Source organism: Globicephala melas, chromosome 21 (genome assembly GCF_963455315.2).
Source record: "Globicephala melas chromosome 21, mGloMel1.2, whole genome shotgun sequence".
Classification (NCBI taxonomy): Eukaryota; Metazoa; Chordata; class Mammalia; order Artiodactyla; family Delphinidae; genus Globicephala; species Globicephala melas.
The window spans coordinates 29197585-29770076 of NC_083334.1; the positions used below are offsets into that span (position 1 = coordinate 29197585).

Below are 572492 nucleotides of genomic sequence, written 5' to 3' on the forward strand. Positions count from 1 at the left end.
TCGGGCCTTGTCTTGAGGCCCTCCGTTTTCCCTGCCCATCCTCCAGGATGTCAAGTCACTCAGAATATTATCTCCTCCGCCCCCAAGGCTAGAGGAGACTGGGGCCTCCTAGTCTGGGGGCCTAGACTGGGGGTCGGCAAACTCTTCCTGTGAAGGGCCAGAGAGCAAATATTTAGATTTGGTGGGCGAGAAGGTCTTTGTTTTAAGCACTCAAGTCTGCTGTTGCAACGTGGAAACAGCCGTAGACAATTACCTAAATAAGCACTGCTGTATTCCAATAAAGTTGTGGAGACAATGAAATTTGAATCTCATGTAATTTCCATATGTCATGAAATATTATTTTGATTCTTTAACTGTAAAAATCTCCAGTGTTCAGTGAGGTGTTGTTGACTGTGGTCATCATTCCGGCCACTTGTTCATCCCACATTTAAAAAAAAAAAGGAAAACTCATCGTGTTTTTTTTTTTTGTTTTGGCCGTACCGCACATGGCTTGTGGGAGGCTTGTGAGGTCTTAGTTCCCTGACCAGGGATTGAACCCGGTGCCGCAGCAGTGAAAGCGCAGAGTCCTAACTCCTGGACCGCCAGGGAACTCCCAGGAGAAATTCCTTGGCTTGAGGGTTACATGAACAAAAGCGAAGCCATAGTTTGTTGACGCTTGTTCTAGAACCCCAGGTCGCACAGGTGAGGAGTTCAAATCCTTTCTTTACCTGCTGTGGGACCCCAGGCAAACTTAAGTTCTGATGCCTCTGAAAGTCTCCATTTCCTCATCTGCGTAATGGAGATATTATCTACTTTGAGAATTGGAAATAATACTCAGCGGCGCTTAGTGAATAAGCAGAACTCAATAAACAGGCCTTCCTTTTGCGACCAAGTTTCAGCCTGAAGTGAGCAGCTGATAATGCAAGAATGAAGCAGCTTTCTCGCAGCTCTGAGGGCTTGTCAGTGTCACCAGGGTGACTAGTTCCAGGGCTTGGGATACAGGTGTGTAAGAGTCAAACGTGGAAAGGCTAAATGAGGACATCCTCCCTCAGGAGACTCTGTGGCTTTGGGATCCGCTGGTCCCACAGAGGTCAGCTAAGCCAGCTTTGAACTTAAATGGGAAGTGATCGCACCTGCCTCCCCAGGAGGGGAAGCCTGCAGAAGGCAAAAGATGACACCCCCAAAGAGAAGGCCAGGGCACGGGCTCCATCGGCTTCGAGATGGGGTCCAAGGGCTAGGGGAGCACGTGCTGCCAGCGCTTTGGCCATGGTCATGGTGGTAACTGTACCCTGTAAATGACACTTTCCATGGGGAGGTGGGCAGGGTGCCCCCTCCAAATGCAAGGGAAATGAATCTTGGGGGAGGGTTGGGGGTCATTTGCGTAAACATTCCTTCCTTAGAGACTCTCCTTGGAGGGCTTTTTATTTGTTTGAAGCAAACCTGGGAGGCTGTTGTGTCAAGAGAAGCCGCTTTTGTATCACTGTACGTGGTGGCCCCGCCATCCACATCTGCCTGGGTAACCAGGCCCCTCACCCAAACCAGGGAGGCCTTCAGGTAGCTCCCCCCAGCCCACCCAGGGGCTTCCCGGGTGCTGCCTGCCTCTGTGCCTCTACAGTGTGACTTTCATCTCTAAGAAAGAGCATCTCCTCCCTTCTGAGAGGTGGGGACCCTTGGTTGAGGCAGGCAGACCTCTCACCTCATCAGCAAAGGTGGGAGATTGGTAGAATGAGCTCAGGAGGACGAGTCCTTTACAGCCAGAATTCCCTCTACTCAGAAATGAACGAACTCGGTTGATGGAACCAGGAACCTAGATCTGGTACTGATCTGGGCGTTCCTGAACCCAGTGTGAATTCAACTCATGCTCCAAAGGTCAAGATGCCACTCTCTGGGAAATCAGTGGGGCAGGGGTGAGGAGGCAGGGGGTGGCATGGGGGAGGGAACCAAGAAAGTGGCCTTGTTCATGTGATTAGCTGAAGGCGACCACTGCCAAGGAAAAGGTGGCAGCCTGTAGCACTAGGGAAGGAAATTCAAATGATCTTCATCTGGTAAACACCATAGTCCCTTCCAGGCCAAAATATGGGGTATGTCATAGGGAAGGGTCAGAGATGTCCCAACCTCTGGAGGAGAAAGGGCATTGGGATCCCTGGGCATCAGACAGCGTGGCAGCAGCAGGAACCCAGGCAAGAGACCCTCATGGGGTGAGAAACGCCGGTCACGCCCCCAAGGAAGGTTTTCCAAGAAGACAGAAGAAATTCTTATTGCACCCGTACGACACCACAGACACAAATCTTTGAAAGGTAGTGCCATTTTATTTAGTGTTGTAGGAAATTTGAGGTTACTTCTTAAAAATAAAAGCAAAGAAGTTCAAAATTCCCGAAGTAACAAAGCAGGAAATAAGAATTCTGTAATCCAGAGATGCTGGGTGAACTTTCAAGTCAGAGGGAGGAAGAGGTCAAGTTAGCAGCTCACATGATAGATACTGAGAAACCACAGGGTTGAGGCTGGTGTGGAGGTTAAGCTTAACTGGAGGTTAAGCTCTCCACTCACCTAAGGCAACAGATCCTTCAGCCTTGAGGGACCATTAGTTAGCAGTTCTAAAAAAGAAGGGGCACAGGGAGGGAAGATCGTGCCTAATTTAACATCAGGTTGCCTCTGGCCTTCAGTCCGGCAGGTGGCTGAGTGTCGTGGACCCTCCTCCCTCTTTGCCCTTCCGAGCCCCCACTGTTAGCAAAGCTGGAAACCACACACGTATCCCACTCACCACGCACGCACCCTCCACTCAGGGTCAACGCTGTTCGTGTGGCAAAGGACAGACCTTCCTGCCCCTCCATTCTGTTACCCGGAGAGGCCGACACACAGGAAATAAAAGGGGTGGGCAGGACATCTGTCAAAGTCCAAGGACTGAGATGATATGAAACACCCGGGCAAAGGGTTGACATTTTTTTCCGGACGCTGACCTCCCACTGAAGTTCATCGCAAGGTGTTTGGTATTTCATCAGATGCTTCTCTGAAGTACTGACTGGTCTCCCAGGGGGTCAGCTAGGCAAGGCCAAGAAAGAGCTGCTCCTGCTTCTGCAGAGCACGGCCTCCTCCTAGGGCCCGTCAGTTTGGTGAGCACTTTCAGCAGCTAGAGGCTAATTCAGGCTCTCCTGGTATAGACAGCTGGGTGTAAGCCCTCAGACCCACGCCGGCTGCAGGAGCTCCAGCCCTCCAGTCCACCTGCCCCTGCCAACAGCTCAGAGCAGGCTCCAGCTTTCCTAGCTGAGTTCTCCCTCACAGCAGAGTCCTCAAGGACAGGCGTTAACCGGTGACCTTGAGAGGTGCAGGAATGCTACCTGCATTGGAATTTTTTTCCCAGCAGTGGTAGAAACCAGACACCCTTGAAGTAGATTGTCCTTCATTCTCCAGAGTTCTCGAGTGGCATACAGAGCAGAGGAATTTGCTCCTCCACCCAGACGTTCCTCTCAAACAGAGACCGTTCCTCTCAAACAGAGACCGGCTCCCATCCCCGAGGTCCTAGCAGCAGATCTTTCCACAACAACCAGCTCTTGGGAGCATGCAGGTCTCCGTAGCGGCTCTTCCGAGGAGAAACCACTCAGCGCTCCCGCCACCCAGTGCACGTGGGCATCACCGTCAAAGTACACTGACATCAAGTAAAAAACATTGCAGAACAAATATATACACGTGCATTTGCAGAGTTCCAGGGAATATCCAGTTCTCTTTACAGGGGTGCACGGAAATCTCATAGCGCTACAAAAATACAAGTCATCTGAGAAGTTTACAGTGGTCCCCAGTACTGTAGGAGGGTATTAAATAAAAGAGCTATCGATAATTCAAAACAAATTAGCTAAATCAAGTTACAGTATCATCCTTCAGATTAAAGTGCTCTGATATTAACTAACGTGGCAGCAAACGTGATCCTGAAAAGGGATTCCGCTGCCAATCACCTTGCCTCTTAACTTCAATATAACAAGAATGAACATAGAAGAGCGTTCCATTTAATAACCGCTCTCATCTCAACCCCTGCCCACCCACTTGGCCTGTGACATTCTCCTCCCAGGAGAGATGTTGGGATTTGAAGAGATTCTGTCACAACTGGGAGAAAAAAATGAGTAATACAGAAAACATTCCAATTCCAATATCAGGTTACTAACAACGAAATTACCTGAAGACTCTGAACTGGTGCTATTAGTTGAGAAGGGGGCAAGTGTCCTAGTTTAAAAAAAAAAAAAAGTATGTTAATCTAGTTTTAAAAATACAGCCATCTAAAAATAGGTATCATCTTGCTCTTCACAATTTTATAACAAGGGGTGGGGGAGGGAAATGCCAAGAAGAGCTGCTAAGGGAACCAGGGAGCCAAGCGACGGCACGTGGGAGAGGGCCAGTGGATGCCGCTGCAGTTGTTCCGTACCTGGTGGGACTGTTTTAGCAAATGCTTGGCTCACTCGATCCCTAATCAAGGCACTGACTCGGTCACTCCAGCCAGCAGGGACCCTGCGATCACAAGAGGAGGGATTTTGACCAACTGCCCCAGTGCAAAGTGATTCTAATTCCCCTGGTCTACTTTCCGTACCTCCACAGACAGCCCCTCTTGGATGATAAAGAGCACACTTTAAGGCTACAGAGTAGCGGAGGCTGATGTCTGAAAAAGGCAGCTTGCTCCAAATATCAGAGGCACACTCGGAGGTGTACCCTAAGCCCCTCTGCTCCAGTCGAAAACAAAAGACCAAGTCCGAGGAGCTGGGTAGGTTTACATAGTATCAAAACTTAGCATCTGCAGCCAAAACGCCACAGCTGGGCTACTCAAAGGCCAAGAAAGTATGTGCAACACCGCACCAACTGCCTGGTCCTCATCATCTCACCCTAAGTTTTAATGGCTGGGGGAGACGTACTTTATATTTTATTTTTTTATTTTTTAAAGACTTTTTCCAAGGTATGGTTTCTCCCTCCTAGTCCTATTGGCTTTTTTTTTTTTTAATTTTATTTATTTATTTTTGGCTGTGTTGGGTCTTCGTTCCTGTGCAAGGGCTTTCTCTAGTTGTGGCAGGTGGGGGCAACTCTTCATCGTGGTCCGCGGGCCTCTCACTATCGTGGCCTCTCTAATTGCCGAGCACAGCCTCCAGACGCGCAGGCTCAGTAGTTGTGGCTCACGGGCCTAGTTGCTCCACGGCATGTGAGACCTTCCCAGACCAGGGCTCCAACCCGTGTCCCCCGCATTAGCAGGAGGATTCTCAACCACTGCGCCACCAGGGAAGCCCGGGAGACGTACTTTAAAATCTCAATATTAAAGAAAGAAAACCCCAATGTTAAAAATACATTAATACCCCCAGCGCCATCTGAACCTCTGGGCCAGGATCAGATCTAATGACCATGTCTCCGGTCAGGCATAAAATATTTACAAGTTGGTTAAAGGCACAGTGGCATTTAAAAATAAAACCCTGGGAATGTCCAATAAAAGATTCATTGTAATAATTAACCTGGCTTCTGTGGGTGGGACTGACTCTTGCCAGATAAGGCGTGAGGGAGAGAGCAGTCTGGAGCCTGGACCCTGGGGCTCTCAGGCACACCGAGTCCTCGGCCTTGGGAGCAGGCGGAAACAAACTCACACACAAGTCTCAGTGCCGGAGGCAAGTGATTCACATTTTTCCTGCTTTTTTGCCAACCTGAGAGGGAACCCGGAGGATGCTGGGGGTCTCTTCCATGACCCTGACCAGCAGGTTGTCGATGTAGTCTTCCAGCTGGCGCACCTGACACTCCTTCTTGCTTATCGTTTCCTTCTGTTTGAGGACAAGCTGGATCAGCTCGTCGTGGGTCAGCTGTGCATAAGCAAACGCGGGTTCCGAGGGCTTGTATTTCTTTGGGGGGGGGGGAGAAAAGTGATAAAGTCAGTCAAGGAGTCAAACATCTTAAAGAAATACAAAAGAGGTAGCTTTTAGTGACTGAGTCTGTGATCTGAGTCTCCTGGGAATTCGTCTTTGATTTTGGTGGAAAACTGATGACGGATGAACTTTTCTGTGAAAGGGCCAAAGAGTTAGTATTTCAGCCTGTGCAGGCCACAGGTGGCCTTGGCTGCATGTTCGTCTCTGTGGTTTGGTTTGGTGTTTTGTTTTATGACCTATTAAAAATGTACAAACCGTACCCAGCTCACAGGCTGCAGACCCCCCGGGCTAGACTCTGGGCTTGGGGTTTAGAGATGTAATGACTGGTGGCCTGTGACCCCTGGAGCTGGCACAACCAGCTACCCAAGTGGAGCTGAGCCCCAGTCTAAGGTGACCTGTGAAGAAACCCTAGTGGCAGACGGTGCAGGAGGCGACACTGTCCCCCCAAGACAACACATGGCCGCTCATCCCAGAAGGTCTGCTACTGCCTAGGCTGTGCTCAGGATATCTGGGGATCAGGAGGGTGCACTGGGAGACCCCACTGTAAGTCACTCCCCAAAACTACGCAGAGTCAAAGCCACGGGCCACCATCACAGCCATCGATGGCGCCCCCTCTGGGTACAGCGGCTGAGCAGCCCCGTCCTGACCAGAGCGGGAGCCCCACGGAGTTACACTGACAATCTGGGATGACTGGCGGCTGACTGAAAACTGCCCAGGCCCCAGCCACGAGGAAACGCAAGATAAGGATTATATAAAGTAACACGCTGTACCAAGTCTCTAGTGAGAGGGGAAAAACCCCCAAAGCTAACTTTTCCTGAAATCTGTGGCTCAGATTCGTAAGTTTAAAGAGACGAGGTCATGGGGCAACCTCAAGACAGTTTTGCCGGTGGAACTCTGAGGTAATCACGGTTTCACTGTCGTGAGGGTCTAACAGTTTCACCGAGGAAGGCTCAGAACCACCTGCTTCAAGAAGCAGCTACGTCAAGAGCAGGGTCAACCCTGACACGACACAAGAGAAGACCCTGTTCAGTCCAGTGACGCAAGCTGCCTGCACACCGGCCAGAATCCCGAAAGAAATCCCGTCCCTCTTGTCCGGGCTACAAAGAACAGCACGATGATGGCAACACTAGCTTAGAAACGTGCCTGACACTTTCAAACAGGGTGTGTCTGTTTACATATCGTATCAAGGAAAAAAGTAGTCTTTGTAAACAATAGCCAAGAATACACCCTCAAGGGGTTTTAGATTATACCTCTGTCACAGAAGGATTATATGTATTCAAAAATATTGATTACATAAGATGCTCTGCAAGAGAGTTTGGGAGAGAGGAAGAAGCAGCAGGCCGTGTAGCGCAAAAAAAAAAAAATTAATTTCCCCCCCCAATAACAGGATTTTGTTTTGAATCATAAAAGGAATATTTACTTATCATAGAAAATCTCAAATCCAGAAGAGGGAAAAAATTATTACCCTCTAATATATATAATTATAATATATAACTTATAATATAAGTTATTATTATAACTCCAACACCTAACATTGGGGTCTCTTTCTTTCTTATTCTTCCTGTTTTTCTGTTTTGTTTTGTTTGTGGGGTTTTTTCGTTGTTGTTTTTTATTTGGTTTGGTTTATTTGTTTTTGTTTATTTGTCACACTGCACGGCTTGTGGGATCTTAGTTCCCTGACCAGGGATTGAACCCGGGGCCCTGGCAATGAAACTGTCAAGTCCTAACCACTGGACCGCCAGGAAATTCCCTTCCTGGGTTTTCTTTATGATATGTTTTACAACTTTAGCATCATACAAAATCGAGTTTTATAGCTTTTGAAAATTATTATTTTGTGAGCATTTTCCTATCATTAAACTTTAGAAAAATTGCTTTTTAAATGGATTTTCTTTGTTTGTTTAATTTTATTTATTTATTTATTTTATTTTCGGCTGTGTTGGGTCTTCGTCGCTGCACACGGGCTTTCTCTAGTTGCGGCGAGCGGGGGCTACTTTTTGTTGCGGTGCGCGGGCTTCTCATTGTGGCGGCTTCTCTTATTGTGGGGCACGGGCTCTAGGCATGCAGCCTCAGTAGTTGTGGCACGCAGGCTCAGTAGTTGAGGCTCCCAGGCCCTAGAGCGCAGGCTCAGTAATTGTGGCGCATGGGCTTAGGTGCTCTGCAGACCAATCTTCCCGGACCAGGGCTCGAACCCGTGTCCCCTGCATTGGCAGGCGGATTCTCAACCACTGCACCACCAGGGAAGTCCTAAATGGATGTTTTAAATTTCATTATATTTTAACCATCTCTCTGTTGCTGGATATTTAGGTTGGTTTTGATTTTCACAATTATATAATAACATTTATTTAAATGTGTGACCATAAATCTTTGGTCATATCCCTAAATGTTTCCTTAAGACAAATGCATAGAACTGAAAAGGCATGCACACTTAAGGTACTTCCTACAAACTGTCCAACAGCTCTTCGATTTGGATTCTGTAATCTAAAGAGGAAACTATGCAGGACTTGGAAATCATTAGAAGTTCCTATTCATGTGATGACTAAAAAAATTAAAAAGCAATCCAGCAATTACAGAAAGTGAGTAATGGCCATGGAGAGGAAGAGGTGCAAAGAAAATACCCATTAATTCAAGAAACAATAGTGCCCAGTGTCACACATTTCCTTCCAGGATTTTTACGTTGGATTTTTCCCTCATAGCTGTACCAATAATGACGTACATTCAAATTTGTATCCAACTGTTCCCATACAATATGACAGATGATTTTTGGATCTAGTTGGCTGGATTATTTTTAAATGGAAGTGTGGAAGCCACCTGAATAAATAATACATTCCTAGTTTTAATCATCTATAAAAGATGGCGGCCCTAAAACAACAACAACAAAAAAAGCCATTGTAGTAATGATTCAGCTGGCTTTTCGTAACTTTAGCGATGCGACTTCTTTTCCTAACCTCTCTCTCACTTTGCAACATTCCAAAGTGTAGTTATTTTTATAAGCACTGTTTATGCCTTAGTACAAAGCGTCTATTCTACGGTCGGCCAATAGCCGTCTCCAGGAACCTTTCCATGTTTACTCAGAGTAGTTACCAGGTATGGTCCAGGACCAACAGCTTTGTTGCATCCAGGCAGGGGGGCAGCAGCGGAACTTACAAATCATGAGTAGAATAAGCAGCCGTTGCCTTTGTTTTAAGGCAAGTTACTCTCAGTCAGGGCCCGGAGATAAGGCCCTGGTTAAATGAGCTTTGCAGAGGAAGCAGGATGGGAACCAGGGGCCTTGCTTCTCTTCGGAGCCAAGCTGCATGCCACAGTAAACGGAAGAGGGGACGGGGCGAGGGGTGTGCTAAGTGACTCTAGTTTTCGTGATGGTCCCTTTCATGCTGTTCTTTTGCCCAGTTTCCCGGTAAATATCATTAACTCCAAGAGGACAAGTGCTGCCCCTTCTACACAACTACAGAAGCCAGCCAGGCTGAGCTGGCAAAGTTAGGGTCCACCTTTAGGCTTTGGGCTAAAACACCGTGGGTTCACAGTTCTGGCTACAGCTGATCATTTTGAGAATGATGCTTAACAGTGATGCCCTGTCAGCATGGACGACAGGGAAGAGAAGGCAAGATGGCCAGAAGATGCTAACTTGTTTTCAGCAGCAGTTCGTTATTACTACTCAGCCTCTCGACCCCAAAATCTCCAGCTTTCAGTGTACCTTCAGCCCAGCGCCTGGAGGCAAAGGTGCAACAGAGCCAGAGGTATCAGCCACCGCCTGGCACTTACAAAACACTTGCAGGAATGAAGAAGACGTGAGCAAAAGTTTTATTTTAAAAACACAAAAACTATTTGATGTCCTGGAGTCCCTGGGACCGTAAATATCTATGACTGAATGAAACTTCTAGATGCTTGCAGTAAAATAGAAATAAAGTTTATGTCTCCCAACTGCGATCCCCAGCGGTGGGTTAGGAAATTCCTGTCCACGTGTCTGAAACACAACACATCTGAATCCCTCTGATTTTAGGATCAGAAAAGGCAGGATGAAGATACTCTCCAGCAGAGATCATCTGGGGGGCATTGGTTTTGGTTTTAAGGGGAGGAGCTGGGTTTTTTCGTGTTAGCCACTCAAGCTTTTTAAAGAGCAGAGATCTTCTCATCCAGCAATAGTCTTCCTGGAAATTTAGCTTACGGAAATCACCTACAAGAAGGGAAAAGTTCTATGCGAGAAATTATTGACGACAGTGTTGTTCATATTGAAAAACAGAAAACAAGCTAAGTATCCACTAAGCGGGGAGTAAGTAAAGACTGGCATAACCGGCTCAAAGAATAATTAAGTAGCAACATGCAAAAGTGTTTACGATGTGATACTAAGGGAAAAAGAGGATTTCAGAGCGTTTCCACGCAGGTGATGGAGCTGGAGAACCATCATTTTGCTACCACCACGTGCGTTAGTGGACAGAAGGCCTGCCAGCAGAAGGCTGATAGGAACAGGAGGCTTACACTGTCTGAAACGAATTCCCCACACATTTCTTACTAACTGTAAAGGGGAAAACTAGCAACTTTGCACTGGAGAGCCTAGTGGACACCACCTAACCTAAGTCATCACAGTTAACACCCCACTAACAGGACAGGGTGGTGTCACGGGCTCTTTACACAACGCACTGGAAAGGGCACGTTATTTCTCTAGTTAATTCCTGCCGAGAATGCCCAGCCTTGACCAAACCGCAGGGAGACATCAGACAAATCCAAATTGAGGAAAGTTCTACCAAACGACTGACTGCAACTCTGAAAAAGGTCAACGTCTTGAAAGACAAAAGAGGCCAAGGAACTACTCCAGAATAAGGGAGACTCCCGAGACGAGATAACTGAGTGACCCTGGACCGGAGAACAGACAGACAAGAAAGGGCACTACTGGGAAAACTGGTGAAGGTGAAATACGGACCGCAGATGAGAAAGCAGAGAGGCATCCATGTTAAATTTCTTCATTTTGATAAACGCCTTCATTCTTGGGAATTACACACTTAAGCATTTAGGGGTAAAAGGAGCACGACGTGTGCATCTTACTCTCAAATAATTCAGAAAAAAATATATACGCAGCTACAAAGAGAGAACGGAGTAGGAGAGGGTGAGGATGATAAAGCAAATCTGATGAAATGTCAACAGTTGGTGACTTGGGATGGAAGTAGACAGGAGCTCTTTGTGCTATTCTTGCAGCTTTTGTAAAGTTTGAAATTACTTCAGAATAAAGTTACAAAAAAGTCTATCTGTGCAATGATGACAACTGCGAGAATTGTATGTTCTTGCCAAAAGATAAGAAAGGACATGTGGGGAAAATGAGAATATCTGATCTGCATGGGCTGGAGGGTGGGTGACAGTTTCTTCTCATTAAAAAAGAGTACTGGTGTCAATCATGTTGCTTGACACACAACAAAATTCAACGACAGCCAAAGAACTATGAGGGGAAAAGTAAGTATCCCATGGAAAGTGTAGGGGCTTCCAAAGACCATCCAGAGACCGAGACGTGTGGTTACGTCACCCCTGGCGTTACCTGCTGCCCCGGGAGATGTATGTCATGGTGACTCTCACAGCGGGTTTTCTAGATCCCTAACTAACCTGCCTCCTTCTGGAGAAGACATACCTTCATCATGGCTTCGTTGACCAAGTTCTCACTGATGATGGTGGCAGTTCCCGAGCTGGAGAGAGCGACCTTGGTGGCTGCCGTGTTCATCGGCTTCACGGGATGAAGTCTGAAGAGAAGGGGGAAAGGACACTTAGCTGTTTCCTTAGACGTGTATGTCACGGCAGAACCGGAGGAACTGAGGGACTGCCTCTCTCAGACGTGGCCGCCAACGAGAGAGGTGACGGGGGAATAGGGGGGACACGCACGCTCACACCTGCAGTCCCACACGTGCCAACGTTCCTTCAGAAAGGAAAGCAGTCAGCGCGAGGCAGCCACGCGCAAGCCAACAAGGCACCACTTCCGGCCACGTGTCCTGAGCTTCTCACAGGACCCTTGGCCTCGTTATCAACGTCAGGAGAACGTTAAAGACGGTCTCCTATTCTCAGAGGCTGCTGCAGCCTAGGACTCCACTGTGGGAGTCCCCACAGAGCCCTCTGCGCGCGCCTTGAGAGGGAGGAAAGAGCTCAGAACAAACAGGCCAGCTTCCCATTGGGCGCTGCTTAAAGTAAGCTGTCCGCACTGCTGGGTTCTCCTGGTCAATCTCAGCTGGTTTCCGAGACTAGGAAATAAGATACGGTTCCCGGTGTTTCTCTACAAGGAGAGCTCCAGCTCAGACCATGCAGAACAATTCCAAATCTACCTCTGAGGACAGCTGCTACTCTGTTCTTGCTACAAACGCAGCTACAAACGCTGCTCCCGGCCCAGGACACAGCCCTTCCGGCAACACAGGCAGACGCCCCGCAGAACAGCTGTGCGGTGAGCAAGCCCTGGCGCCTGCAGACGAGAAGCAAAGGGGGCACGGCTACACTCACGAGGACGGTCGTCCCCCGGCTCTCACCTGTGCTTGGCCGACCCGCTTCCAGCGCTTGGTCGAGCCGAGACGGGCTGTGTGTCTGAGGGTGAGACCCAGGCCTGAAGAAGCGGCTTCCTCTTGCCAGAATTTTCCACTTTACCCGCGGAGCCCTGGACTGCTGCTTTTTTTTGAGATTCTGCTGTACTGGTGTGGTGGGTGTCAGAGTGTGCACAGGTGGGAAAAGAGCGTGTGGCAGGAAAGGGCTCAGAAAAGGGGGGGCCGGACACAAGGGAATCCAGGGCTGAGGCTGGAGGCTGACCCGGCCTCCCATCTCCCACTGGTTTTGCCTCCCCGCTGTCACCGGGGCCCGGCGACTGTGGTTCCTCAACCTCCAAGGCTGTGGTCTGCTCTGCAGAAGCGGGGGCAGGTGCTCTGGGCGCTCCCGGCCTGGGCTCGCGCAGGCCCGCTGCTGACCCGCCGGCCTCCCTGCTAGGCGCCCTCTCCCGCTCAGCATGGGCGGGCCACGTGCTTGGGGAAGAAGCCCCTCCTCCCAGAGCTGCCATCGGGGCCACCCCTCTGTCATCTTCAAGCTGATCTCCTCTCTCATCTTCCGAAGCGACTTCGGGGATGGAAGGCAGGGTCAAGTCCAGATGGGCCAGGGCTGGGGGCTCTGCCTCGCAGGAGGACTGAAGGCCGTGCGGGGGGTCAGACAGCAGACCCTCGTGGTCACTGGCTTTGCTCTGGTTCTGCGCCATCCGGGTGTCGTCTCCCTGACTCCTGAGACGGGGACCATCTCTCCCCGAGCTGGCGGCATGCGCGGGGCCCCCCAAGAAGCTCCCCTTGGAGGACGGGCAGGGAGGGCGAGCTGCCAGGGCAGCGGGCCAGGGTCCAGCCACAGCCGCGCCCTCCTGGGAGCGTCCCGTGTCCCACGCATTTCCAGGGGCGGCCCCTTGTGGCGTCACCGCCTGGGGGTCACCTCTGTCCCCGCGGACCAGCACAGGGGCCTCCTTCCCCGCCTCTTCCCTAGAGAGCTGCTCGGAAAACACCACCTGCCCCTCGATTCCCTTTCTGCCCTCACAGGCATCCGGACCCGTCTCTTCGTGTCTCTGCATCGCAGCGTCAAGTGGAGGCACCGACTCGCCCACGGGAATGGGGGGCCCCGCTTCCTTAACTGCAGGACTCATCCCGCCACCCCCGTCTGCGTCCCCCACGGGAGACCTAGATTGACCCGCAGAGCCTGAGGCTCCCCGCCTCGGGGGCTTCCCAGCAGGGCTGCCCGTCCCGCCTCCTCTGAGCGCAGCGGCGGGTGTTACTTCTCGGGCCTCGACAGATGAAGGGATGGTGCCTCGTTGTTTCCTGGGGGGAGACCCCAGAAGCTCTTCTTCTCGCCCCACTTCCGGCTGCGTCCGGAGAGACTGTCCTGGGTCATCAGCGCTGGTCTTCCCCACTGGAGAGTCTTCCATCCCTTTCCCCACTGGAATGGGTGTCTGTTTGGAAAGCGAGCCCACAGCACAAGGAACAGTTCTTGGAACTTGTGTCAAACTCTCCTTTTCTAGCTCTGGTTCAAGGAGCGAAGGCGGTTCTTCAGGACTGGCCTCACCCACATCTGTGGGAGGCCAGTGTTCAATGGGAGTGGATGTGGAAATGGGGGCCGCTACAGGAGAGGAGAAAGAGGAGCCAGGAGGAGATTCCAAGGGCTGTGGCTCTGAATCATGCCCCGGTTTAGAAGGGATGGGTGTCTGACCAGAACTGGAAGGGACAGCAGAGAACACGAGAGGAGAGCGAGCGGAAGGAGGGAGCCTGGGTGCGGGCTGAGCCTCTGGAGACACTTCCAGTCTGCAAAAAGGACAAAATAAAATCTGCAGGTCAGTTGCAGATGCAGCATGAGAGGCAAAAGACATGTAAAAATACAGTCTTTCCAAAGGCGAGAACTCTTTTTTATATTGGGGGCAGTAGCTTGAGAAGTTAAAGAAGCAACATCAATACTTAATCCTCAAAGGGCACAATTTTATCACCAAGTACATCTGCCACAGAAAGGACTGTTGCAATAGAAACAGAAAGATCCAGGTAGAGCAACAGTCTGCAGTCTCTTTTGGTGATAAAGAAAAAGCACCTAAAAAGTGCAAAGTCATAAAAGGTGCACCACAAAGCAACAGGCAGATTTTGAAGAGGAATACTGTGTGTGTGTGTGTGTGTGTGTGTCTGTGAAATCAAAGTAGGCAGAATCTCAAAAAAAAGTGTCTCCCACCCCCAGCGCACAGGAATATCGTCACTGTGAATGTGAGTCATGCTGAGAAGCAGAACACCCGGCTAGTGAGACAACATGCAGAGGAAACACACAGAGAACCCTCCCAGTCACACCTGACAGTGGACCAAGGGTCTCTTGTGCCAGCAAAGCCACACCAAAGTGCAAGGAGGAGAGATTACACCTGCCTCAAAGGGAACTCATGGGAAGAACCTACTAAACCCCGGTCTGCACGTACCACCACCGAAAGCTGGTATTGCTCCCAGACCACGGCACTCGGAATCTGATACAAAACCAGGGCATTCCACTGTGCTCTGCTTACCTCACTGAGATGGACAGACCAGTTCTAGGTACTTTCGCCAGAAGCAAAACTGTGTGCAGAGAAAACGCTTGCGGCAAAGATGCCTGCAGGGAAAATGTCGGGCAAGGGGCAGACCACACCTGCTGGCAGTGGCCCCGGGCTGGGGCACATCACTGCAATCTCTGCAGGTGGGCCAGGCCAGTGGTAGGAACTGGCTAAAAACAATTTCTGCAGGGACCACTACGGACCAACAAGCAAGGTCTGCTCTAACGTAGGCATGGCCGCTGGGCCCCGGGGAGGGGCCGAGACTCACCGGGGTTTCACGGCTCTGGTCTGGGGAGCCCTGGGTGAGGGAACAGGTGGCGCTGGTGCAGCCTTGGGCTCTGGGTCAGCTTCTGGTTCTGGGATCTGCACGTCTTCAAAGGGGTTCGGGGCTCTGCCCCGTCCGGAGACAATGGCCGCAGTCTCCTCGTCCGATCTCTTCACAGGGTCGTCGACAGGCCCCGGCTGGTCCTCACTGGCTCTGACCGCCACGGGCGTGCCTTCCCTCTCCTTCCCGGGGGCGGCCAGCGGGTTTTCGCCTTCACTGCCCTTGGCTGTGTCCTTCTTCCCGGTCACCAGGGAGAGCAGAGAGGACTTCTTGTTCTCCTGTTTCTTGCTCTCTTTGGTTTCCTTTGCAGCCTCCAAGGTCGCCAGAGCCGCGTTCTCCCGAAGGTCCCCGCTGACCAGCTGCTGGTAGGATGGCAGGGACATGGACTTGAGAGAGTCCTTTGTGGAAGACTCGGAAGGCACCGCACCTCCTTCCCCAGGCTCCTTCAAAGGTCGAGAGGCCAGGTTTTCTGTAGATGAGAACAAATGCTTCTTCCTGAGGCCCTGGGGGGATGGCGAGGAGGCTGGGGAGCTGCCCTTGGTCTCGCTCTTGGCTTCAGGCTGCTCCACATAGACGTGGTTCCCGTTGATACAAACATTCGAGCGGGAAAGGGTGTCATTCTTAGACCGAAGGCCTCCCAGGAAGGAGAGTCCTTCCTTCTTGGGGGGGTTGAAGTGGATCTGGTTCAGCTGCTTAGGATCCACGCTTGCCGTTCCCTTGTGAGACGAGACTGTGGGAGAAGAACCAAGAACAAGGGAGTGAGAAGCTAAGGGAATGGGTCGCAACACGGGGTGGGGGTGGGGGTGGGGGGCGGGGCATGGCTTTTGTCCTCACGCATCTGAGTGCATTTTTGGTTGTCACAGCTGGGTGGGGTGTGCTGCCCGCATCTAGCAGGTGGAAGCCAGGATGTGCTAAAGCTCCCACAAGTACAGGGAGGCTCCCACAACAAACCATTATCCTCCCAACTGTCAGTGGTGCTGAGGTGGAGAAGCCATGCATGCAAGCAAGGAAAAGGGCAGTGCTCTTGGTAGAGGTGCAGAATCTGGCCAATAATAGGGATCTGGTCACTGAGACTGAATTTCAAAATATCCAGTTAATTCAGAGTTAATGGAACTGGATTCCTCGGCTTTCATTAGGAACGTATTCCATGAGAGCTCAGTGTAAGTACCCAACGAATTAATGAAATATCAGAATTACTGTAAGTTTCCATGGTTTTATCCTTAATTAAAAAAAGAAACTCGGGGCTTCCCTGGTGGCGCGGTGGTTGAGAGTCCACCTGCCGAAGCAGGGGACACGGGTTCGTGCCCCGGTCCGGGAAGATCCCACATGCCACGGAGCGGCTGGGCCCGTGAGCCATGGCCGCTGAGCCTGCGCGTCCGGAGCCTGTGCTCCGCAACGGGAGAGGCCACAGCAGTGAGAGGCCCGCATACCACAAAAATAAAAATAAAAAATAAACTGTACATGCATTCATTCTGTTAGCCCCAAAAGCTTGTACTAATGTACATCAGTTACAGAGCCAGGCGTTATGGAAAAGGCATTCGCACATTCCTAGAAACCAGAGGGCTTAGAAATAGAGCAGGCTTCCTAACCAAGGTTACCCCTCATCATCACCACCACTACCGTGACCACCACGAGCAGCTACAGTGCCAGCACCACCAGTAAAAGCAGCATCACCACTACCCCCGCCATCCCCTCCACCAGCATCACCGTCACTGTACTAACTGAGGAGCTGAATTAAAATCTTTCTCCTAAGGTTTGTTTGTTTCTTCTCTCCCAAAGCAAAGTAGGCTCAGCTGGGGGAGAAGGGCCAAGTAAGGAGGAGGAGAAGGAAACTCACCGTCCGAGGCAGAGGAGGACTTGTCCTCGCCATTGTCCTCATCCTCCCACTGGGACTGAAAGTCTCCAGGACGAAGCAGCACTTTGTCTGACTTTGCAGTCGGCAGGACAGACATGGACTGGGAAAGTGGTGCTCTCTGCAGGTTGGACCTGGAAAACAAGGTCTTGAGCTTTGACTTCTTCTTCTTGTCTTTCGAAGGAGACTCGTCATCGCTGTCAGCCGAGGGCGTCACGCTGGGGATGATGGCTGACACAGTATCTGACGCGCTGTCCTTATTCTTCCCCTTGATCTTGTCCTTCAGTTTCCCGAAGGGATTCCGAGACTTGTCTTTCATGGAAAGGTCAAACATGCTAGCGGTCATGTTGCTTCTCATAAACTGGATGTCAACCTCAATTTCTCCTCGTTCTTTATTCTTCTTCCCCGGTTTGGATTTCAAGGTACACCACCTACGAGGAGAAAGGCTGAGAGGTTACCTTTGAATGGAAGCACCTCGAACGATGTTCACAGTCCGTGTTACCTGGCCTCTCCTCTCTGCTATTACCAGCCTCGTACACACACCCTGTGTTCTCTTCTTTGGGGAGTGAGGGGTGCAGTGGGGGAGGGCAGAACTTGAAGTTTTATTTCTGAGAAGACACCCTCCAGGCAAAGATAGGATCTGATTCTGTACTTAGTGTAAGGTCACCTAAAATCTTGATTCGGTAAAGAGCTATTTCTAAGAATAAAATAAACATTCCATCAAATCACTTCCTGTGACTGGTTTTTTCCTTCAACGGGGTAAAAATGCAAAGATCATATACAAACAGTTACGTAGGTAGAGTGCAAATTTGCAAGAGAAAAGCAAGGGTTTGTAGAATAGTCCCTGGCAGGGAGTAATGGAAACTATAAGACACAGTAAAAGATTTGTTAAAGAAAAAAAAAAAAAAGAGCTAAATAAGGCAGTCACAAAGTGACAAATATTGTATGATTCCACTGACGTGAGGCCCTTAGAACAGCCAAGTTCAGAGACAGAAAGGAGAATGGTGGTCGCCAGGGGCTGGGGGGTGCGGGGGGACCTGGAAGTGTCAGTTGGGAGAATAAAAGTTTTGGAGTTGGGCGGTGGTGATGGTTGCATAAAAATGTGAAAGCACTTAATGCCACAGAACTGTGCACTTAAAAATGGTTAAAATGGTCACCGTTCTTATATGTATTTTACCACGATGAGAAAGAAAGAGAAACTGAGAGGAGGCATTCATCCCCAGCTTAATAATCAGAAAAAGGAATATTTCAAGCATGATTCAAGAATTTCACTTGGTCATTTGCAAACTACTTCACGATATGGCAAATGATAGTATATCAGCCCAACTCCATTGAAAGACGAACTTCAGAGAAAGTAAACCTCCCCTCGGCATTTTCCATCGGGTGAACCGCAAGAATGTGAGCCCGGTGAGTGGCGCGGGCTCCGCAGAACAAACAACTCCAAATACAGGGCTGACCCACAGCTGCCCCCGGGGTCACCCTCACATGCCGAGAACCACACTCTGATGTTCTTTTCGGTGACCTATTTAAGAGCTGAGGGCTGTGGACTTTAAGGAAATGATGGTTTTGCCCAAATAAACACAATTTCCTCTTTCACCTTCAGCCCATCCTGCTCCCAGGGCAGATCGTGCCCCCCGCTACTTTAGCTCATTCTACACTTAAAGGGGCAGAGGGATGCAGAAACACACTTAGAAACGTCCTCCTCTAGGTCTCACGAGAATGACATGAAGTGGACAGCATACCCACTTTACAGATAAGGAAATTGAGGCTCACAAGTTAGGTAACTGGTACAAGGCCTTGCAACTGCTAAAAGGCACAGTCAGGACTCTGAACCAGCTCTACAATTTCCCCAAAGCTTTCCCTTACACCAAGATTCCAGGTTGGCACTCCCTCTGAACTCATCTTTGCTGAGCCGTCTTTTACAACACATAGAAAAGAGGGCTGAAATTTAAATTCTTTTTGAGGAAGGCTTAAGCTTCCAATTTAAATGTCCTGAGATGAAAGAAGAGAAAGGGGAAAGCCCCCATAGCTGGCATCAACCATAAATCATAGGGCTGCACATAAAGTTCAGACACAACGTCATCGAGAAGGACTTACACTGGATTAACAAAATACAGCCAAGATCTGGGAAAATGACATGAGCTACGACTTTGGACCTTTAGGAGAAATCTTTTACGATTTTTAAAACTACAGTCCACAGCTGGAGCAGGAGGAAGACGCAAGGTCCTTACAGACAGCCTCACCCTGCCAGCCGAGTGTCTTCCCAACCCATTTTCCATGGCAGGCTGGGAACAGTTTGCATATCTGTCATTTAGATGTTGAGAGGATTATTTGTATCTTTCTCTTCTGACAGTCATGTGCTAAATGGTAGCCTTGGTGATGAGGGGTGGTTAGCTTTTGTAAATAGCAAGGGTAGGCACCTGAATAGGGGAAGTTGCTGAGAGCTGAGTGTGGAGGCACAGATGACCACACCAGCCACAAGCAGAGAGCCTCACCTCTCCACCCAGGGCCTTCTCCCAGCTCTTCCACCTCTCTATTCACCCTCCCAGGGGACGCAAAGGCTCCCGACCTTCAAAGAATACCACTTGCCAGCTCCCTGAACGGGGCGCCTTCCCCGAAGTATCAGTGCCGAAGTCCGTTTATTTTGAGCGAAGCTGCAACCAACTCTAGGATCCTCCCTGAGGGCCTATTATCGCCTGATGCTCAGGTTCAGTCCCTGGGCACTAGAGTGGGATTTGTTTTGGAAACTTCTAACACCACTAGGAGGTATGAACAGGCACTTCAACTGTTCCTGTCACTTATTTTCACACGCAAGCCTAAAACCAAAGACCAGGTAGCCAAGAACAGCCACAGGGCTATCTAAGGACATGAAAAGCAGACTGAATCGTAGGCAGGTAAGTAACCCCTGTGAGTCTGCTGGATTTATTAAAGCTGGAAAGGAAGACAGGAATTCTTCTAGCAATATTATCCTGATCATTAAATTCACACAGCTTAAGCAAGGGATCTTTTTTTTTTTTCGGTACGCGGGCCTCTCACTGTTGTGGCCACTCCCGTTGCGGAGCTCCGGACGCGCAGGCTCAGCGGCCATGGCTCACGGGCCCAGCCGCTCCACGGCATGTGGGATCCTCCCAGACCGGGGCACGAACCCGTGTCCCCTGCATCAGCAGGCGGACTCTCAACCACTGCGCCAACAGGGAAGCCCTAAGCAAGGGATCTTTGACACAAGTATAATCTGATAGTTCATGAAAGCAACGATCCATAAATGTCTCACCCTAAGAAATTCCAAAGCAGGACATATTTGTGGGTCCCAACATTTAAGCATTGGTTCAATTTATCAGTGTTTCTGTCCGTTTGATTTTCAGTGCACTTAATTCCAGCACCTCACAGAAGTAGTTCATATATAATCAGGTCCCAGCAGGGCCACACGCATGTGACAGCAGGGTGGCTGTGTCCCAGCACAACCATTCACGAAGGCCCAGAAAGCTTGAATCATCTCAGAAATCAGGGCTGGGCTTTCCCAGTACAAAGGGCAGAGTACAGAGAGAAAGCCATAATCCCAGTGTAGAAAGTTTATTTTTAGGCCCATATTCTAAAACATCCTGCAACCTATCAAAAAAATGAAAAATAAAAGGATCCCTTCTATAAGCAAATAGTCATTTTTACTTATAATTAAAAGTTAGTTCTTCCAAAATTAAAAGGATCTCTGAATACACAGAAAGTGACAAGAAATGTATATAAACTGTATTTTAAAGTAATAACACGCATAGGATAACAATTCAAATCATACAAAATGGTACAGAATGAAAACTTTAATCTCCATGCCCCTCAGTCAAGTGAGGATCTTGGAAATGAACATACAAGCAAAAATCGTATTATCCAAACAGGCTGCCCTACTGTTTGGGAGTTTTTTGGTTTGGGGTTTTCTTGGTCAAACACAAGACAAGGCAACAGCTAAAAATATAGAAAAATTCATTTAAGTCTTCTACACTTTCAGAAAGATGCCTTATTAAGAGCAGCAAGGGAAAGAATGAATAAAAGTAAAAAAGCATGAACTGGGTACAGGAAGGAAAATATACAGTATGCAGGACACAGGGTCTGCTTCCCGAGTCGCCGGACTGGGGAACTAGTGTCTGGACCCGCACTGTCGTATCTCCTGGGCTTTTTATTTATTTCTTTTTAATACATTTATTTACTTTATTTATTTATTTCTGGCTGCGTTGGGTCTTCGTTGCTGTGCACGGGCTTTCTCTAGTTGCTGCGAGTGGGGGTTACTCTTCGTTGCGGTGCGCAGGCTTCTTATTGCAGTGGCTTCTCTTGTTGCGGAGCACGGGCTCTAGGCGCACAGGCTTCAGTAGTTATGGCATGTGGGCTCAGTAATTGAGGCGCACAGGCTTAATTGCTCCGTGGCATGTGAGATCTTCCCGGACCAGGTCTCAAACCTGTGTCCCCTGCATCAGCAGGCAGATTCTTAACCACTGCGCCACCAGGGAAGTCCTCCTGGGCTTTTTAAACACTCCTTTTGAGAACAGCTAAAACCACCCAACCATGTCCAATTCTCAGGGCTGGTTTGCCTCAGAACGTAGGTTTCTCAATACAAGGAAAGCTGGTCCCAGGGGGCCTTCTATCGGAATGTGGGAGAGCGGGGGCAGTGTGGTTCCTGCTCTTGGGAAATGAAAGGTCTCACAGTGCATCCCTGCAGACGTGCGGGATTACACTTGTAAAGGACTGACTGGTACGCCTCAAAAATAACCTGTCTGCAGCTGAAGCAAACATGTTTTTCCTTTAAAACATTCCAGAGGGGTAGACACAGACAGAAAAAATGTTGGCTTCAAAGATTCAAGACACAGAGAAACGATGGCTTCAAAGATTCGGTTCGGTTCATGTTTTTGCACGGCAGGCACTGGAAATACAAAACGAAGAGGCCAGATTCTTCGCTGAAAAGCTTACCCACCAGTAGAGAGCTGGCTCACCAAACATCACAAAGCGTTTGTTACACTGAAACAACTGCTGCCTTTTCTTTCTGACTATGAAGTGTGAGAAAATAATTAGACATGAAAAGAAATTCCTGCTAAAACAAGGACTCTCACACACAAAGAAGGTTCTCAGCTAATTGAAATCCCAAGGGGCTATAAGAACCACCTACTTAGGGACTCCGCAAAATGAATTAAGACTGCACCCTCCCATTAGACACAGGAGGCTCCAGGAAAGGCAAGGCAAAGGAAGACCACCAGCTCCACAAGGCACTTCATTTTAATGGGTGAGCATTAATTTCAAGGGGTCCTTGTCTATGGGTCTGATGTGGACTCCAGGGTCAATGGTGGACCGCCTACTTCCCTTCCTGCACAAAAACTCAACCATGAGTTATAGCATGAATCATCCCCCACGGTAACTAAACTTCATGACACAGGGGAGTTTGGCCTCAAGGGAGGAAAGAAGCAGGAAGAACAGAAGAGCACCCGAGTCTAACGTTTGAGATGGAGGACGCACTTGATCTTTCTTAGACGGAGAAATTTTAAGAAGCAGTTTATTCACTGTCTTTCCCAGGGAATAAAAATAAATAATAAAAATCACGTGAGGGTAGCAGAGGAGGACATCTAAAAGGGGTTCTGAAAAGGACTGATTCCACATGGGTAAAGTGTCCAGACTTTTCTCTTGGTAGCCTAGAGGCAATGCACAGCAAACAGGGACAGAGATGTTTATGACCTATAAAAGGTTTCTGGTGTGTATCCTCCAGAAGCTAAGTAGTTTAACAGGTTTTGTCATTGACCAAGATAGCTAGTCCTAACTACCTAAGTGTGAATACAGAATCACCGATCAGCCAGCCTTGCCCCCGCCCGCCACCCTCCCCCCAGGTGGACCTTCCCCTCTGCCCATCATCAACTTCCTGGTGGTAAATCATGAGGGTTGCAAATGGCTCCTTTTTTACCCTAATCCCTAAAACAGCCATTCTGGAAGCACTGAAAAGCTATCTGTAGTCACCAAATTCAATCCTAAAAAGCCAGTAAATGACATGGCAAAGGAGAGATCACAGAAAAAGCAGGTTGAAAACGCTTTTGATCTTCCTATACTATTTGCTCTACAGAAATTCCCTTAGAAAGTAACTAAAACAGGTTATAGAAAAATTTTTTTAATATTTTTTTAAAATTGACTTTCTCTCATGCTAATTCAAACATTCCCTTTTGCTGTATTTTCTTGAAGTCTTTTTCCCCCCGCATAGTTCAACGATTACTAGCTGAGAGGCTTCAGACAAGTTACTTAACTTGTCTGTGGAACAGGGTTAAAAGCACCTACCTCATAAGGATGTAATGAAGATTAAATGGCTTAATATATGTAAAGAGCTTAGAACAGTGCCTGGCACTTACACTCAGTAAGTGTTCGCTATGATTATGACTTGGTAGTAACCAGAGTACACGTGCAATTCTATTTGCAGCGTGTTTTTAAAGATAATTGTCTTACAGTCTCCATACCCACCATTTTTAATGGTTGTATGATGTTCTGTGAAGTGCATTTATACCATTGTTCACCCATGGTTCTCAAATGGGAATTTAAGACATCAACAGTTCTGACTGACTGTATTCCTAAGGATCCAATCTTAAGCCATCAAACACAGATAACAATGATTTGCACTTGAAGGGAGCGGGAAAAGACTCAATTATAAAATTAGTTTGTGGAACTTCCCTGGTGGCACAGTGGTTAAGAATCCGCCTGCCAATGCAGGGGACACAGGTTTGAGCCCTGGTCCGGGAAGATTCCACATGCCGCGGAGCAACTAAGCCTGTGCGCCACAACTACTGAGCCTGCACTCTAGCGCCCGTGAGCCACAACTACTGAGCCTGCACGGCTAGAGCCCGTGCTCCGCAACAAAAGAAGCCACTGCAATGAGAGGCCCACGCACCACATCGAAGAGTAGCCCCCGCTCACCGCAACTAGAGAAAAAGCCCGCGTGCAGCAACGAAGACCCAACACAGCCAAAAATAAATAATTTTAAAAAATTGTTTGTATGACACAATTTCCAAAATTAAAAAGTACATACAATTTTTAAAAATACCACGATTGGTGAATAATTTCTATAACTTATCCTGAGATTTAATGATCCTCAGAACTCCACAGGATTTCTAAGTAGGTGGGAGAGACAAGAAACAGAGGCCCCCAAACTATTTCAGACATACGCCAAGATGGCATAACTGACTGCAGTATAAGGATCAAGACATATTTTCTAAGTTGAAAGCAATACCAAACTCCTTGTAGGTAAAGACTAAAGAAAAAACCAAGCACCAGTGTTTTAAGATTCTCTAAGAATTAGAAAAATTAACACATTTATAAACATGTAAGTCTACCACTCCTGCCATCATCTAGTTACCAAGTTTTTACTTGACCATATCTCAAAAAGCCACAAATGTTAATATTCTAACATCAGATCTGGTATCTCGCCTCTTGCCCAAAAGTAAATGCCACTGATGTAGTCTACATGATCTGCCAAAGAACAGTCTCTGTGGGGTCTCTTTAAGGATGGGGAAAGAAAATGTGATGGTTTGGTTCACCACCTCTCGGCCAGGACAAAAGAAAACAACTTCAGCATGACAGACATCAAAGAACATTCAGTCCACTCTACCCCACAGGCAGACTCACACTCCTTTCTGTGGGAGCTCCCGGCAGGGAAGCACAGCATCTGATTTATCTGGTAATCAGGTAAGTCCCAAGGAGGAGGAAAAAACCCCATACCAAGAGGATTTCAAAATCCTGTTCTCATGACAAATGATCAGTAAAAACGAAAAGTTCCATTAGCGTAAAAGGAAACCCCACAGGACTGGTGCTGTAGGTGGCGACACTCTTGAAGAAATAACTCGGGGCCCGCCTGCCACTGGTGCCCCTCACACAGGACAGCGGTTATTTAGGATCACAAGAGGCCTTTTCAGACCAGGCTTTCTGGAAGCCTTGGCTGTTCTCCCTCAGTTAGCCATGTCCTTTTGAATAAACAAGAATTTTAAAAGTGAAGTGTGCAGCGGTCACACCTCTAGAAAGGGTTTTTCTGGGATTTCCTATAAATGCCTTCCCTCTGCTCCACTCAGAGGCCAGCATTCAGGAAAAGACACTTAATTACAGCTGGCTTTTTTCTCCCTACGGGCACATTCCTAAATGTGTCCCTCAGGGACACCCTGGAGACGAAAGCCCTTGATTTTTCTCTAACAGATCATCCCCAGACCTGTCCCAGCAGGAAAGGAATTTCTCGTCTCATTAGTGGCTAAAAGCGGCTCCTTTACCAAGGGCACCGTAAGCCCCAAGCTGCAGGTGACCTGCTTCTCCAGTGTTGAGCAGGGGTGCTGACGAGCAAGCCAGACAGCACACTGGGAAACGGAGAGAAGCGGGGCTTTGACCTCATACCGAGGCCACCCCTAGTCTTTAATCCACTGGGCTAAAAGTAAGATTAAACACTTCTCCACGTCCACACGGGCAAACGACCGCCTGCCCTGTGTCTACAGGGACCGCACTCAGAGACATCTGCGCAACTAGGCTGGGTCACACAGCAAACAACAAGATGGAAGTGGTCCCTGGCCAAGGGGAAAGCAGAGGAACTGGCCTGGTCTCCTGCTGAGCCAGCTGCGGCATGAGATCTGGCCCAGGACCCCTTAAGGGGAGCACAACCCGCTCACCAAGTTTTTTCCACACAGTGGATGTTGGCTTTCTTCAAAGGCCATACACGTGTCTGGGTGTTAATTGTGTTGGAATTCAAAGGCCCTGAGGGGGACTTCCCTGATGGTCCTGTGGTTAAGAGTGCGTGCTTCCAATGCAGGGGGGTGAGGGTTCGATCCCTGGTCAAGGAACTAAGATCCCGCACAGCGCGGCCAAAAAAAACCAAAAAACCAAAAAAAAACCCCAAAGACCCTGAGGCTTAGAGATCCGCACCAGGCCCAGGACAATAGGCCACCCAGGGCATGGCTCTGAGATGAAGAGAAGGTCTTAAATGCCCTTCTATTGCTCCCACGTTTGGGCAGGGCATCTTAATCCTCTGGAGCTAGGCCAGAGTGAGCGTCCCCCCAAAAGTATAGGGTGAGAAGCACAGCTTTCTCGGACGTATGGCAATTAAAATTGGAGCGGCCAAATGGATACCTAAGATTACCGTCCAGGGAGAGGGAGAGTGGTGTCAGCAAGTGCATGTTGGAGTTGATGACCGTTTAATAAGCACGTGTACTGTTAATGTAATCATAACATTTTTTAGTTAATAACTACAATTAAAATGACAGAGATACTATTTAGAAAAGTCTTCCTCTGATGGTAGTTGTGGAAATACAACAGAAGTCTTTGTAACCAAAAGGAAGTTAAGCAAAACAAGGCTCTTTTGTGCGCTCACCTTCCCTGATGTGAGAAACCTTTACATGGTTGACTGACTTGCCTCCAGAGGCGTAGTTTTCATTTACAGGTTTATTTTCCCTCGTGTTATTTATTATTTTTCCTTTTCTTAGTCCTGTAGTCCTCGCAGAAGTGACTCTACCAGCGGGTTGGGGCAACCAGAGAGGTCACATCGGGTTATTACAAAACAAAGGCTTGGCCTGTGTTGAAACTGTAAACACTTGAAGACATACATATACACACCCTGGTTTCAATGGTGTTTCCTGCTCATTCACTCAGCGCACAGGTATCACTGCTGGTGTTGTCTTTGTAATGGTGATCTCACTCTTGTGTCACGGTGACTGCCAGGGAAAGAAATCTGCCACCGTTTCCTGGTTCATTTTCAACAGCAAGTTCTCCTTATTTTGTTTGTTCATTCTTATCACTTCCTCTCACTCACGCCCACCCATACCCAACCCATCACCAGTCAGGCCAACTGAACCTCCGGAATACTTCTGAAATCCACCTACCTCTGTCCGTGACCATGCCTGTCACCCGAGTCCAAGCACCATAATTGGTTGCCTAGATTCCTGCCAGAGCCTCCCACTTCACCTGTCTGATTCCAGGCTAGGCCTGCTCCCAATCTGCTCTCCACCCAACAGCCACAGTGATCTTTCACGAACTGCATCACATCACCCCTCTACTTTCAACACTCAGTGGCTTCCACTGCTCTTCAACGAAGCCCTGCCTTCCTCTTCAGCCTCAATGGATGCAACCTCTCCAGCTTCCCAGGCATTCCTGCCTCAGGGCCTTTGCACAGGCTGCTCCCCCTTCCTCTACCTTTCCCTGGGAAAATTCCTCTTTATCCTTCAGGTCTCTGCCTCAGAGAGGCTACCTGCAATCTCCTTCCTGCTCTTTTCTCTTATGACACCCCGTTCTCTTCCTCCACTGCACTCACCCCAATACAGGATTGTTCATTTATGTGTTCATTTGTTTACTGGCTATCTCCCCCACAAGGCTCTCAGCTCTCTGAAAGCGGGGATCATGTGTGTTTTGTTCATCACTGTTTACAATGTATACCAAGTGCCTCACACATAGTAGGCATCAAAAAATAATTACTAAAAGTATGGATGAACGTTAACAACAAGGGGGAAAAAGGCAGTTAGAACTTTCCCCATGCTAACTGTCTTCTAAATGAAATCATCATCAAATCATATCACGAAAAACAGGAGGGAACATCTTTCACATCGATGGAACTGTGACTTTGAGCCACCCTTCCCCTTCTTAGTCACTCCGTTCCCCTGCTGTGAACAGGTTGGGGTTATTTATCCCAGAACCCACAGATCCCCGTCCTGGACGTGAGCTATCAGGTTCCTACACTGGGTGGGAGGGTTTCTAGTAACGCCCAATGGCATCTTTAGGGGGAATCCCAAGGAAAGAAAAACTTAAGCAGTAACAGCATTGCTCGAATTTTCTAGTCTGTTATAAAAAGCCGAAATGTGCTTAGGAAACCCAGAGGTATAAGTGCAAACACTGACGACTCAGATTTGTGAATTCGAGACCTCTGTGCTCATCTGTCACCTCTATGCCTCCACCTCTCCCAGAAAAACAACTGTCTAGCCCTCCTTAATCACCTGAATTTCCTTTGACAGCTTGTCACTCTTTCTTACTATACTTACAGTTCTTCAAAATGTCTAACCTTTATCAGTATCCAGATCTTTTCACATGCAACCAAATTTCCTCTTGAATCTTCAAGAAATATGAGAAAATGACCCTCCATCAGTCTCTCTTCATATCTGGAAGGCTATCACAGTATCAAGTTTCATCCTATTTACTTACACAATGGCCTTCCAGGCACCAGCCTGAATATTTATTTTAATCTGTCTTTAAAAGATTATTTCTCCCATTTTTATTGCTCTTAGTATCCTAAAAAGATGTTTTGGGGCTTCCCTGGTGGCGCAGTGGTTGAGAGTCCGCCTGCCGATGCAGGGGACACGGGTTCGTGCCCCGGTCCGGGAAGGTCCCACATGCCGTGGAGCGGCTGGTCCCGTGAGCCATGGCCGCTGAGCCTGCGCATCCGGAGCCTGTGCTCCGCAACGGGAGAGGCCACAACAGTGAGAGGCCCGCGTACGGCAAAAAAAAAAAAAAATGTTTTGTTTTGTTTTGTTTTGTTTTCAGTTTAGGACCCCAAACTACATGAGACCGGACAGCAGAGAAATCCACATGCTAGTCACCTGATTCTGCCTCCTCTCAGATTCACGTCTGTTTTATGATCACGGGACTTAACTGATTCCCATTGAACCGGGGCCCAGCTGAGATCCCAGATAAGTACGCACGAGTCGGCCCTCTGTATCCACAGGTTCCACATGTTGGATTCAACCAACCTCAGATCAAAAATATTTGGAAAAAGAAACATTCCAGAAAGTTCCAAAAAGCAAAACTTGGATTCATGCATTGGCAACTATTTATATAGCATTTACATTGTATTTACAACTATTTACATGGCATTTATATCGCATTAGGTATTATAACTAAGCTAGAGATTATTTAAAGTATACAGGAGGATGTGCAGAGGTTATATGCAAATATTAAGCCGTTTTATATAAGGGACTTCAGCATTTGCAGATTTTGTTATCGGGGGGGGGGGCGGTGGAGGTCCTGGAACCAATCACCCTCGGATATGAGGGACAGTTGTATAAGTGCAAAATCAATTCATTTCCATTTTTTCTTAACTAAAGGGGCCAAACACTCTTCCCTGTTAAATGGATCCTATCTATATGTCAGCCTCTGTTTAGTGCTTTAAAGATATGTATCATCACACTAAATTTGAGGTCTGCAAAATCTGAGTCATTACAAAAAGCATATTCTCTTGACTCCAGATATATGATACATGGGGGCTTATTAAGAGAACAAATGAAAATATCAGCACAGTTAGCTCTTAATGCCTTGAGTTTTAGCTTCTGGACCCATGGGGGAAAAAAATCATACTCTAGAGGAGCAACTGTTCTCTGTAGAGATGAACACACATGCACACATTAACACACACATACAAAACTGCAGACCAAGATTTGAGCTTTTGTTTTGGTTTTGGTTTTAATGTCTAAGGTGGAGTCAAACCATTAATAGCTAGTTCAAATGATCTTCCTAGCCCAACCAGTTTCTTTCCGTTGAATTCCCACCTCTCAGTGTATATCTCATGCTCCAAATCACAGCTACCTTGGGCACCCAAGTGATGTACCAGGACATCAGACAGGCTTAGTTTAACTGGGTTTCCCCAGCACCTTGGAAAGTCCCAGCAAGTGACAGGTGGAAAGCTTGCAATTTCACCTACTGCTTAGCAGAGCAAAGAAGGCTTCCTTTGCAGTTATTAAAAATCTATCAACTAAAAAAAAAAAAAAAATCTATCAACTAAGTACCATTTTCCTATAAGCTGATACTCTAAGTGGTCACAAGCTCATATGATAGAGACAGCAGTAATCATCTAAGTTTAGAATTACATCAGAGAGGATGAGAAAAATGGAGATGTGGAGACTGTACCCTTCCTGAAACAGGGAACTTGAGGAGGTTTTCATTCCTCCCAAAGCAGTAACAGAACCTTTTGAATCTATACACGGGGCTCCATTAATCCAGCAACCTGGAAACATCTTATAAACATCAATTAAGTCTGGCCACAAGCTCCATTTATACATAAGGCAACTTGGATGTTTAGAGACCGAGCAGCCTGAAGCCCAGCAATGAGTCAGGGCGAGAGTGGGCACCAGACCCAGGAATCTGGAATCCCCATCTCTGGCAGGAAGATGCTATCTATCTTTCAAGGGAATAAAAGGTTCACAGAAGAAACAGATGGCGATAATATCCACACATCTCGGGATGGGACAAGACAAAGGACGGCCAATGGTGCCTAGTTGAAGCTGGAAAGGAAGCCAACCCCAGGCCCCAAATGTCATTTAGTCAAATGGAAAATTAGCATTGCTTCAGCCCCAGCTCAGCAAAGACGCTGCTGCTCACCTTATGGCTTGTAAGTTGATGCCACAAAGATACCCCATCCATCCTCACCTCAAGGCTCTCTCTTTTTATCTGATTTGAGTTCAGAAATGCCTGTTCATCTTTGGCCAGATAAGAGGAGCAGGTATTACAGTTGCAAGCACCCTACAGAAAGGGGAGTCTGGTAACTTCAAATCCTCTGGCTCTTCCTGTCTCCTTCACAAGGGAAAGCTGAAATACCGTTTATATCTAAAACACACAATATGGATCAGAGTGCTTCGTAAACCACAGGAGTTAGGTGATAACATGACTGCCTTGCATATTTAAGGTCCAGCAAAGTAACCAATTAAGCTAAGCGAGGCTAGTTGTCGGTACACTAGATGAGCATAATCAAATGTTCCCTTCCAAACACCCGCGAAAGAGAACAAATAAATCGGTATCACTTTGGAGTGCACAGGGTTTCGCCCTGCTTTCCCTGCGGGACTCTGATACCCTAAAAGAGAAGTCTTAGGGGCGGGGGGGGGGGTGCGGTGGCTACAGGTGAGCAGCCATCCCCTCCCCACTACCCAGTAGGACCAGAGAACTTGACAAACTCCGGACAGAAACAATGCTTACTTTTCAGTTCAGCTCGGCCAAGGGCAGGCCCTGGCTCCAGCCATCAATGGGAAATCCTTATTCCTTTGGGGCCCGGGGCAAACACGGTTAGTATTTTTCGGTCTGAAAGTGAAGACCAAACTGTTCTAGCATTCTTGAGGGAGGGGCGGAGAGGAGGGCGGGGCAAATTCTCTTGACCAACCCCTTCGGCGGCTGTGAGGTCGGGTTGGGGGATAGCCCTCCCCAGGCAGCCCGCATTCCCCGTTCCCCAGTCCCCACCGCACTGTAACGCCCCAGCTCAGCCCCTGGGCGAGCCTCTAGGGCCCTAGTGTCAGTGGCTTTCACTGCTCCAGTCCCTGCGCCCCGGCCCAGCCATTCTCAGCTCAGTGTCCAGTAAAATTAAATACCCAGGAGGCTTTCCACGGAGGCTAATGGGTACATCAAATATACACGCTACTCAACTAAATAAGAGTAATTCGTCAGCCCACAGGTAGTTTCGATTCATCAAAAATTCATTAAGTGATTACTAAGTTCCAGACGCCGAGCGCCGTCCTGCAGATTCAAAAACTCTCCGGGTACCCGAAGCCACACACTTGGGAGAGCCCAGGAAGGTGAAGCTAGGTGAGAATACTAGTACGGGCCGAGGGGATCCCTCTAGAAGGGCCTCGCTCCGTTCGTCCCCTTGGTGGGGACACACTCAAAAGGGTCTCGGCGCCCAGACCACGCGTCCTCGCCCCCGGCCCGCACTCACTGGGTCTTCCTGTGGCCGTGGTCCCGGTGCAGCTCCCGCAGGTCCACCTCGGCGCGGCCCAGGAACTTGTCGAGGCCGAGCAGCGCGCGGTGCAGCACGGTGAGCTGCAGGGTGGCGGCGGCGGCGGCGGGCGCTGCCTCAGCCGACAGCAGCGGCGGTAGCTCAAAGGTGGCCTCCTCCCGCCACACGGGCGCGCCCAGGCTGCGCTCCGACACGGAGGTGGCGTACTTCTCCTTGCCCACCTGGATCACTGCGTACGCGTCGCTCGTGCCCCCGGGGCCCTTGGCCCGCAGGCCCCGAGCCTGGAGCACCGTCACCTGCACGTGCGTTGGGGACCACACGGCCCCCGGGCCCCTGCCCGCCGAAGCCGCCAGGGACATGGTGGCTGCGCTGCGGTCCAAACGAAACTGAGAAGATCGCCGCGACCCGCGGCCCCTACGGCCCGCCCCGCCGCGCCGGCCTCTTTAAGGCTTCCGGCCACGCCCCCTCTATGCCTTGCCCCTCCCAGCCCCGCCCCGCCACCCGCCCCACCTGCGGGTGCTGGGCCCGCCTCCTCCGCGCAGGCCGGGCGAGGCTCCAGGGCGCCGAGGACTGGGCGGGCTCGGCGCGGGCGGGGGCGGGGCTTGAAGAATTCGGGTCTGAGAGGTGCTAGGTGAGGGCAGGGGTCTCCGACTGCCAAAGGTCTCCCGGCCCAACCGGAAGTGGCCAGAGCAGCTACTGGGGAGCCACACCTCATTTCCAATCTGGCCTTGCCAACCGGCAGGTGTGTGACCTTGCACAGATTACTTAATATCTTTGGGTCTCAGTTTCTTTATCTGTAAAATGAGATAACAATCACCTCATAGAATTGCTATAAAAAAATGTTACCTGGCACAGGGTGAGTTCCCAATAAACGGTAGCTACAAGGGTAATTATGAATGCGTTCCCAAATTCGTTGCTCTTCCTACTTTGGCCGCGGGGGGCGTTGCTATGGAGGAAAGTGGGTTCGGGGAAGGTGCCAGGTGAGGGAAGAGCGAGGAGGATCTTTTGAGGACCCGAAAAGGAGAAGGGAAAGGCAGGAGGCGCCTGAGACGGCGTAGGAGTGTTCTGTTTTGCCCCGCCCTGACCAAATAAGGTGAGGCCAAGAGGCTAAGTCGGGGAAGGGGACGAACGGAGGAACTGAAAATGGGATTGCCCAACGGGGCCCTTCCCCGCAGTTCCCCTTTTCTCCCTGGCTGGACCCTCTGCAGTCTCTCCTCGCTCTTTATCTCTGAGCTCCCAGTCAGGCACTTTCTCGTTCCCAGTTTCCATTAGAGTGGCTGATTCCCTTCATTCCCAATATGCTACTTCAAAGACTCAAATATCTATTGATCATCAGATTGCAAAGGTCACTTTGAAGGTTTTTAGGTTTTAGAATTAAGGAAAGAGCCAGGGAAGCAGAGAAGTGACTCGTTCAAGATCCTGCAACAGAGCCAGGACTAGAACCCAGGTGTCCTGACTCCCATCTAGTGTTTCTGCTGCATCCTTTGCTTCTTCCAGATCCTCAGAATCCCAATCTTGGATGGCTCAAGGCACTCCTATCTGGACCCCACCCTGATTCTCTCTCCTCTATCTCCTGAGCAAACTGTAGCCCAGATAATCTTCCCACCTCAGGCATGTACTCACTTGGCTGGCCCATGGCGGTCCTGCCCACCTCTCTGCCAACCCATGTCCTATCCACCGCAAGGCTTCACTCAGATTTCTCCAGGGTCTGGCTTCTGATAGCCCTCTTCAGGGCAGGACCGGGTGGTGACTTGTCTCCTCCAGAACCCCCAGCAGAAACCTGGGCAGCCAGTGGGTACTCAGGAAGTGCTACGGAACTGAAGAGTTGGCAGGTTATCCCAGCCAACCATGAGTACATAGTGTTTCCTTTTACCACGTAAGAAATTACAAGACAGACATTATGCCTCAGGTTTGCAACTGAGGGTGGCTGCAGTGTGGGAAAGGCCTATTTACTAGGCCTTGAAATGTTTAACAGTGATCGGAAGGGGAAAGGAAAGGAGGTACCAGACCTGTAAGCGGCAGGAAAGCCTAGCAGAACTCTGTTGATTTGGTGCCATTTCCCTGCTTGACGATCTGTTAACCTCACTCAACCTTATGGCTCCATTCGCTACTGTAAAGATATATTGAGAACTGACCTGGTGCCCAGCGTGTGCTAGGTGCTACAGACCGAGGGCACAAAACCCTTTGAATGAGACCCAGTCCCAAGGCACGCCCTGACAAATGCTGTAAAGGAAGTCCTGTACCAACAAAATGCTTTGGGTGTTTTGAGGATAGAGCAATTTCTCTAAGCTAGTGGATTTTTTTTTAATTTTTTAAAAATTGAAGTATAGTTGTTTTACAATGTTAATTTCTGCAGTACAGCAAAGTGACTCAGTTATACATATATATTCTTTCTTTATATTCTTTTCCATTGTGGTTTACCATAGGATATTGAGTATAGCTCCCTGTGCTACAGAGTAGGACCTTGTTGTTTATCCATTCTCTATAAAATAGCTAACATCTTAAGCAGGTGGATTTTTATGAAGGACATGGCATTGAGCTGGGCCCTAAAGGATATGCCAGATTTGAAAGGCAGAGAAGGGAGCATGAAGGAAGAGCCTTTCAGGAGAGAACAGAACAGCTAAAGCAGGAGTGTGGAGGTCAGAGTACCCCAGTGGGGCTAGACCGTGGGATACTTCAGGAAGGCGTTGGGGGTAGGTGGTGGAGATAAGGCAGCCCAGGTAGGCCGGGCCAGATCACGCAGACCATGGACACCAGGCCATGGTGTGTATACAGAGCTCTGGACCAGGTGAGCCCGCCTCCAGAGGACTTTGAACAGTGGTGTGATCAGGTTGTAAGGCAAGGTATGACCAGAAGCAGCCCAGCAGCCAATAGCGCGGTAGGTCACAGCCAGACACCCGCCTTTGTTTTCACCTGGAGACTGTCTGCCTCCAGCCCCATTCTGCCCCACCCCTGACCCGTCCTTGGTGACTATTCTAAGTTGATGCTACAATAAATAAGGCTGTACCATACTCCCCTCTTGGCTGCTCTGCCTGTCCACTGCTCCACTGCCTCCCAGCCAGACAAAGTCAGAGATCTGCCATCCAAACTGATCCTAGGAGTAAAGTTTTTCATCTCCAGCCTCACCTCCTCTCCCACACACACACGGTTCCCCGGGGGAGACAGAGCCAGGAGTGAAACCCAGAAGGACAGCCCCACAGGCTGAGTATGACACGGAGCATCCCCTCCACTCATGGGAAGGATATGAGGACAGGCGGGGTGCGAGAGGGGAGGAGAAAACAGGATCCCCTGGTGACCTCATGTGTTTGGGTTTCTGTCAGACACAGATAGGCTCTGTGGTTAAAGAGGAAGTGAGAGGTTGGGGGAGGACAGGGCAGCCTCGCCACCTCAGAGAAATCCCAGTCCATATCCTTCTCTCTAGACACTGGACATGGGCAGGGGTTAACTCAGAGGAGTGGGGCTCACCGGAGGCGGGAATGAGAAACTTGCCGGTGGAGAGATGCCAGGAGGTCCAGCACAGGGCGTGCTTGGGAGCTGGCTGATCGCCCTCCACACGCCTCGGGGTGGCTTTTCCCCCTCCCCAGCTGGAGCACACTGTCCCTGAAGGCCTACCTACTGACCGCCCAGAGTCCAAGAGGCTGTCTTCTTCCAGCTTTGTAGACAGACCCTCAGGCCACGTGGGGCAGGGGGTGGACGGGTGGAGCAGGCCCAATGACGAGGGCAAGGTTGGCGCTGGGCCCGCTGACCCCTGGCCGGCTCCCTGAATTCCGGGAGTGTTTGTAAACACCTCCCATGGCCAGGGTGCAGAGGGATGACTGCTCTCTCCTCTTACCCCGCCCCGCCTGGGGCTCTGACTGGCAGAGGAAGGAGTTTCAGCAGACAAGGCACCTGACAGGTTCAACTGGAAGGGTCAGCCACCTGTCCTCCTCCCAAAGCAGCAGGGCGGAGAGCACCTGGGCCCGGGCCTCTTGCCGGGCGGCGCTGGGCCTCGCTGTGGAGTCTCTAGCACAGATATGCTCTTAGGCTCATCCGGGAAGGTTTCCCCTCTAAGACATGGTGCAGAGCCAGACTAGACGGGAGACAGGGCCTGTGGAGGGGGAGGCGTCACTGCCCCGCCAGCGGCCAACCTCCCTACGGCCCCTCGACATCCCCCAGCTGCAGACACACGACCTCAGAGATCATCCTGGCGACTCTGGAGGGGCCCACATGCTCCCCCGAGGGAGGAAGAGAAAGGGCCTGGTAGGGCTGCCTGTCAGCCTGTTCTCCTTCGCCCCAGTCTCTGGGGGGTAGCGACAGCCTTCCACGCACATGACTCATTCACTGGGGCTCTGCTTAAACAGCCCTCTGGCTGCTCCGGTCCAGCTGCCTCTGCCTCCTCCGGCCCACTCGGTTGACCAAGATTCCCTCCAAGGAGCAAGGGCTTCCTGCTTCTTCATGGAGTCAGTGAGCACCAGGCTCTTTCCTGTGCCCCAGGGGCTGTGGCAGTGAAGAGGTTGAAAGCATGGCCCAGCGGACAGAGGAGGGTCTCAACAAGAGGATGGCTCAGCCATCTCCCTACAATCTTGGTGACAGTACTGCTTTGTTTAATGAAGCTTGCCTCACAGATTACGCAAAGGCATTGCCTTTCCAACTTGTCAGGTCCCTTCAGAGAAGGCTCCTGAATCCCACAGCTGAAAAGCTCTAGGGAATGTGCAGCCCTCACCTTCCCACTTTCTGCCCAAAGCTTTCCCTCCCGCCGCTCCCATTCAGAACTGCTGCCTTTTCCTAGCTATTTTTTTTCGGGGGGCGGACACGGAGGGGGGTGGCCAGGTCACATGCAGGATCTTAGTTCCTCCACCAGGGATCGAACCCGTGCCCCCTGTAGTGGAAGCGCAGAGTCTTAAGCACTGGACCGCCAGGGAAGTCCCCCTAGCTTATTTCTTGTACTCGGAGTCAGCACTGGTTTTACTCACTTGCCAGCAGCTCGAAGGCAGGAAAAATGTGGTCCTCACCTTTGCCTTAACCATCTCCCAATTCCTTGCCAATGGAAGGCAGCTCAAGTTAGGTAGAAGAGACAAAAAGGACTCTTGAACCTTCAACGTTAGTCCATTTAATCCCTGCTACCGCCACCTCCAGCACTGCCCTGTATTACTGTCTTTTTAAAACATAAGGTTTAGGACTTCCCTAGTGGTGCATTGGTTAAGAATCTGCCTGCCAATTCAGGAGACATGTGTTCGAGCCCTAGTCCGGGAAGATCCCACATGCCGCAGAGCAACTAAGCCCGTCTGCCACAACTACTGAGCCTGCTGCACTCTAGAGCCCGCGACCCACAACTACTGAGCCCGTGTGTCACAACTCTGAAGCCCGGGTCCCTAGAGCCCGTGCTCCGCAACAAGAGAAGCCACCGCAATGAGAAGCCCACACATCACAACGAAGAGTAGCCCCCGCTCACCGCAACTAGAGAGAAAAGCCCGCGCACAGCAACAAAGACCCAACGCAGCCAAAAATAAATAAATTAATTAATTAAATAAATTATAACGTTTATACTTTCTGAGTATAAAAAAATACATGTTCATCATAAAAGCCATTTTCCACCTTTCCAGAATCAACTTCATGGCACAGAGGGGCAAAGTAGAAGTTTTGAGTGTTTACTCCTCCTTGAATTCTCGCATTGGAAGCTGCCCCTCAAGATGTTGTTCTCTTCCTGGCATCTCTCAGAAAAGCCATGAGCCTCCACTTTCTCAACCGCTGCCCCCCCTGGACCACTGGGGACCCCACCACAGCAGAGCCGGCCAAGAGGAGGATGTAAACAACCCCATCAACAATTTACTCCTCTTCCCTTTTGATGCCACGACACATGGCACAGGGCTGATGGCTACGTGGACTTTTGACACCCTAAGGAATCGTGACGTAGACCTGGAAGCTTCAAGCCAAGCCCAGCGCTTGATGCTTGGCAGGGTCCAAGGGAGAGCACCAGAATAAAGCCCTTCCACTGCAGGGAGAATGGGTTTGATCCCTGGTTGGGGAACTAAGATCCCACATGCCGAGCGTCACAGCCAAAACAAAAAAAAAGGAAGAAAAGTGTTTATATAACATAGGAACAGATTTTATTTATTTATTTATTTATTTATTTATGGCTGTGTTGGGTCTTTGTTGCTGCTTGCGGGCTTTCTCTAGTTGCAGTGAACAGGGGCTACTCTTCGTTGTGGTGTGCAGGCTTCTCATTGCAGTGGCTTCTCTTGTTGCAGAGCACAAGCTCTACACATGCGGCCTTCAGTAGTTGTGGCTCACGAGCTCTAGAGTGCAGGCTCAGTAGTTGTGGCGCACGGGCTTAGTTGCTCTGAAGCATGTGGGATCTTCCCAGACCAGGGCTCGAACCCGTGTCCCCTGCATTGGCAGGCGGATTCTTAACCATTGCACCACCAGGGAAGCCCAGGAACAGATTTTTTAAAACAAACTTTATTATAGCATTACAGCATGGCTATAATCAAGGAAAGAAAAATGTACTGTAAACATTATATGCAGAAAAGTACACAAAAGTTTCCAGCCTTGTGAAATTTCACCATCCAGATCAAGAAATAGAACAGGACCAGCACCTGCGGAAATTTCCCCTTGGTTCACCGCCAGTCACTAGGCTCCCCTCCTTTCGAAAGGTAACCACTACCTTGACTTTTATCCCCAAAGATTAGTCTTGCTATTTTTGAACATTATGTAAATGAATCATATATTAGGTATTTGTTTGGGATCTGGCATCTTTACTTTTTTTTTTTGTCTCAGCTATGCTGCACAGCATGCAGGATCTTAGTTCCCCGGTCAGGGATCAAACCTGTGTCCCCTGCAAAGGAAGTGCAGAATCCTAACCGCTGGACCGCCAGGAAATTCCCCAGGGTCTGGCTTCTTTCACTCAGTATTATGTTAGGAAATTCACCAGTGGTGTTCGTGCAGCAGTAATGTATTCATCTTTATTGTTTTGTAGTATTCCACAGTATGACTATACCACAACCTATTTTTCATTCTACAATTGGACTCCTGGCCTCCAGAACTGACAACGAGAGAATAAATTCCTGTTGCTTTAAACCACCAAGGACGGCAGCCACTGGAAACAGGCCTATTAGGAATAAATTTGCTGTCCATTCTCATATGTCTTTGGGTACATATGCATAAACATACACACACACCTAAGCATGGAATTGCTGGGTCACAGGGTGATTATATGTTTAGCACTGAGAGAGCACCAGATCATTTTCCAAAGTAGTGATACCAATTTCTACTTCCATTCACAATGTCTGAGAGATCTTGTTTCTCCACATCTTTGTCAACCGTGGTATTGTCAGTCTTTCCTATTTTGTTCTTCTGGTGGCTGTGAAGTGGTTTTAATTTGTATTTCCCTGATAACTAAGGGGCTTGTGTGCTTGTTCATTGACCATCTGGATATGGTCTTTTGTGATATGCCTATTCGTTTCTTTTGTCCGTTTTTGTTTTCTGTTGTCTGTCTTATTGATTCACAGCATACATATAATATATTGCGTATATTATACCTTTGTCCAAAAAAATCTCAGGCAAATATCCTCTCCCACTCTGTGGCTTGCCTCTTCACTCTCTTAGTGGTGTTTTGGGTGAAAAGAAATTCTTACATTTAATGAAATCTGAGTTATCAATTTTTTATGGTTAGCGCTTTTGTGTCCTGTTTAAGAAAACTTTCCTGCCTCAAAGTCATAAATGCAGTCTCCTTTATAATCCTCTAGCAGCTGTACTGCTTTACTTTCACATTTAGGTTAGCAATCCATCTGGGATTAACTTTATTGTGAAAAGATAATTCTCCAAAATAAGATAAAACCATGACTCATACAGATATAAAAATGAACACATCTTAAATTTTTATTTAATTTATTAAGAAGGAAAGGTGGCAAGGTGTTTCAGCCTGTTCCAAGGTGAATCCGAAGAATAGACTCATGTATAGATCAGGAATATTGAAATAGGGACTTCCCTGGTGGTGCAGTGGAGAAGACTACCTGCTCTTACTGCTGGGGGCCCAGGTTCCAGCCCTGGTCAGGGAACTAGATCTCATGTGCATGCCACAACTAAGAGTTTGGATGCCACAACTAAGAGTTTGGGTGCCACAACTAAGGAGTCTGCCTGCTGCAACTAAGACCCGGTGCAACTAACTAAATAAATTTTTTTAAAAAACGAATATTGAAATAAATGTGCAAACTGAGGCAAAACTGGTTTTTCCACAGTTGAGGGTGTGTTCCTCCACCAGACAGAATTTATTTTTATGAGCTTGGCACTGCTATCAGTTATCTACAAGTTACAGAGGTTTTTTGGGTTTTTTTTTGGGGGGGGGTGGTTCTTTGGCTCCGCAGCATGGCATGCGGGATTGAACCTGGGCCACAGCAGTGAAAATACTGAGTCCTAAAAACTGGGCCTCAAGCAACCTCAAATTTTGATTGAAATTGCATTGAGTTTGTAGATTAATTTTGGGGAAATTTGACATCTTTACAATATTGAATCTTCCAAACAATGAGCAGGCTGAACTGCACTTAAACCATCCTATAGAGCATTTATAAAGTAAGGAGGACCTCGAGGTCTATCATCATGAGATATTTTTATTAAGCATAATTAAACATTCATATTGTACTGGGAATGATCTTTATAACGGTTAATCCAAAAACAGAGTAAGATCTTCTTCTGAGAATTTACATCCAAGAGAAAATAAATGAATACAGGTAAACGTATTTGATGATACTTTCCAAAAATTTATAAAGAAAGGGAGAAATGGTTATATGTGTCAATGGTCCTTGACTAGATCTTTCTTCTCATATAGGAAGACAAACAAAAACTTCTTACAAGTTGTGAAAAACTTTGTGTAGAAAATAATTTACAAACAAATGTAAAAATGAAACCACCATCGGTGCTGTGGAGATATCTCTTGTCAGCATTTTTCAAGTGGTTTTGACTATCACTTCTCCATCAAATACAGTCAGTCTCCTCAGGACCTACAGGACCTAATACTCTAAATTTCTCTGAGAGTAACATCTGGAGGATGAGTAGAAGTTAAGTGGGTGAAGAATGGTCCGAGCAGAGAAAGCAATACGTGCAAAGGCCCTGTGGCAGGAAAGAGCAAGTGATGGGAGGCGTTGTAAAAAAGGCCAACTTGACTGGCTCTAAAGAGCAAGGCCAATCATGGTGTGAGAGGAGGCCGGAAGAGTGCTAGGATACACACCGTACACAGCCTCAGAGGCCATGGCAAGAACACTTTGCTTAGGGTCAGATTTGTGTTTTGAAAAGATCACTGGCTAGAGTGGAAGACAGATAAAGGTAGGGCTGTGCATGGGTCAAGGGAGGCTAGTTAGAAGGCTATTTCATTAGTGCCAGTGAGAAGTTATGGCAGGTGGACTGAGTAGTAATGGTGGAGAAGGAGGGAAGTGAATGCAGTCTGGAGACTGCAGACAGTAATTAAATACCTACTCTGTGCCATGCACTGTTCTAGGGCTCGAAGATACAGCAGAAAACAAGACAGGCCAGGTGCCCGCCCTCAGGGAGATTATAACCTGGCTCTAGTTTCCTGGCTTGCATAACTGTGTGAACAATGATGCCATTAACTGAGCTAGGGAACACTGGAAGAAGGACTGGGTTCCATTTTGGACATGCTGAGCTCTCGGTACATTTGAGACACCCAAGAGGATGGTAAACAGACTGGTGGATATGTGGGTCTGGAGCTCAGAGGAGAGGTCTGGACTGGAAATGTATTTCCTTCATCAGACGTAGAATCAAGCCAAGGGTTCCCTATGAGGCTATTGTGGGAAAAAATGACTTTAAAGTTCTTAAAAGCCCTGCTCTTTCACAGAAAGGATGAAAGTTGGCTTCATCTTTACCCTGAGGCTGCATTTTCATGACAGCACCATATATTTAATTCCCCCTCCCCAGGCCCTTTATAAATCTGAGAACACTTAGCTACCTGTAAACACTGTCATGAATGCTCTATACTTCCTTGAAATTCTACCCGAAATATATACCAATTGATATAATGAATACAATGTGATTATTTTTACTCTGTTAATATGATGGATTATCTTCATGGATTTTCAAATATTGAACAAGCCTTACACCACTGGAATAAACTCCGTTTGTTTGTAGTGTATACTTTAAAATATATATATTGCTGGAAAAAAAGCTGGAAGTAGTACAAGAACTCATCCCAAATAACATCATCCTTGTCTACTGGATACTTGGAATACAGTGGAAAAAATGGCATGTATGTGAACGGGCAGCTGCTACGTATCTATACACATGTATATATATACCCACTATATACCTGTATACATGTAATTTGCTTGTATTTACTGATAACTTTCCTTATTTGTGTTACTATTATTTTTTCACACATAGTGATCCTGAACTCCTTTTTAAATTGTAACAATGTTGATCAAAGTCTGCTTTATATTAGAATTATTTAACCATGTCTATCCTTCATGAACTTCTAAAGGGTAGGACCAGGAATTCCATAGCATCCGGTTAGGATTCGGTGCTTTCACTGCCGTGGCCTGGGTTCAATCCCTGGTTGGGGAAGTAAGATTCCACAAGCTGCACGGTGCAGCCGGAAAAAGAAATAGATAAATAAAGGGTAGGACCACATCTAAATTTCACTGTTTCCCCTAATTCTGCATTCAATGGATGGATGGACTTACGTTTCTTCTCCCTTAAGACACATTCATTCATTCCATCTACTAGCGGTCAGATTTGCTTCCATACCTACCTTAAGACACCCGTGACCAACAGCTAAAATTGTATACATAACACAAAGAATCATTCCTCTATTACTTTAATCCCTAATTCTATTATCTTGTATGTGTATATATGTATTATGTGTCTGTACGTATATATATACATCATCTACTTCTGTAAAGAAAATTCCAGGTACAGTTACAGTTCTGTTAGATGTGAAAGAGGTCAATATGGGTGGTGAGGTGAGGAAAGGGGTGGACTGGGAATCAACAGGCATCAATCTTAGTGTAAACACTTTAGCTCTGGGACCTTCAGCAAGTCATCTAGTCACTTCCAGCCTCAGTACTCTGCAAGGATGGTGTTAAATGATCTCTATGATCTTACGTCTCTAAAATTCTTTGAAATCCACTTGGATGGTAAAAATGACTTTTCAACACTGAGATGCCCCTGACCACAGGCCTTTGGGCGAAACACCTCAGAGAAAGCAGGGAACTACATCTAAGTATTTGGTATGGCTACATTCATCTTTTAAGACTGGAGGGAAAAGTGTGGGTTAAAACTGAAAGCCAGGGTTGGTGCTGGAGGTTACGAAACATCAGCCGGTTTGAAAGTGATCCTAGGAAGGTAAGGACCACCTGTTGAGGAAGGAGGTGGTAGGCCCTGCAGTTTGAGAATTGCTTAGGTTTGTCACGAGTATAAGAAAACAACAGCTGCCCTGATCGGCTTCTGTATGAAAGTTGAGGCCATCGTGCGGTGCCTCGCTTTGACAGGAACAGCCCTGAAAGGGGGTCATTCCAAGTGTCAAGGGAAGCAGATGCTCAGATAGAAAATAGAACCAGGAGAGGGTTGGGGACAAGGGAATTCCCTCTTTCTGTCTAGACCTTGCTCTCTTAGCTTTAGACTCGGAAGAGGTGTGTGCATATATCCTAAGATGGTAGCACTGTCCTGAGGCAGACTAGAGAGTAGGGAAGAGGGACCCCACTAATGGAAAATGAAATAAAAATTCGTAGCCGTCACTAGTTTCCTGTAACTTTCTGCTTCCGTTTTGCTTATCCCATGGTCTTTTCGGAAGTCATTTCAAATGTTCCGACCTTCTGGGTTTAGAGCTTTAGAAGCTCTGCAGGGAGCTCTAAGGGAAAGGTCATGAGTCCACAGCAGCAAAATGGTTACAGGACGCAGCATCCCCAGGCTCCACCCTACCCTAACGCTTGACGGTAACAGCAGCAGCCCTAGAAAGATGCCAGGGAGAGGCCTTAGGAACGCCAGGGGTCAAAGTCAAGGCTGTGCATTTCTATTGCCTTTTTTCATAAGGAGACCCTCTCTCTGCTGTCAGTCGTAGAAGATTCTGGATGTTATGGTGATTAAGGGATGGAGTCATTTTCTTTCTTTCTTTTTTTTTTAAGGATCTTTCTTTTTTATTGAGTTATGTATTTATTTTTGGCTGCCTTGGGTCTTCGTTGCTGCCTGCAGGCTTTCTCTAGTTGCGGTGAGCAGGGGCTACTCTTCATTGTAGTATGTGGGCTTCTCATTGCGGTGGCTTCTCTTGTTGTGGAGCACGGGCTGTAGGTGTGCGGGCTTCAGTAGTTGTGGCTCGCGGACTCTAGAGCGCAGTCTCAGTAGTTGTGGCACACGGGCTTAGTTGCTCCGCGGCATGTGGGATCTTCCCGGACCAGGGCTTGAACCCATGTCCCTTGCATTGGCAGGCGGATTCTTAACCACTGCGCCATCAGGGAAGCCCTGGAGTCATTTTCTTATATTAGCTCAAGGTTCAGCCAATATCAGAACATCTAACCTTTTAGAGCCGTGTTTTTCTATTTCTTTGTACCCTGACCTGTTTCCAAAAGGATTTAAGGCTGCTTACAAAACCACATAATGGAGTTAAAGAGCATAAATTAGAATAGCAGGGGAAAGGCAAGGCAGAGGAAAAACAAGGGTGAGGGCATGAAAGTGTGCTAAGAGTGAGCTGCAGCCCATGGAGCCCCAAAGGCACACTGGGCTCTGTCCTGTTGGGCTTTTAAAACTTGCTGAAGCTGTCAAACCAGTGTTGTTTTCATTCCCCAGAATCCTGTCATTGTTGGGGACAAAGCCCAGTGAAACAATCAAATCCGGATTCCCAGGACAGAAGGAGACCTCTTACCTAATCCGATGCCCTAACCCACGTGGAAAGCACTGCAGTTCACCGACCAGTCCCTGTGCATGCTTTCTGGAACCTGCACTCGCTGGACCAAAGCCCGACATTTAAAAATACATTTAAGGAGATGGCTTTCAAGTGTTTGCTCTGTTTTACTTCAGCGTTGCAGAATCCTCAGAGCAGTTTGAACTTCCTACGAAAAGGGGGGCTCCTAGGACCAGGGGGAGCAGGCAGGACCATCGAGGTCACCCCTAAGCTGGGTAGAGGGTGAGTCAGCCTGGCTGGTGGAGGGGGGTGTGAGAACACCTCTAAATTTCCTTGCCCCTCCCAGACAAGCTGCAGGTGGCCACCACCCAGGACTTCACCTGAACCGCATTCCAAAGACATCTGCGATGCCTACACACGTGGGAAGTACACCTGAGAGCAGATCTCGGGCCTCCTTCTCCCTGGGGCCGGGTGAGGAGTTCTTTAGAGGTCAAAGAGGAAGAAGATTCCCATCTCCCCCACCCTCCTTTGTACTGGCAGATGGAAGGAGAGAGTTACCAGGCCAGAGCTGCCCAACTTCTCAAGTTTAAAATTCAGGGTTCTTCTTCCCTGCTCCCAAGTTTGCTAAACAGCACCACCTACTGTCTCAGACGTCAGGAAACGGGAAAGAGCCGACATGGGTGAGCCTTGCAACGTGCCGTTGAGAGTAGAATGAGTTTCCCTCCCAGTGCGCCCCTGAGACCCTCGGGAAAAAGCAGAGGCAGAGAAGGACATCCCACAGGCCAGTTTTACACCCTCTCCTCCCGGCCTACCCCACTCCAACCTCCCCTCCACCAAAACCCACCAATTTCCCATAGCTTTATGCTAATTCCGTCCCCAGCACCACATCGACAATCCCTCGGACACCAACATACCATTCATTGATAAGACAGGTCCTAAACCCAAATTCCGTCATTGAGCTTCTGCACTTCCTGGTAGGAAGGGGAGGTTAGCGGCTCAGGGTCTGATAAGGTAGACCCCCTAAAAGTTCTCATGGATGATGTGTTGTTGCCCAGTAACTTCTTTTTCGGTAGTGGTAAAACGCACATAGTATAAAATTTACATGTTTTAAAAAAAAATTTTATTGGAGTATAGTTGATTTACAATGTTGTGTTAGCTTCTGCTGTACAGGAAAGTGAATCAGTTATACATATACATTTATCCACTTGTTTTTATTTTCCCCTATAGGTCATTACAGAGTATTGAGAAGAGTTCCCTGTGCTATACTGTATAAAGTTTACATGGTTTGGGCTTCCCTGGTGGCGCAGTGGTTGAGAGTCCGCCTGCCGATGCAGGGCACACGGGTTCGTGCCCCGGTCCGGGAAGATCCCACATGCCGCGGAGCGGCTGGGCCCGTGAGCCATGGCCGCTGAGCCTGCGCGTCCGGAGCCTGTGCTCTGCAACGGGAGAGACCACAAGAGTGAGAGTCCCGCGTACCGAAAAAATAAATAAATAAATAAATGAAGTTTACATGGTTTAAGTTGTACCGTCCCGGAGCGCTAAGGACATTAGCTTCTCGTGCAACCAAACTCCAGAGCGCTTTTCATCTTGACCCCAGTACCATTTTCAACACTCTTCTCCCCCCAGTTCTAACCTTCTCTTCTCTGTCTCATAGCTCAAGTTCTTCTTGATTGCCATTCGTATTTTTTTCATTGACACCATAAAACCCTGTGCGAGGGCCCGGGAATCCTGCCCGGCAGAGGTACCTGTCTTTGGCTCTAAGGGAGGATTCAGGGAACAAAGATCACACTTAGATGCCAACCCTCTACCCTGACAGATTGGGGCTGCTGCAAGTAGCGCAGATTTCTGCAGAACTGCCCTGCCCAGGAGGCGTATTCTGGTTCTAATGTTCTATGGAGCAAGGAGGCGATTAGTTAATAAAAACGCTATCACAGGGACTTCCCTGGTGGCGCAGTGGTTAAGAATCTGCCTGCCAATGCAGGGGACACGGGTTCGATCCCTGTTCGGGGAAGATCCCACATGCCACGGAGCAACTAAGCCCGTGCGCCACAACTACGGAGCCCACGTGCCACAACTACTAAAGCCCGTGCACCTAGAGCCCGTGCTTGGCGACAAGAGAAGCCACTGCAATGAGAAGCCCACGCACGGGCACGAAAAGTAGCCCCCGCCCACCTCAACTAGAGAAAGCCCGCAGCAACAAGGACCCAATGCAGCCAAAAATAAATAAATAAATTTATTTTTAAAAAGATGCTACCACAAATATTTGTGATATTTGTATGTGCCCACTTGACAAGACAAATATGTTCCTTGTGCTATTTTACATTAAACTGGCAAAGTCAGAGAATAAAGCAAAATAAATACAAAGTGCAGCAAGAAGCATAAAGGAAACAAGAAGGAAAGGAAATAAAATATATTCGTGGGGGAAGGGAGACCTTACTTTGTAGGATGGTTACATACAAGTCTTTGGCGGGGGCGTGGGCGACACTTAAGCTGAGATCTGCGACCCACACCATGAGAAAGAACTGACCTTGCAAAAAGCAGAGAGGGCGTTACTGGGCAGGAGAGACTGTGCAAAGGCCCTGAGACTGGAAGACCTGTTTATATTGGAGGAACTGGAAGAAGACCGGTGTGGCTGGAGTGTGGTGAGCAAGCGAGAGAAGGGCGCTTAACTTCCAAATCACGGTGCGGAGTGAGGGTCCCTGTCACAAGTCCACGGGAGAGGCGTAGGCGAGCACGAGAATTTGGCTTCCCCGGGGAAGACCCTAGAGCCCGGGCAGGAGTGGAATCGCGAGCGAAAGTGAAGGCCTGCTGGGGGCGCTCAGGAGCAGTTCCGAGTCCATCCTCCACCACGGCCCCTACCCCGCATCCCACAGCGGGTCAGCCCTCCAGGCCTTGTCCAGGGACCAGAGCCCCAGCCTTAGACCAGGGACTCAGGCCGACTCCTAGGTAAAGAACGCCTTTCTCCCACCTCTGGGTTCCCCTCTACCCGCTGGCCGGTGCTTGGCCAGGTGACCTCGCCGCCCGCGGTCGGATGCTCGGCCCCGGGTACTGCCCGGCTCTGCTAGGTCCGCTCCGTCCGGGAGGCTGCGCGCTTGCCCCACCGTGGAACCCCATTCTCGACTTTCCTCAGCTCGAGTTGGGCGTCCTCCCAACCCTGGGCCCCCCAACACGCGCGCGCACACACACACACACACACACACACACACACACACACACGGGATTTGGAGCTGAGCCTGGGGCCATCTCTGCCTGCGGACAACGGGGTTTCCTGGAAGATGCGCCCAGGGACCAGGCTTCTCCTTGTGCGTCTGCAGCCACTTGCCGACCAGGGAAAATCGGAACAAACTCGCAAATTTTCTTTTACTACGAGGTCTTGCTGGGACCCACAGCCGATGGAAAAGGGGAGAAGGCAGCCCCAGAAAGCTCAGTGCGTGCACTACAAACTGCTGGGCTTGGCGCCCGCATCTGTGAGCAGAAACACGGGGACGCCTGTCCCCGGGATCCTCTGGAACCCTCTGGAATCCCAGCTTGCCCAGGCTTGGATAACCTTGGAGTCGTGGGCCACCGACAGAGGCGGATTCACTTGAAGACCAAGATCCAATTAAATATATATATATTTATATATTGAACCAATATATATTTATATATTGGTATATTAATTGGACCAAGATAATATATATATTAAAAAATTAAAAAGAGGTGATCAAGGCAGAAACTAGTTTCAAGGAAGTCTTAAATGAACATCAAAGAGATGTAAAACGGAGACCTGAAGCCAACTAGCAACAAAGGGTGAAAAGATATTCTCTCCTCAAATCCTGCTGGGATTCTGGGCTGGGGGTACCAAAAGCCCGCATATTTCATATAAGCTAGTAGGAGAGGTCACAGGCAGTTCCAAGTTTTGCTTGTTCAAGGCTTTCTTATCTACATAAACTGAAAGTCACTAGAATTATTTTATTAGGCTCAGGAGGTTGGAGAGAACCTGGCTGAATAAATTCTATCCTCATGCTTTGAGAATGGTTACAAATGCTACCCACTGAGGGTTCCTCTAGAGATCTTCTGACATTAAGGCTAGAAGCCCTTAGAATCTGGGGACAAGAGACTCTTCAGAAGACCTGAAATAAGAATCTTCACCTGTGGGTAAACACAGGAACTTAAGATAAATTCATCTCTAAGCATCAGGAAACCAAAGGAGATGGCCTCATTTGCTCCATGAGCTTGCCTGCAATCCTTCTCAATTATGAGACCCGTAGACAGAACCTCTGCTTCCTCTCATAAGAACTACAATTTATGGAAAAGGTATTATTTATTTTCCAGGAAGGAGCCGCCAGCCTTGATAGACAGGTTTGAGTATCTTAAGCCCAACCCCATGAGGCTGCTCACTTGTCTGCACTCCCTGTAAGAACAATCCTCAGGGAGTGCAAGGAAGCTGAGAACGGACTTGCCTAAATCCTTGTGCTATATGCAGCTCTGGGACTTCCCTGGTGGTCCAGTGGTTGAGAATCCGTCTTGCAATGCAGGGGACACTGGTTCGATCCCTGATGGCGGAACAAAGATCCCACATGCGGTGGGACAATCAACTAGAGAGCCCGCGTGCCACAGCTAAGACCCGATGCAGCCGGAAAAAAAAAAAAAAATGCAGCTCTGCACCTAATTTAATGTGTGTTTCAGGAGTCCCCAAGGTTCAATGATTCATTAGAAGGACTCACAGGACCCAGTAAATCTGTTACATTCATGGTTACAGTTTATTACAGTGAAAGGACAGGACTGAAATCAGCAAAGGAAAAAGGCAGATAGGGTGGAGTGCAGGAGATACCAAGCACGAGCTTCCAGTTTCCTGTCCAGTTGTCCTGTTCCAGTTGCACAGACAGTGCTCAATTTTCCCAGCACCAGTGTGTGACAACGTGTGTGAGGTGTTGCCAACGAGGCACACCAAGACTTTGATATCCAAAGTTTTTATTGGGAGTTAATCACATGGGCATGCAGTGCCTGCATAACTCACCTTAACTACCCAGTCTCCAGCCCCTAGACATCAAACTGACACAGCATGACCCAAGGGTTCCATCATACAAACCACTTTTGTCAGGCAGGAAACTCCAAGGGCTCAGACTTCATTTCCCAGTAACTGGTCAAGGGTCAGTCCTGAAGCCCCTTGGAATGTATAGAGTTTGGGCAACGAAGTCCTGCTGTGTTAACATTTTCCTGAAACTTACTTAGCACTTATTACATGCCACCTTTTATGATTAACTTCTTTTTTACCAAGTGAGTTGTATTTCCCCAGCTGGGGTGGAGGACATCATAAGAGCAGCAACAGTGTCTTATACCTTTTAGTATCCTGGGGGCTTGCAGAGTTCCATGTATTAACAGACACCCAATAGTCACTTCTGTTTCATGTGATTAAGGCTCATCTTCCAACTAGACTATAAACTTCCAGAGAAAAAGAACTGGACTGTGCCTGTTTTTTGCATACCTTTTGATGCCCAGATGTTATGGTCTGAATGTTTGTGTCTCCTCAACATGCATATGTTGGAAGCTAATCACCAATGTGATGGTATTGGGATGTCATTAGGTCATGAACGTGGAGCCCTCATGGATGGGATTAGTGCCCTTATGAAAGATGACTCAGAGATCCCTCACTCCTTCTACCATGTGAGGTTACAGGCAGAGGTGCTGTTTATGAACCAGGAGGTGGGCTTTCACTAGGCACTGACTCTGTTGGTGACTTAATCTGGGACTTCCCAGCTTCCAGAACTCTAAGAATCTTAACGAATTTCTGTTGTTTATAAGACACCCAGTCTATGATATTTTGTTATAGCAGACCAAATGCACTAAGACACCAGATCAGGCCCTTAACATGATAGATGCTCAACAAATATGAGATGGTCAATGAACGTAAACATTCCCTTTTTCTCTGGGTCTCTTTGCTGAGGCCAGACCAATGCTTCATCAATGGACGGAGAGAGAGACAGAGAGTGTTTTGCAGAGAAATGAATTGCAGCAATGAATAATCAGCACAGGATTTTTTTAGAGACCAAAGGTTTTATTCCAATCAGGAGTCATTTACTTTTGGAAGCTATTTCTCTGAGTCCTTTGTGAAGAGGACAGCCTCATTGACGCTCTCAGTGATGTAATCTATGTTGTAGGAATTGATACAGGTGAAGTTGATCCGCCCATTCTTGGGGATATAGATATGCTTTTTCTTGACCAAGTAGTCCACCTGTTGGGCTGGTGATGACCATAGGGTCTCAGATCCTGAGGTGGCCACCTCTAGCTCCCCTCTAGCCTAGGGTGAATTATGGAGGAGAGGGAGTGTCAGCCTTTCTGGGGATCCAGAAGCATCTTGAAAGCAGCTCTACCTTCCTCAGGAAAGGATCAAAATCTGGGGTGAAGCTAGGGACTGGTCACCTAGTCCATGAAGTTTATGCTCAAATACAAGCCCAAATACAAGGTGAGAAAGTGGGGAGCTGTCCCTTCCTAGACACTTACGGTTGAGTCCAAGATAGCCATGGGACCCCTTCTGCTCCGTGATGTGATCCCAGGAGCCTGGGGTTCCCAGGAGCCGGAGCTTCTCCTTCACTTTTTCCTTGGTCATCATGACGTTCTTTACAACCCCTTCCAGACTCTGTTTCCTGCCAAGGGAAAGACATCAGGAAATTAAGAGCATAAGATCTCCCCGTGCTCTCAGCCTCCTCAGTGCCTTTCCCCTCTTCTCCCTTCAAAAGTGGTGGAGCCAGGCCTCCACCTGGGATGGTTATAAATGGGAGGGGGTTTCAGCCCATATTAATGTAAGCAAGGGAAGCAGACTCTCAGGCAGACTGCCAGAGTAGCAGGCCCTTGGTCCTTCCTCATCTCCTCCTGCAATCTGGGAATGTTCAAATAATTCAATAATAATTTGACCTGGGTCCAAAAAGCGCATCCTATTACCCACTGCCGCAGGCTGGGCAACCCTCAGCATAGCCGCTGCCATTGGTACACAGGGGCTCCTCAGTAAAGAGTAAAGAGGCAATGTGGGCAGGAAGAGAGGCAGCCACTGCATCCTGTGAGTCAGCAAGTCTGTGGGTATCCAGAGGCTCCGCCCACCCGTCCTGCCCCACCCCTCCCCCTTACCATTCTCCCTGCATAGCCGGGTTACAGAGGACAGAGGTGATAATGCGAGCACCCGTGGTAGGAGGGTTTAGCCACAGGGCCCGCGCGAAGTCCGTCAGCTGCGAGAGGACGCACAGCAGGAGCTCGTTACTGAGTGCCACCACCACGAGGATCCCCACTCCTTCGTCTGCAGCATTGGGACAGACAGCCTGTCTCAGCGCCCCCTCTGCCATTCCCCGGCCGTGCACGCAGTCTCTGCCCCTTGCCTTGCAGAAGAGAGGGCTGGACCGCGGGGCTCACCACCCAGCCCCACCAAGTTGGCATCCATGCCCCGGGAAGCTGCCACAGGCTCCTCTTGCAGGAAAAAGTAGCCACAGGTAAGAGCCTTAAAGGTGGAAGGGACTTGAAAGATCACTAACTCCCACCCCTCGTCTTATAGTGGAGGAAACAGAAGCCCGAGAGGCGTGAGATGGCTCAGCTAGAGTCAGTTTTAGCAGCTGAGCTGAGACCATACCACAGAACCTGACTGGTAGCTCAGTGCCCTTCCCTTCTGCCGCCGGTGCCCTCTCTGGAGGCCTGGGTTCTCTCCAGAGGGTAGGAGATGTCAAACGCGTCGCTCGTGCCCAGGGTGGGGCACCACCAGGCCTTCCCTTCTCCTGCCCACGTCATACCATAAATACCAAAATTCTTGGACAGAGACTGGCTGCAGAAGAACTCAAAGCCTCGAGACACAAAGTATTGTAAGAATCTAGCATCTTCTTCCAGGTCACCTGTCGTTAAACCTTGATAGGGAATGTCAAAAAATGGAAAGATCTGCTTGCTCTGTAGGAGAAAGGAGAATGAGAAAAGGAAGGGACTGATGGAGGCGCGGCAGGTGGTGAGAGGGAGGGGAGCCAGGCGGGAGGGTGGGCTCACCTTCATGAGGACCATCAACTGTGTCCACTGACCCTGTGTCAGCTTGCAGCTGCCGATGTTCCCAATCACGAAGATACAGCCATGCGGGGCCTGCTGCAGGTAGAGACTGTCTCGTCAGGCGCTTCCTTGACCACGTAGGTCGTGGCAACGCGACATTGGGAGGAGACGTGGTCCTCCATGTTGGTCCTACTAAAGGGCTACGAATCCAAGCCTAGAAAAGGCCTTGATGATCGAAGGGGGCGGGAAAGGAAAGGGAAACTGTGAATCAAGTCTCGGGGGGTGCTTCTGAGCGAGCACATCTACCTCCACCACATCGAGGAGCATGCTGGGGTCCAAGCACAGCCGTGCGGAGTCCCAGAAGATGTGTTCATAAACTGTAAAGCCCATGTCCTGGAAGACGAGTCCATGCGGTTCTGTGGGGAGACATCCCCCACCAGCTGGTACGCGGCAGGTGGAAAGATGGAAGCAGCCACACCAGAGAGTGAGCCTGAGGGGGAGGGTCAGTGGCCGAAGGCAGGACAGTAACAGGAGAGGGACAAGCATATCTTGGCTCGTCCACCATGTTTCTCATGACAGAGGGTGCAGAGGACAACAGTGGAGATTGCAAATGGGGTAGGAATCAGGAACACAGGACGGGGGTCTGCTGTCGCCCCCACTTGCCTAACACTCACCTTTGTGAGAAGAAATGATGTAAACTACTTGAGAATCCTGATGCCAAGTTTTGAGGAACTGGGCCCCCAGCTGGAAAGCACCGCTGTCACCTACAGTGTGCACGCCCCCTGCCTGCCAGCAAACCAGAAACAGGAGTAGCACCTGCAGGCACTGATGTTTCCCAGAAAAAGCTGGGGAAGGAGGGTCACTTCCTCATGGAGGTCAAAGCAACATGCTCCAACACATACGCCTCCATTGACTCATTCAACCAGATTTACTGAGCACCTACTATGTGCCAGACACTGTAGTAGGCACTTGGGATGCATAAGGGAACAAAAAGAACACCCTCCACCCCCGTGGTGCTCACATCCATACCAGGCACGGGCAGCCTTTTTCTACAAAGGGCCAAGTAGTCAATGTTTTAGGCTTTCAGGCTGTATAACTACTCAAGTCTGCCTTTATAGCAGAAGACAGCTCTGGACACGGCAAGCAAATGATCGTGGCCATGCTCCAATAACATTTTCTGGACACTGAAATTTGAATTTCATATAATTTTCATGTGTCCCAAAATAGTACCCCTCTTTGATTGTCAACCATTAAAAAAAAATAAAAAAAGAGTGATGGTGATACCAGCCCCACTTCAGATTCAGATCATCCCCTTCTTAAAAGAGCTTGCACATAATCACGTGGGCTGGTGCGAGAGCCCTGGTTTGGGGTCCTGGCTCTGCCCACCAGTGACCAAGCTGGGGGACTCTTTGAGCCTCAAGGGGCCCGTCCAAAGTCTCTTTCAGGTTTATGATTGTACATCCCCTATCCCTGATCTCCGCTCCTTGTGTCTCGGTGAGTAAGGAAAGGGCCCTGCTTCTCACCCTGTTCTCCATAATGACTTGGCTGTCCTTTCCAAAGAGGAGGTTCAAGGAGGCCTGGATGAATGATTTCATGCCCATCACTGGCGTGTACTCATAGGTCAGGGAGGGATCCTGGGCGATCTGCATTCGGGTCTTGCGCACGACAGAGGACACCCAGGGTTGGCCTTGGCTGGTCATGCAGACTGTGAGGGTAAGGGAAGAGGGGGCTCTTTTTTTGGCGGCACGCGGGCCTCTCACTGTTGTGGCCTCTCCTGTTGCAGAGTGCAGGCTCCAGACGCGCAGGCTCAGCGACCATGGCTCACGGGCCCAGCCGCTCCGTGGCACGTGGGATCTTCCCGGACCGGGGCATGAACCCACGTCCCCTGCATCGGCAGGCGGACTCTCAACCACTGCGCCACCAGGGAAGCCCGAAGAGGGGGCTCTTAATGCCCACCTCAGCATCTGCGAGTTTGGGCTCTTCAGAAAGCCCACAGATCTGTCCTGCCTCTCTTGGGGCTTTGGGAAGTCATCTAGGAAAAGACAACTTTCCTTTTCTTTTTCCCCTTTTATCAAAACAATGTGTTGTCAGTGAATGTATCTAATTTTCATCTTTTTAAAAAAGGCAACAGAAACCTATGCCATTTAAAGGGCAAAAATGATAGACAACGTGAGAGTTGTATGTACATGAGACTGAACAAAGGTGACACTGACTTTCACCATAACAAGGGCTGGCTGCATCCCTGAACAGTCCATTTTAGGAGCCATTCTCAGTACAGGAGCGGAGGAGGGAGGGGGTGGAATGAAGAGGCTGAAGAAAGTACAGTGTCCCCGCAGGCCCCAAGCGTAGAGCTGGGGGAGAGGATACAGCTCTCATCAAATCCCGGGAAACCCGCAGAGAAGGGCGGAGGGCACAGAATGACCCAGGAGGTTTTCTGCTCTTTTATTTACCCACTGGGCAATTCTGTTAACAGGAGCAGAGCTGTCTGTCTGGGGAGGCTTGGGCTCTCTCCCGATACGGCCCTCCTAGAGGCAATGATGGTAGACTAGGTCTCACACTCCAAAACTACGAGGCACCTACCTTTATAGGCCAGGAACACCTTGTTAGGGTGGTCATCTTGTTTGTAGGTCTTCAGCAAGCTGCCTTCTAGCTTCTGGGCTAGGGGCACATCCGTGAACACAGACATCGTTGAGGGAAAGTAGAGCCAAGACTGTGCTTCCGCTCCCGAAGGCTTCTGCTCTGCAGCGTTCCTCCAAGTCTGGACCCGACAGACCAGCCTCTTCCCAGAACCTTGGCAACTCCAACGCAGAGGCTCCGGTCAACTGGTCACCAGAGCAACAGAACCCCACCACTCACTGTCTCCGCGGTGGCCATCCTCCAGGGCTATGGGAATACTGCAAGACAACTGGGGAGAACCCTCTGAGAGAGGGGGCCGGGGGAGGGCGTAGGGAGGACTTGGAACTCCCAGGCACCTCTCCCTAACTCACTGGCTCCTCTCGTCACCTAATCCAAAATAACAAGTCAGCCCCTTAGAAGATGGGGCAATGCAGGCAGCCATGAGCCTGGTGAGGGCTCCTCCTGCAGATGGGAAAATCTCTGACCCAGCAGTAACGTGACTCGAGGGATACATTTTAAAAGCTTCTACTTTCATTTTGCTCAGGGCTCCAGATTTTTTTTTTTAATAGAAAGAAATCACTGTTTTCTTCTACAGTTATTTTCATAAAGAGTCCTATGTTTAGAACAGTATAACTTGCAACTCTCTAAGCCAATCCCGTTTCTCTGTTATTTACAGACGAGACTTCTACATTTGCAAACTGTTTCAGTGGTGGCCGAGCAGCAAGTGTAGAAGGCAGAGACCAAAGGCAGAAAGCGTTGGCCTCTGCAGGGTCGGTCTTGCATTTTGCTTTCTTTTCTTTTCCAAATGACTTTGTGATCCTTGCAGACACTGTTGGTGTCTCATTCAAATACATTTTCCAGCCCTGTTGGTGGATAAGGCTTATCTTTCAGATCTACCTTCCAGATTGTCCTTGGCAACAGGAAACCACCTGGCAGGTTACACCCCCATCAGCATCACACTTACACCCCCAGGACTGCCTGATCCTGGCATACAAAAAGCCAGCCCTCTTGCCTTGGGGGATGCACGTGGCTCAATTTGCACTTTAGGGCCCATCCCCCAATCAGGCCAAGGCCCCATCCTTGCATGGCCCCCTCCCCTTCACAATCGTGCTTCCCCCACTTCCTTACAGGTTCCTCCTACAGGGCACTCCCTCTGAAAATCACATGCCCCAAATCTCTGTCTCAGCCTGTGCTTCCAGGGAACCTGCCTTGAGACAGTGATAGTGGAAGTTATCCTTATTATTGTAGAAAACTTTAAAACTTCAAAAAACAATAACAAAGAGCACCGATGTCCTACAGTCAATCCACAACCACAGTTAACATTTTGGTGTACACCCCTCTGGTTTCTTCTCTAAGATGTTTATATTTTAAGATGATGGTTATTGGGACTTCCCTGGTGGTGCAGTGGTTAAGAATCCGCCTACCAATGCAGGAAACACTGGTTCGATTCCTGGTCTGGGAAGATCCCACATGCTGTGGAGTAACTAAGCCCGTGCGCCACAACTACTGAGCCTGTGTTCTAGACTCCACGAGCCACAACTACTGAGCCTTTGTGCCACAACTACTGAAACCTGCACACCTAGAGCCTGTGCTCCGCAACAAGAGAAGCCCGCACACCACGAGGAAGAGTAGCCCCTGCTCGCCGCAACTACAGAAAGCCCGCGTGCAGCAACGAAGACCCAACGCAGCCAGAAAAAAAAAAAGATTATGGAGATCAAAATTGCCATGTCATTATTCATCATTCTTGTTTTCACTACACATTTCAGTTGTGACAATTTTAACATCTGTGCCAATGAGAACTTTTCATGCAGCAGGTAATAAAAAACCCAACCTAAACTACCTTGAGAAAGAGAAGGAATTTCTTGGCTCTATAACGGGGCAGCCCAGGGTACATCTGACCTCACTCATCGTTCAAGCCAGAGCGTAATGAGTCGTCAGGGCTCCAGCTCCCTTTCTGTGGTTCCCTTGGCTCTGCTCTTCCGGATGTTTCTGCTCTGTTCTCGGGCTGACTCTGGGCACGGGAGCAAATGCCAGTGTAGCACATGTGCAGAGGAAGCGCATCTGAGGAATTTACATTGCAGCTCTGTTTGCAAATAAACTAAATGCCAATTCCTGAAGGAATGTTTACATTAATAATGGGATATCCATATAATGGAATCCCATGCAGGTGTTAAAGGCAGCCCTACATGTACAAATGTATAAAAATATTCAAGATACATCATTAAGAACAAAGGACGTACAAATAGATAGCAAAGTGGGGAATATTTGGGGGGATATATCAATAAAAGATGCATTTGCATGTATATGCCTAGAAAATCTCTGGAAGGGTGCATGAGAAGCAGGTAACTGTGATCACCTCTGCAAACTGGAACAGGCTGGCTGGTGGACAAGGACAGAGAGTAACCCTGACTTGCTTTCCACTGGACACCACGTTGCCCCTTGGAAATGTTAGACCACCTGCATATGATTTCTCATTTAAAAAGTGTTTATGGGCTTCCCTGGTGGCGCAGTGATTGAGAGTCCGCCTGCCGATGCAGGGGACACGGGTTCATGCCCCAGTCCGGGAAGATCCCACATGCCGCGGAGCGGCTGGGCCCATGAGCCATGGCCGCTGAGCCTGCGCGTCCAGAGCCTGTGCTCCGCAACGGGAAAGGCCACAACAGTGAGAGGCCCGCGTACCGCAAAAAAAAAAAAAAGTGTTTATGTTTTCAAACAATGGCTGCAGCCTTTCCAGACGTTACATCCTCACTATCCAGAAGAAGAGAAAGCGTCTCTTCTCTTGGCTCCTTGCAAGAACGAGGAAGCTTCCCTCCTCGAAGCCCCCGGCCTCCTTTCTCTGGCTGCAGTCGGTCACTGGCCCATCCCTGACCAAGGACGGGATACTCTGGTGCGTGTAAACCAGTCACCTAGAGCTGAGGGGGGGTGTTCATCCCTCCCAAACTGCACAGCTAAGAATGGACAGAAGCATTCCCAAAAGAGATGCCAGGTGTTCTCAGAAATGGGAGAGCGGAGAAGGGATGCTGGAAAGGCAGTCAGAGAGTGTTCGCTGAATCATCCATTCCCAAGGCTTAAGAACCACCATCTTTTTTTTTTTTTTTTTTAAATTTTGGCCACACGGGCTCTTCTAGTTGCAGTGCGGGCTTAGTTGCCCCACAGTGTGTGGGATCTTAGTTCCCCGGCCAGGGATCTAACTCACGTCCCCTGCGCTGGAAGGTGGATCCTTAACCACTGGACCACCAGGGAAGTCCCCAGGAACCACCATCTTTAATGGCTATTTTTATGTGTGTTGGCTTTGTGCTTCCAAACGTGTTAAACATCCACGGTCCCCACTGCTGTCTCAGCAGCAGAGGGAAGGTTCCTTTCTGGTCTACCCCAGGCTACGGAGAATGACAGCATGTGGGGAGTAACGGAGGGGGCGGTTGGCTTGTGCCTGAGGCTCTTCCTGGAAGCTGATCAGCCAATAACTGGGGATGGAGTGTTTGTGGCCCCAAGTTCTGACCATTCCTGGGGTGTTCCCTAGAACACCAGCCCACGCTCTAGGGGCCCGGGCTTCAGAGTTGTGACACACGGGCTCAGTAGTTGTGGCTCGTGGGCTCTAGAGCACAGGCTCAGTAGTTGTGGTGCACGGGCTTAGTTGCTCCGCGGCATGTGGGATCTTCCTGGACCAGGGCTTGAACCCATGTTCTCTGCATTGGCAGGCAGATTCTTAGCCGCTGCACCAGTGGGGAAGTCCCACATACTTTGCTTCTAATAAACACTTGTATCTTTTATCTTTTTCACAATCTTGGTCTCTATGCTGAATTCTTTCTTCAAAGAAGACAAGGACTGAGGCCCTTCTTCCAGCTTTTCACTGCTGGAATCAATCTGTCAGACTTATTGTTGAGCTGCACCCACAGGCCTGCAAGGCATGGACTTGTCCAGTCTCAAGAGCCCAGAGTCAGCAACAGAGACATCAACGGTGTAAGGGATGAGAGGGACCTTACATGTCTGAAGCAAGGTCTTGGAGCGACACCCCGCTGTGTGTGGCAGACAGAAGGCAGGACAAGGCAGTAGTCTTCGCTCCCGGGGTAATAGAGAGATTACCAGTTATAGGGGACTTGATGTCAGGATGGCTCATCAGTTAACAGGGAAACCAGCAAAGGGATGCACCCCTCATGGCTCCTTTGGTAAACTATCATAGTTGAAATAGTTCTGATCTAAAGATTAGAACAATCACTAGTTAGGGCCAGGGTAAGTACATAGGCATTTACTGATTAGGCTCTATGATTAAGAGGGAAGGTCAGTCAGGAGAGTAGGGTGTAGGTGAAGCAGGGCCTGGCCCAGCAGGGGATGTACAGAGAGCAAGAGAACAGCCATCTTGGGTGGCCTGACCGTACACTTATATATCCGACTCCAGTTTCTTTCCTAACTTCCGACTTGGAAATCCAAGCCTACATAGTATCCCAATAAATCATTCATAGACGTTTCAAATTTACTGTATCTAAAAACTAACTCATAGTTTCATATCCTCCCATCATTTCTCCCCATTTTAGTAAGTGGCAAGTCCCTTCTGCCAGGTTCTCAGCCCAAAACTCTTGGTCTCATCCCGGACTTCTCTCTCTTTCTCTTACACCCTACCTCCAAGCCATCAGCAAACCCTGTCAGTTTTACTTTGTAACATATTTAGAATCTGTTCACTTTAAAATTATTACTTATTGCTGGAAGGGATGGGTGAGTGGATGAGTGGAGGGTACAATCTGTGTTTGGATGGGCGACAGAGGGTACAGTCTGTGTGAAGGTACAAAGAAAAATTAGCTCTTTAGTGAAATTAAATGTCGTTGGGGGAATTCCCTGGTGATCCAGTGGTAGGACTCTGCGCGTTCAATGCCGAGGGCCCGGGTTCAATCCCTGGTTGGGAAACGAAGATCCCATAGGCTGCGCAGTGTGGCCAAAAACTAAAAATTAAGTGTGGTTGGAATAAAAGTGTATGGGGGAGAGGAGTGGTATGAAATCAGGTTAGGAGGGTAGGCACTTGTCCATCTAATGCCAGGCCCTTGTGTTAAGGGGTCTGAATCCTACCCCAAATGCTTCAGAAAATCACTGAATGATTTTGAGAAAAGGAATGACACAGATTTATACTTTAGAAAAATCCATCTGTGGGCTTGTGGGAGATGAACTGGAGGAAAGCCAGAGCTAGGCAAGAAGGCCCAGTGAAGACTACCTGAGTTAATTCTGTTAAGTGTTGAAGGCCTGAGATATGCTGTGGGTACCGGGTAAACTCACCAGATGTCCTCCATAAAAATACCAGGCACCACAGCAAGCCTGGAGGGAGATGTCAGTTCTGCAAAATATCTGCTTAATTTAAACAATATCTTATGTATCATTAATAATATTCACTTACTTTTGTCCAACTTTTCTACCTTTTCTTTTTTTTTAAGAAATATCTTTTTCCTTACAACAACTTGCAAGAAATGTTAAAGGAAAGCAAGGCAAGGTTTTCAAAACTGTTTCATTCTCCGGGGTCAGAAGTGCAATACCAGAACGGGCCAAACGAGCTAGCCAGCAAGACTACCAAGGGGATGGGCATAGAGCTAGGGTTACGGAGAAAGGACTAGTTTGCTCTTAAAATGTGTTCTCCCCTCTGCGTCTTCACGTAGCGGTGATGCAGCCTCATATGTTTCTCCTTCTCCTCAAATGGTAAGAATTTCTTCATTGGGAAAGCAGCTGCCTGTGGCCCTGGGAGAGTGTTCCGACGTCAGTTAGATTCAGACTTGGGCCCAAGGGGAGCCTGCAGAGGAAGGGCTCAGTCACATGATCCAGTGACAGGGAGAGAAAACAGAGAAGCCGTGGGTGGCACTGAGCTGATGCAAAGCTCTCCCGTGCCCAGCACTCTCTTCTCTGGGAAGAACTGACCCATCCACCCTTCCTTCTGGGAATACCAACAGCAGAAGCAATAAGACTTCATCTTGTTTCTTGCTGAAGAGGCTTTGGGAACTGTGTTTACTGTGTGTTATAAAGTGTGGTTCCTCACTAGCAACTCAGAAATGAAAAATGTAGTGCAATGGGTTCTTTAGCTCCTAATTTTCTCAAAAGGCTGGGGAGAAGGAATCATAGAATGACTGGTCATTCCCTCAGGAGTGAAGGACGGAGGCTGAGAGATGCTCTTTCTGGACCAGACAAGCAAGAGTTTCCCAGAGTCCTTTGGAGAAAAGCAGGCCATGGCAGATCATGGGACCTTCCTGAGCTTGGGGTCCCATTGTATTTCGGTTTCTGATAGGAAATCTTTAAAAACAGGACCAGAGAAGGACTGTTCGAAAGAGCAGCCTGGGACAGAATTGGGAAGTAAGTTTATATTTGTTTTTCTATTATTGGGTCACAGATTACCACAAAGCAGCTCAGAACAACACACATTCATTATTTCACTTTCCATGGGTCAGGAGCCTGGGTCTTCTGCTCAGGGTCTCACCAGGCTGCAATGACCGTGTTGGCCAGGGCTGCAGTCTCACCTGGAGCTCAGGGTCCTCTTTCAGGGTCACACGGAACCCATTTCCTTGCAGCTATAGAGCTCACCGTGGCTGGCTTCCTCAAGGCTAGTAGGTGCATTTCTCTTCTCTGCCCTCTGACCTTCTTTTAAAGGGCTCACCTGATTAAGTCAGGCCCACCTGAGGATAATCTCCCTTTCTGTTAACCTAAGTCAATGGATTAGGGACCTTAATTACATCTTCAAAATCCCTTCCCCTCTGCCACATAACATGACATAATCACAAGAGTAACATCCCATCACTTTTGGCATTTTCTATTTGTTAGAAGCAAATTACAGGCCCCACCCACGTTCAAGGGGAGGGGATTATATAAGGACATGGGTCCTTGGAGGTCATCTCAGAATTCTGCCTGCCACAGAGTCCAAGAGCTTCTGGAGAAAACAGCCCTTCCGTGAGGGGTGACTGGAGTGGATGAAAATTTCATGAGATCAGAACTATTCGTTAAAGAGTTCACATGGATCTCTCACTGTAATGGGTTGAACAGTGCCGCCTACCAAAAGGTATGTCAACCAGAACCTCAGAATGTGACCCGATTTGGAAGAAGGGTCTTTGCTGATATAATTAAGGCAAAGATCTTGAGACGAGATCATCCTGGATTAGAATAGGCCCCAAATCCAAATCCGATCTGTCTCTTACAAAGACACATCTGTGCCTTTCTATGAGACAGGAAAGGAGAGGACACACAGGGACACCGGGGGAAAGTGAAGACAGAGGTAGACATCAAAGCTATGTGTCTGTAAGTCAATGAAAGCCAAGAATTGCCACAGCTATCAGAGGCTGGGAACGGGGCCTGGAATGGACTCTCCTTCAGGGCCTCCAGCAGGAACCAGCCCTGTCAACACCTTGATTTCAGACTCCTGGCCTCCAGAACTGTGAGAGAATGGATTTCTGTTGTTTTAAGCCTCCAAGGCTGTGGTCACTTGTTGCAGCGGTCTTGGGAAACGAGCATGCTCACCGTCCCCATGTGAGTTAATGTCCAGGAGATGGGCTTGGTGGCCACAGGTACGACACGAACTCAGACTCTACAGAAATGCCAGTTCCCAGAGATGCCCTAGGGGAACCCAAGCAAGGCAGCCTTGTAAGGCAAGCCACGTTCATTACAGAATGTAGGAGATGTCCGTTCATTGTTATCCTTTTGTTGCCTCCCTTCACTGATGAAATGTGTTTGATTCAGCAGCTATTAAAAAAAAAAAAGCGAAAACAACGGTAGCTTAACAGGATAGACATTTATTTCTCTTTCATTTAAGAGTTTTAAACATAAGCAGTTCAGGGCTAAAAAGATGACTTCACACCGTTGGACACCCAGGCTCCCCATGACTGGTTCTTCTGCCATTGGCAACACGTGGTTGCCATCTCATGACCCAATGTGGCTGCTTCAGTTCTTACCATCACATCTGCATTCCAGCCGGCTGGAAGTGGACAAGCAGACATGGGGGATACACCCTTTCCCTTTCAGACGTGGAAGCTGCACACTTCAGTCAGCTAGGACTTAAGTCACTTAGTCACACCTAGCTGCAGGTGAGGCCGCAATGTGTTTTTAGGGAGGCCACGTGCCCCAATCAAACTTAAGGTTCTGTTACTCAAGGAAGAAGGGAAGAATGGAGAATGGACAGCAAATTCTGCCCACAGGAGACAACAAACGCAAAGTCTGACTTGACGAATCGCCTCTCAAATCTGGGGCCCAGGGAGATGGGAGAAAAGGCTCGTAACTGGAAATCCAGGAGTGCATAGCATGCCCACTACCCTTCTGACTGATTATAGGATGAAACAGGGCCTGGGAAATGTGGGTTTGAGACAGCAGTAATAAGATGAGCGTGGAGAGTTAAAAGTGTTCCTGCTTCCCCATCACACCCTCAGCTGTGGGTAGAATTGTGTCCCCCTAAAAGAGATGTTGAATCTTAAACTCTGGTACCCCAGAATGTGACCTTATTTGGAAATAGGGTCTTTGCATGTATAATCAAGTTAAAATGAAGTCTTACGGAATTATGCTGGGCCCTGATCCAATGGCTGGTGTCCTTATAAGAGGAGGGAAATTTGGACACAGACACACAGGGGAGAAAGCCAGACAAAGACGGAGGCAGAAGTTGCAGTGAGGCAGCTATGAGTCAGGCGACACCCGGGCTTGCTGGCAGCCACCAGAAGCTACAAGAGGCAAAAGGGGATTCTTCCCCCAGAGCCTTCGGAGGGAGAATGATCCTGCCAACACCTTGATTTTGGACTTCTAGCCTCTAGAACTGAATAATTTTCTGTTTGTGGTGATTTGTTATGGAAGGTTTAGCAAGCTAATATACCATCTCCCTCTTCCGGTTCCTTAGGGTACATTCTCACAAAGGTACCATAAAGCACAGACATCTAAAAATGCCCTCTCTCTTAAACCTTCTGTCCATCCTTAAAATTACCTCATTATAAATGCTGCACCCCAATGGTAGGGTGAGCCAAACCATGACCAAAAGGTCAGGCACAGGCCAGATCAGGGTCTGAATGTGAAAAGAGAGCTGGAGGGGGAGGTGTACAGTGACATGGAGGTGACACCATTGGAATCAGCCTGAGGTAGGGATGAACCTGTGGAAGAAAGACCAGGCAGGACATGCCCACAGTGACCAAAGGCAAGTGGGTCCAAGATCCAGGCTGTCAACAGAAGCAGGACCAAACAAAGACCAAAGCCAGGAGACCTGGGTCTAGTCCGAGCTCCGTACTCCATGACACCCCTTACACTGGAGGAGCCCTTTCAGTTTCCAAATCTTTTCACATACAGCCTCTCATCTGAGCTTCAAAACCAGTGTGCAGGAACTGAGTAGAGCAGTAATATAATCTGCGTTTGATTCACAGGCAAACAGAGATGTTAAATCACTTGTTCTGTGTGACTGATGGTGAGCAGTGAGTGCAGGGAAAAGAAAGTGAACTTGGGAGCCTGGTAGACTGGGTTAGAATCAGCATAGCAAGCTCTTTGATTTCTATGCAGATGTATTTTTTCTTTGTTGTCATTACAACATAACGTTTGGAGAGCACCTCTTAGAGTGTTGGCATATTTATTGATGGGTCATTCCCTTCCTTCCTTTTTTATTTGTTTTTTCCAGCTCCAAATTCCGTGCAGTGTTGCCTTTCATTGACTACACTAATCTTGGCTACTCACAATTCACCTCTCTAGAAGTCAGTTTCTTCATCCATTTTATCAAAGGATTGGGCTAAACCATTCCTAGGGTCTCTTCAAGTTTTTGCAAGTCAGGGCAACTTGCAAACTCTGTCCACACCTGTTGTACCTTAAACCGCCGTCAGGGGGCGCCTCGCACCGCTTATGCCTTGGATGGAGCACAAAAGCTCTGCACAAACGCTGAAGCTGCAAAGCTCTGCCTAGGGCTCCCCAGAGGTCGATGAGAGCCAGCCGTCCCAGTCACCGTCATTCCCCTTCTAAAGGCAAGAGAGGAGAGAAAGGGTTATTCTCCGTTTATTTTATAGATGAGGAAACTGAGGAATGCATTCTGATTTTCCTTAATCCCATAATAGGATGAGCTACGAAAGAGTCGATGGCCCTATGGAGTTTCTCCTCATCAGACAGTTGAGCATGATACTTCAACTGCTCACTCATTGGCCTAAGGCAGACTGTCCGCAGGGCGTTTGGCAGGGGGCTGGGGCGGGCATTAGCAGATCTGTACCCCCATTGCCGGCTCCCATTTTTTCCCGGGAAAGACACACAAACAAAGACATACTCCCTCCGCCAAGAGGGTCTGAGAGGGAGCCTGGATCTCTGGCTTTTAGGATGGAACCATAAAGGAAACTGTTTCCATGGCCTTCACCTGTGGCCCCAGGACGACAGGGAGAAGCTGCTCAACTCTGTAAGGGTTGAGGGATGAAGCTGGTGTGGAATGATAGCCCCGTGACCCCCCACAAGGACCACAGCCTGCACTTACCATCACTCCCCAGAAGAATCTACCACGGAGAGAGTCCTAGGAAAGTCTGTTATCAACCTCCCCCTCTCCCTAATTCTGCCTGCCCCTCAGCAGTCCCACCTGATGCAGAAGGAAGGTTCCCTCTGAAAAACCCAGTCACCCCTCATCCCCTGTCCTCCAGCTCAGCACTCTCCCCTCCCACCCCCTCACTTCTGCCCACGCCCAGGCCGGGCCTGCTGTTCAGAGGGCCCTTTTGTTCTCACTGGTCTGTAAGTCTTCACACCCCTAGGCTCCGAGGATGGTTGTTTGTCTTCCACAGTTCAAGTGCTCAGGCCCCGTGCTCGCGCTAGCGAGAGCAGCCCACTTGGCATCCGAGGATGTAAATCTCCCTCAGCCTGACACCTGGCCACACATTGCTGGAGAAATGACCAGAGCAGCCGGCTGCCTCTCCATCAGATGCACCGGCGACAATTCGCAGATGGAGTCCACAGCCCCGGTGCAAGTCCAAACACTCCAGAGGAGACTGACAGCTGGCACGCGGGTGCACGTCGAGCGAGACTCAAGCCTTACGAGCCCCTGGTTAGCGTTCAAGGACAATTCTACACACCAGAGCGCCCTTCCTCCCCCAAATCATCATTCTCCCCTGCCTAGCACTGACTGGGCAACTTCCCTCGGCGATGCTGGGAAAATATCCAGAGATGGGGAGAGAGCAGAGGCCCTCTTACGTGTCCCCAGGCTAAAGCAAGACTTCCCTCTCCCCTAAGGGTTCAACAGTTGAGTCCTTGCCAAGAAACTTTCCATACCTCAGACACCAGAGAGCTCACACTGCTCTGGGTCGAAAAGGAGAAAGTCATCTTTGGTATGCAAACATCCTAAGAAATAAAACCTGGACTCCTGGACAAAAGAAAGCAGCTGAGGCCAGGTCCAATTCACAGGCAACACCCATATGTGGAAATCCACCGAGCTCATCCTCAGGGCAGATCAGAGTTTCGTATCCCTGGAGCCCCTGAACTTAGCCAATGCATTGTATGCTGCTGTCATCCAGCACGTTAAACTTTTGACGATTTAGTGGCTATCCTGTAAATCAGCCCGGACAATGGTCTCTGCTCATGGAGTTTAAATAAGAACCCACAAAATGACCCGGGGATTTCCATAGCAATTTTCTTTCCATAGGAAACTGCCTGATAAAGTTCATAAAAATTGAAATAAGGGGAAAAACTTATCAACGAGCTCAAACTTGTAACTCCAGTTTTACTTCAAGAGGATAATATAGGGCTTCCCTGGTGGCGCAGTGGTTGAGAGTCCACCTGCCGATACAGGGGACACGGGTTCGTGCCCCGGTCCGGGAAGATCCCATATGGCACGGAGCGGCTGGGCCCGTGAGCCATGGCTGCTGAGGCTGCGCGTCCGGAGCCTGTGCTCCGCAACGGGAGAGGCCACAGCCGTGAGAGGCCCGCGTACCGCAAAAAAAAAAAAAAGAGGATAATATAGATTCCTGCCTCTCAGGAAAGGGAGTGGGAAGGTAGAGGTTATGCAAAGGATGGGAAATGTCAGAATATATTTATAACCCAAGACATCTGCCCAACACAAACAACGGTCTGCATGTCCAGACACACACACATACAGCACCAAACAAAACTGGTTCCTGAATCCACCACCGGCTTATAGCACAAGAGCTCCATATGCCCTGATCCCAGGCACAGCAGCCCCACCTCCTGTGGACACACTGCTCAATCCCGTGGGTAGAATGGCTTCCAGGAATTTTGGAAAGGGTGGGGAGACAGGAGTGTCAAAGGCTCAAACTCCATCTCCTTCACCCAAACAGACTTCATTTTTCCTTTCATGAGGATTAAGAAGAAAGGGGCAAGGATTAGTCCAAATTTATTGCCTCAGTCAAAAGCCAGCTCTAAGAAGGGAGAAAGTGGATTATGCAAAGAAAACAAATGGAGAGAAAAGAGGACAATGGATACTTTGCATTCAGTAATATTTATTAATTTGATTTTAAAAGGAAAAGAAGGAATCCATTCTAATGGTTCACCTCCCCACGAACCCAGGAGCCCCCCAAAACTCTAAAGAAGTCCTTCTGACCCTGCTGTGAGGTAGATCAGAGCCATCCTGTGTCTAAAGTGAGGGAGGCTGGAGCTTAGAGGGCTGTAATGAGGGAGCCAGGAACCAAACCCCAAACCTTGACCTTTTCTAGCTGCTTCTTCTCAGCCTGGGTCGCCAGGGCCTCCAGTACACTGACTGGTTCATCAGGGTCTGGGTGGCAGAAGGAATGGAACGAGGGTGCTCTCTTTGCCCTAAGCACACAGCACTCAAGCGAGCAAGGGGATGGGTGCCCAGGCAAAGCCAGCCCGGCTGCTGCAAGGACAGCCAGACACTCAGGCTGCTGAGGTAGTGGTGAAGTTCAGGGGTGGGGTTTAGAAAACATCTCTCGGAAGGAGAGAGAGAGAGAGAGAGAGAGAGAGAAAGAGAGAGAATGGTGAAAACCCACTTCGTAAGGGTTCCCCCTCCCAAGCCAGACCCCCTCCCCATCTCATGGCTCAGTGGTCAGGTTCCGGAGGGCAGAGTTTTCCAGCTGGGAAACTCCACAGGGCTCATTCCGAACAGGCCAGAGGCTCTCCAAAGGTTCTGGATCAATGGAGTTGTTTCTTCAAGGTCTAAGAAAGTCCCCAGGAAGCCCTGAAAAAAATGGAGATGAGGTACCTTGGGGTGAGGGGGCAGAGGGTGGGAACAGGAGAGGGAAATGGGTGAAGGTCAGGGACCTTGAGGCGCACGTGCGGTTACACAAAAGCCTCGGGGACCCACCCTGCCACAAAGCCCAACCCAACTTCAACCCGGCCCGGTTCCTACCCGGGAAGAATTTGCACTCACACGTTCCTGAGCCTGTCTAGCCTTCATCCCAGAAGTGGATTCTCACCTTCATAGCTATCAAACCTTTCAAAGAAACCAAAGCTGAGCCCGAGGGCTTTGGGGGACCTCTAGTCTAGTCAAAGCCAGCCCAAGAGGTGGCAAGAAATCTGGGCAAAGAAACTGAGCTAGAACACCAAAACTAGAGCTGACCAGGCGAGGGGGGCCCTTGGGCACAGCGGGACCCACCCCATCCCGGGCCCCCCCTTGCTCCTGGGGTGGAGAACAACCGGCCCGCCCTCCTTTGCTTCAACCCCAGGGCAGGGTGGGTTGGGATGCGGGAAAAGAAAGGGCCCTGGGTTCCACTTCGGTTCCCTACTCCATGCCCCACTTCCCTCGATGCAGAGACCCCAGCCCCATCTTTTCCTACCGAACCCCAAGCTCAAAAAACTGAAGGGAAAAAAAAAAAAAAGAAAAAGAAAAAAAAAAAACTGAAGGGGCTTCCCTGGTGGCGCAGTGGTTGAGAGTCCGCCTGCCGATGCAGGGGACACGGGTTCGTGTCCCGGTCCGGGAAGATCCCACATGCTGCGGAGCGGCTGGGCCCATGAGCCATGGCCGCTGAGCCTGTGCGTCCGGAGCCTGTGCTCCGCAACGGGAGAGGCCACAACAGTGAGAGGCCCGCGTACCGCAAAAAAAAAAAAAATTGACCGAAGGAGATACCGAATGCTTCCTGATCCCGAGCCGTCAACCCCTTCGCCTTGGCTACCTACCAGTCGAGCGGTGGGCACTGCCTGGATTCTGCGGGGCTGGTCAGGGCCGCGGGGGCGTGGAGGCGGCGGCGGGGTGCTCCTCGGGCCGGCAGCGGCCCAGCAGGCGGCGTAAGGCGCTGCGAAAGACAGGGCTGCGGCAGTAGATGAGCGGTTGAAGGCAGAGTTGGCATAGCCTAGACAGTTAAGGGCGAGGAAAGCGGGGCCGGGCACTAGAGAGGGGCCCCCGAGGGCGCGCAGCACGTTGACTACAAAGAAGGGCAACCAGCAGAGAGTGAAGTTTCCCATGATGAGCCCCAAGGTGAGCAGGGCGCGGTGTTCCCGCAGAGGCAGAAGGCGCGCCGGCCGCCGACCGTAGGAGGGCACCCCTTTGGGCCAGGCGCACGGCCCCGCCGGGGCGGGGCACAGGGAGCAAGACCGAGCCCGCGGAGACTCCTCTGGCGGGAAGCGGCCCAGCTCCCGGAGCAGAAAGCGCAGCTGGCGCGTAGCCACCGCGAAAAGTCGCGCGTAGACGAAGAGCATCACCAGGAGCGGAAAGTAGAAGGAGACGGAGGAGAGCGGCGCGTAGGGCATGTTGGAGGCGAAGGCGTAGCAGCGCGGATTGCAGTGGCAACGCTGCGCCTCGACGTCGGCCCCGACGCGCCACCATTTGCTCATGATGGGCGCAAACGACACCAAGGCGGACACGACCCACACCGGGACTACTGCTGCCCGGGCTCGGCGTTTGGTGACCAGCGCGCCGTAGCGCAGCGGGTCGGTCACGGCCAGGTAGCGGTCCACCGCCAGGGCGCACAGGGTTTCCATGCTGGCGGTCACACACTGCACGCCCACCGAGGTCCACAGCTCGCAACCGGTGGCGCCCAGGGGCCAGTGGCCGGTCAGCGCCAACGTGGCACCCCGCGGCACTACCAGGAACCCCACCACCAGGTCGGCTGTGGCCAGCGAAGTCACGAACACGTCGGTCATGGTCTGGAGTCTCGGCGTCCGGGCGATGGCCACGATTACCAGCAGGTTGCCCCCCACGGTGGCCAGCACCGCTAGCGCCAACAGAGCCCCGCTAGTGCCACCGCCCACGGCACCCCGGGCAGCCGCTCGCGTTAGCAGTATTGGGCGCCCGGGTGGGGACATCTGGCCACGGGGCCAGAGGGCTGTTCCCGTGCGGCCAGGGAGCCATTCCCGCGTCGCGCGCGGGGCGGGAGGGAAAGAGGGAAGGGGTCTCGCAGCTTACCCGGCTCAGGGGACGGGGCAGCGGGCCGTAGGAGCGATTCCCCCGGCCTGGGCCATCCTCCCCAGTCGACCCGCGAGAACGCACAGCCTGCCCCCCCCTCGCTGGGTGCCACCACTGGGGAGGGGGTGGGAGGAGGAGTGGCGGCCCTTAAAGGGGCAGAGGCCAATAGTCGCGACGCTCGGCGTCTGTAGGGAAATTGGGGCGTGCGTAGGGAAGCACGACGGATGCTTGACTCCTCCATTAGCCAAATCCAGAGTAAGATGTGTAAGAGGTAGGTCACGCCGTGTGTTCTCTGCCACGATGTGTCCGCTCCTGCCATGACCGGCGCCTGCGCTGACACGCTCAGCGCAGCGCTCCAGCGGCGTGGGTTTTCTGCACCAATTTCCCCGGAAGGTCCAGCAGCAACTCTCGGGGAAGACACAGGAGAAGCCCCCAACCCTTTACCTTGTCGGAGGAAAAGGTAACCCTCCCAAGGCAAACAAGACGACCCACAGCAGCCCCTCTTCTACTTGGGTGTCCCTCCCCCTAAGATATTGTAAGTTACATCATAGGGGGCAGCCAGGGTCTTCCCTCTTCTCCTAAGACCCCCTTCCAATGAGATCTGACCCCCTTCGCTTCTATCCACTTACCCTCTCTGTCACTCTAGTTTCCCTTCTTTTTTTTTTTTTTCCTTTTCAAATCTTCCATTTTCCAGGAGTCTTTATCATTGTCTGCTCATTTGAATTTGGATTTGGCCTCAGGTAGCCTAAGATGCTGAGAGTTTCCATTTCTCCATCTTCCACATTGCCCCCTCCACACACTTTCCACCAAGAAAGCTTCTAGGTGAGCCCCTTCTCTTAAAATGCTCCTGTTGTAGAGACGTGTTGAAAATGAACAAATGGGTTCCAGGTTGAGGCTTATCCACCGTCACCCCCAGCTCTCCACAAATCCTCCATCACCATGGCAAAGTCTCCTCTCTACTTCCCTGAAGATTTTATTCATGAACATTTGAAAAGTAGAAGACACTGAGCTGAGGAATCCACACATTGCGTCTCGGAGCGTGTGGGACCACAGGCCTGGTATTTTAGTGTCCGTTGAAGTCTCTCTTACAATCCCATCAGAGGATCCCTTCACCTGAAGAAGCCCAGGGCCTCCTCCCTTCCCCTTTCCCTCACCCACACTGATGCCTGGTTCCCAACCCGGCTCTCCCGGTGGCTAAGCCAGTTCCTCTCAAAGTGGGTGTGGGGAGATTAGGCTGCAAAACAGTGTTCAAGCTGAAGGGCAGGAAGGTATGACACCTTTATTAAGTCCTATCAATCCCGAACCTTGAAACTTCTTGCCTCCTCCCCTGAAACAATGGGACAAAAGGGGGTGAAATTATCATGGAAAATGCCTCCGGGGCCATGCCTTAGGGAGAGTCTTTTGAACAGCTCTATATTTCAAAAGAACCCTGTAGAGTCACTGGTCTAAGCAATCCCTCTGGGAGGCTGAGCCAGGGCCTGGGAGTTAGAGAGACTGGAGGGGAAGTGAGGACCGAAAATTATCCTCAAGGAAAAAGAACCCAGCTGCCTACCCACGAGCAGGGTTGGTCAGTGGCTCCCAAGCAAATGCCTTTTGTGCCCATGCTGTACCCCAGGCAGGCCTTTGGATCCATGGAAGTGCATCGTGGGTAGAGGTGGAGAGGCCCGGCCTCTACCCCCAACCTCCAGTCACTACCAAGCTTTGCAGGCCCCAGCTGGCCAGAGTCTTGACCGTGGCCGCTTGCTGACCATCAGGGCAGTCACTCCCAAGTTGGGTTTTGCAACACCCCAGAGAGTGTTGCCAGTTACCACAAAGGGGTGACAGAAGATTCTCCAAGAGTAATCTCTAAAACAAATCCATGTCGTGCAGCAGGGTTTTTTGTTTTTTGTTTCTTCCAGGGTGCCAGAGTTTGTGGGGGGAAGGGAGAGGGGTGCCAGGAAGTCAAGCGGCTTCAAAGGCTGCTGTTGTGCTAGGGGTGACCTTGTTAGTCTGAGGAACTGTGTAAAAGTGTTTACATCTCAAAAAAAGACAAGATTTCCCAAACCACGTGAGCGTGCCTGCGTTTGGGAAATGATGAGGCCCATAACCAAAGGAGACTGTGAGGAGAGGAATTAGGGCCCCTGTTAGTGGAGGCATTTAGGAGCCAGCAGAGAGCAGTGACCCAGCACCTGGAGAGCTTCCTTCTTTGCTCTGGCCCATCCCCTATCCCACCTTTCTCAGTCTGGCCTCCCCACCTCACCGACTACCTTGGGGCCCACAGGGAGAAGGGGTCCATCCTTTACCACTTTGGTCTCTTTTTTATCGTGCTTTTGTGTTTCTTACTTTTCTCTTTTGACTAGGTGAGGCATCCATGTTATTCAGCCATCAAAATATGCAAAAGGCGTGTAATACAAAGTTGCCTTCAGCCCAGTTTTCAACTCCCTAACAGATAACCACCATTAATTAGTCTCTTGTTTATCTTTCCAGTAATATTTTATATATAAACAGGTCAATGCAAATACATATGGCTTTGTCGTTTCTTTTCGACCCAAATAGTAGAAAAATATACCGACTGTCCTGAACGTTGCTTATCTTACCTTAACAATATATATCTGTGACGCTTCCATACCAATGCACAAAAGCCTGCCATTTTTAGTATTCCATCGTATGGCTATACCATAATCTATGAAACCGATCGGCTATTAATAGACATCTAATTTACTTCCCATCGTGCCTAGTAGATGACGTTGCAATGAATCACTTGCAATCGTGTCGTTTCACACGTCTGTGAGTATATTTGTAGAATAAATTCCTGTAAATAGAATCACTATATCATGCGGTATATAGTTTACAAATTTAAAAGGTATTACCAGATTTCCCTCTCCAGGCAATGTACCCACTTACCCTCTTGCCATCGCTTCTGATGGCCAGCGAGGGGTGGGAGGCAAGTGACCCGCTGCTTTGGGAAATCACCCAAACGACTGGGCCCAGGGAGTTAGGCTGTCGGGTCTGTAGAGGTCATCCAACTGTGGAGAGAAGCGTGCATGGGCCAGAGAGAGCTTTACCCTGGCCCTGGGCCCCCAGATGACCTTTGTTCTGTGCCCTTGGAGGTAGACTGTGCATGCGGACCTCTGAATCTGCCGAGTTCAGGCCCCTAGGCTGCTGCTGTCTGTGTGTTGAGGGCTCCAAGGATGCAGGTCATCCTGTTGCGTCAGAGACCAGCTGTGTGATGGTCTGTGATTTAGAAAATGGGGTGAGCAGAGCCAGAAGGAGACAGCAGCTGCCCTGCCCCGTGGGCAGAAGTTCTAGGAGCAGGGTGTGCTCTCCTTCCTTTGTTGGTTTTAGCTCCTGGTCTGTCCTCCGAGCCTCATGACCGGGTCCACGCATGTGCGTGTGGCTGTGTGCCTGTTTACGTGACGGGGTAGGAGGAAGCCTAGCTCAGGCGACTGAGCCCTGTACTTTGTCCAAGGCTACGTGTGTTCAAGCTTTCCCCTCTCATCCTGTCTCTCTTCTTCCACTGTAAGCGTCCATGCCATGCCGTGCTTGAAACGCTGTGCGTAGGTGTGGCCTCTGAACAGCCGGCTTGGTGTTCGCTGTTTCTCCTTTTGTTGCAATTAGTCCAGGAGGGTAGAATGATGAGCTAAAAGGGGTCTGAAAGATCAAATCCAACACCAACATTCTACAGAATTAAAAAGCTGAGGTCCGGAGAGGAAACTGAGGTTGGACCATAATCTCACAGTGAAGGTTCATTCCCAGCAGGAGTACAGGCATCTGAGGAGCCGGGTCCTCTTCCCAAGCGCCTCCCCCACACTCCCTGGCAGTCTGCGGCCGGTGCCACCTGCCAGCCTGTCCTCTGGAGGGGAGGCAGGGCTCGGAGAGGACCACCGCCCTGCCCCCAGAGCTGAAAAGAAGCCCCCAACCTAGCACTTTCCTTGTCTTCTACAACATGCCATGGCTACTCTCCACACGTCTGCTGTTTCCCAAGGCAAGGAGCTTGAAGGAGAGGCAGGGAAGGAACCTCCATCTTCAGGAGCCAAAATGTCCTCTTGTGCCTAAGAGCTGGCCGGGGACAAGAGCCTTATTCAGGCAGACACAGGGGTGGACGCTTAGGATTTTCTCTCAGTGCCTTTTCTCTTGTTCCTGGTCATCCACGAAAGAGGGGATCAGAAATGTTTCTTTCCCTCCTGCAGTAGGGAGAGAAATCCATGTTCTAATCTCTTTGAATAGTGATTAAAATCCTTGACTATTAGAGAGGCTGCTCCCCAGGGACAGGACAAGATCACACAGCCCACCTGCAGCCCAGACAAGAGTTTCTTGGGGTTCAGGAAGGCACCCTCTCCCAGGGAGGTCGGGGAGCGATCAGGAGGGTGGGAGAGGGAGAGAGCAAGAGAGGGTGCTCACCAACCCTCAGATCATGCCTTCCGAGTCACCCCTGGATACTGCTTCCGCTGATTTCTGTGCAGCCTGTTTCTTCGATTGGAAGCCTGGAAGAGGGCAGATCCGCCACGCTGCTTGCATCTGTGGTCTCTTCCCTCCCTCTCCCTGGGAAGGAAAGCGCCAACAAGGCTAGAGCCTGTCTGGCACTCAAGCTGCACAGTCTCTGGCCTTTCTCTCACATCAGCCCACAGTTTTCACCGGGAACAAGTACTGAACAAGGAGTATCCGGTGCTTGGAAGAAAAGGGAGCAAAACAAGGGGACGGTTTCTCCTCCGACGGGGAGACCCACGTCTTGCATATGAGACCCTCCAGTTAAGACAGAGTGAGGAGCTTTCCCGTCTGGAAAAAGGAAGGAAGCTGAGTCCCGCAAACCCTTTTTTTTTTTTTTAAATAAATTTATTTATTTTTATTTTTGGCTGCATTGGGTCTTCATTGCTGCACGCGGGCTTTCTCTAGTTGCAGTGAGAACTAGAGAAAACTAGTTTTCTGGTCGGGGGCTACGCTTTGTTGCAGTGTGTGGCCTTCTCATTGCGGTGGCTTCTCTTGTTGCGGAGCACGGGCTCTAGGCACGTGGGCTTTAGTAGCTGCAGCACGCAGGCTCAGTAGTTGTGGCTTGCGGGCTCTAGAGTGCAGGCTCAGTAGTTGTGGTGCACGGGCTTAGTTGCTCCACGGCATGTGGGATCTTCCCGGACCAGGGCTCGAACCCGTGTCTCCCGCGTTGGCAGGCAGATCCTTAACCACTGCGCCACCAGGGAAGCCCAGGGCTCACTTCTCTCTCTTTTTTTTTTTTTTTTTTTGCGGTACGCGGGCCTCTCACTGTTGTGGCCTCTCCCGTGTGAAGCACAGGCTCTGGACGCGCAGGCTCAGCGGCCATGGCTCACGGCCCCAGCCGCTCCGCGGCATGCGGGATCTTCCCGGACTGGGGCACGAACCCGTGTCCCCTGCATCGGCAGGCGGACTCTCAACCACTGCGCCACCAGGGAAGCCCCCAGGGCTCACTTCTTACTTGAGTTTCTTTGCTTGGTTTGGCTTGCTTTCCACTCACATGCCTGGACTCACATCTCCCCCCAGATTGAAGTGATTCCAATGTCATGATACTATTTAAGACCAAAGGCAGCAGCCCCAGGAGCCAGGAAGGCATTCCAGGATGGTGTGATGGGAATAAGGGATTCCTGGGCTTCCAGGGAAGAGGAAAAGCACTCAGACACCATCCGTGATCGCCAGGGAAACACCATGGGGCCCATGGAGGGATCATCTTTTTAACCACTTCTAGCATCTGGAATCCTCTCTATAGGCTACAGAAAGGAAATCTCTGCAAAGTAGTATTGCCATGACCTCCTCCACCTCCTCAATATAAAAATGAAATGCTGCCCCTTCCAAATGCTTCCAGCCTAGAAACCAAAGGGTCCACGCTCCTGCCTTTCATTCCACTGTTCCCATTTCTCCTGGCCCCCAACCAAGCCCTCCACTCCTAATGAGCCACTGAGTACCAGAAGAGGAAATGTCAGCAGGATGGGGGGCCTGGTGGCCTCAGGGGCTCCAGAGCAGAGCTTGGCAGAGGGGGAAGGAGGGCTATCCTGATGTCATCACTTTTCAGGAGACCTCGGGCTTTTCCTGCCCAGCTGTGGGTAATGGACTCAGCAGCTGGTGCTGGGAGGTGATGAAGCCTCTGAGGTCTTGAGCTGGGATCTTGGTTCCTGATGCACAGTGGAGACAAGATGCTTGGTGGGGACCAGGAAGCCCTGAGAAGAGCAGGATGAGAATATTCATCTTAGTCTGTTCTTTCTGCAAAATAACTGAATACCCCAGGAACACCTTCCTGGGCCTGGTGAGAAATGCAAAAAGGTAGAAGCCACAATATTGCTCTCACCAAACCCCATGTATTGTAGATTATTGAATGCACAGCTGAAAAATAGGAATACTCACCAACTCTCACATTAATGAAGGCAAAATAATTTGATACAATTCAAGTAGGGTATATGCAGGGGCTAGTTAAGTAAGTATAGGAGCTAATCCAGGAAGACTTTTTGGAGGAGGTTCCATCTCTACTTTCAGGAAAGGGCTGGCCAGGACTTGATCCTCCTTTTATTTCATCCTGGTCTCCTACAGTATCTTATATCCAATTTATTTATTTTTAAGATTGGTTTAGGCGTGTTAGGGCCTGTGCTTTCTCATCTAAGTGTTAGAATAAGCTTATCTATGTTTACAGAATATCTTGCTGGGATTTTGATAGGAATTACATTAAACCTATACATGAATTTGGGAAGAATTGGCATGTTTACTATGTTGAGTCATCCAGTCCATGACCACAATGTATGTCTCCATTTATTTAGGTCTTCTTTGATTGACTTTATCAGCATTTAGTAATTTTCGGCCTACAGATCCTACACATATTTTGTTAAATTTGTAACTAGGTGTCTCATTTTCTTTGTAACAATTATACATGGTATAGCATTTACAGTTTCTGCCTGTTTGTTCTTAGTATGTAGAAATGTGATTGGTTTCGTGCATCGATCTTTTATCCTGTGACATTGCAGAACTCACACAGCAGTTATAGGAGCTTTTTTGTAGTCTTTGGGATTTTCTGCATACACAATTATAACATCTGCAAATAAGGACAGTTTTCTTTCTTTCTTGCCACTCTGTATGCCTTTTTATTTCTTTTTCTTTTCTTTTTCTTTTTTTTTGCAGTGGCTAGAACTTCCAGTACTGTATTGAATAAGAGTAGTGAGAGGAAGCATCCTTGCCTTGTTCCCAGTCTTGGGGAGAAAGCATTCAGTCTTTCACCATCAACTATGATGTTAGCTGTAAACTTTTTGTAGATGTCTTTATCAAACTGAGGTAGCTCCACTCTCTTCCTAACTTGCTGAGAATTTTTAATCATAAATAGGTGTTGGATTTTGTCAGATGCCTTTTCTGTACTAGTTGATAAGATTATGATTTTTCTAATTAACCTGTTGCTATGATGGACATTTAAAAAAATATTTATTTATTTATTTGGCTGCACTGGGTCTTAGTTCCATGCGGGATCTTCGTTGCCACATGCGGGATCTCCGTTGCGGCATGCGGGATCTTTAGTTTCAGCACGCGGGTCTTTTAGTTGTGGCATGCAGGATCTTTTTTTTTTCTTTTTACTTGCGGCACGTGGGATCTTTTTTTAGTTGTGGCAGGCATGCGAACTCTTAGCTGTGGAATGTGGGATCTAGTTCCCTGACCAGGGATCAAACCCAGGCCCCCTGCATTGGGAGTGTGAAGTCTTAGCCACTGGACCACCAGGGAAGTCCCTGGACATTATTTTTAATCTAAACTTTATTGACCACTTGATATCGTGGAATTCTGAATATTGAATCAGACTATATATGTGGAATAAATCCTACTTGATCATAGTATATAATTCTTCTGATATTTATAATTATTTTAGAACAATGGATTCAATTTGTTATATCTCATGAGAGATATTGGTTTATAGTTTTTTTTAGTACCGTCTGTATCTGGTTTTCATATCAAGATAATACTGGCCTAACAATAAGTTGGGAAGTGTTCCCTCCTCTATTTTCTGGAAGAGTTTGTGCAAAATTGCTGCTTATTCTTCTTCAGGTGTTTGAAACTGGAGTGAAACCATCTGAGCCAGGAGATTACTTTTTGGGAAGGGAATCTGCTTTATCTTGATCATAACTTCTTTGTGCACTGGAGTCACAAAGGCGTTAGCCAAGTTACAAACTCTAGAATTTCAGCAGACCTTGGCAATCATCAAGTCCCACATCCCTCACTACATATGAAGACACTGAGGCTTGGGCTGAGAGAATAACTTGCCCAAAGTCGCAGAGCACTTTAGCAGAAGAAATGGGAAGAGCCCGTGGACCAGGATGCTCAGTCCAGCTACCTCTGCTCCTAAGTTAATGATAGTGGCTCAAGAAGTGGAGACTTTCAACTTTCAGACACCCTGGCATTCATTGCCCACTTGCTCTTTTATAGGAGGAGATCAAAGTCTTCCCTGTGCACAAGCGCTTGATAAGAGGGTTCCCCAAGTCCCTTCTAGCCCATAATTAGAACAAGAAAGGGCAGAGGTCAAGAGCAGAGCTGGCAACCCAAGACCAAGTGGGCAGAGAGACAAAGCTATGGCAACTGAAGTCTCCCAACAAAGAAGCAACCACAGGACTGATCAGCCTGGGAACCTGCTCCCTCTGTTGGTTTGATGTGCACTTGGACCAAAGAGGAACAGAGGAAATTCCCTGGTAATCCAGTGGTTAGGACTCAGCCCTTTCACTGCAGTGGCAGGGGTTCAATCCTTGGTTGGGGAAGTAAGATCCTGCAAGTTGTGCAGCGCAGACAAAAAAAAAATTTTTAATAGATAAATAATTTTTTTTTTAAAAAAGGAGGAACAGAGGAGGTGGGCACATCTCCTAACTGGGTCAGCAAACAGTAGGAAGTTAAGTCTTCCAGCTCACACCCCTCTGGCTCCCTGCAGCCAGAGGCCACTGTCCAAACTGCAGGTAAGAAGACAGAAGGAAGGAGTGGAGGGATTACACCTTCACATTAACATAACTCGACATTCCTACAGCCGAATCCCCATCACTGCAACAGCGTTGTCCAGTGGAACCTTCCACAATGGAAATATTATATATCTGTGCTTTCCAACAAGATAGCCACCAGTCACATGTGGGTAGTAAACACAGGAAATGTGAGTAGTGCAAGTAAGAAACTACATTTTTAATCTTATTAAATTGTAATTAATTTAATTTAAATAGTCATATGTGGATAGTGCAGACCTAGAGGAACCTCTCTTTGTAAATACACTCATGAACAAACATAAAAAGCAGGGGAAAACCAGAATCATAATCTATAACAAAAGAAAAAGCACTAAGATATGACAAGTCACTTAAAATTGAGCTAAAAACCTCACTCCTCAAATTTGCACCAATATTACACGATGCTCTGGTTTCATTTTATTTGGTGGTCTACCCATGCTAGTTTTTAAAAATTCACCTTTGGCAGTACAAAAGAAGGAACAAATAACAGACTTCAGGGATCCAGATGGAAGTTACTAACCGGCTATAGAGTTAGTTTAGAGAAAGAACACTGCAGGGGTTTGTTTTGTTTTGTTTATTGGTATATCTCCAATGCCTAGAATATTCCCCAGCAAAGAAGTCTCTCAGCAAAAATTTGCTGAGTGGCCTCAAGGACAGACTGTCAAAGGAACTGATCTAATTAAAAAGAAATGTTTGCAGCGGGAGGACCACTAGAGGGCGCGCCAGCCCAGCAGCCAAGAGGCTGGGGAACAAAGGCGGGGAGGCTCTTGGGGTTCCCCTAGCGCTTCCCACGCTCTGGGGTGGCTTCAGAAGAGTAAACCCCGCCACCCCCTCCCATCACCCCTTATGTCTTCGTTTCCTTTTTATTCGTCTGAACGTTTTCTCGTGTGTACGAGCCAACCCACTGACCCCGAGGTCAGGATGGCCAGCCATCTATGGGCAGTGCAAGGCCCCCAGCCCCGGGACGCTTAATAAATGTCACATTTTGCGCCTCAAATAAAGGAAATGGAGAGTCACAGGCAGAAGCCCAGGCCGGGAAATCAGGAGGCGGGCTTCTAGACAGCTCTTTACACTCACTGGAAGCCCACCAGGTCCCAAAGGTTGTGCTACACGTTTTAACCCAGGTAAATAGTGTTACCTCCATTTCACAGATGAGAACATTGCATTTCAGCGTGATTGGCAAAGGTTACGTAGATCATAAGTGGATTGTGAACCCGGGACGTTTTCTTTACAAAACCCGTGGAATTAACACTGTGCCATCGTCTTTGAGTTCAAAGATGTCGCTACTGAAGGCACTGCTTTCTGTGGGATCCGGTGAGGCTGGAGACTGAAAGCTGGGGTTCAGCTGGAGTCAGGGGAGGGGAAAGAGAGGGAGTTACGTTGCAGCCCTTCCTGGGGAGCTGAAGAAAGGCACGGTCAGCACTCAGAAGGGCGGGGTGGACCCACCCTTGGCAAAAATCTTCCAGGTTCCTTCTGCTATGGACTGAATGTTTGTGTCTAGCCCCAGATTCATGCCTGTATGATGGTAACCCCCGCAATGGGTTGGTTGGGGGTTTTATTGGTTTTTTTTTTTTTTTTTTTGGCCACACTGCAGCATCTTAGTTGCTCAACCAGGGAACAAACCTGCGCCCCCTGTGGTGGAGTGCAGAATCTTAACTACTGGACCACCAGGGAGGTCCTGCCTGGGATGGTATTTAGAGATGGGGGCTTTTGGGAGGTTAGAGTTAGGTTTAGATGGGGTCATGAGGGTGGGCTCCTCTCCCATCATGGGATTGGTGTCCTTATAAAAAGAGAGGAGTGACCAGACTTCTCTCTCCCCACCACCGTGTGAGGACAGACTGAGAAGGCACTGTCTGCAAACCAGGAAGAGGGGTCTCACCAGGAACCATATCTTCCAGCACCTTGATCTTGGACTCGCAAGTCTCCGGAACTGAGAAATCAATGTCTGTTGTTTATGTCGCCCAGTCTGTGGTGTTGGACACCACCCTTGCCTCCACTGTATCCTTTCTGTGCTTTGGGACGGCTTCCCCCTCTCCTCACATCAAGACCAGCTCCCAGATAAAGATCCCACCTATTTCATAAGCTTCTCGGCTCATCTGAAGCACTCTGAGGTTTGGGAATCACAGGGGTGGTGATGAAATGTATGGGCTTTGGACCAAGTAGGTTATAAAAATATCTAAATGTGAGCTGTGGCATGGGCAGGCTAAACCCCTACCCGCCCCCCCCAAGCCCCATGTGTGAATTAGGAATACTTGTTATACTTGTCCTACAAGGTCCTGGGGCCATTTATCAGTCTTGTCAATGTCAGACCTCTCACATGCAGGTCGGGCACAGAGCACAGGAAGTGTCCGTTTCCTTTCCTCCTTGCTTGTGGTGTCATGAATGTGAACGTCACTTTACAGTTAGCAGAACCTTTAGCTGAGGACAGAAAGCTTTTTTAAAACAGGGGATTTCAGGCATCAACCTGTGAGTGGAGGAGATATTTTGGGGTGGGGGAGAACATTTGGGGACTGAGGATCTTGAGCATAAGGGTGAAAACGTGCAACTCAGATTGGGACTTGAACCCACGCTCTTTTTTTTTGCGGTACGCGGGCCTCTCACTGTTGTGGCCTCTCCCGTTGCGGAGCACAGGCTCCGGACGCGCAGGCTCAGCGGACATGGCTCACGGGCCCAGCCGCTCTGCGGCATGTGGGATCTTCCCAGACCGGGGCACGAACCCATGTCCCCAGCATCGGCAGGCGGACTCTCAACCACTGAGCCACCAGGGAAGCCCGAATCCGTGCTCTTTTAACTGAGATCACACACCTGGTCTCAGGACTTAATGAAGCTCAGGTTCTTGATGTCTCATCGCAGAAAGAATTCAGTGAGAGACAAAGTGATAGGTAAGGATTGGATTTATTTAGAGAGAAACACACTCCAGAGACAGAGTGTGGGCCACCTAGAAGGCCCCATGGTATGGGGTTGTCAGTTTTTTGTTTTTTTTTTTTAATAAATTTATTTATTTATTTATTTTTGGCTGTGTTGGGTCTTCGTTTCTGTGCGAGGGCTTTCTCTACTTGTGGCGAGCGGGGGCCACTCTTCATCGCGGTGCACGGGCCTCTCACTGTTGTGGCCTTCTCTTGTTGCGGAGCACAGGCTCCAGTCGCGCAGGCTCAGTAGCTGTGGCGCACGGGCTTAGTTGCTCCGCGGCATGTGGGATCTTCCCAGACCATGGCTCGAACCCGTGTCCCCTGCATTGGCAGGCAGATTCTCCACCACTGCGCCACCAGGGAAGCCCCTGGGGTTGTCAGTTTTTATAGGAGTGAGTCATTTCGTAGGCCAATGAGTGGGAAGAGTATTCCAGCTATTTTGGGGAAGGGGCGGGGATTTCCAGAAATTGGGCCACAGCCCACTTTTTATGGTTGGCCTTGGAACTGTCATGGCTCCTGTGGGTGTGTCATTTAGCATGCTGATGTGTTACAGTGAGCATACACTGAGGCTCAAGGTTTGGACCATTTGGTGCTAATCAGTTTAGGCCATGTCCTCGAGCTATGTTATTCTTTTAAAGGTTGTGCCCTGCCCCCTTCCCTCCTGTCTCAAGGGGACTGGGGACACAGGTCACTGCTCTCACCCCAAAGCAAGAAGAGTGCACTGTGAGGTTCAACACACACACACACACACAAACTCACGCACTTGCTCAGGACTGCTCCACACACACGCCTCCCAATTTCCCCTCTACTTGCTGTGCTGGAATCTTCTGTTGCCCCTGCTTGGTGCCCCAGGAGGTTGGCCCACAGGGCAGCGTCCATGGGCCCCCTTGTCCTCTGTCTTCTGGCTGGACTGGGCCATCAAGGAGCCTGGCAGCAGAGCCGAGGGCAGGAGGCCAGTGAGGGTGAGTTTCTACCTTCCAGCTCTTTCCCTGTGCCCAGCCAGGATGGCAGGTGACAGCTCCTGTGAGGCCTTTCCCTCTCTGTCTCTCTCTGTCTCTCTCTGTCTCTCTCTGTCTCTGGATTCCAGTAAACACCTTCCTCACTCCTTCAGGCCCAATTCTGGCCCCAGGCACCACGATTTCCCTTTTGGTTTTCCAACCTCCTGCCCTCAACTTTGTAGATCATCCCTTTACTAAACTCTCCTCAAATTACCTGACTTAAGTGACCCTGAGGGACACGTCCCTGAAGGCTGGTTAGGGCCAAGGATCTGGCCACCCGCTGGCCCCTGGTGACCGCAGTGCCACCCTTCCTCAGTTGCCACCAAAACCTCTCAGCTGTTCTGCTCTCCTGGCCAACACACAATACCTTCTAAGCCTGTGAGGCCCCATCTCAGGTGGACACACCCAGGGTCATCCGTAGGAGGGCCCCCCAGGCAAACCGCCCTGCCTAGAGGTCAACACACCCACCCCCTCCAGCACCCTTGCATTGTTCCCACAGTGGGAAGATGACGATTCCCAAGGAATTAAGCCCAACAATCTGTTCTTGAAGTCCAGGTAAAGGTTGTAGACCCTGCTCTGAGCCATTAAAACCTTTCTTGCGAACTCTGAGCCCCAAAACGACACTAAAACTTTAAATTCATCATTGGGAATCCTTCACGTCAGCTCATGTGTCCTGTCACCATGGCCCTGTGTTCTTCAGAGGCTCTTGTGCCCTCTTATACGACAAGTGATTCCTAACCTTCCTGCCCCAGATGGAGATTCAACCATTTACAAAAGAGCTGTTTAAAAACAAACAAGCTCATAGATACAGAGAGTACAGATTGGTGGTGTCAGAGGCAGGGGGTGGGGATTAGGGGAAATGGGTGAAGGAGGTCCAAAGGTACCAAAAAAAAAAAAGACATTAAAGAAAATAGGCAGGACTTCTGTGGCGGTCCAGTGGTTAAGACTCCACGCTTCCACTGCAGGGGGCATGAGTTGGATCCCTGGTTGGGGAACTAAGCTCCTGCATGCCACACGGTGTGGCCAAAAAAAAAAAAAGTATACTAAAGAAAACAGGGAGATTCTCCACTGACTGGAGGATAACAGAGGATCGTTGAAAAGAAAGAGCTCTTAGCGTAAGAAGTAGCCTTGCCGTTGGGTTTATCAGAGGCAAAGCAGCGCTAAGAGTCACGAGTACACAAAAGGGCTGAATGCTGGGGGGCCCGGAGACACGGCATGAAGGTGTGCGTCCGTCAGCCATCAGCTTGGGTTTGCAAGCAGGGCCATCCAAAGATGAAATAGGAGAGAGATGGTATGAGGAGACAGATGGCCAGCGAGGATCAGGATGGACAAGGGCCACGGAACCACTCACAGAGTCCACCAGGCAATGATGCTACAGATGTGTCTGGAATGGAAACCACAGCTCCATGAAGAAAGGCTGCATCTACGTCTGGGGCGGTAAGTAGAGAAGAGGAGCCCAGAATCCCTTATTGTACAAGAAAGCACAGAAGCCTCCAAGGACCACTGGGGGGTTGGCAACAGGACACGCCAGCTAATAGGAAGGAGTCCCAGTGGTGAACCAGGAGGATTTCCAGCATCAAATAACAGGAATGGATTCAAACAAACAAACACACCAGCTCACTTCTCTCTCACTGCCTCCCCTACACTCCCTGGCTTCCACTGGAGTGTGATTCCTCCCTGATTCCTCTTGTGGCCCCTGCTCCATCCTCCCCAGGCAGCCACTCCCAGGACCCTCTCCCACCACTGCTTCCCCACCCTGGTCCAGCTCGGCACAGCCTTGTTGAGATGGACTCCAGGGAGGGCCGGTGCCCACTTAGGGCTGTTCTTAATTTCCCCTGATATTATCTGTTAACCTCACAGAGCATTTCATACTGCAAGGACTGGGCCTGTGTGCCTGCTTGCTACTCAGAGAAATTCCACTTCCTTCAACTGATAAGATGGGACCCTTGCCCCTCCCCATCTACAGGTCAAGTAGAGTAAGGTGGGATGGAAACTGTCCTACTCGCCATGTCCTCCTTAAACAATCCTTGGCTCACTCTGTTTTCTTTCTTTTGGCCTTCCCTTGCTCGAAGGGAAGACAGAAATAAGTAAGTTTGGCTCTTAGTAGAAGCACCCAAAAGTATTCCAGTGGCCTTTGTCAAGAGTGAGAGTAAACCCACGGTCCCTGCCCGTAGGAGCTGATACTTGATTACAAGGCTTCCTATGAATGAGTCCCTGCTCCGTAAAGAGGCAGAAATCACCATAGGTGAAATGTCTGGGCAGGAAACAGAATTCAGCAGTTTGTCAAAGACATAAAATGTCAATGCTCAGGGTCCTCAGAGATGTTCAAACACACCCCCCTCATCTGATAGATGCTGAAACAAAGATGCTGAGAAAAAGGCCCAGAGAAGGAAATAGCCCTTCAGTCTGGTCCAGGACTAAAGAGTTCTGTGGTGGCAGCACCAGGCCCAGGCTAGTATTCTTCCCATATCCACGGCCCCGCCCTGTGGCTCCCCCACAGTCCTCAGACTCCCCGCAGCAGCCCTTGGCAGCCCTCGGCAGCCCTCTTGCTCAGGCCATTGTGAGTGTGGAGTTTTCTAAGCAGGCCTCTTCCCTAGAAACTCTGCTCTAACCAAACATGCAGGTCTGATAAGGAACAAAACAAACCTTTTCAAAACAGTCCCACCCAAGGGAGGGGGATGGGCCACTTTGTTTTCTCCTGTGGTGAGAACAGGGCTGGCCTGGGAGGGAGGCAAGACGGGGTCCTGGTCCTGCCTCAGGCATTTCACAGCTGCGTGATCTTAAGCAAACCCTCCCGTTCCTCTCTGGGCCTTTGTTTTTTGTTTGTTGTTTTGTTTTTTAATAAGATGGAGATAACTATTGTCCTGGATGACCTATAAAGTACCTGACCAGAGCTAACATTTGATGATTCCATAGTTTTCTGGGAGGACAGTTTTGAGATCTTTTTTTTTTTTTTTTTTTTTTTTTTGCGGTACGCGGGCCTCTCACTGCTGTGGCCCCTCCCGTTGTGGAGCGCAGGCTCCGGATGCGCAGGCTCAGCGGCCATGGCTCACGGGGCCCAGCCGCTCCGCGGCATGTGGAATCCTCCCGGACCGGGGCACGAACCCACGTCCCCTGCAACGGCAGGCGGACTCTCAACCACTGCACCACCAGGGAAGCCCTTGAGATCTTTAGTATTGCTTTCATACCACCTCATTCTACAGCAGCACTGTCCAATAGAAACATACTATGAGCCATATATATATGTGTGTGTGTGTATATATATACATATATATTTCTTGTAGTCCCATCAAAAAAAATAAAAAGCAGGTGAAGTTAATTTTAATAATAGATTTTACTTAGCCCGATATATTCAAAATATTATTTCATCATGTAATTAGTACAAAACAAATTATTGAGATATATGACATTATTTTTTTCATACTAAGTCTTTGAAATCCAGTGTGTATTTGTGATTGTGGACTAACCAAACTCCAAGTGCTCAGTGGGCACTTGTGGCCACTGGCTACCATGTTGGACAGCATAGGCCTAGGGTTTAGCTCAGCAGTGACCAAACCCAACCAGACTTCCTACCTTGGGCCTCACCCTCCTATAGTCCATTATAAAAAGAACATCGTGTCACTCCCCAGCTTAAAAGATGTCTGATATCTCCTGCTCTTGAGACAAGGTCTGCACACCCTGTCATGATTTAAAAGACCCTCCACGGGCTTCCCTCGTGGCGCAGTGGTTAAGAATCCGCCTGCCAACGCAGGGGACACGGGTTTGGGCCCTGGTCCGGGAAGATCCCACATGCCGCGGAGCAACTAAGCCCGTGTGCCACAACTACTGAGTCCATGTGCCACAACTACTGAAGCCCGTGCGCCTAGAACCCGTGCTCCACAGCAAGAGAAGCCATCGAAGTAAGAAGCCCGCGCACCACAATGAAGAGTGGCCCCTGCTCGCCGCAACTAGAGAAAGCCCGCGCGCAGCAACCAAGATCCAACGCAGCCAAAAATAATAAATAAATAAAATATTTATTAAAAAAAAAAAGAAATGCATAATAAAAGACCCTTCACAATCCAGCCCTAATTTCCCTTTTAAACTTTTCTCTCTCCTTTTCCCTTCCAAGAGGTGGCCACCACAGGCTTTTCTGTCCTCCACTTGGGGATCTCCTTGAGGATTCGTTCCTTCCTTCGTTCATTCAAGAAGCACCTACTAAACGTCAGGCAGCGTCGGGGGGGATGGACCCAACTCAAAGGGTGTAAGGCACCTTCTCTGACCGACTCTTACCCCTCCCCACACGCCCGCCCCACCGAGGTCCAGTCTCTCAAAGCCCCACCTCGCTTCAGGTTTACCCCTCGTCGTCACCCAGCTGGATGGTTTGTCCCCATGTCCTTCTCCCACAGCCTCCAGGGCAAGAAATGTGCATTCTTGGCGCTTTCTTCCACGCCTGCCATATCACGAATGTTCAATAAACCGATGAATGACCAACCAACCAATCCCCACTTTCTCATCTGAGGAACTAGAGCACGAAACAGGGAGGGTTGAGGGGACCTTCAGGCCTGATGTCCCAGTATTGAAAGTAGCCTTCCCACAGGGGGCCGGATGGGCTAGAATCCCCGCACAGCCTGAGACGCTCCCCCAACCCAGCAAGGCATTAACGTAGGCAAGCTTCCCGACCACCAACCCCAACCGACCCGTCCCTGCCGGCGTGTCAGCTGGGGACCCGAAAGGAACAGGGGCGTGGCCACTGGGGACCCGAAAGGAATGGGGTGTGACCGCGAGGTACCCGAAAGGAACAGGGGCGGGGCGCAGGCTTCGGCGCGCTGGAGCGGGGGGGTAAGAGGCCTCAGCCCCAGCGCGGGGGAGGAACAGCAGAGCACTCGGCCCGGGGGGAGGTGGGCGTGGCGGCGGCGCGGGAGGAACTACAAATCCCAGGGGGCGTCACCCCGAGAGGCGGAAGGGGCGGTCTCGGGCGGGGCGGGCCCGAGCGAGACTGAACGAGGCAAGAGGGGTGTGAGGGCCCCGCTCCGGCTGCTGGCGGAGCGCTCGGGAGACCATGTCCAGCGGCAGCAGCTGCAGCCAGACCCCAAGCCGGGCCATCCCCGCCACTCGCCGGGTGGTCCTCAGCGACGGAGTGCACCTGCCGCCCGGGGACTACAGCACCACCCCCGGCGGCACGCTCTTCAGTACCACCCCGGGAGGTAGGCACGGGCTCGGGGGTCGCCGCGCGCCCGCTCTGGGTGCGGGCGGTGTGGAGAACGGACTGGGCAGAGCTCGAGGGCTCGGGAACCGCCAGCTGGACGTGGCGACCTGGCTCCGGGGCGCGGCGGCTGGGAAGAACGGATACGGGGCATCAGGGAGGCGGTGAGGGTCACGGAGGTGGCCACAGGGAGCGCACGGGGGGCCGTCTTCCATAGCCCACCCTCTGGGTGCGAACTCCAGAGCCGCGGCTGCAAATGCCACCACATTAGTTTCCTGCTTTCTGGGAGAGACAGCTGAGTCCTCTCACCCAAACAAACGCACGCTTCCAGGACTGCCACATGCCAAGGTGTGCTGCCCGTTGTGGGTGCTGGGGGCAGTTCTGAGGCGGAATAGGGTGGGGTCAGGGTGACCCACGAACCAAGACGAGGCCGGGCCTGGGGTTTTTATGGAATAGGTTGTTGGCGTCACTGCCTCTTGCGGAGACCTTTTTCCTTCCCGAGGCACCCCCAGCTTTGGGCTGAAGGTGCTCGCCTGCTCCAGCAGTGCCTCGACGACACGGGTGGCAGATCGCCCTTTTACGCGTGTGCTTCTCAGCGAAGGGACCTGGGGCCGCGGGCAGCGCCGTGCAGAAAAACACGTTCTTCTGCCCGGGGGGGGGGGGAGGGGAGGGAACCGTGTGACCTCCCTGAGAATGGATGAGGAAGAGGAAGCTGAGCTGGCGCGGGTGGGGGCCCGCCTTGGGCTGCCCTCGGGAGCCTGGCGTTCCCTCCCAGCCCCGGAGTCCCGGCGCACGGGCGCTGATGAAACCTGCCCGCGCGTTTGCATGATGAAACCCTCGTGCTCACCACTTCCCTCTCGTCCTCGCGCTGTTCTCACCCGCTTCTGCCCTTCCCCCCTCCTCTTCCACCCTCTTCCACCGCTCCTTCCCAAACTACTCGAAAACCGCCGCAGATTCTGGCGCTCCGCTGAGACCCACGGGTGGGGACGGACGCGCGCGGGCGGGTCTGCAGCCTCGTCGCCTGCCAGCGTCGGGGCCACATGCTTATTTTCTCAGGCAGCTGTCCCGCCACCAGCGAGCACAGCCAGACCCGAGGTCCGGAGCTGTTTGATCCAAAACATACAATGTTAGAGCTGTTAGCGATCTTAGACGTTCTTGTACAACGGTGCCGCCGTATTCTATGGAACGCGGCACTGAGGCCCCAAATACGTGCCCACTGTGCAGTGTCCCACCGTTTCCACAGATTGAAGAAGGAATAGCAGCCAAGCATAGAGGGGAGAAATGCTGCCTCATCTATTAAAAATGATCCAGGGAAACGTTCCCAGCGACCCTTCCTACCACTCTTTGACTCAAATTCTCTTTCCATGCTGGAACTTACATAGTCCACGCTGTTCTGCTTTTTCTGTGTCATGATGTGTCTACCGGGACTTTTCTGGACAGTTTTGGGGCTCCTTCAAGTGAGGGTGTGAACCTGTGCTTGATCTCTTCGGGGTGGGCACTGAGGCAGGCCTGAGGCTCAGGTGGCCCGATTTTGCAGCTTTGTTGCTAGATGGGATGGGTCGGATTGGAAGCAATAGCCAGGGGTGCCGTTGATAGGGAGCTGCCCCTTCTCACTTTGCACTGGGAAATAGGGCTTTGGGGCAGACCTCAGCCAATCTACCTCTTTTTGAAGGTCTTCAGTTGAGAGAGAGAAGAAGGGGCATCAGAGTGTAACTTCATTTCTGAGGCCAACAGGAAGGAAGCTAGCAGTGCCTGGAGCCTAAAGCCAGGTCTTTCTTGTCTGGGGTGTCCAGCCGGGGAGGCACAGCTCACAGCCCGTAACCTGGAGGATCCAGGCTTGTCTCTGCCTCAGCCAAATCGTGGAGTCTTCCTCCAAAGCCCACTTCAGCCCAAGCCTTTGCCGCCCCTTTGCCCAGGGCAGAGGAGCTTGACCTAATGAGAAAAGGTCATTCCTGGCCCTCTTCTGCTTCAGTCTGGAGTGCTGTTTCTCAGTCTTCGATGTGCATACGAATTACGTGGGGACCTCATTTCAATGCAGATTCTGATTCTGTAGGTTTGCGGTGGGGCCTAAGATTCTGCATTTCTTTTTCTTTTTTTTTTTTTACATCTTTATTGGAATATAATTGCTTTACAATGGTGTGTTAGTTTCTGCTTTATAACAAAGTGAATCAGTTATACATATACATATGTTCCCATATCTCCTCCCTCTTGCGTCTCCCTCCCTCCCACCCTCCCTATCCCACCCCTCCAGGCGGTCACAAAGCACCGAGCTGATCTCCCTGTGCTATGCGGCTGCTTCCCACTAGCTATCTACCTTACGTTTGGTAGTGTATATATGTCCATGCCTCTCTCTCGCTTTGTCACAGCTTACCCTTCCCCCTCCCCATATCCTCAAGTCCATGCTCTAGTAGGTCTGTGTCTTTATTCCTGTTTTACCCCTAGGTTCTTCATGACATTTTTTTTCTTAAATTCCATATATATGTGTTAGCATATGGAGTTTGTCTTTCTCCTTCTGACTTACTTCACTCTGTATGACAGACTCTAGGTCTATCCACCTCATTACAAATAGCTCAATTTCATTTCTTTTTATGGCTGAGTAATATTCCATTGTATATATGTGCCACATCTTCTTTATCCATTCATCCCATGATGGACACTTAGGTTGTTTCCATCTCCGGGCTATTGTAAATAGAGCTGCAATGAATATTTTGGTACGTGACCCTTTTTAAATTATGGTTTTCTCAGAGTATATGCCCAGTAGTGGGATTGCTGGGTCATCTAACTAGCTCCCAGTGATTGGTGTAAGTACCACACTCTGAGTACCCAGGAATTAGTGGAATGGGACAGCCCTCACCGTTTCAGTCCTCCGCGGTCTGACCAAAAGTGATGCTTCTATCCAGGTAAACTTCTCTTGAGGTTGGGTTTGGCATCCATCTTTAAACCAGGGTCTGGAGAGCCAGACTTTTGACAGAGTCTTCCTGGGTGGGAAGTGTCAGGAGCTACTGGAGTAAAGTGTCTGCTGGTCACTCTTGCTGGGAAGAACACTGCAGTGTCTGTCCCTGGGGCAGAATGAGAGCAGGTGACCTGAGCCGTCTCCATGCGTGTGACTCACTTTGCTTTCCATGGTCATTAACCCTACACAGGCTGAGTCACTGATCTGAAGTTAGGTATCTGGAGAACTTAAGAGAAATTTACTTCAGGGAGTGTCACAGATGAATATTTGAGTCTGTGGAGTCTTGTGGGTTGTTTTTTTTTAAATTTTATTGAAGTATAGTTGATTTACAATGTGTTAATTTCACTGTACAACGAAGTGATTCAGTTATACATATATATTCCTTTTCATATTCTTTTCCATTAGGGTTTTTTTTTTTTTTTTCTTTTTTGGCCACGCTCTGCGGCATGAGGGACCTTAGTTCCCTGACCAGGGATCGAACCTGTGCCCCCTGCCTTGGAAGCACAGAGTCCAATTCACTGGACTGCCAGGGAAGTCCCTCCATTATGGTTTATCACAGCATACTGAATATAGTTCCCCGTGCTATACAGTAGGACCTTGTTGTTTATCCATTCTATATATATTAGAATAGTTTGCATCTGCTAATCCCAAACTCCCAATCCTTCCCTTCCCCACCACCCCTTTCCCTTAGCAACAAGTCTGTTCTCTGTATCTGTGAAGTCTTAAAAATCTCCAGTAACACCATAAACCAGCAGAACCTTTGAGTGGGTCAGATACCTTCATCCACCCTTCCCGCACCAACCTCTATGTTCCCAGTTCCTTATTGGTTGTTTGACCCCAAAGCTGTAGGGGTTGTTGCTTGGGTGGTAGTCATACCTAAGCCCTGGACCTGGATAAGGTTAATCAGAGGTACGCAGGTAGGACTACAGGTGTTACTGGCACCCTATTTGGTTAGACAAACAAAGTCTGTGCCCAGGAAACTTACCTTGGGGCAGCTCCCAGGTCTGGCTGTGGAACAGACAGTGCCGGGAAGATGGGGAGGTGGGCTGGGCACTGAAGCTGGGGTACAGCCAGTGTCCCCAGGCCTTAGTCACATTGTCTCTCTTTTTTTAAAAATAAATTTATTTATTTTATTTATTTATTTTTGGCTGCGTTGGGTCTTCGTTGCTGCGCGCGGGCTTCCTCTAGTTGCGGTGAGCAAGGGGCTACTCTTTGTTGTGGTGCGCTGGCTTTTCATTGCGGTGGCTTCTCTTCTTGCGGACCACGGACTCTAGGCACGCGGGCTTCAGTAGTTGTGGCACGCGGGCTCAGTAGTTGTGGCTTGCGGGCTCTAGAGCACAGGCTCAGTAGTTGTGGCGCACGGGCTTAGTTGCTCCGTGGCATGTGGGATCTTCCTTGATCAGGGATCGAACCCGTGTCCCCTGCATTAGCAGACAGATTCTTAACCACTGCGCCACCAGGGAAGTCCACATTATCTCTTTATTACAGGTTAAAAGAACTTGACATTAAGGCAAGGAGGGAACTGTAATGGGCCTCCTTTTACACTGACCTGAGCTTCCTTTTAAAGCGTTTGGAACATTCCACACTATGTGCCTCATTAAAGACTTTGACGAGGACCCTGGTGTAGAGCATCCCAGACTCCCTCCAATGCCCATGGCCTCCCTGTTCTTAAGGCCTTTATGGCCTGGGAAGACAGTGTGACCTCGAGGGCTTGCGTTGCAAGTTAGAAAGATGAAGTCACACCTGAAGTAGAATTATAAGCATCAGAGTTTTATCTATAGACTGAAGCAATTAGCCAGACACCCCACGCCACCCCAGAGAACCTGTATGATATTAAGTGAGAATTGCCCGCTCTAAGTAGTCGACCTGGTAGGCCTTACATTCTAACAATGCAGACACAGCTGTTGGATTTGAATTGCCTTCAGAAGCTTATGTATTTTTTTCCTCAAAGGTGGCAGGGCCTCATTATTTGAAAAAGGAGTTTTTTTGTTTTTTCATGAAAGAGCAAAGAAGTCCTTCATTACCACATTTGGTGAAAGGGCCAGCAGGATGGTACCGTATTGTTCTCTTGGTATAAAGTAGTGAGGCGTTTGCTTGTCAGGTTGTTATTTGATGTCGTTCCTGGAAGAGGAATTAGGAAAGGGCAGAATTACTGAAAAAAGGATTGCTTCTTAAGGTGAAACGGACAAAAGGTATTCATTTGTGTGCATAGATCCTTGTGTGTTCAAACAAACAAAGGAAAAATCTGTTACTTTCTCATCTTACTGAGATCCATGCCAGCGTTCTTCCTGCTTTATGTCATAACAGTGAATCACATGTATTTGTTTACGTGTTTGTTCCCTAGGTTAGATAGGAAGTTCTTTCAGAGACGGCTTATTTTGCAGTGCCACCAGCTACGTGTGACGTCTAGAAGGTGAAGGGTTGAAAAGACTCCTGCAATGAAAGCATTCTCAGGGTAACCTAGTGTCTCTACCACCAGGCCTGGGTCTGAGCTGGCTTAATAAGAATATTTAGAATTTTCTTTTCTGTCCTTTCAGTTACAGGTATAGTTATTTATCTTGGAAAGTCCCAGAGGCAGAAGCTAACTTTCTCTGAACTTTCCCACTTATCCCAGTATTATTCCCAATCATTATGGAGCAGAAAGTGGAAGGAAGTGACTTTTTATACTGAGCAACTCAGTATTGGGGCCCAGGTCTTAGACACTAGGATTGCTGCTCTTTATTTACTTGTTTGCAGCCAGTATTGCTGACTAGGTGGAAATAGGTGACATCTATCCATGGCATTTGGATGCTCAAGACATGGGCCTTGTAACCCATTGCTTATGCCCATGAAGGTTCATGGGGAGAGCTCAGATACTAGACCCAGAGATACTTGTCTTGATGAGAATGGCTGTATCAGTTAGCTACTGCTGTATAACAAGCCGTCCCCAAACTTAGTAACTTCAACAACAACAACAATCTGTTATTTCTCTTCATTCTTTGGGCCAGTTGGGCATTTTTTGATCATCTTGCCTGAGCTACTTCTCTGGCTGCATACAGTTGGCAGCTGGATTGCCCTGGGCTGGAAGGTCCAAGATGGCCTTAGCCACCTGTCTGGGCATTGCTGGGGACAGCTGGAAGGTTGGGCTCTCTTTCTGTCCTCGTGGTCTCACATCATTCAGAATGTGAGCTTATTTCCATGGCAGTTTGCAAGGCCTCTTAAGGCCTAGGCTCAGAAGTCACGTAATGTCACTGACATGGTATTCTATCAGTCAAGGCAAGCTGTGGGCTAGCCCAGATTCAACGAGAGGGGAAAATAACTCCTTTGAATGAGGGAAGCCGCATGTGCAAACAGGGATTGGAGGATTTATGCGGACCACGCTTTTAGACGATGTTCCACAAGGGCCAAGCCTCAAAGAACAGTCCTTTAAGAAGACTTAACTGCCCGTTCTGCTGTGTGGCCAGCAGAGCCAGAGCCAGGTGTAGAAGCAGACAGGAATCACAAGCCTGTGTATTGACCGTTGGTTTAAGAACAGAGGACACCTTCCTGATAATATTGAGTCATAGATCTCATGCCCCATTTTCAAGCCCTTCTGTCCAGCTCCAGAACGCCAACCATACAGATGGCCATGGTGCCAGGCCACTGGGCCATACATTCACTTGGTGTCATGCCTTCTCTTACTAACTGCCGCCCAGCCTACCTCTTTCCCCTTCAAGCAGCCGGGCTTTGGGTACACCCTTCAGAGGAGCCCGTGCTTGCCCAGCCCTGCTCAGCACTCGCATTTGAACATCCTTGACTTTCTGGAATACTGGCAAGAGGATGATGTCAGGTGTCTGAGCCCAGCAGTCCACAGCTGGGTGGGAGGGAGACTACTGGGGGTGCAGGCGGGTTCACAGTCAGCACACGCCTGGTGAGGCACACGGTGTGGAGGTGAAGAACTGGGTCTCTTGCCTTAAAGAGTGGGTGTGTATAAGTGGGCTTCTCTCTCTCTCTTCTTTTTTTTTTTAAAGGGCTCTGGGGAGTGGCAGGGAGACTTCACAAAGGAAGCAGACTTGGGTTTTATTTTATTTTTAAAATTTTTAAAAATTTATTTTATTATTATTATTTTTTGGCTGTGTTGGGTCTTTGTTGCTCCGCGCGGGCTTTCTCTACCTGCAGTGCGGGAGCTACTCTTCGTTGAGGTGAGCAGGCTTCTCATTGTGGTGGCTTCTCCTGTTGCAGAGCACGGGCTCTAGACACGTGGGCTTCATTAGTTGCAGCATGGGGGCTCAGTAGTTGTGGCTCACGGGCTCTAGAGCACAGGCTCAGTAGTTGTGGCACACGGGCTTAGTTGCTCCGTGGTATGTGGGATCTTCCCAGACCAGGGCTCGAACCCGTGTCCCCTGCATTGGCAGGCGGATTCTTAACCACTGTGCCACCAGGGAAGCCCTGGGCTTCTCTCTTCTGCTCTTCTGAACAAAAGGGGAAAGTGGGCCTATATTAATTTGCTAGGGCTCCCGTAACAAAATCCACAGACTGGGTAGTTTAAACAAGTTTATTTTCTCCTTGGTCTGGAAGCTGGAAGTCCAAGATCAAAGTGCCGGCAGGCTTGGTTTCTCCTGAGGCCCTGTCCTTGGCCTGCAGACCGCAGCCCTCTTGCTGCCTCTGCACCTGGTGGGTGTCCTTCCTCTGTGGAATCTCTCTCTCCTCTTACAAGGACACCAGCGTGTTGTTTTAGGGCCCCTACCCAACGGCCTCATTTTAACATAATGGCCTGTTTAAAAGACCTTCTCTCCAATTAGGGTTACACTGAGGTACTTGGGGTTGGGGCTTCTGCATGTGAATTTGGGGGGTGCCGTTCACAAAAAACAGGGCCCCTCCCGTTTCCAGCAACAACAGGGGTGGGGCATTTCAGACGGGCACTCCCCTGTTGGTAGTGAGTTTCGGAGGCAGCCTTACCTGGCTCTGCCAGGTGCACAGGGAATGGGGAGGAGCTGGGCTGGCCCTAGAAGAATTCATTCAACTATTTTGTTCTGAACGTCCCTGTAAAAGCCTTGTCCCTTCTGCTTAATTTTCGAATCAACTGGCCTATTCCCTCATGGGGCCTGAAGGGGGGGCCCTTTGCCACTCGCTGGTGGCACCTTTGTTACTCCAGGACCTTCATAAGACCCCTTGACCCTTGAGAACGTGGGCATCTTGGTTCTCTCTGCAGAGCTGGCGGGGCCAGACGTGAAGGGCAGGCTTGGAGGGAGCGTGCTCTTCTGCTTCTCTACCACGATTCTCTCCCAGACCGGTCGGCTCTGCTTGCCAAGCAGACTGCCCAGCAAGAACAGCCGCCCAGGCAAGGGCAGGGAGGGAGAGCCCTGCGGGCCCGCGCGGCTGCAGCTGTGCCTCCCGGTCGTCGGGGCACCGCCGGTGAGCCGGCTGTAAGCTCATCCGAGTGCGTGGCTCCCGGGAGGCTGGCCCGCGTCCGAGCACAGGCGTCCGGCCCTCCGCCTGACCGTGTTGTGAAATGCTCTCCCGGCCCTGGAAGGGGAACAGCAGTTCTAGGAATTCCGCGCTTGTACTCTTGTTGGGCCTCACGTCCTGGGAAGGAGCGCTTCTGCCTGGGAGGCCCGGGGAGAGCGAGGGACCAGCGTCTCAACTTACAGGAGCCGCCGCATCCAGACGCCGCTTGGCCCCGAGGGGAGGGCGGGACCGCAGGGGGGGCGGGGGATGAAGAAGGAATCTAGGAGGCCTCCCTCCCAGGGAACGTCCTGTTCTGGCCAAACAGGAGGGAAAGGTGGCAGAAATCTGGAGACCCCTGCGACTTCCCCAGTGGCCGGTGCGGTGGCCCCGCTGCCCTGCTCGTTATAAACCGAGGCTGGTGTTTGGGGTTGGAGGCGACGTGGGCTGTCTCTGCCTCGGGATGGCTGCGAGGGGCCGGCCTTTCTGAGCCTCAGTTTCCTGTCTGCGAGTCGAGGACAATGTGTCAATGTGTCTCCCTCCGGGGGGTCGAGGGGGCCACGGAGACCTAGCAGGTCAGGCTCTGAGCGCCGCCCCCCTGCCCACAGGCAGACAGGGCTCACGTGGTGATGTGATCTTCAGGCCACTCCTGGGAGGCGCGGGTCTTGTTGGCACCGAGCTGTGGAATGAAGCTGGGACTGGGAGATGAGGGCTGGTGTGTGGCACACCCGGGTTTGAGCCCAGAACTGCTGCGTCCCCGGCCCCGGGCTAGTTACACTTGAAAAGCACCTGCCCACAAGGAGATCCTAAAAATAAACGGTTGGTGTCAGAGCTGAAACAGACCTGAGAGATTACCTCTAAATCCTGGCACAGGGTTGGTGCTTTAAAAATAGTTAGAATGAGCCCAGAACAAGCCCTTGTTTACCGGTGAGGAAACCAGACCCTAGGGAAGGTCTGCCTTGCTTTATATGTTCAAACAAGCTGTCCTCACCCCAAAACCTGCCTGGAGAAAAAATGCCATTCTTGCATTTGGTGCACATAAGGAGTTTAAAGTCCCAGATGACACCAGTTATCAAACATGCCATGGTTCTTTTTAATTTTTTGGCCACACTGTACAGCACATGGGATCTTAGTTCCCCCACCGGGGATCCAACCCACGCCCCCTGCAGTGGAAGCGCAGAGTCTTAACCACTGGACCGCCAGGAAAGTCCCCTTGTGGTGTTTTTTTTTTTGTTTCTGTTGCTGTTTTTAAATTAAATTATTTATTTATTTATTTGGTTGTGCCAGGTCTTAGTTATGGCAGGCGGGCTCCTTGGTTGCGGCCCGTGGGCTCCTTAGTTGCGGCAGGTGGGCTCCTTAGTTGCGGCTTGCGAACACTTAGTGGCGGCATGCATGTGGGATCTAGTTCCCTTACCAGGGATTGAACCCCAGCCGCCTGTGTTGGGAGCGCGGAGTCTTACCCACTGCGCCCCCAGGGAAGTCACCTTGTGGTGGTTCTTGAAGCATGTTTCTGTGGACCAAAAAAGGGTGGAGGATGCCCTTACCCTCCCCCATCTCCACCCTTGCCCTTTCCCCACAAGTCTCTTCGCAGGGTTGCTTGCCTTCCCTCTGATTTGTCCCAGTTCTTTGTGTTTCTTTGTTTTGGCCCCCATACAACTGATCCCTGGTGTGGATGGGACTGAATAAAGGGTAAAGTATGTCACGTGAAGCCACACTGGCCATGGTAATAGCTAGGGTTTGTTTGTTTAGGGCTTACTTTGTGTCAGCCACTGTGCTGCCCCACGCAGTGACCCTGTGAAGTTGCACTGTCGTCATCACCATCATCCCCATTCTACAGAGGAAGAAATCGAGGCACAGAGACGTGGAGCAATAACGCCCAGAGTGGGTAGAGCCAGCAAGTGGGAGAGCTGAGTCTCTGACCACTAGGCTGTAGGAAGAGCAGCACTGTATTCTCTCCCACCAACCCCTACTCCAGTGTTGTTCCCACCCTTTCTCTCCATAGCTGGGAACTCTGGCAGCCCGCTGGACTTACGGCCATGCATTTGAATGGGCTTTCAGTTAGAAGGCAGCCTCAGTTATTCTCTATATGTAGTTCGAGACCCAACCTTGAACTCTCCCCCAGCACCCAACAGGATCCCAGCTACACAAACGGTTGGAAGGCTGATGGGGGTGGGGGTGGTCCGCCTCTCTTCTCCCCCCGGCCCTGCAGGGCGGCAGGTTCTGGATTCCCCTGCTCTGCACCTCCAGTACCTCCCATCTGAGGTGCCCATGCACCGCCCCCCAGTTCGGGGCAGTGCAGAATTGGGGTGATTTGGATGATTCTCTGCCTCAGGGGGTTAGGGTCAGGGGGCTTGGATTCTCTGTCGCCAGCGGTACACATGGGGTAGGTCTCTCCCTGTCCCTCTGTGATCCCCACCTATGCCTCCATTTTTATTTTTATTTTTATTTATTTATTTATTTTTTTTTGCGGTACACGGGCCTCTCACTGTTGTGGCCTCTCCCGTTGCAGAGCACAGGCTCCGGACGCGCAGGCTCAGCAGCCATGGCTCACGGGCCCAGCCGCTCTGCGCATGTGGGATCTTCCCGGACCGGGGCACGAACCCGTGTCCCCTGCATCGGCAGGCGGACTCTCAACCACTGCACCACCGGGGAAGCCCCAATGCCTCCATTTTTAGACTCCACACGCTTGACAGTAATCGTTTGTTTCCAGGTCTTTCTCCTCCGACTAAGTGTGTGTCTGAGATCAGGGAGCTGTTCCTATATCTAACGGTCCCTTACATCCCTCACACCTGGCCTACTGTGTTCCAAAGGGGTTCAGTGAGGGACTTTTCCCTGGCAGTCCAGTGGTTAGGACTCAGCGCTTCCACTGCAGGGGGCACAGGTTTGATCCCTGGTCGGAGAACTAAGATCCCCGCGAGCCCCATGGCGCGGCCCAGAAACAAACAAACAAAGGGGTTCAGTGAGTGAATACACGACTGACCCAGCACACCTATTCTCAGAGCATGGGATTGAGCAAAGACCGGCAATTTTGTGGGTGAGTGTTAACACTTCTCCTGATCCTTGAATACAGTTCTGGAGTTAAAGTCTAGCGTGGACGGGGCTGGTACACATGGCCTGGAGGTGCTGGCGGGTGAGCTTACCACTCCTTCCCCAGCCCAGCAGAGAGCCCCCTGGGCTTTCATGGGGTGGGGAGGCTATCTTGTTCCAGCCACGGCAGTTTTAACTTGACTTACTAGGAAAGGAGATTCTGACCTTATATCCTTAATTTATTTGTTTGCTTAATATCCCTATATCCTTATTACAGTTTTTTATTAAAAAAAAAAAGTTCAGTGTAAAAGATGTTTTCTTTGCCTTAATCCTTATCTCACCCCCAAAGATAACCAAACACAAAATACAGTTCTGTGACTTTTTCATGAAATACTGTGGACGGTGTACATTTTTCTTATTCCAGTAGTACCTGCACAGCATTGCATTGTAGGTCTGACCCATAACTTATTTAACTTGTCCCTTAGTTTAAAAAAAAAAATCAAAGTTGTATATATATAAAGTTATAGGACTTCCCTGGTGGCGCAGTGGTTAAGAATCTGCCTGCCAATGCAGGGGGCACAGGTTCGAGCCCTGGTCCTGGAAGATCCCACATGCTGCAGAGCAACTAAGCCTGTGCGCCAGAACTATTGAGCCCGCGTGCTCAGAGCCCGTGTTCTGTAACAAGAAGCCACCACAATGAGAAACCTGCACACTGCAAGGAAGAGTAGCCCCCGCTCGCCGCAACTAGAGAAAGCCTGTGTGCAGCAACGAAGACTCAACGTAGCCAAAAATAAGTAGATAAACAAATAAATAAATAAATTTATTTTGAAAAAAGTAGACAGGGACTTCCCTGGTGGCACAGTGATTAAGAATCACCTGCCAAGGCATGGGACACGGGTTCGAGCCCTGGTCCGGGAAAATCCCACATGCCGCGGAGCAACTAAGCCCATAAGCTACAACTACTGAGCCTGTGCTATAGAGCCCACAAGCCACAACTACTGAGCCCACATGCCACAACTACTGAAGCCGGGGCGCCTAAAGTCTGTGCTCTGTAACAAAAGAAGCCACCACAGTGAGAAGCCCGCACACCTCAATGAAGAGTAGCCGCCACTCACCGCAACTAGAGAAAGCCCGCGTGCAGCAATGAAGACCCAATGCAGCCAAAAAATAAATAAATAAAAATTAAAAAAATAAAAACAGTAAACTGATTTTTTAAAAAAAGAAAAAAGACTCATCTCTCAATTCATGAAAAGTCTCTTTTCTTTTTTTCTATTTAAGTAAATTCTTTTGATCAAATTTTCTTTTCGCTCTTTCTTGACTTCCTATTATCCAGGATTTGGGTACTATCTCTAATTGGTTATCTTTATGTCTTCTGCTCCCTTTATTATCTGTTTTCTCCTGTTGGTTTTGATTTGTTTTGTTTTGTTTTTGGCTGTGATGGGTCTTTGTTGCTGCATGCAGGCTTTCTCTAGTTGCGGTGAGCAGGGGCTACTCTTTGTTGAGGTGCACAGGCTTCTCATTGCAGTGGCTTCTCTTGTAGCGGAGCATGGGCCCTACAGCACACGGGCTTCAGTAGTGGTGGCGTGTGGGCTCCATAGTTGTGGCTCGCAGACTCTAGAGCACAGGCTCGGTAGTTGTAGCTCGTGGGCTCTAGAGCACAGGCGCAGTAGTTGTAGCTCGTGGGCTCTAGAGCGCAGGCGCAGTAGTTGTAGCTCGTGGGCTCTAGAGCGCAGGCTCAGTAGTTGTAGCTCGTGGGCTCCAGAGTGCAGGCTTAGTAGTTGTGGCATGTGGGCTTAGTTGCTCCGCAGCATGTGCAATCTTCCCAGACCAAGGCTCGAACCCGTGTCCCCTGTATTGGCAGACAGATTCTTTTTTTTTTTTTTTTTTTTAAATTTATCTATTTATTTTGGCTGTGTTGGGTCTTTATTGCTGCGCGGGCTTTCTCTAGTTGTGTCGAGCGGGGGCTACTCTTCGTTGCAGTGCGCAGGCTTCTTGTTGCAGTGGGTTCTCTTGTTGTGGAGCACAGGCTCTAGGCATGCAGGCTTCAGTAGTTGTGGCACGTGGGCTTAGTAGTTGTGGCTCATGGGCTCTACAGCACGGGCTCAGTAGTTGTGGCGCACGGGCTTAGCTGCTCCTCGGCATGTGGGATCTTCCCAGACCAGGGCTTGAACCCATGTTCCCTGCATTGGCAGGCGGATTCTTAACCACTGCACCACCAGGGAAGTCCCTGTTGGTTTATTTGAATCTCATTAAATGTTGTGAGCTTTTTTCAGAAATGCATGGAGACATTTGACTGTTTATATTTAAGAGTGAGGTGCTTAAGAGCTGACCGGAAGCCCCTTGTGAGTTGTGGAGACCGGTGGACTCAATCTAGTGGCTAGTTGGTTTTTTGCTCTTGGGATACCCCCTCCCAAAATCCGTTTTTACAGATCTTTATCTTTACTCTTGATTCTGAGGCAGGGCAGGGCTGGGGGTTTGAGGCCACCGTTCAGGAGGTCAGCTTTACTTATTTTCCGTCTCCCCTCCTCCTGGGTGAGGAATGTGTGGCACCTCTCCCTGTTCTCAGCCCCCATCCCCATTTTCCTTGATGCCTCTAATTCCTGAACCTTCCTGGGTTCGGACCCCGCTTGCTTCCTGTTGTAACCTCCACTGCCACCTTCCTGCATTAAGTTGTCACCCTTTCCCTCTCTCTGTTAGAACCACAACTCCATTCACTTTCTGTCTTCATATATCGTGATTTGGAGAACAGTTGGAGCCCCTTTTGCATCCAGGTGGGAGCATGTGCTTCTACTTGTTCTTGGTGTTTTGCACGAATTGTGAGAGAAGCAGCAGGGAACACTGTCTTGGCTCTACCAGCTGGAAGCTGCCTAGATCCTCAAAAGCTTTTGTTTATAGAAACCTAGTGGAGGTGAGTCATTTTCCCTTACATGGCGAGGAAGTAGGCCCTCAGCTGAAGAGTGTTACGTGGGCACTGGCTGGTGTGACACCCACATGCGCCAGAGCATCACACTTGACCAGCACCTCGCTCAGCCTCGCAGGGACCGTGGCATCCCCTGCTGGTTCCCACTTCCTGTCCCCGTAATGCAGGCCACGCCCCCAGTTCCAGGAGACAGCAGCAGCCTTGTCACCTAAGGTTTCCTATTTTTGACAGTATGGGACTGTGTGTGTTTTGTAAAGTTTGTGTCCTCTGTGGGAGGCTTAGGGAATTTCCAGAAGATCACTGTTCACTGAAGCTGTGTGATGGTGGATCCCATGAAGGGTTGGAAGAAGAAAGGGTTAAAAAGCCAAAGCAGCTTCATCTCCAGCTCCCATCCTTCACCAGCCCCAAATTAGTCAGTGGTGGCTTTGTGGTCTCCTCCCCTCCCAGGCTCCATGCCTTGTTAGCTGACTTTCTGAACGCCGTTTACCATCCTACAGCCTCCATCCCTGGCTGAATTATTCTGATGGTGGCTGTCTTGGGTGCCACCTCTGCTGACATTTAGATTATGGATTTTATTAACTGAAATGAGGATTTTTATTTTTAAATAAGTGCACTAGCCATAGGATAAAGGGCACATTGTTTATTTCTTTTTCTCTTTTAAGCGTAATTACTGACTTTTCAAAGGCTGGGGGCTACTTCTGAGTATGTACCCTGAAGAATTGAAAGGAGGGCCTCAAGATATTTGCACACCCATGTACCTAGTAGCATTATTCACAATAACCAAAAGGTAGATGCAACCCGAATGTCTGTGGATAAACAGAATTGGTATAGCCATACAATTGAATGTTATTCAGCCTTAAATGGAAGGAAATTCCCACATGGGGTCCAACCATGTAGATTAACCTTGAGGACATTATGCTAAGTGAAACGAGCCAGTTGCAAAAAGACAAATACTGCATGATTCCACTTATATGAGGCACCTAGAGCAGTCCAGCTCAGACAGACAGAAAGTGGAGTGGTGGTTGCCAGGGGCTGGGAGAGGGGGAGTTGTTTCCTGGATAGAGTTTCAGTTTGGCAGGATGAAAACAGTCCTGGAGATGGGTTGTACAACCATGCGGATGTACTTACACTACTCAACTGTACATTTTAAAATTAGTTCAGATAGTAAGTTTTATGTTATTTCTATTTTACTACACTTGTTTAAAAAATTTCTGAGGGCTAGTGACCTTTAAAGAACCTCCCCAGAAGCTGCTGACCTCCAAGTTCTTTGTTTTTTTAAATTTATTTATTTTATCTATTTAATTTTGGCTGCGTTGGGTCTTGGTTGCTGTGCGTGGGCTTTCTCTAGTTGCAGCGAGCGGGGGCTACTCTTCCTTGTGATGCGCAGGCTTCTCATTGTGGTCGCTTCTCTTGTTGCAGAGCATGGGCCCTAGGCCCGAGGGGTTCAGTAGTTGTGGCACGCGGGCTCAGTAGTTGTGGCTCGCGGGCTCTAGAGCGCAGGCTCAGTAGTTGTGGCGTACTGGCTTAGTTGTTCCATGGCATGTGGGATCTTCCCGGACCAGGGCTCAAACCCATGTCCCCTGCATTGGCAGGCAGATTCTTAACCACTGTGCCACCAGGGAAGCCCTCCAAGTTCTTTTTTGAGACGATTGGATCTCCAGCTCTTAGGTTCAACTCCAATGGGGTCAGTTCCCTACTCTGTGGTGAACAAACCAACAAAAAAAGCCAAGGTGGTATTAAGGAGTTTGGGGTTAGCAGATATAAACTCTCATATATAAAATAGATTAAAAAGGTCCTACTGTAGAGCACAAGGAACTGTGTTCAATATCCTGTGATAAACCATAACGGAAGAGAATATGAAAAGAATATATATATATGTATGTATGTATATGTGTGTGTGTATATATATATGTGACTGAATCACTTTGCTGTACACCAGAAACTAACACACTATTGTAAATCAACTATACTTCAATAAAAATAAAGAAAAAAGTGATGGACTTCCCTGGTGGTCCAGTGGTTAAGATTCCACCCTTCCACTGCAGGGGGCGCGGGTTCGATCCCTGGTCAGGGAAGTTCCACATGCCGTGCAGTAAAGTGCCAGGCCGTGAGAACTAAGAAACAGAAAAATGGTCCCATCTCTGAAGCCAGGACGTCCTCCCTCAAGGAGAGGGCTCCATTGTTCTCCATTTGTAGCCCACTGGGCTCATAGGCACACAGCCCTTCATGGTACAGGTGAGGCCCGAACGACGGGGGTCCGGGGGCAGGCACAGAGGGTGAGGTGCACAGGGCCACCCGGCTGGTTGATAGCAGAGCCTAACGTACAGCGCCGTTCTGTGTGCTTTGCTGTCCACGCCTCCCCCTGGGAAACGTGAGCTCTGAGCTTTTGTCCTGCTGGTGATGAGGGGCAGGGCTGTCAGCCTCAGCAGTACTGCCTCTCAGAAGAGGAAAGCAAGACTGGGCGGCCGCCTAGACAGGCCCGAGTCTGACTGGGACAACTCAGCAAGGAGGCAGAGTTCACCTTGGGTATCTCTCACCATCCTCTGCTCTCCAGCAGCCCGGGTCATCCTCAGCACTGGAGCCCAGTCTTATTAACTCACATCAGAGCTCGGATGCAAACCGGTCCCTCTCCTGGCTCCAAGGGTTAACAGAGAGGCAGTGCTCAACATTGAGAAATGAATCTCAGCTGTTGGAATGTCACTCAGCAGAGCCATTAAGTGAGGGACGTATTTCAGGGCTATTGATAAGGAAGGGCATTCCTGAAGTCCTTGCATCCTGGTTTCTAAACTGGGGCCATTCACCGTCCATCTGCAGTCTTTATTTTTTTTTTCATTGGATTATAGTTGATTTACAGTGTTTCAAGTGTACAGCCCAGTGATTCAGTTATGCAATACATATATATATAAATCTATTCTTTTTCAGATTCTCTTCCATTACAGGTTATTACAAGATATTGAATATAGTTCCCTGTGCTGTACAGTAGGCCCTTGTTGGTTATCTATTTTATATATCGTAGTATGTATATGTTAATCCCTAACTTAGACCTCTCCCTCATCTGCAGTCTTTTTATTTATTTATTTATTTATTTATTTTGGCAGTGTTGGGTCTTCGTTGCTGCATGCGGGCTTTTCTCTAGTTGTAGGGAGCAAGGGCTACTCTTCATTGCAGTGCGCAGGCTTCTAGTTGCAGTGGCTTCTCTTGTTGTGGAGCACGGGCTCTTGGTGCGTGGGCTTCAGTAGTTGTGGCACATGGACCCAGTAGTTGTGGCTCGCGGGCTCTAGAGCGCAGGCTCAGTAGTTGTGGCTCACAGGCTTAGCTGCTCCGCGGCATGTGGGATCTTCCCGGACCAGGACTCGAACCCTTAAGTGGTTAAGTGGATTCTTAAGCACTCCACCACCAGGGAAGTCCCTCCTCTGCAGTCTTTATCATACTTTGCATTGTACTTGTACATATATTTAATATTTCTCTTTACATCACCTTCTCTTTTAAATTTAATTTTTATTATTACATATATCATGTAATATATAACATGTACTATTACCATATTCAATTATATCCTATTGTATTTATTAAAAGGAAGCTTGATATCACAACTGTATATGGAAAAACCAGACTCACTTGCTGTAAATAGAAGGTAGCTATAAAAAGAAACATAATGACAAGAAGACAGTTTTAAATTCTGGCTAGATTCCTCTGCCTGGTGATGGCTAGGAGCCTGGGGCCTGCTCCTGTTGAGAAGGGAGCCGTCAGCAAATGTTCAGAAGGTGTTATGTTACTAGGACCACGCTGGTGCTTCTGAGATAATCAGGATTAAACTAGGGCCCAACGGGAGTAACCTTCTCAGTCTTCACTCTTGTTTGAGGAATCAGCTGGCCTCCCACCAGGCTCCTGGGTCCTCTGCTTGAGAAAACACGCCCTTTTTAAGGAGTCTCCCAGGCAGCTGCCCTCATAGGAGGGGTCCTGGGTGCTTTAAGGACAGTGAATCATAAGACATAGTTCCTCACCCTAGGGTGACTCTTCAGAAAGGAGAGTCACCCTCTCTCCTGTGTAGAAGCCCTGAAGTAGGGACGCATCGGAGCGGATAGGTAAAGGATGCTGGGGGCGGGGGTGTCTCAGGGGAGATGGGCTGAGTGAAGAGCGGCGTGGGGCGGGAGGGCTTGAGTCCAGACAGGAAGCGTTCTCATTTTTTACTGGTTGGGGGGATCACTTGATTTTTCTCTTTGCCCCTCTGTTAATGGAGTTAAAGATTCTGGATATCCCACGAGGGTGCTGTAAGGACAGAATTGAAAAATGCATAAAAAACGCACTTTCTCCGCTGTCGGATGTGATTGTCGTGAGTGGCGACACCGAGCACAGGGTCTGGGAGTGAGTGGGTGGGCTGTGAGCAGCAAGCACAGGGGAGGATGGATGCGGTCAGGGGGCCACAGGATCGCCCGCGGGACGGGGAGCCAAGGCAGTTTGGTAGCAGCAGCGTCCTGGGCTGCAGCCAGGCATGAGTAAGCCTCACTCCTCCGTCCGGGCTTTTGCAGGAAAACCCCCCACCTGCGCTGCAGCCACACCTCAAAGACATGGGGGAAAACAGCAGGCTGGGGGGGAGCGGGTGGTCCGCCATGGCGTTATCAATGTCCCCGCCCCCTGCCAGGTACCAGGATCATCTACGACCGGAAGTTCCTAATGGAGTGCCGGAACTCACCTGTGACCAAAACGCCCCCGCGGGACCTGCCCACCATTCCCGGGGTCACTAGCCCTGTGGGTCATGAGCCCCCTACAGAAGCCAGCCAGGACCACCTGAGCAGCAGCCCAGAGGACAAGCCGGCGGGCGGTGAGTGGCCGGGCTCGGCCAGGCTCTCCCTGGGGAGGGGGATGCGTGTGGTCCCATCCGCTCACGGGGAGTTCCAGGGAGGGGAATGATGCTCCTGCTTGGAACTGCCCAGAGTCCAGAGGGTGCGGGTAGGGACTGGAGTGTAGAACTTTCATCGGAACCAGCTTTCCCGGGGAAAGGGGCCCAGGAACCGGAGGAAAGGCGATTTGGCCTCATATAATCTCATTAGTGGGGAGCTTGCCAGGGGATCACGCAGCCACTTTGAGAAGCACTTTAATAACCTTTGTGTGATTGTCCCTGAAGTGTTTCCGCGTGTCTATGATACTCGGAGCCCACCCACGATATTTGTGGGCAGGAGGTGACATCAAAGTCACCGCATCCTCACCCTCTAGGAAATTACATGTCTGTGGGATCAGAAAGGCATCCGGGATGCCTTCTGTTAGGGTGTCCATAGCGGATTGTGGAGACGGTAGAAACAGTGCAACCAGTTGTTTCTGCAGGTACCACATGGGGTAGCTGGGTCCTTCCTGGTGTCTGTTCCCCACACCCCCTGCCAAGCGATCAGAGCAGCCGCCCCGGCAGAGGTGTGTGAATGCCCTCTTTGTGGCATCGAGACTGGCTGGCCAGAGCATCTGTGCGCTCCCGCTACGTGGAGGACGCAGCATAAGCACTCGCAGACAACCTGAGTCAGCCTGGAGGCTGCTGACCCTTCACCCAAAGGCGGTACACCAAGCCCGGACAGGAAGCAGCTGGGACCTCAGGCTGGGCTGGCTCTGCTGACAGCAGCAGAGAACCCGTCTCCCCAGAACTCATCGCCTGCAGGATGTGGTTCATTACTAACTCGGGAACCCCACCTCCCAAGACAGGCCCCAGTTGCCTTGCCTTCAGACTTGGAGAGCCTTGGAGGGAAGGGAGGTGGACGGGCATAGAGAGCGCAGTAGGAAGGACGGCCCCAGGCAGCGCAGTTCCCTGCCCTGTGTTACAGGATGGAGAGAAGGAGGGATAGAGTCACGTGGTCGGTCCCCCTGCTTAAACCAAAGACTGGTAGTTGAGGATGGAGGTTGTCAACACCTGAAATGGTTGTGTCACCACTACCTGAAGGCTGTCCATCGCCCGCACTTGCACACCCTCTTCCCTCCCAGTTTCTGGAACTGCTCTGGCCCATAACAAATGCAGGTTAGCCCAGCAGTGCCCCAGGCCAACAGCTCTGACCCCACAATAACAGCCTAGTGGTCTGCATGGTTGTTGGGATGGGGTGTAGTGGAGGAGGGGGACATGATTGTCCATTTTGCATAACTGGCTATGAGAAGCCAAGGCTCCTGCCCTTGGACCCACATATCTGTGGGTAGACGAGGGTAGTTGTTCCCCTCCGGGTGTCACAGCAGGCATCCTGCCCTGTGGAACCTTGGAGCAGCCTTGGCCAGGAGACCGTGAAGGAGGCAGTTCCATTAAAAAGGAAAACAAGGGAATTCCCTGGCGCTCCAGTGGTTAAGACTCCACGCTCCCAATGCAGGGGGCCTGGGTTCAATCCCTGGTCAGGGAACTAGATCCCGCAAGGCACAGCTAAAAGATCCCTCACACGGCAACGAAGAACCCGAGGGCCGCAGCTAAGACCACGCACAGCCAAATAAATAAATTAATTTTAAAAAAAAAGAAAAAAACAAGCTGCCGCAGCATGAATTACTTGAAAATTTTAATGGTAAGAGTTGGACAAGGGCAGTGAGTGGCTGAATTACCCAAATAACTTCCGTATCGCAGGGTCAGGCTGTTCTGTGGGAAATCGGATGTATGCCTAGTAGGTCAGGGTACCACTTTCTAAACCAGAAGCTGGGACATGTGCTCAGAAAGGGCTTACGTTTAAGAAATATTTGGGAAGTTGTATTTATTTCAAATCACAAGGAGCCATTCACTCTTATTACAGAATTCAGGGCTGTCACCTCTCCTGTGGGGAGACGTGGTCTCTGTGCTTCATTTGGGATTGGGGGAGGGAGCACAGCTGGACGTGTGTTTCTGGGAATTCCTGGTCCTGCCCTCTCTCCGTTCTCCTTGGAAGCACAGACCTGGCCCGGCCCTGCTCTCCTTGTGGGAACAGCAGAATGGGAAACCACGCCTCTTCTTGGCCTCTAGAATGTCAGCGCTCCCACATGCCCGTGGCTCACCTGGCCCTCTGTCTCTTCTCTCCCCAGGTGAAGAGTCACAGTTTGAGATGGACATTTAAAGGGCCAGCCGTCGGAGTGAGCAACGCCGCTTGGGCCCCAGAGGCCCGTCTCGGGAGAAGGGTCACACCAGCCAGGCCTTACGAAAGTCACCATCCTGGGCAGCCGTCGGGTGTGGAGCCTTCCAGCCCCGCCCGCTGCTCCCTCGCTCAGGGCACCTGCTCCCCTCCCCCTTCGTGGACACCAGCAGATACCTCCGTGTGCCTGCAGCCCTGCAGGAGCTGTCACCCGAGGGCAGTGACCTCAGGCACACCCTGCAGCCCAGGGCCAGCTAGTGGACACGCTCCGGCTCTCCCAGCCCCCTCCTCCGGGGGGCGCACCCACCCCTTCCTCAGGTTGGTGTGCGGGAAAGCTCCCCTCCCCCTCCCTTCCCAAGAAAGGAAATAAAAGCCACCTTCGCCCTAGGGCCAAGCGTTGGCCCCTGTCTGAGCTCTTTTCACCTCCATGTGGATAGCTAATGCCAACTACTCTGTGCCATGCTTGTCAGGCGCTTTCTATACAGCATCTCGCTTGACCGTCACACGGATCCCGTGGGGTGAGTAGAGCACGGGTTGGCCTCGCTGTCCAGCTTGGGAAGGTAACAGCGCACGCGGGTCCAGGACAGATGTCATCGGGGCAGGGTTGGAGCTGCACTACTCTCCATCTCCTGTTTTGCGGTGCTAGGTGCTACCTCTTTTCTGGGCTGTGTCCCCCCCAAACGTGTCCAGTGGCTCAGTCACCTTAGCTCTGCGGGCCCTTCCCTGCAAGCATCAAAGGGAAGGAGAGCCTGACCCCACGCTGACATCGACTTACTGATCCACGTGCCCCTGGTGTCTGTCAAGTGTCCCTTTGTATGAGCTGCCAGGGGAACATGGATGTGAGAAGCTCTCTGCCTTGGGGATTTCACTGAAATGTAAGATTTGCCCATGAGAAAAGGTAGCGTAAAAGAGGTTGTATAGGGTTGGTAACCAGCGAGTGGTCCACGCAAGGGGAGGCTTCATGGAGGTGATGCTACCGCTGGGTCCTGAGAACGACTGGCTGGGGGGAGGCAGGGGCCCATGTTGCCAAGGGCAGGTGGTCTTGGGGAACCAGGCTGTACAAGGACAAGACATCAAGTTCCCCGCTTTGGCCAGAGCGGGCAATTTGTGAGGGTAGGGGTGGCTTATAAATGACAGAAAAAGGGGGGCCAGATTTCTAAGGGCCCTGAATGCCACGTAGAGGTCCCTGCTGAGAAGCAGCAGGTGTTTCTCATCACGGGGTATGCTGGGGGGTGGATGGCCTTTGACCACGAGGGCATGGCTGACCTGGACCTCACCAGCTCTGGACTCAGCACTTGTCAACCTGCCGTTTGGGGAGCAGAAGGCCTTAGTGGCCAGGTCCCTTGCCTGGTTTTTTTCTATAGCTGAGTTGGAGTCTCCTCTCCTGGCAAAGACTGTGACGGCAGCTGGAATCCCTGTGCCTGGTGACAGTGTGCAGAAGGACCCGGCCGTGGGGACATGTTGACTCCAGGCATGCAGCACATCCTTTTCCCCTGGCTAGGGAGTAAGACGGTGGAGGGGCCACCATCTGAGCTAAGGCAACAACTAAAGCCCCAACTAGGATCAGAGTAGAGATTGGCCCAGTCTTCCCAATCCCTCAGCTTTCCCCTAGAAGCGTCTCCCTCTCCCCTTCTGACATGCAACCAGAGGCCGTGCTCACAAGTCTACATGATCACAAGTGCACTCCCCTTCTTGGTCCTACCTCTCAGGATCCAAGGGACAGAGTATAAAATTTGGCCTCTCGGGGGCTTCCCTGGTGGCGCAGTGGTTGAGAGTCCGCCTGCCGATGCAGGGGACACGGGTTCGTGCCCCGGTCCGGGAAGATCCCACATGCCGCGGAGCGGCTGGGCCCGTGAGCCATGGCCGCTGAGCCTGCGCGTCCGGAGCCTGTGCTCCGCAACGGGAGAGGCCACAACAGTGAGAGGCCCGCATACCGCAAAAAAAAAAAGTTGGCCTCTCTGACAATAAGAACATTCTTCACAAGTTGTGAGCCTTCCCACAGAACAGAAGTATCTCCTCCAGAAAACCCAGGTATTGAGCATCATCCTGGCTGGGTGCTGTGGAGTAGTCTTCGTTGCTGGATGTGGGCTTTCTGTAGTTGCGGCGAGCAGGGGCTACTCTTCGTTGCGGTGCGCGGGCTTCTCATTGTGGTGGCTTCTCTTGTTGTGGAGCACGGGCTCTAGGTGCACAGGCTTCAGAAGTTGTGGCGCGTGGGCTCAGTAGCTGTGGCGCACGGCCTTAGTTGCTCCACGGCATGTGGGATCTTCCTGGACCAGGGCTCGAACCCGTGTCCCCTGCATTGGCAGGCGGATTCTTAACCATTGAGCCACCAGGGAAGCCCGACAGGTAGGGTTTTAATGTAGGGGGGGCCTTCCTGGATCATGGATGGCCTGAGGTACAGGGGCCAGGAGAGCACGTTAGCTGGAGGAATGTCAAAGCTGTTGGGTTTTCCGAATGTGAATGAAGAGGCTACCCCAGGGTAGTGCAGATGGGAAGAGGTATAGCCTCTGACCACTTGGTGAGGTGGAGGAAATCATGGTCTGAGTGACCCAGAGAGGAATGCCAGTTTAGGGGTGGCACAGAGTAAGCAGTGAGAAGGCCAAAACAGAACCTTGGGGAATGTTTCTAGCAAGCACAAGCAGAGCGTAGGGGCCTGATCAAATGATTTTTCTAATCTCCACTGCTGTTGGCACAGCTGTGGGCATACCTCCAACTCCCAGGTAGCCAGACTGAGGTTCCATCGTAGGCCATCTTTTTACTGGTACCCTCTAGTGTGATGGTCACCGCTAAAGGACTCAAAAAAAGGCCCAAGGACACAGGGCCAAGCACGAGGTCCCACGGTCTGAAACCAGTACTTTAGGAAGGGTGGGCTTCATCGACAGACCCAGCATGGGGTCTTTTCCAGCTAAGTCCACCCTTGTTCTGATTTAACGAGCCTTTGCTAAACCTCATGCACACGCAGCATGATGCCAGGCCTTGAGGCAATGCAAGAGAATTTCAAGACAGACACCTGAGAAAGTATGAAATAATCCCAGGAGGTGCGATTAAGTGCCAGTGACTGAGAGTGACAGGCCAGTGGGACAGAAGCACGTGGAGAGTGCAGATGACATGGAGGCCGTAGAGGGGACCCAGTGAGCGTGGGTGCGTCTGGGATGGACATGGTGTGTGTAAGGGTGTCCTGTGAGGCTGAAGAGTGTTGGATAGCACCAGGTAAACTGAGGTACCACAGGATTAGATTACTGAGGGGAAAACTGCTTGAAGGCCTTCTCTATGTCTGGAGATTGACTACAATCTTATTTATGGTCCCGATAACATAAGGTGAGTGTTTTTATTTCCATTTCACACATGTCCATGGCTAGTGTGTGTCAGAATTAGGATTCCAACTCTGTCCAGCTCCAAAACCCATGCTTTTTTAAAAATAAATTTATTTATGTTTTGGCTGCAATGGGTCTTCCTTGCTGTGCGTGGGCTTTCTCTAGTTGCGGCGAGCGGGGGCTACTCTTCGTTGCAGTGCATGGGCTTCTCATTGCGGTGGCTTCTCTTGTTGCAGAGCATGGGCTCTAGGTGCGCGGGCTTCGGTAGTTGTGGCATGTGGGCTCAGTAGTTGTGGCTCGCTGGCTCTAGAGCGCAGGCTCAGTAGTTGTGGTGCACAGGCTTAGTTGCTCCGTGGCATGTGGGATCTTCCCAGACCAGGGCTCGAACCCGTGTCCCCTGCATTGGCAGGCGGATTCTTAACCGCTGTGCCACCAGGGAAGCCCAAAACCCATGCCCTTTGTACCATATTGGTTGGAACTGCGGTCTGGGCTTTAGGAGATTGGTAGCATATTCTCATTTGTGCGAAGGTTATTTATCGAGTACCTACCGTGTGCCCATGTGCAGGCACTGTTTTAGGCACTGGAGAGCAGAGCAAAGCCCTGCTTTCCAGAGCCGACCTGGCGAGGCAACATACCTTTAGCAATTGAGGCAAGCGTGATTCTTGCTTTGTGCATCCAGCTTTCATTGCTGAAATCAAACCTGGCCTCCTCAAAATAAGCTTCAGGATTTAGCGCGTCCAGGCCTCCCTGACCCCCGTCAGGGGACACGCGCCCCTTGCTTCAGGACAATTAATCCCGTGTGGAAGAGCCAGCACCCCAGCGATAGGCAACAGATGCCTCAGTTCCTGGAATTAACTAGAACAAAGCCTCTCTCCTCTCTGCAGCCGGTTGAAGGAGTGTGAGAAGGTAAGAAAACTGCAGATTAATTGGAGAAAAGTGTGGCACTTAAAGATTACGTTTTCTTGGGACTTCCCTGGTAGTCCAGTGGGCAAGACTCCACGCTCCCAGTGCAGGGAGCCCGGGTTGGATCCCTGGTCAAGGAACTAGATCCCACACGCATGCCGCAACTAAGGAGTGTGCCTGCCGCAACTAAGACCCGGTGCAGCCGAAATTAAAAAAAAAAAAAAAAAAAAAGGTTAGGTTTTCTTTTTCTTTTTTTTTTTTTGCGGTATGCGGGCCTCTCACTGTTGTGGCCTCTCCCGTGGCGGAGCACAGGCTCCAGACGCACAGGCTCAGCGGCCATGGCTCACGGGCCCAGCCACTCCGCGGCATGTGGGATCTTCCCAGACCAGGGCACGAACCCGTGTCCCCTGCATCGGCAGGCGGACTCTGAACCACTGTGCCACCAGGGAAGCCTGGTTAGGTTTTCTTGAATGCACACATTCTGAAGAGTATGACTTGAATGTGTCCTGCAGGGAGAGTGGCAGAGAGGAGGCCCCATGACCAAAGTAAAGGTACATCCCTCCTCCCCCCAGCTGTTCAGAGGCCAGAGCACAGGGAGACAGTTTTAAAAGGAAGACTTTGAGCTGTCATTTTGTTCTGAAGAGGAAGGAAGGTTTTTAGTGTCCAGGTACGATATTCAACTCAGTGCTGCCTCCTGCTGGAAGACTCCGTTAAAACAAGGAAGGGAGCATCCCTCTCAAAGTGACTCAGTTCCATTCATTCCCTTAGGTGAAGAAAAGCTAAGGGTGGTGCCTGTGTTCAAACTTCTCCTAGTCCGTCCACCCCAACCTGGGAGAAGCAAGACTGCCCTCCAAAAGGACAGGCAGGACTTGGAACTGTTAAAAACTTCTGAGCCTCTGTAGGAGAGGTTCCGATTTGCATTGGAATCCTGGGTGTAAGTGTACTTGTCACTCAGGCAATCCCCCAACTCCTGGGACAGTTTCTGCTTCTGAGCCCTCCGAGAATCACCGGAAGCCCACCCAGAGCTGTGTCTCCTGGCTCCCAAGCTGAGCCTCTAACAGACAAGGGACCTCTACAGCAAGCTAGAAAGCTCTGAGGTCTGCCAAGAGGCGTGTTGACACCCAAATACTCTGCAACCTGATGAACTTGCTACGCCTTCACTCAATTCACTGACCAGTTATGCCAGTGGACCTGGTCCGATCTGGGGAGAGAGAGTAGTATGACTTCCTCTCTCCGAACCTGTGTAGATGGCAGCCTAGATTGGCCTTTTCCGGGCAAGGGGCCATCCCGCTGCCCAGGGGCAAAAGAGATCTTTGTGTGCGGGCAGTTTGTAGAGTGTGTGTCCTGTGGTTCATCCCCTCCACCTGTTCAACCCTAGGTATGGAAGCGCTCCAACCGCAGAGGACACGATGGCAGCACCATTCTTCGCTGCAGTCAGGATTTAATTGGGGACTTCCTTGGCAGTTCAGTGGTTAAGACTCCACACTTCCACTGCAGGGGGCACAAGTTCGATCCCCGGTCGGGGAGCTAAGATCCCACAAACCGTGTGATGCAGCCAAAAAAAAATTTACTGGAAGCACCACTCAACAGTGACAGAATGTTGACAGAATGTCCTATTAACACCTCCAACCAGAACCTTCAGCCACTGGCTCCTCTATGCCTCCTGGAGACTCCAGCTTCTTCTTGCTCCGGACCTGCAGGGTTGAGGATGGGTCATCGGAAACAGGAGGGAGAGCTGTTGATCCTGACCCGTGAGACAGCTGGCCTGCGTGTGTGACACTCACATGTGGGTGCCACACACCGTGTATGTGACCAGAGGGGTAATTGGGTTCAGGGTGGAGGGGATAGCAGAGGACCCTGGCTCTTGGGCCTGCATCACGAACACTTAAATCCTGGAGTAACTGCGTGAAAGTTGGTGGTTCACTCAGAACCTTCCTTTTGTCGAGGAGGGGAAAGAAAGGAGGTCAAGATTTTGTCTCTTGGGACTTCCCTGGCGGTCCAGAGGTTAGGACTCCGCACTTCTACTGCAGGGGGCATGGGTTCGATCCCTGGTCTGGGAACAGATCCCGCAAGCCGTGTGGCCCAGCCAAAAAAAAAAAAAAGGATTAAAAAAAGGGAATTCTCTGGTGGTCCAGTGGTTAGGATTCTGCACTTTCACTGCTGTGGCCCCGGTTCGATCCCTGTTCGGGGAACTAAAATCCTACAAGCCGTGCCAAAAAAAAAAAGAAAATTTCGTCTCTTCCTACACCTGAATGAGGCAAGCTCACTCTCAGGTGTCCCCTACTTTGAGTCTCCTCAGATAACTGCTGTCCTCTTGATCTTCCCCAGATGGTTGGGGGTTCCTGTACCACACAGCTTCCTTTACACTCAGCTTCTCACTACAGCTCATGCCCCGCAATTCCAGCAGAACAACCACCTACCACAGCCTGGTTAGGACTTGATAGGACTAGAGCAAGGGAAAATTTACCCTCACTCTTTCCCTGCCCACTTTTATGGCCTTCAAGAGAAAGCTTTCCATGGGGAGTCCCCAGAGAAACTTCCTAGGGCCTAACCCACGCATTCTAAACAGGCTCTATCAAGAGCTCGCGGAAGAACCGGAGGAGGAGGGATGCCTCTTGTTTGCATGCTGTGATTTAAATAAATACGGGGAGTTCCCTGGTGGTCCAGTGGTTAGGGCTTGGTGCCTTCACTGCCGAGGGCCTGGGTGTCCCTCAATCCATGCTGTGCGGCATAAATAAATAGATAATCTTCGTCCCAGTCCTAAGGCAGAGCTCCTAAGACCCTTGGAATTTCCTGTGATGAGAGTCATACAGGTGTCTCCTGGTAAGTTAATGAGGTGACTTCGTGAAATCTAAAGATGCCGGGCACAGGTCACCAGGGGAGCCAATCACATGATTAGAAGGTTGGAACTTTCGGTCCCACCCGTGACCTGAGAGGGGAGAGGGGCTGGAGACTGAACTCAAATCACCAGTGGTCAGTGATTAATCAATCATGCCTGTGTAATGAAGCCTCCATAAAAACCCAGAAGGAGAGGGTTCAGAGAGCTTCCTTGCTCGTGAGCATGTGGGGAGATGTGGAGAGAGTGGGGTGCTGTGAGAGCACGGAAGCGCTGCACCCTCTCCCCACACCTTGCCCTATGCATCCCTTCCATCTGGAAGTAAACAATTTCTCTGAGCTCTGTCAGCTGCTCTGGCAAATTAATGGAACCCGAGTAGGGTGCAGGGCGTGGGAACCTCTGATCTCTACCCAGTCGGTCAGAGGCACAGGTGACAACGTGGACTCGCTGTTGGTGTCTGAAGTGGGGGAGGAGGGACAGTCTTGTAGGACTGAGACCCTAACCTGTGGGAGCTGATGCCATCGCCAGGTAGACAGTGTCAGAATTAAATTGTAGGTCACCCTGAGAATTGCCTGGTGGTATGGGGGAAACCCTCTCCCCACGCACTGGAATTGGTACCAGCATCAGTAGGTCCGTGCCCTCGTAGCGCTCAGGATGGGACCTGAGCTTCCAACACTGTTCCTCCTTATCACCCTGCCACATCAGCGCTTCTCAAGTTTTTCTGGGCCACACCACACGGCCTGCGGGGTCTTCCGTTGCAGAGCACAGGCTCCGAACGCGCAGGCTCAGCAGCCATGGCTCATGGGCGCAGCCGCTGCGCGGCATGTGGGATCTTCCTGGACCGGGGCACGAACCCGCGTCCCCTGCATCGGCAGGCGGACTCTCAACCACTGCGCCACCAGGGAAGCCCGGCCTGCGGGATCTTAGTTCTCTGACCAGGTGACGAGCCTGCACCCCTTGCAGTGGAAGCGCAGAGTCTTAACCACTGGAGCACCAGGGAAGTCCCAGCGCTTCTCAACTTTGGAGGGTATCAGAATGACCTGGAGGGCTTGGTAAGACACAGGTCGCTGGGTGGAACCCCCTGAGTTTCTGATTCTAGGTCTTGCAGTGGAGCCTGAGAATTTTTATTTCTAATAAGTCCCCCGATGAGCCTGATGCTGCCAGTCCTGGGAATGCACTTTAAAAACTGCTGAGCTCCATAATTGGACGACATCAGCTCCGCTCATCCGAGCCTATCACAGCAAACCTACATCCACGACAAGGGCCAGAGTGGAGAACCAGCCGGTCGGTGCCCCTGTGTCCTTGGATAGACAAAGACAACTTGTTTCCAAACTTCTCAGATGCCAGAGGAGCCCGTTACTGAACCCTCTGGGCTGCTTTCCCCAGGGATTGGTGACAACTTTGGCCTCACAGTGAGACAAGCCTCATTCATAGGAGAGAAATGCAATACCGTTCATCAACAAACATTTCATGAGTGTTTTCTATGTGCCAGCCATTGGGCTAGGTGTCTGGGATACATCAGTGAACAAAATAGATAAAAATCCCTACCCACATGGAGAATTACCTCTTTCTAATAAAAGGAAGAATAGAACTCTTTTTAAATGTGTTGAGTAGGACCCAGATACCTGGTTACTGGAAGTAATCAGGAGTCTTTAGTCAACTCAGTTTATAAACACTAGAGATTAAGGTCCAAGAGCTCCAGCAGAGACTAAAGGAATGCTCCAGTGAGATGAAACACCACAATAATTATCTTCATCTTTTGGACAATTACAAGGAACACAGAGTGCTTTGTTTTGCTTTATAGAGGATTAAAAAACCACTGGGGCATGGGGTGGGGGGGGAGAGCAGGGGGAACCCTAGGAGTCTAGGGTTCTGGGCATCTAACCAACTGCACTTTTTTAGGAAAGTATCCAGAGACTTTTGGCAAAGGCTGGTACAGGGATGGGGCATGCTTGTTTCCGTACAAGTTCTCTCCGTAAGACACTGAAGCCTTTGGGAGTCCAGAATCCTCTCTATAAAGTACAAATACAACTCTTCTGGAGGGCAAACACTTTCATCTTTGCCAGTGTCATGGATGTAATTCTTGGTCCACAGCTCAAGATGGCAAGGAATATATCTTTTTATAACTGTCGACTGAAAAAAATGCACAACCTAAAAGTTGAGAAGTATGTTTTATTTTGCAGACAAAACTGAGGACTTAAGCTCAGAAGCCAGCCTCTCAGATAGTTCTGAGGGACTGCTCTGAAGAGGTAAGGGAAGAGCCAGGGTATGTAGGAGTTTTTGCAACAAAGACCCCGTAGTCGGAACATCAAAAGATTACTGTTGGGACTTCCCTGGTGGCACAGTGGTTAAGAATCCGCCTGCCAATGCAGGGGACACGGGTTCGAGCCCTGGTCTGGGAAGATCCCACATGCCGCGGAGCAACTAAGCCCGTGTGCCACAACTACTGAGCCTGCGCTCTAGAGTCCACATGCCACAACTACTGAAGCCCAAGCACCTAGAGCCCGTGCTCCGCAACAAGAGAAGCCACCACAATGAGAAGCCCGTGCACCGCAATGAAGAGTAGCCCCCGCTCGCCACAACTAGAGAAAAAAACTTGTGCACAGCAACAAAGACCGAACGCAGCCAAAAATGAAAAAATAAAAGATTATTGTTAATTAAAGAAAACCAGACATCTCAAGTTAATGAATTTAGTGTGCTTTTCTGTGCATGGCTCACTGAAATCATTCCTTTGATATGCACCTTAGCTTAGCTATCTAGGGCCAGCATCCTGCTTTCTCCATCCTAAAGCCCCTCAGGGTGCACAGCTGGGGCGGCTATAATGTGATGGCTTGATGGCTGCAACATCCTTTGTCTACTGATGTGGCAGGTGACATTTTTCATCCACATTATCCAACCTAATTTCTCTTTACATTCTTTTTACATTTCTTTGTATAATCCAAACAGAATTTCTTGTGAACTGTGTTCTGTTGCGGGTGGTACATCCAGGCTTCATTTGAGGCTCCTCTCTCTTCCTGGGGACAGGGTTTCAGGTGTCAGGGTCCGGGCAGCTGGTGCTTGATGCTGTCTATGCATTTAGGCATCCACCGAGCCTTCCCTCGTCCCACCTGGTATCCAGTTATGGGCCCACGTGTGTCATTGAAGCCTTGGCCCTTCAGCTCCGGCTGCTCCCTCCGCTACGCATGGACCAGGTTAGAGGACACGGGAGTCTTCCTGCCTCCTCTGGGCCACACCAGGGCACCCACATCTCCGCAAGGCTGAGTCCCAGTCTATCTGGACTTACTACATAGTCATGGCCCATCCCTTTCTCATCTCCCGGGTAATCTCTTCGTGTGGGAGGAAAAAGCATTTACCCCAAACATCTTAGTTATGTGCAGCGTCCTTTCCGTTCTTCTAAGAACGTGTATTATAGGGTGTTTTTTTTTGCTGCACAGCTTGTGAGATCTTAGTTCCCCAACCGGGGATCGAACCGGCGCCAGCCAGCAATGGAAGCGCAGAGTCTTAACCACTGGGCCACCACGGAAGTCCCTGTAAAGGCTATTTCTTTTTCATGCAGCGCTTTCTCCCGGAGGCACATTAGAACCACGTGGGAAGCTTTTTTTAACGCTCTCAGTTTCTGGATCCCTCTGTTACAGGGTTCAGTTATATTGTCCAAAGGGTATTGTCTTTTTTTTTAATAAGATGTTGGGAGTAGGAGTTTATTAATTAATTAATTAATTTTTGCTGTGTTGGGTCTTCGTTTCTGTGCGAGGGCTTTCTCTAGTTGTGGCAAGCGGGGACCACTCTTCATCGCGGTGCGCGGGCCTCTTACTATCGCGGCTTCTCTTGTTGCGGAGCGCAGGCTCCAGACGCGAAGGCTCAGTAGTTGTGGCTCACGGGCCTCGTTGCTCCGCGGCATGTGGGATCCTCCCAGACCAGGGCTCAAACCCGTGTCCCCTGCATTAGCAGGCAGATTCTCAACCACTGCGCCACCAGGGAAGCCCACTGTCTCTTTTTTTTTTTTTTTTCGCGGTATGCGGGCCTCTAACTGTCGTGGCCTCTCCCGTTGCGGAGCACAGGCTCCGGATGCGCAGGCTCAGCGGACATGGCTCACGGGCCCAGCCGCTCCGCGGCATGCGGCACCTTCCCAGACCGGGGCAGGAGCTCGCGTCCCCTGCATTGGCAGGCGGACTCTCAACCACTGCGCCACCAGGGACGCCCATGTCTTTTTTTTTTTAAGCGCCCCAGGTGATTCTAATGCAAAGCCAGGGTTAAGCACTTTGTGGAAAGGGAGAGAGGGAAGGAGTGTGGCAAGAAGACTAAAGAGGGAAAAGAGGGGAAATTTACGATTTCAGAACTCTTCTGCTACATCAAGTAATCGCTAAGCAGGGTTAGTTATTGTGAGTTTTAAACAAAGCCCTGTTGTACCCAAGCAGGATATTATGGGGCCTTCCCAGGACAGAACCCCTCCCCCACATCCTCTGCCTTAGCTCCTCTCTGAAGCACCTAGATAATAGTATCTGGCACACATGTCCTGAGTTGTTTTCCAGACGCTAAAACCACCACCAAACGGAAGAAATTAACTACTTGATGACCATGAGCACATAGCCCCCAGACCTACTGGAGCCTAAGGATTGTTAACCTCTGTGACACCACCCTGGCCAATCAGAGAAGTGTGCATCCTGGGACTTCCCCTTCCTCATCTTGCCTTTAAAAATGCTTTCCTGGGACTTCCCTGGTGGTTCAGGGACTAAGACTCTGTGCTCCTCATGCAGGGGGCCTGGGTTTGATCCCTGGTCAGGGAACTAGATCCCATATGCTGCAACTAAGACCTGGTACAACCAAATAAATAAACATTTTTTAAAAAATAAAAATGCTTTCCTGAAACCCATCTGGGAGTTCGATCTTTTGAGTACTAGCTGCCTTGGACTCCTTTCTTGGTGTCCTGCAGTAAATGCTACACTCCTTCACCACAACATGATGTCAGTAGATTGGCTTTACTTCGGACCCAAGTCTGGCTCAGTAACACTTTTGAAAAGGAGCACATTAGAGAAGCTTGTGGGGAGATGCAATAGAGCTAGAAACACTCTGCTCCCTGCTACTCCCAGCGTGATCCTGAGACTAGCATCCTTGCCATCACCTGGGAGCTTGTTAGAACTCTCAGGTCCCACCCCCAGACGTCTGGCTTCTGTGAGGTACTGCTTGAGCCACTCCAGCTGCCCTCCATATCAACAGGGTCTACATCTGTGAATTCAACCAATTGCAAATCAAAAACATATACTTTTTAAAATTCCAGATAATTCTAAAGAGCAAAACTTGAATATCTCATACACCAGCAACTATATACATAGCTCTTACATTGTATTAGGTATTATGGGTAACATAGAGATGATTTAAAGTGTACAGGAGGATTTGTGTAGGTTGTATGCATTTTATATAAGGGACTTAAGCATCTGAAGATTTTGGTTTTCTCAGGGGCCCTGGAGCCAATCCCCCTGATTGCAAGGGATGACTATATTTTACTAAGGGCAGGCTCCTGGGAGGAGGCAGGTCTAATAGTGGGTTGTTAAGTGGTAGGAATTTCTGGAAAGCTTCATTCATTTCTGAGGGAGCAGCAAGAAAATATTCATGCAAGAGGTGAGTGTAGGTGCTGACACAGAGATGTAAAATGGACACAGATTTGGGTCAGTTTCTGCAGAATTAGAATCCAGTTCAGTTCACGTGTATCTCTGTTTTCTTTTTAAATGAGAAGAAAATCCTCAGTTCCTTAAGGGTCTGGACCATTTTTTCTCTGCTCAAAAGGTGACAGAAGTAGTGTTGTTGAACCCAAGTTCATGTACCCAAAACACAGTGAGGCCATACAAACCAAAAACATGAGCGTTTGGAGCAGAGAAAGGTTTATTGCAGGGCCCAGCAAGAATGGGCCGCTTGTGTTCAGAAGACCCAAACTCCCAGACGGTTTTCAGGGAAGAGTTTTTAAAGGCAACATCTGGGGTGATGGCTGCGGGGTGTGTCACGTTCTCCTAATTGGGTGGTGGTGAGGTAACAGTGGTGTTCCAGGAATATCAATCATCAACTTTCTGGTTCCAACCAGTCTGGGGTCTCAGCAAGTAGTCACCATGCTCCACCTGGGTGGTGGGGTTGGGGGAGGTCTTAGTTCCTATAAAACAACCCAAAGATCTGTGTCAGATTGTGATGTATATCCCTTGAGGAGGAACTAGGACTGTTTCATGGCTGAACTGTTGTTTTTGACTGCTTTTCCTTTGCTTCTGCATTCCTTCACTTCTCTAATTAATAACTGCTTGAATCTGGTCTTTGGAACTCAGGGAAGGTGGAGGAGACTAAAGCCTTTTCCTACAAAAAGAAGTGGGGGAGGGGAATTCCCTGGTGGTCCAGTGGTTAGGACCTTGCGCTTCCCCTTCCCCTGCAGGGGGCATGGGTTTGATCCCTGGTCGGGCGAAAATCTTGCTAAGCCACGAAGCACAGCCAAAAAAAAAAAAAAGAAGCGGGGGGTGGGGGGAGGGAAAGGCTTTTGTACCCTGGCAGTTTCAATCCCCCTTTTCTCTGATGCTCCTCAATCTTTAGGGGAACAGGTACAGGACAAGAAAGGGAGGGAATAAAGTTTTGGATACAGAGGTTAACCATAAACTCGGCAGGGGAACTCAGTTTTGGGGGACTAGGTTTCAGTAGGTTAGTTCACTTTAATACCTGTCCTGGGAGTTCCCTGGTGGCCTAATGGTTAGGATTCCAGGCTTCCACTGCTGGGGCCCGGGTTCAATCCCTGGTTGTGGAACTGAGATCCCACAAGCCACCTGGCCAAAACAAAAACAAAAATAAAACAAAACAGGGCTTCCCTGGTGGCGCAGTGGTTGAGAGTCTACCTGCCGATGCAGGGTACACGGGTTCGTGCCCCGGTCCGGGAGGATCCCACATGCCGCGGAGCGGCTGGGCCCGTGAGCCATGTCTGCTGAGCCTGCGCGTCCGGAGCCTGTGCTCCGCAACAGGAGAGGCCACAGCAGTGAGAGGCCCGCGTACCGCAAAAAAAAATAAAACAAAACAAAAAAACCTGTCCTGGTGTTACCCGAAAACTGGGTCTCCTCTTGGTGGATGTCGAGCCATAAGATACAACCAAGCCAAAGATAAGAAGAAGGAAGGATTTATTACTTGTATCAAGTAAAGAGAACACCAGAGATCTTTCTCAAAGTAGTGTTTCCAAACAGCAAAATTGGGAAAGTTTTAACCTAAGGGTACGTGCATGTTCATGAAGGGGCTTGAGCAGGGGACAGTCCAAGCTTTAGTTGATTGAAGTCAGGAGGGTCAGAAAAGGTCAACATCATCACCCCTTAGGTTCCAGTTGATCTGGTGATTGAGCACTTGAGGAGGGATTTAAATTCTGCAAAATAGCTCAAGACAGTGCTTTCCGCTAGTCTTTACCATTGAAGTAGAACTGGGAGTCTACGACTGATTTGTTATCTTTGCCATTGTTAATTCTCTTGCCTGATAGGTTTGTCCTTTTGTTCCCTTAAGATCATTATTACAGTAAGTCCCCTACATACGAACAAGTTCCATTTGAGAGTGCATTCGTAAGTCCAATTTGTTCATAAGTCCAACAAAGTTAGCCTAGGTACCCAACTAACAATCATCTATATAGTGCTGTACTGTAATAGGTTTATAATACTTTTCACACAAATAATACATGAAAAACAAACAAAAAATTAAAAAAACATTTTTAATCTTACAGTACAGTACCTTGAAAAGTACAGTAGTACAGTACAACAGCTGGCACACAGGCTGGCACTGAATGAACAGACAAGAAGAGTCACTGAGGGGCTTCCCTGGTGGCACAGTGGTTAAGAATCTGCCTGCCAATGCAGGGGACATGGGTTCGAGCCCTGGTCCGGAAAGATCCCACATGCCACGGAGCAGCTAAGCCCGCAAGCCACAACTACTGAAGCCCGCGGGCCTAGAGCCCACGCTCGGCAACAAGAGAAGCCACCGCAGTGAGAAGCCCGCACACCGGAACAAAGAGCAGCCCCTGCTCAATGCAACTAGAGAAAGCCTGCGTGCAGCAACGAAGACCCAACACAGCCAAAAATAAATACATAAAATAAATAAATTTATTTTAAAAAAAAGAAGAGTTACTGACTGGAGGAGGGAGTGGAGGTGAGCGATGGTAGAGCTGCAGGGTCATCAGCAATAGGAGATGGAGGGCGAGCTGCCATTTCACTCATGCCGGATGTTGATGGCACAGGTTCTGGCTCCTTGCTGGAACTGAAACAGGAGAGAAGGGGGCAGGGCACCATCTTTAAAAGATGACATAGCCCAGGGACACGACATAAACTAATTAGAACAGGTCCAAGATGGCGGACAAGCTGACTTCCACTAGACCTTGAGCTTCTGAATAGACCCATTGTAACACACCCACGGGTGCCATGACAGTTCCAAGGCCAACCATAAAGGTCAAAAAGGGGGCGGTTGCCCAATTCCTGGAAATATCCGCCCCTTCCCCAAAATCCTTGGAATAGTCCTCCCTTTCATTAGCCTATGAAATTACCCACCCCTATAACACCTGACAACCCTGTACCCTGGGGGCCGCTCTCACCTTCTGAGATGGCCCACACTCTGTGGAGTGTGTTTCTCTCTAAATAAATCCACTTCTTACCTATCACTTTGTTTCTCACTGAATTCTTTCTGCCATGAGACATCAAGACATCATGCAACAGACTAGCAAATTTAGCAGATGTTGACATTTTGCCCTATTGACTCAGGTTTTCTCTTTATAGAGGTAAAATGCCTCAGGAAAAAGGTGGGAAGATTTGTCCACACAGCTATTTCTACTTCCAGCCCTCTATTCACTTCTCAATCCATTGCAGTGTGAATTCTGCCCCCACCACTCTATTACTCCATTGAAATCATTTAGGACTTTTAAAATGAATGTTACCAAACTAAACTTAGGTCTGCTGGCCAAATGTGCAGCAAATTCAATCTACCAACACCAGGATGTGGTGAAGGAAAATACAGCATTTATTGCAGGGCACCAAATGAGGGAGTGGGAGACAAGCTGCAGATCCACTCTCCAACTTGGTCTTTGAGTCTGGGGTGTTTTAAAGGGGAAGACCAAAGAGGCTGGGATTAAACACTGTCTTGTGACATTTCACATTTTGATTAAGAACACTGGTTCTGGGCTTCCCTGGTGGTGCAGTGGTTGAGAGTCCGCCTGCCGATGCAGGGGATGTGGGTTCGTGCCCCGGCCCGGGAGGATCCCACATGCCGCAGAGCGGCTGGGCCCGTGAGCCATGGCCGCTGAGCCTGCGCGTCTGGGGCCACAACAGTGAGAGGCCCGGGTACCGCAAAAAAAAAAAAAAAGAACACTGGTTCTTAATCATAGTTTCGAGAGTCAAAATGTCTCTGGTTTACATTCTGTGGCCAGGGTCTATTAGCTCATCTTGCCCTGGAGAAACAATCTGAGTTTGTACGTTAATGGTGATGTCTATAATAGCAATTTTAGTACATTAACGATGTTATTGACCACAGCAATTTTAATCATCTGACTCTGGTTGATTACTGTTCAGTAAACAAGGAATTGAGCTCAGAGGGGACAAGAAAGGGAATGAAGTTTTGGATAGAGAGATTAATCATAAATTGAGTAAGGGAACTCGGTTTTAGGGGGACTTGGTTTCAGATCATTCATGACTTTCATTTAAAATGCAGATGCTGTCCAGGGTTCAATCCCCAGACTACTGTCCTTTGAAAACAATGCTATACCAGTGTTTTTCAGATTTGGGTCATCAAATCGATTTAGTGTGTCACTACTGGCATTAAAAAAAAAAAAAAGATATAGGGAATTCCCTGGCAGTCCAGTGGTTAGGACTTGGCACTTCCATTGCCAGGGCCTGGGTTCAATCCCTGGTCGGGGAACTAAGATCCCACAAGCCATGCGGTACCGCCAAAAACCCCCCCCAAAACAGGGACTTCCTTGGAGGTCCAGTGTAAGACTTTGCCTTCCAACACAGGGGGTGCGGGTTCAATCCCTGGTCCGGGACCTAAGATCCCACATGCCTTGTGGCCAGAAAACCAAAAACTAAAAAGAAGCAATATCGTAACAAATTCGACAAAGACTTAAAAAAAAAAAGGTCCACATTAAAAAAAAAAAAATCTTACAAAGCAAAATAAATAAATAAAAACCACTGAAGAGTATACTTAAAAAAAAAAACACATGAACAAGATTTCTTTAATAGCTGGAAATTTTACATCATCTTATTTCCGTTCTTCTTCCTTCATAAGATAAAATGGAACATATATATATATGCACCCACATATAAGAATATATAGGTAATTAATACATATGTGTATATATCTATTTTTTACTAAAGGCTAAATACTTCTCTGCAATAAAAATATGTATAAAAGTTGAAATTAAATTTTTATATACTTTCTGTAACCATAAATCTCTAGTGTTAAAATATTTCTTCAGTCAATTATCAGTATACAACTGATCGAATAAACATAGTATACATTTTGATTACTAAACATAAAAATTAAAATTGTATTAGAGATGCAATTCTTAATGAGACTGAGGATTAGATTTTCAATTAATCCATATATCCATGAATATCGCTACTGCTAGAATGAGACAGGTTCAGCATCAATTCTATTCCTATTTTTCGTGTTTATAGATATGAGCTGACAACCTTTGTTTACATAAACAAGCAGATTCCCATTTAGAAATCAGTTCAACTCAATTCTTTCAACGACTTCAAAGTTCTATGCCAAATCACATGGTGATCTCTTACCAATTACTTTTTTTGTTGTTGTTTTGTTTTGGCCGTGTGGTGCGGCTTGCGGTATCTCAGTTCCCTGACCAGGGATTAAACCTGGGCCTCCACAGTGAAAGCGCCGAATCCTAACCACGGAATTCCCCAGTTACTTTTTTGATTTAAATTTTCAATTAATTTTAAAATCACAAAATTAAGCCGCCCATCTCTAGACGCCACTAGGAAACCTGCTCAAAGTGGCAGATCACGAGGGCAGTACAACAAACTACTTCTGGGGCGGGAAGACGTTTCCCACGTCTAACGGTGAGGAAAGTCTGCAATGCACATCACAGCCTTCAAAGCCTCTAGGCTGCCAGCGCTCTCAAGGCGCCTCATCTGCGCGGTGACTTCGTCCCGGTCACGAAAATGCGCAGCGTCCACCCTGAAATGAAGTGAGTCCTAGAGGCAATCCAACGAGTAATCTCACCTCCTCCGCCTTCACGTGGCTCGGTCTGTAGCTACCCAGCCCCGAGGCCCCGCCCACTTCTGTCTGCCCTCCCGACCTTAAAGCGGGTTTAGAGCGCGCCTTCCCTTGGCAGGCGGTGTGCTCACTGAGAATCTTTACTATTTGAAGGTTAGAGGGCCAGTGAGCAACTCGCGCGAGACGGAGACAGTATTCTCGCGAGAAGTCTGGGAGGCGGCAGTGATGGCGGCGGCGGGAACCGTACCCGGCCCGGGAGTGAATGCAGGACCCGGCCCGGCAGTGGCTGCAAATGCAACACCGGCAGAAGAAGGGGAAACGAAGCCGGTAGTAGCGGTAGCAGCCGCTCCGGCCGGGGAGGGGACGTCTGCTGCTCCAGCCGCGGAGCCTGGCTCTGGAGAGGCCGAAAGCGGGTGAGACGTCCTGCAGCCCGGGGAGGACAGAGGGAGGGAGGGGGACGGGGGGGGGAGGGGAGGGAGGCCCGCCCCTCTCGGAATCCCGCGGCTCCCGGGAGCACTCCGGCCCGCCCCTTCCGAACCCAGGCCCTGCGGCCAGCCGCTCGCCCTGCGCCCTCCCGGACCTTAGTCCCGCTCGCCGCTTGGCCTGTCCCCTCTGAACTGTATCTCGGGCTACGCCTCTTTCGCACCTTTTAGGCCAAGTTTCTCCTCCTACCTCCCGGCCCTTGCACACCAGCAGGGTGCTGATAGGTCACTTTCTAGCAGGAACCCTTCAAAAATCCCAGAGAGGAAACCACTTTGCGCTGCCAGACTGGTGGAAGTAATGGTCCCTCTGAAAACAGAGCGGAAAAGCTGCATCTCTTCGAACCTCCCCCAGGACCAGTTCCATCCCCTGTAGACTTGTCTGTAAGGGCCGATTAGGTTTCCTTGATGCGCCATGGGCTTGGGTTTATCTTGGCCGCATTCTTCCTAATGCTGGGCATCCAGTCTGAGAACAGTCTTTGCTGAAAAAAGTAGGAGTGTGAAGTTCAGCTGTACTTTGATCATCTTTGGGAATAGGCGTTTTCAGGTGTGTTTCTCTTGAAAATTCTTCTTTCTGAGTGCTTTCCTTATTTTACAGGGATGCAAACTCAGTTGATGTAAGTGGTGGCTTGGAGACAGAATCCTCTAATGGAAAGGATACACTAGTAAGTATTTGTTTTGGATGTTTGCAAAGCAAAATAGGGTTGGTTTTTAAAGTTTTTAAGCGAATCAAAAATACAGTCAGGTCAACTAACTTGATTCTCTCATGGTTCTGTGGACACAGGAAGGTGCTGGGGATACTTCAGAGGTGATGGATACTCAGGCGGGCTCCGTGGATGAAGAGAATGGTCGCCAGTTGGGAGAGGTGGAGCTGCAGTGTGGAATATGTACCAAATGGTTCACAGCAGACACCTTTGGCATAGATACCTCGTGAGTATTTTTCGTAGACTTTGTAAGAATCACTTTGTAAATGTTAGATCTCAACACGTCCAACAGTTGAATAGTCACTGTCTAGGCAAACGTAGATGCGTAGTGTTTCCTGTGTCTCCTGATCCCTGTTCACTGAGTAGTAGGATTTGAATCAGGAATTGTTTTAATAGCCTGAGCATGTCTTCTCTCTACTAAGGGCAAGCCCTTAACAGATATAATGATAGTTATTATCCCTGTGTTTGCGCTTAGGGCCTGGACGGGAGACAAACCATGTAATTACAAAGCATTAAATAAACAAATTTGAGACAGTGTCATTTAAACCTTGTATTGGGTATTGTGGATTTGGGGGAAAGGGTTGGTGTATATGGTGGAAAAAGCCTGATGTCAAAAATTTGAGATGGCCAGTGCTCTTCATGCCTGAGCCATCCTTTTTTTCCTTTTGGTTTCTAATTCACTCCCTTTAGGTGTCCTGAATTCTCTCCTCAGCAAAACCAATTTCCAGTCTTTACACCTCTTCTAGTGAATTAAAACCATTTTATGAACGATTGAGAATGAAAGGCGCCTTTACTTATTCTGAGTATTCGGTCAACAGCTAGCAAGGCAGCATTACTGACTCACTGTCTATGGAAATAACTATACTGCTGTCTCTCTGGGGTGTTCTTTATGGTCCATATTATACAAATAAATTTAGATAAGACTGTCTCAGAATAGGGCTGTGTTGTTAATTCTGAAATTAATCCCCCTTGGATGGGTTTGTGAAGAAATAACCTTCCTTTATAATTTGAGGACTGCTTTCTAGTTAAAAAGTTAAAGAAATACTAATGTTCTTATTAATATGTGACTGGTGAGGAAGGATAGAATGTTTAAAAAAGAAAGAAAATTACTGGAGGATCAGGAAGAAGTGATCTTGGTAGAAAGACCTATAGGGAAAATATATAAGCTGGTGAGTTAGACCTAAAATTGGGCCACTTTTGCCAAGAAGAATTTGTTTGGATAAACAGGGTCTAGGAAAGGAAATTTATCAGAGTGATAATGTGGAACAATCCAGCAATGAATCAAACCACAGTTCAGAGGTTTGGTAGAGACCAGTTTGTACCTGAATTTGAGAAGTTATACCTAAAACCCAGCAGGTGGGACAGATTATCGTTTATGGCTGAGATGGAGGAAGTGAGTGAGCTAGCAGGATATGAAAAAGGCTGCTCTAAACACTTGATTGTGTTTGAATTAGGTAACTATATACCTGCCTATCTCTTCTGTAAGTGAGCTTATCACAATGGACTGTCAATGGAAGGGGCTCTAGAGAGAGGTAAAGGTAAGGGAACTCGATCTTAACAGTCCTAAGGATATTTCTTAATTCCTTGAGTGGTGGCAGTAGACACACATTTGGACACATCTCTTTAAGGATACCTTAAACCAGTTTCAGCAAAGTCCAAGATAAACCTGCCTTTATTTTGATTTCTTCTCTTCCAACTTAAACCAGTCTTTTGTTTTTCTTTTACTTTCTCCTTTTCAGGACCAAGGTCTCCCTATACTTTTCCAGTCATCCAGTACAGCCACCACACTTCTCTAATGCATGGTTCCTGTTAGGCCTCAGTCTCTCCCTCCACCAGTTTCTTCCTCTCTGCCTTCAAACAGGCCTTCTCTTGCCGCCAGCTCACCTCTTAGGAGATTTCCTCTATGATACAAGCAGTCTTAGTGGTTAGGACTCTTTTTATTTCATGCCTGCCCCCATCAAATCAGCTACCAAGCTTGACCAATTTTTTTTCTTCTTGTGCACTTGCTTGTCCTTTCCATTTTTATTGTTTCACTCGAGGTGAGGTTTTTTTTTTTTAACCTTCTGCTGGAACGGCTACAGAAGCTTCTTCCATATTCCCGTTTCTAATCTCTTCTTCCCTTCAGACCCATCCTATCACTAAACTTACTGCTTTTACAAGGTGGCTTCCCCTTCAAGATGTTCCTGTTACCCACAGAGAAGATCCACTTCCACGGGCATGTAAGGCCTCTTGCACTTCTTACCTTTCAAGCCTTATCTTTTACCATACCCCCGACAACTCCCCTCCCCTGGCCAAACTTGTGTACACTAGTTTGCCACTTTGCCTCCTAGTTTGCACTTTCTCTACACAAAATAGTTTGCCTCTAGAAAAGAAGACTAACTCATCTTTCCAAATCCTAATTTGTGTCCTCAAAAAATCTTCCCTAACTCTTAAATCTGAAGTTACTACTGGGTCCTTTAAACTCTTAAATAAGACTGTCATCTGTAGGATTCATTTGGTAATGAGGCAAGTCATGTTTTGTGACTTCTGTGTTGTTCTTGAATAATTATTTGCATTTTAAAATTAATCTTTTTATACCTGTCTGCCCTTTCCAACAATGGTATTGGCACTTTACAAAGATACTTGAACATAATATAAATACAGATATTTAAATGTAAAAATATTTAAAGAGACTACTTTGTCTTCTTCCACAAGTCGCCTGGTATACTCTTTTAGGTGCTTACAGACTATAATAAACTAGCTTGGATAGGGCTCAGGTCAGAACCTTGCAGATGCCGAATTATCAACTATAGTGGATAAGGTCTTACTAAATTTTTTTGACAGAAAAATCCAGATATTTGTAAAAATATGAGCCCTGTTTTGGTGACCTTTTTTTTGACCCTGCTGCGCAGCATGTGGGATTTTAGTTCCCCGACCAGGGACTGAACCTGTGCCCCCTGCAATGGAAGCGTGGAACCCTAACCACTGGACCACCAGGGAATTCCCTTGGTGACCTTTTTAAGTTTTAAGAGTATATTAATACATTAGCGTTATTATGTAACTTTCACTGAGGGAGAGGATCCCCGTTGATTTACTTCTCATAAGTGTGTGTTCAGAACTTCACTAATTTGCACAATTTGGCTGTTCTCCAGATCCTGTCTACCTTTCATGACCAACTACAGTTTCCACTGCAATGTATGCCATCATAGTGGGAATACCTACTTCCTCCGGAAGCAAGCAAGTAAGGACAAACTCCGGAGTACTGCAAAGTGACTGTCCTCTGGTTAGCTGGCAAAGAAAAGGGATTTGGGCTCAGCCGAATCAGGAAACCTTTGCTTGGTAGCTGGTAGAAGTTACCTTGGGGCTTAGCTCTGAATAATTGCTATTGTCCATTTCAGATCAAATGATGACTCTATTCTTTGCTGCTGTGGTTGTTAATCTGTGGACCACCTAGTTAAATATTCTTTTGGTAACAGGGATATATTACTACAGGTAACTTTTTCTTCCTTTTTGTTTTTATAGACTTGAAAGAAATGTGCCTTAGTGCTTTGGCCAACCTAACCTGGCAGTCCCGAACACAGGATGAACATCCGAAAACCATGTTCTCCAAAGATAAGGTAGAGATAGAATTATTGTAATTGCAATTATGCCAAAGAATCAGGAGGAACTTCTAAATACAGTGGACCCTTGAACAGCATGGGTTTAAACTTCACTGGTCCATTTATATGCAGGTTTCTTTCACTAAGTACATCCTACAGTACTGCACATTTCAAGGTCGGTTGAATCCTTGGATGTAGAACGACGAATACAGAGGGCTGACTGTAAACTTACATGAGGATTTTTGACTGTGTAGACAGTCGGTGCCCTTAATCCCAGAGTTGTTCAAGGGTCAACTGTACAGTCTAACAATAAGTTCTTTCCCCCCAATTTTTATGAATATATGACTAATTCAGTGGTTACTTTGTTCTCATTTCATGTGATTTACTAACTTCCTAGTGTGTGCTCATTGTGTCATTGGCTTAGCTATTAAAAGGATGAATCCTTATATTAAAAAAGAGTGTATTTAAAAAAAAAGATAAATCCTTAAATAGTTTTGATTGGCTTTATAGAAACAAACAACTGTCTGTCCCACAGTTAATAATCAGACCTTGAGGTGAACCTTCTCAGCTTAGTTTGAGCTGTTTTTATGGATGCCAATCACAGATTTTGTCAGGGGAAAAGGCCAGTTTATTAAAAAGATTCATCCTTTATTGTTAAACTGGAAAACCGCATGACTAAAGTCAGGCCTCAGAATTAGATGATCAGCCCGTCCGTGAGTCTTTCCTCCTGTGACTCACGGGAACAAAATATGACTTAAGTAAATTGTACAACTTTGGAGTTTCCGCTGTGACCTGGTATACACGCATATGTACCCGCTCTCATTTAAAACTGAGGCCCTCTCTGATCTTTTCCCTCTGCGTGCCGATATTTTCTATTCTAGTCAACGCTAGTATTCACCTACAAAGTTGATTTTATAGCCTACTAATTGACTGCAGCCTACAGTTTGAAAGACACTGGTTGGGGAATTCCCTGGCCGTCCAGTGGTTAGGACTTGGAGCTTCCATTGCAGGGGCCACACTTCCACTGCAGGGAGCACGGGTTCAATCCCTGGTTGAGGAGTTAAGATCCTGCAAGCTGTGCGGCCAGGTCCAAAAAAAAAAAAGAAAGACACTGGTTGGTGTAGGGTATTTAGTGAGACGAATATATTCAGGATCAGACTGACCAGGGCCTTTTCTATTAAACAGAGAGGTTAGACTTAACCCTGTAAGCCGGAGGAGTCAGCAGAGGGTCCCCTCCCCACGCCTCACCCCCCCCAACCTTTTTTCCTACATTAAAAAGAATGCATTTAAATAGAGGTGTACTGTGATTAGGTTTGCCTCTTATTTTTTTCTCTAAATTGTTTTTCTGAATTTTTCAAATATATAGAAAAATTCAGATAGTACAATGAACATCTGTTTATTCTTTATCTAGATTTGCCAGCTGTTACCATTTTGCTGTGTTTGCTTTATCTCCCCATATCTATATATTCCCCCTAAGCTTATGTGAGACTAAATTGTAGATATTACACTTTACCCAATATACTCTCATAACCACAGTGTAGTGATCATACTGAAAAAACTTAATGTTGATGCAATACAACTATCTTATATATACAGATTATATTTTTGTGTATTGAGTGTACATTTTCTCAGTATTTTTATTGTCTAAATAATATCCGTCATAGCTTTTTCTTCTGTCCAGGACCTGATCAAGGATCACACATTAAAATTAGTTGTAATGTCTCTTTTATCTCTAGAATAGTTCCTTTATTTTACTTTGTTATTTTAGTCTGCTATAACATTTGAAATTTTGAAGAGCCTAGACCGTTATTTGCCATGATGCTTCTCAATTTGCATTTATCTGATTATTTCCTTATGATTAGGTTCGGGTTAAACATTTTTGGCAAGAATATTATGTAGATAGTGTGTGTTTTTCTGTGTATCACATCAGGAGACATAAGATATTGCTTTGTTTTATTATTAGTGATCCTAAATTTGACTACTTGGGTAAAGAGGTTATTTATTAGTTGTCCTGAATTTAACTACTTGATGTTTCCATTGTAAAGAGACCCCTTTTTCTTTGTAATTATTAAGTAATTTATCCTTTCAAGCAGTGGTTGTAGCAGCCATTGACTGTCCTAGCCTGAAGCAGTTAATAGAATGGTCATTGTAAACAGAATACATTTACTGGTTTACAGTTCTTCTGTAAAGAAGAGTCCTCCCCCCCACCATTGTTGTTGTTTTTCATTTTAAGAATCACTGATTTTTATAGTCCATTATGAGATTTCTGGATTTCTGATGCGCAGATTTGACCAGTGTAGACCCATCCCGGCTGACTCCTGACACTTTTTGATATGTCCCTCTTCAGTCTTTGAACTCTTCCTTACTTTCTGGAACAACAAAACATCCCAGTCTTCCCTTGTGCTTTGCCTGATTCAGCCTGGTTCCTTTTAGTAAAGATTTGGTGTTCACGGAACTGATTCTGGTGGAAGGTGTTAGCGGCGGACAAACTCTGGTGGGCTGGGGGAGGTGGCCTAGGATGGGGGGAGGTTGGTGCCAGAGGATCAAGCTCAGAGATTGTTGTAGTCGTGCAGGCAGGGACTGGCGAGGACCACAGTCAAAGCAGTGGGGGTGGAAAGGAGCCCTGATTGGTGAAACGTTTCTGAAACTTAAAAATTCATTTAGTGGGACTTCCCTGGTGGTCCAGTGGTTAAGAATCTGCTGTTCCAGTTCAGGGAACACGGGTTTGATCCCTGGTCGGGGAACTAAGATCCCACATGCCGCTAGGCTACTGAGCCCTCACACTCTTGAGCCCGCGCCAGAACTAGAGAGAAGCCCGCACGCGGCAACTAAGACCCGACACAGCCAAATAAATAAATTAATTAATATTTTTAAAAAATTCACGTGGTGACCATTTAGATGCGCAGGTTGTACGAGAAGAACAAGAGTGACTCCGTGTGTCAAGCCTGTGACTCTGGGTGACGGGCGATTCTGAGTGTTAAGAGCAGATTTATGAGGTGAGGTACAGAGTTCAGTCTCGGTCAGGAGAAGTCTGAGGTGCCTGCGGGGTTTCCAGGTGGAGATGTCTCTGGTGGGAAGGAACAGGAGCTCAGGAGAGAGAGTACCTGGGAGTCATCTTACAGAGTTAGGGCAGGTCTTTTCCCTTTAACTGGATTATGAGCCCTATGTGACTAAGAGTTGTATATACTTGTTTGAATCAGAATCTTTTTTTTTTTTTTGGCTGCGCCTTGCTGCATGCCGGCTCTTAGTTCCCCGACCAGGGATCGAAGCCGTGCCCCCTGCAGTGGAAGCGCGGAGTCTTAACCACTGGACCACCAGGGAAGTCCTTGTATATGTATACTTGTTTGAAATTCCCCACAACCTATATGTTGTTCGCATGCAATTATGTATTTGTTCAGTTATTAAAAGGCAAAACATGAATTTGTCTTTTGATTCTGACAAGGTCTTTGAAAATGCAGCGTTTTTTTTTTTGTGAATATAATTTTGAAAGCAACTGTAAAAGCTTTAGTATATTTTGTTTTAAAAATTAGGATATCATACCATTTATTGATAAATATTGGGAGTGCATGACGACCAGACAGAGACCTGGGAAAATGACCTGGCCAAATAACATTGTTAAAACGATGGTAAGTAGGCTAAAATTGACTAGACTCAACATTTAGAAAACCAGTGTTCCTTGTAAGAATTTATATATATATATGTGTGTGTATATATATTTTTTTGGTCTCACTGAAATAATGTGATGACTGAGAAAATGAGAACAACCTAGTATTAAATCTTGGAGCGCAATTGTAAATTTTAATAGTTTTCACACAAAATCAGTAAATTGCACATTGTGTCTTAAATGAAGACATGGTAGTTTTATGTACGATGCTGAAACCTTTGTCCAGTGCACTTTGGCAAGTATAATTTTTTATATTGAAATTGGAGACAATTGTTTTCTTTGATTAAAAAAAAAACTCTGAACATTATTGTCCTTAGAATTAGAGAGAGCACCTGGGGAGAAGTCAGCACAAGCTGTTAACAGTATGTATCTCTGTGAGACGCAGGGATGGGTGAGGGTTATGAAGGACAGTGGCTCTCATTTTTTTAAGTTTCTCTATTGTTTGAATTTTTTGATGGTCATGCATTAATTTTCTAATCAGGGAAAAACAATACTGTTGTGTGTTGGGTTTTTTTCTGGTGGGGGGCGGGCTTTGGGATTTGGAGATTACACCTAGGGATTGGAGTTAGCGGTTCATCATCCATTCATTTTAAGTATAAAATTTCCAGTAATACTAAAATGCTGTTTCCTTTTAGAGTAAAGAAAGAGATGTATTCTTAGTAAAGGAACACCCCGATCCTGGGAGTAAGGACCCAGAAGAAGATTACCCCAAATTTGGCCTTCTGGATCAGGTACATTAATATGCTTCATAATCCCCTTTTGATTTTTAAGTCATGGGGACAGAGAGAATCAGGCTTTGTTGACATTTGTATGTTCGCCATGTACAAATGCCCACAGCATGGTGGGTTCCAAATAAATGGTTCTTACTACACATGGAAAGAAAGAACACTCACCTTAAACCAGGAGACTGGTGTTTTAGTTCTGGCCCTTCCCTAAAATGTTATGACTCGATGCGTGTCATTTTTATCTTTTTTAACTTCCATTTCCTCACTTGTAACGCAAATATGCCATTGCAAGTTATTTCTCCTTTTCTTTCCATCTCAAATTTTGCTCTAAAAACATTTGTTAGTGTGAAGAAAAATTTGCTGTGAAGAAGAATTTGTGTTGTGTATCCAGCATAATATGAGGAAAAAGAAAACTTCCCCTCTTTGTTTAAATGGCAGGTGTCACATTCAGCATCTCAGGAGGTCAAATCTTTCAGTTGTGCCTTAAAATGTTTGATTTGCCCACATTGAAAATTTAAGATTTCATATGGAAATTCAGATTTCTGCCTTTTCTTGTAAAATGCGAAGCTCTAAGAGAAAAAAATCCGAAGCTCTGACTACACTGGGTCTGGTTCCCACAGGGAGGTGTTCCCTCGGCCCGGCCGTACCCCCCAGCACGGGTTGGTTGCCACTCATCCTCATTCTTAAACCACTTGGAGCCTGACACTTGGCTGCGTCACATGTGTTACTGGCTGATCCCTGAAGCATCTAAGTGTGGGACCTCTGCAGGTTTCAGATCTAGGTTGTCATTCAATTAGAATTTCTCCTGTTCTTTTGAGCATTGCCAGGTTGGGTTGATTAGATAGCCTCCCTTTATAATTGAATATTTTTCCCTCTAGGATCTTAGTAACATTGGTCCTGCTTATGACAACCAAAAACAAAGCAGTGCCGTGTCTACCAGTGGGAATCTAAATGGTAAGTGTTTCAGTGTCTCATTGATGAAGTACTTGTAAGCTGTTGAATTCAGATGTGCCTAGAATTGGGCAGTCTTTGGGTTGACTCTTAACTGGATATTTACTAAGATGCTTTAAAGTCCAAATCTCAATTTTTAGGAGCTAGCCAAGGGTTTGACAGATGGTAGTAGGGGAGAACTTTTTGTCACTTTACACTACAGTTTGGTCTTAAGTGAAACAGATTTAGCATAAAGCAAGGTACAATTTTAAGGTCAGATTCGCTGTGTTTATATTAGACTCCCCATCTGTATCTTCATAACTAACACTTTAGATTCACTTGCTCTGCACTCTTTTTCCTTAATTCAGCTGTTATATAATACACTTCCTGCCCATCTTCTCATTTTTCTTGCCCTTAATCTTCAGCTTATTCACATGGCAGCATTTCTGTGTTGATCACCCACTGTAGCATATTTTTCTCTCTAACCCATCTAAGAGCAGGAAAGCCCTTTGCTGCTAATGGTAATCTAATGAGAGTGGGTATAATGGGGAGGTAGCTAGCTATTCATCTGACACATGGTGTCATTACCTTGTCTTTTGGAGTGGTAGCATCTTAAATATGTAATCATTCCACTGTTACTAATATTCTAAGATGGGTGGGAAATAGCTAAGTGTATTGTTCATCTTTTTACATTATTTGTAAAAATTATGTAATTGTTAAATTACATAATTGTAATTTTAATCTCCTTTTAATTGTTAACATTTGACGAATACATGGTGCCACTTCTGTTCTTACAGGTGGAGCCTCTTTTGGAGGTGAATTCCTCCTCTGTCTTCTTTCAGCCTCTCAGACTTAAGTATTTTGTGTTTTGGAAAATGCTTTTCGCTGAGTTGTGGTAGAAGCTAAACCTAAGTTAAATTTTTAAAGCATTGTGGAGATGGTGGCAGTAGCACTCGATATGAAACAGTAGTTCCGGTTTAATGTTAGTAATTGGAAGCTTGTACGTTGTCATATTCTGCCTAACATGGCCAGCAGTCCCCTTTGTGTTGCTTGTTTTGTTCAAGATGGATCTAAAACTTCTCTCAAAATAATTGAAATGCAGATGCCAGTAAAAACTTAATAGTTTTTTGATTAAGGTAACTTGAACTAGAGATGTTAATGTTGCAGCCGTTTAACATTAAGCCTTTTATGAGGACTAGGAATGACAACCTGGTATGTTCGTAAAAGGAAGTTCAGCATGAATCTGGTCCTGTCTACGCAGAATATGACCTGCCTTCAGTGTCTTGATCCTCTTTTTTTTTCTTTTTTTTTTTTTTGCGGTACGCGGGCCTCTCACTGTTGTGGCCTCTCCCATTGCGGAGCACAGGCTCCGGACGCGCAGGCTCAGCGGCCATGGCTCACGGGCCCAGCCGCTCCGTGGCATGTGGGATCTTTCCGGACTGGGGCACGAACCCTTGTCCCCTGCATCGGCAGGCGGACTCTCAACCACTGCGCCACCAGGGAAGCCCATTGATCCTCTTTTTATTGCAGCAGAACTGCTGATAATTTCCAAGCTTGCCCCAAATTAAGATACAGTACTTCATGCAGTTGTTTACATAAAGGTGTTTTCCTACAGTCCAGGGATATTTTCTGGAAGTTCGAAAAACAAACTGAGAGGAATGACAGAACTGGACAAATATTTGAGTACCTTTTTAGAAATATACAAGGTAGTATTCCTTGTGGCCCTTGTATGTAGCTCATTTTTTTAAAAATAAAATTTATAAATTCTCTATGGGTATTTTCTCTTAATTCCACAAGCCAGGTTAGTCTAACCTAAATTTGGGGCATTGGCACAATTTTAATAATTGTAAAGATCGCCTGCTAAATTTAAAGCCGCCTTTCCTGCTCGTGTCACAAACAACCATACTGGATGCCTAGCGGCACTGGACAGAACCACCTTTTTAGTACCTCTGTTTTTGTTTTCCACGTTTGGTGTACTTTTGTCTTGTTGGAAATTCAAGTCCAGTGCTTTAGCAGATGCTGTGCCTCTCTTATGCTTATGGAGTGTGCGCCATGTGGAGTTCAAGCACGCGCGCACCCCCCTTGTAGTGGGGATATTCTCTCCTTACGGGTGTTTGTATTCATTTGGGTGGAAAAGGGTTTTATCCATGCACTTGTTTCTAGCTGTGGGTGTTTGGAATCTGAACGAGTGAAAATGCATTTGTGTCACATCCTCGGAAAGTGTACTAGTAGTTGCAGTTCATTTAAGAAGTGAAGGTCTAAACTATAACACAGGTATCGTATCGTTAGTGCTAGGTTCACTGGACTTACTGCCAGAACCCAGAGTCCTGGGGTGGGAGCCGCTCGGCAGACTCGTTCTGAACCAGAGTGAAGCGCAGTCTGCTTTCAGGCAGGAAATCCTCCTGTGGTGTTACACAAATGCACGCTGGGAGTGTTAGCATCCCCATGGGGCATCTGTCACAGCTCATTGAAAGTGATCTGCCTTTTCTTTAAAGGGGGAATTGCAGCGGGAAGCAGTGGAAAAGGAAGAGGAGCTAAGCGCAAACAGCAGGATGGCGGGGCCACGGGGACCACCAAGAAGGCCCGGAGGTGGGCAGAACACCCACCCCACTCACCACTGTTAGAGTGCCCTCTGCGGCTGGCAGAGTCCGTCAGCGGGGAAGGGCTCAGGTGTCTGAGGACGCAAGCCTGTCTCTTTTTCTCAAATCCTTAGCACTTTGAGGGGTAAATGAGCCCCAGACTAGGTGACCTGTTTTAGGAACTTGTTACTAAGTGAAACAGCCCTGGGGCAACAGCCCTGGGGCAGCACACCTGTGGTGATTTACCTGGGAGTAAAGTTCCATTAAGGCATCTTGAGGAAGAGTAGAGGGACCAGAGAGAGTGAAACAGATACTGAATGTTAGCTCTTTTACATAAACTTTCTGCCTCTCCCCTCTGATGGCTGTTCCCTTCACTTTGCTCAGTACTGAGGTGGCGAAATCCAGGTCATTTCTCATTCAGCCTGGAAACAGGTAGTAAATGCTCTTATCTTTTGAGTTTCTGTTCATTAGTTACAGTAATAAATATGCTAAAGGCAGCTGCCCTTGTTCCTCTGCACCCTTTCTCTGTGGTCGACTGGCTCAGTTTCATAGGTGTCCATACAGATTAAAGTAATTTTCATTTCCCCGTTTTGCCTGCAGAGGGCAGGATCATCTATTTGAATAATGAAAAGCATTTGAAGTTACATGTGTTCCAGCAGAACTCTAATAAATCAGAGGCCTTTCTTACAGAATTGAAGGCACTGGAGCTAGAGGGGGTTTTAGTTTCTTGATTTTATTTTTTCCTTTCTGCAGTGACCCTTTGTTTTCTGCTCAGCGCCTTCCCCCTCATGGCTACCCCTTGGAACACCCATTTAACAAAGATGGCTATCGGTATATTCTAGCTGAGCCCGATCCCCACGCCCCTGACCCTGAGAAGCTTGAACTCGACTGCTGGGCAGGAAAACCGATTCCTGGAGACCTCTACAGAGCCTGCTTGTATGAACGGGTTTTGTTAGCCCTACATGATCGAGGTAGGTAAGCTATTAATGTTCGTGTTGGACCCAGTGTTACTTTGAACTTCTGTCGTCAGCTGTGTCCTGTCTAGAATTCGACGGACACGTCATTCTGCTACCACTCCCTTACCCCCATCTCTGACTACACCCAGCTGGGATGTGCAAGAAATAATTTCTTCCTTTTCTCTTCTTATAAGCTCTAGCCAATTATATATGGTATGTGGGTTTTTTTTTAACTTTCTATTTTGAACTAATTTTAAACTTACAGTACAGTTGCAAAAATAATAGAATTTCCATATATCCCTTATCAAGCTTCTCCTAATAATAAGATCTTACATAACCATAGTACAGTTAATCAAAACCAGGAGATTAAATAACATCAGTAAATGCTATGAATGAAACTAAAGACTTTATTTCAATTTCACCAATTTTTCCTCTAGCGCCTCTTTTCTAGGATCTCGCATTGCATTTAGTTATTTCTCCTTAGTCTGTTGCAGTGTTAATCAGTTACTTTGTTGACTGTTCCTCAGTGAGGGTCTGTCTGACTTTTTTTCATGATTAGACTGAGGTGTTGCACTTTTGGAAGAACACCGCAGACATGAATCCTTCCCACTGCATCACCTCATGAGCTGGTGATGTCGATGTGTCTTATTATTGGTTGTGCTGTCTTATTATTGGTGTTAAGGTGGTTTCTGCTGTCTCTATTGTCTTTCCCTTTGTAGTTCATAAATATCTTAGGGAAAGATGCTGCGAGGCTATGCAAGTATCCCGTTTCTCTGTAAAGTTTTGCCCACTGATTTTAGCATCCATCAGTGGATCTTGTCGGCAACAGTTGTTAATGTGGTATATTTGCCTGATCGTTGCTATTCCTTTTCTTTATTATTTAATTGATTATTTTTATCAGTGTGCATTTAACAGATATTTATTTTGTTGCTCAAATTACTCCAGCTTTGGCCATTAGGAGCTTCTTTAGGTTGATTCCTTTTTTTTTTTTAATTGAAGTATAGTTGACTTACAATATTGTATTACTTTTGGGTGTACAACATAGTGATTCAATATTTTTATAGATTATACTCTATTTAAAGTTATTATAAAATAATGGCTATATTTCCTGATGCTGTACAATATATCCTTAAAGCATCATTGTTTTTTTCTAATTGGGGTATAGTTGCTTTATTTATTTTTTATGTTTTTATTGGGTGTTTGTTTTATGCATAGTGGTTTGTACCTCTTGATCCCCTAACCCTATCTCGCCCCTCTTCCCTTCCCTCTCCTCCTGGTAACCACTGGTCTGTTCTCTATATCTGTCAGTCTCTTTCTGTTTTGTCATGTACATTCATTTGGTTTTTTAGATTCCACATATAAATGATAACAGAGTATTTGTCTTTCTCTGATTTAGTTCACTGAGCATAATACCCTCCAGGTCCACCTACGTTGTTGGGAATGGAATCTTGTGTCCTTTTGATAAGCCCCATCACCTTTTTTTCCTTACTTGCTGACGTCACAAGATGTTTTTGGTTCATCTCATATTTTCCGTGCTCCAGGCCAAGTATCGGCTCCGTCTCCAAAGAGCCCGGGTTCCTTTGATTGGAGAATGGTGTTTAGAAATGAAGATGTGAGTGTTCTGTGTGCTTACTGTTACAGGGTGTTGCTTCTAGGCTCCCTCCGTGAACCGAGGTGGGAAATGTATGTCCGTATTCTGAACGACACATATATACATGCCTATACTGAGTTTACTTTGCTACCTTGGATTTTAATCAAACACCACAAGGTTATTCCAGCCTTCCACCTTTCCATATTTGTAACTTCTTTCTTGAACAGTAAAACCTGATTCTAATTACCTCCAATACATTTTCTTACTCGTTCATGTCTAATATGCACATAAGGTGGTTTGAGAATTGCAAACCACTGTAGGAAACATTCCCTAACTAGATTACAGCATTTATGTACAGCTCTTTCTGTCTTAGCCTTGCATATCCCATCAGGATAATGCTAACTTAGATTAGTTCTTTCCTTCCCCACCTCCTTCAGTGTGCTTATGTTTTTCATTTGTGATATGGTAGGCTCAGTTGTTAGTGTTGGTATGCCATTTGGGGTTCTCCCACATCTTGGGGGCATGTGCATCTGTGTCAGGGGAGAGTTTGAAGGGTATGTGCAACATTACTGTAGTTCTAGAGCTACTGTTTTTCACAAAGGTTTGCCCAGAGTGTCATCCCTCCTCACCCCTGCTGCCCCACTCTCATTTCCTCTTTTTCTCCCACTTTCCCACCCACCCTCTACATTACCAGTCTCTCTGGTTTCTAGTTCATCCTTTATTTCTTCTGCACAGGTGAGCACACACGCGTGTATTTCCTTTTATCTCCTTTTTTCGTACATGAAGGGCAGCATACTGTAGATAGTCTTGCATTTTGGTTCATGCGGTTACTCCACGCCAGTTCAAAGAGCTCATCCTCAGTTTTTTCTTTTTTTAACTTTATGATATGGCATTATGTGGATGTACATGGTTTATTCAACCACTCTGAATATGGGCATTTAGATTGTTTCCAGGATTTTGGATTCATCAAGAGGCAGTGAATAACCAGGGGTGTGTGTGTTTTTGTATTGTTGGTGGTATACGTTCATGGTTGAATTCTAGAAGTGGAATTGCTGGACCAAACGGTAAGTACGTATATACCTAGTTTTGTTAGATATTGCCAAATTCTCCTTCAAATGGCTGTGCCGGTTTGCATTCCCACCAGCAACGTAGAGAATGTTTGTTTCCCCATGACCTCACAAACAGAAGGTGTTGTCCTAGATTTTAATTTTGGCCAGTCTGAGAGGTGAGAAATGGGAATCTCAGTGTTTTAATTTGTGTTTCTTTGAGTTTGAACATTTTCTTTCATGTTTAAGAGTCACTACCTTGTGAATTATATTTGTGTGTTTTTATTTCCCATTTATCTGTTGGAATTTTGGTCTTTTTGTCCCTTTATATGCTAGGGATGTTAGCCCTTTGTCTGCGGGATACGTTGTAAACATTTTCTCCCAGTTTGTCAGTTGTCTTTTAACTTTGTTTATGACTTTTTTGTCATGCAAAACTCTTTTTAATGTATAATAGTTCTTTTAATGGCATAATTTATTCAATTATTCAGAGAATAGCATTCATTATCTGTTAGAATGTGAAAGTGAATTTAAATAAACTACTTTTAGACAAGTGTACCTCATGGATTTCTTTGCTGTTTTTCTGAAGTATTAATGCAAATCCAGATAGCATATTATTTCACCCTTAGATGTCTCAGTATTTATCTCCAACAAGGATTTTTTTTTTTTTTTTGCGGTACACGGGCCTCTCACTGCTGCAGCCTCCCCCGCTGCGGAGCACAGGCCCCGGACGCACAGGGCCAGCGGCCATAGCTCATGGGCCCAGCCGCTCCGCGGCATGTGGGATCTTCCCAGACTGGGGCACGAACCCTTGTCCCCTGCATCGGCAGGCGGACTCTCAACCACTGTGCCACCAGGGAAGCCCCTCCAACAAGGATTTTAAGAAACATAACCACTGTGCCATTAACTTACCTGATAGAGGTGAATAATAATTTCTTAATTATTCCATACTCAGTCCATATTCACATTTCCACAATTGTTTAAAATATGCCTCTTTCAGTTGTTTCTTTGAATTGAATCTAAACATGTCCATATAGTTATTCCATTGGGAAGCCCATTCATTGTTTCTTGAATTGATGCTAAAAGCTGTAACACTTGTACTGATGTCCTTCAGAAGTAGAGTCAAGTGAAGTCACTTGGACATAATCCCTCAGTTTAATGACCATTGTACATGGATCGGTTTGACTCCTGTGAGTGACAAGCATACTTTGATAGTAAGGAAGGGCCAAATAAGTGACTTCAGGGTTCAAGAAGTGAGCCTTGTTGTGTTTCACTATACATAATAGCTATAATTCTGGAGGGGAAAAAATGGGAGAACACTGGCCCTTATTTAGCAGTAACATGTTAGAATTTAATACGTAGGATAGCAGTGGCTGCCTGCTGTTTATGCTGAGCCTTTTAAAAGTTAATAATAAATCTATATTGTATCTTTTAAACTTTTTATTTTGAGATAATCTCAGATTTATTAAAAAAAATTGTAAGAACGGTACTAAACTTTTTTTTTCCTGAACTACTTGAGAGTCAGCTGCCATGATGCTGTCTCACCTTTGAGAACTTTATTGTGTATTTCTTACAAACGGGGACATTCTCCTTGTGTTACCTAGTGCTGCATAATGAATTACCATAAAACTTAGCATTCTAAAACTACCAGTGTTTATCATCCCATAGTTTCTGAGAGTTGGGAATCTGGAAGCAGCTTAGCTGTGTGGTCTGGCTCAGGAAAACTCAGGAAGTTGCAGTCAAGCTCTTAGCTGGGGATGGCGGTCTGTTTCCCAGATGGCTCAGTCACGTGGCTTTGATGGGACACCGTCAGGTCCTCACTGTGTGGGCCTCTCCATAGACTGCTAATTTGTCCTCATCCATGGAAGCTAACTTCTCCTAGAGCAAGTTCTCCAAGAGAGCTGTAAAGAGTTTGACCTGTCTTGAAGTGGGACAGTCACTTCAACTTCATTATATTTGTTACAAGAAATTAGTTGCTAAATTCAGCCCACACTCAAGTGGAGGGAAATTAGGCTCCACCTCTTGAAAGGAAGAATATGAAAGAACTAGTGGATATTTTTTTAAACTTTCACATCTTACAGAGCTGACACAACGATCAAAATCAGGAAATTAGCATCTGATTACTACCATCCGATGCTCATATTCTATCCAAGTTTGCCCAGTTGATCCAGAACGTCCATTATAGCAGAAGGGTCCAGTTGAGAATCATTTGCTGCATTTAGTTGTTGTGACTCTTAAGTCTTCAGTCTGGAACAGCTTCCCCATCTTTCCTAGACTTTGACCTTGAGGCTTTTGAAAGTTAGAAGGCAGTTATTTTACAGAATATCCCTCAGTTTGGTTTCATCTTGTTCCTGATGATCCAAGTTCTGCATCTTCAACAGGAATATCACAGAAATAATCTCACATACTACATCCTGTAGGTGGTGCAGGACTTGAATGTGTCCCATTACTGGTGATGTCCACTGATCATTTGGCTAAGGTGGTATCTGCCAGGTTTATCCACTGGAAAGTTGCTCTTTTTTCCCTTTGTAATTAAAAAGTTTTGTGAGGAGGTAGACCCTTTAATATCCTGTTCTGTCACAGACACTTAACCTTGCTCAGCCCCACCTAATGGCTTTAGGACTGAATTGATCAGGAAGGAGTAAAGGAAGAAGTATTTGTATTTGAGAAGGTAGAATTTGCCAGATACCTAAGAAAGCTCTGTTAAACAATGTGCATTTAATTTAGGGAGGTTGTCATTGTATCTCCTGAATACAAGAGCCATTGCGGGGTCACGGAAAGAGTGCAGGGCCAGGGCTTCAATCAGGCTCTGCCAGCTGCGGGGTGAGCTTGAACAGCCACGTGGTCTGCTTCTCCACTGGAGGTGGGAGTTGTGAGGGGGAGTCTGTCTGGCCATCTGTCTACCTACTTACCTACCTACCTATGAAAGTACTTCATAAATCGTAAGCCTTTATAAAAGCTAATGAAACTACATTTTGTTATTCCAGCAGAATTCAGACAACTTCTAGAGTCCCACAAATACTACTTCAAATGCTTTTCCCTCAGTTAAGTCTTAATTGGGTTGGAGATGCTTCTACATCTATAGAATCAACCTACACAGCACAAAAATACTCTCCCGCCTTTTGTCATTTTTTGCTTCACTTCCAACTTCCAAGTCACAGTGTCCCTTCCAGTTGGTTTAGATTGTCCCCTTATGTTACATAATGGTCTCTTAGTAAAGTAAGATTCAAACTATACGCAAAGGTCGAGAGGTGAATACAATGAAGCTCCATAGAGTTTTCACCCAGATTTAAGTTATCAAGGTTTTGCCATATTTGTTTTATCCGCTCCTTTATTTCACTCTTTTTTTAAAATTTATAAGAAGTAAGTCTCACCCTATGTACTCTTAAAAATATGTATCTCTAAGGAGTATGGAGTTTGCTTTTATAGCCACAAGCTCTTATTACACTTAGCAAAACATATAATTCCTTGCTATCATCTGAATTCAGTCCAAATCAGATTTCCTTGATTGTCTCAAATATCTTTTTATCTTCCCACAAAATACTTATTAATTACAAAGGGGAAATAGTAATTTTATAGTGGAGAAACCTGGAAGGCACCACCTTAACCAAGTGATCAGAGTTTAACATCACCATTTGGACAGCATGTGCTTCCTGACCTGACGTACTGAGAGGCCCAGCAGTACTGCAGTGGTGTCCCGGCAGCGGCATGACCTGGACCCAGACAGGAGGAAGCATCGGACAGACAAATGTTTGAGGGACATTTCTACAAACCAAGTGACCAGTACCCTTCAGAATGTCAGGGTCATGAAAGACCTGAGGAGACATGACAACTAGATGAAATGGGGGATCTTGGATTAGATCCTGGAACAAAAAAAGGATGTTATTTGGATAACTGGCTTAACTCAAAGGTGACCTATAGATTAGTGTAACAGTATTGTGTCAGTGTCAATTTTCTGGTTTTGATCCTTGTGTGATGGTCACAGATGGTGTTAGCACTTGGCAAGCCGAGTGAAGGACATATGAGGACTCCACTATTTTTGAAACTTTGAAATTGTTTCAAATAAAAAGTCTTGTAAAGGGTGGTTTATTCACATCAGGATCCAAACACATTACAATTGGTTTGTTATATTAGGGAATAGACAAGTATAATTAGTTTTAACCTGCCATCTTAAATAATCACATTTAAGGGCTTCCCTGGTGGCGCAGTGGTTGAGAGTCCGCCTGCTGATGCAGGGGACATGGGTTCGTGCCCCGGTCCGGGAAGATCCCACATGCCGCGGAGCGGCTGGGCCCGTGAGCCATGGCCGCTGAGCCTATGCGTCCGGAGCCTGTGCTCCGCAACGGGAGAGGCCACAACAGTGAGAGGCCCACATACCGCAAAAAAAAAAAAAATCACATTTAATAAAAACTGATTACTCGACAGCTTTCTTCCTTTTTCTTTCTTTCTCCTCCTTCATCTATATCTGGAGACTTTTAAATTCCTGAACTAATATTTCAAATTCCTGACTTGATATTTCTGATTTTTTATTTCGTTTTACTGGAGGATAAGAGTTTGTGGCAGTTGTCTCCAAGTATTTCAAATAAGTTGCAGGCCTTTGTTTTAATCTCCATCACTGCAGCTCCCCAATTAAAGATCTCCGATGACCGGCTGACTGTGGTTGGAGAGAAGGGCTACTCTATGGTTCGGGCTTCTCATGGGGTTCGGAAAGGTGCCTGGTACTTTGAAATCACGGTGGATGAGATGCCGCCAGACACCGCTGCCAGACTGGGCTGGTCCCAGCCGTTAGGTAAGCTGGGGCTATGATACGGACGTGGCAACTGGTGGAGAGGTATAGACCATCTGGCTAAGCTTCATGACTTGTATGCTTATTGGATTGTGGTCATAAAATTCAATTCCTGAGGGTTTAGGTGGTTTGCAGTTCCTAGGAATATTTTTATAATTCATTGCTTGTGAGAAATAGTTCGTTAGCCATTTTACAAAACTGTCAAAAAAGTAAAAAAAGGAGAATATTTTCCTTTAGCAAACCAGAGTTGACTTGCAGTTCTGACTTCCTGTATATCTTTTTATTGGGACAGGTAACCTTCAAGCTCCCTTAGGTTATGATAAATTTAGCTATTCTTGGCGGAGCAAAAAGGGGACCAAATTCCACCAGTCCATTGGCAAACACTACTCTTCTGGCTATGGACAGGGAGATGTCCTGGGATTTTATATCAGTCTTCCTGAAGACACAGAGACAGCCAAGTCACTGCCCGATACCTATAAAGATAAGGTGAGTCTGTCCTCCCGAGAGATTCCTGGGTTGAAGACCCGTGGCAGCTGATGGCTTCAACTGTGTGTTCTCTTAATGATGCTTATCCATTTACATCTTTCCCAACATTTCATTTTGAAAATTTTAAGACATAACAAAATTGAAAGAACTTAAAAGTCAGTGTCCGAATACCCATCACCTAGATTCTGCCATTAACATGTTATGCATTCATTCCTCCACCCGCACACCCACCCACCCACACATACATCCATGTTTTTTTAACCCCCGCCAAGTACTTAAGGGTGCATATCATTAGCTAGAGATTAACTTTTGTTTAGTTTTTTCTTTTGATATAAAATTTACAATATAAAATGAAATGTACAAATTTTAAGTGTACGTTCACTGAGTTTTGAGGTTGAGCCAACCCCCCGTGGAGACGTTGAATCTTACACTTCAGGAAGTTCCCTCATACTCCATCCTAGTCAGTGCCAGCTCCTACCGGCACTGAGGCAACTACTGTTGTGAATTTTTCCCCGCATCACAATTCTGTTCCATTAGTTTTGCTTGTTCTTGAACTCATGTAAATGGAACCATGCAGTGTGTGATCTTTTGTGTCTGGCTTTTATTGTTTGTTATAATGCTTTTGAGGTTCTTCCATGCTGTTACAGGAATCTGTGGTTTGCTCCTTTTTACTGCAGGGTAGTTTCCATTGTGCGATACCACAGTGCTTACCCATATTCCTATTAATGGACACTGGGGCCATTTCAAGTTCGGGTTTATTATACATAAAGTTGCTATGCGTATTCTTGTACAGACCTTTTTTGTCAACGTGTTTTTATTTCTTTTTAGTCAATGCCTAGAAATAGAATTACTGGGTCATTATACATTTAGTTTTATAAGAGATTGTCAGACTCTCCATTCCCACTAACAGCGTATGAGTATTTTAGTTGCACTACATCCTTGCTAGCATTTGTTGTTACCAAACAAGTCTAGCCACTTTGGTGGGTGTGTAGTAGTATCTCATTTGGTTTAAATTAGCATTTCTTTGGCGACTAATGATACTGGACATTTTTTTATGTGCTTACTGGCTATTCATCTGTCTTCTTTTGTGAAGTTTCTGTTCAAATATTTTGACTTTTTAAAAAAATTGGGTTGTTCGTCGTCTTAATGAGTTGTAGGAGTTCTTCATATATTCTGGATTACAGTCTTTTGTTGGAAATGGCTTTTTAAAAAGTATTTTTCTCCTACTCTGACTCTTCTATTCATTTTCTTAATGGTGTCTTCTGATGAACTGAAGTTCTTAATTTTTATGAAGTGCATCTCAGATTTTTCTTTACAATTATATTGCTTTCTATGAGTTAATAAATCTTTGCCTGCTCTCAGGAAGTCATGAAGGTATTCTTCCATGTTTTCTTTGAAAACATGGTTTTAGCTCTTAATCTAGGTTTCTGATCCACCTTGAATTCATTCTTGTGAATGACGTGGAGTAGAGGTCAAGGTTAGTTTTTTTTATAAATTTATTTATTTATTTTTGGCTGTGTTGGGTCTTCGTTGCTGCACGTGGGCTTTCTCTAGTTGCGGCGAGCGGGAGCTACTCTTCGTTGCGGTGCACGGGCTTCTTATTGTGGTGGCTTCTCTTGTTGCAGAGCACGGGCCGTAGGTGTGCGGGCTTCAGTAGGTGTGGCACGCAGGCTCAGTAGTTGTGGTGCACGGGCTTAGTTGCTCCGCGGCATGTGGGATCTTCCCAGACCAGGGCTTGAACCCATGTCCCCTGCATTGGCAGGTGGATTCTTAACCACTGCACCACCAGGGAAGCCCCCAAGTTTAGGTTTTTTTTTTCTGTGTTGATACCCACTTATTCTAGCCCCATTTTTTGAAAACTCCTTTCCTCATTTCTTTGGTTCCTTTTGTGACAGTCCAGTGACTGTGGAGATCGATTCCTGGGCTCTCTGTTCCGCTGACCTATTTGTTGACCTTTATTTCTGCCAATAGTCCAGTGACTGTGGAGATCGATTCCTGGGCTCTCTGTTCCGCTGATCTATTTGTTGACCTTTGTTTCTGCCAATGCCACACTATCCTCATTATGGTAGCTTTAGAGTAAGTGCTTAAATCGGGTGGTGTCTCCTCCAAGGTTGTTCTGATAATAAACAGTCAGAGCACGTTGTATTGGTGGCATCACACTGCTGACTGTCGTCACTCCTGCCACCACCTAGAACTTTCAGCCATATGAGTGCTTGGTTCTACAGTGCACAGAGGTCTACGGTTACCGCGAGGATACTGTTGGAATCCTTAAAATTATGTAGTGTTTCATTTCCATTATAAAAATTTGTTTTTAATTTGAATAAGCAATTACTAATATGTCCATAAAATGGAATACTGTGGAACTGTTCAGAAGAAAATGAATGTCAGAGAATTCCCTGGCGGTCCAGTGGCTAGGACTCCACGCTTTCACTACTGAGGGTGCAGGTTCAATCCCTGGTCAGGGAACTAAGATCCCACGAACCACGTGGTGCGGCCACAAAAACAAGTTAAAAAAAAATTAATGCCATATGTTTACCCGGGAGTGAATAGTTAAACAGAGTCTTAGGAACCAGTAAGAAAGGAGTGACCCAGAGACCACCTGTGGGAGAAACAGGTAGGGAACTAGGAGGGAAGGAAGTGACCCCCCCCCCAAATCTTAGTAAGGGCCTTTTGGGAAAATATTTAACAAGCATGTGCCATCTGGTAATTCTAAAGACACACATAGTTGTTCAAAATCTAACAAAGCTGACTGCAAAGATTTTAAATTTCTGTTCAGAACACAAGGACTCAGTGCTATTTGTGTGAATCTGGCTTTCCCCCCCCTCCCCCATGATGATGTAGCTGATGCTTCATTTTTCCTTTTTTTTTTTTTTTTTCTTTCCTTCTCTCTTGGTTTTCAAGGCTTTGATAAAGTTCAAGAGTTATTTGTATTTTGAAGAAAAAGACTTTGTGGATAAAGCAGAGAAGAGCCTAAAGCAGACTCCCCATAGCGAGGTGAGTCACGGTCATCAAAATGTCAGAATTAGAAGAATTGGAACATTGGGTCCAACCCCCTTATTATGAAAGTGAGGGAATTGAGTCCCACAGGAGGGATGAAGGGATTTCTGCTAACACAGCAGCAGCAGGGCCAGCGCACTCTCCTGCCTGCCGTGTTTTGTTCTTTCTGGGCTACCTGCTGCTGCTATGAGAGCAATGACCTGGATTCTTAGAGAAAAGGGGGTATAAAACAGTGGCCAAATAAGAAAGCCTGAGGGCAATTGAGGAAGCAAGTCAGAGATACTTATCCTTTGTCAGAGGAGGTAGCAAGTGCGGAAGGAGGAAACTGGAATAGGAGATTCAGGGCCTCGGTATGTGACCCGGGGGGGCAGCAGGAGCTGTGATGGCTCGTTCAGTGCCTTCTAGAACTTTTCTGCCTCCCTTCTCCAGGGTTGTTGGGAACATGTTTGCCCAAGGTCATAGCACAATCAAAGAAGGGCTGGTGCATCTGGACCAACCACAGAGGCCCAAAATAGAAGGGGAAGGGATGGAAGAAAGTTCTGAGCTGGAAACATTTTTCCATAAAAATGCTGTGAAGCCACCTGCGTCAGTAATACAAGCAAATGTAGGAGAAATAAACTAGGATTCCGATTGTTTTTAGGGAAAAAGTAGTAAAGGGAAACAGTTAATTGAACTAAGGAGATAACACAGCCAGAAAATACAGCCAGGCAGAAGATAGCTCTTGCTGGGAAGAAGAGGTAGAGAAAGTTACTTCAGAAAAAGGAGCCTTTTCTGAAGTCCATCCATAGTGGTTAAGAGAATATTCCGGATAGTTTTGAGAGAGAAAGGACAAAGAAATAAGGATTCAGAGACTTTTTTTTTTTTTTGCGGTACACGGGCCTCTCACTGCTGTGGCCTCTCCCGCTGCGGAGCACAGGCTCTGGACGCGCAGGCTCAGTGGCCATGGGTCACGGGCCCAGCCGCTCTGCGGCACGTGGGATCCTCCCGGACCGGGGCACGAACCCGTGTCCCCTGCATCGGCAGGCGGACTCTCAACCACTGCACCACCAGGGAAGCCCGGATTCAGAGACTTTGACAGAAGATCCTGCGAGATTTTCAAAGTAGAAATGCAGAAGTGAGAACCTGAGGCAAGGGAAGGGGACAGATAAATGAGCTCAAAAGGGTATAGTTCCAAGGGATCAGTGGATGACCAGTTACCTTTTATAAATATAATGTAATGAAAAACAGAAAGTGGAACTGTTTGATATAAGTAGCATAGGAATTCAGAAAGCAAATAAGCCTGAGGACCAAGAAAAAAAAAAAAGGCACCATTGCACCTCAAAAAAACCCCAAAACCTAAGGACCAGCTGGAATAGAGCATGTAGATAGGCTCTGAAAAATCTAAGGTATTACATAAATGTCAGCTATTGCTGTTACACAAGCTACATGCTATTCTTAGGATTTCTTCAAATGCTGCCACCATACTGCTGATAAAGGGTTCTCCAACGGAGTTCTTTTTTAATTTGTTCTTTTTTAAAATTCTGAAGTAAAACCATGGTTTTTGTTTCAGATAATTTTTTATAAAAATGGTGTCAATCAAGGTGTGGCTTACAAAGATATTTTTGAGGGGGTTTACTTTCCGGCCATCTCGCTGTACAAGAGCTGCACGGTACGTATCGTCTGTTCATCCTGTGAACACAACCTGAGGGAGATAGGTGGACGGTTGTGGTGAAAGAGCCACTGATGGGATTCTAGAAAGAAATGTGAAAGGCCTAGGAGTGGGATGGGAGCATATTCCTACTGTTACTGCTTGTTCCAAAAACATGTGGGTCCCCCACGAAGTATTTGCTTGGACAGGTAAAGATCATGCAGTTATTATAAAGCCCCATACCTTTCCTTTGGATGTACTATGTGGTCACTGTTGTTCAGTATAAAGGATATAAAGTATTTACACGCATAAGTCAATTTGGTGTTATGTGTCGTGATAACCTACCATCATTAGTAACTGTTGCTTATAGTGATTTTTAAAAAAATATGATCCAGCATGAAGGGACTATCATTAGAGCCTACCAGCTAAAGAAACCAAATTATTTGAAAAGGCAATGCCTGGAAGTTTCCATGTCCTCTTACTCTGTCAGTAGCCCCCATTGAAGTAATATAAGGAACTCTTTAGGTTATAAACAAAAATCAGCACAAGTTTATTTTATTTACCTAATTCTTGATGGCTATTATAGGGTATTGACCACCTTTAGCAGTATTAATGTATATCATTTGTTTCAGTTATACCGTGAATATCACAGCTACATTTAAAGCGAGAAATTTCCCATGTCACATTAAGGTTTTCACTACTTTCTTCTTTTGTTTCTTCATGTCTGCTTGGATTGAATTTATCCCAGGTCTCCATTAACTTTGGACCATGCTTCAAGTATCCTCCAAAGGATCTCATGTACCGCCCTGTGAGTAACGTTGAACATGTCTGCGTGCGTCCTCAGTCTTCTTGCTGCGGTTACTCCAGTCTCACCTCACCTATCTGTTCCTTGTTCCTCCCACAGATGAGTGACATGGGCTGGGGCGCCGTGGTGGAACACACTCTGGCTGACGTCTTGTATCACGTGGAAACAGAAGTGGATGGGAGGCGGAGTCCCCCGTGGGAACCCTGACCAAGTCCCTTTTTCTTTGCAGACACGGACTTCCTGGGGAATAATATGAGCGGGTTTTGTTTTTTAACTGTGACAAATGTTTTCCTGAAGATACTGCAGAACGTGGCCTCTGCTGTAGCAAATTAGAGGCCGGGTGGGTCTGAGAGAGACTCCTTGCCCTTCAGCACTGTCCCTTCTATCACGGCTTTTACTTCGTGTGCCATTCCCAACAGCTGCCGACCCTGGGATCCCATAAGCGCCCTGTGAACTGGGCCTGTGCCATGTACCCCACCAGCTAGACTTGCTGCTTACTGTGTTTTCTAAGGAATGGGTAACCTTGCCCAAGTAGCTAACATGTTTAAAGACATGTCCTTCTGCGGGCATTGCCTCCCTCCCACCTGGTTCCCGAGGAAGTGGTGGGCCTGTTTCTGAGAACAGCTGAAATCCATGGCTGTACATTCCAAATCAGTCTAACAGCTCTTCCCTTTCACCGTGGGTGTGTTTTTGTTATTAATTTTGAGGTGTACCTTCGAACACCGGGATCTATAGTAGAACTATACTTGTGAAGGGAACTTGCTTGCAGCTTTAACAATTAGAAACTCTTCCCAAATAAAACTTGTCTTCGAGTGTGTGTGGCACTTTGCTTCCCTTTCAGGTTGGGGTCCATGTGGCGACAGTGTCGGAACAATAAGGCACTCTGAGGAAGGGGAGCCAGCCTTGGAGGAGAGACAGGTTTCTATCTCCACCCTCCCCCGTTGCTTCGTTCCCTCCAGCCAATTTGACCACCCCCTCTTATCCTGTGAAACCCCTCTCAAGAAGGTGAACAGGGGACACTTCCCTGGGGGTCCAATGGCTAAGGCTCCGTGCTTCCAATGTAGGAGGCCCAGATTCAATCCCTAGTCAGGGAACTAGATCCTACATGCCGCAACTAAAGATCCCGTGTGCCACAGCTGAGACCCGGCACAGCCAAATAAATATTTTAAAATAAATTTATTTATTTATTTATTTTTGGCTGCGTTGGGTCTTCGTTGCTGCACGTGGACTTCCTCTAGTTGCAGCGAGCGGGGGCTACTCTTCGTTGCAGTGTGTGGGCTTCTCGTTGCGGTGGCTTCTCTTGTTTCGGAACATAGGCTCTAAGTGCGCGGGCTCTAGACCACAGGCTCAGTAGTGCCGCACGGGCTTAGTTGCTCCGAGGCATGTGGGATCTTCCTGGACCAGGGCTCGAACCCGTGTCCCCTGCATTGGCTGGCGGATTCTTAACCATTGCGCCACCAGGGAAGTCCTAAATAAATATATTTTTAAAAAAAAGGTGAACAGGAACTTAAAAGGGTAAATGGTCTCCCTCCAGCTCTTCCCTTTGAACTTGTGTGTTGAACTGTGCAGGTTATGTTCCTGCCTTGCTTATCTTCCTTTGTAATACCTGATGATTAAAGGACAGTTTTCAGAAGACTAAAAACTGGAATGTAAGAATGAGCCTTCCCCGGGGGTCCCTAAGTGCTTCCCTGTCCTCCTTTTAATCAGTGGCAGTGCAGTCCTCCCAGGATTGCTCCAGACTTCCCTGTGTGTAACTTCCTACCTAGGTTAATAGAGTGGTTCACCAAGAGTCCGGTAATATGTTGCCAAGGATCCCTATATATTATGCCTGTTTAATTTCCCAAATTTCAAGTGACTGTTGGTATCTTAACACAGAAGCTTTGACTAATGTATTTGTCTCCTAATGAATCACCCAGACCCAGGGTCTTTGTTTCGGTCATTCCACCTCTCTTAACAGGAAACCCAGCAGAATCAGGCTGAGGTCTATTCATTCGTGGTCTTATGGAGCAGACTTGGTTATAAAGCTTCTGGATCATCAGGGTTTGAAGAACTCTAAGTAAACGAGGATGGTGTTATCTAGAGGAAGCTGGAGATGAATTCTTTGTAGCATGAATTACCACACATGTAAGTTGTGCACCCACTCTCCATTTAAATGATCAAATTAGGGTTTTGTGCATTTCGCTTTCATACATTGGAGGTTACAGAAATAATGATTTTTGCCTGTTTATACTGCATATTCTGTGTGTGTGTGTTGATTAGATTCATTTGAAGGGCTCAAAGAATACCCACTCTTCTTATAGTCCTATATGAAATGGTTTCTGTAAGCAGATCATCACTGACAATTCATTTTATTCCAGTGTAAAATTAAACAAGTGAGAAAATACCTCCCCAGGTACCTCAAAGACACAGTTGCATAGCTTGAAAAAGGCAAATTATAATCAAACTCAAAACCATGGTGTGTGTTGAAAGCCCATTTCTTTACTGTCAGCCTGTTCTCTTGAAACCGGAGCGTATGTTGCTCTACACATCTTTCAACAAGTAACCCTTTCTCTTAGCTGGGAGTGGATGATAATTCTGTTCTAGAAACACTTTTACAATTATCCCATCTCACTCTGAAGCTCCTGGCTGGATAAACATAATTTCATCTATGCCTAAAATAGACTACTAAGAAACAATCAGAATAAATATTAATAAATATCTCTATCAGTTGTAACTTCTCAATACCTCAATAAATTATAACAGCATTCCTGCTACTGCTCATTTGTTTAATAAATAAGCTAGAACTCTAATTCCAAATGGTGTAAATCATCAATGCTGTTAGCACTGGAATGGAAAAGCTTCAAGTGATAATGGTTAGGTTTTCATCCTACTTATACGTTTTAGCCAAATAACCCCATCTCAACTTACATTTTTTAAGCACCAATTCTCTGAATCTTGGAAAGGGATTTTGCTGTCACCCTATCACCCCTTCTTCCAGCCATCTCCTCCAAAATAGTAAAACATTGACCTGTTAAAGCAGAGAAATTGGCAGCCCCGAGTCAAGCCAAGAGGAAATGTAATAGACTCCAAACTAAAGATTCAGCTCCCTTTTTAGGTCTAAACAATCACTAATGGGAAAGTAATAAAATTTGCTTTTGTTTGATTTTATCTTAGTAATACCATTCTGTCGCTTGCCTTTGGTTCTATCCTTTTAATTAGGTAAATAAAAGTCTTCAGTCATAATCTTCGTCTTCCAATGCCCGTTAATCAGCTACCAGCTATAGAGTTCTTTTAAGAACTGATTTAGTCTTGTGCTTATCGTGTAAATTAAATTTTTATGAAAGATTCCGGTAACAGATCCTACATAATTAATGACCTAAGTCCCCTGGAGTTTTTCCTTTGAGTGAGGTAGGGGACTTAGTTTAACTAATTAAAGTCTTCATCCATGACTCCTTTAGTATGAAGTTGCAATTTACTAGCATGGATTTTAAGAGTAGAATTTTAAAACAGGTACAGACTAAAGTTTTTGTGTTAGTTACGATTCTTTATTCTGACTACTGCTCATGGAAGAAGTAGGGGAATCAGTCTGATAATTAGTTTTGTATTTTTTCATTAAGGTAACTTGAACTAGACTTCTGGACGGTATGTGCTGTGGGAGTTGCTTGTTCTTTGGCGCAGTTCTCTGCCGTCTTGGTGGAGGAGCAGAGGGTTTCAGGAGGCTTTGTGTAAGACCTGCTCTGTCTGCACGCGTTGCCCACAGGGAATGGAGCTCTTGAGCTCATCAAACGTGCGGTCCTAATCCTGGCATTTTGCACCCTCTGCACCCTGCATTCGTTAACTGGTAGCATTTTAAAGATGTTTCTAGGTAGACAAGTAAGGAACCAGAAAAAAAATTTTTACAAATATTTTGGGACCCCTGTGCTTCATTTTACAGCTAATCAGTGAATGAAGTTAAAAGAGCCTTGTCCCCACTTTCTTGGTACTAAAATGTTACCCATCTGAGTTCCATCTAGTATCATACTGGACACGCACCACCATCCCATCCCTGTCCCTGGATGAAGATCTTTAACAGACTTGTAGACTTCCAGCAGAGACCTCCTCGTGAGCCTGCAAGCGCGCTCAGCTGGGAGCCGTTGGCAGCAGCAGGCTGGTCTTCAACACCTGGCTTCCAGAGCAGGGCGGGACTCCAGGCGCTTGCGCAGGTGGTTGGCAAAGTCCACCTGGGTCTGTGAGAGGACCTGGTTGATGATAGTCTTTGGCAGCCAGCCCTAGAGTTGAAGTTAGAAGAATTTGGCCATCTTGTGGGTGACATTCCACTCTATAGACACTGCCGTGCCCGATCACACACCTGGTGGGTTGCCTAGGCTTGGCCTTCTAGCTCTGTTGGTCCGTGCCCCCGTTCAGTTGATCAGGGTCAGGGGCTGGAGGACTGCATTACTGCCCTGCTGTCATGACCGTGTCAGAAGCGCTGTCCAGGCAGATTTCAGCCCTGTCTTCCCAGTGGTGTGACCCTGAGCTAGCTACCGTACCTTCTTGGGCCTAAGTTTCCTTGTTTCTAAAAATAACTACAGAATTGAAATTTGATATGAGAAGTAAGAGGGAGCCAGTGCAGGCTTCTGAGATGATGGAATAGCAGTTAGGCCATCACTCCAGTGTCCCCTCTGCAACGGCCCAGTTCCCTCACAATGGAGGCTCTTTCCAGTTGTGTGCGGGATGATGTGGGAGCAGTAAGAGCCTACTTTGCTCACCACCGCCTGTCCCGAGCACCCCCCCACCCCGCCCCTTACCTTGAGGTCAATGTTGAGCAGCCAGGTGAGTTTGGTCTTTGAGGGGCTTCCAGCCAGGGGATGGAGCACCATGCAGGTGGGGCCGTGCTCAGCTCTGCCGGGTGAAGACACGTCAGGTCAGGGGGACAAGGCCGAGTTCTCAAACGCTGACTAGTCTTCCCAGATCTCATCAGAGAAGTGTCCTTTGCCAAGGGTGACATTTAACGGTTGGCACGGTTACCAGCTCATCAGAACAAATGCTGACTGGAGCTGAAGCCTGGAGGCCTCCTGCGGTGCCTTTTAGTCGCTGGATGATGGGGAGGTCAAGGAAGGGTCCAGGGTGGTGCTGGGGCCCCTGGGAAGCTCAGGTAGCAACGGTTCCAAGTGGTATGGGTTCTGTTTTAATCAACATTACAGGGGGACCTGAGCATACCAGCTAAACATCAGCCCTACTTTTTTTTTTTTTTTAAATCTTTATTGGGGTATAATTGCCTTACATTGTTGTGTTAGTTTCTGCTGTATCACAAAGTGAATCAGCTATATGTATACTTATGTCCCCATATCCCCTCCCTCTTGCGTCTCCCTCCCACCCTCCCTATCCCACCCCTCTAGGTGGTCACAAAGCACCGAGCTGATCTCCCTGTGCTATGCGGCTGCTTCCCACTAGCTTTATATTTTACATTTGGTAGTGTATGTATGTCCATGCCTCTCTCTCACTTTGTCCCATCAGCCCTACTTCTTGTTTTAGAAAATTACTAAGGTTCTTAAACTTGCCGGGAGGGTCAGGACAAACTGGTTATGTAAGTGTGGCCAGTCTTGTCTTCCCCGCACTGAGATGGAAAATGAGACTTCCTCTGTGAAAGGTAGCTGAGGGTAGGAACCAAGGATTGTGGTTTCTTAGAGCTGGGGATGTATCACACACTTGGCAGTTGCATGTCCCCAGCCTGTGTTAAAAAAGGGAGCTTTTGAGGCTGCTGCCAGTGTTACCTGATGACGCCCTTCTGCTCGGGCATCTCCCCGTAGTGTGTGGCCATGCCAGCCAGCACACACACGGAGCCCCGGCGCTTGGTACAGCGCACACTCACGAAGTCTCGGGGCCCCACAAGGTTTCCTGCCGCCTCTGCGGCCAACTCGTGAGTGATGACTGTGTCTTTTCCAATCTTCTGCAGGACCTGCCAGGCCACAGAGAACCAGAGTCACTACTCAGCCAGGTGGGGGGCCGAGGCACACCGCAGCTCACAGCCCCCTCCCGACTGCTGTGGCCATCCTTCTGCCTGGGCCTCCCCACCTTGATCTCCTTGACATTCGGGTTCCACTCGCCCATGGCCTCCATGTGCTCCACGAGCTCTTCGTAAAGCCTCTCCACGGGCTGGTCCACTACCACCTCCAGCCGGAACACCTTGCCCACGTCTGGGATCACTTTACTCAACACTTCGTCCCCATTCGCCTATCGGCAGGGAAGAGAGGAGCCCCAAGGGAAAGGTTAGAAAAAAATATTCCCGGCCTAGGACACGTAGACAGTGCCGGGCAAGGCAGGAGGGGAACAGCCAGGGGAACTCTCGGCTAAGCCTGAGTAAGCCTGGAACCATCTCTGATTAAGGTAGAGGAGGTCCTCCTTCCTGCTGCCTGCCTCGTACATCTGCTGAGGACTGGGGAGGTGACCTGCCTGTTCCCTGGGCCCTTTTTTCCTGGGTGTAAATGTTGATGGGTGTGGGTAAGGGCCACCTGAGAAGGCCCTTACTTGACTTCAGAAGCTCAAAGATCCTGAGAGAGACGCATCTGGGAGCAGGGAAGGTGGTTTACAACCAGCTAATTTCACACATAGGTTTATTTTAAAAGACCAATCCCTCATTTTACACCAGAGGGATGTAGGGCCAGAGAAGGTCAGTGAGATGCCCCAGGACCCTTAGCTAAGAGCATTGCTGGGCCTAGATCCCAGATTTCCCAACTCGCAAACTTGTAGTCTGTTAACTCTAAGAACTTGGAGAAGGAAAGATCTCACCTGAACTTTGGCCAATGGGCAGCATGTGAGCTTTTGGTGAAGATAAAGCGGCCAAAGTCTCGGTAGAGCCGTTGGCCTTTAACACACACCTTATTCCCAGCTCCCAGTGAAGGGGCAGTGCTCAGGAGCAGAGCGCCCCAGAGGGCCTTGGGCCACCTGTATCCCACTCCAGCCCTGTTGCGGGTGAGCCCAGGTCACCCCTGCGAGGTCAGCCATAAGGCGGGCTAACAGCACAGACACTGTGCTTCAGCATTGGAACTTCTGACCCAGGGGGATGAGGCCTGTGCTGCCCCTGGAGTCCCTGTTTTGCATGGTCTGAATGGGTGTACAGTGCATTTGGAGGGGAGCTAGGGATACGGGAAAAACGTTTCTCAAACGCAGTCTCCAGGACATCTTTGTTGGGGGAGAGGGGTATCTGGGGATATATTCTTGGGAAAGGAGAATTCTCAAAAATGCTTGCTACCCAGTGACTGTTACACAAGGCCGGACTTCTGAGAGGAGCAGAGACCCCAGCTGGCCTCGAGCATGGCCCGTGAAGAGCAAGGAGCTGTGGGTTCCTCTGCACCCGCCCTTACCTGCTGGCTCTCCTTCTTCCAGCCCTCCTGGTCACTGAGGATGCCTAGGGCCCTCTGCATGGCCTCCTCTCCCTGCTGGATATAGACCAGTTCTTGGTTGCTGTAGAGAGTGTCTTCCAGCTGAGAACCTGGACACAAAGCCACGGAGAGACTGAGCTTCCTAGCCTCCCACGAGCTTTCACCCCTTTCATCTCTGAAGAGCCCAGACCAAAGCCATATGGTCCAGCCTGCAGGTTAAGTTAGACACAGGGGACAGGGAGGGGGGTCTAGCAATGAACAATGCCATTCCCATCAAAGTGAGTGAGGACGCCTGGGGGATGCGGGGGAAGGGACCAGAGCTACATGCACATCGTTTGCCCGCCCCCCCGGAGCCCCCCGCCGCTGGTAAAAGCCCCAGAAGCCTCAGCACTTACCGAGCAGAGAGCCGCGACGCGGAACCTGGTTAATCCAGGCAGCTGGGGTCGGCCCCCCCGGGGCCCTGCGGTTCAGCTCCTGGCCAATGGCCAGCACAGCCTGGTGCCTCAGCCCTGCAGGGAAGGGAGGGAAACTGTCGCTTAGGAGCAGAAAAGCCCCTCAGAGAATGTTCCACCCCTTCATCTCATCACAGAGGAGGAAGCTGGTCTGGGGCAGAAAGTGACTTGATGAGGAATACCTCCAGGGCCAGAAACCTGCCTGCCTTCTGGGCTGGCCGGGCCTGGAGGCAGGGCCACACTCAAGCTTGCTGAAGTTTCCTTCTTGAAAGGGAGAGAAGCTTTGAACAACCTATTCTGCTACAGAAGGGGAATTACAGACACCCGTCCCCGAGGTCTGTGTGGCCTCTGCGTGAGTAACTGCTCCGTGTGCCCGGGGGTTCCCGCTGCTCTAGAGAGAACAGCCCCACGCCGGGTACAGGTCTTCCAAGTGCGGCTTCCATCTAAACAGTGGCCACCTGAACCCAATGTAATTAGAAAGGACTTGCTTAGGTTTGTCTGTGGTCCCTTCAGTGACCCTGGTTTCCGCCTCCTGACTGATGACAGCGAGACTCCCCACCTCACCCACCTTCCCTCTCTATGTGCTCCTCGGCTGTCTTACTCCCCTTTCTTGTCCTTCGCCCCGTCTCCCGCCTGCCCTGCCTCAGGCTTGCCAACACAGCTTCCTGGAGTCCAGGCTGACTCCTGCTTCTGCCACCACAGCTCGGACTTCCCTGGCACCCTTGGTACCTATCCTAGAGACAGGCAGAGTCAGGAAGAAGCCAAGACAGCTCGGAGCCCTGGAGGGGAGGCCGGGGATGACAGAGTCTGCAAGGCACCCAGGAACCTTCGTATCCAGCTGCGTTCTTCAGCGCGGGGGACACTGAGGTACGGGAGGGGAAAGGCTTGCACAGGCTCCCCCAGTGAGCAGCACCCCTGGGACCTGAGTGGCCTGTCCCCCCAGGCCCATACCTTCCCCACTAGACACTGCCTGCGGGCTCCTGGTCGGCCGGACAGGGGGGCCCCAGGAGCTCACCCTTCATGTTGCGCACGTGTCGGTAGGAGCTCCCGGCGCACAGCTTAAACGTGGCGAGGAGCATGGTTCCTTGGCGGTGGGGCAGGCGTGGAGGCTGGTGGTGGTGCTCTTGTCTCCTCTCCTGGGCCGTCAGGATTGGCCTCTGGGTCCTGCAGCCGCGGCTGGACCGTGCGTCCTGCTCCTTAAATGCCTCCAGCTGAAGGCTGTGTTTCATCATCAGGAGATAAAAAAGTCATCACTCATCGTGTAAAGGAAGGCACCAAGGATAGAAGGATTGCCTCACAAGGAGCCTTTGGCCATTTGCGGGGAGTGTGGGCGGGGGTGGGGGAAGGGCTTGGGAGGCTGGTGCCTGACCAGGCTGGATGGAGGGGAGAGAAAAAAAGGAGCAGCAGAGGTCAAGGCAATTTAGAAAAAAGTATGCACATGTGACAGTGGTTCTCAAGCAGCAAGCTGTTTAAAATGCAGCTTTGTAGCCCTCATGCTCAGAAATTCCAGATTTAACAAGTCTAGAATTGAGGCTCTGAAACCTGTATTTAAAAAAAATTTTCCCAGGTGATGGCCATGAAGGTATTCTGTGAACTGTACACTAGGCTTTGAGAAGCTCTGCCCTGGGGTAGCACCCAGGGCTTCTGATAGGGTACAGGCAGGCAGAGCTGGCAGAGGCCACCCCGCCCCAGCATGAGGGGCCCGAAGCCTCGGGAGGAACGGCGCTCCCTCCCCCCCCCCCCCCCCCCCCCCCGGTTCTGCAAGAATCGAGTCATTGCCCCTGCAGTCGCTGACCTACAGGACACCCTGAAAGGACTTCAGGAAGGTGATCAGGATGCGGCACACTGTGCTCTGGGGAGACAGGCAAGTGAGCCCTTAGACAGTTACCAATCTTACAATGCTTTAGAAAGTTCTTATGAATCTGGATTCTTACATCTTCTCATACTTAGAAAAGCACTAAAGTCATGAACGGAGAAACCCGTTGCTTGTGACCAGGAGCAACCTTCTACCAAACTGTGTGCTTGAGCGCAGGTACCCTTCCCCTAAATCACACGTAAGCCAGCGTCCCCTGTACCTCTCCCTCTTTAGAGCAGTTCCTCAGAGCTATCTGCGAGGGTTTCCCAGGCTATAGTCCTCAGTAAGTCCCCCAATAGAACTGAAACTCACAGCTCTCTTGTCGTATGTTTTCCTTCAGTCGACAGTTTTGCTGACCGTGAAGGAGCACAGAGCTAACTTCTCTCCTCTGTCTGAACACTATGAGGATTCAGAACCTTGGTAGCAGCAAGGGCCTTTTATTCCCATCCACCTCCTCAGCGAGTCCAGACGAATTTGGGTGAGTTTCTCCTGGTTCTCAGATCTCCCAATAATTGGTTGATAATCCTGAGTTTTATTTGGTGGTGTATAACAGGTACCTGACGCCCAGTAGAAAGATACTGGGGGAGTGCCCCCCCCGTCCAGTTCTGCCTCCAGAAAGACACTGAATGGTCTGGACTGAGTGACTAGGTGTGAGGCTGGCCAAATGTCTTTCCTCAATTAGGCCAACTAAGGGGTGTCAGAAAGCCAAGCTCTGACTAACACCCCAGCCAGATTGATGTAAAATACATGCGGAACTTATCTTACAAGTACTTACTTAATTGGGAACTAACCACTGAACTGGGTAAGAAATTAAAGAATTCTAGTGGAAACCCTGATGGCTTAATAAAACTGTTAAAGGATCAAGATCAAGGATTAGTTACAGGGCTTCCCTGGTGGCGCAGTGGTTAAGAATCCGCCTGCCAATTCAGGGGACACGGGTTTGAGCCCTGGTCCGGGAAGATCCCACATGCCGCAGAGCAACTAAGCCCGTCTGCCACAACTACTGAGCCTTTGTGTCACAACTACTGAAGCCCACATGCCTAGAGCCCGTTCTCCGCAACAAGAGAAGCCACCGCAATGAGAAGCCTGCGCACCACAACGAAGAGTAGCCCCCGCTCGCCGCAACGAGAGAAAGCCGGTGCACAGCAACGAAGACCCAACGCAGCCAAAAGTAAATAAATAAATTTATTAAAAAAAAATTAGTTATATATGATAACTGATGAATATGGTTATAATTTTTATGACTTTTTGTCAGAAGTATTACTGGCTTTTAATCTTTGTTTTCTAGGTATAAGGAAACCTTAAGCTAAGTATGACTTACAGCAGCTTGGTAAATTAGACCTTTGTCAGCAGAACTGAAACATTTATCTTTTCTTTCTACTTGATCCCTCCAGAAAGTGGAAACTTTCAGGTTCCCAGTAGCCTTATCAGGTGAATAAGGAAGGTCAACTCCTGGCAGGTGCAAGAATGTCAAGGTATTTTGGAGACCTTGAGAAGAGAGGAATTCACCCAAATCTATAGTTATTGTGGCGGAATCTAATGGCAAGCCCTTGGCATGGCTTTCCTGGCTCAACTTGAGAGGCCTTTTAAAAGTTCAATCTGAAATTCCTTATGAAAAGTTCCAGGAAAAACAATTTAAAAGAGCCTATATAATCAATTACACATTATGTAAATAATCAGGCCAAGTTTATTTTGCAAACAAATTAGCCTTAATTGGGCTATATTTGGTAGAAATGAAGGTGATTTTAGAGAAAAAAAAAGTTCTAGTGGATATTAAGTTCTAACGTTGTCAATTGTCTTCCAAGTTTGTACTTACTGCCCAGGGCTCACTTCTTTTGTTGGCTCCTTGTTACATTATTGTGAAGTTTAATTGAATTATTAAAAGGACATTGTAAGTTTGTTTCTGGAGCTTATCACAGGAATCCTTGGATGAAGATCAGATGCCTCATGACCTGTAACAAGATTACAAATATATCATTTGTAAATATATATCATTTAAAGGATGATAGAAAATATATCATTTAAAGGATTTTCTCCAACCTATATAGAAGGACCCTCCAATGAAAATAATGACAACTAGGCGACTTGATTAACCAGATAAATAGTTCTACATAAGATCAATGATTGTAATAGTGTAACCCTAGATATGGGAAGAAGCAGTAAGAGGGAAACTATTCCTGTAGTTTCCAGTAAGAGAGAAACTATAACAGACTAGTAAGACTATTATGGGCCTAGTTCAGTAACAGCACATTGAGTGGCCTATATCAGCGAAATCCTCACCAGACCTAAGAATGAGCCTTCCTAGCGCCATGGGACAAATTGGTCATGAAATGCCCCCTAAACCTTGGTCAAAACTATGACCAAGGGGAGGGTACTGCCAACTGAGGAATGTTGCCCACCATCCAGTTCTACAGCCCCTGCAGTCGCTGACCTATAGTTACCCCTAAAAGGACTTCAGGGCGAAGACCGTGCTCTGGGAAAACTGGCAGAACTGGCCCTCAGGTAGTTAGAGATTTTCAGGAGAAAACTTTTGTGAACCCGGACTCTTGCATCTTCCCTTACTTAATAAAGCACTAAAATCATTAAATGAGATACCTGTTCCTTGTGACTAGCGGCAACCTTCTCCTGAGACATGTGCTTGGTTGCACATACCCTCTTCACGTAACTCCCACATGCTTCAGAGCAGTTCCTCAGAGCTGGGAGGCTGGCTCCTGGGCTACAGTCCTTGGTAAGTCTCCAAACAAAACTGAAAAGTCACAGCTCTCACATTGTGCATTTCAACTACGGTGGAAATGAGCTGTTCAAGGTCACACAGCTGGTCGGTGGCAGGTCTGGGACGACAACCTTCAGCCCATCTTTTCACGGCTCCTCCTGCAGCCCCCCGACACTTCGTGTGTTCAGCTGTTCAATTACTGATGCATCCGTTTCTATCAACAGCCTTTACCAAAGCCCTGTTTAGGGTCAGTTCCCGTCTCGGGTTAGTTCTGGAGCAAGGATGACACCTCAGGGCTGAGTCCTGTCAGCTCACAGAGCAGAGGGGAGAATGGGGCCGGAGACACAAAGAGAGGGGGCCTGGGCCTGGCCATGCCCCACGCCCTTCTTCACGCTTTCCCGAGTAACCTAGGCTGGCCAGGCTGTGCCATAGGGCCTGGCATGAGCTGAAAGGTTCAAAAGACAGGGTATTGGGGTGCCCAGCCCAGTCTGTCCACTTTGGGGGGCCCTGTGGTCTGAACAGGGACTCGCGAGAGGCCCAGTCTCTCCTCTGCAGTTCCCACGCTCCAGTCCAGGCCCAGTGAGGGGGATCTCATTCCAGTCTGCATGCTGGTCTCCAATGACATCTTTTCCTCTTAAGGTTGACCTTGAGGTTGCTTCTGAGCTGGATTCACCTGGCAAGAAGGTCGGGGGTCGAGAGAATCACATTGAATTTGGCCCTGGGCCTGGGCCTGCCCCCCAGGTGAGAGAGTTCTGTGTCCTGTCACCACTGCACAGAGATGGAGGGAAGGGCCCCCACCAGCTCTTGCTGTCCCCCTCACTCTAGAAAGGACGAAACGGACAGGACCTGCCTGGAGCCAGGCCGAGTGCCTAGTGTCCAGAGGGAACAGGTGAGTCCCACACGCCCCCTTCAGGCCGTGCTGGCACAGTGGGATGCGGCCAGTGACCCGGAGAAACGCCTGTCCCGGTCTCCGCTCAGAGCAGTGGCTGCCTGGCGGCCTGGCCCGCCCTCCAGGGCCCCCGCGCCCGCCGCCCGCATGAGCTGTGAGGCCTTAACCACCCAGCCTTCTGAAACTGGCTTGTCCCTTACTGTGGGTCCCCCTAGGGGGGCTGTCTCGGTCCTGATTTGTGTCATGGCGTGCGCATGTTTGCTGTCTCTTCTCTGGGGCTGGTTCCCCTGCCCTCCCAGTGCTCAGCTCCCCGCGGCGGCGGCTCAGGGCAGGTTCCTGCTCCTTCTCTACAGAGAGCAGCTGGGGAGCTGACTCTGACTTAGGAACGCTGCCTGTGGGCTTTGTTTCCAGCCCTCTCAGAGTCACAGGGAAGCTGGCACCAGAGGGAGAGCCTTGGCCTCTTGTTTGTCTCCAGCCCGAGCCAGCGGTGTGGAAAGAGGTCGGAGGGCCCGGCTCGGGGGTGGGGGGTGGGGGGGGTAGGCAGCAGGCCAGCCGCCCCCCAGGCTTCTCCTCCGTCCTGGCCCACGTGCGCCCTCGTGCACACGTGCCTCTCGGTGGGGAGGGGAGGGGTTACCATGGGACAGGCCAGGCAGATCACGTTCAAGGCCCTGCCACTGCTGTCATGGGGAGAATTATGGCCGTCGTGACGGGGAGGAGGTGGTATGGGGAGACTGCTGGATCGGGGCACAGGCTTCTGCTGATGTCAGAGCCTGCCACTGACTCTGGGATGGGTGTGGGGTGCTGGTGACCTCCTCCTGGGCCAAGGTTCTCTTCCTCAGCCTTTGCAGGCTGAGCGCCTTGTTAACTCTCACGGTCCCTCTGAGCAGGAAGGTAGGCAGAGAGGTCTGGGAATTCCCTCTGGTTCTGGAAGTCCTCTGTGTCTGGCTTTGCTTTTGGATGAGGGCAGAGCCCCCAAGGGTGGAGACCAGAGGGCACCGCAGGCCAGGAGGGAAGAGATGCGGCCCAGGCCGTGCAGAGTGCTGGACAGGAAGACCCAGGGCCGGGGAGGGAGGACCCCACTCATTCACTCAACAATCCTTTGATGAGTGTCCACTGTGTAGCTCTACAGTTACAGGGGAAAACGAACCATGTGACCCCCTATGGGGAGCTGTAGGGCAGATGAGGAGGTTCAGAAGTACAGAGGAGGGAGCACCTGACGACACAGGAGGAGAAAGGGAGTGCTTCTTGGGGGGAAGTCAGATTAGGAAGGAGTCAGCCAGGTGGGAGAGGGGCTGGGGGCCAGGCGCTCCAGGTAGAGCATGGAGTGGGTGGTGGGGGGTGGTGGTGGAAATCTGAGGGGTGCTCAGCTGTGGAATGTCCGTAGGGCGCGGAGGGAAGTCAAGGCTGGAGAGAGAGGCAGAGGTCAGAGCCAGCTGGGTGGGCATGGGAAGATTCCTCCGCAGGTTCCCGGGAAGCAGAGGCCGGGAGTTGAGGAGGGGACCTGGAGCTGGTGTGGCCCGGCCCCGAGGAGGTGAGTACTGGGCATCGCCAGCGGCCTTTGACCTTGGGCGTGTGGGGAAGCTGTGGACTGGAGGGCAGAAAGCACAGAGGTCAAGTTCAGACAGACTTCCCATCCCACTCCCACCACTTACTTTATGGTTGGGAGCCCCTCACTTCAGTCTGAACTTCCTCATCTATAAAATAGAGTATGTTTTCTTTTTCATTTTCTTTTTCTTTGTGTAATCCTCTCAGGGTGGTTATAAGGCTTGAATCAGGTAACAATACATCAAGAGCCCCCAGGACCAAGCCCCGACTTCTCAGCCAGTGTCTGGGCCCTCGCGTCTCCCCCTAGCCACCCTTCTCATCTTGCCCAGCTCAGCGCGCTCCCGAGATGCCCTCAACGTTCAGGGCAGCTCACAGCGTTACTCCCTGAAAGGCTTCCCTTTGGGCACCCCGTCCCCCTACTCTTTAGTTAGAATTCAATACCTTTGGGCCCCCCCCCCGACAGACATTTATCACAGTAACAATAAGACTGTTAGGCATTCCCCACACACACCTTTTTTAAAAGACTGTTTTAAGAGCTGTTTTAGATTCACAGAGAAACTGAGAGGAAGGAACAGAGATTTCCCGTAGACCCTCTGCCCCCGCACCTGTAGATCCCCCCTTTCCGTGTCTGTGAGCTCCATCCGTAAGGCCCTGTAAACGCCATGAGGACTTGGATCCTTTCCAAATTCTTGATTCCCCAGCACTTAGCACAGGGCTAGATAATTAATAGATACTGAATAAATGTTTAGTAAATGATTGGGAAGCATGGAGCCTGGCACTTTGTAGATTATCAATAAGTACTGATTTTCTTCCAGCTCTTCCTTCCTGCTTATAGAGTATATGCTTATTTAATACCTAAAGAGTTTTCCCCCAAAGGGGACATTGTGAGAGGGCAGCAGAAAGTTAAGGCAAGTATAACTCATTGGGCTTGAGGTCATTATGGATTACCTCCCTTCACAGAATATTTTTTTTAATACATTTATTTTTATTTACTTATCTTTGGCTGCATTGGGTCTTTGTTGCTGTGCGTGGGCTTTCTCTAGTTGCGGCGAGCGGGGGCTACTCTCCGTTGCGGTGCGTGGGCTTCTTATTGCGGTGGCTTCTCTTGTTGCAGAGCACGGGCTCTAGGCACGCGGGCTTCAGTAGTTGTGGCTCGCGGGCTCTAGAGTGCAGGCCCAGTAGCTGTGGCGCACGGGCTTAGCTGCCCCGCGGCATGTGGGATCTTCCCGGACCAGGGCTCGAACCCATGTTGCCTGCATTGGCAGGCGGGTTCTTAACCACTGCGCCACCAGGGAACCCTGGAGAACATTTTATGTAATCCAGCACTTAATTCCTCAATTTGAGTTGGTTGCCGTTCTGTTATCACTCTTTTTTTTTTGGCTGTGCTACGTGGCATGCAGAACTTCCTCATCCAGGGATCGAACCCACGTCCCCTGCACTGGAAGCACGGAGTCTTAACCACTGGACCGCCAGGGAAGCCCTGTTATCATATTTGTACAGAGGAGACTAAGTGTAAGCTCAGTGAGGGGAGGGAAGGCATCCCATGAGTCTGGGGGGACTCAGCAGATGATAACGGCTGGCGTGGAGCGCTCCTGAGCCAGGGCTGGCTCTAAGCTCTTCACACGTGTTCACTCACTCCTTACCACCACCCAAAGAGCTGGTGCTATTAGATCCCCATTTTACAGACAAGGAGCTGAGAGGTGCCGCTGGACCAAGTTCGGAGAGCTCTGAAGTGAAGAAACCGGGACGCACAGCCTGTGCTCTTCACCTTTTTTTTTTTTTTATTGAAGTACAGTTGATTTACAGTGTTGTGTTAGTTGCTGCTGTACAGCAAAGTGACTCAGTTATACATACATATACATATATATCCTTTTTCATATTCTTTTCCATTATGTTTATCACAGGATATTGAGTATAGTTCCCTGTGCTCTACAGTAGGACCTTGTTGTTTATCCATTCTCTGTATAATAGTTTGCATCTGCTAATCCCAAACTCCCACTCCATCCCTCTCCCACCCGCCTCCCCCTTGGCAACCACAAGTCTGTCCTCTATGTCTCTGAGTTTGTTTCTGTTGCGTAGATAAGTTCATTTGTGTCATATTCTAGATTCCACATATAAGTGATATATGGTATTTATCTTTGTCTGGCTTACTTCACTTAGTATGATAATCTTTAGGTCCATCCATGTAGCTGCAGATGGCATTATTTCATTCTTTTTTACGCCTGTGTGCTCTTCACGTTTTAAAATCTCCTGTTTCTCTCTGAAAAGCAGGGCCCATATTTGCCTCTCATGCCTGACAAATCTCAGGGTGATGCTCAGCATGCCCAGCTATCCCCTTACACTGGTTCCCTTGTCCTCGTCTGCCTGTTTCCAGCAGGTGAGCCAGGGACGTTGGCAGGGGCCACAGTTAAAGCTCTCTGTCTTCTGTAATAGCCTAACCAGAAGAGCAAACTGAAGGCAGGTGGGCTGAGTTGAACTTCCCAGATATTTTATTTGACCCGCACACTATTTTTAGAAAATTTTGAATTAGTTGCCAACACAAACTGTAGGGACAGAAAACAGATCAGTGGTTGCCAGGGGCTGGGGAAGGAGGGAGAAGTTAAATTCACAGGGGCAGGGGTGATGGTGATATAACTATATGCAGTTGTTAAAACTCACAGAATTGTACACTAAAAAGAGTGAATTTTACTGTATGCAAACTTATTCGTCAATAAAACTGGGTCTTAGGGATGAATTCCCAGGCAATCTGGGTTTCTGACCTTGGATACGGCCAGCACTGGGCCCTCTCTCTTCCTTGTGGTTCTAGCTGCTGGCCGGCTGGTGCTCTGACACCACTCAATGCTCTGTGTTTCCAGAGCAGCAGCATTTGAGACCATTTTCTACCCCTGGGTCCTGCAGCAACCGCTGCTGAATGTCTGAAGTTAGGGGGAAAAAAAATTTTTTTTTTTTTTAAAGGAGAATAGGTACAAAATAGGAGGTTGAGAAGAGGCAAAGCAGTGAAGTGAGACATGAGAAAAAAAGAGGACTTGATTTTATTTTCTGCTCCCAAGGAGCCCTGGCAGAGCTGGAGGAGTAGACAGCTAGGGGAGTGTGAACCAGGGTGGACAGCCCCAGAGCTTTGGGACAGGTAGGTACGTGCCATTTTCTAGGGTGGGTTTCCTAATTCTTTCAGGCTAGGAGGTCTTGGGTCACTTAACTAGATACAAAACCTGCTTCGCTGGCAAAAGCAGGCACCCATGAAGCAGTCTCTTGCTCTTTATCCCCAAAAGGGTAATATGCAAGGTGGAGGTGGGACACTGCAGTTGGGAGGAACACAGACTGAAGAGTATCTGTTGCCTCCAGCAATCCTGACAAGTCCTCCCCCACCCCCAACCCCGTTTCCCTGGGATGCTCTTCCAGACGTTGGCGCACCAATCATCTCCAGACTCTTCATGCCTGGGGGGCTGTGGTCTCCAGTGAGGGCAGTAAGAGAACATCTCCACGTTCAGTGTAAGGATCTCTGCTAATCACTCCACTCCGGGATGCTCGGTGAGTCCTGCCGTCCTCATCCTTTGAGGCATTACTGGTCTCTGAAGCATCTTATCTGACCAGCCTGAATTCACTGCATTCCCCATCCATCCATCTGTCCATCAACCCATCCTTCAACCCCAAAAATATGTACTGAGACTTGATATATGCCCGGTATCATCCTAGATGTGGGACTACAGGAGTGAACATGACAAAAATTCTGTCCTTAAGGGTTTACATTCTAGTAGGGGAGTGGAGCAGACAGTAAAGAAGTGAAACTTATGTTGGATTGCGATACTTGCTCTGGTGAAAAGCAAAGCTGCCGAGGATATAGGTGGGGGGAGGGGGGAGGTGTGCAATTTAAAACAGGTCGTGAGGGAAGGATTCTTGCAGTTATCTGGGACAAGTATGTCCTAAGCAGAGAGAACAGGAAATTCCGGCCTCGTCCAGAGCCTGCTGCATCTGCTCTGCCTGCTGGCCTGCACGGTCTGCCGTCTGCACCTCGCTCTGCCTGACCTGCCACCCATACTCCTGTGAGCAAAACTGAGGCCACTCTCCAGCCATCACATCTGTGTCATACCCCTGGGGCTCATGCTGATGTGGCATCCCTGAGAAGCCCTGCACAATGGCAGCGTGAGGGCATCTGGTTCTGCTAAGTATCCAGGGCCTGTTGGGAGTTTATCCGAGCAGGGTGGGAGAGCAGATACTGTGGCTTAAATTCAGCCGACAACATGTGACGTAAGGTCAAGGGCCAAGGAAAGGGGAAAAGAACAGCTGGGAGAGAGAGAGGCTGCTGTACCCAGTTATATCAGAATAAAGATCGCCAGGAAAGGGGCTGCAGTAGATCTTCCTTGTTTGTTTGTTTTCCTTGAAAGTGGTCTCATGGGAACCTCTACTGGAAGAAACTATTAAAGACAAAACAAAGGTATAGAACTGAGATTGATTCTGAAGCCTGATTAACAGTAGAGGAGTACCCGCAGTGGTCCAGGAAAAAAGCACGATTTCAGTACCTGCAAAAAGCCTGGACTGGGCAAAGCTGAGGGCAGGCTCTGAGCAGCAGGGAGACAGAACAGGAGGGAAGCAGGGAGTCTCATTCCATGCTTCAGCTCTCTTTGCTGCTGCCTGTGTGACAAAGGTCTAAAGGCAATATGTTATTACGCGTAACAACTGAAGCCCAGCTATGGCTTGGAAATTCCTGAACTACTGTGGAAATTCTCTCCTTTGAATCATGACTCTTTTGATTGCATTTGGAATTCTGTTTGAAGGAGGTTGAAAAGACGAGTACAGTGAATCCGAATCTCTTGAAGGTGCCGGATATTCTGAAACAGTGGTGCTCAGAAAAAAGCAGAATGCTTACAGAATGCTGTAATTCTGCTGACTCTCAAAGAACATCTTCTTGTAGTGAAAGTTAGCCACCTCTTCCACAAGTCTCCCCTTTGTGGGGAAGTTAATAACAAATTCCGGCTATTCAACAGTAAGGTTAGAGATGAAACACACTAGATAAATCATTAAGTGCGACGGTTCTTCACAAATTAGCTACCTTGAAACCAACCCAATGATGAATAGCTCAGAAGTCTGCATTTGGCGCAGTTTTAAAAACACCTGAGCTCATAAAATGTGGTATGTTTAATACTATAAAATAACTCAAACATAGGAATTGGCTATAAATATCTTCCCTGCAAAGAATGTCTTTGCTCAACAGACTATAAAATAAGTATCTGGAATAGTTTTACAGTTAAAACTGAGAATCAGGGAGGAAAAGTGACTTGCTTGAGCCCAAGGTGCTAGAGAGAACAGAGTCCAGGTTTCGGAAAGTACAGCCTCTTACGCTTCCTGTGTGATCAACATCATTCCAGAAAAGGGGCATCACTTGGCTTGGCTGAGAATAACCTAGATATATCAGTCACTGCAACACGATTTTATCTGTGCTTTTTGATCACAGCATAGGAGGCTCAAGACTGAATCCAAAGGACTAGAAAACCTAACGAAATTAACAATACTTAGAGAAGTCGTTATGTGGATCTCAAGGGAACGCAGCTGGGATAGCTGTTGGTGAAGCAAACAGCTGCTTCTCAAACAAACACCAGCTTCTCTTATAATCAGTAAGTGCAAAACTTCACGGAGAGAGCCCTCCTCAAGCCTGAAAACTTGTTTTTCTTATCAGAAAAAAACCATGACAAGGGGAGAAAGGAGGACCCACAGGATATCTGGTATGAAAATATTCCTTCATAAGTAACTAGTAGGTTGGAATTGTGACAGAAGGGAGATCCCAGCATGTGTGTGTATGGACTGCTTATACCTTTGAGAGCAGAAATTTAATGACTATTCACTGAAGGCAACTCAAACTTGGGAAATAATAACGTTGCAATTTTGAGATTCATATTTTATTTACAAGCAAATGAAGAATATTCCCTGTAACCATTAATTTGGGGGGAGAAGAGCAATATAAAGAAGTAGTTGCTGGCTCCACAGTGACGTGTGAAAGGAGTCCATGCCACTGTTTCTTTAAATGATTTTGTTATTAAAAAAACCGAAACAAAACGCACAATTTCTTCATGTTGCATATGTGAAAGAATTCCAAATAAAAATGACTTTTCAAAGCTCTGCAGTCTCTCGTCAAATGTGTCACTTGGTTTGGTGACAGCCCCTGCTCCCCAAGAGCTACAGCCTCTGAGCAGAAGACTTAATACTCATCAAGAGTATCTGCTCGAGGGATAGACAGGCCTCGATCCTTCAGGGCCTGGACTTTCAACTTCTCAGCTTCCAGCTTGGTCTGCTGTTCCACCCTCTGTTCTTCTAGGATTTCTTCAATAGACACTTGCTGGAGGGGTGTGTCACTCTCCTTTTCTAAGTCCTACAAAACAAGCAGGTTTGGAAAACTTCACCTGATAACCAAGAATAGAAAATATCATAGATCTAAAGGCAAACCAGTTCCTAAATGGATTCCTATATCCAGCTTGGGTTATTTTTTGTACTTGAGATAGGGCAGAAATATCCTATGGACAGATAAATTTGACAAAGAAATGGCTGGCAATGCTCCTATAGAACACATGTGAGTGTGGTTTAACGGGAATCAGTATCGGCATGTATAACAAAGCTTTCGTGTATCCAAAGTAAAGTCCTACATTAGACAAGTACTCCTTCTCTTAAAAAAAAAAAAAAATTAGGGCTGCTTACAGTTATTTCCCCAGCCCCAGGGAATCCAAGAAAGAAGGTACTGAGGTCAAGATGGCTTAAAATAAATTTTGTATTTATACATGATCAAAGTCAGCCTAATTTCTGGGGGTTTGTGCTCAGTAAGAAGGTAGAGAACACTGATTCAAAGTAGCACCACCACCTGCCCCCCCCACCCCCCAGGCCACAGCCGGTCCTGGCTCCTTCCCGGGCCAAAGGCAATAAACTGTCCCTCTGCCGCATTAACCAGGAGTTGTTACATTATAACACAGGACTTCTTCCCCCTTCATGGCAACAAGTCTTCTAGAGAAAACCTCAGCAGACCAGTTAGGTTACTATACCATTTTGGCCCCAATGTATTTCTCGCAAATATTGGCTACTTTTCCCACTTAATATGGCATAATATGCTTAATATTTTTATTTTTGAACACCTTCTAAACATCTGATAACCAATTTTATAATGCAGAACCTTGCTATAAAATTATCTATCTACAGGGCTTCCCTGGTGGCGCAGTGGTTGAGAGTCCGCCTGCCGATGCAGGGGACACGGGTTCGTGCCCCGGTCCGGGAAGATCCCACATGTCGCGGAGCGGCTGGGCCCGTGAGCCATGGCCACTGAGCCTGCGCATCTGGAGCCTGTGCTCCGCAACGGGAGAGGCCACAACAGTGAGAGGCCCGCGTACCGCAAAACAACAACAAAAACACACAAAAAAACAAAACAAAACAAAAAAATTATCTATCTACAGACTCAGTTCACTCTCCTTAAGATGAGTATACAGGTGTCACTCTGTGTTTTAGTAACATGGAAAGCCTATACCGACAGGGCATTCTTATTTCTCATCCTCCTCTCTGACTTTTAAATTATAAAATTCTGGGAAGGCATCAACACATACACAAACTCTCCAGACGTTCCAGCCGACCACTGGATACTTATCTTCAGATGCTGCTAAGGCCTCGGGACCCGCAGGCAGTGACACAGCAGATGGAGGACTCTCACCAGAAAGGTTAGAATGAAAGCCACATAAATTACATAAGCAAGCCCTGCCCTGGGTCAAAAGTTAACTGCATCCAGCAAAATATATATTATCAAGTGTAATCTTCCCTCACAACCCATGGGCAGCAGGAGGGAAGATAATGTTCTTGGCTTAGTGTACTACTTCTTGGGCTTTTCAATATTATGTGCTGAGCTCTTCATGTGGTTATGATAATGCTGTTTCCTAACAATCAGCTTATTACTTAAGGCTGTGTGTCTCATCATCCTTGAGGTAGAATCCAGGGACTCTGCAAACAACTGAATGTTTACAGAATCCAAATGGCTTCTAGGTTTGAGTTTTCCTAGAATTGGTTCATAACGTCTTCAAACTGACTACCGATTCATAGAACTATGTAAGCATTTCCTGAACCATATTTCTTTAGTGGTACCACTATAAGAATTCTGCAGCATCCAAACCATAACATACAAAAAAAAGAGCACTTTTCTCCTCAAAAGGGCTCCCAGGAAACAATGAAGCTTCAAGAATAAACACAAGTTCACTTCTCTTCACATACATCTACACAGGGGCATGTTTGTGCCAATGTAACTGGCACAGAAAGCATGGATGTGGTGTTTACTACTGTACAACTGAAGCACAGTATGCGTGGATATTTTAACTTAAATCTTTCCCCCCACAGCAAAGTAATACATTTCCTCTTTAAAACAAAGAGGTGACAATTCCCGCTGCTTAAACATACACTGAAACCAAAAATATCAACCACAACTATATTTTTAAAATTAGAAAAAGTTATTTCATAGCAATACTTGGACAGTATCGATTAGTTGTTTCTAGCTGTTAACGACATGAGGTCTCTGAACGAACATGACCCTGGCAAAATTACTTCCTTACTTTGTCAAATGGTCTACCATTAAAAACAGCTACGGACCAAACTACTTCACTCCAAAGACTCCTGTAAACGTGATTTAAGATGTGGCTAGGGATTGGGAAACTTTACTGAAAACTTTAAAGATAAAATCAAGCAAACACCAAGGTTTGATTTTCCTGGAAAACCCAATAATCAGAAGCATGAGGATCGAGTCAAAGGTATTAAATAAAGTACTTTTCTTTTAAAGTAAATGTGTCTCATGTAAAATGTGAAATCAAGTTTTATTTTCTTTAAAAATGTCTGAGTACTTCTAATATATATTTTGGGCGAAGAGTTTTCTAATAGTTCACATACACAGACATATAGACCTACAGTAACACCACTTTAGAGGATTTAATTTTTCACCTGCCAGCTGGCTTTCCTGACAACAGATAACAGGTACCTCTCCTCCTTGGCTGGGAGCTAAGTATGCAAGTGGAGTTGAGCCCATCCTCGGAAAGTTAACAGAAAGGCTGTTTCTGCAGCCATTCTTTCCCCTCCCCGCTTTAAAAAACATAGATATCGCACTGTATATGCAGTGTGTCTTTCCCCCAAACACCACTAATAACCTTTATGTCATGAAAAACCATTTGTAAACAATTGTTTAAATGACTGCAAAATATTCCAGTGTTAACAAGCCACATTTCATTGAATTATTCTTCTCCTGTTAGATATCAAGCTTCAATTTTCTGCTATTAGAGATACAATAACAACATACTAACGAACACATTTGTGTGGGACAGTATTTACATATATATATTTTTATATATATATATCTATGGCTGCTCCGTGTGGCTTGTGGGATCTTAGTTCCCCGACCAGGGATTGAACCCGGGCCCTTGGCAGTGAGATCGGGAGTACTAACCACTGGACTGCCAGGGAATTCCCATGTAGGACAGTATTTTTTATGGTATCAGGTAAAAATCAATGGTATTTTGCTGCTAATGGGATCAAAATCTTTAAAATGCCAGGAGGCACTGAAACAAAGTTAATTGCTCTCTGTAGCTTTCCTTTTACAATGTAGCTTTCCTAAGCTAATTGGGTGGTTTCCCTTGAGAAGCTGGGTGAAGGTGGAAAATATATTTTTTCCTTCTTGAAAAGACAAAAAAGAAACCTAACTGGCATGATTATCAAGAGCCATAGCAGCTTAACAGTTTTCACTTACTATTTCTCCTAGTAGGACCACATTTTCTCCTCTGACCACAAAAATCCCTCGAGGAATATCACCGTATTTTTTGCCCACATGAATACGCTCCACAGTCTGATGTAGCACTAAGTTAGCTATAAGTGTACAGGGAAGAAACAAAGATATTTAGTTCAAATTACTTTATAGGTAAAGGTCCATTACTCAATTAGTCAGTTATTTTGAGTAGAAAAGATTTAGCTGTACATGACTTTCAAACTTTCTAGTTCTGGAAAAAGCTAAAATTTCAAACAATCTCTTCCTATTACATTGAGACAAACCACTTAGGAGACTTTTAAACAACTGCAAACTGAGAGAGTATTTGGGATTATGTTGCACTAATAAGGAGGATGGTGGAAATAAATGAAGAAAATTAAATTCCTTATGAGTTAGTTGCTAATATCAACATGGCTATAAGAAAATATAAATGACAGGGCACTTGGAAAACTCTAAAGCCCAAACAACTGCAGAAATTAAAACTCTGGGTTTATTTGGAAGGAAAACGTTTTTCTATGTTGCGTGGGTATGTGTGTGTGATGATTTACCGAAGATTTAACTTTGTTTCAGTACTTAGGATTCATTTAACCCAATGTAGGTACTCATGGATTACGATATAACGGTAACCTATTTTTTCCCTCGGTCAGATAACCATAATCTGGTAATGTGAGAGTAAAGCCACTATTTACCACTTTTCCCTCATGTAGTCTGATGAATTTGACTTAAGGTTTAGAACCACAATCTGTGAAGAATAATTCATTTTCCTCTTCCAATTGGTGCTGTTTGTCTTACGTGAAGAAATGCGGTATCTGTGCTCTTATCGTCTATAATTCTTACATGTGTTTCAATTATGTTGTTTTTCCTCAGGCCCAAAGCCACTGACCTATGCAGATGTCCAGCAAATGCTGATATGAACTGAGAAGTTCCTTAAGACAGAAGCAAATATAAGGTCTCTTTAGAAAAATGCAGGAGGCAAAACCAAGACCAAGACCTTGAGTCTAATGTATCCCAAGGTATAAAATCCTGAGCTTAATGTTGGGGGTCCCTAAAAAGCTTCAGCAAAGGCCTCTGACCCACTTTTCATTGGACAGGGAGGGATTACCTTCAGGGCAGGAACTGCTTTGAAGAGTAGTCGCACCCAAGCCAATGTACAAATGAGCAGCTTTTTCAGTGGACTGAGTTTATTTCTATCATCTGGCTCCCTCTAATGGGGAAAATAAAAAATAGTCCAAAACACTGTCAGCGCATGTTCTAGTGAAAACCAGTTTTAGAAATACAAGCTTGTAAACACAAGCTTTTGAACCACCTAATTGTAATTTAGAAAACGATGTAATGATTCAAACCAATATTCTATTATGCCAGACACGTGAAAAAAGTTGCAGACAAACTTCGATATGAAACAACACAAAAATACAGTGGGCAGCTCTTATTATCCAGAGTACAGGAGAAGTCCGTGACTAATACGTACCAAATTGATCAATGCTTCTTAAAAAGCCTATAAGCGTCCTTCCATCTCGAAGCAGGACCAAGTGCTTTTCTGGGGAGAGGAAAAAAGATCTTTAAAAAATGCACTGTTGGGACTTGCCTGGTGGTGCAGTGGTTAAGAATCCGCCTGCCAGTGCAGGGGACACGGGTTCTAGCCCTGGTCCAGGAAGATCCCACATGCCGCGGAGCAACTAAGCCCGTACGCCACAACTACTGAGCCTGTGCTCTAGAGCCCGCGAGCCACAACTACTGAAGCCCATGTGCCTACAGCTCGTGCTCTGCAACAAGAGAAGCCACTGCAATGAGAAGTCCATTAGCCTGTGAGTTTACAGGGTAACAACAAAAACAAAGTTCATAGCAGATTAAGCTCTACTACTTCTTCCAGTGTATTTAAGGCAGAGTTCACTGAGGAATTAGAGGGATGACCCCGGCAGCACGGTGTTTAGATGAGAAGACTGGTGATGGAAGAATCTGAGGAGGCGGCAGAGTGGGGAAGGACTGGGCACGTAGTCAGGGGGCCTGACCGACTGGTTCTAGATGCTGATGCTTGACAGTTAAACCCTCTCAGTGTCATGTCAGTTTCCATACCTGCAAATTTGGAAATTGAATCTAGGTGATCTTTATGATCTTAATTCAAGAATTATTTTCCCCTCAACCGAGATGGAGAGCTGCTATTTCAAACTCTGGAATCAGGGAAGGTTTTAAATAAAAAAAATACCTCAGACATGGAGAATGAGGACACTGATAATAAAACTAGAGCAAAAGTTCAATAAAATTTATGGAGAGCTATGTGCTGTTCTGGGGCCTAGATATAGAGTAGAGCAGGGGTCCCCAACCCCTGGGCTGTGGACTGTTGTCCGAGGCCCGTTAGGAACCGGGGCCGCACAGCAGGTGAGAGGTGGGCAAGTGAGCGAAGCTGCATCTGCCGCTCCCCATGGCTCCCCACAGCTCGCATTGCCGCCTGAGCTGTCCCCCGCCCCGCCACCCAGTCCGTGGAAAAACTGTCTTCCGTGAGACCGGTCCCTGGCGCCAAAAAGGTTAGGGACCGCTGCGGTACAGAATAACATTTAGAGTCACCAACCTTATGGAACTTATATTCCTGGTGGAGAAAGTCAAACAAATTTTTAAAAATGCCCTATAGCGCGTAGTCTAGCGGAATAATAAACAAGATAGCAGAATGAGAAAAAGAGGGGAAGAAGCTACTGAAGAGAGGGTGGCTAGGGAAAAGCTCTCTGAAGAGGTGACCCTGAGCTGACACTGAAGAATGATAGTCAGCCCGTCACTAGAATAGGTAGCCAAAGTCATTCATTTGTTCCTTAATGCCACAGATAAAGTACTTTCTAGATGCAGAACAGAGGAACAAGACAGTGATTCTTTCCTGAAGGAATTTATAGGCTTTCTGGGTCTATAATTAAGCACCACAAGAGAGCAAATCTTAATTATGTGAGACTGAGAGAAACTGTATCTAGCTGGAGCAGGTATCTGAGTTGGACATTTTTGGCCATAGGAAGAGTGACAGGGAAAGGGAAGAGGAGGGAAATCTGTAATTGAGGCAGAAGAAAAAAGAGCTATGTATCCAAATGTCTGGCGAAAAGTTGAGGGTGTGAAGGGAAATAACAGGAGATGAAGTCAGAGAAGTCCTGGGAGCAGAGGCTGAGTCTGGATGTGACTTCACAGGGAACAAGAAAACTCTGAAGATTAAACTGGCAGAAAAGAGAGAACGGTTTTGAGGCTAGACCCAGAGTCTGAGACATGAAGAAGAGACCTGAACCAGGGGAGAGATGGGAAGGGACAGGATGGGAGGACCAAGACACTGCAGTTATAAGGGATGGGATTTGTCAGCCAAGTGTGTTTGTATATGTGGGTATGTGTGAGAGAGTGGGGTGCTGAAGAGATGAGTTAAAGAAGATGTAGGAATTCTGAGTCATCATGTCAGGGAGGACCATTTACCAAGAGCTGGGAGTAAAAGAAGCAAGCTCAGTGGAAGGTGATTAGCTGTAGTGATTCTGAAGTGGTATCAGGACACCTATGTAGAAATGTCAACTGGCAACTGGAGATGTAAGACTGGCCAAAGAAATCAGGATCGCAGCAGGTTTTGAATAAGTCCTCCTAGAGATTTAAAGAAAGAAGCAAGCCAAAGATGGGACCTAAGTGTCCATCTATTTTAGGGAACAATAACGGTTGCAGAGGTAAGAAAATCAAGTACCAGTGTTGGAGAAATCAAGAAAATGAAGAATCCCGTGGTAACGTTATCACAGTGTTGCAGAGGAGACGGAAGAGCTCGGAGAAGTGCATCAGAAGGTGTCTTTAAGACTGCAGTTTCAGTAGTGTGTTGACAAAAGAAATCAGATTGCAGGGGTAATAGAGGTAGGTGGTCTATTGCAGGTGGTCAGGAAGTAGAGTTAAAATGGGAGACTACTCAAGAGGTTTGGGGGTAAAGATGTGAAAAAAGGGATAGGAATTTGATGGTGAAACACAACTGAGAAAAAATTCGACAGACAAGAACATACATGAAGGGGAGGATTCAGAGCGGGAGCGAGAGAGGATATGAGAGCAACAGGATATTAATGGAAGAAGGTTCCAGAAGCAGTGGAAGGAAAGAGAAATAAGACACAAACTGAAAGGGAGGAATACTTCCTATTCAAATGAGAGGATGGGTGAAAATACAGAAAGACTGAGGAGAGGAGAGTGTCTGAATGTCACAGTGAAGAGTGCATATGAAATGGTTTCAAATCTTTCAGTAAAGGAGGAGCTTGGAATCTGCACAAAAGGGGTTAGAGGCTTGAGAAAAGCAATTATTTTTAGTAGAATGGCAGGATGTGTTAGGGGCCTCAAATAATTCAGATACATAACAAGAGAGGTGAGGGCAAAAGGGCATCCTCAGATAACTAAGACTGAGGATTACATCACCCATTACAGACAGGCTTGTACAGTGGTTATTCATACATGACTTTGGTCCAACCTACATTTCCCTTCAATAGCAAAATCACTAATTTGGATCTAAAAAGTGATTTCAAACGACAGGAAGAGAACTTAATCATAAACTCACTCTTTAATTTACATACATAGTAACTGTTGAGATTCCTGTAACTTGTTTGGAACTGTGTGTAAACCGTTTTGCAGCAATTACAAGTTAATGAGACAGATCACACGATTGAGACTTTAAAAATGTTTAAGGAATAATTCACAGATGAGAGTTTGGAAAAAGGAAAGACAACTGTACAGAAGTGAGCTCCTCTTCAGGACAGTGACTAGGAATAAGGGAGCTCTTAATAAATGCGAGAGAAAACTGTCTAACAGAAGAAAAAAGTAAGTTTGAAGTGAGTGACTCAAGTCTTTCTGGAAAAAGCAATACGTGGTCCGGCAGTGGTCTCCATTACCATAACCCTGAAGTCTAAATACCCTCAACGGTAAAAGATTGCAAACGGCCACACAGCATAAATCCTATGTTTAGTGCTAATTAAGTCCAACTGCTGTTGTATTACTCTTTTCGTTTCTTGAAGAATCCTTTCTCTAAGAATTCTCATTCATCCACCAGTAACCACCTGGTACTTCGAAATGCCGCAGGTGGGAGATGATGCACCGGGGAGGCGGCCAACTTTCACACTTGGGCCTCAGCAGCCGCATCCCTGAAAAGCAGAAGTGAATTCTACAGCTTGCCCGGGGGTCGGTGAAGGCTGCGAGAGACAGGATACAGGGAGCAGGCTAGGAGGTGGGCAAACGGTGTGTCCCGTGGCTCCTGCATCCTGTGGAAGATGCTAACGCCGGACGTCCAGAACCTTACTAAAAACACACCGCCCCCAGCCCAGACTCATTCTATGAGCTCCCTCCTAAGAGGCACCCTCCTGGGAAGAAGGGTCTCACCCCAGACTTCACTCGGAGACGAACTACTCACTGTCGATGTCCTCGATGAGGCTGGCGGTGCCGGGCATATAGTTCATTTTGAGTTGAGATAAGGCTGCAATGTATAGTGGCGGTGGGCCAGCGCGTCCAACACGTCCTTCCTCCTATCGCAGTCGCCGCCTCGGCGGGACCGGGACAGGAATCCGGACCCGGACCAACTCCTCGCCCCGGCTTTCAGTAGCCGGGGCCTGCCGGAAACGCCACCATATTACCCCCACCCACTTCCGGCATCACGTGCCCGTCCTCAAGAAGAGGCGGGGCCGTAGCGCGGTCCTGGGATATGCTTTCCGCAACCCTGATAAGAGGGGAAGAGGAATCTAGATTGGATAGACAGTGGGGAAAAGTGTTCTCCCTTTTAAAGGAACACGGTGCCGCCCCTCGCTTTCCTGCTTCCCAGACCCCAGAGCCACGGACCTCCGTCCTTCCTCTCTCAGGACGCGGAAGCTGAGGGGGCGGGACCCGGCCTGGGATTGGCTGTTGCCGGCCGACCACCCCTTCCCTGCGGTCCAGTCGCGCTCCCCCGCAGGCGCCTGCGCAATGGGCCGGCCTTGGGGGGCGGGAAGCGCCCGGGGGCAGTGGAGCCGATGTCGGCCTTGAGGCGCTCGGGCTACGGCCCCAGTGACGGTCCGTCTTATGGGCGCTACTACGGGCCTGGGGGTGGAGATGTGCCCGTGCACCCACCTCCGCCCATATATCCTCCCCGCCCCGAACCCCCCCAGCCTCCCATTTCCTGGCGAGTGCGCGGGGGCGGCCCGGCTGAGACCACCTGGACGGGAGAAGGCGGAGGAGGCGATGGCTACTATCCCTCTGGAGGCGCCTGGTCGGAGCCGGGTCGGGCTGGAGGAGGCCACCAGGTAAGCTTTGCGCCATCTGTCCCAGGGGGGTCCGACAGGGTAGTCTTTGGGGGGTGAGGGCCATTGGGATTGATACACCTCCAAGAGTTTGTAATGAATCGTGTTCCCTGTGTTTTCCTTAGGGGGTCTTTGGAGAGACAGAGACTAAGATCGCGGGTGGGGGGGTGGTTTGCTTGTGTTCTCTTTGCCCCTCGTCTTCTGCTTCAACCATAATAAATGTCTTACCATGAAAGGAGGAAAGAAGATCCTGCGCTGACCTGCGAAGCTGAGTAGCAGGCTGCGAATCTCTTGCCTGGGGACGAGGTTGGGCTGGTGTGGCCCGGCTCTTGCTTTTCGAGTCCTAACAATTTTTCCTGCGTGGCTCGTCAGGTCGGCTCTCCCCGAGGAGAGAGGTGGCTGCAGCCTCCTCCGTCACTCAGCAACCCCTCCCGCTGGGAAGGAACGTGAGGGAAGGAGAGGGAACTGGGCATTTAGCCCTTTGCCCCTAAAGCTCTGCCCCGCATTGGATCACGGATAATCAGTGTAGGAAAGCACCTTTACTTGGATTGTTTTATTTCATCTTAACGGTGACTGCAACGTGTCATCACAGCGTTCCTACTTTACGGTGAAAGAACTGCTGGCTGTGAAAGGTTAACTCGCTTACTCAGTATATTCGGACCTTTAAAATTTTATTCTGTGTCGTCGTGCCAGAAATATACTTCTGTTTTGTTAATGCAATATTCTTCGTAGAGAATTATCGTTATACGGTGGGGGCATACGTCTCCTTTGCTTCGGGAATTATAACATCCTCATTGGTTGAAAATGTGATAATGAAATTTCTAAACATTGCTGGTGGGAATGTAAAATGGTTCAATGGTTTTGGCAGTTGCTCAAAACGTTAAGCATACTGCTAGGATATTACTCAGCAAGTCTGCTCCCAGGTATACACCCAAGAGAACTGAAAACACGTCCACATGAAAACTTGCACACGCATGTCCATAGCAGCGTTATTCATCATAGCCAAAAAGGGAAATATCCCAAATGCTCATCAACTGAAGAACTGATAAAATATGGTATATTCATACAATGAAATTGTTTAGCCATAGAAGGGAATGAAGTACTGAGACATTCTACAAATGGATGCACCTTGAAAATATGCTACATGAACGAAGACAGTCACAAAGGCCAAATACTGTATGATTCCATTTATATGAAATGTCCAGAATAGGCAAATCTGTAGAGACAAAGATTTGTCATTGCCAGGGGCTGGGGGCCTGGGGACATTGGGGAAGATAGATAAAAGGTATGGGGTTTCCTTTGGGGAAGATGAAAATATTCTGGAATTAGTGATGATGATGATTGCACAACTCTGAATATACTAAAGACCATTGAATTGTACACTTTAAAAGGTGGGTTTTATGGTATATCTTTAAAAATTGTATGAGTAAAAACATGTAGTGAGAGGTTAATTGTGAAGAAAGGTCCATAATTTCTGTCTAAATGTGGAATAAGTAGCCGTGGGACTTCAGCCCCATGACAGAGTAGAAAGATGAAATGCTTAGCGTATGGGTAGGCAAACTAGACCGAGGCTCACTTGAAGGGAAAGGGGAAGGACTGCTGAACTGACGACTGTCCGGGCTTGCTATGTCATCAAAACAAAAGTGTGTTTTCAGGTTAAGGTTAGAGAAGTTAAGATCTTAACATTGTGCAGGGAGTTGTCAGGTATTGGTTGAGTACAGGTGTGCACACAGGGTGGGTGATGGTGCTGGAGGGATTGGGTTTAAAGCTGGAATGTGTAATGGGCATTTGTAAACCATTTCAAGAGTCTGTCTTTCAGGGTGACGTTTCTGAAACTTGAAAAGTGTTGGATGATAGGTTTTTTTACATTTTAAATATTTATTTATTTATTTATTTGGCTGCATCGGGTTTTAGTTGCAGCACGTGGGATCTTTAGTTGCGGCATGGGGGATCTCGTTCCCTGACAAGGGATCGAAATCCGGCCCCCTGCATTGGGAGCGCAGAGTCTTAGCCACTGGACCACCAGGGAAGTCCCTGGATGATAATTTCTTATGCAGCAATAGGAAACTAATAAAAAAGATAAACATGTTGTCACACGTGTTGCAAATTTTTTTTCTAAATTCGTTATCTTTTGACTTTATTGTGGTTTTTGCCATGTAAATTTTACATATTTATATAATAAAACATGTCAGACTTAAAAAAAAAGGTATAGCAGCCTTTTAAAACCTTACTCTTGGAACTCCCTGATGGTCCAGGGCTAAGACTCCACGCTCCCAATGCAGGGACCTGGGTTCAATCCCTGGTCAGGGAACTAGATCCCATGTGCTGCAACTAAAAGCTCCCACGTGCTGCAACTAAGACCTGGCACATCCAAATAAATAAATATTAAAAAAAAAAAATAAAACCTTACTCCTTAAAAAGTGTGGGCCGTGGACCAGAAGCTTCAGTGTCACTTGGGGGTTTGTTAGAAATGCAAAATCTCTCCTGCTCCAGACTTACTGCTGCTGCAGTTTAATGAGATCCTTAGGTGATTCATATGCACGTTCATGTTTGAGAAGCATTGCTCGGCAGAATTGAATGTATTGAGATGATGTTGCACTGAACCACTACAAAGGCTTGACTTTATATTAACCTATTTAAATATTGCAGGGGAAAAAACGGAGAACCTCTCCCTGTGTTCTTTCTTTTCTTACCTTGTTAGCTATACTTGCAGCACTGCAGTTTGATTCCTACACTAGCAGCATACGCATCACCTAGGAGCTTGTTGGAAATGCTGTATCTCAGGCTCTGCCCCAGACCTGCCGAATCAGAATGTGCATTTTAACCAGATCCCTGGGGGATTTACGTGTTCCCCCAGAACGGGTCATCTGAGAGAGTGCTGAGATGCAAGCTGGAAGCTGCAGTCTCTTCTAACCTAAGCTCGGAAGTGATCCACCATCACTTCTGCCGTATACTACTGGTCGTGGAGACCAGCCCCAGTACAGTGTGGGAGGCCACTTCACATGCGTGTGAATGCAGGAGGCAGGGGTCTTTGGGAGCCATCTTGGAGGACAGCTACAGTGGGAGGGTTTGGGGAGACAGCTTAGTTAGGCTCCCAATTAGGTCAGAAAAGAAACAAAAAGGGCATGTGTTTCAACAATGCCTGAATGTAGACAGGTTTATTTTCAACATTTTATTATAAAAATTCTCAAACATCTAGAAAAGTTGAAATTGTATGTGAAAACCAATATATCCACCACCTAGATTCTATGGTTAGCACTTATTATGTTTATCACATGTATCTATCTTATTTTTTGGATGTGTTTCAAAACAAGTTACATAGGGGACTTCCCTGGTGGTGCAGTGGTTAGGAATCCACCTGCCAATGCAGGGGACACGGGTTTGATCCCGGGTCCGGGAAGATCCCACATGCCGCAGAGCAACTAAGCCTGTACACCGCAACTACTGAGCACACGTGCCTAGAGCCCATGCTCTGCAACAAGAGAAGCCACTGCAATGAGAAGCCTGGGCACCACAACGAAAAGTAGCCCCCGCTCGCTGCAACTAGAGAAAGCCTGTGTGCAGCAGCGAAGACCCAACACAGCCAAAAATAAATAAATAAATAAATAAAAAAAAATAATTGAAAAACATATTTTAAAAAACCAAGTTACATAGATTCGAAAGACATTTTCTTTTTTCTTTTTTGTTTTAAATTTATTTGGCTGCACCAGGTCTTGGTTGTGGCAGGTGGGCTCCTTAGTTGCAGCTCGCCAGCTCCTTAGTTGCAGCATGTGAGCTCCTTAGTTGTGGCATGCGAACTCTTAGTTGCAGCATGCATGTGGGATCTAGTTCCCTGACCAGAGATTGAACCCTGGCCCCCTGAATTGCGAGTGCAGAGTCTTACCCACTGCGCCACCAGAGAAGTCCCTCAAAAAATTTTCAAAGGTGTGTATCAACTGCAAGTGAGGGTTGCAGGAGAAACAGAAGGTAATTCTGAATTTTTAGTATTTCATAGGATTAAAGATTTCATAGGAATGACAAAGAAGAGGAACAGGTTTTTATGGGAAGATATGTATGGTTTAGTTTTTTATATATATAAATTTATTTATTTATTTTATTTTTGGCTGCGTTGGGTGTTTGTTGCTGCACGCGGGCTTTCTCTAGTTGTGGTGAGCGGTGGCTACTCTTCGTTGCGGTGCACAAGCTTCTCATTGCGGTGGCTTCTCTTGTTGCGGAGCACGGGCTCTAGGCACGTGGGCTTCAGTAGTTGTGGCACATGGGCTCAGTAGTTGTGGCTCACGGGCTCTAGAGCACAGGCTCAGTAGTTGTGGCGCAAGGGCTTAGCTGCTCCGCGGCATGTAGGATCTTCCTGGAGCAGGGCTCGAACCCGTGTCTCCTGCATTGACAGGCGGATTCTTAACCACTGCGCCACCAGCGAAGCCCTGGTTTAGTTTTGTACCAAAAGAACTAGTGATTGGTTAATAGAGGAGCTTAAAAAAAAATACAAAGACTTGCCAAGTGTTTATGTACTGCCTTTATTTCATTTCTGCTGAAAGCCAGTTAGTGACGGTGGTTACTGAGAGCCAAGCTCTTGATGCAATGTATGTGATTGATTAGAGAGACGTCTGTGATTTTCTGTTTTTGTTTTGTGGTTTTTTGATGTCCAATTTTAGAGTCTGTGGTGTTGAGGAGTTGTTGTCTGGGAACAAAACAATAGATGTGGGGCTCAGGAGGGAGACAGGGCTTGGAGACAGTGATTTGAGAGTCATCAAATGGAAGCATACGTGAATTACCGAACCAGGTTATGCTGCCATTGGAGAGCTTTGAGATCTAGGATGGGTGAGAGAGAGAGAGGACCCAGAAGACACTGAGCGAGAATACTTGGATAGAAGGAAAATCAGAACGTCATGTGATACAGACCAAGCGAGGCCACAGTTATTTTGCAGGTGAGTGATATGAGGACCGGAGAGAAGCAGTTGGATTGGCAATTAAAGAGGTATCATTGATTTTAGTGGTGGGAGTTTAAAACAGTATTTAAGTAATGAATGGGGGGTTTGGATGGCAAGAGAAGTGGTGTAAACTGTTAGTAAATGAGAAGGTGGTCACTTGACTGGGAACCAGGATTGAAGGAAGAATTTTTAGGATGAGGTGGCTTGAGGATGTTTGTAAGCAGAAATCAACAGTAACAAAATAATAGTGGGGGACTTTAACACCCCACTTAACACCAATAGATCATCCATACAGAAAATAAATAAGGAAACACAAGCTTTGAATGACACAATAGACCAGATAGACTTAATTGATGAGAGTAAGCTAGTAGATTGAGAAAAAGGATACTAACAAAAGGATGGAATATGGCTTGGGGAGAAGTGGATTAAGAAGTGAGGAAGAGCTGAGAAACCCCTTCCACAGCTAGAGGGGGAGAAAGGAAGCTTTGAGTTGTAGGAGAGGGGCATTGGAGGAGTTCCTGGCTCTTGATGTCCTTGTTGATGAAGAACGAGGCTAGGTCATCTGAGGGTAAAGGAACTGGGATGGGATACACTGGGAGCTTGATATGGTAAATGTTGAAGCAGGTGCTGGGGGAAAGGAGGCACTGTAGGGAAGCACGGAAGAGACCCAAATGAGGTTAAAGCTGAGAAATTTGTGATGATGGACAGTACAGGAGCGTAAAGTGTTTTTTAGTGATTTTGGAATATATCGCTATAAAAATAATTTGTCATGTATTTTTCTAATAATTTTTTTTGTCTAATTCTTACAAAACATATAAACAAACTTGTAAATGGATATTTGGTAGTACCAGCACTACTGACATTCCTCTACTGTTAGATTTGCTTGGGCTGGGGTTATTTTTTGGAGGCATGGTGGCAAGTGACTTTGTAAACCATACATCCACTTCATAAATGGGACTAGATAGTTCTATGATAAACATGAAAGGTGTTGACTCCAGCCTTCACCTGAGATATAGGTATTTCTTCTCAAAAGAGAAGAAAGTAAATAAATTTATTATGTCCTTGCATAATTTTAATCACATTTCCTTTGTCATAAAAACTTTAATTCACATTATTCCCACTTGTGAAAACCTTTTATCATATTTGTTTAGTTTACATCATCACCTTTGTCTAGTTTCAGACAGCACATAAAATGTTTGGAGAGACTTTGGCACATGATAAAATTGGCAATTTGGTCTATAGAACAGCTGTCAACTTCAGCCAGCTTCCTGTGAAACCAAACGCTATTTCATAGAATTAGTGTCATGTTAAAAGGGCCTTGAGCTGCAGACTTTGATTGTTACTGGGGATATTTTTAGATTTGTTCCATTTTGTCCAAAAGGGGAAAAAAAAAGCAAAGGCAGTCTTTTTAATTAAGACTTAATAAAATTAATAATTTTTACTGCTTCATTGAGGACATTCTTTTTTATATAAAAATTATGATATATTTACATATTGTTAATTTTACCATTTTTAAGGTGTAGTTCTGTGAGTTTTGACAAACGCATATGGTTATGTAACCAGTACCACAATCAAGGTATAAATATTTATCCATCTTTTAAAAAAAGGACACTCCTAGGGCTTCCCTGGTGGCGCAGTGGTTGAGAGTCCGCCTGCCGATTCAGGGGACGTGGGTTCGTGCCCCGGTCCGGGAAGATCCCACATGCCGCGGAGCGGCTGGGCCCGCGAGCCATGGCCGCTGAGCCTGCGCGTCCGGAGCCTGTGCTCCGCAGCAGGAGAGACCACAACAGTGAGAGGCCCGCGTACCGTAAAAAAAAAAAAAAAAAAAAGGACTCCTAGGATAAGATGGAAGATTTAATTTTTATTCACCTCTAAACCCCATTAAAATTACAGAAAGGGAACTGTGTTTCTTACTGTTTTTTAAAGTATTTTATGAACTCATTTGCATAACATATATGTATTTATGTGTACACATACATATATTAAGTATTTTGAATGTGTCTCAATCAGTTGCTGTCATTCTTTTATTGCTTAAATGATCCCATATGATGCCAATGGGAGCCCCCTCTTCTTGGCTTCTAAGTCCTTTTGACATGACCCATTGATTTTTGACAGCTTCTTTGATTTCTGGTACAAGATATGCCAGGCTTATTGTATAGTCTGGCCCAGATGTTATAATCAGCCATTCTTTTAAGAAACCTTGTTTTTGTTTTGTTTTGTTTTTTAATTGGAGAATTTTATTTAGAAGCTATATTTGTCAGGATCCAGGCAGGAAAACAGAACCTACACTAGTTCTTTTAAAAGAGAGAATTTGATTTAGGAAATTAGTTAAGTGGGTATTGGAGATCTGAAAAGGTAAAAAGAGAAAATGTAACACAGAAGATAGTTACTGCAGGAAACAGCCTCAATTCCTGGGGCTGGGGAATAAAGAGAAGAGGTTGGGGGTATAACCTGGAAACTTGGAAGAATGGCGTGGTATAGCTGGCACCGAGGAGACACTGCCGAGCTGGTGCTGGTACCTGTGAGGGAGTTCTCGGGAAACCAGGAGTCTGCAGACTCTGCTGACTGACGCTGCCCCCAGGTTGAGGGGCTTTGCTGGGCTGGCACTGGCAGGAATGGGAAGCAGGCGAGCAAACAGGAGGGAGCAAGTCCATTCTCCCCTCCTCTAACCTAGTGCCCCCTATTGGCAGAACCAAATAGTAAGCAAGTGGCAAAGAGAAATGTTTGCGGACTCCTGGTCCTGCATCTCAGAGCCAGTTACAGAATGCTGTGTTTGGAGCTGAGGGCCGGTAGCTTAATAACTGGTACAGAAGTTACATTTGGGTGCTAGGTATACTGATTGCTGTTGTGTTGTCATTGCTTCTAAACCTTTTCAATGGACAGAGTTATATAAAATAAGTATTTAAAAAAAAATTTTGTTGGAGTGAAGTTGATTTACAATGTTGTGAATAAGTATTAATATTTTAAAATAGAAAAATAAATAAGTTCATATTTGTGTTAATTCAAATTTAATGTCATAGATTATTTTTACTTCTTAGATTGTATTTATTACTTTTGTATGGAAAATTTTGGTTCCTAACAATATTAAGGTAATTACAAATACTTGTACAATCCTACAATAATATATAAAATAAGTTCAAAATAATGCCAGGTTGCCGCTCTGGCATGACAGCATGAGGAGCTCTGTGGGCCCAGTCCTCAGTGAAACTGGTGAAAAATATTTTTTAAAAACAACCAAATTAAAGTCTCTAGAAATGGTCTTAAGGAATTTAGCAAATGAGGAAATACTTATTTTAGAAAATTTACTCGAACTCGGTAAGAACAGTGAGATTCTGTGCCATCCTCCACCTCTCCCACCCCCCAACCCCCAGCTCAGTGAGAGAGAAACTCCATTAGCCTGGAGCGGCAAATAAAACAAAGTTTCTTCGCTCCCCAGGTCCCAGTCCTCCTGGGTGGGCAGCACATCGACATTGCTTATCTTGCCCCCAGCTACTATTGCAGAGGCCACGTTCTGGGCAAGTGTGGCCAATAGTGGTGGATCCTACCCATGCCCTGTCCCTACCTGTGGAATGGAGGCTTTACCTTGGGTAGGGCACTGCTGAGAACACTGGGGCTCTGCTCACCCTTACCCTGGCTTGTAAGGCAAGCTGGGAAGGTCTGAGGCTACTGCCCTTTCCCCCCAGATGCTCAACTTTTAAAGCAGGGGTGTCTCTCAGAGAAGCACACCATTGTCCCCAGCCCAACTGCAGAGTGTAGCTCAGACATTTTATCTGGAGGCAGATGCAGGCTGTAAAACCGGTAGCTCCTAATCTTTTCCCAAAGGAACTGACTTTATTTGCATCAGAATATGGAGAAGCTGAAGCCAAAGGATGTTCTCAAAAACTGTGGAGGGTGTCGTGAAAGGCATTTGGGAGATCAGTAGGTTCACTGCAGATACAGACTGGGCTGCAGGCCAGCCAGTTTGCTGGAGAGAACTAGGGAAAGAGATCGCTGGGAGGGGCCCTCTGGGGTCGGAACACATCTCAAACACTGACTTTGGGAGGTGTCCCTTCCAAGGAGCCCAGATTTGATTGGATCAGTTTGTAGAGCAATTTATGTCCCAAGTAAACAGTAAAGAAATTAGCTGGAAATTTGTGGAGCTTTAACAGCTAGGTGTGGTCGAGGAAAGATCGACATATATATACATCTATGTAATACATATATTTATATATACTCATTAAAGAAATTAAAAAGCTGCATTAGAAAATATTCACTTAATGCAGAAGCAGTAAAGGAAGAATAGAGGAACAAAACCAAACATGAGATATAGAAAACAGAAAAATAAAATGGCAGATGTAAATCCAACTATATCAATAATAACATCAAGTGTGAATAGATTAAACAATCCAATCAAAGACAGAGACTGTCAGACTGGATTGAAAAAAAGAAGATGCAACTATATGCAGTGTGAGATAATGGGAAAATATATATATATATTGGTCTCTGCCCCAGGTTCCTGGCGTAGTGCTCCTGAAACCCTTGTAAATTCCTAAGTCATAAGAGCACTAGGAACATCTTTTGTTCTAGTATTTGGTGTCTGAACCTGTTTCCTGACACAGGGCTCCTATATCCACTGGAGTTTCCTGGGTGACAGGAGTGTCTTTTATACTAACGAGGCAACTCTCGGTGTTTTCATGGATGGCTCCTGGATAGGGCTGGTCACCAGAAAGACCAACTCATGATTAGAAGCTTGGAATTTTCAGCCTCATTCCCCATTCTTTAGAGACTGGAGAGGGGTTGATCATGCCTACATGAGGAAGCCTCCATAAAAATCCCAATAGTATGGGGTTCAGAGAGCTTCCAGGTTGGTGAACACATTCACATATTGGGAGGGTGACACAGCTAACTCCAAAGGGACAGAAGCTCTTGTGCTCAGGACCCTCCCAGACCTTGCCCTATGTATCTATTCATCTGCCTGTTCATCTGTATCCTTTATCATATCGTTTAATAAATTGGTAAACTTAAGTAAGTATTTCCCTGAGGTCTTTGAGCTGTACTAGCAAATAAATCCAAGAGGGAGGAGATCATGGGAACCTCCAATCTGTAGCCGAGTCAGACATAATTTGTGGGTAACCTGGGGACCTACTACTTGCAATTGGCATCTGAAGTAAGGGGTGGGTAGTCTCATGGGACTGAGCCCCTAACCGGTGGAATCTGGTGCTATCTCCAGATAGAAAGTGTCAGAATTAAGTTGAATTGTGGAACACCCAGCTGGTGTTGCAGAATTGCTTGGTGTGGGGGAAACCGCCCCCACATCTGGTATCAGAAGTGTTCTGAGTGTGGTAACAGTGTGAGGATAAAGGAGAAAAGTAGGAGTAGGAGGTTTTTCCTTCTCAGCTGTCTACAGGAGACATACTTCAGATTTAAAGACACAAATGGCTTGAAAGTAAAAAGATGGAAAAATATGCAAACTGTAGCTATAGGAAAGCTGGAGTGGCTATGCTAATATCAGACAAAATAAACTTTAAAACAAAAAATATTACTAGGGGGCTTCCCTGGTGGCGCAGTGGTTGAGAGTCCGCCTGCCGATGCAGGGAACACGGGTTCGTGTCCCGGTCCGGGAAGATCCCACATGCCGCGGAGCGGCTGGGCCCGTGAGCCATGGCCGCTGAGCCTGCACGTCCGGAGCCTGTGCTCCGCAACGGGAGAGGCCACAACAGTGAGAGGCCCGTGTACAGCAAAAAAAAAAAAAAAAAAAATATATATATATATATATATTACTAGGGATAAAGAGGGACATGATGAAAAGGTCAGTCCATCAGCAAGATATAACAATTATAAATATATATGTACCTAACAACAAAATACACAAAGGAAAAGCTTACTGAAATAAAAGGAGAAATAGACAATTCAATAATAATAGAGACTTCAGTACCTCACTTTCAGTAATGGATGGAACAACTGGACATAAGATCAACAAGGAAATAGAAGATGTACACAACACCGTAAACCAACTAGACCTACCAGACATCTATAGAACACTCCATTCATCAACAGAATATACATTCTTCTCAAGTGCACATGGAACATTCTGCAGGATAAACCATATACTAGCCATAAAACAAATATTAATAAATATAAACGGATAAAAATATACAGAGTATGTTCTCCAACTATAATGTAATGAAATTAGAAGTTAATAGCCGAAAAACTTTGGGCAACTCATAAATATGTCAAAATTAAATAAAACAGTCCTAAAAAAACCAGCAAGTCGAGGAATAAATCAAAAGGGAAATAAAAAAATACTTTGAGATGAACGAAAATGAAGACATAACATTACCAAAACTTACGAGATGCAGCTAAAGTAGTAGTGCTTAGAGGGAAATTTATAGTCATAAGTGCCAGTATTAAGAAAGAAGAATGATCTCAAATCAAGAACCTAATCTTCCATCTCAAGACACTGGAAAAAATGAGCCAACCAAACCTAAAGCAAGCAGGAGGAAGAAAATAATGAAAATAAGAGTGGAAATGAGTTAATAGAGAATAGAAAAACCATAGATGAAATCATTTCAACTAAAGGCTGGTTCTTTGAAAAGATCAACAAAATTGATGAACCTTTAGCTAGATTGAACCAGAAAAAAAAGAGAGAAGACTCAGATTACTAGAATCAGAAATGAAAGAGGGGACATTACTACTGATCTTACAGAAATAAAAAAAGATTATAATGGAATATTATGACTAATTGTATGCCAGTAAATTAGGTACCTTAGATGAAGTGGACAATTCCTAGAAAGATACAAACTACCAAAACTAACTCAAGAAGAAATAGGAAATCTGAATGGATCTATCAAATATTTAAAGAACTGACACCTATTCTTCACAAACTCTTCTAAAAAAACAGAAGAGGAGAGAATACTTCTAAACTCATTCTGTGAAGCCATTATTACCCTGAGAGGAAAACTAGGCAAAGACATCACAAGAAAAGAAAATACAGACCAATATCTTTTATGAATATGGATGTGCAAAAATCTGCAAAAAAACCCTAGTGAACTGAATCCAGCAATGTATAAAAAGAATTATGTACCATGACCTAATAGGATTTATTCCAGGAATGCACGGTTGGTTTAATATCTGAAAATCAATTAATGTAATACACCATATCATTCAAATAAAAAACAAAACCCCTATGATTACCTCAATAGATGTGGAAAAAGCATTTGGCAAAATCCAAAACGTTTTCATGATAAAAACACTCTAGGAATTCAAGGAAATTTCCTCAACCTGATAAAAGACATCTGTGAAACACCCACAGCCAACCTCATATTTAATGATGAAAGACTGGATGCTTTCCCTTAAGATCAGGAACAAGACAAGGACATCTGCTCTTGCCACTTCTATTCAGTATTATACTGAAGGTTCTAGCAAGGGCAACCGGGCAAGAAAAAAATTAAAAGGCATACATAACCTATATGTCTACATGGAATAGAATTGAGAGTGTCTATGGTCAGCTGATTTTTTAAAAATTTATTTATTTTACTTATATTTATTTTTGGCTGCATTGGGTCTTCGTTGCTGTGCGTGGGCTTTCTCTAGTTGTGGTGCGTGGTGGGCTACTCTTCGTTGCGGTGCGCGGGCTTCTTATTGCAGTGGTTTCTCTTGTTGCGGAGCACAGGCTCTAGGCATATGGGCTTCAGTTGTTGTGGCTCACGGGCTCTAGACCACAGGCTCAGTAGTTGTGGCACACAGGCTTAGTTGCTCCATGGCATGTGGGATCTTCCCGGACCAGGGCTCAAACCCGTGTCTCCTGCATTGGCAGGCAGATTCTTAACCACTGCACCACCAGGGAAGCCCATCAATTGGTTTTTAACAAGGATGCTAAGACCATTCAATGGAGGGAAAAGTCTATGGCACAACATATGGTACCATGACAACTGGATAGCCACATACAAAGAATAAAGTTGGACCCTTACACCATATGTAAAAATTAACTCAAGGGACTTCCCTGGTGGTCCAGTTGTTAAGAATCCATCTTGCAATGCAGTGGACGCCAGTTTGATCCCTGGTCAGGGAACTAAGATCCAACATGCTGTGGGGCAGCTGAGCCTGCGTGCCACAACTAGAGAGCCCGAGTGCCACAACTACAGAGCCCATGCACTCTGGAGCCCACAACTAGAGAGGAGTCTGTGCGCCACAACTAGAGAGAAGCCCATGCGCCACAACGAGGAGCCGGTGTACCACAGGGAAAGATCTCACGTGCCGCAGCTAAGACCCGATGCAGCCAAAAAATAAATAATATTTAAAAAATTAACTCAAAATAGGTCATAGACCTAAATGTAAGAACTAAAACTATAAAACTCTTAGAAGAAAACATAGGGATAAATCTTCATTTCTTTGGATTTGGCAATGGTTTCCTAGATAAGACACCAAAAGCACAACCAACAGAATAAAAAATAGACAAATTGGACTTCGTCAAAATTAAGAACTTTTATAATTCAAGGGACACGATCAAGAAAATGAAAAGGAAGAAAATGCTTGCAAATCAGATATCAGAAAAGGGACTTGTATCTAGAATATATAAAGAGCCCTTAAGACTGAACAACAAAAATATAAATAACCCAATTTAAAAATGGGCAAAACATCTGAATAGACAGTTCTCTAAAGAAGGTGTGCAAATGGCCAATGAGCACATGAAGAAATGCTCAACATCACTGGTCCTCAGGGAACTGCAGATAAAAATCACAGTGAGATATGACTTCACACACACTAGGATGACTATAAAAACAAGCAAAACCACAGGAAAAAACAGGTATTGGTGAGGAGATGGAGAAATTAGAACCCTTATACTTAGCTGATGGGAATATAAAATGGTGCAGCTTCTTTGGAAAACAAATGCCAGTTTTTAAAATTGTTAGAGTTAACTGTATGACCCAGCAATTCCGCTTCTAGGTATATAGCCAAGAGAACTGAAAACATATGTCCACATAAAATGTTATTCGTGAATGTTTATAGCATCATTATTCATAATAGCCAAAAAGTGGCAACAATCCAAATGCCCAGAATGGATAAGCAAAATGTGATATCTGTATACAATGGAATATTTTTTGGCTACAAAAAGGAATGAAGCTCTGATACATGCTACAACATAGCTGAACCTCAAAAACATGCTAAGTGAAAGAAGCCAGTTACCAGATATCACATATTATATGATTCCATTTATATGAAATACCCTGAGTAGGCAAATCTATGGAGATGGAAAGTAGATTAGTGGTGGTGTAGTGCTGTGGGAATGGCAGATAGGAGGGTGTAGCTAAAGGGAACAGTGTTTCTTTTTCAGGTTTTGAAATGTTCTAAAACTGGTTGTGGTGATGATCACACATATCTCTATGGATATACTAAAAATCATTGACTTCGACAATTTTAAATGAGCGAATTGTATGGTAGTGAATTATATCTCAATAAAGCTGTTAATACAAATAATAATATCAATGTTATGACTAACAGTTCCCTAGTGGATGCATTTCAGGTTTCTTTGCAGTTCATCTGGTCTTTAGAATATATTCCACTAAGTGTGTACAGTCAAAGTAAGATGATGCAAAAGTCATTAGAAATAATTCTTTTTTCCGTATGGTTATGTTACCAATTTGATGTTTAGTTATCTCATCAGTTGATTTTTCCTGTAGTAAAACACAACTCCAAGAGTTGCGGCTTACAACAATGAATATTTATTTCTTGCTTTTGTTCTGTGATGTCGCTGCAGGGGCTCATCTCCAGGTTCTGGGTTGGGTTCAAGTTTGTTCACGTGTTTTGTTCTGGGACTCAGGCTGAAATGACAGCTCCTACATGGGATATGCTAGCCCACGGTGGAGGGCAGGAGTGCAAATGGGTTCCTAGAATTTGCATTAATTCCTAAATCCTTTGTTTAAAACTGGCATGCTGTCACTTAGCCATATTTGTTTGTTTTGCATACAAGTTTAAATTACATTTTAAAAATATGTGAATTTATACCTGTTCCTCCAATTCGATTCATATTAAGTATAACATGAGATAAAGTTATCAGTTGAAAAATGAGGGGGTAGGATAAGAAGATACTGGAGATTTGAGGGGACAAGAAGGTGAAATAGTTGTTGTGTGAGTGGGATGAACATACTGAGGAAGTGTGGTGTAGTTGCTAGGCAGTGCTGAGTGTCTGCTTGTGTGAAACCAGAGAGCTTGTGTTTCTCTGCACCGATATTTAGGTGAAGTACAGATGTGGAACCAGTGGATAATTGGGTTTAAACTGGGTTAGGTTTTTGCAGGTGAGAACATCCGAGGGAAAGAGTGGTAAGGGATTTAAGGTGTTGAGAAGCTGAGTAAGGAAGGAGTGAGGACAGGGTGGGTGGAGAGGTAGTAAAAATGTGTGGGGTACTTCGGAGGATCAGTAGAAAAGGACAGAAACCAAGGAAGTTCTGGGGATTTAGGTGTTAGTTCACCACTGCTGGAGTGAGTCAGCTTCAACTCTGGTCTTTTCACTTCTTTAATTAAGATTCAAATTCTTGGTAGAGAGAAATCAATTAATTAGTCAAATACCACTTAACCGGGGGAAGCGGGGGGATTAGTCAGGGGAATTTGCCTGATTGAGAAATTTGGTTGTTAGGATCTGAAGTTGCTAGTTTCTATATTGCTCTAGTTGCTGTATTATGTAAGGGAGATGTTACTTGCCCAGCTTGTATAATGTCATGTGGAATAATTGCATGCTTTGAAAACAAAGTATTATGAAACTGGTAAGTAGTGCAGTTAAGCTCAGATGGTGATAATTAAATTCTCAGAGACTACAACTGCCAGTGAATTTCTTTGTGAAACCATATTTGAAGATTTGAAGATCCTCTTTAAGCTTAAAATTAAACTATAAAGCTCAGAGCAAAATAACTCAACTTATGGGATGACAAATGTATATATTAAAACAGCCTGAAAAGTTTTGAGTTGATCTAGTTTCTTGTCAGAGTGTATTGGCTTATTGAAAATGACACTAACTTTTTGAGGTGAAGTGAAAGCTGTAGAGATTAATGCCGTAGCTAGATTTTCTCCTTGGAGTGCTAATTATTCTACGTAATTCCTGATTCCGAGTTAGCTGTGGGCTGCCAGCAGAAACCTTAGCCATAGCAGAAAGTAGAGGAATATGAAAAAACTAGGGTGTGGCCAGGCAAAGAAGTTGAGTATTGAAGGTGTATGCATTTTAAGTAAAGTTTAGTATTAAAATATTACTTCAAGTTTCAAAGTTGTTGAGATAGGTAAATATTATACTACTCTTCTTAACACTGGCAAAGAACTACAATTGTGCTGCACTAATTAAATTAGTTAGTGATGGCTTAGTGATTGGAGAGAGATAAAGGAATTGAATGTCTCTGGTTTTGCTAATTAACTTGACATAGTAGATATATCATTTGTTATAATTGGCATTATGCACAAGAATAGTCAATATTTGCTTTGTTCTAGGGCAAGTGATTGAGCATGTATCTGCATCAGTTTTAATAATGAGTGATTTTAGAGTGGGGTTCCATTGCTTTTTGTCTATTGCCTATTTTTTTTCGATACTTATACCTGCCTCTATCAACTTTTCAGAATGATGTAAGGATGTTAGTAAAAGTGAATCTATTTTCCTTTTTGTCCTTAGGAGCAGCCACCATATCCTAGCTACAATTCCAACTATTGGAATTCTCCTGCCCGACCTCGGGCTCCTTACCCAAGTACATATCCTGTAAGACCGGAAATGCAAGGCCAGGTAGGGTCTAAAATTGACAGACTTTCTGAATTTTTTCTTAATGAATCGATTTATTTTCAGAACCTGTGGAGATTTCATAGTGAGGGTGTGTGGGCTTTTGTTACATAATGCACTCTATCTTAATCATTTTAATGTTTTTAGCTCAGAGATAAGGAAATATCTAGGCAGATGCTACCTATAGCAAAGGCAGCTTGATGCATGATAGATTATTTCTCAGGACCTGGAAACAACAAACGCAAAATGTACTTATTTCTAAAAATTTGACCTTTTATGGAGCTATAATTGACATATAACTATATTAGTTTCAGGTGTACAGTGTAAAGGTTCAATATTTGTATACTTTCCAAAATGATCGCCACAGAAGTCTAGTTAACATCTGTCACCATACAGTTACAAAGTTTTGTTTTCTTGTGATGAAAACTTTTAAGATATACTCTCTTAGTAATTTTCAAATATTACAGTACAATATGTTAACTATAGTTACCAGGCTGTACATTACATCCTATGATTTACTTATTTTATAGCTGGAAATTTGTACCTTTTGACCCCCTTTACCCGTTCCTGCACCCCAGCCCACTGCTCCACCTCTGGCAACCACCAGTCTGTTTTCTGTATCTATGAGTTGGCTTTTTTTGTTTTTTTTAGATTCCACATATAAATGAGATCTTATGGTATTTGTCTGTGTCTGACATTTCATTTAGCATAATGCCCTCAAGGTCCATCCATGTTGTCCCAATGGCAAGATTTCCTTCTCTTTTATGGTTGGATAATACTCCATTGTGTGTGTGTGTGTGTGTGTGTGTGTGTATATATATATATATATATATATCACATTATCTTCATCCATTCATCCAGTGATGGACACTTAGGGTGTTTCCATGTCTTGGCTGTTGTAAAATAGTGCCGCAGTGAACATGGGGTGCAGATATCTTTTCGAGTTAGTGTTTTTGTTTCCCGTGAATATATTCCCAGAAGTGGAATTGCTGGATCATATGGTAATTCTGTTTTTAATTTTTTGAGGCACCTCCATACTGTTTTTCACAGTAGCTGTACCAGTTTCCATTCCTATCAACAGTACACAAGGGTTTCCTTTTCTCAACATTCTCATCCAATACTTATTTCTTGTCTTTTTGAGAATAGCCATTCTAACTGGTGTGAGGTCGTATGTCATTGTGGTTTTGATTTACACTTCCTGATGATTAGTGATGTTGAGCACCTTTTCATGTACCCGTTGGCCATCTTGTATGTCTTTGGAAAAATGTCTATTCAGATCCGCTGCCCATTTTTTAAATCAGATTGTTTGATTTTTTGCTATTGAGTTGTATGAGTTCTTTATATATTAACTCCTTACCTTATCAGATATATGATTTGCAAGTATTTTCTTCCATTCAGTAGGTTGCCTTTCTTTCTTTTATTTATTTATTTATTTATTTATTTTTTTGCGGTACATGGGCCTCTCACTGTTGTGGCCTCTCCCGCTGTGGAGCACAGACTCCGGACGCGCAGGCTCAGCGGCCATGGCTCACGGGCCTGCTCCACGGCATGTGGGATCTTCCCGGACCGGGGCACGAACCCGTGTCCCGTGCATCGGCAGGCGGACTCTCAACCACTGCGCCACCAGGGAAGCCCTCTTTTTTTTTTACTTTTTAAATTTACTTATTTAATAAATTTTTTTTTTTTTTGGCTGCGTTGGGTCTTCGTTGCTGGCTGCGGACTTTCTCTACTTGCGGTGAGCGAGGGCTACTCTTTGTTGCAGTGTGTGGGCTACTCTTCATTGAGGTGTGCAGGCTTCTCATTGCGGTGGCTTCTCTAGGTGCGTGGGCTCAGTAGTTGTGGCTCACGGGCTCTAGAGCACAGGCTCGGTAGTTGTGGCGCACGGGCTTAGTTGCTCTGTGGCATGTGGGATCTTCCCGGACCAGGGCTCGAACCCGTGTCCCCTGCATTGGCAGGTGGATTCTTAACCATTGCGCCACCAGGGAAGCCCTGCCTTTCCTTTCGTTGATGGTTTCCTTTGCTGTGTAGAAGCTTTTTAGTTTGATGTAATCCCACTTTTTAATTTTGCTTTTGTTTTGTTGCCTTTGCTTTTGCTGTTAAAATTTTTGACTCTTATGACAAATATTAAATTTAAAATATTTCAAGCATTCTGAAAGAGTACAGAAAATATGTACATCTTTTTTTATCTAGCTCCTAGCTTTGTCAGTTTTTAAGTTTCAGATTTTTAAAAAGTAAAATAAATACAGTTGAAGCCCCATATAACACTTCTTTCCATTTCTTAAAGTTATATTAATTGTCTCATATGTGTTTTTATGCTTTTACTACTTGTATATGCATTTTTATAGTATTATTTAACATGATTTTAAACTTGATATGAGTGGTTTCATACTAGCATTCTCCTGCAATTTGCTTTTCTTTAACTCAACATTGTTTTTCTCTTTTCTGTTGTACAACATATGAGACGAGCATTTCCCTCGTGTATGGAATTGGTGGGTTTGGATACGTACATATTTATTTAATATCGCCAAATTACTTTTCACAGTGGTTGCCAATGAGGAAATGAACTTTTCAATTGCAGCACAAAAGGCAGCTGGGATTTTCATTGAGATTGCATATAGATCAATTTGGAGAGCAGCAGGCATTACTTTTACAGTTAATGTAAGAGGAAGACAGAACCCAAAGTCATGAGTCACAGTTTTTCTCAGCAATGTTAATTTGTCTGATTTCATCAGTTGTTCCTATTGATAAAGATTATTTTTGGGGACTTCCCTGGTGGCGCAGTGGTTAAGAATCCGTCTGCCAATGCAGGGACACGGGTTCGAGCCCTGGTCTGGGAAGATCCCACATGCCGCGGAGCAACTAAGCCCGTGTGCCACAACTACTGAGCCTGCGCTCTAGAGCCCGTGAGCCACAACTACTGAGCCCATGCGCCACAACTACTGAAGCCCACGCTCCTAGAGCCCATGCTCTGCAACAACAGAAGCCACCGCAATGAGAAGCCCGCGCCCAACAACGAAGAGTAGCCCCTGCTTGCCTCAACTAGAAAAAAGCCCACATGCAGCAACGAAGACCTAACACAGCCAAAAAAAAAGGGGAGTCAACATATTTTTTTTAAAAAAGATTATTTTTGGAGATGACATTTCCCCCCCTTAGATAAAGGCATTTATTATATGTGTATATTACATATATTCAAGAAAGATTCACTTTTAATTTAGTGATGACTTTTTGAAAGCAACAGCAATAATCTGAGAGAGCTTTTAGATACAAAAATTGTTGGATTCTGGGCTTCCCTGGTGGCGCAGTGGTTGAGAGTCCGCCTGCCGATGCAGGGGACACGGGTTTGTGCCCCGGTCCGGGAAGATCCCACATGCCGTGGAGCAGCTGGGCCCGTGAGCCATGGCCGCTGAGCCTGCGCATCCGGAGCCTGTGCTCTGCAACGGGAGAGGCCACAATAGTGAGAGGCCCGCGTACCGCAAAAAAAAAAAAAAAAAATTGTTGGATTCTAAACCCAAAGGTATCTAGACATATGCTTGTATGGGATTAGCACACGTGTATTTTCTGGTGAAGCATCACATGGGGATTATACATTTATCTTCTGACCAAAACAGACTCCTGCAGTGGTATGTAGATATGACCGGTTTCCTTTTTTAAAAATTGAATGGTGGGATTAGCACACGTGTATTTTCTGGTGAAGCATCACATGGGGATTATACATTTATCTTCTGACCAAAACAGACTCCTGCAGTGGTATGTAGATATGACCGGTTTCCTTTTTTAAAAATTGAATGGTTTCACTCCTTTGCCTTCTATCTGCCGCCTCATGTTAGCTTTGCCACATGATCAGTCTTCTCTTATAGACCGGGAGTGCGTAATTTCATGCACTTTCCCCCGGTAATGTGGAATTTATATCCGTTTCTTCAGAACTGATGGATGTTGGGAGGGCCCCTGAGCAGTCCCCAAAGCTGATTAGCCTGTTGTGTTCAGGTGCAGTCTATGTGCTACGCAGGAACAGGGGACAGTCTTTGAAATACAGCTTTCCTCATTTTCAGCTAATAGTAAGGATTGTTGAGGAGCATGTTGGACAGTCTGTGGAGCAGGTTTAGGCAGTATGAAGTAAACCAGCTCAGGACAGAAGATTTGGGCTCACCAGACTGTTGATGAAATTCATGAGGTATTTTCTGAGTTCTTCAAACTAAGATTGCTTCTTATTTGCTTTTAACGCCTTCATTTGCATCAAAGACTGTCTTCTGAAGCCCCAGTAGTATTTTCTTTCTCTTTGGCCTCTGTATCAGGGCTTTGAAGCTGGGCCAAGAACGCCTTTATTTTCTTTGCTATGCTGCCAGGCTACTCTTCAGAAGACTTAAAAACTTTGAACAGTTCTGAACTATGATCATAAGCTCATCCTTAGTCAACGTCTGTAGCAACTGCAAGGCTAACATATGTTCTTCTGATGCTGATCGTTTGTAACCATGCATGTTGTAGCTCTGATCCATTGACCCAGTGGGTACTTGGGAAAAGCATGATAAATACACAGCTTCTCTAGTAATGATTGTGGTCGGGTGTTTTTGTTTAAAATCCTCTCTTTGGTCATGAATGCAATTTGTTTTTCTAAAGCTTCTTTTCCACGTATCTAAAGGATGAAAGACGGATGTTTTCACATTGATTTTCTGATAAAGAAGCTAATTCTCTTGGGTTCTGGGAGATCACACCACAGAACACTGAGTGCCTGGGAATAGAAATGCTCTAAGAAACAAAACTGAAGTCCTCTTATAATGTTATGAATTGAGAAATCATGATACAAAAGGACTTTCATCAGAACCTATAACACCTTTTCATTTAATTTAAAGGGGACCTGGGTTGTAAAATACAGCTTATTAAGTACTGTGGTTTGGAGCTCCTATGAGACAAAAATTGGAATAGTTCTATAAGGAGAGATACTGCATGAGGAAGTAACCAGTGGATGATAATAGATTTGGCAATTCCAGAAATGAGTATTAGTAGAAACTCAAGTTGATGTCGACTGCTGATAATTGTGAAGTCTTGGAGTACTTTTGTGGTGAAGCCTTCCATGTTTTTCAAGATAAGCACAGCAGGAAGAATTGTGCTCTTGCTAATGGAAAAAAAGGTTTTTTTCCCACTTGGATTGGGTCTGTTTGCTGTTTGATATTCATGTATCAAATGGAAAGGGAATCCGTTGAACAAGTGTATCACTTTCTGAGTGAGAGACCTGATCAGTTTTCTCCTCTTTGGATTCTACATCTATAAACAGTCCGTCAATTGTAAAACCAACTTTTGGAAGAAGTGTTACCTCCTGGATAATCTTTAGCTTTTGCAGTGAGACATCATATGATGTGACATGATTTTGACTTTTAAATGCTAAGTCATATTTACATTTACCTCTAGAACAAGAGCAGCACTTGGGATATTTTTTGAGTTTTAAGAGCTCCAGTCTCTTGATTTCTTCTGGAATCCAGAATGAGACTTCTACAGAAATTCAGTGACTATCAAAGATTTTGTTTAATTCTTCTTGCAGTTGCTCAGTTTCAGATTTTCTGTTGCCATGTCAGCTGACAAGTTTCAAATCACAGCTTGCTATCCTTAGATACAAGTTTCCCTTCATGAAAATAGTCTACTTGGACATAGATGGAAGTAGCTATGGTCCAAGCAGCCCACCAGTTTCTAGACATACTTGAGATTTCATGACTTTTTTTTTTTTTTTGGCTGTACCTCACTGCATGCTGGATCTTACTTCCCCAACCAGGGATTGAACCCGTCATGACATTTTTTTTTTTTTTTTTGTGGTACATGGGCCTCTCACTGTTGTGGCCTCTCCCATTGCGGAGCACAGGGTCCGGACGCGCAGGCTCAGCGGCCATGGCTCACGGGCCCAGCCACTCCGCGGCATGTGGGATCTTCCCGGACCGGGGCACGATCCCGTGTCTCCTGCATTGACAGGCGGACTCTCAACCACTGCGCCACCAGGGAAGCCCAACCTGTCATGACATTTTTAATAGCATATTTTTTTTTACTATAAAATACAACTTTATTACTAAACACTTGGGAGATAAAAGGGAGAAAAAACACTAATTCTGTCATCCTAATATATCCATATTTTGGTAAATTTGTTTTCAGCCTTTCCCCTATCATATTTACACAGCTTTACATTTGTCTTTTAATATGACAACTCATTTTACATATGCCTTTTAATATGACTTTTCATTTATCGTATGTACTTTACATGTTATAGGGTGAAATAACAGAAACTTTTTTTTAATAGTAAGGAAATTTTCAAACATAATCCAAAGTAACGAGAATAGTGCAATAATCTCCCATGTACCCATTACTCAGCTTCAACAAGTATCAATACATGGCCATCATGTTTCATTTATATATCCTTAGAGTATTTTGAAGCAAATTCCAGACATCATGTTATGTCTTTTGTAAATACTTAAGCATGTATCTTTAAGGTATAAGGAAGTTTTAAAGATATTACCGCAATGCCATTATTAAAACTTAAAGGAAAAAAACCCCAAATAATTCTTTGATATCATTAGATGTCTGGTCAGTTCTAACAGTGAGTTTTTTAAAATTAATTAATTAATTTTATTATTTATTTTTTTGGCTGCGTTGGGTCTTCGTTGCTGTGCGCAGGCTTTCTCTAGTTGTGGTGAGTGCGGGCTACTCTTCGTTAAGATGCGTGGGCTTCTCTTGTTGCGGAGCACAGGCTCTAGGCACGCGGGCTTCAGTAGTTGTGGCACGATGGCTCAGTAGTTGTGGCTCGCGGGCTCTAGAGCGCAGGCTCTGTAGTTGTGGCGCATGCGCTTAGTTGCTCCGCGGCATGTGGGATCTTCCTGGACCAGGGCTCAAACCCGTGTCCCCTGCATTGGCAGGCGGATTCTTAACCACTGCGCCACCAGGGAAGTCCCTAACAGTGAGTTTTTAAGACAGAATAAAATTTCCTCAATGAATAACCAGTAGTCTACTTAATCATTCCATCAGTACAGGACGGTTAGGTTGTTTATAATTCTGCGTGATGGTGAATCATGCTGTGATGAACAAATTCATGCCTATAATTTTTTCTCTAGTTGAATAATTTCCTTAGGAAGGATTTCTAGGATTTGAATAACAGTACAAAAAGTCGCATGATTTTTTTTTTTAATCTTAAGTCTTCAGCTGTATATGTTGCATAAGGGATTGTTTGGTTAGGCACAGCAGCCTATAGGCAGAAGACTTGATTAGCCTCACAGTGGCTGCTCAAGGAATGCCTGGCTGGATTTTCCCTCACCCCGTCCCTGCACGGAATTCTTTGGCCGTGTGGTGATAGTAGCCTGTCTTTTATCCTCTTGCCATAAAACTGTGGCTAAGAATTTATTTTCCACAGAATTATGCCCTCCTTCCCACTTCAATCTATCCCTCTTTTTGTTGTGGTAGATTTGGCATCAAATTTAAATTTCATTTTCTTCAGTCATTAACAACTGTAGAAGATATCAGGATTCTTTTTTTTTTTAAATTGAGGTATAATTGACATATAGTTAGTTTCAGATGTACAGCATAATGGTTCGATATTTGTATACACTGTGAAATGATCACCATGATAAGTCTAGTTAATATCACAAGATTCTTATTCTTCTACCTAAAATGGGAAAGATTGTCTAGTTTTAGAAGGATGAGTCCAGGAAAACTTGATTCTGTTTTTACCATTTTAACAAGGTAAAGTAGAAATTAATAGAAAACGCTAAGGTAATCGTTTAGAGTTTAGCTTTAATCTTGTTTGGATTACTAAACTGAGGATTCTGGGTGTCAGTAATAGTCTGGATAGGTGACGTAAAACTGCAGTAAGCAATATATGAGGAATTTGTCTCTGTCTGCTGTTATCATTTGGGGAAGCAGAGTAGGCTGGTATCAATACAAAGCACATGGGCTTGGAGTCAGATCTGGGTTCGTTTCCTGACCTTGCCACATTAATACTAACAACCATTTGTATTGTAAAAATTGCAAATCATTGAGCATACTACGTGCCAGACACTATACTAAGCATTTTATATATGTCATCTCATTAATTTTTACAATAACCCTGCAAGATATGTTTATGATTTCCATTTTCCTGCTGGAGAAACTAAAGCTCAGAGAGGGTAAACACAAAGCCAATGGCAGGGCTAGGTCTTTCTCTGTGGTCTTTTTTTCTTTCTGTTGTATTATGGTTACTTTCTTCTTTCTCTCGCCATTCTCCCAGGTTTCCCGGAACACCCTCTTCAGTTTGTGGGGACAAGTTCCCTGCCATTAGGTGCAATTGTTAGGTGCACTTATGGAAATGGCTGAGAAGCACTAAAGGCCATCACTTCATCCTTCATCACAATATACCCATTGTTATGACAAAGACTCTAAGGTGATAATCTGAGTTTAATATATGTATATGATTATAATATATGAAAGAATACCTCAACGGTTGCTTAGGTAGTTCATATTTTCATTAGTTACTGATCTCCTTTCTTCTCAAAGTTTTTGAAGTGAGGGCATTTCAGCTCATCTACTCATTCATGTTTTTTTTCTCCCAACTTTGCTTTTTTATAGAGTTTGAATTCTTATACAAATGGAGCATATGGCCCACCATACCCCACTGGCCCTGGGACAAATACTGCCTCATACCCAGGGGCTTATTACACATCCGGGTATGCTCAGACCAATTACTCCACAGAGGTTCCAAGCACTTACCGTTCACCTGGCAACAGCCCAACCCCAGTCTCTCGTTGGATGTATCCCCAGCAAGACTGCCAGACTGAAGCAGCCCCTCTTAGGGGGCAGGTTCCAGGATATCCTGCTTCACAGGTGAGCATTCATCTGTTGTGTTTTTATTTTTTCATATTAATGAATGGTACCAAGTTTTTTTTCTGTTCACTTCAAGAGGTTAGGTTTTTTGGGGTTTTTTAAAAATAAATATATTTATTTATGGCTGCGTTGGGTTTTTGTTGCTGCGTGTGGGCTTTTCTCTAGTTGCTGAGAGCGGGGGCTACTCTTCGTTGCGGTACGTACGTGGGCTTCTCATTGCAGTGGCTTCTCTTGTTGCGGAGCACAGGCTCTAGGCACGTGGGCTTCAGTAGATGTGGCACGCGGGCTCAGTAGTTGTGGCTCGCGGGCTCTAGAGCACAGGCTCAGTAGTTGTGGTGCAGGGGCTTAGTTGCTCCGCGGCATGTGGGATCTTCCTGGACCAGGGCTCGAACCCGTGTCCCCTGCATTGGCAGGCAGATTCTTAACCACTGTGCCACCAGGGAAGCCCAAAAGGTTAGGTTTATATTTTTTAATATTCTATGAATGTTTATTTCTCTGTTCACTTCAAGGAGAGTTCTAGTATGTCTTTATTTGTGCTTCCTTATAGCATAAGGGTCCATTTATTTATAGTATCTGTGGGACAGACTTATGCTGTGGGACAGACTTATGCTGTGCTTCAGCCACTGAAGTTTAGGCCCTATTTTTCTGAGTTTGATGGTCACCAAATCTGCCCCTGATATCTTTGGAACCAAGTTTTTTTAGGTTTGGAGAAAATATTTGCAACTCATTAGAAATACTACAGTTTAGTCCCATAGCAGCTAAGATATACCCTGTTAAGCCAAGAGGAAGCATCTCTGAATCTGTTTACACTAGAATATTTTCATTACTTCTTTAAGTGTCTTTTAGCAATGACCAGTGTATTTCCTTCCTCTCAATCTAGAACCCTGGAATGAGCGTGCCCCATTATCCTTATGGGGATGGTAATCGTAGTGTTCCACCACCAGGACCAACTGTACGATCCCAGGGGGACTCCTGGGCTCCTCCGGGTGCTTATGGCATGGGAGCCCGTTACCCCTGGCCTTCAGCTGCCCCCTCAGCACCACCTGGGAGTCTCTACATGAGTGAGAGCGCTTCATCATGGCCAAGCAGTGGCTCTCCTCGGCCACCTCCTTCCCCCCCAGCCCCACAGCCCAAGGTAGGAGGCTTCTAGACGTTGTCCTCTTAATGTCTGGGTAATTAAGAGAGCACAGCGTGGAACTTTTTCTGCATTGGTCTGTGTTAAATGGGGACTAACTTCAAAATGTTGGTGGCTACTACCTGTAACTTTACCTAGCCCAGTTTACTTTTTATTTAAAATAGACTTTATTTTTTAGAGCAGTTTTAGGTTCATTCCTTTTTTTAAACGACAGGAGAATGCTCATTTACTAAATTAGATGTAATACCATTGGTTTGTTAGACAAAATCAAAGATCAGATTTTACTACCTCAGTCTCCTGACAGAAGACAAAACCAATGTGAAATTGCATGGTTTTATGAAACCACACACTTGAACACCATTTGCTTGTGGCCAGGTTCCTTTTTAAGATTTGTCTTCAGGTTTTATCTCTTAGGGGAAAAAACTATCTGATTCCTATTTATTAAGTCACTGGACAGATTGTGAGGTGGTAAAGATAGATTATGAGGTGTTCATGATGATGACCTGTCTCAGGGTAGATTCCAGCCTTTATACTCAGGAATTCTCTGCCTTTTATCTTTTTAGGGCTGTATTCTTCTCAAATGATTAAGGAGGGCCGTCCACTTTTATGGGTGGGGAGTCTTCATGTACCTTCCTGGTCAGGTGAAAGATGTGGGCTAACAAATCTGATGTTGATGGATCTCCATTAAAACAGCTTTTTTTCCCTCTTTGCTCTCCTACTCCAAGGATTCCTCATACCCCTATAGCCAATCAGATCAAGGCATGAACCGGCACAACCTTCCTTGCAGTGTCCATGTCCATCAGTACGAGTCCTCGGGAACAGTGAACAATGATAATTCAGAGCTCTTGGATTCCCAAGTCCAATATACTGCTGAGCCTCAGCTGTATGGTAATGCCACCAACGAGCATCCCAGCAATCAAGATCAGAGTCATAATCTTCCTGAAGAGTGTTTATCTTCAGATGAAGGGACTCCCCCAAGTATTAAAAAAATCATACATGTGCTGGAGAAGGTCCAGTATCTTGAGCAAGAAGTAGAAGAGTTTGTAGGGAAAAAGACAGACAAAGCATACTGGCTTTTGGAAGAAATGCTAACCAAGGAACTTTTGGAACTGGATTCAGTTGAAACTGGGGGCCAGGACTCTGTCCGGCAGGCCAGGAAAGAGGCTGTTTGTAAAATCCAGGCCATACTGGAAAAATTGGAAAAAAAAGGATTATGAAGGGATTTAGAACAAAGGGGAAGCCTGTTACTAACTTGACCAAAGAACTCTTGATTTTGGTTAACTACCCTCTTTTTGAAATGCCTGTTGAGGAGAAGAAGCAATACATTCCAACTTTCCTTTGATATAAAACTTGAAAAACTGGTAAAGGACGTGGAAGAACAGTTGGGTTATGAGTTGTTTTCAGTTTTCAGACCAATGAATGTAATAGGAAGCTATGGAGTTATCAGTATTGCCAAGTAGACTCACCCCTTAAGAAATTTATGGGTATCTGCAAGCTGCTTCTTATCAGCAGGAGGGAAATCCACCTTATGTAACAGGCTTATCAGAAACCTACCGGATAAGACTGGATGTTGTCTGAGACAAACAGGCTCTGTTTTTTTAAACATCTGGATTACTTGTCACATTTTTGTACATTGTGACTGCTTTCACCATACACTATGTGTGTAAATTATAGCTTGGACTTCAGCCTTCTTGGACCTCTGTTTTGTTTTGTTGCTTGTAGTTCACAAATGTAGTGTTATTCTCTACTTCTTGGTACATTTTGTAGTAATATGTTTAATATAATTACTCAAGAGACTATACTGACAGCCAGATAGTATGGCAGTTCTGGATGAATTTATATCTTTTCACCACTTGAATATATTGCACTGTGTAGTGAGTTCCTGAGGTAGATTGTCTCCTTTTTTGTATAGATCATTAGGTTAGAGTTTTACCACTTGTATTTTTCATGTTACTATTGGAAGGTTAATTTGGAAATGGCATGGGTATAGGAATGAAAATGGGGCTATTTCCTTTTTTGCTGTCTTAATCGTATTTGGATGAAGAGCCACTTTAAAATTTCCTTTCTTCCCCCTTAATTATCTTTTTACTACAGCTGCTTGCATATGGAGCAGTGTGATGAACACAGATTAAAAATTAAATGCCACAGCACGTAGAAATAATAACTGCAAAAGTAACTGCAAAAGTAATAAATACAACCATTTGGGAATGCTGTTCTCCATCTAAAATATTAGCTTCACCATCAGGATCCCTATGAGGAGATTCCAGCTCAGTGTATCTGCTCAGTTTACAGTAAGAAACGACGACGGTAAAAGAGGATTCATGCTCAGGGAATGAATCAGCCATAGCTAGAGTGGGAAATTGTGTTCTTCTTTTAAAGGTAGATTTGATGTTTATCTTTGTTTCCCTAGAATAAATTGCATAGACAGTATTGCCTATTTTATTAAAAAGATGTTTACCATCACTAATAACAGTCATTTTAGAGCCAGATTTAAGGAAGGGATATTGAAAGGGTCTTAGCTGGATTTGCTCGGGTAGCTCTATGCTATCATGTAGAAGAGACTTAGGTAGATAACTTACTTTTTTCATCTGAAGTGAGTTCCAGTATGCAGTATCTGTTATTGGAAAAACTGCTGTTTCTTAATAAGATATCCAAGTGATTTTTTTTTCTTGACTGCCAGGCCTATTAACAAGAAAATAAATCCACCAGCCATCTCCTCTCCTTATAAAAAAAAAACCAATACAAACATATTATATGACGAGAAAAAGTAAAGTAAAAATACTGGCCGGGCCTTAGGTTGGTATGACTGATTTTATGAGATAATATGGTGACAATTTTATTCTAGGATTTTTATTTTTGGCCTAATATAGGAATGTTACAAAAGGCTTTTCTATGAAAATTTAAAAGTTGTACTTTAAATATTTAGAAGGGGGAGAACCTTAAAGCTAAGTTAGCATAAACCAGTGAGACAATGGCTAATACAGGAGAGAACACTATTTTTTAACTGAGTGCCCAAGATACCAATTTCCCTGAGGTCTTGATTTTTTTAATCTATAAATCACACATTATACACACACACATATATATGTGTGTGTGTATGTTTTTTAACAGTTTTTTTTTTTAGTTTTGAGATAATTTTAGACCTCCTGAAGAGTTGCAAAAACAGCGGTTTCTGTATACTCTTCGCTCACCTTCCCTTTATATTAACATCTTACATAGCTGTAGAACATTTGTCAAGTTAAGAAATTAGCCTTGATATAATGCTATTAACTAAAGTAGAGAGTTTTGAAAGTAGGGATTTTCTAGTCTTTTCACTAATGTCCTTTCACTGTTTCAGGATCCAATCCAGGATCCTGCCTCGCATTTAGTTGTCATGTCATCATAGCGTCCTCCGATCTGTGACAGTGTATCTTGACACCTGATGCGGTAATGTATTTCTGGTGTTATTAACCTTAGCCACTACCTGAGGTGGCGTCTGCTAGGATTCTCTGCTGTAAACTTACTATGTTTTCCTTCGTAATGACTGAATGTTTGCTAGAGATAATGTGAGCTATGCAAATGTCCTGTTTCTGCTAAAACTTTTGCCCACTCATTTTTGTATCCACTGGCAGATCTTGCTTGTTACTACTGTGGTGTTCGAATGTGACTTTGTTTCTCTTATTCCTTCTACATGTATTAGTTGGATTCTTTCTGTAAGGGAGGGCTATTGCTTCTGGATTTATAATTTTAATTATAATAAGATATTCAGGGTAAGTACAGACTTAGAACTTAAAGGTGTAAACCATGTTAAAATGATTCCAAATGCCAATGTCAAGGAAAGGAAAACTAAATTGCAACCTGTGCCAGAAAATATAGTGAATATAAGAAGGAAAATAGTATTCATTTTTTGTGGATCTGATTCAGTTCTTGACTTAGTATTGACTCTTGACTGAATTCAAATTTTTTTTGGTATTTCACATCTGGACTTTTAAAAAGTGTCTAAGTTTAATATTACTTTGGGGATAATTTCTGTCAAAATCTTGAATAAAGTTATCCAGATCTGGCATGTTAAACACAGCTATGTTCTCTATAATAAGCCACTATTGTTCCAAATATAAACGCCAATGTAAATATTTAGATGAATTTAAGTCCCAATGAAGTATTAGCAGGATGGGCTGGTCTCTACATTGTTGGTGGGGAATTCTTTTAAGTGCTTTGAAAAATGGGGTTTTGAAAACAGTTTTGTAGTTGGTTAATATAATACCATTAGAGGTGGGAAGATTTTTTTTTTTAAGTTGAAGAATATGGATTAAATTGGCATTAAAAAAAGTTTTTGGGGGGATGGATACTTGAGGACTGGAGTTTTTCATCTTTTTTTCTTTTTAAAAAAGTTATGAGTTTGAAGACTCAAATAATTCTATGGAAGTTAGCAGTTTAAAGAGTCAATTCTGGGACTTCCTGGTGGTCCAGTGGTTAAGACTTTACCTTCCAATGTAGGGGGTGTGGGTTTGACCCCGGGTCTGGGAGCGAAGATCCCACGTGCCTCGCGGCCAAAAAACCAAAACATAAAACGGAAGCAATGTTGTAACAGATTCAGTAAAGACTTTATAAAAATGGTCCACATCAAAAAAAAAAAAAAATCTTCAAAAAAAGTCAATTCTATGAAAAAGATCACTCTTCGGTTCCACTCCCATTTTTCCTTCTACAAAAGTAACTACTTTCAATTGAGTTTTTTAAAAAAATTATCTCCATATTTTTTTAATTACACAGTTGTATTGCTCCCTTTTGATTTATCAATTTTAGGTCATTTCTACTGATTTTCTGTTGTAGAGGATGAAGGTTAGGTCTCTCTGCCTCTACCATACACACATCCCAGCTCTGATCCCTCCAGTTTCTCACTCCACTTACATGGTAATTCTGTTGTACGTTATTATACTATGTAAATGCTGCCCAGAGCTCAGTCATGCAGTAAACTGCTTACTTTTCTTTTCCTGAACAACAACTTGTTTTCTCTGGAATGAATCATGTCATACTTATTTTGTTTGCCTATGTGCTTATGACTGATTTGACCTCAAACCCTCCATCATTTGTCTAAATCTTCTCTTAAGATGCTCAGACATATTTTATCAATTTTAGGCTCCTGAAGACGCGTTCCTGGAGCCCTCTGCCTGCAGCACTTGTATGTTCCTGGTGCATACTTTCATTCTGGTGTCTTCTGTTCATCCTGGGGATTCTCTCCACCCCTTCTGTTGGATTCCTTTTTTCCATAGCCTGTGTCTTTCTCTTTCTCAGTTTATTCCCTCATTTTGGTAGAGCATGTTCCCCAGTAGCTTCCTGGAAAAGGGTGCATAGGAAGTAATTTTTTTCCATCTGGCATATTTGAAAATGTGTTTTCATGATCCTTTGTTTAAAACTTAGTGTTTCTTCCTGGAAGCTTGTAGGATATTTTTGTCCCCTCTACAGTACAGTGTTGGTATGGGTCTGTTTTTGTCCACTTTGCTGGGCACATTTCGTTCTGGAAACTCCTGCCCTTAAGCCCTATAACATTTTCTTGAGTTTTGTTTGTTTGTTTCTTTTCCTCCTCTGCTACGCTAATCTCTGTTACATCTTTCTAGAATTCCTGCTGTTTCTGTTATAGATCTCTTAGACTGGTTCTTTGATTTACTTATCTTTTCACTTTCATTTTTTGCCTTTTTGCTGTACTTTGTGGGGGATTTACTCACCTTTATCTTCCAACTCCACTGAATTTTGTTTCATCTATCATATTTTTAGTTTCTAGGAATTTTTTTGTGCTCTGTGTTCTCTATGGGATTCTGCTCTTGTTTGTGGGTGTAGCATCTTATATCTCTGAGGATATTAATGATAATTTCTTGATTTTTTTTCTTCTCAAATAAATTTCCTACAAAGTTGCGTTTTCCTTTCTTTTTCAATCTCCATCTTTTTCATGTTAGAGATTTTTTCAGATGTCTATTACTTCTTGGTTGTGTTTTTTACAGCGTTGTTATACTGGAGACCCCAAATTGCTTCTAGAAAATGCTTCCTGACTATTCTGTTTAATTATTATTTTTTCATAATCTTTCTTGGAGGGAATAGCTATTTTGAGTTGAAGTTGAGAAGGGAGGATTATCTGGATAATTTTTACTCCTCTGTGAAGATAGGAGGGTTTTATACTCTATGTGGCTTTTCTCATCAGGAGTGGTGGGCAGTAGCACATTTGTTGTAATAAAATGTTAGGCAGAGGAGATGCCAGCTGCTGAGAAGGGAGGATTTAGGGGTTTCTGAGATCAGGGCACATTTTCTGTAGCCAACTTTTTTTATTTATTTATTTTTTTGCAGTGTGTGGGCCTCTCACTGTTGTGGCCTCTCCCTTTGCGGAGCACAGGCTCTGGACACGCAGGCTCAACGGCCATGGCTCATGGGCCCAGCCGCTCCGCGGCATGTGGGATCTTCCCGGACCGGGGCACGAACCCGTGTCCCTTGCATCAGCAGGCGGACTCTCAACCACTGCGCCACCAGGGAAGCCCTGTAGCCAACTTTTAAATGTTCTTTTATTTTGCAATATATACCTTATCCTGATAAGCTAATGCCAAGGGTAGTATTGCCAGATAAAATATAGGACCCTCAGTTACATTTGAATTTCAGATAAACAACAAGTCACCTTTTAGTATCAGTGTGTTCCACATATGGCATGGGACATAATGATACTAAAAATGATTGTTTTTCTGAAATCCAAGGTAACTAGGAGTACAGTCATCCGTCAGTATCCGTGGGATTGGTTCCAGGACCCTGCCGTGGATACCAAAGTCCATGGATGCTCAAGTCCCTTATATAAAATGTTGTAGTATTGCATAAAACCTGTGCATATCCTCCCATATACTTTAAGTCATCTCTAGACTAGTTATAATACCTAATACAATGTAAATGCTGTGTAAGTAGGTGTAAATACAATGTAGATACTATGTAGATAGTTGCCGGGTATGCAGCAAATTCAAGTTTTTGGAACTTTCCTGAATTCTTTTTCTTTCCAAATACTGTCAGTCCATAGTTGGTTGAGTCCGTGAATGTGGAACCCATCGATAGGAGTACCAACTGTATTGCATTATTTATATATTTATTTTTTTGGCCATGCCACATGGCTTGTGGGATTTTAGTTCCCTGACAAGGGATTGAACCCAGCCCTCAGCAGTGAGAGTGCGGGGTCCTAACCAGTGGACTGCCAGGGAATTCCCTATATTGTATTTTTTTCATTAAAGTTTTTATTTTGAGATAATTGTAAATTCACATGCAGTTTTATGAAATAATTCAGAGCTTTCCTGTACCCTTTACCCAGTTTCCCTCAATGGTAACATCTTGTAAAACTTTACTGTGATGTCACCGCCAGGATATTGACATTGATATGGTCAAGATACAGAACAGTCCCATCACCATGACTCTTCCTCCTGTTGACCTTTCACAGCCGCACCTGCTTCTCCTTTCCCACCATGCTAAACCCCTGGCAACCACTAATCTGTTCTCCATTTCTAAATTTTGTCCTTTTGAGAATGCTGTATAAATAGTATTGTATAGTATGTAACCATTAGAGATTGTTTTTTTTTTTTCCATTCAGCATAACTCTCTTGACATTCATCGAAGTTGTTTCCTGTATCTGTAGTTCTTTTTTATTGCTAAGTAGTAGTCTATGATATGGATGTACCACAGTTTGTTCAACCATTCACCTCTTGAAGGATGTATGGGTTGTTTCCAGTTTGGGCTATTATGAATAAAGCTGCTATGTACATTCATGTACAGGTTTTTGTGTGGACATAGTTTTCATTTCTTTGGGATAAATGCCCAGGAGTGTAGTTCTGGGTCATATGAAAGTTGCATGTTTAATTTTTTGGAAACTACCAAACTATTCTAGAGTGGCTGTACCATTTTACATTCCCACCAGCAATGTATGAGTCTCTCTGCATTCTTGCCAGTATTTGGTGGTGTCACTATTTTTTATTTTAACCATTCTGATGGGTAGGTAGGTAGTGATATCTCATTGTGCTTTAATTTGCATTTCCTTAATGGTTAATGATGTTGAACATCTTTTCATGTGCTTATTTGCCATCTGTGTATTCTCTTCTGTAAAATGTCTGTGTGTGTCTTTTGCCCACTTGCTAACTGGGTTTATTTTAATAGACTTCTTATTGTAGAGTGCTTCAGATGTACAGAAAAATTGTGATGATACTACAGAGCTCCCATATACCCCACACCCTGTTATGAACACCTTAAATCAGTGTTGTACGTTTGTCACAATTAATGGATCAGTATTGATACATTCTTGTTGACTAAAGTCCATACTTTATCCAGATTCCCTTTGGTTTTACCTAACACCGTTTTCCTCTTCCAGGATGCCATTCGGGATACCGTATTACATTTAGTCATCATATCTCCTTAGGAACCTCTTGGCTGTGCCGGTTTCTCAGACTTTCCTTGTTTGTTTTTTTGGTTTTTTTTTTTTTTTTTTTTGGCCACACTGCATGGCTTGTGGGATCTCAGTTCCCCGACCAGGGATTGGATCCGGGCCATGGCAGTGAAAGCCTGGAATCCTAACCACTAGGCCACCAGGGAACACCCATGACTTTCCTTGTTTCTGATGACTTTGCTAGCCTTGAGGAGTACAGGTCAGATATTTTGTAGAATGCCCCTCAACTGGGATTTGTCTGGTGCTTTTCTGATAATTACACTGGGGCTTGGATTTGGGGGAGGAAGACCACAGAGGTAAGTGCCCTTTCTCATCATATATCAAATGTATTTGCGATCTACATAGCTCATACTGTTGATGTTAACCTTCATCACCTGGCTGAGGTAGAGTCTGTCAGGTTTCTGCACTACACAGTTACTATTTCTTTTTTCCCCCTTTTCATACTGTATTCTTTGGAAGTCCCCATTTGCAGCTCCACACTTAGGGGATGGGGAGTTATCCTCCATGTCGGTGAGGGTGTTTATCTATGTTAATTCTTTAGAATTTACCTGCAAGGTAGATTTGGTCATTCTCTCCCATTTATTTATTTGTTTAATCAGTCATTTATATCTGTGTGGACCCATAGATATTTATTTTATACTTTGTGTTATGATCTAATGCTACTTTATTTATTTATTTATGCAGTACACAGGCCTCTCACTGTTGTGGCCTCTCCCGTTGCGGAGCACAGGCTCCGGACGCGCAGGCTCAGCGGCCATGGCTCACGGGCCCAGCCGCTCCGTGGCACGTGGGATCTTCCCGGACCGGGGCACGAACCCGTGTCCCCTGCATCGGCAGGCGGACTCTCAACCACTGCGCCACCAGGGAAGCCCTACCTTACTTATTTTGTTGCTCAGAATGTCTTGCTTTGGCCATTGGGAGCTCTTTCAGTTGTGTCCTTTTGACACACCCCCATGATTGTGGGGGCTTTTTCTTTTTGGAGCCCTCCTCACTTTCTGGCACTACATGATTCTTCAGGCTCATCCTGCATATTTCCTGTTCCAGCGCTAGAACCATTTGCTCCTCCAAGAAGCCCTGGTCCCTCTTATTGAAGAATGATATTGAAAATAAATTTGGGTTCCATTGTTTGTCTTTTCACTGCTGAGTTTTAAGAATTCTATGTGTTTTCTAGATACTGGTCTTTTGTCAGATTGGTGCTTTGCAAGTATTTTATCCCAGTCTGTCGCTTGTCTTTTCATCCTCTTTACAGAGTTTTTCACAGAGCAAAAGTTTTTAATTTTGATGCAATCCTATTTATCAGTTTTTCCTTCTGAGAACTTTTGGTGTCAAGTCTCTAAGAACTCATTGCTTACCCCCAGTTCCTGAAGATTTTCTCTTATTGTTTCCTAAAAGTGTTGTATTTAACTTTTGCATTTGCTACATTTACATATGCTCAATTCGACAACCCTAGCCAAGAGGAAACCTTGGCTTGATGGAAACCTCCAGGGGCCCAAGGAGACACCTTGCTGCACAGCTTCAACTGAAGTTATCAGCTCAAAACAGTCTTCATTGAAGTGAGACAGAGGCAAATCACTTGCCTCAAAGTGGGGAAAAAAAAATCTAAGATTATTCAGCTTGAGGGCAGGAACTATTCAGTTGTGGCTATAAAGTAATAAAATGCATTTTTATGAATGGTTCATGGACTTATAAAACTCACCAACTTTGGGCTGGAAGAGAACGTCACACTGATGTCTCTATGGTTCCTCTAGTTCTAACATTCTTTTATAAACAAAGTCATAGCAGCAGCCTGTATATTCTTGTTTAAAATGTAGATTCATGACCCCTCTGATTAACTATCTTGGGTTTGGACCTGAAATTTAAAGAATCTACTTAGCATACCCTTCTATTCATTAGAGTTTGAGAATCACTGTCACAGCCTGGCCTTGTTATTTTATTGTCAGATCATCAGAAACAACTGCGGAGTTTTCTCAACTTTTGATGCCGACGTGTCCACCAGGGGTTGAGAACTTCTGTCTCCAAAAACCATGTATCCTCGTAGCACCTAATCCCTTGATAGGCACTCAACACAATACCTTTTGATGCCTAACAATTATTCCGACTTTAGATGTGAAATCCAGTTGTTTCATGACCCTTAGACTGTTGCTTTTGCTCTTTAGGCAGCTTACTGGCCATTAGCATTATCTTTTGCACTGGAGCATGGAGTCAGCAAACTACCACCAGGGACCAAATTTAACCCACTGCCTGTTTTTGTAAATAAAGTTTTATTGGGACACAGCCACACCCAGTGGTTTACATACTGTCTCTGGCTGCTTTTGTGCTACAGCAAAACTGATTGGATGCCACAGAAACCTTGCAGCCCACACAGCCTAAAATATCTATCTGGCCCTTTACAGAAGAAAGTTTGTTGTCTCCTGTGCTGGAGCATTGAAAGGGAAAAAATACTTTGTTTCAGATTTTACCTTTTAAGCCTTTTTCTGGTAAAAGATTTGATATACCACTGCAACAGCAATAGCCAGTGAAATTAACTGGTGGTTTCTTTCTTTTTTAAAAAAAATTAATTTATTTTATTTATTTATTTTTGGCTGCGTTGGGTCTTCATTGCTGTGCGCGGGCTTTCTCTAGTTGCGGCGAGCGAGGGCTACTCTTCATCGCGGTGTGTGGGCTTCTCATTGCGGTGGCTTCTCTTGTTGCGGAGCACGCGCTGTAGGCGCGCGGGCTTCAGTAGTTGTGGCTCACAGGCTCTAGAGCACAGGCTCAGTAGTTGTGGCGCACGGGCTTAGTTGCTCCGCGGCATGTGGGATCTTCCCGGACCAGGGCTTGAACCTGTGTCCCCTGCATTGGCAGGCGGATTCTTAACCACTGTGCCACCAGGGAAGCCCAACTGGTGGTTTTTTGAGAGATATCAGATATTCTCTCTTTCTGAAACTACCTACCTGCTGGGCCTTCTTGGAAACCTAGAATTTATACTTCTTAAGGCAGTGTTTCTCAAAGTGTGGATCTCATGTTGTCTGCATCCAAATCACCAAGAGGGCTTGTTTAGAATGCAGATTCCTGAATCCCACCGAAGACCTACTGAATGAGAATTTCTGGAGGTATGCCTGGACATGAGATTACTCCCTCTCTTGTAACTATTGGTGTATCTGGTCTCTGTTGTAGCAGTCAACGCGATATTTTTTTTTTTTTTTGAGGTTTGAACCCAGAGTATTTATTGTCATGGGAATATGAAGAAATGTTCATATTCCTGTGCTTTTCTTTTTCTTTTCTTTTTTTTTTTTTTACATATATCTCTTCTTTTTTGCATTTCCTTCCCTTTTAGGTCACCTCAGAGCACTAAGTAGAGTTCTCTGAGCTGTACTGTAGGTTTTCATTAGTTGTCTGTTTTATACATAGTAGTGTATATGTGTCAATCCCAGCCTCCCAGTTCATCCCACTCCACCTCCCGTTCCCCCTTGGTGTCCATACATTTGCTCTCTACATCTGTGTTCAACAAGATATATTTATTTGTTTACCTGCCTGTGTTTCCTATTGAGACTGTGAACTCCTTCAGGGTAAGTATTGTGTTATTCATTGCTTTTGTATTCCAAGCCCCAGATTAGGCACATTTAATTGTTGTCATTCTCAAAGGGTGGTCCATGGAGGCTGGGAGTCTCAGAGACCCCTTTAGGGGTCACAAGATCAAAACGGTTTTCTTAATTGTACCGGGACATGATTTGCCTTTTTTGCTATGCTGTTGACATTTGCACTGTTGATGGAAAAGCAATGGTGGGTAAAATTGCTGGCGCCTTACCAGGAATTAAGGCAGTGGAAACAAATTGTTCTACCAGTCACCGTATTGTCCACTGCCCTGAATTTGTAATAAAAACAGTGCCAGTTTCACTTAAAAATATACTTCATGAAGAGTAAAAATTATGAATTTTATTAACTCGTAACCCTTGAGTTCACACCTTTTTCACATTCTGTGTGACAAAATGATTAGTACGCAGGAAGCAATTCTGCGGGCTGAAGTACACTGGGGAAAAGCGTTCCTGGACCCAATTCCAGTGTGTGTGTAGAGGCCTCCACACACCAACAAGCAATTCTTATAGGCCAGATGTTCCCATGACTTCCTCCTTGGCTTCAGTTAACTTGCTAGCACGGCTCACAGAACTGAGGAAAACCCATTTATTTACTAGATTACCTGTTTATTACAAAAGGATATAAAACCACAGCCAGATGAATGATAGAGATACATAGGGCATGGCCTGGGGGGGGTGCAGACCTTCCGTTCCCTCTCCAGGTGCACCACTCTCCCCAATCCTCACATGTTCCCCAACCTGGAAGCTCTCTGAACCTTGTCCTTTGGATTTTTAGTGAGGCTTCATTACAAAGGCATGACTCAGTCACTGGGCCGTCGGCAACGGATTCAATCTCCAGCCGCTTTGCCCTCCCTAGAGGTTGGGCGTTGGGACTGAAAGGTCCCACCCTCTAACCACATGGTTGGCTCTCCTGGCAAGCAGCCACCCTCCTTCGGTGGGATCCAAAAGTCACTTTCTCTGAAGCGTTTTCAGGACCTGAGGACAAGAGACCAAATATTATCTCACTGCTTTTATAGCTCAGGAAAGTCCAAGGGTTTTGGGAGCTGTGAGCTAGGAATTGTGAATTAATATATACATTCATCTGAATGACCAATATATTGCAGCTGGTCACTTGAGGAAAAAGCACGTGACATTATTTGACTTGGTAACTGAACTAGCTACTATTTTTTTTCATGCAACATCATTTTTAGTTGAAAGTACAAACGACAGACAAACTGTGGCTATGCAGATTTAGGTATTTGGCAGAACTTTTCTAGAAAAAGTGAGATTGTTACTTCAAGGAAAACAACTGACAGTATTTGTTGCCAATAATGAAATTAGACCTTTACAGGAAAAAGGATTTTGGAAGACTTTATCTGCTATGAGCTTGACAGCTTCCTGATACTTAAAAGACTTCTAATTAGATTGGTGGTAATTAAAAAAATAGTGAAATACGTTAACATTTGAAAGGCTGCATAGCTCAGTGAACTGAAATTTTACAAATGACCTATGCATGATGTCATCAGTCATGCATGGGTAAAAGATCTATTCAAAGTGCAAGATAGACCAATGGTGGGGATTTTTTGTTTTTCTGCCGCACCTTGCGGCATGTGGAACTTCCCCGACCAGGGATCGAACCCACGCGCCCTGCAGCAGAAGCGCAGAGTCTTAACCGCCAGACTGCCAGGGAAGCCCAAGACCAATGGGTTTTAAAGTATCAGAGTACAAAAATTCACTAATATGTTTTCAGATTCCACATTGCCACTAACTTTTAAGAACCTACCATTTGTTGAATTTTATTGTAGTAGTAAAAAGAATACTCCACAATTATCTGAAAAGGCCATTAAAAGATTCCTTCTTGGGCTTCCCTGGTGGCGCAGTGGTTGAGAGTCCACATGCCGATGCAGGGGATACGGGTTCGTGCCCTGGTCCGGGAAGATCCCACATGCCGCGGAGCGGCTGGGCCCAGTGAGCCATGGCCGCTGAGCCTGCGCGTCCGGAGCCTGTGCTCTGCAATGGGAGAGGCCACAACAGTGAGAGGCCCGCGTACCACAAAAAAAAAAAAAAAAAAAAAAAGATTCCTTCTTTCTTCAACTACACAGTGGAGTGAGGCTGGATTTTCCTTATATACTTCAACCAAAACTAAAATTGTAACAGGTTGAATGCAGAGGCAGATATGAGAATCCAGTGGTTTTCTATCTAGCCAGACATTAAAGAAATTCACAAAAATGTAAAGCAATGTCATCCTTTTCTCTGGTTTTTAAACAATTATTTTGGAAACTAGTTATTTTTCTGTAAAAATATTTACATAAAATGGATTTTCTTATTTTTAAATGAATTAAATGTTTAAATTTCTCGGTTTTAACATCTAGTACAGTAAATAGTGGTAGATACAATCTACATAAACACTCTTTATAGAGTTCTCAATAATTAAAAGTATAAAGGGTCCTGAGACAAAAAAAGAAAATTGAGAACAGCTGGTATAGAGGCTGCAACAGGGATTTGGAGAAAGAAGGCCTAAATTCAAGTTCCCGTTCTATCACTTAACTGCGATTTTAGGTAAGTTACTTAGGTGCAGGCTCTGAAGACAGACCTTGTGTTTACATTGGCTCCATCACTTGCTGGTAGTATGTGAGTCATTCTACCTCTGCAAATAGGGATAACCTACTTCACCAGGTTGCTGTGAGAATTAAATGGGATTATACTTGTCAAATGCTTACAGTTGTTACCTACAACATAGAGTTAAAAGCTAGCTACTGGTATTAGTTATATTAGCTAGTCATCTGACAGGATCCTAGAGGCTGGGGCACAGTCCTGGCTTTCTTCATCCTCTCTGTGTTACCGAACCCAGGTCCGGCTGCTTGCCGCTGGAAAGCCAATTCTCGAGAGATGAGTGTTGGTAGGAAGGGAAAGGTTGCTTTATTTTGGAGGCTGGCAACTGGGGGAGGGGGTGGACTCCTGTCCAAGAACCAACTCCCGACTGCTCTCAGGGGACAGGGGCTTTTAAAGGGGAGTTTCAGGGTTGCATAGGCAGGAGCAGAACAGCACAGTCAGTTCGGACAGTCATCGTGAAACCAGTAATGCGGTGGTCTGGTCAGCGTCATCTTGGTTGTTTTAAGAACAGTTAATCTTTAGTTCCAGGGTTTCCATTTCTTTGAGGCCAGTTCTTGGAATTGTGGCAGCTTATGTCATGGCTACAGTCTGGTCATCATGTAGTTAACTTCTTCCACCTGGTGGGGATTTCAGTATCTGTAAGACAGCTCACAGGATACGGCTTAGAATATTATCTATAGCCCTTGAGGGACTGAAGGTCCTTGACTATGCTTAATGACTAAACTATTATTTGGTCTCCTTTGACTGTTTTCCTTTGTTTCTGCATTTTCTCACTTCTCTGATTAAACTTATTCTTTGGCTAAAGTTTTTCCACAGACAAAAGGCGGGCTGAGGACATGGGGTGAGGGGCAGGGACCGTGGGGTCCTGCTCCATTTCATCTGCAAAGAACAGAAGCTATTCAGGTGTTATAAATTTGAGAAGAAGGTATAAGTAAACTTGTGGATAATTGTGTGTGGCTCTTAAACTGTAAGAGAATTAATCTGTTATTAAAAAATCCCTTTTAGTTTCCTTTTTCTCAGCTTTTGAAGAAATAACAAGACTGAAAAACATTCCCTGAACCCTTGCCCTATAATCTAGTTAGAAAATAGGGAAGTATTTTATTGCATGCCCGAAGGAATTGAAGTCTCCCAGAAAACTAAACAGGAGAGCTGGCAGGGCTACTACTTGGGGAATTCTTTTAACCTGTTGACCTCTGTTATGTCATCTTGCTGGACAAAAATATCTCATCTCCAACCCTCTTGCGGCTTTTGAATCCTGCCAAGCCCACCTCTACATCTTTTAAAGACATCTTTTTGGCAGCTTCTAAATCCCAATAAACGCAAAGGAGAGGGGCAAAGACCCAGAGACGATCTTTTGTTCCCTTGCAAATGCCAATGGTATCCGTTCTCAGCACCCAGAAGTGGAGGTCTGGGTAGACGCAACTACCGCCAGCGCCTGTCCTACTTTTCACTAAGGGCATGGCATCCCGGCGTCCCTGCACCATCCCGGCCCATGAGCAGGGTTAGCCAGGGTACCACCGGGTCAGAGGTCTGTTTTCCCATCTATTAAGTGGGGAGGCTGGGTCATCCTGAAGAACCTTGCTTTCACTGCAATTTGAAACGCTCTCCACCTAAAACGTCTCATTCCTCATCCCTGCCTTCTAAATACCTGAGGCCTTGCACCCAGACCCCGCGCGCGGGTACCAAGCGGAGGGCGCGCCGCCGGCAACACCCGCGTGCCCAGCGCTCCGACCGCCAGCCCGCTCGGAAGAGCACATCTCGCGCGATTCCCTCCACCTCTCGCGACACTTCCCGCCAGCGCCCCTGCGGGCCTCCACGCGCCACCCGTTTTCTCCACGCAGCGGTCCCCGTCACCTCACCTTTGCTCTTGGCAACCTGGCCCGCTGCTCGGCCGCTGGGAGCGCGGCGGAGGCCTGTGTTGGGCGCGAGCCCGGCAGGGCCGCAAGCTCCGCCCTGCTCTGCTCCGCTCCGCCCCTCCTGGGCTCGCGGGGAAGGCCTCCTTTGGGGATATGTCGTAGCCCACTCAGCGAAGGTAGGAGAACTTGAAAGTCTGCGGGGCTGCAAGGTGAGTCTGCCGGGGCGCGTTGGGGGCGGCGGCCGGGCCCAGGGCTCCGACCGGCGTGCGGGTGGGAGGCACTGCGGGATGGAGATGCCAGGGGCAAAGGAGGACGCGACGCCCGAGGCAGGGAAGGGGGGCTGGGAGGACCAGCCCTGGCGGGGTGGGGGTGACAGCGGTTACAGGGACGCGGCCAGGGCCCCTTTTGCATCCACCGTGCCCGAAGGCACCGGGAAATTACCTTGTTTTCATCCACGCTCCGCTCCTCTCTGCGGGGCTGGACGCGGAACGGGGAAAGGTGTCCGCGAACCCTGAGGTCCCAGACCTGGGCTGCAGGAGGCCCGGGGTCGTGGGGAGAAGGGACACACAAAGTGGCGGAGGTAAATTCGTGCTGGGAAAAAAGATAAAGTGGCGGAAGCTGGAGAGCGTCCGCTCCGAGGGAGGCCGGGTGTTTGCGGTACCGCTGCGCTCGGTGCTGAGATAGCGATGGTCTTGCCCGCGCCCCTCCAAGGAGCCTGGGTTTACTTTCGACGTCTGCAATGTTAGTCTCTGCGAGTGTTAAAGGGGCGGAAACACACAGGTCACGGTCTTCCTTGAGGGAAGGAGGCTTTTGAGGTCAGTTGTTACTTTTCGTCTGAGACCTGGATGGTGCGAGTGGGTGCGCGCCTGCGCACAGTGGCCCCAAGCGAGGGTTCGCGTTTTCAGAATTTGTACCATAGTCTCTACTTAAGCACCCTTCAAGCATTGATAAAAAGTGACTGGTTCTTAAGTGAATAGTTTTATTTTCAGTAGTGTGATTCCAGTAGTCATGTAAATGTGTAATGACAAGGGCCTGGAGCCTAAAACCAGGCGTTATTAAGACGGAGTACGCGTTTTTGCCTTGGGACCAGACTTAGATTGGAAATTGGGGTAAAATTTTTTTTGCAGTCAAGATTTCGACCATGTGTTTCTTGTGATTCCAGTTTTGTTTAATTAAAACCATGCAGTTTTCTGAGAGGATTGGAAGATCAGTGCAAAGTGGTTGGTCTAACTATAAGAAGCGTTTTGTTTAAGGCCTCCTTCCTCCAAAAAAAAAAAAACCCCAAAAACAAAACCAAAAAAAACTGTTAATTTATGTTATTTCTGTTTTAAATTATGTAGCCCCCTTAGTTTTTTTTCAGAAATGACTCCTTAAAAATGACCAGTTTTGTGTGTGAACAGTTACACTGTTAATAGGAGGAAATGTTATTTATAGTTTTCTTTTGTCTTTTAGAGAAAGAAATGTCATCAGTGGAATCACACGAGGAACAATTGTCCCAGTCAGATCCATCCCCGTCACCAAACTCATGTAGTTCCTTTGAGCTAATAGACATGGATGTTGGCAGTTTGTACGAACCCGTTTCTCCTCATTGGTTTTATTGTAAGATAATAGATTCTAAGGAGACATGGATTCCTTTCAACTCTCAGGATTCACAGCAGCTGGAAGAGGCATACGGTTCTGGTAGGGTGAAAGCTATGACTTGTAATAGACAAGGACTTACTGTCATTTCTCTAAAACTATAATATAAAAGTCCTTATAGTGAGTGCTATTAGAAGTAAATTTTAGATCTTTTTCTAGTTGTCTCATAGCATTTTTTTTGCTTTACATTTTTTATACTTTCCAAATTTGACTTAATAATCTTTTCTTTTTAACATCTTTATTGGAGTATAATTGCTTTACAATGGTGTGTTAGTTTCTGCTTTATAACATCCTATAGCATTTTTATATAGAAGTTCTGCATTACTATCCAGCCAATTTATAATCAGGAATTTGGTCTATATCTTGAAAACAGTACCTATTGTAATTCCTGCATAGTTAACCAATAATGTTTCTTATGTTTCAGTTTGTTTATGAAGAGTGTGGTGCGGGCAGTGTCACATTGCAAAAGAATGCATTCTTTCATTTTTCTCGTTTTTTCTTCTTTTATGAAACAAGAATGATGCCGGTTACTACTTTATCATCATGATGGTCATTAATTTATCTTTTGGTCCCTTAAACAAAAAATTCAGAAAAGCTTTCTTGTATACATTTTTTTTTTAAGGGACACTCCTATCTCTCCTTAGAAAAAGAACAAAACAGCGTTGGGTATTATTTTTTTCATGTTTCATTAAAACCAAGAATGATTTTGATGGTTTATAAAGTAGTTTAGCCAAGAAGAAACAGATCATTCGTGTGTTTTATGACATTATTGAGAACATAACTCAGAGTTGTATTTTGGGAGCTTTATTTTGCTATACTATGTACTTCATTTCCCCTTTCCACTCCTTGATAGGAAAAGACTGTGATAGGAGAGTTGTGCCCACTGATGGGGGCAGATACGATGTTCATTTGGGGGAGAGGATGCGGTACGCCGTATACTGGGATGAGCTAGCATCGGAAGTGAGGCGCTGTACCTGGTTTTACAAGGGAGACAAAGATAATAAGTATGTTCCATACTCGGAGAGCTTCAGCCAAGTGTTAGAGGTATTCCTGTGACCCTTTTACTCATTTTCTTCATTGTGTTCTCTTATTTCATAATCTTTTCTTCCTCTTGTGACTTATTCTGTGAATTTACAGAGAGAGTTTGGTTCTATTTGCATCACAGTTCATAGCATTTCTTTTTGCAAGTTAGTTTCAGGATAAAGTAGTTTTATTTTCAAATTTTGAAATACTATGGAAACTATTACGTATTTAAATTAAAATTTTTTTTCTCTAGTGATCTTTGTGAATATTTAAACTGTGACCACAGGATTGGTCTTTTTTGCCTTTTATTTTTCTTGCTCTGAAAATATTCTGAAATTTGCTTTAAATTGGAGTAGGATATTAATATTATTGAACGAAATATATCAAAATGTGAACAATGATTATTTCTAGTCTTGATGATGGAATTGGGACTGATTTTTTTCCTTGGTCCTGTACTATTATCATAATTTTAAAAGAATTTTAAAATAAATTTGACAAATCAAGAGAAAGAACTTTATATGTAATGTAATCCTCATTTTATGGATAATATACATGCATTAACATTACTGAAAGAAATATATCAAAATGTGTACAGCGATTATCTCCAGTCTAGATGATAGAAGTGATTATTTTTTCTTTGTTCTATACTAGTACCTGTTCTCATTTTAAGAGAATTAAAATAAATTTGATAAATTAGAGTAAGATACTCTTATTGTAATTGTTTATCTAGCAGTATTCTTGTTAAAAAGTTCAGTTTTAATAGAAAAACCATTACAGAAATCTAATGAAATGTGTTTTCTTTTAAGGAAACTTACATGCTTGCTGTAACTCTGGATGAATGGAAGAAGAAACTGGAGTCTCCCAACAGAGAAGTTATTATATTGCACAATCCAAAGGTTAGCAAATTAATGCCCTTCTTTAACATTGGGATTAAAGGTTAATTGCATTAGTAAGAACTTAATTGGTTTCTTTCTCTGGGGATTCTTCGTAAGATAAGCTTTGGACATTTTTATATTGCATTCACAGTTATGAAACTTGAAGCTGTGGCTCTTACCATCATTTCCTCATTCAACTCTTACACAGAAGTTTTCTTAGGGAAAATTATGTCGCTGTGGATTTAGAAAATCACTGACACGTTATGTGGGCACCTCTTCCAGGTGTAGGGTATGGTTGAAAGATCTGTTAGCCTGATGAATTTTCATTTTCCTTTTTTTTTTTTTTAGCTTTACTGAGGTATAATTGACAAAATAGTAAGATATTTAAAGTGTACAACATTAGCCTAATGTATTTTCAGGATTCTCATTTCAAGCTGTAGGAGTTGCATATCAAAACTCCAGTTGAGATTTGACTATGTGTTATGTTTTAAAAGACCCGTTTCTACCCCTCAGAATGTATAAATAGAAGTGTCTTTAATGTAGAGTATGTTTATTGCTCTGATCTTTTTTATTTAAGCTTATGGTACATTACCAGCCAATCGCGGGGTCTGATGAATGGGGTTCAACACCCACTGAGCAGGGCCGACCTCGAACAGTGAAGAGAGGGGTTGAGAACATCTCTGTTGACATTCATTGTGGTAATGTTAATCATTCATTTTTTTCCTTATCTTCTGATATACTTGTTTATGATTTAAATCGTGGTCTTTCTCTGTGGCTTTAGATTACGTCAAGGCTTAAAAATGGTCTTTAATCAAATGGGCTTATTCTAAGTTAAGATTAGCATTACTTCATCTACTAAGAATCTTAATAGGTATAAAAATCTCTTTTAAAGTTGCTAAGTATATATGGTGGGATGGATAAAATTTGACAGTACTAGTCAGGAGGTCACTAAGTACAAATGAACTGATTTAGTCCTAATTCTAAGAAGTGTGATTCCACCTGCTTGATTATTAATTTATTCCTGGTAACTCCTGAAGGTTTTCAGGAGGTTTTCAACCAGGGAAAACTATTTTTCAGGGACCTTGATGGTTATCCATTGCTCTCTAGCTAGGGTCATTTATGGTTGGTTTTATAATATATTTAACTGGATTATAAAATTCCTTTCATCTTTCAGAGGAGATGGCTTGTCTCTTGGACAAAGTCGTAGACTTACTGTAATTTGAAAAGATGAGTTTAAAATTTCAGGCTTCAAATACATGTCAGATTTTATTGGTACAACTGATAAACACAGGATAGTAGGTAAAAGTATCCTGTCAATATTAAATTACTTGAATTTGGTAACTGCCCTGTGGTTAAATAAGAGCATATTCTTAGGAAATACATAATAAAATATTAAAGGATTAAAGAGATGTGATATGTGCCATCTGATAATGTATGCAACCTGCTCCCAAATGGTTCAGAAAAATAAATGTGTGTGAATACACATACACATAGAGAAATAAAGCAAATGTGGTAAATGTTAGTGTTGAATCTGTATAAAAAGTACGTGAGAGTTTCTGTACTGTTCTTTCAAGTTTTCAATAAGATTGCAGTTATTTCAAAATAAAAAGTTGAAAAAACTTGAACAATTTTTTCACTGACTTATTACAAGATAAATAAGAAACAAAGTAACATCACTATATTTTTACTAAGTAGTTAAATATGGGACTATCTGTGTCTTTTAAAATATCTGCTCATATTTTAACTTGCCCGTTTCTATTGTCTACGCATTGTGAATGTTTGATTTTAGAATACATGACTCGTTATATAGAGTAATTTTTCTTTGTAATTTCACTTGTAGGGGAACCTTTACAGATAGATCACTTGGTTTTTGTAGTCCACGGGATCGGACCAGCCTGTGATCTCCGCTTTCGAAGCATTGTACAGTGTGGTAGGTTCGCAAAGCATGTCATATTAGATCATGTAAGGGGACTGTTAGTGCTCCTGTGAGTTGAGATGAAGTGTTGTCTTTAGCCTGTTGTCTTAGCTGCATAAGATTTGGAGAGATGAAGACAGGTGGCAAGGTAGTCAAGCTTCCCAGCTTAGGCCTAAAGTGCTAGTAAATTCCTTAGGCTAATAGGTTTATATTCTTAACTAATAATTCTTGAGTGAATAAGCCCTCAAGTCTTATACAATTGTTTTATGATGTGATGGTCCTGTTTATAACCATTCTAAATTTAAAGGGAACCATAAATATATGACCATGAAGATAATATAGTTTAAATGAATAACAGAAGCTTCAACCATTTTTGTAATTCATACTGTGATAAACCTTATGATATTCTAATTGGAATATTTAGGTCATTAGTATAACTTGACTTTGAAAGGCAGTATTCATAGTCTAACTGCCCTAATTTGGGAGTCTGATCCTAATGGCTAATGCTTCTAAGCATAAACCTCCTAGAAGGTTAAGATCGATGCAATATGAATTCCAAACAGCAGTGTATCTTTTAAAAATTTAAAATATGGGGTAAACGTTGTTTATAAGAACCAGAAAGTTAGGATAGGAACCTGACTGCAAGGCCAATTGACATAGTCAAGTGGTTTTTTTAAAAAAATGGAAACAGTTCCCTTGACATGGCAGAAGTTTTGAAGTTACTGTGTGATTTTTTTTATATAAAAATGTTTTGTATAGTAATAGCAGTTCTATATTACAGGAATGTCTTTTCCTACATGCACTGTTAATTTTTTCTTGACTACTCACTCTACTTTTGACTCGAGTCAATAGGTGCTATAAGCAGATATAGATGGATGTAGTATAATTAATTATAAGATCTGTTGCATTTTCACTCTACAAATTGATCGCTTCACCGTTAATGCATTCTTAATTTTCTTTTCTAGTTAATGATTTTCGCAGTGTTTCTTTGAACCTGCTACAGACGCATTTTAAGAAAGCCCAAGAAAATCAGCAGATTGGGAGGGTAGAATTTCTCCCAGTCAACTGGCACAGTCCTTTGCATTCCACTGGTGTGGATGTGTGAGTAGTACTTTACACCTTTGAGTTGCTAACTGTGATTGTAATGTTTTCTGATCATTGATATGCTTAGGAACATTTCTGCTATAGCTGATCGTATATATAAAATTTTGTTCAACAGAAAACTTTTTGTACTTCTGTGTCTTTTTCTTAGAGACACATTATTAAGTGCGGACCAATCCCTTTGTTTAACTAGCTCGGGTTAGGAGTGGGGAGTTGTGTGTATCTTCCAGTATGTTTTACTGGCTCGTTAGTGTTTACTATTACAGCTTTATTATTTCTTTAGCATAAAGCCAAATTCTCCCCATAGTGTATAAGCATTTCCATCTTAAGATGTCAAAAGCCAATCTACCTCAAGATGCACAAAGTATTTTGTTGTTCCTTTTGTGATCACATTTAGATAATATTTGTCCAAATTTGGGGAAAAAAGGAAATTCCCAAATATTAAATTATTGGGTTTTATAACTTGAGGTATAATTGGTGCAATGACTTATAAGTAAGTGATGGCTTTCTTAAGTTGCAAGCTCAGAAGTTCTGTTTGTAAACTTTTTGGTAATGTCAGAGAAGGTTGCCTTATATTAAGGATATTCACTGTGGGCTCGCCAGAAAGAAGTATGTTCATGATATAGTTCTAGGATAGAACTAGGAGATGCTTCTCTGGTAGATAAAGGAAGTAGCATTGTTTCCATGCTGGTCTTGGAAATGGCTTTTCTGATTCCGTGTCTCTCAGTTCTTAATACCCTATGATTTGAGCATATTCCACGTGCCAAATGCTCCATTGTGGTGTTGCTTTTACTAGGTGTACAGAGTTCACATTCTTTCATATTTGAGCTGATGCTAAGAGGTTACTAGGGGCACATAGCCCTCTCTAAACTACAGAAGATGTTGAAGGTTTGAGGAGTCTTTCTGGGAGCTTTGAGAAAGCTTTATGTGGAAGCTGATTTATACTACGTCAACATTGTTTTCCTTTGCGAGATATGAGTTCTGTTTGTCCTTGGCATCTGGCAGTCTCACCTTCTTTCAGCTTTTAGAAATTCGGCATAGAGAGAGAGAGAGCTGATCCATTTATCATTTGACTTGTGATCAAAAAACCTTAATGCTGAGAATTCTAGGAAAAGCCTCTTGTATCTTTTAAAAAACTTTATTATAGAGAATTTTGTACACAAAAGTAGCATATATAATGAATCTTCATGGATTGATTATGATTACCCAGCCCAACAAGCCTCAACACGTGGCCAGTTCTGCCCCATCCATATCTTCCGTGTACTGCCCATCCCTCCACTCTATTACTTTTGGATAAAATCTTAGACATCATATCATTTCATCTGTTAAATGTTTCAGTTTGTATATCCTTTTAAGGATTAAAAAAATATATATAACACCATTATCACATCTAAAAAAATTCTTAATATCAGCAAATATACAATCAGTATTCAAATTTGTAATTGTCTAATGTCATGATTTATATATACACATACATACATATACATGCACATACACACATAGTTTAAACTGGGATCATAAATTGCAATTAGTTGATGTCTTTTAAGTCTCTTTTAATCTCTTGATTACCTTTATCTCTTATTTTCTTGTAATTTATGTCTTGAGGAGGCTGGGTTTTTTGTCTTGCAGCGTTTCTCACACTGAATTTTGCTGGTCACATCCCTTTGGCTTCATTACAAATGTCTGTCCGCTGTTTCCTGTAAATTGATAGTTATCCCTTGTATCTTAATTTCTAAGTGTAATTTGGATAATAACTTAGAGGAGGCTGTGGAATGTATTTAGGTTTTCTGCTTAAAATATCTTCTGTTTTTTTCAGAGATCTGCAGCGAATAACTCTGCCCAGCATTAACCGCCTAAGGCACTTCACCAATGATACAATTCTGGATGTCTTCTTCTACAACAGCCCCACCTACTGTCAGACTATTGTGGACACAGTTGCTTCTGAAATGAACCGATTATATGTACTTTTTCTGCAGAGGAACCCTGATTTCAAAGGGGGCGTATCCATCGCTGGTCATAGTTTAGGTAACGGATTCTTTGTGATCAGAGATGACTATCACATTTTAAGGATAGCTGGGTTTGAAGTACAGTGTCTTTTATCAGTATCAGATTCAGAGGTCTAGAACTGGTCTGTGATGAAGAATTTGGAAGGCGTTGGAAGGGTGGTGGTGGATTGGAAAGAATGACTCCCTACTTCATAGATTTTGCTTCATGGGTAATTGGCTTATTACTTTTTTTGTATGAAAGACAGCTATTTAGTGCTAATGCTTCGAAATTGTCCCTTCTTTCTTCTGTTTTACTTGTAGGTTCACTTATATTGTTCGATATCCTAACAAATCAGAAAGATTCTTTGGGGGATGTTGACAGTAAAAAGGTAATTTAGATGTTCAGATAGGTTCTTTTGTATGCTTTCTTAGTAAGCGTTTTTAGATTTTAGGCTTTTTGTTTTTTGCTTTGTTTCATACCATAATATTTACGTTTATTTTAATTTTAACGGACTTGTAATTATCTCTGTCATTCTTGGATGATAGAAGCAAGATAGTATGCTTCTACAAATATTTGCCACATTCTAAAATAATTATAGGTATCTTATTTTCTCATTATAAATATGCACTACTGATCTGTTATTAGAATTATAGAATCACTGAGTTGAAATGGAATTTGCATACGAGGAAATGAAGAGTGAATTGGATGCAAATTGATATAGTTTATAGAAATTCTGTTTGAAAGCCATCCTTAAACATTAATAAGAGCTCAGGGAAGGCTTTATTAATGATGATGAATACTTTGATGCTCATTTATTCACTCATTCATTTATTTAAAAACATACTAGGTTTCAACTGACTGCAAAAACTTAAAGATCAATCACATCTTAATTTATATTTCGTGTAAATTACAATTTATTCAAAGTTAAGGTAGGTCTCTGTGGATATCAAACATAGTACTTTCCTTTATTGCAAAGTAATATTAATAAAAATCTGAATGAATTTAGAGAATACGAGCTTTACAATTTAATTTTTAGGATTTGCCAAGTATTTTCATGGATCAAGGAGACACACCGACACTGGAGGAAGATTTGAAGAAACTTCAACTCTCTGAATTCTTTAGTGTCTTTGAGAAGGAGAAAGTAGATAAGGAAGCTCTGGTAAAAATAATCTTTTAAAACTTTGCACTATACCATTTTCAGTATTTTTTTTAATAAATTTATTTTATTTATTTATTTTTGGCTGCGTTGGGTCTTCGTTGCTGCGCATGGGCTTTCTCTAGTTGCAGAGAGTGGGGCTACTCTTCGCTGTGGTGCACAGGCTTCTCATTGCGGTGGCTTCTCTTGTTGCGGATTATGGACTCTAGGCGCGTGGGCTTCAGTAGTTGTGGCTCGCGGGCTCTAGAGCGCAGGCTCAGTAGTTGTGGTGCATGGGCTTAGTTGTTCCGTGGCATGTGGGATCTTCCCGGGCCAGGGATTGAACCCGTGTCTCCTGCATTGGCAGGCGGATTCTTAACCACTGTGCCACCAGGGAAGTTCCCCCTTTTCAGTATTTTTATTGCTTCTTTTCATCGTACTGCTTTCTAAGAGCCTGCCCTTTAGAAACATTTTAGTCATAAATACTTCGTTATCATTAGTAATGCTCTTTAGCCTTATCTGTGTGCTTTTTATCGTATAAAGTGATCTTTGCTTTGTGGAGGTTCAGAGTTCCAAGGAGCCACGTTAACAGCAATGGAGCAAAGACTAAAACACAGCAGAGCTCTGAAAACATGAGAGCAGGAATAAATGACCACTAACTTTTCCAACTCTTATTTTCTGTTATACCTTGTAGAGCTCTACTGTGGATATTTGCTTGTTTATTTGTTTTTGTTACCACTAGGGAGTCCTAGTCATGCAAAGCAAAGAACAACAGAGTGTTTAGGCCTTATTCCTCTCAGAGAACAGGGCGTTTACTTACTTATTTTTAGGACATTTAATTGATTTTAATTTGCCGAGAAATAAGAAAGATATTTGATTTTTTATGCTTAGGCTTTATGTACAGACAAAGATCTTCAGGAAATGGGAATTCCCTTAGGACCAAGAAAGAAGATACTAAACTACTTAAGGACCAGAAAAAATTCAATGGTATGTGCTTAATATAGCTTGTAGGATTAAACAGTTTTTTGACTTCCTTGTATCCTTGTGCTTTGTGAGGTGTTTAGTATAGGGAGCTAAGCAATTTTTAAAATTGACCTTTGGCTCTCTTTTCAGAAATTAAACACATTTACTTTATTGATATCTTTAAAAGTGTTATTAGCTTCAGAAGTTTTATTTCCCCTGGATTTCCACCATTCAATTTTTTCCTTTTTTTTGTTTGTTTTGTAACTGCTTTATTGAAATATAATTCACAACACATACCATAAAATTCACCCTTTTAAAATATACAATTCAGTGGGTTTTAGTATATTTGCAGAGTTGTATAACCATTACCACTATCTAATTCCAGAACATTTCCATCACCGTAGAAAGAAACATCATATTCATTAGCAGGCACTCCCTATTCCTCCCTCCTGTGAACCACTGATCTATTTTCTGTTTTCATGTATTTTCTTATTCTGGATATTTCATATAAATGCAGTCATACAATATGTGGCCTTTTGTGACTGGTTCCTTTCACTTAGTATAATGTATTCAAGGTATAACCCCGTTGTAACAGTGCTTACGCACTGAGCATTTTTGGCCACTGATTCCTTTCCATAGTCTAATTAATTATTTTTCAACCTTTTAGCAGGTTGCTCAGTTCTGATTTAAGGCTGATAGAGACATACTACTTACTTTGGTTAGAAAGGCATAGCACTTCATTGAACTCCTCAGCAATCCCCAACATACATTCCACAGTGCTCTGCTATCGTTTTCTCTCATGATGGTTGCCTAAAGTTTCAACTGCTACCCAGATGGCTTTGTACAGCTTTCATTATTTCAGAGCATGTAGGGATATCAATTCATAATTTAAGGCAACTTTTGTTTTCATCAGCTTTAGCTTGTTCTCTGAGAGATTCTTCTTAAAATTGTTGACTACCATTTCAAAACCTTCCCAAGCATCCTTTTAAACCAGTAGAAAACTGTATAATCCTTTGGATATTTTCATTACATAGCAGTTGCACAGAACTATTTTTTATTCTTTAGGGTATTAATAGACCAACCCCGCAATCACCTGCAGGGGCGAATATGTCTAACATCCCCAAAGAATCGGAGTTCTGCAGTAGTACTAATGGTACTGGAAATGGTGAACATCTGGATGTTGGCATTGGGCAGGTAACAATACTAATTCTCTTTGGTCATTTTATTGTTTGCCGTTGGTATGGTAGGAACAGATGTAACTTTTGTTGTTAATGAGAGATGCTTTTATTTCCTCCTTCCAGGTGCCTGTAAAATACCCCTGGCTCATCTATAAACCAGAAATATTCTTTGCCTTTGGATCTCCCATTGGAATGTTCCTTACTGTCCGAGGCCTGAAAAGAATTGACCCCAACTACAGATTCCCAACATGCAAAGGTTTCTTCAATATTTATCACCCCGTAAGCATTGGACAGCTCTTGTGGTTTTACCTGACTATTAGGGCTTATTGGTAAAGCGCGTACGATATTCTATTGTGTTGATTTACTTTTTTCTATATTATTCTGTAGTAATGAGATAATTTATAATAGTATGAATCTGGAAGTGATGGGGCAGAACAACTACATTTTAAAAAATGAGCTTATAATTATTCTTGCCTGATACATAGCTCCTGAGACTGTCGTTATCTTCATCTTCAGCAGAGGTATTTGTAGCTATTGTTTTTCCTATGTAGTTTGATCCTGTGGCCTATAGGATTGAACCAATGGTGGTCCCAGGAGTAGAATTTGAGCCAATGCTGATCCCGCATCATAAAGGCAGGAAGCGGATGCACTTAGGTAAGTCTTGAATATAGAACCTGATAATTCTAGACCTTCTGGTCAGTGCAAACCGACTGGACCTCATTCACTTTGTTTAGCTGTGTTGAACCCTTTTACCTCTGTAAACCATGCAATGTTCTTTTTCATATGTTTCAGAACTGAGAGAGGGCTTGACCAGGATGAGCATGGACCTTAAGAACAACTTGCTAGGTTCGCTGCGGATGGCCTGGAAGTCTTTTACCAGAGCTCCATACCCTGCCTTACAAGCTTCAGAAACTGCAGAAGAAACTGAAGCAGAACCTGGATCAAGTTCAGAGAAGCCTAGTGGTCAGTGACACTGTACATATTGATTTCCTGCACCAAGCCAGATAAGAGGGACTCCATGGTGTCTGGTTCTTATTCTCCCAGGGTCTTCTTACTTTCTCCTTTTTTATTGTTTAGGACCAATACTATGAGTCCTAATGGGCCTTCAGCTCTGCTGGTGTTTTCTGTCATCTAATAGCCACAAATTTTGGAAAAACATTGTTTGTGAGGGAAGATGTCAAGAGAAGCTGAGCATCTAGTAATGAGGCTTTAAACATTCCCCACTTGGGCACTATGGCAGTGCTGCTCAGAGCCTACGCTGTGAAGAACCTTGCTTTTACAGGGGAATGTCTGTGTATTCATGGGTTGGTTTTATTTTCCTGGCTGGGGACTAGCTAGGACACTTTTCCTCTTAATTTCACAGTTAATGTTGCATTCTTTTGCTTTAGTTTTCAATTGCCTAAGGAGTTCTAACCCTGTTTGCATTTAGTTTGTAAACCAAAGGCAAATGGAATTAGCCATTAAAGGTACAGGAAGGAAAAAAGGGATTGGATAAAATCAGTGTGCCTTGAGGAGAGGCTTTAAGGGGATTGAGAGGAGGAACATGAGAGAGAACTTTCTGAGCAGGGTAGCTCCTCCTACGGTAAAGCTGGAGCCTGAGGGAAAGCAAGGACAACCTTGGAGGGCTGGACGCTTTTATATTCTTATTACGGTTCTTCTGTATCCAGATGTTAGCACAGAAGAGAACCTTGTAGCAGTTAAACAAGAAGCTCCCCCCATCCATGTGGGAATGCTGAATGGAGGCCAGCGCATCGACTATGTGCTACAGGAGAAGCCCATTGAAAGTTTTAATGAATATTTATTTGCTTTACAAAGTCATCTATGCTACTGGTAAGTGTTTTTTTTTAAGTCTACCTTTTTAAAAAATTAATTAACTTTTTAATTTTTTTATTTTTATTTATTTTATTTTTGGCTGTGTTGGGTCTTCGTTGCTGCGCGTGGTCTTTCTTTAGTTGCGGCGAGCGGGGGCTACTCTTCGTTGCTGTCACGGGCTTCTCATTGCGGTGGCTTCTCTTGCTGCAGAGCATGGGCTGTAGGCGCGGGCTTCAGTAGTTGTGGCTTACGGGCTCTAGAGCGCAGGCTCAGTAGTTGCGGCACACGGGCTTAGTTGCTCCACGGCATGTGGGATCTTCTTGGACCAGGGCTCGAACCCGTGTCCTCGGCATTGGCAGGAAGATTCTTAACCACTGCGCCACCAAGGAAGCCCCTAAGTGTTTGTTTTTGTTTTGGAGTTTTTTGGTCTTAATTGTTTGTTAAGATTTCTTCAAATGACATGAGTGTGCTGTTTTGTAATTGTCTGAACAAGAAATCATTCTAATCCCAAATGTACACTGGCCTATCTCCTTTTTCTGCATCTATCAAGTATCTGTGAAACAATTAAGACTTATTTCACTAAGCATGATATTCTTTAGGTCCATCCACGTTGCTGCAAATGGCAGAATTCCATCTTTTTTTTATGGCAGAGTATTATTCCATTGTAATATATACCACATTTTCTTTATTCATTTGTCTGTTGCTGGACATTTAGGTTGCTTCCATATCTTAGTTATTGTGAATAGTGCTGCTATGAACATTGGGGTGCGTGTATTTTTTCAAGTTAGTGTTTTCGTTTTTTCTGGATATGTACCCAGGAGTGGAATTGCTGGATCATATGGTGGTTCTATTTTTATTTTTTTGAGGAGCCTCCATACTGTTTTCCACAGTGTCTGCACCATTTCACATTCCCACCAACAATGGACAAGCATTCCTGTTTCTCTACATCCTCGCCAGTGTTGTTATTTTGTGTTCCTTTTTTTTTTTTTTTTTTTTTTTTTGGCGGTACGCGGGCCTCTCACTGTTGTGGCCTCTCCCGTTGTGGGGCACAGGCTCCGGACGCGCAGGCCCAGCGGCCATGGCTCACGGGCCCAGCCGCTCCGCGGCATGCGGGATCTTCCCAGACCGGGGCACAAACCCGCGTCCCCTGCATCGGCAGGCGGACTCCCAACCACTGTGCCACCAGAGAAGCCCTGTGTTCCTTTTGATGACAGCCGTTCTGACAGGTGTGAGGTGACATCTCATTGTGGTTTTGATTTGCATTTCCCTGATGATTAGTGATACTGAGCATCTTTTCATGTGCCTGTTATCCATTTATGTGTCTTTCTTGGAAAAATGTCTATTCAGGTCTCCTACCCATTTTTTGATTGGGTTGTTTTTTTTTTTGATATCGAGTTTTATGAGCTGTTTATATATTTTGGATATTAACCCCTTATCACATATCATTTGCAAATATTTTCTCCCATCCAGTAGCTTTTCCTTTCATTTTGTTGATGGTTTCCTTTGCTGTGTAAAAGCTTTTAAGTTTAATTAGGTTCCATTTGTTTATTTTTGCTTTCATTTTTTTGCCTTAGGAGACAGATCCAAAAAAATATTGCTGTGATTTATGTGAAAGAGTGTTCTGCCTATGTTCTCTTCTAGGGGGTTTATGGTCTCCAATCTTACATTTAGGTCTTTCATCCATTTTGAGTTTAGTTTTGCAAATGGTGTGCAGAAATTTTCTAATCTCATTCCTTTACATGTAGCTGTCCAGTTTTCCCAGCACTACTTGTCAAAGAAACTGTCTTTTCTCCATTTTACATTCTTGCCTCCTTTGTCGTAGATTAATTAACCATAGGTGCATGGGTTTATTTCTGGGCTCTTTATTCTGCTCCATTGATCTATGTGTCTGTTTATGTGCCAGTACTAATCTGTTTTGATAACTGTAGCTTTGTAGTATGGTCTGAAGTCGGGGAGGGTGATATCTCCAGCTTTATTCGTTTTTTCTCAAGACTGTTTTGGCAATATGGGGTCTTTTGTGCTTCCATATAGATTTTAGGATTATTTGTTCTAGGTCTGCGAAAAATGTCATGGGTATTTTGGTAGGGATCGCATTAAGTCTGCAGATTGCTTTGGATAGTATGGCCATTTTAACAATATTAATTCTTCCATTCCAAGAGCATAGGATATCTTTCCATTTCTTTGTATCATCTTCAGTTTCCTTCATCAGTGTTTTATAATTTTCAGAGTGTAGGTTTTTCACCTCCTTGGTTAAGTTTATTCCTAGGGTATTTTATTCTTTTTGATGTAATTTTAAATGGGATTTTTTTCTACTTTCTGTTTCTGATAGTTCATCATTAGTGTATAGAAAAGCAATAGATTTCTGTATATTAATCTTGTATCCTGCAACTTTACTGAATTCATTTATTAGTTCTAACAGTTTTTTGGTGGAGGCTTTAGGGTTTTCTATATAAAGTATCATGCTATCTGCAAATAGTGACAGTTTTACTTCCTCCCTTCCAATTTGGATGCCTTTTTTTTTTTTCTTTTTTTTTTCCCCTGATTGCTGTGGCTAGGACTTCCAATACTTTGTTAAATAGAAGGGGCAACATTAGGCATCTTTGTCTTGTTTCTGAATTTGGAGGAAAGGCTTTCAGCTTTTCATTGTTGAATATGACGTTAGCTGTGGGTTTGTCATAAATGGCCTTTGTTATGTTGAGATATGTTCCCTCTATATCAACTTTGATGAGAGCTTTTATCAAGAATGGATGTTGAATTTTATTAAATGCTATTTCTGTGTCCATTAAGGTGATCATGTGATTTTTGTCCTTTCTTTCGTTGATGTGGTATATCACATTGATTGATTTGTGAATGTTGAACCATCCTTGTGTCCCTGGAATAAATCCCACTTGATCATTGTGTATGATACTTTTTTTATATTGTTGGATTCAGTTTGCTAATATTTTGTTGAGGAGTTGTGCATCTATATTCATCAAAGATATTGGCCTGTAATTTTCTTTTTTTGTATTGTATTGGTTTGGGTATCAGGATAATGGTGGCCTCGTAGGATGAATTTGGGAGTATTTCCTCCTCTTCAGTTTTTTGGAATAGTTTAAGGATAGTTGTTTGCTCTTCTTTGTATGTTTGCTAGAATTCCCCTGTGAAGTCAGTTCTGGACTTCTGTTTCCTGAGAGTTTTTTTAAATTACAAATTTAATTTCACTAGTGTTTGGTCTGTTTAAATGGTCTGTTTCTTCTTGATTCAGTCTTGGCAATTTTTATGTTTCTAGAAATTTGTCCATTTCTTCTAGGTTGTCCAATTTGTTGGAATATAACTGTTTATAGTATCCTTTTATGATTTTTTTATATCTCTGTGGTATCGGTTGTAATTTCTCCTTTTTCATTTCTTATTTTGTTTATTTGGGTCCTTTTTCTTTTCTTCTTGGTGAGCCTGTCTAAAGGTTTATCCTTTTTGTTTATCTTTTCAAAAAACCAGCTCTCATTTTCATTGATCTTTTCTATTGCTTTTTTTAATCTCTATTTTATTTATTTCCTTCTCTGATCTTTATTATTTCCTTCCTTCTGTTGACTTTGGGCTTTGTTCTTCTTTTTCTAATTCCCTGAGGTGGTAGGTTTGTTTGAGATTTTTCTTATTTCTTGAGGAAGGCCTGTATCACTATAAACTTCCCTCTTAAATCTGCTTTTGCTTCATCCCATAGATTTTGGAGAGTTGTGTTTCCATTTTTATTTGTCTCAAGGTATTTTCTGATTTCCTCTTTGATTTCTTTATTGACCCATCATTTTTTAGTAGCATGTCATTTAGTCTCCATATGCTTGTTCTTTTCCCATTTTCCTTTCTGTAATTGATTTCTAGTTTCATACCATTGTGGTCGGAAAAAAGCTTGATATAATTTCTATCCTCTGAAATTTGTTGAGACTTGTTTTGTGGCCTAACATGTGATCTGTCCTGGAGAACATTTCATGTGCACTTGGAAAAAATGTGTATTCTGCTGTTTTGGAATGTAATGTCCTGTAGATATCTGTTATGTCCAACTAGTCTATTGTGTCATTTAAGGCCACTGTTGCCTTATTGATTTTCTGTCTGGATGATCTGTCCATTGATGAAAATGGAATGTTAAAGTCTCCTACTATTACGGTGTTATTGTCAGTTTCTCCTCTTATGTCTGTTACTATTTGCTTTATATATTTAGCTTCCCCTGTCTTGGATGCATATATGGTAACGAATGTTACATCCTGTTCTTGTATTGATCCCTCTATCATTATAGAATGCCCTCCTTTGTCTTTTGTTATAGCCTTTGTTTTAAAGTCTATTTTGTCTGATAGGAATATTGCTGCCCCTGCTTTCTTTTCGTTTCCATTTATAGGAAATACCTTTTCCATTCCCTTATTTTCAGCCTGTGTGTGTCTTTAGCTCTGACGTGAGTCTCCTGGAGGCAGCATATAGATGGGTCTTGTTTTTCATCCAGTCACCCACCCTGTGTCTTTTTTAAAATGTATTTATTTATTTTTGGCTGCGTTGGGTCTTCGTTGCTGTGCATAGGCTTCTCATTGCTTTGGCTTCTCTTGTTGAGAAGCATGGGCTCTAGGCACGCGAGCTTCAGTAGTTGTGGCACGTGGGCTCAGTAGTTGTGGCTTGCGGGCTCTAGAGTGCAGGCTCAGTAGTTGTGGCGCATGGGCTTAGTTGCTCCGCAGCATGCAGGATCTTCCCGGACCAGGGTTCGAACCCGTGTCCCCTGCATTGGCAGGCGGATTCTTAACCAGTGCGCCACCAGGGAAACCCCACCCTGTGTCTTTTGATTGGAGCATTTAGTCCATTGACATTTAAAGTAATTATTGATAGGTATGTACTTATTGCCATTTTATTACTTGTTTTCCGGTTGTTTCTGTAGTTCTTCTGTATTCATTTCTTCTTTTTTTTCTTCCTTTGTGGTTTAATGATTTTATTTAGCAGTATGCTTGTGTTCCTTACTTTTGTGTGTGTGTGTGTATGTTGTAGTTTTTTGATTTGTGATTACCGTGGGGTTCTTGTATGTTGACCTATATCTACTTGTGTTAAACTGGCAGTCATTTAAGTTCAGACATATTCTAAACAACCTACGTGTTTTTACTCCCCTCCCCTGCATTTTGTGGTTTTGATGTTATATTTCACATCTTCACGTTTATCCCTTAACTGTTTATTGTAGTTATAGTTGCTTTTACAGTTTTTTTGTCTTTTAATCTTCATACTGGCTTATTTAAGTGGTTGATCCTCAGTCCTTACTATGTATTTGCCTTTTCTATTGGGATTTCCCCTTTTCTATAGGTTCTTACTTCTTTTCCACTTAGAGAAGACTTTTTAACATTTCTTTTAGAGTAGGTTTAGTATTGATGAACTCTTTCAGTTTTTGCTTGTCTGAGCAGTTATCTCTTCTTCAATTCTAAATGATAATCTTGTTGGGCAGAGTATCCTGGGTTGCAGGTTTTTCCCTTTCAGGACTTTGAATATATCGTGCCACTCCCTTCTGGCCTGCAGGGTTTCTGCAGAGAGATCAGCTGATAGCCTTATGGGGATCCCCTTGTATATGACTCTTTTTTTCTTGCTGCCTTCAGAAGCCTCTCTTTACCTTTTGCCATTTTAATTGTTATGTCTTGGTGTGAGTGTGCTTGGGTTCATCTTGTTTGGGACCCTCTGTGCTTCCTGTTCCTGGATATTTGTTTCCTTCAGATTTGGGAAGTTTTCAGCCACAATTTCCTCAGATACATTCGATGCTCTGCTCTCTCTCTTCTCCTTCTGAGACCCCTGCAATGTGAATGTTGGTACATTTAATGTTAGCCCAGAGATCTCTTATGCCGTTTTCATTTTTTAAAATCTCTCTTTTCTTTTTGCTGTTCTGATTGGGTGATTTCCATTATTCTATGTTTCAGATCACTTATGTGTTCTTCTGTATCACCCAGTCTGCTATTCAGTCCTTTTAGTGTGTTTTTTTTATTGCAGCTATTGAATTCTTCATTTCTGATTGGGTCTTTTTTATATATTCTAGTTCCTTGTTAAAATTCTCACTATGTTCATTTATTCTTGTCCCTAATTCAGTTAACATTTTTTAATTAACTGTTCTGAATTCTTTATCTGGTAAATTGTTTATTTCTGTTTCATTCTTTTTTCATGGGTTTTCTTTTGCTGTTTCAATTGAGAGCAGTTTGTCTGCCTTTTCATTTTGCTTAACTTTTTCTGTCGCTATGAATTTAGGTGAAACAGTTACCTATTGCAGTCTGAAAGGGGTATTCTTATGTGGGAGCATCCTTATACAGGCTGTGTGTGCCCAGTGCCGTTGATGGGAGAGCAGGATTTGATGACACGGACAGAGTCGTCTTTCCTCAGCTATCACCTTAGTAGGGGGTGGAGCTGGATGTGAGGTGGGACTTCCCCTCTGCTCAGTGGCTGTCACCATGCAGTTGGGGACAGGGTCTGATCCTAAGTTGCTGGAGCCAAAGCCCTGATGGTCCGGCCCAGGCTGGCTCTGTTCCCTTTAGGTGTGTTTCCCAACCTCCCTGCACTGGAACCCTTGCCCCAGAGCTGGGGAGGGCAGACAAAAGTGGGGCCCATGTGGGCTCTCTGCAGACAGAGGTCCAAGCTGTCTGCCATGTGCAGCCTTGGGTGCATGTCCCCTTTGCCCCTCACAGTCGATCACTGCCCCCAGCCTCCCCTGTCTTGTTATGGGGCCACACTGCAGGGCAACTGGGGCCTGTGTGGACTCTTGGCATATGCTGGGGTGTAAGCCGTGGGGTAGGGGCCGCCGTCAGAGTTCTGGGCTTCTTCTGATGCACTGCTTGAGTAAGTACCAACAGTGGCAGCTGACACCCCACCCAGACTCTGCCCCATGCCCGGGTTGCCTGTGCATCCCTTGGCTGTGTTTCTCCCTGTCGTGGCGGCCCTAGATGCTGTGCAGTGGTGCATCGTCATGGAGCTGAGCTGTGCACCCAGGCGGGGAGACCTGGCAGCCACTAGAGCAGTCCTCCCACTGTACTCTCCGCCCTGCCTGGGGGCAAGCCAGCACGCACGTGCTCCCACAGCCCTGCTGCCCTCCAGCTAGCCAAGGGGGCTCGTCTCCCCTGATTAGGACCCCAGGACTGGGGCGTTGAATCTGAGGCTCTCACTGCTCACTCCTCAGGGTGGGTCTCCGCCTGTGCATTCTCCCTTTTCCTCTGAGTCCCCTCCCAGGGGCACAGGTCCCAACCTGATCGCTTTCCTTCCCATCCTAAACGATTACATGTGGATCTTTCTTACAGCCTTGGTTGTACAGGAGTGTTTCTGCCAGTTTCCATCCCACATACAGATGTACTTTTGATGTGATTTTTTGGGGGGGGAGTTCCACGTCCTCTTACTCTGCCACGTTGATCGATCCCCCTTGCTGTCCATACATCTTCTTTAGTGAATTGTCTGTTGAAATCTTTTGCCCATTTAAAAAATTGGTTTATTTCATTATTAAGTTTCAAGAGTTTTCTACATTTTAGTTACAAGTTCTTTTCAGATATACTTTTTTTCCTCAGGATGTGGTTTGGTTTTCATTTTTCTGTCAAGTAGGTTTTGAAACGCAGTTTTTTATTTTGATGAAGTCCATTTTACTGAAGTTTGTGCTTTTCTGACATATTTAAGAAATCTTTGCCAAATCCAATGTCATTAAGGTTTCTCCTTTGTTTTAGAAGCTGTGTCATTTTAGCTTTTACATTTAGCTCTGTGATCCATTTTGACTGAGTTAATTTTTAAAGATGGTGTGAGGAAAGGATTGAGGTTCATTGTTTTGCATGTGGTTTTCCTGTTCTAGCAACATTTGTTGAAAAGTTTATTCAGATGGAGAAACTGTTGACTTGCCTTGACTCTGTTTTGTTCCACTGATCTGTTTGTCTGTCCTTATGCCAATAAAACACTGTCCTGATTACTGTAGCTTTATAGTAAGGCTTAAAATTAGGTATCATGAGTCCTTCATCTTTGTTTTTCCTATTCGTAGTTATTTTAGGTATTGTAGGTCCTCTGCATTTCCTTATATAGTGTAGAATGAACTTGTTAATTTCAGCCAAAAGGCTTTTTAGGAATTTTGATTGTGATTGCATTTTATCTATAGATCAATTTGGGGGAAGAATTGACATCTTAATAATGCTGAGTCTTCTGACCCACGAACACAGTTGTCTCTCAGTGTATTTTGGTCTTTAGTTTCTCTCAGAAGTGTTTCGTGGTTTTCAGCGTATGTATCATGCACTCTATAATTCGTATTGCCCTCCTCCTATTATGAATAAGGTTGAGCATCTTGACATATATTTAAGGACCATTTTAATTTTCTTTTTGGGGAGTTATCTATACCCTTTATTCTCTTTTATATTGAAATTTTGGTCTTTTTTTAATTGATAAATCTGTGATACGAGTTGCAAATACCTTTTCCCCAGTTTGTCTTTGACATTGTGTACATTAATTTTTGCTAAGTAGAAATTTTGATTTTTACGTAGTCAAATTTATTTTTTCCTTTTTTGACTTCTGGAATTTGTGTCATACTTAGATTTTCCTTGCTCTCCAAAGAATTCCTTACCACAGTTTATTCTGATATTTTAGGGTTTCATTTTTACATATAAATCTTTGATTCTGTTCAAATTTATCCTAATAATAAGGTGAGGATTGATCCAAATCATTTTCAGGATAGCTATCCAGTTGTTGCAACACTGTTAATAGATTTGAGGTTCTAACTTTATTGTATTAAATTTCTATGAGTATTTAAGGCTATTTCTGGACTTCCTGTTCTTTTCTATTGATCCATTTATTTATGCACCAGGATCACACCATTTTAATATCTGGTTTAGCTAATCTCTCCTCACTGGTATAGGAGGAAGGAGTTTCTTAACCTGCTGTCTGTGTATGGAACTTGTGGGGAATAGAAAAAAGTCTATGAGTCCAGTGAAATTCTATTTATAATTTCGGGTATATATGTATATGGTATCTTTTCTGGGGAGTAATCCATAGGTTTCATTAGATTCTCAAATAGATCCATGACTTTAAAAATGTCAAACCTTAGATCTAGAAAAGTGTTTGAGCCATATACCCTTATGGCAATCCACGAATGCTGTATTTTTATAATCAAATTTCTTTACAAACTGGATATAAGTAATTGCTTGTACACACACTGAATAATATCTGGAAGATGCATGAGAAATTGATAACGTCAGTTGTCAGAAGTTGGGGACTAGTGGTTAAGAAACAGTGAGAAGGAGACTTCATTATTATATCCTTTTATATCTTTGATTTTTATTCATATGATTGTATTGGCTTTTTGAAAAAGGTGAATAACATTTAAAAAATTAAGGTGATGAATTGGACGACTCTTCCATGTTGTTCCAAGAATGAGTTCTGTGGAAAGGGAGGGCTTGGTCATTTACTACTGGCTTTTTTATATTATAGGACATAATGCTAGACTTATTTGTTATAAGGTTACCTTACAAACCACTGCCAGTTACATCACCTCTGAGTCAGATTTGTTTTAAACAGTAAAAAAATGAACTCGTAAGGTGGTTGTGTAGATTGAGATGATACATGTAAAGCATCTAGTACGAATGTTAGTTTCTTCTTTTTACAACATAATTTTTTCTCTACAGGGAGTCTGAAGATACAGTACTGCTGGTCCTCAAAGAAATCTACCAAACCCAGGGTATCTTCCTTGATCAGCCTTTACAGTAAAAATGAACCACCTATGGCTGCTTAATGTAAGTTTTTAAATGTCATGTATGCAGCATATTACATGTGACGAGGAACTGTGGAGCCTCAGCTCTTCCTACATATTAACATGTGATGAGGAACTGTGGAGCCTCAGCTCTTTATAAATATACTTTTTGTTGCCTGTCACCAAGATCCAGGTTATTACTCATTTTTAGAGGGACCCTGCTTAAAATTCATGGGAAAAAAGCACAGTAGGCCACTTAGAGAAAGGTTAGTGTATGTTTGTTTTGTTAGCGACTTGGTCCAATAATACTTGCCATTTTTAGGATCTAAACTCAGAATCTTAATAGTTGACCATGTGAGAGTTACCAGGGCAACAGTTACAGCTTTAAGTACAAACAGCTCATCCTGGGATTTATGTTGCTCAGCCCTTTAGATGTGTAGTTAGGAAGTTTGTGTGGCAGACTCTGGCGTTCTCTCTGGTCGCCTTCCAGCGTGATGACCTCTTCAACTCCCTCCCTTAGACGGGCACTGAGGGGTCCTTCCCCAGAACACCTGCCTCTTTGTTGCTGCAGTTTTTTCCTCTCCTCAGCGGCCTCATTTCCTGCAGGTTGCCAGCCTTGCTCACCACTGGGGTCTTAGGAAGATAATCTTCCTCTCTGGAAGTGAGTGGAAAAGCAAAGGGAAGACCCTGTTACTTTTTACCACTGGCTTCAGAGAAACACTTGCCATTCTTGCTTCATAGCTGGGAGTGGTTTGCATCTTTAATACTTTGATGATGGTATTTAGGTACCACACTTTTTTTTTTAACATCTTTATTGGAGTCTAATTGCTTTACAATGGTGTGTTAGTTTCTGCTTTATAACAAAGTGAATCAGTTATACATATACGTATGTTCCCATATCTCCTCCCTCTTGCGTCTCCCTCCCACCCTCCCTATCCCACCCCTCTAGGTGGTCACAAAGCACCCAGCTGATCTCCCTGTGCTATGTGGCTGCTTCCCACTAGCTATCTGTTTTACATTTGGTAGTGTATGTATGTCCATGCCACTCTCTCACTTTGTCAGAGCTTACCCTTCCCCCTCCCCTTATCCTCAAGTCCACGCTCTAGTAGGTCTGCGTCTTTATTCCCGTCTTACCCCTAGGTACTTCATGACCTTTTTTTTTTCTTTTTCTTAGATTCCATATATATGTGTTAGCATACGGTATTTGTTTTTCTCTTAGGTACCACACTTTATTGTTTATTACTTGAGATGGTATAAAGTCTGAGTTTTTGTTTTGGGTTGGGTATAAATTTTTCTAAGAAATTATTGCTTATCTTTAGAAAATATTCTAATCTGGAAGTGGACTCCTGAGATTCAGAAGGCATTTTGGGGTCTGCTCATCGCTCATGGGTGTTCTCTGCATTTGAAGGCCAAGTCTAAGTGAATGAGGGAGACTGGTGGCCATCAGATTCTCTTGAGCCAGCTTTTGTTTCCTACACGTACTGTATGAAGAAAGACTAAAATCTGTAAATACTGTTTACTCTCTCTACAGCTGACTGACAGATTTATTGCTAGGAATCACTGACGCTGTTCATTGTTTCCACAGCTGTTTGAGCTGCTCTCAGAGGACAGTCTAAAGTGGACAGTTTAGTTCACATCAGGTGCATCTTTATAAAGCAAAGATGTTATATATGCTAGACCTGCCCTTTTATATCATATCATACTTCAAACTGGGAGACTCTAGACAAAGTCCGACTTAGTTGTTAGTTCTTGAGGGTTATAAAAGCGGACAGACCTGAAATTACACAGCTTTGACTGCTTATTAAGTGATGAATAAAATGTTTCAGTGGTGCACTGATGGTGAAATAGAATTTGTGTAAGCCATCTGCCACAGCTGCTTGGGTGAAGGGAGTATTGAAGAGTGTCCTCTTCAAGCACACAAACAGCGTTGCCTCCTTAGGTACCCGTAGTGCAGGTCGCTATGGAACAGGCTCTCGGCACAGGCAGTGTTGGTAGATCTGGCTAGGGGGAAGTGTTCCTTATTCTGAAAGACAAACCTGCGTCTATGGGGCCAGGAACAGCTGGTGCAGAGTCAGTGTCAGAGCGTGCAAGTGAGATGCACCTTGAAGAAGACGAGTGAATGGAGACTAATAGTTTCCAAGGCATCTTGCTCACCACTGTGCTGTAGGTATTTTCTTTCTCACAGGTCTCAGTTTGTGATTGTCTTTGCAGTTCTCTTTGTGACAGTCCTTCACACTCCTCTCAGGTTCCTACAGGCCCTGGTGGACAGAGCGGTGTAGACAGGCAAGCTGTGTTTCGCTTTTTATATCGGTTTCTTGTAAGTAAATATATCATGGTATCCAAAGCCCTGGAATTTAACATTCGCATAAGCCACCTCTTTGACAGCAGAGGGAAGGTTAATTACTGTCACCCTAGAGATAAGTTTGGGGTAAAGGTGAGAGCCTGGCCTTACCTTGTCCATCTGCTTACACACTAACGCTAAGCCACTAAGAAGTCTCATCCATATGAAATACTTTATTTTCTTTACTACATAAACTCTGAGTGTGAAGTAAGGGTTACTGAGAATTCAGTAGCATTCAGTACATATTAAAGGGGAAGCTTTCATCAAGTTGTTGTCTTCATATTTAAATTTGGTCTTCCTATTAACAGAATAACTAAAATTTAAGAGTAAACCAAAGGACCAGCAAGAGTGAGTCCCTGTAACCAGAGATGAACAGGATCAACCTGGATGGCTAGATAAACCACTGTTTGTACTAAGAAGTGTTTCCTTCCTGGTGGTGAGGGGCAGGTGACTGGAAAAGAGCTTTATATCCTGTTTGTCCCCCTGTGCTGGTTTCACGGATGTATATTCCACAGGGTAATAAGCTTGACGCGTTCCTTGTTTAGTTGTACATTATTTGCACTACTTCAGCAGCATCATGCGCAATCTCTTGACCAAGGCTACTTTTAAGTGCTGGTGGAGGATCATTTTCTCCATATTCCCAGCTGCAGAATTGCTATTGCTAATCTCAGCAAAAGCGATGGTTTGCATGGAAAGATCGGTAGCACCGATTAGCGTTCTGACAGTTTGCACTTTTTGAAATGTTTTTTATGTGATTATATTTAAATCTTTAGTAAATTCTGAAATAAAACCATATTGACCAGTTGTCTACTTTTACCTGGCTCATCCATCATAAAGTAAAGAGAGTCAGTACAATAACCATTCTCTTCCCCTGTGTACTACTAAAACAAGTTTAAAAAGAGTTTTGGGCAAAGAACTAACGTTCAGGTTCTTTCCCCTTGACTGTTGATTCAAAGTGCGGCGATTATAAGGTAAATATTGAGATGCTCCTTTTGTATCATTGACATCAGCCACTGCTATAGACAGTGGAATCACTTGTGTCAGATAGGGAATCTGGTGTCTAACTTTGGAAATGTTTCAGGTCTCAAATGGAACTTTAAGCACAAAAAACCACGTTCACCGTTAGGAAAAAGATATATTGAAAATATGTTATAGAAATACACAAATCAAGGTCATATTTATAATATAATCACAAAAAGAAAACATAAAATATAATCACAACACAGAGAAAGGCCGTTATAGGTCCTACACCATCAGTTCCGCCGATGTCCGTCATGGTCCATTATACCCTACGGGGAGGGCGGGGCGGGAGGAGACTCACCTGCCCTCCAGACAGCCGGTCTCTGACTACCCTGCCCTGCCTTGGCTGCTTGGCACAGCTGGTGCATTTGGGCAGATCTTCAGTCCTGAGTGGAGGGAGAGCAGCTCGTGAGCACAGTTACACAAGTGAGGTGGAGACAGTGAGTACTGAATCCACGCTCCTGACCAGTTTCTTTTTTATTGTGTTTACTCAGTAATTCAACAAATTATCAAATCGCTTATGTTTACAGTATTCAAAATGGACAGCAGTACTTAGCTGGACTTGAATAAGATATGCACAGTGGTAAATAAGCCAGAACTGGAGATTCTCCTATTTAAGGTGTGATGGAATTGCCACCAGAGAAAGTAAACAGAACTAAAATAATTTAATTGCTCATGCCCTAGATTTTAAGATTTTGAGCTATGGGAAATGGAAATTAAGTTCCGATCATCAACGCTAGCTTCTAGGATAAAGTGGGGCTAAGGTGAAAGCTTCTTTGTGACAGAATCATTCCAAGAACAGTACTGAAGTTAAGTGCAAAAACACTGCAGACCTTGGGATACCAATCTGATGGGCCACATTCATAATCTGGAAAGACCATGGAAAGATCTCGTTACTGGAATGCGTGGCGAACAGTAGTGAAAAAGGACCTTGACTCCTCGCGATAAATCCCTGTGAGCCAGGGCAAAACTGCATGATCATGGGGGCTTCTCTCCTCACCTGTACCTCTCAGGAGGTAAAAGGCAGAAATTTTTGTCCTGGGAGTGGTGAGTTAGGAGGGGCTGATTCACCTGTTTTCCAGGAAGGCAGCTCCAGTGTCTAAACATCAAAATGACGAGGGTCGCCAGGCTGCTTTTGCGCGGTGGGAAGAGCAGGGCTGCGCTGCAGTGGTCTGTGGCACTGGGCGTCCGTCAGGGGAGGGTAGTACTGCCTATAGCAGACATAGGCGAACGTCAGGCCGATGGTGGATCCAGCCAGGACATCTGAGGGCAGAGGAGACGGGCCTTCCCTCAGTCACGGTGATGCCACCCAGCAGAGGGAGCTTGGCCCTCCAGGTTACTCTACTTGTTTAGCCTGCAAACCCCCTCAATTCCAGGCTTATGGGGTTTTTGGGTTTTCTTAATTTTATCGTACATTTGCAGGATGTTCTCTAAACACCAAATCAAAACACATGTTTAGTTGGGTAGTTATAACAAGGCTTTTTCTGAGTTCACTGCATTGAATATTTTTAATTGAGAAGAATAATGAAGGTTCACTTAATGCTATCAACAACTCCTTCTCACCATTTAAAGGGTTCTAGAGGAAGGAATAAACTCTTCAGGAGTTGCTTCTCTTTGCAAAAATTTATTCTTTAAAACTGAGCTCCTAAGGTCCTCTGGGCAATACTGTCAGCTTTTTTTTTTTTTTGAACTGTGGGCTTTCTGTGCAAATATTTGGATATTTTACTCTATCATTCAACTTAAATTTCTTTGGTTTAATTACAATTTTATGTTTTCTTGAATTTTACTTTCGTTTCTGAACAAAAACCTCACGACAGTGAACTTGATTTTTAAGAAAGTAAATTGAATTTTGAGGTTGGGTGTAAAAAATTTCTTATAGAGTTTATTCTGAACTTATGATGCTTCAAAGTCATGGGAAAATCAGAATGTCCCTCATTGGTAATCTGTTTAAAAGATAACAGTGTGCTTTTTCATTTTCCGTGTAGCAATAAACGCATACTCAGTACAGAACGCAGACCATCCTCTGCTCACTTGTCTGTTCATTCAGCAGACACCCAGGGAGCGTCTCCTGTGCCAAGTGCTAGGGAGAAATGATGGGAGAACGGTGGAGGCGTCCATGGCCTGGATGCCTTGCTTACCTTGCCAGTGATGCTTGTAGTCACAGGTGCGGGACAGTGCAATCACAGCTGCAAAGAGTAGGGGTGACAGAAAGGAACAGAACCTCCAAGATTCCCCTCGGCCTCGTGGTGTGAAGCAGTGTAACTTCCCTGCCAGGTAGAAGGACGCGAAGGCCAGACCAGCAAATGCAACTAGAAGAGGGAAAACCTCTAAGTATATGTCTTTTAAAGAAAAAGAGGAGGCTATGTTTTTATCCCTTTTGGTAACTTTTGGTGTAGATCATCGATCTACATCGTCAATTATGAGGGAGAAGGAAACAAAAGGGAAAATGAAGGACCGTTTCCCAAAGTGAGTAACATTTACCCTGGGAATAGTTTTGGAATCCTAGCAATGGGACTTCACTTCCTGATGCGTTAGTTTCCTGATGCATAAATGGGAATCATAAAAACAACAGTACCCATCTCATTGGGCTCTTTATGGTATCAAACGAGACACGAATCTAAAATGCTTTCGGAAGCACCTGACATACAGTAGCTCTTCAATAAAGGTTAGTTAATATTTTTATGACTGGAGCAAGATTGCAGAATTTAGGCAAATAAAACAGTAATAATAAAATGTTCAAATTTCATGAAGGTAAACTACTTCCTCTGTCCTCGAATATTTAATATTCGAGGTTCAAGCTTGTTATTAAAGAAGGGGGCTCTCCGATTTCTAGATGCAAGAACAAGAGTGCATGAAATGTTCCCATCCTCACAAGCTTCCTAGGTTAAATTCAATGATCCCCCAAAAAAGCACAGATATAGAGTCCACGTGGTATTCTTACAGGAAGAATGTCCACTGGGGAAGCTCTTGCGGCCCTCATTCACCACGTCCTCATTTCCTGTGCACGTCAAGTCATGATGGGCTTGCCCGTCGGGGAAGCAACGGTAGAAGAAGTCTGGGCGTGGCCTGCAAGAATAAGCGAGGTCTGACGTGGATCATTTCCAGCTCCAGAAATTATTTTTTGGTTGTGTTAGATACCTTTCTTAACTGTCAGTCAAACAGTGTTCCAGGCAAAACAGTGAAACGGGATTGGATAGTCACCACTAAGAGAAAAGCCTTATTTCCAGGGTCAGCATTTAAACCAGGAAGGAAAAAAAGCCACTGCGGCACGTAGTTACTTTTTTAGGGCAAAGAGTGAGTCGTGCTGCAGCTTCTGGGGGTGCTCTGGAGGACAGCGACTCCGTGTCAGTGGGAAATGCTGTTCAGGGCAGAAGAGAGCCCGAGAGTCACCCAACGGACCGAGGCAGAGGGAAGGGAGGAAGTGTTTGTTAGAAGAGAAAGATCAGACTGAGAATAAAGAGAAAAGGCTACGGGGAAGATGTGGCAGCAGTTGCGTGCGCCTGCCCTCCTGGGGCGAGGGCGGCAGCGCTGGGCACTCACCTCCCCACTATCAGTTTGACTGTGTTGGTGAAGACGCCGTTCAGAGCCAGGGCCAGGCTGGCAGCTGGAAGGCAACGGAAGTGGCTGCTGGTGGCGTCTGCCCAGGAGGAGCGGCCGGGTCCCTGTCTCGTTAGGCGCAGCCGCGGTCTCCGGGGACAGAGGAGCGCTCGGGCTCCAGCCGGAGCGGAGCGTGAGAATAATCCCGCCCCCCGCCGGCCACTCCGCCTTGGCACAGGGAGAACGCGCTACCCGGACTGAGGACTCGTCGGAGCTGCAAATAGTCCGGTGCACGCAGGTGCACCCAGGACGTGGAGCACGTCTCACAGGCAGCAGGCGGGGCACCCCGGAGACGCAGTCACTCGAGGAACGTAGAGCTCGGCCCCCCACCCCCCCGCCCCGCAAGCCCCGTGGGGGCCCCCGCCTCCTGCTTCCGGCGCTGGGGAGGCCGCGCTTACCCAGGCAGGCCTGCCGGCTGTCCACTGCGTCCGCCTTCTTCAGACACCTGGCCAGGAGGACCGGGGCCAGCGGGGCCAGTAAGGCGACGACCTGCGCCGGACACGGCAGAGCTCAGCACGCGAAAGGAAACAGGGCCGCCCCGAGAACGTCAGACAGCTAGCTGGGAAAAGAGCTCCCACAGCAAGAGGGGTGAAGTGACAGCAGAACTGGCCTATCAGACCTCCCGGCTCCCCCGCAAGTGCCGCGTCCCGAGTCTGCCTGCAGCTAGCTGGGCGCCGAGCTCCCGCGGGAGCCGCCGTCACCGCTCCCCTCAACGACCAGTTGCCCCGGGCCGCCCTGAGCAGCCGCCCCCAGACCCTATCCCTGGAGCCGAAGCGGACGGACTTCTCTCTCAACCTGGCCCTTAACCGTTACGACGCGAAGGCTCGTCTTCAGCTCCGTGGCGGAGCCAGGGGGACCTGCCCGCTCCCTCCCTAGCGTTCGGCTCCGTGAGAAGTGCGGTCAGAAGGGAGGCTGGTTCTCCACGCACAAACATCGGCTTGGTGGCGAAATACTCTGCTTCCACGTACGGATTCCGGTAGAGCCACATCTCCTCGGGCTGGATGAGCCTCTGGAAGGGCGGGAGCAGCTCTGTTACCCTAAAGGGGACACAAAGGTGCGGACGCGTCGGCGGCTTCCCGGAAGCGCGCGCGGAGCCCGGCCGGGCGGCGGGGCCGGGGGCCGGGGGCCGGAGGCCGGAGCGCAGTCCTTACATGAAGACCGCGAACAACGCGAGCCGCAGGCCCACCTCCGCCGCCACCTTCTTCCCCATCACGGCGCGCGCGCTCACGGCTGACGTGGCGACGCCGAGGGAGGGGGGCGCGGGGCGGGGCCGGAGCGGGGGCGGGGCCGAGGCGGGGCGAGAGCGGCCCCCAGCGCCTGAGACAGCGACGGACGAAGTGAGGGGTCGCTCCAGCTGTCTGTGGCCCGCCCGCCCGCGCGCCCGACGTTGCGTACCTTACAGAAGCCCGGGCCTTCCGTCCCGGGGATCACGCAGACTCCTCGTTTCCGGATCCAAGTCCCCTGAAGCACACCGCGTACTGCGGAAAGACGTGCCGGGCTCCCGCAGGACCTTGCGGGCCTCGCCGGCGCGGTGGACGCGCTGGGTCTTTCGGCCCCGCGCTGGTCCCCTCCCGCTTAGGATGGCCTCTTGCCCACTGAGTGGTAGCAAGAAATTACGGGCAATGAACAAGTCCACATATTTAATTTGCAACATACGGGACAATTTATTGAAGTCAACCTCAAGCAAAATCTGAAGTCAGTGGAATGTCATTAAAAACCTTTCCAAATTAATCCTCACGGAAGCAAAAAACACATTTGAATTCCAAAGTATTTGTAAAATAAGAAAGGCAGCATCTCAGTAAATATAATGTACAAAAATTATATGTTCCTACCAGCACACACAGTAGTAAGAAGCTTAAATATTACAGGCAATGCTAATACACCGTAACTAGTCAACACTAAGCTATCTATATACAGGTTAACCAAGCTTTACACGTTTCACACTATGCAATAAAACATAGGCCAATCAACAAAATCCCCAAAATATCATATATCTTGAAGTCTATGTGGCAACATCAAGTCATTATACAGTAATGCCCTAGTGGAATACCCCCAGGGAAAATGAACACTAATCTTTAGTGTCAAGAGCTTCTAGCCAAGTCACAGAAACTCAAAAGAGATTGACTTAGTGAATATTGATGCTTTGTTATTAAAGACTCAAGTCTCAAGGGATTTAGGCAAAAAATAACAGTTCACAGGATCTACAAAGTTTATTACAGATAAAGTACAGAAATAACCAATCTACAAAGGTAATTATCATAGATAAAGATCACGAGGAAATGAGAGCAGAATCTGTAGGTATCTGTGTTTTGTTGTGCAATATCACAAGTGGATACAAATGAATTTCTCCTATCAATTCCAATTATGCACACACCCCTGTATATAAAAAGAACCAGTTGTAGTCATCATTTAGCATCTTGGTTATCAGTGGCAACATGATTTTCTTTCTTTTTTTTTTTTTAAACACAGGGCATGTGACAGCACAAATGAGATAAAGAGCAATATTAGTGAGAACAAAGTAAAAGTAAATTTTATCCAGTCCACTTCTAAACTGACAAGTTTGAATCCCTCATTTAGGTCATCTGATGGATACCGAGAGGCATTCACACACATCAGAAGTCTGTGGCAGGTGGGGAAGGGAAACCCGAGGGTGCTTTCTTGCCAAGTAGCAGGTGCAGTGATGTCACATAAGAAAACGAAGGACTGAATAAATGACTTTGGTAACTATTCATCTTTTCCCTTTTTCTTACACATTATTGACTCTGGGACGCCACCAAAGGACAGGTAATTCTCTTCCTCCTTCGTACATATGTGCCACACGAACCTGAACTTGTCACTTAAGCAATGGACTGAAAAGAACGGAAATGGGTTTGAAACACACAGGTTACACCCAGCATTTCAGGAGAGTAACATAAGTGCAAATTTTTGTTTTTTTCCCTACGCAGGCATATATTAAAAGGAAAGAAGAGGTGCTTGGGGATAAGGTTGACAAAATAACAAAACAGAGAACATACATATGAAGTACTCGTATAAATGCTGCTGGTATTTCATGCAGGAGTCTCTTCCCCGAACGTGTGCACTGAATCTGAGAGAACTACTGTGGACACTTCCGTCTGCAGAACTTCGCCTTTAATCCAAGTTCAAGAGGGTAAGAGACAAAACAGTATACAAAACAATGCTTTCTACTTCATAAATCTTAAAATAACTGTAAAATAAGGAGAATCTGAGGAGTTTCAAGTACTTAAAAAACCTGAATTCAATGAGGCAGAGGTCTCAGTGTTAAAGTGGCTACTTCGTACCTGTGGTAAACACTACACCCCCTCCCTTACCCTACTGTAACCCCCTTTCTCCCTGTACCCCACCCCGGATAAATGTCGGTAGATTTCAGTATATACAAATTCCCAACTCTTCCTATTTGTCAATATAGGGCAAAGCTGTCTAATTATATCTATTCCCGAGCCTATCTGGAAAGGGAAGCGAGTTCTACTGTTTGTTTACAAATAACCAGAGACCAATTCTAGGTGGCCTGAGGCCAAAGGAAGTTGTTCCAAGTGATCATGTCTGCAGCAGCTCGGACAATGAGGGGGCTGGACACATCAGCCTTTTAAGAAGTAATTCAAGTCGAATTTGCACTGCACAGCACAAGCAACTTCCCAATGTAGAAGGACATCAAGTGTGAGCTTCCCAAGCTGTCAAGACGCCACGGTAACTTGTTCTCTTATCCTAGTGGGACATGGCATGCGGCGGTACCTTGACTTTAAGGTGAATGCTAAAGAAGAGCTTTCTGTTTTAAAATGAAATGAGAGACAAGCAACAAATCCCCGGGAGTCCAGAGACTGCGCTCCACACAGCTGGCCCATCTGTTTCCAAACTGCAGATCTGGGCTGGACCCTGACTGGAACACACCATGCAGCGAGCTACTCAAGGGAAACTCTACTTCCTGAGTCAGGAAAGAAAGGTGTCCAACAGCCGCCCTGTCTGAGTCCTTTCCGCAATCATCTCGTTGTGAGTTTCCCAGCGTTATTCACAGGCGTGCCTCCAAATACTCTGGGGAAATGGCAGCTGGGAGCTGGGAGCAGCCTTCCCCCTGCCTTTTTTTTTTTTTTTTTTTTTTTTAGTTTTTAGATGTGTTCCTGATTTGAACACATAGAAATCTCCAAGTTTCAATGATTCTAAAAGTCAGCCTATTTTATAGCTTAGGCCAGAGAATTTCTGAGAATTAGGATAGGGTGGGAACTTGTTAAAAGAAAAATGAAAATAAAACCCACCCCACTCCTAATTCCAGCCCTGATTAGATATTAAAGAAGTGACTCACTCCCTCCAGCTGCTTCTGCCTGGCCTGCCGGGAGCACAGGGCCGTCCACCCCTCCCTTCCCAGCCAGCGGCAGGACTCCTCACGCCCCCTCCGGCGCAGGGCCTGGAAGGCCTCCAGGATTTCACCTCTAGCTCTTACAGATCTGATTTCTAAAGATTTATGCTGATTATCAAAAATCTTACGTTCGCTTCTTCCACCAAAGAACCAACATAAGGTTAAAAAAAATGCCACCGTTATCCCATGCTGCTTTAAGTTATTTCATTTTCGGACAAGAATTAAAACCCAACCATTTATGCTCTGACCACAGACAGATTGAGAAGTTAACAAATAACAACTTCCAGCTATCAGTGAGCAACACGTCTTTTGCAAAATTTCATTGGCGAAGCACAGACAAGCACCCTGCATGGATACTATGCACATATAAAGCACAACTTATTCTTTTTCTGCTTCCATAGCCTGCACCTTTAAAATATACAAACTAGGCAACAGTACGAGGTGTGAGGAGAGCTCCCTGGCACTGCCAGGACTAAAGCCACGTTCCAGACCGTTAAAGGACACTCGCGGACCAAGACCCCATGGCTGTGGTCAGCGATGGTGTTTTCCGCCCTGATTTCTGAAATGGCAGAACAACCCTATTAGCCAACCCCCCACCCCCCCCAAATTAAAAAACCTCAGCAGATCTCTGCTACAGATACACAAACAAAATGTGACACAATGAAGAAGCTGCATAAAAATACTTAAACCTAAGGTATTTGTAGTATACAGGATATACCCTGGCTTACCATATAAAACTCACCAGATATTAAATAGCACTAAGTCCAAAACAAAGCAAGGAGATAAGATTCCATGTTGGATACCGTTTCAACACGAGGTGCATTTCAGATATTAAAGGAAATCCTTCATGTTAGTAAGTTTAAAAAAGCAAACATTTATCATATACATATATAAAATAAAGTTTTAGTATGATAAAACCTAGATTTTCTTAAATTATTTTTTAAAAGGACATCAAACTATATGATTGCTCAAGAGCAAACTTTAGTGTTTTGGTGAGCTGTAATTCACGTGACTTGTAGCAGTCGCATTTGGTAACACATACAGCATTTTCTATCTTGCTCTTTCTTTTGGGACCATATCTAATCAACAGAATTACTGGAGGCCCAATAAGTTACCTCAGAACTATTTGCTGGAATCAGGCAAATGGCAGTTTAGGAGCTTAAGTAAAAGAATTGTAGTGTTTTTTTGTTTGTTTTTTTTAACAAGAAAAAATCCAGTATAATTGCACATTTACATACAAAGAAAAAAAAAAAAAGAAGCACAAAACAGGTTTTTTTCTTCTTTTTTCCAGAGAAGAGTTGTAAATTGATAAGGAAAAGGAACACACAGCACAACTGAAGGAATGTTGTGGAGCATCTATCTTCCCTGCCTTTATAAGGTCACTGGGTACTTCCTGAGGGAAAATAAATGCTACCAGGTACCGGCAATTGTTAGCAGTCAAAATTCACAGAGAAGCTGACGTTCATTCAAGCTAAACCTAGGCTTCTACTTAGTACAGTGTTACAACAATGTCTGACAGGACTAATTAATTCATACAGGGAATCCTGGAATATACATATTCCTAAGCATTAAAAGCAAGTGAGTTCTGTGGCAGATATTCCGGTTCACTTGCATCTATGAGCTCCAACCATTCCTGCTATCACTGCTTTCTGTGGAGCTCTCCCTAAGTGCTTCCTGCCATGAAGTGTGTTTGTGTGGCTCTCATTTACCCTGTAGAAGTACAAGTGCTACCACTTTCACCCCCAAATTAGGAACTGAACAAAAAGATCTATTCAAATACAGTTCAAATTCATTTGTGTAGTTTTCACCAGGACACGTGACTGAGTGGTCAGCTGACAAAGGGAATGTTTGCTTGGGAGAGGAAAGCAGAGACAGAAAATTAAAATGCCCATAATTCTCTCCAAGTCAGACCAGGGTGTACATTAAATTGGATAGAAAATGGTGCTTATTTGACCCAACTTTTGGTCTGTGCCTTTCAACTCCCTTTAGCTGCCTTTACCAGTGTGTCAAGACAACAGGAATGACCATTCTAACTCTGTATTCATATCCACAGAGACACACTTCATCAAAAACACCCATTATCAGTGGAGAACGTTTCAAACTCAGTGAGGGCATCGATTTCTTTTTTTCTCCAGAACAAAAAACCAACAACCACATTATATACCTTTCTAGGTAAAGTTATATCGAAAAGCCCACCTAGTTTAAGACCACAGAGGTAATATTCACTGAGGCCTTTTGATTTCAAGAGGCCAGATTCAATACTCCCACAGAGCCCTTCTCTAAGACTACGAGAGGCGTCTGGAAGGGAAAGCGAAGCCAGCCTCCCTGCTGCTCAGGAAAGCGGTATGTAAGACCACCATACCCTTTTCTAGAGGGCTTTCTGCAATTCCTACTTAAACACACACACACACACACACACACACACACACACACAGACACACACACACACAGATTAGACTATCTGAACTACACTTCTCAAAATTTTTAAAAATGAAAATAAATAAAGGAATGATGGCTACTTTTGCTTTTTACACCCAAGGAACACATCCTAGACTTTAAATTTATCTCATTAACAGAACTTCTTCTCTTTGTTCTTATTTTAAAAGCGAAGACATCTCTTTTGCCAGCTGCAAAGGCATTGAAGCACAATAAAAGGCAAGAAAAGACCAAGGGAACCTAACCCTCCACAAAAGAATCCCCAAGCTGACAGGACGAAACTGAAAAACCAGATCCCACCAACGGCTTCTGCCTGCACGGCCTGGTTCCCCATCTTCACTTTAATAGGGCAGCGCTGATGGCCAAGGCTGTATGCACTGCAGCGGTCTCTTCTTGTACTAACGCATTCTCTACTTTTTTCTTTTCCTTTCTTCGTTTCAATAAAAAAAGAAGGAAATCACTGCCCATTTATTCTTTGACTTCTTCTCCATGATCCTGTGATTCCAATTTACATTTGATCTTGCTCCAGTATTCGGGTGACACGGGAGATACAGGGTCATGTTCAGAGCAGCAGAGACGGCCTTCCAGAGCGGAGGGCACCAGAGCCCCCTTTTCATGATCTTTGCAAAACGAACGTGGACAGAACTCACAGAAGGACACAGCTGCGCCGCCGCACTCATCGCACTGATGCCACGGGCACTCCCACTTTCCTAGTGTGGGCGGGAAGAAGGGAAGGATCCCAGTGAGTGCCTGTCCCCAACACCCACGAGACACCCCACTTCCCACCTTCCTCTCGGACTGGGGGCTGAATGCAGGTGACTACGACTCCAAACCTCAGCCAGCAGAGGTCTGGGTGCACCTGTCGGTGTGGCTGCGAGCTACTGCCCGAAACTCAGCTAGGAGCCAACTACCACCTGTGGTAATGGACAGTAAGACACCAGTCCTTGCTGGCCCACGGGCGTCCCCCATTTGCACTGAGACAGATTTTTCACTAGCAAAATCTTTGCTTGCTACTGTTGCTTGCTCTTTCCAACGCTTCCCATCCCACGGCTCCACACGGGGGACTAGACCGCCCGTACTCTGAGTCGGGCATGGTGGGCAGAGATGGAGTCGGGCGGGGCCTGCAGGCCGGGCTCACCGTAGGGCGGCTGGGGCAGGTTGAGGCAGAGCAGGTGGTAGGCTTTGGGGCAATCCTTCCTGTCGCACATGACCAGCTCGCCGCTGTCCCCGCACTGGAAGCAGTGATCCTCATGCAGCTGCTTCGGCTCTGTTTTGATTTTTCGTCTCTTCTGCTTCAGCTTAGCGTTTTTTGCCTTTTCTTCAGTTGTGGACGCACATGCCGACTGGCAGGAGAGAGGGGGTCATGGTTTTAACGATCACAGTGCGTGAAGCTTTACGTAAAAGGGAGATCCTACAACCTCACGTTCATTTAAATTCACCTGTTGTTCGGTTACCTAAAACACCAGGAGGGCTTACCCTGTCACGGAACTGTAGTAAAAATAAATCATTTTTCACTGATTTTTTGAATAGGTGTTTTTTTTTTTTCCAAATTGCAAAGACAACTGAGATAGCATACACAAACCATAAAGTTCACCAATTTAAAGTGTATAATTCGGATACACTAAAGTGTATTAGGATAGTGTGAATTTTTTTTGAAGTTTTTGAAAAAGATCTTGCTAAGTTCAAATTCAATCAGAAACACAGACATTTTCAGAACCTAACAGTTCTCACTGAGATATGCTCTAGTGGGAGGTCGGAGTCTAAACTCTGGGTAAACGCAACTGCTGGCCTGCAAATTAAACCAGGTCCCCCTGGCCAGCACCTCCTGAGACAGCCCCAAACAAGCTTCTTCAGCAGCCCCTCCCCAGCCCCAGGGGCGCCCCCTGCAGCCACTGACCTTTGGCCGCACGCCGAGGAAACCACTGCAGTTATCCGCCCCGCAGTGGCACTCCGTCCTGCCATTGCCCAGACAGTCCAGGTTGTAATTAAATGTTAGCTCCATCCCTAGAACACAAGAGAGAGAAGTATTCAGACTCAAGTCCTGGGGGAGAGAAATGCTGTCAAAGACACACCCTCACAACGAAAAAAGAGACATAATTCTGACATGAAGACCCTTCTATCCTCCGTGTTCCACACTGAAGATGGTGATGGGAAAAAGGAAAAAAACAACGAAAAAAACCCAAAAAACTAGAGAAAAACATCCGATCCACCAATGATTAAAACAAAAATAAATATTCTACAAAAACCATCATATTCTTTTCACTGAAGTGGTCAAAGACCATGTGACAGAGATTAAGAATCTGAAATCTGTGCTCAAGAAAAATGGGTTCTAGTTTAGCTCTCTTCTCTAAAACTAATTTACACTAGTTTCTAAATAAACAAGATGACCGTGGAACTGTCACAGCCATACCATTTCCAGTAATTAATGCCTCACATCACGGTCAGAAAAGACTTCAAGATGCACATTTACTACATACACCAAAGACCCAGGGACTCAAACTAGGAGGTCTAAGCTTGCTTTCTTTCGTCTTTTTTTTTTTTTTTAAATTTGGCCACACCATGCAGCAAATAGCAAATTCAATGTACACAGTCAGTCCCCTGCTTTTCACACATAACAGATTCCCAAGAACGTGTGCCAGAGTTAAACAAGGGACTTCCTGTTATGAAGTGGTTTCTTTCTCAGAAATTAAAAAAATTACATTAAGTACTGAATTAAACCCTGTCTTTTTGCCGTTGCCTTTAAGGACAGATTTCTAGCATTTTAAAGGTTTTTTTGTTTTTTTGGCCACACTGCTTGGCTGAAGGATCTTAGCTCCCCAACCAGGGACCAAACCTGGGCGCCCGCAGTGAAAGCACTGAGTCCTAAACACTGGACTGCCAGGGAATTCCCAGTTCAAGCTTTCTTTAGCTGGACCTCAGCAATCCACAGCGAGTGCTAGAAACACAGTTTACATCACTTTTAGCTACAGCATTTCTCTTCCCACCCATTTTTCTACAGACTTAACAAACGAGAAATTAAGTCTTGCTGTTATTGATGCTGGATGGGTAAGGAAAAATGAAAGCAGTTAACTCTGCTTTGAGAAGCGTTTTATGTCTAATTTGAAACAGACTGATTTTTCAAACTAAAATACAAAACAAAACAACCTCCCGCAAACAAACGAAGAGACCAGTTGATGGTAACAACTGGTTAATATTTTCTTTAATATTAAAGAAAAAAAAGCTTAAACATTTGGTTACATTATACAGACAGCAATAATTTGGAGAACTAATTCAGTGGGATCATAGACACAGAATTCTGTGATACCCTCTCTTACTACGCTCCCTTTTGCAGGATATAGATGTTTACTTCCTACAGGCAGGTAACAATTCTAAATATAGCTCTTTATCTTATTTGAATAAATACTTGAGTGTCAAAACTTGTCTGACACTTGAGTGTCAGAATGTCCTGCCCTCAAAGACATACTTGCTTTCCGGGGAGGGGGCAGAGTCCCTTTTACCTGCAGGAATGTCACAAAGAGCAAAAAGGCCAACTCGAACATCTCCATTCACCGTCCACTTTTGTGTTTCACAGTTTGGATTACAACTGTGGTTCATAAAGCGAGAATAATTTCCCTTCGGGCCAGCGTCAATGATACGGTCCTTCAGAAAGAAAAGAAAGGAAAAGTTCCTTTGACATGAAACTGAGCACAAGCGTGTCTGAGAAACATCCAACTCAGGCGAGAGCCACGAGGCAGCACTGTTTGCCACCAGCTGAGGTCCGACGACCGACAGCTCCGAAATTGTGCTCGCAGCACAACTGACTGAGTTCTCTACTTTACATGATGACCAAGTCAAACGCAAGTAAGATAAAGTGGAGTTTAGTTTCTTTTAAAGTTTGTTTCTAGAAACAAACACACCACAGAATAATGCGACTGAGATCAGCTGGCCGCGGGCTTAGCGACAGGCATTTTCTGAGTAGACCGCTCTCAGCTCGGATGCCACTTGTGACGGGAACTATGGTGCTTTGCTGTCAGCCCTCCTTTCCTGCTCTAAGCAAGAAGCAAAGCTTGTAGAGGGGTAGATGGATGAGAGCTTAGGCCATAAAGAGGGAGGCAGGAAAAACAAGAAACTTCTCTGAATGAAGACTTGGAGATCTGACTGATGGAAGGGCTAGAGTTTGGGATATAATCTTCATAGTCTATTTTTACTTACACAAAAGTTCAAAATACCATAAAAAGCTCAACATTTTGGCTCCCTGAATTTAAACTCTGATAGTCTGGGAAAGCTCTAGAAGACGGAGCCTCCCAAGTGCTGTCCAGGTGGCTGCAGGGGTCACCGGCAGCGAGGCTAGGATTTAAGGGGCCAATGAGCAGTCACAAATAAATGGCATTTTATGTATATAAAGTATATGTTCATGAAGGTGGTAAAACTTTCAAACAGTGACATATCAGTTAACATAGTGCTTCTTTTCGATGATTTCTGGTTCTTGTAAGGCTGTTCTGACTCAGTTTTAGAGACAGCCTGGAACACAGGAAACATGGGTACTAGTCTTGGCTCATCATTAAACTGTAACAAGATATCCAACAAATTACTTAGGGCTGGATCTCAGTCTCTCGTCCTCTGTAAATCAGAGGACTGTTTTTTTTTTTTAAATCTTTTATTGAAGTATAGTTTTATTGAAGTATAGTTATTGGTGTACAATATAAGTTACAGATGTACAATATAGTGACTCACAACTTTTAAAGGTTATACTCCAGAGGGCTGTTGAAGAAATTAAATGAAATAGTTGTGCTGTCATGTGCATCAAACAGCACTCGCAGTTACATGTATTAAACCAGAAGTTTTACTGTCATTTTTCTTTTGACAGCATTCATTTTTCCTAACTCATAAAAAAAGTTTAAATATATAGAACAATTTACAGTTAGGATTTTTGCTAAAGCAGAACTTTACTGGTGGTTTATAACTTAGAATTACAGAGCTAATTATCTCCCTTGGGGATAAAGAAACTGAGGGCCAGGTCTTTCAGTGACTAAGAGCTGGGACTCAAATCCAGATGTGTCAACCCTGTTCCTGGTCATCTTCTCACTCACAGCGCGTCTCACATGACCTGTGCAAGGTGCCAGTAATCATTCACTTTTGTACTCTGGTATAACGAGCATATTATAGTGGGACACACACTGGCTACTGCAAACCATTATAATTTGCTTGAGAAAAACCAAATGAGAGGAAGGAAACTGAGTTTAACCTAAGACCACCAAATTAAACCAAAAAATCCTTTTTTCTTACCAAAAAAAAAAAGCAATTTTACCTTGGTAACAGTTAACATATAAAAATTAGTTACACTGTTCTCGTGGGCTCGCTTGATTCGCAATCTGCATTCTTCCTCATCAATTAATTCGCCAACATATTCATTTACAAATTCACCCTGCAGAGGAGCACGCAATACATAAATGTACAGTCAGTGTATCCTATTAGAAAGCATTCCTTAACACCACATGTATAATCCAAGAATTAACCAAAAACATTCCTGGAAATACAACTATAGTACAAAATAAAACCAGAAAATGGACACTGGTACAATCTACAGGCCTTATTCATATTTCACCGATTTCACAGGCACTCATTTGTGTGTGTTATGTGTGCATGTGTGTGGTTCTATGGGATTCTACCAGGTGTAGAGTCAGGTAACCACCACCACAAGCAAGATACAGAACTGTCCCATCAGCACAGATGCCCTGTGCTTCTCCTTCATAACCACATCCATCCTCCATCCCTAATTTGTTCTCCAACTCTATAGTTCTCCTAAAAATTTATTTTATTGAAGTAGAGTTGATTTACAATGTTGTGTTAATTTCTGCCATACAGCAAAGTGATTCAGTTATACATATATTCTTTTTTATATCCTTTTCCATTATGGTTTATCACAGGATATTGGATATAGTTCCCTGTGCGAAAAACAGTAGGACCTTGTCCACCTCTATAGTTGCGTCATTTTGAGAGTGTTCTATAAATGCAATCACACTATGTAACTTTTAGAGATTGGATTTTTAAAGAAAAACTGAGCCTAATTCCCTTGAGATCCATCTAAGTTGTATGTATTAACAGTTCATTCTTCTGTCACTGGTGAGTGCTGTGCCACAGCAAGGAGGCACCACAGTTTGTGTGACCGGTCACCGGCTGGAGAACATGTGAATGGTCTCCGAGTTTTGGCTATTACAGATAAAGCCGCTGTGAGCACTCTGATAAAGTTTTTGTGCAGACAGAGGTTTTCATTTCTCTGGGATACATGCTGGGTCATATGGTGAGCACATGTTTAATTTTTTAAGAAACTGCTGAACTGCTTTCCGGAGTGGCTGTACCACTGCGCGTTCGCACCCTACTCTCCCCAGGTAGGAGAGATGCAGTTTCCCCACTTCCTCACCAACATGTGGTATAGTCCCTATTTCTCATTTTGCTGTTTCTAACAGGTGTGTAGCGATAAGCTCCTTTTTAAATAAGTGTAAACACGGTACATTCAACCTTTCATGTTTACAAATGCATAAGCATTAACCCTTTTACCTCAAAAGCGTGGCTGATTCAGTCCAGGACAACAGCATTAGCTACAGGACCTACTGGTGTTACCAATACATTTTTAAGGTAAAGAAATGTCTTAGGCAGTAAATTAAAATGTATTTGCTTATTGCTTCACCAGACTTGTGTTCCTCCCCCGGCCCCCGACACAAATTCTCACTAGCCGTTCTCATAGCTCTTAGTATCACAGAACTGAGAGTACCAGTCATCTCAAGAGTACTATATTATATTTTCTGATTTTGATGAATAATTAAGAGCATAAGCCAATGTCCTTTCTCTACTGATAAAAAGACAAGATTGTGATTTCTGTGTAAGAGAAGGGCGCCTGTGGGTCAGCCTTTCCCTAGGTGGCCGGCCGGCCGTGGGTGAGATGGGGGAGGAACCCCGCCTGCTTCAGGCAGCCACACGCTCGTTTCAGCTGGGCCTGGTCACCACAAGAGTGCACCTCAGGCTTCTTCTCTCCCCCATTTTAACTGACAGTACAAGCTCTGACAAAGAGTTAGAAAAGAACCGCACTTCATCTCTAACTGCAACACCACGGCAGGACCGCTCTGCACGTTCAGGTACTACGCACTGTGGCCCAGAGTGGCTTTTCCTACACCCAGTTTGGACTTGGACCCCGGCTGCTGAAAACATTCTGCACCTTTGTATGGTATCACCACCCTCACCAGGTAGAAGATTTCATTGCCGTCTTGGCTGCACTGCCACCTAGTGTTCCTTTATTCTATGGCAAGTTTCCTTTAATGAAAACCTACAGAGCAGAATTTAAACCAAATCAGCTCCGCTTCATGTTTTTTTTAACAAATTGGGATTCAAGTTAAGGTTTCATTTGAAGAAAGGGTTCTGTGGCTTGAAAGGCCTGAAAACCATTTATTATAGTTTATATTTACTATTCTATGAAAATTGGTGAATACAGAAAGGTGAAAGTGCTGATATCAAACATGAGGCGTGGAAGTCTCGTAAACTCGATACCATTGTGAATAAATGTCTCTAGCTATTTTGTAAAAGAAATACTTTAGGCATCCAAAAAGTGACAAATCTTTAGCCTCAAAGAGTTGCTCACTGGACTTAAAACCATTAACTGTGAATTCAATTATGGATTAAAAATAACAAAATAAAGAACTTTTAGGGAATTCCCTGGTGGTCCTGTGGTTAGGACTCCACACTTTCACTGCTGAGGGCCCAGGTTCAACCCCTCGTTGGGGAACTAAGATCCAGCAAGCCACGCAGTGTGGCCAAAAAAACCAAAAAAAAACTTTTAAAATGCTAGAAATCTGTCCTTAAAGGCAATGGCAAAAAGGCAGGGTTTAATTCAGTACTTAATGTAATTTTTTTAATTTCTAAGAAAGAAACCACTTCATAACAGGAAGTCCCTTGTTTAACTCTGGCACACGTTTTTAGGAATTGTTATGTGTGAAAAGAAGGTGACTGACTGTGCACATTCAATTTGCTATTTGGTTTCTGTCCCCTAAGTATACCCAAACCTTCTCCATGTTGCTACAGTCTTTATGATTATGCTGTTCAGTGACTGTATATTTCTAGCTATTTTGTAAAACACCAATTGTCTTAACATTAGCAATTCCTCAAGTGCTAAAGTGCAGAATAATCCTGATTGTATTTTCTTTTCTCTTAATTATATCATTAATTTAGTAAATTAGAATATGGTTTAGAATAAGTGTTATTAAATAAATGTTATTAAAAGATGTTAACATGGTATTAAACTGGATAGATTTCAGGATGGCTCCCCAAACTCCCCTGAAATCATAAGCAAAAATTTGCAAGTGATATGCAGGGCATTAAAGTAATATCAAAACATGTGCATTATATGATGCCATTCTAAACGCAGATGGCCTTTGACCAGGCGACCCAATCCACAAACCCAATGCATTGGCAAATCCCGTTGGCTCTACCTTTAAAATGTCAGAAATCCAACCACTTCCTTCCTACTCAACTACAACCCTAGTTAGTCCAGGCCACGAGCATCTCTCTCCGGGACTGTAATGGTCTCCTTTTTATTGCTCTCTCTCCATGATCATAAATTCCCCACAGTACAGCCCAAGTTATTCTTCTGAAGCCCAGACTCTTAAGGTGGCCCCAGTGACCCCTGCCTGCTGGTGCTCACGCCGTTGTGTAATCCCCTCCCCTGGAGACAGCAGGACCTGTGACTTGCTTCTAAGCAACAGAATGTGGCCCAAGTGACAGGATGTGATTACGTGAGTTTGTTACATTAGGGCTTCAGCATCCATCCTGCTGGAGCGTCTCTTTCCCTCGCTGGCTGTAAGGAAGCAAACAGCCCTGTTGGAGAACCCCATCTGGCAGGGAACTGCAGGAGCCTCTGGAAGCCAAGAGCAGCAAGACAACAATAACCACAAACCCAAACCCAAAACACCTAATGCTCTCAGACCTAGCGCCGTGAAGAACAGAACTGTGCCAGCAGCCGTGCAAGCTGGGAAGCCGGATCCTTCCCTAGTTGAGGCACAAGAATGAGAATCCAGCCAGGTCAGTGCCCTGACCGCAACCTGGTGAGCCCCTACGTAGAGGACCCAGCTACGCACTGACCTATAGGATCTGTGGGATAGTACGCTGTGTGTTATGCTGTAAGTTGCCAAGTCTGTGGTTATCCTGTTAAGCAGCAACAGAAAACCAACACATCGAGGCAGACGGACGCCCTCCCTACTAAACTCCGCCAGAAGTCCCTGTCCCGAGGCCGACGAGGCCCCGCACAACCTGGTCCCGCTGCCCCTCTACCTTGCCACCCGCCCACCTCCCCGGCCCTCCTCTGCTCCCTCTCCAGCTCCCTGCTGTCCTGGCGCAGGAGGGCCTTCACTCCGGCCTGCTCTTCCACGTGCCTGCACGCCCTCCTCGCTCACACGTTCGGGTCAGACCTTCCTGAACCCAGTCCCTGTCACCCCTACCCTCTTTGACAGCTTTGTTTTTCTTGGTGGCATTTGGTGGTAAGTGGCGCCACATGTCTATCATCTGTCCCTTGTGGACTCACAAAGGTGTCCTGCTCACTGCTGTCTTCCAAGTGCCTAGCACAGCCCCAGGCACAGGGAAGCCGCTGAACAAACACGTGCTGAATGAGTGAGCTTCACCCAAGCAATCTGACCTACAGAAACGGATAACAGATGATCAACAGAATGAAAGAATGTGTGTGTGTGTACACACACACACACACACACACACACATTTATTGGAAAACAGGCTGTGTAAATGATGGTACATTTTACTATGGAATACAATGAGACTATGAAAAACAATGAGGTGAAATCTGTATTACGGCCATAAAAATAATTTTCTGATACATTAAGTGGGAAAAAAGAATAATATGTATGATTATATTGATGTTTAAAAAACCCTACAAATACAGAATATATGAATATGTATTTGCATATGTGTTTATGTGTAGAATTGCAAAGAAAATGTTCTAAAAGGCTACATACCAACCTATGGACAATGGTCCTGTCCATTTGAGGGTGAAGGAGGAATTTCACGCTTTATTATCTGTTTTTGTATTGTTTGATTTTCTTTACTACATTATATGGTATTTCTTCATGACAAAGGTGATTTTTTAAAAGGCAGAAAAATGCCAAGAATAATTTTAAATTCCCACTAGGCCTGTCTTCTCTCACTAAACACGGCTCCAAGTTCTATATGTTGGCAGGTGGGGGGAAGGGTGGAGGTGGGGGCTTGTTTTAAAACAGATTGTTCAGGCCTGTCACCAATATTTCAGGTGGCACTGTTTTAACAAGGACCCCGGAAGATTCTCAGGATATCTAAAGGTTGAGAGCCACTGTTTGAATAGCAGGATTTACTGGTGATTTTCAATTTTCTTTGAGCTATTTGCATTAAAATATCTTCTACAATGGACATGTATTTCTCATGTTAAACAAAGGGACTGCTTTGAAAAATTGCTTCAAAGTATAAGAATGAAGATAATTTATAAGTATCAAAGATCTCAACTTTTTCCAGTTGCTTCTGTATATATGATCTAGTTTGAGACTAGCAACAACTCTTAAACGTGTAGGGCAGGAATTATGTCCATTTTAGAGATGAAAAAACTGGGGCTCAGCGAGGTTAAGTGACTTGACCAGGGCTTCATGGCTAATGAATTATGATGTTGGAGCAAAGTCCTGGGGTTGCTAGTTTCTGTCTCAGTACGCCCTTAACTTTACTCTTTTTCTTTTACATATTTTAAATCTAGTTTGCTTAACAAGTAAAAATTATTTCAAATAGAATTACCAGTGTCCCTTCTCCTTTTTGACTGATCATAGGAAACCCAAAGGTTATGTGTATTTTATTTTTCTAATTAAACAATTTTTTAGCGTCTTTATTGGAGTATAATTGCTCCACAATGGTGCGTTATGTGTATTTTATTACTACCTCTTTTTACTGCTCCCTCTTTGCTCAAGAAGTGCCAAACTCTCAGCTTCGCAAGTTTCAAAATTCTGGAATAAATCCCCATGTATTTAATCCTTATTGAAGCATTTCTAAGAGGCATAGGTCCTGGTCTGTTCCGCCACTGCCCCCATCCCACGCTACCTTCTTGATGCTCCTTTTGGTCCTGAGGCCCCAGCCTCTCCGCTCCGTCTTGATGATTTCTGCGTCCGGGTAGAGCCTCTTGGTGAAGCACTGGTTCTGGCAGCGCTCCCCTGCCGGGCACACCTGCGGGTGACACTCGTACTGCAGCATTCTGTTCAGGCACTCGGACTCCAAGCCACACGGGTTCTCGTCAGCCGGCTTGCAGTTACAGCGGGGAATCTCTGACAGGTCTGCAACCTGGATCTGTACCTTTCCTATCACTTTGTTAGCCTGAACAACAAAATCACAAATGGGAGGGAGGAATTTGAACAGGACACAGGAAACACCCAGGCCCTCTTGGCTCTGCTACTGCCCTGTGGTGTGACCCTGAGAAAGGCTCTTTATCTTGATCATAATTTCCCCATGAATAAGCTAAGACTAATAGCTGTCTCTCCTTAGTTGACAAAAATATCAAAACCTGATGTGAGTTCTCACTTATTTATCCTGTGTATTTCTCCTTCTACCAGTTGGTGACAATTTCAAAACTGAAAACCACTGTGGGCTGTCTGGAAGAAAGGGGTTAAATCCCTATATTTTTATTCGGTCACACGGCAAACTGATGGATCAAGAACAGGTTTCCCCATCAAACGTATTTGCTCCTCGGTGTGAGGGGCTCATCAGAGCCCCCATCAACCCAGGGCAGCAACCCCGGCTCCCGGCTGATACTCCAACAGAAGCTCTCAGGTTGTTCTGCAGAAGACTGGGTGGTAATTAGCAAAAGTTTTTATAAGACAACAAGGGCCTCTAACTACTAAGAGAGCAATGCATTTCATCTTGTCTGTCAAAGAGCAATGTTTTCACGGGTAAAGACTCACTTTGATGTGTTTGTAAGGAGGGGGTTTTCTTGAGTTTTTTTCAATCTCTAGTGCTTCTTTACTTTCTCTTTGCGCTTTCAATTCCTGGAAACGTTTTGCAGCTTCTTCCAACGCTGCCAATAAGACCAAACAAAGTATATAAATACCAAAAACCAAATAAACAAAAAACATTAAGAGATTAGTTTTACCCTGCCTTCCCAACACACTGAATCTGGCCGGAGGGTTTCTTTTTAAAATTATATTCTGGAAATAACCATTTACCACCAGGACAGGGTAACACTGAAATAGGATATAACTCCTTTACGGCTGAACACTGTGCCCTGTGCAGGCTGTTGCTTCGGAGGAGAGGTCCCACTTCAATGATCAGAGGTTTCCACGTGGACCAGAGAGCAGCTCTTTACCTCGTACCAGATTTAAATTCACTTTACTCTTACCCAGAAAGCCAAACTTCCTGGCAACTTGTTGCAAAAGCAGCTGTAAGGCTCTTCCTGGGAAGCATTTAGTCTTACTATCTTACAAAGGAGCTTCACTTGATTAAGAAGACTATGTATTTCCAGAATAATCTCTATGTTTGTAGTAAGATCACTGAGGGAGCTCCTTTCACGTACACAGCACAGTCTACTACACTGAATGTATTTTTCCAGCTGACTGGATTGTGATGTGGTTCTAATGTAATTGGAAACTTATGGAGGCCGGATCATAACACCTGGTGAAAACTCTCTAACACCAGAAACACATCTTATGCAAGTTAGGAGGTGTGGAGAGATCAACCCAGGGGTGTTAGTTCTGAGCCACTGTGAACGTTGTCCAACGTACCTTTTTTGAAGGTCTTGTTAATACTAGTCTGTCCCTCAGCAAAGCTTTTGTCTCCTTCGACGTAAGGGAACACTCTGCCCTGGTGTACCCAGTAGTAGTCGTGAGAACCGAAGAAGAACACGGGGAAGTCCCCCAGGTCGTGCTTGAGGCCCTGGATGTTGAGTGGCACAGACCGGGGGTTGCAGATCTCCGCTGGCCACCACCTGAAAGCAGGAGGATGAAATCGCACTACGCTTTACGTGGCTGCTGGGAGCCAAAAAACAAAGGTTGTGTACTTCGCAATTTTTATTCAGAATCTAAGGACACAAAATACCTCGCTTATCTTTAATCCTGCCCAAACCACACGTCATTTAACAACACAATGAATGAAATAGTGAACACAGACTAAACAAACTAGGCCCTAAACACCCAATCTAGTTTCTTCCTTAAAAAATTAATATTTGATATTTATAAAAGAATGTATATCATGAAAAGAAAGCATAATAATAAAGTAACAATGAAACCACTATACAACTTAAGAATCAGAATTTACCAATAATATTCCAAACCAGATTTCAGTCCTAGGAAAGTCATGTTTTTCTCCAAATGTGACATTCTTAATACCAAGTCTGTCTTTATTCCTAGTAATCAAGGGCATCATTTGAGAATAAACTGATGCTACAGTAAAGAATGCCCACTCCCATTCAAACTGGTGTTTTCTGACTCTCTAATCAACCAGGATAAATACTTTCTGGTCAAATGTACTAGGTTTATATCAGTGTATATTTCAGAATCTAATTCATCTTAGATCATAATAAATGGGAGATTTGGGACAGGACTGAAAACATAACTCCTTCATGCGACGATGACTGTGTCCACAGCAATCACTCAGGGAACCACCTGTGAGGCTCACTGGACAGTTTCCCACAATTGGGCAAGTCAGGAATTGTAGTATATAAGATCATCGATACCAAGAGTAGATATATACAAACTTAAATTTCTTTCAGTCTCTTATTTATAGATGCCTAATAAAATTGTTTATTTAATGAACAACGACATTACTGAGAAGATAAATGATGGCACGGTCGCATTCCCAGATTTATAGTGCGACCAAGAACACGCTTCACCTAAAAGCACTCCGTGTCCATCTAAGAGTTAATTAAAAACGTGGGTAGAAGTCTGTGCTCAAATTGTTAAAACAAAACAACACTCTTTTGTGTAATCAGTATTTAGCTCCCCCTCAAAGCAGGCTGGGCGGTGGTCGTATTTCCGAATCGCGTCAAGGCGTGCCGGGAGCTCGCGGTAAGTGCGAGCACTGGCTCAGGTAGACAGAGGCACGCTTTCTGCCAGCCTTGTTCCAGGCACTCACCTCCCCCAGGAAGCTTCACAGCAGAATAACTAGCTATTGAAAAGAAACAGTTTCGTGGGGCCCAGAAAGGCCTGATTGGAAAAAATACATTAAGAATTAGTTCATGGATGTGAGTCTTTGCAAAATGAACAAGAAGAATATGAGCTGCATATGAAATCTCAGTGAATTGTGAATGGGAGCACTGCTTTGGGCTTCTTTAAAATGTAATGTGATAGCACAGGGGGATGAGCTCGGTGCTTTGTGACCACCTAGAGGGGTGGGATGGGGAGGGTGGGAGGGAGACGCAAGAGGGAGGGGATATGGGGGTATAGGTATACGTATAGTTGATTCACTTTATTATATAGCAGAAACTAACACACTATTGCAAAGCAATTATACTCCAATAAAGATGTTAAAAAAATGTAATGTGATTAAAATTTAAGTATTAAAATTAAGTCAACTATATTTTCGTATTCATAAGTTTTTTAAAAAAGGAAATATGTAATGTACGGCACAGTGACTACAGTCACTGCTAAGAGACTATATTTGAAAGCTGCCAAGAGAGCAAACTTTAAAAGTTCTCATCGGAGTTCAGGCTTTTCTGGCACTAGCTGTCCTGAACTCCTAGCTTGGCTCCCTGTCATAAACACTGCACCCTCCTTCACCACACACAAAAAAAGTTCTCATCACAAGAAAAAAAAATGTGTAACTATATATGGTGACGGATGTTAACTAGACTTATTGTGATCGTTTTGCAATACAGACAATGTCGAGTCATCGTGTTGTATACCTGAAACTAATATAATGTCAATTATATTTCAAAAAAAAGGCAAAAAAACTTTTAAAAAGGAAATATTCTGAAATGTGTTTGAAGATCTAAAGGCTCCTTACACTGTTTTAGATATTTCTTATCCAGGAATGTCTTATCTATTATTTGTCAAACCTGCACCCCTCCCCTCCTGGAAAGATATATATTTTTAATTATAAAAGCAATGTGTGCTGGTCAGAATCGCCATCACTAAAAAGTCTACAAATAACAAATGCTGGAAAGGGTGTGGAGAAAAGGGCACCCTCCTACGCTGTTGGTGGGAATGTAAGTTGGTGCAGTCACTATGGAAAACAGCACGGAGGTTCCTCAGAAAACTAAAAATAGAGTTACCATGTGATCCAGCAATCCCACTCCTGGGCATATACCTGGACAAAACTATAATTCAAAAAGATACATGCACCCCTATGTTCACAGCAGCACTATTCACAATAGCCAAGACACAGAAACAACCTAAATGTCCATCGACAGATGAATGAATAAAGAAGAGGTGGTACATATATACAATGGAATACTACTCAGCCATAAAAAAGAATGAAAAATGCCATTTGCAGCAACATGGATGCATCTAGAAATTATCATACTAAGCGAAGAAAGTCAGAAAGAGGAAGACAAATACCATATGATATCACTTATATGTGGAATCTGAAATATGACACAAATGAACCTATCTACAAAACAGAAACAGACTCACAGACATAGAGAACAGACCTGTGGTTGCCAAGGGGGCTGGAGGGGAGGGAGAGGGATGCACTGGGAGTTTGGGATTAGCAGATGCAAACTATTATACATAGGATGAATAAACAACAAGGTCCTATTGTACAGCACAGGGAACTATATCCAATCTCCTGGGATAAACCATAATGGAAAAGAATATAAAAAACAAATGTATATATGTGTATCACTGAGTCAGTTTGCTGTAACAGCAGAAATTAGTACAACACAACACTGTAAATCAACTACACTTCAATAAAAAAAAAGACTATACCTTTAAAATTATTAAATGTAACTTTATGGAAAAAAAAGCAATGTGTGTTTCTTTTAAAAATTAAAACAGTGCAGAAATGTATAACAGAAAAACTGAAAATGGCTCCCCCTAATAATCTCATGCCTCAGACTATTAACATTAGATGTTTTTTTTCCAGGTAATAATAAAAACATATTATATCTAGATCTACAGTTTTTAAAAGTTGTATAAACACATGGAGAGATAATGTATATACTGTTTAACATACTTCCTAAAATTAACTATATATTGTGGATACCCTCCCATGTTACTATACGCACCTGCATATTCCTTCTTTTGGCTTCCAGGTATTCTAAAATATGGATACACTACAATTTATCTGACAAATACCCTACTGACTGAACATTTGGATTATTTAAATTTTTGCAATTAGAAATAATACTGCAATGAACACCCCTATAAGTACACTTCTGCCCATTTGTCCAATTCTTTTCCTTAGATAAATTCCCTGAAGGGGAACTATTGGGTCAAAGGGATGCACAGTTACAAGTCTGATATGTGATGCCTTACTTGGACAGGAGCACTTGTCTCCCCATGCCCTCCTGAGCTGCAAAATTATTACTCTTAAACCTTTGCAAGTCTGTTAACTGAAAAATAAACTCTTTGTTTTTAATGTACATTGATTTTTAGTGAGGCTGAGCATTTTTTACATGTCTATTTTCTATTCCTTTGCAAACTGGCTCTTTCTCTTCTTTGCTCCTTTTTCTTTCTTTTTTTTTTTTTTTTTGCGGTACGCGGGCCTCTCACTGTTGTGGCCTCTCCCGTTGCGGAGCACAGGGTCCGGACACGCAGGCTCAGCGGCCATGGCTCACGGGCCCAGCCACTCCACAGCATGTGGGATCCTCCCGGACCGGGGCACGAACCCGTGTCCCCTGCATCGGCAGGCAGACTCTCAACCACTGTGCCACCAGGGAAGCCCAGCTCCTTTTTCTAGGGAAGGTATTTTTCTTTTCTTACTGAGAGTAGAAGAGTTCCCCTGGTTTGATATTTGCCTTTTAAAACTTTGTATCTTTTGCCATAAAGTATAAAATTATTTATGTATTCAAACTGTCCATTTTTTAAAAAGAGCTTGGAGATTTCCCCGACATATGTTAAAAAAAAATAGCTGGGGGGGAGCTTCTCAATGCCCCTTATCTCAGCTAAAAACTAAGTTTTTAAGGTTAAATAGGTAAGCAAGCAGTGTATTTAAAACAGAGAAAATGACATAGCCCTTGTTAAAAAAAATTACAGTATGTTTGAAATTCTACAGAAACATATTATACTTAGGATTCTAATTGAAAAGCAGAACTCTACTATGTGTGTGTGTTTGTGTTTTTTTTAAACCAAGGATGGACTTACACTGACACATCATAATCACCTAGTTTACCTTCGAATTCACTCTTGGTGTTGTACATTTTATGGGTTTAGACAAATGCATAGTGGCATTTATTCAACATTATAATATTATACAGAGCATTTTCACTGCCTTCAAAGTCCTCTGTGTGTTCTCTTGAATAGTATCTATTTTCTTAGTAAAATTATAAACATATGCCTCAAAATGTAAAATGCAGAGTTTAAAAAAACATCATTATTCCTGTTCACTTAAAGGCTTGTTAAAAACAGGCTTCTTAAAAGGAGGAAGATTTATTAAAATAATGGCAATCACACATACTTCTTGCTTCATTCCCTTAAGATCTAAAGGCTCCTAATGAAATAATCTCTCTCTTTAAATTCTAAAAAGCTCTCTCTTTGCACACAGTTTAGAGCTTCTAGCTAGAACTATAATGGACTAGATTTAGGGGTAAAAAGAGCTATTTTGGCCAGGATATAAACTCTTAACTTTATTAGAAATCAGAAATTAATATAAATCTAATTAGAGTGCAAAAAAAAAAAATCTTCCCCACTCTCCACATGAAAGCTTTTATTTTAAAATCTATTAGTACCATAGTCCATTAGGAAAAAGTAAGTTTCAGAACTTAAAAACAAAAGTCAACCAACTCATAAAAAATATCTATCAACCACTAACCTTCCCAGTCTTCTAAAAACCCAGACTCAAACTATGTTTCTTCTCTTTCTGTTTCTAAGGAAGTTGCAGCACTGTGCTGCTTTTTCTACCTATCTCCTAGCCACTTTGTGTACAGGCTATGAACTACTGAACAGTAACTGAATACCTCCTCTTTGTCCTTGGAAAAACTTGCCTGTAATTTCCCAATTTGACCCAAACAATCTGCTTGTAATGTAGTTTCTTGCCAGCTTTACAGTCATTGCAATTCCAGCAGCCTTCTGGCATCTCTATGCTCAGGCACTCCGGGTGGAAGGAAGCCGGGCACGACTCACAGCAGAGCAATCTTCCACCTTGAAACAAACAAACAGTCTTAATAACTGAGAAAAGGGGAAAGAGAGAGAGACAAGAGAGAAAGTTATCTTTTACCTGCATTAAATTTGATTCAGATTGAGGGAAATTAACCAAGGGACTGAGTTATATTTTAGTGATGGATTAAAATACAAAGCAATGAACAGATTTAGCTGAAGTAGCCCTTTCCAGGGAGGGCTTCAGTGGCCAGAAACTCAAAGCCTTTGAGTAGTAGGAAAAACATTACTCTTTATCCCTCTAAAATGTGGGCTACTGAAGTACCAGTTTAGCAGGCAGCTAAGACTATTAACATATGACAAATAGATGCATAAAATCTTTAGACTGCGTAGATTTGAGAACAGATTTTCAGAGAAATATGTAGCAACTCTCTTTTTCTCCTTGAGAGCTAAGAAAGCAAGCAATGGTCATCTTTGTATTTTAATCCAGTGGCACAGTTAACTACATCCCTTTATAACAACATTAGCAAGAATGGAAACAGCCAATAGGTTGACCAGTACTTTTTTCTTCCCATGTAAGAATACAAAAAAGGAAAAGAATCTTGAATTGGTGATTATATTATCATTACCTTTTCAGTGAAGACAAATAAAGTCAAACAGGCTATAAAGCAGTGGTTTGCAACTTTTTCAGCACCAAGGATCCCCTTGCCCTTTCTCATGGATCCATATGTTTTCAAATATTTTACCAAACAAAAAACCCACCAAAACCAAAAAACATTTTAAAAGTAACAATTATTTTCTTCTGTTTTAATTAACCAAAGAAATATATAACAGCCAATCAGAGCTTCTGATCCCAATAACAAAACTGGTATTATCACATTAAATTGCTAAAAGCATAGCCAAATATAAAGAAACTCACACCACTGTATTTTACACAAATGTCTGATTCTGTTAGACTTTCTGAACTGTTAAATATAGTTCAGAATTTTGTTTGTAATATTTCCTGATGTCATATTGAGAACCACTGCTTTATAGCATAAACTAAGTAAGTATCAGTGTAGAATCAAGTACCACACACAAGGAGATGCCTCCAAGTACCCTAGCAAAATCCTCTCCTTTTAAATACACAAAACCATCTCTGGATCAAGACCAAAGCAGGTGCGGCAAACAAAACAATACTATTTTTAAATCCAAAAAATTAAAGAGATTTCGGGGAGAAATCTCTTTATTGTTGTATTTTCTCTTTATTGTTGTATTTCAACAAGTGACAGAAAAGAATGTTAACCACTGAAGATGAAATGCAATAAAGACATTTACTGGAAAAAAAAAAAAATCTTTCTTGGAAAACCAAGTCTACAACTCATGAGTGTACTGAGATTTAAAGTCTCATAAGCAAAAGGTTAAGAGCCCTCTATACAACTTTATCAAATCACATGCTCCAACCTTTTGAGGGTTTGCTATCAATTTTCCAGAAAATCTCGTCTTCCTGTAGACTTTCAAACTTCTAACTGATTAACATAAAAACAAAAAGAAAATCCATATACAATCAGTGATGAATTAAATTACTATATTTCCTCTGCTTAAAAGCTTTTACTTCAATCATTGGGATTTTCCCCTTTGTCTGCAGATCTCAATATGGATTAATTGTTCCAATTCTCCAACCTAGAGATTAGCTGCCTGAGTGTTCTTAGCCTAGGTAGGGAATTCTTCTGTAAGTTTAAAGTAAAATGAGATAATTCATTTTTCCATCAGAAAGAAATGACCGATAGGGAGAGCGGTCTTTGCAAATACCTTTAGAGGACAAGTGATTATTAGGGTTGGTGTGGAAAGGTCAGTCTGGCCATTTTTTAACATTATGGAACAGTCCTAAATTTTAAGTCTTATTTCAGAGGAAATACAGACCCTGAATCATCAGTGAAAATCATCACGATTTTTTGACAAAAATACACAAGGGAAATAGAAAAATAAAAATATGAACAATCCACCTTGGTGCTATGCAAGAAAACTGCTTTAGGATGCGAGAGAAGAAAGATATGGTTCAAGCTAAGCAAACAGAGGGCTCAAAATAATTTCAATTCATGTCAAGGTCAATACCGAGTACTGAAAAGAAAGTAAACGACAATTGAATTAGTCTAATTTTATAAAGGCGCCAGCAGGAAAATAAGGCATTTCCTAAAATGCCTCAGGTAGTCTAATTTTATTGCACTATGGAATTAGTCAGACCCATGTCCATCTTTGTTTTGGAAACAGTTGGTATCACCAGTAAGATGCCAAACTGTGACTTCAATAGAAAACAGACAAAAGAGTCAACAGTCTCTCCAACCTCCCTCTTCATGGGTTCTAATCAACTTGCTTAGTTATACTTTTTTTTAGTCATGGGTTGCCACTTCAGATGTCTGACAAACAGCAAACATACGTCATCAGCAGGCAACACAAAGCATGAAAAAAAAAAAAAAGAATTGAATTTTCTTTAAAGATTCTGAGCCTGGCCTCAGATCATAATGGCAATGTATACAGGAAAAGGCTTTCACCTTCCAAGTTATTTATTTTACCCTCTGGGATAACTCCCCAAATAATACATTATTGTTAAACCACTTTTTCCCCTTTTATTACATGTAGGCTATATAAAGCAAAACACAAGATTTTTCTTCCATAGATTAAATTAACTTGGAGAATATAAATATACATTTAGCTCTTGGATCTCAGTGGATAAATTATCTATTAGCAATTCTTCAATTCAGCTGGGCTGCCTTTCACTATCCAGTATTTGCAGCATTTTCCCAGCTGCCCACCAATGTCTCCTAAGAGAAGGGCAACTAGTTTTCATAGCACCATAACAAAAACATTTAAGAAACAAAATGACAGAATGTATTTCAGAATCAAAATTTTAAGTGTCAGTATCTCTGTTTCCCTCTATAACCTGTCTTGTTATTTAGCTGAAAGTTAGTAACAAATTATATCACATCTATTCTATTCTAACATGAATGATACGGTTCTACATCAGGCAAAAGAGGAAGAGCCCTCAGAACATGCTTCCATATTAAGCAGAATCCTAGTCTTTCAATTTTAATGACTATAGATATATGGAAGGTGTGAAAATTTATTCAAGGAGAAGAGTAAGTAAAAATTTGTCATAATGGAATTATTTTAAGCCCTTTTTAATAATTTTGCAGCCATATGAAGACAGCCACAGCCACCAAGGTAGAATTTACCAAAAGCAACAGATGGTGCTTGACAGGCATACATTTCCCCCCTTCATTTAAAGAGAAAAAATAGGAAATGCAAAAATAAAAGTAAGAGATAAACTATTTTGATTATTACCTTTCTCACATTTCTTTTTGGAAGCTGACGAAGAAGGAATCATAGGTAATTTCATCAACTCTGCACGATTTGATTCGTTCAGTAGGTAGTGGGACTTATAGGCATAGGAACTGAACATGGGGTCTGAATGGTCCTGCACTATCAGCCCTATACGAGACAAACAGAAAGATGTGAGCTGCAATGAAACTACCCATGATTCCGTGAGGAAAAAATAAACCAACACCTACTATGTAGCTGTGCTTAAAGCTGGGGGGGAAAAGAATAGGAAAAGAAAAGATCTGACAGACAAGGCTTTCCATCGTTATTAAAAGGAGTTTAAGCTACTCAAGGCTTTCCATCGTTATTAAAAGGAGTTTAAGCTACTCAATGCCTTATCCCTATACAGAAACCTATACACCCAGAAAGAAACTCCAATTTAATTTGAGGATGTAAACTGCTTTGACGTCATTCTGAAAACCCCCTCTGGAAAACAAAGCTACATTCCTTAAGGTTTAGAAGTACTATGACGACAACCCAAAGAACAAAATAATGTATCACTTAATTGCTGGAAATAAGAACTGTCTACGTGACACACTAGAGACCCTGGTCACCTTCAATACATCAAGCAGCGCTGAAAGGCAGAATTGGGCTTCTTCTCCTCTCTGCTCAGATCTTTAGATACCCTCAAATTCCAGCTTTCTCAGCCAGATAATGAAGCTTTTCTCTATCAGTATGATACATGACTTTAGAGAAGATATAAGTTGTTGAAGTTCACTGAGGTAATGCAAACAGTTAAAGTTTTGTCCTGCCATGAAAATAACTGACTTAAACGCTTACCAACTTAAGGGTTTATAAAAACAGTCCTTTCAATCTACCAGTACAGCTGTCCTGTTGGAGGAAAACAGCATCTGCTCTAAACTACCCGTGACACCCACCTTTCCCCTGAGTTAAGTCCATCCTGTAGCTACGGCCACTCCTAAACCCAGGACCTCTGAGACCAGGGGAACTTTCTCTATTTGGTTACTGGTCAAATCATGACCGCAGTTTCATAGAGATCATTTTGAGAAGAGGGAAGAGTTTTGTTTTTAAAGGGGTGACCATTTACTATTTTCTGTGGATTTTATCTTCATTTGATGCTATCCTACACTGAGGCAGATTCAAGAAATACTGATATTTCTCATGTGAATGGAACTTGAAATTGCTAATCGGCAATACATCAGAATTTTCGAATAAAGGTTATACAATGTTGAATGAACATTTCATACATTTAACAGAGAAAAGTGGTGCAATGGCTTTTAAATAAGAAAGAACAACTTAGAATATTAAGTAACTTTTATTTTACACCACCCTCCAGATGAAAGGAAATGCTGAAGAATCTATACTACACTGAAATATAACTGCACACACCCTGTGGCACCATGCGGGGCAGGGGAGGAGGAATGTTTCTCTAAATGCTGAAGCATTTCTAAAAATACTTCCAGATATTTCAGTCCTAAAGATTAGCTTAGGGCTTCCCTGGTGGCAGTGGTTGGGAATCCGTCTGCCAATGCAGGGGATGCAGGTTCATGCCCCGGTCTGGGGGGATCCCACGTGCCATGGAGCAAACGAGCCCGTGCGCCACAACTACTGAAGGCTGCGCGCCTAGAGCCCGTGCCCTGCAGTGAGAGAAGCCACTGCAATGAGAAGCCCGCGCAATGCAACGAACAGTAGCCCCTGCTCGCCACAACTAGAGAGAGCCCGCGTGCAGCAACGAAGACCCAAAGCAACCAAAAAAAAATAAATAAACTTATTCAAAAAAAAAAAAAAAAAGAATTAGCTTAATGATTTTAAACAACCAAGAACTAAGACAAAAATCCTCTGTGCGGAGGGAGAAACTGTACGCGACAAGAAACAAAGGCAAAACAAGCTGAGTTTTCTAACACCAAAACATAAACAATTGAAGTATCCCTTTTCATGTGTGGATTTATTACAGTTAGATTTCCTTAAAAAAGAAGACCTCTATAAATTCTGGTAAAAGAACACATATCATTTACTTCCGGAGAACTTTTAAGCCCTTCTCAAATCCCAACATCTGATCTATTTAGAATAAGTTTCTGTAAAATGCTGGAAAGGAAAATGAGAGTTTCTGTTTACTGTGCAAAGTTGCAGTTAAAATATTTGGGGATTAAATAATCTTGCTCTTTAAAGAGGCATTTAAATACAGCACATCTTTCAGAATAATTGCCAAATTGATAAGATGCAAACAGCATCCTGTTGTTAAAACATGAGTTTTCCCCTCATTTCCATTATCTCAAGCTTTTAATCAAGGCATATAACTTAAACTTAACAAAATGGTTAGAAGTTTCTCTAAAACTAGGTTCCTTGACAATGGGTCGTTTTCTATCTATCTTAAAGGAAAACACCTGCTTTAAAGGGCACTCAATTATTAAATGAAACAGAGCAGAAGAAAATATTGGTCGATATACTTAACTGATGGTACTTGATTCAGAATATACTCCAAAGTAAGCCAACATGGTAGTTTTAAACTTGGTATTTAAAATGTTGGCTCAGTTACTTACACACACACCCACACACACCAACACACCTACACGCCCACACCCCTCCACCCCTCCTAGTAAAAGTGAGTAAAAGTGAGTGCCTAGAAGGGTAGAATAAAGTATTTACAAAGTGATAGACTTTATGTTATCACTGACACTCATCTATTTGAAAGTCTCTAAAGCTAGTCATTCAGTTGATAATTCAGTATTTTCATCCTAGCATTATTTTCTTAGGAGTGGAGAGATGGAAAAGGCACGTGACTTTTTATTTCTTTGGCTAATACAGTGTGGCAGGAAACACTTCAGACCTTCTTCCCCCGTGCCATCCAGACTTCAGAGCAGGACGCAGCTGTCGTCACTACTCTACACAACACTTCCTTCTACCTGCAGACCGCCCCGCGCACTTCCAAACTGAAAAACTCAAAGCAGTGTGTACAATGGACCCAGGAGGCTGCCATGGAAAGGACTACCACTTACTTAATCTTGTACCGTCCACCCCCTCTGGTTATTTTTCTTTTTTTTAATGAGAGTTTCAAAAGCAAAACAACTCAAGATCTATCATACTAGCTAAATTCTATTAAAAATACTCTATAGTACTTTCACCAAATTAAAAGAACTGTCTCCTAAGGCAAAAAAACAAAAACAGGAACTTCCCTGGTGGCGCAGTGGTTAAGAATCTGCCTGCCAGTGCAGGGGACACGGGTTCAAGCCCTGGTCCAAGAAGATCCCACATGCCGCAGAGCAACTCAGCCCATGCACCACAACTACTGAGCCTGCGCTCTAGAGCCCAGGAGCCACAGCTACTGAGCCCCCGTGCCACAACTACTGAAGCCCGCATGCCTGGAGCCCATGCTCCGCAACAGGAGAAGCCACCATGATGAGAAGCCCGCGCACCGCAATGAACAGTAGCCCTCGCTCGCTGCAACTAGAGAAGGCCCGTGCGTGCAGCAAAGACGACCCGAAGTGGCCAAAAATAATAATAAAAAAAAAGATAAATAAATTAATAAAAAAACCAAAAACAAATAAAAAACAAAACATGATCCAAAACTTCATTTTCAGTATGGGCTAAATATAATCTAACAGGCCTGATATGCCACACAGTCCTTTCAAATATTTCACACTAAGGGAAGTTTAGAAAACTTAGCACTTATGAGTAAACAAAACAAAAAAAATGCACTTGGGGATATTAGTTGTTTCTAAAATGCTTACTAAACACTAAAAATTCTTTTATTATAATATAGCTGAGACGCTCTGTAAAGTTAGGTACTCTGTATCACATTCAACTGAAGAAGTTCTACTTTATATTATTACGAACTCAAGTTCACTGATGCCCTCAGGGACGCAATATTGTTTTGAAGCGATCAATCTTAAGTGGCAGACTTAAATATCAACAGCTGGCAAGTAAGAAAGCCTGTACTGCAGGCTCTTAACTAATACACCACATATGTTGCCTTGGCTGTATTCCACCAGGTCTTCCTCAATGCTAGACCAAAACATGATAAAATACAACATAAACAATTAAAAAATAAATGTGCTCTTCTTGCCTTCCAAGTGAAATCTCAATTAGTTGAAAACTCTGGATTAAAGAATATGACATGGGAAGAGTCTACTTCGAATAGAAGAACTGTTTGCACAAGGGAAGAGAGCTGATCCTTGAACAATGCCGCGGTCAGGTGTGTGGACCGCCACGCAGTTGGAATCCCCTGTAACTTTAAGTTGCCCCCCCCACCACCTGCGGATTCCACCAACCTTCAATCATGTAGTACTGGAGTACGCCACTGAGAAAAATGCGCACAGAGTGGATCTGCGCAGCTCAAACCCATGTGGTTCAAGGGTCAAGTGTAGATTAATCTTTTGATGCTCCAAACAGGAACACTAAGAACTCATTTATAATTCTAAGTTACTAAACAGATGTAGATTTTAGCTTAATTTATGGAAGAATTAATATTCTAACAGTTTGAGTGTCTAATGTTATAAAAGGGACGAGTTACTGGAAGTGTTAATCTCTCTCAGGGATTTTACTGAAACTCGATTTTAATGGGGGAAATATGCCAATGAACCCAGAAAGACATAAAGAGAAAGGGCTGACACTCACCTCTTGCACAAACGAAACAAAAGCCTACATTTACAGCAGAGGAAGAGTTACTGCTCCGTTTGGAATGATTACTACAGATGAGAACGTAGGAAGACACAAATATGCTGCCGGCAGCAATGCAAGCATCTCCAGAGTGGTAGGCTACTGGGCACCTCAAACATCTCATCATGCGACCTGTTGAAAGACAATCAAAAAGGAATCTATGTAAGAAAGAATCAGCTGATATAAAATGAGATCTTTTGGGATCCAATGTGATGCTGGTTACAGTAATACAAAAATCTTTTTCTTCCCTAGTTTGACTGCTGTTTCTGTGCTGTATGGCCCCTAAATGCAGTGCTCATCAGGAGGTCACTCAAAGAAAAATGTGTCTGTGCCAGTGCTGGAGAGATGCTGGTCTCCAATATGGCACCCGTTTAAGGAATGTTCAAGGGTAATTTTGAACATATGGAATTTTCTTCCCATGGTCTAAATTAGAACCTAGAATCCACTTACCTTACTATCTTTTGTGGCTGAGCTGTAATAGCTATAGATAAACAGAGGGAAAATGCCTGATGTTCTTTATAATAATGTGCTTACTGTTTGCTACTGAACTTACAAAAAAAAACAACTGTCCCCTTCCTTAGCTCTGTTTTTACCTTTACTTGCTTTGTGGATATCTTTCTCCATACAGCAGGCAGAGCAGCAGTGCTGGGGACAGCGGAATCCTTTTGATTCAAAGATGGCAGTGGGGAATTTGCGGACACAGGCTTCATGGTAAAATTTCCCACAAGCACCAACAGAGCAACGCTTCACGTCTGTACCAGACACTTTACATGAAAAACACGGGTGCTCTCCTGGAATATTGGTGAGGAACACAGATTAAATAAAATCTGATTAAAGCATATTCCTTTTAAACAGAAGCAGTCACTGACACCGAAGAGCTAATCCCCAAAGATTCTACTATTGTGTGTAAGATTTTTAACATACAAAAAAGGCACTGAAAATAGTTAAATTAAAATATGACTTAAAACTTGCTAGAATAATTGATTTGCTACAATAATTGATCGTCAATTTGAGGATATAGCACCAAGAACAATTTAGATCTCCACTTCTCACTTTATACTGAAATTCCATAGAAAATCTAGAACAGAATTTTCAACACCTGGCAGCTGAGAGTGGCAAGGTCTTCCCAACATAGAATAAAGAAATTACCAATAAAAAGGCAGATTCCATTAGATAATCACAATTTCCATTTGTAAAACAGACATAAAATGAAAACTCATAATCCTAATAAAAACAGAAAGTTATATCTACACATCTTATTCAAACTGTAGAAAATCAAGGACAAAGAGAAAATATTAAAATCACCCACAGAAAAAGACAATTACCTTCAAAGGAGCAAGACTGCTGACTGAAAGAGAAAGACGGAAGCCAGAAAACAGGGGATGCTATCAGTAAGGGCTCAAAGAAAACTGTCACCAGCCAGAATTCTACGCCCAGTGAATGTACTCTTTTTTTCTTTTTTTTTGCGGTACGCGGGCCTCTCTCTGTTGTGGCCTCTCCCGTTGCAGAGCACAGGCTCCGGACGCGCAGGCTCAGCGGCCATGGCTCACGGGCCCAGCCACTCTGTGGCATGTGGGATCTTCCCAGACCGGGGCATGAACCCACGTCCCCTGCATCAGCAGGCAGACTCTCAACCACTGCGTCACCAGGGAAGCCCTGAATGTACACTTCAAGATGGAAGTGAAGTCAATACACACTGGGGAGAACTAATAAAACCAAAAGTTGTTTCTTTGAAAAAGGTTAATAAACTTATATCCCTGGAAACAAGTAACTAATAAAAAAAGGGAAAAAAAACAACGTTAACATCAGAAATGAAAAATGATACATCACTACAAATCCTACAGTTGTTTAAAAAATAATAAAAGGACATCACTATATTTTTGCCAATAAATTTGAAAATTTAGATAAATCAACAGATTCCTAGAAAAACAGAACTTACCAACACTGGCACAAAAATATTAAATAGAAAAAATGACAGTTCTATAATCTATTTAAGAAATTGAAACTATAATTAGAAACCTTCCAACACTAGAAACCTTCCAACCAGTGGAGCCCAGGTGGCTCCACTGCTCAACTGCCAAACATGTTAAGAAAGAAACAATTAGAATAGAAAAGAAAAAAAAAAGGAACAAGTGAAAAACAGATGTAGAAAAATAAATGCAACAAGGATGACAAAGGATTATGTTTTGTTATATAAAGAGTTCACATATGATGTTATCACTTATATGTAGAATCTAAAAAATAAAACAAGTTAATGAAAATAACAAAACAGGGACTTCCCTGGTGGCGCAGTGGTTAAGAATCCACCGGCCAGGGCTTCCCTGGTGGCGCAGTGGTTGAGAGTCTGCCTGCCGATGCAGGGGACACGGGTTCGTGCCCCCGTCCAGGAGGATCCCACATGCCGCAGAGGGGCTGGGCCTGTGAGCTATGGCCGCTGAGCCTGCGCGTCCGGAGCCTGTGCTCCGCAGCGGGAGAGGCCACGACAGTGAGAGGTCCATGTACCGCAAAAAAAAAAAAAAAAGGAATCCACCGGCCAATGCAGGGGACACGGGTTTGAGCCCTGGTCCAGGAAGATCCCACATGCCGTGGAACAACTAAGCCTGTGCGCAATAACTACTGAGTCTGCGCTCTAGAGCCCGCGAGCCACAACTACTGAGCCTGCGTGCTGCAAATACTGAAGCCTGCACGTCTAGATCCCATGAGCCACAACTACTGAGCCCACGTGCCACAACTACTGAAGCCTGCATGGCTAGAGCCCGTGCTCTGCAACAAGAGAAGCCACCACAATGGGAAGCCCGCGCACCGCAACGAAGGGTAGCCTCCGCGCACCGCACCTAGAGAAAAGCCTGCGCACAGCAATGAAGATGCAACCCAGCCAAAAAATAAATAAATAAAATTTTTTTTAAAAAAAGGAAATAACTAAACAGTCTCACAGATACAGAGAACAACCTAATGGTTACCAGTGGGGAGAGGAATGGGGGGAGGGGCACTAGATAGGGGCAGGGGATTAAGAGGTACAAACTACTATACATAATAAAATAGGTAAGATACAAGAGTATATTGTACAGCACAGGAAATACAGCCAATATTTTATAACAACTTTAAAAGTAATATAATCGATATTGAATCATTATGTTGTACACCTGAAACTAATATAATATTATAAACCTACTTTAACCAATTAATCAATACAAAATAAAGCAGAATCATGGGGGAAAAAAGAGTTCACATATGGAGAAAATATATGTAACATATACAAGAAAAGATAAGAAGACTTATAAAGAACTATAAATCAATATAGAAACGGCCTAATATAAAAGTGGACGACTAGTATGAACAGGAAATTGACAGAAAGCAGAAAGACAGATAGCCAATAAACATATGCCAAAATGCTCAACTTTGCTAGTAATCAGATAAATACTAACTAAAACCACAAGTAACATTTTAAAAATTCATCAAATAGGAAAAAACTTAGAATCTCATAATACCCATCATTGATCAGGGCGTGGGGAAACGGGCACTCTTATGTACTGCTGGTAGGAGTTTAAGTTGGAAGGAACTGTCTTCGAAGGCAACAGGGCAGTATCCATTCTAAAAGGAGACATTAACTTCCTGTGGCCTAGAAATTCTATAATACTCCTTGCTGTCTGTGTTAGAGGGGAGACTTGTACATATAAAAGGATGTTGACTGAAGCATTGTTTGCATCCGCATACGACTGAAAGTTGTAATTATCTGCCTTTTAAAATTAGGATTAGCGTTTTCCTTTTGTGTCTGTGTTACATATGGAAATCATAAGTGACTATTTATTTGGATATCATCTTTTGGGAAGTGTTCAAGTCTTTTGCCCATTTTTCTTATGATGCTATAAAATTCTGAAAGACAAAAAATACAAGGAATAGTTTTTTGTTTTAATTTTTTACAGAAAGTTATATTTGGTTTTGGAAGTACCTAACCATTACAAACTGGCTAAGTCATAAAACTTTAAAATCAGGACTTAAAACTGTGATATTCAAATTTTTGTTGTTGTTAACTGGCTTTGTTGTAGAAATAAAATAGAGCAGTGTTAAACTGGCTGAATTATAAAAATTCTTTAAAATTAGTACTTACAACTGTGATGTTCAAATTTTTTGTTTGTTTGGCTTCGTTATACAAATAAAACAGAGTACAGCAGGGTTATTTTTGTTGTTGATGTCCTGTTGCATATATATAATTTCAAACTATATTTTAACATATTGGTAGATCCGAAAGCAATAGTACTGTTTTGTTTTGTTTTTTAAATAAATTTATTTATTTATTTATTTTTGGCTGCATCAGGTCTTTGTTGCTGCACACAGGATTTCTTTAGTTGTGGCGAGCGGGGGCTACTCTTTGTTGCAGTGCATGGGTTTCTCATTGCTGTGGCTTCTCTTGCTGCGGAGCACGGGCTCTAGGCATGTGGGCTTCAGTAGTTGTGGCGCACGGGCTCAGCTGCTCCGCGGCATGTGGGATCTTCCCGGACCAGGGCTCGAACCCGTGTGCCCTGCATCGGCAGGCGGATTCTGAACCACTGTGCCACCAGGGAAGGCCAATAGTACTGTTTTTAAAAATTTTTAGGGCTTCCCTGGTGGCGCAGTGGTTCAGAATCCGCCTGCCGATGCAGGGCACACGGGTTCGAGCCCTGGTCCGGGAAGATCCCACATGCCGCGGAGCAGCTGAGCCCGTGCGCCACAACTACTGAACCCGTGCACTGCAACTACTGAAGCCTGGGGGCCTAGAGCCCATGCTCCGCAACAAGAGAAGCCACCGCAATGAGAAGCCTGCGCACCACAACGAAGAGTAGCCCCCGCTCACCGCAACTAGAGAAAGCCCGTGCGCAGCAACAAAGACCCAATGCAGCCAAAAATAAATAAATAAAATAAATATTTTCTTAAAAACCATAAAAAAATAAAATAACTTTTAGAAATTTTAAAAATTAAAAGAAAATTATTTTAAAGTTTAAAAGGTGTGACTTTACCTAATGCATAAACTGCCCTACGTAAAAATGAAACAGGCTTTCACTTGCATAATTATCAAAGTAAGTCTAACATAAATGAAAATTGTTGTAATTAGTGGTACCGTCACACTAACAGAGCTGACTGAGCTATAAACCCCTGTGAGACTTACGTTTAGAGCTCCAGCATGGGCACACTTCCACTACCCTCCCCTCCTCACTAGCACATGGTCTTCCTTTAGACTAAGAAAGTAATAAGTAAAATTCCCTGTTACACATTTTATTCAAAAGGGCAAATGAAAATGCTTTCTTTCCAGAAGTCACATTTGTCTTAAACAACAGAAAGTGGCAGTATAAGAACTTATCGGGCATGTATCCTGTAATACTTTTTACATGTGAAGTGTTTTATCTTTTGATAAACAAAAAAAGACTTCGTAAATGATCTTAAACAATGGTTTGAAGAATCTGAGTTTTCACTCCTAGTATGTTGGTAGTGTACCACATTGGTATCAAACTGATTTTCATGTGATAGTAAATATATCAAAAGCAGTTTGAAAAACAATTACTTTTGTGGTTTTGATTTGCATTTCCTGGATTACTAATGATGTTGAACATTTTTTCATGTCTTACTAGCCATTTGTGTATTTCTTTGGAGAAATGTCTCTTCAAGTCCTTTGCCCAATTTTGAATTGGGTTATTTGGGGGTTTTTGGTGTTTTCTTCTAAGAGTTTTATAGTTTCAGTTCTTATGTTTTGGTTTTTGATCCATTTTGAATTAATTTTTGTGTATGGTATAAGGTAAGGGTCCAACTTCTTTTGCATGTGGATCTAATTTTCCCAGCACCATTTATTGAAAAGACTATCCTTTCCCCATTGAACAGTGTTTGCACCCTTGTTAAAAAATCATTTGACCATATATGTGAGTTTATTTCTGGGCTCCCTATTCTATTCCATTGGTTTATATGCCTTTATGCCAGTACCACACTGCTTTAATTACTGTAGCTTTGTAGTAAATTTTGAAATCAGGAAGTGTGAGTCCTCCAACTTTGTTCTACTTAATTGTTTTTAAAGCAAATTTCCTTCTTAAATTTTCTGTTAGTTGTGTACCCAATTAGATTATATCGAACCTTTGTTGGCAGAATTCTGCTGGATTCTATAGTTAGAGGAGAAGCCCTAAGAGTGTTTTAATACTTAGATACATGGTCCTTCCTATCAGTAACTTATCAGGCTGCAAATCTGAATGCTTAATGGGGCCAGGCAGATTACATCAATGACTGAGTGACAGGGTTTTAGAAAAAGTGTCTGGTAGGGAATATGGGGAACAAGGAGTATGTGCCTGATCCAAGTTAACACATTCAAAACTCGTTCTGAGGGCCAAATAAAACACTGTGCAGATAATCTGACCCTGAGGCTGCCAGCTGGCAGACTGTTCAAAAGCTTTACTGCAGAGTCTAAATGTGATAAATAAAATGATATTTTACATAGGGAAAAAATATAAGTTATTTGTTTAAAACAGCTTGTGTAGCTTAATTTTTGCCTGTGTATGTAGGTGAGTGTGTGTGTGTCTGTGGTCAGGATATGTGCTATGTGATTCCCATCCTACTGAGTCAAGGTGGCAGAAGGCAACGGTAAAGGGCAAGGACTCTGGGGTCAAGCTCTGCCTCCTGGGCCTGAACCCCAGTTTCACCATGTGTGTCTCTGTGACTCTGGGCAAGGCTGGAAAACAAACTCTCTAATCCTCAGTTTCACATTCTGTAAAATGGAAATAATAATAGTATCTATCTCATAATGTAGTGAGGAGCAAATGAGATAAGAAGATAAAACGCTCAGTACTAAGAGCATCTGGCATTTAGAAAGTATTTGGTTAAAAACAAAGTTACTGTTCTAATGGAATCTAGAACATACAAAGGATTTTTGGAGGCCTACGAGTAAAAAAGAATAAAATAAGTATCTATGAGAATCCAAATAATGGGAGGAAAGGAGTAGGAAAATAATAAGGTACAAAGGTAAGGTCAGCATATCGTAAATACTCGACATCCAACTGGCTCACAGCTTCTCACAGCAAAACCAAAACAAAACCCACAGAAACGTGAACACGGTTCCTAGAAGCACTACCAGGTCATCTCCAGGTGACTTTTCACTTACCTTATTGGTACAAATTAAACAATTCTATTTTCTGCTTTCCATGACTTAACTAGAATCATGGCTACACAGAGAAGAAATATAAACTTACATATTTCTTTCTCTGTAAGTTATTTTGACAGGTGGCAGTCTATACATGGGGTATAAGAGATAAATGATGACTCCAAAACCCCCATGTTTTAAAAACAATTTCTGATAGTTCCATCTTTCCACTAAAAATACAATCCCCATGGTTATAGTCTGTGACGGACACTTATTCTGGTCTATAAAGTCAAGGGATTTTAGATCAATTTATTGAGCACAAAAATCTCAAACCCACCTGAAAAATAATTCACTCTACAAACTTTGTATAGCTCTTTAGATAAAACATAAATACATCTCGATGATTTGACAGATTTTATGGTAAAGGCACTAGTGGGAGGAGATCTGACAATAATATTACAAACTGCTCTTTAGATGTCAGGAAGCCTAATCACTGGATGGTCTTAATTTGTTGGAATAGCTATGGGAGAGGAGATACGAGCTACATAAACATGGTAAGAGAGTGTGATGTCATGGAAGATGCGGGCACTGCACTTCCTCCACCCTCACCCCCATCTTCTCACATCTACCAGGACGCTCACCAGTTTTACATTCGACGCAGATGAACTTTCCATCAGGGAATGATGTCAGTCCCAGGCACTCCAGGTGGAAGTGTTTGCAGCACTCTCCCTCGCAAGGAATCAGAGAATCCCCAGAGCTTTCACAGATCTGTAACATGGCAAAAAAAACCCAGCTGTGCTCAAACTGTAGCAGGCATCAGGACCACTGGGGGGGTCTGTTAAGACACAGATTACTGGGTCCACAGTTTCTGATTCAGCGGGTCTCGGGTGGGGCTCGAGAATCTGCATTTCCAATAAGCACCCTGACAATGCCAATGCTGCTGGTCCTTGGCCCTCCCTTTGAGAACCGCTGAACCAGATAACTATTTCCAGACCCAATATGTATAAAGTTTAAAAGTCATACTTGATCTTTTATGATTCCTTCTTTGGAATCTGCATACTTTAACTCTTCTTCAGAGTGCAAAGCAGTATTTTTCAAAAAGGGTAAATATACATTAAAAACTTTAATACCAACTTCAATCTGAGAAGATGTTTTTGAAGTCAGCCATCTGCCATTTACTTCCAATTAATAAGGGAGCATCACAGTGAAGACTGGCACTTACACGTGAATAGTAAGTATTCCAACTCCGAAAGGGAAGAAAAGAGCCTGAAGTGGCTTGTAGATCTGTAGCTTGAAAGCAGTATCATAACTTAGAAAGATACTAACCTCTCAAACAGGAGGGAAGTGTATTACTGGCAGGATATTACAGCCTTTGTTTCAAGCTGCAGGACAGGTTGCCTGCCTACCTGACATACAGTGTCCTTCCTACTCATTCCAGTGCCTCTTCTTGACAAACTTGAGTCCACGGACTGCACATCAGAAACATCTGCATCTGCAGTAGCTGAAGGGCTATCGACTTGCTTTCCAAAGCCTACCTACATGGAAAACAGAACACATTTTTAAGAAAAACAAAAGTTTCCTCAAAATTAGGTGCTACGAAAATCCTAGTTAAGACTTGCTCAAAGAAACCTTCACACAACCTCTTCCTCCCTTCTAAAACCCCTGGATACCCAATGTCTGGTGTTTTGAGAGAAACTGTTACAATTAAAAAACTACGCTCCTGTTATGTAAGAGACCAGCAAAATTAGGAGACCCGTAAGTTACAAAATGACCAAAATGATTTCTTTTCTACCAGCATTTAAAAAAAAATTCCCTGTTCTCGCCGAGAAAGTCAGGCAAAGCATTACTTGGTTGCTTGGTCTGGCAAAGTGAGACAACACTGCGCCCAGGCCCTGGGACATATTTACCTGCAGGTCACTCAGTCCTCTGGAATCGGAGTCAGACGTGTCTCTGTACGTGGAACTAGCCATTTCTACATCAGTTGAGGCGCGGCTTCTTTTCTTTAGAGGTTTACAGGAATCTGAAATCTCGCTGGCACCTTAATACAACACACCGAAATTAATCCTAAAATAGTACTTAAAGTTTGTTGTTTTAATTTTTTTGTGGGAGAATATTTTCTTTCCCCAAACTCATCTGTAGTGTGAAAAAAAGCATAGCTCTCTTTGTAACACTGAAGTCACGAGTCAAAATTTCATAAGCTTCTGACCTTCCTGATGGTAAGTGATGTAATTTACAACCGCTCTATTAAAACACTCAATTCCGTGCTCCTGCTCTAAAGCTATTTTCGGGCAACAGAGCCCAAGTTCCAACCTAAAAACCAATTCTATCAAAACTGCAGGACAGCTGATCGATTTGGAGCAATCCAAAGAACCATTCAATTTGGAGGGGGAAGACATAAAACCCAACACACTGTGTAGCTTACAAATATGGTCGCAGAGACACCTCCATCTTGTTTTTATTAGGGATGTGACAAATCTTTGATTTGTATTCGATTCGTACACGGATAGTGCCATTTTCCCCCGAATTTTGCAATTCAGTTGATTATTGCCCCCCAGATAAATCCTGGATGTTCACAATTGTTCATCTGAGACTTCTTGGGTGAAGGGCATTTACTGTGACCATTACAAGTGTTGCAGCACAGCTACATACGTCATGCCATCTAGGAGGCACAGTGCTGAGGGCTGTAAACAGACAATGTTCAAGTGCAGCCAAATCACGAAGAGCTGGATGAGAGGCCTCTGTGTGGACTTGGTGAGGGAAGGAATAAATATGAAAAAAAAAAAAAAAAGGCAGAGAATAGTGTGGAATTTTTTTTTTAAAACGGTGTGTAATACAAATCCAGCCAAAACAATAGTGCAAAAAGTTACAAAGCAACAATCTCTTGGGCTAATGCAGTATAGGCTATACAGAAACAGCCACGATGAAATGTGCAGATCAGGCACGGTGAATACCAAGGAACCAAGGAGACGGTTAATATTTCAACCCACAGTTTGTGTTTTAGATTTTTTTTTTCCCCCAAAATTTCCATACAACAAACAGACATCTAGATCAGCCCAGCAAGCTATGGTGGAAGTGTGCAGTCCAGAAGAGACCATGGAGAAACAGGTCTCCCGAGGCCATGAAGATCCGCAAAGGCTGAGCGGGAACAGCACTTGGTGTGCGGCACGGTCTGTGCAGGAGGATGTGGACCTCGTTAGACTGCTCAGGTTACTGGAACCTCGTTATCACATCCCATCCTACAAGGTTTTCACTGAATGTTTCCTTACATCTACAAATGAGGGTGCCTGCCCGTGTTAACGCTGATTAAAAAACACAAGTACACAAATCTATCTCCTTCATTGCTGGTGTATGGACCCAGAACACCACCACAAAATATTTCCTTGGCCTAAAAGATCACTGGATTAACAAGGAGTTTTAACAGAGGAACAGGAGTGCTGTACTGAGAGGCTTTCGAAGGGAAACACAGGTACCGCCATTTCCGATGAGTTTCTGAAAATGCTAGAAAAAGGACAGGCTGCCAAAGGCAGCCACCACGCTGTTCTCCATGATAACGGCACTAATGTTAAAAAAAATAAGAGCTTTTAATGATTGTAATGTATACAGTTTGGGCTGTTTGGCAAAACCCTGCAGATGTGCATTAATGACGCTTTATTTTTTAAAAAAAACAAAAACAAAAACAAAAAAAAACCCAAAAACAGTCCATGTTGAAATTGATCAGTGTAAGTTAAACGGTGGTTTTTAGGCTGGACCCATGATTTAAGCTGTACCCATCCAGCTCAGACCAAAAAAAAAAAAAAAAAAGAAAAGAAAAAAAAAATCATTTGAATGTTAAAGCAATTGTTCAGAGTCTTGAAAAAGAAATCAGGCAGGAAAATGCCCATAATGATGATTGGCAAAATCAAAATTGAAAACAAAGAAACTGTTTATCGAGCCGCCGACAAAGAAATCTTGCATGGAGACTACAAGTCTGGAGTTTCTGGGATGAAATTGTACAGGAATCTCAGTCCACAGTTTCCTCACTCGCTGCGGAGACGGAGCTGTCACTGAATCTGACAGAGCCCTGCACTCCCCGGTCCGCCGACCCTGTGGAATGGTGGAAACACAACGCAATCAGGCCTCCTAATCTCGCAGCGATCGCGATGTCTTTTCTTGGAGCTCCGCCAAGCAGTGTTCCCTCCGAGAGGCTGTTCAGTTCTGCTGAGGATCTCCACGGAGACCATCGCTGCAGACTTCTCCCCGAGAATGCAGAGAGGCTGGTGTTTTTTTTTTTTTTTTAAATAATGCAATTTGCCCAGAGTAAACTACAGGTATTAAATACAGTCTGATCTCACCAAAAACGCACGAATCATGCTATGGAGTTTGTACTGTAGTCAAATTGCACACAGAAAAGTACAGACTTAAGTTTAAGGTTTCTTAAACTTTGTGCATATCTCAAATAGATTCTGCATAAGGTCATCAAATAATGGCCATAAATATGCTACGAATCATTTTAATATACAAAAAGATTTTACAGCACTGTAAAAATAAATGTGGCAAGATTTTTTTTTTTTCAATCAGGTTGTCTTGTCTGATTTGTCATAGTCCATGTTTGACCACTATTGACATAGCTACTATTCGGTATTCAGTCGAATACCAAAAAAAGTGGATTCGTCACATCCCTAGTTTATAAACCAGTGAAACCCCAGAATCTTATGGAGAAAAGTTGGAAACAGTATCAAGCCTACGTGGTGTTCTCCAATTTACCAAAACAAATAAGACTTTTCACATGGAGGCACAGAGTAAGATCAATTCTAAAAGACACACACGCACGCATGCGCGCACACACACACAAACACGGGAATACTTCAATTTCACACAAATTATCGACTGAAGAGCGACAAGTGATTTACAGAGACACACAAAAATACATGAAGTACAAATAATTCTTTCAAATTGTTTTTAATCAAGGAAATGCAGAGCAACATTATAATAACTCACCTTTTTGTAATCCAGTCTTCACTGTAGCCTGAGGAACTGTTTCAACCTGTTTGGACAGAAAAATACAGCATTAATGGGGAATTTTTTTTCACTTAATTAACAGAGGGAAAAAAATAATACTTCGATCAATCTAAGTAATGATGAGCGATTAATGTATCTGAAATCTGGACTCGGTCCCATTTTCTGGTAAAGTTCTCTGTCTCAGGGTCAGGGAGGGTTTAAATTCTAGCTGCCTGTGCTGGATACCAAGTGACAACACACAGCCACATGCTTTTGAGCAACGACCTTTCCCACCATTCCCTTGGTATATGAAAAGAACACAAATACTTTCCTCAGTGTCTGGGAGGCAGGAGAGGGGTTGTTTCTGCAACCAGCCCCGATGTTGCTATAAACCCCTCCCGCCCCAAAGACGTTAGGATAAATTTTTACTTACTATGATACTCAGGTTAATGTAACTCACGCCACTTTAAGACCCTTCCGCGCCTGCACTCACATCTAAGTTGCTGGGAATCAGGACCCTCTCTGTAGAGAGTGCTACAGGGCTCCATACAGCTGGAAGCTCAATACTTTTGCTGCTAGTACAAACTTAAGAAAATAAGTTTGTGATATTGCAAAAGCACTTTCTTGAGTGTCTTATGAACAGTGTCTTGATCCTACATTAGGAGAGCGAGATCAGAAGTTATTCTGCCAATGTTTATGTAAAACACGTGGTAATTTGAGGATTGAACCATTGGAATTAAAGAAAGGATGCCATTTGGAGGAGTACCTGCTTAAGCTATGAATTGGATTTAATGTTTCTCTGAGTGGTGAAATATGCATGTTGCAACACATTTTGTAAATATTTAAGGATTATTCTAAGCTTTTTAAAAAAATTTTTATTTTTTCTTTTACAACAAGTAAAAAAAACATACAACAGAAGTGCTTTTATAAGATACAATTAGTAATACAAATATAAAATCTTCTAAACAATCACTGGTATTGTTTTACTACTAACTATAAACACAGTGGCATTAACAATCCATCCCAGTTTTTGTACTCATTCTCCTTATTAATTTTAGACTGACTGGTCACAGACTGAATTTGGGAACCAGCTGGCAAAATCACAACTTCATTTTGGAAAGGAATACTGGAGATCTGCAAGAGGTTAGAAAGATTTTTTGGAATATAATTTCCTAAGTATGAAAGCTAATTATGATAAATGAATGACAAATTAGGATATTATTTAAATTTTTGTTAAATATTTCTGGAAAAACTGTTTTACATGTCTGATGATTCCATAGAGTACCCACAAAATCACCTCTTAAGTTTGGAAGTTTAAAATTCTGAAGGAAATAATTTAAATAGAAAACTTCACATTCTTCCATATTTAAGTGGTTTTAAAAATATAAAGCTTATTGGAACTAATACTATTCACAATTCTTTTTGTTTAGTAGCAGCTGTCTGGGTATAAAACTGGATATTCTTTCACTTTAACAAATTAAGAAAAATTCTGACTGTGAATTTAAGTTAAAGGAGTTAACGATTTCCAAACATTTCTTTGAAAAGGTAATTTAATATGCCTATTGCTGTATTGATTACACTGGCTGAATACCCTTCCGTCAAAATGCCCCTCCTTCTTTTTACATAAATAGTGTGTATCTGATAACTTAGTAACAGGTGAGTGCCATTCCACTGGGAAAATAACATTCCAAAAAATCTGTGATACCAACAGAAAAACCAGATCATCTATGATTATCTGTTTCTTAAATAAAACTCTTATAGGTAAATTAATTTGGTCTGTTTAAAAAATAAAAATAATATATACCAGCAGCTTAAACCAAAAATTAAAATTAAAAAAAAAAGGGAACTCAATGATGGTTCCAAATAAAAATCACGAAAACATGAAATTATTTTGCTCGTAACTGAAATGTCAAAATCAATGTGAGGAATTCTTTAGAAGTCTTGTACCACTGACTTCCCATCTCCTGAAGCCTGATCGTTTTCTGTGAAAATGCTTGAAGCAGCATCACAGGGATGGTTGTATTAGGACTGGGCACTGGGATTCACCAGGACAGAAGCATTAGGTAGTCCGGAAAGGAAAGCCAGTGTGGGGGGAGTCTCTCTTTCTTTTAAGACACCAGCATAAGCCACAACACTCACAAATACGACGGTTAACCCTCTACATGTGGGAAGCCAACCTGCTCCTTTTTGATCTTCTTCTTTGGCACGACCTCAGTGGATTTCTCTGATTCGGAACGGGTTCTAATGGATCTTCTCTGTTGTTTCTTTTCTACTGAGCCTAAAAGACAATTCAAACGAACAAACAATAAAACCTCACTTGAGTAACTGACATTCAAGTAATTAAGATCTGACCAAATTCCTTCCTTTTCTTATCCATTACTTTTGGTCTTTTAACTATAACTCATTAAAAAAACTATTAAACACTTGGGAGTACATTAAAAAAATTGTATAGATCAAATTGTAAAAGTTGATGGGTTGAGACTAGGAGTCATAACGCACTCTGAACTATACAGATAAAGAGGGATTGGATTTTTAAAAATTGTCAAGTCAAACCAAAACAGCAGATAAACACATTTAGGTAATAATAACTGAAGGGATGAAGGGACTGAGGGGATGGATGAAAATGATTTTATTCTCAGTTGACATTAGGAATTAATGGTTCAAAATTCAATCGGTACTATGTATTTTGTATTTTAACAAATAAATTAATTCTACACGTAAAATGCTTAATAGTGCTAGGTGCTGGTTTTGCTATTGTTATATCATTAACAACCAAAGGGAAAAAAGCAGGAAACGCACAAAAATGGGACTAAAACTGAATCATTAATTTGACTATCAAGGGACTTGTATAACTTAGAAATAATTAGTCATGGAAAACTAGTTGAAACAAATTATCAAGCTATTTAATATTAAATGGTGAAAAAAAGAAACTATGAAGATTTTTAAACAGTAAAATTCTTTGAAAGAAAACTCACATAGACCCCATTTTGGAAAGGATAAAACTTAAGACTGAAGGCCGCAATGTGAAGAAACACTAAGTCAGGAATGAATCACAGAATGATTCATTCTGTGACCTTAAGAAGGAATGATACCTTCAGCACAGCTGTTCTCCATCTTTTCAGTGCTTGGACCACCTAAACAGTCCTTGCTAGATAATAATCACCTTGCAGAAGCTACCTCAATGAAGTGTTCCATATCACCTGTATATTTTCTGGTTTCATTGTTCTTGTTTATGTGGAAAGGGCTTTCCTCACCTTTGTTCAAAGCCAAAACAAAGAAGGATCCCACTACTTTTTGGGGGGAAGGAGTAGGTAGTTTGATGATAATGTATTGTTTCTGAGTTGTGCTTAATTAATTTCTAGCAGAGAAGTCACAAAATGAATGTGTCCTTTACTCTCACTCTTCTCCTTACAATGATGAAAACGTTAACTAAGACAACAGGTACCCTACCCTCACAGACACCTGAGTATTCCAGAGATTCACATTTCAGTATAGTCATCAACACTCAAGACCTACCAGGGAAGAGGAAAATGAAAATAGAACTGCGTAAAACAAACAAACAAAAAACCTTGTTTTGAGAATGACAACAAAATTGTTCTAGCAAGGGCAAATGATATTTGCTCTATTGTCTTACAAAGATAAGACAATGTGGTGACTCCGTAAAATTATTCTGAAAGCTACCCGAAGAACATATACATTCTACTACATTTAAAGACACTAAAAAGTATTATATTTATGTTCTAAGAGAGGAGAAGTGAGCATCTCTGGATTTGGAAAATAGCTTAGAAATCTGGTAGAAATGCAGATACAACTCCTCAAACCATAGAAATGTAGCAGTGCCACACATCCTATGTAGCACCTAAATTTACTAAGAAAAGGCTGGAGAATTCCCCATGAGTAGTTAACACCAAATGAGATAATGGTACAATTGGTTTCTGAAGGGAGATCGGGTCTCTTTTCTGACTTTTCAACTACTGAAGTTATTTTCGCAAGGAACAAAATGGTCATGTAAAAAGATAAAATATGCTTATCAACTACGGCTGGTAACCAAATTTAAACCAAGGTCAAAGCTTTAGAGCGCTCATCCCTAAATTAAGGCTGCAACGTTAATTTACAATCTCATTACATTATGTCTGCCTGAGGAAGGAACTGGGCTTTTTCTTGATATAAAGAATTATAACCTTCCACCTTTAGCTTTCACTAGAAAAGAAAAAAAAAAAGAAGGAAAAGAAGAAAATCCACAGCAGAACTTAAATTGAAATGAAAAGACTACATGAAGATAAAATGTTCAGTAGCTGAGGGGCAGAAAAAACAATCTCCATTAAAAGTAAAAGTTTAATATTTAAGATCAATCTAATATCCTATGAAGAATTTACTTTCTCCCTAGTTCGGAGAATGCAGATGTTTAAGTAATGATCCTCCTAGTCTAAATATCACACTTACATTCAGACAAATTACTAACAGTTTAACAGTAAACAGTTTAACAATAAACTAACAGTTTAACAGTAAAGAAAGATGACAAAACTGATAGACCTAACTACAGAGCACTGAGGCCAAAAGAGTCTTGTGGTATCAAAGAAGGTAACAAACATTTTCAATTATGGCTAATTAATGCAAAATCTTCTAAGTCCATTATTCATTGCTTCATTATAATTTCATTTTTTATACAGTATTTTGAAGTGATACAAGTTGCAGATCTGGTTCTGGACTTTGCTACTCCCTCCTTACCTTACTGCAGCTTCCTTTCCCAACTCACTGTTGAATAAAGGCATTCTATTTACTATGCCCTGTCCCCGTGGCAACACCTTTCCCCATCCTGCAGCCCTTTCTTGAAAATAAAGGGCTGCAAGTTCTTTCCTGAATAATGATTGTTTTAATTTAGCTTTTATAATAAGAAGAATCTTACTCAAAATTTCCCTTACAAAAATACTTACCCCTTAGTGCCACTCAATTACAGGTTTGCCTGAGCTACTACTGATCCAAGATTACTACCTTGGGTCTTAAGACTTTAATCCTTCTAGAAAATTATTTGGTCACTTCTTAGATTCCAAAAAAAAAATGTGAAAGAACAAATTGAAATAAACTCCTTCCTCCTAAGATTTCAAATGACCAAGTTAGTTGGTATCTAACTCTTTTCTTAACAGCTGTATGCAGCAGTAATACTGTTATATAAACCAAATCCACCAGACACTCAATTAAGCTTCTATAAGATCCTCAGTCAGTCTCTTAATAAAAATTACTTTGCCTATTCCAAAGGCACGATCTTACTAAATACAGGCATTTCTTCTTTGAGCAACAATAATGTAGCTTGATTTTCAATTCATGGTATCTGTTAATCAGAGAAGATTATAAGAGAGCTAGGTCCGAACCCCTCAACTGCTGACATCTAGCACACCTAAGAATAATGGAGAGTGTGGGCATCTACCAATTTGTGTCCAATAGGGGATAAAGGAGGAAATAGTAAGAATGTGTTAATAGTGCTGGAAAATTAAAGCTGTTATTCTCATGCAGAGAGATCATCAAATGGTGCATCTAGTCAGATATGTACAGACTGTATAACTATAGTCTTTTCATTATAGAATCCTATTATTTAAATTCCTGTAGGAAAAATAACTATTACTATCAATAAAGCTCTCTGGCCCCTAAACCATTCTTTCCTATTGAAATAATCACTTTTATGATTTCATTTTTAAAATATAATTTGATTTTGATAGGAACAGAGCTGCCATGTGACAGTCAAGCAGAACCAAGAACTCCAATGGGAACGTACTCTACATTCATACCCACCTGCAGGACCAGATGCTGTTTCCGGAGATGACATATTCTGAGTTGCCTTTTCATTCCTCTGGTTTGGTGTAGAAATTATAAGTCTGTCTTGTCCCCTGACACTTATTTCTGTTTTGTTACCAATTCCCTTCAAAATAAGGCAAATTAAAAAATAGGTGATTACCAGGCAAATGGCATCATTGGCTTATAAAGATGCCTTAAGACCATCATAATGTGCTTGGATTTTTTTTTTTTTTTTTTGCGGTACGTGGGCCTCTCACCGCTGTGGCCTCTCCCGTTGTGGAGTACAGGCTCCGGACGCGCAGGCTCAGTGGCCGTGGCTCACGGGCCCAGCCACCCCGCGGCACGTGGGATCCTCCCGGACCGGGGCACGAACCCGTGTCCCCTGCATCGGCAGGCGGACTCTCAACCACTGCGCCACCAGGGAAGCCCTGTGCTTGGATTTTATATGGTCTTTGATTGCAGTTAATTTATTATCTTAGCCATTATCAGAACAATTTTATTAAGTCATCAGGATGTACTCTAAAATGTACAATGAGACTATGTGGGGGAAAAAAACCTGTTTTCTAAGTCCAGATGATGAATATCACTAAAAAATAAACCTGTATCATCTAATTTTCTGTCAAAACCAAAATATTTTCTGGTCTGAATAGTCTCTCCCTTTACCCATATCACAGTAAGAGAACTATAGTCATTTTCATGTGGTAAAGTACCCTACTACAGATAAAAATATCAACACGTCTTTGAAAGACAAGGATATCCTTAGATTACAGAAGTGTGATGAAAATGTGCACCCCATAAGCAATCTGGAGCAGAGAGAAGGCAGGGAGAATTACAGTTCTGTCTCATTTTAGGTATTTTTAATGCAGTGAAATAAAGGAGTGATTTATAAATATAGTATATGTATTTTTAAAGCTTTCATTTTTAAAAGGTCAGTTTTATCTCAAATTTGATTTAAATAGCACTCTTTGGGGGGGGTGACAAAGTTTGATTTGTGCATCCAAAAGCAGATAAAAACCAGCTCCAAGAATGAAGCCAATTCGCATTCGAAAAAGATACAAAGTATTTACTTGCGAGTCAAAGCTGTCAACAGAACCAAGTGGGGACTGTAACTTAAGTTTTTCCAAGGAGCTTCGCCTTACTGAAATCGGTTGAACCTATAGGCAGAAACAGGTTAACAGAGGACCCTTATGCTTCTCTTTAGGAAAATATATCACCAATGAGGTGCACCTATATTTATTTTAATGTGCATAAGACAACGTTAGGAAATCAGAACAGAATTCTTTAAACAGCACACATCCATGAGGTGCCACTGAATTTGGATTCACAAGCCCACAGTTGTGGTGTCGGCTGGGAGGGTAGTGAAGAGGTACACGGAATAGAAAGTACAAATGTTGTAAAAGAGCTTTAAAGTCTTCAAGCTAAAGTGTGAGCGCCCTAAATGGAGGCCCAGGGCTGTCTGAGGGAGGCATTCCGTTTGAAGAGGCTACTTTCACCCCGTTACACAAGCTGTCACCACAGTTCATTGTGACAGAACAAACACAGTTCTGGTACTTCTCTAAAATGTATGAGCTATCGCAGGTCAGCATGAGCCAAACAAAATTGCTGGTGCAACCAAACAGAGCAACAGGTATAATGATTACAACGGTTAATTCAGATAACTGACAGAAATGATTTAATAAGCAGCATACTTTGCAACTAAGAAAAACTAACCACACAAACCAGAAACAGGCAAAGTGCCCAGTTTTTTTCCATGATTTTAGGGAGCTCAGCTCAATTTTGGCTGCACAGCTCAAGATTAATCTAGTACAGATGGGGATATTACAAAAGAGAGAAAAAAAAAGAAGAAAAGCAAAGCTTTTTTGCCTATGTCTTTTTTGCCCCCATCTTAAACAGAGTAAACTGACTGTACATTTCAAGTGCAGTGAATACAAAGGGTATTCAAATTATGACCTTGTGTTGTTTGGGTTTTTTGGGTTTTTTTTTTTTGCGGTACGCGGGCCTCTCACTGTTGTGGCCTCTCCCGTTGCGGAGCACAGGCTCTGGACACGCAGGCTCAGCGGCCATGGCTCACGGGCCCAGCTGCTCCGCAGCATGTGGGATCTTCCCGGGCCGGGGCACGAACCCGTGTCCCCTGAATAGGCAGGCGGCCTCTCAACCACTGCGCCACCAGGGAAGCCCTGGGGTTTTTTTAAATGCCAAGGTTGACTACTTACTAGATACCTAGGTTCCCCCAAAAAACCCATGAGAAAAGAAGGTACCTTCGTTGAATAAACAAACTGATCGATAAATTTCCCATCTCCTGTAGCATTCTGAAGAGCAAACACTTGTTCAATTTTCACAACTGGAGACATGTTACACTTCTGCAAATCCAGGCTCCCTTTGTGCATTGTGATGGAAGCTGGTAAGGATTTCCTCGCAGCTGCCGTTTTCCAGGCTACTTTAACGGGAGGTGGTTCGTCCTCTTCCACGCTTGTGTGCCGCCTCTGGCTGTGTCTCCGAATTTCAGTACCTGATAGTGAGGAGGCCGCCTCGCCTGCACTGGTCTGTTCTGGCTGAGTATTCAGCACTGATCTTGGCCTTCGGGTTTTTTTAACTTCAGCCTTGGAGGCAACATTCTTTTTTGCTTGGGATAAAGCCTCCTCAGGCTGTTTATCAATGTAGATAAAAGTATACTGTTCAATTCTTTCCTCCCGGGTCATTTTCAACGCTTTCTCTGCGTGGGCAATGCCGATATCCCACTGAGCACGTTCTCTCTGAGGCCGGGGTTTCCGAATCTGTAAAGAAAGATACAGGCATTATGGAACATGCTTTAATCTAATAGGGACAGTTAAAAAAACATGTATTTCCCATGTGGTCTTATCATCTTTCCAGGTATGCATAAACATCTTCAGGGTCTTCAGTCAAACAAGGGAAATGTTCTAACTCCATGACTTTGATGAATCAGCGCTGCTATCAAGGACATGCAGGTCCACTCTTTTACAGTAAACCCTTCTTTGTTGCCCACTCTGCTGGACAAGTCCCTCCAAGAGGGAGTCGTCCTCCTCATGTCACATTCCTAAAAAGCTGGCAGTGATGATGGCAGAGAGAAGAAAGATTACAGAAAGGATAACTTTCAGGGGCCAATAAAACACTAACATTAAAGACAACACCCTAAAGCTCAGGGGTGCCACACAGACCACAGCAAAGCTAAGTAAGTGGCACAGAGCCAGCATTTGGAGCTGAGCGGCCAGCCTGTGCCAGAATGCAAACAGGGGCAGAATGCAGAGAAAGGGGAGCCCCGAGGAACACGTGGAAATCGATACAACACAAGAAAACAGGATCGTATGAGAGGAAAAATAAACCTGCATCACAGTTTCCAGAGTCCTGATCAGAAGACTTTGGATTGGCAAAACAGGTAAGAAAATTTTGAATAAAGGTATGTGAGATGAGCAAAGCAATTAGGAATTATCCAGGGGGTTAGACTGAGGTAGCCAGAAATTAGCTAATGAAACAAGGAGACGGTACAGTATATGTCAAACACTGTTAAACACTGTGAAGTGTTAAGTTTGATAAAAGTAATCAAAATCCTCTGTGAAGATATTTAGCTTAGAGTGAAAATATTTCTGAATCACCAGAGGCCCACACTAAATTAGTTGAGTTTAAAAATCTCGACCAGACAGATTATCAAGAGTTCATGTCAAAATTCTAGTATGTCCACCACCACAACAAACATCTTTAGTTCCATCACTAGTGTGACCTTGGTTGAACCCGCTACTTAAGGGTTCTGTGCCTCAATTTCTTCATCTGCAGAAATAGGAATAACAGTATCTACCTCACCAAAGTTGTAATGAAGATTAAATGGATTAATACATATATAAAATGCTTAAAAACAGTGCCTGTCTCAGAGTAAGTACTAAATATTTTTAAAACCTTACTTTCATAAAACAATTTTGCTAAATAAGAATAAAGGGGAATTAGGGGAAAATGCTGAAATAGGAAAAAACATAAAAATCTCTGACAAAATCCTCATTTCACTAGCATCTACTAGACTATGTACATTTGAATTCAATTCAAAATAGAATCCAAAATTGTATTAAGCAGATAAAGTTTTCAGTAGGACTATAATGTTGTTTATATGACATATAAAATTTATTGACACACAATGAATTATTAAAATTGAGCTTAGGGGACTAAAATAAGTCATTCTAATTGCTTGAATTCAAGTATGAAAAGCTCTACTAAATTATTAAGTCCTTTACAGTCCACATTCAATTGACCATGTTCCTATGTCATCAGTCACCTTCTGTTTCTCAGAGTGATTGCTGGCTTGTCTGGTCGCCTCGGCCAGTAGTTCTTCATACTGTTTGTGACCTTTGTACTCTCGGACCCGCTTTTCGTGAACCCACGCCCTCTCTGGCTGGTTGCTAAAAAATTGGACGTGATATTCCCGGGCACCTGTAAGTAAAAATTCTTATTAGCCCTTTCAGAGCATAAGCAGCCACATATACTTTGCCAAAATTGTGGACCTAAGCCAGGTTCCCTAGTTTACTCCTATTAAAACGTGTCATTTTTGGATCGTCCAAAGATGTAATCCAACATCTACCAATAACACAACTAATTGTTACTGTAAAAATCACCCCAAACGATTAAACTTGGTACAGCAAGTTTTAAGAGAAAAAAAAAAAAAATCAGAAATTCTGCTAACTGTCAGATTTGTTACCTTGGTTACACAATTTATATTTACTTGCCTCAAACCTTTTTACAAACAAATCTGGGTACAAATAAATAATTTTTCCTTCAAAAAAATGCATAACATATTTTCTTGGACTTTCAAAAGCCAATTGCTGGTCAAACTGCTTTTCTAATGACAAAAACGTGTGGCGCACAGACCTGGGGGTGGTAAGGGGAGGACAGGCTACTGAGACTCTCCCAGGGATCCTGCAAGGTCAAAACCATCTTCACAATAATACCAAGATGTTGTCTTTTTCATGATGTTGACATTTGCACTTAATACAGCAAAAGCAATGGTGGGTCAGACTGCTGGCATCTCAGCACAAATAAAGGCAACGATGACACCAAATTATACTAGTGCCGTATCCTTCACAGCCATATGCTGGCAGTTACAAACAAACAAACAAAAAAGCCAGTTTTACTTAATATCCTTGATGAAGCAGTAAAAATTACTTTTACTAAATCTCAACCCTTGAACACGTCTTTCTAGTATTCCTTGTGACAAAATGGGAAGGGTGCATAAAGCACTTCTGCGCGCTGCAAGTATGAAGATTGCCTTGAGGGAAAGTACTTCTGGGATTGAACTGCAAGGTGAACTGGCCACTTCTTCATGGAGCATGACTAAGAGAAAAACTACGGTTATTTGAACTTGAGAATTTGGCAGGTATTTTCTCAAAAGTGAACAAGCAAGTTTGTCACTTCAAGGAAAACAGCTGATAGTATTTGTTGCCAATAATAAAATTTGATCTTCCAAGAAAAATCAAAATATTGGAAAACTAGTATCTGCCCCTATGAGTCTTCCAATTTCCAAATAATCTAAGAATTTTCTGATGAAGTAAGTGGTGACAACGAATGTGATTTTAAAAATATCTATAAAGGAATGTGTCAACATTTGGAAGATATGCATGCAATATTTTTTAAATGGCCAATGTATGATGTTACAAAGTCATGAAAGGCAAATGATCCATTCAAAGTGCAAGGCAGAAACCAAGTACAAAAAGTTTATTGATAGGATTTCAGATTCCATATTGCAACTACCCCACCACTTGCTGAGTTTGGGGGCAATATCAAAGAAATATACCCACAGTTATCTGAAAAGGCTATTATTAAAATACTCTTCCCTTTTCCAACTACACATCTGTGTGAGGCCAGATTATCTTCATTTTCTTCAACCAAAACAACAAACCATAACAGACTGAATGTAGAAGCAGATATGAGAATCTAGTGTCTTCAGTTAAGCCAGTCATTAAAGAGATTTGCAAAAATGTAAAAATACCATTCTTCTCAATTTTTTTGCTTGAGAAAATATTTTTCATAAAAACAGAATTAATAATATAACATACAGTAGCTTTTTAAAAATGAATTGGTAAATATTTAAAATTTTTCTCAGCTTTAATTTCTAAATTAACATCAACAGTAATAGATATAACCTATGTAAACAAAAGCATTTAGAGTCCTCAAATTTTAAGAGTAAAAGGGGTTCTGGGACCAAAACACCTGAGAACCACTGCTCTCTGGCGGTGCTGCTCTGAGTGTGGTTCCCAGGGCAAACCAGTCTGCCACAAAACAAGCAGAGAAGGTAAGAGTGAGCATTTAGAAACTATGATAATTTAACATTGCGTGACATCTAGGCCCATGATCAGGGATCCTGTACTGTGTATTTTTTTTGTAAGGGGAGGCCTTTCATTTCCCAAATAGTTAATTTTATCGTATTTTACAGAAGTATTGGTCCATGGTGGACTGGAAAATTTTTTTAAAAGAGCAAAAAACTAGTCCTTTACCAATAACAGTTGAAAAACATCACTGTAAAGAAAATGTCTCAGGTCAATAGAGAAATGTGAAAACTGGTCCTCTTGGGGAATCCAAGATAAGGCAGGTATGGAGAGAAGGACAAGCAGATCTTGACAGAAAGTATGGGTATCAGCGTGAACTCAACTGACTGAGTTACAGGAAAAGGATTATATCTTGGATTTGAAATTTTTAAATTTTATTAGACATTAACGGGAGATTACTTAAGGAATTATTTTTAAACCAAATTAAAATTTCATATGTAAAATAGCCTGTGAGAAAAGAGAAACATACACAACTTGGTTTTCCATATCATCTCATCTGAGAAGAGCCAAGCATAAATTTGACTGTAATCAATCAAAGAAGGTTTATTAAAAGTCCAAGCGTTTTGGAGGACAAGAACAAAAATACAGCCTCAACTAATAGGTAGGTCTGGAGGTCAGGGTGGTGGGTACAAGCAGTAGGGTTACAAGAACACAGGACAGGTGAAAGCGGGCTTCTCGTTTTGTCCCGAGGCCGCGGGGCTCGTTTCTGGCACCATGGCGCCAAGGGCCTCCCCAAATCCTTACGCCGATTATAACAAATCCCTGGCTGAAGGCCACTCTGATTCTGCTGCGATGACTACCGAATTCTCACAACTCCTGAACAATAAGATTCGAGAGCTTCTTCAACGAATGGAGAGAAGCCTAAAGTCTGCGGACACTCGGGACAGCACTGTTTACACTGGCTGGGCAGGTATTGCTGTGCTTTACTTACACCTCTAGGATGTGTCTGGGGGCCCTACCTACCTACAGATGGCACATGGCTATGTAAAGCAAAGTCCGAACTATCCGACCAAGCATTCCATCACCTTCCTTTGTGGGGATAGGGGCCCCCTGGAAGTGGCCGCTGTGGTGCATCACAAGATGAACAATGAGAAGCGGGCAGAGGACTGCATCGTCCAGCTAATTCACCTAAATAAGACTGATCCCCATATGCTCCAAATGAAATGCTCTATGGTCGAATGGGCTACATCTATGCTCTTCTCTTTGTGAAGAAGAACTCTGGAGTGGAAAAGATTCCTCAAAGCCATGTTCAGCAGATTTGTGAAACAGTCTTAACCTCTGGAGAAGACCTAGCTAGAAAGACTCCACTGGTGTATGAATGGTACCAAGAATACCATGTCGGGGCTGCTCATGGCCTGGCAGGAATTTATTACCACCTGAGGCAGCCCAGCCTTCAAGTGAGCCATGGGAAGTTACACAGTTTGGTCAAGCCTAGTGTAGACTACGTCTGCCAGCTGAAATTCCCTTCCGGCAATTACCCTCCTCGTGTGGACAATACTCGGGATCTGCTAGTTCACTGGTGCCATGGTTCCCCTGGGGTAATCTACATGCTCATTCAGGCCTATAAGGTGTTCAAAGAGGAACAGTCTCTCAATGATGCCTATCAGCGTGCTGATGTGATCTGGCAGTGTGGCTCGCTGAAGAAGGGGTACGGGCTGTGCCACGGCGCTGCAGGGAATGCCTACGGCCTTCCTGTCGCTGCACAACCTCACGCAGGACGCAAAGTACCTGTACAGGGCCTGTAAGTTCGCTGAATGGTGCTTAGATTATGGAGAACACAGATGCAGCACACCAGACACTCCCTTCTCCCTCTTTGAAGGAACGGCTGGAACAATTCATTTCTTGGCTGACCTCCTAGTGCCCACAAAAGCCAGGTTCCCTGCATTTGAACTGTAAAAGGAAAGTCCCCTCACTGCAACTCACTGCATGAGCCTCTCTATACATCAAACCCGGGCTAAAGCAACAATAGAGTCAAACTGTGTACTTTAGTTGATTTTTTTTTTCCAGAATATGTCTTTAGTTCAGTTCCTTTTTATTATTTACTTTTATTTTAAGATATCCAGGGAAATCTTAATTAACTTCAGTTTCTCCTAAAGGGAGGGTAGGTGATGTGTACAGTATTTTGAGAGCATATATGCATTTATTTCAGAACTTGGAGGCAGTCGTATTCTTTACTCAAGCTTATGAATATAACCATCTGTTACGGTTCTAAAAATGTTTAAAAGAAACTAAATGTAGATAAATACATGCTTATCGCTGGATAGTGACATCCACCTCTTCCCTTTAGTATGTTCTTTATGACACTTTTATGACTTTGCTTTTCTCTGAGTGGTTGATTATGAAACGGGACAAAAATATAACTATATGCTTCCAGGTCAAAAATTGAAAGAGTTGCCAACTGGGCTAGGGACCTAAACACCATTTTTCAGATTCACAATGCTTAAACTAGAGATAAACATACTTTCAAATTTGCCTCTTTTTGTTAGTAGAGCATCCAGGCTCTACAATCCAACATTTTTATCAAAAACTTCTGAAATGTGATGGTCGTTATATGAAAATTCTGATTTGAAGGTTATTTCTAGATAAGCTAACAGAAAGTTTGTTTTCTCCAAATAAGCTAGTATGTTTTGGAACTACTTATGTAAATTTGTTTCTTCTTTGGAATAACTGTAAGATCAGGAAATGAGATTTCTGTGTGTAAATATATTATGATTGAGTCCACCCTTTCTGATTGACCTTCTAAACTTTGTGTTTTACTTACTTTGCAATGACGATGCTTTATAAAGCGTTGGTTGCTGGGAAGAAGCCATAGGATATTTTCCTTCCTATCTGTCTAGATGCTGATCTTTTCACTAAATAGTAGAGCACTCTACTTGTTTAAAAAGGGGGAGGGGTGCTATACCGCAAAATCGCTAAGCTTTTGACAGGAATGCTGGTTCCTGAGAAGGTATTATCCAGTGATTATTCTTAGAACAAATGGCTTTTGTCTCTTTGCATACCCTAGGCTTTAACACTCATCCATTTCTGAGCCCTCAGGATCGGATACTGATATGGTAGGTGAAGAATCCCTGGTGCTTCAAATTCTGTACAAATGTTTTGACTCATCAGCTCCCATTCCTCCTTCTTCCATTGCTGACTTTCCCAGGCTTGTCTTTTCTATGTATTTTGACTGATTTTGAAACATTTTGCAGCTTTTAAGAAAACAGGCTCTAAAAATTTTTAATGTGCCTATTTCACGGCTCTCTCGGTCACAAAAACATGCTATTTTTATTGGAACTGTGAACCAAATCCCCACTGAGTACATGTTGGTTCCCGTGGATAGCAATCCCCTATTATTTTTCATTTAGCACCAAAATAGCTAATATTATTGGCAATTGCCTGACCCTTTAAAGGCTACTGACAGTAGGATCTAAAACACAGCCCACTGCTCAGTTCCCAGGATTAGCTTATTCCTCTGTGACTCATGCTAGCTGGGGACAACCTTGTGTCTCTCAGATGTGAAGCACTGCTGGCAACCTCTGTGCAAGCCGTGCCTTTCTCGTGAACGTGTCACATGAACAGTGTCAGCATCCACAGGAAAGCTAATCTGCCTTTGGATGGGTGTCCAGCTTGAAAGAACAGACCCCATTTGGTTTAGTTAAACGTCTTACTATACTTTTCCTGCACTTGTAGCTACTATAGTTACTAACCAAGGGAAAAATAACAAAACACTTTCTCTTAACTGGAGGAGACTGATCACAGTGCTTCACCAAACACCTTAATTAATTCAACCCCAGGAAGACATCAAGGCAGGGAGAAGAACACTTTGAATAAGATTCTTATTCCTATTTAGATTGCTGTTTAGCTACTGCCATCCATTAACAAATTTATCAATACAAACACAATCCAGTTTTCATTTTTTTCTTTAGCTTTTTAAGTTATTAAACTGGCAAGATTTTATATTTGTGCCATTGTTTATTTATGTTTAAGAGCTCAGAAAGTTTGATAGGATTTTAAACTCAGGCAAAGACTATTAAAACTCAGACTAATACCCTAACACCATGGTAGAAACTGAAACTTTTACATGAAGTTTCTTAGTTTTGAAAGGAAGAGGGATCATTTCAGTTCTATTTCTGTTACATCATTTTTCCCTCAGATATTTTTTTGGTTAGAAAACAAAACGAAAAAATGCACAAAACTGCTTCCCAGAAAACTGAGTAGTATCTTTTATCTCCATGTAAAGACTAGGTAGTGAAACCTTAAAACCCTGTCAAGCAGTATTCATTTATCTTGTCGTGTGCTTCTATGAACATCTCGATCAGTTATTTACATCAATCCTATTGGTCCCATCAAGAAGTCAGTCTTTAATCCTTAGAGTCATTTGACCCTTTGATGTCACTTCCAATTATTTGGAATCAAAAGCCTTCACGGTAGGTAAAAGTGGCCATTTTCTCTCCTGTTACAACTTCCCAGCATGACTTAATTGAGAGGTGTACTTTGCTCATAAGTCCTCAGGTTAATTTGTGTCTGATCTTATAATGCCCTGCCTTCTCTTGACTGAGTATGAAATACAAAACATGAAGAGTAAACACTTATTCATCTACTCCTTTGGCTACTTGAACTCATCTATAATCCTTTGTTATTCATACTCAATTCTGACTTCACTGCTGCTCCCCCTAAATAGGTCAGAGCACCCCACTTCTGTATTGTTAAGCTGTAGAACTGTTTCTCTCCTACAGGTACAAATCAGAGTAGGATATTCAGGGATCCTACACCAATGTTATATAGCCATTTACTGGAAAGGGCTGGAATTGTATGTATTTCTATGTTCCATAAAGGATTTGACTTAACTGATTCTCAACGAAATTTTATTAGGACTATTAAAAAAAAAAAAAAAAAAAAATAGGACATAATCTGTTTCCAAAAGTCAGAGTTACTTATTTAGAACCGAACAGATAATCCCAAAAGACTCTGAATTATAGTTAAAAACATGAAAACAAAAACTCACAGATAACATAAGCTCATTTTAATCTTTATTTTCAACTTCTTCCTCCATTAAATCACTTACTACAGAAGAAACAAATCAAACAATTTGTCTCTTTGTTGGCACTTTGTTTCCTGCTGGCTGGAAAACTATATAAAAGAGTGAAATAAAAACCCAAAGACCTGACAGATGGAGAAACAAGCACATCTGTCTCTGAATAATGAGCTAAATTTCCAAAAGAAAAATGTGGAGGAAACATTTTTATATAACAAAAATAATATAGATAAAACTGTCCGGTTTTAAATTTCTAAAAATATATTGGGATTAAAAGTTACAACAGGTATAATGTGATACCATTTAAAACTCTCAGTTAAAAATCTTTATTTTCATATCTATTAATTACAATATGCAAAGAGAAAAAGAATTACTCCCAAACTCTTTTTCTCTTTTGGCCGCACCTCGAGGCTTATGGGATCTTAATTCCCCCACCAGGGATTGAACCTTCGTGCCCTGGCAGTGAGAGCACAGAGTCCTAACCACTGGACTGTCAGGGAATTCCCGGAATTACTCCCAAACTCTTAATAGTTGTTATATATCTGGAGGATGAGACTATGGGCAACTCTGCCTTCTGAACATATATAATGTATTGTCATAAGCAGAAAGAGCATTCCATTTTTAATTTTTACACTTAAAATGAGATCTAAACAATGAAATACAACAAAATAGACATGTGATCCAAACATCTTTCAATGTGCTCTTCAAAGAATTATATCTGTAAGTGTGAAAACTGCTAAATACGTTTTCCAATGCTGAGAATCTGACTAATAACAATACTGACTAATAACAGTATGGAAACCATTGATTACTATATAAAATTCAAGACAAATTTTACAAAGTAGTTTAGATAATAAGCAGCATAAAATGTTTCACAGGTATCATGTGTGGAACATAATCAACAAAATCAAGTTTTATACTGTGTTTCTGGTTTGTAGAAAAACTGTCAAAAAACTACTTCATTTAAAACTGCACGGCACAGCCATGCAATGAAATATTATTTGGCAATAAAAAGAGACAAAGTACTGATACATGCCACAACACAGATGAACCTCTAAACATGATGCTATGTGAAAGAAACCAGACATAAAAGGCCACATATTATATGATTAGATTTATATGAAATGCCCAGAAAAGGCAAATCTATAGAGACAAAAAGTAATTAGTGGCTTCTTAGAGCTGAGGAGCAGAGGGGAGAATGGGAAGTGACTCCTAATGGATGTGGGATTTCTTTTTTGGGCTGATGAAAGAAGTGATAAAGTTAGATTGTGGTAACTGGTCACACAACTCTGGAAACGTACTAAACATCATTAAATTGCAGGCTTTAAAAGGGTGAATTTTATGGCATGTAAATGATATCTCAAGAAGGCTATTATTTTAAAAACTACTGCAGGAAAGAGAAAATTTAAAATATTATCAGTATGTACATTTTTCAAACCTAAATTCTCAGATTTCGGTTTCCTCAACAATACAAACAAAATCAGTTTTTCCAGTACTAAAGTAGGGAGGACCAGACCAGATTAATTCATAAAATAAATTTAAACACTTCCTTTGGAATACAAGATGAAGCATAGATTATGCTTTCATTTGTACCCCAGAAAAAAGCTATATTAGTAAGTTTTCATAGAGTAATTAAATGTGAAATTCTTTATATAATCTCAAAAGGATGCTTTCCTAAGGGGACAGAACTGAAGAGCCACAACTCTCACGTGATGTAATATCTTAGAGTGCTCTGGAGGCCCAGATAGGGACTTGTGTATTGTTTTATCTAAGAAGGCTTGTCCCTTTCTTCTCCCATTCAAGAATCACAGATTATTAAATGTGCAAGGTACTCAAGAGATTAAGAGTCCAACAGCCCCACTATATAAATGAAGGGGCTAGGACTGCCTCCCCCAGTCTCTGTAAATTATGAGTAGGGGAATTCAATTACTTTCCTTTTATTATACAGTAGTAGTTAAGAGTGGACGTTAGGGACTAAGATTTCTTTAAGACTCTATTCACAGATCCCAAACATAAGGATAATAGTACCTACTTCATAGTGTCGCTGCTATGAGGACTGCTTAAGAAAATATACATGAGAATTGTTTGTTTTTTCATTTACTTTTTGGCCACGTCATGCAGCACGTGGGGTCTCAGCTGCCCAACCAGGGATCCAACCCATGCCCCACGCGTTGGAAGCGTGGAGTCTTAACCATTGGACCCGCAGGGAAGTCCTACAAGAGAATTGTTTAACACTGTGCCTTGCACAGGAGTGGACATCCAACAGTGTTGGTTTTTTTTTAAAACTTCTGCCCCATCGATACTTCTAGTCACCCCAACCTTTAATCAGCAGATTATAGTGACAAGATGATTGCCTTCTGTATCTGGGTGGATTTCTTGCTGGGTAGCACAAGAGTTACAAATATGGCAGATCCCGTCACAAATCTGACTTGCCAGACACTTTTTCTCCTCATAACAGTGAACAGGGACCAAGATAGAAAGTTTAAAATGAGAGAAAAAGAAATAGGTGCAGGGCTTCCCTGGTGGCGCAGTGGTTAAGAATCCGCCTGCCAATGCAGGGGACACGGGTTTGAGCCCTGGTCCGGGAAGATCCCACATGCCATGGAGCAACTAGGCCCGTGTGCCACAACTACTGAGCCTGCGCTCTAGAGCCCGCGAGCCACAACTACTGAAGCCCGTGTGCCACAACTACTGAAGCCCACGCGCCTAGAGCCTGCGCTCTGCAACGAGAAGCCACCACAATGAGAAGCCTGCGCCCCGCAACAAAGAGTAGCCCCCGCTCACTGCAACTAGAGAAAGCCCGCGTGCAGCAGCGAAGACCCAATGCAGCCAAAAATTAAATAAATGAATAAATAAATAAATTTAAAAAAAAAGAAATAGGTGCAAAGTTGTCACAGACAATAAGGGACTCGACAAGTGAGTTCGCAAAGCAAACATCCAGAAATAAATTCCCAACTCCAACCTTCCTCTGGCTACTAAGCAAGTCCATTCCAAATGCTAAAATCTCAGGAATCTATTCTACAGGTTTTGGTCAAACTCTGGAAAACGAGTAAAGTTAGAATACAGGTTTTCTTAACATTTATTAACATTCCTAAGGTAGGATTCTATGCCATGTAGCTGGCTTCAAACCATACTTCTATTTCATATTGAATTTATAAGCATGTCCCAGTAAATTTACAGATTCAAAAATGGAGTAAAAAAAAATTTTTTTCATTAAAAACAAACAAACCACCACCCGCAAAAACAAAAAACAAAAAAAAATGTAAAGAAGGAGGAAAAAGGCATCTTGCAAAATTTATCAGGATGAAAAGCACTTGTCTGAGTAAAAAATTACTACCCACAGGAGTCAAAGATGAAATAAAAATGTTCAAAGAAAGCTTGGCCCAAATGTCTATTACGCTCATATACGACATCTCGTTACCTATCGGTCTGCTTGCTTTTGGAGGTCAGATTAAGGTTTTTTAAAAAAATAAGTGTGAAAGAAATTATAAAACAAACATAGGGTGTTCTAAGGGAAAACAAGGACCATGTCAGCTGTAGAGGCTCTCTGCCAGTTAAGATGACCGTAATTATTTCACTGTTCTTTAAAAACTGATACTGATATGTGTTTGGGTGTCAGATTATATTATCACGTATGTATTATATTCATAAACAACATTTTAGACTCACTTTTTTGCCACAACTTTTTACTAATGTCCATTTATGCCTTTTCTTACCTCTTGTGTTAATTTTGGTGTGAACCTCGAGTTGGGGATCACTTGAAACCATACAAGGCCACCAAGGATAGGTTCCCACCTTAGACCAAACAAGATCGCCAACCTGGAACTTAACACCAGCGGACACTTCTGTTGTTGGAACAGAAGGTAACATCGGCTGAACCTGTAGGAAAAGGTCATAAAAAACTTCACTCATACTTTTCTCTGATGCTTGCTATCGGTATCTAGCAAAAGGGAAGAAGAGAGGAGGAAGATAAGCCCCACTCCAAATATTGAAAAGAGGACTGATGGTTTCTGTTGCCAAATTATTGATAAGGCATCTCAAAAATTCACATCTATTAAAAAGTGGTCATAGTTTTGAAAAGGAAAATAATTCGCTAAAAATATCTACCTTTTAAACCAGCTCCAAGATTTATTTCAGTATAACTTCTGAAGTAATAATACATGCTATGTGTGTTCTAATTTAATCACTCTGCTTCCACCTTCTCACACCATGTTTGGTTAGACAGTATTCACTAAAGCCACTCACCGGGAGCTCCTCTTTCAGTACTGGATCTTCTCTTGGTTTTTCTGATACAGTGTCAACCCTCTCATTTGGTCTCTATGTGAAAAGAATAAAATGGCAGCAAACCAAAGAACAGTGACACACACAAAGAGTCAAAGAAAACTAAACAGCAAAGGGAATAAAGGACATTTATTAGCTGAATAATGTAAGGAGGAAAAATACAACTTACACAGTACATGATGCTGTGTCTTAACATCCATTGTCCATTCTACACCACAGCTATAGCTCCCATTTCTTACTTTATCACTTTTAAAACTTAATTTGTTGATTTTCATTTTTTTTTAACCTATCAGAGCGCAAAAAAATGGGCACTCTGAGATTGCTAGTAAGATGTAACTTGGAATTCTTCTAGAGAGCCATTTGGCAATATGTATGAAAAGCCTTAAATTTTCAGACTCTGACCCTGCAAATCCACTTCTAAAAGTGTATACTGCAAAAGCACTGATATATACACATACTGATAGATACACACAAAGATATGCACACCAGTGCTATTTTAAGAGCGAATATTAGAATTAGACATTAGTCTAGATGTCCAAAAGCACAGAATTCGTTAAATAAATTGTAGTACAACTAGATAGTGGAATAATATAAAATTTTAAATGACACGGAAAAATAACAATATAATGTTATTTGAAAACAGCAAATTGAAAAGCAGTTTGTATAGTGTGATTCCAATCTTGGAAAAATAATTTCTTATGTGTACAGAAGAAAAAGACGAGAAGGATACCACCAGGTGATGGAATAAGTGATTTTCTTGGATGTGCTTTTCTATATTTGTCAAATTGCTTATAATAAACATCACATTACTTTTCTAATCATAAAACCCACAAATACGTTATTTAAAAATTGATTTCTACAATCCTTTGAGGAGGCAGTTTGGAAGTATCTATCAAAATTCAAAATATGTACACTCTTCAATTTAACAATTATATTTTAGGAACCTATCCTACAGAAATACACAAAGTGAGAAAATCTAAGCAGAGGGATGGTAACTACAACATTATTTCATGTCAGTAATCCACATCTATCAAAATCTTCCTACTTTTTTTTTCCTACTTTTTATTTTAAAATAGCCTGTATACGCCTTGAAAAATATGTGATACATTGTACAATAAATTGATAAGAGTAGTTATCTTTGAGGAACAAGATTAGGGAAGCGGTGAGGGAAGATCTATACTTGTATATTATTTGTGTTTTCTGTAAAAAGCAAATTACTTTTGTAATTTAAAAGGTTTAAAAACTTTTCTTGTCAAAGAACAGAATTTAGTTTAGATGGCTTAAAAAAAGAGAAATATATCCATTAACTTGGCTCTAATTCCACTTAAAAAGTATTGCTAATTCTAGAAGTTACTTAAAATTCTCATTCAATTAATTCAAGCAGTTTAAGACGCTGCTATAAAAACAAAGTTTTATTAAATAAAAGAAACTGTAAAAATGATGAAGAAATAATAAGCCAGACTCATGTGCCAAACCCCAAGTATCATTCATTCATTCAGCAGTGCCTACGACTTTCCAGGCACTGTTCTAGAAGTTGGGTATACAATGTTGTAACAGACAGATAGGATCTCTGACCTCAAAGAGCTCACAGTTGGGCAGAAGAGACAGACATTAAACAAACACATACATACACTCATACAATGTAAATGTAAAAAGAGAAATAATGGTGTGTCTGTATGTAGCTATGATATGAAGGTCAGGAAAGGCCTGAGAAAGTATAATCTGAATCAAAAGAGGAGGAGTTAATCTAGTAAAAAGTGGGGGAAAGACCACTCCAGAGAGGAGTGGCATGTGTGAAGTCCCTGAGGTTAAACAAAGGTAGAAACTTCAAAAAAGCCATTACAACGGACTTAAATGCCCCAAGGAAGAGAGAGGTTACAAGATGGGAGTGGAGAGGAGGCTACATCACCAGGGCCTTGTAAGCCACATTTAAGTGTTTTATCCTAAGTGCACCGAAAGCCTCTGAAGAGGATTAGGTAGAGAAGTAATACACGGCCAATTTCTGTTTTAAAAGGATCACGTTAGCTGTTACATGGAGAATATTTTGGAAGGGAGCAAGAGGGGAAGCAGAATGTCTAATTAGGAGGCTACTGAAAATATTGGAAATAGCCCAAGTGAAAGAAGTAGTGGCAGCTGTTGGTGGGCACTAAATTAGCTCTGTCAGATGCGTCTGTGGTGGCACCATGACTAGCTAATCCAACAGGACACGCTCACTGAGCAAGGAAAGAAAAATCTATGTTCAAATGGGAATTTTTGTCCTTATCTCTGGTGTAATGAGGCAGTTTAAAAATATGGTCCAGGGCTTCCCTGGTGGCGCAGTGGTTGAGAGTCCGCCTGCCAATGCAGGGGACGCGGGTTCGTGCCCCGGTCTGGGAAGATCCCACGTGCCGCGGAGCGGCTGGGCCCGTGAGCCGTGGCCGCTGAGCCTGCGCATCCGGAGCCTGTGCTCCGCAACGGGAGAGGCCACAGCAGTGAGAGGCCTGCGTACCGCAAAAAAAAATAAAAATACGGTCCACATTTGCGTAGGCCCGTCCGGCAGCTTCATTTCAGTCCACAAACATAGCTTAAACCTTCACCTCAGCTTCTCATTCTCAAGCTACAGCAGGAGGACAGGACCACCTGGGGAAGCACATGTGGAGCCAAGAAAGCAAGTCCTCCTCCTGGGCACATTCAGTCTTCTGATGCTGGGGTGTTAGGGATCTCTGTAACTCTGAGGGCAGATAGATACGGAATGACTAATCTTTGCCAAACGACAGAACCCTACTGTTGTTAAGAACTCGTCTGAAGCTCAGTAACATTTTTCCCTTTCTGGATTAAAGACAAGATTTCCTCCAAAACCTTTTTATTATTCAAATGTCTTACCTCTTTTTGATTTTTTTGTTTGTTCCATATTCACATTTCCTCCAGGCTGGCTTGAAACACTGTTAAAATCACTTTCAAAGAACTGAGATTTTTTTACACAGTCATTTTAAAAGGCAAGAAATGGCAAGGGAGAAAAAGAGGCCCAAGAAGATTTATTCTAAGCTTTCAAGACTATAAAAATAAAAGAAGAAAAAAAAGTCAAAGAAGGATGCTGCAGTGACAGAAAGGGAATATACATGGTAAAATGTGCTAATGCGTGAACAAAAGTCATACTTACTAGGCATTTAGAGACCTATGACTTGAGCTCAAAAGAAAGGTAAAGAGAGAGAACATAGTATCACAAATACCAATTAGGAAGGGGAGTTTTTAAGATGAAATGGTCAAGGGAAGCCAAATGCTTAGGAGTCAAGAAAAATAAGGAGTCAGAAATTGCCAACAGATAAAATACTGCGGGGTATAAAATCCATTTTCCTTCAGTTGTTCAAAGGATAAGCTTAAAAGAGATTAAAATCAGGGCTTCCCTGGTGGCACAGTGGTTGCGAGTCCGCCTGCCGAGGCAGGGGACACGGGTTCGTGCCCCGGTCCTGGAAGATCCCACATGCCACGGAGCACTGGGCCCGTGAGCCATGGCCGCTGAGCCTGCGCGTCCGGAGCCTGCGCGTCCGGAGCCTGCGTGTCCGGAGCCTGTGCTCCGCAACGGGAGAGGCCACAGCAGTGAGAGGCCCACGTACCGCAAAAAAAAAAAAAAAAAAAAAAAAAGAGATTAAAATCAAATAGGGACTGAAGACACCTTTTTTGGTACTAGTAGTGCTGCTTCAGAAAGAGAAAGCATCAGAGAAAAGGTGACAGTGAGGGAGCTCCCCATAGTGTTCAAGTCATCTTAATTTTTTTTTAAATAAATTTATTTATTTTATTTATTTATTTTTGGCTGCATTGGGTCTTCATTGCTGCACGCGGGCTTTCTCTAGTTGTGGCTAGCCGGGGCTACTCTTCATTGCGGTGTGCGGGCTTCTCACTGCGGTGGCTTCTCTTGTTGCCGAGCACGGGCTCTAGGCACGCGGGCTTCAGTAGTTGTGGCTCGCGGGCTCTAGAGCGCAGGCTCAGTAGTTGGGATGCACAGGCTTAGTTGCTCCACGGCATGTGGGATCTTCCCGGACCAGGGCTCGAACCCGTGCCCCTTACATTGGCAGGCGGATTCTCAACCACTGCACCACCAGGGAAGCCCGAGTTATCTTAATTTTAAATGAGGGCTTCCCTGGTGGCACAGTGGTTAAGAATCCGCCTGCCAATGCAGGGAACATGGGTTCGAGCCCTGGTCCGGGAAGATCCCACATGCCGTGGAGCAACTAAGCCCGTGCACCACAACTACTGAGCCTATGCTCAAGAGAGCGGAAGCCACAATTACTGAGCCTGCATGCTACAACTACTGAAGCCCACACACCACAACAAGAGAAGCCACTGCAATGAGAAGCCCGCGCACCTGAACAAAGAGTAGCCCCCCGTTCGCCGCACCTAGAGAAAGCCCAAGTGCAGCAAGGAAGACCCAAAGCAACCAAAAATAAAGTAAAAAACAAAAAAAATTAGGGGGAATTCCCTGGCGGTCCAGTGGTTAGGACTCGGTGCTTTCACTGCTGAGGGCCCAGGTTCAGTCCCTGGTCAGGGAACTAAGATCCCACAAGTCGTGTGGTGTAGACAAAAAAAAAAAAAAAAATTGGTCTTTTTAAAATTAAAACCCAAGAGATTTATCAGGATGAATAATACTCATCAAATCTGGCAGAATTCAAAATCCTTAATAGTTTTCAAAACATTAAGTAAAATCATATTCTCTAAAAGAACCAAAAACTTATGTCATCATTTAAGGTAGAAAGAAAAATGTAAAGTCAGTAAATTGTTCGTGCATTTTTCTTTTACTTTCTGAATAACTGTAAGTTCACAATGCATATGAACAGTTTCTAAGAATTCTAAGACCTAACACTCTGAGGCTGGAGAACCAAATATAACCTCTAACTTAGTGCTAATGGGACCAAACCAGCCATCTGGCTTTTTATAAGTGAAAATGGCAAGCTAAGAGTTAATGAGACTGGCCTTAGTGGATAAGCCCACCAAAGTGCCAGTAGAAGACCAATGTTTGAATAGGGCCTACACTCACATGCCTGAGGCATTACACCTGCCAAGGAGGAAGAAATGCAGAAACATTTCCACATGTTTCTAATTTGGTGGGAGAGAAAACAGCTTAAAGCAGCTTTACAAAATATACAATTTCAGTAGTGATCTCAGGTCTCCTGCTGCCTGGATGTTTGGACACGTTTTCATTGTTGAGAAGATATACTTAGGTTGTTCCAAAGAACGGCCACTCTTTAGAAGGCCAAACAGCTCAGAATTGGGAGGAAATACTTGTAGATCAAATATGAAGAAAAAAGGAAAGAAAAAAGAAGTGAAATCTTGAAGCGTATTATTTTAGATGAGATTTTGTTTGCTTTGTTTGTCTCAGAAAAGAACCTATGAGCGAGTTTTAATGAAGAAGTCTACATCTATATCCATATATCTATAGCTATAGCTGTATCTATCTATATATCTGCAGACCCAGCTTGAGGACAGTCATCCCAGGCACACAGTTCTCACTACGCTTCCCTCAAGCATCTGGGGGAGGGGAGCTGTCCCGTGGTGTGGGCAAACTCTTACGTGGGCTTCTTTCCCTTCTACGCCTGCTACAATGCTGAACACCAAGAGCGTGGACCCCCAGTGACAACCAGGAGACACAAGAGCATCAAAAATTAAAGCACTTAAAAACAACTGTCCTGAAGAAGGCAAAAGGGATGTTGTTCAAGTTAAGAAAACCCCATTAAACACATACACAGTTACAAAAAACAGGTTGATTTGGGCACATCCCTTGTCCGCATGGCTTAGCAGAGACACGGCACTAACAACGAGCAGGGCCTTTGGGGGCTCCAGCCCAAAGTTCTACTGTCAGAATGGAGCTTCACTTTTACGGCACCATCTCTTAAGCTTATAACTGCCTCCCATGTGTGATAAAAGTTTAATTAATCAAATTCAACTAACAAGAGCTTAGCTTTTCACCATATTTCTTTGAAAGAAAAACCCCTGGATTTTCCCCCAAAGCTCAACTTTCAGGCAATGGTCTTGGTAACATTTAGTGCAATCAATGCCACTTAACACATCTATACTTTCAGTCAAAGTGACATTCCTTTACCCCAAGACACTGTAAGATCCTAAATAATGAAATATTAAATTATGCCCCACATGATTTACTAAAAAGGAAAATGAACTAAAACTCTTAAATTACATCTAACCATTCTAATTCCTGGATATAACAGTTAACTGAAGGTTTAAGTGATATAAACGGCCAGACATAGCAGACATCCAACAAAGACAGAACTGGCTTTAAAATCTCACTGAAAAGTGACTACTAGAAATATCACATCACTGCACTGAATTTTTTTCCTAGATTCCAATAAAACAAAGAGTGGATACAAAAAATGAACAGACTCTCTTCTCCTGCCTCTGCTTCCAGCCCTATTTCTATTTTGTGACATATTTTAAGCTATATATTTTAATATTTTTACCAATAAAGGCAAGAAGTCTAGCCTAATAAATAAAATTGGATATTCTCCTATTTGCCAGATTCTCTAGAGCAGAAGCAAGACGGGCCAGCAAGATGGCTCTTAGGACCTAAGCTAAAACCAAATGCAGGTTTTATGCATTTTCGTGATTGCTAAGGATCATAGTGCATCACATGTCTTTTCACTGCAGGTCCATGAACAAACTGCTACAGTGGAAGTCTCTGGAGAGTAAAAAGTTAACTTCTCTCCTTCCACTGATTCATTCATTTAATAAACGGTGTAAGATACTATGTGAGCTAAGTTCTGTGGGGGGCATTTAATAACTGACATAAAAAATTCAAATGCATTCCAGAAACCACTTAGTTTCAAAGCCTTCATTTTACAGCTGCAGAACTAAGATGGAAGAACTACTAGTGTCCGCAATTACTCTTTATCTCATCACCCAGTTTTATTTTCTTCATAGCACCTACCACTATCTAAACTTAGACTCATTTACATACGTATGTGTGTATTTTCTGCCTCTTCTTAGTAGAATATTAGCACCCTGAAAGTAGGCATCTTTACTTTTCATTCACTGCCCAACTTTCAATTCTTAGAAAAGCGTCTAACACACATTAGGTACTCAGTTGATATTTGTTAAATGAATAAATAAGAAAACTATAGAAAAATGAGAAAAACATACTGAAATATCACACTGAGACTTGTGAGAGCCTAGAACCAGTGTGACTTTTACTCCAGAAAAACACCATATTTGAGTTGTGTGAAGTAGTGGAACCCAGCTACCAAGGAAAAGGTGAGTTGGTAAGATGTAAACATTACTTTGAACAGAAGATGATAAATTAACTTATTCAGGCAGAGCAGACAGAAAAGCATACAACTGTCACAAAAATTCATAGATATTCATTTCTTCCCAAATCAATGTCTGGGGACATCTTCAAGTAATACCATGTATTAGAATACTAACTAAAAACTCTTCATTCAAGCTAGCATTGATTTGTTACATACCTTTCTTATTAAGAAAATTAATACTGAAACCTCAGAGATGTTAAAAAGAAATTAGCAGCATGCATCTTAAGTTACCATTAAAGAATGACTTTTATAAAACCTCTACCTGAAGATTTAGTGAATATGTATGAATACTAACTCTGATTTTATAAAAAGAGTTCCTTTATTTACTTCAGGTTATTTTGTGGCAAACACTAGTAATGAGGGTTAAATCTAAGCTCTACTAGCAAAAGTTGGTCTGGAACAATGGAAAACCAATATCATTAACCATCTTTCTCTGCCCTTCCTCTTCATCTTCAGAAACCAGGAGTTTTTTTTTGTTTGTTTGGTTGGGTTTTTTTAACATCTTTATTGGAGTATAATTGCTTTACAGTGCTGTGTTAGTTTCTGCTGTGTAACAAAGTGAATCAGCTATATGCATACATATTTTCCCCACATCCCTTCCCTCTTGCATCTCCCTCCCACCCTCCTTATCCCACCCCTCTAGGTGGTCACAAAGAACCAAGCTGATCTCTCTGTGCTATGCGGCTGCTTCCCACTAGCTATCTATTTTACATTTGGTAGTGTATATATGTCCATGCCACTCTCTCACATCGTCCCAGCTTACCCTTACCCCTCTCCATGTCCTGAAGTCCATTCTCTACGTCTGCATCTTTATTCCCGTCCTGCCCCTAGGTTCTTCATAACTTTCTTTTTTTTAAGATTCCATATATATGTGCTAGCATACGGTATTTGTTTTTTTCTTTCTGACTTACTTCACTCTGTATGACACACTCTAAGTCCATACTCCTCACTAAAAATAAATCAATTTCGCAGAAACCAGTTTATTACGAGCAAAATTAAGTGAGGCTATTAAACAAAGAAACATAGGAGGCAAGATTTTTAGTGTCACATGTTTCTAAAATATTTCTTTACTCAGATGATGTCCATTCATTTATTCAGCAAATATTTACTTACCACCTATCATAACATCCCAAGCTGCATGCTAGGGATCAGATGAAAGAAGTTATCAGAAATATTTATATTTGGAGAGATAAAAACTGAAAAAGGTCTCTTGGACTTCCAGTAAATGTGAAATATTACAAATTTTTTCAAAAAGATGTTTCAACTTACATTTTGTTCCTCTGGTTCTAATCTGGGGATTTTGTGTGACTTGCGCTCTTCAGATCTAGATGAATCGTGCTTGTTGCTTTTTTTCCTCTTTTCTTTTCTGCTTTCATGCTTTGACTTTGTGTGCTCACTTGCCTGTACTTCATTTAAAAGGTCTCCACAAAGGGAAGACTCAAACAATTCCCTGCCATTCTGGATAGTTTTGGTTATTTTTAGTTTAATTTCAGGTGAGCCAGTCTTCTTTGGAATCACAGTCTGTGGTACTGAAGGAGGAGGTGGTGGCTGTGGAGGAGAAGGTTTTTCCAGAATTTCATGTGGTCTTGTGTTTGGAATTTCTGAATGGTAATAGTCAGTGGGGCTAAAGTTTCTAACTGCACCAAAGCCATTGGCCGACCCATTGGGATACTGGTTATAGGACTGGTATTTGGTTTGAGTTTCGTACATGCTGATTGATGATGGGTAGCCATTCGTGAGTGGAGGAAGATCTTCTGTTGTAGGTGGGTACTGAAAGCCTTGCTGCAAGGTAGCTTCGTATGGTGTCTGGCCACCATCTTCAACAATGTCACTGTTGTTATCAAAGGCATCCTCCTGACGGATGTTGGCGGAGTCAATGAGTTGAGGTGGTTGCTGAATTGTGTTTCCCATGATCCCTTGCATGAAAGAGAAAGAGAAATCCATTGTTCTGCTCCAGCATCCTTAACTTTCCCTTTCTCTCATCGGGCCTAAAGTTTTAAAAGAGAGATTAAAAGGTGTTAGTTAACATCCTCAAAGACTAGAGGCTAATCAACTGCAAAAGGATTAAAGTAAAATATTCTGAATCCAATTTTCATATCCAGATTTGCACAAACTAAATTTTTAAAACAGGTAGCCAATATAATTCTGACACAGAGCAAATACTTTTTATCTTAAATGCTTATCTGTGGGCTTCCCTGGTGGCGCAGTGGTTGAGAGCCCGCCTGTCGATGCAGGGGACACGGGTTTGTGCCCCAGTCCGGGAAGATCCCACATGCTGCGGAGCGGCTGGGCCCGTGAGCCATGGCCGCTGAGCCTGCGTGTCCGGAGCCTGTGCTCCGCAACGGGAGAGGCCACAACAGTGAGAGGCCCGCGTACCGCAAAAAAAAAAAAAAAAAATCTTATCTGTTTGAAACTCAATTACTTTCACAATAACTTGAGTAACAAAATTTTATCCTCTTTGCCATCATGCAAAACAGTTTTGACATTCCTTTCTGTTTCCTAAATTAGAGATTATAAGTCTCAGTTAAAACTGTAAATTGCAAAATAAGCAGTGTCCTGACACATACAAATTAGGTTCCATGTGTGCTTTCCTTAAATCATTCATATTTTATCCAGTGGTTCTGTTATTACAAAAATAATAAAATCTTATTGTAAATATTTTAAATACAAAAATTAAAAGGCCAAATCCTCTCCCACTCCACCATTCCCATTCTCCTAAGTCATGGATAACCACTGTAAATACTTTAGTGGGTACTCTTCCAAATATTTCTCTACATATTTATACACAAAATGTTTAAAATAGTTTATTCTGTGACTTGCTTATTCAACTTAAAGTATGTCCTAGATATCTTTCTACATCAGCATGTACAGATCACTCTCATACATACTCCACTCTTTCAGTGGCTGCACAGTAAACAACTGTGTAATCTACCCTAACATGTTTAACCATTTGCGTACTGACAATCATTGAGTTGCTCACAACTGTTTGGTATTATAAACAGGTTTACAGGAAACTTTCTTGAAACTGTATCTTTATGCATATATGTATTCTTCCAGGACATCTGAATTTTAATAGATACTGCAAAACTGTTTTATAGGCTGTACTATATCAATTTATACTCATACCAGCAGTGTGAGGGGATGCCTGATTTCCTATACTCTTGCCAGTATCTACTTGTTTTTAATCAGTGGTATGTATAGCAGAATCATCTTTACTTTTACAAAAGGCACATGTCAAGATCTCTATACTGATGACTCTGATTCAGGAAATCTGGGGTGAGGCCTAGAGCATGAGTATTTTAAGGCCACATTCCAGCTCATACTGATGCACACTCCTGGTTGGGTCACCACATTATACGCTCACAATTATTGTGCTTTCTCTAGAAGATGTCTGAAAATGCCCACACTGTGTAACAAGGTTATAATATGGATAAGCATCTGTTAGGAAATGCTCTAAGACCACTCTGCTTTGTCATACGGTTTGACAGTCTCACATCTTGAGACAGAGGATTAATGGACTGCCCAGATACTATTTTGAAAATCCTATAAACACTTCTTCTAAAAAGCTCTAAGGCTGAGAGGATTTCACTACTGTATCAAGTCTGATGAATTGACTGTAGCTGCCAGAATACTAGGAAGAGGATTCTGAAGCTACAGTCCAGTTCAATTCCATGACCAACTAATAATGTCCACCATCTTGGTTCTAGTAGGAATTACCATAATGATAAAGCAAGTAACCCAGAACAGCAAAGGGAAGAAGGAAACAAAAGCTGACAACACTTTCCAAGGTGTATCCAATTAAACAGCTGTTGTTTATTCTGCTGTTAGCAAATGGAAAGAATTTTAAAAGTTCTAAAATTGCAAACAATGAATATGTGAGCATATAGGAAATCAAACTGCCCTTACTGCTCTATAGTGGAGTGAGGGATGGGGGGCATGGGGTGTGAGAGAGCACTCCCGCTTTTTTAGCATCTACTCTGGGCCAAGCACTTTATATGTATCTCATTTAATCCTCAAAACAACTCTGCAAGGTGAGTATCTGATTCCTGTCTCCTAGGTAAAGAAAGTGTGTTTCAGAGGGGTTAGGTGTCTTGCTTAAACCCCTATAACCAGGGGGCCGAATTAGGATTTGAATGTAAGCATCTCTGACTCTAAAGCCCAAGACTTTTGCCACTATGCCACTTCCATTTTCTTCAGCTGTAGGTTCTGAGAGGATTTGTTTCTTTCCTTCATGTGCTTTTATTCCTTGGTCACTGCCAAAATGACGACTAACTATTCTATAATAACCACCGTTGACACTTAAAGAGCGCTTATCGAGTGTGGCAGGAGCTGTTAAGCGCTCTAAATACAGTACTACATTTAATGCTCCCAACAACCTTCAGCTAGACATTAATGTCAGTTCCCATTATGGATGGGGAAACAGAGGCAAGAGAGGTTATGACTTGCTCAAATGCACAAGGCTAGTCATTAGCTGACAGCTGGGATTCGAGCCAGGCAGTCTGGTTTCAGAGTCTGTGATCCTAACCAGCATACTGTACTGATAATGCTGACAAAGGTTAGAAATCATTTCTTTATATATATAGCTTAAGAGTTGAAACATTACCCTACTCTGACCCTTGGCAAAAATGTGTATAGCTCACAGACACTAGAAGGGTATGTTCTAAAATTCCATAAACAGGGACTTCCCTGGTGGCGCGGTGGTTAAGAATCCGCCTGCCAATGCAGGGACACGGGTTCGAGCCCTGGTCCGGGAAGATCCCACATGCCGCAGAGCCACTAAGCCCATGCGCCACAACTACTGAGCTTGCGCTCTAGAGCCCGCGAGCCACAACTACTAAGCCCGTGTGCCACAACTACTGAAGCCTATGCACCTAGAGCCCATGCTCTGCAGCAAAAGAAGCCACCGCAATGAGAAGCCCGTGCACTGCAACGAAGAGAAGTCCCCGCTTGCCGCAATAGAGAGAGCCCACGTGAAGCAACAAAGACCCAACGCGGCCAAAATGTAAATAAATTAATTAATTTTAAAAACTAAAGGAATACTTAATTAAATCATTTTCCTGTAGTAAAAGTCAGATGTGAAAAAGAAAATAAAAATAGAAAAAAAAATAAAATAAAATTCCGTAAACACACATGGGGCAAGTACACAGGTAGAATTCAAAAGTTCTCCAAACTTCCAACTTGAAGGCAAGTTAAATACCAACAATTGACAAGATGCAACCTGTGTTTTTGGTTCTCATAATTGTTGTACACAAGATCAGCTTCCAGATAGTCTCCCCAAATTATAGTCCACAGAGGTTTTCAGGCACATGTATTCAGAGACTAAGATTTCTGATGCTTTCGATTTAGTTCCAAACACAAACTTCTAAGAAGTTTGGTATTTTCCCCCTTCTCTTCTCTTCTCTAGCTCTATAACCAAATATTTTATTTTAGTTTGAACTAAGAACAGAAATAACATTACCCTATTACAATTATAGTATAAGAGTTTACAATTACAGTGTTTTCATATACATTTTTAAAAATTAATTAATTAATCTGGTTGTACCGGGTCTTAGTTGAGGCTCGCCTGCTCCTTAGTTGTAGCATGTGAACTGTTAGTTGCGGCATGCATGTGGGATCTAGTTCCCTGACCAGGGATCAAACCCAGGCCCCCTGCTTTGGGAGCTCCGAGTCTTAATCACTGCACAACCAGGGAAGTCCCCTCATATACATTCTTATTTAAGCCACAAAACAAGCCTGTAAAGCTGACAGGGGAGGTGTTAGCTTCATTTTTCAGATAACTACATTCAATATTTGCTGAATTTCCCAAGACTACAAAGCTAATTAGTGATTAAGCCTGAAAAAGCAACCTCTTAGCTTCTAATCCTGTGCTCTCTTCCACAAGATCTCACTGCCAGAGAATATCCAACCACCCACAGACAACATACTATAACCTTAAGAGTCATACGTTCAAAGCTGAAGAGACTGTCCTTCCTTAACTCAGCTTTCCTTTCAGACTACCCCAGATCGGCCGTTGCTTCCACTATTTTTCTAGCTTCCCAGGCTAGCAGCCTCAGGTTCACAGGTGACTGATTCTTCCCTCTCTGTGAGGCCGTAAAACTAATCATTGGACAAGTCTAGTCTCTTCCTTTGAACTCTGATTTGTTCTTTGATCTCTACATCCATGTCAGGCCAGGCCCTTGTCAGCACCTTATCCTGGACCTACAACGACTGATTTTCTAGATATTTCTCACCTCTAACTACTTCTTCTTTAGTTTCATCTAAACCAAACTGCACTGGGTCTACTCCCATATTAAGACACTCTGAACTCCACACCACACCAAGTCCCTTCCATGCCTTTCAAAATTTTCCATAATCCCACTTTCTCCTACCAATCCAAATTGCACGTGCATGAATGAACTTTTCTGAGCATCCACTGGGCCAAAAATCTATAAACTGAGGCCTAATATATATTACACATTGTTTAATCCTATGAAGCAAAGTAGCATTCCCATTTTACAGATGAGAAGGAATGGAGCTCAAAAAGATCAAGTGATTTGCCCTTAGTCACGCAGCCAACAGAAGTTGAGTAAAATGGTGAAACTCCGATCTTCTAACTCCAATACAGAACTCTTTACATGGCAGCTGCCTCATAATATGCAAACTATCCAAACTTCCCATTTTAATCCAATATGCTCCTTACCCATAATACAAATGCCTGTTTGACAGCTCTCATACCTCACAAGCATCTTAAAATACCTAATAATGAACTCTTAGTTTTTATTTTACTTAAGTGTGTCCTTCCCCCAGTCCCTCCTATGAGAAGGAGATGAAACTTCCATCTATCAGTTGTCAAAGCCAGAAACCTGGGGATCATGACACACCCCTTCCCCTCACTCCTACTGTTGCCCAATCTGTCAGTGAACTCCCGGAGTCTTACCTCCCAAGTGCACGTGTCACACTTGTCTGCCTCATGCCACGTCTCCAGCCCCTCACGCTGGCCCCTGCACCTCCCCTTGGCTCCTGCACAGCTGCCTCCGCAGTCTCCAGGCTGCTTCTCCTGCCTCTCAGAGCCTACTTCCCCAGAGGACAGCCCGCCGCCTTTTAAAAGCTAACCCGCTAACCCGATCACGTGATGACTCCTCAGATTACAGCAGGGAAAATGAGCGACAACATGGATGACTCTCACAAAAGTCATTTTGAATGAAAGAACCCAGACATCACGATTCCACTTATACAGTACACAGTGTGATTTCATTTACACAAGGTTCAAAAACAGGATGAAGTTAAAACTAAATCCATGGAGATAGCTGTCAGAACAGTAGTTGCTTTTTTTGGACGGCATGCTGTAAACACTGGAGGGGGGCCATAAGGGAGGTTTTTAAGCTGCTAGTTATGTTTAATTTATTGATCTAGACAGTAATTACATGATTTGCTAAAATAAGCAAAAACAAGCAACAAAACCTTCAATGCCTTCCCAGTGCACTCAAATAAAATCCAGACTACATATCATCCCAGCAAGCCCCTGCATGGTCAGGCCTCAGTTTACATTTCCAAAGTTATCTACGAACACTCTCCACTGGAAGCATTACACTCCAGGGGCTTCTTTTCAATTTCTCAAATGTGCCAACTTCATTTCTGCAATCGGGATTCTCATATGTGCTACTCCAGCTTAAAAACCTCTCAGATAGGACTTCCGAGGTCCTCTGCTCATTTTCCTCTGTAAGCTTATTTTTCGTCCTTTATAGGACTCACCACAATATGTTATTATTCAGGTATGCATTCGCCTTCTTATGGTCTGTCTCCCTCATTCCACTGCATGCTCTGTAAGTGCAGGGACCATGGATGTCTTATTCAATGCTGGACACTCAGTACTGTTCAATTAACAGATGAATGAGAGTCCCTGACCTCAAAGGGCTTAAAACTAGTACACCTCCACTGACCTGCAGGATTTCTGGGGATATTAGCCTATAACGTAACTTTACTCACCCACTAATCCCTTGTTTGGTAAAAATGTATTATGCTCATTGTAAAAAACAAACAAGCAAACAAATAAAACATTGACACCCATAGTTACGTTGTCAACTGATCTTCCGCAAAGGTGCCAAGGTAATTCAAGGGGAAACGATGGTATTTTCAACAGAGCCGGGAAAAAATGACTGGATATCTGTATGGAAAAAGCGAACCTCACCGTTTCTTTACATTATACACAAAAAATAACTAAAATTAGTTCATAAACCTGGTACTAAAGTCAAACCATAAAACTTCCAGAATAAAACGTGGGAGAAAATATACCACTGTGTTGGGCAGAAGAGTTCTTAAACAGGACACAAATACCATGAACTATGAAAGAAAAAGACTGATAAAATGGACTTCAAAATTAAAAACTCCTGCTCTTCAAAAGTCACAGTTAAGAAAACAAAAAGGTGTGAAACTAACACAACATTGTCAATCAAGTATACCTCAATAGAAAATTTACAAATAAAAAATTTTAAATGCCAAAAAAAAAAGGTGAATGATAGGCAGAGAGAAAATATTTGCAAAATACATATTTAACAAAGAATACCCTTATACTCTTACATTCTAGGAAATGGGGAGAGATCCACTAAGGGTTTTTGCGTAAAAATAAGACAAGTGAAACGACAGTTTAAATATTCATCACTCCACAGGTTACTTACTAATTGCAAACAGAAATATGTACAGGAGAGAGCTGTGGCGGGCAGCATTTCAGACAAGTGAGGAGATATGGCGTTACCAGAAGCCAAGCGGACAGGCCTCCTGTGCCTTGTGGTGTGATTCATGAACACATCATCATCTCCGAAGTTCTCTTCCCAGCACTTACACTGAATCTCAAAATGAGGAAACAATCAGACAAATCCAAAACGTGGGACCTTCTCTCAGAAAACTGGCCTCAGCTCTTCAAAAGTTAATGTTACAAACAAAAGGTGGAAAGACTATGCTATATTTTAAAAGACAAGATTTAACAACCAATGCAATAATGGGTGAACTTTGATGAAATCCTGGATTTAAACATACACACGAACATAAAAATAATGTTTTGGAGAAAATGAGAATTTTAAATGTGAACTAGCTACTAAACAATGGAGCTACTAATTTTCAAAGGTATAACAGTGTTCTGTTTATGTAAGAAAATGTCCTTATTCTTAGGTGAGCTATGCTGAAACATTTAAAGTGTCATGTGATCCACAACTTACAAATGGTTTAAGATTTTAAAAGTACATATACCTAGAGTAAAACAAAGGAGGCAAAATGTGAACAATTCACTAATCCAGGTGTTGACTATAATATTCTTTTAACTTTCCTAAAGGCTTGAAATTTTTTAAAGTAAAATGTCGGGGTAAGATAAAAATAATTTAGCTAAAGGGTTAGAAGAAGTATTGAAAAGAAAAAGCAACTGCTTCTTAAGGTGGAAAAGCATGCATTAAATCCTGATACCATATTCTGACCAGCTCAGCTAAATGGTCCACTGTATCATATTTTCTAGAAAGTCTAAGCATGAACAGAGACACACTTTTTCATATTATACCTCCAAAGAGTACAATAATGCAATCAAGAAAGTAGTTTTGATAATGAAAAAAGAAGATATTTTAGGACTATAACTAAATTCCTTTACATAGTGATTTTTTTTTTTTTTTTTTGCGGTACGTGGGTACACTGTTGTGGCCTCTCCTGTTGCGGAGCACAGGCCCCGGACGTGCAGGCTCAGCGGCCATGGCTCACGGGCCCAGCCGCTCCGCGGCATGTGGGATCTTCCCGGACCAGGCACGAACCCGTGTCCCCTGCATCGGCAGGCGGACTCTCAACCACTGCGCCACCAGGGAAGCCCACATAGTGATTTTTATACATACTGCAGTCTGGCGGTCAGCTTTCAAACAGCAGACAACCAACTGACATTACAGAATTAGGAGGCGCTCTAATGAGTACTATGGTTGACAGAATCAAACTGCTAGGTTCAAAACCCAGAGCCAAGGCTCATTAGCTATGTGACTTTCGGCAACTTAATCTCCCTAAATCTCAGTTTTCTTACCCAGAAACTGTGGATACTTTAACTGTCTACAGTGTTTCTGTAAGAAATAAGAGTTAATCCATGAGCAGTACTTCGGACAGTGCCCCGAGTATAGTTAGAGCCCAGTATCTATTGGCTATTATTACTGTTATCATTCAGTACAATGCTGGGCACACAGAACTTGTGAAAAACCTGATCTCTGACCTGAAGGCATTCACAATCTCTTTAGTATATTAGACAATATAGGATTCTATGAGCAAGACTCATATGTAAACACATTAAACAGAAGGTGACTAAGAATTACATTGTGTGCCATCAGAATTAGAAGACATTTGAGGACAGTGCTCACTGGGGAAGGAGGCATTTAGGCCACAAAAGACAGGCAGGATAGGAAGTTAGGTGTTTTTCACCCACACTTTTTTTTTTTTTTTGGCCGTGACACATGGCTTGCAGGATCTTAGTTCTCTGACTAGGGATCGAACCCGGGCCCCCCTACAGTGGAAGCTCGGAGTCCTAACCACTGGACATCCAGGGAAGTCCCTCAACCACACATTTTAAAACTCCTCCACAGAGGCCACCAAAAACTCTCATACCTTTGTCATTAATAAATCCCTGATAAAGATGTATGTTTTAAATTTTCTGTATTACTAAAGTAATAATAATAATGACTAACATTTGAGGACTTACTCTGTGTCAATGCTACTCTAAATGCTTCACATTTGTTATATTATTTCACTCCTTGTAACACCTCTTCGAGGAAATACTATTGCTTCCCCCATTTCACAAGTGAAAAATGAAGGCCAGCATGATTAAGTGACTTGCCCACCGTCAGACATCCTGTAAATGGAGGATTCACACACAGGCCCTCTGTCTCACAGCACTGGCTCTTGGCCAGTAAACTCATTTCTCACCATCCCTAAGTATGCTGAGAAAACAGCAACCCAAACATTCACTTTACATCACACACTTCCCGATCCCGCTGCCCAGAGCTAACAATTTGGTGGGAGACTTAGCGAACTAGTGTTCCGCCCATTCTAATATGTACTGCCAAGTAAATGAAACCATCACAGGCAAACAATTTAGGACAAATTCTTCCTCTGAACAATGTTTCCACGTTGGTTTTTGTTCTGTTTTGAGATGAAAGAAATCAGTGAATGAAAAAAAAGAGATGAAAGAAATCAATAAATGAATACTTTTTTCTTAATTTTGTTGAGGCCGTTCACAGACTTTTTTTTTTTTTTTTTTTTTTTTTTGCGGTACGCAGGCCTCTCACCGTCGTGGCCCCTCCCGTTGCGGAGCACAGGCTCCGGACGCGCAGGCTCAGCGGCCATGGCTCACGGGCCCAGCCACTCCGTGGCATGTGGGATCTTCCCGAACCGGGGCACGAACCCATGTCCCCTGCATCGGCAGGTGGACTCTCAACCACTGTGCCACCAGGGAAGCCCCCACAGACGTTTTTAAAGGAAAAAAGTTGAAAGTTATCAACTAAAGCTTTAGGTCATTCATTCATTCATACACCAACTTATTCATGAGAGGAGTGATAACAGAAAAGTTTACTGAAGTCAATCTTAAGATACAGAGTTAAAAGAAAAAGGAAGCATGTTATGTTTCAGATGAACAGCTTGAAGCTATAAACATCAATTAAGTATTCACGATGTGTTAAATGTTTAGTCTAAGTCACTATCACAAATTCTTAAAATGAACAATGCCCTTTGGTAGACTGTACATATTGCTAGATTCCACTTTATAGAATTACATGCTGTGCTGTATGTACTTATTTTCCTATGTTTAACACCAGTTTCTTCTCAATAAGAAAAAAACTTTATATTTTATTATGGATCAAAATCCCTCATATTGACATCATTATTCAGGGTTTTTGGAATCAGAAGTAGTTCTAAAGGTGTCATATAAATTACCTATTTCTGTCTTCAGACCCAACTGCCCCTTCAATACATTCCTAGGTTACTTAATTTGTAAATCTAACCGCATCACTTTCCTGATTAAAACCCTTCAATGATTCCTAGAAAAAGTCAAAGCACTTCAGCCAACAGAGCACGCAGGCCCTCTAAGCAAGGTTTCTATCCATATCTCCAACCTTAAGTCACTTTTGTACACTAGTAATGTCAGGTTACTGAGAACTACCGTACACACATGATTTCGTACCACTGTGCCTTTACTAATGTTATCTCCTATGCCTAATACGCCCCTTTACTTTTTTTTTTTGGCTTGACTTTTAGTCATCTTTTGAGCTCAGAAAGTCATTTCCAAGGAGTAGTCACTTAAGTTCTAGGCTAGTCTGAGTAACTTTCCTCTGTGTTCCTAAGATAAAACCTCTTAGAATTAATCATGAAACAATCTGTTTATGTGATTTTCTTAAGAGCAGGAGTAATTTTATTCATCCATCTGCTCCTAGAACCCAAAGCAAAGGCTCAGAGGAGGGGCTTAATGAACCTTTTAAACTGAACTGTTTAAACTTATGGGAGTTATTACATATAAATGAAATGCTTTAAAGACTTGTTGAGGATCTTGCTGTGAAGAATACAAGATAATATAAACGCAACTATGGTCTCCTCAGGAATATCCTTGGCAAAATTTGACTGATAACCAGCTACCTAGCCACTACTGAGATTCTCCTTAGTCCTGGGCTACACTTCCCTGCAAGGCTTAAAGCCCCAAGAGACTGGCATGAAGTCAAATGAATTTCCAGGGAGAGTCTATTAACCCAACAAAAGACCAAAAGATATCAAAAACTCCTTTATAAGCATATCTATTTAAAACCCTAGTGTTATTAATACTGTAGATCTGAAATTCAGAATGTGGAAGCTCTCAAAATACAATTTTCACAGTCATAGTTAATTGAACTGGCATGAACATGAATCCTCATTTTCCAAATGTATTCCAGTAATTATAATCAATCCTACTAAAATACAAAGCGAATTTGATATATCAACATTAGAAGTTTTACAGCTAAAGAAATATAGTGGAATATAACGTGATTCCCACAGCACAGAGGAAGAGGGTGGTCTTCCTTTACCCCAGGATAAACAAGGGATCCAGATGTTTCTTTATGTGAACTGTGCAAGAAATATTTCTCAAGGTTTATGATAAATCCACAGTCTGTGTGTGTTTCTATAGTAACAGGAATGGAGTGCACGCAGACAGTCTACAGTAGTGAACCAGCTATGCTGGTTCTTGAAAACCTGGCATTTTTACTGTTTGGCAATTTCTGCGGCAAAACACTATAAAAATGATACATGATGTTCAAAAATTAGAGTCATTTTGTTTTAAAGCAAAGAATTGAAATTAAGTTTAAGTATATACTCTTTGAGGTGTAACAAGAGAAAGCTATCAAATATAGTCATATACTGATTTATAACTGAATGATCACTAATGTTTGAAAAGAAGATCCTGCATTTGAAATCAATTCAATACATACACACATATCCCTCCAGAAAATTTCAACTACAACTCGCACTTAATGACACAATATGAGGATTTTTGGATGACTGCATCAAGGGAGATTTTCATTTTACTATTTTTTCCCCAAATCTACACCAAGAAGAAAATGGTAAGGAGAGTTAATCTTTTTTTTAAAATATGGTCCATTATTTTCAGTACTTAGGTTTGCAAGGGTGAAACCAGAGCCTCTATAAAGTAAAAACTTGAAAAAACATGCATAATCTATATAGGAAGAATGCTAAAATCCCCTAATGCCAGGGTTTTAAAAGAGACTCCATTCTTCTTGGTTGTGTGTTCTATTCATATTTTAAAATCTAATTATATGATCAGAGTGATCCTTTGACTATAAGTCATAAATTCTGTATTACCCGTTTTGTCTTTCATAATTTAAAAATTGTTTAATTGCTAGTAATGTAATAACAAAGGTGTATTGTTAAAAAACAGGTATATTATTTTGTTATAATTATCTATTTTAAATCGGTAAATCATTCACCCTTTTTGGAAATAAGAGATAAATATTTTTCAAGAGCCCAAACACACACCTTTAAAAATCAGCAAACACAAACTGCTACTAAGTATCAACAAGATGCATATTACTCTAAAAATTAATATTCTTCTTTCAGAAGCCTTTCTACATTTTAACTTCACCACACACACACAAAAAAGGGGGTAGTGTTATGGGAAAAAGAAAATCAACCACTTGGTTCTAAGAACTTGACCATGCCTCTACAACATCAAAAAGGAAATGAACAACAATATTCACCTTTTGTTTACTAAAAGTAGCTAGAATTGATAGCATCTAATCTGGCTCTGTTATAGACAAAAAGCGATAACTGAATTTGGTACAATGACTACACAACTCAACATCAATCTTTCAAACAAAACATATCCTGCTTGAAAATTCTTTTTTTTAAATAAATGTATTTATTTATTTTTGGCTGTGATGGGTCCTCATTGCTGTGTGCGGGCTTTCTCTAGTTGTGGCGAGCGGGGTGGGGGGGCGGTGGGGAGTACTCTTTGTTGCGGTGCGCGGGCTTCTCACTGCAGTGGCTTTTCTTGTTGCGTAGCACGGGTTCTTGGCACTCGGGCTTCAGTAGTTGTGGCTCGTGGGCTCTAGAGCGCAGGCTCAGTAGTTGTGGCTCACGGGCTTAGTTGCTTCGCGGCATGTGAGATCTTCCCAGACCAGGGCTCAAACCCGTGTCCCCTGCATTGGCAGGCGGATTCTTAACCACTGCGCCACCAGGGAAGCCCTTTTGAATCATTTAAAGAGGTTTACTGCCACTCTGGTTGAGGCTAACTCTTTGAAAGTTTAATGCAAAAAAAAAAAAAAGTGCAGGGAATTCCCTGGCCATCCAGTGGTTAGGACTCCTCGCTTCCACTGCCAGGGGTCTGGGTTTGATCCCTGGTCAGGAACTAAGATCCCGCAATCCGCAAGGTGGGCCCCCCACCCCGGCCCCCCGCCAAAAAAAGTTTAATGCTATGATTTAGGGAAAAACATTTTATTTTCTGAACTATATTTCAGCAATTACACTAATAAAACATCAATTCTCCAAATGATACAAAAGGCTTGCAGTATTGTAGTATGTTAAATAAATGTTCTATATTAGTAAACCTTATATGGATATCTTGACTTAAAGGTACTTTCCGAGGTAGCCTTTTTTTTTTTTTGCGGTACGCGGGCCTCTCACTGTTGTGACCTCTCCCGTTGCGGAGCACAGGCTCCGGATGTGTGCAGGCTCAGCGGCCATGGCTCACAGGCCCAGCAGCTCCGTGGCATGTGGGATCCTCCTGGACCGGGGCACGAAGCCGTGTCCCCTGCATCGGCAGGCGGACTCTCAACCACTGCGCCACCAGGGAAGCCCCCGAGGTAGCCTTTTAAAAAGAACTCTAAGCTGCTAATTTCTGGGTTAAAGTGGAAAATATGCTTGCTTTAAAAAATAAACAATTCGAGAGAGAATATATTCCCTTTATATCGTCATGTGATTTTACTCATTTATCCACCAAGATACAAAGGGAATCATGTCATTTTTATACAATTACTGACAACATGCACCCAAATCAAAGTAGTTTTACTCCATCTATATCTAATAAACTCAAGATGTATCAATAGAAGATACCTTTCTAGAACAGGATTTGTTACATGACATTTATTCATTAAACAACTAAGCAAAGGCATAAGATTGGCCACTCTCTTCAATAAATGAAGAAATAAAATATGAGTACGATGCTTAAATAAAAACAAAACAGAAATAAATACTGGTGAGGTTTTCTCTTCTTGCTCCCTACTCAGGTACAGTATTTTTGTCCTACTTTTTTTTTTTTTAACATCTTTATTGGAGTATAATTGCTTTACAATGGTATGTTAGTTTCTGCTTTATAATAAAGTGAATCAGTTATACATATACATATGTTCCCATATCTCCTCCCTCTTGCATCTCCCTCCCTCCCACCCTCCCCATCCCACCCCTCTAGGTGGTCACAAAGCACCGAGCTGATCTCCCTGTGCTATGCGGCTGCTTCCCACTAGCTATCAGTTTTACATTTGGTAGTGTATATATGTCCATGCCACTCTCTCACTTTGTCCCAGCTTACCCTTCCCCCTCCCCATGTACTCAAGTCCATTCTCTAGTAGGTCTGTGTCTTTATTCCTGTCTTGCCCCTAGGTTCTTCATGACCTTTTTTTTTTTTTAAGATTCCATATATATGTGTTAGCATACAGTATTTGTTTTTCTCTTTCTGACTTACTTCACTCTGTATGACAGACTCTAGGTCCATCCACCTCACTACAAATAACTCAGTTTCATTCCTTTTTATGGCTGAGTAATATTCCATTGTATATATGTGCCACATCTTCTTTATCCATTCATCTGTCGATAGACACTTTGGTTGCTTCCATGTCCTGGCTATTGTAAATAGAGCTGCAATGAACATTTTGGTACATGACTCTTTTTGAATTATGGTTTTCTCAGGGTATATGCCCAGTAGTGGGATTGCTGGGTCATATGGTAGTTCTATTTTTAGTTTTTTGAGGAACGTACATACTGTTCTCCATAGTGGCTGTTGTCCTACTTTCTCAAAGACACAGTAGTATTCCTACAGAATGCCCTGTAATCTATTAATTTTACTCAATTTAAATAAGAATGCTGTCACAAAAAGCTACATATTGTATTATTCCATTTATATGAAATGTCCAGAACAGGCAAATCCATAGACACAGAAAGCAGAGCAGTGGCTGCCAGGGGCTGCGAGGAGGAAGGAATGGAAGCTAACTGCTAGTGGGTATGGGATCTCTTTTTGGGTGATGAAAATGTTCTGGAATTAGTGGCTGGTTGCACAACCTTGTGAATATAATAAAAACCGCAGAACTGTACCGTTTAAAAAGGTGAACTGTATCTCAAAAAAAAAAAAAAAGGAATGTCTAGAAGAAATCAAGAAAGTATTTGCGTATGTTTCTCAACAATGAAGTCTACAATACCTATACAAAGATTTACTGGTTTCAACACACATGTACACTGTACTTAAAATATGGGCTTCCCTGGTGGCGCAGTGGTTGAGAGTCTGCCTGCCGATGCAGGGGACACGGGTTCGTGCCCCGGTCTGGGAAGATCCCACATGCCGCGGAGCGGCTGGGCCCATGTGCCATGGCCGTTGAGCCTGCGCGTCCGGAGCCTGTGCTCCGCAACGGGAGAGGCCACAACAGTGAGAGGCCCACATACCGCAAAAATAAATAAATAAATAAATAAATAAAATTTTAAAAAACAAAAAGCTCTACACTTATTAAGTAAGCTACAGCAATTAAAAGGTGAGGTACTGGCAAAGAGACAATGAAACAGACTAAGATCCGAGACACAGACCCAAGTCGATACGGGAATTTGGCATGTCACAGAAGAATCACTGCAGATGAGTGAAGAAAGGATAGAATATTTAAAGAATGGTACTGGGACAACCGTTTATCCATATAGAAAAAAAATTAGATCCTCACCATGTAATATAGCAGCTCCAGGTGGATTAAAGACCAGATATAAAAAGTAAAACTTAAAAAATTTTTAAGGAAAAACAAAAACATAAAACGGAAGTAGATCATTATGAACTCAAGGTGGGGAAGGATTTCTTAAACAATATATAAACAGTAAAAAACACATTGATGAATAAAAGCAACAATATTTTTTTTAAAAACTGTATACCACAAGATCACACAAACAAGTGAGAGGGCAATTCTCCAGACTGCAATGCATTAAAACAAAGCTGGGTTCTACCCTCCAACCTTCTGCCAACTTTCCTCAGTTCTTGCTATGTTCACTGGCTGTGCCTTATCATCTCATCTGAATTAGAGTAACAACTTCAAACTGCTCTTCCTGCTTTCAGAGTTGTCCACCTCCAATCTACCCTCTCTACCACTGACAGTTCTTAAAAAGAAAACAACCGTTTCCCCCCACCCCCAAATTTAATAACCTCCCATGGCTCTCCATGCCTTAGGATAAACTCCTCAAAGCAAAAGGTCTCTCTTGATTTGGCCCCTGCCTACCCGTCCAGCCTCCCCTCCTCCTGTTTCTGCTTTCCCACTTTGCCTTCCACCATTCTATCATTTCCTCTCTCATCAACCACTTAGCTTTTGTACAGATGTGTTAAAATACTCCAAGAAGCTTTCCCAGACCACCCCTCACCCACCCTCTGAAGTCCCTGATAGCATCCTACCTATACTCTACCACAGCACTAATATATCACAGAGGACCATCTTGACCTAAATGACAGGTGTGTGTGTGTGCGTGTAAGCGAACATGATCTCAAAACATCTGTGTAAGAAATAAGAATAAAATACTTGATTACATCCATTCTGGATACCAGCTGCTGTCTGTTAATTGCCCTCTGTAGGCTGAGACAATGTTGGGCGGAAGTTCATGCCAGCTCCTCCTTCCTTCCCATTCTGCTGCTACTACAATGGGAAGGAGACCAAAAGTTACAGCCAGGTTGTCCCCACCCCAACCTATACAGGCTCCTCTAATAAAGCACATATTTATTGAGCACCTACTACATGCCAGACATCGCACTAAGCACTAAAGTCGTAGAGATGAAAATTCAGACGTGGTTCCTGGAATTATACAGTTGCATTATTACCGGAGAGAGAAAAGCAATAAAGGGAACGTGCTGGAGATGAGGCTCAGTAATACGCATTTATTCATTTCATATCGAGTGCCTGTATTATGTTTAGTCCTAAGTACTAGAGATAAAAGATGAGCAAGACAGAGTCCCTGTGGACAGAAGGGACAAGTGCCCTGGATGACAAAGGAAAACATCCAAGGTTGAGGAGCTGGGGGATGTGGGACAGAGAGAGGATGCAGGGGACCTGAGACATTTCCAAGTATAGGAAACAAAAGGTCCTAACCTGTGGAAGGGAGGGGAACTCCTTTACAAAGACCTATATTAACCATCACCTAAAATGGTTAAGAACTTCCTTGGCTTCTTAGTTTCGCATCTTCTAAATGATCTAGATTATATATTTCTTGATATGTTGCAAAACCAAATTACAAGAATTTGATGAAAGCACACGACATAATTCAGGGGTATAAAAACAACTTACATGCCAGAGAATATGGCAAGACTGGAAGTTTATGATGAGGACATGGGACTGCTTCATCTCTGAAACCCAGCCAACTACAGTGGCTAGCACATTATCAATAAACAGATTGATCACAAACAGAAAGGAGTATTGCAGTAAGGAGCCACAGGATTAGATTAACAATGTGAGTATTTTAACATGAGCTCATAATTGTTAAGTAACTAGTGTTACTGAAATACCACAGGTGTTTGTTAGCAGCATGCATTTAGAACTGACTGTACAGATTTACTTTTTCCCTCCTAAAAAGATCATGAATAAAGCTGGGAAGTAGCTGCACAAAACCAAACAAGCAGCAGGTAATCAGGTCACTAAGAGGAAACAGAACAAAATGAAATTTCCCCCTATTATTTTTAACCTTTTTCAAAAGTTTAGTATGTAATCTTACTATATATTTTATCAAGTAACCTTTTCATCAGAATTAGAGTAGAAGATATTTTATTAAGTGCTGGAAATTCAGAGTATAAACACATCACAAAAAAAGAGTCACTGGCTGACAAGAAATGTATTTACCTAACCATATTTAATTCGAAGCTCACTACCATGAATCTAATAATTCTACAGGCATACATAAACTATTAACAGGGACTTCCCTAGTGGTTCAGTGGTTAAGACTCCGCCTTCCAATGCAGGGGGCATGGGTTCGATCCCTGGTTAGAGAATTAAGGTCCCACATGCTGCAAGGTGTGGTCAAAAAAAAAAAAAAAACACATTTAAACTATTAACATATTAGGGTTCATATTTTCCAAAACAGTAGTTATATTATGAAATGAAGCTCTTTCGTTCAGTGTATAAAAATGCAATCATTACTAATGGGATTAAGAGAAACTGTCACAACATTATCACTGTTGAGCATAACACATGATAAGAAGAATATAAAACTCTAATGAGTTTCTAATAAAATGACTTCCCTTTTTTGAATCATTTATAGCCTAATACAAAACCTGTACTAAACACAAAATCAGTTTATATTAGAATGCCAACCTGTATTTGAGGCAACTTTGAGTAACTTCAGCATTCAGAGAATTGCCAAATGTGTTCAGATTTCTGAAGTTCATATTTATCTTTAATTTCCAAAGCAAAGGGTAGCAGTGCCTCTTTGGTCATGGAAAAACCAACCAGCCAACAAAACAAAACTATTTCACTTCTAGCAAAGGTACTGGGTACTTTTATGTTTTGCTCACTGCTGTAACCCTAATCCCCCAGTACTGTAAGGGAATGAAAAAGGCTGTTAAATGAATACAGGAATGGCAGAAAAGACAAGCGGAAATTAGAACCACTATTTTACTGAATGCTCATTTCCATCCAAGTAATGAAGACAGAAGAAAATGTGTTTTGGCTCTCAAACTACAGTCAAAAGTACAGCCCCAAATCACAGCATTAGTATATGCTGTAACAGGACTTCAACTCCATAATCTAAAATTATGCAGATAATTTCAGTGTGGACCTCATCAAATCTCTGTGTTGTTATACTAATCTCTAAAATTACTAACATTTCCCAAGAGCCAGATATGAGTTACCAAATCAAATTTGGTTTTTAGTATCTGGACTTTACATAACCCACTGATCAAGAAGTGATCCAAAACTCAAATATATGACTGAGAATCAGACTAGGAAGGCAACACACTTACCAATGAGTTCGCACTCTTAAACAACGTTTTTGAACCCTGGCACTACTAACACTTGTTGAGGAAGGCTGTCATGAGCATTCAAGATGTTTAGCAGCGGGCTTCCCTGGTGGCGCAGTGGTTGGGAGTCCGCCTGCCGATGCAGGGGACACGGGTTCGTGCCCCGGTCCGGGAGGATCCCACATGCCGCGGAGCGGCTGGGCCCGTGAGCCATGGCTGCTGAGCCTGCGCGTCCGGAGCCTGTGCTCCGCTACGGGAGAGGCCACAACAGTGAGAGGCCCGCGTACCGCAAAAAAAAAAAAAAAAAAAAAGATATTTAGCAGCATCCTGGCCTCTACGCACTAGATGCCAGTAGTACCACCTGCCAGTAATAATAAAGGATGTCTCTAGACATTGCCAAATGTTCCCTGGAGGGCAAAATCGCCCTAGGGTTGAGAACTACTGCCCTAAAAGGATGTTCACCAAAATGGAAATGCTTACTATAGTCTGTTCTCTCTTGCTTTGCCTTTTACTTCTCTGTAGATTCTATAATGAACATATAAAAATGTTAATATGTCTCTTCAAAAGAAAAAATACAATTCATTAATTACAAATCAAGAAAATGCTCATATTTATTCGGCTTCTATCCTATTTTTCAATGACTAATACACACAGATGTTTTCCTGAATATGCCATATTTCTGAGTATTCAAAAGGTTAAACAAAAGAACCTGCAACAACTCAGAATAGATCCAGATTTTAATCTGTATAAGAATCTCTCTAAAATTTCAAACAAAAAATACTTTAAACATGTTTCAAGTAAAATAATATAATTTACTGAGGACTTACAATGTGATGTTCCAAGTGCTTTACAAGTATTATCTCATTTAATCGTCAGAAAACTCCTGCAAAATGGATACTAGTATCTCCATTTTACAGATGGGGAAACTGAAAGACAGACAGGTTAGGTGGCCTGTCCAAGGTCACACATAAAGTAAGGGGTAGAGCCAGGAGTCAAATCCAGGCAGTCTTGCTTCATGACTTGCACCCTTTACCACATGCTACACTGTCACTGACCACTGAACCACTTTTCTGTCATGTCTGTATTAATTCAGAAAGGCAACCATTACTGCTTCAGAAAACATCCCTACAATTAACAAAGCCAGCATCTTCAACTTGTAAAGAGGCTGTGATGGACAGAATAATGACCCCCCACCAAATACCCACATCCTAATCCCTAGAACCCGTGAACATGTTACCTGATGTGGCAAAAGGGACTTTGCAGATCTGATTAAGTCAAGGATCTTACAATGGAGAGATTATTCTGGATTATCCAGGTGGGCCCAGTATAATCACTAGGATACTTACAAGAGAAAAAGGGATGGAGAAGAGTCAGAGAGAGATCTGAAGATGCTCTGCGCTGGCTTTGAATATAAGAGGAAGGGGACCGTAAGCCAGGGAACGCAGGCACCTACAGAAGGTGGAAAAGGCAGGGAACAGATTCTCCTCAAGAACCTCCAGAAGGAATGCAGCCCTGCTCATACCTAGATCTTAGCCCAGAGAGACCCATGTTGGCCTTATAACATCCAGAACTATAAGATAATAAATTTGTATTGTTTAAAATTTTGCTGTGTTTAAGCCACTAAGTTTGACATCATTTGTTAGAGAGGCAAAAGGAAACTAATATAGAGTCTTCTCTAACAGCATTTCTAAACACTCCCTTGTCTTCATTAGTTCTAGTAACATCCCTATGGAACCTAGGACAGGAAGGAGGAGAATTCCCTTAGCTTCCTTAACCTAAGATGTGGGGAACGTGAAACAGAAAGAGCACTTTTTTTTTTTTTTTTTTGCAGTACACGGGCCTCTCACTGTTGTGGCCTCTCCCGTTGCGGTGCACAGGCTCCCGACGCGCAAGCTCAGCGGCCATGGCTCACGGACCCAGCCGCTCCGCGGCATGTGGGATCTTCCTGGACCAGGGCACGAACCCGTGTCCTCTGCATCAGCAGGCGGACTCTCAACCACTATGTCACCAAGGAAGCCCCAGAAAGAGCACTTTTAAAGGTCTTACCCCATGACAACATGAATAGTCCTATCTATGGCTACAAATATGCTAATGTGGCCTACAACCTGTCCCTGGACAGCCAGGAAAGCCATCAGCCTGCAATTGCTCAGAGGACGCTGCTGTCACCTTTTACGCTGCAGAAGAGAAGTACGTGATTTCTTCCCGTTTTGTTGGCAGTCACTCCTGCTTTCTATGCTCTGGAGTTAACTTTCATTCTAGTTGGAGATGTGATACAAACAGCGATGTGGCAGCAAAGCCAACACCACGCATGACACAATAACGTTATGGGTCCTTTTATTACTAAAATACTTACTGTATCTTTCCATTTCTGACAACTAAAATCTCTGGGCCACACTGGATTCTGTGGCTGATTTTCACAAAAATATGTGGTGGGTGTGGAGAAAACTCGCAGTAGTAAAGACAGCACTATGGTTAAGAACCATTTTTTAAAGTCTGTTCATTTAAACATATAATAGCCACAGTTAATAAAGAAAAGCCCCTTGCAGCCATCCCAAAGAACTCTACTGAGTCAACATTTTTTATAATGAATAACCTCTAACTGGAAGTTTATTTTGTAAAGGTGAATAATGTATAAGTTCCCTAAATAAAAAGACTGATTCATATCTCAAAACATTAACTATTTACGACTATGTATAGGAATAGATGAGTAAAAATAAAACCCTTTCCACACTTATCATGTTGGCATTTAAATATCAGAAATTAAATGACCTAATTTACTGCATGAGAACATTTGATCTCTGACTACTCACAGATAACTCAAACCACTATCAGTTAAATACCGCTTTTATCAGGTAAAGTGCCTATGTCTGCTACACAGTGATGTCCATTCATAGATGACAAGTCAAAACAACACACTGGAAAACTAGGATTTGGCAGTTCTCTCTGTTCTGACCAATGGCATACAAATAAATGACTTCGAGTAAATCCCTTAATCTCTAAAAGGTTACAAAATGAGGCTGAATACTCAAAAACCGATGATGGCAATATTTTCTCATTTGTTTTTCCATTTTGTCAACTCTATGATTTTTTAAATAAATTTATTTATTTATTTTTGGCTGCGTTGGCTCTCTGTTGCTGCGCGTGGGCTTTCTCTAGTTGTGGCGAGCGAGAGCTACTCTTCATTGCGGTGCGCGGGCTTCTCATTGCGGCGGCTTCTCTTGTTGCAGAACACGGGCTCTAGTCATGTGGGCTTTGGTAGTTGTGGCACGTGGGCTCAGTAGTTGTGGCTCGCTGGCTCTAGAGCGCAGGGTCAGTAGTTGTGGCGCATGGGCTTAGTTGCTCCACGGCATGTGGGATCTTCCTGGACCAGGGTTCGAACCCGTGTCCCCTGCATTGGCAGGTGGATTCTTAACCACTGCGCCACCAGGGAGGTCCCAACTTTATGATGTTTTATGTGGAGAGCATTTATTTAGTACATATGTGCATGCCTGGACAAAAGTTTGTCTATTTTTAAAGTAAGAGTTCCCACAGAAATGTTTCTATACAGACTCATTCTAAACTAATCGCCATAAATTACCCATATCAACACTACCAAGATAATCAAAAGCCGGGCCTCACCTTGCCTGTTCCCAGACTCTAAGTGGTTTGTTATTCCAGATATATATCTAATTCCTCACAAAGTCCTTTTTTTGTTTTGTTTGTGACACAGTTCATTACTGAACACCAACTATGTACCAGGCCCTATTCTAGATCCTGGGAAATCAAAGGAAATATGATTCTGATCTCATAGAGCTTAAATAAACATGAAAATTTCAGAAAACGATAAGCTACTATAAAACAGGGTAATAGGACACAGTGACTGGGGGTCTGGATTGTTATAAAACGGACTAATGGAATCCAAACCAGGAACTAATCATATAGAAAGATTAGAGGAAGCCACGTGAAGAGGTGATCATCAGACATATCTTTTATTTCCTTTCAAGTTCTCTTTGTTTCAGAGGCTTCTGAGATTAGAGTAAAAATATTTAAATAATAGTCAAGCATTCCAAGTAATATAAAAAGTTTAAGATTTCCACATTATTTAACCATAACTACTCTAAAGTACTACTGAAATGAAATCATTTTGTTGGTCAGCAGTACATAGTCTGTTAATAACTGCGTTGATTAAAAGAGTTTTTAAAAATACTTTTATATTTTAAAAAAAGGGCTTCCCTGGTGGCGCAGTGGTTGAGAGTCCGCCTGCCGATGCAGGGGACGTGGGTTCGTGCCCCGGTCTAGGAAGGTCCCACATGCCGCGGAGCGGCTGGGCCCATGAGCCATGGCCACTGAGCCTGCGCATCCGGAGCCTGTGCTCCGCAACGGGAGAGCCACAACAGTGAGAGGCCTGCGTACCGGGCCTCTCTTAAATATTTTAAAAATATTTAAAATTTGTATATTTTAAAACAATAATCAAATAACTATTACTAAGTTGTTTCCTGTGAATGGATTTATTCATTATCTAAGAGAGTAAGCATTTGGAAAAATGAGATTTTAAAGTCCCAACCCCACAAAAACACAACAAAAGTAATCACAAGAGCAAAGAATGTGAAAATGTCCACTTCTACTTAATTCTTTCCCTTCACTAATAATATCTAAATCTGTGCTAATCACACGTGGCTACTGAATTGTAAACAAATTAAAATTAAATAAAAAATTCAGTTCTCAAGTACACTAGCCACATTTCAAGTGTTCAAAATCCACACATGGTGGGTGGCTACTATACAGGACAGCACAGACACAGGGTATTTCCATCACTGCAGAAAATTCTCTTGGTCAGTGCTGATGTAAATCATTTCTCAAATTTGACCCAAACAAAAACATCCTAAGAAAGCTTATAAAAATAAGGTTAATTATAAACTTTTTAAAGAAATTGGTGAATAGTACCATATAACTAGACAGAAATCACATATGAGGAAATTTAGCAGACACGTATGCAAGAATAAAATAAGAGTAAGATAAATCAGGGACAAGGAAAAATGCGCTCTGACATTGGTCTTGCAGTCATGAGTCTTGAGTTTTAGCTGTGAGTCTGCCTCTCTGAAGAGATAGACATATTTGGGCTTCTGTTTATAGCCCATAATAGAGGTTAAATCAGGTGATCCGATCACCTGAAATGACCCCAAACAATGGGAAAGTGAGCTGTGATTCCTCCTAGTCACCAGTACATAAATGTAGGGGTTGGATTTGCATTCTGACAAGAACATATGCGATTTTAAAAATTAACTTTAATGTCTTACCTACCCTCTGAACATTATTTAAAGATGTTCGTTATTTGCAATAGCAAACAATTATATGAAATTCACAACCAACACCTATTTGCCTAAATAAGATTGTAGGGGGTAAAGCATGACCACCATATTTCTTTCTACAAAATTCTCTAAGTAATCAAGGTGTATTAGAGAAGTAGCACCTTTTCTTATCATTTTTAATTTTCCTTAGTTTATACCACTAGTAATAGAGTAATACTATTGTTAAAACATAACGGTACTACTAATCTGTTTAACTCTAGTATCATCACCCCAAATATATTCTGAAATTTTCACTTAATAATTTTCCACTAAAATTGTGTTAAGAGAAAGATGATGGTCAAGGACATGAAAATATCCTGTATAAAGGGAGTGACCTATGTGAAATGAAACACAATTAAACACCAAAAAAACCCTGTCACTAAATACAGTCACACAATTTTCACTTGACTATGATTCTATTAAGTTACACAACATTTTAGGTTGCTTTGTAGTTCTTTTTTTTTCTGACTAAACCACATTACTTATTGAACTGCCTTGTACCAATACAAAACTTACTAATAAAACATGCAATTTCCCTTATCTATTTGGTTTAACCTCAAAGTCTTCACTTTGTTCTTGACCACACCCAGCAACAACAGACATGGTATTATGACTGGAAGAAAATTCACATTAAATTATTTTCCAATCCCTTACATCAAGGGACTGGCTCACAGTGAAATTTATGACAAACTAAGTAACTTATATCAGTCATCTTGTTCCATTCACTATGAAATCTAGTAAACTAACAAGTTCATCCACATATTTTCCTTCCTCTTTCCCTAACAAATTTTTAAATTACAGAAAACAGGTTTGAGATTGTTCAAATTTTACTTTCTTTTACCATATCAAGGCAAGGTATCACAGAAATTATAATGTAGTTTTTAAAGTACTAAGCAATTAATTTATCATAATATCTAAAATGATAATTTACTAAGTTTATTTTTCCTATAAAGACCAGGGGTTTTTCTTCTTTTTTTGGGGGGGGGTCATCAGGTTTATCACTTTAGTATTTTAGGTTCAATTATATTCAACATTTCATTTTTAAAATAAACAATAAAAGAACATAAGGAACTTCATACTATATTCAAATTTTACATTATCACCTATTTGCTTAATCAGAACATGAAGCGTTGGTGAAGCTATAGCCATCATGCTTTTGTAATAACAACAGTGGAAGTAAATTTGGACTGGAAAGTTAACTTCATGTTCCTACTTGTAACAGCATGAATTCTCTTTACCAACTGAGAAACACCCATATAACCCATGCAAAGATTCTGCTCAAGCACTAACTAAGATTCAACTTTTAACGTCTATAAAAGTGAGTTTAGGCCAACTGATTCACATCTTCATCGATGAAACATTCGACTAAAGACTAACTCATTTTGCATATGCTATTATTCTTATATTTTTTTAAAAGCTACATGCCTGGTCCAGTTCTAGGCACACTCTAGCACTTCTAGTTTAGATCTCTATAATTGCAAAAAGTAGTCATTTTCATCTCCAATTCAGAGGTAAGAATACTGAGCCCCAGTGGTAGAGGTACGGTGGGAATAAGAACTCGCGTCTCCCTGACACTTGCCCTACACTCCACTGCCTATCGAGTTAAAAAAAAAAAAGTTTTGTTAAATGGCTTAAAGCAAACAGAACAACTTTCAGGGTGAAGGTCAGTTAGAGCAAAGCAAATCTCTCAATAAAAAGAAAGCCATACATTTTATACAATAAGTTTGCTATAGTTAACTACATAGGTATAGCATACTTTCCATAGACATTTCCTAATATAAGGTGCTTCTGAATAAAATCTGAATGAAAAGAAAGGTATTTTATTTTATTTTATTTTATTTTATTTTTTTGCGGTACGCGGTGTCTCACTGTTGTGGCCTCTCCCATTGCAGAGCACAGGCTCTGGACGCGCAGGCCCAGTGGCCATGGCTCACGGGCCCAGCCGCTCCACGGCATGCGGGATCCTCGCGGACCGGGGCACAAACCCGCATCCCCTGCATCGGCAGGCGGACTCCCAACCACTGCGCCACCAGGGAAGCCCAAAAGAAAGGTATTTTAAACCACATACAACGCTTTCTCAATAAAGGCATCGTGACTGAACGGAAAGATAATTTTATAATTCAAAAAATCTACCTCATCCTTTGTTTTATAAGCTTAAACTTTGTCATGTTTTCTTAACACAAGAATATGAGCATCTTGTTTTCATAGATGACTTTTAAAATCTCCATAAATTGATATAAAGTATATATCATCAATTACAACTCAATAAGGCTGGAAATAAAATTTTTCAAAATAAGTGATAGGAATTATAAAGAAAAAATGTATCACACAAACTGCTGCATTCTTGTATACCTGTACTACACTTTAAAAACCACAAATAAATGCAGTTTTTTAAAACAAAGCCTTTCTGATATTGCTAGGAGTTTAAATTGGTTCAAACCTTGCTGGATATGTTCTAAAATCGACTGTGGTGATGGTGCACAATTCTATGAATATACTAAAAAACACTGCATTGTACATTTTAAATGGGTAACTTGTACGGTATGTGAATTATTTCTCAACGAAACTGTTATTTAAAAAAAAACCTTTCTGGAGAAAATATTGGAAATATGTGTCAAAAACTTTTGTAATGTTCAGACCTGTTAAGTAATTCTACTTTTAGGAATTTATTGTAATCAAATCATTACAGTCATACAACTTTTTAAATATGTAAGAATGTTCATCAAATTTTATCTAAAAATTGCAAACTGCCTAAAACGCCATCAACAGAATAATGGTAAATAGATATGGCACAACCATACAATGAAATTATATATCAGTTTAAAAAATCACATTCTCAAAAAAATTTATTTCACAATAAAGCAGGTTATAAAATAATATTATATACTATTCCAATTTGTAAAAAAAAAATACAGGTATGCATAAGAAAAACACTGGAAAGATACAGAACAAAATGTTAACTGTAGTTGTTTCCAGTTGGTAGGATTTCAGGTGATTTTAACCTTCTTTATATCTCACTGGTGTTCAATTTCTCTACAGTAAACTACCCTTTCATAACTTAAACATAATAAATGTTATTTTAAAACTACCAGCCACTTTGGAAAGTACAAATTTTCCATTAAAAATTAAAAACTAATAGTGCTGGGGGTAGTGGTGGTGGTGGGATGAATTGGGAGATTGGGAATGACATGTATACACTAATATGTATTAAATAGATAACTAATAAGAACCTGCTGTATAAAAATAAATTTAAAAAAAGATTCTATAAGAAAAAACCTAATAGGGCTATCAGCATTTCTTAGGGGTACTGTGTGTGTGGACCTATATGCATATGGATGTAATACCTTAATTAAGACCTTAACCTCAACACCCTAATTCTATGACACAATAAAATAAATTCTAATGATCAAGGCTAAATTGTACAGGTGATAACAACACAGAAAGCATGAGATGATCAAAAGTATATTAACCCTACTTCATATACAAAGCCAAATTACCTACTTTAGGTTTAAAAAACTATTACATTAAATTATGTGTGTTTCCACATCTAGGAAAACTCAACATATACAGTCATTTCAAGATTTAAAATAATTATTTCTCATCCTTGCAGGAGAAAAAAATAGCAAGGGATGTATTTAACCTTCACCCAGAATAAAAAAGAACAACATTCTATTGGAATTTTAGGTGAAGCATAGCATGAAGTTTCTCACCACAATCAAATATGAAATACCATATTGCAAGGTATTTGGATCCAGCAGAGATCAAGAAAAACACAGACAGCTTAAAGTAACAAAATTATAATAGCCAAATAAAGGCTTTAATTTATGTATGCAGATGTGTTATTAAAATGTCCTTCTTAAAGTCCACATTGCAGAGTTTTATGCAAATAATCTGTATTCATCAGGTAGTCAGAGGGGAAAAATAATTTAACTTTGGGACTTCCCTGGTGGCGTAGTGGTTAAGAATCCACCTGCCAATGCAGGGGACACGGGTTCGAGCCCTGGTCCGGGAAGATCCCACATGCCACAGAGCAACTAAGCCCACGCGTCACAACTACTTAGCCTGCGCTCTAGAGCCTGTGAGCCACAACTACTAAGGCCGTACACCACAACTACGGAAGCCCGCGTGCCTAGTGCCCGTGCTCCTCAACAGGAGAAGCCACCGCAATAAGAAGCCCATGCACCACAACAAAGAGTAGCCCCCGCTCTCCACAACAAGAGAAAGCCCACGCGCAGCAATGAAGACCCAACGCAGCCAAAAATGAACAAATAAATAAATAATAAAATTTTTTAAAATTCTCAAAAAAATTCAACTGTTTTCTGCTATCAAAATCCTCCAAAGTCAACATTTAACTTTTCCATACATATAAGAAAATATGTCTAGAAAGTCAGGGAAGCACATTAAAGTAGGTTTCTCCAGTTAAAAAAGAAATCTAGTTCACCTAGCCAAGATGCAGACAAGGTAAGAATCAAGAGGCGCCAAGGATGGAAGAGTCAACATAGATTGCCCCTGTTCAGGTTAATACTTTTTCTAATGGTTACATTAATGTGAAAGCAAGAGAGTCAAACTAGTTTTTGTAAATAAGATACTTAAGTTAGGTATCAGGCACAGATACAGGCAAATCTGACATTTTCTAAGCAAAAGCCATTCTTAGAGTCTGCACATAAATCTAAAACCAGTAGTCACTGAATCCTACCAAAAACTGCATCAGAGATGAACTCTGAAGAAACAGCTTTATGCAACATGGCATGATTCTTGTAGGATTCAGCATTACTTTTTGTTTCATATTCATTAGTAAAGCACCAAGATTTCAAATGACTAAATGACTACACTAAATGTTAGGAAACTTTTTTTAATTGCCTAGATAACCCTTTTGATAACAACAAATAAAAACTGGCGATTCAGTTTTTACCTGTGCTGACTCCTCATGGTTATTAATTTTTCAGCTTTCTTTTCAGCACAGTGTTATCCCTCAAGTCCAACTACCACCAAGACAATACCACTTAAACCAATGAGACTGTCTCTGCAGCTTTTCTTACAGGGCATATTACCTGGGTGGTGACTACATGATGTTTGTTTTCTAATTATTTGTTTATACCGTACATTTAGGTTTTACGCTTTTATCTTTATATGTCATGTTTTACAAAAGTCTTTAAAATGCACTTTAAAAAGTCTTTGCTTGTTTGTTTGTTTTTTATGTACAGCTTTCTTAAGACTCCACAGCTAAGAGATGTGAGTAACACAAGACTCACTAGACACAATACCGTCTTGGCTACAGCCAAAATGCCAGTAGGCAAGCCTCCACATGAGATTTCCTAATCTTTTGAATCTCAAATAAATTTGATAAACTAAATTTTATTTTACCCACAAAATCCCAGGAAGCCACACATTTCTTAAATTTAAAATACCTACTTATTTAAATTGAGTTAAATAATTATTGTGCTTTCCAACTTCACACACACACACACACACACACACAAGTTATTGTGCTGGAATTCTATCAAACATCTCAGAAGATATCACGTAAAACAAAGTATTATTAGATAATAATATTCATATATGTATATGGTTAAAATGGAAACTATATGAATATAAATTTGTAAAATTTTCCTATTCACTCTCTCAATATAGTTCTAAATCTAGATGAAAGAGGGAACATAGTAGAAAAAGAATTCTCATTGTAGATCAGTCAATGATAACACAGATTCACATTTAAAATTTAAGAATAAGCCAAGAATCATTTATCAAAGAGCTTTTCAAATGCAAAATTTTGTCAATAAGCAGATGTACTTTAGAAGTAACAAAACACATCTATCTAGTAAAAACTGAACATTCTCTAAATAACAAAATTTTAAATATGCCTTTTTCCTTCTTTTCATGCCACCCTGTACTAGCACAACATAATACATAAGTGTTTAAAAGTACTTATTAAGTACTTAGTAAGGTCAACAATAAAAACAAAATGAAAAACCTCTGAGTATTTAAAAAATGTGTTAGGTAGTCGTAGTATAATCAGTTTCTTAAATTTATCTTTATTTATATTTATTAAAAGATTAGCCTGCAGAAATAAAGCTCACCATTCATTTAAAAACTCAAATGCGGGATTCCCTGGTGGCGCGGTGGTTGAGAGTCTGCCTGCCGATGCAGGGGACACGGGTTCGTGCCCCGGTCCGGGAAGATCCCACATGCCGCGGAGCGGCTAGGCCTGTGAGCTATGGCCGCTGAGCCTGTGCGTCCGGAGCCTGTGCTCCGCAACGGGAGAGGCCACAAACAGTGAGAGGCCCGCGTACCGCAAAAAAAAAAAAAAAAAAAAAACAAACTCAAATGCTGGACATGTTATTTATTAACACATGAATAAATCATCTTAGTTGCTCTTTCAAAAAATAATAGACTCCTATTTTTTTTTTTGGTAAAACTAAAAACAGCAATGCACCAAAATAGATTTTATGGATAGATACCAAATTCTAAACCTTTTTAAAGCTTTAATGATTTTAATTTTTTAAGTGTTTAAAACAGACTTTTTGTTTTAAAGGAATTCAATGAATAAGTATCCACGGTTACGAATTTTCTTCTTGATAGTAAAAAATAATTAAAAATAATCAGTGATGCCTAAGATTTTTTTAAAACTTGTTTTCAATTAGGTATTCTTTCCAAGTTCTTTTCCAGGACCATGATAGACCTCTTATTTTTTTATTTCATTGATAATTTTGTTAAAACAGGAAAAATTCTGCCAAAACCACTTCATTACCCAAAATACAAACTTCAAGATACCTGGACAAGAGTCATTTATGCATGTAAAATTATTTTGTATAAACGCTATATGTACAACATGGTGAACAAAGTATGGAAAAAGAGAAGCAAGAGCCTTTACCTCACTGCAACTTAATCCCCTTGTGCTCATTATACTAACCATGCCTAACCTTGAGTATTCCCCCTCACCTTGAGCTTTCACAGAATGCACAAATACTTCCACAATAATAAAGTAATGTGATGTGGTATAAAGAGTCAAGTGACAGGTTTTTCACCAAAGCCTTGGACTTAACTTCTCTGGTCTCAGTGATTTCTCTTGTAAAATAAAGTAGTTGGACTATATCTCTTCTATTTAAATAGGCTGTTAGGAACTTAATTCAGGCCCTGCTACATTACTTGTAATAGCAAAAACTTGTTAACAACTTAATGTTAATATTAATCAATATTTCAAACAATGGAATACTATATGACCCTTAAAAAAAAGAAAGCTGTAGGTCCATATGTGCTTGTTTGAAAGGATGTCCCAGGTAGCCTAACTAAAACAAAAAAGCAAAATGCAAACTGTGTGATAGAATTTGTATGTATTTTAAGACAGATGTACGTACATACGTACAGAAATTTTCTAGGACACCCAAGAAACTTCAAAATGGTTGTCAGTGGAGAACAGAGTGTTAACTTTTTTTTAAACCTCTTATAGTCTTTTATAATATTTCAAAAAAAATTAAATAATGAACGTGTATTATTTTTATGAATCTTTACAAGAAAATAAAAGTAAAGGTCTGCTGATCAGGTTTTATAATTAGAAAAGACCTGGGTTCGTATACTGGCTTTGCTGTTTACCATCTGTGTGTTATTAAGGTGTTTAACCTCAATCTCTCCATCTGTAAAAAAGGAGTTAACAGTACTAACCCTCCCACAACTGTTGAGAGGATGAAGGGAAATCATCCATATAAGACATTTAGCGCAGCACACTGTTAGAGGACAACAGCTATTAGTAGCCATTACTAGGCTTATTATAAATATTATTATAAATTCCAGAAATGGAGTGTCTTTTAGAATCAGACAACTGACTAAAGACTTTGACAATTCATTCAAGGATGACCAATCTCAAAGGCAACCAATTTCCTTTACCCCAAACTCATTCAATCTGATCAGTATAAAAAAGGGCATATCTATTAACTTAAAGTTAAAAAAAAAAAAAAGCTATCACAGGTAGCAGGTGAGCTGATGAGAGACATGGTAATCAGAGCACAGTCTGGGTTTTAATTAAGTATCAACTAACTAGAGTAGCCTTCTTCATTACATGTGGATACCTAGCCAGGAGCCAGAATACTCATGACAACTGGGCAGGCGACATTTATCTTTACAAAATGCCGAATATCTAGGAATAAACTTTTTTTTTAAAGTAATTCAAGCTTTCAAGAGTCTTTTCTTATTTTAATATACAACAATTTCTCATTTTCCTAAAAATTTATGGCACTGATGGTTCATTCACAAATTAATTATAAATAACATGTCAATCAAGTGAGAGATATAAAAATGAAATCTCCATAAAAATAAATCCCAAAAAAGCATACTGAATGGATTTTTTGAGTGGAACTTTTTCTCATAAGATTTTTAAAAATTCAGGCTAAATATTATCAAATCAAAATAAGTTGTATATCTGACCTCTATACTAAAAGTGCTCTCCCAAAGTAACACTCTAACAATATTCAATTTAATTTTGCCAGCAGACCAAGAACACATCCTAAAATTCTATATAACAACTTGAAAGGATGAGGAATTAGGATAGATTAAATCAATATGTAGCACAACTGGTTTGAGTCCATCATATTACAATTTTAACAGGCCTTCCTGGTATTAGAGAACAGTTTCAATACCAATATGACGGATTAAAGTTTGGATTCTCCCAATTACAATAATAAAACAAAAACAAAAGGTCACACACATTTAATCCTTTTCAATATGAAAATAAAATAGGCTCCACTTAGTTCAGCTCCTGTAAGTTTGTTAGTATTTAAAGCTTTAGAATAGTAACTATTTCAAATCACATAAGTAGGTACACTTGAATACATTTGAGAGTTACTGTAGCTTTCCTGAGAGTGACCTGAAGTTCCCACCAAAAAATCCTGGCACCTGAATGACGCTCTGAGCTCTGCATGCCTGCTTCATAGATCACTGCACTGTGCTGAACTGACATTTGGAGATTGTACCGGGCAATTGTATGAAAGCAAAGAGAAAGGATGGAAGAGAGTTTATTTTAAAAAAGAAAACACTTCTTAACACACCCATCACCTATAAGCAAGAGCCATCAGAAACACCATTTTAAAATACACACATTTCTAATTTTCCAACACGCAAACTACAGCAAGCAGATAATGTACCACAGCAGACCTTCCTACCCCTCCTCTCCCCTCACACAGTGCTTTGCCGAGAGCACAAGCCCAAGTAAAATAACCGAGGCAATTTCCTTGTTTACTTAAAGAATTGCAGAAAACATGTTGACTGCTTCTGAGGCTTCTGAAACAAATGAATTTTCAACATTTAAAAGCCTTTTCATGATCATGTTTGAAATAAGAGTAGTAAGGATTCCTTCAGCTAGTAAAAAATATAGTTTTAACTTTATTAAAGGGGTTAAATTTTACACCGCAGTTCATTAGCATGCCTTGTTCGCAACCAGAAAGAAAAGGGGAAGGGGGGGCAGCAAAACACACAAGATGGAAAACATTACTACCTCCTTTGGTGGTTATGAATAATTTTAAATAACCCGAAGACGTATGGGAAGAGTTCATGAATAGAAAGAAAGGGGGTTAACAATCTGAACTGGCCCCTTCCAGATTCATACTGATGTCGGAGAGAAGAAGGAATTTATTTACACTGCAGTGCCTGGCAGCAAACATGGCTGCCCCTGCCCCCTTTAAATCTGAATAGTCTTGACTCCTCACCAAAACCATCAAATTATGGCCATGTCTCTCTCTGTCTTGCTACCATTACACGAACACACCTCCTCCTCCCTCAAAGCACCTCAAAGCTGTAAAACCCACACCTCCCCATTTCACAACACCATAACCACTAGCTTCTCCATTATCTAGCCTTGAAAGAAAAGGCACAGAATACACACAAATATAGGAACAAAAGGCTTTCCCTTCCTAACACTTTAACAACCCCCTTCCCCTTCTTTTCCTCCCACTCTGTGACGCTTGGTCCATAGTTCTCATCCTTCTCAACATTCAGTAAATTTCCTTCCCGAGCCCGATCCTGGGTCTCCCAGTTCCTGAGTCTATTTCCTATCTTCCTATTGCATCCTGTCTCAAGCATTTCTCATCCCTTTTTCCTAATCCACCTTTTCCTCCACTTCCATTCCCCTCGTGTCTCCCTTGAGGCCCCATCTCTCCACCTAATTCTTTCTCCTTCCCCCAGACTCTCCTAGTTCCCATACTCCACCCCCAAACCTGCCTACTTCTCTGTCCGCCCAGGTCTCTAATCTCCAAACCTAACTCTTCTCCTCTCCCCCTGCCCCTCCCCCGTTCCATCTTTATCCCCGCCCCCATCCCACCTCTACTCCCAATTCCCAGCTTAGCGCCACTCCATCCCTTATCCCAATCCTACCTCTCCTGCCCCACCTCCCAATCCCCTCCACATCCCCCGCCTTGCTTCATCCTTCTAGACTTCCCTCGAACCCTTTCAGGCCACCCGCTAGTCCTCCCATCCCTGCTAAGGTCTCTCTCCCTACCCGGGTCCCATCCCTAGGTCGCCCCCTCCTCGCCGTCCCCACCTCAGCGCTTCCTTCCAGAGCGCGCGCACACAAACACACACATACACACGCATTCACTTTACCTTCACTTTGTTCCATTCTAACCCCCCGGCCGTGTCAGTACGATCACAGGAGACACACGGAGGCCCGGAGTAGGGCTGGGGTGCAGGCAGCCGCCGGGGCCGCGGGAGGAGGAGGCGGAACCAAGCTAGGCCGCATGAAATCCCCGGGCTAGATTTCCCCCGCGCCGGACGCCTCTGCCATGGCGGCCGGCACCGAGGAGGGCCACGGCCAGGCCGGGCCGGGCGCGCAGCAGGAGGAGGAAGACTGCGGGCGGTGGGGTGGGCAGCGGAGCCGGAGGGATGGGGGTCGCCGCGCAGCTGCAGCTGCCAGAGACCAGCCCGTGGCTGGCGGCCGGGCTGGGGCAGCAGGGTCGTCGTCGGGGCTCGACTCGGCCTCGCACGCCTCTCCGCGGCGACCAGTGGACAGTCCCCCTCCGCCTCCACCTCCGTCTTGGTCGCCGCCGCCGCCCGCTCCCGCCGCCACAGGCACCGCCACCGCCGCCGCCGCCGCCGCCGCGCACAAAGCCCCCCCCACCCCGACTCTCGGGGCGCCGCCGCCGCCAAATCCTCAGCCGCTCATTGGCCGCTGGCCGCGGCGCCTGCCGGGAAATGCAGTCCGGGGCTCGGGGCGCAGTGGGCTAAAGGAGGAAGAAGCCAGTCGGCGGGCGGAAAGGAGGGGCTGGGGGAGAGCCTGAAACGCCAGCGGCCCGGCGGGGTCTCGACTGGAAGTGAGACCGCAGGCGATAAAGGCGGAGAGACAGAAAGGCACGACGCGGAGGAAAGTGAAAAACAAAACAAAACTAGAAGGCAGGATAGAGGTTGGGCCTGGGAGGCGAAAGTGTGCATGTGCGTGTTCTTTGATGCTTCTAACAGCACATGTCAATCACCTGGTGGGACTGCTTGGGGTGACACTGCGATGCCCTCCCTAGACCTTAGAAATCCCCTACAAACGGGCGCCCGGTTAAGATGAGCGGCAAAGGGGACAGCGATTTCTGTGCCACCCTGGTTGTCTCCCGCCCGACAGTTGTCACAGAGGAGCTCCCTGTCCCACCGGGCTCAGCGTGTGGCAGCGATTTCCGACCGGAGCCTTGGGGGACAGTCTCGGATGGCAGGCTCCTCGGACGCCTCCCTGGCAGGCCCCGGGCCCCACACGCCTGCTTCCTTCTCGCCCCGCGGGCCCGAGGGCTTGTGGGTAACAGGGGGAAGGAAGGCAGAGCCTTCCGCACCCCAACCCAGAGGGACCGGCGGGCTCCCCGCCCGTCACGTGCCGGGCCCTGCGCTGCTCGCGGCTAGACCTGCGCTTTGACGGATGAGGGCGTTTGTCCCAGACAGAGCTCACGTACGCAAGAATGAGAGGACGAAGCGGGAGTCAAGATTCTCTGTAACCCTATATCCCTCCCCATCCTAGGAAATTATGTGAAACAATAGAAGGTACCAGGTACGTGACACAGTAAACTCCTCTTGCAGGAGTGGGCCGATTTGGTGATATTTCCTGGGGCCTGGTGATAATGACTTAGAACGTCGTAGCACAGACATGAAAGTACAAAGGAAACACAGGCAGCGAACAGATGAGGAAACCAATACTCCGTTCTGAGAATAATAAAGTCATATCAGCACTAGACCTTAGACTCTCCATCGACGTTACAGTGCTGTTATCTATTTGGTACCGTTATGGGCAATCCCTGCTACCTTTATCTTTAAATACCACTTAAACAGGAAATTAAAAGATTCCTACAGACCAATTATTTTCATGATTTCTAATTTTGCATTCGTTTAAAACACACACACACACACACACAACCCTGTTAATAATGCTAAGGATGATATTCAGAATTAAGCATTCCCATTACTGTTAATCATTAACTATTTCTAAATCTATGCTTGTGTGGTTCATATGCTTGTGGTACCAAAAGTTAAAGGAATCAATAAAAGCACAGTTTTGTTTTAAATGTCTTCTCCAAAGGGGGCCACACCACCTGAGCTTATTTCAAATGTTTGATTCTATCTCCTGGAAAGAGAGGTTAAATTGGTCTTTTTTTTTCCCCTTTCCTATGATCCTTTCTATCTTCATTCTTCTTTCCCACCTTCCTGTATTGACAAGAGTTTAAAATTAAACTTACGTGAAGTAAATGCATAGTCTCTTCCTGCATAACATACACATTGTTAATAATATTTGATTTGGAGCCGTACTTAGGGAAATGGCCATTAAAATAATAATTTACATTTTTAGCATCTAACGAGGTTCAGAGCATGTTTTCTATTCTTCATAGAAAGTGAGCAAAAATTTCATTAAGAAAGCAACCTGGGACTTCCCTGGTGGTGTAGTGGTTAAGAATCCGCCTGCCAATGCAGGGGACACAGATTTGAGCCCTGGCCAGGGAAGATCCCACATGCCGCGGAGCAACTAAGCCCATGTGCCACAACTACCAAGCCTGCGCGCCTAGAGCCCATGCTCTGCAACAAGAGAAGCCACTGCAATGAGAAGCCCATACATCACAACGAAGAGAAGCCCCTGCTCATCACAACTAGAGAAAGCCTGCGCACAGAAACAAGACCCAAAGCAGCCAAAAATAAATTTAAGAAAAGAAAATTTAAAATTTTTTCTAAAAAGAAAGCAATCTAACACAATTCTCAGGACCAAGATTAGGGAGAAAAAAACATTTTTGTTTGTCTTCTGAAGATTATATTAAGAAACGCATTACATGATAAATCACTTATCCTGAAAGTCAAAAAAATCACCCGGCCTGATAAAAGAAGGCAGACATTGTTTTGAACCAATGGATTTCAATAAGAAAGATTCTTAAACCTTCCCTTTTTAAAATGGGATTGCTGACATATGGCCATGGTAGAAAATCTAGCTCATCTTTCAAATACTGGGCTTGGAATCGTTCATCTGGTTTATGAATACTTAATGATTTTCACTGTGCCTGGTTGTAAATGAATACAATGCATGAATAAGAATATTTCCCGGCATAAAATGTCTCCCAGGGAACTGAGAAGAATATTTTTGCATCTTTTATGATCTTTTGCAGAAAAGTACATGTACATGATAGTGCAGTGATTAATTTATGAAATTAATGTGAAAATTATACCTACCTAGCCTTTTAGAGTTCAAAATTTACCATCGGGAATTTTCAGGGAAGGAAAGGTAAAGAGACTTTATAAAGCTTTGTAGATTTTGTTAACTCTCGTAAACATAGAACGTGAAGTGAAACCTTTCGGTCTAAAGTTGGGTATCAGACACGCACAAAGGGCCCTCTAGTGGCCAAACTGAAAAGTTTTGCCTATGTAACAGTGGATCCATTTGGTTATTAGCTAAAAAATGCTTTGTGGATTAAAAGCAGTCTACATTTTTTAAAAAAATGAAATTTTATATACCGCCATCTTTTATTCTTACAAATGTGCAGCCCAGATGAGTAAGGTCTGTGGTCAGTCACATGTTAAGAGAAGTATTCTCCGTGTGAAAGCAATTCCTTCCTGTCATGTTAAAGTAGAGCCACCAAAATTTTGTTTTCCTTCTAGAGCCAGATAAAATGGATGGGTAGAGATAACTGGGGATAGAGTACATTTTTAGATCTTTCACTTTCCCAAGATGGCTCAGTTCCCCATCCTAGGAACTGAAGTGCCCCCAAACCTGCAGTGCCAATGTCATTGCACAGCTACTATAATATACATTTTAAATGTTATTTGAGAAACGCAAACTACTGAACATAACCAATATCTGTTAAGAGAACATTTATAAAGCAATTTTATTTAGTGGAATTCAGATTTCCATATGAAGATTTCATAGCATTCCAGTTTTTGGCCCTGGATATAGGAGAGGGGATGTTTTCCTCACCATTCCCGCCCTTTCTGCCACTCCCTCCCCTCACTGCTTTCCCCGCCCGCAGTTGCGGAGTTGGAAGGTGGGGGAATATATCAGAGTGATGTAATTGGTGACTCCCAGATAGTCACCATGGCGACTATCAGGCATATTACGCGACTGGTAGGGTAAGAGCTTCTTTAATCCAGCTTCAAGGAAGGGTGCTTTTTTGGGGGGGAGGTGAATCCACAGGCTACAGAGTGTGAACAGGCAGAAAAGCGTCAGTATTGAGCCCCCCAGCATAAACACTCCTTAAACTAAACCCAGTAGAGAAGTCATTTCGCCGGTGAGAACCAGACCTTGCGGCCCCCTGGGCTGCCATCGCGAGGGACGCCTTAGCGCCCCAGAATCTGAGAGCTCATTGGTGGGTGGTGTCGTCACTCAGAGTGACGTAATGGCTGAGGAACGAGGTGGAGCCATAGAGAGTTGGTTTCTGGCCCTTCTAGCTGGGGGAGCTGTGGGAGGAGGGGAATTGGGAAGGCGCTGGAGGACTGAGGCAGCAGTTCCGGGGAGCCTGCCGTAGGAAGTAGGGGTGGGCGGGCCAAGTCCTCAGGCTGTTACTTGGTGGACCGCGCCTGCCTGTTTTCCTCCGGAGCCCGCTCCCTCCGCATCCTGCTCCTCCCATCAGCGCCCAGATTTCCAGACAGCTTCGAGGCCCCACCCCGCGCTCTCCTCAGCCCCCTGACCTCAGCCCCCCGCCCGCACCCCAACTTTGGGGCTCAGCCTCCATCCCCCCTCTTTCCATGCTTGGCCTCCTCATTTCTTTTCCGTACCCTGTGTCCCGATTCTTCTCGCCTTCCTTCTATACACTTGGATCGCCAAGGCTCTTGGTCCCCGTGCCTGCAACACGCCCGCTCCAAAAAGAACCCAAGACCCCGCCCCCCGCCCCGGGACCCCAGCACAGCAAACACAGCCCAACAACACACAACGCGCACAAAAGTCACCGGCTGGGGAGGCCGAGAGCGCGTTTTGCCACCGTGACGTCGAGAATCTAAGGCAAGGGTAACGGGGGGAGCCTGGGGCCCGGGCGAGCGGGCGTGGCGGCGCATAAGCGCAGGCGGGGCTCGCCGCCTGGCTCCGCCCCGCTCGCCGCCCGGCCCCGCCCCGCCCCGGTCACGGCCGGGCACTCCTGGGAAGTGGTTGCCCACAGTCCAGGCGACGAGTGCCCGTGGCCCGAGAGCAGATTAACTGCCCGATCGGGTCTGGCCTTCCTCCAGCAGGGGACCACACGCCCTTGGTCTGGGTGCAGATGTTCCGAAGTATTATTTGAATTCTTGCTCAAAATGTCAGGTCTGTGGTTGAGGTTTCCGTACCGGAGGGATTGCTACTCCTTTCCCAGCTTCAGGAAAGCAGAGTTGACACTGCGAGATAATAAGGCTCTTGCTGCCGTTGGCTGAAGAGCGCCGTAGGATGCAGAAAAATTTTGGTAAAGGTTAAAGGTTTAAAGCTCAGTTTGGGCTCTTTGGAGGGTCACGAGCATAGGAAACCCACTTGAATTACCTCCACTTGAATTATTAGGAGGTGCCATGCATATTTTCATTGCTGAATGAGTACTTTCAATCTTTAAATGTTGGCAGCAGCTTGTCCAAGTATGGAAAAAAGCTAATTGAAAACAAATCCAGGATATTTACTGTCTACCTGTAATTTTAGGCTACAAATAAGCTTGTCTTGATTTCTTAACTACTTGGCAACCGTTCAAGTAAATTACTCAGTACTGTTGACCAGAAATCAAAATGTCTTTGAAGACCATGTCACCATCATGAACATCATCGTATTCGAGACCATTTCTATTTGTTGGGATCTCAAATAACCATTCTCAAATCCAGGGCTAAGAAAATATTATTCGTGATTGTTGGAAATGCTCTTGAAGGAAATTTTACACCTTGAATAGAATATGCAAATTTTCTTCCCTTGCAATAGTTAAAAACACTTCAATCCTGATATCTGTATAATTGATTTTTTTCTTTTTCCTTTGGCTGCATTGGGTCTTCCTTGCTGCCTGGTGGCTTTCTATGGTTGCTGCGAGCCGGGGCTACTCTTTGTTGCAGTGTGCGGGCTTCTCATTGCAGTGGTTTCTCTTGTTGCGGAGCATGGGCTCTAGGTGCGCGGGCTTCAGTAGTCGTGGCACGCGGGCTCAGTAGTTGTGGTGCACGGTCTTAGCTATTCTGCGGCATGTGGGATCTTCCCGGACCAGGGCTCGAACCCGTGTCCCCTGCACTGGCAGGCGGATTCTTAACCACTGCACCACCAGGGAAGCCCTGATGTGTCTTTAAAGTACTGAATTGTTTACTTACTCCTTCTGTCTAGGTCCCTATGTTGACTTGTTGAGACAAACACAAATATGGCCTTCTACAGTTATAAAACAGTCTTAGCTATTGCCCGAGCAAGGTAAGCCTTGGAATTCCACCCCCCAATATTTATATAAACTTTATTTTTCTAGTTGGAAAAGATACATGTAAAAGGATAGGTTTAGTACAAAATTAAAGCTTTGTTGGTTTTAATTGTGTTGGTTTTTAGGAAGCTGACATTTTAATGTATTTAAACTTACCCCAGATTTTCTATATGCTTTAGAACTCAGGCTGAGTAATTTTGTAGAAGTGTGGGAACAGGTAAGATACAAGATGTAATGGCTTTAGAGTGACACCTCTGTAATGAGGCCCTTAGATGTAAAAAGGAGTAAAACGGCTGGTAAACAAGCCAATTCTAGGGTATATACCTGCCCCAGTAAGGTCTGTTATCACTTATTTGTTCCAAAGAATATTCACTGAGAACTTACTGCATGCCAGATATGTTGTATATTTTCCCCTTTGGCCATTCAAAAAGTGCTATACTTGGCACGCTTCAAAAATAGTCTGAAAGAATGGAAAAAGCTATCTCTTTGCCCAAAGAAGTCTCTTTGCCAGAAGTTGTCTTTGCCTAGATGGGTCTTATTTTTACTTTCAAACAATCTGATGTGTCAGTTTAGCTGAAGATTGTGAGTTGTCACAAAACTAGATTGTAGAGATCCCTGGCTAGGGAGCCCAATTCCTTTTTTTTTTTTTTTTAATTTAATTTATTTATTTATGCAGCAGGTTCTTATTAGTTATCTATTTTATACATGTTAGTGTACATATGTCAATCCCAATCTCCCAATTCATTCCACCACCACCCACCCCCCCGCCACTTTCCCCCCTTGGTGTCCATACATTTGTTCTCTACATCTGTGTCTCTATTTCTGCTCCGCAGACCGGTTCATCTGTATGCGGAGCCCAATTCTAACTCTTATTCCTAACATTCTTTAGGAATCTTAGGTGAAGGGCATTTCAGTAGTAAGTCCCTCTCATTTGAAGGAGTCCCTGGGCACTGCATAGACAAAGCAGTATTGTGTGATTGGTTTATCCCCACAGGGACCATGAAATGTCTCATTCAAACAATATATATATCATCAGTAGACTAGCTAAAGACACAAGTGTTCCACCTGTTTTATGATAATAGAGACAAAACTTTCAAACATAACCCAGGGTAAAAGAATGTTTGCTTTTTAAATCAATAGTCACAGAGTTTCTAACTTGTAATACGGCAATCATTCTTAGGAATTAACTTATTAATATTTCTCTTAGAGTATATCATTCACCCATAAAGCATACTATCCTTCAACTGGGCTCAACAGTTATATTTCATTCATTCATTAACATAATCTACTTTTAAAATGCAGGCTTCAAAACGATTGTTCTATTTTTACCGAATAAAATATCTATTTCTTTAATTTTTGGTCTTGTAATAGTATGTGCTCAACTCAGAGGATGTTGTTCTTTATTCCAGATTCCCTAGCCATTGTGTCCATCCCACCAGCTCTTCTCACTCCCCATCATTTGCATTTCTTCACTTACCAGATTCCCATTTAAATAAAACATATATGAAGAACTATGGCAGCAAGAAGTACTCCTATTCTACTCAGACAGGCCATAAAGTACTTCACTTAAGGACTAGAGTAATACAAAAGCTGCACACATCTGCTTACTGGCTGCAGGAGGTCCCGGGTAAACCTCAGCTGGAGCAAATCACAAAGAAGCCACAGGTGCCAAGCCCTCAGCCAACAGAAGAAACTGGAGTGAAGATTAAGGAAGAAAAGCGATCTTATAGGCAGATAATTATGGATGAACTTAAATATTATCACAATGGATTCTATTTGCTTTGGATTGACACCAAAGTTGCTGCCAGAATGGTTTGGAGGCTGTTGCACGGACAGGTGCTGACCAGACGAGAGGGACGAAGGGTAGGGCAAGAGTCATATTTGCGAAAGAAAATGGAAAGTTAAAATGAACTATTTGGAACCAACTTTTTTTTTTTTTTTTTTTTTTTGCGGTACGCGGGGCTCTCACTGTTGTGACCTCTCCCGTTGCGGAGCACAGGCTCCGGATGCGCTGGGTCAGCGGCCATGGCTCACGGGCCCAGTCGCTCTGCGTCATGTGGGATCTTCCCGGACCGGGGCACGAACCCGCATCCCCTGCATTGGCAGGCGGACCCCCAACCACTGTGCCACCAGGGAAGCCCTGGAACCAACTTTTAAGTTCCACTTCAAGTTCATCTTAAAAATCCCAGAGTAGGAATAGTAACTCATGGTGAGAATCAGAATTTCTTACTTGTCTGCAACTGACTTGCTGTACAACTTTAGGCAGCGTTCCTAAAATTTGTGTATATTTGTCCATGGAATGGTTATAATTGTGTTTTCTAATTTCTCCAAGGGGTTGAGAGGCTTCAAGTTTGATCTGTGCATCTGGAGTAGAAACTGCTGTTAATATATTAAGTATACGCATTTGAAAAAGCAATTTTAACAGATACCATGTTATTAAAATACAGACCCCTAACTTAGATAAAAGCTCAGAGACACCAATAACATGTTTTGATTGTCATAGATTTCATTGAAGATATCCCATAAATATTACTTCAGAGCTATGGTACAGAGGAAAATCCGGCCTTTCCATTTTATAAACAGCTGCAGAAAATCTGTCTTGGTTTTTTTTTAACACTTTAAGAACCAAGGCAGGCTTTTGTTTTTGTTTTTGGCGTGTCCTAAAATAATGACTATTTGCATATGCATTTGATTCTTTAGCTGTTGAGAACGTGTGCTGATTTATTCCGCCTGGTTCCATTTATGGTGTTCATCATTGTTCCCTTCATGGAATCCTTATTGCCAGAGTTTCTGAAACTCTTCCCAGAGATGTTGCCATCATCTTTGAAAGTGAATCCAAAAAGGTATGTAGGATTTTAAACTTTTTAAAAAATTAATAGATTTTGTTTTTTAGAGCAGTTTTTAGGTTTACAGAAAAATTGAGCAGAAAGTACAGAGGGTCCCCACATATCTCCCTCCCCCTGTTATTTCCCCCATTATTAGCATCTTGCATTCGTGTGGTACACTTGGTACAATCGAAGGACCAGTATCTATACATCAGTATTAATTAAATCTCATACTTTACATTAGGGTCCACTCTTTGTGTTGTATAGTTTGATGGGTTTTGAAAAAAAAATAATGTCATGTATCCGCTATCACAGTATCACACAGAATAGTTTCCCTGCCCTAAAAATCCCCTGTGCTCCACCTTTTAGTCCCTCTTCCCTCTTCCCCTAACCCGGGGCAATCACTGATCTTTCTACTCTATAGTTCTGCTTTTTCCAAAATGTCATGTAGTTGGAATCATACAGTGTGTAACTTTCTCAGACTGCCTTCCTTCACTTAGAAGATGCATTTAAGGTTCCTCCATGTCTTTTCCTGGCTCATTTCTTTCTATCAATGCATAATATTCCATCGTACGGATGTACCACCATTTATCCATTCATCTATTTGAAAGACATCTTAGTTGCTTCCAGTTTTTGGCAATTATCAATAAAGCTGTTGTAAATACTCATGTGCAGGTTTTTGTGTGGACACAGGCTCTCAGTTCATCTGGGTAAATACCTAGGAGAGCAAATTGTTGGATTGTATGGTAAGGCTATGTTTAGTTTCAAGAGAAATAGACAAACTGTCTTCTAAAGTAGCTGTACCGTTTTGCATTCCCACCAGCAAGCAATGAAAGTTCCTGTGGCTTCATAAGCATTTAGTGCTGTCGGTGCTTTGACTACTATTAGCTATTCTAATTGGTGTGTAGTGGTATCTCATTGTTATGTTAATTTGCAATTCTCTAATAACACATGACATTGAGCATCTTTTCACATGCTTATTTGCCATCTGTGTATCTTCTTTGGGGAGGTGCCTGTTCAAATCTTTTGCCCACTTTTTAATCGGGGTGTTTTCTTTTTGTTGAGTTTTAAGGGTTTTAGTATATTTTGGGTACAAGTTCTTTATCAGATATGTGTTTTGCACATATTTTCTTCCAGTCTTAACTGTGTCTTTTTCAGAGCAAATCTTTTTAATTTTAATGAAGTACAACTCATCAATTTTTTTCTTTCTTGGATCATGCTTTTGGTGTTGTATCTAAAAACTCACTGCCAAACCCAAGGTCACCTATATTTTCTCCTGTGTTTTCTTCTAGGAGTTTTATAGTTTTGAGTTTTACATTTTGAGTTAATTTTGGTGACAGGTGTAACATGAGTGTCAAGCTCTTTTTTTTTTTTGGCCTGTGGATATCCAGTTTTTCTAGCATCATTTGCTGAAAAAAACTATCCCTTCTCCACTCAATTTTAACTTTTTACCATGAAAAAATAAAGAAAACAAAAATCACCTGTTACTGCAGTGACTAGTTGAACAGTACGCATGATTTATTCAGCCAAACAGACCATTTAGTGCTTGTGAGTAGTCCCTGGGAAGAGGGTGTCCTTCTTTGATGGTCACTGTGAAAGTGAAGCGCTGGACCACCGAGGCAGCCCCTGCATCCTCTCCATCTGTGCCACTCTCCCAGACAGATGGATGAAGGCGTGGACACAACACTAGCAGAGGACAGAGAGGGCAACTTTGAAAGCAGACCAGGAAATGTTTCACGGAAGAGGTGACCATGGACCTGAGACTTTAAGAGTAGTAGAATTTTACCACACTGTTTGAAAGTCACTCTGGATAGAAGGAATAGCACTTAAGATGGCTTAACAGTGTAAAAGAGTATGCCAATCAGAGACCACTGACTGATTCTTTGTGGTTGGAGCAGGGAGTACAAGGGGATGGGTGGGAGAAAATGAGACAAACATGATGTGTTGGGGTCAGGTTGGAAAGCATCTACCACCCTAAGGAATTCAGAATTTGACAGTGGTGAGTAATGGAAGGTGTATGTAAGCAGGGGGTGAGAAAAACAGTAATCTCTATTTTAGATCAATCTAAATAATCTAATCAACCATGATTAGAGTTGTATTTTAGAAAAACAAGTTGCTGGCAGGAAGGATTAAAGAGGGCAGAGCCAAGTGAGGAAAACCAGCCGGAATGTTTTTGCAGCAGCACAAGAGAGAGATGAAAAAGCCGGAATTATGAAAGTTGCATGAGGAGTGAAAACTTTAAGATAGATTTGAGGGACTTCCCTGGTGGTCTAGTGGGTAAGACTCCGCGCTCCCAATGCAGGGGGCCTGAGTTCTATCCCTGGTCAGGGAACTAGGTCCCACATGCATGCTGCAATGAAGATCCCGAGTGCCGCAACTAAGACCAGGCGCAGCCAAAGTAAATAAATAAAATATAATAAAAACAGTAAATAAAATAAAATTTCTTAAAAAAAGAAGAAGATAGGGCTTCCCTGGTGGCGCAGTGGTTGACAGTCCGCCTGCCGATGCAGGGGACACGGGTTCGTGCCCCGGTCTGGGAGGATCCCACATGCCGCGGAGCGGCTGGGCCCGTGAGCCATGGCCGCTGGGCCTGCACATCCGGAGCCTGTGCTCCGCAACGGGAGAGGCCACAGCAGTGAGAGGCCCGCGCACCGCAAAAAAAAAAGAAGATAGATTTGAGACAGATTTAAGGGGTAGAATCAAATTGCAATATTTAACTGCCTGGCAGTGGTTTAGTTTACTTGCATTTAAAGTAAACAGGATCTAGAATTAATACCATAGGATTCCAAGGAAGGCATTAGTGAATGCAGGAAGATGGGGGGAATGAGGAAGTGATTTATCTAAATATTCCTCTTTCCTCAGCACTACTCATTCCCCAGACATACATATATACACATCATGGCCACAGTTTCAGACAATACTGTCTTCTTTGCTTTGTTCCATGAACAGAAGGGGAGCACGAGAGTAAGCGTGAGTGTGCTAGCTTTCTACTCACACCAGGTCACAGGAGCATGCGCTTCTCTTTCATGGTACTTATCTGGTATGCTTTCACATTAATTTGTGGAATTACTGGATTATCATTAGTCAATAATGGTTGTCTCTCCCATTAGACTAGAAGTTCCATGAGGGGAGGGACTCTTACTTGTTTTTGCTCATTTTATCCCAGCACCTAGCACACAGTGGATGCCCAATAAATAAATGGATGGATGGATACAGATGAATGAAATGGATGGTTAAATGGGTTTTAATGATGGTGTCGCCACTGTGTAATTTTGGGGGCTGATTCTTTTAAGATCTTTCTAAAAAAATCAATGATCGCTGTGATTGGCTGGTCATTAGAATCTCTTGGGCAACTTAAGGGGGAAATGTATATATATATATATATATATAAAAAATATATATATGTGTGTGTGTGTATATATATATACTATACACACACACACACACACACACACACACACACACACATATTCCTGTTCCTCTCTACTCACCCTGATCATGGTTATTTTTTATTTTATTTTATTTTTTTTGGTACGCGGGCCTCTCACTGTTGTGGCCTCTCCCGTCCGGAGCACAGGCTCCAGACGCGCAGACTCAGCGGCTGTGGCTCACAGGCCCAGCTGCTCCGCGGCATGTGGGATCTTCCCGGACCGGGGCACGAACCCATGTCACCTGCATCGGCAGGCAGACTCTCAACCACTGCGCCACCAGGGAAGCCCCATGGTTATTTTGAAAATACTACCACACTGCATCTGTGATAATGAATGAGAATTTAGAAATACTGGTCAACATAGTGTCTTAAGAGTATACATTTAATTCTCTTTTATATAGTGCTTTGTTCATATCTGTTATGGCACTTAACTCATTGTCTTATAATTGATTCTTTCTGTTTTCTTCTTAACCTGTAAGCTACTTTAGCTTAGAGTTAATTTCCTAGTTTTCTTTAGTTTGTGGCCCAAGCAAAAACAGGGGCCACTCACACTAGGGGTTGACTTGACCAACAGCCTAGATGGCTTGCACCAGGTTAAGAGACAGTATGTATCTGTTCTAAATAGTGACAAAGGCTTCCATTGAGGGGACATTTTGGATCTATCAAATACTTATGATCATTGTATCAATGAAAAATGAAAGGTAAGATTAAGGAGACAAGCTGCAAATCAAGGCTACTTTTTAATTTGCTCTGGTTATCACAAAGCGCCTTCAGTTAGGTCTGAAAATAATATTCATACGTGAAATAGGGATGACCGACAACAAAGCCACAGTTATTTTTCTCTCATCTTTATCTACCAAGTTGTAATCACAAAGAATTAACTTTGATTAACTTTTTCCTCTTCTATTATGAAGGAAGAAAAACAGAAAAAGAAAATGGCTGCGAAGTTGGAACTAGCAAAATTCCTTCAAGAAACGATTGCAGAAATGGCAAGGAGGAACAGGGCGCAGCTGGGGGATACCTCCACCCAGTTCGCATCCTACATCAAACAAGCGTCAGTCTTTTATATAAAACCGGACAACGTATCATCATGGAGCTTCCAACTTGTTTATAATCTCTGAATTTGCAAATATCTAAGTTACAGAGATATAATATTGCAAACATTTATGGGAGTTTGCAGGAAAACCTATCTTAAAGCCATCAATGTGTTGAAGATGTTGATAACTTCTTGGAAAGAACAGTAGAATGAGACTCAAACTTCTGAACTGCTCCTAATTTTTCAGTTGATTTAGGCTGACTTCCGACAGATTTTTTTTTTTTAACTCCTCTTTGTAACACAGGGCACGCTTCCACTTCCAGACAGAAGACACAATCCATAAATGCTTTGGCGTCTTTCAAATAGTCTACAGGGAAGATTCAGTTAAGTAGGAAGCACGTTTTAATCAGCCCCTTCGTCCCACTACCTAGGTCCAGACAGGCCACAAGCCCAGCACAAAGGAGATAGTTCGCTTTTCCAAACTCTTTGAGGATGAGCTGACCTTGGAGCACCTCGATCGATCTCAGCTGGTGGCCCTTTGCAAACTTCTGGAACTGCAGTTCTTTGGAACCAACAATCTGCTCTGCTTCCAGCTCCTGATGAAGCTGAAATCTATGAAAGCAGATGATGAAGTAAGAGCTGAACTACAGTTGTAGGGGATTAGCCAGGCCTTGGGGACTGTCTTAGGGTGGCTTTGTGACAAAGTGCAGTGTCTTCTGTTAGGTCTGCTCAGGGGCTGGTTCTGGAAGAATGAATGGTTTAAACCAGGGGGTCTCCAACCCCCGGGCCACGGACCAGAACCGGCCTGTGGCTTGTTAGGAACCGGGGCCGCACAGCAGGAGGTGAGCGGCGGGTGAGAGCAAAGCTGCGTCTGCCACCCCCCCCCCCATCGCTCTCATTATCATCTGAACCATCCCCCTCGTCACCCGGCCACCCCCGTCTCGGTGGACAAGTCGTCTTCCACGAAACCGGTCCCCGGTGCCAAAGAGGTTGGGGACCACTGGTTTAAACAACCACTGACAACCTGAACCTTGATTACTCACTTGAGGAGTTGCCTGTCGTATTCTTCAGAAGGCCCTTGTAAGCAGTTAGTAGTTTGGATGTCTTAGCTGGGACTAATCTAAAGCAGTTAGGGTCTGCTGGGAAGGAACAGCAACCCAGTAGATCCCTGAGAACAGCAGATTCCACCGCCAAGGACAGTGCGCGACCCCCTGTACCTCCCCTCTGCTTCTCCCCACACAGCTGGGTGAGCCCGCCTGGTACGAAGGGGTGGCAAAGGATAATGCAGGGAGGGAAGGCAGGACCTCGACATCTTCTGGAAGAAAAGGGCACCATTTGGACTATAGCTACTAATTAGAGTCCTTAAAAAGTGGGAAGACAGGCTTCCCTGGTGGCGCAGTGGTAGAGAGTCCGCCTGCCGATGCAGGGGATACGGGTTCGTGCCCCGGTCTGGGAAGATCCCACGTGCCGCGGAGCGGCTGGGCCCGTGGGCCATGGCCGCTGAGCCTGTGCGTCCGGAGCCTGTGCTCCGCAACGGGAGAGGCCACAACAGTGAGAGGCCCGCGTACCGCAAAAAAAAAAAAAAAAAAAAGTGGGAAGAATGTTTCTTGAATCTGAATCAGTTGCTTTAAAAGCATTCTGCCTGAGGGAGCAGAGCTCCCAGAACTGAGAAGGCAGGATCCCATTGGCCCCATTTAGATGTTTAGGGGTTGCTTTTAGAACTTTGGAATAAACAACACCGGTCCCAGAAGTACCACAGTTTGGGGTCATACCAAGCAGAAACTGTGTTAAGTTGTTTTCTGAAGGAGTTTTGCAGACCAGGGAGCTGGGGCCGTTCCTGGGGTCGGGGAGGACCACCACCCATACGTGCAACAAATGGTCCATTGAAAGCTTTTGTAGTGGAATATTTTTCTATGAGTCTTAAAGCTGCCGCGAAAGGGAAGTGGAGTAGAGCTGTCACAGCCAGGCGAAAGGCAACGCAAGAGGGGAAAGAATTACCTTGGGGACAGGCAGTTGAGGAGTTCTGTCAACTTCTCTGATGTTATTAATACCTGTTTGCGGGATTCCCTTCATGTCAACCACTGCACCTCCCGAGGTCACCTTGCTTTATTAATTGCCTGGCCTTTGCAGCAGTCAGCGCGGGGGACAAAGTGGGAAAGTGACAGATTCTGCGTTTCCCCCGATTTGTTGGAATTAGGTAAAATTGGAACCAAAGGATCCAATACCATTCCTTACGTTTGTTTCAGGTAATTGCCAAGGAAGGGGTGAGTGCTCTGAGCCTGTCAGAGCTGCAAGCGGCCTGCAGGGCCCGGGGGATGCGCTCACTGGGTCTCACTGAGGAGCAGCTGAAGCAGCAGCTCACAGAGGCAAGTAGCAGCTTTACTGGACCCTCTTCCCCGGAACTCTCTCCCCTGCCATCTGCAGACCTCGTTTTGTGATTTGTGCTTTGCCATCTTACCTAATTTGCCTTGTTTAGTTGAGCCGTTGGCAGCTGAAGAAGCTGGATTTATTTATTTTTTAATTAATTAATTTATTTTTGACTGTGTTGGGTCTTCATTGTAGTGTGCGGGCTTCTCATTGTGGTGGCTTCTCTTGTTGCGGAGCATGGGCTCTAGGCGTGAGGGCTTCAGTACTTGTGGCACGTGGGCTCAGTAGTTGCGGCTCGCGGGCTCTAGAGCGGAGGCTCAGCAGTTGTGATGCACGGGCTTAGTTGCTCCGTGGCATGTGGGATCTTCCCGGACCAGGGCTCGAACCCGTGTCCCCTGCACTGGCAGGCGGATTCTTAACCACTGCACCACCAGGGAAGCCCTGGATTTATTTTTGACAGAGACACGGTAGGTACTCTATTAAAGAGTTCTCTATTGCTGCTAACACACCACCACAAATGTAGGGGCTCAAAGCAGCACCCATTATAGGCTCATGGTTTTGCAGGTCAGAAGTGCAGGCTGTTTTCCTTTCTGGAGGCTGTGTGGGAGACTCCACTTCCAAGCTCATTCAGTTTGTTGGCTGAATTTAGTTCCTTGCAGCTGTGGAGTGAGGTCCCTGTTTCCTCACTGGCTCCCAACCCCAGGCTACTCTCAGCCCTGGAGGCCCCTCCACCTGCATGAACTTCTCACATGACGTCTAACAGCAGATTTAAGGTCTCACGTGATTAGGTAAGACCTACCAGGATAATCTTCCTATTTTAAGGTCAACTGACTTGGGACTTGAATTATATCTGTAAAATCCCTTCATGGCAGCATCTAGATTAGCGTTTAATTGAATAACTGGGAGAAGGTGTGGGTACACGAGGGACTGGAAATCTTGGGACCATCTTCGAATTGTACTTCCTCTGGGTATTATAAGGGCCTGGGCAAAAGCTCTGATAGAAGGCCTGTCATCCGTGTGAATCCATCTGGAGCCACCTTGCCGGGGGCTCAGCTGGGGTTGCTTTCCCAGTTTGTGCCCCAAACCAGGGTCAAGTGTTAGCTTTGTAACAGATTTCCCCTCAGATAACACAGTCTCCCTCAAATAAGAGATTTTAACTGAGTGTCAATGCTTTACAACAAAGGAATAACTCCTATTACAATCCTCATTCCTGTAACTGTATAAAGTGTGTACTACGGAGTATACACAAATTATCTGGGAATAGGAACCACTGTCGTGACTTTGAACCCCGTCAGGTAGCTCTTTCCTCTTCCATGTCGGACCTGCTCTGGTTGGAAGGTGAGCATGTTATCAAGGGGTATTTAAACATCATTTATTTCCTGAACATAGAGTATTAAGTGACTTCACACTGTCAAATTGCTTTCTTGAAAGGATGTATCATTTTACAATGTACTTCAAGGGGGTGAGAATACTAATCCAACCATACAATATTCAGCACTCTGTAATGTAATTCCAAAAATCCTATGCTAGGATACGGCTGACATTTCACAGAAAGGAAAAGCTAAAAATGGTAAACCTAGGAAACATCTTAACTTCAGAAAAAGATAATTAAAACTATGCAATTTGGGAATTCCCTGGTGGTCCAGTGGTTAGGACTCCACACTTTCACTGCTGAGGGCCAGGGTTTAATCTCTAGTTGGGGAACTAAGATCCCACAGGCCACATGGTGCAGTCAAAAACAAACAAACAAACATACAAAAAACTATGAGACTCCACATTCACCTGTTACGTTGGGAAAGGTCAGAGTCTGGTGACACATCGAGTTGGAGAGGATGTGAGGAGAGAGGCACTCATGCATTGCTGGTAAAATCCTCCATGGAGGTTTGGCAATAGCTTTCAAATTTTAAAAATGCACTTACTTTGCCCTAGAAATTTCACTTCTAGGAATTTATCCTATATTCTTGCACATGTGCAAAATGAAATATCTACAGGGTTATCTATTGCAGCACCATTTATGACAGCAAAAGATGGAAAACCGTAGAATAATCAAATTATGGCATTTCCGTACAATGGATTCCTTTACAGACGTTTAAAAAGAAGGCAGCTCTACATCATCTGGTATGAATCAATTTCCAAGATATTTCAGAAAGCAAAGGACAAAACAGTGTGTATACTGTCACACTTGGTGTAAAGATAAACATAAAAATATCTATTTTATATGCACAGAATATCTCTGGAATATTGTATCAGGAACTGCTATCAGTGGTTGCTTCCAGGGAGGGAAATAGGGTAGCTAGAGAATAGGGTAGAAGGCAGGCTTATTTTTATTGATTAGATTTTATTTACCTTTTGAATTTTGTCTCTTGTGCGTGTATTATATCTGTCTATATACACATACATACATACATTTAAAGTTTGGCCATTTGGTGCTTGAAAACTTACATCTCATTCTAATGTTAATTTCTTTGGTTATGAATGAGGCTGATGTATTCTTTCACATTATCGACTTCCTACTGAAGAGAAGATACTTAGCTACTTTGATCCACAACTGGTTTGAGAGTTTAACTGAACCTCCCTCTCAGACTCTGAAAGCGAGAGGCTGCAGGGCCCAAGCACTGGTGCAGAAGCCAGGAGACGTGTCCCTGTCCTTGTTCTGCCCTTAGTACTCAGCGTGCGCCTGGGGGCTGTAAAACCAGGGAAGAGTAGATGACCGTGGGTCCAGCTCCCACGTCCTGTGATTGTCATGTTTCATCCTCCCCCCATTCTCCAGTGGCAGGACCTCCACCTGAAGGAGAATGTCCCTCCTTCTCTTTTGCTTCTGTCCCGAACCTTCTACCTGATAGATGTGAAGCCAAAGCCAACTGAGATACCACTCAGTGGGGAGGTAAGTCCTGGGTCGGTGGGGAATCTGGACCCCAGGACTGGGGCCTCTCCGCAAACCTCCATTTCCCGTTACAGTCAGAGTAGGCATTTCTTTTGGCATATCTTGGAATTTGGCCCAAGTGGCTTTAAAAATCTTTAAAAAATGAAAATCACTCAAACCACCTCTAGCTATGTAGCTGTTACTATCTTTAGGAGTCTTATTTGATTTAGGAGTCTTATTAGGAGTCCAGTTTATTCTTTCTCCTTAAGTATCTAGTCTTTTTAGCGGGTTTTTTTCCCCCACCATTCTTTCTCCTTTGAGACTGAATGGTTCCTGTTCTTTCATGTCTATTTCATTTGTCCAGATTCCTATTAATTTTTTTAAGGTTTTTTTTTTATGTGGACCATTTTAAAAATCTTTATTGAATTTGTTACAATATTGTTTCTGTTTTATGTTTTGTTTTTTTGGCTGCGAGGCGTGTGGGATCTTAGCTCCCCGACCAGGGATTGAACCTGCAGCCCCCTTCACTGGAAGGGGGAGTCTTAACCACTGGACCACCAGGGAAGTCCCCAGATTTCTATTACTTTTTAAGCAGTGAATGGCCAATCTAGAATATAAACAGTTCTTTTTGTCTTCCTTCAACTCTTTTCCTTAATCATTTTTTTATTGCCTTGAACTCAGCAGCCTTTTTTTCTCCTGGTGTTTTACTGAAGAACCCAGGACTGGCCCAATCACTAGAGCATCTTGCTCTGGGTCCATCAGAAAGGGCCTCTCGCTTCCCTACTTTGTGGCTTCATGTCTGACTCAGAACATGCATCAATGATAGAAGATGCTGCACGTGTGACTGAGCAGATTGAACTAAGTACTTTGGAGTGAGGACCAATCATTTTAAATCTTAGTTATGCTATTGACTCCTTGGGCAAGCCAACAAAAATGATACAATGTCTCGCATGAAAAATGTACTTCAGTAGTTTTGGACCTGATTCATAAATGTGACTTCTGAAAGGGAAGTGAGATGAAGGTCTTGGAAGAAGTAGGGCCTAATCATATTTCAGTATGCTTGGATGTGCTCAAGTGATACTTGAAGAATAAAACTAACGCTTAAGGATCTTAATCTTCAATAAAGCTTGAGGAGGACAGCCAAAAAATAAAAAATAAAAATAAAAATAATGTACTTCAGGAAACACCATCTTACTTTCCCTTTCCATATTTCCAGAGACTAATCTGGATTTGGGCTTTGTCCAGAAGGATTCTAGGGAGACTAGGAGCAATTCTGGAACATAAACCATGTTCTAATAGGCTGCTGGGTTCTTACATTTTCTGAGACAGACCAGCTATTTGTCATTTTTAGACTGCCCTTCAGTCGCAAAGAAATTTTGGAGTAGCAAAATGTCTTAGAGCTAAATTTGAGTTTCAGAATTATTCTAGAGGGGCATAAACTCTTGATCCAGATGTTGTTTCTGGAATGGTTAATAAAGACCTAAGAAGTAAGGACAAGCTCCTAGGCATTTTATTGTTGTTGTTTTTTTAAATCCATGCTTTTAAACTTCTCCATATATACAAAATGAAAACAAGTAGCATACTAGGTTCAGTAGAGAACTGAGAGACATCAAACTGAATATACTATAGTTTTGGATATACGTAGACCCTTTCCCTCCAAAGTACATGAAGAAATTACTTACTTCCAAAGAGCAGTGATATATTTGCTTTTCAGATCTAATTAATGTAATTGTTGAAGGCAGATTAGCTAGCTCTTCTAAAATACTACTCCCTCCCTCCATTTTCCTGGTGTTGCAGGGCATCTATTATGCAGCACCTACCATTTGAATAAGTCAGACAAGTTTATCACTTATTATTAGACACCATATAAAGATGTCACTTTTGACTAAGTTATAGCAATGCTATTAGAAACTGATGGGTAAATGAGAAATGGCCACTTTTGTGTTTTTTTTTTGAGAGTGAGAACAGGATCAGAATTGGCAAATCAGTAGCTTGTTAATAACAGAGGATTTTAAGTATCAGAATCTAATTAGAGTGCAACTAGGGTGCTCAAAACTCAAAAGATAAATAATACTAAGTTGCTATTTCAGGGACATGTACTTCAATATGTTACTCATAAAGGAAGTCAGGGATTTAGTGGAAAGCAAATTGTGCTGGAAAGTACCGACTACCGTAGAAGTGCTTCTGAGTTTCAGGAAGAACAGAAGGCTTAGCTTATATAAAACATTTCTCTCCCTAGGCTCCCAAGATGGATATTCCCGTGGGATCACCCACTTCCTCTGAATCTAAAGAGAACATGGCGGGTTTAGCACTTCAACTGAAGGGAACTAAGGTTAGACAATTACTTTTCATTTGCTTAAGTGAAAATAACAAGAAGTTAATTTCTCTATTTTTCACCGCCTGAATGAAACTGAATTTCAATACAGTGGTGTTCTTTAATATGGATTTTTTTTTGGTACTGCTTGATCTGTTTCTAAGAAAGTTCAACATCTGGCTATATGTACTTAGGTTCCAGATTTTGCCTGTTGAGTCCAGTGCCAGATGTGAAGTAGCTGTTTCAAGCTCCTGGTAGCCATGGCAGGGTGACTGTAGACACAATGTACCTTTTGCTGTAAGTCAGTAACCCAACTCTCAGCTCTGATGTTTAAGGATGAAGAACTGATACAGCTGCCGCCAGCTACATCATCACTTACACCATCAAATCCTATTTCATTATGTAAAGGATCCATCACTTCTGCTAAAGAAGCTGTAAGTTTCTAAAAAAAGAAAACCCTTTCCCTCTAGTTACTTTTAAGGGCAGTGAGAATCTAGAATTATAACTGTTGCAAAACACCGCACCCTGTCTCCCTGTCTTCCAAACAGGAAGCTGGAGGCTGAACTTTAGTCATCTTTATAACCACTATATTTTTTAAAAACTCCATGACCCAGGGCTTCCCTGGTGGCGCAGTGGTTGAGGGTCCGCCTACCGATGCGGGGTGCGCAGGTTCATGGCCTGGTCCGGGAGGATCCCGCATGCCGCGGAGCGGCTGGGCCCGTGGGCCATGGCTGCTGGGCCGGTGCATCCGGGGCCTGTGCTCCACGATGGGAGAGGCCAAGGCAGTGAGAGGCCCGCGTACCGCCAAAAAAACAAAAAACAAAAAGAACCCATGACCCAAAAGTGAAAGAAAAAAAAAATCAACAAACGCAATCGTGGATCAGACCTAACCATGTTAAGTCTAGAAGCTAATTACAATATAGGCAGATTCTTATTTTCTGTTGCACCAGATGGAAATAGTTCCCATATGTTGTGTATTTCGCACAGGCTTCAGATGTCAGGAAATACTAGCAGGAAAGCAATTTAAATCTTAGGAGAAGTGCATGTAAATAAGAAATTACTTATCTATCCACTTTTCCCATTTGGGGGCGAGAGCAGAAAGCCTGCTGCAGTGAACAGTAGGGGGTCACGGGGGAGTTGAGTTGTGGCGTGGCTTTGCTGACTCCTGAGAACCAAGGAGAGAACCAAGGAACTCCCAGATGTTTAGGCCTTGTTTGCATGTCTTCTTTCTCACTGTGACCAGTCCCTAAAATCCTTATGTTTTGTACCCCGACACTCCAGGCAGAATCACAAGACAACCCAGAACAGCAAGGCTAATTCGAATGGAGCATAAGGACTCATGGAGGATGGAGCGCCCTCTCTCTGGCTTCCTGCCCTCAGCAATGGCATCCGTAAAGGACATCCCAGCCAAGACTACCTATGTCTGGTTTCAGATATAAGATCAGACATTTAGTCCTTGGGGCAGTCTTTTGAGGCCTTGTAACCATTCAGATGATGTCAGCAGCAAGACCAAGTTCAGACCATTTGGAAAACTATAATTGCCAAGTCCATTTCCCCTGTAGCATTAGGTCATCCCACTGGACCTTGTGTAAGGCCCACCCGCCATGTTGTTTTCCAACAGCTTCATGTCCTTTAAGGGAGGAAATTTTTTGCATAATGGAATCAGCTTGGTGCCTTAGATACCTCTTGTCTCCTCTGGCTTGGTAACCCGGGTAAGAACTTGGGTACCTCCGAAGCCAGTGATGGTGAGAGTGCCTGACCCATCAGTAGGAACAGTGCCCTGGAAACGAAGTACCTTCTGAGACAGAATGGATATAACTCCCCAGTTAAGTCTTCCTGGATATAAAGAAGAAAAAGCTTCTTGGAGAAGCAAATGGGGAGTTCAACAGACTGGCAATCAGAAAGACTTGGCCGCAGCTTGGCTGTTCTGAGACAGCCCCTCTCGGGCCTGCAGAGGCTGCAGGGATCTGGGAGGCTGCCACTCTTCCAGCACATATGGCTTCCATTAGCCTCCATTTGCTAGGAAACATAATTAAGGGTTTAAGACTTAACCATTTGTTTGTGCTGGGTGTGTGTTTTTCTGGTCTGTTTGTCTTTCACAAACAAGACTATCTGTTAGTCACAGGGGTTGTTAGAGTCTGATATCATCCCTACGCTACCCAGTAACAAGTATCATGTTCAGATATTTACGTTGGGTGTCTTCAGTGTTGTCCATACTGAAAAAACTTAACATAATAAATAGGCTGCCCTGCAGCTGACCACCAGCCTTCTTCCCTTGGGGAGTGCTTAGAAGGGGAGAGGTATTTCAGCTGTGGGTGATGAAACTGGATTCCTTTACTTGCTGTGAAATTGAAAGCAGTTAGATGGGAGTCAATGGAACCAAGGAAAACTCACATCTCCCCACCTGGGATCATCTAAATGAGGAATGTCACCAGCATTTCGCAGCAAGGAAATGCACTTTAAAACGCCTCCTAAACCTCTTCTCCGCCTCACCATGTCCTGCCGAGGAACGCCAGTGCCTCGACTACGACGAAACCCGACCGTGCGGCCTTCCGGGCATCTCAGCATTGGCTTCGCAAGGTGATTCACAATAAATTTTCCCATTTTTCAAGTGATGGTTGTTTAATTAGTTCACATTTCAGGTGTTACACGTGAGAAAGGGATGAGCTAGTGCACTTGCTCCACCCTGTTTCAGCTGGATGCCTCACGGGTGCTGCTGGGCTGCTCTACAACTCTTCCTGGCTTTCCCCATGAGCAGAGTGGGACTGGTTAGCTCAAGGGGTTTGGACCTCCGTTGGACTTCACCCATTTTTGCTTCATAAATAGGCACCTAAGACACTTGACACACCTCTCCTCCCCTTCTTCTGAGAGTCCTCAGAGAGGTCAAGGTCGTTGCTTTGTTTCATCATTGAGAGCCCTTGGCTGGTGGGTCCCATGATCGTTAGATGCAGCCCCCTGCTGAAACCGAGCTAGTGGTGTTCTGGTAAATGATTAACACCCGACTCTGGCAGGGGCCGTGGTTGCAGGGGGAGCCCTGATTTGTAGCCTTCGCATATTACGGTGATGTAAGTACTCCCACAAGGTTGATTTTCAAGCTACCAACAGGAGGTCACCGAACAATGCAGAGTTGGGAAGAGATGTACACGATCAGCTCAAGACACCATACTTAACAGACCCTAGGCCTCCTGGAGGAACGAGAGACACTTAAACCTCTAATTGGTGCCTGCAGCAACTGTATCAGTTCCATGTACCAACACAGGCATCTGGGAGGCAGTACCGTGTAAATGGCCATAAATACTGTTAAGTGCCAACCTAGAGAGAACTTGCCCCAACAGAGTGTTTCTGAACACCAGGGTTCCTGCTGATCTGGCTCTCAGCAGCTGAGGGAATGGAAGCCTGTCTCCTTCCCCCGCTCTCTACTCTTCCCCACACATGCAGATACTGCAGCTGTACCGGCTGCTAATAATCTGAGTATAACTTTAGGCATTTTCTAAAGCCCAACCCCAGTGGTGATGTCAGACTCGGCCCTCGTCTCACTCAGAGAATTCTGCTCCAAAAGAAAGGTGTTGGTGGCATCTGACATGTGTGGACCTGCACCGTGTCCATGTCTAATCCTGTATTTCGATCATTACAGGTCACACTGGTGATATCGAATAAATGCTCTATAACGTTAAAACCTAGACTAAAGATTTCCCGGTCCCCACCAGCGCACAGCTGTAGGTCAGGTCAGACTAACGGAACGTGAAAGCCGATTGGCACGTTCCTTAATCTTTGATTCTGGCTTGCTGGCTCCCCCCACTGGCGACTGATCAACACAGCGACTCTGTTGTCATTGAGACAGATTCTTTCCAGCTGAGGTTTGATCTTACTTACCTGAGATCAATACGGTACATTAGCGGTGCCCGGGGAAGGATGCTCCCCAGCCTGTGGCAATTAGAAAGGGCGGGAGGGCAGTATCGATCGATGCTGTGGTGATCCCAGGCCCTAATCTTTTAACCCTCAGGAAACCAGACACTCAGTGCCTTGACAGCACGACATCTTCATTAGATAAGCTGGATTCCTTTCCTCGGGAGACCCAATCTGGTCAACTAAGTAAAATGGCCATTTCATTTTCTCTCAGGTCAATTTCACTATCTTTTATTTGCCAGTCAGCTCAGTCTCTCGGGAAATTCACGGGGGCTTTCAGTAGCAACAGCGAGGACATCACTGTTACAATAACAGTGCCTTCTATCTCCCAGCACCTCTCCCGAAGGTACAGAAAGCCCTTTGTAAAAGATCGCCCATCCGTCCACACAGCCGTGGGCAGAAATCATCACGGGTTTACAAGGAAAGGCCCCACTAGAAGGTGTCAGGCAAATGGTTTTAAGTGCTAAAATTCATTTCCTGGCTCTGCCAACGTATGCCTTCTTTAAAACATAAACACAAATCACGATATGTTGACAGTTGCATATTCATTCACAGAGGAGACCCAGGAGAAGAGAGAACTTTACAACGGTGCGAGCCCTGCGGCTGCCGAGAAATAGCTCAGAAAGGAAAACTCAGGAGCAAAAAGCCCATTCTCCCGACAGGAATGAAAGCGTGCTGGACTTCCTTTTGCACTCAGGAGGAATCCAGCAAAGGGCAAGACTTGGGGGTAGAAGCCGAGTTCCAAGGAGCCAGGACCTACTTGGTGAGGGCAGTACTAACCAGCAGGTGGTGGAAGAAGAAAATTTCCCAGCAGCCAAAGCACACACATTCAGACCATGTTCTCCCTTTCCTGAGGGCCAGGGTGGAGTTTGTATAGGAAGAACCATAGGAAGCCAAGATGTGTGATAGCCCCAACACACGCAGTCTGATCACACGAATTCAGGAATCGTGGATGGGCAGGGGGGAGGGGGAATCATGGACACAGAATAGCCTGGGAGGCAAGAAACATGAAGCAAGGGGGCCTGAAGGTAAAGCTCGTCTTAGGGGACAAGTCCTCCTTCACACAGAAGCACGGGCAAAGCCACACCCACACACAGAGGGGCAGCCGCGCATCTGGGCCTGAGCGCCTGCAGGCCCTCGTCGAATCGCGCTTAGCCTACTCGCTGGCTCTTCTGAGGTCGGCCCCCAGCTCCCTGTCTGACCCTCAGACCCCACCTGGCCTCACCCTCTCCCCCGAGGAAGTGGTCCGTGGTGGAGAGGGCCGCAGGGCCTGGCCCCAGGCCCAGCTTCTCTGCTCCCTGCCCATCACGCAGCCGTCTTCTTTCCCTGTCTTTCCCAAAGCATCGCAGAGCTAGGAGGCTTGTCCGGAGGCCTCAGTGCAGGACCTGAAGGCAAGAGCTGGTTGGGCGTGGGGACCACAGAGAGCACGCAGTGCCCTCTGGACAGACAGCCCCAGAGCCCGTCAACCTTGCTCCTCTGCAGCTGACATTCTCTCCCGTGTCACACAGCCCGTATAAAAATGAAGCAGCAGCAATTTTTATTGAGGGACCTAAACTGAAAATAGGTTTAGAACATAATTTAAAAAAATAAAACAGCAAAAGTAGCAAAAAATATATGACCTTTTTAAAAACATTTTCCTTTTTTTTTTTTCTTTTTTCTTTGTTTTTAACATATAGCAACTGATGCCTCCCAGCCACCAGGAGCATCTTACCCAATGGGTAAATCTCTGGTAACGACCCTTTTAAAAAGACATGTAAATATATACTCAGATTTATACACTTTGTGTTTTCTTCATAGCTATGTACAAAGCCCCTGCTCTGGGGCTGGGCCCCAGGGCCACAACACTGCTCCCAGCCTTTGCGTCCCCATCCTCCGGTACCAGGTATTTGGTCAGCAAAGCAAATGAGTATCGGAATTAAGAAGCCACTGGCACCATCCATCTGGAGCAGAGGTCGCCTTCCACGGAGGCCCGAGTGCTGACCACCCCCCCTCACTCCTGCTGTAGCCCGAGGCCCGGGCACCCGCCACGGGAACACAGGCTGCACGGAGCAGACAAAACCAACACAGAAAACCTCGGTCGGCTCTCCCTCGTGTGCTGCCCGTGCCCCCACTGCCTGACCCTCCAGGCAGTGCCAGGCGGCTGGGAGGGGTCCCGGTCCAACATCTGGGACGGAACCAGGTGGCCATCAACAAGTCCCCGCCTCCCTGCTCGTCTGTGTCAGCGGCAGGCTGAGAGGAAGAGGAGAGGGGAGCTCGGGGGCGACAGCTGGCTCCTGCCAGCAGGAAGGGCAGAAAGGAGGCGGCGAGTCCAGCGGGAGCGGGGCTGGGGCCGTAGCTGAGGATGGAGTCCGGGGAGGGGTGCGGGGTGCTAGTCAGCGCCGTTTGAGTCCGCCATTGGCCAGCTGGGCCGGGTGTCGGGGCAGACAGGGCTCCTCGGGCAAGGGCTCGTGAGAGAAGACGGAATCCTCCCCAGAGGAGCAGGTAGAGCTGCGGGTGTCGGGGAAGCTGGGGGAGTACTGGTCCAGGGGCATTGATAGGTCCAGGTACTCCTGTGGGAGGGGACAGAAGGACGCTGGACCCGCACTCTCCCCCCGGCAGCGGCAGGAGGAATTCAGAGAGAACCCGGCCGGCGGGGCCTGAAGGCCTGGGCAGGGCAGCCTCACCTGGTTGGAGGTCAAGGCCACTATGCGGTCCAGGTCTTCCACCAGCTGCTTGAAGGTAGGTCTTTGAGAGGGTACCGCGTGCCAGCAGTCTCGCATCATCATGTACCTGAGGCAGGCCGGTGAGGGCGGGGGAGGGAGGACCAGAGCTGACAACAAGGCTCGGGGCGGAGGGACCACGGGAGGAGTGACCGGGGAGGGCTGCGGTGTCCGACTAAGCACCCCTTCTTCCCTCTGCCTGCCCAGCCCATCTCTCCCCCAGGGCCCAGGCCTGGACCCCAGGCATCTTCTCCGGCTTACAGCTCATTGGTGCAGTTACTGGGCTTGTCCATACGATGACCCTCCTTCAGCAGCTTGAAAAGCTCCTCCACAGGGACGCCAGGGTACGGAGAGCCGCCCAGAGTGAAAATTTCCCACAGAAGCACCCCAAAAGACCACCTGTGGAGGAGCGTTCCGGGCACAGAGCTAGGCCACCCTGCAGTCCTTGCTGCTCTCCCTCCCCAGCACGGCAGGCACGCACCCTGAAGCCGGCCCCGGCCCCCAACACAAGTCCCTACCCCCAGGGGACTCCAGGGGACCATGACCTCCGGGAACAGAGTGAAGGGGCACATACAATGTTTTTTTCTCTCAGGGATGGAATGCCAGACTCTACCGCCCAGGAAACTCTCTCCCGGCATCCCTGGCAACTGCTTATTTCAGACTCACACGTCGCTCTGGTGGGTGTAGATCCGGTCAAACAAGGCCTCGGGTGCCATCCACTTGACAGGCAGTCGGCCCTGCAAGCAGCACGGGGACACTGGTGGTGGCCCGGGGCAGGCGGGGGCACATGCAGGGCTGGACGTGGCTCACCCCACCACAGTGGAGCGGAGCCCCGGGCAGAGGACGGGCACCGAGGGCGGCGCCAGCACTTACGTTGGTCGTCTTTTTATAGTAGTCGATGTGGTGGATGTCACGAGCTAGGCCAAAGTCTGCGATCTTCATCACGTTGTCCTCCGTCACCAGCACGTTCCTGGCGGCCAGGTCTCGGTGTATGCACTGCGGAGCCAGGAAGGGAAGACGGATGGGAGTGAGGAGGGCGGGGCGCAGGGGAGGGTCTGCAGCCGTCTGTGGGCCCGCTCCCCTCGCAGGCCTTCGCCCACCTCACCACTCGACCTCCCCGAACGGTCCAGCTGCCCGCTACGATGGCCCTCGCCCGCACGTCACAGCCAGCCGTCCAAACACCCCCAGCTCTGGGCCCCTCGATCACTCCAGCAAACCCTCCATATCGACCCCTTTTCCTGCCCCTCCCAGCTCTTAGCTTTGGATTTGCACCCAGCAAGCTGAACCTTTCGCTTCTGTCCAGTGTGTACGCGCTCTCACGCCCCGTCTCCCTGGGCGAAGCACATCCACACCAGGCTGGGTTCAAACAAAGCAGCATTTACTGAGCACCAAAAGCTGTCCTTAAGTCTTGCACGGGACCTCATTTTCCCCCGTAGCCGTTCTACAACGCAGGCAGTAGTATTCTGACTTCACGTTTGAGGAGAAGTAAGGAGGCGGCTGCCTGGGGCTGCACAGAGAGTGCCAGTGCAGGGACTGGAACCTAATCCACCCTGACCCCAGGGCCACAAGGCTGCACTGGCTCGCCTGACTCTGACGTCCCCTAAGAGCGGCCCGCACATCCCCCACCCCAGCCAGGGGAGCCTTCAGGAACCACACCTTCTTGGAGGCGAGATACTCCATGCCTCGGGCCACCTGATAGGCGCAGGATACCAGGTCCTTGGAGGACAGCTGCTCCTCGGGATGACGGCTGGGGTTGTAGCAGTATTCCAGCCCCGGCGGCCTCCGGGCCTGCAGGTACTCTCGGAGGTTGCCCTTGGAGGCGTACTCCACGATGACATACAGGGGGCCTTGGGGACACGAGGACCGAGAGGCCGTCAGGGCCGCCACGCAGGCACACGGGCCTAGTTTCACCCCAGGAACTCTGCCCCCAATGGCACTGGGGGAACTGCGAGCCTGTTCCCCAAGCCTAACCTCCCCTTTTAGGGAACCCCGCAAATTCATTCCAACTCCCCAAAGAAACCCAGCAAAATCATTCTCCCCTGCACAGTCCAGGAAGTTCCCAAGCAAAGCTGGGGGCAAGAGCCCTAACCTAGACCACAGTAACTCAGCTGTTCCTGTCCACACAGTGTGTGTGAATGCTGGTACCTGTATGAACCCCAATGGGCACCAGCCCAGACCCTGAGAAACACATTCCAACTACTGCTAAACCAAACTCTCCTCCCAACCCACTTCCCGAAGCGTGGCTGAGAGATGCCGGGTCGCTGACACCCCAGCTAGTTATCTGCTCCCCGACAGACAGGCAGCAGGAAGCCCGGGGTTCCCGCCTGAGCCCCTTCCCGACACGGGTGGGAAGCCTGCGGGCTCAGCGCCTACCGTCCTGCGTGCAGGCCCCCAGCAGGTTGATGATGTTCTTGTGTTTCCCGATCATCTTCATCATCTCCATTTCGGAGATCAGGTCTGACAGGTCTTTCTCGGTTGCATCCGCTTTATGGACAAGTCAGAGAAGGGAATTGAGACTAGTTTGCATCGGAAGGGAGGCCGACAGGAGAAAAACTCAGGGAGGGGATGAAGTGAGCACCCAGAGGTCCCTTTTCTCTGGGACTTGCTTCTCTCCTCCCTTTTTCACATCCAGATTTATCCTCCCATCCCTCTTACGAGAGCCGGTGTCGCCATAAGTGGTAATGAGTAGGGCAGAGGCTACGTCAGGAAAATCAGTTGGCAACGGGATCTAGAATAAACACCTGATGACGACCCAGGTGGATGCCAAGGAACAAAGTGAGAGCATAGTGATCTTGGGGTGCAGAATGCCCCCCACCCCCGGACATCCCTAAGCAGGCCATGTAGCGGGTGTGCAATGGCCCGCTTGGAAAGGGAAGGGATTGTTTCTGCAGGGACACGAGCATCACTTACACTTCAGCATCTTCACAGCCACTTTGGTCACCCGGTTGGGTTTGTCCTTGTCCAGCCCAATGGCCTCCGCCAACACCACCTGCCCAAAGCAGCCCTCTCCCAGGGGTTTGCCTAAAACCAGTCTTTCGGGGAAACAAAGGGTGGTGGTATAAGCCGGGGCGGTGAAGTTCAAACCTGACAGGACACCCCATTCCTCCCCGCCTCCACGTAGCCCCCCCAACCAAGAGCAGAAGGTAGAAATCATCGTCTCTGATGCACCTGGTGCACCGTCGCTCCCTGGAAGGTCGGAGCACACACCACTGCCAGCGTCAGAATAACGAGCGGGGGTTCCCCAGAAAGGGGAGAGGGTTACCTGTCCCGAGGCAGCTCCCAGCGAGGGTCTTCGGGAAGCTCGTATTCAGAGACCCCAGCCAGCATGGGGGTCCCGCTGGAGGAGAGACGCGAGGGCCGGACCAGCAGGACCCCAGAGTTCATGGATGCGCTGGAGTCGGCCGACACCTACGGGGAAGCGTGGGGTCACCCTTCCAGCGGGGACGGGGATTCCTCTCATCCCCAGTTAGGGCTTTTTGCCAACGGCAGAGGTATGTACCTGTCATCTGATGCTCCTTCCCCAGCACAGAGTGGCAGAAAGGCCACCGGGGGTTGGAAGACCTAGGTTCTAAAACTGACTTATTTTCCCCACTAGCCTTTCTGGGCTTTGATTTACTCACCTTTCACATGAGCGTTCCAGACTGACATTGTGTATCTTACCATTGCAGTAGCAACTCTATTCTTGTCCCCATTCTTTGTGAAAACCCTGCCCCGGATTAGGGATTCCTGACTCCCAGAGCTCCTTCCAGAATTAGCCCAGCTCTTAGCGAAGGTGGCCTCCTTTCACACACCTTCACCCTCCGTTCCATTTCTGGGATGAGGGGTGCACAGGAGAGGGAGGGCATCTTGGGACCCAACTCAGGTCCTCTCCCCCACTCTGTACCTTTGCACCTCTATTCTCCTCACTTTTTAATTTTTTTGGCCGCGCCTCGTGGCTTGTGGGATCTTAGCTGCCCGACCCGGGATCGAACCCGAGCCCTTGGCAGTGAAAGCGTGGAGTCCCAACCACTGGACCGCCAGGGGACTCCCCACCTTGGCACCTCTAATGGGCCCTGGGGCAGTTCAAACTCGCAGTACCAGCTGTGCACTCAGCCCAGCTAGAACCGTCTTCCAGTCCACATGCCGGGTGAGCAGGTCACCGTGGCTGGGGTAAGATGGGCTCATGGACCAGAACAGCTTGGAGCCTGACTTGGAGCCCTTGGGACAGGACATTCCCCTGCCCTGGCCCAGAAGCCAAAGCCCGAAGCAGTTGGCTGGGCACTGCGGCGAGGACAGGGCATTAGAGGGTCCCGGGGAAGGCCCCGAGGCACAGGGATGGCGCACAGCATACGGCAGAGTGTGCAAACCCCCCATCTACTTTCTGTTACCTGTCTGCGCAGAGGGATGCTCTTGGCCAGCTTGTGCACGGCCATCTGGCTGTGGAAGTCACTCTTCTTGGTGCCACTCTTCATCTTATAGATGATGACGGACCCCACCATGCAGGAGATGAGGAAGGCCCCCGTGCAATAGATGATGATCTCCAGGTACAGGGGCGAGGTCATCACCGCCGGTCTCTCTTCCAGGGCTGGGTCAGTGCGAACAGGGTGTTAGCGGGCTCGGGGCGGGGCCCGTCCACTAGGGTCCCAGCTCCGTAAGAAACTCAACACCCATCTCCTTTCCTCCGGGAATCTTCAGGGCAGAGAAGAACCAAGCCAGGTCCCAGCTAGGATTGGGGCTCTGGCACTGAGCACACATCAGACGTTCTGTGATCGCTGAGGCTTCCTGATCCTGACTCGTATCCCAAGAGGGATGGACTGTATCTTCCTACCCGAAGTCCATCCTCATGAACTCAGGAGCCCTCCTTGCTCAGCGGGACGGCTGGGCTGGAAGGGTACCTGGTGCCCTGCCAGAGACGGCTGAGAACTCACTTGTGCTAGATGCCTTGCAGAGTGTCCCCATGAGAACTCGGCCCTTCTCTGCAGCGCCTGAGCACTGTGTCCCCCTATCACGGGGGACAGCTGAACCGTCCATCGATCTTTCATCACTGACAGCCCACAAGTACCCTGAGGGCTCAGACGGCACCTCATCCATGTGTGTAGGCCACAGCGCCTGGCATCTGGTGGCGCTCACAGCATGGGGACAATGAAGGGGAGGGAAGGGAAGAAGAAAACCAGTGTGTATCCTGACTTCGTCTCTCAGCTTCACCTAACGTCACCTGTGTCAGGTCAGACGTGGAAATATCCACACCCCGTCAAACCACAGGCAAAACTAACTTCATTTCCAAATACGTCTGGACTGCTAAAGATGGAAAACGTAAACTTCCCTTAAGACTTCTGCTCACAGGTCTAACTCCTGAAGCTGAAGAAGGACGTGGAGGGGGGTTGTTTTATTCTCTTCTCCGTTTAGAATCTCGCCCTTCCCATCCCCACAGAAGCCCGTGCAGTTTAAGCCCCCTTTCCCTCCCACGCGGAGGCTGGGAGGGTTCCAACCAGCACCACTTCACAGAACACACATTCCCCATGAGGGGAGGGTCCCTCTCCCCCCACAGCTCTCCACCCACTCCTCCCCTTTTAAAGACCCCCGCCAGCCACAGGGGCCAGCACCCCGAGGACCTCCCCCGGGAGGCCCCAGGCATGACCCCAAAGGAGCCCAAAGGGAACCTCCCGAGGCCCGACGAGGGGACGGCGGTGCTGATAACAAGGAGAAGCGGTTCTGTTTTTCTCTTTCCCCAGCGTCGAGAAACACAGACAACCAACTGGGAGCACACACGGGACAAAGACAGCGACGAGGAGAAAAACAGAACGCTTCTCTCCCTCCAGCGGGGGTGTTATCAGAGGAGGAGAGAGGGAGAGAGGAGACAAGAGGACAGAGTCTGCAGGAACCAGAGCAGCACAGCGCACAGCCCACGTGCAGGCCCTGCAGAGGCACCAGCCCACCACCCCGAGCAGGCTGCAGGCTCCTGCCTTCCTGGACCAGTGCACACAGCTCCCCTCTGGAGAGAGGCAACGTCGGAGCCAAGGAGGATAAATGGGCACCATCAGGCCCCCTGTGCTGCCTGGGAAAGGACTCGCTCGATGCAGCTCCAGTCCACTGTCTGGGTCTGGGTGGAACCTCGCTCACTGTGAGGTGGCAGCATGGGAGTTAGGAGAGCACGATCCTTGCCAAGAGCAAGCCCCTCGTTCCAGGGTGCCTACGTTCAGTTACAGGGGGAGCGGGCCCTTCTGAGACTTTCGGGGGGTGCTGGCGGTCAAGGATCAGACAAGCTAAGGAAGGCCGCCGGACCCAAGGAGGGAAGGAGCCTGCCCTGGAGGAGAGCCCAGCTGCAGGTTAAATCCAGATCCCAGGCATGCATCGCACTGGCCCAGGGGAGAGCCAGAGGCAGGCACACAGGTGGGACACCTCTGCGTTCCCGCATCACGAGGAAAGCACCTGTGTGAACCGAGAGGCTTCGACCTGCAGAGCCGAACAGGTTGCTGGGGCCACCTGCTGGCCCTCGGAGCCCAGCTCTGTGTCTCCCCCAGCCCCGCGATGCATGCTCCCCCCGTGCCCATGGCGAGGGCAGGACATCGAGAGGAGAAGTACAGTGTATACCTTCCAGAACGGTCAACCATGCAGAGTGATGGGAGAGTCCGATAGAGTTACCCGCCAAGCATGTATACTCCCCCGCGTCCTCAAAGGAGACATTCCTTAAGTGCAGCACTTCCATCTCTTTGTCGGTGGTATTAACTCCGGCCGTCTAGAAGAGACAACGGAAGCAACATGGACAAGCCCGGGACCTGAGACCTCTCAGAGGCGCAGAGGGAGGGAGGGAGGGAGGAAGAGGAAAAGGAAAAAAAAACAAAAACAAAAACAAAAAAAACCAGAGGAAGAAATGCTCCCCAGCGTCTCCTTTGCAACAAGGAACAAACAAAAACCACCAGGCAGCGCGAGACCTGTTAGAAGAAGAGAGTGGGACCCTGAGGAGGAACTCGGCAGACCTGAGACGACACGAATGGCTGGTTACACCCATCACCAGACGCTGGCAGCCCCGGCCCGGCCCGGCATGCGGCGGCGAGCGCATGGAGAAATGGGGCCCGGAGCGTGGGGGGCTGTTTGGTTTCCAGAGGGCACACACAGGAGGGGTGGAGAGGGCGGCAGCCACACACGCACACACGCCCGCGGACGCTGGTCCACTCTTGTCTCCATCACTCAGACCCTCCGTCTGCATGACCAGCCGGGACGCACCCCACACACAGCCAAGGAACACACACAAGGCACAGAGGGGGCGACACCAACACAGAACCAAACCAAACCAGCCTCCCAAGGCCGGGTATTTTTCCATGGCTCCGGGCACTAGAAACACAGCAGGGTAACAGGGGGAGTGGGGCGCTGGCCTCCCCACCTGCCCCAGCAGCTCGGGGCCTCAATCGAACTCCCAGCACAGGGGCCCCTCCAGCTCCCCGTTACCTTTTGCCACAGGTCTGGTGACTGTGAGCCACGCAGACTGGTGAGCTTCACCAATATAATTGGAAACCTTACACACATACTCCCCGCTCTGGGCCTCTGTCACATTGAACAGGGTCAGCACCTCCGCATCCGAGCTATTTATCCCCGAATGCTGGAACAGACCAACGACACGCCATCAGTTGGGCCAACACTGAGATGTGGCTGTATTTTGCTCCCACACAGGCCCAGGAGCTAAGGCAAAGGGAGGCTGGAGTGAGACTCGCCATCTTCCCCTTGTCAGGACAACACAAGCGGACTTTGAAAGTCCAGAGCAGTTGACCGAAAAATAAACTAAAGAAAAAAATCACTGCCCCCAAGCAAACGTTCTGTTGGTGTTAAGCCCCCTCCTCCAGGACGAGGGCAGGGACTGTGAATGGAGAGGGCGGCCAAGGCCAAGGCCAAGGCCACGGCCCCGCTTCCTACATGGCAGTTTCAGCACCCGAGGTGAAGAGCAGGGTGGCCGGTAAATCTCTGGGATGGCCAAGCCCGGGAGGATGAGGTCTAATGCTGGGACCAGGAGGGAAACCACTTTCCCAGCTTCTGGTGACTTCCTGTTGCAAGATCCACTGGAGAATTAGGCAATTAGCTTCCCTGGATTAATGGAGCATTCAGGGACAATCAAAGTCTGGGGGTGGGAGGAAAAAGGAAGAAAGTGCCAATTACTCCTGAAACCGCTGAGGACTGACCTGTGGCCTTTGCTCTTCCAACCCTACCTAAGCCGTGCCTGTCATTCAGCCCACGTGCCAGAAAGAACGTGACTTGGGAACCAGGGCAGAGACTGGGTGATGCTGCCTAGAAAGGCTGTGGTCATGGGCAATGGAAAAGCAGGAATGCCAACGCCTTCCTGGAGTAGCTGACCCCAAAGCTCGGGCACAGTCACTGTTGATGCTCTTTAGAAACCAGCAATGCCCACCCCCAGCCCTCTGTGCCCCTCACGCCTCCACCCGTGACCTGCCACTGGTCCTGCGGAATGTGGCTGGGTCCCCATTTAAGATGGAGCCTGTATCCAAAGAGAAGGGATGGGGCCGCATCGTGGGCCCTGAGCCTGACCCCAGCAACCTGGGCCCCGGGAGATACAGGCCTCTTTCTCAGAGCCCAGCCCACGGAGACTGGGGCCAGGGATTACCTTCAAGATCTGGACATAAGGCAGGTTGTCCGGACCAATCTTACTCCCATTCACCTCGATGTGCTTTAGCCACTGGATATGGGGCTGCGGGTCGCTGTACACCTTACACATGAACTCCACATTGCTGCCCAGGGCCACTGTCTTGTTGGCTGGCAACCCTGCCTGCAGGATGGGCCGGTGAGGGGACCGCTCTGTGGAGGGAGGGAGGGGAGAGGCTCGTCAGGCTCTGCCACGGCTGCTCCTGGCTGAGATGCTGACAGAGGGCACCCCAAAGGCCACCAAAGAGAAGCACTCCCGGACCTCGGCCCAGCCTACCCGTCCTTAGCTAAAATCACAGTCACTTAGACGCTTGCTGTTCAAAGTGTGGTCCAAGGGCAGCAGCGGCAGCATCACCGGCTTGTGAGAAACATCGAACCTCAGACCCAACCCCAGACCTCCTGGACCGGAAGCTTCTTTTTACAAGACCATAGCCTCAAAGCCGAAGCAGAATGCTGGCTGGGAAACTCTTTACCTTAAGGTTGCTAGAGAATGAGACTCAGAACCTCTAGAAGGAAGAGGCTGCAGTCACAGCACCCAGAGGCGTGACATTCTTCCTAGTGTCTCATGCACTGCCTGGAGTCTGCATTCACCTGGGGCCTGTCCTCTCTGAGCCTCTCAGTCTGCTCTTCCGTACAGTGGGAACAACAGCACCTCTTTTTTTTTTTTTTTTTTGCGGTATGCGGGCCTCTCACTGTTGTGGCCTGTATGCAGAGCACAGGCTCCGGACGCACAGGCTCAGTGGCCATGGCTCACGGGCCCAGCCACTCCGCGGCATGTGGGATCTTCCCGGACCGGGGCACGAACCCGTGTCCCCTGCATTGGCAGGCGGACTCTCAACTGCTGCGCCACCAGGGAAGCCCAACAGTGCCTCTCTTGCAGGGATGCCAGGAGAATTGCCCGTGGTGTAGTTACTGCACCCAGCAGACCGCTGGCATCCAGGCAGTGACAGCTACTATTAAGCTAAGTTTACCACCACTACTCCAGTCACCTCCTGCAGGAGGGACTACCAACAGCACCTGTCACTTTACAATGAATCTGTGGTCTGGCTCATCCTCCCACCTCTACTTACAGGTAAGGAGAGAGGCAGGTGACAGAACTAATAAATGCCACACCATCCGGACTCCAACCCTAAGTAAACCTGGCTCCAGGCTGTTTTCTCAGCATCCCTGCTCTTTCCTCTAAGCTCCTGCTCCTGTCCCTTCTTACCCACGACATCAAGCTGGTAGGTGTGGTTGATGCTGCCATACTCGTTCTCCACGACGCAGGTGTAGTTGCCCTTATCAGAAGGCACCACGGAGTCCATTATGATGCTCCAGGTGGCATAACGGACCTGAGCGGAAACACGCCAAAGGGTTCTACTGCGGGTCTGGAGGAAGAGGCGGTGCTGGTGCCCCGAGGCGCTTACCCTCCAATCAGAGCACGGAGGACGCAGCCCAGCTGCACAGTGACCCCAGCCCATTTATACTCTGCAAGAAGGCATCAGGCAGACAGGTGTGAGGACCCAGAAAGTCTCCCCACAAAGGCCAAGGCCATCGTGATCTGTACAAATGTGCCTTTTGCACCCTCCCAAATATACTGGGAACTTCCCCAACCCTGCACCCCTGTCCACCCTGTTCTTGTGCCAGGAACAGCTCCCCGCTACGAGTCCAGCCCTGCCCGCCCTTGACGTCTCGTTTCGAAGTCCATCTCCTCCAGCCCCATCTCCGGCCAAACCTGTTCTCTCCGTCCCTCTGTACCTTGCAGGTGCAGTGCCCATGGATATCTGCCATCTTATTAGACAGAATTCTGTATGGGCAGGATACTGCCTCATGAGACTCAGAGCACAGAGCCTTGCCTACAGCAAGTGTTGGGTGAATTAATTTAAACAGTTTCCATATTTTTTCTGATCTCCTTTGCTTTTCTTATACAAGAATAATGAGAAAAGAGCAGCTAAGTGAAATGGAAGAGAAACAGGAACGATAAGAATGATCAGAGACTTTAAAGCAGGGATTAGATGAAGATGTTCTTCCTGGAATTGTAAACGGGCAAAGGACACGAATAAACAATTCCCACAACAGGAAATGGAAATCGCTTATGAACACATGAAAATTCTAAGTTCGTTACTAAGCAAAAGAGCCCACAGAGAACAATGCGATACTCTCATCTATCAAATTTGTTGGCAAAGGTAGAGTGAGCTTGTCATTCTCATACTCTGCTATGGGAGGGAAAATTCATCTTCTCTTTGAGAAAGTAACTGTTACCACAATAAAATAAAAAATAAAATCGCACCCCAACTGATTACATCATCCTCCATTAGAGCAAATATCACAGTAAAATTTTATGTCTTCCCATTGTACTTTGAACTCTGTTGCCTAGTACATTTTCTGGAAAGACATGTGTTCAAGAAATGTTCATGTAATAAATGAATACATGAATGAATGGATAAAATTACCTAATTATCAGGAAAAACAAGTAATTGGGTAGCATGCATCAAGGGCTTAAAAACTGCTTACACTTTGATCTAGTAACTTCCCTCAATCTGTCCTAAAGAAGAATATTTTAAAATGCTGACATAGACTTAAGCACAAAGATATTCACCGCAACATTATTTACAGCAGTGAAAAACTGGAAAGTAACTAGCATTGCAAAATAGTTCATTAAATTATGGAACATTTTAATACCGGGATATTATAAAGCCATGAAAAATTATCTTTCAAACACATGACAAAAGATTCATGTTATAAGGTTAACAACTGACAAGAAATTATACAGACATGATTGTCCAAGTAAAAACCGTAGGTATACACAGAAAAAAAGACTGAAGAGTTTTAAGTTTATATACACTTTTTTGTATTTGAAAGATTTTTAATTTTATAGATAGAAAGCGTTATTTAACACAATTAAAGCATATAAAGAGGGATTTTCTAAGCAGCGGCTCCTGTTCCCCTGATTCTAACTTTCATATCAACACAGGTACCTTGTAGCCTCCGATCCTGTGGTCAGGCTTGAATTCTTTGCCATTTTTCAGCCAGCGCAGCGTGGGGTTCGGGGTCCCACTGGAAGGGCATTTGAACTTCACTGTCTTGGCAGCTGGCACCGCGTGCAGTTTCTTTTCCATCTTTTCTGGCGACGTCCAGTAGGGAGCCACGGCTGCCCGGGGAGAGCCGAGATAGAGAGAGAGAGAGAGAGAGAGAGAGATAGAAAGAGAGAGACACGGGCAGGGCCTGGTCAGGCTCAGGAGCGAGGGCCTCCGCCTTCCCGCCCACCACCTGTGGATGACGCCTGCACTGCTCCGGACCCCCGAGGGATCCCAGGGCCAAGCACTGTGACCCCACATGCCCCCTCCTCCCCTTCTCCAGACAATCACCCGAGCGCCCCTCTTCCCGTTCAAACCCAACACCCAGGCCCAAAGGGCAGTAAGGTAGGAAACAGTGTCTCACGCATACGGTTTGGTTTGGTGTTATCTGTCTCTTTCTCCTCTGAAGAGGAGTCATCATCGTCATCATCGTCCTCCGAGGAGGGGAGAGCATCTACGGGAAGGAGAAAGGGGTACTGACGTCCCTCCAAGGGAACAGGGGCTGGCGAGATTCCCATCCAATCAACAACCACCCAAGGAACACAAAGGCCAGTCCAGTTATAGATGACCGCAGCTACCCCTCCCCATACTGTCCCCCGGCCCCACTCCTCCCTTAGTGCCTGTCCCTCGGAGGGAGAGACACGGTTTATTTAAGAACTGCACGCTCTGTGCGTGTTGCCCTCCTCCACCGACCCCGACGCCCTGCCCTCCTCTGCCCAGAAGAAGCCTTCACACTGGGCAGCTCCACGGCGGGCAGGTGGGCTCTCTTCAATTTAACTCCACCCTGCATTCAGAGGCTCACTCAACTCAGCATCGCCTGGATGCGCAGGGTCTCAGAACTAGCAGCCAGGGAACCTGTGTCCTCCTTTGGAAACCCAGATCTAGGCACTGCGGCCAGAAGCCATTTCCGAAGCCACGGGCTGAACGACGTAGAGTTGGATTTTTCCTAGCACGCATCTGCTGAGGTCTGGGAGCTGCCCTTCTTAACCAGAGCAGACAGGGAGCCCACAACACAGTCCGCAGCTGCCAACACCTGTCCCCAACAAGTATCCACCCCTTTTAGCATGTGGTCACCAATCAGGGTTCATGCCAGATCTTTTTCCAGTCCTTTCTAGTGCTTTTGGGGGTCTGGAGGGAAAAAAAGGAGGCAAGTCCCTCAGTTAGGGGCAGGTTCTAGATGACACCCGGGGGAGGAGATGCCAGGCCCGCACCCGGGGACGCACAAACGGCATAAAGACAATTCCAGCTCCACCTTATTTAATCCTAAGGTTTTGTACAAGTCGCATCCTACAAGTGGCAGATCCCGAAAGTCACAGAGCCCTAGGGTTCCCTGGCTGCCCTAACAGCTCTGGAAGCCGTGGATACGGCGGCGCACCTGGGTCATCCCCCATCACCCGGGGACCTCACCACGTATTCGGGGGTGCTAATTACTAAGCCCAGTACCAAGTCCAAATGGCCAGGGAGTGAGAGGGTGGAAGTTGCCTCGGCCCTCGTAGCGCCCGGAGGACTGGGCAAGCTGTGGTGGAGAAATCACAGTGTCTCACTGCCCCCGATGTGTCCGCAATCACCTCCGAGGTAGGTCCCGGAAGCCCCTGCTCTCTGGCCTGAGGCCGGCACCACGCGTCACCCCTGAGAGCTAAGCCACGCGGCGGGCAGGGAGCGATGTTAGTGGGCAGCAGCTTCTGCAGCAGAGTAGGGGCAGATCACAGCCGGGCAGAGGGCCTGCCTCCCCCCGGAAACCAGCAGACAGGGTTGGAGGGCAGGGGGTCTGAGGGAGGGGGAGGGCGGGCTTTGCTACCAACCTGAGACGTTGACGGAGAAGTAGGTGGTATCGCTGCCCGAGGGGCTGCTGGTCACGCAGGCGTAGAGGCCGGAGTCGGCGGGCACGGAATCCCGCACCTCCACCTCCTCCCCCGTGATGCGGGTGCGGTTGCTTTCCACCAGCTGCACCCCGTCCCGCAGCCAGTTGATGCTCTGAACATCGTCCCGCAGCCGACAGCGGAGCTGCAGCAGGTCACCGGGGTGGACCAGGAGGGACTCCACTTCCACGGGGGCTCCCCAGGGCTGGGCTGCTGCCGCCACAGGGGCCGGGAAGAGGAAGCGGGGTGGGGGGGAGGGGGGAAAGACAAAGGGCATTATGCCAGCCGCACTGAGTTGCAGCATCCCAGGGGCTACGGAGCTGGGGAGGGGGGAATGGGAAGATGGGTCAGTCGGGAGACGGCTGGCTACCTGGGCACCCCCATCGCTTCCTCTCCACCCCACTCCTCCAGAGGGCAAAGGAAGAAAGAGGCAAAGTTAGGAAGCAGCTGCAGCAGCATTAAGCGGTTCAGGGTTCATTTCTCTCCATCCTAGGGGGGCAGCCGGCCCTTCCCAGGACCCCTGTGCGTCCAGAGTGTCCCCTCCCCACACACTCAGCTCTTTGCCAAGAGTGGCCGCTTCCCGGAGGAACACCCCGTTTGCTTCTGGCTGGGGCAGCCTTACCCCTTTCCCTCGGAACCGTTGAACAAGCCCCCCTGCCACAAACCCAGCAGCCCCCATCCACGTGGGGGGCAGTTTGTCATGGGAGGTGTCTGGGTTCAAGTGATTTAGCACTGGGGGGTCTGAGCCCCGCAATGGGTCTGATGCACAGGGTGCATATGTGGGAGAGACAGCTCAAGGGAAGGTCAGCTCAGGGGAGCCTCTAGCTAACAGGTGTTGGGCCAGAGGATTCGGACCTTTTGACTATATTAGGAACGGAGGCCGGCAGCTGCCACAAAACCCACACTTGCTCTGGCAGCAAAAGCCATTGCACACAAAGCTCCTTTCTCCTCGTCCCACTGCAGGGCTCCCCCTCTCCAGCCCCCCACCTTCCTCTCCCCTGCCCCCCTCCGACACACGGGCACACACATCTACTTCCCCTCACCTCTCCTTCCCCAGAGTCTGGGGATCCGCACACCCACCCCTCTCCACCAGCAGCACTGCACTCACGCTAACAAGAAGGCCTGAGGCCGGACACAGAAAGAGGCCACCATCCCAGGCGGACCCTTCTGCACTAACAAGGGGGAAACGCACCTCCTAGTTCCTCTTGGGACATGCAAGCCTGCTCTCGGCATCTTCTGTCCACTGTCCATCGCCCACCAGAAGAACACACCTGCTGCAGTTCCCGTCTACCACCTGACTAGTTTCTGCTGCCTTTTGGAACCTTCCTTCTTTCTCACCATGGGTTCATCACCAGAGGCTCGCCGGGGGCCCCCTGCCCTGCAGGCCCTGATGAGCGAGGCTCTGAAAGGCACCTGGCCCTACTGCCCTGCCGGGACTTGCATCTCTGCCTGGCTCGTCCACACACCCTCCGGTTCTCAGCCTGGCTGGAAACTGCCTCAAACCCTTCCTCTCTTTTTTGTTTGTTTGTTTGTTTTGGCCACGCTGCCACGTGGGATCTTAGTTCCCCGACCAGGGACTGAACCCGTACCCCCTGCATTGGAAGCTCAGAGTCTTAACCACTGGACCACCAAGGAAGTCCCTCAAAGCCCTTTCTGACTCCACTCTGGGTCAGGTGCTCTCCCTTCTCACTTGTCACACTGAAGGAAAGTCCCCTTTCCCGACTGGGTTGTGCGTGTGGGGACGTGTCACATTTACCTTCAAATCCCAGCACCCAGTAGGGCCCTGGCACGTGACAGCTGGCAATACGTGCACGCGGAATGACGTAACAATGATGCACTGTCTCTTCATCACCTTCCCTTCCAAACTCCCTCTTCTCCTTCACCACCTCATTTTAAAAAAACTCCTGAAGTCCCAAACAGGTTTCTTCTAGAAACCTCACCAATGAAGAAATGAGTGTCCTGGGAGCCAAGAACTAACAGTAGTTTTGCTCAGAGGGGCCTCGGATAAGGCTCAGAGGCCAAGGCTGCAGGCCCCGGCGCCCTTCGACCCAAGGGCTCTGTCTTAAATATTGGGCAAATATGGAGTCATCAGAAAGGGAGTGCTGCTTTCAAAGGGTTTGAGAACCACGAGGCCCGCACTCATTTATTTCTGTGAGTCACGTCAAGAGGAACGCCACCAAAGGTGAGCAGACCACACAGCTCATTAAATATAAGCTTTTGTGGGTCTTGGAAAAAAAGTTATTCTTTCCATTTTTAATGGTTTGTGGTTTTGCCAAAAGAAGGCAGAAGAAAAGCCGTTCAGACTTGACCCTTCAGGAGAACAGAAGACGCTCCTGTGGATCAAATCTTATTTCCCTGCAATGACCTCACTGATTAAATATTTTGCAGCTCGTGATCTGTACCAGCCGTTGGTCAAACAGTAAACTCCGGTAAACGCAAATTCTCAGCCTCTGGCATCACAGCCTATTTTGACAGGTCCCAGAAACAAAAAGGTAGCAAGGGGCACACGGGCGTTTCCCCAGGAGAAAGCAGCAAAGGGAGACTGGTCCTGCTGAGACCAAGCTCTAGCTGATTCCAGCTTGGATCCTAAACTTCCCGCTCATTCCAACCAGGACGTGCGAACAAAACTCTCGTACGTGGTCCGTTAAAGCCTCAAGAGCCAGCTTTCTTGTCCCTGCTGCTGGAGGTAAAGCTCCCCCTGATGTTCCAGGCCCTGGTGAGCTGGTCCCATTCATTCTCCTGATCAGTATCCTGTGCTGTGTAGAGGATGTACTCTAACCCCGTGCTTGGCATTCAACACTCGTCACAGTCTGTTCCCACCTCCACATGCGACCTCGTCCGCACTTTCTGCTCCAAGTCTGAATGTTTCCTGCACGAACTGCCTTACTTCTGCCCCACAATGAAACTTACTTCTGCTCAAGACTGTCGGGCATCTCTCTAGAGCCCTCCTACCCACCTACTCAAAGTGTACCATCCGAGACACCCAGGAAGCCTTCTGCTGGCACGAGTGTCTCTACCCTCATTTTCTGTACAACAGTAACCGTCTGAACCACAACGATGCACACTCAGTTCCGTACCGTGTTGCACTGTTGCTTTTTCAAACAACTTTATTGAGATAATAATTCACTACCATAAATTACTTATTCACATAAATTCACCCATTTAGAGTGTATCATTCAATGCTTTTCAGTATATTCACCAAATTATGCAGCAATCACCACCATCTGACTTTAGAACATTTGCATCACCCCCAAAAGAAACCCTGTACCCATTAGGAGTCACTCCCTGTCCTCTCCCCCTCCCCCAGTCTAGGCAACCACTGATCTGCTTTGTCTGTATAGATGTGCCTACGCTCGATAGTTCATATCAATGGATCTGCACAATATACAGTCTTTTGTGTCCTCCTCCTTTCTTTGAGCATGTTTTCATGGTTCTTCCATGTTGTATCATGTCTCAGTACTTCATTCCTTTTAACAGCCAAATAATATTCCATTGAGTGGATATACCACATTTTATGAATCCATTCATTGGTTGATGGAAATTTGGGCGCACTGTTTCCTAACTGTCAAAAGTGTCCATGTCTCGCCTAAGAAACAGCCAGCAACTCAGGGCAGAATTGCCTATCATAGTTTTCCCACAGTGCCTAACCACGTCAGAAACTCAGAAAATACTCAGTAGGCCTTGAACTGAAGCTCGCGTCCGGCACAGACTAATTTTTGGAAGAACCAAAAACCAGCTGACGGCTCTTGGGTGATTTTTTTTCATGGCTAATAGTGCTCTCGGATGTGTGTCAAAGTCTCCACTGACAAAGCAGGTAAACACTGCTTTCGTTTAGGAGGTGATGGAACGGTAATGGACCGCTTGCTGCTTTACGGGGCCCTGCCCCTCTATGTCACCCCCTGGAGTAGCAGCCCCGACCTTGGAGAGTCCTCTGTAAGGCGGCTGATGCAGGACATCACTGCTCACCGGCCGCCTGCGACAATCACGTCACTACTCTCCATTCTCTTTTGGTCTTTCCAGGGTCCCCCATTTACGCCCTCATTGGAAAGGCCCTTGTATCTGTGGCTCCATCTCTACTGAGCTGGCCTTTCTCTGGCCGAGACCCATGGACCAGGGCTCTACGTGTTGTTAGCAGTCAAGAAAGGAGCCAACTGACAGCTTTACTGGGCTGGCCATGAACGATGAAGAAGAGAAAGCAGTTTATTGCTCAGCAACTTGAAAAGACATTCCAACTCTTAGAGCACGTGATGAACTGGAATGGGGACGCTGAGGGAGACGGCAAACCCACACACGTGCTTTATGTGTCCCGCGCTTCCTGAGGGATGGGGAACAGAGGCTGGAGGACATTTGGTATCTGGATTCCGTGGTGACCAGGCTCTGGGTACAATATGCTTGGAGTGCACTGTGGGAAAACGGTGCATCATGCTTCCACGCCCGCATCAGAGTCACCACCATCACCACCGGGAGCTAGATGGTTAGGCTTAGGGTTAGGGCTGAACTTGCACACCCTTAGAGGATTAAGGCCGTCAACAACTTGGCCATCTCTCCAGAAGACAAGGAGAGGACAAAGCCTCCTGCATAGCTGCCTGAATCTGGGGTTCAGGAGCACTGTGGTCCTGGGCAGCTCCTGGGACGGTGCAGCTGGCAGGTGGACTGTGGAAGGCTGTGCAGGCTGGACCTGGTACCCCCTTTAGTGGGAGGGAAAGGGATTCAACCCCGTCCTGCTTCTCTGATGGAGCCCCTCCATCCCCCAGGGGGAATTAGGAGCAGACAGGGGACCCAGACTTTTTAGTAATCCTCAAGGAAGCAGCTAGAGGTGAGGGGCAGTGCTCTCAAGTCTAGGAACGTGATTAACGTTCACGGGGCCCTACTGTGTCCCTCTCCCTTCCTACTTTCCTCCAAAATACCAGGGCTTTGTAATTCCCAACGAGCCAACAGGATGTAGCATTTGGCTTATGGCAGAAATCTGCCACTGTCATCTAGCAGGCAGTTCTGCCCTGGGTTCATCAGATCAGATCCAAGTTCTTGATTCTGAACTCTGAGTCTTCTCCAGCCATGGGCACCATGTAGGGTAGGGAATGGCCTTAAGGAGGCTCAAATCCATACAAACGTTGTCATTAGAAGATGAAACCCCAGTTTCCAAAAAATCCAAGAAGACAGAGGCTTTCTCCAGAATGGCTATCACTAGGTGTCTCTGTGAGCCCCTGTTACCGGGCAAAGAGATGTAAAGGATTAAACTAAGCAGCGGAAGGGCTGGTTAACCTTGTGCTAGCCAGGGTGATAAGATTTATGCGATACTTGATCATACAACACGAGGCAACGGGACAGGTGAGAGAGCCCAGGACAGGTGATCCAGCACAGGCTCTGAGGTTTCAGAACTCAAGTACTGGTGGTCAGTGCAGACGGCGATGTTCACAGCACAGGGGAACATGACGGTAGGGAAAGGGAGCGAAACTTTGGGGGGAGCAGAAAAGGATGAGGTGCTTATGAGCAGTGCTGTGCCTCGGAATGAAGGGGATGGGAGATGAGGCCAGACGCATGGCCTGCTTGGAACAAAAGAAAACATAGTAGAAAACAGCCCCCAAGGTGATTTCAACTTATAAGGTGGGGGATAGAACAGAACCATTCAAGAAGTCCCAGGGAACACGTTTCTCTGCAGAGACTGTGAATGCAGGCCTTTCATGCCACAAGGACGAAAATACCTGAAAATGTATTACTGAAATACCATTTCACCAGCCCTGGTCCCATAAGAACCAGTTCGGTCTGGAAGTCATCCATCCCCGAGCCTCACAACTTTGCACGAACCCAGGAAGGAATAACAACATACTTGCATAGCGCTTTGCGACTGACCACGCGCCTCCCCATATATTATCTTGGGATCCTTAAACAACTCTGAAAACAGTAACACCAATGCGGGCAGTATGCTTACTATATACATCCCACATCCTGTGAACACTTTTAACACACACTATCACTGAATCCTCACAGCAACCCTATGAGGTTGATAACCACTCTTTTTTTTTTTTTTGCGGCACACGGGCCTCTCACTGTTGTGGTCTCTCCCGTTGCGGAGCACAGGCTCCGGACGCACAGTCTCAGTGGCCATGGCTCACGGGCCCAGCCGCTCCGCAGCATGTGGGATCCTCCCGGACTGGGGCACGAACCCGTGTCCCCTGCATCTGCAGGCGGACTCTCAACCACTGTGCCACCAGGGGAGCCCAATAACCACTCTTATCTCTACCCTGTGGGTATAGAAGCTGACAGCTGCTCCACAACCCTGTGGAGTGGGTACTATCATCCTCATTTTAGGGAGGGGACCCTGAGGCACCTGGAGGTTCAGGATGTGTCCAAGGCGGCCCACCTAGTCAGTTAAGTGGCTGAGCAGGGATTCGCACCCAGGTGGCCTGGCTCTCCACAATCCCCACACATCTGGAGCCCAGGTCTACCGCTTTGAAAGGCAGCCCTTATTTTCACTGTCTTTGCAATCCTTGACTTCCAGAAGACAACGGAAACGCTTTCTGGTCGGCCCCAGGGTCTCGTCTGACGGCGCCCGTGTCTCCTACCTTCTCACAGGGGATTCTGCAGTTGGTTACTTTGGCCTCATCCTTCCCTTTTCATCCGCCCCACAACTACTGCTTTATAACTCTGTTTTCTTCCTTACAAATGTACTTTCCCAGCCCTGCTGAGCTACTCGAAGTTGAGGAGCTGTGACTGTGCGCACGTGGCGGAGGAGGAGATTGTGGAGTGGGTGCGGCGGCACTGGGACACTGGCAGACCAGGGCCAACAGTCATGCCCTGTTTCAGTATGGCGCCTGATACTTCACAAGGCGCGTTTATCCACGTTCATGTTCACCTGCATTTATTCCATTTAGACACAGGACAGTGGAGGCAGAGAGACTTCTCCCAAAGTCACAAAACAGGGCTCAGCGCTGGCTCTAGGTGCTGGGTCTGCTGGGTCCTGGGCCCTTCACCCAGCACACGTGGCATTGGGAGGTACCTACAGCTCTGCCTTGGCCACAAGTATGCGGCACGACCCCTCCCTCCTGCCTGGGTCCCTGGCTCAATCCCTGACACCTCCTCTGGTCCCAACCCCTCCCTCTCGAGCGCAGCTTACAGCTGAACTGATGCCCTCCGATGACCCCTGCCTGATCCACTGAGATGATCCAGAACATTAGGCAAAGAGGCTGGCCACCCCTTCCCTTGGGCCAGCTCTCCTGATTACACATCCCGAGTGTTGCACTCCTGGCCCTCTGCATCCCATCCCCTCAGGCCCCCCGAGAGCGCAGTTTGTGTCCTCCTCCAGGACCTGGGGGTCTCTCAGCTACCCCCTCCCACCCAGCTCTCCTGGTTCCACCTCTGCAGCCAGTACCCTCACTGCCCTTTATTTTGCTTTCTCCTAAAACACCTTGTTTTCCTATCTCTCCACCACTTCCCCAGACGTGAAAACTCATTCTCCGGAGACTTCCGCGGCTCTGTTCCTCCTCTCATTTGTAATGTGACATAGGAAATAAGCTTGTGGTTACCACGGGGTGAGGGGAAGGCGGAGGGATAAATTGGGAGATTGGGATTGACATACACACATTTCTATATATAAAACAGCTAACTAATAAGGACCTACGTTATAGCACAGGGAACTCTATTCTACAGAATACTCTGTAATGGCCTATATGGGGAAAAGAATCTGAAGAAGAATGGATATATGTATAACGGATTCACTCTGCTGTATACCTGAAACTAACACAACACTGTAAATCAACTATACTCCAATAAAAATTTTAAAAAAACTCATGGCTTTATCATGCACTCATTCAAGCTGCTCGGCTGAGGGCTGGTCCGTAAGTGCATGTCTCATCTACCCTCTGAGGTCAGGTGTGGTGTCGTGTCTATACCGCACTCCGAAGGGGACGGGTGTAGGGCTTGAATAACCAGCCCTCCACAGATCCATGCGTGTTGTCTCGGGCAGGGGCTCTCCATGGCTGTCATCCCTATGAAATCCTTTTGCTTTTGCGTCTCTGGGTTGAGAAAGTTAGGAGAGAAGGGCCATCCTCTCCGGTAACGTGGGGAACTGGTGGTCCAGGAATGTTTACAGTCTCGGCACAAACTCCCCAGAGATAAATGAGGGGGCAATTGTGGGTGGGGGAGGAACTCGGGGTGGCTTTGAAAGCAACTTAAAAGAAACACAGAACAGCCCAGTGGGGCTCCGGGAGCCCTCGGCCGAGGTTTTTATGACGTTACTTTGGCTTTGAAATGGAACTGAAAACTTACTTTAGTCTAGCAAGGCCAGGTCAGAGGGGGTTCTCACCGAAATCCCAGGGAACAACGGTCATCCTGCAACGGTGGGAGGGTCCATGGAGGAAGCCCTCCAGATGTGAGATTCCCTGGACGCGAGGCATCCCCAACAGGCAGGGAGAGCTGCAGAAATGGGGCGCACAGCCATGGGTGGGAGGGGAGCCGGGGACACCAGATCAATTAGCGGGGCCTGACACCCAGATCCAGCTGTGTTCACCGGGCCCCTGACCCAGGGAGATTTGGAGTGTAGGGTTTGTTGTTTTTTTTAATAGAAAAAGGGACAGAAGTAAGAAGGAGCATTTTGCATGCAAATGGGCCACTGCCAGAAGAGCCCATTAAAATGTAAAGACTCCACGTTCAGCCTGACAAAACGGTGCAAACTGCTGTGTTTGCCACAGAGGCTGCAATACAGCTCCCGACAAAGGGGCCCGGCAACAATGGGAGCTGAATGGCCTCAGTCAGCAGGTCCCCTCTCGCGTTGCCATGGGGACCCCACCAGGGCTTACTAAAGGTATTTCCTGAGGAGAAAGGCAGTGCACACATGCCCAGGCAGCCCAGCTAATCCTGACAGGAAGCCATCGCCATTCAGCAGCCCAGGGGCTTGGGGCTGGGAGGTGTGTTTTGTTTTTATTAAAAAAAGATTTGGGGGCTTTTGTGTTGTCCCATCTCGTCACTGTAATTTAGCGCAGAGCCGCCTGTGCTGGCCAAAGCCACAGCCAGGGCCCTGCACCCACCCCAAGACCCCCCAAAACCAGCTCCGCAGGAAGTGGTTGGGCAGGGGAGGCCCAGCATTCTGTGCAAACCTTCCCAGAGATGTGGCGACGGGTAACCCAGCATCAAAGTGGAGTCTGGGGTTCAAGCCCCAGTGCTGGGTTCCAGCTGATGCCTCCTTGGTACCTGTACTTTCTTCCCTCCTAGAGATTGGGTAACACCCACCCCTCCCCAATACCTCCCACCACGAGGAGGAGAACACTTTCAGGCCGGGGACAGGGCTGTAATTACGTGATTAACAAAGGAATGCGCCCAGGAGTTGTTTTTAAAAGAAATCTCCCCTCTTCCTCTCTCCCCAATGTTTACAGACGCACTCTGGGCAGAGCTGGAAAGAAAAATGCGTCCTCCACCCATTTCCCAAAAGGATTCCTGGTACCCTGGGCTGCTCTACATTACCTGGAAGAGAGAGCTGCTCTGGGAAGGGGCAAGTTCACCTAAGACGTGCAGGAAGAAGCGTAAAGAGCAAAGGTAGGTGCCTTGCAGCCACCGGGAAGGGAGGGCCTCAGCTCCCGGTTCCTAGAAGTTTGTGTCACCGGCTCACATTTGGCACCAGAGGAATCAGCCTTGGCAGATTCAGGGAAGAAAGCCAACAACACAGCTGGCGGTGGAGACAGAAATTCCTGCGTGACAACTGCCCCCCTCGGACACAGTTTAGGGTAAATTAACATTTCCTGAGCAAACTTGTATGTGGAAGGAGCTGGCCTCGGTGAAGAGGATAAAATGAAGGGGGCTCTACCCACCCAGGTCTGTGTGTTTGCAGAGCCCATGCTCCTGCCTCTAGACCTTCCGCGCAAAATGTTTTGAACTGGGTATCTCGATAGAATCAGAGTGGTTGTTTGGGCAGCATTAAGGCTGTGCCTTACAACTGCCCTGGGCGCCCGGGAAGCTTCTAGAGCCATGTTCAGGGGGGTTCCTATTTTGGAAAGAGAAGCTGGAGAGCCTTGTTCATTGATGGAAAACTTCCCCCAAAGAACCGCAAGCCCAGTAAGGACACTTGTGTGGGCTGTAAGCACAGGGGTCTGGACCCTCAGCTGGGGGACTTCTCCTGCCTTTATTACAATCACATCCTAAGCTCAAAGCAAAAGTACCACCGGCCACCGACTGTGACAACACAGAAGTAAGAACACCTTCCCCTGAGCTGTCAGGGAAAAGCTGGACGACTAGCTGAAGTGGGGTGTGCGTGTGTGTGCGTGTGCGTGTGCGTGTGTGTGTGTGTAGGGGTCCCGCTGCTCGAAGGGGAACTCAGACCCTCCCACCACTGGCCCAGAGCCCAGGCCTCCCAGCCATGTGTCTGCAGCTGTGACCTGTCAGGCACTTCCTGGTCTGGGTTCTGTAATGGAAAGATCATTAAGAGTGGGGGAAGGAGGACAGCCAAGAGGTAGCCCTGCAGCTCCCAATCCGCCGGGCGCTGACCTTAGAGTCCGGTCAGGTTCCTTGAAGAAAAGAATGTATGGCTCTCCCCCCACCCCGCCCCCTCCCAGGGCCTTGGGACGGCCTCCCCTCCCCCATGCTCCTCGGAGCTGGTTTGGGGAAGGAAGCACCAGTAGCTGCGTAGGAAAACGCTGCCGCTCCCTAAACTTGCTGATGAATTAGTCGAGGCCACAGCTGTTTCAGAATTTGCCTTTTGCCCCCTCCCCAAACCTCAGTGGATGCTTGAGAGCACACGCACCAGGGCTATCAGCTCCCCTCCGGCTCTGTGCCACCTTCCCTCCCTGGCTGGTCCCGTGGCTGCAGTGGTGGGTCTGGGTCACCATGCCCAGTGCAAGGACGCTCACCACCCACTGCAGTGGAGAAAGGAAGGGACTCTTCATAAAGTGACCTATTTTTTTCAATGTTAAAGAAACATCCCTTATTTTTACATTACGAGAATAAAGGTGATAGACATCCTTTTATTTATTTTTTTGGCCACGCCATGCAGCTGGCGGGATCTCAGTTCCCCAACCAGGGATCGAACCCGGGCTCTCGGCAGTGAAAGCGCAGAGTCCTAACCACTGGACCGCCAGGGAAGTCCCAATAGACACCCTTTCAAAAGGAAATGGTGTAAAAGGTGGTTGCCAGGGGCTGGAGGAGAGAAGACTGGGGAGTTACGTGTTTAACAGGTAGAGCTTCAGTCAGGAAGGTGACAAGTTCTGGAGATGGACAGCGGTGACGGTTGCACAACAACACGAATGTCCTTAATGCCAAGGACCTGTACACTTAAAAAGGGTTGAGTTTTATAGTATGTATATTTTACCACAATTAAAACAAGTACCGGTAGTGGACAGTGTTGGTTTTTTAAAGATGTTCTTACGTGGCAAAATAAATTGTCAACCCAAAATATCGGCGGGGGGGAATTTGACTGGCCCATGGAACCTGGGGCCAATGGTCTGTTCCACAGACTGGCAGGAAAGTGATGGCCCAGAGGACCCGCTGACCTACCACGTATTCATTCTTCTCCTTCTCCTCCTTCACACACACTGTGAAAGTAGAGCATTTAGTACTGTTTTCAGAAACTAAAAGAGCGTGGTTTGGGGATATTTCTCCCTGAGATGGAATGGCACTCAGGCAGAGAGCAGGTAGGAGAACCAGGACCAAAGGCTGCTTGGAAGGCCAATGTCTACACTGGGGAGTCCTGTGATCGGACAAGCTGGTTGATCTTAAACAATGAGCCTCCTGTGGGAGATTCCCTACTCTGGGCAATGTCCACATTCCGGATGTCCTAAGGGATGAGAGCCTCATTTGAAATCCTTGTGAAAACCACACAGTACCAAACTCTGCTTGAGCCCCAGGTGGTTGTAACTGGCTGGGAGCAGCAGAAGGAGTATCTGACTGGAAGTCACTGGGATGACTGGCCCTGCCACTCCTGTGTGACCCGCGCCACATCATCTCCCCTCTCGGCCTCCGTGTCCTCAACTGTGAGATGGGAAGGCTGACTGGACAAGCTCTGGGCAACTCCAACAGCTCTAACCAACATTCTAAGTTTCAGCTGGGCCTTGGGAGTTGAGTACCATTCACTACATCCCCTCCAGCCTCCACCAGCACAGGTGGCCCTCCGCCATGAGGGAGGGCAGGAGACTGCAAGTTAATTTTCTGTAAGAAGAGGGGAGGGGACTCCCCTGGCGGTCCACTGCAGGGGGTGCGGGATCGATCCCTGGTCAGGGAACTAAGATCCCACATGCCGTGTGGTAAGGCCGGGGCGGGGGGGGGAAAGACGACACATGGGACTTCCCTGGTGGCGCAGTGGTTGGGAGTCCGCCTGCCAGTGCAGGGGACACGGGTTCGGGCCCTGGTCCAGGAGGATGCCACGTGCCGCGGAGCAACTAAGCCCATGCACCACAACTACTGAGCCTGAGCTCTAGAGCCCGCGAGCCACAGCTGCTGGGCCCATGTGCCACAACTACTGAAGCCCGCGCGCCTACAGCCCATGCTCCCCAACAGAGAGAGGCCACCGCAATGAGAGGCCCGTGCACTGCAACGAAGAGTGGGCCCCGCTTGCTGCAACTGGAGAAAAGCCCACGTGCAGCAACGAAGACCCAACACAGCCAAAAATAAATAAATTAAATAAATATATAAAAATAAATAAACAAACAAATAAGACACAAGGATGTAATGCACAGCACTGAGAATATAGTCAATATTTTAAAAAAAAAAAAAAGAAGAGGGGATTCTGTTTTGGCCACAGAGCTGCAGCCACCAGCACCTTCAACACATGTCTCCCTTCATCTTTTCCCTCTGGCCCGAGATGTTCCAGAAGAAGCCTCAGGGCCGAGGGTATGCAGTAGCTCAGAAGCGGTGACTGGCAGAAAGCTGGGAGCCCAGGTATTCTAGAAAGATTTATTTCACTGTCCTTTTTTGATGCTCATGAGAGACTTCATGAGAACTCACTAGGCAAATAAATTTAAAAAATGGACTGGGAGTCTGAGGGTAGTGGGGAAAGGACACATATTCCGAAATAAATGCCTCTTCCAAACGTACCCTTCAGGCATTAACACAGCCTTGAGAGTGCAAATAACGTGGACGAAAGCTTTAGATGCCGAAGCGAGACCTTCAATCAGTACGTAGTCAAAGAACCTGACGCTTCTAAGGTTTAAAAACTAATTCCTAAAACCGAAGGAAAATAAACCTTACTTCCCAAAGTCGACCCTGAAGTTGGATAATAAAGGGGCAGAGATTTCCGAATGCAAAAGGACCCTTCCAGGGGCTTCCGTGGTGGCGCAATGGTTGAGAGTCCACCTGCCGATGCAGGGGACACGGGTTTGTGCCCCGGTCCGGGAGGATCCCGCATGCCGCGGAGCGGCTGGGCCCGTGAGCCATGGACGCTGAGCCTGCGCGTCCAGAGCCTGTGCTCCGCAACGGGAGAGGCCCGCGTACCGCAAAAAAAAAAACACAAAAAAAAAACCAGACCCTTCCAACGATGGGAGAGCTGATCCACATTCCAAAGGTGGTGATAACTGACTTAAAGCCCCAAGCGACACAGAAGAAGGGTGTTCCAGGAAGAGGGTCTCCTTCCTTCCAGACAAGCTTTTAGACAACTTTCTACTCCTGGTCCTTCCTTCCTCCAATAAACCCCGGCAATCGGACTCAGCCCTCTTCTACTTCCTCGTTTCCCCCACCTCCCAGTACAGGGGTTAGAGCCGTAGGCACTGATATTAAATAGACCTGAGTCGAACTCTAGCTACACCATTTATTTTAGCTGTTCAATCTGGCAAGTGTTCGTTTGACCTCTCTGTGTCAGTTTCCTAAACCGTGAAATGGACACACAGCACCTACCTTATAGACAATTAATTGATATCAGATTCTCAAAGTGTGGTCCCTGGATGGCAGTATCAGCATCCTCTGGGAACTTGTTAGAACCACCCAGCTCGGGCCCCGCTGCAGAATCCAGAGCCCTGGGGGTGGAACTGTGGCAAAGGTTTTTTGTGATTTTTGTTTTTTTAAAAATTAATTAATTAATTTATTTTTGGCTGCGTTGGGTCTTTGTTGCTGTGTGTGGGATTCCTTTAGTTTCAGCGAGCGGGGCCTATTCTTCATTGGGGTGTGCAGACTTCTCACTGCTGTGGCTTTTCTTGTTGCTGGGCACTTGCTCTAGGCACGCAGGCTCAACAGTTGTTGTGCGTGGGCTCAGTAGTTGTGGCTCGCGGGCTCCAGAGCACAGGCTCAGTAGTTGTGGCTCACAGGCTCTAGAGCGCAGGCTCAGTAGTTGTGGTGCACGGGCTTAGCTGATCTGCGACATGTGGGATCTTCCCAGACCGGGGCTTGAACCCGTGTCCCCTGCACTGGCAGGTGGATTCTTAACCACTGCGCCACCAGGGAAGTCCCGGCAAGGGGTTTTAACAAGCCCACTGGGTGATGTGCCTGCCGGGAAAACCTGAGAACCACTGCATTAAGTGATATAAAGGACTCACTGTGGGGTAGCAATAATTATTTCTCACCTACTTTCCTTACCTTCCTGTTGAAAAGGATTTCATTCTTATCTTCCCCTTTTTTAAAGCTAGAAATTGTAGGTATCTTTTTTTCCCTAGTTCCTTTATTATTTAAAAAATTTTGGGGGGTATATAGTTGCTTGACAATGCTATGTCAGTTTCTGCTGTACAGCAATGTGAATCTGTTAAACATATACATATAGCCACTCTTTGTAAGATTCTTTTCCCAGATAGGCCGTTACCGAGTATTGAGTAGAGTTCCCTGTGCTATACAGTAGGTCCTTACTAGTTGTAGGTATCTTTTTCAAAAAAGAAAACGGATGGTTACCTCGCTGTGCGTTCATGCATGCATTCATTTCTTCAAAAAGTATTCATGGAGTGCCTAACGTGTATCAGACACTATTCTAAGGTGCTGGGGTAAACAAAGGAACGAACGACACCTCTGCCTTCATGATATATGTGTGCACACAAACGACAGTCAATCTGCCCCTTCACTTCAGGGAAGAGGCCCTCGCCTGTGGTTTCAGATGTCCTCATAACCTGAGTTTTATGTCCTTATTTGAGGTTGTCACTGGATGATGTTTTTTATTTTATTTTATTTTATTTTTTGCGGTACGCAGGCCTCTCACTGTTGTGGCCTCTCCCGTTGCGGAGCCCAGGCTCCGGACGCGCAGGCTCAGCGGCCATGGCTCACGGCCCCAGCCACTCTGCGGCATGTGGGATCTTCCCGGACTGGGGCACGAACCCGCGTCCCCTGCATCGGCAGGCGGACTCTCAACCACTGAGCCACCAGGAAAGCCCCGGATGACGTTTTTTAAATGAGTCACTGATTGTATTTGCCTATGCGTAGTAAGAGCGACACTGGCCAGGGCTGGGCCTGACCCATGGTGAGGCTGGGGTAGGGTTGCCATTTGTCCTGGGCCTCCCAGTCAAGAGGGGCCTCCGAGAATTTTTGTGTTTTCCCCAAAAGGGCACACAGATAGTTACTGACAGAACTGGAAGAAAATATTTACCAAAAAACTTGCAATAAATCTGTGTTCTATTCCTGGGGCACACCTCAGACAGTATACCACAAATTAATTAATTTTGAAAATCCTGTAATTATTTTGTGACTAGCCCAACTACATCGTATTATATATATTTTTGTTTAAAACATTAATTTGTTAGATGTAAACACTAAGAAAAACAAAATTTCAGGACCCTTGTGGGTTTTTTTTTTGCTTTTCTTCACGCTTTAAATAAATATTTACTGGTAGCCTCAAAACAATGCTAACGCTTCAGGCTTGCTGAACCTTCTAACATGTTTATTTCCATCCATGAGACATCGTTGGACTACTTTAGAAACATTCCAGGTGGTTTACTGTGTCCCGGCAATACCACTATATTCTAGAATAAGTGTGACCTACGAGGAAAACTCAGGTGTGGCCTCTGATGCTTTAGCGACCTCTGATCCCAGACCTACTCCAAGTAGGAGGTCTCAGCTCCTGTGCAAAAGGCAGCCTCGATGGGGTTTTCGTTCCATTGATTATTCTAAGCTAGGGAATCACTTTCATTAGGGCAGCTCACAGACCTATGACCAACGCATAACCTCGCAGCCAAGAGCAGAAGAATGTCACACAAGAAATGCACAAGCGTCTCCAGCTGCCCTTACCCCAATCACACACATGGACATACCACCCCCGAAAGGGAGGTGAAGCCCAATTCCTGTGAGATAAAAGGGACGGACCCAGCAATGTTTAAATTCACATGTTGGTCTGCCTGTATTTCAGGAAGAAACCCAGTTTGATAGAGGGACATAGTATAATACACTGGAAAAAAAAAAATTGGAGTCAGACCTACCTGAACCTGAATCCCACTTTCACCGCCTATCAACTAGACGACCTTAGACAAATTACTTAACTCCCTGAACCTCAGTTTCCTCATCTGATTTTGAAAATAAAACCTATGGCCATGGGATCAATGTAGAGGTAAAAATATGTAAAGGATGTGGAATGTGAAAATGTAATAAATAGTGTTTATTATTATTTTTAAAGACCTTTACTGGTATTACCTTTCTGGGGCTATTTGGTACTAGGTAATCACAACTTTTAGAATATAAGTATCCTTGGATACATGGGCAAATTTTATTTGTAAAAGTGTGTTCACTTAAATGCAAACTATTGAAAATAACTTAAGTGCCCAACAGTAAAGGCCTGGGTAAATAGATTTTGCACACCCATACTACTACATAGTTACTTAAGCATGATGGAAACGTCTCTGCATGGCAGGAAGTACCTGCTTACGTTACAAACCAGTATATAACATATAAATTCCATTTTTGAAAAGTTATGCTTGTATAAATGCAGGGAAAAAATCTATATAATTAGATTCACCAATAACAGTGATTATTTTTGGATGATGGGCATATAAGAGACTTTCTTTTTCTCTTTACAAGTCTATAATTTCTAAATTTTCCACAATGAACCCAGATTGCATATCAAAATATCCATGTTTTAAAAGAGCAATAAAAACATTCTTTCTGACTGCATACAACTTTGCTCTAGTGGAGGAAACAGCCATATGTTAAAAACTTCATAATGTGGGCTTCCCTGGTGGCGCAGTGGTTGAGAGTCCGCCTGGCGATTCAGGGGACACGGGTTCATGACCTGGTCTGGGAAGATCCCACATGCCGCGGAGCGGCTGGGCCCATGAGCCACGGCCGCTGAGCCTGCGCATCCGGAGCCCGTGCTCCGCCACGGGAGAGGCCACAACAGTGAGAGGCCCGCGTAACGCAAAAACAAACAAACAAACAAAAAACTCCATAATGTAAGGCAGAGGAAAGTAAGTGCCAGATTGAAAGTTACACAGAAAGGGGGTGGGGGGGGAAAGGAGTGATTAATTTGGAGACAGAGGAGGGCTTCAAGAGGGAGGTGGCCCTTAAGCTACTCCTTAAGCTAAGAGTAGAAATTACAAACAGTGAAAGCAGGAAAGGATAGGGATGGACATTTCCAGCTAAGGGACCAGGATAAACAGTTGTTATGTATGAATGTGTATGTTGTATTAAACAAGGGAAAAGGAAGTCTTATTTGGCCAGATGGATGGATGGATGAATGGGAGACAGGGAGGAAAGGAAGGAAGGAAGGAAGGAAGAAAACTAAATCAGTAAACAAATGGTGAAGGGACCACTAGCCAGGGGCTAGTTTTCGTCTGTAGAGAAAACAGAGGAGGGGCTAAGCTCTAAGTTCAACTTTCTTTGTTGATCAAATATATGACTCTCCAGTATTCATGGTTTTTAACCTCTTTCCCTGCCCAAGCTCATGACCACTAATGTTCACTCTTCGCCGAACTCCTTGACCCTCTCACCCACTTGAGGCTTGACGCACCTACACATCCAGGGCCTGGGAAACACAGCCACATTCACACCAACATTCACCTTCTTTTACACCACCCATCCCAGGAGCCTTGGCCACGATACAACACGTGGGCTCAGGAAGGAGCACTGAGTTTCGAGCTCCATCCGAGCCAACGGTTCTCGTGCTTGGAACTGACTGGACAAACCCCTCTCCCGAGGTTTCCGGTTTGCAAGGAGACAGCCTTTAAATGAAGGCAGTGGGCACCTCGTTTGGCAAGGGGGCAGGGGAGGGTCGGTGCGAACCAAGAACAGGAGACGGGGGACTCAGGGTACAAGCCACAAGCAGCCCATCAGGCAAATGTCCCCCCGACTTGGCCGTCAGCGGCTGTAAGTCAGAGCAAGCCCCCAAGTTCAGAAGCAGCCCACAGTCTAGAACAGCGGTCCCCGACCTTTTTGGCACCAGGGACTGGCTTCGTGAAAGGCACTTTTTCCATGGACCGGGGTGAGGGAGGGTACGGTTTCGGGATGATTCAGGCGCATTACATTTATTGTGCACTTGATTTCTATTATTATTACATTGTAATATATAATGAAGTAATCATACAACTCACAATAATGCTGACAGGAGGCGGAGCTCAGGCAGTAATGGAAGCGATGGGGAGCAGCTGTAAATACAGATGCAGCTTTGCTCACTCACCCCCCCTCCCCTCCTGCTGTGTGGCCCTGTTCCTAACAGGCCACAGGCCGGTACCAGTCCGTGGCCCGGGGGTCGGGGACCCCCTGGTCTAGAAGGCTTCTCCTAGGAGGAAGCAGTTTGGGATTTACTCCAGGCCTTAAGAGACCAGGTAGAGCAGTTAACTTGCTGCTGAATCACTTGGGGGGCGGAGGTCGGGGACAGGGTGGGCCGAGAGAAGGGAATGCTGGGCGTAAGTCTGGATGAGCCTCCTCTCCAGAATGAACGAGGCGGCCTGGGCAGCTGAATTTGGGAGACCAGCAGTGCCAGAGCAGCTGGACTTTCCCGGTCAGCAGGGAAACAGTTGTCTCGTTGCCAGGCTTTGGGGAGGGAAGAGGCAAAGGTGGCGTCTACAGGGGGAGCTGGAGCCCCCAGTGGCCCCCGAGGATCGAGGCCCTGTAAAAACAGGGCACAGCTGCCGGTCAGGATCTCTGACCCCGGACCTCTCCCTCCCGGATAATGACTCCCCAGAACTCACTTCTCCCAAGGCCATCCCTCACGGCCCCAGACACGAGCCATCACTCACTATTTCGGCCTGACCGGGAGCAAGCATCCCGGCCGGGCCCTGCTGACCCACCTCCGGGCAGGGGCCACAGGCCCCAGAGGCATCCCTGACCCTCTCTCTCCAGTTCCTGCCCACCCAGGTCGTCACAGAAACCCGGGGGCAGCAGTGCGGCCTGCTTCTCTGTTTGGGCTCCCTCCCTTCCCCCTCCCTGGCCAGGGCTCTGGACAGACATTTGTTCTTCCCTGAGAAATTCCTCCTCCCTGACTTCGGGGAGCTGGCCGGCAAAGCCGGAGTGGAAAATCAGTGAAGCTAATGGTGCAGCAATGCAGCAGGCAGGGCCAAGAACACGGCCCTGGGGTGGCTCTGCCCGGCGTGGTCAAGTGGACACGTGAGCCCTCCGGCTCCTGCCTCACATTCTCTCCCTGCACCCACCCTCTGCAAAGCTCAGCTCCAGGAACGCTTGCAAACACACCCTTCCGAAGGCACCGAGCTACCTCTCTCTGGAGAGGGGGTGAGGGGCTGAGTGGAGTGCCCCGGGGAAACCTGGTGGCCCCGTGCCGCGCAGATTCCCACAGCCCGAAACCCTCCGGCCTTGCACTCTAGTGGGTCTCCCCACATCGCTCTCTGCCCTGTGGAATTCCACCCGCCTTCCGGCCCGGCGGGGGGAGAAACTCCTCTTCAATGTCCAGTGTCAATTAGAAGTAAACAGGTTCTTTTCACAAGAAAAAATTACGTTGCGGACGGGGTGGGGTGCAGCAGTGCTCCTGAATGTTCCCCTCCCACCCCCGGCAGCCACCCAACACTGGCCCACAGGACACTGGCCCCCAGGCCGCAGGTCCTCCGGCCACGCCCACTGGCCGCAGCCAGTAGGACCTCGGCCTGTGCGAGGCTGGTGGTGGGATGCCCTCCGGTACTTGTTCGGGGCTCCCCCTGCAGCCAGGCTGAAATGCATACCCCTTCGGGCCAAAGACAGCTGCGGGAGCCCCTGGGGGGTTGCCAGTGGCGGCCAGGGCCCAGGGCCGGACTTCAAGCTGGGGTGATGTCTCTGGCACCATTTGCAGCTCCCCGCCACGGGCCCAGGTTTCTGCAGAACACAAAGACAAAGCCTTGCTTTGTGGTGCCTGGCATCCAGGGGGCTTGCGGCCAGAAATGGAATCGTGCGGCTTTTCCATTAAGTGTAACCTCTCCCTCTTCGAGCGGCCACCAGACTCCTTCAAATCTGGGTAGGTGGGAGGAGCTGTAAAACCCCGGCCATTAAATCGTTTATTAGTTGCAGGTTTCTGAGCATGTAGGCAAGTATTTTGAGACGGCAAGGCTCATACCGTGCCCTCCACCATGTGGGGTCTGGGGGCTTTAGCCCAGGTTACTGCTGAAAAGGGGGTGAGGATCCCCATTCCCAATTACGAGAAGCGGCCTTGTAAACAGTTTTGGATTCACCCCCTTGCTTTTCTGCAAGTCTTATTCTAAACGAGAGAAAAATACACAAAAACAAGCCTCTTCGAGCTCAAAGTGTCTTTCAAGCTAGTGCTTATCTTTTTAAAGGGGCATTCTACTCCCCGGCCCACGACCCCGCTTCAGTCTCCCCCGCCCCCCTCCCCGCAGGCTGGTTTTCCTGGAACCCTTATTAAATCAACTTTCCAAGGACAGCCAGAAACTTCAGGCCCTCCCCACTCCCTGAGGAGCATTTGCAGACTGGGGGAGGGGCTCCCGACACAGAGACACACACACACACACACACACACACACACACACACACACACACACACACACACACACACACACACACACACACACACACACACACACACACACACACACACACACACACACACACACACACACACACACAGCAAAGCCTTTCTAAAGGGCAAAAGCTCTCAGTCAGTGGGAGCAGGGTTTGGGGTAATTTGCTTTAAACTTTTGGGCAAACCTTTTAAATACAGAGTCCAGTCTTTTCTGAGGACAACAGCAGCATTGTTATTGAATAATCAGCAGGGCCGAGACCACGGCAATACTTTACATTTGTGAGATACCTTATAGTTCACAAAGCGTGGAGATAGATTTTTCCCTTAGGACTTCAGGTCTCTGAAGACGGTGGGGCCCATGTTCCGCCATCACAAAGCTCAGAAGGGATGATCTAGGAGAAGGGGTTGAACCACGAGAGGGACTGACTCAACCACATGGGGACCTGGGACCTGATGTCCATCCAAGTCTCGTGGGTTTCCGCTTCTGCGTCCTAAGGCACTCCAAGTCCATCCATGAAACAAGCCCTTTACCACGCGGTGGCTCCTCTGGGGTCCCAGGAAAATGTACCCACATCTACCATTTCTGGCTCATTGACTATGTCCAGGCATGGTTCTTACAGCTTTGCAGGCATTTGCATCTGATATTCACAACGACCTTAGAAGCAGATGTTCATTACCAATATAGATTATAGAGTGTCAGAGAGGAGCTTTCCCAACAGCCAACAGTCGGTAAGCAATGGAGCTCAAATCAAAACCAAGGCAGTCCGGGGAGAACGTATGCCCGCAGACTTGTACACGAACGCTCACAAGAGTTTTAGTAATAATAGCCCAAAGTGTTAGCAACCCAAATGGCCACCATCAAGTGAATGGATACACATTCCCCATATAATTCCATTATGTGAAATTCTAGAACAGGCAAAACTAACCTACAGTGACAGAAAGTAGATCCGTGGTTGCCTGGGTCCGGTGCTGCCAAGGGGACTGACTGCAGAGGGGCAGGAGGCAAGTTTGGGGGGTGATGAAAATGTTTCACATCTTGATTGACAGTTATGTGGGACAATGCTACATTTATCAAAACACTTCAAACTGCACGCTTAAAATTGGTGCATTTTATAGAATGCAAATGATACCTCAATTAAGTTGATTTTTTTAAAATGGCAGTGTAACTTCACTCTTCACTGCCACATCGCCTCCTCATAGCCCTCCTCACCTCTCCTACCCCCTCCCTCCTGTTTGCAGAGCAGGACTTTGTCATTTTCAAGACTTTCAGCCCCTTGACTCCACCCTCCATCACTGCCCCGGCTTCCTTTCCCAGTCTGGATGCACAACCAGAAGCTTCAGGACCACCATCACCCCCTCAACCCCTATTCCTTATGTTTCGACCCTTGGATATGATACTCCCTTCCTGCTTACAAGTACCCAGGTCCGAGATGCGTACTATTCACTTTCTCCACCCTCCATCCCTGGGCTGCAAAACGGTTTGTTAGAGAAAGTTTAAAAAAATACTTTAGGGTCCACCATAAATTCATATTCCCAAAACTTATCCACCCCTCCTCATTGCCACCTATGCTGTGGCTGACCCAAATCTCTATCTACTCCTCAGAAACCTCCCACTCTGACTCACTCCCTTTACTCGCATCTTGTTCGTGTCTTTAGTCACCCGGAGTTGACATCCAACCTACTTAAACCCGTAGGTTGTTTTTTTTTTAATTAAATTTATTTTTTTGGCTGCACTGGGTCTTCGTTGCTGTGCATGGGCTTTCTCTAGTTGTGGCGAGTAGGGGCTACTCTTCTTCGTTGTGGTGCGCGGGCTCTAAGCACACGGGCTTCAGTAGTCGTGGCACACGGGCTCAGTAGCTGTGGCTCGCGGGCTCTAGGGTGCAGGCTCAGTAGTTGTGGTGTGTGGGCTCAGTAGTTGTGGCGCATGGGCTTAGTTGCTTCAGTTGCTTAGTTGCTTAGTTGGCGCATGGGCTTAGCTGCTCTCGACCAGGGCTCGAACCCGTGTCCCCTGCATTGGCAGCCGGATCCTTACCACTGCGCCACCAGGGAAATCCTAAACCTGTAGATTCTATTTCTATAGTGTCTCTGCTATTTTTCCTTCCCTTACAATCCTCCACTCTAGTTCACTGCCTTTCTCTAGCTAGACATTCAGAACAACCGTTTAAGCAACTCGTCTTTCTGGCAACAGTGGTAGCAGCAGTAATAACTCCTAACTCTTTGCCTGTCAGTGCTTTACCTGGATTATCTCACTTAATCCTGTATTACTGCTCCATTTTAAAGATAAGCAAACTAAGACTTCCTGTGTTTGAGTAATTGGTCAAACCAAGTAATGCAGCTATTAGGTGGTGGAGCACGACTTTTTTTTTTAGAATTTTTAAAAAATAAATTTAATTTATTTATTCATTCATTCATTCATTCATTCATTCATTTACGGCTGCATTGGGTCTTCGTTGCTGCGCGCGGGCTTTCTCTAGTTGCAGCGAGCAGGGGCTACTCTTCGTTGCAGCGCGTGGGCTTCTCATTGCGGTGGCTTCTCGTGTGTCGGAGCACAGGCTCTAGGTGCGCGGGCTTCAGTAGTTGCGGCACGGGGGCTCAGTAGTTGTGGCTCACAGGCTCTGGAGCACAAGCTCAGTAGCTGTGGCACACAGGCTCTAGAGCACAGGCTCAGTAGTTGTGGCACACGGGCTTAGGTGCTCCGCGGCATGTGGGATCTTCCCAGACCAGGGCTCAAACCCGTGTCCCCTGCATTGGCAGGCAGATTCTTAACCACTGCGCCACCAGGGAAGCCCTGCGGAGCACAATTTAAACCTAGGTCCGCCTGACTTCTTCCTCCCATCCATCCAAACTCAGCTGCCTAAAAATCTGGAAGCTGGATTGTGTCACTTTCCTGCTCAAAACTTTTCAAGACTCCCAGTATCTACCCATTTAGGTACAGTTTCCTCAGCAGGGCATTACAGCTTTCCATATGCTAACTCAGTCCAATTTGTCCAAGCATTCCATCCCCCGACTACCTACACACCAGGTAAATTGTTCTCTGTATACCTTATACGTCCTGCCCCAGCACCCTCACTCATGCTGCTCCACCTGGAACACCCTTCATCTCCCTCCCAGGCCCCTGCCCAGCTCTCTGGACCATCTCAATGACGGTGGCTGTCCCTCTCCCCCAGCATTCCCACTGCATTGTGTTATAACTCCACTGCGTGGTTTAAACACGGTCCACCTTGAGTTTAGCTGCCTCTGTGCTTGTCATCCTCTACCCGATGGTGAACTCCCTGTAGGCAGAGATGGTCCCTCCCACTCGGGGTCTCCAGTGTGTTCCAGGTCAGGCCTTGCCTTCAGTTCTGTCACTGAATACAACACCAATCTGCCTGCCCCAGCCAGTGCATCTTCTAGAAAGCCCCCCCCACCCGTCCCCCCTCCTTCTCCATCACCCTACAAGAGGGCAAATATCCTCACTCCTCATTCGTCACTCACACAGGTCCTGGCAGCGAGACTGGTGGCCCTTTAAACGCAGCCACCATGCTGTGCGCACACCTGAGCCCTTTACCCACCACCTGCCAACCTCCTCTGCTTCTGTCACCAGCCACTGGGTCACAAGCCACACTACCCTTTGGCAGCAGAAATGCCCGAATATTAGTTCTCAGAGACCTTCGAAAGCTGCCAGGTGTGCTGTACCTGTAATTTCCATGAAGTATTTTCACAAGTCCGGAAAAATCCCATCAGCAGTGGGTGCAAGTCTTTTCCGTCACTAATAATCCCTCCGAATTCCCAATAAACTACAGGTGTCTACCAGCGCCTACGCCCCGTAATGCTCCCTGGTTCTCAATCTCTTTGAAATCCCTCCAGCAGTATATCCAAAGCAAACCACTTACCAGGCCTCCAAACAGGGCCTGTGAGAGATGGTCAAGAAAGACAAAATGGCAGGCACGTGGCCATAATGGCCGACCCTCATAGAAGATATGTCTTTGGAACAATTTTCTAGAAGCCGGAGGTCTTTATGAAGCTCCCACAACCCTGCACATCCCCTGGACCCCGATCCAAGTTCTAAACCCAAATTCACAGGTCACTTGCACCCACTACACCGCCCAACCCCATTTTATATACATCATCTAGGTTAGGGAGCTAGCTCTTGGGTCCCAACCAGAAGTTCCTTTTTCAGAAGGAGAAAAGCATAAACCTCCCCCCTGAGCACGTCACCTCTGGCAGATGGATGTCACCAGCCTTCACGACCCAACCTCTGATGAAGCTGGCTGTGTCTGCAGCCAGGCCCCCACCAGCCCAGGTACCTCGGGAGCCTCTCCTACAGTCCAGGCGCCCTCTGCTCCACCTGGGATGGAGCCTTCGCAGTTGACCACATCACGTCTGTCCCAGCCCACCTTGTTGCTGAGGGCCGGGAGCCCAGGCTGCCCCTCGGCCCGCGCCTTACCTTGTTCTGGCAAGGTTGGCGCTGGCCTGGCAGTGCAGAGCGCGGCTGTGACCAGCACAGCCCAGAACAGGAGACACTTCCAGCTCCACATCCCAGTTCTGCAGTTAGAGGTTGGTGACAAGGCTCCACACCTCCATGGAGACTCTGCCGTGGGCTTGATCCTCCTGTGCAAGCTGACTCTGGGGACAGAAAAAAAACCCCAAAGTTAGGGGGGTCTGCATGGGGGATGAGGGCCAAGGAGAAAAAGAGGGAAGGCATGTCACATGGCCACCCTGCCCACAAGGGTGCCTGAAGCAATAACTAACTCCTTCAGACACAAGAAAGGAACTGTGGTCCTGTCCCAACGGTGAATTCAAGGTTATGCGCCTTAATTAGACCAAGGAGTGGTTCAGTTCAGTCCTACAACTATTTATTGAGTGTGGACTGTTTCCCATGTTGGGAAAATCATCAGAAAGTTCCCCGAGGCATGAGCCCCAAGATCATTTGTGCTGGGAAAGCGAATGGCCTCAGGAACGTCTCCCATAGGTGACCTGGGTGTGCAGATGTGACCTCTCCCAGTTTAAGACTCCACTCCCTCTAGGGCACACCAACCCTTCGGTGAGGGATAAAGAGAGATGAGGAATTATGGAAGAAGCCCAGAACTGGGAAATGGGAGCCAGGTGAGATGCTGACCCTCTCTGCACCGACGTGATGAGGAAGCTGAAATACACCATCTCCAAGGTTCTTTCTTTTTGTCTCTAAAACTGGATGCATCTCAGGGACCTCTGGTTCTACCAGTTTCCCTCACAGAGAGAACACAACTCTCACCAGCTACATAAAAAGGGCCTCAGAGTAGGGAGCCGTGAGCTGGATCCAGTTCTCCCCGAGGCTGAGAGGGGACGGCAGACGTCCAACAGAAATGGATCCAGAAGTGGGGAAAGGTCGTGCTAAAGAATAAGGGTTCTTGCAAGGCCTGACTCAAAGATGGCTCGTGCCAGCCCCGGTGAAAGGCACAGACTGCGGTCCTTTATCCTTCTCAGGTCCAAACGGGTAAAATTGAAAACAACCCTCCAAGGTCTTCAGGATAATGGTCTTTCCCGCTCAACATTTACCAAGTGATAAGACTTTCTGGGCACCGTTTGGGCTACGAGGGGGTGACACCCTCTCTGTCTTCCAGGTGGCTTTTGCCCTAAATACTCCAGGGAACCATCCAAGTTATTCGGAGAATCCACTTCCCCGGAACATGCCCTAATGTGGTGCTTCAGCCGGGCCTCCCCCTGAGCCAGACAGGGCCCCTTGTGAGTGAGTCAGGCGCGGCTGGCAGAAAACCCCCTAGAATTCTTGGCCTCGTTCACAAGCGCCTGCCAGCGGGAAGACGCAGGCACTGCCGCTGCTAGCTCCCTCCCAAGGCTTTCCTGAAATTTTTTAATGATTTCAAACCAAAGGAGAAGTAAACACTTCTATTTTTCTAAATTTAGGAAAGGGACTAGACAAGGCAGAATCGAACAAGTATTTACTGAATACTCACGACGTGCCAAGCACGGACTAGGTAAGATTTTAAACTATAAAAATTCATTTCTTCCCCACTGTGAACTGAAGGGGAGGGGTGGGAATTATTACTGCCCTTTAAGCAACGGGGAAACTGAGACACAAAGAGGTTAAGTGCTTTGCCCAAAGATGTGCAGTGAGATGGCAAGGGCACCGGGTCTACGTCACCTGGGTTTTCGGATGCCAGAGACCAGGGTGGGAGGAAGCGATAAGGGGGTGATCAAACCTGGCTCTACCGGACGCAAGCTCATTTCCTCCAGAGGGCATCCCTGTGTCACACAAAAGCCATGTAAATAAGGACAGATCCGAGGTGACTCTGGCAATGGGAGAGCCTTTGATTCTCCTTTCCTTTGCTCTAGAGAAAGACCCTTGGAAGCAGCTCATGGATATGCCATCTAGGACACAGGATGGGGCATGATTCCCGGCCGGGGATAGAAGTGATGCTTGCCAGAGGACATCCCAAAACCACATTCCACATCTCATTACATCCCAAAGATACAGCAAATGGATGCAGGCCAGTCACCGAGAAAGGTACACCTGACTAAGGACCTAAGTAAATCCCATAGTAATGGCCAGAGTCATGAATGAATTTTTAGTATCCAACAGGAAAGGGTGGTATCATCTCGAGATGATGAAGCTTGTTTGCAAAGGTAGCAGGCAGGCAGCTCCCACCACCACTCGGCCGCTCTGTCCCCTGAAAAGCCTGTCTACCTCCTCGCAGGTGTGGTCTGCCTGCTGACTGCCCTCTTTCAGCTCTGTGATCAATGCACTTCAAAATAATCTGGCAGTTTCCCTGCAAAAGTCTCTTCCTCTCCTCCCGCCCTGGGCCTTGAGTCCCACATCTGTAAAACAAAGGATGGTCAGAAAACCCAGCCCCCCGGCCCCCAGGCACCCACTCCTGGAATGAGAAGGGGTAAGCGGGCTCACAACCTATTGTGGAAAACACAGGGACGCGAACCAGTCCCCAGACTATCTGGGACCCTAGGGACTGCCACCTCCCCCTTCACCTCACCTTCTTCCCATTCTAATTAATGAATTCTTTAAGTCTCTTAGGAACAGTCTCCTTCCTCCACTGCCTGACAGATGTGACCTGTAGCCCTGCAGGTGCACACAGCAGCCGGCCCCTCAGCCTCTCCCCATCAGTCACGTCTCCTGGGACTGGCAGCCCAGCTCCTGCTCTGGGTGCAGAGGTCCTCACTGGGGAACGAGGAGAGTTGGGGGACACACGTCATCTCACTTATCCCACTTGTCATCAGAGGGAGCTAAAACAGTTGCCTTGCCTACACCACAGGAGGTTACGAGCTTCAAATGGGGGGCATGGGTGAAAGTATCTGCTCTCTCCTCTCTAAAGCCCTAATCAAATGTAAGGAATTATATATAAACATTGTGCTTTGAGTCACTTCTTGATAGCAATCTCAGGAGACTTTGGTAATTGGCAACTGGAGGACATGAACTTCCTGCCTTTACAAAGGCATTTCTCACCATCCATCTTTACAAACCCCACACTCTAGACCTAGCTGTCCCATTAGGTGGCCCCTCGTGGCTACAGAGCACTTGAAATGTGGCCCGTGCGAGGCAGGATGTGCTAGAAATGAAAAATACATACAAGAATGTGGAGCCTTTCATTGATTTTCTTAAACTGATTACATGTTCAAAAGATGATATTCCACATATATTGGGCTAAAGCAAATACATTATAAAAACTGAAACAAACGAATTAAGGAAAATGAATTTCACCTGTTCCCTTTTTCTTAATTTCAAACGTGGCTACTGGGCTTCCCTGGTGGCGCAGTGGTTGGGAGTCCGCCTGCCGATGCAGGGGACACGGGTTCGTGCCTCGGTCCGGGAGGATCCCACATGCCGCGGAGCGGCTGGGCCCGTGAGCCATGGCCGCTGAGCCTGCACGCCCGGAGCCTGCGCTCCGCAACGGGAGAGGCCACAACAGTGAGAGGCCCGCGTACCGCAAAAAAAACAAAAAGCGTGGCTACTGGAAAAATCTGAGATTCCATGTGGCCTGTGTTACATTGTAGGGGACAGGACAGCTCTGGGCAACCTCCGTGCCCTGCCAAGCGTTTCTTCTTTGCCCTTCCTCTGTCTTCAGCGGGCTCTCTCATTCGCCGAGCCCCACCTCAAACAGCCAGGTCCTCTTCTACAAGTCTTTCTTGGGCCTTGGGAGGATCCTCTGAATTTCCAAAAACACCATAGGGTCTCAAGCTCCTTAAGAGCAAGGTCTATACCCAATTAACCTTTGTCAGTGACCTTAGCACCTAACACCCACACGGCAGAGGCTGGTACATTTGGGAACTGGAGGCATAAATGAATGAAACAAGGAGAGGCCGATGGAAACGAAGCTGACAGAGCCACGCTTGCAGAGAAGAGGTTGACAATGCCAGAGGAAATCGTCCAGCACTCCTTGTTAGCCAGCCAAACTCGATCTCAAAGCATACCAACCCGGACATTTTCTAAACATCTCGATTCCTCAGACTTGAGGAAGTGACGTCCAAACTTTAATCCCTTTAGACGGGAGTAAGACTTCTTAACAGAAATGGTGGCTTTCCCCAAAAGTGACCAACAATGAGCATCCCTACTCATTGGTGAGAGTGGCAGGACAAGTTCTCAATAAACATCTGAAAAAACACATGCAGCTCAGCTTGAGAAATTGTACCGGCTCCAAGAGAAACGCTAATTTAAAAGTTTTTAGTCTCTGTCAAAAAGAGTGCCCAAATGTCCTTGGGAGTGAGGTATGTAAAAAGCAAGTAGTAATAAGAGAAACCCTAAGTGCTTCACGGTAATCTAGGCAGCCTTGCTGCTGAAGACAGAATGGGCTTGTGGACCATCACATGCTTGGAGGTGTTCACCCAGGTGAGGGCTATTTACTTGGAGCCCAAACATGGCTTTTTTAATTGCAAGTGGAATGGTGATGAGGAGAGAATTTCTAAGGGAAATGCAAACTTAGGGAGAAAAGCAACTCTCCTAGCCCAAGTTTGGTTTTTAATCCTCTCCGGAAACCCCAGAACCTTCTCTGAAGTTCTGCATCTGGACTCCCACCAGTCCCGGGTTCACTCAGACCTTTCCCAAAGCTCTTGCGATGAAATATGCAAGATGTATTTCCCAAGAGGAAATTAAGCTCCTCTCAAGTGATGTGAGGCCCTTTCAGAGCAAGATGTTTGGACCCCTTCTGTCTACCTTCTTTTCCTTCAGCAGCAACAGGCTCAAACTGTCCTAGGAAGCTCTTAACTAACAGCCATTTTGATGAGACAGATTAAACAATGGAGGCCCAAGGAAGCATTCAGAGGCTGCTGAAAGCCCAAGCTCACAGGAGCAGATCTCCTGTTTTAGGGGTCTCGCTCCAGGTCGACACCCAAGAGCAAACAAAGCAAAACCTCATGGACTTTTCTCGGTCTCCATGGCTGGAGGCTACCTACTGGACGCTCAACTCAGTTCTCCTAGCCCCCAGAGTGCACCAGGAACAAAGCTGGGCCAGGCTTAGGGATGCCTGGAGATGCTCTGATCCTCTTCCTCAAGGCAGGGTGGGGTCATAGCAATGACCATGCTCCTCTCAATGTCTTCCCGTGCTTCTGCTCCACTTGCTCTTCTAAGGGTGCCTAACGGAACTTTCTCACATCCTCCATGGCCAGGAGCCAGGGAAAAGAAGGACCCAAGACTGCCTACTCTGGAGCCAAAGGAAGAGGTGCCCACTCTGGCCCGAATCCCATTTGTGAAATGCCTCCAAAATGCACATTTCTACGGGCTTGGTCAAAGCAGACAGTGAGAGCACGCTATCCAAGTGACTCGCCAACCCGGATGGCCCTCATTAAAAAGCTGACACTCAGCTATGACTAAGAGTAAGTGCAACAGACGTTTCAAGGAGCTCGTCACCGATGCAGTACACAACCATCCCCGCTGGAGCCAAGCCTCCAGCAGCCTCCCTGTCCCCAGACACCCTGCGCTCCTCCGGGGGTCTGCAGCAGCCCTGGAGCTTCTCCCAACCAACTGGGGGGAAAGATGTAAACAAGTCATTAGGGAGGTAGTCCCGTGAGGTAGCTGGGTCCTCTGCAAGGGCTCTCGCTCCGACACTCACTCGAAGGAAGGGCTATGACCCAGGCTTGGGGGTAATCGGCCAGACAGAGGCATGTCCCACGGGGCCCTGCTACTTAGCTCTTCAACAAGCCTCAGAGAGGAAACCGGGAGCCCGGGCCAACAGGGGAAAATGGCCACTTTCTGCTCAACAGTCTCAAGGCTAAGGTTCTACAATTTAGAAGGTATTCCAAAAAAAGCTCTGGGCCGGAGGTGCAAAGGGCAGGGCACATCTGCAGAGGAAACAGTCACCTTAATTACCATGTCTAGAGAAAGTGCGATTTCATTACAGCCTCCAAACTACTGCCCAAAGGAGGAAACCAGAGAAGTGTTTTCAATTTGAAAGAGGCTGGAAAGGAGAGGGTGAGAGAACAACTCTCCCCACCCTCCTGCAACTTGGGAGCCAGAAAGTGCTTTCCTGCCTTGAGGTTAGAACCAGAAAAACCCTCCACAGTCCTTTCAAACCTCCACCCGGTCCTGACTTGGTAAAACGTCCCCCACTTCAGTGTCCGGGAGCTGCCGTCCAAAGAACTCCTTAAAAACACCCAGGGAGCGACAGCCCGGGGCCTCCCTCCCACGCCCGGGCCGCTGCGCCCCGGGCTCGCTCCAGGGAGGGTGGAAAAGGGACGCGTGACGCCACCGCCGGGCGGCCCGAGACCCGGCGGCGGGCTCCGGACAGGGTCAGACGTTCCCACTGCTCCAGCTGTAACTGAAGGGAGGAGAATGTAATGCTTTGGTTCCAGAAACTTCCGTGAGGGCCAGTTCTGGGTCTGACCATCTCTAGCAGATGAGATGGGCCACCCCCGAAAAACTTGGCCCCCTCTCCTACGATGCCTCTTTTTCACACGAGCCAGAAAGCACCACCTCCATATCAGATCCTAAATAACTTGGCATCCAGGGCAACTTCTCTTCTCCTCAAATCCCAACGCCTCATCCCCAAGTCTTAAGAAATCTTAAAGAGCGAGGTGGTACGGCCAAGTTGAATAATCCCAGTTTTAATCTGGGGGAGGGGGGAGGGAGGAAGAGGGATGTTCTTGTGACTGCGGTGTACCCGTGTGGGGTGAAACGGAACCAGATGCGGCGGCTACATCTGGAAAATCGGGGCGGGGGGGAGTGGTGGGGGAGAAAGACACCGCAGAAACTTTGAAAAGGGCTGAAGCTTCTGGGCCCAGAAAGGAGAAGTAGGCTTCACCGCTCCCCCTCGCCCCCCACCCCCTCGCCCAAAGGCGTCTGGCTGCCTTCACAGGCTATGAGTTAAATGAACTGCGACTACAAAGTCAACAAATTCCTCTGCAAATGAGCGTTCTAGCCCCTCTTCTACTAACCCCAAACATAACGGGAAGGCGGAGCGGGGGCAGAGGGTTCTGGGCCCGAGAAGCAACCTGCATCGCAGCCGAGTGAACCGCACGGGACAAAACCCTCATCCCTTCCCCCACCTCCTCGAACCAGATTGGAACTGAACATTCCCCTCCCCCCCGACCCCATAATGGGGCTTAACATCACCCGCTGGGCGCCCTCCCCTTCCCCAAACTTCCGATCCTTTCAGAGATGGACTAAGTCGAAGATAAGCGCCTCTGGAAAAGGGAATTCCTTTCTCGCTCTCCGCTAAGGCAGATTCAGCCATTTGGTGACGACACCCCCTTAAAACCTATTCGAAGAGAAGCTAACCTACCCTCCACTTCCTTCCCCCTTCAGGCCCCCAGCCGCCCACCCACCCGCAACTGCGACCCCAGACCTTCCCGGAGGTGGAAAAGGACTTAGAAAGACCCCGGATTTTTAGCGTGCCACCCAAAGCTACCTGCTGGATTGGGGTGAGTCCCCACGGGTGGACTAAAAGGAGATGGAGTGGAATGCGGCGCGCGCGCGCGCGCACACACACACACCCCACCTCGCTGCCCACTCCCGCCCGCCTCCCCAGTCCCAGGAAACCGAGGGCCGCCGCCGCCTCGGCCCCGGCCCTGTCCCTGCCCGGACTCACCGCCGAGCCGCCGCCGCCTCGCCACCTCCCCAGCGCGAGTTGGCGGAAAAGTTGAGCGGCGGGCGGATCGGTGGGACCGGCTCGGGGAGGGGGCGCAGGAGGCGACGCGAGTGGAGGGAAGGGAGGGGAGACAAAAGGGGGGCGCCGAGCGCTGGGGAGGGAGCCGGGGGTGGAGGGGGGCGGGTAACGAGTGGAGGGAGGCGCTGGACCCGACTGGGTTGCGGCCGGGGAGAGCGCGCAGCCGGGAGGCTCCAGCGCCGGGGGCCGCTCGGGACGCGGAGCCCGCCCCGGATCCGGGGGCGCCGCGGCTCTTACCTCACTCGGCGCTGCGGTTCCGCCTCTGGAGGGTCCGCCGTGGCTTGTGCGGGCGGGCGGGCGCCCGCGTCCCCGGCTCCGGCCCGCCGCCCCCGGGCTCCGCCCGGGTCCTGGCGGGGCCGCGAGAGCCCCACTGCCGGCGCTCGACTCCCAGTGGCGCTCGGAGCTCGGCGCCTCCGGCCCGGGCGGGAACAATGGAGCCGAAGCTGGTGCCCCGGAGGCGGGGCGGGGGGAGGTCTCCGGTCCGCCGCCCGGGATTTCCAGACCCCGTAGCCCTCCTCTCCAGCACCAGGCGGCGGCCCTCACGCTTCTGGCAGCCCGGGCTCCATAGCCCTGCCGGGGCCCCGGCGCCGCGGCTTGCCCGACTGCCGCACTGGTCCCCTGCGCCCCGCGGGGCGCCCCTCGGACCGGAGAAAAGTCCTCGGGCTCCGCCGCTCTTCCAGCTGCGGCGCGCACTGGCGGCCGGGGAAGGCGAGGTCGCCGCAATGCGCTAAGCAGAGTCTCGGTCCTGTCTGGACGTCGCCGCCCAGCTCCGGGCACAGCCCGGGCTCCTCCGCGCGCTGCGGCTGGACCAGAGTTCGGGCTCCCGCTCGCCGCCGCCGCCGCCGCCGCCGCGGAAGCCGCCGCACCAGTGCCCGCAGGAGCGCTCCGAGCGCTGTGCGCCGGCGGGGCGCGAGGACTCGCTCTCTCACTCCCACCCCGCGCTGGTCCCACCTCCTCCTCCTCCCCCTGCAGCTGCCTGCTGGGCCTTGTAGTTTCCGAGCCGCGGCCCCCGAGAAGGGGGAGCGGGCTGAGCCGCCCCGCGCTCCGCTGCTCCTTTCCTGCGGTCTGGCCTCCTTTGGCGCGCGTGCCCCTCTATCTGAGCACCGCCAGGAGCGCGCCCAAATTTCGGGCGGTGGCAGAATGAGCAGTTGTGAGGATGAGGTGGGGAGACGCTGTAGCCCTGAGGTTGCACATGGTAGCACGGGCTTTGGAGTCGGACTGTGTGCCTTGGGGAAACGCTGTTCTCGTTCTACATCTCAGTTTTCTCATCTGTAAAAGGGGGGTAAGAGTACTTTCCGCATAGAGTTTAGGATTAAATGATAGCCTGGCACATAGTTACTCAGTAAATCCAAGCTGCTTTTATTCATGAGAAGGTCTGCTCCCTCCTCAGACCCTTCACTTTCCCCAGCCACATAGCCTAGGTTTTGTGGTCCAGGGAGCTGGGTTTTGTCAATTCTACAGCACCGTTCTTGGCCTCCAGAAGTCTTCAGCCTGCGGAGAACGTTTCGGAAGCAAAGAGTAAGTGAGAGGAGCTGTGGGGGGTGTTGTTGGTTTGGAAATTAATCAGAGCCCACCCAGCGCACACTCCAGTACTCTATGGAACCCGAGGAAAAGTGGCTAAAATGCCCTTTCCCCTGGGTCCTTCCTCAAAGTGGTATAATCTAGTAGGTTCCCTAATCCAGATGGGCATCTGTCCTCCGAGGAACTTCTAAAAAATACAAACTCTTAGACCTGCTCAGACTCGAGGAATCAGGCTGTCCCAAGAAGGAGCAAAGAGGTTTTTCTTTCTACCACTCACACTGTGTCAGTAGGGGACCACCGGAAGGGTGAGAAATATGTCATCCTAGGTATGAGAGGCACCTCCATTATGGCCCACTACTTAGGAACTGTTTGATTTTGGACAGGTCATGCATCTGAAAGAAATCAAGACCTGTTTATATATTTTCCCCCAATTGGTTGGGACTGCCTCACAAAGTTGTCACCAGAATCAAATGAAATAATGGATGTCAGTGCATTCAAAGTGCTAGTTTTGATATAAATAAAGTTACTATGGAAGTTAATGGTAGGGTCTGTTCCCTCATTCTCACCTAACCCACAAGATTCTGGAAGCTCAAAAACTGAATAAGATAAACCCCCTCCACCCCCGCCCCTACCATTTAAGGAAGGGTCTCCAAGTTATTTCTTTTTTTTTTTCTTTCCTTCTTTCTTTTTCTTCTTCTTCTTTTTTTTTTGGCCATGCAGCACGGCTTGTGGGATCTTAGTTCCCCAACCAGGGATCGAACCTGGCCCTAGCAGTGAAAGTCCTAACCACTGGACCGCCAGGGAATTCCCTCCAAGTTATTTTTTTTTATTGGACTAGCAGGAGAAAGAATAGTGATCACTGTAGTGTCATTCACATAGTAGGAGCTCAATAAATGTTTGTGAACTGACTGAAGAGTAAATAAATAAATATTTATGCAAGTGAAGGAAAATTAAACTAAATAAAAAGCAGGAACTCACATATTTGTTGAGTAAATGGAGTTCAGTCATTGTTTATAGGGTTATAAGCCTATCTCTCCGCCCTTCAACCCTTCTGCTCCTGATCAGACTCTATTTATCCTCCCATATAAGCTGCCCATCCATTAGGCCTCCTTCATTTTATGATTTTTTACATATTTATTTATTTATTTATTTATGCCTGTGTTCGGTCTTTGCTGCTGCGCGCGGGCTTCTCATTGCGGTGGCTTCTCTTGTTGCGGAGCACGGGCTCTAGGCGCACAGGCTTCAGTAGTTGTGGCACATGGGCTTAGTTGCTCTGTGGCATGTGGGATCTCCCCAGACCAGGGCTTGAACCCGTGTACCCTGCATTGGCAGGTGGATTCTTAGCCACTGCGCCACGAGGGAAGTCCCCCTCCTTCATTTTATTTTATTTTTATTTTTTTTTAAAAATTATTTATTTATTATTTATTTTTGGCTGCGTTGGGTCTTCATTGCTGGACACAGGCTTTCTCTAGTTGCGGCAAGCAGGGGCTACTCTTCATTGCAGTGCACGGGCTTCTCATTGCAGTGGCTTCTTTTCTTGTGGAGCATGGGCTCTAGGCACGTGGGCTTCAGTAGTTGTGGCTCTCAGGCTCTAGAGCACAGGCTCAGTAGTTGTGGTGCATGGGCTCAGTAGTTGTGGTGCACGGGCTTAGTTGCTCCGCAGCATGTGGGATCTTCCCGGACCAGGGCTCGAACCCGTGTCCCCTGCACTAGCAGTCGGATTCTTAACCACTGCGCCACCAGGGAAGCCCCCCTCCTTCATTTTAAATCATGCTCATTCCAGGCCTGTTAGAAGGCCAAACTTACACCCCTCCCCCTTGGAGGGGCCTTCCCAGCCAATCCCAGCTCTGTCAGTCCCTGGAACCTCTACTGACCTTCTGGTATATCCCATTGATTTGATATTTAACATTACTTTGTTAGTTGTCTTTTTTACTCTTTCTCTCTAACCAGCTGCTAAACTGTTCTAGAGCCCGAATCCCATCTATGTATTTGACCTAGCTCAGGACTCCCGTCCGGAGGTGTTTCGTTATATTGTTGATGGACTTGATTATAAACCTGGGTGACTAGATGAGGAAATACAGTTTGAGGGAATATGATTGGGGAGACAAGCGAAGGACGATCCAGCATTTAACATCCAGCTACTGCTTTCCCACTTTGTTACTGGAAGAGAATAGTTCACACTTCCTCTCTCTGATTCTTCTGAAACAGAGTTTTTTAAATCCAGCCCCTTTGCCTTCTGATTTAGAAGCACTTTAGGAGTATCTTGAACCCCAAAGACGAGGCTGAAGAACGTGCCCTTGGTTTGAACAGAAAGAAAATGGTTTTGATGCCTGCCTGTTTGGTGTTGAACGGCATCGACCCGGTGCGGAACAAATTTCTCTGTAGATGTAGCAAGAAACCAAAATGAAAGCAAGTGGTCAACTTGATAGCTCTCCCACCCCCAGTTCTCAGGGAAACCACCAAAGACAGCGCAGTGGGGAAGGTGAGAAACCCAGGGAACCAACGAACGGCCTGTCCACAGACCACAGACAGGGATCCTGAATAACTGAGAGCACGAGTCTTCTCTCCTCCCAGCCCAGCTCCCCTTCGGAGCTGCTGCTTCCCCTCCTCTTCCTGAAAGGCAGACCCTCCACTTCAGGATGGGCCCCAGGCCGTTGGAGGGAGAGCCTCCCCAGGGTAGCCCCGAGCCGCTCCAGGCAGAGGGGGTCAGGCAGTCGCCCTGCTGCCTCTGTCCTGCTCTGAGGACGCCTGGCACCTTGCCTCCCCACACAGAAATGTAATCTTCCCTCCGAGACAACAAAGAGCTGGGAGGGTCAGGGAGGATTTGTAGGCCCCTTGCCCTGCTAGTGAGATGTCTGAGGGGGGTACAGAGGCCCTCACGGCTCGAGGACCTGATAACCAGCTGGGGACCTGTTGCCTCTTGCATCTGTGGGAAGAGGGAGAGCGGTGCTGAATGAAACCGAGGGGAAAAGAGCTCTCCCCAAAGCCCGATCGGGTGTCTTTGTTTGGAAACACTGCAGAAGATCCCTTCCCTTTTCCTCCAGTGTCCTCAGACGTCTTCCACGGAGGAGGCAGCCCTTCCCCTCCCCAGGGCTCCCCTGCTCCATCAGAGTTTAGTTATTTTAGGGCTCAGCTCTTCCCACCCGGGATGAGCACCCCCTACTACCCTGGCTGAGTCCTGCGGAGTTAACACCTCTCTGTTATGGAAGAAGTTGGGGGAGGCTAGCAACCTCTACACCCACTGGGGCAGGGTGGGCCGGAGAGCAACTCCAGCTGGCCTTGGGAGTCCCGCAGACTGGTGGGGGACCGGCAGAGGCTCAGCTCTGAGGGCTGGCTGCAGGGGGGCACGCTCGGGAGGAGGGAACTGTCTGGGTTTCTCCCTCCACAGTGGAGGTTCCCAGGTCCCTGGGAGCAGGTGGGCAGCCTAGCCTTTTGCCCCAGGCCCCTGCGGCAGCCAGTTACCATCTGGCTGCCATTTGGTGACCCCCGGCTGTTCTCAGCACAGCTTCGGCATATCAGGGAAGGGAGGGTCTTGTTTGGCTTGGTGTTTCTGTAAATAACATTTCACTCTCTCCGACCAACTGGGAGTGGGAAAGGGAGCTCTCAGCCGTGGCAGCTCAGCTTCTCTGGCCCTAGTGCCACATTCATTCACCGAACACTGGGGCAGGGGTTGGCGGTGTGTGGGACACGTCTCATGTGCCAGGTACTGTGCCGGGCACAGTGGATCCAAAGATGAACGAGATGAAGGTGCAGCCTCTGGGAGCTGACAGTCTGGTCGGGGAGACCAGGAGCACCTGCAGGGTATTTGGGGAGGAGACATCAGGAAAAGAGATGCTCAGGGGAAGTGATGCCTGAACCTTGAAGGCTGACAGCATGTGAAACCCACAAGCTCAGGCGGGATGATTGAGGAAGGCCAGACTGGAGAGTTTGTGCAGGGGTGTTGATTATTCTGTATTATCTTGCTCTGGAGAGAAGAACTCCATGCCTGGTGCAGAGCAAGTGCTCAATATATGGTAACCTTGTTATATTTTAGCCCAGGAACACCTCTTTCGGAGCCTTTTTTCTCCAGGTATCCTTGTGGTGTTACCATCCAATCACCACCACCCTCAGATTCTCTGTCTCCCAAGATCTGCAGTAAAGGATATATTTTTCCCGCTTATCTCCCCCTTCCTTGTTGACCCCATCAAGATAAACAGCCCCTTTTGTTACAGATTTAACTGTGAAACAAGAAGAAAATCACAAGAACACATATGGAGAAGCTAACAAGTCTTATAAAACCTCCATGATCCTAACAGCTGTGGTCACTGGTCTAGGTTTCAGACCCCCTTTGGGATGCTCATGGCAAACCAGCTGGCCTTTTGTCCTCTGGTTTTCTTCAGAGCTCCCTAAACTCTCCCCTCTTTCTGACCCCAACCTCCAAACCCTCTCCCAGTCAAAGTTGCCCATCCAAACCACCGTGCTGGGGACTGGAGAGGTGACAGAGAGGCAGCGGCCGAACAGTGGGCATTTGCATTTCTGAGGACTCCCCAGGAGTAGAGAACCCGGTTCCTGAGGCTTCTGCCCTGCCCAGGGACAAAGATCAAAGTTGCAGGGTTAGACTGGGATACTTGAGGATTCAACTTTGAAGTGGATTCCATCCAAGGATATGCTAACCAACTGCAGATGACCTCTCCTGGGTCGTTAAGAACTTTTGGTGATATCGGGATGGGGGGGGTCAGAGAGGAAGAGAATTTAAAAATAGACAGTGTTAGGTTAGGAAAGATAGACATGCATTTTAAAAGATGGGAAGATAGGGCTTCCCTGGTGGCGCAGTGGTTGAGAGTCCGCCTGCCGATGCAGGGGACACGGGTTCGTGCCCCGGTCCACAATGGTGAGAGGCCCGCGTACCACAAAAAAAAAAAAAAAAAAGATGAGAAGATAAAGGTGTCGGTGAGAGTGTGGGAAAACAGGCACCCCAAACCCTTGTTGGAGGGAGTGCTGATTGGATAGACTCCTTGTGGACCATGTCATAATATTTATCAACATTTAAAAGGTACATACCTCACATACTCTTTGACCCAACAATTCTTCTAGGAATTTAATATACAGATGTCCTTGCATATGTGTAGAAAGACCGTGCGTATAATGTATATATAGATATGTGTATATGATATACATGATAATCATTGCAGCGTTGTGGTTGCAAAACACTGAAAACAATGTACTGACTGGTTCACGGGGGACTTGGTGAAATAAATCATGGTAAGTCTGTAAATGCAAAATTGTGCATCTGTTAAAAGGAATAAGATGTGTCTATATGGAAGGGAAAGAGCAAGAAGCTTTGTACTGTATGTATAACAGATCACTTGTGTTAAAGGAAAAAAAACCAGGGGCGCACACACCCTTACACATACAGATACCTACATACGTATATATTGATCTATAAGTAGATTACCTGGAAGGAAACTCACACACACATACAACAGGTGAATTGAATGTCTAGGGGGGCAGAAGTGGGAAGGGGACTTTCAAACTACCTTGTTTGGTACTATTTAAAAATTTCATCGTGTGCCTATATATTTCCCTCTAGTTGAATGTCATTCTTCTGTTAAAAACAAAACAAAGGTTTATTAGCTAAACCATTAATAGTGGTTTCTTTTGGGATATGATTATAGGAGAGTTACACTTTTTTTTACACACATTTGCATCGTCTGAGGTTTTGGGAAGGAGTGTGTTTACAGGGTGGCCAGTACGGTTGAGCAGGTTGCATCCTGGGTGTGTGTTTCAGGGGCTGAAATTCTGTGTGCTGCTGCCCCTACCTCTGCCCAGAGGAAATGGTACCATCTTCCGCCCCTGAGCGGGTACTACGTTTATGATCAGCAAAATGATAATAATAATAATTATTATAGCATATGTGGAAAAAGCAGACGTGCACCGAGTGCTGTGATTTTATCTTTAGGCAAGAAGAGTGATCATGAAGACATGTCCTGCCCAGGCAAGTCCACTGGGACAGCATTTAAGTGGCCATACTCAGGCCCTCACAGATGCACCTAATCCCTCACCCACAGTGACCCACAACCCAAGACACCCTGCAAAATGGCCCCTCATCTGAAGACAGAGAGGGACAACGTGAAAGTTGATTTCCAAAATTGCAGAGGTTTGGACAATGCAAATGAATTCAGGAAGGGCCGCAGACCCCTCTCATTATGAGTCTTTCCTGAAACCTGCTCTCCTCCACGCCAGCCGGTGCAGGGCCCTCGGGAAACCTGCCTGAGTCAGAAGCTGGGCCCTTTCCCGCAGTGCCCTGCACCTTTGGTCAGCAGCCGAAGCGGGGGGGTGTAAGCTGAGTGAGCTGGGGTGGATTTCTGAGACCTAACTAGGAAGCAATCCAGATGGGTGTTCAATCTTCCAGGAAGTTTCTTACCAAGGCTAGGCATAGGCTAATAATTCACTGTCGTATTCCTTAAGCCGCTTGTTTGGCTCTGATAGGTTTCCAAGCATGTGAGCTTATTTTCTAAGAAGTGGGTAGAAAATGCAAATAGAAGTGTTAGGTGTGATCTCTCTGCTTATGCCTTTAAAAAAAATGTTTTGTTTGGCATCCCCAATAGCTAATAGTTAATGAATGCTTGCCGTGCAGGCACCTTGCTACGTGCTTTCACATTTGCTAAGTGAGGTCATCTCATTTAAACTGCACAACAATGAGAGAGGTATGACTCCCATTTCACAGATGAGAAAACTGAGGCTTGGTTGGGGGGGGCTAACTGGACCCACAAGTGATGAGATAAGGAAGCCAGGCTACAAATCCAGACAGTCTGACTCCAGAGCCTTGACTGCCAGCCGTTTTACCTCAAAGAAGATGCTCTTGATTTAGCAGTGTCTGCAGAAGGGACTTTAAAATCTCTCTTTCTTTGAAAACTCAATTATTAAAAAATTAAAAAAAGGTTAAACCACAGCAAACGGAATTGTCACAGTTTGAGTGTGTATTTTAAAGACAACTTATTATGAATCTGCTTGAATCAATACCAGTGCCATTTTTTCTGAAACAGTTCTGCCTTGTGGGATCTCGTGAGTGTGTGTGTGAGTGTGTGTGTGTGTGTGTGTGTGTGTGTGTGTGTGTCGGGGGTAGGGAGTGAGGTGGGGTGGTGGGGAAAAAAAGAGCTAAAATCTGGCACCAGTGGGCCCCAGTCTCAGTGTCACTTAGGGGTGTCGCTAGGTTTCAGAATCACTCTGCTCAAGTTCACCTGGTCCCATAGGAGCTGTTGTTCAGGAATTACACGTTAAAACTGAAGCAGGGGCTTGGGAAAATATGGAAGGCATTTTTAAGGAGACTCAACCAGCCAGTGCAGAAACTGTATTTTAAGTAACCATATCTCTGTTATGAATAGGTCCACAGGGAATTGAGATGGAAAGAATCTTTCAAATCAAATGTGCTTTCTGCTAGGTATGTTTCAAGTTTATTTTTCATTTTCATCTTTTTCCATACCCCCAGCCCCTCCCGCTTATAATTCCATCTCCTTCTGTCTTTCAAAGTTTGGAGAAGAAGGGCAAGGGGCGGCATTCTGATTAGAGAAATGATTTGGTCTTTTACCTGGCTGCCGGCTTACCCTCACCAGAAACTCTTGTTTGGCTGTGGTATTTTCTTGACTCTATAAAAGACCCCAGGGAGTTCCCTGGTGGTCCAGTGGTTAGGACTTGGTGCTTTCACTACCAGGGGCGTGGGTTCAATCTCTGGTTGGGGAACTAAGATCCCGTAAGCTGCACGGCACAGCCAAAAGAAAAAAAGGAAGATCCCAGAAGCAGGTCCATATATAATTCGGGCCACTAGTTGCCTAAATGAGAGCTGTGCTTAATAGTATGATTCCAGACCCAGGTCTTAAATGCAGTAAACATCATGAAACAATCGGGGAGAAAGTTAGGACAAAAAGTTGAATGTGTGGGTGAAGGAGGGGAACCATCCTTCCTTGAAGAAAGACTAGCACCTGACTCAGACTGTGTGTCCCTGTTACTAAGCCTGTTCCTCCACCACGAGGGCCACGGCGGCACCCTGGCAATCGGTTCTGATGCTGCAAAGTCCTCTCTTAATGACTTAATGGAGACTCAGGCAGACTGGCCGCTGGGGTTCAGCTCCGTGATTTCTTCCTTCCTGCATTTTTATTGAAGTGCCGGGAAGGGAGCCAGGACATTTGATGATGTTTGTTTCTGCAGATACTCCACTCCCTTTTTTCCCTTCCAGATCAGATTATCGTGTGTTGGTGGCAGCAAAAAAATAGAGTATTGATGACAGGTAGAGAACTTCTGGGAACACATGGGGACAGGGAACACACACCCGGATTGACCCAGACGGCAGGTCGTGTCGCCCCTGCCCGGGATGAAGGCGCTTTGTCCTGGGACTGGTGAGCTGTCAGGCCCCGTTCCTGCCCTCCATTTCCTGTTTCTGCTTCAGGTGGCCTTTTATTGAAACTCTAAAGCCCGTTGGAGGATCTAAATGAGACTTTCTTTAGCCTTAATCAAAAATACAGGATAACCAGAGACCTCCTACCTTTTACTTCTGTGATTTTCCCATATTCACCTGGGGCTAGGTAAGCATTGGTGGGTCCGGCATATGAATTTTTTTCTTTTGTCACCTTGGCAAGTTTAGCAGCTTCTCTGGGCCTCAATTTCCTAAATTGTAAAATGGATACATAGGGTGGTGAGGATGTAAAAAAACAAAACAAAACAAACAAAACCCCAAAACAATCCATCTAAAGCCCTCCACACAGTGCCTGACATATAGTAGGTGCTCATTAAATGCGGCCTGCCTTTACCTGAGCTACTGTACAGTGTACCAGGAGCACCAAAGGGCAAGAAGGCCTGAACGAGACTCTAGCTTAAAATCCATTCATGGGGGTGGGGGGGTGAGGGCGTGGGAATCAGGCTGGCCACTCCACTGAGCGATGCTAAAGCTGTCACCCAGGTTTATCCCGGTCTACAGAGGCAGGGGCTTCCTGCGTCCTTTGCCTTCCTTCTTCTCACCACCATCAATGGGCTTCATCTGGCCCCATCGCCACTCAGCATTTGATCCTGAAATGTACCCACAGCGCCCAGGTCTCATACAGATGCGTATCAAAGAAGAAGTGATGGAAGCAAAGAGAAACAAAAGGTGAGCAATCAGGAGAATGAAACAGCTTGGTGATTCTCAAATTCCTTTTTCTCAATAACCTCCTTGGCAGTCTCTCTCTGGCCTCAGATTCTCTTCCTCTCAGCATCTCACAGCCAGGTTTCGAATGAATGATGTAAGACTGAAGCTTAATGGAATGTCCATGATGTTCCTGGCCCTGGCTTCTGCCCTCTGCCTCGCTTCTCTCCTCCTGGACAGAACCTGCTGACCTTCCTCTTTCAGAAGGCCGCTTTCAATCCCTCTTCCACCACATTATCCTCCTCCAGGGAATCAATCCACTAGGAAACTAAGGAGGACCCTCAGCATTTCCTGCCCGCGTCTTGTAAAACACAGAGCCTGGTAATTCCCATTCATCAAGGCTGTTTTTTGCACAGCTCTGTTTCCTACGGGAGTGCAGGGGGAGGCGTGAATGGTCAGGAAAAGCTGGCGGTGGCAGAGCCTGAGCCTCCCCAGTGGTGGAGCTTCTCACTGACCCATAGGCAGCCCTAAGCCCCGCAGCCAGGCTGTAGGGACGGCACCCAAGAGATGCCCTAATGGGACCTTGTGCCCAGGGTTGGGCTGCCCGGCTGCACGTGGCCCCTTTCCCTGCAGCTGGAGAACGTGAGAGCAGGAAGACACCTTCTGGATCAGACCTTTCCGGCAGAGAAGAAGAAGCTGTTTGGCTCGTGCCTGGGGGATCTTTAACTTGGAGAGGGAATGGCAGCGCTTACAATTAACTTACATCACGGGTGCTTTTTATTTTCAATCGCTAAACGTTGCCGACTCCCCCATACTCCCTGCAGCCGAGAAAGCTAGATAAAAGCAGCCTCCTTGGGGTGGGAGCGGCCGTCCAGCTGTGAGATCCAGGAGTGGTGGGGGTCACATGGCCACGGGAGGGGTGATTTTGTGTCTAAGAGGAGGACAGAACAGAAGCAGGAAGAGGTCAAAAGGGACCAGGGGCTTCCCTGGTGGCGCAGTGGTTGAGAGTCCGCCTGCCAATGCAGGGGACGTGGGTTCGTGCCCCAGTCCGGGAAGATCCCACACGCTACGGAGCGGCTGGGCTCGTGAGCCATGGCCGCTGAGACTGCGCGTCCGGGGCCTGTGCTCTGCAACGAGAGAGGCCACAACAGTGAGAGGCCCACGTACCGACAAAAAAAAAAAAAAAAAGGGGGACCAGGAGGGTTAAAGTAGCTCGAAGACAAAGAGGACCAGAAAGGGAAAGAGGGGAGAGAAACGCAGGAGGGGGATGCCACACAGCCACTGTCACTGCCAGGGGCAGACAGGGAGCTGGGCTATTGTGGGAGGGTTCCAGAAGGGACTCAGGGGCTGTCACATGAGCTGCATGGTCTCCAGACAGCAGTTCCAGCAGACAATCCCACTGCGCTTTGTGCGGCCCCAGGCGGCTGTCCTCCGACCGGGCCCAGGCTCCTGGGGCCATGTGGGGACCTGCTCCCCAAGTTCTTTCTGTTACCAAGACACCACTTCCAGGGAGAGCACCTCCCTTCCCCTGGCTGATCTGGTCCTAAATTCCAGAGCCCGTAGCCTCCTTGCAGTGGGTTCTGTTCACACTGTGCACATACAACCAGTTTCCCCTGTGTGGGCTCCAGCATCTCTGGACCTCAGCATACAGACATTAACTCCGGTATCTATTCGTGCGTGGAAAGACTCTACGAACGAGCGCTTCAAGGGCGTCCAAGATGAGCAAGAGGCAGCCCCGCCCCCCCGCCCCCGAGTGACTTATTGCCTCCAGTGGATGAAGGAAAGAGGCATATCTCAGTTTTCTGCTGGCAGCACCCACCAGCCCCTGTCCCGATGACAGAACCTTCCAGAGGAAGCTTCCTTTGCATCTCAGGAGACAGGAGGAAAATGATGGCTCAAGAAGGGAAATGATCCTTGCATTCCAGGTATCAGGAGTCACCTGCACAGGGAGTTAACAGTCACCATACACTCCCATCACGGTGCTTCAGGCTTTGGAAAGCGCCAAGCATGGGTCAGAGGGAGGTTGGGTGACTTGCCCAGTTGGGCTTCAAATCATAGAATCTTAGGAGCTAGGATGCTAGGAAGTTTCCCATTTCTTGAATTGATTTCCCTCTGTGATGAAGCTTTCAAAAGTCTGCATTGAAATGAGAAAAGTAAGATCACATACTGGATTTTTCCATATTTCTTTACAGGACTCTCCTTCATATTCTAAGATTGTGTCTCTTCTCTTTTTTTAGTACTGGAATGCGCTTTCTTTTTTAACTGATAGTGAGAGGAGATGGCGATATTTTAAAAATATCCTTATCTGGCAATGTAAAAAGTTTTTGTAAACTTTTAGTCAATTGGACTGGACCAAAATTTGGGAATCATTGATCAAATTCAACCCATTGCTCATGGAGGTGGGGAAACTGAGGCCCAACAAACTCAAGGGACCTGTCCAAGGTCACATGGCAGATAGGCACCCTCTGCCATGCCATGACGTGCCTATTTTCTTTTCTGGCCCTGAAGCATGTGGGATCTTAGTTCCGCCACCAGGGATTGAACCCATGCCTCCTGTGGTGGAAGTGGAGAGCCCTAACCACTGGACCACCAGGGAAGTCCCCATGCCATGCCTATTTTCTTCATTCTCCCCATTCTGGGAATATTGTGTGACTGAGCCTTGGAGTGTGTGACAAACACTGCGTGGTCCCTGAAAGTGTGATGACCTCCCTGTTTCCCTGGGTTTAGTATTAGAGCATCATTCTCTCTTTTCTAACCAACTGCCTCCAACTCTGCATTTGCTCCGTTGCGTAAAGTACCTCATTTCCCCTTATAAAGCAGACAGCAGCCCGGCCCTCCCGTGCACGACAGCTGAGAGCTGGCCTCCTCCACAAAGCCCCTAAAAGGCAGAAATGAACCTCCCACCTCGCAGCACTCCCAGGTCTGACCTGCAGGAGGGGTGCGCTGTGCCACTCACTGGCTCATAAATTCTGCATGTACCTGGCTTACCTTTGTGCTCACCTGACCTAAGTTAAACTTCCTGAGGGAAAAAACCGTTTCTTCTCTTTGTTCTGTGACTCTCCACCCCTTTGGGTCTATTATCTATAACAATGCAACGCCCTCTGTTCGGAGTTCCAGAAAGGTCAGATAGATTGAATAATGTGGCAGACTGGAGCTGGGAGGAGGGGTAGGAGAGGAGAGGATGGTGGAGGGAAGGATTCTTAAAGCAAAGCTGGAGGTGAGAGAGGAAACCCTCATCCTAGCAGACCCTGGAGCTTAAAGAGGCTCCATCCTTCAGTCCCAGGATGAGGCTGCATTGGGAAGGACCTAGGTTCTGACACTTCTAGACATGGGGGGAGGCGTGTGAAGCCCCAGAAATCAGACAAACGCTGGTAGAGAGCAGGGAAGTCTCCTTCCTGTTCTGGAAACTTCCGCGCTTCCTCTCCCTGGCAGATGGCTGACCTGGGGAGTGGGTTCATCCAGCCCTCCAGCTCCCAGGCAAAAACGACGATCCCATTCCTTTCCTTCGCATTGTTACTGTCTGGCGGGGGGCGGGCAGGAACCATTGCCAGCTTTCTGTTTATTTGTTCTAACCAAGGAGGGTGGGGCTCAGATGAAAACAGAAGTTGCATTTTGCCTTGGGGTTAAAAAAAAAAAAAAAAAAAAGTAAAAATTATTCAGCTTGAAATGGGGCCCATTCAGGCCTTTGTGCCATGGCCAGTGGTCCAGCCCTTCTCTGCGGAGAGACTGTGCTAGATGTGGGCCTTACCACCTGGAATAAAAGCGCTCAGAGAGGGAAGGAGAAGAGAACTCTCACTGCAGAGGGAATGTTAAATATATTAGGAGAGAACTTGGTTACGGAGGAGCAGGTCCTTTACCTGAGGCTGAGAAGGTGTCAATCGTCCAATCAGAGGATAGGAAGGAAGTCCCCACCCCCTCCTTCTGGTGTGTAAGTCCTATTCAAGACAACGTGTTTATCCTGGGTTTAGTACTCAAGGACACCAGTCTGGATTTAGAGAAAGAAAACCCACATTTTTTACATTCCAATATCCATTGGGTAACAAGATGTGACGGATTTTGGAACCAGGCAGGCTTTGGCTCCAAGACTGAGGTAGGGAATTTGGTCAAAGTCATTGCTGTGTCATTACATTTAGTTTTGTGAGCTTGGACAGTTGCCTGGTCTCTTTGGAGACTCAGCTTCCACATCTGTAAAGTGGAGACAAAAAATGATATTACAGCTGGAGCTCATGTAAAGGTGAAATAATGATCAAGGTGTATGAAAACCCTAGCTCTTAAGTACGTTCTCAAAATTGCTTGTTCCCTCCTGCTTCCTGCTACCTACCTGGCTGTAATCAAGACTTCTGAGAAGGGGAAAGCGAGTAAATAATTCTCTCATTTCAAAAGCTGTGTACTCCCTGTTGCTGTGTCCTGTCCCCAGGCTGCTCAGTGAATGCTGTCATCATTAGAACGCATTTGTCCAGCCACTAATCTGTTTAGAGGCAGCTTGGCTTGGTGGGAAGAATAGAGAATCAGAATCCAGAAAACAGGCTCTCTTCTTGGTCCACCACCTGGTCTCAGAGACATCAGTGACTCTCTGGATGGAGAGGGACCTTCAAGGTCATGTCCTCCAACCACATACCTGAAGCTTGACCCTTATTCTCCACACACGCACACACACGCACATACACACACACGCACATACACACACGCACAAACACACATACGCACACACCATCCCTCATAAAGTGGGTTGTCCACCTTCTATAGGAACAACCCACTACATTTAAAACATCTTGCTGAATCTTTAGACAATTCTGACTGTGACAGTGTTTTTCTTTCTGTTTAGGTGAAATTTGTCTTCCTGATGTTTCTTCCTATTCATCATACTTCTGTCCCTTAGGGCCATAAAGAAAAATAGACTCCCTCTCCCATGTGACAGTCCTCTTGTACTTAAAGGTGATGATCGCATCTGCCTGAGTTTTCTCCGGCCCCTGACAAGCTGCCTTCCGTTCCTTTGCCAGTCTGGTTTTCCCCCTCTGCACTCACCCAAATTCTGTGAGCCTCAGTTCCCTCATTTTAAATTCAGGGATCGCTATTCGCGACCTGAACGACTGCAGGGAGGATTTAACAATGAAATGTACCCTTCGACCCAGGCTGTGCTCCATTAATATTTGATGACAAGTGAGTAGATGAATGAGTATGTGAAAGCACTGTGTAGACTGTAACGTGCTCGCTGTATCAGTCCGCTTGGGCTGCCAGGACAAGGTACCACAGACCGTCTGGATTAAACAACAGAAATGTACTATTTTCTCACAGTTCTGGAGGCTGGAAGTCCAAGATGAAGCTGCTGGCAGGTTTTGTTTTCCCGAGGCCTCGCTCCTTGGCTTGCAGACTGCCGTCTTCCAACTGTGTTCTCACATGGTCTCCCTTGGTCTGTGTTGTTTGTGTCCTAATTTCCTTTACTTGTAGGGACATCAGTCATATTGGATTAAGGCCCACCGTATAGACTTCATTTTAACCTAATTACCTCTTTAAAGACCTTATCTCCAAATACTGTGACATTCTGAGGTATTAGGAGTTAGCACTTACTTCAATATATGAATTCATCGGTGGGGGGGGCATCCAATTTAGCCCATAACACTCACCAATGTATTGTTAGCAGTTTTATTTATGGTGACACTTTTCAGAGATAGTATTTGTGTGCTTTGGGGGGAGAGTGGTGGAGCCCTTTGCATATGAGAAATGAGATATTACAAGCCCATTTTAATACATGTATGTTTTTGAATAGGTAATATGTTCCCATGGTTCAAAATTCAGAAAGTCATGGAAGAGGAAACATGAATGGAAATAAACATAAGAAGATGCTCTCAGTGTCACCAGTAACCAGAGAAATGTAAATTAAGCTCATATTATCACACCATTTTACACCCACTAGATGTAAAGTCCGTTAGTATCAAGTGTTGGAGAGAAGGCAGAGGAACAAATACCCTTCATGCTGTGGGTGGGAATGTGAATGGTACAACTCTCTTGGAAACCATTTGGCAAAGGTATATCTACCCATTTGCCCAGCAGCACCACTGCCAGGGTCAAACCCTAGATCCCTGTTGCATGTGTGCCCCAAAAGATAGGCGTAGAAAGCCCATAGCAGCAAAAATGGGAAATAATCCAATGTCTAACACTAGGAAAATGGATGAATAAAGTGGGTATATTCACTCAATGGAACATTAATTAACAATAAACACACATGAATCAGGCATCAACATGAATGCATCTTAGAACTATGGTGAGAGAAATTAGCTCGTCACAGAAAAATACATACAGTGTGACACCATCTTTGTAAAGTTCCAAACAAGTCAAGTGAAGACTATATTACTCAGGGACATATACGTTCATGATAAAACTCTAAAGGCAGGTGAGATTGACGATAACAGGATGGCAGTGACCTCTGTGGAACCAGGGACGTGATGCAGGAAGTCTCAGCCCTGTTGTAACGCTCCATTTCTTACAATGGGGGGTGGATCCACAGGGCAGAATTGTTTATTATCCTATCTCAATATATACATTCATCTCATGTGTTTTGGTACATATGAAATAATTCATTATTAAAATTTTTCAAGTTCAAAAGGTAGGGAAAGGTATGTAATGAGAATCTTTCTTTGATGGCAACTGACCTTTTCAGATGGTTGTGCATCATTCAGAAATCATGTCTACTTACAGAGACAATAGATGCTTGCATCGTTCAGAGATAAGTTATATTTGACAGCAAAACATACATGCACACCTGTGTGTGTGCATGCGTGTAAGTTTGTATCCTACAATACCTTCCCTCCCCCTCCTTTTTATACACTGGTAGCACGTCTGCAGTTTCCTTTTATTTATTTATTTATTTTTATTTTTTATTTATTTATTTTTTTTGTGGTACACGGGCCTCTCACTGTTGTGGCCTCTCCCGTTGCGGAGCACAGGCTCCGGACGCGCAGGCTCAGCGGCCATGGCTCACGGGCCCAGCCGCTCCGTGGCATGTGGGATCCTCCCAGACCGGGGCACGAACCCGTGTCCCCTGCACCGGCAGGCGGACTCCCAACCACTGCGCCACCAGGGAAGCCCTGCAGTTTCCTTTTAAACAACACTATCAACCGATAGTAAAAGGTCAGAGTAAGGAGAAAGTCTGGGGAAGAAAAAGATGGACTTGTCTGTCTGTCCGGTAGTTTGGATTTTAAATCAAAGACAGAATCGTCACACAATAGTAAAGAAACTGCATAGCGGGAATTCAGCTTTGTAGCTGAGGCTGATGAGACATGGAATTGGGACCTGTTTACAGCATGGGGAATGGAGTCCTGTCACCTCCTGATTGCCTCAACCAAAGAGCAGAGGAGAGCAATTCTCCATTCTTGATAATGAGACCCCCTGAGTTCTAAGTGTCTCAGACCAGCACAGATGTGAAGAAATAAGGAGAGGGCAGCCTCCTGACCAAATCAAAGCAGGGTGCGAATACATCAAGAGACCATAACGTATTGACATCAGATGTATGTCAAGCGCACAGCTGGGATTAAGGCAGAGACCGGGGAAGCGTTCTTGCACAGAAGCCAGGAGAGGAGGAGAGAGCCTGGCCCAGCAGCTGGGCACGGAGGGCAAGGCCAAGTGCCTGCCGAGGTGGACGGTGGTGAGCGACACCCAGGGAAGTGCTAGGTTCAGACAGGGCCAGCCCATGGACGCTGCCAGTGCCTAGCTGATCTGGGAAGACTTCCCAGAGAGGCTTTCAGGAGCAGCTTGAATGGGGAGAGAAACAGTTTGGTGAACAGATTGAGGGCGGGAGTTTCAGGCAACCTGCCTATCCACGCTGGCGGAGCTCCAAAGGAACACTTGCTTATCTTCTTTCTGTTGTGTCTTTCACCCTTTTGTATTTCCTTAAAGATCCCAGAATCTGGCAGGGGTGTTCGGTTCTAGGATAAGCTGTTGAGAGTGGGTGTGTGCTAAAATGCAAATGAAGGCGGTGGGGACCAGATCTTGGTGGCGGAGCTGGGATGTGGATGCGCCAGAGGACTCGCCCTGGCAGAGAGGCAGGGTGGCACAAGGCTCCAGCCCTGAGTGGGAATTGGGAGCCCTGGGCTGCAGGCCCGGCTCAGATACTAACTTGTGTGGGACCTTGGAAGGTCACAGGACCACATCTAGCTTTTGTCAAGGACAAGATGGGTGTGTTGGACTGAATGACCTGTAAAAATCTAAGCAAGTCAGCGACTGCCAGCCAAAGAACCCAAGTCTACCAGTTCAATGGAACTGAATATTGCCACAGCCTTGAAGTTTACAGTATAAACATCATTTGTGATAGTCATGCCTGCCAAGCACTTGACACAAGTCTTTTCCCTATAGCATGTCATCTGCTCCTCCTAATGGCCCATGAGGCAAGCACGGCAGGTATATGATTAGCCCCATTTTACAAACGGGGAAACTGAGAGATGGGCTAACTTGTTCAAGGTCCCAGTGCTGGACCCTGGCTGGCTCTCCACTCCACCCGTCCCCGCCCCGCCCCCCGCTTGGATGTCAAGTGATGTTCAGAGCATGCCCAGTGCTGGCTCTGGGGATGATAGCCTGGAACCCTGATGCCAGGTGTACCCACTCCACCTTAACCTCAAGGTCAGGGTGGGCCACTGTCACCTGAGCACCACCCCCTGAGGGATATCTGCTCCACCTGGTACCCCCCTGCTGCACTTGCTCCAGGGCAAGGCACACCTTTTACTTTCATAAGGATGTGCCCCGAGCTGGCACTCAGGCCTCTGGGGACATATCCTCTGGGCTCCTGAAACAGTGGCAGCCTCCGGGCTCTACCCTGAGGGAGTGGAATTGCTTTTCTCCCAGCCTGGCTTCCTGTCTAGACATCTCGAATGGTCCACTGGATTTAGCTCGCTGGGTTTGCCTGCCAGCTCGGTCAAACCCACACAGTTCAGTGTCCGGTGGCTGCCTCCCCCTCATCAGGGCTGCATCCTAGGAGGAGTGGCTGGAACTGAGGACTGAGGCTAAGAAACTGTATAATGAAGGGACCCGGGGGAGGTAAAGATGACAACACCCTTAGGGGCAGCTCAGCTAGCATCCTGTCCCTTGTGGAACTCACACAGGCACCTCCCTCTCTCCCGCACACCTGGAAGGTTGGGTTGTCAGGGCAACCACTCATAGGCCCCAGTATCCTCAGTCCCACCGTCCCAGTGGACACACTGAAGCTGGCTGTGGAGAAGAAGCCTGTCCCTCGGAGAGACACCAGCAGAGCTAGTCCTCTGCGATACCCAGTCCCAAGCCAAGACTCTCTCTTGGACCTATCCTTGATGGAGGCTGAACCTCCCACGTGAGGCGAAGCTGAGAGATACATCAGGCCCAGTGCTTCTAGAGTAAGGACGCTAGGGCTGGTTTCTCACCTGCGCTGCACACAGGCTTCATAATGGAGGGGAGTGCAGGTACCTCTCTCTCTAACCTGCCCAGGGGAAAGAGGCGGCCCCGCTGTGGTTCTAAGGAACTTGCAACCAAGTTGAGAAAAAAAAAATCAGTCAAATCCTGATTGTGAGACATTCTACAAAATGCCCAACCAGTCCTTCTCAAGACCACTGAGGTCATCCAAGACAAGGAAAGTCTGAGAAACTGTCAGAAGCAAGAAGAGCTTAAAGAGACCTTAACGTCTCAAACAGCCATGTGGTAGGACAGGGCAAGCACTGGACTGAGAGTCTGTTATTTATTATTATTTTTTGCAGTACGCGGGCCTCTCACTGTTGTGGCCTCTCCTGTTGCGGAGCACAGGCTCTGGACGCACAGGCTCAGCGGCCATGGCTCACGGGCCCAGCCGCTCCATGGCATGTGGGATCTTCCTGGACCAGGGCACGAACCCGTGTCCCCTGCATCGGCAGGTGGACTCTCAACCACTGTGCCACCAGGGAAGCCCGAGAGTCTGTTATTGACACTAGTTAGAACTAGGATGGGCAGCGTGCTTTTACAGTTGCAAAGCAGCATTTTTTTAAATTAAAATTTTCTTTTACGACGGTTTTTTGTTTTTGTTTTTGTTTTGGCCACGCCATGAGGCTTGCGTGATCTTAGTTCCCTGACCAGGGACTGAACCTGGGCCCTCAGCAGTGAAGGCACAGAGTCCTAACCACTGGACTGCCAGGGAATTCCCTAGAACAGTTTTAGATTTACAGAAAAAAGCGAAGATAGTACAGAGGGTTCCCATACACCAGGACCTAGTTTCCACTATTACTAACATCTCACATGAGTATGGTACATTTGTTAAAAGTAATGAACGGGGGTCTTCCCTGGTGAAGCAGTGGTTGAGAGTCCGTCTGCCGATGCAGGGGACACAGGTTCGTGCCCCGGTCCGGGAAGATCCCACGTGCCGCGGAGCGGCTGGACCCGTGAGCCATGGTCGCTGAGCCTGTGCGTCCAGAGCCTGTGCTCCGCAACAGGAGAGGCCACAACAGTGAGAGGCCCACGTACTGCAAAAAAAAAAAAAAAGTAATGAACGAATGTTGATACATTGTTATTATTAACTAAAGTCCCAACTTCATATGGATTTCCTTAAAGTCCTTTTTCTGTTCTCATCCAGGATCCCACATTATCTTTGTCATGTCTCCATAGCCCGTGCTTGGCTGTGACAGTTTCTCAGACTTTCCTTGTCTTGGATGACCTTAGCTGCTGGAGGAAGATTGGTCAGGTATGATGTCGAAGGTTCATCAACTGGGACTTGTCTGATGTCTGATGATTAGGCTGCGGAGGAAGAGCACAGAAGTAAAGTGCCATTTTCAGTCCATCACATCGAGAGTGGATACTATCACCATGACTTATCACTGCTGATAAGGCTCACCTCCTCCAGGAAGCCACCCGTCTGAGGTAGTATTTGTTAGGATTCTCCACTGTCAAGTTATATCAAAGCACAGTTGGTAACTTATGATTTCCTTTTATCTCATGAAACCACCTTTGGGACTTTGCACACCCACTTACTATCTCTAGTCCCTGGCTGTAGAAGGAAGATACAGAACACCTCTGAGGTCCTGGTTCTAAGATTCTCAGCTGTACTCCCTGGCTATACTCTGACCTGCAGAGAAAAGGCGGCAGCCACAAGACCACCCAGGGAGCCCTCCATCCTCCCTAGATGTGCCACCCTCTCATACCTGGGAGCAGGCTGGATGTGGACTCCCATGTTCTGGAGGGTGAAGAAGCATTCTATTTTTATTTAGTTACTTATTTATTTGTTTGGCTGCGCCGTGTGGCATGTGGGATCTTAGGTCCCCGACCAGGGATTGAAGCCGTGCCCCCTGAAGTGGAAGCGTGGAGTCTTAACCACTGGACCACCAGGGAAGTCCTGAAGGAACATTCTAGAAGTTCCACCAGTGAGCAAGAAAGGAAGCAAGGAGACGTTGAATGAATGAACAAGATAATACATTTATTAAGAACTTACTGATACCTTGTTTTGTGCTAGGCATGATAGGGAATGGAGAGGTACAGGACGTAGTGAACAAAATTTAGAGTGGGGACCAGATGTAAGCTGATGAACAGTGACAAAGCACATTCAGCCTGTCCTTGAACACCATCGCCTCTATGGAGCCTTTTCTAATTGTCTTATCTGGATATCTGCTCTTCCTCTTCTGAGCCCTTATACTACTCTGTGTAAGGAAATGGCATTGCTAGTGTAGCTCTTAGTTTATACGACTGTCCCTGGTAGACAGGAATTCTACTCTTTACATCAGGGACTGATCATGAAAACTCACTATGTGCTGAATTGGTCTAACTCTGGGACCACAAGAAATTAAAGTCTTAGAAGCAACAAATATGCTGGGTTCTGAGGAGGGAGAGATCTTGGGTGGCTTCCTGGAGGAGGTGAGCCCAAAAGCATAGCCAAAGGACAAACAGAGGCCTTCCTCAGATGAGGCAGAGGTGAGTTTAAAGCCAGGCTCCTAACCTCAGTGCAACCTAGGGACCAGGCCCTTATCACCCAATTCTTCAGGGCTGGCTTCTCTCCCCATGCCTCCCATAGTCCTGCCTTTAAGTGTTAGCCCACACCTGTCTCTCCACCTGCCGTGCTCTCCCCTCTCCTCCTTCCCTGATCGCTCCAGCCCACGGTGACTTTGCCTCTCTGACTGTCCCGACGAGCACTTCCGGTTTGAAAGCCCTTGTTTGGCATACCACCCATGTACGGCCCAGGACTGTGGCCTATCTTTTGTGAATTGGCTTGATGTCTCCTGACAAGCAGGCTCTGGGTCTCAAGGCCCCCAGCTCAACCCTGGCACAGAGGAGATGCTCCGTCAACAGTGGCTGGTGAGTTTATTTATTTATCTTTAAATTTTTATTTATTTATTTATAGCTGCATTGGGTCTTCGTTGCTGTGCACAGGTTTTCTCTAGTTGCAGCGAGCGGGGGCTACTCTTCGTTGTGGTGAGTGGGCTTCTCATTGCGGTGGCTTCTCATTGCATAGCATGGGCTCTAGGCATGTGGGCTTCAGGAGTTGTGGCACGTGGGGTCCGGAGTTGTGGCTCGAGATCTCTAGAGCACAGGCTCAGTAGCTGTGGTGCACGGGCTCAGTTGCTCCGCGGCATGTGGGATCTTCCCGGACCAGGGCTCGAACCCGTGTCCCCTGCATTGGCAGGTGGATTCTTAACCACTGTGCCACCAGGGAAGTCCCCGATGAGTTTATTGTTTTGGAGTCTTCAAGGGCTGAAACCTCTCTTTCCCACCTGGCACTTTATCATACCTCCAGCGCCCAGTTGATTCTTCCTGTTGAGGTCCTTGTGCCTCATTGCCCACCTGCCTTTCTGTTGGTGGGAAGACGCAGTGGAAGGGAACATGGCTCCCACTTCCCCAGTCACTGCTCCCCAGAGCCTGGAACTCAGCTACCATTGCTTGGATAACACCCACAGAGTCTGTATCCTAGCGACTCTGGAAGGTTGCCTCCACAGCCTTTCATGAATGAAGAAAAGCTCCCTCTGCCTTCTGTGGCCTCAGAGGTAATGCTGGATGTGAGTCTGTGTGTGTGTGTGTGTGTATGTGGTGTCCAGGGTGTGACTACCTGTGAATGAGGGTGTGTGAGGGTGTTGGTGTATGTGTTGCGTGTTGGGGGTGGGATATGAGGATGTGTGTTGTATGGATGTGATTGTGAGTGTGCACGTATGAGCATGTGCACATGTGTGAGTGTGGGTGTGAGGGTACGGGTTTGTGTGTTGCAGTGTTGCGTGTGTTTGCATGGGTGTAAGTCAGGGAGCGTATGGGTGTGTGTGAGCATGTGCATGTATGAGCAGGGGGTGTGGTGCGCGTGAGCATGTGTGTATATCGCACGTGTGTGAGTGACAGTGTGAGCATGTGTGTGAATGTTGTACGTGTGAACGTTAGGGTATGGGTGGGTTGGATGTGTGCATGTGTGGCGGCTGTGAGTGTGTGCAGGGGTACAAGGGTATGGCTTGTGTGTGACCCAAGGGAGGAGAAGTCTTCCAGACTAATCCTGTTAGATGACTCAGGAATTTTTTCCCCCCCTTGGGTAAAAGACTGAAGTCTGGGCCCTCGGACAAAGCCTTCACTCCCTCTTCCCCTCCCAGCCCAGGCCTCTCTCTCTCATCATAGGGGTCCACTGGGCGCCGCGGCATCTGTAGTCAAGCCACTCCAGCCCCTGCTGCGGCGGGTGAGGCCCCGCCTTCCCATCTTGGCCCCGCCCCTTCCAGCCAGGACCAGACCGCCTCGGAGGACGCCCGGAAGTGGTTCCGCGATCCACCCCGGCCACGTTCCAAACCTTTGGTGTCCCCCAGACCCCCCTGTGAGGGAGATGAATTTGGCATCAGATCCCAGCTGACAAGAAACTGCTGACACAGGCCCGATTTTGTGCAGGCCCTGCTGGGGTGATGGATGATGAGTTTCCAAGTGAAATCTAATAGAAAGTCCATGCATAATACATCTTTAAGGGAGCAAATTCCAATTTGCATCCCATTAGGCCGCTGAAGTCTCAGAGGCCCAGCAGTGCCGCGGAGTCTTCCTTCAGAAGGAACCCAGAACAGAGGGTGCCTGTCCCAGAGCAGAGGCTGGGAGCCGGGGTGCACCGCCCGACAGTGGGAGCTGCCCGCGTGGGAGGGGCCGTGCTCTCCCGCGGGCTCTCCCTTGGTGCTGGCCCCGGGCCTGGCTCTGGGCAGCTCTTCTGACGTCCTGTGCCTCCACATGCCCTTCACAAGCGGGATCAAAGGAGAGCCTGGCTTCCCAATGATGCTGTAATTTCCCTTCACTGTCCTGCTGTAGGTCAAGGATTTGGAGGAAAATAATGTGTGCCCCAGTTTGCAAAGAGGTAAAGGAAGCTTGAAGAGGAGTCCCTCCTGCAAGGGTGGGGGGCTCTAGGGGCAGCGCGGAGAGAGGAGCTAGGGGGTGTAGGGCAGTGGTCAGGGCAGTTAAACTGGAGCTCTTGGTATTTTAAGAGCAGCAAAGAATTCTGGAAAAACTGGGGAAGGGAAGCCAGGCTTGCAGGTGTGTGGGGTGAAGTCTGGTCCAGTAGAGGGAGACCCAGCCCCTGTGGCTGTGGATAATTCCTTCCGACAGTAACTGGGGACTCCCCAGAGCCCCTCAAAACCCATCGGAGGCTTAGGATGCAGGCCACACCCGTTGCCCTGCAGAGAGGTCCACCCCGAGTTCTTAACTGTGCCAGGGATGTGCTTGTGGGTGGGAGTCACTGTGTCCTAGGACAGAGCCCTCTGTGAGCACCGCCCGATTCCTGTTTGGCCCTCTGCCCGGCTGGCCACTGGCCTTTCCTCTTCTGCTCGGCAGCCACCGCTGCCCTGACCCGAGGCCTCAGCGATTCCGCGGGGCCTTCCCTCCCTGGCTGGGCTGATGGGCACTCTAGAGGCCCAGACTCCTAAATTACTCCCTGTAGTTCATGGAGAGGCACAGGGCTGTGATTAGGTGAGTCAGAGCCCAGGGCAAGGTCGTCCTGGAGGGATGTGCGTCCTGGTGATGTGGCAGGGCAGCCTACGGGGCGGAAGGGGTGCCTGCCAGCTCTCAGAGCCATAGAGACCTCTTGGCTTACATGGCACTAAGTGAGGCAAAGGTTTGCCCATTGTCCATCAGCTTGAGGCCCTAACACTTCTATTTTTCCTTCTCAGTTATTGGGGTAACCCAGGGAAAGCATATAAAGTGTTACAGGGTAGCATTTGGATGATACATCCTGACCTGTAAGGACGTGTCCACGAGGGATGAATGTCCAAGTGTAGCTACAGTGATGGGTCAGGCCACAAAGACAGGCCTGGGAAGGCCCAGCCTGAATTTAGTTTTTTCTCCTGTAAAATGCTGCTTCAACTAGTCTCACGATTTTCTTGGGGTAGTAAAAATGGGAGAATAGAAACAAAAGTACACATTTGATAAGAGGTCCAATCATGCTTTGGAAGTACTACCTATACTGCAAAGCATTAAGGTATAACCTTAGTGGGTTTGTATAACTTATTATGACAGTCCCTGCTGTGTTAGCCAAGAATGTGAACATAATCTGTAGTTGGGACAAGAATGTCACACTGATATGTAATCGTTTCGATGTACTGCCTTTTGAACTGATGCCAAAGCGGGTGAGATCCTGATGCCTGTGAGATGGGCAGTGAGTGTCCAGATACCTCTCCGGTTTCCAAAGGGGTAGCAGGTTTTACTCCACGAGTTTCTCAGGTTGCATTGTTCCTCTAGAGCCTTTCTGCCAGGGACATTCATTGTTTTATTATTCTCAGTAGGTTTTGTGATGTTTCTCCTAAGACTTTTGTGCTTCTGTCAATAACTTCCACAGTAATTATTCATTTTCTCCAACAGACAGACTGTTTGCTCCATGGGACAAGATTTGTTGATGTGCTGTTACAGCGCAATCCCAGTACATTTTGTGGTGGTGATTCTCCAAAGCATTCTTCGGTATTTGCTATCGTGTTGCACCATGCATGAGGCAGTCCCCACTTGCGGGCTGCCTACTGCTGGGTAATTGTTAAATACCTGCTGCGTCATCTGCGACCGACAGGGTGCATGCCCTCCAATGATGCCTTCCATCATTTCCTCGGTTGGTTGTTCCTGAGTACGTTTTCATTTCTTAGGTGCCTGTCATAATGTTTAGTGGTGAATGCATGATCTGGGATCAACTAAACAAATTTTCAGTCCAGACCAAACACCTCACTTTATTTTGGTCACAAGTCAGACATTGTTTTATCTGGATGGTTTTGTCTAAACTGCTTCAGTAGCTACCTGAAGGTTTTTCAGTCGTCCTGTTTACATGTGTTCCTGGGTCTTTTTCTTCCCCGTCTTTTTATGGCGGTAAGATACACATAATGTAAAATTTACCACCTGAACCTTTTTTTTTTTTTTGCGGTACGCGGGCCTGTCACTGCTGTGGCCTCTCCTGTTGCGGAGCACAGGCTCCGGATGCGCAGGCTCAGCGGCCATGGCTCACAGGCCCAGCTGCTCCGCGGCATGTGGGATCTTCCCGGACCGGGGCACGAACCCGTGTCCCCTGCATCGGCAGGCGGACTCTCAACCACTGCGCCACCAGGGAAGCCCCTGAACCATTTTTAATCATACAGTTCAGTAGTATCCAATATATTTGTAATGTCATACAACCGTCACCACCATCCATCTCCAGAACCCATTTCATCTTGTGAAACGGAACCTCTAAACCCATTAAACAATAACTCCCCATTCCTCTCTGCCCCCAGCCTCTGGCAACCACCATTCTCCTTTCTGTCTCTATGAACTTGACTACGCTAAGCACCCCCCTTAAGGGGAATCTTACAGTATTTGTCTTTTTGTAGCTGGCTTATTTCACTTAGTGTAATGTCTTCAAATTTCATCCATATTGCAGCACATGTCAGAATTTCCTCTTTGAAGAGTAGTTTTTCTAACAGATTCGCCTGTTCAGTTTTCAGCCTTTAATGCAAAACTGCCATAATTTTCACAGACCAACTAGGTTGCTATGATACTCACTGAAGACGTGCCTCGTTTTGCAGTCACGGAGCAGTATCTATTGTCAGTGTGAATTACTTCCTTTCCACCTGAGAAACTGGGGGATTTCCAATAGGAGCATTTCCACAGAGAGTTATTCATTAACTCCTTGACGTTCCATACAATCTCTGAGTCAGGCCACTTTATAATACCACAAATCTGTTTGAACAGACACAACAAGTGGCCATAGTTGCCTAAATCTCATTGCTTGTGTTGAGGCAAGTTCTTAATTTTTTTAATTTTCAATAGAGTGAGATGCTTTCCTCAGCTTCTCTTATTCACCTAGATGGTATCTGCTGTGTACAAGACAGTGAACCAAGGTAAACAGAGACCCAACTACTCTCTCCACATCTGCTGGCACAGGTGGACAGCAGGTGGACAAGATAAGTCAGTGCTATACACGTCTGTAAATACTTCACTTTATGGGATTTGGAGGGTAACTATCCTCAGAAGGGAACCCCAAATCTTGCCAATCTTTTGGGGCAGGAACTAAATCTTCACCTCCTCCTGCCATAAAACCTGCCAGTTTATTATGATTGGCATTTTAAAATTTCTCCTTGTACTGAATTTTCAATCGTCTACATGAGTGATTTTTTTTTGGCATGGGTGTGCAGGGCGATGTCAACCTGGGAGGGCGCTGTGTAATTTGAAAAAGCGTTTTCTCTAGTCTACTATCATTTCATCTTTATAAAATTAAAAACAGAACGTACTACTTCCAGAGGGCCACTCAGAGAAAGCCCAGCATCTTTCCTGGAGGGTAGAGAGATGTAGATTCAGTATCAGTTATTCTCAGGGGGAAGGAGGAGCACACTGTCTTTACCAAGAGTTGTTCTGGGCTTCCCTGGTGGCGCAGTGGTTGAGAGTCTGCCTGCTGATGCAGGGGACATGGGTTTGTGCCCTGGTCTGGGAAGATCCCACATGCCGCGGGGCAGCTGGGCCCATGAGCCATGGCCACAGAACCTGTGCTCCGCAATAGGAGAGGCCACAGCAGTGAGAGGCCCACATAATGCAAAAAAAAAAAAAAAAAAAAAAAGTTCTTTCACAATTTGGTTCGGTTTACATCTCTTTTTGGCAGAGTGCATCTGTACCAGGGCGCGCGGGGTCCTGACAGATCTGTCAGGTGCACCGACTGGATTTGGAAACGAACCCGTCTCCTGGCAGACCAGGGAGCCTGGTGCTGGTCTGTGCTGCCTTGCCCGACTTTGCAAAAGAGAGCCTTTCTCAGCACCCTGTCTTTAAAGATGGGAGAAGCCACACGGAGGATGGGTGCCTAGTCCCTTGCTCTTGAAGGCAGAGGCAGTTTGATTTAGAGAGTAGGAAATAGCCAGGAAAAAAAAGGAGAAAAAAGAAAACCACACACACACACACACACACACACACCCTGAATACAGAAAGGATTCCTTAGGAGAGGAGGGGCAGGCGGGAAATTGCAACCTTATCCCCTGGGACTTGGGCTCAGGAGCCGAGCCTCCAGGTTCAGTGAACCCGTTAGTAACATGAACTTGGTTGCCGTATTTCTCAGCCTGAGCTCATGCATTATTTACCTGTTGTAAGTAAACCGGCTTCTCCCAGTGTTGCTGGGGAAACCACTTTGATTTAGCGAGTTGGGTCTTACTTTCCAACTAAAACACTGCAGAACGAGAGGAGGGAGAGGGCGGATGCTGGGTCCCAGAGGCTCGGGGTGTGGATCAACGAAGGGGAGACCCCGCTTCCCCCCTGCTCCCCGGGAGCCCCACACCTTCTGTGTCCTGCTTCTCTGAGTCCCCTCTCTTTTTTTTTTTACACCTTTATTGGAGTATAATTGCTTTACAATGGTGTGTTAATTTCTGCTTTATAACAAATTGAATCAGTTATACATATACATATGTTCCCATATCTCTTCCCTCTTGAGTCTCCCTCCCACCCTCCCTATCCCACCCCTCCAGGAGGTCACAAAGCACCGAGCTGATCTCCCTGTGCTATGCGGCTGCTTCCCACTAGCTATCTACCTTACGTTTGGTAGTGTATATATGTCCATGCCTCTCTCTCGCTTTGTCACAGCTTACCCTTCCCCCTCCCCATATCCTCAAGTCCATTCTCTAGTAGATCTGTGTCTTTATTCCTGTCTTACCCCTAGGTTCTTCATGACCTTTTTTTTTTCTTTTCTTTTTTTGCAGGCCCTCCAGGAAGGGGGAAGAACGAGCAAATCCCAAGGAGCAAGGTGTGCATCTTCTGAGGTCCTGTGAAGGCCACTTGCTGGTCTCACTCTGCCTGCTTTCAGAGAGATACACATCAGTTTGTGTTGCGCTGGGGCGGGGGGGTAGGGATCAAGTTTCCCCAGAGGCTGTTTCCCAGGTGAATCAGCCTTGGGAAGCCAACTCCATACACACAGGTAAAGTGGTCCTCTCTCCTGCCAAACTCGCTTGGGCTCCTCTTGCGTGAGTGCCCTCCTGGACCAGACAGCTGTGCTCTCATGGACCATGCAGCTGTGGTGGCTGAGGAAGGCTCAGGCTGATGGATGGGGGGCCCTGGGTGCAAGTCTCAGTGCTTTTATTTATGTTGGGAATTGGAGCAACTTATGTAGTCTTTCTGCCTCTCCATTCCCACCTGCGGGAGATGGACACTAGTGTCTGCCCGGGAGAGGCTGGGTGGAGGTTGCCGAGGAAGTGACCTGGGAGCCCGGTCCATGCCCAGGCCTGAATTGGGGGTGAGGGACGCCGGCCAGCACTGCTGCCTCTTTGCTGTTCTTGACAGCAAGGCTCAGGCAGCACGGCCGCCTCCCTTCCTCCTCTCCACAGCTATCGATTTTTCCCTTCCTTTCTTTATTCTATTTGTGGCTTCCCTAGCCCCTCACAATTGCATTATTTCTGCAGAAGCACACGCAATGAGGAGGCCTGCTGTGCACGTCAGCCGCCGGGCACTCCTCCATGCCCGCAGGTCCGTGCTGTTCCCTGTCCAGGACCTTGTTGCCTTTCGGTGCAAAAATGGCATCTTTTGGTCGTTTCCAGGGTCTCTGTTTGTTTGTTTGTTTTCTGCGGTACGCGGGCGTCTCACTGTTGTGGCCTCTCCCGTTGTGGAGCACAGGCTCCAGACGCGCAGGCTCAGCGGCCATGGCTCACGGGCCCAGCCGCTCTGCAGCACGTGGGATCTTCCCGGACCGGGGCACGAACCCGTGTCCCCTGCATCGGCAGGCGGACTCTCAACCACTGCGCCACCAGGGAAGCCGCAGGGTCTCTGTTTTGACTGTGAGGAAGCTGCTATTTGTCAGGTGAGTGTGTGGGTAGCAGGACTGCCCGAGTAATGCAGACCCAAGCGATGGCAGGAGTATACTCACTCCTGCAGTGACAAATATTTAAGCAACAACTCTAACTTGGGGGAACTTTGAGTTTTTGCTAAACTACAGTGAGCCGATATGTTCAAAGGACAAGGAAACCAGCTTCCTAGGTATCACTAACTTAACTTTTAGCAACATCTTTCTAGATTTGCTTTTGTCTTCCTGGGGCTATTTTGTTATTTTTCAAGCTTAGGGCTAAGTCCTACTTAGCTACTGGTGAGATTAGAATATAGGTGTTAATTACGTCCTCAACATTTCTGCTTTTCCATTAGGTGCAACAAGTGACTTAGTTTCTCTCCACTTAAGCCTGTTCACCTGCTGCAGGCCCCTGCGCCTCCCGTTTTCTCTCTGTGAACCAGGCCGTGTGGCCAGGAGGTCCGCGTGTGTCGTCCCTGTGCTGCCCGCGGCTTCGCTGACGTCATCCATCCAGAGCTGATCCTGTGGGCTCCAAACTGGCTTCTTAAAGAGACCTCATTTCTTCCAGACTAAATGACAGGTCAACAAGGAAAGCACAAGACACCTCACAGACATCTTCTGGCCGCAGGGGCTCTTCTGAGAGGATAAGGGGGAATCCGTCCCTGAGGAAGGGGCCAAATGAAGAGCAGAGGGGAGGGGGTAAGGGCCAGATGTTCTTAAATGTTAGGGCATTGGAATGCACAGGGCGCTGAGCCTGCCCGGGGTCGGCGGGGGCGGGATTTCTGATTCAGGAGTGCTGGGGCAGGGCTGGGGAATTTTCATTTCCAGCAGGTTCGTGGAAGATGCTGAGACCCTTCCAGTGCTGGAACCACTGTTCAAGGCAGAAGGGACCCCAGCGGAGGCCTTGAGGCAGGAAAGAGCTTGGTGGGTTCAAGGTCTGGAAATGAGTCCAGTGTGGCTGGGGGACAAAGAACAAGGTGCTGTAGATGTAGGCACGAGCCATGCCATGCGGTGAGGACGCGCACACACACACACACACACACACACACACACACACACACACTGGAGAGGTAGGCAGGGGCCATGCCATGCGGTGAGGACACACGCACACACACACACACACACACACACACACTGGAGAGGCAGGCACAGGCCATGCCATGTGGTGAGGACACACACATACATACACACACACACACACACACACACACACACTGGAGAGGTAGGCAGGGGCCATGCCATGCAGTGAGGACACACACACACACACACACACACACACACACACACACACACTGGGTGAGATTTTTGAAGTGAGGTGCGTGAGGAGGGCTAAGACCTGATTTGCATTTGCATTAGTTATTTTATTGATATTTGAGTCTCTTCACAGTTACCCCACTGTGAGCTCTGTGCCTTTGACCTCTGGAACCCCGGCACCTTCCACAGCACTGAGAACAGAGCAGATCCTGGATAAACTTTATTATGTGCACACACTGTACTCAGCTCGTCATGAGTATGTCTCATTTAATCCTCCTAAAGACCCCGTGAAAGAGGAGCGATTACGATCCCATTTCACAGATGAGGAACACTGAGGGTCACCTAACTAGGGAATAACAGACTGTATGTGAACCCGGCACTGTACCAATGCAGGAACTGAGCCCTGGCCTCCACCCCACTCTGCTTCTTCCACTCCATGTTGCCCTTGTAAATGAGTGAACAGCTTTGAGAGGCATAATTATCATCACTGTTTTAAAGATGAGGAAACCAAGGCTCAGACAGGCAATTGGTCACGGGTGGAAGAATAGTATCAACCCAGGTCTCCTGATTCCAGATCTTAAGGTCTTGTCGCAAAACCAGCTGCTAATAAACCACAAGCCCTAACTGAGTCCCCCATGTGCCCGTCACTGAACTAAGGGACAAAGACGTTTACCAAGAAAGAGGAGGCCCCACCTGGCAGGTGTGAGGGTGAGGCTGGTACCCTGCGAAGATGGGGCTGATAGCTTTGTTCTCATGAGGGGCGTCCTGTCAGTGGCCTGCCTCCCTCCCTCCCTGGGCTGGGCTAGGGCAGCAGCTGGGATCCTGGGCCTGGAGGTGCCAACAGGGCCAGTCATTCAGAAAAGCTACAGTTGGGTTCTGCAGCCACAGAGAAAGATACAGTCCTTCTCTCCAGGGAGCGATAGCTGATACTGTAAACACTTTGGGCTTTATCTTTGATCTGGTGGGGCATCAGAGCTGCTTTTCTCCCCAGGTAGAGTTACCAGGAGAGGGCTGACCCAGGGCTTTGGAAAGCTGTGCCCTGCTGAACAGATGGTACAGATGGGGGCGGGGGAGGCAGTAGACACACACAGAGGCAGAGTCTGAGAAGGGAACCCAATAATTAGGCCCAAATCTGGAACCCAGACACCAAATTCCAGACCTCTGGGAAATTCCCAAGTTTAAAATAAATTCCTGGGGTTTCAACTTTCGGTCTTCAGACTTAAAAACAGTTCCTTTCTAGATAATGGAAAATAATAACATGCATAATTTAAAAGGCTCCAAACATCTTTAAACTGAAAGTATGTAAAGGCAGGTGCCAGGCCCTGAAGAGCCCTAAGTTTGAGATGATTGATGGAGCCCAGCTCTGAAGCCCTTTTCTTTCTTCCAATCAACAGCTTTTGATTTGGGGTCCTTTCCCTGGCAGTTGCAACAGATCATAGTTCTGTTCAAGAAGGAAGTTATTTTCAAGCTAACTTTTATTATTGTTCTGTTTCCTCTGCTTGTAACACTCTTGCTGCTTTTTGGCCTCGTGAACTCCTGTTCATCCTTCAAGACCCTATTCAAACATCACCTTCCAAGCTGGCATCTCCTACTGCCCTTCCAACCCCAGAAAATCATTAAAACCATCAAACTATCCTTCCACTGTCCTCCATCCAAGAGCGTCTTGTTTACAAGCCCATATAACATGTGAAAGATTACAATCAAGGGTTTTCTTCTGGCCAGATGGACCACAGAACTTGAGAGATTATTTCTCATGTATCATTGTGTCTCCAGTGCCCAGCACAGTGCCTGGCAATTAACAAGTGGCCTCAAATTAATATGGTTAAATGAATGTTCTTATTCTTTCTGCATCAGAAGAGGAGTGAGGGGAAATATATACCTTTCATATATATATGAAAGCATCTTTCATAGACCAAGTACTGTCTAGGCACCATTTATAAGTTATTTAATTTCATCTCTATCCGAAGTGTTTTCATTTGTTTAACTCAACACAGTGACCAAGGGGAAAAAATAATTGACATGGGACATACAACGAAGGACAATGTCATTCTCTAGGAGTTTAGAATCCGACTGAGGATGGACACATACATTCCCTGCCCCTACATAGACAGCGTCCCCCTCCAACAACACATAGACTGCATCCACTCGAAGAAAGGTTATTAACATTGTAAAGCACACTAACTTCTAAATATCTGATACAGAATTCCCTGGCGGTCCAGTGGTTAGGACTCTGTGCTTTCACTGCCGAGGGCCTGGGGTTCAGTCCTTGGTTGGGGAGCTAAGATCCTGCAAGCTGAGTGGCGTGGCCAAAAAAAAAAAAAGAAAAACAAAGAAAAAAATTGTGGGCATAAATACCTGATACAGTCCTATATGTAATAGAAATGGAAAAACGAGAGATTGCCGTGGGTGTGATGTTTTCAAGGGAACCGCAGTCATCAATCTCTCCCACAGTTTGTGCTCTCATATGACTAGAGCCTGGGAACAAATTAGGTAACCTCTAGCACTCCGCTGGCTGGAGAACTGGAGAGTGATTTAGAATACCTTGTGTTTATGACTTTTCAAAAAGTGCCGTAACGTCCATGATCATATTTTTATCCTCAAAGTCACACAGCTGATGATGGAGTGGGGTCTGGGTTTCTCTCTCTGTCACTTACTAGCAGGGCTCCTCTTGCCCTTACGGCATCTCTGTGCAGATGAGGAGGCTCCTTCCTCAAGTAAAATTTGGTTGTATTTAGTATTTTGTGGCACAGCTTGAACAAGTGTGCAAGGCAGCCCTACCCTGGCCGTGCCCAGCAGAGAGCTTTCCTGAACCCCAGCACGCGGCAGCCCCCAGTGAGAACACGCATGTGCCCCCCTCACTTGCTCATGCTTCCTTCCCGCCCCTTCCCCCCAATGCCACGACACACGTGCCCCTTGCAGCCCATGCCTCTGCGTCCACCCTCATCCTCCCAGATTCAAAGTAGGGAGGGGTAGGGACTGGGTCTCCAAGAGTAGAGGGCAAGCAATGGGAGACCAGGGTCGGTAGTGTCTTCAGAGCTTATATCATTGTGTTGAACAATTTCCAAGGGTCTTATGGTTGCCAAGAGGTGACAGGTATAAATAACCAACACCTACCAGTTTCTCAGTTTACAATCTCCTTGTAGGTGTCTCTGTGACGTTGTGATGAACATCTGTGGTCAGCTTGCCCAGCATCCTTCCCTTCTTGCTTTGGTACTATCCCTCCAATTTTGGAGAGGGAGACCACTCCCTCGTCCCTAATCCATGTGATCTGGAAAAGGCTGGGAAAAACCAATCAGGTCGCCATGGTAATTAATTGAGAAATGGGCACATGACCCCAGCTGGTCCCCTGAGAGCCATCCCTGGCACTCGTACTGAAACTATCAGAGAAAAAAATGCTTGCTTTTCATGGGAATGGGTAGTTGCAAGGAACCAAGTAACATGGAATTTCTGGGACCATCTTTGCTGCCACATCAGAAGAGCTTGCCTGAAAAACGAAGACAGCACGGAGGAAACCAGAGCTGAGAAATACAGAAACAGGATGAACCCTGACTGACATTAGTTGAGTCCTAATTCCAGTGAGCCGTCTACTCATGGACATTTTTAGTTCCAAGAGCCAAATAACAACGTTTTGCCAAAGCTGGTTTGAGTTAGATTTCAGTCCTGGCTACAACAGCTTCCTCTCGTGCTTCGGCCCCAGTCCCCAGAGCTTCAGACCCTCGGTGGGAATAAAGTAGACCCAGGCGGTGTCAAAATAGCCAGGCTCCTGGCCAAGGTGTCCGAGGGACCCCAGAATCACTACTCTCCTGGCCTGATGGGTAGCCTGCCTGGTACCCACTCTCAGGCCATGGGTGTCTTTCTTTCCTGGGTCTTGGGCTCTCCCTTTCTGTCTTGTTCTGTAGTTTCTAGTGCATGCTCCAGTGTGTGTGTGTGTGTGTGTGTGTGTGTGTGTGTGTGTGTGTGTGTACGTTCACATCCTTTCCTCCTACCTTGCTGGATCATCACGAGGATCCAGTGGGGTGGCGTAGGCACGGTGCCCATCCCAGGGCCCCGCACATACAGCAAACCCTCCTTCCCTACCCTTTCCCTCCTCCCGACTCATGCTGGGATTGAAGAATCTGTGATGGATTCCGATTTCCAATGTCCTGGATCAATAATGGAGGAGGTGGAGTACAGTTGCCAGAAACTTGTGCTCCTCTTAATTAATTTTATCTGATCAGAGTGAGATATCTCAAAGTCACTGAATAAGTTTAGGTCACGTAAGTTTACGCAAATCAGTATTTTTCTTTGGAGCTGACAGCCGAAGTCTCTGTTTGTTCCATGATGCTGCCGCAGAGGCCAAATGTGCCATGTTTTCTCAAGCGATGGCTGCCAGCTCTCCAAATGTCATAACAGGCGAGGCATTTCACATGGGGGCAAGCTCCAGTGTTGAGGGTGTCTGGGAAGCATCGACAAACCTATTTTTATTCTCTTTATTTTCACAATGCATTTTGTTCTTTATTGAAGTTATAAAAATAATTCATACTTAAAGTCAAACAGTACAGAGTATAGAAAAATAGATTTTCTTATCCATTCCAACTCCACTCTCTGAAGTAAACAATGTAACCAGATTCATGTGTATCCTTCCACATTTTTCCATATACTTAGGTTCCACATTTCCCCCACATTTTAAAACATGTACAGATATATATAAACATATGTATCTATTTATAGGCTACCCTTTAAAATTTTTTAATACAGATAACATCATCTATAACTTGCTTTCTCAAAACTTAATAATCATAGATCTCTTTTCAAGTTAATGTATGTAGATATAGCTCATTCTTCTTCACAGCTGCATTGTTTTTCATTGAATGGATGTACCATCATTTATTTTACTAATCTCCTATTAATGGATTTTTGGAGGTTGTTTACAGCTTTTTGCTATTACGTACACTGCTGAAATAAATACCTTTGTAAATACACTTATTTATATTCAAGGAAACATTTGGTTATTCTCCTTTGGCCCGTGTGTCGTGTATGAAGGACACTTAACTATATCGATGTTTACTTGGTCCAGCACACAAGAAGGCTTCCTAACTCCCTTCCCCAATGTGTACATTTAGCAGAGCCCTGTGGACCGCAAGGCACACCTTCCTGTGACTGCAGAACCTGGGCTCAGACGTAAGATCACTCCACACCTGACCCGGAGCCGTGATTTCTCTGCTCCTTTTATTCACTCTGTCCTGTTGCACCCTCGGCATCCCAGCCACCTCCACATTCAGTGACAAGATGCTATTGGAGGTAAAGGGCTTTGAAGTCCAGATAGATGAGATAATCAGTCTCTGCTCTCCAGGGATGCAGGGCAGAGTCTGTGTCCACTGAACGGTCTCAGCCATGCTGGGTGTATAGTAAGTACTTAATTAATATGAAATAAGAACAATAAATCCAGGGGCTGAAGTGCTGCCTTTGAAGTTCGGGTCAACTCTGAGCCATCGGAGAAGAATGAATGGAATGGATAATTGAAACTCACAGATTATCCTAAACCCCATCTTAATAGTTAATCGGTTCAGGCTCTTTACCTAGTAAACTCTTCCTCAGAACTGCTAAAGTAAATCCTCTGCTGTATTTATTTTTTCATTTTTTCTGGAGCAATTGAGCAGTGAAACAGCCCCTAGGAAGGTGAAAGGAGAAAGAGCTAGGCGTCCTGAGTGAGACATTCATCGATGGCTCATAAGCAACTTCTGAATCACGGTATCGTCTGCCAAGAGGCCCCGCCAGTTATGGACACAGACCGAAGAGCGGTCTCCCTCTGGCTCCTCCTGACCTGGATGGGGTGAGAGTGAGGCTCTGGGAGAAGAGGTGAAATGACGCTCAGTCTAAGCCACCTGGCCGGAGACGCCCCGGCTTTGCCTATGAGGTTATTCATGGACTCCAGCCTCTAAGATGTAACAACAGTGTTTCACTTCATGGGTGGGTCCGGTGCATTTTAGTAAAAAGGAGTGATCTCATCACATCCTTGAGCAAAAAGGGAAAAGGACCTGCAGGTGGAACAAGGACAGCAGGATGGGGGTGACCAGGATAGCTGGGTCTGCATCTGGCTTTGCTATGAGCTCTCCCTGTGACTCTGGGACCGTGGGGCTGGCTTTCCCTGCCGCTGTTCCTCTGTCTTTAAAACGCAGGGGTTGAAATTTGGGATTCTAAGATCCTGGCTATCTCTGACTCTGAAAACAACCCCACAATCCTGAAGAATTTCGCACTGCTGCTCCATAGGGGGGGTTTCATCAGGAAGGGAGGACAGATGGCTTTCTCTGGACCAGGTTCAGAAATGTGGAGCGTGATGCAGGGTGTGAATGAAGCGTGGTGCCCTTTAAACACAGTTCACCCCGGGAGGGCTGGCTTTCATCCTCCTCCCAGCATCACTCTGGGCATCACTGCCTTGTGCACTGAAACACACACACACACACACACACACACACACACACACCCCAGCTCTGACACACACTCCATGATTCACGAACCGACAGGACCATTACACGCACTGGATGACTCACTGGGGGTTTTGCTCACACGCACAGGATCACACCCACTGTGCTGAGTAGACGTGCCCAAACGGGCACCCCCGCGGGAGCCTCGGTTGTGTATTGCACCGGCGTCTGCAAGCGATTTACGATTACGCTCTTGGCTCTTCCAAACCGCCTGTTCTTTGTCTTTCTGATCACTGTTCAACCCTCTCCTTCCCGTCCTCCTCTACTTGGCTGGTTTCGGTCTCTTGCTCCAATGCTCCTCAGCCAGTTTCCGGGACTGGACCCCACCATCTCCAGGGCCCTTTCCAAGTCCAAGTCTCTTTGAATAACCTCCTCAGCTGTGAGCAGACCTTTCCCCATGGGGCTCACCCCTTCCCTGGCCAGGCATCTCTTCCTGGCTTCCTCCCAGGGTCTTGGCAGGAGGCTCTCCAATATCTGTGCCCCCTTCACAGAGTGAGGGGAATTGAGCTGTCACATGATGGAAGTGCGGGCACCTGTGGAGTGTGGTCTCCAGCATCTCTGAAAACCCCCCTCTTCCCAGTATCCCAGGCAGAAGGAAGTGGAGGGGCTTCTGGAGAGCCCACCTCTGGGCATCGATCAGGACCAGCTGCTTCTGAAGGTGCTGAGGAAGAAGGGGCTCGTGAGCACCGAGGTCTGTGTGCGGTCCTTGCTGACTGGCCTTCACCTGATGTGGCCACTGGCCATGGTTCTAATCAGAAGATGGGGAACAGGTCCTGGTGCCTGCACAAGGAGTAGAACCCTGGCTTTTCTTCCTTCCCTTGGGAATCTCTCAGAAACCGAGAGGGGGTGTACCCAAGTCTGGTGAAGCAGCCACGTGGTCCTGGGCATGTCATTAGCCACCATGAGCACCTGCTTCCTCGGCTGTCAAATGCCTTAATAGCACCTCTCTGTCTATCCCAAAGATGTGGTTGTGCAGAGCCAAGGAGATTATGTGACAGTGCTTTGATGAATTCCTCTCTCCAGGAGAGAGGACAGACGGGCGGGGGCTGTGCTTGAAGGAGTTCACGCCCAAGTAGGCGCTGGTCCAGTGATGCTGAAAACCAAGGAGCTTTTCGTGCCCAGAAACATGGAAACTCAGCTCTTGGCTAGCTGCTGATAGCTGAGGGCTGAAATGCCCCTTTTCAACTCTGAAATTTTAAGAGCCTAATAAGCCTTGAGAGCTTTTCCCCCCACCCCTGCTACTTGTGTAAGAACCTTATCTCTGACCACATTCAACCCATCTGAAGGTCTGGATCTCAGAGGGTACTACCTTGCCTTGGCCGACTGAGTCTCTGCACCAAGCCTGCGCCCTCTGAGTTTCCTCTGCTCTCCTCCCCACTCCAACACTACTGGAAGGCTTCTCAGCAAACATTCTTAGAGAGATTTCCAGTTAACTCCTTCCTTCCAACGGATCTCCTAACTTTGGATTTAAGGTTATTTTGCATGGAATAGCTCAGATTATCTTGGAGATACCCTAGCAGGCTCCGCAGGTCCCAGTCCGCTTCTGCCAGGACCCCAACCCCTAAAGGGGAGGAGTTTAAGAGAAAGAGAAGACAGGGTTGATCAGAACAGGTCCTGTTTGACTTTCAGTAGGGGTACACGGAAGTTTCCTCACTAATTCCCATCTTCTGTGTGTAATCTTCCAGAGGATATTGGCAGAGACGAGAAAGACTACACTGTAATTAAACATGCATTGATGTGTGGGAGGACCAGCCACGTATGTATGGCGATTCCCTGTAACACCGCAACGAGCCCCAAGGTCCACGCATAGGGTGTCACTTGCACCTCTGTTCCAGATGAATTCAATACCTGGAAACGTAACACAATATTTTCTGAACTCTCAGTTAAATCTTTAACTTAAATAGCACTCACTTTGTGCCAGACACGGTTCTAAGCATGTTTCTACAATATTCATTGATTTAATTTTCATAAAACCCTTATGAAAGGGTACCCTCATCCCCATCATGCCGATGAGGACTCCGGAAAGGGATGAAAGAGCGAGCGTGGCTGGTGAGTGCGGGGTGTGGGTCTCCAGCCCAGGACACCTGCCCTGGGATAAGAGCCTGTGACCAAGCTCCCACCTGGTTTCTGGTTATTCGAACGGCATCAGAATTCTCCGGCTGGTTTCTCGGGGCAGCGGGAATTCTTGACCTGGGGGCGGTGAGGAGAAAGGAAACTCGGTCTAGAGTTCAGGCCCAGGTCCACGACCTGACCATTGCCTTTGTTCTCCCTGTAGGGCTGTGTCTTCCCTGGCCCAAGTGAGCCGCATCCACAGAGAGCAGAGCCGGGGCCACCGCTCTGTCCTAACCGCCCTCCAGCCTCTCCGGGGAGTCCTGCCGAGCCATTGTCCTCCCGGCCCCAGCGATCCGGCCTCCTTTGGCAGGGACTGTGCGGTTTCTCTTATTTGCCCATTAACAATTAAGCTCTAGGCATTTAACATATAAACACAGAAAACATCAGCATAATTACAGCAAGGATTTCAAAAGCTCTTTGGCAAGGAAGGGCCTGAATATTTACTTAACAAAAGAATTCCTTACTTCAGTCTTTAATAAAGAATTCACAAGAAGACTTAACTAGCCCTCTTCGCCGGTAAATGAAAAACATTCTTTTATTCACAAAGATTATGATTTGTGTGTTGTTTTTTTTTAAGTGTGACTCACCACAACTTTTCAAGATAACATTCACAACTTCATTTTTTCTGAGAGCTCTGTTCCCACATTATCTTTCAATATTTCTTACTGGTTGAGATAGTTCCTCTCTGAGCAGAGATAGATGGTGTGTGTGTGTGTGTGTGTATGTATATGTGTGTGTGTGTGTGTGTGTGTGTGTGTGTGTGTGTGTGGTATGTGCCCCTTAGGGTCTGAAATTCCACCATTAGAGACTCTTTTTCTGTTTTAAGCTTGTCTTCTACACATGTGTTCGGAGTACTGTCCCTTAAGTATTTCTTCTGTGATTAGAGGGATTTGAGCTGGTCTGTAAAGGTCCAGGGCCCTTGGGAAGAGGAGTGGGTAGGGAGAGAAAACACTAGTGGGTTTATTTGGAGACAGGAGGGATATTCATGTTCATTTGTTTGTTTTGTTCTTGTAGGCATCCATAATGATTCTCATATTCCTACCATTGCCAGACATTTGGGATGCAAAGGTAAATAAGAAAATAGTATAGTCAGGAAGACAGGCAAAACAAATAGCTAAGCTACACAGGTGAGCAAGGTGAACAGTCAGAATGGAGTGCCCAGCTCTCCTTAGTCCAGGATTGATAGATGGATTTGACATGAAGGCAGTGTTGGGGACGGTGGCACAGAGTTGATAGTTGAGTTTCAAAGGTTGAGGAAAAACTATAATTAAAAAAACTAACACAAATTATATTTGCTATGTGCCTGGCATTATACTAAGCAACTTACATTTTATCTCATGTAACCCTCACAAAAATACTGTAAGGAAAGTCCTAATATTATCCTTATTTTATAGTTAAGGAAACTGAGGCCCAGAGAAGTTAAGTAATTTTCCCAAGTCCCGCAATCAGGGAGAAGTACAAGTGGCATCGGAGCCTGGGCAGCCGAGCCGCAGTGCTCGTGGCGAAGGACGCTAACCCACTAGAATGCGTTACTGTGTGCAATGGTGATTATCATTTCCATTATGAAATACTTCAAATGTCTAGAAAAATACAAAGAATAACATAATGAAATCCCACGAATCCCATCATCCATCTCCATTGAATTCCAGTATTTTGCCTTGCTTGCATAGTATTTCTTAGAAAGAGACAAGAGGGAATTCCCTGGTGGCCCAGTGGTTGGGACTCCATGCCTTCACTGCCGAGGGCCTGGGTTCAACCCCTGGTTGGGGAACTGGGATCTCGCAGGCCACGCAGCACAGTCAAAAAAAAAAAAAAAAAGAAAGAAAGAAAGAAAGAAAAAAAGAAAGAAAAGCAATTATAGGTACAGTTGAAGTCCCCTTGTGTATTCTACACTGAACACATTCCTCTCTATCCCCTGAGGTAGTGCCTGCCCTGAATTTGTGTTTACATTTCCAAGGCATATTTTTATACTATTAAAGCATTTGCATGTACCCATATATAACATTGTTTTGCATGTTTTCAAACTTTACATACATAGTGTCATTTTACAGCTTGCTTTTGTGCTCCGCGTTCTATCTTTGAGATTTTTATCTATGTTGATTCCATAGTTCTAAGGTCATTTATTTAAAATAGCATATTATCAAATAGCACTTAAAATATTGTATAGTATTACATCATATGAATAATACACCATGTATAAATCTCTGGCTTAAAAATATTTTGCATAAAATATATATATATTTTTTTTTTTTGGGTTACATGGGCCTCTCACTGTTCTGGCCTCTCCCGTTGCAGAGCACAGGCTCCGGACGCGCAGGCTCAGTGGCCATGGCTCACGGGCCTAGCCGCTCCACGGCATGTGGGATCCTCCCGGACCGGGGCACGAACCCGTGTCCCCTGCATCAGCAGGCAGACTCCCAACCACTGCGCCACCAGGGAAGCTCCTGCATAAAATATTTTTACAGACAATGCTGCAATGAACTTTCTTGGCATGTTCTCTTTTGCACTCCTTTGATAATTTTAGAAGGGGCATTGCTGCGGGGAAAGGCAGGACCATTATTATCTTTATCTTGTGAAATTCCTCTCCAAACGGATTGGCCAACTTTATTCCTACCAGAAGTAAGTGACAGCCCTGTGGTTCTGCATCTTCCCAGTACTTGCTGTGATCAAACTCTGGGTACCAAATGACTTCTTACTGTCATTTTAATTGCATTCTCTGATTACTAGGGAAGTTGAACATCTTCATAGTTTTTCTTTGTTTCTTGTGTGAATTTTCTACTTACTTATGTCCACCTTGATATTTATTCATTTGGTTTTTTTCTTAATTGATTTTAAAAATCAGAGTAAAATTGAATTTTTCGAGGAGGGGGTTTTGCAGTTCTAAGTTTTAACACATGTTAGAAAAAAAGAAACCAATGAAATTAAAAGAAACTATGAGAATACTTTAAACTATAAATTCAATGTCTTTAATAGATACAGTACTATTTGGGTCATCTATCTCTTCTTAGGTAAACTTTGTTAATTTGTGGCTTTCAAGGAATTGGTCCATTCTATCTAAATTGTCAAATTTATTCATGTAGAATTGTTCCTAGTATTCTCTTATTATTCTTTCAATGTCTGTGGGGTCTATAGGGGGATCCTCTCTGTTACTCCAGAAGTTGGTATGGTCGGCCCTCCCTATTGGTGGATGTGGAACCCATGGATTCAGAGAGCTTACTGTACTTTGCCATTTTATATAAGGGACTTAAGGGACTTAAGCATCCACAGACTTTGGTATCTGAGGTGAGTCTTGAAATGAATCCCTCCCAGATAACGATGGAGGACTGTAATTTGTGTCTTCTCTTCTGCTCCACCCCCTTTTCTGTTACTCTAGCTAGAGATTTATCTACTTTTATTGCAATTTTCAAAGAATCAGCTTTGAGTTTATCCTTGATGTTCTCTATTGGTTTTGCTTTTAATTTCATTGGTTTCTTTTTTGTCTTTATTCTTTCCTTCATTCTAATTGTTTTGAGTTTACTTTGCTCTTCTTTTTCTACTTTCTTAATGTGGGAGTTTAGAATATTGCCTTGAGATCTTCCTTCATTTCAATTATTAATAGAAGCATTTAAGAGTATACATTTCCCTCTAAGCATGGCTTTAGCTGCATCCCACAAATTCTGATATGTGGTGTTTTCATTCAGGTCAAAGTATTTTTTAATTTCCCTCAAGACTTCCTCTTTGACCCATGGATTATTATGTTGTGTAAGTTCCAAGTGTTTGGAGTTTTTCCAGTTATCTTTCTGCTATTGATTACTAGTTTAATTCCATTATGGTCAGAGAACATACTTTGTATGATTTCAAGTCTATTATATGTATTGTTTTATGACTCTGGATATGATCTATCATAGTCCAATATATATGTGCATTTGAGAAGAATGTATTCTCTGCTTGTTGGGTGGAGTGTTCTGTAAATATCAGTTGGATCAGTTGCTAGATGGAATAGTTCAGTTCTTCTATATATTTGCTGATCTTCTGTTGGCTTGTTTATCAATTACTGAGAGAGGAGTGTTGAAGTCTCCAACTATAATTGTGGATTTGTCTAATTCTCTCAATTCTATCAGCATTTGCTGAAGCTCTTTTGCTAAGTGCATACACATTTAAAACTGTTACATCTTCTTGGTGAATTGATTCTTTAATTATTGTATATTGCTCCTCTTTAGTCTTGGAAATTATCCTTGCTCTGCAGTCTCTTTCGTCTAACGTTAATACAGCCACTTCACGTTTCTTTTGATTAGTGTTTGCACGGTATTTCTTTTTCCATTGTTATACTTTTAACATACCTATACTACAAAACTGTAGACAGCAAATAGTTGGATCTTGTTGTTTGTTTCATTTTAAATTGAATCTGACAATCCCTGTCTTTTTAGACAACTTTTATTTCATATGTGTATTGATATGTTTAAAACTAGGTCAACATTTTTAGTATTCCAGTTTATCTGTTGAGCTTTTAACTGTGTCTCTTTGCATAGTTTTAAATAATTGTTTTCAGTGGTTTCTCCGGGGATTATAATATATATTTAACATTTTACCATTTCATGTAACATGTAGAAAGCTTACCACCCTATAGGTTCCTTTACCCTCTCCCTTCATCTTGTAGTTGTCATGTGTATCACATCTATGTACACCAGAAATTCACTGAAGCATGTTATAATTTTTGCTTTCAATTGTTATACATATTTTAAAGAACTTAAGAGGAGACAAATGCTCTATTCTATTTACCATTTTTCTCTTTCTTCATTCCTGATGCCCTAAGTTTCTTTTAGGTATCATTTTCCTCCTAGCTTGAAAAATTTTCTTTAGCATTTATTTTATTTTTATTTATTTTGGGCTGTGTGGCATCTGGGATCTTAGTTCCCTGACCAGGAATTGAACCTGCGCCCCCTGCGCTGGAAGTGTGGAGTTTTAACCACTGGACTGCCAAGGAAATCCCTTTAGCATTTATTTTAGAACAAGTCTGCTGATGACAAATTATCTTAGTTTTCTTTTATCTGAGAATATCTTTATTTCACTCTCATTCTTGAAGAATATTTTCACTGGATTTAGAATGCTTTTTTAAAAACTGAGATAAAATTCATGTGATAGATAATCTACCATTTTAAACTGCACAATTTAGTGGCTTTTAGTACATTCATAATGTTGCTCAACCATCACCAGTATCTACCTCCAAAACATCTTCATTACCCCAAAAAAGAAATTCTACTCATTAAGCAGTTTCTCCCTATTTCCCCCGTCCCCGTTCCCACTAATCTACTTTCTGTCCTTATGGATTTACCTGTTCTGGACATTTCATATAAATGGAGTCATGCAATATGTGACTTTTATGTTTGGCTTCTTTCACTTGGCACAATGTTTTCAAGGTTTATCCACGTTGTAGCTTGTATCAATATTTCATTCTTTCCTATGATTAGTTAATGTTCCATTGTATGGATATATCACATTTTGTTTTTCCATTCATCAGTCGACAGACATTTGGGTTGTTTTCACTTCTCAGCTATTATGAATAATGCTGCTAGGAACATCTGTGTACAAGTTTTTGTGTGAACACCTGTTTTCAATTCTCTTGGATATAGATCTAGGAATAGAATTGCTAGGTCATGTAATAATTCTATGTTTAACTTTTTGAGAAGCTGCCAAAATGTTTTCCACAGTGGCTGCACCATTATATATTCCCACCATCAAATTATGAGGGTTCCAATTTTTCCACAGCCTTACTAACACTTGTTATTTCCTGTTTATTTTATTTTATTATAGCCAACCTAGTGGATGTGAAGTGGTATCTCACTGTTTTTTTTTTAATTTGTATTTTCCTAATAACTAATGATGTTGAGTATCTTTTCATGTGCTTATTGGCCATTTGTATATCTTCTTTAGATAAATATCTGGCCAAGTCTTTTGAATTGGTTTATTTTTGAATTGGTTTATTTATCTTTTTGTTGTTGAGTTGTAAGAGTTCTTTATATATCATAGATACTAGATATATGAAATATAAATATTTTCTCCTATTCTGTAGATTGTCTTTTCATTTCCTTGACAGTGTCTTTTGATTTAAAGAAGTTTACAATTTTGATAAAGTCCAATTTATCTATTTCTTATTTTGTTGCTTATGCCTTTTGTGTCATATCTAAGACTTTATTACCAAATTTAAGATCACAGAGAGCTACATCTATGTCTTATTCTGAGAGATTTATTGTTTTAACTCTTGTAGTTGGGTCTTTGATCTATTTTGAGTTATTTTTTGTATATAATGTGAGGTAAGAGCCCAATTTCAGTCTTTTGTATTTTTGGTTATCTAGTTGTTCCAGTACTATTTGTTGAAGACTATTCTTTCCTCCATGCAACAGTCTTGACACCCTTGTCAACAATTGACTATAGATAAATGGGTTTATTTCTGGACTCGCAGTTCTATTTCCTTGATCTATATGTTTATCCTTATGCCAGTACTACACTGTTCTTTTTTTTTATTGAAATATAGTTGATTTACAATGTTTCAGGTGTACTGCAAAGTGATTCATTTATATATATGTATATATAATATAGAATATATAGAATATAGAATATATATGATAAAGAGTATATATATTAATAAAGAGTATATATATATATCAGTACTTCAGATTCTTTTCCATTATAGGTTGTTACAAGATACTGAATAGAGCTCCCTGTGTTATATAGTAGGTCCTTGTTGTTTATCTATTTTATATATAGTATTATGTATCTGTTAATTCCAAATTCCTAATTTACCCCCCACACACACTTTCCCTTCTGGTAACAATAAGTTTGTTTTCTATGTCTGTGAGTTTATTCCTGTTTTGTAAATAAGTTCATTTGTATCATTTTTTTTTAGATTCCACATATAAGTGATATCATATGATATTTGTCTTCCTCTTTCTGACTTACTTCACTTAGTATGATTATATCTAGGTCCATCCATGTTGCTTCAAATGGCATTATTTCATTCTTTTTTACGGCTGAGTAATATTCCATTGTGTGTGTGTATCACATCTTTTTCCATTCGTCTGTTGAGTACTACACTTTTTTGATTACTGTAGCTTTGTAGTAAGTTTTGAAAGTGGGAAGTATGAGTCCTCCAACTTCATTCCTCTTTTTCTTTTTTTTTTTTAAGATTTATTATTTATTTATTTTAGTTTTGGCTGTGTGGGGCCTTAGTTGCGGCACGTGGGATCTTTTGTTGCAGCAGGCGGGTTCTTTGTTGTGGTGCATGGGCTTCTCTCTAGTTGTGGCATGTGGGTTTTCTCTTCTCTAGTTGTGGTACACAGGCTCCAGGGAACATGGGCTCTGTAGTTGCAGCATGTGGGTTCCAGAGTGCGTGGGCTCTGTAGTTTGTGGCATGTGGGCTCTAGTTGAGGTGCCCAAGCTCAGTAGTTGTGGCACGGAGGCTTAGTTGCCCCGTGGCACATGGGATCTTAGTTCCCTGACCAGGGATCCAACCTGCATCCCCTGCATTGTAAGGCAGCTTCTTTACCATTAGACCACCAGGAAACTCCCTATTCCTCTTTTTCAAAATTGATTTGGCTATTAAAGGTCCCTTGTCATTCTGTATGAATTTTAGGGTCGGCTTGTCTATTTCTGACAAAAAACACAGTTGGAACTTTGATAAGCATTGTGTTGAATTGGATATAGAATTCTTGGTTCAGTTTTTTTCCTTTCAGCACTTGAAAAATGTTGTTCCTCCTCCTTCTGGCCTCTATGGTATCTGATGAGAAACCTTCAGTCATTCAAATCAGAGAGTAACAAACAGGAAATTTGCCCCCCACTCTGGAGGCCACCCCTCCTCTGTGTCCCTCAGGGCTTTGGCACTTGCCAATATCATGCCTTCACTTTGGTAATACCTGGCGATTGGAGTGGGAGAGAGCTAAAAAAGAGAACAGCAACAACAAAAGTACTGAACCCTTTCTGACCCTTTTCCCCTTCTACAGACCAGGAAAAGGTTTCCCTGGGAGCTCTTTCTGTCCTCATCTAGTATGTACTTCTGGGTTTCGGGTTTCCTTCAGGTCAGGTGATATCAAGGGGAAAAATAGGTACCCTCACCACTGACTGGGTAGAACTTTGAATTCTGGCATCTTTCTCCCATCAGCCTATTACCATTTACTTTTCAGTGTCCTTGGAGAGCTAACTGCCCCACACAATCTGTGTGGGATTTATAGTTGCATTCAATGGCGGAGGCAGGCAGGACATGCTTACTCCATCCACTGGAAATGGAACCTCTCTTAAACTGATCTTTAAGAGGTCCTTATAAAGTGTGGATAAAATACTGATATTAAACTATCTTTTTTAAATTGAAGTATAGTTAATTTACAATGTTGTGTTAGTTTATTAAACTCTTTCTTTTTCTTTCTTTCTTTCTTTCTTTTTTTTTTTTTGGCCACGCCACGCAGCTTGTGGGATCTCAGTTCCCTGCCAGGGATTGAACACGTGTCCTCAGCAGTGAAAATGCGAGTCCTAACCACTGGACCACAAGGGAATTCCCTAAACTCTTATTGTGTGTGCTGCACATATTTTTTTCTAGTCCTGGTCTTTAAATTTTTAGAGGTTTTCTCTTCTTGAATGAAGCTTTACATCTTATTATAGTCAGATTTATCAATCATTTCCTTTATGGGTCAGGCTTTTATGGTCTATTTAAGTACTCCTTTTCAATACTGAGGTCATAAAGGTATCCTACTGTATTTTCTTGTTTCCTCTTACATTTTCTTCTGAAAATTAAAAATTTTCCTTTTTTATGTTTATGTCTTTTGAACGCCTGGAATTTATGTATTCTATATGGTGTGAAGTAGACACCTAATTTTTTTTCCAGGTGAATAACCAGTGCCCTGGCACCATTTACCAAATAATTCATTCTTTCCCTACTGATGTTTAGGGATATCTCCACTGTCATATATCAAATTTCCAAAGATATGTGGGTTTCTGGGCTCTTTATTCTATTTCATTGGTCTGATTGTCTATTCCTACTCAGTTATCTTACTGAAATAACTATTACAGATTCAGAAGAAGTTCTCTCACCTTGCTTTTCAAAATTGTTTAGCTTTTCTTGACACTTGATCTTTCACATGAATTTTAGGATAAGATTGTCAAGTTACAAGAAAAATCTGTTGGGATTTTGATTGGCATTGCATTGAATTAATATATTAATTTTGGGATAATTGATATCTTTACAAGAGTGAGTCCTCCTCTCCATAAACATGATATACTTATCCATTTATTCAAGTCTCCTCTTAGGTTTTTAATAATGTTTTATAATTTTCTTCAGAAAACAAATCTTTTATTAGAAGTATTCCTGGGTACTGGATCATTTTTGTTGTTACTGTGAATATCATGTTTTTTAAAAATTAGATTTCCTTGCTGAGCTCTACTATTAGTTTTAATAGTTTGTCAGTTTTTTTTGGATTTTCTATATACTATCATATTATCTGTACATAGGGATAGTTTTGTCTTTTCCCTCAACCCCCAATACTTATATATCTTCTTTCTTTTCTTGCATAGGCTAGGACCTCTAGTAGTTGGGTAGAAGCAGCAACAACAGGCATCTTTGTCTAGTTCTTGAACTTAATGGCAATGCTTTTAAGTTTCCCTACAAAAGTGGTTTTTCCTCTAAGTTTGATAGATGACTTTTGTCAGGTTAAGGACATTGACTTCTGTTCCTACTTTCTTTTAAAGTCATGAATGAGTTTGAATGTTCTTAACTCTTCATTATAGGAAAATTAAACATATAAAAACACACAGACTAGTATAATAAACCTCTGTCTACGCATTACACAGCCTCAATAACTGTTGGCACATGGTCAGTCTTGTTTTATCCATACTTTGCTAACTTCTCCTCATTCTGTGTCATTTGAAACAAATGTCAGATATTACGCCATGTTATCTGTAAACATTTTAGTGTCTATCCCTAAAAGATAAGAATTCTTTAAAAAAGAAAAACAACTGTAGAGCTATTATCAAACAAATTTAACAAGAAATCCTTCCCGTTATTAACTATGCACTCTTTGTTTGTGTACCTAATTGTATTAGTATTGAACTTCAGTAAATATTTTTTCAGAATCGATTGTGCTAATTAAGTGGGTTTTTTTCTCTTTTAATCTGTTAAATTAGCAAACTTTAATAGATTTTCTGTTGAACCATTCCATTTTTGAATTACTGAGACAAACACACTAGGTCATGCTTTATTTATTTATTTTGTGGTACGTGGGCCTCTCATTGTTGTGGCCTCTCCCGTTGCGGAGCACAGGCTCCGGACACGCAGGCTCAGCGGCCATGGCTCACGGGCCCAGCCGCTCCGCAGCACGTGGGATCTTCCCGGACCGGGGCACAAACCCGTGTCCCCTGCATTGGCAGGCGGACTCTCAACCACTGCGCCACCAGGGAAGCCCGTCATGCTTTATTTTTAATATATATTTCCTAGAATTTAATTTGCTAGCATTTCTTTATCTGCATCTATGATTATAAATGATATGCTTCTACATTTTTTCTGTTTATTCTGTGCTTATTGGGTTTTGGTATTAAAGTTAAGATTCTTATAAAGTAAGTTGAGTAGCTGTATTTGTTGGGGTAAAAGCTAAGCTCCTATGACAAAAAAGCCACCCAAGTACAGTTGCTTAAATAAGATGGAAGTCTCTTTCTCACTCACGGTCTGGAAATGAATGGTCCAGATCTCCTCCGTGTAGTCATGTGGAGACCCAGGGGTTTTCCATTTTATGTTTCTGTCATCTCCTAAGGTATGTCTTCATCTACATGGTCAAAGTTGGTTCAGTTCTGTGTCTGTGTTCCAGCCGATGGGAAGGGGAAAATAAGAAAGTGGAGGGCAAGCGATTTCCTTTTAAGCAAGTATTGTGTTCCTCAAATTCATATGTTGAAGTTCTAACCCTCAGTACTTCAGAATGTGACCTTATTTGGAACCAGTGTCATTGCAGATATAATTGAGCAAACTAATAAAGGGGTTGCAGTTGAGATGAAGTGATACAGGGAGAATACTACGTGAACATGAAGACAGAGATTGGCCAAGGAATACCACAGATTTCCAGTAAATGATCAGAAGTTAGGAGAGATGGAACAGATTTTCCCTCATAACCCTCAGAAGGAACCAACTGCAATGACTCCTTGATCGCTGACTTCTAGCTTCCTTCTACTGTGAGAGAATACATTTCTGTTGCTTAAGTCATTCAGTTTGTGGTACTTTGTCACAGCAGCCCTAGGGAACTAATACGGCAAGTGGTGGAGAAGTAGCCAACCACTTCTGCTCATAATTAAAGGTGGGAATTTAGTCATATGGCCACGCCTAGTTGCAAGGGAGGCTGGGAAACGTAGCTTATAGGTGGGTGATCCTGTGTCCTGCAAAAATTTTATCAGAAGGATTTGGGAGGATGACATTTGTTTAAGAATTTACTTGTGCCTTAAAGTTTAAGAAAATGAGCTTCTAAAACCATCTGAACCAGATATCTTTTAGGGTGAGAGACCTCTGATTATCAATTCAAAATTTTTAATAGCTTTCTAGTTATTTTTGCACCAACTTTGGTAATTTATTTATTTCTAGAAAATTATCCATTTCATCTGAGTTTTCAAATACACAAAGTCATTCACTGTATTTGAAAATCTTCTGTGTAGGTGGAGACTGTACTTTTTTTATTCCTAATTTTGTTTGTTAGTGGATCTTTCTTTCTTTTTTAATGGTCAAGGTGTGCTAGAGATTTGTCTGGTTTAGAATTTTCTTTCAAGGACCAGCATTTTACATTGATCCTTTCTGTTGTTTCTTTGGTTTTTTTGTTTTGGTAATTTCTGCTCTTATCTTTTTTTTTAGTTTCATCTTTGCTTGAAATCATACATACATTTAAATGAAAAAGTTAAGTAGCTCTGTAAGACTTGTTATGAAAAACGGTGGACCCCTTCTCCCTGCCTCTCCTTTCCCCTTCTCCAGAGGCAACGTTTTTCAACTCTTCTGATTTTTTTGGCGTTTACCTCTATATCGCTAAATAATATGCTTCTATTCCTGTCTCTTTATTTTTCAGCTCTAGGTATTATTGATAGACTTCCCTCCATAGACCATAAGGCTTTAGGGCTCTCTCCCTTCCTTCTCCACACATGCAGATACTCTTTTGTCCCTTTATCCTCCCAATACCATTGTAGTGGGGCTGGTGAGATTTCAGAGATCAATTGGGGAGATAAATAGGAGGTGATGGATTGGATGGATGGCAAGGACGATTTTTAGTTTCTGGGAGACTGGTGGAAGGTGGTGTAATTTGCTGAGCTTAAGGCATGCAAAAGAAGTGGCAGGTTTGTGGGAATTCATTTTATTTCACAATTTTGTCAGTGGGTGGCTCTGTGTGTCCTCTCCCGAGGTTCTGGTCCTGACTCACCAGACAGACACCTGTTTCTGAGTCCCTGCTGATGAGGGCTGGAACCTGGGAAGACAGGGATGGGTGGGGGATGAGCTAGTAGACAGGTCTGCCCTCAGGCTGAGCTCTTTGGAGTGAGCGTTCATCAGTGTACAGGAAATGCAACTAAGGCATGGGAGGCAGAGAGAGTCAAGCATTTGAGAAATAAATAGAGACACATAGAGACAAACAGATAGACTTAGGAGCAGTCTTTCCTCTCTGGTTGGTCAGAATTCAGTCCTTTGCCCCCTGACTAGCAACTTTTCTTTTAAAGGTCCTTCATTACCTGGGATCCAGCCTCCTACCATAGGTCTCCCCCGCAGGAGAAATCCATAGGAGGGGAAGATAATTAGAAAATCCAGAGGCTGGATACAAATGAGCCTTGGAGTTAGGAGGATAAACTGCCTTCTCCCGTGATCCCACAGAAGATGCTGGCTGGGGGGAGGGGACTGGGCGGGGTCTGCGATGGTTCCTCCTTCTGTCCCTTCTCTCTCCCACCTACTCTCAACCTCTTCCTGAACCTCCAGTCCTCCCCCAGCCCAGGCTGTTATCTGACTTCACAGCAGTCAGAGCAGGTTCCAGAAACATCACTGGAGTCCAGCGGAGTCAGCTCAGATCCCAGAAGTTCACTCTGCAGAGGGTCGAAGTCCGGGGTTAGGGTTAGGGTAGGTTCCCCGGCGGGTGTGGGGAATATAGGCTGAAACACAGCACGTTATGTCTGGGCCTCACCCTAAGCTCTGATGGAAGCAGATAGGTACTGCTGTCGCGGTCTTGTTCACGCTCTTACTCTTACTATTTATTTTAGGCAGAAACAGAATAATAGAATGTTAGGAGCTGTGAAATCATAATCCAACCCTGCGTTCCATACGTGAGGCTCAGGGAGGTTAAATCACTCATCTGAGGTCAAACCAGGGACATTTCACTTTGCTCTGCCCCTCCTTACCCCACCCCTGGCTCCCAAAGGGCTTTGGGGCCAACACAGTGAGCTTGGGGTACGCCTGCCAGGGGAGATATGGACAACCTTTGTGGAAAGGGCTGAGAGTCCCTGGGTCCCATGGGGACAGGCAGTAAGGGATCAGAGTTTGGGGGCTCATCAAATCTGGGGTCCACGTGTTTGTCCATAGCCACAAACACAGGATGGGCTGCTCGCATTCAGTGGGTCTCACCCCTGCAGGCCCCTGCACCTGGGATTGGAAGGATGAATAGGGACCTTGTTTGGTAGGAATTTCTTTCCTCTGCTGTTTGCTTTGGGTTTTTTCCCTCTCCATTTCTGGCTGCTAACCCAATATTTGGCTTTCTGTGAGCACTAAATATAATTCTTCATTTAACCTCCAGAATCATGGTTTCCTACCTGCTTCCCACGACCGGATCCACAGCCTGGAATGAAAACAGAACCCAGAGGGCATCAGCGGCTCAGGGCTGGGGGTGGGAGCGGTTCCGGGGAGGGGGGAGGAGCAGAGGCAGGGAGGCAGGGAGGCTGGGAGGGAGAGAGGGAGGGTGCATCCACCCGCGCCGGGTGTCTTAGCGAGGGAGGCGACTCACTGGCTTTTGTCCCCGCTCCCTGAAACCCGGGCCTTGATTCTCTCGTTCTTACTCAGAGGGTGCCTGGTTGCCACCGACAGCACCTTCACACACCCTGGCGTTCCAGGACCAGGGCTTAGTGAGGGGGAGCTGGGGCCCAGGGGAAACAAACAAAACCTACTCGGGACGCGCACGGATGCGGCAGGGATGGGGGGCGGGGCTTCCGTGCGGGCTCCCCACCTTCCTGCTCTCCTCACTGTGACCAGTCAGGGCAGGTGAGAGCGCCATTGAACTGGGCAGTGGAAAATTACCCACAGATTCTCCTGGGGAGGAATCCCTCCCCCTTTTTTTTTGCGGTGCGCGGGCCTCTCACTGTTTTGGCCTCTCCCGTTGCGGAGCACAGGCTCCGGACGCACAGGCTCAGCGGCCACGGCTCACGGGCCCAGCCGCTCCGCGGCATGTGGGATCTTCCCGGACCGGGGCACGAACCCGTGTCTCCTGCATCGGCAGGCGGACTCTCAACCACTGCGCCACCAGGGAAGCGCTGGAGCAGCTACTCTTGAACACCAGGGCTTGTCGGGCACCTGGTCCTCAGGTCCTCCGCCGGTTAAGCCCCAGCTGCGGAGGAGGAGGGCGGGAGGGAGCGCCGGGAGCCCGGCCCCCCAGCACTGGCCCGCGCTAATGCCTGTTACAAATCTCCTCTGAAATCAGACGCGGTTTTGCAGACTGGGGAGCCCGTGGTAGTACATTTCGTCTCCCTCTGGTTGAGCAGGAAAACAGGCGACAGAGCTTCCTACCGCCTTCCTTCACAGCCTGGGCGTATTTTCGACACAAATCACTCCAGGAGAGCGGGGCTCCATTATGGCCGTGATGCAGATGCGGTGAAGCCGCGGCAGCGCTTCCTGCCGGGGCGGGGAGGCGGCGCTCGGGCTCACACCCGGCTGACCTGGGGATCTGGGGACCTGGGGAGAGGGGGGCAGGCCTGAAATGTGCCTGGCACCCCGGGGGGCCATGTCGGGGGACCTGGGGTGGGCGGTGGGCCGGCAGGGCAGGGGGCGATGGGATAAGCGGGCCATTCCGACGTTCCTCTGCGTTCATCCCCTTCCTCACCTGAACCCACCTTCATCTTCACGGCTGTCCGTGGCGCACACTCGCCAGGCGGGGCCCCGTGGGAGCTGCTGAGAGGACACAGGAGGCATAAGGGTCCTGCCCTCGGTTCCACAAGGAAGAGACAGGACCGCAGGGCCTGCAGGAAAACTCGGAAAGCAGTCAGTGCACTAATAGGTACAGAGAAGTGCCCTGGGGATTCAGCCTCTTTCACAGGGGGCAGAGGGGGCGTCCCCAGAGGTGTGAGGTGATGGTGATGTTGGTGTCTCTGGCAGGAGCCCCCTCCCTACAAGGCTGACCTGGGTCTGTGGGGACCCCCCTCCCCCCAGCTAAAACCTGCCCAGAGCAGCTGCTTTTTGCTCTTAGATGAGTCAAACCCGGGCGGCAGGGGCTGCCTTTCTGTTAGGAGCTGCAGGGCTTCTTTAAGGTGGCATCAGGCAGGCATCACCCCTCTGCCTGCCCCACTGTTCCGTCAGAGTGAGAGTGCTTTGGGCATCGGTTCAGCTCTCACCTCTTCTGACAGGGTCACATGGCTCTTCCTGTAAGACCTCAGCAGATTTTGCTGATCTGACTGACTAGCCTTGTCGGGGGGAGGGTCCCCTGAGCCGCTTCCCACTCCCAGAACAGAGCACGTGCTTAATCTTCCCTCGGGGTGGTCCGCCACGTGAAGCCTGGCTCCCCTGCCACCTCTCCAGCCCCAATCTATCTCTACACCCCACCGCACCATGGGAAGGTCTCTCCCTGCTCCCCATGGCCCGTGACGTGGACACTGCTTCATCCCACCCCGACATCCATAGAGGGTGATCTGGGTACCAGGACACGGAGATGAAGCAGGACACCCTGCCGCCCTCGAGGAAGTCACAGCCCCGTTGACGTTTGGCTACTGCTTTCCAGGTTACAGCGCACTTAGACTTGTGCGCGATTCCCCTCTGCACAGGGCTGGGAGGTGGGGCGCGGAGGCACCATTACTACCCTCAGTAAAGAGGCAGGTGACACAGAGCTCAGATTCGCAATGGTTTGCCCACATTATTCCCGTCAGGGGTGGGAGTTGCTTTCGAGTCCTACTCTTGCCACTGTGATCTTGGGCAACTTTTTCCTCCATGAAAGACCAGCCTCACTGGGTCGTTGTAAAGATCAGTCGTGTAACATAGCATAGGCCTGGCACGTAGAAGGCACACTGTGAGGTTAGATTTCCTTTCTTGGGCGGAGGACTACATCGTATGTGTATGTGAAGCTCCCTGAACATTGACTGAGACCAAATTCCTGCTCCCATCCCTCTCCCCTTGCTTTGGTTTTTTCTGATGGTGAGGCGGGCTGGGCTAGGTCGGGGGAGGGAGGAGTGTGCTGCCCGCAGGGTGGGAGAGAATCTGGGTTTTATTAACCGCATCCTTGTCTCATCCCAGTGGGCGGAGGCTGGGCAGGTGGGTGTCCCAACCCGCCTGCTGGCAGAGGCAGCTTATGGATTTGGTGACAGATTCCTCTGAGGAGATGAATGAAGCAATTGTGTGCTTGGTGTAGAAAAGATCCCAGATAGAGGAGATGTTTTCAGTGGCAATAACCCTGAGATGTAGTATTTCACCGAGTCAACAAACAGCGTTATCGGCCCCGGCTTCCCTTTGATGGGCCTGCGAGCACTTGTAAGCCTCCGGAGCGGTTCTTGGCACGGAGGGACCATGTCTAAAAGCTTTTATTCTCTTCTTCGTTTTAATCACCCCTCTTACCTCCTGGAGGGATTCCTAACTCACATTCTTGGACAATAAAGGCTGTTAACGGAATCCCAGTGGGTGAGGTCCCAAATCAGAAAAATAGCTTTCACACAGCGCCATAGATGCCCCTCCTGGATCAGCCTTCATTTTTCAGAAACATCTGATGACCAGTTTCAAACTGTAAGGAGTTTAGGGGGCTTTGTGGGGAGAAGGACCCTCTTCACCTGCTTGTCAGAGTTTAAGAGGATAGCTAAGGGCTGGCCATGGGCAGAGAACGACTTGCAAAATGTTTGCTTGGTGAATACTGGACTTAAAAAAATTTTCCATTGGAAGCCGAAGGTGAGGGTGGAGGATCCAGAGAGGTGTGTTACCCGGGCTTGTCAACAATGGAGGGCAGGCCACACAATACGAAGCCCTGTTTCATGCTGCTGAGAACTGCGTGTGAGAAGGCACTTAGCAGGAAGCAGTCCTGATGGACAGCCACAGAGCAGCAAGGATGTGGTCAGGGTGCGGCTAGGGGGGTAAGGGAGGAGAAGGCGATGCTGGCCTAGAGATATCCAGGGGAAAACTACCCTCTCTTTCAAAGACTTAGAAGCCCCTTCCATCCTGCCTTAGGCATCTGAAGAAGATACCCCAAGGCCGAATGTTCCGGTATTACCAGAGATTGCTCAGGGATTGCTGTGAGAACGAGGGAGCTTGGCCTTGGAGACAGATGACCCTCCAGCTCCCAGGCTCTCTCTGGGTGGCGTCTTGGCCTGCGGTGGTGTCAGCCAGGCTGGTGCCCTTTCATTGACACCACAGCCAGGCAGGGCAGCATGGCGGCCCCTGGGGTGGGGGAGTGAGGTCAGAAACAGAAACTGTAATTAAATCTTTTTTTACCCACCTCACCCCCAGCAGGAAGTTATTCTTGGTGCTCAGTGAGGGGGAAGAAGGGGCGGAGTATGAGGCAAAAGGCCGCTTTTGACCTTGTGGCCTTCCTGGTGATTGGGTGGAGAGGTTTTTAGATTGAAGAAGAGATGTCCTTGAGCATCTTCTGAAAATAGTAACTGGGACCTCTAGTTTGACTCTTTCCAGATTCTCCTGCTGCTTTGGGGAAGAGAAGGCCAAAGCAGTGAGCGTAGACATCCTCCAGCAACTGCAGCTCCCGCCTCTTTCCTTGGACGCCAGGGTTGGATGTGGACCACATGCTGGAGACACAAACGGAGTGGCCTCACTTGTGTGGGTGGAGGCAGGTGCGGCCGTGGTGAGCCAGGGGTTGTGTTTTCCAGATTGGTGGCTTGTGTTTTGGTGGAGCGGGTCTTGGAAACACATTCGTCCGCAGCTCTTCCACCTCTTCCTCCCCTAGAGTCAGACGAGGGCAAGAAGTTCTGGCCTGAGGATGCTAAGCGAGAAAGCAGAGGCAGGGGATTAGCTGTTTTGCCAGGACTCTCTCTTCCTGTTGGGAAGAGTGGTCCATCCCTCCTCCATCATCCCCTTGTGTGTTCTCCACTCCATCAGTCCCCCAGCCCTCTCCCTTTCCCCCCAAACTGGAGCCAGGGCCAAGGAAGCGTGGCCAAGAGTGCAACTGGGTCCGGTCTCCTGCAGAAAGGATTCCAGCATCGCCTATTCGACCAAAGCCAAAGTCTGGGAGAAAAAAAAAAAAAAAAGGACTTGGGGTCCAAGTTCTTGCAACAGGGACTGCAAACACTTTACCTTCCAGACGAGAAATCACCAGCCACTGAGGGAGCTGCCTCCAAAATGAAGACTTAGGATCCTGTTCTTCTGCTCCTTGGGGCAAAATTCTCTTCTACTTGCATTTTTATAGAAAATTTAATGGGGGAGCATCTCTCCCCTTTAGTTCCTTCCTCTTGGAGCTCACCCTCCTCCCCGCACCGGGGGAGCCAGCTGGAGCCTGAAGCGTTTCCCACACGTGTATATGCAATTCCCTTTCCACGGTGAATAGTTAGTCATCCTGACTGTGGCAGCACATCTGACATCACTGGCATCTCAGCAGTGGATGAACTGGCTGGGGAGGGAAGGAGAGTTCTGGCAGGGCCCTCATCCTTGATGGTGGCTGGTGGGGGCTGTCCAGTCCTGCCCTCACATCCAGAGTACCTCCCCTCCTCACGCTTCATTTCCAAACACCCTCCAGTCCTGCTGTCCTATCCTCTCTCTTTTTTAAAAAAACAATTTATTTGTTTTATTTATTTATTTTTGGCGGCATTGGATCTTCGTTGTGGTGCACGGGCTTCTCATTGCAGTGGCTTCTCTTGTTGCAGAGCACGGGTTGTAGGCATGTGGGCTTCAGTAGTTGCGGCACGTGGGCTCAGTAGTTGTGGCTCGCGGGCTCTAGAGCGCAGGCTTGGTAGTTGTGGCGCACGGGCTTAGTTGCTCCGCAGCATGTGGGATCTTCCCAGACCAGGGATCAAAGCCGTGTCCCCTGCATTGGCAGGCGGATTCTTAACCACTGCACCAACAGGGAAGCCCTGTCTTATCCTCTTCAATATTGCTCACTCTATCCTCTTCTCCATCCCTGGCCACCATCACCACCATCGCCTGGATGAGGCCTCCCAAGTACCTGTGAGAGCCTCCCCTGCTCTTGTTGCCTGCCCCTGGCTCCTTCACTGCATCCCCACTCTGAGGCCAGAGTGAGTTTCCTAAAATTCACTGTGGCCATGTGATCCGCTGTACTCACACATATACACTTTTGCTCACACATACTGTCCAAAGCCTAGGCATGGTTTGACTCCCTTTGGGTACCACAATTTCCAGGAAGAATTTCTAGATGGACCTCCCCGCCATAACCGTAGGATGGATGGCTATTACCATCTCACCTCATTTAAAAAAAGGTGACCCTCAATCTCTCTGTTTTTGATGCTGTTGACCACTTCCTCCTTGAAAATATCTCATCTGCAATACTTTCCTCTAACATCCATTCTTTCTATTTTTTTGGTAATACTTTTTTTTTTTTTTTAATTTAAGGACTCTACGCCTCTGTGTATGCGCTTTGTGGAAAATCAAGTCCATCTCATGCTCTAAATCTGGGGAAAATGGTTTGCATATAAGCTAATTAGAGCCACAGACATTGGTTCAGGGGTGGGGAAAAATTTGATAGCTTTCCAGGTAAGAAAGTTTCTTGCTCCTCTGGGAGATATCTGGGTGTGTGGGTCTTTTTCCTCTGAACTCAGAGGGGACGATATGAAACCTAGGAGTTTTGGCAATTGGCATTAGAAGAACGCTAATCCCACATAAGGCAGAGCCAAGAGACAGAAAGAAACTGAATCCTTGATGTCGTTGTTGAGCAGCTGGATCAAACTAAACCTGAAGCCAGTGTTGGCCCTGGATTTCCAATTACACGCACCTTTAAATCACTTCTATTATTTAGGCCAGTTTGCATTGGCTTCTTACATGCAGAAAAGTCCTAATGTACTCACTCTCTTTCTCTCCTGAGTTTTCTTCTATCTCTGATCATTCCATTCAACTTTCCCCAGGTCCCTCTTCCTTTTCCTTTGGATTATATGATGGTGTTCCTCGGGGTTTTTTTTTTTTTTTTTTTTGCGGTGCGCGGGCCTCTCACTGTTGTGGCCTCTCCCGTTGCAGAGCACAGGCTCCAGACGCGCAGGCTCAGCGGCCATGGCTCACGGGCCCAGCCGCTCCGCGGCATGTGGGATCCTCCCAGACCGGGGCACGAACCCGTGTCCCCTGCATCGGCAGGCGGACTCTCAACCACTGCGCCACCAGGGAAGCCCTTCCTCGAGGTTTAACCTTGCTGTCATTTACAAACTGGATGACCTCAAGTACTTGTATGCTTTCAGTTTGCCATTATCTTCCAAATCCATAACACCGTCTAACAGTTTTTCAGCATCTCCTATTTGTCCCACAAACACCTCAAAGTCAACGAGTTTAAAACTGAGCCCTTTATCATCCCCACCATCCTGCCCCTTGTCCGTATTCCCAGCCTTTGTTAATTGCTCAGCTGTCCTCCCGGCCGATCAAGCCAGAAGCCGGGTGTTGTCTTCCTTCTCACGCACAACCTGCTTCCATTAGTTGCCACATCCTGTCCGTGCGCCCTCCTTAAATCCACCCACTCTGTCCCTCTGCGCTGCCTCACCTCCGTTGCTTTAGTGCAGTTGTCAGGCATCGCTCACTAGACAGAGAAGGCAGGCTCCTCCAGGACAGCGTCCTTCAGCTCTGGCCAGTCACCTTCTAGAATGTAAATCTGACCGTGCCTGGCTCCGTTTAGAGCAGAGCGCTTCTCCTCTTCTTCCTGAGCTCCAGTTCCCCGATCCATGGCCGTTAGGCCTGCCAGGCCTCTGTCCCTTGCTCCCCCCCTTCTTTAGCACTGCTTAGGCCCCCCCACCACAGCTGCTCACTCTGCATCCTGCTGGCAGCCCCTGCCCCCAGCCTCATCACACTGTGTCAGCTTGGAGACTCTAAGCTCCTTGAGGGCAAAGGCCGTGGAACTCCCAGCTGTGCCTCCTACACAATGGACGACCTCCACCCCAGCCCTGCTCCTTATCTGCTCCCCAGGTGGGGAGCTCAGTGAGGATGAATGGGTTTGCTGTCCTCTGTCCTGGCAAGCACTCGGCTTGAGGTCCTCAGCAGATGTCCAGCGGAGCCAATGAGTGAACGTGGATGGGTGAGACAGGATCCTGGGGGCCACTACCTGCAGGGCCGTCCTTGTGTGTGAGAACAGCAACCCTGTCCAGCCCTGAGATGAGCTTCTCCAGTCAGGAGAGCATTGAGAAGTAGCTAAGGGGCTCCCTGGGGCTGAATTGTCCTCCAGGCTTAGAGACACCCCGGGAGACAGTTCCAGGTTGGAGCAGGATGGAGAGGGTGGAGGACCCTGGAGACTGCCCTCTGACTGGTTGCAGCAGCAGGTATGAAGAGGAACTGAGATGCATTATCCTCACTCCCCAGGTCTGTGGGGGAACTTAGGGGAGGGTAGAAAAGACCACTTTGATCCCTAGAATTCACAGGAGAATGCTTTTTGCTGCTTTGGGGGCAGTTACAGGGAAACTTCCAGGCTATTAGGGACCAGGCAGGGGAGCAGAGACGTGCTTAAGGTAGAAAGAGATCTCTGGCTGCCTTTGCTGCACCCCCCAATTCAGGTGCCCCTGTCCCCATCCTGCTGGACCCAGCTCTGGCCCTGCCCCCTCCGGAGGCCTCCCTGAGGACCGCCAGCGCTGATTCTCCCTTCCGGGGGAGGTCTAGAGGCCCGAGCCCTTGATGAATCCACACGCTTGTGGATTTGAAGTGGGAATGTAGGTTTGGGGGGGCCTGGTGCCGATCAGCTGATCCCGGGGCAGCTGCAGCTGGCGAGAGGGGCACTGGTTCCGAACTACTTATGAGTCCTGAATTATGATGAAAACTACTGATAGTAACAACCGCGTGACGGGAACTCACTGGGATACCTAATCCGCTTTGCAGCAGGCCCTTCTAATGAGGTCTCCTTCTGCTGAGTGGGACCGGGTTTCCAGGGAGTGTCTGGGGGCAGGCCCTCCAGGTCCTTCTTTCCCGACGCCCCTCTGAGGTAGGACCAAGCGGGAGGCCTGTTTCAGCGCAGCCTCCTTGGGGCCCCAGTGGGCGGGGCGGGGCCGACATCCACACAGGCAGGCAGGATGCTGGGAAGAGGGGCTGGAAGGCAGGGCTCGGGGACACTTGGCAGGAGTGCCAGCCGCCCATCCGTGCTCCCACCCGCTATGTAGCTTGGTTCTTCCCCTCCGTGAAGGGAGGGCCTGCTTTTCTATTGCTCAGGAAGGGAGGGGAGTCAGGATCGGGGGCAGCAGGGAGCTGGGGCAGGAAGGAGCTTAGGACAAGCAAAGCTCAGCAAGCCACGGCTCAGAAGCCCCTTGGAGCCGCGTGTGTCTGCTCTGTAGCCACAGTGACTGCACAGGGCCCCTCCACAGTGTGGCCGCCGGTGTGTTCCTTCCTTTGTCACCGCTGCCTCGCCCCCTCTCCCTGCCTTCCTTCTGCTTCCACCAGACTCCAAGTACCACCCTTTATCTCCCTGGAAGAAAGCTCACAGAGTTATTTCCAGGAATATTTGAATTTTATTGGGGCTTCTGAAGGCTGCAAAAGGTCCTTAAGAAATGCAGTAATATTGGTGGAACCTGACAGGCTGTTTTGGAGGAGATTGGAAGATAGGAGGGTTTCCTAGGCGCTATCCTAAATAGTTCTGCCTAGGTAATCCTTCCCTCCCTCCCTCCCTCTTTCCTTCCTTCTTTCCTACCAGGGCTCTGAGCTTGACACTGGGATGCAAAGGAGTCTAAGACCTGGCTCTTGCCTGAAAAGAGCCCCCTCCTTTCACTCTCACTCCACACGCCCAACTCCCCGCTTTAATGAAGTGCTGGTTTTCCCAGAAGAGGGAGCAGGGCTTCTGATGGGAATGGGGTTGGGGGTGAACTTTTGCTCCCTAGTTGGGCTCTGGATCACAAGGAGTCTGAAATGGGCTCTCTGTGGGGTGGGCTCAGCCCTAGTGAACCAGGGGCTTCCAGTCCCATTTTGCTGTGGCTGAAGGCACCCGGCAAACTACAGCACGGTCCTTAGAGTTGACCTTGTTACGGCCCTGGTGGCTGTAGGAGGATTTGCAGCTGGAGGCTGAGCCCAGGGCCTGGTAGACGGACAGAAGTGTGTAACCATGGGGATGAGCCACCATCACACTCCGTGTGCACACCCAGGGCTGGGAGGCAGGGGGATGCTTTTTTTTTTAATTAGAGTGTAGTTGATTTACAATATTGTGTTGGTTCCAGGTGTACAGCAAAGTGATTCAGTTTTTATATATACATATATATAGTTCAGATTGTTTTCCAAGGTATTGAATATAGTTCCCTGTGCTATACAATAAATCCTTGTTGCTTATCTATTTTATGTGTAGTAGTTTGTATCTGTTAATTCCGTACTTCTAATATATTCCTCCCTCCGCTTCCCCTTTGGTAACCATAAGTTTGTTTTCAATGTTTGTGATTCTGTTTCTGTTTTGTATATAGATTCATTTGTATTTTTTTTAGATTGCATATAGAAGTGATATCATGTGATATTTGTCTTTCTCTGTCTGACTTACTTCACTTAGTATGATAATCTCTAGGTCCATCCATGTTGCTGAAAATGGCCTTATTTCATTCTTTTTATGGCTGAGTAATATTCCATTGTGTGTGTGTGTGTATATATATATATATATATATATATATATATATATATATACCACATCTTCCTCATCCAGTCATCTCTTGATGGGCACCTGGGTTGCTTCATATCTTGGCTATTGTAAATAGTGCTGCTATGAACACTGGGGTGCATGTATCTTTTTGAATTAGAGCTTTCAACTTTTCCAGATATATGCCCAGGAGTGGGATTGTTGGATCACAGGGTAGTTCTATTTTTAGTTTCTTAAGGAACCTCCATACTGTTCTCCATAGTGGCTGCACCAGTTTACATTCGGGGGACGCTTTCTGGCGTCTTCCCAGGGACACGGTGAGACCCAGAAGCTCTCAGCGCTCTGCTGGCTTCGGTGTCTTGGGAAAGGCTGGTGGCGGAGGGACAAGACACAGGGTGGCCCAGCTTCAGCTAGGTTCTCTGAGCTGCTGGGGCCTGAGCAGGGCCAGTGAAGTTGCCCCAGCTCTCAGGGTCAGCCCTTTGGCCCTCACCAGCCCCTCTCCCCCCATCAAGAGCCTGTTCCGTCCTGCATCCATTTCCTGAAGAATCTTGCTTTGTGATTCGCAGGGCCCAGTGCACAATGAAAACACAGGGTCACTCTCATTAAAAAATTGTTAGATTCTCAATATGGCCCCAGAAGGGCGTAAAACTACGTGTAGGGCCCTTCCGAGTGCCATGAAGCCAGCCCTCAAAGAGAGACTTTGGGGCCATCTCAGAAAACAACCCTAAATGAGAACTTTCAGGCCCTGGTGGCAGGTGGCTGAGGAGTTAGTCCTGCCTGATGCTCTCAAATTGCAGCACGGGGATCGGGGACCACCTACACCAGTTCCCTTGTACGAGGTAGTTTCCTTGGCTTTTCCGTCACCTGTGTTCTTTTTTTTTTTTAATTAATTTTTTTGGAGTAGAGTTGCTTTATGTGTTCTCTTTTGAATTTTCCTGTCAGGGGGCCAGGGAAGGAGGGGCTGTCCGTATGTGTGTGTGTGTGTGTGTGTGTGTGTGTGTGTCTTGGGCCAGAAGAGCCGTCGGAAGGATGGATGGGGGTAGACATCAGGCTTTGGTTTCCTCATAGTCTGGGCCCAGCCCTGGTACTCAGGATGGGGGTCACCACACTGGGTGCCGTGCCTGTTGTTCTGTGACCTGGGGCTCCAGGTACACTCTCTTTCCTGCTTTTCTCGCGTTGAGGGAGACCTCGTCGTCCACCCAGCTGCTTGGTAGGGAAGATAAACACCGTGGAGCGCCTGCAGCTCATGCCCAGAGCAGAGACGGAAGTTTAATGGGCTTGTTTTCTGGCACCTGCTGGGCTGCACATCCCTCTCTGCAGAAGACAGGGCACGGAGATAGATGATCTGGCCAGAGCTGCCTCCCGGGTGAGAGGAGAAATGCCTCAGAGCAGGAAGGGGTGAATTTACAGAATAGGCAGGTCATGGGGTACAGGGAGAGACTCAGTGGCACTGCTCTGGGGGGAGAAAAGCAGCCCTCCCCCTGCACTGCCATTGACCATCCAACTCACCAATGAATCCAGAAATGTCTGCTGCGTGCCTTATGGGCTCTGCCGCTGCTCCGGGGAATACGGAGAGTAACCATCACCCCTGCCTCTGATGAGTCCGAAGTCCAGGGACAGGTACAATCCTGGTCTCACCTCCCTGAGAACTGTGGCTGCGGGCTGGGCATCTGGCAGAGCCTGGCTCATGGAAAAGACATGAAGGAAGGGACGACTGAATGAATTAAACTGAAAAAAGGAGTGGCAAACTGTGTCAAGGACAATACTCCCTTCAGAGTTCGGACAAGAATTCAGAATGATGAAAGACAACTTCCACTGGGTTGAAAGTGGGCAGCTGTCAGAAGAGATGGGATTTGAGCTGCATCTTGAGGGATTTAGATTGTTGGGAGCTGGAGAGAGTGGGGGATGACAGGCAATGCAGGGGAGAGATTTAGAGCAGAAGCGTTGGCATTAGGATGACCTGGTTTCTCTGAACGGCTGTGTGGCTCTAGGTAAGTCACTCAACCTTTCTGAGCTTCACTTTCCCTTATATGTTTATGGGGAGAAATAGTACTTGCCTCATAGAACTGCTCGAAGATTACCTTAAATATCCCACCAAAAGCATGTAGCAGGGTCCTGGCATATAATATATTCTCAGGAAATGGTGTCAGCTTTTTATTATTAACTACAAAGACACAAAACAGGAAAGTACAACATGTCTGAGGAAGAGGCAATAACTTCTGTTTCACTAGAGAAAAGTGGGGTTTATTTAGGGGATGTAGGCTTTAAAGTTTACCATGGAGCTAGGCCACGTAGCTAGACCATTTTGAAAGCCTGGTTCCGAAAATGAGCTTGTTTTAGAGAAGATCAGAAAAATCAAGCGGTGCTTTGGAATCTCGGAAAGTTGTTCCTTTCGCTCTAACTAGTTCTGTCAACTTATCCTCAGTCGGTACTAACATATTGTGTACTCTGTGACCGTTCACTTTCTTCTAGTTACTTTCAGACATAATGAATTTTGTCTAAATTGGGAAATCACCATGAACTAGAAATTGAGAAGGGAAATCCTTGGAATCTTAGAATTGAAAACATAGCTGTAATTCAAGGATTTGCCTGGTTCCCACCTGTGGAAACACACAAGAAATCATGAAGAGATGTGATGTCCCCACCTCTGCCTCCAGGTGGGGAGTGATGGACAGCCGAATGGAGCCCCTTGCCAGTCCCCTGGCTCTTGATGCCCAGGTAGGAAAGATACTTCTTTATGTAGGATCTTCTCAATTAGCCTCCTTTCTAGAAGGTGATGGAGGAATATACATCCAAATGTAAAACATGCAACTCCTTTGGCCAAGCGTTCCCATATCTGGGAATTTATCTCAAAGAACGTCCACTGTAGCTTGTTTAGCATAGCAAAACCATGACAACAGCTTAAATAACACATTAATGTAGTGTTGACTGCTATAACTGGGGGGTTGTCTATTCAACAGAATATTAAGCAGGTGTTAAAAATTATGGTGTATATCAAAACGTTTGGTCATTGAAAGCTATCTATGACAGACTGTCAAAGAAAGAAAGCTGGTCTCAGAACAGTGTATTTGGATGATCAAGTTCGTGCAAATTACATTTATATATATATATATATTTTTTTTTGTGTGTGTGTGTGTGGTACGCAGGCCTCCCACTGTTGTGGCCTCTCCTGTTGCGGAGCACAGGCTCCAGATGCGCAGGCTCAGCGGCCATGGCTCAGGGGCCCAGCCGCTCCACAGCATGTGGGATATTCCCGGACCGGGGCACGAACCCGTGTCCCCTGCATCAGCAGGCGGACTCTCAACCACTGCGCCACCGGGGAAGCCCCTATATTTATATATGCATTAAAACTCAGGAAGGCTGTAAACCAAACTATTAGAATGTCAATCTTTGGGAAAGGGGTTATGAGTAGACGTTTGATGTTAATTATACTATTTCTGTATTGTATGAATTTTTAACAACGTATCACTTTGATCATAAAAACATCTCAGATTTGAAAAAAAAAATCCTTGTGCCTTTTTTTTTGTGGGCTTGAAAGGAAAATAAAATCAGTAAGTGTCCTTGAAAAGGAGCTGATTTGAGAGTAAACAAGGTGAAAAAGAGCTACCTTTAAAGAGAAGACGTCTCAATGGTTGGCATAACTGAAGTCAGTATCAATTGTAAAAAAACAATTGTGTTCACTGTAAATTATTTTTTATTTGTAACAGCTTTATTGAGGTATAATTCATATACTGTATGAGTCACCCATTTGAACTGTAGAATTCAATGATTTTTTAGTATATTCTCAGAGTTGTGCAATCGTCACCATGCTCAATTTTAGAACATTTTCATCACCCTCAAATAAACCCCATACACGTTAGCAGTCATTCCCCATTGTCCCCATCTCCTTTTAGCCCCTGGCAGCTACAAATCTGCTTTTTCTCTCTCTGGATATTTCGTATAAATGGGCTCATACCGTACACGGTCTTTTGTGCCTGGCTTCTTCACTTAGCATAATTTTCAAGGTTCCTTCATGTTGTAGTATGTATCAGTGTTTCATTCATTTTTTTTTCCTGAATAATATTCTATTTCATGAAGATAACTGCATTTCATGTATCCATTCATCGGTTGATGGACATTTGGATTATTTCCCACTTTTGGCTATTCTGAGTAATGCTGCTATGAACATTCGTATGCAAATTGTGGTGAGGACATGTTTTCATGTAAATTACTTCTAAGGATTTAAAAAAAATCAAACCTACCAATTGTGCTTAAAGTTAAACACTTAAAATCCACACGAATGTTATGAGGTGGTATATGTTTCTCCCTCCTCTATCTGCCCCAGGCTCCTGGGGTCCCCTGAGAATTCAGAATTGAATGGCACCTGGGACTCAGAGGCTGTTCAGTGGCCTGTCTGCCAGTGACACATTTTAATAAGGCAGGATCTCACAGTGAACCACAGACGTTATGAGAAATATGGTTACTCCCATCCTTTAGCAGTCCTTGTCTTGGCTGGATATCAACAAATAACTACAGTTGCCTTCCGTATCCGTGGGTTCTGCATAAGTGTTTCAACCAACCGTGGACTGAAGATATGCAAGAAGAAAAAAATCCAGAAAATTCCAAAAAGCAAAACTTTTGCTTTGCTAAATTTGCGATAGTATTTACATTGTGTTTACAACAATTTACATAGCATTTACATTGTATTAGTTCTCCTAAGTAATCTAGAGATGATTTAAGGTATAAGGGAGGATGTGTTATAGGTTATACACAAATACGACGCCACTTTATGTAAGGGTCTTGAGTATCCTCGGATTTTGGTATCCTCGGGAGGCCTGGAACAAACCCCCCTACCCTCTACCGAGAGACCAAGGATGACTGTATTTAATTGGGCAGTTAGTAAATGCCTCACTAGCTGAGGAGCTAGATCTGAAGGGAATAAATGGTCCTTGCTTTCAAGGAGCCTGTATCCGTTCCCCTCTGGGGCATCGCAGCTCTGGCGATAATAGAGTCATAGTTAACCTGGCAGGTTGTTGACCAACCTGTATGTTAAGTGATAAAGAGAAGTGGGTGAGGGGGGGAATGGTTAGGGGGGAAAGGATCTCCTAGAGATGATTAAGATGGGGAGGTACATACTCCTTCCTTGAGATGCAGTAGCTGTGATTTGTCAGCTGAGGACGTGGTGCTCCTGAGAATTCGATGCCGGATGTAAAGTGTGAGGCAACCTCGGTGGTGACTAAAAGCAGGGGTGGGGGAAGCAGACCAGCTTGGGTTTGGATCTCCGCTCTGCTGTTTACCAGTCGTGTGGCTTTGGGCAAGTTACTTCACCTTTAAGCTCTAATCTCTTCACTTGTTAATAAAAAAAAAGGGAGTAAGGGTGTGAGGTCAAGTAAGTAAAGTACCACGCATAAAGTTAGTCCATTAATTACCTTTCCTGTTGGGTATTTCTTTCCCATTTTATGGAAAAGGAGACTGAAGCATAGGGGAGAAAGTGAAGTCTAACTCCAGAGTTTCAGCTCTTTCCTCTCATCAGCTTCCCTCCCAACTCCCTCTGTACACCCACCCGACTCCTTAGCCCTCTACCTCCTCTCTGATTCTGCCCTGCATCCTCTGTGTGGTCACACATGACTTGTCTCCCTCACCCTTCTTTCATGTCTCGAGTCCAAGATAAGACTGAACTCTCACATCCTTGAGTGGGGCATACGTAGGAGACTAGAGAGAGAGAAGAAGAGTGAAAATGAAGAGATGACTCACGGGTGATAACTTCTAAAAAGCAGAGGAAGAATAGCATCTCTGGGACTGAAGGTTCAGGAGAAATGAGCTAAAGGTAGTGTTTTCTGAACGGAGCAGGACGCTGGAGAACCAGAGTCAGAAGAACTTCCTGTTGCCTTGGCTTGGTGGCGGGGGGGGGGGGGGGAAGGATGCGGAGGAAGTGAGAAGAGAGACTGGGTGCCTCGTAGGACATGGTGGGCCAGGGAACCGTGCCCTGAGAAGGTGCATGTGTTACAGACCGGCGGACATTCAGAGGCATTGAAGTAAGTGGCCATCATGTCCTATCACAGGGGGACCCCAAACTCTAGGGTTCCGTGGGGATACTTGTGTGTGGAAAAAAGGTTTAGGAATTTGTTGGTTTCTTTTTTTCTTTACTACAAATGCCCAGTTATATTTCATTTTACTTTATTTTATTTATTTTACTTTTTGGCTGCTCGTCGTGGGATCTTAGCTCCCCAACTAGGGACTGAACCCTGGCCATAGCAGTGAAAGCGTGGAGTCCTAAACACTGGACCGCCAGGGAATTCCCTGTTAGTTTCATTTTTTTTTAAACGTGTAAGGATTTAATTTCCAAACCTGATTTTCTTTTATTTTCTTCCGTGTCTTCTGTCCCATATTCCTTTTCTCTGATGCATGCAAGTGAGGGCTTCTCTTGGAAGAAAATACACAAATGTGCTACCTGTTCAAGGATCCACATGTTATCGTCATTAAAGGAAGGTAGTTCCGAATGTTCGCGAACACCCGCTCCCACGTGCGCCGGTGCTGACAGCTCCCGCTGGAGCAGTTGTGTGGAAAGGAGGGATCACAGCCCAGAATGAGGCCCCTCCAAACCCAGCAGCCGAGGTGGTGCAGGTGAGGCGGTGAGGAGGAAGCCAGGAAGGTGAAGGGAGGGCGGTGTGAGTGCCGACAGGTGTGGGCATGGGGTTGACATAAGCCCTTCCAGCTGGTGGGCTGGCATCCTGGGGTTCCTCTTTAAGCAGAGATGACGGTAACATACAAGAAGCAGCTGACACCGGGCTGACGGAGAGTGGACCCTCAATAAGCACTGGCTCTCCTCGCTTCTCCTTTGGAGGGTCCTCTAGGCCAATGTCGTTGTGGGGCAAGACTCTCGTCTCCCGATACGCTTGCAAGCCAGTGGATAGTTACTCAAACGCTGCAAAATTTCCAGAGTCCCCTTCTGCCAACTCCTGCTTCTGACGCGGCTCACCTGCCCACCTTCTGTCTGGACAGGTGAGATGGGGCAGGCAGCAGATGGGTAAGTTACTTTCAGCATCCTGAATAGGATGACGTAGGTGACTTTGAAGGCCACATACCTGTTGCGGTGCTTATCAGACACATGCACATCGACCCAGTGTGGGTGAAGAAGAAATTTCACTAAGGAAGTGCCAGGAAAGTTCCTGGACCAGGCAGAGCGGCAGCATCCCGTGGTTTGCCTCAGCCGGGCACCCAGGGCGAGGTCCCAGCCTGCGGAAGTTGACTCCTGAAGGCCTCACCTTTCCCCACGCCTCTGTAACTCTGCGCCCACCACCCCTCCCCGCACTTCTTGTGTTTAGGTCCTGGTGAATGCCTCCCAATCTTTCCGCACGTTTTCCCGACACCCCGGGCAGCGTTAGAACCCCACGTGGGCTGCCACAGCACCTCTGTTAGTCCCCCCCCCCACTATTGTTCACACACTCTGACAGTCACCTGCCTCGTAAACCAAATCGAGACCTTGTCAGGCCAAGGCCCTGCCCGATTCCTGTTCGAAGCTCAGGGACATCACACAGAACTGGGCATGTGGTGGGTGTCTGTTGAAATGAATGCATTATGTAAATGTGTCAATCAAATATGACAACTAAAACAAAGAGGAATTGGTCAAATTTGTGACATCTTTCCTTCTACTTGGCTCCCACTAAGTACGTTCTGATTAGGTACTAATTTAAAAAAAAAAGCCAATGAATTCAAATGACTTTGGTTTGGAGAACTTCACAGCCACCTGCTGAAGTCGCTGCACATCTGGGGACTCCCCAAGAGAAAGGTGAGCATCCCTGTCCCTCATCCTCGAGTTAGAAGACACTTGTCGCAGAGTGACCGGCTGTCAGCAGGGTTGGGGTTACTCACACAACACAGCGAGGCACACAGGAGCCGGTCAGCTGGGCGCCTGGGGCTGACTCGCCCTACCAAAGCTCTTGCCCTGGCTCACTGGTGGGCTGGCTGGTCTGGGCTCCCACTACAGAGCTGCCTTCATAATGGGTTAAAGCTGCAGCTCTAGGAAATCAGGATCAACCTTGGGGTTCCCCAGAGTTCAGGCTTTCATCTGGTGTCTTGAGCCTTCTCTGTCCGGGCCTTGATGAACACTGACTGGATTTAAGTGCCCCAAAGGCTGGGGCTGGTATATACCTTTCTTCCCTGCAAAGACTAAGACTGTGTACCTCTTCTTCTCCCAGGGCCCTGATGGGGATGCCCTACTGTTACCCTAGGGGTCAGGGAAGAGGGAGTAGCTGAGGGGGTCTCTGCTATGCTTGGTGGCTTCCACTCCGGACGCGTGTGGCTTTTCTGGTCTGATTGCTGAGCTAGAAGGCCATGCTACCGGCTCGTGGATAAAATGACTCAGTCGCCATTGTCTCTGACGGGTCAAGGTTCACTAGGTACGTTAGCATTTCAAAGATGCTCCAGGGAAGATGCCCAGAGAAACTAGGACCATTTGAAGGGGAAGGTATGCAGATGACAAGGATGGCAAGAAAAAGAAGAATTAAGCCCCAACCTGCACCTGGAGGATCCTCCTCGTAAAATCTCAGAACCTGATTTTGAAGAGCCTGGTAGTCACAGCACCAGCAGCTGGAGGGGTGAGACTTGCCTTACACCCTGTCCCTGGACTTTCCTCATTGTGTCGCCAAAAATGAGATACCAGGGGCTCTGAGAACATGTTACTTCAGAGGTGGAAATTACAGACTCGTAGCAGCCCAAATGGCTCCTTGCAGTAATAACTATTCTCGCACAGGTTGGAAAAGCCTAGTAAATGTTGCCCTTGTTTGAAATCTTCCCCGATCCTCATCCCACTGCCTCCCCAGTGATGAACAGGTTGGGAGGCAGAGGGACTATTTTCTGTTTGTTTGTGTTTCTGAGCCAAGCTGTCTGGAACTACTGTCTGGAAGAGCCTCTTCCCCATGCTAGCAAGTGTACCCAGCAATCAGGAGCCACTGCTGGCCCCGGGGCTGCCTGGATAAACATTTACTAGGAGATCCAGAGGGATCATTAGGGGAGGGCCGAAGATGTCTCTGTTTGAACCTCTGCCAGTCACCATAAGTCACACACTGAACTCACTCATTGACCATGGGATTTCAGATGCATTGGGAAGGAGAGCGAACAATCTAAATCAGAGAGTCTCAGCCTTGTCTGCACTTTAGAATCTCCCAGGAGCTTTTGCTAATCCAGATCCCCAGGCTGTGCTTCAGAGGATTAAGTCAGAACCTCTGGGGGCGGGACTCAGCCATCATCTTAACCCCAGGTGGATCTAACATTCAGCCTCTCCGTTGAGAACCTCTGACTTAAACGACGCTTGGGGTACCTGCCGGTCATCCAACCCATGACTGAAAGCCCTGAAGTGAGGATGAGAGAGAGGATGGGACTCTTCCAAAGCAACCGGAGTGTATGGGTAATCGAAGGGATTTTCAAGCAGAATGTTGACCTAATGAGGTTATACTTATATCCAGACTTCCAAACCTCATCCCTGGATGACTCCCCTGCATTCCTTTCTCAGTGGACAGTAAACCATTCACCAGTGGCCCTTCCAGAAACCCAGGCATTGTTTTTACCTTCTTACATGCCCTCTGTGCCTGCATTGGTCCCCGGGTCTCATAGATGCTACTTCCCAAGCTTCCTCCAGCTCCTCTGCCCCTACTTTGGGTCAGTCCTTCCTCTCGCATCTATTACCAGCACCTCCTGTCTCTAGCCTCATTCCCTTCCGCTCGGTCATCTGCCTACCTGCAGATGATCATTCAGATGCAAACTGCCCTTGTAGACCCCTGCTTAAAACCCACCAGCGAGCTCCTCGCTGCTTTCCTAAGAAAGCTTTTACATGTCTGGGCATGACCTTCAGTGCTCGGATGGCCAAGCACCTTTCCGGCCCCATCTCCCGTCACATCCCCTTAAGGACCCTGTACTCCAACCACATCGAAGTTTGCTTTTTCATGAGACTTTGCGTAGGCTGTTCCCTCTGCCAGGTGTTCCTTTCCCTCTGCTGCTAGATTCCTTCTTACTTGTCTCTTAATAGTCAGCCCACTTGTCAGACCCTCCCCCTTCCCCAGGCTGTGTCCATCCCCGGTCACCATGCCCCTCTCCTGTGTGCCTCACTCAGGTGATGTGTTTCTCCCCATGAGTCCGTGATCTCCTTGAGGGCAGGAGCTGGGTCTTTGCATCCCTGGTGCCTACACAGTCTCCAGACTAAAGTAGGTCTTTGTGTTTAATGCCTGAACTGGCGCCGGTATATCCCTCCCCTTTCCCCTTGTTGATTTGAGACCTGGCTCAAATTCATTTGGCGAGTGCAAAGCTCTGAAACAGGAAACGTGTGCCTTGGGCCCCCTTCCATCTTTCTGTTCTGCAGTTGCTCCCTGTTTGAGGCATCTCTTAACTGTTCCTAACTCCTTTATTTGCCAATTCTTTTTCTCCAATTCTTTCTCTCTCTATCAAAGGAAATTCTCTCAAATTCTCTCTCTGTTAAAGTATGCCTTCAGAGTAAGCACATTTACTCTGAAACACAAATAGCAGTTACCTTTCCCCAGCTTATTAGTATTTTCACAAAGTCAAAGAAATTAATTTCTAAGTGTGGAAATATCTGGCCATAAGAGGAAGAGTCAGAGGAAAAAAGTTGAGGGTGAGACAGCCTGCTATGGACACTTTCTTCAAAGACTGCCATGTATCCTCTTTTACCAGAGGAAGGATTTGGAAAGGCTGAAGGTTACTCTTCTGCAGTGGAGAGAACAACAGAGGAGAGAACGAAAGCAAACAGGAGACTCGGAAGGCGCTAGGCAGGCCCTAGCTGAGTTGCTGGAGGCAGAGCAGAGGCGAGACAGTTGTCATCTATCGGGGAGCAGAGTGGAGAGGAGTGAGCATGGGGTGGGCAGAGCAGGGGGAGCTGCTCAGGACCTAGACCTCCAGCCCTGGGCAGCCTGGGGGGGTGTGCCTTTTAGGTGGGTCCCAGCAAGACTCCCCCCGACTGAGGGAGACCATGTTCTGGGTGGGAGTCTGGGCTCACGTCCTGTGATGAGCCATAGCAGACCTCTGCTTCCCCTGTCTCAGGCCAGAGTGACCCTTGTCCCCAGCGGCTGCGGCCCCTGTGACATGAAGACCATCGCGGTGGGTAGCTCAGTGCCCCAGGGGTCTGAGTACTGTTGTATCAGCCACTGTGCAGCTTTCTGGCAGGCAGCGTTCATGTTTTCCCTGGGGCAGAAGTGCAGAAAAATATACAGGAGTCACCTTCGGGCTTGCAGCCAGCAGCCGGGGGTCCTCGGGTGTGGCCATCAGGGTGCATGTTCCTGCCACGTGGCCTTGCCTTCAGAAGCGTGTGCGACCACTCACTGAGGGAGGCTCAGACCTACTTGATACCTGCCCTCTCCTTCGACCGTGGCAGCTGTGTTTCCTCCACCACATTCAGAGGCAGGAGGTTTAAGCTGGCACACAGGCAGACCGGGTAGCAGCCACTTAGCTCAAGGGGCTCCAGAGACCCCTCTCTCTCCATCCCCCCAGATTCCTTTATAGTTTACTTATCCCCCTAATTCCTTATTAGGATTCCACCCTTTGGTCTCAAGACCCTACCTCTTGTGAGGATGCACAGAGCCTAACGTCCTCTTCAGACACCTAGCTCCCCTGTGCTCTTACCAGACCCCACCTGGGGCTGCTTTCAACCAAGGGGAGACCAGCGGGAGGATGGATTGGGGTGGGCAGCAGGAAGTACTGTGTGAGGGGAGAGCATAGCTGACAGGGGACGGACGTGGGGACTGCGTGAGGACCAAACACACCTCCTTACCAATCAGTGTCTAGCTGCAGTGATCACAGTTTCTAAAACCCAGCCGGGACGTTTGGGCGATGAGAGATTTTTGTACCAATTCCAAAGTGAGGCACAGTTTTGAAACTGTAGTTTGGACACTGAAATGTTATAATTTCCAGGCCATTTGGATGGATTATGGGGTCAACAGGATATCTGAAACTGGAACTGTCCTAGAAAATCCAGGCTGCCTGGTGGCCACACTGTGGTAGTGAGTGATGGTGGGTCCCCTGGTGACTCCCATCCGCTGACCTCCATCTCATCCTTTATTCCAGATCGTTTAAAGAATGGAGACAAATGGGCGCACCCTGGTCAGTCAGGCCCTCCTCTGGGCACAGGCTCTGGTTCAGCCCTAACATGAACCATGGTTGCCCAACAGCTCAGGGAAATGGGTGAGAATCCAGAAGCTTCTCTGCTCTCCTTGTCTTGAGGTCTAAGCATGTGTTTTTCTTCTGCGGGAAGGAAAAGAAGAAAAGAGAGAGCAGAAGAAAGGACTGGGTGGGGCGAAACAAACACAAACGCAAAGCAAAACACAAACAGAATGGGAGCACACCATCCAAAATCCCTTCTGAACTTCTTGGAGGAGACCACACGGGTCTGACCTCCGGCAAACAGCTTGGAAGCCAGCATTGAACTGCCTTGGCATGACACGGGGAAAAGACAGGGGTTCTTCAGCTGGGTGGGATGTAAGGTGTCCTGACACATTTGTGAACGTCTGTATCTACACCCTCCTGGGCTTGGAGGCCAAGGGAAAGGTCTGAATACCCACCACATCTTCATCGGCAGGTCTCACATCTTCCCAAAGAGTCTTGTGAGCTAGTCTCACACTTGTTGGAGAATCTGTCGTGTCCACCTTCATCCTCCCCCAGGATGCCTAACAGTGCTGTGCACGTAGCAGATGCTCAGTGAACTTGGCCCTAGCCTCATCGGCTTCCCTTTAGCCGCAGAGGCTGCGACCCCGAAGTGCCCTATGAGAGGGACCTCCCATAGCACGTCCATGCTCCCCTCAGAGCAGAGAGGCTCCGTGATCGTAATCAGGTGGGAGCGGAGCCCTCAAGTCCACCTGTTTTTCTGTTTGACCTTGTCAGGGGCACCTCGTCTCTCTGCCATGCCCCTCCCCCTGACCCCAGGGCTCCCTGGGCACACACGGGCTCTTCCATCTGTGCACAAAAAGCTCCAGATTCTAGGATGAAACATAGGCTGTCCAGGTGCAAATGATCGCTACTTTACTACTCCAGATATCCTCCCTTTGAAACTAATAAAGAAATATTTGTGCAGAGATTTCCCCCAAGGCCGTTTTTAATACACCCGGTAATCGGCACTGGCTTTCAAAAGTATGGTTATTATTGCCGTAAAATTATTGCGTCATTTGATTAAAATCCTTCTGTGAATGTTTCTGATAAAATATTTTTATTAAAAAATGTTTTCTAATGAGGCTATTTTCCTCCCCTTTCATCTGAGGGGCAGAGTGGAGAGGAGTGAGCATGGGGTGGGCAGAGCAGGGGGAGCTGCTCAGGACCTAGACCTCCATCCTCCCCCAGGCGGACAGAGGCTACCTCAGTGTAGCTAGTTATTTAGAAGGTAGAAGGCTTCCTTGACTATTTCCCACTTTTTCTTCTGAGGACCTTAAGGTGATTTCCGGATACAGGAGAAATTTGTTTTGCATCTAGGATGAAATGTAGGCACTGCGGATGGGGTGGGGTTGCTATAAAGTGTGTGGTCCCAAATCACGCAGGGATCAATCCTGGGGCAGAAAAAGGACATCCATCTCCTTAATCTCCCTTTGCTATTTTTTTTTAATATATAAATTTATTTATGGCTGTGTTGGGTCTTTTTATTTTTTTTAACATCTTTCTTGGAGTATAATTGCTTTACAATGGTGTGTTAGTTTCTGCTGTATAACAAAGTGAGGCAGCTATACATACACATGTGTTGGATCTACATTGCTGCGTGTGGGCTTTCTCTAGTTGCGGCGAGTCGAGGCTACTCTTCGTTGCAGTGTACGGGCTTCTCATTGCAGTGGCTTCTCTTGTTGCCGAGCACAGGCTCTAGGTGCGTGGGCTTCAGTAGTTGTGGCACACAGGCTCAGTAGTTGTGGCACACGGGCTTAGTTGCTCCATGGCATGTGGGATCTTCCTGGAACTGGGCTCGAACTTGTGTCCCCTGCATTGGCAGGAGGATTCTTAACCACTGTGCCACCAGGGAAGCTCTCCTTTGGCTTTTTAGGAAAGTTCCTTTGGATAAATTATGATGGAAGAGAGGTTTATCTTTATCAATCTCGCCTTCCCTGTTCTAAAATTTTTTCTCCTCACCCATCCCACAACATCTTTATAAAGGATACTTGGTAGACCTTGTTAATTTTTGACTTAGGAGTTTTTGTTTTTGTTTTTGTTTTTGCGGTATGTTGGCCTCTCACTGTTGTGGCCTCTCCCGTTGCGGAGCACAGGCTCCGGACGCGCAGGCCCAGCGGCCACGGCTCACAGGCCCAGCCGCTCCGCGGCATGTGGGATCTTCCCGGACCGCGGCACGAACCCGTGTCCCCTGCATCGCCAGGCGGACTCTCAACCACTGTGCCACCAGGGAAGCCCAAGGAGTATTTTTTATTTTTATTTATATTTATTTATTTATTTTTTGCGGTATGCGGGCCTCTCACTGTTGTGGCCTCTCCTGCCGCGGAGCACAGACTCCGGACGCGCAGGCTCAGCGGCCATGGCTCACAGGCCCAGCCGCTCCGCGGCATGTGGGATCTTCCTGGACCGGGGCAAGAACCTGCATCCCCTGCATCGGCAGGCGGACTCTCAACCACTGCGCCACCAGGGAAGCCCCCAAGGAGTATTTTTTATTCTATCTTTTTCTTTTCCTTTTTGAGTAGCATTGCGACACCCTTTCGGAGAATTAACTCTCCTCCACTGGATCAGTTGTGATGGTTAATCAGATGCCTGCCTTCCCTTAGCTAAGGGGCAGCACATGAGCTTTGCTAGGCCAGCTGGATGCCTGTACTTATTGGTAATATTTTAACATTTTCCTAGAACTCTTATTTAACTGGATTATCTGATATATTCTTAGTGTTGCCAAATTTAGCAAATAAAAATACAGCATGTCCAATTAAATCTGAATTTCAGATAAACAGCAAATACCTTTAAAGTAACTTATACTCTATGTTACAATATGTCCTCCATATTGCCTGGGGTATACTTATACTACAAAAGTATTCATTTTTTATCTGAAATTCAAATTTGACTGGGCATCCTGTATCTTATCTGCCAACCTTATCAGTCTGCTGAGATGCACCCACTCCTGGAAAAAGTTCAGCTCTTGGTCCAGCTGTGGTTTCCTTGTAAGCAGATATTGGGTGGGAACAGGTTCTGTGTGGATGTACAGACCCTCTGAAGGGTTAGAGAGGCAAACCCAAAACAAAACAGTGCCCCTCTCTTCCGATAGAATAGGCAGGCCAAGGACTCTGTTTATTGGGTCAAGTTTCACAGCCAGAGGTGGAAATAACATAAAGGTTTAGAGACGTGTTCCTGGATTTGAGACAGCCGTTAGATATCAATTAAAATGTTGGTATTCAGCTGGAACATCATGAATTTTCCGTTTTCAGGCAGCAGTGAATGGGACTGGGAGAAATTCAGCAGAGATGTAGGAAGGGAGAAGGTCTGAAGAGAGAAGACCAGGGGCGGACAGAGGTGCTGGGACAGGCTGGTCCAGACTCCGAGAGAAACCGGAGGGGAAGCCCTTCTGCTGCTGGAGCCTCAGCATCTCCAGGGAGCTGGGACCATCCCAGGTGGGAGCGATGGCCATCGGGCACGAGAGAGGGCCCCAGCATTGGGGTGTGGATGTTCTCTGCAAACGAGGTTTCATACACAGGCACCGAGCTACCCGACAGGTGTGGGAGGAGACCCCTCACGCCACCCTCAGATGGCAGACCGTTACCCCACCGCATGACCAGGGCACACTGAGTTCACAGGTGTTTCATTGAATCCTGGAATCAGTCATCTTGTGAATTTCACCATTATGTTGCACTGTATATTTCTTGTTTTAAAGATGTTTGCTTGATGTAAACATTTGTAATAGCCCCTCTTTTGGAAATATCTTCGAAACCTAAAAGTGGTTCAGACCTACCTTGACTTCCAAGGATGCCTACCGTCTCAGGCAGAGCTGAAGAACCCTGTGCTCCCAGAGTTCCCACCTCCACTAAGTCACTGGAAAAGAGTCAAGACCCTAATTTTTTAAAATACATTTATTTTTGTCTGTGTTGGGTCTTTGTTGCTGCACGCGGGCTTTCTCTAGTTGTGGCGAGCGGGGGCTACTCTTCGTGGCGGTGCGTGGGCGTCTCATTGTGGTGGCTTCTTTTGTTGCGGAGCACAGCTCTAGGGGTGTGGGCTTCAGTAGTTGTGGCATGCAGGCTCAGTGGTTGTGGCTCATGGGCTCTAGAGCGCAGCCTCAGTAATTGTGGTGCATGGGCTTAGTTGCTCCGTGGCATGTGAGATCTTCCCAGACCAGGGATTGAACCCGTGTCCCTTGCATTGGCAGGGGGGTTCTTAACCACTGCGCCACCAGGGAAGTCCCCAAGACCCTAATTAAAGCCAGGTTTATGTTCATGGTCAGCTGGGTACACCCAGAATGGGCTTAGGCCCTCCCCATTGGCTCCCCCAAATCTTCTGTTTGCTGACACCTGAAATTATGTTCTCAGACAAGGGAACAAGTCTCAGTGTGAATGGGGGTGGTGAGGAAGGGGTAGAAGACCTGAGAATTGGCACCCAACTGGGGTTAAAGTTTCAGCAGAAAGAGGAGCCTGAACCCAGAACACAGATTTCAGAGTCTGCAAGTCACCCCAGGCTTGCAGTGTAGTTGGGAATGCACTCTGGGGCCCCTGCTCCAGGGGTTGATCCTGGCTCTGTCAGGATCTAGCTGTGTGACCTAAAGCAAGTTACCTGACCTCTCTGTGCCCGATTGTCTCATCTGTGAAATGAGGATAATAATAATATCTTCCTTACAGTTTGGCTATGAGGAATGCAACAACAAATATATGCAAAGTGCTTATGAGAGAGCCTGGCACAAAATGAGAGTTAACTTAGAGTTAGCTTTAATAATTGGCCCCCACTGTCTACCTTCAGCTGTTTGCTCAGGCCCTTCAGTCCTGCAGCTAGAAGGTCACCAGCTGGGTCTCAACTGACTTAAGAAGTTGTGGGGGAATGAGATTTTTGGGGTTTTTTTTTTTTAAACATGCTCACTCTCAAGGAAAGAACACCATACCCAGAGGATTTGTAATTAATTATTTCTATAAAACTATGGCAAAATACCTTCTGAAGCACTTGCATTTGAACAGATCAAGGAAGCCTGGCCTCAGGAATGCAATCTGGGGAATTTTAGGCATCCCTCTTTCGATAGCATCCAAAGACACCACTGGTACCAGGGGGATGGCTGGGGCTGCAGCAGCTTAGGGGACAGAGATGGGGCTGAGTTAGACTGGGGGTTCCTGCAGAGGTGCGAGCTGGGCCATGGGCTAGAGCAGCGGGTCCCAAAGCGTGGTCCCTGGACCAGCAGCATCAGTGTCCCCTGGAAACTTGTCAGAAATGTGAATTCTTGGGCCATCCCAGAACTATTTAACTCAAAACTCTGGGGATGGAGACCAGCAATCATGTTTTAACAAGTCCTCTTGGTGATTCTAATGCTAAAACCCGAAACTCTCTGGTCTGCAGGATAAGTAAAGCCAAGTTTCAAATAACTGAGGTAAAGTCAGAGCCAAGAGACTGGAGGAGGGTGAGATGGAATCTGAGCCCAATCAGAGGATGGAGGTTCTGGGAAATTGCTCTGAACACCCGTGGCTATTTTCAGCCAGGCTTTATCTTCTGCAGGTACAGCCTGGGGTTGGGTTGGGCTGACTTAAAGGACCAGAAGCAAAGTGGATAGGTAGAGAGGTATTTGCAGGTCTTTTTGCAGGCCATTCTGATTCTTTTGGAATGACAAGCTGTGGTCGTCACCCTTTCTGCGTTCAAAAGATTAGTTCTTGTCGGTGCTTTTCTGAGCGATCTGGCCTGGCTTGAATATAATATGATGGAACCAGAATTTTGCCATCAGATGGGACCTTACAGGTCAGAGTCTAGCCCTGCTTCTCCAGGGCAGGAATCAACTCTGCAGTATTCCTGATAAAGGGTCAGGGATCCCCCTCCAACACTCCAGCTAGCTGGAATTAATTCCGTTTGTTGCAAAGCCCTTCCTTTGGATGGCCCAAGGCACCTGTTACCTTGCGTAGAGTGAGCGCTCGCACATACTAATTGAAACACGAACGCCTTCTATTGAACAGACATCTGATCCATGTGACTCTCCCCTCTGCCTGGAGCAACACATGACGTGTCTGCTCCTGCTTCCATTCAGGGATGCCCGTTATGCTTCCCACGGTCTCTTCTCCAGGAGAATGTTTCCTTAGTTTCTTCCAAGGTCCTAGTGTGAAGTGGCTTTCAGAGACCCAAAAGGCTCCAAGTAAAATGTCTAAGGAGCAGAGATGTGAAAGAAGGCTCCAAGAAACCAAACTGGATAAAACGAGAGGGAGTAGGTTGGGGTATAGAAGAGAATGCGCAGAGGTCAGAGTAAGGGTGGGTCTGATGAAGCAATTTAGCATCTAAGCCTATGGGCGCTGGGTGACCACGGGGGAGCTATTTTCTGTGGGCCCGTGCGTCTCACCAAGGCTAGGAGGATTTGGGTGGAAGCTGAGCAGGACCAGCCAGGGTCAGGTTGCAATTATGGTCGCTGAAACCCCCAGGTCCTTTGTCCACGAATTACTGCCAAGCCAGCAATCCTGTGCTTCCCAATTGGTATTTTGAACCTAACTTCAGGGCTTTACCTAATCCTTATTCAATTTAATCTTGTTTATTCTCATCAGTCAAAACCATTTGAACTTTGTTCCTGGAATGTGTTATCCGTCCCTTTCAGCTTTGTCTCGTGCATTAAATTTATAAACTGACTCATCTCAACGTCTAAATCATGGACAAAAAATGTTGACCAGCAGCCCATTAGAGACTGTCTTTCCAATCGAACCTATATTAACCATCACAATTGGCTATGGGCTGTTCGACTAGCTATTTGTGCATTTGTTCATTTGTTCACGGGAAAAATGCTACTCGGAGGAGCATGGAACCTTGTTCCGATGGTGCTGGGTGGAGGACTGGGTTCGAAATGTCTACGGCAGGGCCTGCAGTATCCACAGGCCCTTCTGAGGAAATTATGTTGCTTGAGGCAGCATCAGGCTACAGTATCTTACACCATGGGACCCCTCTCCTCCTCTGGCTGCACATGGCCTAGTGGACTGGCCCAAGACAGTACCTATTCCCAGGAATTTGTATTAAGACAGGTGGAGGGGGGCCTCCCTGGTGGTCCAGTAGTTAAGATTCCGCACTTCCAATGCAGGGGGCATGGGTTTGATCCCTGGTCGGGGAACTAAGATCCCACATGCCATGTGGTGTGGCCATAAAACCCCCTAAAAAACAAACAAAAAACCCCACAGCACTGGTTCCATCAGCATGGATATGTTCTAAATTGCCCTAAGAAAAATATCTGGCTGCCGTATTCCCCAGCATCAAGAATACTGCCTAACAGACAATAAATAATTGTTGAATGAATCAATAAATCATAAAAAAAAGACAGGTGGAGAGGCCAGGTATTTAACAAGAGGAGCTGAGGCTGACATATTGCCCAGAGAGGCAATAAAATTATTAGTATGGGAGTCACAAAGTATCTGAATCGGCAAACCATGAGAAGGCAGCAACTATGAGGAGGTTCAGACTTCGTCAATATGGTGAACCAATATGATTTGGGGAACTCTTGCTACAAAACACCTAAAAGTCTTGGATACGATAGAACAAATACCCTTTTCAATACATAGCTAAGCTTATAAAAAAGTAAAAGAAATCCCTGGGGCCCAAAATGAAGAGCAAACTGAAAACCAGACTGGTAAATACAATATGTGATCAAAGACTGTGGCAGCCCTGGGAGGAGGCCAGCTTGTTCTCAGACCTGGTAAAGGATAGGGATTCCGTCTGAAACCCCTAGGAGACAAAGCCTTGGACCTGCATCAAGCAGGGGGGTTGGGACTGAGGCTCTTGCCTAAAGCTAGAGTCACTTATGGGCTACATGCTCAGTAAAATAATGGGCTAAAAAAATATCCACTCATCCGCAGAAGGAGCCAGCTAAGACACTTGTCTGCTTTGGCTTGGGTCTGGATGGGGGAGAGTACTCCCTGAGAATTTGTAGTCACAGCCTGTACCTTGCCTGAGTTTGGTCCTAATTTATACTATCCGGGTGGTCCAGGAGTCCTCAGGCTAAGACATTAACATACACATGGCCCAAGGCTGATGATACCTCCAGGGAGACTGGAAAAAGCAAACACAAAATCCCACTAGAAGGACACACCCTGACACAGGATTCTCACAGACGGAGTTCTGCTGAGTATGGGCTCAAAACTTAAAACTCACAAGGAAACAATCCATAATGAATGTGTGTCCATGGATACAACTAAGAATTTTGGAAAATATAAGAGATATGAATTCTTAAAAATAGATGCTTAAAATGATTAAAGACATAAATGAAGTAATAAAAATGCAAGAAAAGAGAAAGATATAATGGAAACATAGTGGGCATATGAAATGAAAACATAATAATTGTATGAAACAGCAAATTGATACACAAAAAAGAATAAACAAACTGAAAGCTAGAGCTGAAGACACTGTCCAGAATTTATTGCAAAGGGTTAAAGAGATATGAAATATTAAAGAAATGTTAAGAGACATGGGGGATAGAGTAAAATGTTTCAATATATAGCTAATAGAAGTTCCAGAAAGAAAAATAAATAAAAGAATGAAGGAGAGTCAATACTTAAAGGGGTAATGACTAATAATTTTCCAGAGTTGATGACAGACATGAGTTGTAGATTCATGGCAGAATAAATTAAACTAAATCCACAACTAGACACATTGTGGTAAAAAGTCAGAACAGCAGAGACTAAAAGGAAGTCTTCAAAACAAAGCAATCCACAAAGAAAGAGCAATTAGATAATTACCAGATTTCTCAACAGTAATAACAGAAGCCTGAAAATCATTTAGTAAAATTTCAGAAGGCTGACAAAAATTTTTATACCTGGCTAAACTATCATTCAAGAGTGAGGGCTAAATAAAAACATTTTCAGAATGAAGACTGCGAGGCACTAACACACCCTTACTGAAAGAAGTAGAAGATGTTCTTAAGAAAGAGTAAGACTGAAAGCAAAGGGAAGGATTGAGGTGTAAGTAGGAATGATGAACAAAGAAATTAGTAAATATACAAAAATCTGAACAAGCACTGATTATACAAAATAATGATAATGATGATTAATTTGGAAGGTGTAACAAGAGGTAGGTACTAGACAACTACATAAAAGATGGGCAGAAATGATTGGAGTTAGAATGCTAAAATTCTATTATTATTTAGAAAGGGGCTAGAGATATTGATGAAGGCAAATATACATGCTATGGCAGACGTGGAAATGTACAGCCTAACTCTTCCTTCCAGAAAAGACTTGTAGCCCAGCTTCAAGGATACCTGGCAGCCTCCAGCTTCTAGTTTCATCAGAATCTACCTTGGCTTCCAAGTCAAGGTCATGCTATTCTTGGAGCAGCCTCTGGCCAATGACTGAGCAAGGTGATAGTAGCTAAAGTTGTGGAACAAGGGCCTGGCTATTTCTATCTGATGTGGGACTTCACAGCTTCCTGTGGGACCAGCAGAGACTTTGTTGAACTGCACCATAGTCTGAAAGCTCCCCCTTGCTCAATTCCTCCTGCTTCTTTTCTCTTTCACAGTGTTACTCCCCCAAAATCCCTTTGCACAAATACTTCCATCTCAGCATTTGTTTCCAGAAGAACATGACCTTGTGATACAGGTTAAAAAGTTTAGGGAACACAGAGCTTCCCTGGTGGTGCAGTGGTTAAGAATCCACCTGCCAATGCAGGGGACACGGGTTCGAGCCCTGGTCTGGGAAGATCCCACGTTCCGCGGAGCAACTAAGCCCATGCGCCACAACTGCTGAGCCTGCACTCTAGAGCCTGTGAGTCACAACTACTGAGCCTGCACACCACAACTACTGAAGCCTGTGTGCCTAGAGCCCATGCTCCACAACAAGAGAAGCCACCGCAACGAGAAGCCCACTCACCACAACAAAGAGTAGCTCCCACTCAACGCAACTAGAGAAAGCCTGAGCACAGCAGCAAAGACCCAACACAGCCAAAAAATAAGTTTAGAGAACAACTCCTCAAAATTGAAGTATAAAATATAATTTCTAAAACCAGAGAAGAAGAAAATTGAATTGATATGGAAAAAAAAATCGGTGAAACATAACATGGTAGATATACATATAACATGGTAGAAATAAATCTAAATATATCAGTAATCATATATTTATCATATATGATAAATCTAAATATATCAGTAATCGTATATTTATCATATATGATAAATCTAAATATATCAGTAATAGTATTTTCATAATGAATGTAACTGGATTAGCTTGCCAATTAAAATACAGATTGTCAGATTGTTTTAAGGAACAAAAAAGCAAAATAAGCTGTGAACATGCACACCTAAAACATCAGTCTACAGGAAAAACTGAATGTAAAAAAAACAATACCAGCTAAAAGAAAGCTGGTGTAGCTATACTAATAACTGACAAAATAGATTCAAGACAAAAAGGATTATTAGGGTGAAGATACACAATATAAGGTACAAATCCTTAGGACAACAATTATGAACATGTATATATCAATAATATAGCCTCAAAAAGTATAAACAGGGCTTCCCTGGTGGCACAGTGGCTGAGAGTCCGCCTGCCGATGCAGGGGACATGGGTTCGCGCCCCGGTCCGGGAAGATCCCACATGCTGCGGAGCGGCTGGGCTCGTGAGCCATGGCCACTGAGCCTGCGCGTCCAGAGCCTGTGCTCCGCAACGGGAAAGGCCACAGCGGTGAGAGGCCCGCGTACTGCAAAAAATAAAAATTAAAAAAAAAAGTATAAACAAAAGTGGACTGACTTAGAAGAAGAAATTGGTAGTTTTATAATCACAGTGGTAAATTTTTATATTTCTCTCTTAATAATTAATAGGTCAATTAGGCCCAAAACTTAGTAAGAGTACAGAAGGCTTGAGTAATACAATTTTTAAGCTTGATCTAATGGAGATTTAGAGAGCCCTGTACCCAATAAAAAACACATAAAATTTTTAGAAAAATTGATCTGTGTGGAAGTCAAGGAGGAGAATCATCTAGATTCAGGGAGAAATAGGCATGTGAAGAGTAACTGAGTCTCATAATTTACACAGAACGTGAGCGGAGGTCCATGAACACTTTTTTTTTTTTTTTAAGATCTCAGTTTTATTTCTTGCATCCCAATCTGTATACCTTTTTTTAAAAAAAAATTTTACTTATTTATTTTTTGGCTGTGTTGGGTCTTTGTTGCTGCGTGAGGGCTTTCTCTAGTTGCGGTGAGTGGGGGCTACTCTTCGTTGCAGTGCACAGGGTTCTCATTGCACTGGCTTCCCTTGTCGTGGAGCATGGGCTCTAGGCGCACAGGCTTTAGTAGTTATGACACACAGGCTCAGTAGTTGTAGCTCATGGGCTCTAGAGCACAGGCTCAGTTGTTGTGGCTCACGGGCTTTGTTGCTCCGCGGCATGTGGGATCTTCCCAGACCAGGGCTCGAACCCGTATCTCCTGCATTGGCAAGAGGATTCTTAACTACTGCACCACCAGGGAAGTTCCTGTATACCCTTTATTTATTTTCTTGTCTTTTGCATTAGCTAGAACTTCCAGTACAATGTTGAAAAGGAGTGGTGAGAGGGAAAATCCTGCTTTGTACCTGATCCTAAAGGGAAGGCTTTGAGTTTCTCACCATTAAGTATGATTCTTTTGGAATTAAAAAAAATCATGTACAATTAAAATTATTATCCATTATTATTATTAATATTAATAATATTATTATATTAATATAATATATAATATAATAATATTATTATTAATATTATTATCCATTGTCCAAATACTACCTTCTTCCTAAAGCATTTCCTGATTCTCCCAACCAGATGATTGCTCCTTTTCTTGAAAATCCCATGCCATTAATTTTTATCCCTTGTGGCACATATTATATCCTGTCCTGATTTACAGTTACTTGTGGACTTTTCCTAGGCCCTTCCTCCTGGATTTCAAGCTTGAGAGCAAGGAACCTGCCCTACCCATGTTTGTATTCCTAACTATGCCTTACAACATTGGGTTCCTGATAAGTATTTGACGGATTTAGTCTAACTGAATTGTTTGGCCACGTTCTCCCGCTCTTTCGTTTTGCTGTTGTTACCTGTTAGCAGTGAGCAAGCTTCTCCTACTCCTTACACCTTATTTCCACAGTGCAGCATCTGTCCGAATGCTTTCTTCATACCTTGCCCTGGAGCAGTAACAAGCTCAAGAAGAAGTCATTGGCCCGTAGCATTTTTCTCCCTGGTCTGTGTCACTCTGAAAATACATGGTGGAGCTGGCTTCTTGGTAGCCCCACAGCCCTTACTGAGCTGCACCTCCTTGGAGAAAGTTCCTTGCTTTCTGACACTTGCAATCTGATGGGAGGAATATTGAGATCCTCCGAGGATGAATGCTGACAAAGGCCTCTTGGTGTCGTTTAGGGTCTGGTTTTGGAGTGATGAGGGCTGGGACCTGTTCTCACCTGGACAGGAAGACGGCTGTCTGAGCTCAGGTCCCAAGCGCATGATGAAGGGCACAGCCTATCTGGTGGGGGCAGCAGCCTGCATGTGACACTTTTATAAATCAGTTTCAGAGAAACTCATTGTAGCTAGCAGATGGAGGAATCTCAATTTGTTGGAGTGTGATCTTGAAACGGCATGATTTTTTTCTAGTCACTGCTTTTATTTATACAGTGTAGACGCTCTGTCCCACTGGTTAGTGCATTCCTTAATGACTTCTTGGCTGGGTGCTGAATTTCCTGTCACTTTGAGTCATCTGCCCTGTCTCATTCCAGTACTTAAGACTTCAGTCTTAAGCACAAAACAAGGCTTGCCCCCTCCCTCCTCTGGGGCTGGCGAGAGTGTTGACTCCCAGCTGCTTACAGAGCAGGAAGAGGGTGCAGTCTGCTTCTGAGACCCTTGCTCCTTTTGTCTCTCCTGGAAGGGGCTGCGGGGCAGGAAGGAGGGGTACAGGAGGTAGAGGTTTCTTTCCCGGACCAGCCCTGTGTCAATGTGGGGAGGTGTTGCAGCCTGGCTTTCTTGGGGGTGATGTTCGGCTTCACCCTGGCCTCCTTCAAGGTGAGGAACACCCTCTGGGGTTGCAGGGACAGCAGAAGCTCCTTTTGGTCCTGTGTGGAGCGTGCGCCCCTTCTGGTTTGGATGCCCTACTACCTGGCTCTATGGCTGCCCCAGAGCCGCTGGTCCTGTCTGCTAACCACAGACCCCTTCACACACAACATAGGAGTCCCCGGGCTCATCTCTATATCCTCCGGCGTCCACAGAGCACTGGAATAGATGGGAGTTACCGGCCTTCCTTTTAGGTGCTCTATGCTGCGGACCCTTCATGTTCAGCTGGCACTGGCCAGTCCAGTGAGCCTTCCGCCTTCAGAAATCTTTGGCCCAGAAATGGTCCATAACAGTATCTGTTATGGGTGGAATTGTGTCCCCCCCCCCAAAAGCTATGTTTAATCTTAAACTCTGGTACCCCAGAATGTGACCTTATTTGGAAACAGGGTCACTGTAGATATAATTGGTTAGGATGAGGTCTGGAGGAGGGTGGACTCCTAATCTAAGGTGACTGATGTCCTTGTAAGAAGGGACCATGTGAAGGCAGACACAGGGAGGATGCCATATGATGACAGAGGCAGAGATTGAAGAGTTACAGCTACAAGCCCAGGAACCCTAAGGCTTGCTGGCAAGCCACCAGAAGCCAGGGAGAGGCAGGGAGGGGTTCTCCCCTGCAGGCTTCAGAGGGAGCATGGCACTGCCCACACCTTGATTTCGGACTTCTGATCTCCAGAACTGAGAGACAATAAATATCTGTTGTCTTATGCCACCCTATCTGTGGTTCTTTGTTATGGCAGCCCTGGGAAACTGAGATAGTACCTCTGCTCACAAAGGTAAAGGAACACATGACAAGCACCCTCTTTTTGGTGCCCATGGGTGGATGAGGGAGGTTGAAACACCACTGCACCATGCGCTTAGGCTTCCAGAAGGTTCTTTGAAGAGTTTCTCATCACCTTCCATTCCAGTAAGTTCTGCAGCTCTGTCATTGTCTAGTGGGGGATGAGATGCCAGTCTTTCCTTCTTTCAGGCATTTCTAACCTTGATTAGTGGTTCTCTTGGAGTCCCCCTCACTCCTCTTTGGGTCACAGAAAGCACCCTCATGATCACCACGGTGTTCTTCAGACCAGCAGGACCCCTGCTTCCTGTCCTCAGATCCACCTCCTATGGCCTGGGCTGGTGGCAGCCCTGCTGTTTCTGGCTCCTCTTCACCTGTCCTAGGTGACCTGGTTGGTAGCGCTGAACATGGAACGTGAGGTCTGACTGTAGTTTGCCTCTCTTGCCCTCATCCTGGGTCCTGGCCATTATCCTGGGCAACCAGCAGAGTCCCATCCATCACCTGGTTCCCTCCTTTAGAGCAGACCCTCTGCTTCGTCAGAGGAGCCTGAACAGGCTGTGACGTGTGGCCACCTGCTCCCGATTCTCTAAGGTGAGAGAGCAGACTCCTGGGGCAGGGGACCCCTAACCCAGTAGGACTGATCTCCTCCTAGAAGAGACCATGTGAAGATGGAGACAAGTCCCCAAGGTCCAAGCTGCCTCAGAAAGCAGCTCACCTAGGCTTCGGGCTACCTCCAGGGAGGGCTGGGTTTCGGACAATCCCTGAGGGGAAAGGGGAACCTCAGTAGGTTTCTTTCCCAGTCAGTGTTTTTTAGTGGGGGAATCCCGCTGCTGTGACCGTCCAGGGCTGACCTGAAGGTGGAAAGGTCACAGTTCAGCCTGAAATCCAAGGTGGGTGTGCAGACGGGGAGTCCAGCCTCAAGCCTTGCCTTGGTTCTAGTGAAGGAGGAGGCATGGGTCCTCAGCGGACCCAGTTCTTAGCTCATGTCCTCTGCAGATTCCTGGCTGGGGCTGCCTGCTTGTCACAGGGTTGGGCCAGCGGTTTGCGGAGCCCCAGATGGCTCTCTTGCCTGGGTCCCTCCGAAGACGTCCTGTGGGGACCAGAGCAGGCCAGGGTGGCTGCTGTGAGGTGGGGGGACGTGGGGTGGCCTTGCCCACGTGTCTGTTCCCCCTTCCATACCTGGAGGCCCCGCCTGGGAAGGGGTCAATTAACTGAGGTTTGGCTTTGCCTGGCTCTGGCTCTGGTTCAAGGACCCGATGCTCCCAGACCCCCTGGAGAGCAAGGGGCAGCGCTGCCTCGGAACCAGAAGCAGGAGTTGCAGCCGCGCCAAGGCGGCTCCGGAGCCCGCTCGCCGCAGAGTTCGTTCTGGCCACGTGGTCTCCCCGGCCCGGCACACTCCTTCTCTCCGGGTGTCCCATTTCGGGCCAGCTTCCCCATCTTCTCTGTCTACGTCACACATGCAGTCAGATGGGCCGAATTCTTCCCGTCAGGCCACCTCGAGGGATGCCAGCCGGCCTGTGGGCGGGATGCCCTGGGGTCTCCCACTTGGGCCAGCCCCGGGCAGAGCCTCTTGGCGCCGCCCCCTCCGGCAGAGTTCTGGGCGGGGCAGCTTTGTAACTGACAGGTCTGGCTGGAGCGCTTGCTTCACAGCGATCCTTCAGTCCCTTCCCAACGTCTTCTCTTCCCAAATCAGCCCTCTGGACGGGCTAAGTCTATACTTGCCCTCAGTGTCAATTCCTCTGGGACAAGAGAGGCAACAGGAGGGCAGTGGGTGCTGCTGGAGAGGAGGGGTGCCGAAAGTCGGGAGAAAAGGTCCACAGAAAGGGTGGTGAGGCCGTGTGCCGAGCAGCCTGGCTCTCTGTGTCCTGCCTGGAGGGGTGAGACCTCAGGGACTCGCAAGGTGACCAAGTCCCAGAAATCCCCCTTCCAGCCCTGCCCCATGACGTGTGTGTTTTAATGCCATGTCTTCCCCTTCTCCTACCTTCTGGAAAGAGGCACCAGGTAGAAAACCCCAGCAGTGTGGTATCTGGCACGGAGCCTACCCTCAGACCTGGACACCCCAGGACTGTCCAGTGCAGGCTGGGGAGCGGGTGGAGGAGAACTTCCCCAAAGAAGTCAGTGATTGGACAATTCTCGCCAGGGACTAGGCAGGGGTAGGATTAGTATCAGAACCACCTGGAGATTTAAAAAATTGCAAACGGTTTCCATCTTTCTTCTCCTGTGATTCTTAGGGCTTTTGGCAGGGGGATGGGCAAGAGCATTTTGAAAAGGTTCTTTCCAGAGGATTCTTTTTTAAAAAATTTTATTTATTTATTTATTTTTGCTGTGTTGGGTCTTCGTTTCTGTGCACGGGCTTTCTCTAGTTGCGGGGGCCACTCTTCATCGCGGTGTGCGGGCCTCTCACTATCACGGCCGCTCTAGTTGCGGAGCACAGGCTCCAGACGCGCAGGCTCAGTAGTTGTGGCTCACGGGCCTAGTTGCTCCGCAGCATGTGGGATCTTCCCAGACCAGGGCTCGAACCCGTGTCCCCTGCATTAGCAGGCAGATTCTCAACCACTGTGCCACCAGGGAAGCCCTCTCCAGAGGATTCTGATTCTCTCACCTACTTCCCACTTTCCTCTTGGAGAACCACTGCTCTACTCCTGTTGTCTCTAAACTTTTTGGATTGGGTACCTGTGGATTAAAATCTTTAAGCATGTACCCTCAATATTTGGGTATTTATTAATTTAAAAACGACATCCATGTACTTCTGTATTCATATATTACAGTCATAATAAAGGAAGCACAAAAATAGAAATTAATAGAGGGCACGCTTAAAAATAGATAGAAATGGAACTTCCAATATTTTCCTACCGACCCCTAACTCACCTGGTGCCCCTCCCCAGGTTGTGTGTAGCCCTTTGGGAGACCACTGCTCTCAGTGCATGTTTGTACCCCCCATGCCTCGCTCAGGGCCTGACATGCAGTAGGTATGGGACAGATGAATAACAAATGAGTTAGAGCTCGATTTTGAAGAATATGACTATTTTGAAAATAAGTAAGTGTGGAGAGGGAGCAAACTGAGAGCCTCCCTCATAGATTAACATTATGATTTATTGACTTTTCTTAGTAGAAACATTAAGATAGGACCTTACAGGGAGGATATAACATTTGAGTCATGATTGATTGCTTGGTTAATTAAATTAAATGTTTTTATTTATCCCTCATCTCCATTAGTATAGTGGCCCCATCTTCCCACATTCTAATTGCTTGATCATCTCCTGGCTGGGCCAATCCACCCTGTGAGATGGGTTCTGACAGCAAGACAACCTAAGGGAACAGGGGAGCACTCTGCGGGGAGGGATTCGGTGACGGTGACGAGTTACCCAGGACAAAGAAGCCCCAACTCTTAGCTATTTGTTAATTAGGTGCTGGGGGAAAAAGGCTTGAAGGGCCGAGAGAAAGGGATTATTACAGGCTTCTAATGGCTGGGAATTGATTTATTAGCACGAAACCACATTTGCATGCAAGACAGAAAGTTGGTAATAACCCAGAGTGGGATTTTGCAGGCAGAGGGATGGAGGGTTTGGGGCCACTGAGGTAGCCTCCGCAGGGATTTCTTTGAACTTTTCCCTGCCCAGCCACTCCAGGAGCCTTTCTCGGGGGAGCAAGAGGTAGTCCCTTTCCAAGCAGGAGACCATTCGCAAAGATGGCTTTCAGCAGCACTGCACACCTGACAACAGGATGCCAAGACTGTCCCATCTTGGTCCTTCATTTTGTAGATAGTAATGGCAGCACTGATGTGGTGCTTACTTACAGCTTCTGTGCCGCACTCTGTTCTCAAGATGCTTTGCACAGGCATTGACTTGCTAAATCCTTACCACAATGTGACAGTATGGTGCTAAGAGTTTCCTTTTACAGCTGAGGAAACAGGCACACAGTTAGTGGCGAATACGTGGCAGCTCTAGGACTCAGAGCCTCAGCGATCTGGCCTCAGTAACACCCTCAGCCACTGCATCATTGATGAAGGAGCAGAACTTGCCCTGACTTAAATGACTTCGTCTGTCTTTGGCTCAGTTGGGTACATCCCTTCCCCTCAGAACCCTGGTACCCTAGGCTCCCACCTCGTAATTTTCTAAATTAATCTGGTCTCAGAGCCTTCCTTCACGCTAAAGTGTAAAGGACTGAGAATCCCTTAGAGGGATACCCCTCCCTGGAAAATATTTTAGCAGGATCTGGAATGATAAACGGAAGGGATGAAGCTTTATTAAAGGTGGAATCTGAAGTAACTTCTGGAATGTGTGTTGTGAGTGGGATTTGGACCCTTCAGGGTCACACTCTGCAGACCGGTGGGCTCCCATTGTTTGGGGACCTGGCTGCCAGGAGGATGGAGCTGGGCGGAGCCTCAGCCTTGCCCCATGCTGCCTGCAGACCCGTGTTCATGGTCTCTGCTGGCTCTGCTGGGGAACATTGCAGAGCAGAGCAGCTGCCAGCCACCACCAACTCCGTCGTTAGCAAACCTGGTATGAAGTTTATAGCATATTTCACAGTTTTAAAAGTGTGCTTTTGATGTAAATCTTCTCAAACTACTCACCCTCCTGGGGCAGGTCAGCTTGGTCCTCGTGCCAGCCCCGCAGCCGTCTTGGACACATGGGGCTTTGAACGGCAGTCCCCGCAGCTGGGATGCTGGTGACTGGAATGGCCTCTTGGAAGGCATGGGGAGAGCACAGAAACCCCCCTGAGTGGCCCAGAAGAGAGGTCCAAGTCCTCCTCGGGTGTCATTACACATGTGACCTACAGAGAGGAGGCTTTTTGATGGAGTTCTGGGGAGCTTGGAGTTGCAGGCAGGGATCACAGAAACTTCTGAGGCTGCCCCCTCCAGGGAAGCAGGCCCCGCCCTGGATCCATGTCTCATGTGTGGCCTTTATGGGCCATGACTAATGGCTCAAGGCCTGGGCTGGCAGCCGTAAGCCTTCATCCCGGGCAGGAATTCTAATTAAACTGGGGCTCCTGGGTCTCGCTTACAGAGAGCTCAGCACCAGATTCTGCCTTTCAGGCCCCACCGGGCGGGTCATACTCTCGAATGCTACCTGCGGAGACGGCCGGCTCGGGGGGAGGGTAGGGGGGTGAGGGGGTGAGGGAGTTCCCTGCTTGCCTCCGCAGTGGCTGCAGAGGGCTGGGGCCCCACACTGATGCTGGGAAGAGGCCTTGAGCTTTAATTCAAACACATCTCTAGGGAAAACACTCGATGGCCTCTCTTCCGGTGTTTCTCTTGCCAGCCCACTCTTCGTGCTCTTTGTGTCTTTCTTGACAGTGAATTGGGGTGGCTTAGGTCTTTAAGGACCCAGGGAAATTCAAGGTGGTAGAATCATATCGTCCAGTCTTCTCCAAGAGCTCAGTGGGCGGAGGTTTACTTCGATGTATTCTGAACCTCAGGGTCCCTGGTTCATGGGAGATGGATGAGGGATGGAGGGCTTTCCGGAGAAGCTGGACCTGGAGGTGAACCCTGAGGGGCTGAGAATGTGTGTGAATGTGGCTGCAGATGACCTTGGTGGGGCTGGGGAGGCGACCCCCCTGGGGCTTTGACGGAAGCTGTGTCAGCGGACGCATGACTGCAGTCTCTCTGCACCACACCCTGCCACAGCCTCTCCAGGGCCCCCTCTTCGCAACCCTTAGCCCCACCACGGGAGCCTGGGTCCCTGTTTCCGCGGGTGAACAGAGAAGCCTAGAGAAGAAAGGGTGGAAGGTCGGGGTGAAAGAAGATATCCAAGAGGTCCCTGGCGCTCCTCGTGGGCACAGAAACCCCCCAGGCTCCGTGGGGCCCCACAGGCGAAGGCCTGGGCTCCTGGCCCACGTTCCTGCTTGTCCAGAAGACACCCACACACCCAAACTGCCCGGAACACAGCTTGCTGACCTTGGCAGGAAGGAGGGCTGAGTTGGCCTTTTGCGTAACATAAATACTCAGCACAGCTGCCTCTGACCTTCCCACTTCTTGTCTAACCCAAGAAGGAAGGGACCTATGGGCCAAACCCTTTACCCCACTGTACCTCAGACCCCAGGGAACTTGGACTCTGCTCAAGTGAGTGAGTTGAAGCTCCCCAGCCCCCAAACTGGCTGCTGGTGGAGGAAAAATCTGGGTAACAAAGGACAGCAAAGAAATCCCAGGAGCTGCCTGTGCTGATGGAAAAATAAAAGATCTGCTGTTGATAAACATTCTTGGGAAGCTCCCTACAAACCCTGTTAGAGAAGCTCTGGGCCTCTCTGCCTTGGCCGACCCAGGTGGGGAGAAGGAAAAAAAAAAGAATAAAATAATTCAACTTGGCAAAAGAGGTTGTCTCTCCCAGTGCTTTTCTCCCACATCCTCAACATGAACGCTGGACCTCTCATCCCCCTCTCAACGCCATTCAGCCCTTCGTTCATAGTTCATCACGAACTGTCACCAACCCCACTCTTTCCGTCATCTGCAATGTCTTCCTTCCTCCCTCTGCTTGTCCAGGTCCCACACATCCTTCCAGACCTGACTCAAGTCCCACGGCTTCCATGAGGCTCCCTGCCACTCACTGTAATTCCTCTCTTCTTGGAACTCTTGACATCCTGGAGTTGGTCCCACACATGCTTTTAGCACTTAATTTTTCTCTAACAGCTTCATGAAAATTAGCTCTGTCTTACCAGCTTGTTGTCATCACTTAGAGAGCCCAGACCGGTTGCAGACTGGGATGGACTCAGTAAGTACAGGTTGACGGATGGGTTCTTGGAAAGATGGCAAGTTCTTCCAGTGGATGAGGGTTGTTCACCGTGACCATCTTCCACAGGGTAGATTGGAAGGAGGGTCTTTGGTCCTGAAATTTGGAGATGAGGCTGCAGCAAGAAGGAGAACTGAGCCACTAGATTCACATATGATTTCTGGACGGAGCCCACCTCAATCCCAAGGCCCCTTTGGTAGCCCTTACATGAGGGCTTGTTGGCAGGTGAATGCACAAGGTGTTGCCTCAGCATCTCAGGGCCCTAGTTTCCTTACTGTATGAATGCTTTAGTAGGTTATCCCCAGTGTCCTGCTGCTATGGCTGGATTGTGTCCCCCCTCAACTCCTGAGTTGACTGTTTTCGGAGCTAAGGCTTTGGGGAGGTAATTAAGGTTAACTGAGGTCCTAAGGGTGGGGTTCTAATCCCATAGTATTAGTGGCCTTATAATAAAAGAGAAAGAGAGAGAGAGAGATCTCCACGCACACACACCGAGTAAAGGCCACGTTTGGCCCAGTGAGAAGGCAGCCATCTGCCGACAAGAGCCCTCACCAGAAGTCAAACACTGCTGGACACTGATCTTGGACTTCCCAGCTTCTAGAACTGTGAGAAAAAAATCTCTGTTATTTAAGCCACCCAGTCTATGGTATTTGTGATAGCAGCCCCAGCTGCCTAACACAGCTACGTTGTATTCACCTACTGATACAACCAGTATTTACTGAGTGTTTACTGCGTCAGGAACTACTATCTCTGTGGGGTGGTGGTGAACAAATAGATAAAAAAGTTCCTTCCCCGTGGAGCTTACGTTCTAATGGGGGAAAGACAGACAGAAAAAAAGAATGAATAAGTACAGTAAATATGTTAAATAAGTACAGTAAATGTTAAACGGCAATCAATACTATAGAGTAGGGGTCTCCAACCCCGCGGGCCGTGGACCGGTACCGGTCTGTGGCCTGTTAGGGATCGGGCCGCACAGCAGGAGGTGAGTGGCGGGTGAGTGAGAGAAGCTTCATCTGCCGCTCCCCATCACTCCCCATCGCTCACATTACCGCCTGAATCATCCCTCCCCCACCCCCCTCCATCTGTGGAAAAATTGTCTTCCACAAAAATGGTCCCCGGTGCCAAAAAGGTTGGGGACCACTGCTATAGAGAAAAATAAAGCAGAGGAGATAGGAAACGCTAGAAAAGTGTGTTTAGGCAAAGCCTGATGGCCTTGTCCAGAAGACCTCACCAAGAAGATGACATTTATGCAAAGACCTGAAGGAGATGAGCAAGTAATCCACATGAATATCTGAGATTTTTTAAAAAATTAGGTTAAAAATATCCATTGTACAAACAAAAGGTATGGAAACCCTAGTCTAACAATGGTTCATAATTTAGGGATTTAGTTGACTGCAAGTTCACCAAGAGTCCTGAGGGTCCTGTGGTTGCCCAAAAGCCAATGTTGAATTAACAGAAGCTTAGTGGCCAGATAATAGTGGTGACATTACAACTGTGCTGTATCTAGACTATTGAATTCAGTTCTGAGCATCACAGGTTGGAGCACTCGAGAAGACCACAGCAGAAGTGTCCGGAGACTTGGAAACTGTGACCTTGGGAAACGGTGGGGAAATTGGCAATGCTAGTCTACAGAAGGCAAGATTTACATGGATGTGAGAGGGATCTTATCAAGTACGTGGAGGGTTGCTAGCTGGAAGAAGGGCTTACTGCATAGAGATACTGAGTGCAGAACAGGGACCAAGGGGTAATAATCCAAAAACCAAGTCAGTGCCAACAATGGAACAGAAACCAGACAGGTATATTTGATAACTAGGCTTTAGATTTTCTCCTGGGACTGGTGGAGGATGGTGAGAGCAAGCACAGGGTTTGGAGGGAAGGTGCTAAACATGGCCACACATCAAACATGCTGTAGAAGCCAGGCCTGCATGGGAGGAAAGAAGGACTGATGTCCTTTTGGTCCAGTCAACTCTAAGAGGTCAATCAGAATGTGCATGAAACACTGTGGCATAGCTGGAGTTATGGAACTGGAAGAGGGGAGCCGCCCTCTGCCATTAACCCCTCTGGGTCTCAGCTGTCTCCTATGAAAAATAAAAACACCTGCCCTGTGCAAAGGCAGGGGCCAACAAGATGATTGCTTGAGGGTCCTTCCAGCTCAAAGATCCACTAATGTTAGTTAATAGAAGGGAGACTGTAGCCCATCATAGAGAAGAGTATTTCTTACCCTAAGTGCCATTTGACAATGGAACGGTTATCTCGTCAATGGATATGTTTCTGTGGAGCTGGGAGACATCCAGTGGGGATGCAGTAGAGGCTAGATGACTTCCATGGTCTCCCCCAGCACTTAGGGCCCTCTATGAGGCTATAGGAGTCATACCTCTTTATACTCCTCGCCCTTTCTTCAGCCACCATTAGCCACTTACAGTCAAATGTGACCCCATATTACATCCAACGATGAAAACCAGACCACAGCACAAAGCCTAATTGTAAGGTTCTCCAACTAAACACCTTGACAGTTACCTCCATTTGCCTCTTGAGTGGAGAGGTGGTTTGTGTCTCAGGACCCGGGACCTCCATTCATGGAAGCTTAAACAGGGTAAGACATGTCCTGGCAAAGACACATAGTGAGATGGCGGCTTTGGGGGTAAGGATATATGATGGATGCAGAGCAAACAGGTACTGAATCAGACGACACTTCCCAAGAGCGACAAGGGACTCACTGCCCCTCTTGGATTCCGGCAGAGCTGCCGAAGCCTCTCTCACCTCTCATTAACTGCCCACCTGTCTTCCCCCAGAGCCTCGCCTGTCTTCTACTTTAGTCGTCATATTTATGGATCCACAGAATCCTAGCATTTCCCATCTGGAAGAATCCTTTGAGAATACATAATTCAGCATTTCCCCAAATGTCAGTCTTTCACACACCACGTTCACAGTTTTTGCCATATACATATGCCAACTGTTCTATTATTTACTCATAGCTTTATTTAAATTGAGACTTTTCAAAAACCTGCATTTTTTATATTACCAACATAAACGGAAAACCAGCCTTACCTGCCACTCATTTAAGATAACCATGATCAATATTAACCATTAAAATTTAAAAATGTTTTCCCATGTACCCATGTAAAATGATCCCAAGTACTTACTGTGGTACCTCCACACCGTGCTTTTGGAAACATGGATTTCCTGCAACCCTCTTCCTGAACAGATATGAAAACTAAGGCCCAGAGCGGTTGAGTGACTTGCTCAAGTTCCACCAATGGTGACGGCCTGCACTCTTGACTCTCAATCAAAGACTCGTGGTCCATTCTATCTCATGCCTCTTTAGATGAAGCAGATGCGGGTTAAAGATGCTTACCACCTGTATTAGTTTCCTAGGGAGGCAGTAACAATGTATCACAAACTGGATGGCTTAAGATAAGAGAAATATTTGGCCTCATGGTTCTGGAGGCTGGAGGTCCAAAATCAAGGGGGCCATGCTCCCTCTGAACCCTTCGGGGGAGGATCCTTCCTTGCTTCTTCCAGCTTCTGGTAGTCCGAGATGTTCCTTGGTTTATGGCAGCATAACTCCAGTCTCCACTTGGTTTTTACATGGCGCTCTCCCTGTGTATTTCCATGTCTTTCCATGACCATCTTCTTATAAAGACACCAGTCATACTGGATTAAGGACCCACCCTGCACTAGTATGACCTCATCTTAACTGATTACAACTGTAGTGACCTTATTTCCAAATAAGGTCAACTTGTCTTTTGGGGGGAATACAATTTTTTTTTACCCAAATACTATCCCAAAGGAACTTGAATTTCAGAGGGGACATTGAAAGACCTCAGATACATTGCAAATAAGACGAAGGTAATGGAATTACATACATTACAAAATAATAACTTGCATTGTACCTGGTGGTGTGCAAACACCATCTCCTTTGATCCTTGCCATGGGTCTCTGGAGGAAACAGATGTGGTAGGTTGTTACAGTAATGGTCCTTAATGAATCATTCTTCCCGTATCTACATCTTTTCTTTGTGTAGCCCCTTTGACAATGATTCTGGGCTTGGCTTGATGACTTGCTTTGGACAATGGAATATTAGTAAGTGTAATACAAGTATAGGCTCGAAAGGTTCTTAGATAATGGGGGTTCGCCTTCTCTTGTTGCTGGGAACTCTTCTGCTATCACGTGAAGAAGCCTGGACTGGCCTACAGAGAATGAGACTTCACGGGGCAGAGAAGACTGTCCCAGTTGAGGCTCCCTAAACCAACCAGCCTCCAGATGACCTGATAGCTGACTGTAGCTGCATGAGTGACCCTGGGGGTCAGCGTCCAGCAGAAGAACTGCCAACTGAACCCAACCCAAATAGTTGACTCACAATAGTCATGAGCAAATAAAATGATAGTTTTAAGGAACTAAATTTTGGGGTGTTTTGTTACTCAGCAACGTATAACTAGTACATCAGACACTGCTGCTGTTTTACAGATGAAGACACTGACTCTCCAAGGATTTGATTGACTTGCTCATCAGGACAAGGACTGGAAAGAAGGAGGAAGCACCATCCTTCTTTGATGCAAGAACCTAGCCGTTGAACACAGTTCTATGGGCATTTCTGATCTTGGCTGACCAATAATCCACGATAGAGTTTGACAGATTCTAGAAGAAAGGAATAACGTATTCTAGGGGCTGAAGTCTGGCCAAGTATAAAGAGACTCCAGAGAGGAGGCCCTTTTTGACTGGAAAATCAAATGCATTTTAGAAGAAGAGAAGGCTGCAAAAACATGGTAGAAAGGTGAACACAGACATGGCTACCTCATCTGAAAATCCCAAATTTGGGGTTCAGGACAGCCTCCAACACTTGAAAGAAGTAATTCTAGGACAAATAAAGGAAAGGGCTACTTTTCACAGTGGGCATTCAATTAATAGGACTCATTACTTTTATTTATTTATTTATTTAAATTTTATTTATTTTTGGCTGCTTTGCTGTGCGTAGGTCTTCGTTGCTGTGCGCGGGCTTTCTCTAGTTGTGGCGAGCGGGGGTTACTCTTCGTTGGGGTGTGCAGGCTTCTCATTGCGGTGGCTTCTCTTGTTGTGGAGCACAGGCCCTCAGCATGTGGGCTTCAGTAGTTGTGGCACATGGGCTCAGTAGTTGTGGCTCACGGGCTCTAGGTGCATGGGCTTAGTAGTTGTGGCGCATGGGCTTAGTTGCTCTGCAGCATGTGGGATCTTCCTGGCCCAGGGCTCGAACCCGTGTCCCCTGCATTAGTAGGCGGATTCTTAACCACTGTTCTACCAGGGAAGCCCAACAACTGATTTTTGACAAAAGTGCCAAGGCAATTCACTTAGAAAAAAATAGACTTTTCAACATATGGTGCTGGGACCACTGAATAAGTGTATGAAAAATATTAAACCTTGTTCCTTACCTTAAACCATGCAGAAAAATTAACTCAAAGTGAATTATAGACCTAAAGGTGAGAGCTAAATCTAGAAGAAAATATCAACTAAGTATCTCTGTTACATTAGGTTAAGCAAACATTTCATAAAGATACAGAGGGTACAAATCAGTTGATAAAATCAGCTTCACCAAAATTAAAGACTTTTGCTCTTCAAAAGATACAGTTAAGAAAACAAAAACACGTCTCTGACTGAGAAAAAATATTTGCAAAGCATACTTATGACAAAGGATATGTATTCAGAACATATGGAGAACTCTTACAGCTCAATAATAAGACAAGCAACAGGTTAAAAAAAAATGGGCAGGAATTCCCTGGAAGTCCAGTGGTTAGGACTCTGTGCTTTCACTGCCATGGGCCTGGGTTCGATCCCTGGTCAGGGAACTAAGATCCTGCAAGCCGTGCAGCATGGCCAAAAAAAAAAAAAAAAAAAAAAAAAAGGGCAAACAGTTTGAATAGATACAGAAGATATAAGAATGACCAGTAGGGCTTCCCTACTGGTGATGGAAACATCTGTATCTTGAGTGTGGTCATGTTTCCAGGAGTATATGCAGTCACTAAAATTTTATCAAACTTTGCACTTGAAATGGGTGAGTTTTATTGTACAGTGTGCTGAGCAGATGGGAGGGGAGGAGAAGTGGATGCTAGGAGACCAGTAGGAGGCTAATGTCGCCCTCGTCCCCCATCTTTCACACAGCACCCCCTTTCCAATGGCTTTGCAGCTGGGGAGTCTGACACACAGTTGGGGGACCTGGTTCTTTTCCAACTCACTACAACACAAGGGATCAAACCTGCACCACTGCTCTGGTCACCATCTCCGTGTCTGGCTGGTTCCCAAGGACATTACTGGGTTAACGGAGACCTTGCCTACCAAGCAATCCCGCTTCTGTGGAGACCAACATGCACTGAGCCCAAGGAGGTTAACGGCTCATCCACCGCAACCTGTTTTCTCCAGGCCTCTGTCCTCTTGTCGGCAAAGGGAAAGGCTGAACTCCACAGCCTCTGAGATCCCTTTGAGCCCTAACAGCTTGTGATTTTAAGTACATGCAGATGTGATTTGAGCTTTTATGTCCAGTCTTCCTATGTGTGCTCCTCGGCAGGAAAGCCCTCCTGTCCTCGGCCCCCGATTGCCTCTCACTCCGCCTTCTTGGCCAGCTGACGTCCCCTTCGTACTCCAAGAAGCCCCTGCTGACTGTTCTCCGGCCCCCGGCTGCTGTTATAGTCGGTACTGAATCATCTCACACTTACACGTGGAGCGATGCAAACCACTCTGGACTGTTATTTTTTATATAATATTGGTCACTTTTCAACTAGTTTGCAAAAGTTTCTCCCCTTCCCCATCCTCTCTGACCCAACAGACACACACAGACACACACACACAGATTCGCGCACACATACTGCTATGAGTTTTAAGCATTAGGTACTGGATTGGCCAAAAAGTTCATTTGGTTAATGAATACGTTGTTCAATAAAGTTCTTGGTGACAATGAAATATGCGTCTTTTATTTTTACTTAAAACCGAATAAAAAAAAAAACAAAAAAAAAACCGAATGAACGTTTTGGCTGACCCAATACAGTCTTGTTAGATTTCCGGTGCTCTTTTTCTACCTCCATGATTTGCTTTTCTTTCATTCTGCTTGACTCTCTTCCTTCTTGACCCAGCACTGGCTGCTCCTGTGCAGGGATCAGGCAGGTAACCTCCAGCTAGTTCTCAGAAATCCTTAGGAAGCTGAGATCCTATCTGGCTGCCCAACTACAACCACTGTCCTTACTGTTCCTCATTTCACTAGAGTTGACAGTGTACATACTCAAAATCTTCTCACCAAACAGATGCTTGGCTGAAGAGCGGGGAGGGTGCTCTAAATGAGAGGGCTTTTCCCCATGTTCTCTCAGAGATGGTCATTGGCCCAATGGCACGTTTTCTTTCAACCGTAGACCAAGTTCTATTTGGTCTTAAGCACATGACTCCCAGACACATGTAGATCAAGGCTTATTTCTAGGATTTTATAGAAAGAAGACCAGTTGCCATGTGTTGAAATGTATGGTCTTGGAAGTCAGCTAGACTTGGGATCGAGTCCTGGATCTGTCACCTACTAGCTGTGTGACCCTGGTCTAATCATGGCGCCTCTCTGTGCCCCAGTTTCTGTATCTTTAAAATAAGACCTGTGGGAGAAACAGAGAAAATGACACATGGACAGTGCTTGGCACAGGGGCTGGCATGGAATTAATTACTCAACAAATGGTGCTTGTTATACTCTTCCTGTCAAGCCCACAATGCAGGGTGCAAAGCACAACAGCTCCACTTTTCCAATGGGGAGGCGAGGCTGGGTGTGCCCTGGACGGTGGCTGGACGAGGCCCTCTGATTGCCATCCCAAGGAGCTCTCCAAGTGCTGGCTGCGGCTGGAGGCTATGGTGTTCTTTCTGGGCGGGTCCCCAGGCTTCAAAGGCTCAGCCCATCCTTTTGAAGGGGAGTATTTGCAGCTCGTTAGCTCTGTGGCCCAGACCACCAACCAAATCAAATAAGGGTTGTGGTTCAGCCTCTGCAAGATCCCCAAAGACCTCTGCAGCCTTTCTGGAGAAGATAAGTTTGCTCGCCTTCTACTTTCAGACTAACACAGAGAGGAGAGGCTGGGTGTAGAACACAATCGTATGGGTGTATAATGAGCAACAGCTCTTGATGCTAAAGAGAACTCCAAACACCGCAGAGTGAGCCGCTTAATTGGCCCATCACGGTGTCATGCACATCTGGACACTCTGGGAAAAAGTGTCATTTGATGACGATGTTGGTGTGATAGCATCGCTCCCCAAAGAACTCTTGGGCGAGATGCACATCAAAGTCCCAGACAAATGTTCTCCCCCTGTATAACCACACACCAGGCGTGCTGCCCTAGAGTGAGACGTGGGGTTTCTTGCTGTGTCCAGCTCGGGTAGAAACCATGGGCTGTGCCCGTAGAGAGCCCATGACCACGGGGCTCCCAGAACCTCCAGCCCAGGATTCTGTGTCCGGGCAGGAATGTATCTAGGTTCACCTAATTATAATGAGTACACTGAGCTGTGTCTCTTCAGACTGGTGGGACGGGAGGGACGATTTCACAAGTGCCCTCGTTCATTGCTGGTGGCATTTCATAGTCCTTCTCTAGCCCAGAAGTGAGGATGAGAAGCCTCTTAGCTTGGTTTCCAGGACTGGGTTCTAGGCTGGCCTCAGAGGGCAATGAGGATGCAGCTGCCTATAGAGTCTGCATGAGGAAAATGAAAGAGCACCGTTGCTCCCTTAAACTCCTTTCCCTTGGTCGATGCTGCCTGAGGTCATTTTAAAACCTTTAATTCCATGATTAGGGATGATTGAAAAGCAAATATCTCTAGGTTGACCTAACCAGGGTTTTAAATTCACACATAAGTCTAAAGGATTGAGCTCAAAGTATTTTCCTAAGGGCATGTTTTGCTGGGCGCTAGGTTTTACAAAACTGGTAGGGACGGGGTTTGCAAAGGAGTGGAACTGGTACCCAACGAACAGTTCTGCCCAAAGCCTTGACTTAAGGTCATGGGTTACAGGTCTTTCTAGACCAGAACGGCCCTGTTCTATTGGAAGTCGGGGGGTGGGGTGGGTAGAGGTGGGTTGATGTGTGGAATCTAGGTGACGCCACGTGATGGGAGCTTGTGGATTCCCGATGTATTCCTGCCCTCAACGAGCTCATGTTCTAATGAACTTTGAAGGACAGAACTTTTCTCTTCTCTGTTCATTTAAGATGCTTTGATGTCCCCAAGGATGCCAAGACTCCACTTCATGTAATCACAGGTGACGTAATGGGAAAGGGGAAGCAGGTGCCACTGAGAGAAGGACGCTGTTGGGAAGCAGCAAAGAGTCCCATTTCCTCCGGCACTTGTGAGTGTTGAAGAAGTGGGGTTGGGATGGAATGTGAGATGGGCAGGGAGTTGGGGGTGAAGAAGGGGAAGGAGGAGGAAGGAAAGGAAGCTCAGAATGGTCTTTCTTTACATTCTACATGGAAACAAGTGCATGGGAAAAAGAGAAGGCCAGGGGAGGGAGGCAAGGGAAGTGCAGTCCAGAGGCTTTTCAGTCCCTCCAAGATGGGCCTCTTGGGCTTCCCTGGTGACGCAGTGGTTGAGAGTCCGCCTGCCGATGCAGGGGACACGGGTTCGTGCCCCGGTCCGGGAAGACCCCACATGCCGCGGAGCGGCTGGGCCCGTGAGCCATGGCCGCTGAGCCTGCGCGTCCGGAGCCTGTGCTCCGCAACGGGAGAGGCCACAACAGTGAGAGGCCCACGTACCAACAACAACAACAAAAAAAATGGCCTCTTATCCCTTTACTCTCCCTGCAGCCAGGACCCAAGATATTTCTGAGGAACATGCTTCCTTGGGCAGTGGTGCAGGATAGATGCACACGTATCCTGAAGCATATCCTGGCTCTTCTTCTGAGACTGCAAATATTTTTTGAGGCTTTTTGTCCTCCCGCTGAGGCTTCCCAGCTAGGCAGCAAATAGTGAAGGCTCTCTCCCCTCTCCTCGCCCCTCCCCAACTGGGCCCCTCCTCCCATCCCCCTCCTTCCTCTCCTCCACCGAGCTAACCTCCCTCTTCTCTCCTGGGTGAGCCTGGCCTCTTGCATTCAAGGGCAGACAGGAGTGTGCAGAGGTGCCCACAGCTCTGGCAGAAATGCCAGAGACATCTCAGCCAAGTGGCCTGAACTAATGAATGCAAGACCTGCTGGGCTGGCCCAGAGAGAGAGCTGGGCTTCGGCCTTGCAGGAAAAGCAGAGCTCTGCCCCCTTGTTGGGAAGATTTACACCGGAGGCCCAGCGGGCCCTATTGCATCAGGCAAACAATTACTTGGAAAACTGTGTTTTGTGGAAACGAAGAACAGACCAAAAAAATTGAATTCCTTGCTGCTGTCTCCCCCACCTATGGTTATGTTTTCCCCGTGTCACCGATGGTTTCTCTCGCTGTGCCCCGCTCACCCCAGAGAAGTGGGACTCAGCCGCTTTGAAATCAAGCAGGTTGAAACTCTGCACCCGGAGGAGAAGCTGCCCCACGAGAAAGGGGAGTACGGAGACAGCAGGAAACCTGTGGTCCAGGGCTTGATCCTTGCTTGAACCCTTCAACCCTCTAGTGAAAGCATTTTGGAACTCCCTGGTGCTAGAGTGGGGTGGGACCCCGACTCTGAGAGGGAGTTCCCAGCACTAGAGCCCTGTTCCATGATCAGGAGCAACTGAGCTCCGTCTGGTTCCAAAATCCCAGGTCGTTAGGGGCAGCGGCCAAACACAGGCCCCCCAAAGTGGCCACGGGTCTATGGAGAACTCTCTGTGGGACTTGATTACTGTTTTCAAGTACTTAACAGGCTATCATTTGGAAGAGAGATAGATTTATTTGGTGTGGAGCCAGAGGAGAAAATTAAGACCAAAGGTAGAAGTTATAAGAAAGCAGATGTAGGGCTCAATAAAAAGAAGAACAGTTTTGCTGCTGGTGGCATCGGGCAGTGGAATGTGTAGCCTTGGTAGGTAGTGAGTTCCCCAGCACTGGAGGCATTCAAACAGAGGGAATTTGGAGAGGGGCATCTCAGTATCTGCTGTCTCCCCATGTGCTTCTGGAAGGGAGGTACTCTGCTTTTTATGTCTCTAGAGAGTGCCCGGCATGTACATAGCAGGTACTCAATGTTTGCTGAATGAATTAATGATTAAAAACCATAGGGCAGGGCTTCCCTGGTGGCGCAGTGGTTGGGAGTCTGCCTGCCGATGCAGGGGACGCGGGTTCGTGCCCCGGTCCGGGAGGATCCCACGTGTCGCTGAGTGGCTGGGCCCGTGAGCCATGGCCGCCGGGCCTGCGTGTCCAGAACCTGTGCTCGGCAGCAGTGAGAGGCCCGCGTACCGCAAACAAACAAAAAACAACCATAGGGCAGAAGGTAGTGTTAAGTGATGTCTAAGGTCTTTTCCAACAGTGACTCTCTGGGAGTCTCTGAGTGTTTTCTCGCTTTTCAGAGGCCAGGAATAGAGCAGTTTTGAATGGGAGAGAGCTGGGTACACACACTGAGTCATTAATGGCTGTGGTAGGAATTGGACGGGGCTACAGGGCTCCTTTATTATAGCTCAAATTCCCAGGCCAGTTTCCAGCAGCATCCAGTACTCACACAGGGGCTGGAGCCGTGAGCTTTGAATGGAATGTCTCACGGTGTCCGAGAGCCTGGGGTCTGTGAGCCCCTCAAACACCACAAAGGGGAGTAACAGGGTGGGGGGTGGGAGCTGGAGCAGGGCTGCGCGTCCCCTTTGCTTTTATTTGTCTGATGTATGGGAGTCCCTTACAATAGTTTTTGAAGAGAGGGCTACGCACTGGGAAGTTGAAAGTCCCTGGCTTACAGGCTTCATTCATTTATTGAGCACCTACTACGTACCAGACATTGTTCTAAGTACTGGGGATACAGCAGTGAAACAGACAAAAAGCCCTACCCTCCGGAGCTTGTGTGCTAACAGAGACAGACAAACAGACAAGACAACACTGTGGGGTGTTTGAAGGCGTTAAGTGTTATGGAGAAAAGTAAAGGCGGGAGAAGGAATAGAGAGTGCAGAGGATTAGGAGTCAGGGAAAGCCTCACTGAAGAGGTAACGCTTGAGCGGAGACTTGAGGGAGCCATGTGGGAAGCGTGGTCCAGGCGGGGGACCCACTGGGACAAAGGGCCGAGGTTGGAGCACCTCCTGTGTGGAAGGAAGGACAGGAGGCCAGGGCAGATGAAGACGCAGCCATTGCTACAGTGGCTCCGCTGCTCCCTGCTTCCTGGGGGCCATGCTTTTATATACTCCCCTGCCCTTGAGTGTGGGCTGGACCTAGAGGTTTGCTTCCAACAAATATAACATGGCGAAGATGATGGCGTGCCATTTCTGGCAAAAAGTCACCAAAAGACTCTGGCTTCTGCCTCGCCTTCCTCCTCTTGTTTGCTCACTTGCTCTGATGGAACTGCCTGCCATGTCGTGAGCTCCTTCTGGGGAGACCCCATGGCCTGCCGCCTACAGCCAGTGAGCAGCTGAGGCCCTCAGTCCCAGAGCCCACGAGGCTCTGAGTGCTGCCAACAACCAGGTGGGTGAGCTTGGAAGTGTTGAGCCTTGAGATGACCTCAGTTCCAAGTGACACCTTGATGGCAGCCTCGTGAGAGACGCGCAGAGCCCTGGGACATACCTACACCGCCACACCCTGTCTCCTGCCAGGAAACTGTGAGGTAAGAAGTGTTTGCTGTTGTAAGTCACTAAGCTTGGGGGTAATTTGTTATGCAGTCATAGATAAGTCACGCCCAAGGGGAGACTAGTAAGAGATGAGATCACAGACCTAATGGGATCCGGACCTGTCGAGTTTGTTGTTCATGAAAGCCCTTTGGCATTTTCCTGGGTGAGGCAGGAGCCATCAGAGGGTTTAAAGGAGAAGTGGGATGGGATGTAATCGGACTTTAAAATCTTCGAAAAGTTTATTTTGATTGTTGCCTGGAGAAGAGATTTAGAAAAGGGGGCAGTTATGGAAGCAGGGAGACCTGTTGGCAGGCTATTGCAATAATCCAGATGAGATGATGCTGGCTTGGACCATGGGAGTAGCAATCCGGGTGATGGGAAGTGGTTAGAATCTGAATTTATTGTGAAATAGAGCCAACAGGATTTTCTGATGGACTGGGCGTAAGATGTGAGAGAAAGAGGGAGGCAAGGATGACCCCACATTTTTTTATGGAGCATGTGGAAGGATGGGGTTGCTATCAAATGAGAAGAAGACTAGGGGAAGATCAGGTTATGGTGAGAGAATTACAAATTCAGTTCTAGATGCCTACTGATATCCAAATGGAGATGTAGGTAGACTGTTGGATATACAAGTCGAGAGATCAGGGGAAAGGTCTGAGCTGGAGAGGTAAATTTGGAAGTCATCAGCAAATATATTTCAATCCATGGGACTGGATGAGCTCACCATGGCGTGGAGAGAAGTGAAGAAGTCCACCGTGTGATCAGCAATTCCACCTCTGGGTAAATACCCAAAAGAGTTGAAAACAGGGTCTCAAAGAGATATTTGCACACCCATGTCCATAGCAGCATTATTCACAATAGCCAAGAGGCAGAAGCAACCCACGTGTCCATCGATGGATGAATGCATAAGCAAAATAGGGTCTGTACATACGGTGGAATATTATTCAACCTAAAAAGAGAAAGAGATCCTGTCACATCTACAACATGGATGAACCCAGAGGGCATCATGCTAAGTGAAATGAACCAGTCAGAAAGAGACAAAATACTGTATGATTTTATGTATAAGGGGTACCTAGAGTCGTCCCATTCATAGAGACAGAAAATAGAATGGTGGTTGCCAGGGGCTGGGGGAGGGGAGACAGGGGAGTTGATGTTTAGTGGGTATAGAGTTTCAGGTTTCCAAGATGAAAAGAGTTCTGGAGGTAGCTTAAAAATGAGTAAGATGGGGGCTTCCTTGGTGGCGCAGTGGTTGAGAGTCCGCCTGCCGATGCAGCAGACACAGGTTAGCGCCCCGGTCCGGGAAGATCCCATATGCCGCGGAGCGGCTGGGCCCGTGAGCCATGGCCTCTGAGCCTGCGCGTCCGGAGCCTGTGCTCCGCAACGGGAGAGGCCACAACAGTGACAGGCCCGCGTACCGCAAAAAAAAAAAAAAAAAAAAAAATGAGTAAGATGGTGGGAATTCCCTGGTGGTCCAGTGGTTAGGACTCTGCACTTTCACTGCCGAGGGCATGGGTTCAATCCCTGGTCAGGGAACTAAGATCCCCGCAAGCCACGTGGCATGGTGAAAAAAGAAAAGAAAGAGTAAGATGGTAAATTTCATGTCATATATATTTTACCATAGTTAAAATAATTTTTAAAGTTAAAATAAACAAACACTGGCTTCCCAAAAAAGTGAGAAGGTCCAAATCAGAGCCCTGGGGTACTCCAACAAGAGGAGGTCGGGGAGCTGGGGAGAACGTAGAAGAGCCTGATGACAAGCAGCATCTAATGAGGTGGGAGGAGGGTGGTGTCTGGAAGCCAAGTGGAGAAAGTGCCCCACGGTGAAGGGGTTGATTCACTGTGTCAAAGGCTCTTGAGGGTCAAGAAAGATAAACATTGGATTGAGCAATGTGGGGGCCACGGATGACCTTGGCAAGAACAATTTCAGTGGAACGGTGGGAACAAAAGCTGGAATGAATGGGTTGAGAGAGATGGAGTGGAAAAGAATTGGGGCGAGTGCAGCTGCCTGTCTAGGAGCTTTGCTCAAAGGGGAGCAGAGAAGTGGTGTCAAGGAGGTTTATTTGTTTTGTTTTATGTTGTAAAGTTAATGTAGGTGAAATAACAGTATGTTTGTATGGTGATGGGAATGAAGCAGGAAAAGAGAAGCTGTGATGCAGGAGAGGAAGGGAAATTGCTGGAGGGATGTCCTTGAACAGACAAGAGGGGATGTGATCCAGTGCACAAATGCAGCGAAGTCCCGCTCCACCCTGTGACCGCAAAGGTTCTAGTAATCCTAAACTGCCTTTCCAGACTCTCTCTCACTGCCCCTCTTTATTTCACACACATATCAATTTTAGGGATACTATCTCCCTTCCCTGAATGAGCCACCCACTTTCCTGTTGCTGGACCTTTGCTTATGGAGCTTCCTCCACCGGGAATGTCTCCCTGGCTGTGGCACATCTAACTCGCGCCCTCCCGTGTTCTGCTGAGGGCTGCCTTCTCCGCAAAGTCTTCTTTCATCACTGCAAGGAGAGGGGTTTTCTCCCTCACCCCCTGGAGTTCTTCATCTGTGCCTTCCTGATTTCCTTGTCCACCTTGAGTTGCTGTCTTCTCTCCCTCTCTAGACGAAAGTTACCTGAGGGAAAGATTCCGACCCTGCATCCCTGCATCATCACCACCATCTTTGCTGACACATCTTGAGAGCTTACATGGACAGCACTACGCTAAGTGCACTATGTCATTTAATGAAATCGAAGTTTAATTTTACAAAGAAGCTAAGAGAGGCTTGGAATAACTTGTCTGAGTCACAGACACAGAACGATTCCTGGGGGGTTCCACGTGACGAAGGCTGGCGCTCTTCACCGCGGATGGATACGGCCTCCGTCCCATCACTCACCTCCGCTGCCGGGACCCCAGCCCAGAGCCATGCGCAATAAACAGTCCTCACTGGGTGGACAGAGAGACCCGGAGAAATCAATCCGGATGAACGGCTCCACACCTGTACCTTCTTCCACCTGTTATCTGGACCCCTTCTTTAAGGCCGGGAAAGAACAAGACACCACAGCCTCGCCTGCTGTGGAGACCGTGAGCCCTGCTGTGTGCAAGCAGTGGGAGGCACAAATCAGACAGGAGAGGCCGGCCCGTCTCTGGGAGGGACCGCGTGCGCCTGCGTTCTAAGAGCTCTCCATGAAGAAGGACACTGCCAGAGAAACGGTCTCTGTGGGGGAGGAGCAGGGGGAAAATGATGGGGAGGAGAGAGGGAGGGACAAAGAGCTGGGCCGAGAGGGGGAAGAGGGGAGCGCTCCCTTGGGCCCCTGGGTTGTGGTTCCTGGATGGGCTGCTGCGCCAGGCGCAGAAGGAGTGAGCATCTCCCTCTGGCTACCCTGCTACCCTGCTGCGCTATTGGGCAGAAAGGAGGCTGATGACTTTCCCTGGGAAGCAGCAAGGGGGCTTCTCCATCCTGCAAAGCCCGCGGTGCTCTGCGCAGACCCCGGAGTTGACGGCGGCCAGGCAGAGCCCGGGCGTCCAGCCCATGGAGAGTGAGTTCCTAACAGGGGCCTAGCCTTGGACAGCCTTGTCTCTGCCCCACACAGGCCTGCTTTCACACGGCCCCATCCACTATGTGCTCAGAGGGGTCTTACAGTCATCATGTCTAGTAGCTACCTTTAAAAAGTGTGAAATGGGGGCTTCCCTGGTGGCTCAGTGGTTGAGAATCCGCCTGCCAATGTAGGGGACACGGGTTCGAGCCCTGGTCTGGGAAGATCCCACATGCCGCGGAGCAATTAGGCCCGTGAGCCACAACTACTGAACCTGCGCATCTGGAGCCTGTGCTTGGCGACTAGAGAGGCCGCGATAGTGAGAGGCCCACGCACCGCGATGAAGAGTGGCCCCCAATTGCCACAACTAGAGAAAGCCCTCGCACAGAAACGAAGACCCAACACAGCCAACATAAATAAATTAATTAATAAACTCCTACCCCCAACATCTTCTTTAAAAAAAAAAAAAGTAGGAAATGGTACCATTTGGAGAATGTGCTCCACGGCACCCACTCCAACGGGTGTGTCTTCTTTGATACAAGTGCTTGAGGTTGGAGACGTGGCTTGTCAGGCTCTCTATTGGGAGCAGCTTACAGGCTGGGGAAAGAGCCACTAGGGCACCACACTGTGGGGAGTGGGAGGCCAGGGGAGCTGGAGTTGTGTCGGGAGCTGCAGTCCAGGTCCACAACACACCCATCCTGAAGGCCTCCGGTCCCTCTGGAGGCAGGAGCTCACTGGGGCTCCAGGACTCAGGTGAGAGGCCTTGGCCTCTGTTCTGGTCCAGGAATACGCTGGGGCCTCCTGCAATGGAGCAAGACTTCCGAGCCCCTCCTTGGATTCTGGCCTCCGAGGTGTGGGGAGTTGAAGTGAGTTAGGCTCCAGGGGAAAACATGCTGGCTCCACTCTACTCTTGGACCCATGGCCTGAGGCAGTAAAAGGGGTGGAGAGTGTCCTAGGCCAGGGCCGATGCCTTTGACGCAGGATTTGATTTCAGTCCTCAGTCATTAAGGGGACGCCATGGTGAAAAAAAGAGAGTTTGGCAGGTTTATAAAGAGCTCAAATGATTGGCCGTCCACGCCAAGAGCTCATTAGCTCAAGCCGGATGCTTCAGTACAGACAGACAGCCTTGCACCCTGGGCAGAGGGTGCCCCGACTTCTGCTGCCAGCTGGGGAGGGGTGCCTACAGGTGGGCTGGTCCTGGCAGCTGGCTCCTCACCCAGCCCGGGGATGAAGGAGACAGCCATTCATCAGGATGATGGGCACCTCAGCCCTGAGATGCCTCCAGTTTTCACACTCTTGGCTTCCAACTACCCAGTGGAAAAGCAGAAGAAATAGGGAGGGGAAGAGCCTGGCTGGAGGTTGAGATTCTGTCCCCTTGGACAAGGACAAGAGCCTTAGGAGACGGCTTTATTCAGAGCTGGAGGAGACCTCCATGGGGACCTGGGAAGTCTCACCATTTGCAGACAGGCCTGCCAGGTTTCTCTTCCTGTCAGCCCACCAGCCCATTGTAAGGTCAGAAGATTTTGCCTTGAATTCTGTCCTGCCTATTCACCAAAAGCATGACCTTGGGAAGGCCAGTTGGCCTTTGTGAACCTCAGGTTCCTCATCTCTATATTCAGATAGTTGTGATTTTATGAGATCATGTGAGTGAAAGTGCTTTATAAATAAGGAATCAATAAATAAGAAATTTATATATTGTGGGTAGAGTTCAAACTTAGTGAGTGTCATAGTGAAGGGGGACCTCATGAAATCTGGTTAATCAGGTCTGGCTCCCAGGACTATTTTATGAGTCAGAAGTGGAGAAGACATCTTTGGGGCTAGCGGTTAGTTCTGTCCACAAGGAGGCTTGTCCTGTCCCAGTCCCTGGGGCTGGTAGGATCTAGGACATCAGATAGCCCTCCCAGAGTTAGAAGAAGGCTTATCAAGGGGAGGAGACTGTGCAGGGTTTGTTCAGTGAGCTCCTTCCACTCCAAGGGCCTCCAGAGTTTTCCTGGATGAGAACACTGATGAGAGCATCTGAGGTCTGCTCTAGACAAGCTAACTCTGAGCTCTGTCTTCCAGAGCCTTTGGAGGCAGAAAGGAAGAGAGCTCACATCTGGGGGGTGGGAACAACCCGCACTGACATTCCAGCAAATTCCAAAGAGGCAGAGTTTCGAAACAGTGTATACAGTACACTGTTTTCAAGGCCAGATGCCCTGAAAGCCTTGGGGTGAATGCCCCACTGACTCCTGAGATAGTCAAACCCCCACTAATGTGCTCAAGATCTGGGACTTCCTGATTCCTTCAGAGACAAATCATAAAATTAAATTATCTTGTTTTTCATTTTTAAATTGTTTGCCTGTAAATTCCATGAGAGGCAGATTCTGTCCAGAGATGGAGCCTGGCACCAAGTAGGCACTTAACAAATATTCGTTTAAGTGAATGAACATGAATGAATGGTATGGCCTTCCATCTCACTTTTTTTAATTAACTAATTAATTAAAATTTTTTTTTCTTTGGCTGCATTTGGTCTTTGTTGCTGCACACGGGAGTTCTCTAGTTGTGGCGAGCAGGGGCTACTCTGTGTTGTGGCGCATGGGCTTCTCATTGCAGTGGTTTCTCTTGTTGCGGAGCACGGGCTCTAGGCACATGGGCTTCAGTAGTTGTGGCTCACGGGCTCTAGAGTGCAGGCTCAGTAGTTGTGGTGCACGGGCTTAGTTGCTCTGCGACATGTGGGATCTTCCCGGACCAGGACTTGAACCCGTGTCCCCTGCATTGGCAGGCAGATTCTTAACCACTGCACCACCAGGGAAGTCCCCCATCTCACTTTTTCATCTCTTCCCCCATGTTCTGTTCTTCTTTTTATTTTATTCTAGCCCTTCCCTAATCCAGCATAGGAACCTATAAGTGTAAATGAATTATATACTGATAAATGGGTTTTTGCTTAGGGATAGATTATTCGTATATTCATTCAACAAACCTGGAACTATGTATCAATATTAGGTGTTTTATAGATATTTCTTTTAATTTTCACTTTTAAGGGCAATAAAGAGAAATAAAAAGTAAAAGGATTAGAGAGGAAGAAACAAAATTGTCATTGCTCACAGGTTACATGACTGTATATTTGGGAAATCTGAAAGAATCCTCAGATAAACTCAGAATTAATTAGTGACTTTATCAAGGTCATTAGATATAAAAAGAGAAAAAAAGATACAAATGAACTTATATACAAAGCAGAAATACACCCACAGACATAGAAAACAAACTTATGGTTGCCAAAGGGTAAAGGTGGCGGGAAGGATAAATTAGGAGTTTGGGATTGACATATACACACTACTATATATAAAATAGATAACTAACAAGGAGCTACTGTATAGCACAGGGAACTATACTCAATATTTTGTGATAACCTATAAGGGAAAAGAATCTGAAAAAAATATATGTATGTAAAACTGAATCACTTTGCTGTATACCTGAAACTAACACAACATTGTAAATCAACTACACTTCAATAAAAAAAAAGCAATATGCAAAAATCAATTGTATTTCTATATTCTAGCAATAAACACTTAGGAAATGAAAACTTTTAAATGATACCATTTATAACAACATAAAAAGTCAAATATTTAGGGCTAAATCTAACAAAAGATATGTAAGATCTCTTCACTGAAAATTACAAAACATTATTGAAAGACAGTAAAGAAGAGGTAATTAAATACACCATGGAAGATACCATGTTCAAGGACTGGAAAAGTCAGTACTGTGAAGAGTCAGTTCCCCCCAAATTTATCAATAGACTCAATACAATTCCAACAGAAATCCAAGCAGAGTTGTTTCTTTGGTGGAAATTGACAAGTTGATTCTAAAATCTGTGTGGAAATGGAAAGCAAAGACCACCTTGAAGAAGAGAAATGAGGCCCCATGAGTTATATTATCAGATATAAGACATAGATTTACCATAATTAAAACTGTGTGGAATTGGTGCAAAAATAGACATACAGACCAATAGAACAGAATAGGATTCAGAACAGATCCTCATACATGCAGGCACCGGCTCATGGCAAAGGTATCACTAAAATGTAGTGAGATAAGGATGATCATTTTAATAAATGTTACTAGATTAAATACATGTCCAACTGGATACAAACATTAGATCCCTACCACACAGCTGTACACAATTCTGGGTGGATCAAAGACAAATGTGAAGGGTAAAACAATAAAATTTCTAGAAGATAACATATGTGAACGTTTTCATGACCTTATGGTTTGTAAAGATTTATAAACAGGTCACACACACACACACACACACAAACCAACTCATCAAAAAGGAGAAAACTTTGTTTAAATTAAGACTTTCCATTCATTAAAAAAGACCACGATGAGTGAAAAGTCAATATGTTTTTGTACTACATATATCTGACAAAGGACTCTTCTTCAAAATATACAAAGAACTCATACAGCTCAGTAAAAGAAAAAAAAAAAAAAGACAACCCAATAAACAATGAATTTGGCAAATGGCCAGTATAGGTAATTCACAAGAGAGGATCTCTAAGTAACCAATGAGCATGTGAAGAGGTGCTGATAGATGGGGCTACAGTCTGCAGCTCAGATCTCCTTCAGGACTAAAGCACTCAATCCCTTAGCTTCTGGGCGAGTTGCTCTCAGCTGTGTCCCTCTCTGAGAATTGCCTTTGGCAAAAGAGAACTTTTTACCCCAAGTCATACTCCTCCCCAGGGACAGCCCACATCCCAGGATTGGTCAGTACTGGTAGGAAGATCTGGCCTCCTTGTCTCAAGGCAGGACAATCCTGAAGGTCCTGCCGGCTCCAGAGCTGCCCATGGGATCTGCAGAAGCCGATTTCGGTGGGATGTCAATCCTGCTGCCTTCTCTCTTCTGAGGGGCGTTCTCCAACCAACTTCGTGCAGATAAATCTCCGTCTCAGTCTCAGTCTGCTTCTCAAGGACCTGACCTGAGACAGTCCTCAATTTGATGAGTCATCAGGATAATACAAACTCAAGCTACCACGTGACTAAAATGGCTGAAAATAAAATATTGACAATACAAAGTGTTGGTGAGGATGAAAAACTGTGGGAGTGTAAACTGATCCAGGTACTTTGGTAAACTGGCATTATCTATTAGAGTTAAAAATACAGACACCCAGGAAATTCCACTCTTGGGTGTATTCCCAAATGAAACGTGAGCATATGTTCCCTGAAAGACCTGTATAAGAATATTCATAGCAGCAGTATTGTAATAATCCCAAGCTGGAAGTAACACAGATGCTCATCAACAGTAAAATGCAGCGGAAATTCCCCGGCAGTCCAGTGGTTAGGACTCCAGGCTTTCACTGCCAAGGGCCTGGGTTCAATCCAAGGTCCGGGAACTAAGATCCCGCAAAGCCCTGCAGTGCGGCCAAAAAAAAAAAAAAAAAAAAGAGAGAGAGAGAGATTTTCCCAGTAAACAGTAAAATGGAGAGATGAATTGTGGTATACCATGCAATTAAAAAAAGAACAAATTACTATGATCAGATGAACCTAAATATCAAAGAAAAGAAACCAGGCACAAAAGAGTACTTACTTTATGATTGCATTTAAATGAACTTCAAAGACTGGCTGAATTAATTTATGATTCTAGAAGTGCTAATGTGGTAATTTTTTTGGGGGGGTGGTAATAACTGGGAGGGGGCTCTAGGGGAAATGAGTGCTGGGGTGCTGGTAATTATCCTAATGTATTTGGGTGCTCACTTTGTAAAAATTCATTGGGATTTAATGTATATGTGTTATGCTTCAATAAAAAAAATGAGAGAGATTCAGTGATAAAGATAAATGAGCTACCAAGCCACAAAAAGACACAAGAGATACTTAAATGCCCATTGCTAAATGAGAGACGCCAATCTGACAAGGCTGCGTACTATACGACGCCAACGATATGATGCTCTGGGAAGGGCAAAACTATAAAGACGGTCAAAAGGTGATTGGTTGCCTGGGGTTGGGGTAGGGGAAGGATGAACTGGTGGAGCACAGAGGACTTTTAGGCAGCGAAATGAGTCTATATGTTACTGCAACGTGGATACATGTCATTATACATTTGTCAAAACCCCTAGAATGTACACCACCGAGAGTGAAGGTATTAATGACGGGAAACTGAGGGTGGCAGATGCCAGGGTTTAAGGGAACTCTGCTTTCTGCTCAATTTCTCTGTAAACCTGAAACTGCTCAAAAATATAGTCTACTTTTCTTTCACATCTTTATTGGAGTATAATTGCTTTACAGTGGTGTGTTAGTTTCTGCTTTATAATGAAGTGAATCAGCTATACATATACATATATCCCCACATCTCTTCCCTCTTGCGTCTCCCTCCCTCCCACCCCTCTAGGTGGTCACAGAGCACCGAGCTGATCTCCCTGTGCCATGCAGCTGCTTCCCACTAGCTATCTATTTTACGTTTGGTAGTGTATATGTGTCCCTGCCACTCTCTCACTTCGTCACAGCTTACCCTTCCCCCCCCATGTCCTCAAGTCCATTCTCTAGTAGGTCTGCGTATTTATTCCCATCCTGCCCCTAGGTTCTTCGTGACCATTTTTTAAAAATATAGTCTATTAATTAAAAATAGAGCAAAAGAGTGAGAGAGGCATCCAGAGAAGTGAAGTAACATTTCCACAGATGGGAAACGAAGGAATCAGGAGGTGAATCCAGTCTGTCTTATTCCCAAGGCTCAGCGTTCTCACTGCCAGTTGCTGTTCCGGGTGCTCATCCAGGTCTGCCTTCTCTGTATTCTGAAACTTCTCATTTAATATTATGATATTGGGGCTTCCCTGGTGGCGCGGTGGTTGAGAGTCCGCCTGCCGATGCAGGGCACACGGGTTCGTGCCCCGGTCCGGGAAGATCCCACGTGCTGCGGAGTGGCTGGGCCCGTGAGCCATGGCCGCTGAGCCTGCGCGTCCGGAGCCTGTGCTCCGCAACGGGAGAGGCCACAACAGTGAGAGGCCCGCGTACCGCCAAAAAAAATTATGGTATTGGGGGGCTTTTCTACACCAGGCCGTTCTCAGACACCAGCTGGGTGTCCTACAATTGAACCCAACTCTGTCACTATTGACCCGGAGAGAGCATCCGATCCCACAGGTTAAGGGCTTAGTCCCACGAGACTACCTCCAGCCCCCACCCCCCTCCCCTTCAGATGTTAACTGCAAGTCCACATTATTACCTATGCTTCTGACCCACCAACTACAGATTGGAGATTCCTATGACCTTGGGTTCGGTTACTTTGCTGGAGTGACTCACAGAACTAAGAAAGTTTTACTTACTAGATCACCAGTTTATTATAAAAGGATGCAATTCAGGAACAGCCCGATGCAAGAGATGTGCAGAGCAAGTTATGTGGGAAGGGGTGCGGAGTTTCCACGCCCCCTCCAGGGGAGCCATTCGCTTCACAACTCCACAACCCGGAAGCTCTCTGAACCCCAACCTTCGGGGTGTTACGGAGGCTTTGTCACACACGCATGATTGATTAACACATTGGCCATTGGTGATTGAACTCAGTCTCCAGCTCCTCCTCCCCTCTCTGAAGGTGTCTGTGAGGTGGGGTGGGGGCGGGACTTGGAGTTTCAAACCTCTAAACACACGGTTGGTTTCCCTAGCGACCAGCTCCCATCCTAGGTGACCTAAGGGCTTTCCCAAAGTCACCTCCTTAACATAACTAAAGACACCTTCAAGGCTCTCCTCACTTAGGCAGTTCCAAGGGCTGAAGAACTCCTAGTCTCACACAGGGATGAAGACCAAACACATATTTCTTATTATAAATCACAACATCACAAATATTTATCCTCAAATTGTTGAAAAATTAGAAAGTAATGATCACAGAGTATTGATGGAAAGTCATAGCAGCGGAGGATCGTTCCTCTTCAAGGTATTTTCCTTTAGTCAAAATGATGGAGGCAAAAAAAAAAAAATGATGGAGGCAAGAGGGATGGACAGACTTGTGAGAAAGGGAGGATGCCGTATCCATCCCTCAGTCCTCTCCCTATCCCAGGCCATTATTAGAAGCTCACTCACCCGCACATTTTTATTTTTTAATTAATTAAAAAATATTGAAGTGTAGTTTTTTGTTTTATTTCTGTTTTTTTGCCCACGTCGCATGCATGTGGGATCTTAGGTCCCCGACCAGGGATCCAACCCACGCCCCCTGCAGTGGAAGTGCAGAGTCTTAACCACTGGACCACCAGGGAAGTCCTGACTTACACATTTTTAGGTATTTAAGTGATCTCTAAATACTAGCCTCCTTCCTTCCCTTGCCATCACAGCAAAAGCTTCTGCCAACTGAAGGGAGGAAAGGAAGAAGGTAGTCCAGGTAAGGTGTGAGAAGGTAGTTTTTGGCCTCAGCATCACAAGCTCTTGAAGTAGTAGGGATGTGGGATTGATCCCGCGGCACTGGAAAGAGATTGCAGGCATCTCTGAAGCCTGAAACACACTCAACTGCTCATCAGCCAGGACGTAAAGCATCCGACACTGTACCTGGCACACAATGAACCCTCAATAAATATCAAATTTCCTTTTCTCACTGGGGTGCGGCATGGTTTGAGAACCCTATGGGGGAATACAAAGAAGTATAAGGCACCCTCCCAGCCTTTAAAGAGCTTAGAGAGTCCAACCCAACAGAACAAAGGAAAAAAGCCCCCAAATCCCTCTCCGCCGAGCCATAGTCCCTCCAAGAGTGGAAGTCAGAGGCACCAGTCTCAGCCTGCTCAGCCCTCTGCCCCTCTCCCCACCCTCCAAATTTAATCTGTTTAATTATTTCTTCATGTGTGCTCTAGAGAGCCTGTTATTTTTACGGGTCCGTGTCTATTAATTTTTCTTCCCCCACCTTCTCTCTTTCAGCACTGCAGACAGAGAGTTGGAGTCAGGTTCCAGTGAACAGAGATTACATAGATATACTGAGAGATGAGAGGAAGCAGGCAACAAAATCCTGTTACCTTTGAGGCTGCAGAGAAGCTGTTAAGTGCTGGAGATTTAAAGCTTCTTTCGCCTCTGTGCTAACTTCAAGCTGTTCTAAGCCCAGTCTCCCAGACGGCAAAACTCAGACCAGCTGCGAGAGAAAGGATATTAGTCCCTCTGGAGCCTTGGGTCTGATTTAGAGGGTGCTTAGAGGAGGCGGGCGGGAAGGAAGGAGCAGAAGAATCAGAGTTTTATTTCTGGGGAAACTTTCCCTGCTGAGGAGAAAGCCAAGGACAGAAAGAAAACACTAGTTAGGGATTTGTCACGGACCCAATGGACGAGATGAGAATTGGAGCCTCAATTAGGGCAGGAAAAAGTCAGGTTTATTTAAGGAAGAACTCATCACCTGCAAGGGTGGTTCAGCGGGAGATGGGGTGGAATCATTGTCTCAATATGATTTGCATGTTCACCTGTCCAAGAGGCTGGACCCCATGACCTCGTAAGGTCATTTCCAACCCTGTCTTATTGGTCTTAAGAGTCCGGGGTTGGGGCACCGTGGAGCAAGGCCAATTAGGTCTCCAAATGCGACTGAGTTGGTGGAGAGGGCCGTAAGGATGCCAGATACAGGGTTGGGGGGACTTACGCGCCTAGCTCCCCACTGGAGCAAACAGAAATAACTTTGAGGATTCCATGGTAGAAAGAGCACGCATCTGGGAGAGAGCAGCAGAGAAAGTGCTTTTCAGAGTGGCAGCTGGGCAGGAGCGTGGCAGCTGAGGAGAAGTAAGGATAAAGAGGCCTTCCCCATCTGTTGGGAAAGCCAGAGAATTTCAGGGACCGAACTAAGCAATCTTTCACACAAGGACGATTGGGGCTGAGCTTGGGCTTGACAATGGATCCCAGGGGCAGGCTTTGGGAATCTGAGGGGCAACAGCTGACTGCCGGTGGGGCAGGGGGCGGGGGGTGGGTTGCCGCGTCCATCCCCTAGTCAGTGGCAGAGGCTTTATGTAATGAGGGGTTCTCTGGGACAGCTCTGCAGCTGGTGGGCTCTCGGGCTTAAGGATCTATGGTAGAGGGTTGCTTTTTCTCCCTTCCAAAGATGTGTGGTTGGGTAAAAGAGAAAATAGTATATTCTCCTCAAAGAATCATCTGACCTTCAGGTCAAGGTGGAGCTTCCTTCCTAGAAGGGAACTGCCGTGGGGAGCCACGGGGCCTGCGCCCGTTGGCCGTGGAGTCATGGACATGCCGCACACCCTGGGGCCATGCCCGTGGCCCGCATGCATCATGGAAATTTCTCAGAAGGGTCCACCCTTGGCAACAGGGTGGAAACAGGGGAGTTTGAAGCTTGTTTTTAGGGTTCTTCCTTTGCTGAAGACCTCTCTAGCCACTTATCCTATTCTCCATTCTTCTAGGACTTCTCAATCAGTATTTTTCCTTCCCATCTAAAAGGTGGTCGAGAGTCAATGAAAAAAATATTTATTGAACCCACTATTTGTCCAGCAAGCATGACCCCTTATGCCTTGGCTGCCAGAAAAACAAAGTCCGAATTTATTGCTAAAATATCAGAAGCAGAACATTCTCCGTGCCAGGAAGTATCAATTCCTTCTGATTCCTTCACATGGATTCCATATAGATGGATCCTGAACTATATCCTTCTTCAGAGGTACCTTGAGTTATATTGAACGTTAAGTTGAGCACAAGATGAAATCAATCCCATATTAATTTTCATGTTCTAGACAATGCTAGGCAAGTGGAGGGGACCTAACATGGTCCACACATCATCCTTTCAATACACACACGTGTGACAAGAGGCACACAGAGATGAGACTGCATGTCAAGGTGGTTTGGCCCTATGTGGTCAGAATGAAAGACTGTTGAGACTCGGTTCTTCTACCATCTTTCCAGCCAGAGCTTGTCTTTGGGCTGTGCCAGAGTTTCCTGCTGCGAGTTAGGGTGTCTCGTAGTCATTCTACAAAGGGGAAACTGTGGTCTAGAAAGGAAAGTGATCTGCCCAAGGTCCTAGAGCAAACTGCCAGATGAAGAGTGCCGGAGAAATCACTCAGAATTCTAGGAGTTTAGAAAAGGAGAGAACCCTTTGCTCAGGATAAAAGGATGTGGCACCCATAATCCCATCCAGGGGGCTTTCAAGGGTCCTGAGGAATCTAAGAGCAGAATTGAGGAGAGCATTTTTTGAAGGCTTTCCTGGAACCCCTCAAATTGCGTGATGATGTAAGGAAGGCCTAAGAATGGAGACTTGTAGGGCTTCACCCACAAGACAGCCCAGCAGAGAAAGGTGAAAGGAAGTGTCCTGGAGAGGGAGTAGATTTGGAGAAAGGCATTTTACAAGGCAAGCAAGAGGTCCACTTCGACAGAAGAATAGTTCAGGGAGAGAAGAAAGGGTCACATGCTTAAATATCTAAGCCAAGCAAATGGCAGCAGAGAGACATGAACTTCCCTTTTGATGCCTCTGGGTGTGGAGTGAACTCTTCCTGGAGAGCTTAGTTCCTCTCGGCTAAGACAATGATTGCATAACCTCTCATTTTTTGCCAACTAATGGGCTGCATTAATAGGCTTTTTTATTGGCTTTTTATGAGAGGATGATACAGTCCTGGATCTTTAGTAGTCAGTCAAATTGTCAAGTTGTCCATAAACCGAGACAAATTAGAAATGACCGTCCTAGTTCCTGGAGTCAGACATGCCTAGTGATTTTTTTTTTTTTTTTTTGAGTGTTCAGACAGGAAGGAGGGTGACTGCGGATATAGTGGAAGTGAGCAGATTGTTCCCTAGAGCTTATGCACTTTTAATCCAACAGCCCCGGGGGGGAGGAATTATTCAATTCTGGACTTAGTAGCAAGAGCCAAAAGCAGAAGCCAGGAGTTATGATTTAATGGAGCTTAATTATCATTCCACTTGAGAAAGATTTTTCTAGGTCATTAATCTGCAATCTTCCTACTGTAACTTGTCTGGGAGAAGGGAAGAAAGTTTCTTCTTCCATTTGAAGAAATTTGAAGGAATGGAGTAAAGAGATTTCAGGAATCTGATGCCTGAAACTCCCTTCTACGTCTTAGAGCCCCATGAGTTCAGGACAGACTAGGGCTGGGATTTGGAGTTTAATCAGAAGGAAATGCTGGTTTGGGCTCAGAGATGGTTTCTAAATGAATTATATAATGTAAGAGCTAACAGACCTTAGATATAATTCATCTAAGTGTCTCATTTTACAGATGAGGGTCAGAGAGGAAAATGCACCTGCTCACCCACAGAGCTGAGACCTACTGGAACCTCGGTCTGCCGATTCCCTTCTTTTCCTGTAACGTGGCTTCCTCCCATGCAAGTTAAACATCCTCTTTGGCTGGGTGGTCCCACCAGGGAGGTGTATTCTCTTTCTTCTTTAGTATTCCCCTCTCTCCATCCCTCCCCTTTATTTCTAGATTCTACTTATCCTCCTGTGCTCTTATCCATCCTGTATAGCAAGGCTAGATCAGGGTGCTTCGCATCCTTGTCAATGCACAAAGAGGAACACCCCCCAAGAGACTTTATCTGTGGCTGGAATGCCCAGTCTTTCCCAACACTTGTTGCAATGGCTTGTCTTGATTTGGAAAATGCTGGACCCTCACAAAGGTTAAATCCCACTCTTCCACGTGCCTGATTCCTTACTCTGCATTTCCTCCACGTCACTTATGTATCCATGTTGTTTTGGTGCTGGGCAGGTGAAACACTAAATGATGAAGATTGCTGCCTAACTCCAGAATAGTTCCAGAACTGGTGGAGAAAAGCTGTTCTGTGAGGAATCTACCTCTTCACAGGAAAGCGGCCCCAGCTCTGTTCATTAGCAGGAAGAGGCTACATCCCACCCTTTTTACAGAGGGAGGTTTGAGGTATAAGGAAGGTAAGTGACTGTCCAGGGTCACCAAGCAAGTCAGGGACACTCTCGGGAATAGGATTCAGACCCCCTGACTTGTGATCTTGCTCTGTTTCCAATGCACTTCACTTAAAAAAAAAAATCAATTATCAGTGCACTGTAGCAGGAAGACTCCAAATTAATGGACTCTCCAACTGATAGAATTCTTCACGTATTTTTGTTTTTAAATATATATATTTTTAATGTGGTCCATCTTTTAAAGTCTTTATTGAATTTGTTACAACATTGCTTCTGTTCTATGTTCTGGCTTCTTGGCCACGAGGCATGTGGGATCCTAGCTTCCCGACTAGGGATCCAACCCGCACCCCCTGCCTTGTGTGGTGAAGTCTCAGCCACTGGACTGCCAGGGAAGTCCCTCTTCAAATATTAATATTACTCATTTGCTAGTTTTTAAAACCCATCTTTCCAAATAGTTCAAGACACATTTTACATAGACATTGAGTCTTGTCATGAAAGGTAAAGTAGAAGGCAAGGAAATTATGTGGAAAGAAAACACTAACTTGTGCTTTTATTTGACAGGTGTTTATGGATGCCTTACTATACTTCAGGATGCAATGCTGGCTGCCGAAGGAGATAGAAGAAAAATGTAAACCAGTATTTCCTCTCCAAGTGTTTATACTTCATTAAAACACACAGAAGGAAAGATCAGTGGAGGCTTGAGTGGTCAGGAAGGGCTTCAACGATGAAAATAAACTTGAGGTAGATCTTGAAGTCTTAAGAAGATTTGGATTGGGACTTCCCTGGCGGTCCAGTGGTTAATGCAGCGGGGTGCAGGTTCGATCCCTGGTTGGGGAGGTAAGATCCCACATGTCTTGCGGCCAAAAAAAGCCAAAACATAAAACAGAAGCAATATTGCAATAAATTCAACGAAAACTTTTAAAACGGTCCACATCAAAAAAAAAAAAAAGATTTGGATTGGCATGAAGAGAACAGAGAAAGGGATTTCAGACAAAAGGCAAGGTTGGGATCAGAATAAGCATGACCCATTTCAGCCTTGATGATGAGTAGTATTTGCCTTGGGAAAGGAATGGAGACGAAATTGAATAGGTAGGGTAGGGCTAGAGCCTTGAATGCCATGAGAAGGAGGGGGTTATAAGCGGAAGTGGGGGGGAAAGACTAAGCAATGTTTAATTTAAAACTTCCAGCAAACTGCGATCAAAAGGAAGAAGAAAGAGCCTTTTAGCCCCGCCTACCCAAGAGCAACAAAAGATTCTGGCAGTGATGAACGCGACCTCGCAGCCAGTGTCTTCCCACAGGGACCCCTCAGGCCCCTGGCGCGGTGGATGAAGGTGCCCGCGGGCACCACCGGCGGAGGGAGGGCTCCAGAACTCGGGTGCTGTTTTCCTGCATGTGTTTGAAATCTGGACTGACAAGACGAGCTGGATAATTTCGCTCAGTTACGTATTGAATTCTCTTCTCTGTGGTACAGGGTCCCCTTGAAGCGTGACAGCTGCAATGACTTCCAGATGGTCGCGTCCTCTCTTCCCGCAGACCAGGGTGGATGTGGTAGACTCCGCGATGGAAACCAAAAACCCAGCCAGATGTACCATGTCAATGTCAGCAACACACACATCTGGCTTCAATACCGGCAGCGATAACCAGAACAAATGGCTGTTATTCCCACTGTATTCGACTTGTCAGCATTCCCCGTTAAAAGGCGGTGGGGCGGGGCGCACGGCCGCGGGCAGGGGTGCGGGCCCCGGGCAGCCGGGTAAATCTTTGCTTTGCTGGTCCGGGACGCCGAGCCTCGGCGTCCACCGGGAGGCGTGGCCCTGGAAGCCCAGCTGCCCCTCCCAGAGAGGAGGGTCTCCGGGACGGTGGGCCGCGGGGCCCGGCTCTCCGATCGCCCCTCCGTGGCCGCTGCCGGGCCTCCTCGGGGAGCCCGGCAGGGCAGGCCGCGCAAGCTTCCCGGCTCCGCGGCGGCCGAGGCCCCGGCGGCTCGTTCCTGTCGCGATCACTGCGGGCCAGGCCTGGAGACCGGAACGCAGACCCGGAGGGAGTGTCTGGGACCGGCCACGTGGGCCGAGCTGGGCCTGAAGCGCCGGCCTAGGGCCCGGATTCCGGCTCGCGGCCCCGAGGGGAGGGCGGAGCGGCCTCCTGATGTGAGCGCGGGGCCGACGGGGCTGCGAGCGGGTCTGCTCCGGGAGGGATGCTGTGGCCCAGGGCCCAGAACCGGAGGAAGATGCAGGGGTTATGCCCTCGGCCCTCCCGCCTCTAGCTTCGCTCAGCTGTGTCTCCTGAATCCGTGACCTGGACTCACCACAGTCACGGCCCATGAGTAAATCTTAGCTGTCACTATTTCTATGATCGTATTTTCTAAATTAAAACATCGGGCAGGGGCTTCCCTGGTGGCGCAGTGGTTGAGAGTCCGCCTGCCGATGCAGGGGACACCGGTTCGTGCCCCGGTCCAGGAAGATCCCACATGCCGCGGAGCGGCTGGGCCCGTGAGCCGTGGCCGCTGATCCTGCGCGTCCGGAGCCTGGGCTCCGCGGCGGGAGGGGCCACAGCGGTGAGAGGCCCGCGTACCGCAAAGAACAAAACAAAACGAAACAAAAAAAACAAACATCGGGCAAATGGATGTTCTGAAAACAGGACCGAGTTTAAAATCTGGCCTTCCTGGGGAGACGGGTGCCCACGCCCATGTCTGCTGGTCCCCAACCCGGAGGCTGGGAGCCGCTGCTTCTCTCCTCCCGCCCCGTAATTA

At 45.8% G+C, this 572492-nt stretch overlaps 14 protein-coding genes, 2 long non-coding RNA genes and 2 pseudogenes across 46 annotated transcripts; 7 read left to right on the top strand and 11 right to left on the bottom strand.

Moving 5' to 3' along the window:
• Window positions 1–2285: 2285 nt before the first annotated feature.
• Window positions 2286–32161, bottom strand: RAB11FIP1 (RAB11 family interacting protein 1). 4 transcript variants are annotated; one of them, XM_030833235.3, is made up of 7 exons: window positions 31729–32161; window positions 17058–17503; window positions 15164–15950; window positions 12350–14140; window positions 11470–11578; window positions 5643–5834; window positions 2286–4191 (listed from the first exon to the last, which is right to left on the bottom strand). In XM_030833235.3, the coding sequence occupies exons 1-7, from the start codon at window positions 32106–32108 to the stop codon at window positions 4168–4170; spliced, it is 3729 nt and encodes a 1242-aa protein (XP_030689095.1). In that variant the 5' UTR covers window positions 32109–32161; the 3' UTR covers window positions 2286–4167. The 4 variants fall into 4 exon arrangements, with proteins under 4 accessions (XP_030689095.1, XP_060147584.1, XP_030689085.1 ...); XM_060291601.2 differs by having other exon boundaries at window positions 2286–4473; XM_030833225.2 differs by lacking the exon at window positions 2286–4191 and having other exon boundaries at window positions 4938–5834.
• Window positions 32162–50627: 18466 nt separating this feature from the next.
• Window positions 50628–55621, bottom strand: GOT1L1 (glutamic-oxaloacetic transaminase 1 like 1). 5 transcript variants are annotated; one of them, XM_030884145.2, is made up of 9 exons: window positions 55145–55621; window positions 54088–54269; window positions 53239–53350; window positions 52871–52980; window positions 52568–52660; window positions 52324–52474; window positions 51674–51839; window positions 51053–51195; window positions 50628–50791 (listed from the first exon to the last, which is right to left on the bottom strand). In XM_030884145.2, the coding sequence occupies exons 1-9, from the start codon at window positions 55248–55250 to the stop codon at window positions 50640–50642; spliced, it is 1215 nt and encodes a 404-aa protein (XP_030740005.1). In that variant the 5' UTR covers window positions 55251–55621; the 3' UTR covers window positions 50628–50639. The 5 variants fall into 5 exon arrangements, with proteins under 5 accessions (XP_030740005.1, XP_060147523.1, XP_060147524.1 ...); XM_060291540.1 differs by having other exon boundaries at window positions 52568–52657; window positions 52871–53004; XM_060291541.1 differs by having other exon boundaries at window positions 52423–52474; window positions 52871–53004.
• An 11948-nt stretch (window positions 55622–67569) lies between these two features.
• Window positions 67570–70508, bottom strand: ADRB3 (adrenoceptor beta 3). The gene is given in 4 exon segments (XM_060291530.1): window positions 67570–68270; window positions 69209–70249; window positions 70252–70292; window positions 70295–70508. Coding segments are annotated over 4 exon segments (1299 nt in total). The 5' UTR covers window positions 70380–70508; the 3' UTR covers window positions 67570–68138.
• A 17752-nt stretch (window positions 70509–88260) lies between these two features.
• On the top strand, window positions 88261–111470 carry EIF4EBP1 (eukaryotic translation initiation factor 4E binding protein 1). The gene is made up of 3 exons (XM_030833254.3): window positions 88261–88468; window positions 107413–107592; window positions 109779–111470. Exons 1-3 carry the CDS (start codon window positions 88324–88326, stop codon window positions 109808–109810), a joined length of 357 nt encoding a protein of 118 aa, XP_030689114.1. The 5' UTR covers window positions 88261–88323; the 3' UTR covers window positions 109811–111470.
• Window positions 111471–122742: 11272 nt separating this feature from the next.
• Window positions 122743–128496, bottom strand: LOC115840449 (uncharacterized). Of its 3 annotated transcripts, none has more exons than XR_011377125.1 (3): window positions 128099–128496; window positions 125004–125160; window positions 122743–123017 (listed from the first exon to the last, which is right to left on the bottom strand). It is a non-coding gene; the product is annotated as an uncharacterized lncRNA (long non-coding RNA). The 3 variants fall into 3 exon arrangements; XR_011377126.1 differs by lacking the exon at window positions 128099–128496 and adding an exon at window positions 127651–128092; XR_009560558.1 differs by lacking the exon at window positions 122743–123017 and adding an exon at window positions 124013–124250.
• Window positions 128268–155859, top strand: ASH2L (ASH2 like, histone lysine methyltransferase complex subunit). Of its 3 annotated transcripts, XM_060291637.1 has the most exons (17): window positions 128268–128505; window positions 129170–129236; window positions 129356–129501; window positions 132407–132495; window positions 132777–132871; window positions 136384–136479; window positions 137153–137248; window positions 138121–138196; window positions 138970–138987; window positions 140668–140761; window positions 141505–141722; window positions 148963–149130; window positions 149420–149613; window positions 152515–152607; window positions 154160–154258; window positions 154986–155045; window positions 155142–155859. In XM_060291637.1, exons 1-17 carry the CDS (start codon window positions 128318–128320, stop codon window positions 155247–155249), a joined length of 1905 nt encoding a protein of 634 aa, XP_060147620.1. In that variant the 5' UTR covers window positions 128268–128317; the 3' UTR covers window positions 155250–155859. The 3 variants fall into 3 exon arrangements, with proteins under 3 accessions (XP_060147620.1, XP_060147621.1, XP_030689133.1); XM_030833273.3 differs by lacking the exon at window positions 138970–138987 and having other exon boundaries at window positions 128269–128505; XM_060291638.1 differs by lacking the exons at window positions 138970–138987; window positions 140668–140761; window positions 141505–141722.
• Window positions 155860–159175: 3316 nt separating this feature from the next.
• On the bottom strand, window positions 159176–163984 carry STAR (steroidogenic acute regulatory protein). The gene is made up of 7 exons (XM_030833329.2): window positions 163850–163984; window positions 162778–162891; window positions 162365–162492; window positions 161076–161234; window positions 160775–160959; window positions 159809–159902; window positions 159176–159289 (listed from the first exon to the last, which is right to left on the bottom strand). The coding sequence occupies exons 1-7, from the start codon at window positions 163911–163913 to the stop codon at window positions 159176–159178; spliced, it is 858 nt and encodes a 285-aa protein (XP_030689189.2). The 5' UTR covers window positions 163914–163984.
• An 8777-nt stretch (window positions 163985–172761) lies between these two features.
• LSM1 (LSM1 homolog, mRNA degradation associated) lies at window positions 172762–185428 on the bottom strand. The gene is made up of 4 exons (XM_030833315.2): window positions 184977–185428; window positions 181065–181133; window positions 179582–179697; window positions 172762–176197 (listed from the first exon to the last, which is right to left on the bottom strand). Exons 1-4 carry the CDS (start codon window positions 185020–185022, stop codon window positions 176027–176029), a joined length of 402 nt encoding a protein of 133 aa, XP_030689175.1. The 5' UTR covers window positions 185023–185428; the 3' UTR covers window positions 172762–176026.
• An 85-nt stretch (window positions 185429–185513) lies between these two features.
• On the top strand, window positions 185514–220227 carry BAG4 (BAG cochaperone 4). 2 transcript variants are annotated; one of them, XM_030833289.2, is made up of 5 exons: window positions 185514–185838; window positions 202393–202500; window positions 211066–211320; window positions 212201–212455; window positions 213181–220227. In XM_030833289.2, the coding sequence occupies exons 1-5, from the start codon at window positions 185569–185571 to the stop codon at window positions 213670–213672; spliced, it is 1380 nt and encodes a 459-aa protein (XP_030689149.1). In that variant the 5' UTR covers window positions 185514–185568; the 3' UTR covers window positions 213673–220227. The 2 variants fall into 2 exon arrangements, with proteins under 2 accessions (XP_030689149.1, XP_030689160.1); XM_030833300.3 differs by lacking the exon at window positions 202393–202500.
• On the bottom strand, window positions 206618–207798 carry LOC115867500 (origin recognition complex subunit 3 pseudogene; annotated as a pseudogene).
• A 4640-nt stretch (window positions 220228–224867) lies between the features above and the next one.
• Window positions 224868–229777, bottom strand: LOC115840499 (uncharacterized). Its single transcript, XR_004034510.2, has 3 exons — window positions 227034–229777; window positions 226224–226450; window positions 224868–225436 (listed from the first exon to the last, which is right to left on the bottom strand). It is a non-coding gene; the product is annotated as an uncharacterized lncRNA (long non-coding RNA).
• DDHD2 (DDHD domain containing 2) lies at window positions 228838–255360 on the top strand. 3 transcript variants are annotated; one of them, XM_030833440.3, is made up of 18 exons: window positions 228838–229118; window positions 230362–230589; window positions 231401–231591; window positions 232377–232466; window positions 233023–233143; window positions 234286–234375; window positions 235326–235461; window positions 237278–237486; window positions 237768–237835; window positions 238484–238606; window positions 239474–239569; window positions 240611–240739; window positions 240847–241002; window positions 241275–241377; window positions 241516–241686; window positions 242391–242553; window positions 252150–252257; window positions 253534–255360. In XM_030833440.3, the coding sequence occupies exons 2-17, from the start codon at window positions 230370–230372 to the stop codon at window positions 252229–252231; spliced, it is 2148 nt and encodes a 715-aa protein (XP_030689300.2). In that variant the 5' UTR covers window positions 228838–229118; window positions 230362–230369; the 3' UTR covers window positions 252232–252257; window positions 253534–255360. The 3 variants fall into 3 exon arrangements, with proteins under 3 accessions (XP_030689300.2, XP_030689311.1, XP_060147497.1); XM_030833451.2 differs by having other exon boundaries at window positions 228839–229118; window positions 252150–255360; XM_060291514.1 differs by lacking the exon at window positions 228838–229118 and having other exon boundaries at window positions 230362–230476; window positions 252150–255360.
• Window positions 253157–260390, bottom strand: PLPP5 (phospholipid phosphatase 5). Of its 3 annotated transcripts, none has more exons than XR_009560542.1 (8): window positions 260324–260390; window positions 260101–260209; window positions 259571–259661; window positions 259116–259179; window positions 258517–258641; window positions 257714–257884; window positions 256647–256786; window positions 253157–255961 (listed from the first exon to the last, which is right to left on the bottom strand). XR_009560542.1 is itself a non-coding variant. In XM_030833498.2 (8 exons), the coding sequence occupies exons 1-7, from the start codon at window positions 260380–260382 to the stop codon at window positions 256675–256677; spliced, it is 783 nt and encodes a 260-aa protein (XP_030689358.1). In that variant the 5' UTR covers window positions 260383–260390; the 3' UTR covers window positions 253157–255961; window positions 256647–256674. The 3 variants fall into 3 exon arrangements, 2 of the variants coding, with proteins under 2 accessions (XP_030689358.1, XP_060147498.1); XM_030833498.2 differs by having other exon boundaries at window positions 256647–256838; XM_060291515.1 differs by having other exon boundaries at window positions 256647–256838; window positions 260359–260377.
• A 1221-nt stretch (window positions 260391–261611) lies between these two features.
• On the bottom strand, window positions 261612–370046 carry NSD3 (nuclear receptor binding SET domain protein 3). Of its 4 annotated transcripts, none has more exons than XM_030833380.3 (24): window positions 369573–370046; window positions 334224–334942; window positions 325627–325698; window positions 325098–325260; window positions 314321–314475; window positions 312300–312815; window positions 310039–310165; window positions 306429–306529; window positions 304252–304297; window positions 301182–301312; window positions 300681–300809; window positions 299916–300042; window positions 292775–292972; window positions 292140–292313; window positions 287529–287675; window positions 284096–284252; window positions 278739–278941; window positions 277923–278035; window positions 277069–277338; window positions 271298–271381; window positions 269475–269616; window positions 267875–267981; window positions 267116–267320; window positions 261612–266687 (listed from the first exon to the last, which is right to left on the bottom strand). In XM_030833380.3, exons 2-24 carry the CDS (start codon window positions 334896–334898, stop codon window positions 266446–266448), a joined length of 4284 nt encoding a protein of 1427 aa, XP_030689240.1. In that variant the 5' UTR covers window positions 334899–334942; window positions 369573–370046; the 3' UTR covers window positions 261612–266445. The 4 variants fall into 4 exon arrangements, with proteins under 4 accessions (XP_030689240.1, XP_030689231.1, XP_030689258.1 ...); XM_030833371.3 differs by having other exon boundaries at window positions 271265–271381; XM_030833398.3 differs by lacking the exon at window positions 287529–287675 and having other exon boundaries at window positions 271265–271381.
• Window positions 317079–318260, top strand: LOC115840486 (glutathione S-transferase LANCL1-like; annotated as a pseudogene).
• Window positions 370047–375754: 5708 nt separating the features above from the next.
• Window positions 375755–391203, top strand: LETM2 (leucine zipper and EF-hand containing transmembrane protein 2). The gene is given in 11 exon segments (XM_060291507.1): window positions 375755–375801; window positions 377215–377668; window positions 378506–378623; window positions 378626–378648; window positions 382975–383112; window positions 383528–383728; window positions 385343–385462; window positions 388234–388347; window positions 390566–390658; window positions 390976–391074; window positions 391189–391203. Coding segments are annotated over 11 exon segments (1422 nt in total).
• Window positions 391204–396058: 4855 nt separating this feature from the next.
• FGFR1 (fibroblast growth factor receptor 1) lies at window positions 396059–444187 on the bottom strand. Of its 12 annotated transcripts, none has more exons than XM_060291697.2 (18): window positions 443888–444187; window positions 435991–436169; window positions 410732–410998; window positions 409300–409383; window positions 408831–409003; window positions 407081–407204; window positions 405836–406026; window positions 403816–403960; window positions 401606–401809; window positions 400508–400652; window positions 400156–400277; window positions 399619–399729; window positions 398902–399092; window positions 398119–398241; window positions 397912–397982; window positions 397507–397644; window positions 397210–397315; window positions 396059–397095 (listed from the first exon to the last, which is right to left on the bottom strand). In XM_060291697.2, exons 2-18 carry the CDS (start codon window positions 436079–436081, stop codon window positions 396919–396921), a joined length of 2463 nt encoding a protein of 820 aa, XP_060147680.1. In that variant the 5' UTR covers window positions 436082–436169; window positions 443888–444187; the 3' UTR covers window positions 396059–396918. The 12 variants fall into 12 exon arrangements, with proteins under 12 accessions (XP_060147680.1, XP_060147679.1, XP_030689404.1 ...); XM_060291696.2 differs by having other exon boundaries at window positions 409294–409383; window positions 410732–411001; XM_030833544.2 differs by having other exon boundaries at window positions 400508–400653; window positions 401613–401809; window positions 443888–444021.
• LOC138842485 (proline-rich protein HaeIII subfamily 1-like) lies at window positions 441399–444642 on the top strand. Its single transcript, XM_070044621.1, has 5 exons — window positions 441399–441477; window positions 443290–443405; window positions 443519–443642; window positions 443807–444363; window positions 444418–444642. The coding sequence occupies exons 1-5, from the start codon at window positions 441399–441401 to the stop codon at window positions 444640–444642; spliced, it is 1101 nt and encodes a 366-aa protein (XP_069900722.1).
• The last annotated feature ends 127850 nt before the right edge of the window (window positions 444643–572492 follow it).

Bases quoted from the DNA above. Each gene is read 5' to 3' on its own strand.
- RAB11FIP1 (XM_030833225.2), bottom strand. From the start codon at position 32,108: ATGTCCCTGGCGGCTTCGGCGGGCAGGGGCCCGGGGGCCGTGTGGTCC. The intron at 17,504-31,728 runs GTGAGTGCGGGC...TTCTCCTCGTAG, and splicing joins CACGGCCACAGGAAGACCCA to GTGGTGTACCTTGAAATCCA. The intron at 14,141-15,163 runs GTGAGTCTCGGC...TCCTTTTTGCAG, and splicing joins ACCAGAGCCGTGAAACCCCG to ACTGGAAGTGTCTCCAGAGG.
- GOT1L1 (XM_060291539.1), bottom strand. From the start codon at position 55,250: ATGTCTGTGTTCACGGATGTGCCCCTAGCCCAGAAGCTAGAAGGCAGC. The intron at 52,661-52,870 runs GTAGATGTGCTC...CTCTACCTGCAG, and splicing joins TGCTCCTCGATGTGGTGGAG to CAGGCCCCGCATGGCTGTAT. The intron at 50,792-51,052 runs GTAAGTGTCTAG...GGTCATCACCAG, and splicing joins TGGCTATCTTGGACTCAACC to CCCAACAGGTGGACTACTTG.
- EIF4EBP1 (XM_030833254.3), top strand. From the start codon at position 88,324: ATGTCCAGCGGCAGCAGCTGCAGCCAGACCCCAAGCCGGGCCATCCCC. The intron at 88,469-107,412 runs GTAGGCACGGGC...GCCCCCTGCCAG, and splicing joins CTTCAGTACCACCCCGGGAG to GTACCAGGATCATCTACGAC. The intron at 107,593-109,778 runs GTGAGTGGCCGG...TTCTCTCCCCAG, and splicing joins AGAGGACAAGCCGGCGGGCG to GTGAAGAGTCACAGTTTGAG.
- ASH2L (XM_060291637.1), top strand. From the start codon at position 128,318: ATGGCGGCGGCGGGAACCGTACCCGGCCCGGGAGTGAATGCAGGACCC. The intron at 132,872-136,383 runs GTAGAGATAGAA...TTTAAAAATTAG, and splicing joins CCATGTTCTCCAAAGATAAG to GATATCATACCATTTATTGA. The intron at 140,762-141,504 runs GTGGGCAGAACA...TCCTTTCTGCAG, and splicing joins ACCACCAAGAAGGCCCGGAG to TGACCCTTTGTTTTCTGCTC.
- STAR (XM_030833329.2), bottom strand. From the start codon at position 163,913: ATGCTCCTCGCCACGTTTAAGCTGTGCGCCGGGAGCTCCTACCGACAC. The intron at 161,235-162,364 runs GTAAGGGCGGGT...CCCTGCCGATAG, and splicing joins GGAAGAAGGAGAGCCAGCAG to GCGAATGGGGACGAAGTGTT. The intron at 160,960-161,075 runs GTGGGGAGGCCC...GTGGCCTGGCAG, and splicing joins CGAATGTCAAGGAGATCAAG to GTCCTGCAGAAGATTGGAAA.
- LSM1 (XM_030833315.2), bottom strand. From the start codon at position 185,022: ATGAACTATATGCCCGGCACCGCCAGCCTCATCGAGGACATCGACA. The intron at 181,134-184,976 runs GTGAGTAGTTCG...TCCTCTCCCCAG, and splicing joins CCTCATCGAGGACATCGACA to AAAAGCACTTGGTCCTGCTT. The intron at 176,198-179,581 runs GTAAGTGAAAAC...CTTGTTTTGTAG, and splicing joins TGGTCCTACTAGGAGAAATA to GACTTAGAAAAGGAGAGTGA.
- BAG4 (XM_030833289.2), top strand. From the start codon at position 185,569: ATGTCGGCCTTGAGGCGCTCGGGCTACGGCCCCAGTGACGGTCCGTCT. The intron at 185,839-202,392 runs GTAAGCTTTGCG...TTTTGTCCTTAG, and splicing joins GGGCTGGAGGAGGCCACCAG to GAGCAGCCACCATATCCTAG. The intron at 211,321-212,200 runs GTGAGCATTCAT...CTCTCAATCTAG, and splicing joins CAGGATATCCTGCTTCACAG to AACCCTGGAATGAGCGTGCC.
- DDHD2 (XM_030833440.3), top strand. From the start codon at position 230,370: ATGTCATCAGTGGAATCACACGAGGAACAATTGTCCCAGTCAGATCCA. The intron at 241,003-241,274 runs GTAAGCATTGGA...TTTCCTATGTAG, and splicing joins TCTTCAATATTTATCACCCC to TTTGATCCTGTGGCCTATAG. The intron at 242,554-252,149 runs GTAAGTGTTTTT...TTTTCTCTACAG, and splicing joins CAAAGTCATCTATGCTACTG to GGAGTCTGAAGATACAGTAC.
- PLPP5 (XM_030833498.2), bottom strand. From the start codon at position 260,382: ATGGGGAAGAAGGTGGCGGCGGAGGTGGGCCTGCGGCTCGCGTTGTTC. The intron at 259,662-260,100 runs GTGCGTGGAGAA...TGTCCGGCGCAG, and splicing joins TCGCCACCAAGCCGATGTTT to GTCGTCGCCTTACTGGCCCC. The intron at 256,839-257,713 runs GTAAGCAAGGCA...CTCTGCCCTCAG, and splicing joins CTACAAGCATCACTGGCAAG to ATGTCCTGGCTGGATCCACC.
- NSD3 (XM_030833371.3), bottom strand. From the start codon at position 334,898: ATGGATTTCTCTTTCTCTTTCATGCAAGGGATCATGGGAAACACAATT. The intron at 292,973-299,915 runs GTGAGCGTCCTG...CCAATATTCCAG, and splicing joins CTGCGTCGAATGTAAAACTG to GAGAGCACCCGTGTTTTTCA. The intron at 277,339-277,922 runs GTGAGTCTTTAC...TTTGTTGTTCAG, and splicing joins CTCCTTACAAACACATCAAA to GCTAACAAAGTGATAGGAAA.
- FGFR1 (XM_060291696.2), bottom strand. From the start codon at position 436,081: ATGTGGAGCTGGAAGTGTCTCCTGTTCTGGGCTGTGCTGGTCACAGCC. The intron at 409,384-410,731 runs GTTGGTAGCAAA...TCCTTCCCGTAG, and splicing joins CTTCTCCGTCAACGTCTCAG to ATGCTCTCCCCTCCTCGGAG. The intron at 397,316-397,506 runs GTAAGCCGGAGA...GGCCTGCCTCAG, and splicing joins AGTAACTGCACCAATGAGCT to GTACATGATGATGCGAGACT.
- LOC138842485 (XM_070044621.1), top strand. From the start codon at position 441,399: ATGCAGTACACAACCATCCCCGCTGGAGCCAAGCCTCCAGCAGCCTCC. The intron at 443,406-443,518 runs GTGAGTCCCCAC...CCCCAGTCCCAG, and splicing joins AAGCTACCTGCTGGATTGGG to GAAACCGAGGGCCGCCGCCG. The intron at 444,364-444,417 runs GTCGCCGCAATG...GTCGCCGCCCAG, and splicing joins TGGCGGCCGGGGAAGGCGAG to CTCCGGGCACAGCCCGGGCT.